Source organism: Syngnathoides biaculeatus, chromosome 15, assembly GCF_019802595.1.
Source record: "Syngnathoides biaculeatus isolate LvHL_M chromosome 15, ASM1980259v1, whole genome shotgun sequence".
Taxonomy (NCBI): Eukaryota; Metazoa; Chordata; class Actinopteri; order Syngnathiformes; family Syngnathidae; genus Syngnathoides; species Syngnathoides biaculeatus.
This window is the reverse complement of record NC_084654.1, coordinates 14,636,570-15,141,679: the sequence shown is the minus strand read 5'-3', so window position 1 is coordinate 15,141,679 and position 505,110 is coordinate 14,636,570. Positions and strand designations below refer to the sequence as shown.

The 505,110-nt window shown below is 42.8% G+C and overlaps 22 protein-coding genes, 2 long non-coding RNA genes and 2 pseudogenes across 55 annotated transcripts in view; 14 read left to right on the top strand and 12 right to left on the bottom strand.

The window, feature by feature from the left end:
* The first annotated feature begins 17,734 nt into the window (after nucleotides 1–17,734).
* Nucleotides 17,735–42,656, top strand: grhl1 (grainyhead-like transcription factor 1). 2 transcript variants are annotated; one of them, XM_061844341.1, is made up of 16 exons: nucleotides 17,735–17,939; nucleotides 22,424–22,613; nucleotides 24,645–24,718; nucleotides 25,556–25,689; nucleotides 25,768–26,000; nucleotides 26,788–26,870; nucleotides 27,537–27,690; nucleotides 27,768–27,879; nucleotides 27,982–28,076; nucleotides 30,666–30,909; nucleotides 31,010–31,137; nucleotides 34,588–34,616; nucleotides 34,829–34,914; nucleotides 38,424–38,509; nucleotides 38,710–38,774; nucleotides 41,645–42,656. In XM_061844341.1, the coding sequence occupies exons 1-16, from the start codon at nucleotides 17,920–17,922 to the stop codon at nucleotides 41,757–41,759; spliced, it is 1,848 nt and encodes a 615-aa protein (XP_061700325.1). In that variant the 5' UTR covers nucleotides 17,735–17,919; the 3' UTR covers nucleotides 41,760–42,656. The 2 variants fall into 2 exon arrangements, with proteins under 2 accessions (XP_061700325.1, XP_061700326.1); XM_061844342.1 differs by having other exon boundaries at nucleotides 30,666–30,876; nucleotides 41,645–42,655.
* Nucleotides 42,657–56,832: 14,176 nt separating this feature from the next.
* On the top strand, nucleotides 56,833–61,621 carry LOC133513611 (Krueppel-like factor 11). Its single transcript, XM_061844554.1, has 4 exons — nucleotides 56,833–57,081; nucleotides 57,714–58,001; nucleotides 59,109–59,967; nucleotides 60,511–61,621. The coding sequence occupies exons 1-4, from the start codon at nucleotides 57,043–57,045 to the stop codon at nucleotides 60,810–60,812; spliced, it is 1,488 nt and encodes a 495-aa protein (XP_061700538.1). The 5' UTR covers nucleotides 56,833–57,042; the 3' UTR covers nucleotides 60,813–61,621.
* Nucleotides 61,622–63,832: 2,211 nt separating this feature from the next.
* On the top strand, nucleotides 63,833–68,541 carry dnaaf2 (dynein axonemal assembly factor 2). The gene is made up of 3 exons (XM_061844767.1): nucleotides 63,833–64,153; nucleotides 64,402–66,538; nucleotides 68,112–68,541. The coding sequence occupies exons 2-3, from the start codon at nucleotides 64,484–64,486 to the stop codon at nucleotides 68,475–68,477; spliced, it is 2,421 nt and encodes an 806-aa protein (XP_061700751.1). The 5' UTR covers nucleotides 63,833–64,153; nucleotides 64,402–64,483; the 3' UTR covers nucleotides 68,478–68,541.
* Nucleotides 68,542–71,011: 2,470 nt separating this feature from the next.
* lrr1 (leucine rich repeat protein 1) lies at nucleotides 71,012–77,049 on the bottom strand. 2 transcript variants are annotated; one of them, XM_061844794.1, is made up of 5 exons: nucleotides 76,490–77,049; nucleotides 74,980–75,036; nucleotides 73,317–73,569; nucleotides 71,841–72,315; nucleotides 71,012–71,599 (listed from the first exon to the last, which is right to left on the bottom strand). In XM_061844794.1, the coding sequence occupies exons 1-5, from the start codon at nucleotides 76,670–76,672 to the stop codon at nucleotides 71,344–71,346; spliced, it is 1,224 nt and encodes a 407-aa protein (XP_061700778.1). In that variant the 5' UTR covers nucleotides 76,673–77,049; the 3' UTR covers nucleotides 71,012–71,343. The 2 variants fall into 2 exon arrangements, with proteins under 2 accessions (XP_061700778.1, XP_061700777.1); XM_061844793.1 differs by having other exon boundaries at nucleotides 74,938–75,036; nucleotides 76,490–77,048.
* A 675-nt stretch (nucleotides 77,050–77,724) lies between these two features.
* Nucleotides 77,725–85,574, bottom strand: si:dkey-13p1.4 (transmembrane protein 151B). 3 transcript variants are annotated; one of them, XM_061843404.1, is made up of 3 exons: nucleotides 85,437–85,574; nucleotides 84,830–85,258; nucleotides 77,725–80,817 (listed from the first exon to the last, which is right to left on the bottom strand). In XM_061843404.1, exons 2-3 carry the CDS (start codon nucleotides 84,938–84,940, stop codon nucleotides 79,222–79,224), a joined length of 1,707 nt encoding a protein of 568 aa, XP_061699388.1. In that variant the 5' UTR covers nucleotides 84,941–85,258; nucleotides 85,437–85,574; the 3' UTR covers nucleotides 77,725–79,221. The 3 variants fall into 3 exon arrangements, with proteins under 3 accessions (XP_061699388.1, XP_061699390.1, XP_061699389.1); XM_061843406.1 differs by having other exon boundaries at nucleotides 77,725–80,814; XM_061843405.1 differs by having other exon boundaries at nucleotides 85,324–85,461.
* On the top strand, nucleotides 85,543–106,786 carry rpap1 (RNA polymerase II associated protein 1). Its single transcript, XM_061843407.1, has 27 exons — nucleotides 85,543–85,682; nucleotides 86,452–86,654; nucleotides 87,189–87,337; nucleotides 87,557–87,649; nucleotides 87,976–88,165; nucleotides 89,478–89,645; nucleotides 89,771–89,989; nucleotides 95,413–95,528; nucleotides 95,615–95,713; nucleotides 96,535–96,636; nucleotides 96,713–96,880; nucleotides 96,960–97,136; nucleotides 97,404–97,538; nucleotides 97,613–97,783; nucleotides 97,856–98,013; nucleotides 98,155–98,325; nucleotides 98,974–99,182; nucleotides 99,562–99,667; nucleotides 99,781–99,976; nucleotides 100,350–100,496; nucleotides 100,645–100,787; nucleotides 101,528–101,960; nucleotides 102,041–102,159; nucleotides 102,442–102,673; nucleotides 102,766–102,942; nucleotides 104,757–104,813; nucleotides 106,003–106,786. Exons 2-27 carry the CDS (start codon nucleotides 86,456–86,458, stop codon nucleotides 106,156–106,158), a joined length of 4,290 nt encoding a protein of 1,429 aa, XP_061699391.1. The 5' UTR covers nucleotides 85,543–85,682; nucleotides 86,452–86,455; the 3' UTR covers nucleotides 106,159–106,786.
* An 8,828-nt stretch (nucleotides 106,787–115,614) lies between these two features.
* Nucleotides 115,615–126,572, bottom strand: LOC133513073 (uncharacterized). Its single transcript, XR_009798386.1, has 4 exons — nucleotides 126,406–126,572; nucleotides 121,972–122,092; nucleotides 121,571–121,722; nucleotides 115,615–116,149 (listed from the first exon to the last, which is right to left on the bottom strand). It is a non-coding gene; the product is annotated as an uncharacterized LOC133513073 (long non-coding RNA).
* Nucleotides 126,573–133,776: 7,204 nt separating this feature from the next.
* On the top strand, nucleotides 133,777–133,895 carry LOC133513866 (5S ribosomal RNA; annotated as a pseudogene).
* Nucleotides 133,896–136,836: 2,941 nt separating this feature from the next.
* Nucleotides 136,837–196,887, top strand: ltk (leukocyte receptor tyrosine kinase). 2 transcript variants are annotated; one of them, XM_061842810.1, is made up of 29 exons: nucleotides 136,837–137,070; nucleotides 153,152–153,247; nucleotides 155,592–155,735; nucleotides 155,941–156,169; nucleotides 158,609–158,745; nucleotides 160,101–160,244; nucleotides 161,488–161,637; nucleotides 165,012–165,112; nucleotides 165,193–165,353; nucleotides 167,798–167,892; nucleotides 168,994–169,065; nucleotides 169,280–169,454; nucleotides 170,589–170,739; nucleotides 170,824–170,946; nucleotides 171,427–171,583; nucleotides 174,030–174,215; nucleotides 174,771–174,869; nucleotides 175,989–176,150; nucleotides 176,850–176,960; nucleotides 180,693–180,879; nucleotides 181,747–181,837; nucleotides 182,032–182,096; nucleotides 184,961–185,090; nucleotides 185,163–185,260; nucleotides 186,720–186,812; nucleotides 187,376–187,477; nucleotides 190,468–190,602; nucleotides 190,674–190,764; nucleotides 191,259–196,887. In XM_061842810.1, the coding sequence occupies exons 1-29, from the start codon at nucleotides 137,013–137,015 to the stop codon at nucleotides 192,285–192,287; spliced, it is 4,572 nt and encodes a 1,523-aa protein (XP_061698794.1). In that variant the 5' UTR covers nucleotides 136,837–137,012; the 3' UTR covers nucleotides 192,288–196,887. The 2 variants fall into 2 exon arrangements, with proteins under 2 accessions (XP_061698794.1, XP_061698793.1); XM_061842809.1 differs by having other exon boundaries at nucleotides 170,589–170,946.
* A 182-nt stretch (nucleotides 196,888–197,069) lies between these two features.
* itpka (inositol-trisphosphate 3-kinase A) lies at nucleotides 197,070–225,981 on the bottom strand. Of its 2 annotated transcripts, none has more exons than XM_061842816.1 (8): nucleotides 225,843–225,981; nucleotides 209,454–209,774; nucleotides 201,668–201,764; nucleotides 201,366–201,579; nucleotides 200,422–200,626; nucleotides 199,395–199,496; nucleotides 198,498–198,569; nucleotides 197,070–197,804 (listed from the first exon to the last, which is right to left on the bottom strand). In XM_061842816.1, exons 2-8 carry the CDS (start codon nucleotides 209,697–209,699, stop codon nucleotides 197,601–197,603), a joined length of 1,140 nt encoding a protein of 379 aa, XP_061698800.1. In that variant the 5' UTR covers nucleotides 209,700–209,774; nucleotides 225,843–225,981; the 3' UTR covers nucleotides 197,070–197,600. The 2 variants fall into 2 exon arrangements, with proteins under 2 accessions (XP_061698800.1, XP_061698801.1); XM_061842817.1 differs by lacking the exon at nucleotides 225,843–225,981 and adding an exon at nucleotides 224,142–224,160.
* Nucleotides 211,046–219,888, top strand: ivd (isovaleryl-CoA dehydrogenase). The gene is made up of 12 exons (XM_061842814.1): nucleotides 211,046–211,357; nucleotides 213,154–213,243; nucleotides 213,354–213,405; nucleotides 213,502–213,671; nucleotides 213,743–213,836; nucleotides 214,980–215,110; nucleotides 215,196–215,292; nucleotides 215,389–215,482; nucleotides 215,573–215,654; nucleotides 215,770–215,874; nucleotides 217,439–217,511; nucleotides 219,381–219,888. Exons 1-12 carry the CDS (start codon nucleotides 211,226–211,228, stop codon nucleotides 219,512–219,514), a joined length of 1,254 nt encoding a protein of 417 aa, XP_061698798.1. The 5' UTR covers nucleotides 211,046–211,225; the 3' UTR covers nucleotides 219,515–219,888.
* A 292-nt stretch (nucleotides 225,982–226,273) lies between the features above and the next one.
* bahd1 (bromo adjacent homology domain containing 1) lies at nucleotides 226,274–282,819 on the top strand. 3 transcript variants are annotated; one of them, XM_061842813.1, is made up of 8 exons: nucleotides 226,274–226,405; nucleotides 246,814–246,906; nucleotides 264,617–266,286; nucleotides 272,089–272,498; nucleotides 274,858–275,017; nucleotides 276,548–276,627; nucleotides 276,765–276,856; nucleotides 278,505–282,819. In XM_061842813.1, the coding sequence occupies exons 3-8, from the start codon at nucleotides 264,747–264,749 to the stop codon at nucleotides 278,695–278,697; spliced, it is 2,475 nt and encodes an 824-aa protein (XP_061698797.1). In that variant the 5' UTR covers nucleotides 226,274–226,405; nucleotides 246,814–246,906; nucleotides 264,617–264,746; the 3' UTR covers nucleotides 278,698–282,819. The 3 variants fall into 3 exon arrangements, with proteins under 3 accessions (XP_061698797.1, XP_061698795.1, XP_061698796.1); XM_061842811.1 differs by lacking the exon at nucleotides 246,814–246,906 and having other exon boundaries at nucleotides 226,282–226,405; XM_061842812.1 differs by lacking the exons at nucleotides 226,274–226,405; nucleotides 246,814–246,906 and adding an exon at nucleotides 255,391–255,762.
* Nucleotides 282,820–283,801: 982 nt separating this feature from the next.
* On the bottom strand, nucleotides 283,802–286,267 carry ccdc32 (coiled-coil domain containing 32). 3 transcript variants are annotated; one of them, XM_061844605.1, is made up of 4 exons: nucleotides 286,158–286,267; nucleotides 285,739–286,018; nucleotides 284,585–284,738; nucleotides 283,802–284,295 (listed from the first exon to the last, which is right to left on the bottom strand). In XM_061844605.1, the coding sequence occupies exons 2-4, from the start codon at nucleotides 285,980–285,982 to the stop codon at nucleotides 284,133–284,135; spliced, it is 561 nt and encodes a 186-aa protein (XP_061700589.1). In that variant the 5' UTR covers nucleotides 285,983–286,018; nucleotides 286,158–286,267; the 3' UTR covers nucleotides 283,802–284,132. The 3 variants fall into 3 exon arrangements, with proteins under 3 accessions (XP_061700589.1, XP_061700590.1, XP_061700588.1); XM_061844606.1 differs by having other exon boundaries at nucleotides 285,739–285,993; nucleotides 286,158–286,238; XM_061844604.1 differs by having other exon boundaries at nucleotides 283,808–284,295; nucleotides 285,739–285,993; nucleotides 286,071–286,258.
* Nucleotides 286,268–286,299: 32 nt separating this feature from the next.
* On the top strand, nucleotides 286,300–291,200 carry pcmtl (l-isoaspartyl protein carboxyl methyltransferase, like). 3 transcript variants are annotated; one of them, XM_061844603.1, is made up of 9 exons: nucleotides 286,300–286,430; nucleotides 286,598–286,718; nucleotides 287,415–287,519; nucleotides 287,617–287,648; nucleotides 287,758–287,862; nucleotides 287,939–288,059; nucleotides 288,873–288,958; nucleotides 289,460–289,629; nucleotides 290,577–291,200. In XM_061844603.1, the coding sequence occupies exons 2-9, from the start codon at nucleotides 286,601–286,603 to the stop codon at nucleotides 290,587–290,589; spliced, it is 750 nt and encodes a 249-aa protein (XP_061700587.1). In that variant the 5' UTR covers nucleotides 286,300–286,430; nucleotides 286,598–286,600; the 3' UTR covers nucleotides 290,590–291,200. The 3 variants fall into 3 exon arrangements, with proteins under 3 accessions (XP_061700587.1, XP_061700585.1, XP_061700584.1); XM_061844601.1 differs by having other exon boundaries at nucleotides 286,583–286,718; XM_061844600.1 differs by having other exon boundaries at nucleotides 286,418–286,718.
* A 4,536-nt stretch (nucleotides 291,201–295,736) lies between these two features.
* Nucleotides 295,737–298,188, top strand: rpusd2 (RNA pseudouridine synthase domain containing 2). 2 transcript variants are annotated; one of them, XM_061844769.1, is made up of 4 exons: nucleotides 295,737–296,475; nucleotides 296,988–297,284; nucleotides 297,367–297,864; nucleotides 297,935–298,188. In XM_061844769.1, exons 1-4 carry the CDS (start codon nucleotides 295,738–295,740, stop codon nucleotides 297,995–297,997), a joined length of 1,596 nt encoding a protein of 531 aa, XP_061700753.1. In that variant the 5' UTR covers nucleotide 295,737; the 3' UTR covers nucleotides 297,998–298,188. The 2 variants fall into 2 exon arrangements, with proteins under 2 accessions (XP_061700753.1, XP_061700752.1); XM_061844768.1 differs by having other exon boundaries at nucleotides 297,367–298,188.
* Nucleotides 298,189–299,032: 844 nt separating this feature from the next.
* On the bottom strand, nucleotides 299,033–317,289 carry disp2 (dispatched RND transporter family member 2). Its single transcript, XM_061844359.1, has 11 exons — nucleotides 317,272–317,289; nucleotides 310,905–311,035; nucleotides 307,808–307,952; nucleotides 306,330–306,586; nucleotides 306,237–306,266; nucleotides 306,032–306,155; nucleotides 305,041–305,156; nucleotides 304,739–304,830; nucleotides 303,730–303,827; nucleotides 303,368–303,526; nucleotides 299,033–303,270 (listed from the first exon to the last, which is right to left on the bottom strand). The coding sequence occupies exons 1-11, from the start codon at nucleotides 317,287–317,289 to the stop codon at nucleotides 300,007–300,009; spliced, it is 4,434 nt and encodes a 1,477-aa protein (XP_061700343.1). The 3' UTR covers nucleotides 299,033–300,006.
* Nucleotides 315,054–335,979, top strand: pkdccb (protein kinase domain containing, cytoplasmic b). Of its 2 annotated transcripts, XM_061844648.1 has the most exons (9): nucleotides 315,054–315,191; nucleotides 317,554–318,132; nucleotides 319,847–319,960; nucleotides 323,022–323,293; nucleotides 325,327–325,406; nucleotides 327,431–327,538; nucleotides 332,340–332,516; nucleotides 333,771–333,858; nucleotides 334,185–335,979. In XM_061844648.1, exons 2-9 carry the CDS (start codon nucleotides 317,596–317,598, stop codon nucleotides 334,195–334,197), a joined length of 1,389 nt encoding a protein of 462 aa, XP_061700632.1. In that variant the 5' UTR covers nucleotides 315,054–315,191; nucleotides 317,554–317,595; the 3' UTR covers nucleotides 334,198–335,979. The 2 variants fall into 2 exon arrangements, with proteins under 2 accessions (XP_061700632.1, XP_061700633.1); XM_061844649.1 differs by lacking the exon at nucleotides 315,054–315,191 and having other exon boundaries at nucleotides 317,509–318,132; nucleotides 333,771–333,899.
* Nucleotides 335,980–355,357: 19,378 nt separating this feature from the next.
* On the top strand, nucleotides 355,358–407,617 carry eml1 (EMAP like 1). 13 transcript variants are annotated; one of them, XM_061842836.1, is made up of 24 exons: nucleotides 357,294–357,434; nucleotides 367,054–367,335; nucleotides 382,627–382,809; nucleotides 386,213–386,351; nucleotides 389,250–389,378; nucleotides 389,506–389,534; nucleotides 391,210–391,236; nucleotides 394,177–394,306; nucleotides 395,886–396,035; nucleotides 396,745–396,814; nucleotides 396,924–397,031; nucleotides 397,130–397,225; nucleotides 397,929–398,063; nucleotides 398,662–398,761; nucleotides 399,078–399,229; nucleotides 400,687–400,812; nucleotides 400,900–401,031; nucleotides 401,208–401,275; nucleotides 401,358–401,446; nucleotides 401,636–401,733; nucleotides 401,820–401,907; nucleotides 402,458–402,553; nucleotides 402,634–402,764; nucleotides 403,550–407,617. In XM_061842836.1, the coding sequence occupies exons 2-24, from the start codon at nucleotides 367,269–367,271 to the stop codon at nucleotides 403,673–403,675; spliced, it is 2,469 nt and encodes an 822-aa protein (XP_061698820.1). In that variant the 5' UTR covers nucleotides 357,294–357,434; nucleotides 367,054–367,268; the 3' UTR covers nucleotides 403,676–407,617. The 13 variants fall into 13 exon arrangements, with proteins under 13 accessions (XP_061698825.1, XP_061698820.1, XP_061698828.1 ...); XM_061842845.1 differs by lacking the exon at nucleotides 367,054–367,335 and adding an exon at nucleotides 369,045–369,303 and having other exon boundaries at nucleotides 357,317–357,434; XM_061842837.1 differs by lacking the exon at nucleotides 357,294–357,434 and adding an exon at nucleotides 366,800–366,942.
* A 2,245-nt stretch (nucleotides 407,618–409,862) lies between these two features.
* Nucleotides 409,863–455,192, top strand: evla (Enah/Vasp-like a). Of its 4 annotated transcripts, none has more exons than XM_061842851.1 (14): nucleotides 409,863–410,922; nucleotides 435,354–435,522; nucleotides 436,747–436,927; nucleotides 443,043–443,100; nucleotides 445,316–445,377; nucleotides 446,074–446,913; nucleotides 449,683–449,939; nucleotides 450,171–450,286; nucleotides 451,201–451,228; nucleotides 451,351–451,390; nucleotides 451,497–451,557; nucleotides 451,637–451,694; nucleotides 452,183–452,240; nucleotides 453,253–455,192. In XM_061842851.1, exons 1-14 carry the CDS (start codon nucleotides 410,918–410,920, stop codon nucleotides 453,288–453,290), a joined length of 1,971 nt encoding a protein of 656 aa, XP_061698835.1. In that variant the 5' UTR covers nucleotides 409,863–410,917; the 3' UTR covers nucleotides 453,291–455,192. The 4 variants fall into 4 exon arrangements, with proteins under 4 accessions (XP_061698835.1, XP_061698834.1, XP_061698833.1 ...); XM_061842850.1 differs by lacking the exon at nucleotides 409,863–410,922 and adding an exon at nucleotides 417,360–417,580; XM_061842849.1 differs by lacking the exon at nucleotides 409,863–410,922 and adding an exon at nucleotides 426,236–426,472.
* Nucleotides 412,437–413,303, bottom strand: LOC133512857 (uncharacterized). The gene is made up of 3 exons (XR_009798312.1): nucleotides 413,217–413,303; nucleotides 412,999–413,111; nucleotides 412,437–412,450 (listed from the first exon to the last, which is right to left on the bottom strand). It is a non-coding gene; the product is annotated as an uncharacterized LOC133512857 (long non-coding RNA).
* On the bottom strand, nucleotides 424,164–424,282 carry LOC133513885 (5S ribosomal RNA; annotated as a pseudogene).
* Nucleotides 455,193–456,050: 858 nt separating the features above from the next.
* degs2 (delta(4)-desaturase, sphingolipid 2) lies at nucleotides 456,051–467,907 on the bottom strand. Its single transcript, XM_061844630.1, has 3 exons — nucleotides 467,643–467,907; nucleotides 461,256–461,998; nucleotides 456,051–458,337 (listed from the first exon to the last, which is right to left on the bottom strand). The coding sequence occupies exons 1-3, from the start codon at nucleotides 467,722–467,724 to the stop codon at nucleotides 458,194–458,196; spliced, it is 969 nt and encodes a 322-aa protein (XP_061700614.1). The 5' UTR covers nucleotides 467,725–467,907; the 3' UTR covers nucleotides 456,051–458,193.
* A 3,442-nt stretch (nucleotides 467,908–471,349) lies between these two features.
* Nucleotides 471,350–476,542, top strand: yy1a (YY1 transcription factor a). 2 transcript variants are annotated; one of them, XM_061843906.1, is made up of 5 exons: nucleotides 471,350–472,569; nucleotides 474,250–474,334; nucleotides 474,415–474,475; nucleotides 475,077–475,235; nucleotides 475,799–476,542. In XM_061843906.1, exons 1-5 carry the CDS (start codon nucleotides 472,071–472,073, stop codon nucleotides 475,979–475,981), a joined length of 987 nt encoding a protein of 328 aa, XP_061699890.1. In that variant the 5' UTR covers nucleotides 471,350–472,070; the 3' UTR covers nucleotides 475,982–476,542. The 2 variants fall into 2 exon arrangements, with proteins under 2 accessions (XP_061699890.1, XP_061699889.1); XM_061843905.1 differs by having other exon boundaries at nucleotides 471,355–472,569; nucleotides 474,184–474,334.
* A 79-nt stretch (nucleotides 476,543–476,621) lies between these two features.
* Nucleotides 476,622–487,122, bottom strand: tpp1 (tripeptidyl peptidase I). The gene is made up of 13 exons (XM_061843904.1): nucleotides 487,039–487,122; nucleotides 486,027–486,101; nucleotides 485,427–485,566; nucleotides 484,155–484,305; nucleotides 483,256–483,377; nucleotides 482,975–483,159; nucleotides 481,565–481,763; nucleotides 481,280–481,468; nucleotides 480,627–480,699; nucleotides 480,427–480,547; nucleotides 479,917–480,078; nucleotides 478,641–478,766; nucleotides 476,622–477,445 (listed from the first exon to the last, which is right to left on the bottom strand). The coding sequence occupies exons 1-13, from the start codon at nucleotides 487,047–487,049 to the stop codon at nucleotides 477,308–477,310; spliced, it is 1,692 nt and encodes a 563-aa protein (XP_061699888.1). The 5' UTR covers nucleotides 487,050–487,122; the 3' UTR covers nucleotides 476,622–477,307.
* A 746-nt stretch (nucleotides 487,123–487,868) lies between these two features.
* On the bottom strand, nucleotides 487,869–503,404 carry LOC133513684 (mis18-binding protein 1-like). 2 transcript variants are annotated; one of them, XM_061844669.1, is made up of 16 exons: nucleotides 502,604–503,404; nucleotides 500,097–500,228; nucleotides 499,715–500,004; nucleotides 498,647–498,720; nucleotides 498,362–498,483; nucleotides 498,194–498,284; nucleotides 496,873–497,012; nucleotides 496,647–496,789; nucleotides 496,364–496,433; nucleotides 493,752–494,541; nucleotides 493,055–493,233; nucleotides 492,341–492,468; nucleotides 490,370–490,512; nucleotides 488,861–488,945; nucleotides 488,730–488,784; nucleotides 487,869–488,264 (listed from the first exon to the last, which is right to left on the bottom strand). In XM_061844669.1, the coding sequence occupies exons 1-16, from the start codon at nucleotides 503,292–503,294 to the stop codon at nucleotides 488,164–488,166; spliced, it is 3,234 nt and encodes a 1,077-aa protein (XP_061700653.1). In that variant the 5' UTR covers nucleotides 503,295–503,404; the 3' UTR covers nucleotides 487,869–488,163. The 2 variants fall into 2 exon arrangements, with proteins under 2 accessions (XP_061700653.1, XP_061700652.1); XM_061844668.1 differs by having other exon boundaries at nucleotides 487,870–488,264; nucleotides 496,647–496,792.
* Nucleotides 503,405–504,561: 1,157 nt separating this feature from the next.
* The window catches only part of olfm4.1 (olfactomedin 4, tandem duplicate 1), a 1,934-nt gene continuing 1,385 nt past the window's right edge, over nucleotides 504,562–505,110 (bottom strand). Inside the window, exon 5 of the mRNA XM_061844358.1 lies at nucleotides 504,562–505,110. This exon is cut by the window's right edge and continues 311 nt beyond it. Within this exon, the coding sequence (XP_061700342.1) occupies nucleotides 504,562–505,110 (549 nt within the window).

The following is a 505,110-nucleotide window of genomic DNA, read 5'->3' as shown; positions in this document are numbered from 1 at the left end:
ACTAGCAAAACATAAATATGGTATGTAAAGTAGTTACACTTCCCAAAACACACAAAAAGCTCATTTGTGTTGTGTTGTTGCCCTTTTTAGCATGCGGGACTGCAGTGCGAAGCTAACGTGGGGCTTGTGCACACTCACACGGTCGTGATTCATCTCAGGCAAAAGCTTTTCTTTCTTCTCGCGGCACGTCACTCTCCCACACCCTGTCTTTGACTGTTGCCATGGAGACCAAGGGCAGTTGGGGGTAAAACGAGAAGTCACTCAGTGGGCGACCTTTGCGCACAGAGGTCAGACGAGGAGGATGCCGGGACAGTGCTGTCACCGGCGAGTGGGCAGACTCATTGCTTTAGGAAGACAAAAGAAGAAGATTAAAAAGGGCGAGTCAGCGTCTCGTCGTATTCGTACACTCATTTCACTTCTCTCGCTCGATCAAATCGAAAGTTCACTCCATTCAGCTTTCTTCATGTCAGCTTGAAGCACAAAAATATTATCATTGCACATTCTTTTTATCTATTCAAAAAGTGCTGAATGTAGAAGTTACAACTATTGCATTTAATTTGATTGACACAAAAACAGGAAGTTGATGAAATAAATCAGTGATCCTCCAACTTTTCAAAACCAAATATCTCCCCCCAAAATACTTGATACTCTGCGCCATAATAATCAATATTGAAATACAGTAGTACAGTGTTTGAAAACATTTAGAAATTAAATGCAAATGTACTGGACTTAAAAATGTAACTTAACTGTACATGATAAATGTATTGTATACAATGAGTACAAACACAGTTAGCACAGTTAATTAAGTGATTCTATTCCATACCACTAGAGGGAGCCAGTGTATCGCTCATGCTAATTTTAACGCACTTCGAGAATCACTGCAATAATTTCTTTTTAACCATCTCCCTGTGCATGTGACACATTTTTCAGTCTTATCCATCCATTCATTTTCTTTGCCGCCTATCCTCACAAAAATGAAATAAAATGAAAGTATGATGCAATTCAGGGCGGCACGGTGGTGCCGCTTATCCTCACGAGGGTCCCGGGGAGTGCTGGAGCCTACCCCAGCTGTCAACGGCCAGGAGGCGGGGTAGACCCTGAACTGGTTGCCAGCTAATTGCAGGGCACATAGAGACAAACAGCCGCACTCACAATCACACCTAGGGGCAATTTAGAGTGTCCAATTTATTGGTTGGGTTTCCTCCCACATTCCAAAATAATGCGTGTAGGTTCATTAAAAACTAATTATGTCTATAAATGATATGCCGTATGATATACTAGCGATCAAAGTCACCCATTGGACCTGTCACAGCAATAAACATAATTTCTGATATCAAATAATGAAGTTGAACATCATGTTGAAAAAGGAGGAACCCCACCCTGGTCACGCCAATGAATGCGGCCACCCACCCTCCTCCCTGCCTCGTCGTGACAGTCACGTCTTCACGGCGCCATCGCTGCGAACGCGTTCCCGGTGCAGTTTCCATGGTAACCGGTGGCACGCTGCCGTTGCCAGTACAGAGGATTGGGAGGTGAATTGCACGGGAGCATCGGTTTGTATGAGGAGGAGGAGGATGCTCGCTTTGCCGCACTTCCTGTCTTTTATGTCCTGCTTCCTATTTCCTCTCCTCCACGCATCCATCCATCCATCCGCGTCATGTTTTCCTTGACCTTGTTTGGACTGCCAGCCCTGCTAGATATTGGTGATCTAAAAAAAAAACAAACAAAAAAAAACAGACTAAAATAAAGACTTTAACATCTTTTTCCATCATTAATATGGTGTTTAACCTGTACAATTGAATTTTTTTTTTTAGAAAGAATCTATGCGAGAGGGAAAGTATAAAATGGCTGAGCTAGCATGGTCGCACATGTGCACACCTCTTTATAACTGCAGATGGGGCTATGTTCATGATGGACCTTTCCGACCTGTCAATCAATTGTACAATAATAGGCAATCAGAAAGCCGCATTGTCTTAACCATGGCTTGACACGACCCTCTCGCCGTATTGTCCCACGAGCAATGCTGGTTGTCAGTAGCGTCCGCTTGGAAAAGTTAATGTTACAAAGAAAATGGTCCTCAGATGCGCTTGGGGAACGTGCAATTCTGATAAAAGCTATTCTGATCGGTTACAAGGGGCCAGTTTGATTCATTTTCCAAAGCCTAAAACACAGGTGACGAAGTGTCTACGATGGATTAAGGCTTGCGGAAGAGCGCACGTACAACTAGATGTGGCCAATAACAAACACAAGGCTGTATATTCGAAGGTAGGTGGGGGAGAAGTATTTTCTCTGAGTTTGATTTCATTTTTATCAGTGCTTTATACATTGCTGGAGAACAACTTTCATTTTGTTAGCGTATCACTGACCTGCTGAATGAAGTGTGCCATGTTTTATGCCGAAGAGTCGGGTCAGTGATAAGGTAAATGCGCCATGTCATGCAAGAGAAATGTCTATTTGCCTATTTGTATCGCATCGGCCTTTTAAGACAGAGCACTGGGTTCGATTACGAGCCAAGTCAAATGAATACACCCACTCATTTCTAAAGACTACAATGATATTACTCGTGATCTTTCCAAGTAAAAAGTACCCACCCTGCTTTACATGCGCAGTACGATTCCACTATTTTATCCTGTTGGATTTCAATATGAAGTTTGTGAGGTGTCAAACGTTTTTGCATCCATTGCCAAGGTTTTGCTGTAACTCTGACATTGTGTCCCGCTCTATCCAAAATCTTAATTCCGTGTACACATCCTTGCGTGAAATATTTGAGCCCTCTCTGTAGAACTCTCTTGGACAAGTCTGACACATTTGGCAAAAAACATACCCCAATATTATCTGAAATACGCGTTAGAGAATCAACTTCAAACCCGTTCTGTTCAATGGCCATTATGAAAGCTTGTGGGCATGGGGGGGGGGGGGGGCGAAGCTTAAGATCGACATTCGGAAAGGTCTGTTCAGGAGTCACACTCAAACTTGTTTTCAGTGGGAGTCACCACATACGTTTAAAGTGCATCTGATTATGCCTCCCCCCAAAACGTTCAGATGTTCTCGTAGGCTTTCCCTAATAAATATATAGATTTTTTTTGCTTTGTAGAAGAAGGCTGCAGGTTTTGTGCTAAGTCTGACGAGCATTTATAATTCCCTCCACCTGGACTAAGGCTTGGCTTGCAACTAAAGAAGAACAGCAAACGCATGATGTTGTCGTCACTACTATGATGTGCTTTTGGTGATTAGGGAGTGTTGTGTTTGCCCCAAACATATTGTGTGCATTTGGAATTGTGGGCAAAAGTTCAGCCTTGCTTTCACTGAATAATAAAACATTTTCCAAATTTTGTTTGGGAGTTTTTATCAATTATAATATTAAGCTTCCAATGTATCTATCTACACAATAATGTTATCTCTAAGAATTATACTAATAGTTTATTCCATGAAGATGGTGGTAGAGTGGTAGGCACATCTGTCTCACAATCAAAGGTTTCTGGGTTCCACTCTGTGCTCCTCCCCTTTCTAAAAGGTCAAGTGCGATAAAAAAAAAAAAAAAAAAGAAGGATGCCTAATTACTGAATAGCAAATAATTTCATATTCAATCTCTGTGTTGGGTTTACGACTGTGTAACTACTTAGCTGTATATTACAGTTCAATCTTGACATGCTTCTGAGCACTTCATTAGTTGCAAAATGGTTACACAAATATTTTTGACACCCCATTAACCAGTTGAAAGGTGCACAATAATAACCATATTATTATGTTTCTGGAAGGCTTAGTCCAAAATTGATCGAATACATTTGTGGAGGTGAAATTAATTATACAGCTTTTGTATTGGACCTGATTAAATGTGCATGGGAGTTATTTTTAGACAGACAACCGAGGTTGTAAGGGTCCATTCATACCCAAATAAAGAGAAGATGAGCCGTGATGATGATGAAGGCAACTGCATCCTTCATCTAAGGGCAGCGAGCCCCGCTTACCGATGTGCAATCATCAATAACACCTCTAAAAAATTGTAAGCAAAAAAAAAAAAAAAAATTAAAAAGAGAATAAGAGGTTGGTGCAGCCCAGGATAGACTCCTCAAAACAGAGGTTACAATATGCTAAAATATTCATGAGCATGAACGTTGTCAGCCCACACGTAAGCTCGCGTGCAAGTGCATGATTGTTCTTGCGTGAATGCATAATCAAATAAAGAGGAGCACTCTATTTACGAAGCCTCCTCGCCAGACTTCATTTTTTTCTTTTATTAAATGTCACATGCTAATTAATGATGCCAAGAAAAATTTCACACTGTCCTACAGGAATACATTTGCATTAAAATAAGAGGGGGTGAAGTATGCCAGAGTGCATGAAAAAAAGAGCATTTGAGCTGTGTGAAATTGCTCGTTCATTTTGAGCAAGCGTAGTGTGTATGTGTCTGTGTTCTCGACGAGACATGTTGGAACAGATAAGTAAAGAGCAACGTTATGCAAGCTGTTTCTTAAATACATAAATAAATAAATAAATGGGATTTCTACCGATCAAATGAGCCTACACTGCACCCTTGTGGCTATTAGCCACCTTGCATAAAATGTCGAAGATTATATATTAAGGTTACCAATAACTAGCTGAGACATTTAGGATTCATGTTAAAAGCAAGATTAAGGAGGATTTTGAGGAGCTCTTTTCCTTTTCTGAGGTTAGAGGAGAGGGTGACGTTGTCGTTGCTGGGGGAGGACGAGCAGCAAATACGTCAGATAATTAAGGAGAATATCGAGGCACTGAAATGTGTCTGTGTAGATATTCTGGACCAAATACATTTGTGAGAATATGTAATGTTTACGAAGTTTGTGTCAGTGTTCAGTAGATAGATTTCTCTGTCAATGTTTTCTACCGTACCACAGCAAAAACAATCACACCTCGCCATATCCAATAGCCACATTTATCATGTACATGAGATTCAGTTTATGCCCATCACAGCCAAAAGATAAGCAGAGCTGCAGTGTCAGCGCAGCACAGTTTAGAGTGTCACCAGTATTAGCGTCGGGTCATCTTTAATGTTGGCTAAATTGTTGATGATGAGGAAGTCATTCCCCACGTTGCTACATTAACTGACGCATCTAAATTGTTACTGGTGTATACATCCATTTTCTCTACCTCTTATCCTCAATCTTGATAAGGGTCATGGGTCAGCTGGGGCCTGTCACAGATAACTGCAAAAGAAGGGGGGCGACATGCGAATCCCACACATAAAGCCAGAGCCTGGATTCATCCATCCATCCATCCATCCATCCATCCATTTTCTCTTGCCGCTTATCCTCACTAGGGTTGCAGGGAGTGCTGGAGCCTATCCCAGCTGTCAATGGGCAGGAGGCGGGGTACGCACTGAACTGGTTGCCAGCCAATCGCAGGTCACATAGGGACAAACAGCCACACTCACAATCACACCTCGGGGCAATTTAGAGTGTCCAATTTATGTAGCATGTTTTTGGGATGTGGGAGAAAACCCACACAGGTACGGGGAGAACATGAAAACTCCACACAGGTGGGGCCGGGATCGAACTCGGGTCCTCAGAACTGTGAGGTCAATGCTTTACCAGTTGATCAAACGTGCTGCCAGACTGGATTCAACCATTTTTAAATGTTTCTGGAAAAATAAAAGACCTTAAAATGATTCAGTTAATATCCTGTGAATACAATCAGCAATAAGAACATTTAGACACATGTATCTGTAGAAATAAGCAAAAAAAAAAAATTATTTAATATTACGTAAGTGCTTTGCTGTCCCCCTTTGGTATCGCTATTGTTTCCAAATTATGCTAATATCTCATCACAGGTTAATGTTTTCGATGTACACCTCTCAATATACATCTTTTTTACATTTTAACCTGTCCACTTTTTTTTTATTAACACTGTCAGAGAGGTGTTAATTTTTAATGTTTAACATTATAGTTTGTGTAGAAATGCATGCGCCATAATAGCAGCTGTTTTTTTAAAATTATGTTTCTTTTTGACAATATCACTGTAAACATCATTCATCTGTGACTAGAAAAGTGCTCAAATGGTCCAAATTACTTCCTAAAGAATACTTTTAAATACAAGTGTTTAATCATGTACCTCATATATAAAGGTCAAATGTTCTTTTCTTTCTTCTGAGTTTTACTGCGACACGAATTAGCATCACAAATGATGATGCTAGATGAGTTTGGGCCTTGTCATGGCAACTTGTTTAAATGAAACTAGATGAAAAAGTATTCACCACATAAATCACAACGCCGTGACAAGTGTTGATACAGTGGGTCTTTTCCCAAACATAAGTTTCAGTACTCCCTCCCGATCACCTCCAAGCGGCTGCAACGGTTGGCCCGAAGACAACAGAAACTGCTGCACGCTTCTACATGTCCTCTGCTGACTGTATCAACACACAAACAAGACAAGTCCATCACTCTGTGTTTGTGTGAGACGAGTGTGTGTGCTGACTATTACGCCGCTGCTGTAATTGCGTAAAGACATTAAAAAAAAAAAAAGGTTGCGCAAAAAACTAAATAAAAATGCAAATCAGATGCAAAATGCAATTATGTGAAAAGCATTGTATCAGATGTTACTGTCAAATGTGTTGTGCAAATAGGAAGTAATGTAGAACCACACAAATAGAGTTACCACATGTACTAAAATCATGGTATTGAGTTGGTGTTTCTAGATACTTTTATGTAAAAGATATGGCGTTATATCACGCACACATATAAAGAAGCATTGTGCAAAAGAAGATGTGAGGGGAAATCGTGGAGTAAACAAGCTGTGATTGTTGCTCCTTGCAAGGGAAGTGCCGATGACTCGTGAGAAGAAACCAAACTTGACGAGTTGGAAAAAAGGGAGGCCTGGCGAGGTGAGAAGAAAAAAAAAAGTGGCAGGGCCCGTTTCGGCAGTCCGTCCCACGCTTTCATCAACGATCGCTTTCACAGTGAGGCCATTTGTGAGTCAATACGTGACGTATGATTGACGCAGGCATCGAGAGTTCTCTGCAAGTAAAAATTGATAATCTAGAAATAAGTCTTGTCTCAAGGGACCAAACTTCTGGTGACATTCTGACAGTATTTTGGTACCTGGGCCAAGTGGTGACATAACCAACTTAATCGGCCACTTAATCACCACCACAGCCCAATTACAGGAACCATCTTTACGGTACAAAAACTCAGTATGACAGTAAAGCAACCTTGGCAAATATATCATCTGGAGCAGTTCAAAATAATGAAGTGATGGGAAAGAGTAGTGGAAGCTAGACTCAGGACAGAAGGAAGTATCTGCGAGCAACAGTATGATTTCATGCCTAGAAAGAGTACCACATTATTTGCCTTGAGGATGCTCCTGGAAAAGTACAGAGAAGATCAGAAGGAGCTACATTGTATCTTTATAGACCTAGACAAAGTCTATGACAGATAGCAAGAGAGGAACTGTGGTACTACATCTGCAAGTCTGGTGTGGCGGAGAAATATGTTAGAGTAGTTCAGGACATGTATGAGGGCAGCAGAACAGCGGTGAGATGTGCCGTAGGTGTGTCAGAAGAATTTAAGGTGGAGGTGGGACTGCATCAGGATTCTGCGCTGAGCCCCTTCCTGTTTTCGGTAGTAATGGATAGGCTGACAGATGAGGTTAAAGTGGAATTCCCTTGGACCATTATGTTCGTAGATGAAATTGTGATCTGCAGTGAAAGCAGGGAACAGGTGCAGGAACAATTAGAAAGATGGAGGCACGCACTGGAAAGGAGAGGAATGAAGATTAGCCGAAGTAAAACAGAATATAGGTGCGTGAATGTGAGGGATGGAGGAGGAAGAGTGAAGCTCCAGGGAGAAGAGATAGCGAGGGTGGATGACTTCAAATACTTGGGGTAAACAACACAGAGCAATGAGGAAACGGGTCCAAGCGGGATGGAACAGTTGGTGGAAGGTGGCTGTTGTTTCATGTGGCAGAAGAGTATCCGCTGGGATGAAGGACAAAGTTTATAAAACAGTGGTGAAGCCGACTTTGATGTACGGATTAGAGACGGTAGCTCTGAAGAAACAACAGGAAGCAGAACTGGAGGTAGCAGAAATGAAGATGCTGAAGTTCTCGCTTGGTGTGACCAGGTTGGATAGGATTGGAAACGAGCTCATTAGAGGGACAGCCAAAGTTGGATGTTTTGGAGACAACGTTAGTGAGACCAGAGTTTGATGGTTTGGACATGTTCAGAGGCGAGAGAGTGAGTACTTTGGCGGAAGGATGCTGAGGATGGAGCTGCCAGGCAAAAGAGCGAGAGGAAGACCAAAGAAAAGGTTGATGGATGTTGTGAGGGAGGACACGAGGACAGTGGGTGTTAGAGAAGAAGATGCACGAGATAGGCTTGGATGTAAAAATATGACACGCTGTGGCGACCCCTAACGGGACAGGCCGAAAGAAAAAGAAGAAGCAGTTCAAAAACACAAGGACAAAAACATAAAACGCCAAGCAGAGATGCGGATTATTAACCATAATTTTAATTTGTACAGATTGCTACAGATGTGTTTTGCTGGTCAACGTTGACTGTTACAAATTAAGGCCTAAACAACCAATCAGAGGACGAAAAAATGCTGAGGGCGAGCTTGCTGGCTCTGAGGGGATGAATTTGAAATTTGATTGGTCAAAACAACAGTCGATCGACAGGGTAGCGCATGCAGGGTTGGGGCCTGTTTGACTTTTCGACACTTCCCTCATTTCCATCCATCCATTTTCTTTTGCCGCTTATCCTCACAAGGGTCGCGAGGCGTGCTGGAGCCTATCCCAGCTGTCAATGGGCAGGAGGGCGGGGTACACCCTGAACTGGTTGCCAGCCAATCGCAGGGCACACATAGAGACAAACAGCCACACTCAATTTAGAGTGTCCAATTAATGTTGCATGTTTTTGGGATGTGGGAGAAAACAGGAGTGCCCGGAGAAAACCCACGCAGGCTCGGGGGAGAACATTCAAACCCCACACAGGCGGGACCGGGATTGTACCCGGGTCCTCAGAACTGTGAGGACAATGCTTTACCAGCTGATCCACCGTGCCGCCCATTTTCCTCAATTATTTTTTAAATTTGAGCCTACGACTTTCTCATGGATCGTGCGTTGAAATAACACCTTGTTGCGTGCACGGTCGCACAAGAATGTTGTGCGTTGTGTTTGTCGGCATTCCTTGGAGGGCCGGTCTGGCCGCTTCCTTAAAAGAAAGTCATATAAAAAGTAAGGTCTTGCGTCTTGTTAAAGTGAATACAGGAGAGAGAAGAAAATGGAACGATAGTACATACAGAAATTTGTGTTTTGAGTGCAATTTGATTGCAAACATGGTGATATTTGCCCATGAAAATGTGTGAGCCTGAAGGGACGTCGCTTCCTAAGATGCGCAACTATTACTATGAAGTCATTAAGATCACACGCAACTTTAATCACACGTCAGTCGCCAGTTACCAAGACAACCCTTATTTAGTCACAACCTTTAAGAGTTTATTACAAATTGTTGTCCTTGCTACAGTTTTGTTTCATTTATTGTTGCATTTTTGCCAGTGACCAGTCCAAGGTTCAACTTGCCTCTGGCCCATAGTCCGCTGGGATAAACTCCAGCTCATCGGTAACTCAAAATACGACAGGTCAGAATAAAAAAAAAAAAAAACATTGGATGGAGGATGTTACGTCACCAACTGGATTGTCTGGAATTGAGTGTGAGTCCGTGAGCTGTGCGATTCTGTTACTGTAGAAGTGGAGAACTGAACCCACAAAAGTGTCACCCATAGCATTAAGTGCACATTATGTTACTATCTATCTATCTATCTATCTATCTATCTATCTATCTATCTATCTATCTATCTATCTATCTATCTATCTATCTATCTATCTATCTATCTATCTATCTATCTATCTATCTATCTATCTATCTATCTATCTATCTATCTATCTATCTATCTATCTATCTATGACAATTGCATTGCTAAAAATAAAACATTTTCTATCCATTTATGGCGGTAAACATTTGCGCCTAATGATTTTGGCACACATTTTAGAGTGGCCTTTTATTGTGGGCAGCCTAAGGCACAGTTTTGCCAAAATCATGCTGACTGTTTCAGATCTTAAGATGCAACACCTTTTAGATCTATGACTTAAGAAGTACACACTAACACATTATTATTTTTTAACAATATTTGAAGCAGGCGTTTTATATATGTAGAAAAATGTGCCGTATTTATATTTTTGATGACACGCTGTGGCAACCCCTAACGGGACAAGCCGAAAGGAAAAGAAGAAGAAGAGTGGATTATTTTTTAACACAAAAGTTTTTGACTATAACTACCGCAATTTCCGGCCTACAAGTCGTGACTTTTTTCACACGCTTTCAACCCTGCGGTTTATGCGGTGATGCGGCACTAGCGTTAGCTCAACTGGTTATAAGCCTCGGTACACAAAAAGAGTTAAATGCTTGTGCCGCGCTAACGCTAGCGTTAAACTCTTTCTGTGTACCGAGGCTTATAACCAGGTGCACTCCGTAGGCCGAGAATTACGGAAGTATTAAAAAATACGTATACAGTATAATTTAGCTCAGACCCACTTTCTCACACAATCGAATGAGGAGGTGTGTCCAAAGCTTTGACTTATAAACTAAGAGCACGACCAACATGACTCAAAAACCCTTTTCCAACGAAGAAAATAGCTTCAACCCTTTACGACTTTACAATCAATTTTGGTTCCTGGCTTGAAGTTATGTTCACAGGTCAAACGCGGTCTGTGTTGTAAAGCAAAACACACACACACACACAAACACTCCATTAAAAATCCCATAATCCCAAAACACAGAGAGCTTCTTAACAGTGTGTTTTGCGTGTGGGTGTGTTAGGTACCAGAATACGGGTCTGCCATGCCTCCTGTGCCTGTGACTGTTTTGAGTGTCATCAATGGGAACGGCGAGATAGCATCAAAGCACCTCAGCAAAACCCTCCAAAACATCACGCGCAGGAGCACTTTTGGACCTCGAGCTTAAATGGAGAACCTGGGCAAGTGATGACATCATAGTATTGGCGAGAAGCAGACATACGAGGCCCCGAGGCGAGAAGACAGAGAAGAAGTACTTTGTGGGGGAGAGCTGACAATCCCACAATGTCAATAAATCGATATTTGCAGATCAGATCTATGCGTCTGCGCGTCCGTGTGTGTCGTTGAAATGTGAATAATAATCACTTGAATGAATGCGCTTTAAAGTCAACATACAATTAGACCGCGAGAGAGAGAGAGAGAGAGAGAGAGAGAGAGAGAGAGAGAGAGAGAGAGAGAGAGAGAGAGACTCAGCTCCAGTCTGATCATCATCTCCACACTAAACTGTTTCTTTAATGTTTAGCCAACAAGCACTTCTCCGGCTGTAAGTGTGTTGTAGAACTAACGGTTCCAACACACATGTACACCACAAACAGGTTGGGACACGCTGGAGAAGTGGATTTGCATCTGATTTACATCCTGGTTAGAGTGCGGCATCAGGAGAGAGGGGTGGGGGTGGGGGTGGTCACTGAAAAGCAACGGTCTTCCAGGATGAGCGAGTAAAGATGGGAAGAGAAACTGGAGTGATATCAACAACCGCATAAGGAGGATGGGAAATGGGAAAATGAAAAATGAATAAGTGCCTGATTGGACAATTCTATTCTTCCAAATTTGTGGGAGCATTTTGGGTAAGGGACATTTTTTGTTGCATAAAAGCATGACCAGAGAAATTTGGTGTCAATGAACTTGACAACCCTGACTTCAACCCCCACCAAGCACTATTTTTCCACTAAATAACAGGAATCTCTGAAATTTTCTCACATTATTTTCCATATTGTTCTTCTGGAAAATATCACCGACACGGAATCAGAGTATCGAGTCATTCTGGCAATTTTCCACGTCAGAAGTCATACCAGAACATTAACAGACTGGAGGGTGCATGCGTCTAAGGGAATACCGGAAAGACGAAATGTGCTATAGGAGTAAACTGTTTTATAAGTGACATGAAATGCTGACATGATTGTGGGATGCCCTGTTCTGTAAATCCTGCCTTTGTTGCTCTTTCTGGAAAAGGCAGAGAGGCAAAGGCCGATAAATGATGGCACAAGTGTTATGCCCCTTATTTGACAATTTTCCCAGATCTCTGTTGTAAATATCTAAAGGACAGTATTATAATTATTCAAAATTAAATACAATTCCAGGAGAAACAGCCCAACAACTTGCAGAATGATGAGTGCACCAACACTACTTCAAACTGTATTGTAATTGTCATTAGGGTACATTTTTCAGGTATTGATACTTTACCTGACAATTTCATTTTTAGATTACTTTTGACTTGAACTCTCTACATTTAAAAATTTACATATGTCCTTTCTACTCCTTGCATTGTTGGAATGGAATTCTTTCTTTTTTCAACCTCCACAGATGATGACACAAAGTAAATAATAATAACAAAGTATATGTAGAGAGATAAAGTCTAAATAGTTATTGAGTTTGATCAGTAGCAGTAACTTTGGTGACAGAATCAATGACAATGCAAGAAATTGGTTGCTGAGTCTGCAATTTCAGAAAATGTTGGATTTTTAAAAAAAAACATTTTCTTTAAATTCCCTAAATTTCAGACTTCATTACTGATCAAACCTGTAGGAACACATTGTTTTAAAAGTGTGTCCAGTGACTGTTTTCCCTTCCTTTCAGTATTAGCATGATGTGGGTTAATAAAAAAGGGAAAGTAGTTTGGATTTGTTGTTTTATTTACCCTCTTGTGCCAAGTTATCAAAATGGGTATTGTATACTGTATAATTTATGTGATCCTGCCCTGACGGACACATCACAGCAGTTGAGGCTGGGGGACGCCACCTCATCCACACGTACCATCAGTACCCGGGCACCCCAAGGTTGTGTCCTCTCCCCGCTGCTCTTTTCACTCTACACAAATGAATACATCTCAACACACCAGTCTGTCAAACTCCTGAAGTTCGTAGATGAAACCACGGTCATCGGGAACATCAAAGACAGTGGCAAAATTGGGTATCAATAGGAAGCGGAGAGGTTGGAACTTTGAACAACCTTGAGCTGAACGGACTAAAGACTTTGAAGATAATTGTGGACTTCAGGAGGTATCCTTCACCACAGCTGCCACTCACATTGTCCAACTGTCTTGTGTCAACCATCGAGACCTTCAAGTTCCTGGGAATTACAGTCTCACGGGACCCGAAGTGGGAGACAGACATCAACTGTATCCTCAAAAATGCCCAGCAAAGAATGCACTTCCTATGCATTCTGAGGAAGCACGGCCTACCATAAGACGGGCTGAGACAGTTCTACACAGTGTTCATCGTACTGTACTGTGTACCTGCATCACAGTCTGGTTTGGGTCTGCCACAAAAAAGGACAAACTCCGACTGCATCGGACAATCAAAACAGGTGAACGGATTGTCAGCACCACCCTACCCACCCTCGAGGACTTTCATGCCACCCGAACTAGGACAGGAGCAGGGAGCTTCTGATCGGACCCTCCACATCCTGGCCACCAGCTCTTCCAGGTCCTTCCATCAGGCAGCCGCTACCGAACAATGCAAAGCAAAACAAGCAGGCATTCTGACAGCTTCTTCCCTCTTGCAATTAACTTCTTGAACACCTAATCTATACCCTACACTCTAAAGCTGTAGAATGTAGGGTATGGATTAATGGTATTTCTGTACATTTGAATGGGCAAAGATGATTTGACATTTTTGGTTGAAAAGTGTAGTCATGGAACAAATTAAACTCATAAGTCAATGCACCTCTGCACTTTGATAGCTTTGATCCCAAAGTTCCACAAATAGTGGTCATCCCTTGAACAGATGCCAGCCGCAAATTTGTCGATATTGTTGCATTAGTATCCACTTATGAGAAAACAAACGATTCCCCTTTCCTTAGAGAAAAAAAAAGAAAACTGGTTTGAAGAGTAATTATCTCAGTTCCATTGTTTGCACACACATTGACGTTAACTGCTGAGGACATTTGAACGCCGTTGCTAACCAAAACAACGGGACTCATAGGTACTGCCTCCTATCTTCTCCTCCCATCAGGTGAGTATCTAAAATATCTATCTCTTTGTGGCTCTCCCAAAATTGGACTGTCGTATGAGGGACTTGGTTTTTTTTAAGAGTAGTTTCATGTCCAGAAAACTCAAAAACTCATACGACAAACCTATATGAGGTATAACCCCACAAAATGGACAATAAAGCATAGCCTTGTATACCTAGTTATACGCCTTGTTCTTGGGTATTTTATATAAAAACAGAAACGACATGAGTCCCCAATTCCCCGGGGTGATCAGATCTGCTTTCCAAATGTATAATTAGGAATCATGCAGAGCGTTTGCAAGGCAAACAAGAAAGAAGCTAGAAAAGTACCTTGGGGCACACCGTAAAGGAGAGTTTCACATGAGAGCAAATGAAGAATTGGAAACACAAAAAGCAGGTAGGAAAAGAAACAGTCCGGGGCTTACCAACGAAAACACACCCATTATTTCTGAGGCGAAAAAGATGCAAAACCAGCAGAAGTGATCCTTTCAGGCAACAATCCCCATCTGACATTTGCATCTGACCAGTTTCCAGTTAACTAACAGACTAGTATGGAAACAAAGAAAAATTACAAAGCGTCATTGTGGTGAATTGAAAGATGTTGCCATTAGTGAGAGACCTGCTCTTGTTTATAATTAACAAGCTGGCCCTGATTTGGAGTAATGGAAGACAATGACAGTGCGTTAAGTTGTTAAGGCTGTTACTTATGTTCAGTTCATGCCGTAATTTTTACGACAGCTGTTATTGGAGAAGATACTGCTTTGCAAAGATAGGCTGGTGAAAACAGAAGTATTGTAATCTTTGGTGTACGGTAGTGGATTGCTATTTAAGTCGATGTCCCGGTTTCATGTTTGGAGCATTTTGGGAAGGTTTCTTTCCCATACGGTGGCCACACTGTAACTGTGTGGAGTCAGCATCCAGGTGGACCCGCCGCCATCAACAGCAAGGCTTCATATTCCCAGTCGCCCCGACCACTCCCCCCTCCTCCCAAATACTCCTTTCTATCCATCCCGACTGTCCCATGTCCTCAATGCAAACACAAACAAGCGCCAAGAGAAGCAGGTGTCTTTCCTCTGGGATAAATAAACAGTAAAGCAGGATCCAGGAGCAGGAGGTTTGAGAGAGTTTGTTGAGGGGGATTACAATTAGTTTCTATCCCGATGTGTGCGTCTGTGGGGGTGGGATGGGGTGGGGTCGGGTGGGGGGGGATCGCAGATAGCATCACCAAAGCCCCCTTTATCTCCAACAAAGCTGTTTGTTTGCAACCAATGCATTGCTTCTTTTTTTTTTAATTATCTCCACCTTTGGGTTGTTCATGTACTGTATTTATTTAGATCACATGGTGAACCCCTCAATCAGCCGTTTTAGTTGCGCGATAATAAACAAATGACTTGGATGGGTATTTTACTGGGCCCCCAATTCACTGTTAGCCCACCCCCTGATTTGGCTGCATGCTAATTCACCGTATAATTTGAAGTCTTTCACGAGTCTTGGCTGATTTACATTCTGCTTTCCCTGCCGGTTGATCCTAATCTATATTGCAAAATCAGGGTGCAGTACGAGACCACATTAGGACATCCTGGTATAAGTTACACATTGAAGTACCCCATTGGCTTTGGACTCCAAGGGACCTTTTAGGGTACCATACCAATGGCAAAGTATTTTCACCTAAAACGACAATGATGTAATTTTTTTGAGTCTGCTCTATGTTGTGGGTGATTGAAATTATTGTAAGATGGTTGCTTAAATTTCAAATTTCATAGTTGGAGAATGCATCATTCGCGATATTATACAGATTCATTTATTTAACTTTGGTACATGTGAACTGAAGACAAAGCCGTTTCAATTGACATAAGTCAAACTGAACATCTGTTGTACATTATTAAAATGTTAAACTAACATACTGACACAGGGTAAGTGTAACGAAGGACCCAAATGCAAAACACTAAACCATCTGAAAGGATTGAAATAGTCACCCGTGACAGGTCAATTAAAACCCAGGATCCACAGTCAAGAGTGTCAGGCTTTGAACATCGGTTACCGTAATTCCCGGCCTACAGAGGGCACCTGGTTCCAAGCCTCAGTGAGTACATTTGTAGAGGAAATACCAGTTGGTACATACAAAGCAGCTGTGTAAAAGCCGCAAGTGCCCACATTGAAACCCACATTGACAGATATTTACAAACAAAGACGGTACACAGAAAGAGTTTAATGCTAGCGCTGCGTTAACGCTAACGTTACCGCTAATGCTAGCACGGCGCTAATGCTAGTGCTAATGCTAACAAGGCCGGTTAAAATAAAACTTTCCGGTAAATATCATTGAGACACAACAGTAACATAGCAGCAACACGCGAGCACAGCGCTAACAGGACCGGTAAAAGTCACTTCTTCACCACATATATTCCACCGGTCTCATTCTTACCTTTTCCACTCGAGTGTCCCCTTGTGGCCGTTAGGAAAAAATGCACAAATTAGCCACATCACCGCATAAACCGCAGGGTTGAAATTGGCTTGCAGGCCGGAAATTACGGTATTCTTTGGCCAAAGTAATGGGATGTGTGACAACAAAACAAAACACTGTTAGCATGTCAGCAAATGCTCAGATTTGACTGTCGTCTCGATCTACGATTCACAGGGAGCAGAAATAGGGGTAACTCACACCTTGTTGACCTTGTAATGAGAAAAACCCCTCACAGCCTAAATGGTTCATCTTCTAACGTCTTTGGTGTAAAGTTGTCCGACACGCTTACCCCCATTGTGTCATCGACACGGCCTTAACGAAGGATGAGTACAGTAGCTGACTCTGGCTGTCGCAATAACGTGATTGGCGAACAGATCGGCTGTCTGCCATGGCAGATGATGAAGGATGAAATGGCAGACTGTGACACATTTACTGTATTGCTTGAAAATGTTTGAAAGGATAAATTATGTCAGATTACCACAATTACATTTTAATCATAGGTACGTAGAAAAGTACTTTTTGTCAGCCTTGCATGGGTTTGGATCTCTATTTGTTGTGTTAATGTGGTTGCTTCTTTCCGTGTGCTAAGAAATTGACAGGCGACCAGTTGAGGGTGTGAACAGGATGAATATGATGAAAAATGGAGAGATGGGAGGATGAAAACATAACGTGGAACAGACAATATGATCACATTATACGCATTATAAATGAGCATTTGCTTGGACTGTACTTTCAGATTGGTGATGTTTTTTTCACAACAAAAGCAATTAACCTTAAATCGGCTCGACGTAAATACTTTCCTTGCAGTTTCTTGAGTGTGACCTTATTTTACATTATTTTTTTAACTTTCAATTTGGTATAGCTAATTATTAAAACTTGCTTTGTTTGTGCCCACTGTTATGCCGTATTTATGAAATTGCCCTTTAAATGCCTATTGCAAACCTTCCTTTCGTCAGTATTTTTTTTTTTTTTAGCATTTACCCCTATAACGATGTTTAATAATACATAATAGTGACTTTAAAGTTGACTGTAACATTTCAAAACAGCATTGTGAAATCTCAGTTGATATTATTCCTATCGCACGGTTTACTGTTGTGACTCAGGAAGGCGTCCGCCGCGGCCAATCGGGGACGGGGAACGGGTAATTGACAGCCCGGCCCCGCCCCCCGATCACCTGTAATCCAATCCGTGGCGCCTTCACAGGTAAAACCGGCCTCGATTTCTCCGTCGTGCCCCCCCATCCAAAAAAAGCGAGTCGAGCCGACAAAACCCGTTCTGCTCCGTCGGGGACACGTTGTTTGTTGCCGCTGCCCTCATCCAAACGTTCGCGGCGCCGTTTTTCTACGCTTAAAAGAAGACGGATCGGATTTTCAGTACCAACTAGAAAGTCCAGTTCGACCGAACGAGATGTCACAGGAGCATGACAAGTAAGTTGTCCTGGCCTCGCCACTCTCTCGCCCTCACAACAGAACCTCCTTGCACTTTATAGCCACTCTTAATTACCACTTTTATGGACTTTTCCCTTTTTTTGTTTTTTTTGAGCCACCAAGTTTTCCTTCGTCCCGCGTTGGAGTTTAAACGTCCATTTTGGTTCCCCTCTGACCAGCTGCTTCTTATTTGACTGTCCCCCCCCCCCCCCACCTTCTTATTTTATAATGCGCCTATGAACGCAACACAGCGGTTCTAAAAATGCCACTTTAGGATTATTGTTCTTCTCTTGTTGTTAATGGTAAGTTTTTTTTTTTGTTTTGTTTTTAATGTTTGGCATCTCCTGTCATGTGTTCCAACTGATTCACCTGTCATGTTGGAGCCTGTACAGGTGGATCAGCACCTGTCGTGAGAACGCAGGCGCCTGTTAGAATAACCAGAAATTTTTTTTTAAAAAGGAAAACTGTCCCGTCAGGGAGACTGCTGATTTTTTTTTAATTATTATTATTATTATTTTCATTTTGAGTTGTTTGAGTTGGCCTCGAGCGCTAAACAGTTGGACCCTATTATGTGTTTAGTCCTAATGATGTTTGTTCAAGAATAAACTGCAGCTAAGCGGGGCGATGTCATGCCAAGTGTCCTCATATCTCATGTGCAAGAAAGTTATCGGCTTCACACTGCTGAATGCAAATAAATATTTTTTCCCCCTCGATGCCAAAAAGATGCAAATTTAATCATTTTAACGTTTTTTGGGGGGCAATGAGGAGGAGACTTTTTCCTGAATGAAATTATACACCTGCTCTAGGCGTTGGCTCAACCACAACAATTCTAGGGGGAATAAGGGGAATTGAGGCTTTATTTTATTTTTTTTTGGCAATTTTTTTTTAGTCTTTTCATTCTTTTAATCAATCATACATGTTATTTGTTTTCCTTTTCAATGACACCCCCTGAGTGTTTTATTGCCCTTAATTAATGCTTCTTATCAGGTTGCGGTTTAATAAAAGGCACAATTACATCTAGGATTACTAATGATCACTTTGCATGAACAATTGAGAGGGGGAAAAAGGTGCATTTGTTGTAGATACTCAGCATAGAAACTGAGCCACATGATCGTTAGATAGTTCACACCCGCCGGGGGCCTTTATCCTGTCAGGGGCCATTTGAGGTTTTTTTTTTCTTTTTTTTTGGACTGGGCAGCACGGTTAGTGGTTTTTACATCTGCCTCGCGGTGGAGAGGGCTTTGGTTTGAATCATCTGCATGTTTTTCGCCGGCTTTGATCTGACACAACAATACAATTCCTGTTGGGTCTCTTGTAAACTCGTTGTTGTCACATGCCACATCTTAGCTACAGTTTCCCTTCGAGGGCTGTTATTACTAAAACCTTCAACATTTATAATAGAAACATCCTGTTATTACATACGCACCACAAATTGATGGACATATAGTTTCGAAGTCACACGTTCAGGATTTATTATTATTATTAGGATTATTTCAAGAAGTGGTTTGTTAACAAAAGTGCTCGCTGTATCTGAATGTTCTTAAAAGGGAAGACAATTGCAAATGTAGAACATGTTTTAGGGGTGAATGTGAGTGTACATGGTTGTCTGTCTATACGTGCCCTGCGACTGACTCATGACAATTCCAGGGTGTCACTCAAATTCAGCTGGGATAGGCTTCAGCTCACTCATAACTCCAGTGATGACTTGGTCCCTTCATTCTGTATCAGTGCCATTTTCCACAACAGCCACATGGAAAATGGTGAAAACTTTGTTTTTTTGGAGGGAGGGATAAGTCTGAAAGGTGCTGCTGTTCATTTGCATGAAAAGATGATGTTTGATGGTTTTGAAGTCAGGGTTTTCAAACACATTCACACCAAATTAAAGTCACATCAGCTTCAACTCACCTACGACCTTAATGAGGATTAGTGGTCTAGAACATGGAGGCTGGTAGATGTTTTAGGAGTTTTCCTCAAATGTGTTTTTTAAATTGGTTGGAGGGCCAGATCACAAGGTATTAGCGGACCTAGTTTCCCCACCCCCTGTTGCAAAGGTTAAAGTTAATGAGAATTCTGTTAATAACAATACTGGGGCCTCGTTATTAAAGTTAACATAAGCAAATATATACTGCGCAAACAGGCCTGAGCCAATAGGGAAAATCCAATATTTTCCTACATGTTGATGGGTGCGTCCCCCCCCCCCCTCCACCTCCGTTCGGAGAACGTGAAGTTCAGAGCTTAGAGGCTCACGGTGATGACACAACAAGCCAAAGGGGGTTCGAACTCGCACGCTATTCAAATATTCAGCAGTTGTGTTTACAAAGCAGCAGAAAGGCGTAGCGGGACAAAGAGACTGTGGCACTTAGAAACGGAGTTGTCACTTTCCAGAACAACATCGTCTTCTACAAACAAAAGTGGGTAAAGCGCAAAAATGTGGACTGATGGGATGCGTCAACTGCGGTTGGTGCGCGGGCCAATGAGGCATCGGCGCCCGAGTTGTCACACTGGACGAGCCTGTAGAGCATCTTTTCTCAAGGCGCATCGGCCGTTCACCGACTGAGATTTGTTGCACAATCACAGAAGAGCCTGAACAACTGGTCTGGCAGATAGAGAACTCTTTCTTTTCCTGGTGTGACTTTTTTTTTTTTTTTTGAAACAACGACATGATTGATAAGATGTTTCATTTACGTGCTTAATCTTCAAGAAGATCGAGGGGAAGAATGGGCTAAAATATTGCGTTAATTATTCCGTTTCAACTAGTTTGCTCTCTAAAGAAGGTCAGGATGTCATTTGGGAGAAGTTAAGAGGTACCGACATGACGGCACGGTGTTATTCTGCTCTATACAACGCTCCCGTCCCATCTATCTATTTTCTATCACACTTGTCCTCATGGGGGGGTCACGTGTAACTAGAGCCTGTCCCAGCTGACTTTGGGCCAGAGGGTTGTACACCCGGGACGGGTCGCCAGCCAATCCTAAAACACAGAAATAAACAGGCATTCGCCTTCACATTCACACCTATGGACGATTAAGAAATCTACTCATCAGTGCGTCTGTAATTGAACACTAAATTCCTGTACATAATTTGCAAATCCAAAATGGGCACGGACCCTTGCAAGGAAACAGAAGAGCAGAACATTAAGATCTGATTCTAAACATTCAAATTCTCCCATCCCAATACTTTACAATTTTAAATAGTAACAATCATTTCAGTGCCTTGTGAAAGTACTGGGCCCCCTTGAACTTTTCTCTAGATCTCTGCAGTTCATCCGGAGTGATCCTGGGCCTCTTGGCTGCATCTCTGATCAGTTTTCTCCTCGTTCGAGGTGAAAGTTTCGAGGGACCATCGGGTCTTGGGAGATTTGCAGTTATCTGATACTCCTTCCATTTCAATATGATTGCTTGCACAGTGCTCCTTGAGGTGTTTAAAGCTTGGGAAATCTTTTTGTATGCAAATCCGGCTTCAAACTTCTCCAGAACAGTATCTCGGACCTGCCTGGTTTTATCCTTGGTCTTCATGATACTCTGAGACTATAACAGAGCAGGTGCATTTATCCGGAGACTTGAAGACACACAGGTGGATTCTATTTATCATCATCAGTCAAGATTGGATCATGCAGAAATCCTCACTGAACCTCTGGAGTGTGTTTGCTGCACTGAAAGTAAAGGGGCCGAATTACATTGCACGCCCCACTTTTCAGTTTTTTATTTGTTAAAAAAAGTATAAAATATCCAATAAATTTCATTCCACATCACAATTGCGTCCCATGTATTGTTGATTCTTGACAAAAAAATTTCATTTTATATCTTTGTTTGAAGCCTGAAATGTGGCGAAAGGTTGAAAAGTTCAAGGGGGCCGAATACTTTCGCAAGACGCTGTAGTAACAATAATTACATTGTTTGTTTCAGTAAACGTACATGCAATTCGATCTAATGAGTGCACTTAGAGTGTATATCAAAAGTCTACAAATAACGTTACAATAATTGGCACAAAAATGTATGTTTGCCGCAAACACAAATGCTGCAAATCACCAAACAAACACCATGCATACCAACATTTAGTCAAAGAAGAGCAGATTATGAATAACTCCAAGTACCGGTTGGTGACACCAAGTAAAAAAACCCTCTTAGAACATCTGAACTTGATTTGTGGCATTAGGTACTTTGAATTGTGGCAACTGTATGCTGAGTCCCATTTGACATAAGTTTTCCACAACTGTAGTCATAAGAGGGTGTGCATACTTGTGCAACTACAGTATCTCTGTTGTTTAGTTTTGTGTTCAGATATTTTACATTTACATCTTGACATTAAATTGTAATGTAAAAAAATTTACCTTATTGCCATCTATCCATCCATTTTCTAAGCCGCTTATCCTCACAAACATTATTGGCATGGTTGAAAAAATGTTGGAAAACACTGCTCGCATTGTTGCTAAATGACGGTGGGATCTTTGTGCTCACAAAAGCAATGCCCTCTCTGCTTGGCAGCAAACGTGCCGTCCTGGTCCTGCAGAACGACTCCAACTATGGCGGTCAGCGTCGCTCCTTCACCACAGAGGACGAAGCCTGGAAGTCGTTCCTGGAGAACCCCCTGACGGCGGCCACCAAGGCCATGATGAGCATCAACGGGGACGAGGACAGCGCCGCCGCTCTGGGCCTTCTTTACGACTACTATAAGGTATGACTTTACCAGACTTGTGCTACACCTCAGCCACTGCAAAGAAAACCTAGAGTACTATTGCGAGGGTAAGCCGAAACCTAACCCTTGATAACTTTTGCCATTGCATAGCCTTATTCCAAAATAAATTCAAATCATTTTTCTGCGTGATAACAACTTCAATCTTTGCCCGAGAAAGAAAGTGAAATCACATGTAGATAAGTACAATAGTACCTTGACTTTTAAGTTTTACTTGTTGCGTGACCAAGCTCGAAACTCAACTTACTTGTACATCAAATCAGTTTTCCCCATAGGAGTGAATTGAAATGCCAATAATCTGTTCCAGGGCACAAAAAAAACATTACTGTTCTTTATTTTTGATGTACTGTATTATAAAATATCAAAACAAAATGTTATCATAAAGCTGAAAGTTAAACATGGTAGTACATTTGTGTGTTGGCGTGCTTTAAGGGGGCCATGACCAAGTGATTGGCATCAAGTCCATGGAGTCAATCAGGATAGCAAGTGCAAGCCTCTCTCCTGTGGTCTTGCGAGTGTTTTCATTTTCTAATTGTGTGTTTAACTGGTTGTCGCGTTCAATAAATGGCTGAAACTGCACCGGCGACTCTCCCTTTTTTTTTCCACTTCGTTTGAGCAGTGTTGTATCGGAAGTTCGTAATTCAAATTTTGGCTCACAGAACAAAAAAATTGAGTAAGTAACCCCCCCCCCTTAGAAAATGTTAAACACAGAAACACCTTTAGCTTCCATCCACTTGCAGTGGGATGTACTTGAAAAAAATTCCAGTCGAGCATTTTTTTAGTTGATTACTAAAAACAACCGAGTCATACGTGATTGCTTATTATTACAGGGAAATTCCAGTGTTTTGGATTAACAATGTATCCAATAGGTCACGTAATATGTCCTCTATCTTGAAAATGTGATGTTAATCCGCTCTCATTTAATGGTGTTTTGAAAAGATTTTTATCGACAATTACGAATTTTTAGGGGCGCTGGCATTTTAACAAGTCACATGACCTACGTGTGCATATATGACGTATTACGTGCCGCACCAAAGGCTCAATTACATGGGACACAGTTATGGCCAGCGGTGATTTCTCGGATTTATCCTCATCTGCTGAAGAAATAGCAGTATCTGTTGATCGGGAAGACGGAGGAATACTTCCAGACAGATATCAACCTGTGACTGTAAATGTAGAATTTTCGGATGGTTCTTCAGATGGGAATGACGCGGAGTCACCAGAGCTCGCTCGTGGCTGGTCGCTCTGTGCCGGAGCTCGCTCACGGCCCCGCCGCTGGAGCTCACTCGTCAGACTCCGCGTTGTTCCCATCCGAAGAACCATCCGAACATTCAACATTATTTACAGCCATACGTTCAAATCTGTATGGCCGTATTCCTCCGTCTTCCAGATCAGATCAACCGATACTGCTATTTCTTCATCAGATGAGGACAAATCCGAGAAATCAGCGCTGGCCATAATTGTGTCCCCTGTAATGGAGCCTTTGGTGCGCCATGTAATACCTCACATCCGAGCACGAAGGTAATGTGACTCTCCAAAATGGCGGCGCCCCTGAAAATTCGTAATTGTCGATAAAATATTCTCAAAACACTAAATGAGACAGGATTAACATCACATTATCTAGATAAAGTACATATTACATGACCTATTGGATACAATGTTAATCCAAACCACCGCAATTACCCTTTAAGGAGTGACTCAAATAGACTGACTTTTATAGTAGACTAGAGAAAGGTGACCTACAGTAAGTTCCGGTTCAGGCCTGCAACTTCCTAATTTTGTGCTGTACCTCAGGAGGCACAATCACAGCAGTGATCATGTGCTCCGACATTTGTGCTGGGACAGAAGACCAAGAGCAGGTCATCAAACCTTTGCGTGGTTATCATAAGTCGTGCAAGGTGCAACATATGCGAGGCAGCGCGCGTATACTATGTCGCTTGTAACTGAAGAGGGCAGCCCGTCGGGATGTGACCTGCTCAGATGCTCAGTGGCTGTCTTTACCCTCCCATACAGGTGCCCCGGGAAAAAAGAACAATAACCCAAGGCAAACCAGATGCTTTGGTCTCTGATGTGGATCCCAACAAAAGGTAAGGCCTGACAGATAACTGCAGTGGGCCACCGCATTCTCTCAGTGTCGTGTGCAGCATCTTTAGTTTTGCTAGAGTGGCTAATATTAAAAACAGCCACTCTAAAAACTTAAAATATATAAGATCCGGTGCAAGCGTTATAATGTTGTTCAGTTCAGAGTGAATTTGTTTTGGTTTATATGTTTATTGTTCACTACAGTCATGGGTGTGCTGGAGCATGTGTTAAACCACAGTGCACATGTAGACACAACCATTCGTACCTGTTAACAATTTTAGTCTTTGGTGAACCAAACAAGCACGTAAAAATAATACTCGACTAACTGAATGTTCAATTTCCATCCCTGTTTTGCATGGGCACCGACACACCAAAGAAAACAGTAGAGCAAAACATTGCTTGGATACAGAACATTCAAATTCTCTCACCGCCAAAACATTTAAAAAAGTAGCATTAAAAATTCTTGTCAAAACAGTATTTTAAAAAAAAACAAAAAAAAAACACAACACTTATTCAGGAAAAGTGAAAAGTGATATTTAGGGTTTGAAGTGCTTTCCTGGCTGGGTTTGGGTTTGTAGTTGGGGGTTTAAATCACGGGTTCAAGCAACTGTTATAGTTTGAAGTAAGGGTGTGGTTTGTGTGTATGTTGTTGACCTGGTGGAGAACCGTAAAGTGGTGCTGAGCCCCTCCCTTGCGAATCCTCCTTCCCATTCCTCCTCATATTCTTTTCTTCCTTGCTTACTGTCTTTGATAAATAAGGTACACGTTTAAAAAAAAAAAAAAAAGTCTATACTGTACCTACTTTTGGCTAACCCCGTATATTATGTATTTTCTTTCTGCAGGCACCACCTTCAGACGCCACATGGCATCCCTACTCTTCCAGAGACCAGTATGGAGAACAGGATCCAGGTCCTCAAGGGGCCCTTCAACATTCTCCAGCTGGCTCAGGACAAAAGGAACCAGTTCCCATCACCAGGTAAACGTTCAAACGCCTTAAAATCGTCTTCTTCTTATGCTATTGTCGTCTCGCTGACGTATGGCGTCTTTCGTCCAGACACGACGGTCACAGTGTCCATCGCCGCCCTGCAGAACTACCCGCACGTCAAGACCGAGGTGCCCATCCACAGTTTGACCGTGCCCAACAGCTGCGCCGAAACCGACGGCCACGTGGGCGTCTTCGACCGCCCGCAGCTGGCCCACAACTCGGTCCAGTTCAGCCCCAGCACGCAGTCCCGCACGCCCCCGGACTCCACCTTCTCGGAGAGTTTCAAGGACAGTTCCCAGGAGGTGAATGGAATCCCATGATTGCGTTCCTTGAAAATCCTTTCCTCCTCTACTCCGGTCTGGCTCATCAGACAAAAGCACTTCAACCCGATCCCACGAAGCCGGCACTGGGCTCGGCCTCCTTCGGTTTTATTTTGAACACGCCAAAATAGCGGCCGGTGTGTTATTATCTCATTGTCTCAGCCGCACAAACTGCTGTGCTGTTCCCCCAACAATAGCCAAGGGTTCTCACTCTATCCTCTTTATAAGCTGGAGGGGGGGTTATCACAGAAAAGAAAAGACTAACCCAACAAAACCCGGTAGAAGGATGTAAAAAAAAAAAAAAAAAAAAAAATTATTTTTAAATTTTAAAACTCCACCTGTAAAGAAATTACAATATTAGCCAACATAACAACAAATAATCAAAGTCAAGCCATCTATATTTTGAAGTGCTTATCCTCACTAGAGTCTGTGAGACATGTGGAGAACTTTGGTATGGATTGACCATTTCACATATGCTTGTAATGAATGGGGATTATGAGTTTCACTTTTTGACTGGAACTGCTGAAATAGTAAAGGGACATATTGGGAAATTCACGAGCATGGAGGAACATGAAAACTCTACAGAGGAGGGCCCGAGATCTGAGATTCAAACGTCTAAACTGTGAGGCAAACGCGCTAAATGCTATACACCATGCTGCATGACAGAGAAGCATGTGAAAAATCATGTGGGCAGGAAGTTTTGGTATATCCTGACTAAAAATAATGGACAAAGTCAACATCTGGGTTGATGGGCGGTGTTTATTTGCAGGTGTTTTCTTTCCCTGGCGAACTCCAGTTACGTATGGGCTCCATGACGCCTGAGGACTACGCTCAGTTCGACACTGTGCCGGGGTAAGTCGTGCCGCTACCTGATCGGCCGCTCGCCGCCTTTCAATTTGGACACCGTCCCGCAGATTGGCTTCTTTCTTTGGGGCTCTCAGGGGGGACACCAGACTCTCCCTCTGTGGGACCACGACATGACTGTTATCCGCGCCCGCACGCCAAAGCCTATAAAAGATCAATTCAACACTTGGATTGAACTTTAAATATAACTGAATTGTACACGGTGGAACGGTGGATCAGCTGGAAAGCGTTGGCCTCACAGTTCTGAGGTCCTGGGTTCAAACCCGGACCCGCCTGTATGGAGTTTGCATGTTCTCCCCGTGTCTGGTTGGGTTTCCTCCCACATCCCCAAAACATGCAACATTAATTGGACACTCAAAATTGCCTCTAGGTGTGATTGTGAGTGCGGCTGTTTGTCTCGTTGTGCCCTGCGAATGGCTGGCAACCAGTTCAGAGTACACCCCGCCTCCTGCCCGTTGAAAGCTGGGATACGCTCCAGCACTCCCCGTGACCCTTGTGAGGATAAGCGGCTAAGAAAATGGATGGATGGATGGATGGATGGATGGCAATGATTCTTTGACATGCCACTAAAGGGAGCCCACGCACCACATACAGCTACAGAAAATGGATGGCGGGATCATATATACAGGATCTCCTTTTACGTCTCTATCGTAGAAATAACTTCGAGTACACCCTTGAAGCGTCCAAATCCCTGCGGCAGAAGACAGGCGACGGGACCATGACGTATCTGAACAAGGGCCAGTTTTACCCAATCACCCTGCGTGAGATTGACAACAAAGGCCTGCAGCAGCCCATCACCAAAGTCAGGGTGAGAACTCGCCGAGCCCAATTTGTAGTACTCGTTTCATCATCTGCTGTACTTGAAAAGTGCTTACGCTACCACAGAGCGTGGTCATGGTCGTGTTCGGAGAAGAGAAGTGTCGAGACGACCAGCTGAAACACTGGAAGTACTGGCACTCAAGACAACACACGGCCAAGCAGAGATGTCTCGACATCGGTACGTTTCTTTTGCAATTGATAATAGCTTCAAATCTACTCATCTCATGAGAACCCACGCAAGAGGAGTCTCAAACATCCCAAAATGTTCCCGCTGTCACAGCTGACTACAAGGAGAGCTTCAACACCATTGGCAACATCGAGGAGATCTCCTACAATGCCATTTCCTTCACCTGGGACACAAACGAAGAGGCCAAAGTAAGACAACAAAATGAAAAACAGACAACAGGAAAAAAATGGCAATAAAAAAAACAAAAAAAAACGGAAGTCAGACGAAAATTGTGTCACAGGTGTGTGGGTGACAAAATAGATGAAGAAAAAATAAATGAAATGATGTAGCTGAGACCAAATGGAGGGGGGGTGTGACAAGTGTAGCTGAGGGGAAAAAATACAAATAAAAACAAAAAGAAAAATCGAAAAATGTCATAGCATATAAATTTAATTACAATTTAACATTCAAATTATGATACGAGTGCTGCATTACACCAAAAAGTGTATCTGACTGTTCCCCTTTGTCAAATTATAACTTCATTAATAAACAGCATGTCTCCCTGTGCCCTGTGATTGGCTGGCTCTATGACACTGGTGTCAAACTCAAGGCCCGTGGGCCAGATCCGGTCCACAGCATGATTTTATGTGGCCCGAGAAGGAAAATTATGCATATCAACTTCCATGATTTGTATTAAAATCTGTACTGAAATTTCAATTCATCAGTCTCACCATTAATGGGGTGGCACGGCGGATCACCTGGTAAAAGTGTTGGCCTCAGAGTTCTGAGGACCCGGTTTCGAACCTGGCCCCACCTGTGTGGAGTTTGCATGTTCTCCCCGTGCCTGCGTGTGTTTTCTCTGGGCACTCAGGTAAACTCCCACATCACAAAAACATGCAACATTAATTGGAGACTCTAAATTGCCCCTAGGTTTGATTGTGAGTGCGTCTGTTTGTCTCTATGCGCCCTACGATTGGCTGGCAACTAGTTCAGGGTGTACCCCGCCTTCTGCCCGTTGACAGCTGGGATAGCAGTCCCCGCGACCCTTGTGAGGGTAAGCGGCGAAGAAAATGGATAATAAACAGCAGTAAAAACAGATTAAAAAATGAAACGCAGTGAGTAGGCAAAAGTGAAAGATCCTTTCTCAATGAAGACGATGAAGGTGAAGACACTTTTTACCCGTTCGCTCACCCACGCGTGGCCCCGAGGTCTCGTTTTGCTGTCGCGTTTGAGAGGGAAGATGAATGATATAATTGGGCGTCTGAAGAGCCTGGCGGCCCACCCGTCAGCGCGCCATCACTCACACGCACACACAAACAAACAAACGCCCGCTCAGACCAGGATGTGGCTCCAACCGTCTCATGACTCCAGACCTGTGCCCATAGGATCTTCATCGTTGTGTGTGCATTTGTGGTTTTTGGCAGCAGATTGTTTGAGGAAGATGATGGTTTGCCCTGAAGCATAATTACATGGGGGCAACCCCTTTTTGTTTATACATTTTTAGCTGGGCAAATGTTTACCTGGCACTGAGCTATGTCCCAAAAAGTTTTTGTTTTTTTTTTGTATTAATTTCACAACTAGTCAACAATCTTCAACAATTAGTCTCCAAATGACCTCTGATGATAGGGAGTAGTGTTCTTTCGAGGTTGAACAATCCTAATTTGGATAAGATTGTACTTGGGGAAAAAAAATGACAAATGAAAATAAAAATAATTTAACAAAAACAAAAAGGGTGATAAGGGGAAAAATGTAAAGAAACAAAAATTTCGAGAACTAAATAAAAATGGACAAACACTAAACACCAAAAAAATGTGGCCCATGCAATAATGATAGGGAGAATTTATAAAAGAAAAATAATATAAGCAATTAAATGTGGAGTAGAAGTAAAACATTTTTTAAACTGACACTTATGATAGTAGACAGATGTAAAAAGGAAATAAAATTGTATTTGTTGTATTATATAGTACAGTGCGTGTTGACTGTTTGATGGATTCTAATAATGTAAAACTTTTGTTTTTCATAAACATTGATGCCCTATTCTGCAAAGTAAATACCCCCCCCCCCCACCCCAAACCACCCAATAGACCAGAGGTTCTTTCTTGGCCCATGTTACACCCAAAACGAGCAATAGTTTTTGCAAAATTCTGAAGAAAAAAAACAGCAATGACTACTCCCCCTAATTGGTGTGGTTATATATTTTCTTGAAAACAAAAAACGCAAAACGATGACAAGGGTTTAACTCAATGGAATTTTAGCATATTTTTTCTTCGTCATAGTTCTTCAATCTGTTGAATTGATTTGACCACTAGAGGGAAGCACAGATCACGGAACTTTTTCGCTGCTTTCATTCAGTCGCGCTATTACTGCTGCTATCATGAGCATTATGTGTCATTATGCAAGGCACGTATCCTCACAAGGGTTTCGGGAAAGCTGGAGCCTACCCCAGCTAGCTTTGGGCAAAAGTCATCACTGAGTGGGAATTGATCCCACGCTGCCCGGACCAAAGTCAGGCGTGCGTGAGCATTATATACAAGCCCAGTATGTAATTATTTCCATTTATTTGGACTGTGGGTATTTTCTGTACTTTTTATTTTTATTATCCATAGGTCCAATTTCTCTTCAGCGTATCTTCATTTGAGTCAGAGCAACATTGGGCGGGGGATAGGTACACCCAGGATTGGTCACCAGCCAATGTTCGGGCACATATAGACATGGGTGCCTTTATATAGATAGGATGGATCGGTTTGGTCCTCAGCATTTTCTCTTTGATCACGATCCCATCCATCTGACTCCCTCAGATCTTCATCTCGGTCAACTGCCTGAGCACGGACTTCTCGTCCCAGAAGGGCGTCAAGGGCCTCCCTCTCAACCTGCAGATCGACACGTACAGCTACAACAACCGCAGCAACAAGCCCATCCACCGGGCCTACTGCCAGATCAAGGTGTTTTGCGACAAGGGGGCCGAGAGGAAGATCCGAGACGAGGAGAGGAAGCAGTCCCGCAGGAAAGGCAAGGTGGCCGACCTCAACCCGGGCCTGTCCTGTGAGTGGCAACGCCTCGGAAACTTTACGGGACCACGGTGTGGCACGTTGGCGCCGCTAACGACTTTAACCCGCTCCCAATTTTATGGCCGTGTTTACAGTTGTGGATGTCAAAGTGCCGATCCTGCAGAAACGCAACGACGTGACCATCTTCAAGATGATGAACGATCTTGAGACCCAGCCCGTGCTTTTCATACCTGACATTCACTTCGCCACCTTTCAGCGTCATGTGAGTTGCCGCACCACACCTACACTCTCTCTCTCTCTCTCTCTCTCTCTCACACACACACACACACACACACTTACATGCCCCATGTAGAGTCACACATCCACCCACTCATGGGTCATGGCGACCTGCTCATTTGCTGGCAAGAACACAGAGTTCTTCTATCTTGTTACCAATGATGGGAAGTCATAAAGTACAACTCCTTGGTTACTTTGATTTTTCATTTCTCCATCTATACTTTCCATATTTATTTCTCTGAGTAGTTTTGGTTTAATGTATATGATGCGGTCATTTCCTTGGATGCTTGTGATAGGTTTAGTGACATTTGAATTAATTAGAGATACACCAGTGGATCTTTTTGAATTAGGCACACCTGAAACACATTGTGTAAAATCATTGCCAATTCAAAAGAATTTAGCCAAAATATCATGACGAGAATTATGGACTTGCACAAGTCTGGTTCATCCTTGGGTGCAATTTCCAGATGTGACCATAATCAGTAATGTGACCCTATTAAAGGGCTTTACAATGCATGCCTGTGCCCGTTTTATTTTTCTCCATGTAGTGTGAGATAGCCACAATAACCAGCTGATACACTTTCACGTTGACCAATAGGTTTCTGTCATTAAATAGTGCATCACACCCCCGCCTCCCCTTGCTTGCTGTTGTCAACATTTATTCATATACACAAACCGATGTTAACCAAAACTTCAGACCATGAATAAGCAGAATGGAGGCGTGTTTATATATAAATTCTCGTGCTAGCTATAGCTAGTTACATAACTTTAGGTTGCTTCCTAGCCACTGTATTAAAAATATATGAACATTACCTCAAGCACCCCTTAAGGAATGGTCAGGTCAAAACATCCTCTTTGGATTCCAAGGGATGACACTACTGATGGTTTTTTTTTCCTGAAGATATGGTGATATTGTAATACTGGATAGTACAATATGTCGTGTACTGGTGCCAGTACCTGACCAAGACAAGCAAAGAATTTATCTGTCTTAGGGTTGTCTGATCCAGGCACAAGTGGGGAAAGATGGCCACCGTGCAATTTAAACGCGTAATAGGGCACTTGAGTTCTGATTTTTTTTTTTTTTTTTTTCTTATCAGTCCTGAGGAGACGTGTTCAATGTGGACTCTGACCAGGTTGACCACGTCATATAATACGTGCACATCAATATTTAATGCAGAAGATAGCAAGCAAACCCTTGTTCTAAAAAAAAAAAAAAGAAGAAAAAAGAATAAGCATTTTAAATGATTCCGTAATGCATATAAAATAGACCTTTCCGATGGCGATCTTGAGCTTTTGGACGGATTTTGGACGGAGCAGGACGCATTGTCAGAGTTACAGCGAAACGTTGGCGATCGATGCAAAAAAGTTTGACGCCTCACAAACTTCATATTGGAATCCAACTGGGTAAAATAGTGGAATCGTACCGCACATGTAAAGCAGGGTGACTACTTTCTACTTGGAAAGATCACGAGTCATGTCATTGTAGTCTTTATAAGTGAGTGGGTGTATTCATTTGACTTGGCTCGTAATGGAACCCAGTTGTCTGTCTTAAAAGTCTGATGTGATACAAATCGGCAAATAGGCATTTCTCTTGCATGACATGGCGCATTTACGTATCACTGACCCGACTTTTCGGCATAAAACATTACACACTTCATTCAGCAGGTCAGTGATACACTAACAAAATGAAAGTTGTTCTCCAGCAATGTATAAAGCACTAATAATTCAAACGCAGCGACAATACTTCTCCCTCACTTACCTTCGAACATACAGCCCTGTGTTTGTTGATATTGTTCACATTTAATTGTACGTGCGCTCTTCCACGAGCCTTAATCCATCGTAGACACTTTGTCAACTGTGTTTTAGCCTTTGGAAAATGAATCAAGTGGGCCCCTTGTAACCGAGCAGGATATCTTTCATCAGAATTGCACGTTCCCCAAGCCCATCTGAGGACCAGTTTCTTCATAACATTAACTTTTCCAAGCGTACGCAACTGACAACCAGTATTTCTTGCGGGACAATACGCGAGAGGGGCGTGTCAAACTAGGGGTTAAGACAATGCGGCTATCTGATTGGCTAATATTGTAGGAGTGATTGACAGGTCGGAAAGGTCCATTATCACAGTACCTCTAAGCTTTTACTACCCGATTGAAATTTATTTGTTTTTCATTTGTGGCACCTCGAGATACAAGTTTAATTCATCCCGTGACCATACTCAAAATGGTATCTCAAATTGTCTTTTCCCATTGAAAGGAATTGAAATCTCATTCATCCATTTAATCTAAAAAAAAAAAAAAAAAAAAAAACCTGCTGAATTTTTTTTAGTTTTTTTACATAAGAAAAATATAACTCAATTGTTTTGACAATTGACAAAAACATATATTTACACTAATGGAATTTTACCGTAATTTATCAGAATGGAAAGACATGGAATAGTTTTTGGCCAGGTTTTTTTTTTTTTACTTCAAGTCAATGAACTTTGCGCTGCTCCTTCTGGTGCGAACATCGTGGTCACCTGGGGGCAGTATAATACAGATACAGTTAGACCTGTGCCAAACTCTTCAACAAGCTGCAGCGTTATTATTTATTCTTGAGAGTCGGTAAAGTAAAGTTCAGTGCAGTTCACTGCCACAAAACAGAGCTCATACCTCAAACTTTTGCCGACTAAGAAAAGCAAAAAAATTGACCGGATGATGGCTCCTATCTTGAAAAACCCGTGTGCAAGGTCACTCGCATCTCAAGGCACCGCTGCATGATGTAAAATCCCTCTTCCCTGTAGAAGCACTTTCAAATCTGTCAGATTGTGAGGTCAATGCTCGTGCACAGCCCCCCTTGTGGCCACCCCATGCATTTTTTAAATTGGATTTCGAGGTCAACTTTTCTAAAATATTCATGTGATTGCAGGGAAAATGGCTCCCAATCCCTTGTAGTGTGAAATGTTTGCGTAAACTTTGAGTCTCTCCTACTAGTTTAACAATTCGCATGTTGATGCCAAAAAAATGCCTCCCTCTCCCTCACTGCAAACGTTTACTTTGGTTATTTTTGGTGCTGCTGCTGACTTTGAACCTGACTATCTCTTTCTGATAAACTCTTGAGCTCTATGGATTTCTCCCAGAATAGTGTTCTAATAACAGCAACGCATGCAATCAATCCAGTGGAGGTAAAGAAACCCCTTTACGTCCATACTGTATTTTTTTTTTAGATGAAACATTTGTTCGACCCCCACCCCGCCCCGACATTTGGACCCGTATCAGCGCTCTAACTGGGTCAACCCTGTGAACTTGACGGCTGGCACGTTGCGTTTTCCTTGCATTCACCGGCCGCTCCGAAACCTCAATGTCAGCATCGGGCCGATATTATAGATGCGGAACACATAAATGCATATTCCTTCTGTCCAGTTTTTTCGTTAATGTCCATTTATCTGTTTGTCTTGCAGTCTTTCGCGGCGGAAGATGGAGAAGACAGGTGAGCCCCGATTTCACACTCTCTTCGTTCACATTTGGTTTTACTACAGCGACCGTGACGACCTTTTGGCAAGAAGGGAATCTTGTTGTTTCTAGGAAAGGCTTGAAAGTGTTGCATACACACATGTTTGTTCTCCAGTGTCTTTTACTGCCTGTTAACTGGCTGTTAAGGCCTCATAAGCGCTGATTTATGTGCCCGTGTGTCCCGCGCAGCTCTGGCATGAAGAGGTTGCCCTTCAGTGACGACGAGTTCGGCTCGCCACCCAATAAGATGCCCAGGGCCGAGGAACCCAAGAAAGGTATGTATGCATCCGTGCATGTGATTTATACTCTATATGTTTTTGTCCGTATGGTGTTGCGCTAGTAAGAGGGACAAGGGAGGGGCCTGGTTGTTGGAAAAAACATGTGAATCCTTGTACACGTGCATGTCAACTTGCTCTGACAGCCTCCTCTCAATTTCAGCCACACACGCACAATGAACACATGCTGAGGCCTTCACTCATTGCCTTGTAACAACATACCAAGGCACACAGACGACACACAAACAAACCTGTGCCCTTTACCCTATATCGGTGCTAGGCAAAGTATGGCCCTCTGGCCTAATATGGCCCACTCCAACCTTTAAACCAGCCAGCTGAGCATTTTCATTATCAAGAGTCCTGTAAAATTTGTTGAATTAATTTAGTTTTTTATGTAAATGGGTTTAAGATGTATTTGAAGGGTTTAAAAACGAAGATGGATAGATTATAGTGTTAATGTCAGAGTGGCCTTGTTTTTGATGCCCGCATATGCCTATTACCGTAATTCCCGGCCTACGGAGCGCACCTGGTTATAAGCCTCACCCGGTACATTTGTAAAGGAAATACCATTTGGTACATACGTAGGCCGCAGCCGTGTAAAAGCCGCAAGTGCCCACATTGAAACTGACATTGAAACACGAGATAGTTACAAAGAAAGACTGTACACAGAGAGTTAATGCTAGCACCGCCGCGCTAACGGTATCGCCGCCGCGGTAACAGGGCTGTTAAAAAAAAAAAAAAAAACATCCTAGCAAAAATCACTGAGACACGGCAGTAACATGCTAGCAATAGGGCTGGACCAGTAAAAGTCACTTCCTCGGCACATATATTTGATCTCACTATTTCCTTTTCCACTCGAGTGCCCCCTTGCGATCGTTAGAGATCACCGCAGGGTTGAAAGCGTGTGGAAAAAGTTGCGGCTTATAGACCAGACATTACGGTACTCTACTGTATTTTTTTATGTTACCCAAATATTTTTTTTTTAGGTTGTACTTAGGAGGTGCGAGAACCTAAAATATTTTTGTGGGGGTGAATCATGTCAAAAGAATTGTCATGGAAACGCTCCAGTACTAACAAAAGTGATTACGTTGTTGATCCCCATCCAACATGAGGCTCCACGGAAAAAAAATGAAGTGGTCACAAGATAGTTTGTTTACCCAACAATATATTTTTTAACGTTTTCCTTATCTTATCAGGCTATATTATACATTTCCACACAAAACCCAATCGATGCAACTAAAGACTACTTTAGTCTTTACAATGTTGTAGTGACATGACCTAAAATGTATTTTTAATCCTTAATGGTTGTGTTTGACGAGCCTTGCAGCGGTTTGACCGGTCCGCCCGCTACAGGCAATGTTGTTGTCGTCAAACAGAGTTCTCAATCATTTGCTCCATTGCCTGTTAAAATGACGCCTAGCACATATTTACATGGCGACTCAAGACTTGTCACGAGCGAAACCGAACAAATGCTCATTACCCTGCCTCCCCTCACCGCCACCAGAAATGACTCACACAAGTGCAGCCTCATTGTGTCTCTAAAAAGAGCCTGCCGACTGAAAAGGTGCCATGAATACATGCCCCCCACCCCCACAAAAAAAAAAAAAAAAAATTCGGATCACACAAATCTAAGACGACAGAGGGTCTGCTCCTATGGGTTTGCAGTCATGTATGATGATTACAGTGTGTGCATGTGCCGCCTGGGCCCTGAGCCACATTTTTTTTTAAACTTTGGAATAATGCAGTCTGGAGTGAGTTAAAAAAAAAAAGTGAAGGTATTTTGCACCAGCTTATACCTTTGAGACGTCTCTGTCATATGTATGTTTTTTTCGTGTGTCATTACATTGCCATAAGTGACATGTTGACATGTTATTACAGATCTGGAAAGACCTCAAGGGTTTTAATATGAGGTATAAGCACAGGTGGTGGAACAATTTAGGTTTTTTACATTATCCATTTTTTATAGATATTTGTATTTCTCAAAAAAACTAAAATTAAAAAAAAAAAGTTTTTGGTTTATTACATCATCCTTGACATCAGAATCCCCTCATTGAAGGCTTCAAAATGAACCCATTGAGTTAGAACTGGTTTTTGTCAAGCATTCAAGTTACTAATTCTGTAGACCACTTTAAATTAATTTTGCTTGTCTCATCATATACGGCAAATTGACACAAATAATTACACCTAGTCAAGTGCTTGGATATGAGGTTGTGCTAATTTAAGAAGTGAAGTTGTTTTTGCCCGATTGTCTTATCATTTACAATATTGGGATGAATAATGGCAGATTTGGAAAGTTCTGGTCAGGTTGGTGCTCAATTATGAGGTGCAAGCCAGTTTGTTTGATCAGAATTTATGCTTTTTTGGTCCAGTATGGCGTCACATAAATGTCATCTGTCATCTCAAAGACATCTGGAAAGCACTCATTAAGCGTTTTGATATGAGGTACGTGTTGAGGTTAGAAACATGCTTTTGATCTTGTTATTAATTTGGACAGTAGTTGTTTAAAATGTGTAGTTGTTTTGTTTAATTGATACAAGTAATTAGCAATATGGAAAGCACTAGCTTTAATTTAAAACTATGCCTCAATCATCAAAAAAAAGAATGTCTGGATTTACTGTACATGTGGCCTTTCTGGGCACTTTTGCCCTAATGTCTGTTACATCATCATATCACGACGTTGATGGACTACTTACAGATCTTGAAAGTCCTCATTCGGGGCTTTCATATTAAGTATGAGTCAATGTGTTGTTGTTTCTTCATTTTTTTTGGCAAACAGATTCTTGACCTTGTTACTAGTGCTGTTTTTTTTTTTGCCTTTACTCTTGATTGCACTTTTTAAAAAACTTTTTTTCCCCCAAAAAATAAAATGAAATTTTGGCCTGACTTATAATCGCAGTATTTCAAATTGATTTTGTTTTTTGCAGCTATTACAGCCTATAAGCCACGACTTTTTTCCACACGCTTTCAACCCCGCGGCTTATGCGGTGATGCGGCTAATTTGTGCATTTTTTTTCTAACTGGCGCAAGGGGGCACTCGAGCGGAAAAAGTAAGAGTGAGACCGGTGGAACATATGTGCCGAGGAAGTGACTTTTACCGGTCCGGCCCTGTTAGCGCTGCGCTACCGTGTTACTGCCGTGTCTGTGATTTTTGCCAGTATGATTTTTTTTTTTTTTTTTTTAACCGGCCCTGTTAGCGCGGCAGCACTAGCGTTAGCATTAGCATTGCGGTACTAGCGATAGCGTTAGCGCAGCGGCACTAGCGTTAAACTCTCTTTGTACAGTCTTTCTTTGTAAATATCTCATTGTGTTTCAATGTATGTTTCAATGTGGGTGCTTGCGGCTTTTACATGGCTGCGGCATGTGTATGTACCAAATGGTATTTCCTTTACAAATGTACTGGGTGAGGCTTATAACCAGGTGCGCTCTGTAGGCCGGGAACTCCGGTATTTCATTCTGCTACTAGAAAGCTCAACACCCATAACTAATGCACCTATGTGTGCCCACCACAGTCCTGCTGTACGTACGCAAGGAGACAGAGGAAGTGTTTGACGCCGTCATGTTGAAGAATCCTACCCTAAAAGGCCTAGTGGACGCTGTAAGTATTTCATATAAAAAAAAAAAAAAGACTCACACCGATGAACTCGGGGACCTCGCTGTTTATCAGCGGCAGATGGAGACGTCTCTGTCTGCAGCTCTGGGACGACATAGCAGCTAAATGAGCTGTGACGGGACGCCCACCTGGTTCATTCGGGTGGGAAGCATTTAAGGAAATATGACAGGCTTTTGTGTCCTCAGATTTCAGAGAAATACGACTTGCCGTTGGACAAGGTTGGAAAAGTCTACAAGAAGTGCAAGAAAGGGTACGTATGAGTCGCTCACAACAAACCTGACTTACAGGTACTTTTTGTTTGTCATGGCTTGTCTCTCATGTCACAAATCGGACATGCACTCCTCCTTTGGGAGGTATCACTTTGTGACTGCAACTGAAGCAGAGAGCCTGTTCAGCTGTCATACAATAAATGTCAGATCGGGCCCCGTTGTGTATCAAAACTTTTACAAAGTTAAAAGGCTTAGTTATGATTGACACTGTCAGAGAGGTTGTCATTTCAATACAGTGATACCTCGGTTCTCGACCACAATCCGTTCCAGAAAACGTTTCGGAAAGTGAATTGTTCGAAATCAAAATCGATGTTTCCCATTACAATGAACGAAAAAAGAAATAATGCGTCCCAAGCTTTAAAAAATTAGGCTTTTTAAAGCACTTTTTAAGCTTTTCCTGATGGATAGACGGCATAGTAGAAATACATGTATAGTTTAAATACTTTATATAAATAAAATAATTTAAGAAATATATTTATTTTTTGCTTAAAATGTATGCTTTAGTAGTAGAGTTGGCTAGGCTGGGAGTGCATTGCCATATCCGTAGTGACCCGGCCCCCAGCCTTGTAAACTTTTTATTTTTTTTTTTTAATCAACAAAAGTGCAGAATAACTTTAAACAAACAATAACGAGGGGGGGGGGAGCGTTTTTTTTTATTTTTACAAAAAGTAACACAAAAATATTTGTAACTTCAGTTAAGAAACAAAACAAAAATGCAGAAATGCTTCAACAACTGTACGTATCAAATGTCTTCGGGGGTGGTGACTCGCCCTCTTTTAACAAAAAACAAATCTAATGTCATTTGTTTCTACCGTCTCTTAAGAACATTTCTGAAGTGGCTCATCACGACATCATTAAAATTTTGGAGTGCTCTGCTACATTCAGATTTATTGGGGTAATGAAGTTCGACGAAATTATGGATTTCGGCCCTCTTGGCACAGATGGCTTTGATGTCAGCACTTGGCACAAACAACAGTCACTAACCGGGACACGTCTATGTACAGAGACTGCATTATACAGAATAACGAAAGTGTGCTGATAATGCCGCGCGCGTTATATTATTTTCAGGTTTTTTCGGGGGGCGTTTGAATAGACAATAACAAACCAGGTTGTGGATGGGTCAACTGCTTGTGCCGTGCGTGATGTTATTTCCGGGTTATTTCAGCGGCATGGGAATTCACAACAAAGCGCGTCGTGGGTCAGCAGGTCTGGCCGCGGGCAATATGTTATTTCCGTTTTTTTTCAGCGGCATTCGAGTACCGATTTTCGTTTGAAAACAGAAGGAAAAAAAATCTCAACATTTTTATTCAAAAACCGACTTGTTCGAAAACCGAGGCTTTACTGTATTTCTAATGCACAGAACACATTATTTTATTAGATTCTATTGTGTGTTTGCAACAACGTTAACTGTAAAAGTGGATTGGACTTTTTAATTTGGACTTTACCACTGCATCAGTGTATGTTAATGACTGAAGACTATGACGCATTCAGACATGCGTACAAATGAGTTATTTTCCCGAGGAGCATGCTACCTGCACACAATATCAACGACTGGCGAATATCTGTTGGATTATGTACATTGTTGTCTTTTATGATTGTCCATTTCTAGTTTGCGATAGTGTAGCATTGGAGAGGTTTTTCTAAGATTTGGATTCACTTATATCAAGGCACTTTTTGTGGTCATGGACACCAGGTTGAAGGACCTTTACACATGAATATGGTTAAAATATTGACTTGATCCCACAATAGCCTAATCAAGAAAAATACTCCTTATGCAATCGATGTAGCTAACCTATAGCTGCATGTTCTGCAATCCTGTTTCAATTCCTGTCTTGTATTGAACAGAATAATGTTGCGCCATGATGTGGATGTATCTGATCTTCACATAGCTGAAGTCAGGTTGTACTTTAGACAGTACAGCCCCCGTTCTCGAAGGAAAATTTCAAGATTTTTCTGCCTCTGTTTTCGAACGAAAATTGGTACTCGAATGCCCCCAACAAAACCCGGAAATAACACAATGCGTGTGGCCAGGTCAGCTGACCCACAACGTGCTTTGTGGTGAATCCCCACCACGCCGAAAAAAAACCTTAAATAACATAATGCGCGCAGCCCGACCAGCTGACCCACCCACAACACGCTTTGTTATTGTGAATTTGAACGAGCCCCCGAAAAAACCCCGGAAATAATATAACGCGCGCGGCAGTTGATTTGGTTTTCAAACTACTTCTCGAACCGCCTTCTAGAATGGATTGTGGTCAAGAACCGAGTCTGTACTGTAGTTGAGAGTGAATCAACAGCACCTCTCAGCCAAGTAGTGCGCCCCAAATTTCAACATTCCATTCCACACTGAATTCTGTGCATATAAAGTATCACACACTGTGATTTGCGCCTGCACGCCATCGCACTCGCAAATCTGCGGAGTCGAGCACGAAAAATCGCGTGCGTAAAATTGGTTACGAGTAGAAATACATAGATATTGAAAGCTGTGGCTTATTTTGTTTAGTCTCGACCAGTGTTCCCTCTAAGCTGCGTCACTGCGCAATTGCGCACTTGTCGCGCACGCACAGCGCATATGAAAACTGATCCAGTGCAGTGAACCACAGGTTGACGTCTTTTTTTTTTTTTTTTTTTTAAAACATGGAAGCATACGATCTCCAACAATGAGCTGCTGCTCAGTCTACTTCTACTTCCTAGTTTACCTGACACCGCCCCCCTCCCCTCTTAAAGGGGTACACTCATAATTACAAACAGATCACACACGCGCAACTTTATATCTGCGGGCATGACTGACCACACATGTACATTTTGTACAAGTTTTAATGATGTGACAAGTAACAGCCCTGTTTTTCAGGATTCTGGTGCACATGGATGACAACATCATTAAGCACTACTCCAATGAAGACACCTTCCAGATCTCCATGGAGGAGATGGGCGGCATGTACAAGCTCACCCTCACTGAAATCTGATTGGGAGGGCGGAGGATAAAGAACGGTTTACACTATGCAGTGATGATGGACTTGTATCACATTACAAGGCAAAAACCAAACGAAGAAGTGCTATTTTAAAAAAGCAATATAGCTCTTAATGTGCCACATCGTTGGTTAATTTCAAGGAATGTCAGGAGCGTTCTTCCTTGTCTCCTTTTTTGTGTTTTGTACAAAGCTTCTGTGGTGCTGCTATACCTCATTCTCCCATTGTGAAAAGCAGCATATTGTGAGGAGGAACAGCTCATTTTAATCAAGCCATAAGCACTGATGATTACAACCGGTTCTGATGAATATTTTGGGTTGCAAAATGAGCCCAAGATTGGAGAATGAATATGCAACGTATTCATGAAATAAAAGTTAAAAAATGGCAGTATTTAGCGTGTAACAATCGCCACTGTAAAATTGGGGTTGACATTTTTACATTTTTTTAAGAAAAAGACACTTGTTGTTTGAGAGTGAAATGGCTTAAATGTCTGACCAATTGAAGTAAGAGCCTCTTAGTATTATTAAATAGAAGGCTAGAATGCATCTTCCATTTAAAATGACAAAAAGCAACAATAATTAATTATTTGGTCAGATAAAGTCCTCATGCCGTTGTGGAAGTGCAATATGACATTTGCGTTCAGAAAAAAAATGTTATAACAACATGAAAATATTGTACATATCCTTTCAAAAAACCTCCTTTTAGCTTCTGATCTTCTTACGATTGCAGTACTTAATTGTGTATATATTTATTAAGAGAAGGGTTGTGGGTTTTTTGGCTTTACATACATATATTCAGATGTCTATCACGGCTAATATAATGTTTTTATATGGATTTATTCTTACATAAAGTGTCAAGGGACAAGAAGTTTTTCATTTTAATGGAGGCTCTGCCTGTTTGTTTTTGTAAAGATTTGATTGCACAAAGTGCTCAATAAAAAAACTTGCTTGTGCTGCTGTCTTCCTCTATTCAAATCATGTGACGGCTGCGTACGAATGTGCAGGAGCAGATGTCGGCATGGGCACAGACTCAACACAGCGGGTGCACAGGAAACATGCACGGGTGCTGACGCCGCCTGGATGCCATTTCCTGTGCTGTCCCTTTAAATGTTCTTTTTTTAAAGCGCTCTCAAACTGTGCAGTACAATGATGGAAGTATAAATGACAATTCCCTCTAAAATGCTAATGGAAAAAAAACTTGTGTAAGGACTAAAATGTCACAAATCTAGTACATCTCTTCCTTGACTCTGATTAAAGCTGTCAGCAATTGACCCCCTCCGTACAGGGCACTTAACCACACCTCCTGAAGTGACGTCACGCCACGTGCGCTGACGTAAGACAAACAATTCGTAAAAATGGCAAATACAATGCAATACAATACATTCTTAACTGAGACAGACGCCATGGTTCTGATTTCATTCAAATCAACGATATATTATAGATTCTAAATACAATACATTCTTAACTGAGAGAGACGCCATGCTTCTGATTTCATTCAATCATTCACACGTAGCAATGTTATGCTAGCGAAGAACGTCTCATTCATTTATACGAGACGTGTATTAAAAATCAAATATAGGGCATATCTTTGTGCAAACACAGTCTGGTTAAGCTTCGGCCGTGAGCCGGCAAGAAAGCGACACGTTTGTGCAGTCCGATCATCGCTAAATATCGCTCAACAAAGAATAAGTGTGTCAATCGTTCACACGTAGCAATGTTATGCTAGCGAAGAACGTCTCATTCATTTATACGACACGTGTATTAAAAATCAAATATAGGGCATACCTTTGTGCAAACATATCTGTTCCGGTTGATATTAGATGGATTTAGTTGATGATGCGGTCTTCCACAAAGTTTGATCCATCGAAGGCATTTTTCGTACTGGGTCTTCGGTTTTGGAAAGGGTACGCATCGAACTCCACCAACTAGCCTTTCAGGATACCTGTCGTCACTATTACAAAGTCCGCCACTACACCTCTTAACCATAGTTTTTGTTAAATAACCCAAATACGTGATAAAACGCTAACTAAACCTATACTGGACCATTCAATGTTGTCAGAGAAAATGGCGGGAGCAAAAAGGGGCGTGGTTTATGCAGATTTCTGGCCTCTGATTGGTCAGTGACGCGGATTGTGCAATTTCTACGGAGGGGTCAATTCGCAAACATGGCCATTCATAACGGCACGCAACTGTCAAAAGTGTGGCATTATCGTCACTGAGACCACCGTTCAGCTTCCAACAAAATAGAACCGCTGGCAATACTATGCCAGCATTAGGCACTGTAAACAAACTGACATTAGCCACAGCATCTATGATGGTAGCAAGAATGGACCTTTCCGACCTGTCAATCATTTGTACAATAATAGGCAATCAGATAGCCGCATTGTCTTAACCCCTGGCTTGACACGCCCCTCTCGCCGTATTGTCCCACAAGCAATGCTGGTTGCCAGTAGCGTGCGCTTGGAAAAGAAAATTGTCCTCAGATGCGCTTGGCGAACATGCAATTCTGATGGAAAAAAATATCCTGCTAAGTTACAAGGGGCCCGCTTGATTCATTTTCCAAAGCCTAAAACACAGGTGACGAAGTGTCTACGATGGATTAAGGCTCGCGGAAGAGCGCACGTACAACTAAATATGAACACTATCAACAAACACAAGGCTGTATGTTCGAAGGTAAATGAGGGAGAAGTATCTTCTCTGAGTTTGATTGAATTATTATAAGTGCTTTATACATTGCAGGAGAACAACTTTCACTTTTGTTAGCGTATCACTGACTTGGTGAATGAAGTGTGTCATGTTTCATGCCGCAGAGTCGGTTAGTGATACGTAAATGCGCCACGTCATGCAAGAAAAATCTCTATTTGCCTATTTGTATCACATCAGACTTTTAAGACAGAGCACTGGGTTCCATTACGAGCCAAGTCAAATGAATACACCCACTCACTTATAAAGACTACAATGATATTACTCGTGATCTTTCCAAGTAAAAAGTACTCACCTTGCTTTACATGTGCGGTACGATTTTATCCAGTTGGATTTCAATATGAAGTTTGTGAGGCGTCAAACTTTTTTGCATCGATCGCCAACGTTTGGCTGTAACTCTGACATTGCGTCCTGCCCCGTCTAAAATCTTAATTCCGTGTACGTATGAAGAGTTTGTTTTATCCAGCTCCGAATGGATAATTTTGGCGCGAGTTTCGTAAATCTGAAAAAAATGCCTATGTCTCGTTTTGAAAACAAACTCTTCATATCCTTGCGTGAAATAGTTGAGACGTCTCTGTAGAACTCTCTTGGACAAGTCTGACGGATATGACAAAAAACATACCCCAATATTATCTGGAATACGCGATAGAGAATCCACTTCAAACATGTTTTATTCAATCCCCGTTTTAGAAGCTTGTAGGACATGGATAAGGGGCGGAGCTTAAGATCGCCATGGAAAGGTCCAGTTTGATTATTTCAATTTTATCCGTTTAAAGTTGTATTTTTAAGGACTGTTCAATCAATTTAAAAAAAAATCAAAAAGAGCGTATAAACATACCTGTTGAGCAGCAATGTAGCTAATTCCCAATTGCTCGTGTATCCTCTCCGTTGTGTAGCCAGTTATTAGCCAATGAGGGATCGTTTTTTTTTTGACGTGTGGATCTCCAAATCGTTTTGAATGAGTGCGCGTCAGGGCACGCCTCCTGTCTCTTACAGCTCATTCTGTTGGGGGGTTAGGAATAAAAACGTGAAACCTCTTCAACACTTGGCTAAGCCTTGCGTGTGTTGCCAACACCAAATGTTATCGAACCACAGAGTTTGGAATTGTGAAGTGAAATGGAACAAAAGCTATTTAGGAAAATTGACCCCTCCGTAGAAATTGCACTGACTAATCAGAGGCCAGAGATCTGCATAAACCACGCCCTTTTTGACCCGCAGTTTTCTCAGACAACGCTGCATGGTCCAGTATAGCTTCTCTTGGCGTTTTATCGCGTATTTGGGTTCTTTAACAATAGATATGGTTAAGAGGTGTAGTCACGGACTTTGTTATAGTGACAACAGGTATCCTGAAAGGCTAGTTGGTGGAGTTTGATTCGTACCCTTTCCAAAACCGAAGACCCAGTACGAAAAATGTCTTTGATGGATCAAACTTTGTGGAAGACCGCATGACCAACTGAATCCATCAACTGGAACAGATATGTTTGCACAAAGGTAAGTCCTATATTTGATTTTCAGTACATGTCTCATATAAATGAATTAGCAGTTCTTCGCTTGCATAATATAGCTACGTGTGAATGATTGACACACTTGATCTGTGTTGAGCGATATTTTGCGATGATCTGACTGCACAAACGTGTCACTGTTCGGCGGTGAGCTAAGCTAAACTGGACGAACAGTCCTAAAAGCCTTCGACGTGCACCGAGACACCAAGACTGAGGGAAGGATGTTTGAGGACACTAAAGTAGTGATTGTCGTACTCGGTCGGCATTTACGTAGGTTCGGTACTAATTCAAGAATAATTATTGAGGGGAGCGCGTGATGTCACACAAAGAAAACGAGAGAAACAACTCGTAAATCAAGCCTCGCCTTCTTCTCTTCCTTCATACGGCGGTTCACAAACGGCTATACAGATACATATACAGATTGTGCACACAAGTGTGATATGTAACACGAAAATAGGAAACTGTCAAAAGACGAATTCGTCTTTGGGTTATAATATATTATATTATGTGGCTTCTCGGTCTTCCTCTGACTCTGGAAAGATCTTGCGCTAATATCAATGGTTTCTCCGTCGATATGCACGTAAATACCATTGAAATACCGCTCGCTGAAATACTTGAAGCCCTGCTGTCTGCTTTTCAACGATATTTCACTGTTAGCTAAGAATGCGAGTGAGAAATCAGCCGGTAAATCGGATAGTTTCGCTCTATTCTTTTCTTGCTGCGCCGATATTTTTGCTAATTGTTTGTCTGACGTCAGCGCACGCGGCGTGACGTCACTTCAGGAGGCCTGGTTAAGTGCCCTGTACGGAGGGGTCAATTGCGTCGAGAAGATTAGACCGACAGTTAACTAGCTTCTTCTACTTCTTCTTCTTCTACTACTATTACAAGTACGGTACTGTACACGCTAATCTTTCTTCTTCTTTGTTTTTTTCCCCCGTCAGTTTAGATGCCATGCCAGAGAATGCTGCCCCACAGAGATCAGTATTGGTACTATGGCAACCGGGTTTTGGGGGTGCAACTCGGTGGAGCTACGGTTATGTTTGTGCTGTTTTTAATATCTGAAGCAGACCATTAGTCAACCGTGCTGTCCTAGCAGCATAATAAAGAGAAGGAACTATTTTTTAACTGTTGTTGTATTGTTACTTTTATCTCAGACACCTTTGCCATTCAATTCGTAATCCTAGAATGCAGGTATTGGATTAAAGATTTTTTCAGTGTGTAAACAATGTGACATTGCCAACTACCGGCCAGGCATGCGCATTAGGCATTTTTTTCCAACTTTTTTGAGCGTCCAAATGAAGAGGCATCATACTGACAATATGAAATCTTTCCATGAACGTTCCCGTGTTAACTTAATGGCTTAACAATGTGAGTGCTGCTGTTATGTACTGACAAGTGTTGATCACAATTGTCATCGGCATGCCAAAATGTCTGTGCACACGCGTGGTAACAGATGACAAGTGTGGTGTGTGTACGTGTCTCGTGTAGATATCATTTAACCGGGCACAGGCGCCCAACATTACCATTCTGATTTTTTTTCCCCTTTCGCATTATTTTCATCCCTTTAGGAGAAACCCATCTGCTCTCGGTCTTTGAGTCTCTCTCACATTCTTTCCCCTCTCTCCCTTTCCCTCCCTCTCTTCAGCTACCGTGCCAACTGTCCTCATTTGTCCTCATTTCACCTCACACTTGGTGTTTTTCTTCTCCAAAGTCAGCCGGCTCGCTGCTTTTGATATATTCCGAGGAAGAAATCGGGGGTAAAGCAGCTGACATTATTGTCTCATAGAAAACATATTCATCTCAATATCTCACTTCAGAGTAGCGCAGTGGCCTCGTGGTAAGCATGCCTGCCTCAGGGTCGAGAGGCTCTGGGATTGAATCTCGGCTCCTTTGTGGGGTTTACCGGTGCTTCTCTAGAGGTTTTCAGGCTTCGCCCCACATTGTAAAAAGCATGCATATTTGGGTACCTGAATACTAAATTGTCCATTGGTGGAAATATGTGCCCTGCGATTGGCTGGCGATTACTGCAGGCTGCTGTCTGCCTCTTGTCCATGACCCTGATGAGGACAAGTGCTGTAGAAAAAGCATGGTTGGTTAACTATAAATACTGTGTTACCCCATGTAACCCCAGTCTGGAAATGTATTGCCTGACAACACATTTTATTACAATCCATCCATCCATTTTCATTGCCGCTTATCCTCACTAGGGTCACGGGGTGTGCTGGAGCCTATCCCAGCTGTCAACGGGCAGGAGGTTAAACTGGTTGCCAGCCAATCGGAGGGCGCATCGAGACAAACAGCCACACTCACAATCATTTCATTACAATTATTTATTTCATTCATTTATTGATTTTTTTTCTTTGATTTTAATTTTATGCAGCATGTTTTTAAACTGTAGGTTTTGCTTTCTTTATACATTTATTTATTTTCAACACAAAACACAGGAGTGCAGTTACAGTATACAGACTGGCCACGTACTGATTAATTGCACCGATTAAAAAAAAATTGTAATTAAGTTATTCTTTTTTACTCTTATTAGTTATTCTTAAAACATTAAATTTGCTTACCTGTAGGTTATTTATGGTTCTTTACCCTATGCTTTGTTTTTTTTTTCACTCTCGTCATATTTCATTTCAGCCATTGAATTTCCTGACTAAATGACTTAATCATACTTTAGATAAAACACACAGTATTTTACATTGCATTTTTAAAAAGATGAATTATTACAAATAATTCAAAAGATTGATGATAATAATATTATTTGATTTCCTATTGCACAAACCGATCTTCCATGTGTGAAGCAATCAAAAAAAAAATGCATGACTATGCTTGCATAATCTTCCATCCAGGCATCAATTTTCTGTACCTCTTGTCCTCACAAGGGTCATGGGCGTGCTGGAGCCTGTCCAAACTTGCGCGACACAGATTACAAGTTTTGTAGTTATCGAGCACTGAAACCCGCTGATACGGTAGATCTCGCTATGTGCAATATTTTATGCAAATTAGTGCTCAATAATCAATTTCAAGGTGCGTCAGACTGTGACTATCTACTCTCCATATATATGTTTTTTTTTTTCTCATGACAGCACACATTGTCTGCACTTTCCCAGAAACGCTCTCAGACGCAGAAGACTGAAAACGTCCTGTCGGGATGCGATGAACTGTCTGTGTACACACTTGTTATGACATAACACAAGTACTCCTTTGTTGCTTGTGTGCACTGAAAATAGCAGCGAGCATCTCCGCCGAGGTGCAGCGCAGTGGAAGCGGACTCAGTGACAGACACTCGAGTCCGCATTGTGATTCGACCCCAAGTGAATGATTTGATGATCATTCCAAAGCAGTAAGTAGTAACATCATTAGGCGGCACACACGAGCAGCGCATCTCTCGGGGAGGCTCCACCGCGGGGAGCCCGGCAACCCTGCCTCCTGTTCCTCAAGTTGCCATGACAACAGACAGCCAGCAAGCGAACGAGCAAGCAAGCAAGCTGGCAATCGCTGTCTCCTAGCAGCAGATTGGCCTCATTGTGGCCCGCCGACCAATCGGGAAGCGGCGGCTTGCGGTGGAATGCGTTGTTGTGGGAGGAGGAAACGGGTCTGGGCCACGTCTGGTGAAGGTCCGCAAAGCGTCCGCCATATTCACAACAATGACATCATCACAAGTCCAGCGCTGGCTTTGCTGCTGGGGCAGTTATCGTCAGTTCTCAGAAGATGCAGTCTTGTTTCTCGGGAAATACAAGATGAACTCTTCTCCTTTGACTTGATGAAAGTACTGAAGGACGATTTGCTTGGTTGACAAACTGACAAGTCAAGTTTGTACATCAATTATCAATAATAAGCTATAATGACAATCAATGTTCCCTCTAACTTTTTGACGTGTCTGAGCAAACACACTAAGGCCGTGAGCGCTCCTTTTGACCACTGTGAGCAACATCAGACGTGTGCATTGTGGTCAATCAGTGTCATCCGTTCAAGTCACATACCTCATTAAAAGGTTCAGATTACATTCCCATCAGGACATTTTTCAGAACAATTTTGTGTTTTTGCAAACTTACACTGAAAATGTCAACAAACAATACAAATACATTACAATACAAATACATACCAAGCCAACTATTGTCACTTTTTTTTTAAACCCACAATGATATCCCCGTCTGTTTTTCTTCATGTAAATCTGAATTATTGCTTGCAGAATATTTTAATTATATTATAATTAATTTAAATTAATTATAATTTTGCAAGGCATGTTGAAAGCTGATTGATGCTCCCAAACAGTTTTAAGGTTATTGTTATATTGCCTACTATATTTAAAATACAGAATTAGGTTTTTGGGCAATGTATCGTCTATGCTTTCATCCTCAGTCAGGCTGTGTCAAGGTGTAATTTTAACATTATACACTATCTCATCCTGTACTTTCTGCTTTGGCTTCAGACCAGACCTCTTTTACTACAAAAAAAAAAGAGAAAATCTCATCCAGTTTCCCCATTTTTTCTTCCATTTTTCACATACCCCGGTGTTTGTAATTATGAGTGTACCCCTTTAAGAGCAGAGGTGGGCGGTGTCAGGTAAACTAAGAAGTGGAGTGTGTGGCCCGGTGTGGCCAGCGGCAGCTCTTTGTGAGAGGCAGTATGGTGCCGTGTTTAAAAAAAAAAAGACGTCAGGCTGTAGTTCACTGCGCTCGATCTGTTTTCCTCTGCGTTGAGAGTGTGCGACAAGAGCGCAAATGCGCAGTTGCGCAGCTTAGAAGGAACATTGGTGACAATCAAAACTGACCCTCATTAGGTGCTTGAGAAAATGGATGTATGATAGCCCTCCAGCTTTCATCTAAACTTAAAAAGAAAGAAAAAAGGAATCAAGGCAATGGACAAGAGAAGTTATGATAAGTAATCTTTACCTGTCATGTTCTTTCACCCACATGACAGCTACTAATGATGGTATCAACACGGGACTACAACATCAGAGTACCGCAAGGCATCGGAACCGTCATCTCTAAATAAAATTTACGGGTTTAGACATGAAGAGACAGGCTTCAGAGATAGTATTAGAGCTGCGGAGAGGTAAAAACGGAAAGGTTGGAGCGGGTTGTGAAGTTTAACACTCAGCTATCACTTCTCCTCCCCTGTTGCGTCGAAAGCAATTGTCTCCACCCAACATGCATTTTATGTTTAATGTTGCAATTTTTTTCTAAGAATATCTGTAAATGGAGCAACGTTTTAACAGACATTGAGGCGTGTTGGGAGTTTTCCTCACTTTTTGGAATCCATACAAATGTGCACCACTGTTAAATAAACCACTATGGCAGGGGCGTGAAAGTAATTTTTGTCGCGGGTCACATTGGACTTCTGGTTTCCCTCAAAGGGCCGTTCTGGCTGTGAAACGATAAAAATCTTGACCTGTTTCATCATATTTACACGGGAAATTTATGTACTAGTTTTGGAATCAGAAATCAAAAGGGTAATGTTTTTTTCTGACTGTTGTTGTTTGGTAACACAAAAATTCTTGTGATATCTCATTGTTATTAGTTATGATATGACAGTTTGAAATTTTGGTACAGATTTGAACAAAAAAAATCATGAAAGTTGAAACACACGATTTGCCTCTGCGGGCCACATACAATCACGGGGCAGGCCGGATCTGGCCCCTGGGACTTGAGTTTGACACCCGTGTACTACTGAGTTGACACATATCACTCACAGTTGTGTTTACATTGAGGGAACACGTGAGACAATTTTCACGTAAAGTCCACAAAATTCAAATCCTGTTTACTGTGGCATTTAAAATTCAAATCCTGGTGGCACATATTTACTTCCATAGTCTGCATTCCAAATATTTTAATATATGGATTTCAGTCAGGCTGGTAAAGCGTTGCCCTCACAGTCCTGAGGTCCTTGGTTCAATCCCGGATCCGGCTGTGTGGACTTTGCATATTCTTCCCGTGACTGTGTGGGTTTTCTCTGGGTACTCCGGTTTCCTCCCAGATCCCAAAAACATTAACAAACAAAATTAATCGGAGTCTTTAAATTGCCCCGAGGTGTGATTGTGAGTGCGGCTGTTTGTCTCTATGTGCCCTGTGATTGGCTGGCAACCAGTCCAGGGTGTACTCTGCCTCCTGCCCAGGGACAGCTGGGATAGGCTCCAGCACTCCCCGTGACCCTCGTGAGGATAAGCGGCAAAGAAAATGGATGGGTGGATGGATTTCAGTCCCAATCTATTTGCTATTTTCGGTTCACCACAGAGTTCTGATTTGTACGCAGTAGTCTATCAATGAGCTATAACTATTCAACCTACAACTTTTGAGGATTTTCTTAGGGGTAAAATTGTAGATTATACACGAGAATTGACGAAGGTTCGTCACGCGCCGGCCGTTCGTAACCTCGAAGCCGTATACGCAAACTGAGGATTGCAGAAGTGAAACCGTTGTGTGTCGAGTTCTGTGCAGAAGCTGTTTGTGAAATATTGCCCCGCGGTGGTATATTTAACCGCGCTCGGGCAACTCCCCCTTTCCTCCTCCCTCCATATCCTCGATGACTCCTGGACTTCCTGGACGGGCTGTCGGAGGGGGGGCGCACAGGAGGAGGTGTGCGTGCGGAGGCCCAGCAAGGGCCTGCGTAACCTTTCCTCTAGATTCTCTAACTAAGTTGAAGTGGACTTCCCCACTTTAGATCGCAAACAGCAGTCGGGAGCGGGCTGCCTGTCACACGTTTTTTGCTCGACCCCCCCCCCCCACCACCACCACCACCCACCACACACCCCCTCCCTCTGCGCTCCATGCACTCCTTAACTCCTCGTGTTCCTCCGCAATGCCACACACTGCCCTCATTGCACCCGGCAGTCATGCTTATACCGTATGGGCCTCACACACCCATACAGACGCAGGTCTGCGGTGCCCCCCCCCCCCCCCATACACACCTACTTCTGCTGCATGCAAACACCGATTCAAGAATGACGTTATGGGTATAGTGCGGTCAGCAAGGTTATTTTTCCACAGATTTAAAACCCTTATGATTATCACATTGGGCGTGCTCCTATCCATCAAACCGGTCATTTTCTATTGCACTTGTTCCGTGGTGGGATGTCACAAAGTTCGATCAGAGATTTTTTTTTTTTTTTTTTTTTTTTTTAGGGATTTGCACTTTATTTGAGCCTTTATTACTTTCCCTCCCAACATTTGAAAACTGATATCAGTACATTCTTCGCTTTAGTTTGTTCAAATAGGTTCATGGCGTTTTTTTCCACCTCCGCGAATGATGACGCTAATAACCAGGAATCGACTGAGGTTGAAATCTTGAAATTAAAATTGGATTTTTAAGGCAGAATGTGAACCAGCAACCATTAACAGCAATGATGGAATATCTTTGGAGACGCCAGATATTCCCCATCCATGATCTTGTTTGAAAAAAAAAAAAAAAAAAAAAAGCCTCTGGGGGACTGGTGTCAAACTCAAGGCCCCGGGGCCAGATTCGGTCCGCTGTGTGATTTTGTGTGGCCCGAGAAGGCAAATCATGTGTATCAACTTCCATGATTAGAATTAAAATCTGTACCGAAATTTCAATTGTCATATCATTAATGGGGCGGCACGGTGACTCAGCTGGTAAAAGCGTTGACCTCACAGTTCTGAGGACCCAGGTTCGATCCCGGCCCCACCTGTGTGGAGTTTGCATGTTCTCCCCGTGCCTGCATGGGTTTCCTGCCACATCCCAAAAACATGCAACATTAATTGGACACTCTAAATTGCCCCTAGGTGTGATTGTGAGTGGGGCTGTTTGTCTCCATGTGTGCCCTGCGATTGGCTGGCAACCAGTTCAGGGTGTACCCCGCCCTCCTGCCCGTTGACAGCTGGGATAGGCTCCAGCACTCCCCGGGACCCTCGTGAGGATAAGCGGCACCACCGTGCCGCCCTGAATTGCATCATACTTTCATTTTAATGAGCGACTTAAGAAGGGAAAACTCAAGGAAAGTCAAATAATATCCATGGATCCATTTTGTTGTCCTTATTTGGGTCACGGGTGAGCTGGAGCCTCATCCCGGCTAACTTTGAGCAACAGGTGAGATACACCCAAGACTGGTCACCCGTTAATTGCAGGGCACACACACACAATTTATGTTTTTGGAATGTGAAAACAGAAAAAGAATGTGACTAAAAGCTTACAAGAGATTCAAATACTGAAACTCGGTGCTCCATTTTTTTTTTGTTCATTAAATAAGATTCAATAGTTGATATTCCTGGCTGGATTTTTTTCAGAGTAGGCTTTTGTGACACATGCTCCTTTCATTTGCGCAGCGTCCGTGATGTGTGTAAGTAGGTCAGCACTAACTTTTGCTTCTTCAGCATGCATTTCGGGAGAGGAAACAAAGTGGCCGCCGTCTACGTTCGTCGGCGTTGAGTTTTAAGAATTTTTTCATGATCGAGATAAGAAAGTTTGGTTATCAGGTGTTCTGCAGACTTGAGTGTGGGTTTAGGGGTTGGGGAGGGGGGGGGGGGGGGGCTTTGATGGCGTCAAGATTGAGCAGCAACTTCAAAACATCACTGATATGGCTTCATGAAATGACGAAACAGGTGAATTTAATGTAACGGTGGGAATCATAAGGTCTCTGGGCCACAAATAACCCCTGAGAGCATTTGATCCAGACCGCCATGCAGTTGTATAAAAGCGCCTAAGAGCTGCAACAAAAACTACAAAGACAACTTCTCACATGAACGATGAGCGTCTTTTTGGTCATTGCATCATATTCACTTTACATGAAGGGCTTTTTAAAACATGAGTGACAATATGATGAGGAATAAATGAATAATACCTTCACTCACATTTCAAAAAACAGTAATACCATCATTGTTTTGTATCAAAGGTAGTTTTCCTAAAATGTATTTTTTTTTATCAGTAGATACACAAACGCGTAAATACACACACGTGCGCAGATATACATAGTATGTATATAAAAAAAAAACATCCGCGCGCTTCATCAGACAATAATGTCGCATTCAAAGACTGTCGAAAAAAGCAGGGCCGACGTTCCTGCACGCTCGCCGGGTTTGAGCCAACAACAGTGTTATGAAACAAGTCGCTTCGCTTAAAATAGACGCCTTTCCACCACCCCCCACCCCCCACTCTCGACAATAATATCTTTGATCATTTGCACCGGATAATAGATTATCAAAGATAGAAAGTCATGGTCTGTTTTTCCATGCCGTGTGCTAAAGTAATTGACCCCTATACGTTTGAACTTCATAAATCGAGTGACGTGATGTAGGCTATACAATGATGCGTTCATATCATTGTTTTGCCTGGACGAGATATATAATTTTTTAAAATAACGTTCTTCAGGCGAAATATCAGTACAATCAATAGACGTTTTTTTCTTTTACTCCCTACAGTTCAAAACAGCAAGTTTGTACTCTATAATTTGTTAACCTAGGTGTGTTAATTATTTCAATTTACAAGAAAAAAAATGTTGAATGTATGTTGTCAGAATGGAAAAAAAAATACATTCAGACGATAACATCACCAGCTTCTGTCATTTAAAAAAATATCTGTTAAAAAAGATGTCAAAACAAATAAGTGTTGAAAAGAAATTGATAAATAATGACTGGTGGCCATATTATTGTTTTGCATGGAGGAGATTATATAATAAAAAAAAATAATAATAACGTTCTTTGGGTGAAATATTTGTACAATCAATAGACATTTTACTTTTAATCCCTACATTTCAAAACAGCAAATTTGTACTCTATAATTTGTTAACCTAGGTGTGTTAATTATTTCAATTTACAAAAAAAATGTTGAAGAGAATTATTGTATGTTGTCAGAATGAAAAAAAAATACATTCAGACAATAACATCACCAGCTTCTGCCGTTTAAAAAAATCTCTGTAAAAAAGATGTAAAAATAAATAAGTGTTGAAAAGAAATTGATAAACAATGACCGGTGGTAAATAATGACCGGTGGCCATATTATTGTTTTGCGTGGAGGAGATCTATAATAAAAAAAATAATAATAACGTTCTTCAGGTGAAATATTAGTACAATCAATAGACATTTTACTTTTAATCCCTACATTTGAAAACAGCAAATTTCTACTCTATAATTTGTTAACATAGGTGTGTTAATTATTTCAATTTACAAAAAAAAAATGTTGAAGAGAATTATTGTATGTTGTCAGAATGAAAAAAAACATATTCAGACAATAACATCACCAGCTTCTGCCATTTAAAAAAAATCTCTGTAAAAATCTGTCAAAATAAACAAGTGTTGAAAAGAAATTGATAAATAATAAAAATTGGAATCTGATTAAAATAAGGGTAAAATAATGGAAAATAAATTAGGGTTGACATATTCGAAATAAAAATAGCCTACATGAACGGCTAAAGTAAAATTAATAGAAAATCGGTCAAATTACAAGGAATATTTTATCGAACTGACAGGAAACGATTGTTATATTCACGAACAGGAGTTGAATCAGTACTTTGACCTTTTCTTTTCATGCGAGTATTCATACACCTGCTTGAGTATTCTTTTGTACGTTTTTGTGCTTCGATTGACCGGACGGCATATTATCGCCATCAGCCCGCGTTTCCAATGTTGACTTCATCCTTTCGAATTCCCACCGGCCGCGAAGGCAGCATAGACTCGATCGACCTTTCGCCTAGTTGAGCGGATGGCAGTTCATCGGGTTTACTGTGACACTGCTGACTCGCGAGGCCACGCCCACCAACGGCCACGCACCCCGTTTCCTCCAACCGCCCGCTGAGCACGCACTGTCCACGCGCACGCCGCCCGCCGATTGGCCGAGGCGCCGCACACACACGATTGCGATTGGGCGAGTGTTGCCACCCGCCGGTGCGCGTTGTGAGTTTTGTTTTTCTTTTTTCTCTCCGCCCCCTGTTTTACTCACACAGCTGAGAGAAAAAGAGGGAGCCAGTCCGAGAGTGGTGGAAAGAAAAAAAAAAAAAAAGAAAAAGAAGCGACCTCAGCCCTGCCTCAGAACAAGCAGCGGCACCGGGAAGCGCCGTTTCTTTGTTCACTTTAACCGGGCTTTGACCAGCGCAAAAAAAAAAAAAAGTGACATTTTGTTCATTCATGCCATCCCGGAAGTATATGGAAATGGACCCTCGTGGGGTAAGACACTTTTATTTTTCTTTCTTTCTTTCTAGTGATTTAAGGCTCGGTGACGTTTTGAATTTTGTCCCGAAACTTGTTAATGAGCGTTAACTATCATGCCCCGGTTTACTGTCAACGTTACGCAACTTGTGGTAATTTTAGACGACCGTCAGCATCCTTTTAGCGCACAAAAGCACCTTACGTCACATTTTGGCTGTTTTTTCCAACAGTCTTTTTTTTTTTTTTTAATTTATATTCATGTCAGTTTTAAATACAACTTATTTTGCCATGAACGCGTTTCTCCGTGTAACGTGCAAATTGAGCTTGTTTACTGTAAGAAAAGGTATGGCCAAGTTTCCCCGAGGCAAACCTGCTTTATGGGGATTTCACATGGCTCATCTGGGAAGCACGTCACTCTTTGGTCTATATTTGGCCATGGGAGGCGTCCTGACTCTAAATGTGGGGCAGTGCATGCTGGGTCAGGGTGTAGTCAGCGGCCCCTCCACCCTCTTGGCTTCATTTGCAAGTTGAAAAGGAGAAAATAATGACCCGGGGCCGTCTTGCCTATTGTCAGTCTCTTTATTTTGCTCGTCAGCGCCATGATTCGACCCGAGTTAGAGTATCGTCGTTTACTCCGCTCTTCCTTTCAGAATGAGTCCGCCGACCAGTGCGGGTCCTACGCGAAGCGGCGGCGGCGTGACGCCGCCGAGCGGCCCGTCCCCGGCGGCAACAGCGGATGCTCCCCAAGCCTGGAGTACACGGACCTGGAGGCCGCCGAGGCGCTGGTGTGCATGAGCTCGTGGGGCCACTTTGTCGGCGGCAACAGGCCCAACCCTTGCAAGCCGCGACCCCTGACCCCGGCCTCTGACTCCTGCGACTCCATTCTGCCCCCTGAGCTCCCGGAGGCCCCGAAAGACTTTGTGTCCCTCTCCTCCTTGGTAAGATCCCACCCACCGACCACACGGGTCCCAAACTCTTCGACCCATAATTGGTTGAAACGGCCATATCGTTTCTGGGCGGCTAGCCTTTTGATTCATATTTGATATAGTACAGTGAACCCTTGCATATTCTATCTGGTGGCCTCTTGGTGTCAAGGCAACTATTTGAAGTGAGTTGAGGAGCTTCATTTAGACAAAAGCAATCATTTGCTGCCACCCTGTGGCATCTACAGGCAATGCTCAAACCTTTTAGTGGGGATCACTTTCTTGCAGGTTTTCACTTCTTTTCAGCATTGCTCGGAATGTATCTATATGTTAACGTTATAACAGCATATGATATATTATGGTTTGGCGACCAGTTCAGTGTATAGGCGACCCAAACTGATGCCCCCTGCTAGGTTTCAGTTCCCTGCAACCCAAAAGAGGACGAGCGACACAGAAAATGGATGGTTGTGAGTAATTTGGGGCTGAAAAGGATTGGGGCAAAGCCTTACTCGTGGTGGGCGGAGCTTGAGAGATCATCAGGTGTGCTGTGGGGAACTCCAATTTCAATTAATTGGATTTTATTCATTTACTTAAAAAAATGAATAGGGACTTACAGTGTCAGGCAGAAAAATCAGTTTCCATCCATCCCAGTGGGCTGTCATGATTGGCGACATCACCAACTGATGGCCACCGAATTTAACATCATAAAGTCTTGCGTTGTTGAACGTCAAGTGACCAAACCCAGAAAGCAGGAAGTGTTGCGATAACAAGCGCCACTCTAAGTTGATTATATGATGGGTTGAAGAAAGCTTTAGCAAGTTTGGGTACAAATTAGGAAATGGAGTCTCATGGAGGGCCAAGTGAACAAAAATATCACAGTAGTTTTGGAGTAGTTCGGTCATTTTCAAACTGCTGAAGTGAAGTTGGGAGAATTTTCTGCAGGACACTTAATGATCTCTCATGGCACACTGGTTGGAAATCGATGGATCTCGCATACAGGGCCATCAAAATCTGAGTGTACATCTTTTGCAATCCATCTGGGAGGTTTTGTACGATTAGAGACGACCACCAAAGACTTGTTTGGACGTTCCGCCTGATCGTTATCTTTCCGTCTGCTCGCAGTGTATGACTCCGCCTCACAGCCCCAGTTTCGCCGAGACCTCGTCGTCCGGCGGCGGCGCGTCCTCGCAATGCGTCGCCTCCTCCGTCGCCAAGAGCCCACCCCCGCTCGCCCCTCCCTGCAGGTCCATGGCGACGAGCGTAATCCGCCACACGGCAGACAGTTCCCCCTGCCAGTACCACATTCCGGCGGCCCCCAATTTAGAGAAGGCGACCTCCTGCCAGCAGCAGCAGCAGAGCATCACGCCTCCATCGCCTTCTCTTCATCTTCCTGTCACAGCCACACCAACTGAGGCCAGCCCTCCCAAGCCTTCTTTGGACAATGTCTCCACGCCCATTCCTGTTAACGGTCAACCACAAAACAGCCCCCCTGCTCAGGCGAACCTGGCCCCGCCTCCAGTCACCAGCCCTCAAATCATCTGCCAGATGTTCCCCTTCAGGGGCCAATCAGGTATAATATCAGCCTTAATCCCCAGCGCAGTCCAGACGTCCTCCACCGGGGCCCGGGCTGCCTCCACCCCTATTCTCCCCCAGCCCGCCGCCGCCGCCGCCGGCTCCGCTGCAGTGCAGCAGTCCCTCATCGTGGGCTCGGCGGTGCCTCAGGGCACGGTGATGCTCGTCCTCCCCCAGTCCTCGGTCCCCCAGGCTCCCCACGGCCCCCAGACTGTCATGACGCTGGGCAACACCAAACTGCTCCCGCTGGCCCCGGCCCCGGTCTACGTGCCCAGCGGGCCCGGGGGCGGCGCCGCGGCCACAAAGATGGACTTTTCCCGCCGGCGAAACTACGTGTGCAACTTCCCCGGCTGCAGGAAGACGTACTTCAAGAGCTCTCACCTCAAGGCGCATCTTCGCACGCACACGGGTGAGCATTTTTTTGGCCCGTTGTTAATAACGCACGAGGATGCCGAATTCAGCGCGGCCGCCGCAGCATCCTGTTTGTTGGAATTCCTGAAAGAGGAGACTGAGCTCATTGTTTTACACCAGGGCTTCCCAACCTTTATTGCGCCAAGGCGCATATTTGACACCACAAAAATCTCACGGCAAACCACCAAAGAAAAGTATCACAGGGGGTATACAGGAAATACCTGCAATTTGTGGAAAATACAGACCCAAAACTACCACCATGATTCTAAAAACACAAACAACTGACACTTTTTAAAATAATTGCCATAGTTTAAATCGTAACCTCAAACAGTTAATCCCACATTACCCTTAAAAAATTACAGCTGAGTGACCATGTATGGGCATATGCGGCAGTGACGCGCCATAACTTTCACTAACGATCCAGGCTAAACTGATCTCCCCAGCATACAAAGAAATAAGTCTTGCATTATTTGCTCTTACATGCTCTTGTTTCAATCTACTCACCAACCGTCTTTCATTTGTATTTATTTATTTTTTATAGGTGAGAAGCCGTTCAGCTGCAGCTGGGACGGCTGCGACAAAAGGTTCGCCCGCTCCGACGAGCTCTCCCGCCACCGGCGGACGCACACCGGCGAGAAGAAGTTCGTGTGCCCCGTGTGCGACCGCCGATTCATGCGCAGCGATCACCTCACCAAACACGCCCGACGCCACATGAGCGCCAAGAAAATCCCCACCTGGCAGGCCGACGTTAGGAACCTGAACAAGATGGCCGCCGGCAAGAACCCTCCCGCCAAAGCCGGCCTCGCCACGATCAGCATGCTGGTACCCGCCGGCTCTCAGTAGGCCAGGAACACTTAACGAATGCAGGGAGCGGCCGGGGACGTACGGCTGTCTTGACTCACGGCCATAAAAGAAAAAAAAAAGACAAAACAAAACATGCACTGGACCTTTACATCTCTACTGCTCATTTGTACATTTACACAAAAAATGATTCTTTTTGTTTCATGGATGCACTCTTTGCCAAAGCCTTTGTACGACTCAGAATTTCGTATTCTTCACCCTTTCCACAACAATTTTTATTTGTTGTGACACGTATATGTGAATGTATTGTTGTGTCCCATATGAGGAACGTGTTGAGATTTCATAAATATATATATATATATACACGCATACACGTGTGTATGTGTATAGAATAATGTAATAATTCATTTGTAATCACATTACTATGATTATACCGTGATGATTACTGCATACCTTTATGTCTAACTTTCATATTATTTAATACATATTTGTAATTAAAAAGATGACTCATTTACTGTTCGTTTAATCTTCTTTGTGGGTCGTCTTCTGCTTGAAATCCTGACTTTTTCCTGTGTCTAATCCAGGAAAAACAAGGTGTGGGTTCTCAGTTGAGTCAGCGATCCTCCATAAAAGACAGCGAGCGGCGTTGCCTTCCCACATCCTGTGTGTGACACCGTTGGCCCTCGCTGGCCTTTTTTGGGCGCGCATCCTCTTGAATGTGCTGACGAGCAAGCGGGGCAGCTTCCCCACCGGCTCGGGGATTGGTTTGTCGGTGCTATAAAAGCTCAGTTTTGTAAGACCACGCAGAGACGTCACGTCTTGTTTATTCTCCAGGCTGCCAGACTGCTCAATGAGTCAGGGCAGACTAAAAATGTTGAGAGAGAGCGCTCCTCTCTTTTTTTTTTTTTTCAGTTTGTTCACTATTAGATCCCAGTCACTTTTATTCACATAGAGCTAATGAGAAAATATTTGCTGATTAAACCTCAACTTGACATATAATGCTGATATCTTCTTCTTCTGTTCCTTTCAGCTTGTCCCGTAAGGGGTCGCCACAGCGTGTCATCTTTTTCCATCTAAGCCCATCTCATGCATCTTCCTCTCTAACACCCACTGTCCTCGTGTCTTCCCTCACAACATCCATCAACTTTTTCTTTGGTCTTCCTTCCAGTCTTTTGCCAGGCAGCTCCATCCTCAGCACCCTTCTACCAACAACGTACTCACTCTCTCGCCTCTGGACATGTCCAAAACATGGAAGCCTGCTTTCTCAAACCTTGTCTCCAAAACATCCAACTTTGGCTGTCCCTCTAAGGAACACTTTCTAATCCTATCCATCCTGGTCACTCCAAGCGTGAACCTCAACATCTTCATTTCTGCTACCTCAAGTTCTGCTTCCTGTTGTTTCTTCAGTGCCACCGTCTCTAATCCGTACATCATGGCCGGCTTCACCACTGTTTTATAAACTTTGCCCTTCATCCCAGCAGAGACTCTTCTGTCACATAACCCACCAGACACCTTCCACTAGCTGTTCTAACCTGCTTGGACCTGTTTCTTCACTTCCTTACCACACTCACCATTGCTCTGTATTGTTGACCCCAAGTATTTGAAGTCCTCCACCCTCGCTATCTCTTCTCCCTGTAGCCTCACTCCTCCCCCTCCACCCCTCTCATTCACGCACATATATTCTGTTTTGTTCCTCTCCTTTCCAGTGCATGCCTCCATCTTTCTAATTATTCCTCCACCTGCTCCCTGCTTTCACTGCATATCACAATATAATCTGCGAACATCATGGTCCAAGGAGAATCCAGTCTAACCTCGTCTGTCAGCCTATCCATTACCAGAGCGAAGAGGAAGGGGCTCAGAGCTAATCCCTGATGCAATCCCACCTCCACCTTAAATTCTTCTGATACACCTACGGCACATCTCACCGCTGTTCTGCTGCCCTCATACAGTACATGTACTGTACTATTCCAACATATTTCTCCACCACACCAGACTTCCGCATGCAGTACTACAGTTACTCTCCTGGTACCCTGTCATAGGCGTTGTCTCGATCCACAAAGACACAATGTAGCTCCTTCTGACCTTCTCTGTACTTTTCAGTGAGCATCCTCAAGGCAAATAATGCATCTGTGGTACTCTTTCTAGACATGAAACCATACTGTTGCTTGCAGATACTGGAACACTGGTTTGCCAACACCAGTAGTGGTTAGCATACAGCATCTGCGTCACAGTTCTGAATCTTGGCTCAAGTGTTCTCTCTATGTTTGTGTGGGTTTTCCCAAGGTACTCTGGCTTCCTCCCACATTCTAAAATCAAGTACGTTATGTCAACTTTAGACTCTGTCCATGCGTGTGAATGGTACTTTGCTACATCTACCGTGTGATTGGCTGGTGACCAATCTGCGGTATATTCTGCCTCTTAACCAAAGTCCTAATAAGACCGAATGAGGACAAGTGCTATTAAAAGAAAAAAAAATCATGAATGGTTCAAAAATGCTCTATATATTTACCATGAACCATCCACTTACTTTCACCGACACACTTCTCCTCACTGTGATTCTATACCTAATTATACCATACATATGATCATATCGTATTATTTTATATAATTAAAATACAACTTATGTAAGGCAACTTGAAGCCACTGTGTGAGTATGGTTTACCTTTGGCGCCTCCTCCTTGCTTCTTCCTGGTAGCGGGCTCACCTAGCAACAGCGCCCTCCTTCCAATCAGGGACAGAGAAAATATGAAGTGTTGGGGGCGCGACCAATTACGTGGCTTCCCTACGCACCCGCCTCTTTGCCTTACTGACCGACTTAACTCGCGGCTTGGTCGGTGCGCGGGAGCGCGGTACACAGCGACATCTTGTGGCAAAATTGAAACACTATTTTTGTTATTTATTGTCGAGTATAAAATGAAAAAGAACACTGTTTTAAATGGGAAATTAAAAAAAAAAATGTGACAAAATACCATCCATAGATCCAAGTCACACCAAATAGTTTTACGTGCGAAATAAGGGAAAACAAAAATGAACGTGTCACGTGATGCACAACCGGAAATTTATACATTTACAATATTATTCGTGCTCCTTTGTGGAGGTAATAAATGAACATACGACGACATATATCGCTATTTTTAGAAATATAAAAACAAAAAATGTATGCCCTACTACTTGTTTAATTTTCATTCAGTGTCTTTCTCGTGTCAACGCCGTTTTGGTTGCTATGGTTACGCTAGCACGCTTGACTATTTAGCCAAGGGAATCGAGTTTTTAAGAAACTGCACCACTTGTGTGTTTGTTTCTTTTTCTGCTTAGTATGTAACGGCAAACATTGAAATCCTACTGAAGACATATTGGGTGCGGTAAAGTGGGAAAAATCTACGGTAAGCCCAAACGATACACGATACTAACGTACATTTTAAGCTAACTTTTAACATTCATCGTCATGAGCGTAACTCTTCATAGATCAATTAGTAGTTACCAAAGCTTATAACATCACCATATTCGTGTCTATAATGGGAAGGAGAGTTTTTTTTAGTTATTAAAATTATTGCTATTATCGTTTTTTAGAGGGAGCGAGGGGGATAATACAACGCAGCAAATGCAAAACATTTCTGTGTTCTCGTTTCAGGTTATTTGAGAGTGAAACCTGTAGTGTTGGGTTCATATCCTCTTTAAATTGACCTCCCTTGGTTCCTTCTGATTGCATCATTATGGACATTGGAGAAAAGCTAAAAGAGCTCAACATGACAGGGGAGGAAATGAAGAGCTTGACTAAGGCGTTTAAAGATGAGAAATTCAGGGCGATGCTCAATGATTACGCCCAGGAGATTGCAGATCCGGAGAATAGGAGGATCTATGAGGAGGAGATTGCTATTCTGGAGCAGCAGAGAGGAAACAACATCGAGTTCATCCACCCTAAGCCTTTCAGGGCCCTGAGGACCAGTGTGAACCGCAAGCACAAGTGCTACATCAATATCTGCGGCAATGACAAAATTGGGAAGCCCGAGTGCAAGTGGGGGGTGTCCGAGGATGGTCGCAGAGGGCAGTGCTGGTCATTGCCTCACAATCTGCATCCAGGGAGGCAAGACAATGATCCAAAAGGGAACAAAATCATGATCTATGATGTTATTTTCCACCCTGACACCCTCCACATAGCAAACAAAAAGGCAGAATTCATGGAAATGGTGATCAGCACGGCCATTCAGGGAATCCAGGATGCCTTTAAGGTGACGCTGGACAAAAACAACGTGAGGGAGATGAACACAAAGTACAAGGGCATGCCTCAGCCTTGTGTCATCCGTAAACCCATCCCTGGATATACAGCCAAGCCTCCTGAAAATCACCCCCTCGCTTTCCCATATCCAGATGAAAAAAAAACAAAAATCAGCACCGATCCCAAACCTAAGAGCTTCAAAATAGAGAATGAGAAAAGCAAAGAGCCCACTGAGCCAAGCTACACCGTGAAATACCGATCATTCATTGACCTGCAGGACTTCAGATGCTCCAGGGACTCCGGAAAGAGCCCCAGGCCCAAAGAGATTGTCGTCACGATAGACGTACCGCTGCTGAAGTCCGTTGCAGACGCCAGCCTTGAAGTGAAGGAGAAAACTCTGCTGCTGGAATCCGAGAAGCCCGCCTACAGGCTGGAGCTGCCCCTGTCCTACCCGGTGGACGAGGACAGAGGAGAGGCCAAGTTCAGCAAGCAGAGGGGCCAATTGACGGTCACACTACCCGTCCTTCCTTCCAATGAGGCGCTGGAGCTTGTGTGCAGTGGAACAGAGGAGCAGGAGAAAAGTCAAGTTCTTGAAGAGGAGGTGATCAAAGCCCAGGATGGCGCCGGAGGTGAGAAACCTGTGATGGCCCATCGGGAAGAAGATATTGGTGAGGGGAAGCAGTTGAATGAGAACGGAACGTGTAAAGAACAAGAGGATCAAGGAGTTGAGGAAAAGAGAAGAGATGACATCAAGGATAATGCTGAACAGAATCTACTTTACATTCAAGAAAGTAAAAGTAAGAATCCAATGAGAAAAGAAGATCCACTACAGAGAATTCATTTCAATCACGAAAACCCAGCAAGTCTTGATCTTCTCCAGATTACGCCTGTTGAAACCTCTAGAATTGTAGAAAAGGCACATGTGGACTCAGATTCAGACTCAAGCGTCCACGTGAAGGACGGCAATATGCGAGGAGCAGAAAAGACAGGAGAGAAGGTGAAGAAACATCAGGACGGTGTTGAGGGTGAACAACCAGAGACGGACGATAAGGAAAAAGTGGAAATTACTGAAGAAGAAGAGTGGCTGACAGAGAAGGTAGCATACGAAGAACCGGAGGAGGAGGAACAAATAGTTGGGGAAAAGAGAAGTGAGGCGGTGGAGAAAGACGGAGAACATGAGGTACTTCTCACTAAAGAAAGTCAGCTCAAATGCAAACCAAACGAAAATAAGGATCCCGTAAGCGAAGAGGAGCAGCTGAGAGGGAAAAGAACATACGAAGAACATGTGGCCGTAGAACAAGGAATTGGAGAAAAGAGAGGGATGGAAATGGAGGAGGAGGACACACACGATGCACTGTGCATTCCAGAAAATAAAAGAAAGGGTCAAGTGAGGGAAGAAGAAGCACCACAGGGAATGGACTCTGATCAAGAAAGACAAGCGTGTCTTGATCTGCTGCAAATTTCCCCCGCACGGGAAGAAGAAGCAAACGTGGACTTGAGTGCCCGACTGGAGAACCTTCCGAGGAAAGAGGCAGAAGAGGAGGATGTTAAGGTGAGTCCGACAGTCATGCGTCATCCGCTCTTTCCATTTTCAATCGACAACTCAAAATAAAAAGGTGGACGGGATTATTTAAATCATCATAAATAATAATCCGGCTTCAAGAAATGAATTTGGTTTTTGGCTACTTAGATCTCCACTCTCTAATGTGGACCTATCGTAAAAGTGTATATTTAAATTTAAAAAACAAACAAACAAACAAACAAACAAACTTGTTTTTGTCATACGTGTCCAGAAAAGAACTCAAATAATTAAACAAATGAATCAAATTCAAGATTCCACAATTTTCCATTTTATTTATTTATTGAAAGCTTTGGCCATCTCAGTCCCCAGCTTTAAACCGGAAATTAAAAAAAAAAAAAAAAATCGCGATTGGCAATTGAAATGTTTTTAAAGTGGAACCAATTCCTGACATCGAAAAGAAAACAACATTGTTCTCCAACAAGTACATTTCCTTTAACAATTAATTACTGGGTGTACTACTTGAATAAATACCAGACCTAGATTAAGATGGGTGTTGACAATAATAGGTGGTGCGACTAAATACTTATAATTACCTTTGTTACGAGATTTGATGACACAACAGCACCACCAAATTGGAACACAATCCATTCAGGGATATTGTTGGACTTCCGAGATGTTCTGATTTAAAAACAAAACTGCAAACGAGCCTGAAAATATATAGAGGCCACTCATTCATTTGCCGGTCAATCTGACACCATCGTATAACCTTTATTAACTGGAGTCGCAATTTAAAGTAGCATTATAAGAAAAAAAGAGAAGTTCACTTTCGTGTTAGGAAACTAAAATACAGTAAAACTAGTCACCCTTTGAAGAGCTCAGACAGATATACCAGAATTTGTCTATAATGCTAACCTTGTGGTATTTTTGGGGCACTTACCTGGAATAAATCCTGTTATAGGTCTGTCAAAAATACTCATAGCTGTGTAGGTAAGGACAGCACGGTGGCGCAGCTGGTAAAGCATTGGCCTCACTGTTCTGAGGTCCCGGGTTCAACCCCGGACCTGCCTCCCTGGAGTTTGCAAGTTCTCCCCGTGCATGGTGGGTTTTTCTCCAGAGACTACAGTTTCCTCCCACATTCCAAAAACATGCAACATTAAATGGACACCAGTTCAGGTTGTACCCCGCCTCCTGTCCGTTGAAAGCTACGATAGGCTCTAGCATTCCCCGTGCCCCTTGTGAGGATAAGCGGGTATGAAAATGGATGGATAGTAATGATCTAAATATTTTTGTCTACCCTCGTTTGGGTCAGGGGTGAGCTGGAGCCTATTTCAGCTGACTTTGAGCAAGACTCTCCAATGAACCTAACGGGCATATATTTTGGAACATGGGAGGTAGCTTGAGCACCCGCGGAAAACCCACAATCCCCACAAAGGAGGTCCTGAATCAATGAGGACCCAGAACCTCCCAGTATGCTTCCCTGTCAATAATTCTACTTTTAAAAAATGGCTTTGTACAAGTAAATCCCCCTCTACCCTTCATTTTATCCTCATGAGAAAATGCAGTAATATGTTTAAATGTTTTTTTTCTTTTTTTTTTTTACTAGATGGAAATAGATACATTACAGGAGGGTGAACCATCTAGGGAAGGCCCCGATACGGAAACCACCTTGAAGAACACCAAAGCAACAAGTGAGAGACAAGAGGAAGCTTCTTACATGGGAGGAGACGACCAATTGGGCCAGATCCCCGAGGAAGGTGCCACCCTCTCTACTAAGGAAGAAGTGAGGGTGGGGGAGCAGGAGGAGGACATGCCAGAAAAGCAGATCACGCAAAAAGCAGAACCAGTCAAGAAGCCGCCGCCTGTTTCACTCCGGGAAATCGACGAAGATGGAAATGAGACGGTGTTCAGCGATCACACCACAGCAGCGGGATTCCTCTTCCAGAACGCCCTCATTTACGAACTTGACTGACACTGGTTGACAAAGTTGTTTCATGAATGCGTGTCTGACTTTCAATTAAACACATGTAAAGTTTTCTGCTGCCGCAATTTTCAATTCAGAGTTCGTTTGTGTTAAAAATAGCTGACTTCACGAGATGAAATAATATGGTTGGATTTTATATTGTTTTATAATATGAAATAATTACAGTGTCCTCCATAATTATTGGCACCCCCGGTTAAGATGTGTTAAAAGCCTTAAAATAAATTCAGTCTTTATTGCAAAAGAATACGGTCACACTGAAAATTTTAGCAACTCAAATGAATTGTAAGAAAATAAAAAAAATCTCTGCCTAAAAAAATAAATAATTTTTCATTAAATCAGCTGTTCCACAATTATTGACACCCTTAACAATTCCCAGGAAATAAATATAATTGAAGCATTTCTGTCATTTCTACAGAAGTTTACGTTTACTAGAGCATGTAGGAACATTTAATTAGTAACTCATCACTTCCTGTTTCCCTGGGGTATAAATAGATATGACATGACACAGAGGCAATTTCTCTTATCCACTCTTAAAACATGGGAAAGACAAAGGAACACAGCATACAAGTGATGCAGATGTGCGTGGACCTTCACGGGTCAGGCAGAGGCTACAAGAAGATTGCCACTCAATCGAGGACCCATGTTTATTTTGCCACCCCGCACAGTGAGGAGGTTGGTAAGAGAAATCTAAAGAAAAACGTTTCCTCACCCACAATCATAAACGCAAAGGTCTGGAGTTCGCCAAACGGTATTGGGGCTTCAACTGGGACCGTGTGCTTTGGTCAGATGAGACCAAGATTGAGCTTTTTGGCAACAAACACTAAGTGGATCTGGCGTGCCACGAAAGATGCGCATGCTGAAAAGCACCTCATACTCACTGTGAAGTAGGGGGTGGGTCATTGTTGCTGTGGGGCTGTTTCGCTTCCAAAGGCCCTGGGAACTTTGCCAGGGTGCATGGCATTATGAATGCTTTGAAATACCACGACATTTTAAATCAAAATCTGTTGCCCTCTGCCCGAAAGCTGAAGATGGGTCGTCGCTGGGTCTTTCAGGAAGACAATGACCCTAAACGTATGGCCAAATCTACACAGGAATGGTTCACCAGACACCAAATCAAGCTCCTCCCATGGCCATCTCAGTCCCCAGACCTCAACCCCATTGAAAACCTGTGGGGTGAGCTGAAGAGGAGAGGACCCAGGTCTCTGGATGATTTAGAGAGATTCTGCAAAGAGGAATGGCTGAAGATCCCTCTTTCTCTTTTCCCATCTTGTGAAACATTATAGGAGATTAGATGCTGTTTGGTTGGCAAAAGAGGGTTGTACAAAGTGTTAACATGAGGGGTACTAAAAATTGTGACACATATTATTTGATGTCAAATAATTATTTCTTTCTGTGGGATTTTTTTCTCCACTGAATAAATGCATTTGTATTGAAGGTTGGATTTTTCTCTTTTTTTCCATTAGGGTCCCATATTAATATATGTATATATATTAGAAGCTCAAAAACACAATAATTACAAAGGGCACTGTATCTTTTGTCTTACCATGACACAAAGTCTACACATCTTTGTTCAAATGCCATTTTTTTTTTTTTTTAATTTAAAAAAAAAAAAAATCAGTACAAGATAATTGCAAAACCGTTCACACCTTCCATAGAAACGGGAATCTGCCAGGGGATAAAAAAATAAAACAATAAGCTCACTGTCACGAACAGACTACACTACCATCAGTATGTATATTAAAAAACATCAAAAATGAAATTCATAAAAAAGGTGCACATTTCAGTATATTTTTACTTAGTGAAAAGATTTTTGGTTTTTCAATTGAGTTGAATTAGTTGTAGGTCGGTGGAACGGTGGATCAACTGGTAAAGCATTGGCCTCACAGTTCTGAGGTCCCAGGTTCAATCCCGGACCCGCCTGTGTGAAGTTTGAATGTTGTCCCCGTGCCTTCGTGGGTTTCCTCCGGGTACTCCGGTTTCCTCCCACATCCCAAAAACATGCAACATTAACTGGACACTCTAAATTGCCCCTAGGTGTGATTGTGAGTGCAGCTGTTTGTCTCTATGTGCCCTGTGATTAGCAACCAGTTCAGGGTGTACCCCGCCTCCTGCCCGTTGACAGCTGGGATAGGCTCCAGAACTCCCCGCGACCCTTGTGAGTATAAGCGGCAAAGAAAATGGATGGATGTATAGATAAATGTCACAATAACGGCAAAAAAGGTTTTAAAATGATCAGGATTTTACCTTGGTGTCCCCCACCGATTTCCCAAGTATTTCGACTTTTTAAATTCACAGTGTCCGTTTAACAGTAAACTTCAACTGGGAGTGACAAATATTTGACACATGCCTACTTTACATGTAAAAAAAAAAACATTTTGTTGTTGATGTATCGCAGATTATACGACCTATTGGATGTGGGTCTGAAACATATCTCCCGCGTTAAACTCACTCTAAAGCCTGAGAGGTCCGATTGTGGAGGTGTACCTAATGGGGCAAATGATTTAGAGGTCCCACAACAAACATCCTAAACCAAATGGATACTTTTATTTACATTTTTAACATCAAAACAGTGGTTCGAAAGCACGTTTAAAAGCTCCCTTTAGTCTGCTCCTAGAGGCAATGAGGTTGTGGCACACTTATTTACGTTATTCCCTCGTCCTGCTCAAATAGGTCAGTAGGGGGATCCAGGAGGAACATTTTGAAATCAGTAGTTCTGCTCGCCTCTTTGTCCCGTTTATTCAACATGGGATACGTGTACCTACAAGTCAAAGGGGTCGAGACTGCTCCTACAACATCTTAAATTTTGTGTTCTGAGAGCATCACAAACTACTCAAGAGTCACATCCAAACCGTCCTCATCTGACTCCCCTCCGAATGGAATTGTCCAAGAACTCCGAGTAGCAGGATAGGGAGCAAAAGTGCTGCTGCACCGGAGCGTCCGTGCCTCCCATGTCGTCCACGAGGACCACCGTGTGAGAAACCTGGTGCAGGTTCATGCTCACGGCCATTTTGATGTAGAAACTGACGCAGGAGCGCCCGCAGTCGCAAGTCTTGGCCAAGTCCAGGTCTCGACACAGGTGCGCGGGGATGAGGTGAGGTCCGTATGGGATTCTAGTGAAAGAAAAGTAAAAGTTCATTTAGAAATGAGGTAAGAAGTGGGAGACATGGATCAATATTTGGAACCAATATTCATTTGCACTGAAAGGTTAAATATTGGCATCAATGTTTTGAATGATTTTTGTGTGTGTGTGTGGGGTGGGGGAATCCAAGATTTTATTTTAAAACCTCATCACCCAAACTTAAAATGACACAATTTAATATTCGGAATCTCGAGGGGGAAAATCATCCAAACCTGAGGTTTGCTACGGCCCTGGAAGCCAGCTCTTGAAGCGACACCGGGAACGTCAGCTGCATGGTGTGGTCCAGAGCGTTGGGCTGGACGAACGGGTTTCCGAACAAGTCCAGGTTCTCTAGTCTCAGCTTGCGGAAGTCGTCGGGCAGCACGGCCAGCTGGTTGTGCGCCGCCGACAGGAACCTCAGCTTGGCGAGCCGTCCCACGTGGAAGGGCAGCGAGACGAGCTTGTTGTCATCCAGCTTGAGGTTCACCAGCTCCCGGAGCTGACAGAACTGAGCGGGGAGCGACCGCAGCCGGTTCTGGCTGAGGTCCAGGAACTGGAGGGTCCGCTGCAGCGTGGACAGACACAGGGCCTCGCTAAAGCTTTCCAGGTGGTTGCTGTGGAGGACCAGCTCGGACAGACAGCCCAGATCGCCGATGGTGGCGGGGAGCTTTTTGATGTGGTTGTTGCTGAGGTCCAGTTTACGAAGGGCTGCACATTAAAATACAAATATTAATAATATTAGGAAACACAAATTAATGAACATCATCCACCAGGAGTAGCGACAGAGCCTTTGTCAAAAACTGCAACTACCAAAACTGGTGAACCCTACAATGTTTAGAACTGCTTATAAAAAAATACTTTAAGATGCATATACTGTATCACAAACTATGAGGTTAAAATTTTTTTAAACTTGAAGCATCTTACATTACCCTTCAAAATGAATGTCTGGAAATGATTTAATTTTGGGAAAAAAAAAAATACTAGAGCACACATACATGCACATGTGGCAAAAACTCTCCCTCACAATTCAGGCTAATAGTAGCTCCTCCCTGACATAAAGCTTGTGTAACATTTTAAAGCCATCATTTCAAAATACTTCCTTGGACCGAATGTACTATTTTTCGATCCAGACAAGACTTTGCAGCCTTCGTGACCATATTCAGACCTTTCCATGACCATGCGTGTATAGAAAAACACTTGTCCTGTATCTCACATCATCTTTCCCCATTGAAATGAATGGAAATGACATTAATCTGTTCCAACCACACACAAAAAATGTGCAAATATACAGTGATAACATAAATAGAATGTAAAGAAATAAACAGTTTGTGCACCGTGATTTCATGGCTCAATGCCCATTGCAGTGCTCATTTTGGTGTGTGCACCTTGGCCATCAGGGGGCAAGATAATAGACATTCATAATCATTTCATAAGATGCAGATGCTTTTCGCAAAGGATATTTACCCCCGACTATTGTTATATTGTTCCTATACATGTTGCTGCACCTTTTAGCTGAAAATATCATTGGTTAAAGGGTTAGAAAATCAGTCTACTGTCACCTTTTTTAAGGAATGAGCGGCAAAATATTGGAACCGCTCTCTTATGGTGCTGTACAGTTCCACAACACAGCAAACGACAACCATAACAAAGTCAACCCTTGACCACACAATACTGTCAATGTGAAGAAGCCATCATTGAACGCCACACACCTTTGAGCGAGAGCATGCGCGTGTCGACGCGCGACAGCTTGCAGTAGGAGACCTGCAGCTGCTCCAGCGAGTAAGGGAAGCTGGACGTGAGGGGGTAGTCCTTCTTGGAGACGATGGTCAGCTTCTTCTTGGGCTGCTCCACGTCCCTGGCGCGAACGGGCGTGAGGGTGGAGAGCGGGAGGGCGCTGGCGTCGCTGCCTCTGTCCGCCAGGCGAGCGGCTGAGAGGAAGTTCTTTAAACTGTTGGCGTCGGCCTGAGCGGGAAGTGACAATCACTTTGTTGGCACAGAGGATCTGCTGACATGGGCAGATGTGCGCTACAGTGACGGTGACCATTCAAAGCGCTGTTTGGTTAAATAAACCGGTGGTCTGGCCAATAACGTCACAAAAACTTGTTGTTCCTAGTTAATACAACTAACCGTGACCTTTAATTCAGACATTTTAATTTGATTTAATTCTCCTTTAAAGTTATTTTTACATTTTTGGTTACCTTCTTTTTTCATCTACCATAACAAACGTTAGGCGCATAAGGAAGGAAACTGATCATCATTAAAGTTAAGAATTGTATTTTCAGTTTTGCTAAGAGTGCTTATTCCCCCCAGCCCCCACACTGATCACAACACTGAGTCACATTTCATATTTATATTATTGTTGACGTCTGTGTTGTCATTGTCTGTGGTGACACTTGTGGGGTCATTCCCATGAAATCCTAGAGTCAGTTGAAATGTACATGGATATAATAACCATTTACGAAATCAGATATTGGCCTTAAATCAGAATTGAGTACCGTCATTTCCGGCCTATAAGCCGCAACTATTTTCCACACGCTTTCAACCCTGCAGCCTGCAGTTTATGCGGTGATGCGGCTAATTTGTGCATTTTTCCCTAACAGCCGCAAGGGGGGCACTCGAACGGAAAAGGTAGTGAGTGTGACCGGTGGAATATATGTGCCGAGGAAGTGACTTTTACCGGTCTGGCCACGTTAGCGCTGCAGTAGCATGTCACTGCCGTGTCTCAGTGATTTTTACCAGTATGTTTTTGTCCCCCCCCCCCCCCCCCCCCCCCCCAGTTCTGTTAGCGCGGTGGTGCTAGCGTTAAACTCGCTGTGTACCGTCTTTGTAAATATCTCGTGTTTCAATATGGGTTTCTATGTGGGCACTTACGGCTTTTACACAGTAGCGGCCTACGTATGTACCAAATGGTATTTCCTTTACAAATGTACTGGGTGAGGCTTATAACCTGGTGCGCTCTGTAGGCTGGGATTTACGGTACTTGGATCTGCAGTATTAAGCCCAAGTCACCGTCAGAGGCGTGTGACGCGGTGTTGATGTTGGTCCATTCGCAAGCCCTAACACCGCACGTTGACCCGTCTAAACCCACTGTCGGACATTTGGAAAGCGAATGTCATTGTCAGTAGCGTTAAAAATGACGGTGAGAGGTCCCTGTTGCCGCACAGCATTCAGGCTCAGCAACCACTGGAAACAATGAGGCTGCCTCCGTGGCCGTCAAAACAAACGCGCGTTTTTTGTCTGGGCGACAAACTGGCAAGCGACAGGCTCGCAACAGCGAATAAAATGATAAATGCCGACCGGTGCCTTTTGACAAATCAACGAAGCCGCTACCTTGCTCAGACAGATGTCGACAGCAGGTTCTTTTAATCTCACCGTGGCCTTGCCCTCCTCCACAAACCACGTGAAGAACTTCTCAATGTTGTCTTTGAGCTGCAAGACAAGACTGACTCAGGTCCAACGAATGGAAAAAGCCATTTCACAACATGACAGGGTATAATCACGCGTCACACTCATGTTTAGACAGGAACGTAGCGCCTTTGTTTTAACCCCTGATTGCGTACATTTTGCAGAGTCACAATATTTAAAGTAAAAAAACAAAACTGGCGGGACCATCTGACATAAGGACAAGGTGTCATGTAAAAATTCCTTACATAATGCATAATTCACATCTCTCTTCTCAAGGACAGACCTGTATAAATTTGTTACACCCATTTCTAACTCTATAGATAGTTTGAGGTCACACATCTCTCTGGACACACCCCGGCTGCCATTTTGGTGGTTGACACGTTATTTTGTTTCAGCTGCGTTTGAATACATATATTTGATGAGCACCGTCCCAAGAATTGTGAATTACCATGCAGTGCTCAGCTGCAAGAGTATGGATGAACTCTCATTTCACTGTTTACTGGCACAAATTTCACACCAAACTGAGAAGACCGAACATTTATCAAGGAAAAGAGAGATTGTGGGTTTCACAAAGCTGCGTTGTGGATCTACCTCTGGCCAGATACCTGGGGCATACATTAGGCCAACATTAGGAAATGAATTACATAGTTGATTGTATTGAGTAACACAGATTTGTAAAGTGTTGATATCAGTTGATTGTTTTTAAATTAACTATACATACACGTAGCAGAAATGTAGGCAACTGTTGGCTCCCATCATGCTTACCACTAGCTAACCTTGAGTCTTATTTTAGGAAAGTTCAATGCTTTTTCAGTTAATGTAACCCAAGCAATCAACGATTCCAGGTCATGGACATAATCAGTCTCGGTTTTATTTCCGCTTGCCTTCGCACACACACGGTAAGCGATATTTGAATTTTGGGATCGTAGTTGTTTATGACGGCCACTTTGCCATCATGCCGTCTTTGCCGCTGCTTCCAAAGTTCCTCTTCACTGTACTGTTCATTATTTAGCACTCATCTTAACACATCTAAGGAAAATGGAAAATATATAACAAGGCTGATGTGAATTGATCAGGGTTATCCAGAACACCAATTACAAATGCAAACTGGTGTTTCATTTGAATTCAGCTTAACAGCAATTTGAATAACGTTGAGTTATCCTCGCAATCTTAACAGTGATCCCGTGATACAAAGATCTGCTGTGGGAAACGATCCAATTCCACTTAGTTCTCGACCCTTGTGAGGATAAGGGGCTTGGAAAGTCGATGGATGGCCTGGATATTATTTCTTTACAACAAATAATGTATACTTTACTTTCCATTACTGCATCTATGCCACCAACGTATAATGAGAAGGAGATCATTTAGAGGGTCTTCCTCTAGTTTGAAGACAAGTACACGATTACCGTGTAGCCATACAAAAACAAAAGTGCATCAACATCATCAGCATGTGAGTAATAAGAGAACCTCATCACACCTTATATTTAGAGCCTGCTCTGTCCTTGGCCGTGCAGATCATCAAATAGACGCTACAGCGTTGACTGGTCTTGTCCAAGTGCTTCCCGATGCACAGCACCGCCCTCGAGCCCTTGCCGCGACTTTTCATGCCGAACGTGGGCAGCATACGGTTCACCACCTCCACATCGCACTGCAGCTTCATCCTGACCCGCGAGACTCGAGGGCCACAAAAGCCCGCGCCGAGGCCGGCCTAGCCAGCTCCGAGCCGGCGAGCTAACGACGGACGGGACGACGCGCACCACCGGTGGGGAAACTTGGCTCAAAAGAGCCCGCCGCAACAACTCGCGTCCCGAGTGTGATGTGGCCCTTCAGCGAAAACACGACAAAAAGTCGCATTTCCGCAACCGTCCAACACACAGCATTCTGCGGACAAATTAGTGCAAGTGCAGAAATCCTTCTTCGTGTGGTTAGTAATAATCGGTTATGAGTAGTTCAGCAGGGTGACAGAACAGCGGCTTGATTAGCTGCCCGCTTAGCGTGAAACCGCGCGTGGGAAGTGACGTCAGTGATGCACTTTCACAATAAACCCGCTTTCAACACGAGCTCTTTCAAAATAATACAACAACATTTACTGCTATTCCCAGCTGAAAGTTATTGTCAAACTAAACATAAAACATGCACTCATGGCTGTGGTGGTGTATAATTTTGAGGATTCTGTAAAACAAACAAACAAACAAACTTTTTAGACCCTCACACATCAACTCAGTTTTAAAGTGCACACAAAGAAAACACAAACATATCACAACTCGCAAATTTCAGGTTGTTTGCAAAATCGGTCCATCCATCTGATTCTTGAGCTGCTTATGCTCACAAGGGTCTCGGAATCTTTGGGACACCCTGAGCTCGTTGCCAGCCAATCGCAGGGCACATGTAAACAAGCAACCATTTCTACTCACATACACACCTACGAGCAGTTTCGTCTTCAATTAACCTAACATGCATGTTTTTGGGATGTGGGAGGAAACCGGAGTGCCCGGAGAAAACCCACACAGGCACGGGGAGTACATGCAAACTCCACACAGGGGGCGGGATTTGAACCCCGGTCCTCAGAACTGTGATGCAAGTGCTCTAACCAGCTAGTGTGTGTGTGTGTGCTTGTCACCGCGCTTTCTTGACATTTTACTTTGTGACAAAAACAGACATTATTCATAAATGACAAGAAAATTGACAGATTTCTATTAAAATAGCAGCTTCCTTTATTGTTTACAACTCATCATTCACTTCATGTTCCCCACCCAGCATGTCTCCAATCTCGCTTTATTAGTATTTCAAAGCGAGACCTTTGGAAACATCATGCAACTCATTTCTTGTTTCACTCAGATGAAGAGTCCAAGTTATTAGTCCTCACGCATACATACATTTAGGTCACACACAGCATGACATCTGCTTCAAAATGCTGTCACATATAAATAAATGAATGAATAAATAAAATAAGGTGCTTAAGTGGTGCAGTTTTTCAGTGTCGGTCAGGTATATTATTGTACAAATGTCTTTGCTTTATTTTGTTTGATGTAAAAAAAAAGGGGGAAATAGCTGGAGAGATCGTCAGAAGATGATTCCACAAAAAAAAAAAAAAAAAAAAAAAAAAAAGCGTGTTGAAGTCAAAATGACTTCAACTGAATGGTCAACTGTTCATGATTGTTCCGCACGCACGAAAATGTACCGGTAGTCTACTTTTGGTACATCTCAATAAATTAGAACATTGTTCTCAAATGTTGTCACCGCTAGTTAAATCATTTTTTTGGATTGTCGCTAAATCGCGGCCCACTCTTACAAAAATTAGGAGCATTAAGGAACGTGTTGAAAAATAGCCTTTGAAAGCATACGTAAATATATTTTTAAACATAGCTACTCATGCTTCTATATTTAAAGAGCACCTTATTAAGAGACAAATGACCATATCGACAAGTACAAACATTTATATTTGGCACTGATTTCTTCTTTAAAACAAAGTGCAATATTTTGTCTTCTTTTGAGGAAATGAAAGGTGCAGACCAAAGTAACTGTAAAACTCTCCATCAGTCTGAATTATTATGCTATAAATGTATTACTACCTGTCCGCAACCCACCCAAAGGGGATTTTGCGACCTTCTTGTGGGTCCTCTTCACCCACTTGTGATCCAAACACTAAATATTCACATCCATATTTGACATGTTTATGTCCAGTGACCAAATGCTGTAGTTTTTGGTAAGAAAATACTTTTATATCTCACAACTACAGTGACATTTGCGTCTTTCAGAATCGGGGGACATTTTCTGTCCTATTCATAAATTTCAAAATAATCCATGTACAAAATCCAGAAACATGAACGGTTTAGTCAATTATAGTTAAGCTGGAACAGAACGCAAATATAGCTGTCGTAAAAGTGATTCCAACCCTTTGCAGACATACGGTAAATCCTCTTTTCTAATTTGACTTTTTTTTTTTCAATATTTTCAGTTGAAATGGATTATTTCACCCAAACCAATGCAACCATTGTACTCATATTATCAGTTATAAGTTTGCTCTCGACCAGTTAGCAGAGCAGCTAACCCAGCTAGTATGTTCTTTTGAGCAAAGATGAACATTAGCAAAAATAAATGGTAAATTAAAAAAAAGGTTGCCTAAAATGTCCTCCAATTTTGGAGCGACCCCTTTATTGAAAGCGCATTTTTCTCAGTTTCTACATTTACATAAATCAAGTGTCGACATTACAGGGCTGTCTCCACACACGACGAGCCCCTTCGTATGTAGCAGTGCTGCTGCCCCCCTCTGCCGTCCTCGCTCCCGCAACCGTCGGGTCCGTGCACTATCAGCACAGGGAAGAACCTGGCGTCGCTGTAATTGGGCGGACTGTCGCTGAGGGCCAGCTGGCTGGAGTTCGAACGCCCTCCCTGCTCGTCCATGCAGCAGGGATCGGTCATGTTGCTGCTGCGGCTCCTCCACAGAGCCACCGTGCGGCGCGACCCGTACATCCGGCACAGGGAGAAGCGGGACGTGGCCGAGGACAGGCGGGATCGAAAGCGCGCCCCCTGGCAGGAGAAGAGAGAAGAGCAGCTGGAGCTGGTGATGGTCCTCCTCCTCATCCTCCTGCGCCCGGATTCCCGCCCCGACTGAGAGTGGAGGGCCCCGTAGCTCTGAGTGGTGGGGCTGCGGTCCAAGAGGTGGCAGTTGGAGGACGTGGTGCATTCGGTGTTGTGTAGGGAGTTGGAGTCGACCGAACTCATGTTGATCAGCATGGCTTCGGAGTAACTGGGAATCACCTGGTGGTTGCACCGGATGTGCCACTCCAGCTCTGTGCTGTCCAGCGTGTCAACTCTGGGAATGGCGCAACTAACGTTCCGATCTTCATCCGGAGGGGAGTCGCTAGTGCAAGTGTAGTCTGCCCCAAACAGCTTCTCAATGCGATAGTGCACATATGCGGTGCGGTACTCTATGAGCACCCTCAGGGGCCAGGAGAGCATGAAGAGAGCAGCTAGCCAGAAGGCCACCTGGGAGGTGTACCAGGGCATTTTATCTGGGTGCACGTAGGCGATCAGGTTATCCCTGAAGTCTACATTTTTCAGCTGCATCCCCTCCCTGGCCTCCATGTAATCATCTAAACCTTCGATTTCCGAGAAGAACCTGGCCCGCTGGTTGAGGTAATCGTTCTCTGGGCCGGCCTCGGTGAAACTGAAACACTTGGTGAACTGCAGGCGGGTGGCCGGATGTTCCTCCAACCCTCTTAGGTCACGCGACACATCCTTCATCCCGCAGCGGCCGTAGTCGAACTCGCCCTCGGCCACGTGCGTGTTGACCCTCTCGTTGTACACCTGCGTGGTGGTGTAGGCGTCCCCGTTGCGGTAGCGGGTGACTTGCCGCGTCCGCCGCACAAAGTGGTAACTGATGGCCTTCCACCATACGCAAGGCTGGGCCTGCCGCATGCGCCCCACGCGTTCGTACACGCTGTCCACGTCCGCTTTGCACTGGAGCTCGCTGCGGGCCCGGCAGTGCCAGCACTCAACCATATACAACACGTAGAGCATGAAGAGGAAGGCGAAGGGGATGTAGATGTAGCCGTCCGAGCAAGGGCTGTCGTGGTAGATCATGGAGTGACCTCCGGAATGCGGCCCCCGTAGCGGCGACGAGGCGAAGGAGGCCGTGAAGGCGGAGGTGAGGGCCGAGTTGAAGCTGATCTTGGTCACGCGGCTCAGTTGGCACCAGCTGACTGCGCCCAGGCAGCTGTACATGAGCACGGAGAGCAGCAGGCAGCGCCAGTGAGATTCGCGGCATATGCAGGCGCCCAAAGACTGCTTGACTGGACGCTGCTGTGGAGAGAAGCGCAGAAGCACGGTGAGGAATGGGCCACTTAGCGCAATGAGCCTCTTCAAACGTGCCAGTGATAGCCTCGATACTAATGAATGAGCCCGCGCTGTAAATTGTGAAGATTTTCAGTAGCTAAGCAGACAGTAAATCAAAGAGAAGAAAGTTAAACCACGTAGCGTCCCTGGGAGGCCTTCAATGCAGCCGAAGCACTAAATAACCTCTTGAGATGTTTTCATCTCTGAACTAACTCATGTAATGGTAGCACCCGAATTGACGAGTGTAATTTATTCCGTTATCAATCTTATCCCGGCCTACGGAGTCCACCTGGTTATAAGGCTCAACCAGTACATTTGTAAAAGAAATACCATTTGGTACATACATACGCCGCAGCTGTGTAAAAGCCGCGAGTGCCCACATTGAAACACGAGATAGACGGTACACAGAGAGTTTAACGCTAACGCTAGCGCCGCGGTAACGCTAGCACCGTGCTAACAGGGCTGGTTAAAAAAAAACATACCGGTAAAAATCACTGAGACGTGGCGGTAACACGGTAGCGCAGCGCAAACAGGGCCGGACCGGTAAAAGTCACTCCCTCGGCACATATATTCCACCGGTCTCACTCTTACCTTTTCCGCTCGAGTGCCCCCTTGCGGCCGTTAGAAAAAATGCGCAAATTAGCCGCATCACCCCATAAACCACAGGGTTGAAAGCGTGTGAAAAAAGTTGTGGCCTATAGGCCGGAAATTACGGTACTTGTCTATCAAACAATATTTACCCAATAATTAATAGGAAATGCATTTAAACTGTCCCAGCCCCCGAAAATTTGCCATTTATTTTGTTTGATATTTTCAATAACACACACAAAAAAAAGCACTGCATTGTATGAAAACAGAAGAGAATATATGGAAAGAAGCTGGTTTCATAAAGTGGATTTACTATAATTCAGGGGTGTCAAACTAATTTTCGTCACGGGCCACGTTGTAGTTGTGGTTTCCCTGTGGGCTGTCATTACTGTGAAACCATAAAAATTTTCAATCACCTCATCATATTTACACATTAAATCTTGTTTTTGAATCAGAAATTGAGGGTAATAGGTTTTTCAACTATTCATGCATCTTAACGTTATCAATTTGAAATTTTGGTATGGATTTTAACAAGAGTCAGGGAAGTTGACACACATGATTGGCCTTCACGGGCCACATAAAATCACATACCGGGCTGAATTTGGCCCCTGGGCCTTCAGTTTCACAACTGTGCTATAATTTATCTGGATAATATTTTGGGAAAAGGCATCCACATGTATATTAGCATCCCTCGAGCTCCCTTCGCTTCTTAGTAGAGGATTTGTAAGTGCACAGATGGGATATACCCCGTGAATGCGATCTTGATGTCAGAACAATACCCAGATTTTGTAACATACGTACCGTAATTTCCGGCCTATAAGTCGCAAGTTTTTTTCCACACACTTTCAACCTAGCGGTTTATGCGGTGATGCGGCTAATTTGTGCATTTTTTCCAACGGCCGCAAGGGGGCACTTGATCGGAAAAGGTGTATGTGCCGAGGAAGTGACTTTTACCTGTATGTTTTTTTTTAACCATCCCTGTGAGTGCTGCGCTAGCGTGTTGCTGCTGTGTTACTGCCGTGTCTCAGTGATTTTTAGCGGTATGTTTTTTTTTAACTGGCCCTGTTAGCGCCGCGCTAGCGTTAGTTGCTGCAGTTGTTACTGTTGCTGCTGTGTTACCCCCGTGTCTCAGTGATGTAATTATGTTTTTTCTTTTTTTGACTGGCCCTGTTAGTGCTGTGCTACGGTGTTGCTACTGCAGATCTTTTTTTTTTTTACCGGTATGTTTTTTTTTTTTTTTTTTAACCAGCCCTGTTCGTGCTACCGTGTTGTTGCTATGTTAAGCTAAGCTAAGCTATTAAAACTTTGAGAACTCTTTCTGTGTATCTCTTGTTTCAATGTGGGCACTTGCGGCTTTTACACGGCTGCGGCCTATGTATGTACCAAATGGTATTTCCTTTACAAATGTTGTCTTATAATCAGGTGCACCCTGGAGGCCGGAAATTAAGATATATTTGTGTCAAAGAGGACACCCTGTACTTTCATTCCTAAATGCTACACGCTGGATGATACGCACTATTTACCTCAAGTCAGAGTAGAAGAAAGAATAACTGCTCACATTTGCAATACCAACTGGAAGTCAAATTGTTGCAATCAGGAAGGATAATTGCCTAAAGCTAAAACCCAAATACATTTACCGCTAATGTATTCCAATCAATTAAATCCAGTATCTACCAGCTGGAATATTTGGATGTCGACAAATTACAAAAGACAATGTTCCCATCTTGATAGTCACTTCTTCTTCTTCTTCAGGAAATCCCGTTTTGTCATCTTGTGTTTAATGGAGTGAAAGGAATTCATGGCTGCCAACAAGCCATCCATTACTGCACAGTCTCGGGCGGAGAGATGTCACTGTGCTGCTTCAACCGTGCTTGATTTATGGGGGGGGGGGGGGGGTGGAGGTTGGGGAGGGTTGGGGGTCATGGATTCACTTGTCATGATGAACCACAAAGAGGACAGACTCGGTGGCAGCCATGACGTCCCCCACCGCAGATGCAAAGTTATACTGTGTGGACATGCACTCGATGATCATTTGAAGTTTTGTTTTGAATAAAGATCCAGATGCAGTCCCTCACGTCACTTCACTTAACCCGTGACTGGTCCTGTCAGACCGCCTATCGACTCCCTAACATCTCCTCTACGGATTCACATCATCGTTGTGGGCAGATTCACAAAGTCCAAGGGATGGGAAGGACGATTACTTCAGCTCCATGCGAGGAAGAATTCAAAACTGCTGAATAACATGTCAGAAAAACATCTGAATGTCTCCACGTTTGTTCTTTTTTTAACTAAACAAAAGCAAAATAAATATTTGTATTGCCTTTGTGTGAATCACTGATTGTGTAGTGGTACACACGCCTGCCGTTGGTGCGGGCAGCGTGCGATCGATTTCCGATCAGTGATGGCGTCGATATCTGCCCTGTGACTGACTGGCGACCAGTTCAGGGTGTAGTCCGCCCGAAGATAGTTGGGATAGGCTCCAGCTTTCCCACAACCCTTGTGAGGATAAGCAGCTTGGATAATGACATGACTTTGTGTGTCATGTTTTGGGCATAATCGTGAGCGCATCCATTCCTTTCAGATCTTATAATGTGTGGTAAGTACTATGTGGAAGTACATGCTTATAATGTACTTCAGTTCAGTATTTTGTAGAATTGTCAAGTATCTGTACTTTCGTACATTATTTATATTTCTGTCAGATTTCACTTTGCCACCACCACATTTCCATGTGTAAAGCACAAAGCTGAAAAATGTTCCTGCCTCCCCTGAGCGAGACACCAAATTGACAATTCTAGCACTGTAGTACTTTTACAGAAATACTGCTTTCAAGGACTTCATACAAGACTAATAAGAGGGCACATACAGAGAAATCTAATCACATACTCGCGTTTACATCATCGCTGGGTGGGAACTCCAGTGCCCCAGAAACACGAGTTCAAACGTTGTTTTTGTTGTTGCGTTTAAATCACTGCGTGTCTTGTCTACATCGTGAATCATGATCGTGAATCATCTTTCAAGACCCATTTGTTCATTTTATCAGAATGCTGCACTTAAAGACGTTGAACAATGAATGTTAAGTATCTTGTCCTGGCTGACTACTTACAGTAATTGGAATATGAATATGATTTACTGTCAGTTTTTGTGCATTGAAGGGGGAATTTGCCATAGTACACGAGATGAAGAAAGAATGAAAGGTGCAATGATTGAACAGAGGCAAGAATAATGGTCAGAGTATAATGCAAATACTAAAACAATTTCTAATGGGCAATAAATAATAACTGTGTGTACCAGTACATACAATGTCCAGATTACTGATTACTTATGATGACATCAGTTGAATTGTGCAAAAATGTTTGCAACTCTGCCGTGAACGCGTGAGTGCGCGGCTTGCCTCATCCACATCACTCGCAGCCGGAGAGTCCGCCTCCTGCTCCTCTTCCTCGGCGTCATTGAGAGCGTTGGCCTCGGTGTCTTCCGAGGAGTCCAGTTCGGAGGGGAGCATCCTGCACTTTTTGCATTTCAGGCGGCAAATGCACGATCACTCCTTCTTGTCGGCTTGTCCTCTCGAGCACGCGCGTGCAGTAAAAGTATTCGCAACTCTGTTGCTGGTGGTGGTGGTGGTCCCGGCGGGCTGCAGCTGCACTGTGCGGCGGGGATCCCGCGGTGGTCCCGACTGAAGGGGGCGGGGTCGAGGGATTTCACCGCAGCAGAGACAGCAAAGGTTGACCATCATGCAGTCAGCGTAAAAGTATATCAACGGTGGTAGTGGGCTTGATCGCGTCCCGTTTTACTCGACACCCTCCATCGTACGATTCCATTGCTGCAAAAAGGGAAGAAGTCAAGACGAAAATATGCCGGGTTACTTGATGTGATGACTAGGCGAACCTGCAAATCTGTTGGTAGCTCAAGAAAGCGTCGTCCCATATGGCCGCAATTATTATTTTTCTCCCTCTTATTTTGTAACCTCCCCGACCCCGCGACGCTTTAGCTTAACGTACCGAGTTTAAAGAGACATAAAAAATCTAAAGAGATCTTGGCTTGACTTTGACTTTTCACGCAGATGCTGTCATGGCCGTAGTAAGAATACTCAAGGGTAAACGAGGAGTCGGACGACCATCTTGTAAAGCCAGTCATGATGAATCTACTTCCGTTTTCTGAAGGTCCTTTTATTCTGAAAGCAGTTTTACTTGAATCACGTCGAAACACTTCCAGGTTTTGGCTAGTCCGCCGTCGCACAGCTAAAGGTTAGCTCGCAGCGTTATGTGACGTTTCAAACATTTCTGTTGTGTTTGCAATGTAACAAGTTGGTTTTGGGAAACATAACGAAACCGTTTCGTTTGAAGTGGTGAAATGAACAGTTGGTATCAGTTTGTGGGATTGTGACGTAAACTTCACCACACGTGATAACACAACAATCATATCTAGCGAATTTGTTGTTCGACTGATGTTTTGATTGCTTTGTAGTCGGGGCCTGTCCAGTGTATAGTATATATAAATACAATATATTACATTTTACATGATGAAACACAGAATACTAGAAGCACCTGTAACACTAGTTATCCTCTTCATAGAGGCATAGCTGTCATATTTAAAAGTCCCATCCTGTATAGATCGTGACTTTGGTGTCGTCTTTGGTGTGTGGCTGCTATGAATTGAATCAAAATGTCAGATTTATGAAGTAAGGTTGCCAGATTGGACAAATCAGCTGTAGTTGTGTAAATTGTGAGTAAGTGTAAATTCGCCATAGGTCTGAACGTCAGTAAGGATGCTCGTCCAGGGTGCACCCGACCTTTTGCCTAAAATCAGATAGGATATCTTCCATCTTATCAAGAAGGACAAGTGTGACCCAAAAAAAAAATAAAAAAATATCAGGTTTTAATATCATACGTCCGTTTCATCTTAGTGTTATTTAACATAGAGTTTTATTACCTGTTTTGTGAATAACTCTTTGTTGGTTTTATAATATGTGAAAAGTGCTATCTAAATAAGGGATCGGCCGATTCCGTCCTCCAGAGAGATGTTGCGACGTCCCAAGCCAGGCGGCTCGGAGGAGGATCTCCTGAGAGAACAGGAGGAGTTCATCAAGTCTGGAGCTCTCTCCGCTGCCAGTGTGCTCCGCCGGCCGGACAAGAGGCGAGGCGAGGTGGGAGGAGGCCCTGAGGAGGAACGTAATGGTTGCGATCCAGAAAGTCACAAGGATGTGGTCACCATCGAAGGTTGCACTCTTAAACTCATAAACTACACAGTCAACAACAACAAAAAATTGCATTCATATAAACGACTGAACTGTCGTTACATCTTTTTCATCATCTTTTCCTTTCAGCTTGTCCCGTCACCGGTCGCCACAGCGTGTCATTTTTTTCCATCTAAGCCCATCTCGTGCATCTTCCTCTCTAACACCCACTGTCCTCATGTCTTCCATCACAACATCCATCAACCTTTTCTTTGGTCTTCCTCTTGCTCATTTGCCTGGCAGCTCCACCCTCAGCACCCTTCTACCACTACACTCACTCTCTCGCCTCTGGACATGTCCAAACCATCGAATGAACTGTCCTTACATATTAGCAACAATATTGTTCTGATTATTTTTCCTGGTCACGTCACACGAATGTACCTAATTGTCAATCTTAATGTCACAAAATTAGGGGCTAGGAATTAATTGTTGGAGATTTTATACATACAGATTCATTGCACAATATATGCTCTGTATTAAATATAAAAGATGCTATGTTTTTTTTTTTTTTGTACAGATCTTCCTGAGCAGCTTCCATCCCTGACACCAGTGCCCCCTAAGAAGTCCCGCTTCAAAAACAACCGCGTCACCTTTGAGGATGAGGATGCGGGGGAGAGGCTAGACAGACATGACACTCACATCAGTGCAGTACTTTCCAAGATTATTGTAAGTGACCTTAAATCATAATGTCCTCTAAAATATTCCTTTATGACTAGAATTATGAATGATTAAATGTTCTTAGTGAGATCCAGTTTTGAGAAAGCCCATATAAAATCGTTTTAAATATTCAAGAAACTAACTGTGTGTGTTGTTTTTCTTTTTGGGTGGTTTCATGAATGACTCTGTGTGACTTTCCATTTTATTTATTTTTTTGTTCCTTTGAAGGAACGAGACACCAGCTCTATTCCATTATCACTACCGGAATTTACAGGCATGGCGTTCCCCAAAGCAGTGCATCGCTCAACAAATGGCTCTACGGTAAAGCTACCTGAAAATAATGTACTAAATTGTAATTAAAATGAAGCCTTATTTACCATTAATAGTGTTCTTTAAATTGGAAGAAATTCTAAATGGTGAGTGGTAAAATCATTTGCACCACTAGCTGGTGACCAGTCTCGGGTGTACGCTGCCTCTTGCCCAAAGTCAGCGATACCATAGAAAATTGATGAATTGATAGAAGAGATAAAAAACTGAACGTGTGAATGTTCACACGATAATAATCACTTGGCCTATCTAGACATATATAATCACCAGTTAAAAAAAAAAAAAGAGCCCTAAATGTGCACATCTCTCACCCTGTTAAGCAGGTGCCTCTGACTGCTGCGGGTGGGAAAAAGAGCATTTTTGCTCAACAGATTGCGGCTCAGAGACTGAAAGAGGGAAAGCCTCAATTACACTATGCATCTCGGGCTACACAGAAACACAAACCCATGGAGCAGAAGCTTCCTCCTCAGAGGCCTATGGAAATAGATATGCCTTATCACACCAGAAACCGTAAGTAGTCGTCCTTACTCGAAAATATTATGTTTTCAAATACTACATTTTGTCTGGAATTACCATAAGTAAAACTAATACCACCATTATTAGTGGGAAACATCTTTACTGCAGCAAATCAACATCTGCACATTAGATGTTGTATCTGTAAAGCGGACGTCCAAAAAAAAAAAAAAAAAGTGCTGTTGCATGCTGGACAATTACTGTGTACCTGGCAAAAGCCACAGACATTTCAACAAAGAACTGGGGATTTGAAAACCAGACGAGCATGGCACAGTGGGTGAGTGGCTAGCCCACATGGCTGACAGTTCTGAGGTTGCGAGTTCAAATCTGGTTTAGCATATTCTGTTCTTCTGAGTTTTATCTGGATAGTCACGTGTCCGCGCAGAGTCCAAAAACTAGTTCTAGTTTAATCAAAGGCTCTAAATTGGCCATACGTATGTGAACGTGTGTTTTTTAAAATATGCATTATGATTGGCTTTGTATCAAGTAGTACTGTATTTTAATCGTCTTTTCAAATGCTTTTTAATTATGTAATATTTAAGATATTAAAAATGTGCCTCCCAGTTCTTCTAATACAGTGATGCCTCGGTTCTCGACCACAATCCATTCCAGAAAACGGTTCGAGAAGTGATATGTTCGAAAACCAAATCGATGTTTCCAATTACAATGACTGGAAAAAGAAATAATGCGTTCCAAGCCTAAAAAAATTGGGCTTTTTAAAGCATTTTTTTTAGCTTTTCCTGATAATAAACTGCATAGTAGAAATACATGTATAGTTTAAATACTTTATATAATAAAATAATTTAAGAAATATATTTGTTTTTTTGCTTAAAATATAAGCTCTAGTAGTAGAGTACGCCAGGCTGCGAATGCATCGGTTCGTCTGTAGCGACTCGGCCCCCAGCCTTGTAAACTTTTTTTTTATTAACAAAAGTGCAAACGTTTTTTCCGGGGGGCGTTTGAATTGACAATAACAAAACATGTCGTTGGTGGGTCGACTGCTTGCGCCACGTTTATTATATTATTTCCTTTTTTTTTTTTCGGCGTCGTGGTAATTCACAACAAAGCGTGTCGTGGGTCAGCTGGTCTGGCCGCGTGCAATATGTTATTTCCGGGTTTTGTGGGGGCGTTTGAGTACCGATTTTTGTTCGAAAACAGAAGAAAAAAAAAAAAAAGCCAAATTTTCGTTCGAAAACCAATTTGTTAAAAAACGGGGACGTTCGAAAACCGAGGCTTTACTGTACTGTACAACAAAATGCAATACACTTTGAAATCCTTCAAGTAGCTCATGCATGATTTTCTTCCTCAGCAGCGACATCTCCACAGTCAAGTTCAAGACTTGTTTCTGGTGAAGGACTCGGGTGTGCAGATAGCTCAGAGGAGACCAGGAGGATCCACGGGGAAAACCAGGAGAGGATCCTGGCAATGTCCCAGTCTGAAATACTGGAGGAACAGGAGAGGCTCTTATCTCAGCTCGGTAGGCATTTGCATCCGTCGCTGGTGTGACATGACATGATCTCTAACGAAGCCAGTGCATACAAGCCTTTTCTTTTTTCCATTATGTTGGTTCCCTTGTTCAAAACAATTATTTCTGCATGCCAGATCCAAGGCTGGTGGAGTTTGTTCGATCCCGCAGAGCTCAGAGCGCCTCGGCTTCTCCCTCCTCACGCGAAGACCCGGAGGGCAAAAGCATCAAGGAAAGTGTTCAACTCAGTTCAGCCTGCAACAATGGCGCTGCGCCTTTTCCAAATCCCAAAGAAGTGGAGATGAAAGAGGAGGAGGAGGAAGAAAAGGAAATGTTGTGCCCATCCACCACGATTGGTATGATTTTAAAAACTAACCTTATCACTGGCTTTTACCTTCTCGGTTGTGTTTAGCTGGTGGAGATCCAATGCACTCAAGTCATATTAATATCGCACTTCACTTTGTAAAAATTGCTGATCTTGAGAAATCTTTTAATCAGTCTTAATTCTTGGAACGCCAGATGAGACACTGGACTCCGTCCCACTCTTTTGAGAAAATACTACATTCAATTAGATGCCGGCCAGCTTTCTCCATCTTTATTCCTGACATTGTCTGACCCATTAATTGTCTCAATGTCGTGGCTGTAGCCACAGTCAAGTTACTAAATCACGATGTTGTGCCACAAAATGAAAGAGCACATCCATCTCAAGATGAAAACGTAGCAAATTGATCAGCTCTAGCAATAGGTAGATATTTAACTTTGTTAGCAATGTTTTAACTCCAAAATATTTTTGTTGATGAATGTAGTAGCCTTGGCTTCGGCCTTCCTGTGTGGAGTTTGTGTGTTCTTCCCATACATATGTGGACTCTTTAGGGTACTGCACTATGACTTTGTACATTCCAAATAATGATTCATAAGAGGACTGATATTGTCAATAGGTATCAATGTAACTGTGAATGGTTGTTTGTCTATCTGTGCCCTTTAACTGGCTGGCGACCAGTTCAGGGTGTACCCTGTTTCTTGCACATTGTCAGTTGGCCTAAGCTCACCTGTGACCTTAGTGAGGACAAGGGCTGCAGAAAATTATGTCTGGATAAAAATATTTACTCTATATAGTTTTATTGGGCAGGTGTTTGTTAATTTGGAATACAAATAATGACATAACATATTTAATTATCTAAAGATTCATTGTAATTGTGATATTCATTGTGGTGTAAAAAGAAAATTCAAGGTCTCAAGATGGCATGAGGTTGAATGAGGCACGCTTTTAAAATTGGTAGAGTCGTCCTCTGCCGGCCATAAGAAGAATTCCACTCCATCCATCCATCCATTCATTTTCCGTATCGCACCTCCTCACTGGGGCCACAGGTGTTCTGGCAGGTATCTGAGTTATCTCTGGGCAAGAGGCGGGGCACCCTGAACTGGTCACCAGTCAGTTCTTCTTCTTCTTCTTTTCCTTTCAACTTGTCCCGTTAGGGGTCGCCACAGCGTGTCATCTTTTGCCATCTCAGCCTATCTCGTGCATCCTCCTCTCTAACACCCACTGTCCTCATGTCCTTCCTCACAACATCCATCAAACTTCTCTTTGGTCTTCCTCTCGCTCTTTTGCCTGGCAGCTCCATCCTCAGCACCCTTCTACCACCAACGTACTCACTCACTCGCCTCTGAACATGTCCAAACCATCGAATTCTTCTCTCTCGAATCTTGTCTCCAAAACATCCAACTTTGGCTGTCCCTCTAATGAGCTCATTTCTAATCCTATCCAACCTGCTCACTCCGAGTGAGAACCTCAACATCTTCATTTTTGCTACCTTGAGTTCTGCTTTGTGTTGTTTCTTCAGTGCCACCGTCTCTAATCCGTACATCATGGCCGGCCTCACCATTGTTTTATAAATTTTGCCCTTCATCCTAGCAGAGACTTTTCTGTCACGTAACACACCAGACACCTTTCGCCAGCTGTTCCAACCTGCTTGGACCCGTTTCTTCACTTCCTTACCACACTCACCATTGCTCTGGATTGTTGACCCTAAATATTTGAAGTCGTCCACCCTCGCTATCTCTTCTCCCTGTAGCCTCACTCTTCCCCCTCCACTTTTCTTATTCACGCACATATATTCTGTTTTACTTCGGCTAATCTTCATTCCTCTCCTTTCCAGTGCATGTCTCCATCTTTCCAATTGTTCCTCTGCATGCTCCCTGCTTTCACTGCATATGACAATATCATCTGCGAACATCATGGTCCAAGGGGATTCCAGTCTAACCTCCTCTGTCAGCCTATCCATTACCACTGCAAACAGGAAGGGGCTCAGAGCTGATCCCTGATGCAGTCCCACCTCCACCTTAAATTCTTCTGTCACACCTAAGGCACACCTCACCATTGTTCTGCTGCCATCATACATGTCCTGTACTATTTTAACATACTTCTCTGCCACACCAGACTTACGCATGCAGTACCAGAGTTCCTCTCTTGGTACTCTGTCATAGGCTTTCTCTAGATCCACAAAGACACAATGTAGCTCCTTCTGACCTTCTCTGTACTTTTCCACGAGCATCCTCAAGGCAAATAATGCATCTGTGGTACTCTTTCTAGGCATAAAACCATACTGTTGCTCGCAGATACTTACTTCTGTCCTGAGTCTAGCCTCCACTACTCTTTCCCATAACTTCATTGTGTGGCTCATCAACTTTATTCCTCTATAGTTCCCAGAGCTCTGAACATCCCCTTTGTTCTTAAAAATGGGAACTAGAACACTTTTCCTCCATTCTTCAGGCATCTTTTTGTCCGCTAGTATTCTGTTGAATAAGTTGGCCAAAAACTCCACAGCCATATCTCCAAATTGCTTCCATACCTCTACCGGTATGTCATCAGGACCAACTGCCTTTGCATTTTTCATCCTTTGTAGTGCCTTTCTGACTTCCCCCTTAGTAATCATTGGCACTTCCTGGTCCTTCACACTTGCCTCATCAACTCTTCCTTCTCTCTCATTTTCTTCATTCATCAACTCCTCAAAGTATTCTTTCCATCTATTTAGCACACTACTGGCACCAGTCAACACATTTCCATCTCTATCCTTAATCACCCTTACCTGCTGCACATCCTTCCCATCTCTATCCCTCTGTCTGGCCAACCTGTAGAGATCCTTTTCTCCTTCTTTCGTGTCCAACCTGGTGTACATGTCTTCATATGCCTCTTGTTTAGCCTTTGCCAACTCTACCTTTGCCCTACGTCGCATCTCGATGTACTCCTTTCGCCTCTCCTCAGTCCTCTCAGTGTCGCACTTCTTCTTCGCTAATCTCTTTCCTTGTATGACTCCCTGTATTTTGGGGTTCCACCACCAAGTCTTCTTCTCCCCTTTCCTACCAAAAGACACACCAAGTACTCTCCTGCCTGTCTCTCTGATTACCTTGGCTGTCGTAGTCCAGTCTTCTGGGAGCTTCTGCTGTCCCTCGAGAGCCTGTCTCACCTCTTTCCGAAAGGCCGCACAACATTCTTCCTTTCTACGCTTCCACCACATGGTTCTCTGCTCTACCTTTGTCTTCTTAATCTTCCTACCCACCACCAGAGTCACCCTACACATCACCATCCTGTGCTGTCGAGCTACACTCTCCCCTACCACTACTTTACAGTCAGTAATCTCCTTCAGATTACATCGTTTGCACAAAATATAATACACCTGCGTGCTTCTTCCTCCGCTCTTGTATGTCACTATATGTTCCTCCCTCTTCTGGAAATAAGTGTTCACTACAGCCATCTCCATCCTTTTTGCAAAGTCCACCGCCATCTGTCCCTCAAAGTTACTTTCCTGGATGCCATACTTTCCCATCACTTCTTCATCGCCCCTGTTTCCTTTACCAATATGTCCATTACAATCTGCACCAATCACAACTCTTTCGCTGTCTGGGATGCTCAGAACTACTTCATCTAGTTCCTTCCAGAATTTCTCTTTCAACTCTAGGTCACATCCTACCTGTGGGGCATAGCCGCTAACCACATTATACATAACACCCTCAATTTCAAATTTTAGTCTCATCACTCAATCTGATACTCTTTTCACCTCCAAGACATTCTTAGCTAGCTCTTCCTTTAAAATAACCCCTACTCCATTTCTCTTCCCATTTACTCCGTGGTAGAATAATTTAAACCCCGCTCCTAAACTTCAAGCCTTACTACCTTTCCACCTGCTCTCTTGGATGCACAGAATATCAACCTTTCTCCTAATCATCATGTCAACCAACTCCTGAGCTTTTCCTGTCATAGTCCCAACATTCAAAGTCCCTACACTCAGTTGTAGGCTCTGTGCATTCCTCTTTTTCTTCTGACGATGGATCCGGTTTCCTCCTTCTTTTTTTACTTCGACCCACAGTAGCTGAATTTCCACCGACGCCCTGCAGGTTAGCAGTGCCAATCAGTTGCAGGGCACATATAAACCTAACAACCATTCACTCCTACAGGCAAAGTTTCAAGTTTACAACTAATCTACTGTGCATGTTTTTGGTATATCACAGGACACTGGAGTGTCCGGAGAAAACCCACGTATACACGGGGAAAACATTCAAACTGCACATCGGGGAGGATGGATTTAAACCTTATCCTCAGAACTGAGAGGCAGATGTGTTAACCAGTTGTCTGTATAGGTTAAATACTTCTTCCAACCACGCATGTTTTCTCATTTCTCAGACACAGTCGTTCTGCAGTATCCATATGCATCCCCATTTTTAGGTCAAATTCATAATTTCTGCAGTGTCATTTTAGAGTGCAACCAAGTTATTCAGCGTGGAAATGTTTAGTAGAGTCGATAAATATAAAAAAATAAATAGAAAATAGTGAAAAATATGACAAGGTAAGGCGGCACGGTGCATCAGCTGGTAAAGCGTTGGCCTCACAGTTCTGAGGTCCCGGGTTCAATCCCGGACCTGCCTCAGTGGAGTTTGCATGTTCTCCCCGTGCCTGCGTGGGTTTCCTCTGGCCACTCCGGTTTCCTCCCACATTCCAAAAGCATGCAACATTAATTGGACACTCTAAATTGCCCCTAGGTGTGATTGTGAGTGCGGCTGTTTGTCTCGATGTGCCCTACGATTGGCTGGCAACCAGTTCAGGGTGTACCCTGCCTCCTGCCCGTTGACAGCTAGAATAGGCTCCAGGACTCCAGCGACCCTCGTGAGGATAAGTGGCAAAGAAAATGGATGGATGGATGACAAGGTATATCAGAACCTGATATGATGACAGGTTTTTTTTCCCCATCTACTCTTGTAGAGGCTTGAGGAAAAAATGACCTGTTTTTTTTTTTTAAACAAAAAAATAGCTGTGGATTACAGATTTATTGTTATAAATTCCTGAAATATTTGCAGGTTTTCCTTAATCTTCCCCTCTCTTGGTTATTTTGCTTTTCAGCTCATTCTCTTTCCAAGCATCCATGCCATGATGGGAAAACTTAAGTGGGCTGATTCTGCTGCATGGCCGAATTCCATGCATAAAGCTAAACACTGGCTTTACTTTGTTCGATTAGCTGGAAAGTCAGTCTCCGCACTCTTTGCATTGTAGTTACACTTAGCACTGATGAAAATGTTGCTCATGGCTAAAATTAAGAGGTTCTTGTACTGGAGTTCAACTGAACAATTCCATTTTACTGAGCCATTAAGTCCATCATTTGTCAGTAGGCTCACATTAATGAGCAGTTGCTACCTGTCTTTAGTTAATAAATAACTTACATTTTTGTGATAAGGCAAAATCGCAAATCAGCTATAATAGATGACATTTGTTGTTCTTTTGTTTGATTAGAGAATAATATTCCAGTGAAGCCTCAGAAGGAATGGGTGCACATGGATAAACTGGAGCCTGAGAAGCTGGAGTGGATGGGGGACATGCCTGCACCCAGAAAAACTCAAACAAAACAGGTTGGTGAGCATCTATCTGTTAGAATAAATTCCAGTTGAACATGATGATATCCTGAGAAAAGACATTCTGTTTTGTTGTTGTTTAGGCGATGCAGGCTCGTTTTGATTTTAACGGAAATTTAATCCCTCCCACGGAGGATTTGCCTGCCCACTTGGGGCTGCATCACCATGGAGAGGAGCCTGAGGTATTTAAGTGATGGATGCTCTTCTGACTCATCTATCAGTTTATACACATCTTTACAGTGTTATTTCATCTTTATACCCACAGCATGCTACCTTATTTATTCCTTTTTTTGCATTCACTTTATCTATTAAATATTACAAACCGTTGTATATACTGTACTAACAACACAGAAAGTTAGGTACACTTGCAAAATACAGTTACGATTCAATTTCACCTGGAGGTGTAGGTGTAATCTCATATGTGAATCTGTTCAAAAACTTTACATTGGCTCAAAATGCCTTTTAGAGATGATAATCAGCTTTGTTTGGTGTCCAAAAATTATTATGTTAACAGTATTGCCGTGGTTTGTATAGTTTTCATGCATCTATTTTCTATGCCAGTAGTTCTCATTAGGGTCTCGGCTGAGCTAGAGACAATCCGGTTTTAACTTTGAGCAACTTAGTTAATGACAGCCCACATATTGGGGAAAAAAAATATTCACGCTTGAATTTTCAACGTTATACAATTTGGTCTTCATATTTTGCATGTGGGAGGAAGCTCAGGGACCTGAACCCCCCCAAAACCCAAGATCTAAGATCTCTCATTGTGACGTACTGCGGTCCACAACTGAGCATTACTATTTCAGTTCTTGCAGTGTATCTCCTTACATTATCTGCTGTCTGACCGAATTTGATGCTGGTCACGCGTTTCCAAGTGAAATTTAATTATCAGTAAAGTAACTCAGTGACTTTTCAAGGTATCTGTGGCAGCACTGGTTATGACCCACCTTTGCTATTCACTCCTGAGGTGACTCATTCTGTATTTTTGTTTTTGTCATACCAGCGTGCAGGTTACTCCCTACAGGAGCTTTTCCTCCTGTCTCGCAGTCAGCTCATCCAACAGAGGAGTTTGTCCCTCAGCACCCTCGGCAATATCCTCGCAAAGGTACACAAACATGCACTCCTCTCAGGCCCGTCAATGGTGTATTTACGCATTACTCATGTATTTGCACATCACACAGGCCCGTGCCGGGGACTATCATTCAACCCTGACAGGTAGTGTACTAGCCACTCTGCTCGATGCCGGTCTTGTCTTCCTGCTTCGTTTTGCGCTGGATGATGGTGTGGAGGGAGTGATGGCCGCCGCCGTGCATGCACTCAGAGCACTTATGGTGTGCACAGAGGATGAAGTAAGACTGTAGTAACCCAAGCAGAACAGCTAATTTGATGGACAAACATTTACACAAAGATTTGCTTCTTGTTTGTCAGGAGTGTTTGGACCTAACCTTCCACTGGTTTCATGGTCATGCCGCATTCCCCCTGATGCCATCTCAGGAGGAAGATGAGGACGATGACGAAGGGCTGGATGAAACTTTAAAAGAGACTGTCAAGGAGAGGGAGGAGAGGAAGACTGATCATGACGTTGCAAGGCAGGATGTCGTTAAGGTGATTTTAGCATTGTATCTAAAAGCATTGCCTCTTACGTTCAAGTGGTCCAAAAATATGACATCCTGGAGAGATGCCATTTCTTTTTCTGGGCACTGTCAAGCTGCCATTGAGAAAACCCCAAACTTCAATGTTGTTTTTTATGATTTGTGCATTTATGTGACATATCAGTCAAAATTAATATAAACTGTCACTGTTTAGGTAAGAATCAAATTAATAACATACTTGTCTGCGTATTTTTTCTGATCTTCATGTTTTTTGTTTCAGGGTCTCTTGAGAATGAAACTTCTCCCCAGATTACGTTACGTCCTTGAGGTTGTCCGGCCCTCTCCTCGGGTTGTTCAGGATATTCTAGAGATCCTGACCCGTATCGCCAGACACTCCTCCTCATCTGCTACTAAGGTAGCCACCCAGTATCATCTTATTAATAGTCTTTATTCCTCTCGTGAGATCTTAATTTGGACATGCTCTCTTAGGTGTTGGACTGTCCTCGCTTGATGGAGACGGTGATGTCGGAGTTCCTTCCCACTTCCTGGACAGTGTCTTCTATTTCCCTCCCTCAGTCTGTTTATGGACTCCCCCTTGCTTGCGCCATGAAGCTCTTAAGGGTTTTGGCTACTTCTGGCAGACACGCATGTGCCAGACTGGTAAGTGTGTTTGCAAACTCGGATTACATATGTTTAATGTGCTTCAGTAAATTTTGTTGTTCTTTTCAACAGCTGAACTCTGTGGGTGTGAGGGAGCGTCTGTCTCGTCTGCTCAGTGCTGAGCCCAGTGAGCTTCTGTTGGAGCCACATGAAACCATCAGAATTACCACAGAAGCCTACAGGATGTGGGCTGTGGCAGCTGGCTATGGCCAGGCCTGCGACTTGTACATGTACGTATGATTTTGAAGATCTTTACTGCCAAAGAGAGCATGTTTGGTTACCAAGTACATAAATACAGTACTTGATTTGGCCTAATCTAATCGCACTGTAATGACTCAGTGTCCTATTCTGTGATTGGTGCTGTTCCACAGAGAGTTGTATCCAGCCTTACTGATGGCATTACAGTCTGTTCGTAGAATGCTGGCTCCCTCTGACCCTCTGCGGCTTTTGCAACTTCAGAGGGTTTTGGCTCTGCTTGCTCTGCTTACTCAGGTCACACATACTGCAGGTTGCCACCAGGAACTGCAGGCTGGCATGGTCAGGTAAAAAAAAAAAAAAAGAAAATACTTGGATAACAGGTCATCAACAGCATATTTCTCAGAGGTTGTATCTGATTCATGATGATGACTGAGCCAAAATAGCAACTACAAAATGAAATGACTAGAATATTGTTCAGTGCGCCACAGAATATCATAATATTCCTGAAATAAAATGCAGACTTGAGTGCTACCGTAACTGTAATATACAATACAATATTATGCAGAAGTAACCACTATTCATGAATGTAAATGATCTTGAATGATGAATGATTAACCCTAATGTAAGATATATATATTTTAAATGTTCTAACCTCACAAATGACAAAAAAAAACATTCCTAAAGTCTTTAACAGTTACATGCACACTTGCAGTCAACGTTATATTCTACATTTTCTTCATTGTATGACTGAAAGTAATACAGTCCATAAGTAAAAAGTGAAGTTGCAATAGCTTTGTGAAAGTGCGTCACATCAGCATCTTTTTATATCATTAAATGAAAGCTATGAATGTGAACAAATTCAGCATTCGCAAATCTTCCGCACAATGTTCATGTTACTCACTTGCAGGCCTTGTAACAAACCACAGCAATTTATTTCGTGCTCGATCTTTTTTTGTTTATTGGATCTTTGGTCTTTGTGTTCTCTTTTCAAGTTCTTTAGGGGATGAATGTCCTCCTCCTCCTCCTGTGTCATGGGGTCACGTCATAGGATTGCCGGCATCACTGTTGGGTCATTTGAAGAGTTTTACGAAGGGTCTTGATAGTCCGCTACTGAGACAGAGCAGTCTGTCACTACTGCCAGCTTACCTGATCTACTTTGAGGCCTTCTACCACCAGATCTCCAAACAGGTTCTCTTCTGCTGTTATTATTGGTCAGCTGTGACTGTGTTTTGTTCAAATCCCGACTACAACTATCCTTATGTCAAAGTGCCCTTGAGCAAGACACGAAACCCTAATTTGCTCCCAGTGTGCATGGCAGCAGTCGCCTATAACTATGTATGTGTGTGTGAGTGGGTAACTGTGAGGTTTTGTAAAGCGCTTTGGGGACTGTGATAGTGTTGATAAAGCGCTGTATAAGTGCAGTCAATTTATCATTCCATCCATTGTCTCTTATGAGTGGCTTTGCTAGCTGATAGCTTTTGAAGATGTTGCGGCATACTTCAGCAATGCACCACGGAAGTTTAGATCAAATATTTTTTTGCTTTATATTATACTATGTATATTTCTCTTTTTCTCAGAAGTGTTTCAGCCAGTGGAAGTTCTTCATGAACTAGAGGAACTGACAACTGAGGTTCTTGTTCCCCTGCTGTCCCATGATGTTGTGCAAGACCTGATAAAGAACCTCAAGTATTTTTTAGTTGGAGTGAAGCCCATAATTGCCATATAATTATTGTTCTCACAGTAAACTTTTTAAAAAAAAAAAAATCCTTCTTCTTTTTTTTTTTTTTTCTATTTACCAGGTCCTTCTCAGTAGTATGTAATGTCCTGTCTAGTCATACGGGTCCAGACATCTCTCCCAGCCTCCCTGGTTTGGCCTGCCCGGGATGGAGGGACCGTCCAGGTTTGATGTCTTCCTCCTCTCCTTTCCCTCTTCTCACAAGCCTGACACTCCTCTTGGAAACTATCACGGGCATCCACAAAGGCCTCACATTCAAGGTTAGTCATTTACAAGATCTGCAATCACTGTAAAGTCATTGCATTTGGTAAATATTTGTATGGGAAAATATCTTATAAATACAAAACATTCAAAAGAAATCCATTACGGACGAATGTAAATGAGCATGCTTTTCTGTGATGCATGACGACATATTTGTACACTACACAAAAATAGTTAATTGTGTGATGTTCATAACGTAGATACACCATAGGTCATAATGGTGGAGTCCTGTATTTTGTTCGCAGAAATTATAGATGATTAAAACTTATATATATTAGAGTAGTCTAGCTATAACTCATTGTTGATTTATTTAGTTTGCTTGTCTATTGTGTTTATATTTGACTTAATCCAGTCGCAACACATCTCCTCTAGTTCACTGGCCTCCTTGCATCAGAACCTGTGATTGGTTACATGCAAAGCATCAGTAAGGCCACTCCCACCCTGTCTCATACCTGGTCCTGGCTCCTCCGTCACGAACACCACCTCATCTACCTGCTGTTGCGCTTGGCATATCGATCGGTAGGTTCATACAGTTAGTTTGAGTGTGAAACTCAAAAAAAATTCTCTATTATGACACATTTGAGCTGGTTAAAGTTCCCATTCTGTGTGCAAATACACCTGATATTTGAAAACTGTATGTCATATCATCAAGCTGTTTTCTGTTTAGGTTTCCATTGAGCCACAAGTGGTAAAGCATGCCTCGCTCTACCACCAGGTGGCACTCGTTCTTCTCCCGTGGTTATTGCCTGGTAGCGAGCACCTTGCTCATGACTTGCTCTCAACCATCATCTTTAGCAAAGACTTCATATCGTGAGTTTTAAAAAGTTTTGCCTTTATTTTCATTTTTGTTTACATTTAACCAAAAGAGCCCTAAATCTTGCTTTTGATATTTCCGGTATTTGTTACACAATGCCCTCTATAAAGACTTTCTTGAGGTACTCCATGCAAAATGGGGCACATAAATATAATGTAATTTTGAAAATTAGATTAAACCCCATGTATTCAAAATTTCATCAAACCAGCAGATGATCAATTTAAAAACAAAAAAGTTGAATCACACTTTTGATTTGAGTGCCGCTTGAGACTGGTGCCATATTAAGTAGACCGCTTTCTGGTTAGTTGATTCACTTATGTGTAACGAGTCTTTGAAAATGTGACACACTGAAATTTGCCAGTTGCTCCTAACTTCTTTTTCCTCTTTTTGAAACTAAGTCAGATATAACAGGTCACACTTGTTTACAGCACTAGCAATTATGTTTAAACCTCTCACATGGTTTTATAATCAAAACTTTGTAATGTTGTGATTTTCAGCAAAGTAATGGCAAGCATCCAAGACAAAACCAAATTAGTGAACCCGATTGATTTTGTAATTCCTCTCCCATGACTCATCTCATGACCTCTGAAATTAATTACACTGTGAAACATGGTAGAAAGTTTACATGACGGAAATGACGCTAAATCAGCATATTATTACCTGTGTAACAATGTCTACAACATGAAACATTCTAATTCCATCTAAACAACAACTTCCAACTAATACTTTTTTTTAGTGAGGGCTACAGCGGCGGTCCAGAGGTCATCGAGCTTGGGGAACTGAAGCTCCAGGAGGAAAGGAGGCATCACACCTCTCCTTCACTACAAACCGTGGGAGCTCTCCTGAGAGAAGCGTCCGCCAACCTGCCCTCCATCCGGGGCTGCTTCCTCACTCACTTCGCCCACCTGGAATCGTCCGTGCTGGTGTCCCAGGACGCCCTCCTCGCCCGAAACCCCTGGATCAAATCCCACCTCCTCCCAGAACTGACCGGACCCACCCTTCCGTCGGACTGGCCTTTCCTTCCACTCGTCAGCCTGTATGAGAAAACCGGGGTGTCTGGTGGCGGAGGGATCTCTGTGGAGGAACTCCCCCAGGGAGCTCTGCTGGCAGTCACACAATGTTTGCAGTGGTTAGTGGTGCTGGAGGTCTGGAGGGAGGAAGCCCTCAAGGTACATAGACCTCTTCTTTCCCTTATTTATTTTTTTCAAGGCCGACATATTCCTTAAAACATGTATTTGATTTTTCTTAGGTAATCCCTCCAGTTGCAAAGCTGGCCCGGCTGTCCTGCGTGTTCCTGTGTTCTAGCGATTTGTTCCTGGAGAGACCAGTTCAGAAACTGACCTGGGCTCTGTTCCGGCTACTATCTAGGTTTCATTTGAACGACTGTATTTAAGTACAATGTATTTCTTTATACAGGGAGTCCATGATTTACGATGTTGCCAAATACAGCATTTCAATATTACGAATAGCACATGATGAATGAGTTTATGTTGCGCCAAAAGAATACACCTTCCCATAGCACAAGATATACAGATTATTACGATTATTACCAATTACTCATTGGTCACTATTTGACAAATTCTGACAAATTTATCCCCTCTAAAGAAAAATGACAAATACCTTGTTCAACCACACTTTTCATGCGTCCAGGCCATCCAAACTGGAATCTCTAGACCTCAACATCCCCCCTCCAGGTCTGGCCTCCTTCCATGATTTGTATTGTGCTCTTCTGGCTCAGTATGAGTCTGTGTCCTTCGGGGACCACCTGTTTGGCTGCTGGATTCTGTTGCCCCTGCAGAGGAAGTACAACGCCACCATGAGGCTGGCCGTGTTTGGGGAACACGTGGGCATTTTGAGGTCATTGGGGGTCACCCCAGATCAGGTGACTAGCCTTATTGTTTGACCTTTGCAATCTATGTTCGTTATTGAATGCTTCTTGAATAACTTTTTCTTGTTGCACTCCGATAATGGAAGCTTGGCATCCCCTTGGAGCGGTTCACTTCTCCTCCAGAAGACTCCCTTCCTCTTGTACGCCTCTACTTCCGCTCTCTCGTTACCGGGAGTGTGAAGCCTTCCTGGTCTCCCATCCTTTATGTGGTTGCTCTGGCTCATGTCAACGCTTTTGTCTTCTCTCAGGATGCTGCGGCGCAGGTATGTTACCATCAAACCAAAATTTAAACGGCTTGGTGACAGCACATATTTGATTTTAGAAAAGACAAAGACAAGTCTTGCAAGTGTTTTGAAATTGGGATAGTGATCGCAGATTTGTAACTCAAAGAGACCGCTGTATGATCAAATCAGGCTGTTTTATGTATCCATCCATCCATTCTCCATAGCCACTAATCTGTTTAGTGTCGGGGGGTACTGGAGCCGTTCGCAGCTGACTTTGGGCGTAAGGCAAACTACACCGTAAACTGGTTGCCAGTCCTTTGCAGGGCAGGCTTGTTGGGGTTGTAAGGCTGTGGCCCGCCTGACACTTTCCACGCACACACACACATAGCTTAGCTTATAGGTGTCACAAAGTGATGACAATCACTATTTATGTCTAAACTCTTCAAATCACTTCAACATGTCACCCGAAGATAGCTGGGATAGGCTCCAGCACGCTCACAACCCCAGTGAAGATAAGCAGTACCGAAATTGCATGGGTAGATATTTTGTATATGTCGCCAGATGACACCAAAGCAAAACGTACTTTTGATGCTTTGGCCTGAGTCAAACCATCAATGGGTGAGTTTTGACAGAATGACAAAGGGTAGGTTTCCCCAAAAATATGTGAATTAGCAAATATCAAACCACAATATATGGATGTTCACATGAAACAATTTGTAACATCTTAACTAAGTTTTAAAAGGACAGAGATGACCTTAAAAAGAAAAAAAAGCCATATATGTTCTTGCTGGGCGCCACGGTGGGTCAGCTGGTAAAGCGTTGGCCTTAGTTCTGAGGACCCGGGTTCGATCCTGGCCCTGCCTGTGTGGAGTTTGCGTGTTCTCCCTGTGCCTGCGTTAGTTTTCTCCGGGAACTCCAGTTTCGTCCCACATCCCAAAAACATGCAGCATTAAATGGACACTCTAAATTGTCCCAAAGTGTGATTGTGAGTGCGGCTGTTTGTCTCGATGTGCCCTGCGATTGGCTGACAACCAGTTCAGGGTGTACCCCGCCTCCTGCCCGTTGACAACTAGGATAGGCTCCAGCACTCCCGCGACCCTCGTGAGGATAAGCGGCAAAGAAAATGGATGGATGGGTGGATGTTCTTGCTGCTCTTATCGTGTTATAGATGACCAACACAACACACCACACCACACACAAGAAAATTTACAGTTCTAGAAACTGAACTCGTTTAGTCTTTTTTGTTAAAATATTCAAATTAGTCTCGATTATCAGTACGTGTGTACTCTAGTTCTTTCTGGATTGCGGACCCACACTTACTGTGTTCAGGCTATGTACTACACATGTGCAAAGATTTAGCGGACAGATGGTTTAGACTGCAGGCTTATCACTGCATTAAATGGGTGGCAGTGCATGTGGCGCCGCTTTGATTTTTTTATCGTAAATTATACACATTTTGTGAAGATTGTGACAGGATATCTTGCTCTATTTTGTATAACCAAGTATGTGCAAAACCCAATCCTACTGTTCCGCTTTGTCATTATGTCAGCTATTTTGTGGTCAGTCCATTTTAGGTTTTGTGTTTTTGTGTTTAGGTAGTTTAATAGGTTGCTTGAACAAATCCCCTAACATCCATTCATCCAATCATCTTTCTTTCATATTGGTTATCCTCACTTGGGTCGCAGGTGAAGTTCTGGGGGTACCACACTTAGTACTACGTTTCCAGATTACATTTTATAGTGCCGAGGCTGCCATCATTGCTGTGTGCAGATGGAGAGATTATGAAAAACACTTGAGGCATGCAGTGCACAAAACAGGAGCCTTTTGATCTTATTTCCCTTCATCCTTCCCAGGAGCTTGAAGCGGCACGACACAACATGATGAGAAAAATCTACTACATGACAGATGAGGTACTTTTTTTTCTGCGTATAATCACACTTTTCATACCCCTCTTCGCTTGCACACACGCTCTGAGGTATTGATCTCGAGCAACTCTCATTGCTTCTTGCATCACATCTCAGGGTTTTTTTTCCCCACTATCCTCTTTATGATACACTCCTTGGAAGAGTGTTTTCATTTCTTTCTATTTCTTATTCTCCCTGCAACAGTCACTGTTTGGAGAAATTTGGGTAATGTGGCGAGGTTGATTCCCTGTCTTTCAGTTATGATAGCAGAGTATGATCTCTAAAATGGAAGTACCAAAAACCTATGAGTTCAAATTGCTGTCTGTGCCTGCCTTCATACAACACCTCAGTGTACCTCGCGGGTTCAGTTCAAACCAGAGATTAGCAAAATATGGCCTGGTGGCCACAGCCTTTAATCTGGCCCACTGGGCATTTTTTGTTTTGGTCTCCCCCCATTCTTCAGTGAAAATACAAAAACAATAAGGAACTCCAGCACAGGTAATATCCACTTCTCACACTCAGAATGAAATCATTTGGGTTTTTTCTCATGCTAATGCCGAATGTGGCTCAGAATACCATGAAGACCGTGGTGGAGCTATCATAGCAATCAACAAAATCTGGAGCTAGTCCTGTAATTTCTCGTGTATAATGCCACGCCCGTGAATAAAGCGCACATCCAAAGTTGGCCCCAGAATTCTGGAAAACTCTTTTATATATGTAGTATGCATTTTTTGCAATACATGATTTTACTTCTACCTTTATGAACAAAACATGATGATCTGAATTTTGTTATTTTTACAGAATATTATTCTGAAGTTGAGCAGTTTATTTGAACACAATATTTACCATAATTTCCAGCCTATAAACTGCGACTTTTTTCACATGCTTTCAACCGTGCGGTTAATGTGGTGATGCAGCTAATTTGTGCATTTTTTCTAACGGCTGCATGGGGGCACTCGAGCGGAAAATGTGGCACTTATGTACCAAACGGTGTTTCCTTTACAAATGAGGCTTATAACCAGGTGCGCTCTGTAGGCCGGGAATTACGGTACTTGCTCTTCTGAAATTCACAGGCCTGCTTTTATTTAGTAAATGAGAAAACACACAGTTGTGCTCTTTTGTTTGCTTAAACTGGTACAATTTGCTTTGCTCTTCACTTCTGCCGCTCTTTTTTTTTCCTTTCTTTAAAACGCAGGTATTAAAGAAGCACTTGCTGCTGTTCCGCCTGCCCAAACAGGACTGTCAATTGGGGTTTGACATGTACAATGAGTTGCCTTCCATAAGAGCAAAGTATCTGGAGACCATCATGGGCCCACAGAAGGGTGGCTGCGGTGAAGTGCAGGAGAGGTGAAGAGGGAAAGGAGAACAGCGACAGAAGTGATTCCTCCCCCCAAAATGACTTCAAATCGAGGATGGGCTTTGGCATCTAATGCCGCTTGCTGTGATTTTGTCCCAGTCATAACATTTACAGAGAAAGTCACGAACTCTTGCACTTCTTACCATCTCAATGAATAATTGAATTTGTTTCCAGTATTGTACATTCTGCCTAACTGCTCCTTTGACAGTTCATGGATGGCTCTTGGTGATGCGATTCAGGAGATGGCAATAGAATTGTACATTTTGATGCACTTTGATGTTTGTGCTTGACTTAGTTGCGTGACATTTTTTTTTTTTTTTTTTACAGAACACAGTGCATGGCACCTGAAAACAGTATGTTGGAGCTATAGTCTTATATCTGTAAAATGTTTGTTTTGTATACCAGTACCGTAATTCCCGGCCTACAGAGCGCACCTGGTTATAAGACTCGGTACACAGAAAGAGTTTAACGCCAGCGCCGCGCAAGCGTTAAACTCTTTCTGTGTACCGAGGCTTATAACCAGTGGTGCTAATGCTAGTGCCGCGCTAACCCTAGCGTGTGAAAAAAGTTGTGGCTTGTAGACTACAAATTACTGTGGTTAAAAATTGCAATGTAAGCTCAATATTCCGCGTCATTCCTCAGTTTAACTGAATTTGCAACCTTTTTGACATGTTTCATGGAAGTGTAATGAGTCCTCTCATGGACTGTAGTCATGTACAACTGTGCATTTCTCTTTGTTGGTCATAGGCCAGAGATGTCCGCTGATAGCAATGCGGATCGGCAAATCAAATCTTTAATGAGATCCTTTCGGTCATTGTAATTGGGTTTAAACCCTCAGAAAACAACCAGACTGTAGACTGTATGTCGTTGGGTATAGACATTACAGGAGTACACGCTCTCCTTATATTGTTGTGGACTAATTCCACTGAGACTGATGCCGTTGAATAACAGACTCAAGCCAAGCATGCGGACCAGACGGCAGCCAGTCAAGTCATCAGATTTGAAAAATGCCCATGAGGCGAGGGTTTGTTTTCCACGTGTACTCACACATCCCTGCTTGGCGCTGTTTTAAAGCTCATGTTGTCATGGAAGGAGTCCGCTGGCACGCAAGTATTTTTTCTGGCTTGCTTAAAAGAGCCCATAATATGGTTCCTTACATGAAGGTTTTTTGGGAGTGCATCTTGCTGGGAATTTAGTTATGAAGATGTTCTTCCCAACGAGATGTGATTTTTTTTTTTTTTGAATATCACGACATTGTGAAGATTTATCTAAAAACCACATAATTTAGAGAGAATGAGAGACAAAATTCTTTCGACTTGGCTGTTGAGAGGTGGGAATGAAACATGAACCTTTTTAAGATCTTTTTGGAGCCACAAGCAGAAATCACTGCATTTTTGTTTGACTGCAGCATCAAACTTCCCTCACTTCTTTTTGGAATATAATTGGTTCACACCTGGGACCAGCCACTGCGCACAAATTGACAAGCATTCATGGACAATTTTTGTCTTTCATAAATCTACCCTACATGGTTTTGGAATGGGGGATCGGGGGGCGTTTAAGACCACACAGGCATGGGGAGAACATTCAAACCCCTCAAGGGAGGCCCAAAACATAGTCAGATATTGAATGTCTTAACTAGATGTCCTCCCCCCATTAATCCCACTAATCCACTGCTTTCTATTCGATCACAAATTGGTATCTAAAAGTGATTTTAAATTGCCACCAATTAAATCAATCCTTTTCTTTGGGAAGGTGCAGAGGCGTTGTTTAACCAGATGCAAACCATCGTGACGGGCTGAAGCGGAGTTCACGCATTCCTGTTTTTAAAGTGTGAGCCAGCCCACACATCAAGTGGGCTGGGGAAAAAAAAAAATAATCAGCAAGCGTGTTTAATACTCTCGTAATGTGCGGTGTTCTCAAGATTGCCTATCGCATGCATAATACCTCCGTAGATTATCGATCACAAATCTCCCTAAGCATATGTCTGTCATCACACCGGGAGCGATCTGTGAAAGGCAGCACGGCGCTACCGGGCCTTCAGCCTGCATGTAATAAAAAGTTAAGAAAAAAAAAAATGCAAATCACACCTTGCCTACATCAACGAATAAATCACCCAGGCTCATCCTTAGAGTCATCCAATTAGCAACATGAATTAAACCTTTGGTTACTTTGACCAGAGGGGGGGAAAAATGCTCAAATACGGCCAGATTAGCAATTTACTTGTATTCAGTAATATTAATTTGCAGTGATTTGGGTTGCATGTGACAACCAGAAGTTGGTCATGACAGGCTTCATTTACGCCGTTACAATCACTTCAGTTATTTTAGGACAAATCGTACTTTTTACTTGAGAATTTTTGTTAAAAAAAACGCCACATTTTCTTCCTCCTAATCGACAATTACTTGCACAGAATCTTCTGATGGCGGCACGGTGGGTCAGCTGGTAAAGCGTTGGCCTCACAGTTCTGAGGTCGCGGGTTCAATCCCGGCCCCGTTTGTGTGGAGTTAACGTGTTCTCCCTGTGCCTGTGTGGGTTTTCTCCGCGCACTCCAGGTTTCCTCCCGCATCCCAAAAACATGCAACATTAATTGGACACTAAATTGGTGTGATTGTGAGTGTGGTTGTTTGTCTCGATGTGCCCTGCGATTGGCTGGCAACTAGTTCAGGGTGTACCCTGCTTCCTGCCTGTTAACAGTTGGGATAGACTCCAGCACCCACGTGACCCTCACGAGGATAAGCGGCTAAGAAGATGAATGGATGGATCTTCTGATGACTGACTCTGTTTAACCAATCCAACAAAGCCACACTGAATAAGTCATGGGGTGATACGGTCTTTCAATTTTATTTTATTTTTTCAATAGTCCTTGGCCCTCTGGAGTGACTACACCCATTAAGCGTGTAATAAAACGACCGTGTAACCACATTTTTAATATATCTATTTCCGAAAGTAGGAATGGGAAATAGCAGTTTCTGCACCGAGGCCTCGCGAGTACACAACTGGCTCTAATTAAAACAATCGCCCTAACGCCATGCAGGTTTCTCCGTTTGGCAGCACAAGCTGGCCAAAGTTCCCGAGTGTGAGCACCACACGATTTGTCAGTGGATGAAAGCTGACTCACTCATAAGATAACAGCCACCCCCAAAACGAGCCAATTCAAGCATTGCAATAAACATGCTGACAGAATATGGCTATTATTACTGATCTTTGGAGATCCTTGTTTTGGCAAAAGCATGTCACAGACAGGCAATTAAGACATCTGGCATCTGTTTTAAATTGCGAATATGATGGCGCCTATCTTTTTACCATGTAAATTCATCACAAGCAAGTGAATCAGAGCAAAGACCAGATGGTTGATCGTCAAATAAACGACACCACTTCGGATTTCATTGTAAAAGCTAAATGCGAGGAATGAATGTTGTTTTTAGAATTGTAGAATTGCTACTTTTACTTTTGTACATCATGATGAGCTGAGGGGACTGTAAATGAAGTGGTCTTGAATCTTCTTTGTAGTCAGTCTTCCTCTTCTAGCTGGTTTAGGGTGAAAGGGAGTGTACTTTGCCATTTGAATTGTGAAAGGATTCTTGAGCTTTTCTAACAAATGGTTTATTTTGATTGCTTCTGAAAAACCTCAAAAGTGACATTTTTGACGACTCGTGGTTAGGTTCATCCCGTTAAGTAAAATTGTAAAATTCAATCCCATAGTTGGAAAGGATAAATATATTGAGCAGACTTAAACGCAATGTTTTTGCTTTTCAAAAAAAATGTTGCACTGAATAATGTATCGTCAAGTTAACTAGGGTTATTTAAACGCTTTTCAAAAGGTAAACTGCATCTTATTTGCTATTTGTATGTGCACCTGTCAATAGTATGAAATCAATCTCTCTCTCATTTATTTCATTTATATATATATGAATCTCAAGCATGCTAAAATGTAAACAAAAAGCACTACATATGCACGTATGGCTGTTGGATGACACGTGGGTTGACTGGTTTTGCCTGCACACTACTCTCCAGACATGACCAGTAGAGTTGCGTGTGAGGTGGGAATTAAAATGTCGCATAATGAAAAGCGTTTTTAAGTGACCACGCCATACATCTTTGAGCAGTTTGATATATAGAATGGATAGCGTTCCAATTACACCATCTTGTGTGTCATAGAGGTCAGAGAATACAGCTGATTGGTGAAGCGTGAAGTTTTTTTTTTCTATCGTTAATTTATCGGATTGGTCTAAGGACTGTGGTGACGTCATTGGAAACCCATCCATATAAATCAACTGGGACTTTTGTTGTTGTCCACTACTGTTGTTTTTCTTGGTCTGCCCATTTGACCTATGTTACGTCATAGTTTATTTCTTCTTCAGGGAATTCCAAATGTTTGTATTTGTCAATGTCAAAAAAGATCAGAAAAGCATGTTTATTGTTATGATACTTTTGGGAGTTGATTCATGTGGCTATGATCTCCTGACCTTTCTCCAGTTGTCACATAGTCAAAAATTTAAAAAGCATCCTGCGCGATGTCAGTTCGTTCTCATCAAAGCAAGCGTGACGATTTTGAGGATCAAACTCTCAATGCAGCGATCCATCTCGACTTTTCCCTCTTGTCCTAAAACTGCCAATGTGCTTCCCATTTGCGTTTCTCAGTTAATAAAACTCTCGCACAATTTATAACCAGTTTTTGCTCACAGTGTCATTTTTAGAGCTCCATCAACATTTAAATTTTGTTGGGAAGTCCAGCACTTGATTGATAACTCAGTGATTGTTGAGGCCACAGCTGGAATAGAGCTGGATTCAACTATTTGGGGGAAAAAAAAAAAAAACATCTTTAAGGCAGCACGATGGATCAGCTGGTAAAGCGTTGGCCTCACAGTTCTGAGTACCCGGGTTCGATCTCGGCCCCGCCTGTGTTGAGTTTGCATGTTCTCCCCGTTCCTGCGTGGGTTTTCTCCGGGCACTCCGCTTTCCTCCCACATCCCAAAAACATGCAACATTAATTGAACACTCTAAATTGCCCCTAGGTGTGATTGTGAGTGTGGCTGTTTGTCTCTATGTGCTTGGTTGGCAACCACTTCAGGGTGTACCCCCGCCTCCTGGCCATTGACAGCTGGGATAGGCTTGAGCACTCCCGCGACCCTCGTGAGGATGAACGGCAAAGAAAATGGATGGATGGATGGAAAATATCTTTAAAGCTCTCCAGGGGGGGGATGCTTGTAATAAAAATATGCGCTTTAAGTAACTGCTGGTTTTCCGCATGGAGCATTTAGGAGACGACTGCAAGTGCAAATGAAGCTTGAAATAGTGGAATTGGAAGTGTTAGTGGAGGATAAACAAATTATGTACTGCTGACAGAAAGTCTATCACTCATAATTTTGGGTAAGACATCAACCACCTAAACCGCGTTTTGTTTGATGGAACTTGTCCCGAATTCCCATCCTACTTCAAGCGGTGTTAAAAAATTTGGGACGGCGCAACAGAAAAAAACTCTCTGGGAGATTCCAACAGCAGTTGTCACAGTGCGTTGAAATCAAATGACCCAACTGCAAGGAAAAGCAAATTTCAGTGGCGTTTTGTCAACTCATGAGTCTTTCTTGTGACTGGCACCGAGTCGTGTCTTGTGTTGCCTGCGTTACCATGGCACCGCTTTGCATGCTGATTCTGAGGTGTTTTTCCGATGTGCTATGTAAAGATGCATCATCGGCCATTGTCATTTACTGTATGTTGCGTTTGGTAAATCACAATTCTCTTGGTAAATGGCAGGCTCGGTCGTAGGTGCACCGTGTTCATAGATGAGTCTCCAAATTCATCTGCATAAGCAATCATTTTTGTACACGAAAACATTTTGTCAGTCAGCCCTTAGTAGTTAACTCCTGAACTCATTTGAACTCCATTCGGGACCTTAAAGTGCAGCATTTACCCGAGTAGACGCTACTCAGACGTTGTCATCAAATTTCCTGTGCGATATTATACACAATATTATGTTGAGACCGCCTCTTTTCCAGCGACTACTGTTCCGGTCGCTTGTGTGCTTTCTCTGCAGTATTTGAGGCATTCACATTTACCATAATTTATTGGCTTTTTTTGGCGACTTTTTTCCCTTGCTTTCAACCCTGTGGCTTATGGGGTGATGTGGACAATTTGTGCATTTTTTTCTAACGGCCGCGAGGGAGCACTCGAGGAGAAAAAGTAATCGTGAAACCGGTGGAATATATGTGCCGAGGAAGTGACTTTTTACCTGCCCTATTCGCTCTGTGCAAGCGTTAGCGCTGTGCTAGCATGTTGCTGCTGTGTTACTGCTGTGTCTCATTGATTTTTACTGGTCATTTTTATTTATTTATTTAAAACCAGCCCTGTTAGCGGCGGGCTAGGGTTAGTGCCGCGCCAGCGCTTGGTGCTGTGTTACTGCCGCGTCTCAGTGATTTAGGTATGTTTTTTTTTTTTTTTTAAACCGGCCCTGTTAATATTATGCTACTGTGTTGCTACTGCGTTTTCTTTTTCTTACCAGCCCTGTTCATGCTACCATGTTGTTGCTGTGTTAAGCTAAGGTATTAAAACTTTGAAAATGCTTTGTGTACCGTCTTTCTTTGCAAATATCTCTTGTTTCAATGTGGGCACATGCGGCTTATATACAGGTGTGGCTTATGTATATACCAAATGGTATTTGCTTTACAAATGTACAGGATGAGGCTTATAATCAGGTGCGCTCTATAGGCCGCAATTTACGGTATGTTTGGACTCCGTGCAAGCAGTTTGCTCTTAGCTAGCCTGCCTTGGTTTTAAGTTCCACAGGAATACAATGGGCGTGTCCTTCCTCTGAAGCGCACTTGAACCCCTAAAGGTCAAACTCAGTCTTCTAGACAGGAACGTCTTTTGATAGCTGTCAGTCAGTCTTTTTTTTTTGGTCGCCTTCAACCATCCAACACGAGAGAGACAGGCTAAATGGACTAAATGAGTATCAGCAGTTCCTAATGACACAAGTCACTGGTACCATTTAGTGAAACTGATTAAATTACAGGGAGGACATGTTGTCTCGCGATGTTCCGCTAACAAAGAGTGCCTTTTGACTTTTGCTTTATCGCAGACTGAAATCCACCAGAGGCTACAAACAGAACTAGACCTTCACAAAAAAACATGTTTATGTGCCTTGTTAAGTCACCTTCTCGTTCATATTACCTCAATTCACATTCTATTCAATTTTTCTGCTCTTTTAAGGGTTAAAGTGTTGAGTAACAGAAAGTGACTCGCTTCTGTGAGAAGAGAAAAAAGATGCATGACCTGGTGCTTGCATGCATGCGTGTAAAAGAAAACACATTACCCTGAGCCATAGTTTAAAAAAACAAACCGGACACAAAATGAACGCAGAAATGCACCATTGGGGGGGGGGGGTGGCGGGGGAATCTTGTCGTCTTAGGCTTTCTTTGCCGAAAAATCCCAAGAAAAACAGGCCCTCTGCCATTGTATGTTTTTGCATTGCTTCTGCTACTCTTTGCCGTCCGCAGCCTCGCTTGCGCTTCCCTTTGTATTTGGGGCAGGATTAAATATTTAACACCGAGCTAATGAGGGCCATGCCCGTCGAGCTAGGCTGAGATGCGCATAATGACATGTGTCCCAGCATGAAAGGCCGAGAGTGTGGGATCCGCCGGATCACTTTTTCAAAAGGCCCTGGTGAGCGAGGCGAAGCTCATTTTCAAAGTTATTTTTGTAGCGCGGAACCACGTGGGAATTCCTTCATTTCTGGGGTGTGTATGTGTGTGTGTGTGTGTGTTAGGGGACGGACTAACGTGGAACGACGTTTAAAAAAACGGTAACAAATCTAGAGGCAGGGAAAAGACAGAATATCCAAAGTTATTGGAAAGTCAGGTGGCCTCGCTAATGACACGGTGCAATCCGCAGTACTTTTAGCAAAGTTCACATGTAAGAGGTTTTATGCGCTGAGATGAATGAAGTCTCTGGTGCCCCTTTCACCGCCAGCAGCGTGTGCAATAATGGAATAGGATCAGAATTTTTTGCCTTTAGAAGTCTTTTTGTGGAAGAAATAACAGCGGTCATAACGAAGCTGTTCAAAAATTATTGCAACACTTCTTTGTCTTCTGTTCCTTCGGCTTGTCCCGTTAGGGGTCGCCACAACATGTCATCTTTTTCCATCTAAGCCCATCTCGTGCATAGTCCTCACTAACACCCACAGTCTTCATGTCGTCCCTCACTCAGCATTGCTCTGTATTGTTGACCCCAAGTATTTGAAGTCATCCACCTTCGCTATCTCTTCTCCCTGGTGCCTCACTCTTCCCCCTCAACCCATCTCATTCACGCACATATATTCTGTTTTACTTCGGCTAATCTTCACTCCTTTCCTTTCCAGTGCATGCCTCCATCTTTCTAATTGTTCCTCTGCCTACTCCCTGCTTTCACTGCATATCACAATATCATCTGCGAATATCATGGTCCAAGGGGATTCCAGTCTAACCTCATTTGTCAGCCTATCCATTACCACTGCAAACAGGAAGGGGCTCAGAGCTGATCCCTGATGCAGTCCCACCTCCAAAAAGTATTGCAACACTGAAGCACACAATATTACAGTGAAAGCTTAAAGTAAATTGTCATAATTCTTGCAGGCAAACATGCAGCCCCATTTCAAGTTTGAATGGCATTAATCATAGATTAAAGTCATCTAGAGGCCCCATTGGTTAGAGCATTGGTTTGGTAAACCAGCGGTTGTGAGTTCGTATTCCAATGGGGCCTCTACTCCCCAATATGGGTTGCGTCAGGAAGGGCATCCGGCGTAAACACTACCAAACAAATATGAGTGTTCATCTGAGATGTTACGCTGTGGCGACCTCTAACGAGGCAAACTGAAAGAAATGTACTATAGATTAAAATCATCTGGAATCCCCGCAAGGTCAGCTATTTATTTATTTATTTATTTATTTTTATTCATCCATCCATTGTCCGATCTTCTTATCCCGCATTGCTCATGCATCCCCGAAATTGTTGTAACATTTAGTCCCATTACTTCAGTATTGATGATTTTAATGGGTATGCGCTCTAATTAATTGGAGTCAATGGATTCAGCCTCGATTGCGCGTAATGCCGCACTCATTGGAGGTTAAAAGCTGTAATGGTGACACCAAAGTGCCAATAGTGCCGTATTTTATTGGCGTGGACGTACGTGTGCTTTTAACACTGTTGTGGGGGCAGGCAGGGAAAAGCAGTCATCACAGTCACAAGTTCGCTTATTGGACACATGGCAGCAATAAGTCTTGCTTCGAAGTCAAGCATTAATTATTTGGCAGGAAGCTTCAAGCTCATCAACGAGACTCCTATCAATGCATGATGTACTCTGTACTCTCCGAAGGTGGGGAAAAGTAGACCACCAGTGGGGTGAATTATCAATAAACAAGGGCTACCTCATTTGTGTCCAAGTGCCATTTATTTTTTTTAAAGGAGGAGGAAAAAAAAAAAAGGGTGGACGAGGAAAAATTTTGACATGTTCATCCATGTGTAAGCGCCAGACCAAATAGGGCATTGTCCTTGTATCAGTGGCAGCCTTGGCCAGTCATGTTTTCCCGCCCGCCATCCCCTCATTTGTCCCGTCCGTGTTCATTTTAACAGATGAGTGCCCACAAGTCATCTGTGCAGTCTGGCTTTTACGTCTCTTGTTACAGCAGCCGTGCCAAAACCCTCGCACCGAACATTTAAACACATTTCAAAATTAAAAGCTTCTTAAAGCTTAAACATTCAAACACCGTCTTCCTTTACATGTCTGAAAGCCAGTAAATCATGTATAATGTTACATTATGCAATATGCAAACTATCCATTATTTTCCAATTGGTTTCTTTTTTTAGTCTTGCAAAAATTCGGTAACTTCTACATGCTTATTCGTGTGGTTACTTAAATCTGTACAAAACATCCATCAATCTACCCATTTTCTTTGCTGCTTATCCTCAAAAAGGTCATGGGGAGTGCTGGAGCCTATTGACCCAAATGCAGGACCTAGAGACAGAGGCATAATGTTCAACATAGTTTATTCCAGAAACTGGGTCCTACACGGTGTAGCAGTCCGACAAGGCAGAGGTACAGAAACGTGATGCTAGGCGGGATCCAAAAGACAGACAGCAAGGTCTCATGACTCTGGGGCAAACTAACAAACTCAATAAGACAGGATCAAACTGAAGGGCACAGAATCGCTGTGGCTAAGGTTACTCTAACCTACGCGTAGAAGCGGAAAATCCCATGGGCAGTGAATTCATCTCACTAACTCAAGGCAATGAACTGGCAAATGCCAGTGACAAAAACTCCAACTTTAAATGCCTGTTTAATTACAGTCCCAATGTGAGACAGCTGTGAGTGGTGACAGGTGTCACCGCCCAGAGCAGTGGCCAAGCCTTGCTCATGACACCTATCCCAACTGTCAATGGGCAGGAGGCGGGGTACACCCTGAACTGGTCGCCAGCCAATCGCAGGGCACATAGAGACAAACAGCCGCACTCTCAATCACACCTCGGGGCAATTTAGTGTCCAATTAATGTTGAATGTTTTTGGGATGTGGGAGGAAAACGGAGTGCCCGGAGGAAACCAACGCAGGCACGGGGAGAACATACAAACTCCACACAGGTGGGTCCGGGATTGAACCCGGAACCTCAGAACTGTGAGGCCAATGCTTTACCAGCTGACCCACCGTGCCGCCCTGTACAAAACAAACCAAAAAAAAAAAAAAAAAAAAAAAAACAGAAGCCTTGTCTTTAAAAATGTTAAACCTCAGTCATATGAGCTTTGGTCTAGTTTATTTTTGACCAAAAAAAAAAAAAATATTGTATCCCCCCCTCCCCATTTAAAAATATGTTTTGTGGCAATCACAAGTCCAACATCTGGTTGAGAGACGTCAGTAATCAGGGAATGAAAATAATCTGTAATCTTGCTTGAAATGAGGGGAAAATGAAATATTTGTGGTTAACCTTCAGACACGGGCTCAATGTGTGTACAGAGAGCACTAAATCTGACTCCGCATCAAAAAATTCGGCTTTGAACATGACTTTGGTCAGCATTCAGTATCAACGTAAAGCGTAAGTCATTTAACACCTGCCACATAGACGGTAATAACACAATATTGACCTTATTTTTCAGGTTGTTCACTTCAAAGAAAAGGGTGGGGGGTGGGGGGGGAAGCGTATAAATCATGCTTTCATATCGACGTGAAACTTTGTTATGATGCTGAATTCCTGCGTAATGTGGTGCCAGAAATGGCGGCTTATACCTTTTAATGACTGCTTATTTTGGCAGTAACAGCCAGAGTGTATGGAAAGGGGGAAAAAATATGGCAAATAAATATCAAATCTAGTATTTCATTTTAACAGGCAAAGCAGGCAAAAAAAAAAAAAAAAAAAAAAAAAACCTCACCTTTGCACTTTCATAGTTGCGAGATAATGCTCAGATGTTGTTTTGAATTTTAGCTGTATTTTTTAATACGCTGTATACAATAAAATGCCTTTCTCACACTTTTTTTCACGATAAATCTGACTTAAAATGATGTAATCATATCCAGATTGTATGTGTATTGTGGAAGATGTGCCAGCTGGCCATGTGCATCCATCATTCTCTGGAAAAATTAAACAATAAACAGGGCTTGTAAATGATGTTCGTACAGATTGTCACACCGCTAGACACCGTCTGAAATAAGTGATTAACGCGCCGGCATTTTTCTCGGCAAATGATTTCCGCAGGTACTATTAACGTGGAAGTTTCACCAGATGCTGGGAACACCCCAAGTCATAAAAACAAGTAAGATCAGAAATTAAGTTATGCGTAACGGTGTGGAGTGACACAAGGAAAAAGTATTGAAGACGCCAACTGGTATTCATGTCATACTTTGTACAGAAGGCTTTGTTAGCAATGACAGTTTCAATATGCCTCCAATGTGAGAAAGTAGTGTCATAGATTGATCTTGTCTGATTTTTTGGGGCCAATCGTCCACGCAAGCACTCTTCAAATCTGGAAGGTTCCGTGGGCTTCTTTTATGGCGCTTGAGTTTCAGTTCTTTCCATGGACTTTAGGTTGGATTCGAGTCAGGCGATTGGCTGGGCCATTCTAGTGGCTTTGTTTTTTATTTTTATTTTACTTTTTTGTCTTGATACTCAGTTGTTGGTTTCCTTGATTTATATATTTTGGATCATCATTCTGCTGATACATCCAGCCACGTTTTATTTCCATCATCTTTGTAGATGACCAGTCCCATTTGATGAAAAGCAGCCCCACACAATCACGTTTTCACCTCTGAACTTCACTGATGGTATGGTGGTGTTCGGGTGATGTGCAATGCCACTTATACTCCAAATGTGGTGTGCATTACATTATCCAACCAGTTTGATTTGGCTTTCATCAGACCAAACTATACAGTATTCTCCCAATTTTTAACTGGCTTGTGTCAATATTGTTCGGCAAGCTTTTCAACGAACTCCCCCCCCCCAATCAATCATCAATGGGGTCTTGCATGATGAGCCTACATACAGATTGTGGCAGCGGAGTACATTACTCAGTTTTACTTGTGCCAGCAGTAGCTGTCCAGTTCTGTTTGATGCGCTCCACAAGTGGTCCTTAGCTCTAGGAGAAATCTTCTGATTCTTCTTTTCTTTCCTCTGTCAGAAGCACCTGATCAAAGCACATCTACAGTGGTATGATCGGCTTTCCACTTGCGTATTATGGGCCCAACCGTACTCACTAGAACATTGAAAAGCATAGCTATGCGCCTGTAACCACTGTCACCGTGATGTTTTACAACAAGCTGAAGTAAAACAGAACATATGTGCGTGAATGAGAGGGGTGGAGTGGGAAGAGTGAGGCTACAGGGAGAAGAGATAGCGAGGGTGGACGACTTCAAATACTTTGGGTCAACAATACAGAGCAGAGAGAGAGAGAGAGCAGAGTTCGATGGTTTGGACATGTTCAGAGGCGAGAGAGTGAGTATATTGGTAGACGGTTGCTGAAGATGGAGCTGCCAGGCAAAAGAGTGAGAGGAAGACCAAAGAAAAGGTTGATGGATGTTGTGAGGGAAGACATGAGGACAGTGGGTGTTAAGAGAGGAGGATGCACGAGATAGGCTTGGATGGAAAAAGATGAGACGCTGTGGTGACCCCTAATGGGACAAGCCGAAAGGAAAAGAAAAAGTTTGCGATGGGCTTGAGACTCCTTTGCTTTTGACTATCATGAGATTTTTCTTGACTCACACCTTGCAATGACATCTTTAAAGGCCAGCCTTTCAGACTGACCCAGCTGATACTTATTTGCACTGACAGGGGGAAAGATTGCTGTTTTTTTTTTTTTTTTTTTTTACATTTTAGTTGCCTTGACTTTCTTTGCCTTCTGCACCTTCCTTTCTTCGTGTTCAATACTCATTTCACATTAGAGCACAACTTAATTTTCGATCTTATTTATCTTACCTTCTCTATATTTATGGATGACTTCCCAAGATCTGACGAAAATAAATAGCACCTTTTGGAAATATATTTAGTGAGGCAAAATTGTGTTCTTAGATACTAATTTCCTCCGTTGTATATAAAAAGCACAACCAGACAGTCCTTTCTTGCATTTCTTTCTGCCCTTTTGTCACAGTTTTTCTTTTGACAAAGTGAGATATTGTCGCCGCCTGATTATCCAGTGAAAGGAAGCTGATTTTACTCAGAAATTATTCCCAGTCTTGTGTTGATCTGTGAAAATTGTGTACATGTGGCGGTCGGAAGAACGATGTTATTAATATCATCTTGAGGAAGAGGTTTTCGGTTTTCTGTTCAAACGCCACGCTGCTTGGTTAATTCCACCAGGGAAAGGAGTGATATATTGTCATGAAGTGTCCGTGCTGGTGGTAATTTATTCTCCCCTGTCGCGATTGATCAGTTGGAACTGCCCCGGAATGCAAATGTCTGAGAATGTTCATTCCCCCTGAACCAGAACATAGCGTGTTAATTAACAAGCAGACAGACAAACATTTTGTCCACTTCCCTTTGCGGTTGTCGTGACAAAACCGCCACGCAATGAAGAGTAGTACTGCATTCTGATCATGTGCAAAACTCCCCTCTAACAACCAGAAAGTGGCCCGTTCACATATGGACGTGCCAACTCGGACAAATTGCTTTTGTTGAAACTTCAACCATGGTGAATGTCTGTTGTCAGCTTGTCCGGTCTGGAGTCCAGATGTGCTTGACCAACACTTCTCCAGAGAATTTTTAACTTTGACCATAGGTGACTCATTACACACATCTCTGTTGAATAATACTTTAGAATAATTTAGTTGGCTACTGGTCTTGATCTTGAGACTGATCTCAATTTTGCTTCTTCTTGATCTCAACTGCTACACCACAGTCTTACATCCTCTAGCATTAAACAGACAGTTTGGGGCAAACTAATGACATTCTCAGTTCATTCATTCTTCAGTGGTGCAAAACTGCCCAGCACAATTTGTCTCGGTGATTCAGCGGGACAAAATATTACCAATGGCTGCATGTACATTGTAACTCGTTTGTCACTGAAAACTGCAGTCAGTCATAGAACTATTTAAACTGAGCACTTTAAAAAAAAAAAAAAACAGAAGCTATGATACAATGTTTTCTGCTGGGTCGCAATAAATTGTGCGTTATATTCACGGGGGTTTATGCCATGGATTTGGTAATAAGTTAGACCCAAAAGCAGAGGGAAGTGAATGGATAGTTAAAAAAAAACGATGTTTATCCGGCAATCATTTGGTCGGAGGCCGATTTAGCTGCTGGCGGGTTTCCTGATCTACATGTTTTTGCTTTAAAAGGCCTGACCCCCAGGCTTTTTAATGCATTAATGATGCACACACTCATAGCTGGGGTGGTGGGATTTGGGTTGGCTATGCAGGAGCAGTGCCCGGCAACCCCTCCACCCCGTTATCCCCATCCTCGCGGACCAATCCAGGGACATCACTGATGAGATGGGACAGAAAAGGCCAGGGCAGGATATGGTAAATGAGTACTGCAGTACTAGTGATAAGTGGTTTGGTGGATGCTTTATGGTGTCTTAACCACCTGTGAGAACCTAATATAACCTGTTGTTAATGGTCCAAACACAAACTATTAAAGCTGAAATCGTGTCGATGAAAGTTATTAGTGAATTTGCAGCTATCCAGCGGGTCCATCCCCCAAGGGACCTACCTTTCCCCATCTAAAATAATGGGCATTTTGGGAGATTTTCAATTATTAAACACTCTCTGAAAATTTTTTTTAGTCATACATTTATGTAATCTCTTTGAAACTGATTCCATTCCTATGGCACCTTAGCAACCTGATTTTGTATGCAAGTCAGAACACACAGACTGTGTACTTTAAAGTCAATTAGTGTAAATATTTGTTTGAAAAACATTTCTGAACCATGAATATAAAAGAAACTGGAAAAATTCCTTACCTCTCCCCCTTGTTTGACTTAGCTTCTTATTTTCTATGCGAAAATTGTTCCAGTGAGTGATGCAGCAAAGTTTTTCTCATTTCCAGTTTTGAAGGATGACCTCCTTGGCTTTTTCAAGACACCGTATAAGGAGCCGATGGAAGAAAAATGGGCTGTGCGTCACCAGAGGAAAGCGATTACTTTGGTAAGCAGCAGCAACGTTTTTAGCACCAAAAGAAATATAGTACACGATATTGCAAAAGTGCAAACCTAAATACAAATAAAGTTTTGATGTAATGTTAAATGTAAATAAAGGTTCAGTTTTCATAGATGCTAATGATGCACAATTTTTGGCCAAAACATAATGACTGAAGACTTTGGGGTGACGAAGTGCCGGAGGTGAGTGGTTCAGAAATCTTTACCTCTTGGATTGGGAGATTCTCCATCTCCATCATTTTTCTGAGATGTCCATAGCGAACAGGAACACTCAGCAACAAGTTGTCAAATTGCACACGTTGAAGCATGGATGGGGATGTTTTCAGACTGGCCGGAAGTTTAAAAAATATACGCGCATGCGCATTAATATACGTGCGTGCGCATTTATCACAAGGACACATTTCATTACACTGGTCTAACAAAGCATTGTTGAAAGTTAATTCCGTTGAGGCGAAATGAAAATGTCTTTTAGCACGACATCCAGAGTTTTGTCTGAAACCATTAAACATTTAGAAGGTGATAATAAACAAAGGTACGTGGAAAAATTAGAGACACTTGACATAGAATATCCATATTTAATGACGAAGTCGATGTTTTTGGCGATAAGAAATTTGACTGTTAATTCCTTCAACTTGTTTTGGACAACTGGATCTACACATTTATCTGGTCAGTAAGTCGTCGAGATTCACACAAGAGTTTGACAGCGGAGAAAAGTCTGGACACATACAAATATTTAGTTGCAGGATCTGTTCTCAATCAGGAATAAATCCCATGTAGTGATGGACCCACTCATATTTTTTTCAATACAAATACCAATATTTACATAAATGACCCCTGGTTTTACACAAACTCGCATTCATTAACTATGACTGGGGGAAAAAAATTAGGACAGGGAGGCGTCTCCTCTGTACACGGAAGGCCACACGCTTACCTCCGTAACACTCTCTGTGATAGACTGTCATGAGCAAGAGGGGAGTGGCCAGGCAACTGCTCTGGGCGGTGACACCTGTCACAGCTGTTTAACATTCGGACCGGACAGGCATTTAAGTTGAAGTTCTACGCATAAGTTAGAGTAACCCTAGTCACAGCGATTCTGTGCCCTTTAGTTTGATCTTGTCCTGTTGAGTGTGTTAGTTTTCCCAAGAGTCATCGGACATTGCTGTATGTCTTTTGGATCCGGCCTAGCTTTGCGTTTCTGTGCCTCTGCCTTGTCTGACTGCTACAAAGTTTCCGGAATAAACCACGTTGAACATTATGCCTTAGCCTCGAAGTCCTGCGTTTGGGTCTGCCCCCGTACCGGAGGTTCGTGACACAGACGTTTTATTTATTTATTCAAATGAGTCAATTTGGCATTATAGATATTAATTGGTTATTTGAGGTTAAGAATAATTCCTGCCTGAAATGAAGCGATTGCTATACAGGCGTGCGTATTTGCTTGGGGACCATCCATCACGTTTAATTGCCGAAATCTATCCATATTTTCTGGTCTTTTCAGCTGGTATTCCATAGAACGAGCTTGAATATCTGTCTTGTCTGTTGTGACAACTAACACCACAACAGGTCTCGGGTATTGTAAATATTTTCCTCTGGTTCAATCTCTCCCACAATGTGGAGCAGCTCTGTTTGACCGGCAATATGGCGCCGTGAAAATGGTGACGTTATGTACACGAGCTCTATACCACCATGAGGAATATCACGTCTCATGTCATTTTTAATGAATGGATATTAGTCTCTCATATTCTGCAGACGAGAACGCTGCATGAATGTCACAGGAGGGAGCGATAGAGTGACTTTTTTTTGACAGATGTAATAAATGAATGGGGTTTGACGGAGAAAGCACCAGCAACCACTAATTGTCATGATGCCGGAAATGTGATATTTAATTAGGTATTACTTAAAAATCCTGCAAATAATATGAGTAACCCAAACCAGATGGCAATAACTAAAAAAAGTATTGTGTAAGCATACATGCACTTTACATTTTAAATAGAGCGCTATCATCATGTTTATTTTTGTAATCCATTTGCACAAATACGTTTTGCTGGACAATTTCCAGGATAAAATACATATATTTTTAAACTTACATGCATATTTTCAGTGTTTATACACAGTCATGTTTTTAACTTTTATACATGACACATTACACAAATAACGGCCTCATTTTTATTTTCAGCTGTCTTATTACTTTAAAAAAATGTGAATGTTTACACAAACAATGTCCTGTGGTCCTTTCGCTGGGCTTCTACTTGCAAGTCTCACGCCCATTTGTGAGCAAAGGAGGGATGGATATTTTTGATTTTTCCAGACGTCTGGAAATAATTTGATGTCTTGTTGTGCTGAGCGCAATTTGGTAAGCATTCCAAATCAGATTATTGATTTGAGTGGTCGTGCTTGCCTTTTTGTAAACGCAGCCGACTTTATGAGTTAAGCGGCGATTACTGTCAAATGTTGTCAGGCAGCTGTTGTTTACCTCCACTGATGGCAAGAAACGATGGAGCTAACTCGTGTCTAGTAGCGTAACCCGTCACTCCCACACCAATAGCCGTTTAATATGATTTATGGAAAGCACATGCTCTTCGTAATTAAAAAAAAAAAATCCAACATTCCTGTCCTCATGACAAACAGTTAAGAGCACACACTGTAAATCTGATTATCTATCTGCACCAGTTCTGCCAAGAGTCAGTTTTAAAACAATAATGGTCATACTGATTCAAAACTCCCCCCCCCCCCCCAATCCCGAGCAATGTCAATATTTTTGGAATATTTACTGAAGCACCAAAGGATGCAAAACGGTCCTTTCGCTGCTGGAAGCTCGGACTGGAGCTTCCCGTGCGACGGGAATCACCCACCGTATTTCATTTCCTGTTTGAGAAACTTCAAATCTTCAAATCAAATTTTACAATTGTGGGATAAGCTTCATGCAAGAACATGTATCGGAAAAGTACATCATCACTAACAAAGCATATTTGTTGTTTTTGATCTTGATACAAGTTATATTGAATAGATGTTTACATTCAAAAAAAGAATTTTTGTCACGGGGCAAGTTGGACTTCCAGACTTTTTTTTTTCCAGACAATACAAAACATAATAGAGAAATGCCACATGCTTGTGATTATTCCTTGAAAATCCGCCCTGCTGTCAACAAGTCTCTTTCATGATTGGACACAGTTGACGAAACGAAACCTTGAGACAGAGCCTTAATTCTGCAGGCCATTCAAAGTAATAGTGTTCTTGTAATCGAGTTAACTGATTCGATTTGAGATGGTCCTGAGAGATGGAGCATTTGTCAAACACGGGTGTAGGGAACATGGCGAGAGAGGGAGAGAAATTCAAGGTGATCCAAGCTGGGGGGAGTGGATGAGGGGGGTGGCTTCCAGCTCCAGTTAAGAACTGCCAGACTTACTGCATTAACCTGCAGAAGACCTTTCAAATTGTCTCGATGTGGGCCAGGGAAATGAGCTCCCCACCACAGCGCGCTACAAATGGATCACTAGTGTAAGATAGAAGCCACAAATTGGTTTGTGTTGCGTGAGGTAATAAAGCACTCAATTAAATACAACATCACAGCGAGGTTCAAAGAAACCTCAGTGGAGATGCTTCAGAAACATTAAACCAACTTGAACTGCTTCAACGCTAACTAGGAACTGCAGGAGTTCACCGGCAAGAAACTGGACTTTTGAATTGAAAGAGTGCCGGTGCTGACAAAATAAATAGCAGCGAGTTGCCGGAGGGATGCTCGTCGACTTCCCGAGTACTGTTGAGGTTCCCTCTCAAGGTACTAAACAACCTCAAGCTCTGAGTCAGTTCAGGTCTCTTGGCTGGTGGCCAGGCGGACTTAGGCAGTGGAAAGGTGGATGGGAATCTGGTATGCAAGACATTTGTATTTTTACCACCATGTATAAAAGGTTAGTCGTGTATATAAATTCCACACACCTTTGTTCAAAAGCCAGGGGTTTGTGCTATATAAAAAAAAAAAAAAGACCAAGATTATCACCATTGGTTATCGTATGGTATTGGACTGGACTCAGGAAGTAGATGACAGTTGTTTACTTGGGGGTACTTCAGGGTTTGTGTATCCGAGACCTGATTCCTGAATCTGGCAGGATTATATGCAGGCAGTGCTGAGTGAGAACAGGTCTGAGGGCGTTTATGTGTGTGTGTGAGCGCCACCAAAGTTCCAAAAAGGAATTGCAAAGCATGGATCGTGACACAGCTTTTTCCAACAATAATATGACCTGTAACATGTGCCACCATTTAAAGTGTTTAGCCCCAACCTAAAGTTCATGAGTGGGCTTTGGCTAACATTTTGTTGTTGTTTGTTGTTCAGGTTTTCTGGTAACACAGACTGCAATATGAAAGTTCACAATTCTTTTCACCTTGTCTAAGGCCCCAGTTCCAGGTGATGGAAAAACAGCCCAATAACATGATATTCCCCCCACCAGCAGCAGTTATAAAGCTTTATGGGTTTATGGCCAAAAAATTTCAACTTTGGATTCATTGGATCAAACCACAATCTCCCAAACATAGATCGGAACATGTGTCATGGTTGAATGAAAGCAAGGTTGAACCCATTGGTCATAATTCCAAAAGGTACATTTGGTGCAAGCGCAACTTTGCCCCTTACAAAAAGAACACCCTACCTTCAGTGAAATATGGAGGTTCCCGCATTGTGCTTTGAGGCTGTTTTACTTCAGTTGGAGCTGGAACCCGAGTCAAAACAGAACCAGTTACATTTCCAAATACCAGCCAGTGTCAGCACAAAACCCTCAGTGTCATGCTCCTGGCTTCCTGCCCAGGTTGGGCGTGGCTAGCCAATTAGTCAGCGCTCACCTGCACCTTGTCCCAGCTGATGCCTCCCAGTATATATAGGACCCGGGGGACGACTTGTCCACCGCCAGATCGTCGTCCTTGATGCCTCGTTCCCGCACTCCTGTTTGCCTGACTTCTGCTCTCCGTGTACTGACCCACGCCTGTCCACTGACCACCCTCGTTTCCTCTGCACTGTCTGCTTGTCTCTTGAGTCGTGCATTTGGGTCCACCCTCGAGCCCCGTTCATGACACTCAGGAGACAAAAAAAAAAAAGTCAGGAAAATCTTACTTGAGAAACCAGAATTTATTTGTGGTTAATCAGAAGCAATTTAAATGGTGGTAGGTGAGTGATGACTCCCATTTTATTCTTGACAGAGCCGTGTCCAATTTATAAGTTCGTATGCACGCTTGTTTAACCGCATTATTTTTACTTTCCCTCTCAAAAATAAAAAGAAAATAGTGCAGAATAGTGCAGGTCCGTTGGTGGACTGGTGTGTTGAAGCCACGGAACGCTTGGACAACACCTAAAATGTGTCAAAGAGCAATCCAGCCCTCTCTTATGTGCAAATGAATACATGGAGTCCTCGGGTTAAGATGGTCTTGACCTAAGACGTTTCGACTTTACAACGCCCGTCCCCCGTCCGCCATTTTGTCTGGCTAATGCTTGTCCGTGTTTGTGCGCCGGGAGGATCTTCACATTTTTTGCCCTCCTTTTTAGACATTATCGCCCCCAAAGAAGAAAGCTGTCTTTTAGCAATGCTTCTGCAACCAAAAGAAAATCCATGACCATGGAAAAGAAGCTCAAGATCCTAAAAGATTGGAGAAAGGAGAGACACCACCAAGGGTTCAGTCGTTCGACCGTGGTGACAATTATAAAAGACAAAGCCCGTATTTTAGCGCATGTGAAGGGTTCCGATCCTCAGTCGGATACAATGATCACAAAACAAGTTTCTTTGATACTTGTCGAGATGGAGAGGATTGAGGACCAGGTTCCTTCGCAGTAGCAAAGCACAGCCTCTCGTTTTTCTCCATCCACCTCTCAGCAGTAATGCTAAGTACACCATCTTTTTTTATTTCAATGTATTTGTTTTTTATACAAAGTATTTTGATGTAAATTCTGACTTTAATGGTGGAATTGGACTTAAGTCGAAATTCGAGTTAAGTCGCTTCTGTAGGAACGGATCTCAGTCGTAGACCGAGGACTCCCCGTATCAGCTTGTTCAGTCCTTATTGATGGCCTACATAAAGGTGTCATTGCCAAAGTCTGAGGCAAGACACTTGTCATGATGGGTAAGCGCAAAGAAATATCTCAAGACCATCACAAATTACGTAATTGTTGCACACCATAACGATGGCTTCTTAATGTTCCCCCTGAGTGCCGTTGGGACCATAATAGTTAAGTGGAAAGCCTGCGGAACCTTCAAGAGGCCTTGTAAAGAGAGTTGATTTTGTTGTCGGTGCAAAAGTTGACTTTCATGGCAGGTAACGACGAGGCAAGACGGCCTGTAGGTCGCGATGGTAATATGAGAACTTTAATACTAAACAGACGAGGCTAAACCTTTCATTCTAACATACCTTCGCAGGCATCTGTAGGGATTTGCGAGTTTGGACCCTACTCGTGTTCACGAGTTGAGGAAGATATGAACAATGATTAGAAAAAGTTAACAGCAAATGGATTTATTACAAAGGAATGTGCAATACAGACGTTTGGTTCTTCTCTAGGTATCTGCCGCACACGAGACGTCTGTCTTCTGGCAGGATAGCTAAAGAAGAAGACAAAAGCTGCCCAGTAACACAAGGTTTTAATATGTATGGGTCCATGGTAGAAGTGACTGCCCCCCCCCCTCCCCCGCAGTCTGGTCCTGGGCTGGGATGATAACTTTCCGTTCCTTATCTGGTGTCGTTCGTCTCCATGGCAACGCCTGGGAGAGGAGGATGCCGCCAGCCGGTTTTCTGCGTACAAAGATCAAGGACAACCACCGGCTCCACAACACATCCTTGTCTGATGAGCAAATGGACAACACTTTATCTGTTGATTCAATGTATAAGGGCATATTTAAGCAAATAATGAATGCAATAAAAGTAAAATAGTCTTCACATTGCATGAAATAAACAAATCCTTTGTGACAACATCTGAAAACAGACCCTGTTTACTTAATTTCATTCAAAATCGCCTCGCAATTACTGAGCTGGACACATCTGTCATGTTTTAGTTTAAAGTGCGACTGTCATGAAATGGATGATTTTTTGGGATTATTATTTGGAAAAACCTACAGCCAATATGGTCCCATGTGTTTTTTCACCACAAAACTTGATTTTGACGGATACAGCTTTTTGTAACTCCCGCCATGAAAATCCTCTTGATGGATTTGTTTTCGAGAAGAAGCAGGAAGTGACATAAAGGACAGCGGCGCCCCCTAGTGGACTGTTTGTTTCCATTGGTTTTACCTCCGAAAAGGTAGCTCCTCGTTCCTTCGTGTTAGCCAAAATGCCGGCTCAGTGCATTGCTGAACATTGCTTGAACACTCGGGAGGATTGAGTTACCCTTCATAAGTTTGAAAGAGACCCGGTTCGTTGTGAAAAATGGATTGCACGGGTGCAGAGGACGAATAAATAATAAATAACAGGTAGGTGTGTATACTGCTACTAAAAAAAAAATAGTTTGGGGCGGACCACGTAATCGGTCTCTCTCATAACGTAGCAAAAGATCCGCGTATGAAATGTGTCGATGTCCGCGTCGCCCAGCCAATGATGTCTCACTCAGCCTCGTCACGATAGTGTTCATCGCGTACTGCGGCGGCTTTGAACATAGCCCTAAAAGCAGCATGGCTCGCTCTACCTTCTCCTTATATGCCACTGGCGCAGAAAATCAGCCACACCAGCTGAGGCGCCGAGTTCGGCGGTCACAGCTTTGCCGGGGGTGGCTCTCAAGAACCCATCCGAGAATGCGTTACTCAGTCGCGTGCCCGCATAAAGCTCGACTGTGACTAAAGCAGCACCGCTCGCCTCTGTCATAAGCCACACCGGCCGGCTGCGATGAGCCGCGATGGCTCAACTCCGCCGCGGAAGTGGATCAGACGGGGATGCGGTTTGGCCGTGATCGTATATCATCTGAATATGGTTCGAAACAATAGTGTAATATTGCCCTGGTAACTTCACTCGGTTGTGTGGTGTTGTCCTTTTCGAAAAGCGCTTCGGTGTCAGGAGGGGGGTCGGAAAAATGCGAATATCTCTGTTGTTCGGCTTCCATAGTAGCAGGCACTGCGCGTTTTCAACGGCGGAAGTGACGATGACGTCAAGGACAGAGGACGCGACTAATATGGCGACCACTTGGATGTCGAGGAACACTCAACTGCGCAACTTTGCGCATGGATGACGCACGATCCGCTCACATTTATTTTTTCGTATGGACATTGAAGTGAATACTGTTATATGTATTTTTCATTACAATATCTATTTTAGAATGTTTATAGGGATGACAGTCCCACTTTAACAAACCGCCAAACCAACTACTTGTTATAAACGTCTGTTAGCCATGAAATGTTATCAAGGATCGGTTATTGACCTATTTTGGCACTTTTACAACCTTCTTTAATCATTGCAGCGTGTCAAATTACTCAGTTGCTGATTTAGGGATTTGACCCAAATAACTCCAGTATACCGTCTCACCCCCCCCCCACACACACACCTGCAGAAGACTTTAAAAGCCACGTTTATTGGGTTTGTCTTCTTTGTCTCCTGCCACATTCTCCAATATTTTGCTCTCAATGTCTCCCAAAGCACAAACGCTTTCTGGTCTGAGTCATTTCATCAAGGATTCATTGGGGTTATTATCCCATTTTTTCCTGTTTTTGGGCACCTTTTTATGACCGTGTGAGGAAAGTGTATGCTCAATTATTGCTCTACGGTGATTCCACCTGGTCTATCTTCCTCTCCACTTCCCTCGATGTTCAGTCCAGCTAAGCCTTTCTCTGTCAAAAAAGTACCCTTGGTACAAATATAACAAGCTGTGATGGATACCGCTCATATTTTTCTCATAAAACCTGCATATTTTGCAAAAAAAAGGGGGGGGGAGAAATAACATTTTGTATTGATCATGGGATTAATTCCACCCTGTCGTCAAGCGGAGTGTGAATTTGATCATCTTTTGCCTGTTCGAAACTGCTCCTCTAAAGAGAGCGTGTGTACTTTTTATTTGCTCTGTCCAGAAGTCCAAAGCGAATGTCACGTGCAAACGCTGGATGCAAAAATATGGCGACCATGTGAATGAGAAGCGTTCCTCCTCCTTTTCTGTCAGCAGATCAAAAGACACGTAAAGTGTTGTCTTTGGCTGAAGTGCACGCATGAAAATATTTCACGTTTACTTGAAAAGCCTGACAATCAGTTGCGCGATCTGAACACTTCCCCCGTTTTGAAATAAATATCCTTCCTGGCCCTTCTGCGACAAAGATGTTGTGTGGTTTTGGACCGCACTTGAGCAAAATTTTATTCGTCAGCCCAGAAGCTGCAGCTGTGATCCCACTTGTTTTTTTTTAAAAAAAAAAAAGTTCAGGTGGTAACAAGCTCAAAGCAGATGCAAGTTATGTGCATTATCTTGGCCTAACGTGCTTCTTAAAATGCATCTGGAGTTGATTTGCGCATGTGTCGGCAAGATGGCCTCCAGTTACATCTTCATGTCTGGTAATCTGCCCTTGACGACGAGGATTTAAGTTTATTGAAACCAGTGTCGCTGCTGTGAATCAAATGTTTTGGACGACATGGTTTGGACTTCAGGTGGAATCAATGCGATCTCTTCTGGGAAGCGGGTGCAGCTCCAATATCCCCCCCCAACCCTGAGTTTTGAATGAATTTTCTTTGCCGTTTATCCTCACAAGTGTCGCGGGAAGTGGTGGAGCTTATCATCGCTGAGCGGGAATCGATCCCACGCTCCCCACACCAAAGGCAGGCATGTGTACCACTACACCACCCCAGAATCATGTTCAATTAATTTGAAACACTACAAAATCGTGATTTGCTTCGCTGCCATTGATTTTAAATGGAATGAAAATGAATAACTAATTGTTGTCGAGTGAACGAAAATTTGCGTTAAATAAATATATTGGAGGCACGGTGGTTCAGCTGGAAAGCACTGGCCTCACAGATCTGAGGACCCGGGTTCGATCCCGGCCCCGCCTGTGTGGAGTTCGCATGTTCTCCCGGTGCCTGTGTGGGTTTTCTCCGGGCACTCTGATTTCCTCCCACACCCCAAATTAATTGGACACTCTAAATTGCCCCAAGGTGTGATTGTGAGTGTGGCTGTTTGTCTCTATGTGTACCCCACCACCTCCTGCCCGCTGACACCTGGGATAGGCTCCAGCACTTCCGCAACCCTTGTAAGGATAAGCGGTTCTTAAAATGGATGGATAAATATATTGGTACACAAACACTGTCTAAGCGCATCCCAATCGGGAATGTAACAATACTCGTATGGTTAAATTCATTACCCTGTGGCGAGTTATCTCAATATTTGAATGACTTTTTCCCTCCTATCTTTGTTACCGCACAGTCGTGTATCTCGTCACGTGTATCGCCGCGCTGCTCGGAGGCCAACACGTGCGGACCAGAAGAAATTCAAAAGGGTATTGCCCCACGTGCGGGGAAATCCTGTTTCCACCGTGCACTGTACTGACGGCAAAAAGAAAAAAAAAACATTATTTTGCACTTTAAAAGTATAATTTGCATTTACTGAGATTACTTTTCCTGATTTTCTAATTTATTTTACTCAAATGTAGAATATGCTTATAAGTTAAGCTGCAATTGTGTAGCAATTTAAATATTCTTCTTCATATTTCAAGTTTTACATTTTTTAAATTCTATTGAAGTATAGTCTTATTTTCAGTTACATTACATACCCCATTACTTAATAATAAATAGGTCAGTTTTTCCTCACGCCTACTGTTCTCATTTTCTGTTTGAGTAATATCACACTCCATCAAGCCTTTTCTAAACATTCCATACCACAAACTACGTCAGGTATGAATAATTATTACTATGAGTGGATTGATCCGATAGCGGTATTAGCCAAAATTAAAGGCTGCAGTATTTGTATCGGAACTGGAAAATTTTGGATTGAGACATCCCTACTTTGTGGCTGATCTACACAATCCCCACACTTTAATCCATTTTTCACAAAACAAGCTTACTCAAATGTATCCAACCAATTTTCACGCTTTGTTTAAAAAAAACAAAAAACAATTCTCTCTTTGGGCGGCAATGCAACTCTGTAGTGTGAGGGGGGGGGGACAATAATTATACAACACTTGCTGTAATGTATAAAACGAAGAGACGGCGTGGGGACGGATTGTTACGTGCAATCTGTCAGCCGACGTATTTCAGTGACGGGCCCTCTTAGTCTGTAACTCTCTTCTAGTGCTTCGACGCCACTCCCAATCTGCAGCTGATAATGATTTGGCCCAACATGGCACCCCTCCTTATTTTAATTTAATTAATCTGTTTAGTCCATTTTCCACAAAAAACAAAAACAAAAAAAAAAGTCTTCACTAGTGTTGAGACGTACTATAAAATGTGATGGCACACACACTTAAAAGGTTCGGGATATTGGGCTTTCGGGTGAAATCTCATATTGAATTGTCAACAGCGGATGTAACAAATCAGCGCTGGAGCTCCGTTTGTTTGCTATAAAGTCTTTTCTTGGTCACATGAAAGGTTTCTTGAGGATGAGAAGATTGCCGATTTTGAAAATTCTCCAAAGAGTCTTAAGTTAAAACAGCTTGAAGCTGGTCTCCTTGTGAACAAAGCCACAACAACTGATATTGGATTCGATGTGGTTTGGCAGGACTTTTAATTCTGTGCTTTTACATGGACCACATTGTTAGTGCAGGCGGGGTTCTGAAGTCGTGCTCCATTATCAGTTTCCGGTCGTCAACGACGTCTCCATTCATTCAGCTGTCATCATCGTTTGACTTTTGAATTTTTGAAAGGTGCGATTGTGCAGGCGACCTTTATCCGGATCAGAACCGAGAGTCCTTTCTTGGAGGACTCTCTTTTGGACCAAGATTTCGTTTAACAGGCACAACTTTTGAGGGCTTCGCAGTAGTCTCTTCTGGTCAATCAATTAGTCAAAGTCTCCACTGAGAAACTGCTGACAACTTTTGGCGTTAATTTGCATGATAAAATTGCACATTTTAGTGGTTTTTTATTGGGCTTCCGGCCATGCTACCCTGAGAACGCCCGACCTCGTCAGATCTCGGAAGCTAAACCGGTTTGGCCCTGGTTAGTACTTGGACGGGAGACCGCCTGGGAATACCGGGTGCTGTAAACTTCTCTCCCCCGGCTAAAATGCAGAGGGGTTGCGTCAGGAAGGGCATCTGGCGTAAAACTGTGCCAAACAAATGTGCGTTCATCTGCGATGACATGCTGTGGCGACCCCTACTGGGACAAGCCGAAAGGAAAAGAAGAAGAAGAGTGGTTTTTTATTGTAAGGCAGCCTAAGGACCAGTATACTCACATTTTTGTGTCTCAAAACCAAAATCTCTTACCTGATTCCCCCTCGTCTTAAACTACTCTTGACAAAAATTGATATACTGATAGCAGACATGCTTCATCCCATCTGCAGTTGAGTAGCTGTGTAAAGGCACACCTTGTTTGCGTTATAATAATCATGAAATAAAAACAAAGTAGCATCAGTGACCAGCGTTGTGACGTTAGTGTGATCATTGACTCAAGTGTTTTGTCAACTTGATTGTTCCCCCCACTGCCGGCATAATGAGGACTTTAATATCGCGCCTGATCCTTTTCTTCATTATGTACTTCCTTTCTTCTTCCTTAATTATCATGCCACGTACGCACGGGCGCTGGCGACGCGCTCCCTCGCATTACGTAGAACCCGCCCGCTGACGGTATTCCAATGTTCCACTGAGGAGTGCTAATGCGAGCGCTGCGAGGATGGAGCCCGTTTACGAAAGCGCTTCGCTCCGCCGAGACCAAACAGTCGCGGAAACGCAAAAGTTTGAATCATCCGGTTACGATCGCAAGGGCGGATGGATAAAATTGTCGATTCAAATCAAATGCCACTGAGCCGTGAAACGATTATCGTTTGGCATTCACCTTGTGGTGTGAAATTCCCTGCTAGATGGAACTGTTTCGTTTCATTCTAATGTGCAGCTTACATTGAATACACGGCGGCCCGGCCCGGCTTGACCCGGCGATCGTGTATACGCATTCATCAAAGTTCAGTGCTGCTCTGCTTACCAGGAAGGTTTAGATTGTGTTACATCCGTGAAGGATGTTTAGGGTCACTGCATGATTGTGTTCTTGCAGGAGAATGTTTCACTCAATCTTTTCCCTGTTGCTTGAAAGTGGCTATGGATCTTCACCCAGCCTAGCTGACCGTCATGGGTGGGCAAAGTCGGGTCAGGGGCGGTGATTTTTATTTTGCTGTTGTGTAGCAAGACGGTGGGAAATCAGACATTCATACACTTTTACACCAATAGGCAGATAACAGATCTACTTTTGTATGCAACCTATTAAAAAGTAAATTTTCAATAAATTTGTGCGTCTCCCTTTTGATACAAAGTAATGCTTTAGATGGTGAAATCAATTAGAAGAGATGATCGCAAATCTTCCTCGCGATCAGGTGACCGGGAAAAATCATCCGATCTAGGTTGGTGCGTTCATAAAAGATAGAGCAATACTTTTTTAAAATTCGCAGTGGGGAAAAGTGATTTTTAAATGTATCATTTTGTTAATTGAAACGCGTTTTACTTTGTGACATTACATTAATTCGCATTCAGTCATCAGCAAGTCTTAAATGAACTGCCATTGCGACACGAAACAGCACAATAGATTCATCTGGCAGAGATGATTAATTACATAAAGTATGTGAAACTTTGACAGGTCGTTTCCTTCACTTTACCAGCGACGCTGACAACTGTCTGTGTGATGAACCCGAAACATTTTTATCTTCAGTGCTGAGCAGATTGCTTTTGAACGAGTGCGAGTTCAACGGGTCTTCTTGGGTCGCTAGCATCTCTGTTTTATCGTCCATCAAACTATTTTCGATACCGCTTATAACATAAGGGGGTCTTGGACAAAGAAGGGATGACTGAGACCTCAGATTGGGTTGAAGGTTGAATGACCCTTAGCACGCAGCTAAAACAATGGAGTTGCTTCAGAACAACTCATTGACTGTTCTTGATGTGCCCAACCAGAGCCCTGACTCAAACCCAATTGAGCATCCCTGAAGAGACCTGAAAATGGCTGCCAACCAACATTCACAATCAGAATAAAGGGCCTGAATACTTATGGCTGTGAGATATTTCAGTTTTGGCATGGTGGATCAGCTGGGAAGCGTTGGCCTCACAGTCCTGAGGTCCTGGGTTCGATCCCGGACCCGCCTGTGTGGAGTTTGCATGTTTTTCCCCGTGGCTGCATGGGCTTTCTCCGGGCACTCGGGTTTCCTCCCACATCCCAAAAACATGCAACATTAATCGAACACTTGCTCCAAGGTGTGATTGTGAGTGTGGCTGTTTATCTTGATGTGCCCTGCGATTGGCTGGCGACCAGTTCGGGGTGTACCCCGCCTCCTGCCTTTCGACAGCTGGGATAGGCTCCAGCACTCCCCAATGACCCTTGTGAGGATAAGCGGCTAAGAAAATGGATGGATGGATGTGCAGAAATTTAAATTTTTCTCTGTCAATTTGGAGTGCTTTGTGGACATTAATGGGGAAAAAATGGTTATATTTTTCCAAATAGCTGCAATAAATTTAAAGGAGTCCAATTACTTTACGTAGCCACTGGATAGAAAAAAAAAAAAAACAAGGAAGGAGTGGAATGAAAGCTCGATGTAAAAAAAAAAAAATTGTAAAAACGGTTCCATTAAAAACAAGTACCAGTTCTCCAAAAAGTTGTTTAAATGAAACTGAGCACAAGTTGCGCATGACTTACTACCTCGAAGGGTAGACGCAATCCAAATGATTTTTATACCAGAGAAAATATCTGGGAGTTTTTTGTTCATTAAAAATGTGCGCATCTAGATAATATTTGTGCAAAAGAAAACACTTTGGAATCAAATTAAGAGTATAAATGTGGAGTGGGTAAGCAAACGTCAGTACAGGTAGTGAGCGCGTCTTTCCTCTGACGAATACGCGGGGTGGGGTGGGGGAGGGGGGCAGTGAGCATCGCGGTGATGACGTCAGTGCAGCAGCATCAGTAACCCTTAAAGAAAAAGAAAAAGAAAAAAAAAAAAAAAACATCCACCAGTGCGCAACTCGGGCCGACGGGCGAGCAACCGACCAACCAAAAGCCGCAGCAGCCCGCCGCGTCTCTTGGGGCCGCTTGCGTGCGTCTCATCTGCGGCTACATGAGGAGCTAAACGCGCAAGAACCAGCGCGGGCTCTTGTTTCGAGGGGGGTGGATTTGCCCACAACACGACGGAGCCATGGACCGCGTGAAGAAACCAAGTCTTCGTCTTCTTCTGCACGTCGCCGTTCTTTTATGTGAGTGACAAATTCAAATCGTCGATTCCCTCGGGAATGTGGAAGTTTTTTCTCTTAACGAGTTGCTGTTTTTTTTTTTAAAACTTTTAAATATTAAAATTCTCATTTGGATTCGCACTTTTACAAATGTTTGCATTTTATATGCAACATTTTAGTCAAATGGGACAGCAATGGAATTAAATATATTCACATTGGCGTGTCGAGACTTAACAGAAACTTCAGAATTGGTCACCGGAAGTTGATTTACTTATTAATTTTTTTAAAAGCTCAATACATTGTACGGTATATAATTGGATTTAGTAAACAGCAAAAAAAAACCCCAACTTTATACAATATAGATATATATATAAAATTGTCTATCGTGCTTCTATAATGTACACAGTATATTTCTTACCACAGTAAATATATAGAATGTGTATATAGTCTCACATCTATATGCTTTTATATGTATGAGAGTACATATTGTATTTTCTCAAAAGAAACTCTTTAATTTACTGAACTCCATAGGTTGAAGGCATTTTTATAGACTTTTTTTCTTTTTTTTTTTTGCACTGCATTTTTAATTTTAACCAGAAAAAAAATCTACACGAAATATTTAATCTATATATCAATTGAGGGTGGGGTTTTGATCTAATTTATTGCTCTAACAACCAATACGTTGAATGCACATTCACATTTTCTGCATTATTACCGAGCACATTGTGTATATATATATATATGTGTGTGTGTGTGTAAGTAATTCACTCGCTGTACATTCCATGAACGCTGATTTATGAGCAAATTGACATTCCCATTGAAAGTCCCCCAGCGTGCCCCCCAGCACACTAACCCTCGGCGCAGGGAGCCCCCAGGATGGAGACGAGCGCAGTGTCCAGAAATTGCTTTCTGCAATCTTTGCCCAGCATTGATTTGCGCCAAAGTTCTCCTCCTCCCTGTCATCTCCCGGTCGTGTGTGACTAAGGATTTTAGAATTCTACAAAGTTGAAATGCACATACATAAAAAAAAACTTGATCAGTATAATTGAACTGTTAATTGTTTGCAACTGTGAATCTTTGCAGCGACTTGCTTTCTCTTTAGGTTTCTGATCAGAATATTCGGAGTGCTTGGCCAAATTTGTTGTACTGAGACAAATTTCAGCATTCAATGTGACACAGCAGGAGAGCGCGGTCAAATATTTTTGGGCTTCATTCATGAAGCAGGCTGTGCTGAACCTAAATTAGAATTAGAATTCCTCCCTCAGCTTCACAATAGAAGAGTAAAATATTGCCATAACACCGGCATACAGTTTAATATGCTGATTGCAAACTAATATATAATATTTAAATGTAGGCACCGCTACGTTCGAATTTTAAAAGTAGCAATACAGTAGTGAGGTTTTTTGTTGTCTTTTGAGAAATGTAAAATGTGATACTTTAAGACGCTCCGAGAAGTTCAAGTGCAACTCCCTGCTATTTTGTGTGTGTACACCGCTGTGTCTGGGCTCCATTAAGAAGAAAACCACATGACGGATGTCTGTTTAGTTCGGCTCGGTTGAAGTTCACATTTGCTATTTATAACTCTTCTGCTTCTTTTTCATCGCGCTTGACAGCAGATGGATTGCTAATTTGTTCCCAATTGGATTAAAAAAACACACAAACTACTACTAAGCGTCCAGTTCGATTGCTTTGTTGTCATAATTGTAGTACTCGCAGCCTGCTGGGGGGCCTTCCGCATAGTATTCTTGGGTAGGCAGAAGAATCCAAGCATATTACTCAGGCTGTTTGGCAAAATTGTGCGCCACTTCGCAGTAACCAGCAGGGGGCAGTGTCAAACGTCAACATTTTTGCCTGCTGAACAAATAAAGAATTTGAGTTTGGATGATGCCAGCGCAGCAGACACTTTGGGAAAAGACAAATTCATCAATTTCCCCCTCTGTTTGCACACCACAGACCGCTTGACGGGTGATGGCGGAGAGCGTGTACTCGTACGACGATCGAGTGCATCCACTTTCGCGAGCACACCCTTCTGCTAATTCCTTGTTTTGAATGACCGACGACACTCGAGCCAAGCATCTCCGCGCTCACATGAGATCTCATTAATGCCAGCAGCGCACACACTCACCATTCACCTCAAGAGAACTGTCGCCCCCCCCCACTACAAACAGACTTTTTATTGTGTTAATCAGATTATTATTATTATTATTCTTAAAATAGTATTTTAATACTTGTTTTTTTACATGTTTTCCTATTTTTCCTATTATTGTGTGACGTTAAGCAGTTTGATTACTGCGCTTCAAAAAGGGACATCACAAAAATTTAAATGCATTGCACATTCAAAACATTCAGTAAATATTGATAAAAGGATACAACGGTTCTAATTTATTCCAAACAGTCTGTTTTTGTCTTTTTTTTTAAAAAAGGGAAATACAACTGAACTGTACTTAGCCTGTGATTCTTTAACCTACAACTAGTGGTCCTCATACCAGTCGACGGCAATTTTGCCTTTTTTTAGGCAGCCGACAAGTTGAGCCGATGGCCTCGAAAAATAATTAATCAACAACAAAATCCACACAAACAAACAATTCCCAAGTCATTTATGAAAACAGATGATGCAGTGAGGGTGGGGAGGGGGCAGAACTTGTGGTTAGCACATCCATCCATCCATTTTCTTAGCCTCTTATCCTCACAAGGGTCGTGGGGAGTGCTGGAGCCTAACCCAGCTGTCACTGGGCAGGAGGCGGGGTACACCCTGAACTGGTTGCCAGCCAATCGCAGGTCACATCGGGACAAACAATCGCACTCACAATCACACCTTGGGGCAATTTAGAGTATCCAATTATTGTTGCATGTTGGAAATCGGAGTGCCCAAAGAAAACCCACGCAGGCACGGGGAGAACAGGCAAACTCCACACAGGCGGGGCCGGGATCGGACCCTGGACCTCAGAACTTTGAGGCCAACACTTTACAGCTGATCCACTGTGCTGCCCTGGTTAGCACATCTGCCACACAATTCTGAGCTTCAGGGTTTAAATGTGATCTCCAGCCTTCTTGTGTGGATTTTGCAGCTCTCTCCCAGTTTTCTCCGGATGCTTCAGACCCCCCCCTCCCATCCAACTCCAACTCACGACTCAAGCCAAGTGCCGATATTGACGTTTGGCTAACTGAACGAGAGAACCGCGGTTCTCGCCACCAACGATCATTTCAACACGCAAAAATCCACACGTACGCCACCAAAGCAAATCTGTAAACTGCGAAGCAGACGTGCTAGTCAAAACATTTCCACAATATGACGAATATATTAGCATCGTTGGAAGATTCTTACTCTGTTAGTCAACGTCGTAAACTCACCGCAAGCTCGTTAAATCGGTGGAGTTTTGCCACTGTCGGCACGCCGCGCATTCATCCAGTAAGTCATAACCCTGTGTTTCATTAGGAAAAAACAGAAACTTCAAAGAAATTCAAACGCGCACCATATTTCTGTTTACTTGCCTGTGTTGTATAATCCTTTTTAATTGGAAATTTGCCTCCCCTTAACCCAATATGCCGCTCATTTGCAATGGGATGATCAGGTTGGTCTGTTCCGTACAACATGCGTCCCTACTTTGCGTGATTCGGAACTTCAGGCTGCAACATGGCTGCATCGCCCTCTCGGCGTCCAGCTGTCCCCGGTCGCTTCTTCGGCGCTCACGTTTGCGCTTTGCAGCAGCAGTAAAAGTGGCTGGATGAGATCCAGGTTTACGTCGTGGATGAAAGCAACGCTTCCGAGGGATCAACTCGGGCGCCATCGTGACGGATACGTTAAGGCGACAGGAAGGTTCCGAGTCCTGCACTTGAAGGACCTTTTTCTTTAGTCTGCTCTTTAAGAACAAAGCAGTTCTGATGGCTGAAGAACACTTGAGGGCACAATTTCAATTTCAGTCAAAATAGTCTGTTTTTTTTTTCTTTTTTTTTTTTACATTAGACTTTGTGATTAGTTTATCACCTTGGTTGTTTTTACCGTAATTTCGGGCCTACAGAGCGCACCTGGTTATAAGCCTCACCCAGTGCATTTGTAAAGGAAATACCATTTGATACATACATAGGCCGCAGCCGTGTAAAAGCTGCAAGTGCCCACATTGAAATATGAGATATCTACAAAGAAAGACGGTACACAGAGTTTTACGCTAACGCGATAATGCTAACACTAGCACCGCCGCGCTAATGGGGCCGCTTAAAAAAAAACATAATGGTAAAAATCACTAAGACACGTCAGTAACACGCTAGCGCAGCGCTCACAGGGCCGGACTGGTAAAAGTTACTTCCTCGGCACATATATTTCACCGGTCTCACTCTTACCTTTTCCGCTTGAGCGCCCCCCTGTGGCCGTTAGAAAAAAAAAAGCACAAATTAGCCGCATCGCCGCATAAGCCGCAGGGTTCAAAGTGCGTGGAAAAAAGTTGCATCTTATAAGCCGGAAATTACGGTATGTTGAAATGTAAATGATTATTTTCCCACGTGAAAATGTCCTTTTAAAAACTATAAAATGTGTCCAGAGTGGAGAAAAAAAAACAAAACACATGTGCATCGATTTCAATCAGTTGAGTCCATCCCAGCTAACTGTTGGAGTGAAGCACGGTGCACCCTGGACTGGTCGCTGGCCAATCTTGGGGCACATTTAGAAAACCATTCACATCTTATCTCATTCACAAGTTTGTCTTCTGTGAGTTTTTGGAATGTAGGACTAATACCTTGATAAAACCCACGCAATCACGGGGAGAACGTGCAGACTCCAAACAGGAAGGCCAGAGACAAGATTCAAACCACTAACCCCTTGTTTTTCAAAATGTTGTCGTTTATTTTCTTTTTTAGGGCCAGGACCAACCCCCAAAAATGCTTATTGGTAATACATCCCCACTTATTCAAGAATTTTTTGGGGTTTCATTGCGATAATAACTGCTGTCAATTAAGTGCAGATGTTCATCATATGCAGCCCAGCTCAGTCGCGAAACCCCCGTGGAAGAAAAAAAAAAAAGAGCGTGTGGGGGGGGGGGGATATGCTGTATTGAATACTTAAATGGTTCTTCTGACTGTGTCTATAAAAGGAATGCAGGTGAAGTTCTTCCAGGACGGGTGCCACAAAATCTACCGTCCACTTTGAAATTACAAATTTTTCCCTTGGAAGTAAATCCCCCGGCAATTGGATTTTTTAAAACTCGGTGGTTAAATCCATAAATCCAGAAGCCTCCAGATTTTGCTGTCTCAGATGGATTATCCTACCAAACCAACTATCCTATGGCGTGGGGTTTAAAAGAGATTTTTCTTGCGGAGGGGTTGGGTTCCCCCTCACTTTTTGTCTTTGGTCTAGTATTATGGAAAAAAAACAGTTAAGTATAGATATGTGTACCCCACTTAAGACTAAATTGTTTATAACAATTTTGGTTGTTTGTCTGTACCGTTAAGGGCACATCCTGCCGTTGGTGCAAATCTTGATCTTTTATATCGTGCCAAGATGAATAGTTGGCATTATTCTCCCGAGAAAAGCAAGCGTTTTACCGCCAACGCAATGCCAACAAACATCAAACAACCACTTGTTGGCTATTGTTTTCCTTTTTCATCAAGCAGCAAATCTCACAATTCAGTCATGTCTTCAGTCAATGAGATAATTGCTTGAGGTCACATGTTGGTTCCAGTGACAATGTGTTGCAGTGTTGATGGCTGATGTGTTCATTGAAGCCTGCTGACAATTGGCAAGGGGTGTGTGGGGGGGGCAGGAACTACTAAGAAAATTTCTGGCGTTCTCTCTGACTTAAGCACATAATACATTACATTGAAGAAGGCATATGGAACAAACAAAATCTGTTTCTGATTTAGTAACTTCCGTGTGTCCAAGAGTCTCGTAGCGACCCGTTTTCATCGCATGTTGACGGGATGCTAACAAAGTGGCTAATGTCGAGTCGAAGGCTCCGCGGCCGCGTGAGGCGTCACAAGACTCGAGTGCGAGTCGGTTCGTGGCCGTGTCGCGTGAAGGCCAAAGTCGCCGAGGTGGAGGCCAGTTGTGGAGGCTCTCGGTTTTCTTATATTGGAAGTGGACACGCGCTTTCATGCATGTTGGATCATAAGCTGTGACTCACTCACACTTGACACATGCTGTGGACACATGACTAGTCAAAGTACTGTTCTGGTCTAACTTTAGAACCAGACGTATGTTGGATTTAATGGCGGTTTTGGATTTCCATTTACGCAGGTGACACACGAAATATGCGTAGATGACCAATTTAAACGTGTATTACTACACGAACGTCAATATCGGCAAGGAATGACACAACAACAATCCAACCTTAATAGCCCGCTGACGTGGCCGTTTTAGAGCCCCTCATTGTTGCCTCGGAGTGGACATCATGGAGAGAAGACAGAAGAACAAGAGCATCTTGTTGTCCTTTCTGTGGTGCATCAAGAAAATGTTTACTTTCACACGGACTGTATACGAGGGTAAGGTCACCTCGAGGATACTGGCTGCCATCTGCCAGTCTATTTTGCTTATTTAATGATCAACATATAACCAATGAAGCATATTGAGACCGTATTTACCGTAATTTCCGGCCTACAAGCTGTGACTTTTTTCACACGCTTTCAAACGTGCGGTTTATGCGGTGATGCGGCTCATTTGCACAATTTTTCTAACGGCCGCAAGGGGGCACTCGAGTGGAAAAGGTAAGAATGAGACCGGTGTAATAAATGTGGTGAGGAAATGATTTTTACTGGACCTGTTAGCGCTGCGCTAGGGTTAGCGCTGTGCTAGCGTGTTGCTGCTGTGTTACTGGGGTGTCTCTTTATTTTAACTGGCCCTATATTAGCCTTAGCGCTATCGATAGTGTTAGTGTTAGCGCTAGCTTTAGCACAGCGTTAGCACTAGCGTTAGCACAGCACTAGCACTAGCGTTAAACTCTTTCTTTGTACCATCTTTCTTTGTAAATATCTCGTGTTTCAATGTGGGTTTCAATGTGGGCACTTGCGGTTTTTACACAGCTGCGGCGTATACATGTACCAAATGGTATTTCCTTTACAAATGAGGCTTGTAACCAGGTGTGCTCTGTAGGGCGGGAATTATGGTAATTGTATACGCTTTCGTCATATTTTAGATTAGCTTTTGTGTTTTTGTTTTGGCAGACAGAGGTGTGTATAATAGGGGTTCTGTGATTATTTGTTTTTTCTTTTTTTTTTTTAGATTTTATGTGATTAAAGTTGAGTCATCGTGGAGTTTCCCTTCACCCTGGTATGGCACACATCGCCCGTCCTGCCACTTGAGAGCAAAAATATCTAAATTGTGTCACGTGAAGCACGCAGTGTAAATTCCAGCCTCAAAGACCTCGCGGTGGAATGCACGACTGTCACGGGCGCTCCCGCTGGTTCTGGAAGGGGATGTCAGCTCATTGTCGGCCGTCGCAATTAATGCCTGGAAAGCTGCCGCAGCTTTCAAATGTAGCAGAAATTGGAAACATTTTGTGTTGCTCAACATAAATACTTAATCATACATAGTTGCACCAACGGAGTGTAAAAAGAAAAAAAAGGGTCTGGATTTGTTTTTCCACATTTGTTTGTTTGCCTGCCTCAATTCTATTGGGTTTTTCTTTTTTGTTGGGGTGGGGGGAGGGGGCAATAGAGAAATATTCTGCCTGACGGCGGGCCAAACGCTGAAAGTTTTCCTCCACTCTTAAAAGTTTTGCCGCATTGTGGAACTTGAAGGATGTTTGACTTGAAAACTTGTTTACTGCTGTAGTATGAAATCATTGACAATCCAGAAATGGTTTGAAGCGGGACTAATGTTCTGGTTCTCCCGTAATCGTTGAGGAGGTAATCTTATACAACATGACGTGGACTTGACAATTTCTAAAAAGTGTACTCTAATTTTAGTGGTGTGGGGCCTACTAAATTTATCACTTCCCAGTTTTTTTTTATGCAAACTGCTACGGGATGTGTTTTTAAGATTTGCATTTTCGATGCACGCCTTTCAGTTGACTTGGGACCTGCCCATTGTGTACCTAAAGTCAGCCAGGAGAGGCTCCACCTCATCCGATACCCTAATGCGGAAAAGCAATATAGAAAATGGATGGATGGTTTTTGCAAAAGTGATTCTGCTATTCTCTTCCACTCTTTTGTTCAGACGCTTCACTTTTGATTGTCAGGCGCTTGACATTCAGTCCTGTGTTATGAACGTAAGCCACGTTGATGAACACGCAGCAGGCCGTCACATTAATGTAAAGAGAGCCCATCACCGTGTCAGTTGCCAGAACTTGTCCTGAGTAACCTTGGATGAAATATTTGCTGTATTAGATCAGTTTATGCTGCCACACGCACACGCACACAAAACAAAGGTTGTAACAAACAACTGCATAAGGTTAGGATTAGGCACATTTTAACTATTAACTAAAGTCAAACTGCAGCCAGTTGGGTCATAAATGGTGTCCATCCATCCATTTTCTTCCACTTATCCCGCTCCGGGTCACGGGGGCAGTAGCTTTAGCAGGGCCGCCCAGCTCCGCTTCCTCCAGCTCTGATTGGGAAACGCCGAGGCCTTCCATTCTAATCAGATGCGCGAGGAAACACATTTCGGCCACTTCTAGGCAGGATCTTGCAGACACTGTGATTTGACTGGGGCCATCGCACTCGCAAATCTGCACAGTCGAGAACGAAAAATCACGCGCATAAAATTTGTTACGGGTAGAAATGCATAGATATTGAAAGACGTCGCTTTTTTTTGTGTAGTCTTGACCAATGTTCTCGCTAAGCTGCGCCACTGCCTAATTGCGCACTTGTCTCGCACTCAGTGCACATGAAAACTGATCCAGCGCCGTGAACCACAGCCTGACGTCTTTTTTTTTTTTTTAAACACGGAAGCACACAGTCTCTCCCATTGATTTAAAAAAAAAAAAAAAAAGACTGGATAGCACATACATATCTATCGGTGTGTCGATTGGTTGAAGCCAGTTGGCCGTGATCTTGGTACTCCCAAAACATGTGGAGGACATGGTTAACAGGTTGGATTATGGTGGGGTTTTTCCTCAAACTTTGGCAGGTAGAATTAAAATTTGTCGCGTGAGCTTGACATTTTTTCAGTTCTGGTAACATGAAGGATTTTTAATTCTACTTGGTAAGCCAAAAAAGTGCAAAGGAAAGACATGGAACACCATGACTACCAAGAAACCTTGCATATGAACTGGGGGCCCGATTTCCGTGACATGTTAACTTTTCCCAAAATATGCTGTGAAGCGCTATCATCATAACGTAGCAAAAGAACTAAGCATTTTTTTTGTCATGAAAACATTCAATTTTAAGTCAATCAAATGTGTTTTTGGAAATAAGGATTCGCCAAGGGAAAATACATGCTAGACGCATTTATCATTTGTAGTCCCTCCGACGTCCTATTTAAGACAGAAATTTGAAACATGTTTCCTAGCATTTGAAAATCAAATTCAATTTCCAGAGTTCTGTATCATGAAATTCATCAAAACTTTCACAGAAAATGTGTTTTCTTGCTTATCCACTGATGAAGTTTTTTTTACGAAAAACCGTCGGCGTATAAAGGTGAAGCAGTGAGTAGACAGTGAACAACAACCGTAAACAAAACTTTGTTCAAGTGAATTAAGCTCATCAGAAAATAAAAAAAACCTTTACAAACAAACTTTATCAGTGACAAAGTAAATCTTTTGAACTTACCCGTGGAATATTTTCTCACAGCCACAAAACTGGTGATTAATGCACAGGTCGGCATGGTTGTTTTGGGAATATCAAGATGGTGGATATCTGCCTTTGGCGACTTAGGTTTTGGCAGCCAATGAGCTATCCAGTGTTTTTTGTTTAGATCAGTGGTCTCTCCTGCTCAGCCTATTCCCACTTCCTAGTTTACCTGACACTGCCCCTCTCCGCTCTTAAAGGGGTACGCTCATAATTACAAACACACGTCTGAAACTTTATATCTGCAGGCATGAGTGACCACACCCGTACATTTTTCAAATGTGAGTGACTGATCTTGTTCTTTCGGTCCTGACCTACAGCTCAGGAGGGGAAGGAATGTTGATCGAACGGTCAATTGACCGTTTTTGGCTCAGCTCCTTCTTCATCGCAACGGACTGATACGAAGTCTGTAGCACTGCAGAGGTTGCGCCGATCACCCCGTCAATCTCCCGTTCCATTCTTTTCTGACTGGTACACAAGACCCCAAGACACTTGAACTCCTCCCAACCCTTACCCGAAATAAATCTGATTTACTGCTTGCAATTTGGACCAAACTGTGACACTGGTCATGGAAGGATTGAAGTGAAAAGAACAAAACACGTAATCCAGTGGTACCTTGACTTCTGAGTGCCCCAACATGCAAGTTTTTGAGCCATTGCTTAGGCCATCTTTTTTGCTTCTGATTGGACAATACTCGAATTTTGGGGGTGGAGGAGGGGGGGGGGGACTGAGCAACAGTTGCCAAGTCACTTTTAGTCTTTTGTTTAAACAGTCAAGCACACAGAGAACACCCAGAAGCGGCTCCAGTAGGCCGCAACCTGTTTCCAGACACACACGGAGATTAAACGTCCGCCGCCCTCATGACATCATTCAAAGACACAGCTCGAGTGCACAGATGTTGTCCCAATGATCAGTAATTACACCTTATGAAACCTTTTTTTGTTTATTTTCCCCTAATTTTCTGAACCGCTTATATCACTCTTTTTACGTAATACACTCTGTGGCGACCCCTAATGCGAAAAGCCGAAAGGAAACGGAGAGAAGATTACGGTTTTTCTTTGCTAAAAATGTAACAAAAAATAGCCACGGTTTTTGAGTGCTGGAATTAATGAATGGGTGTTTTTTTTTTTTTTTAAACATCATGAGATAAAGTCCAAATTTATTTTCAGAATGTGCAAATATTTTTATTCTAACACTGTACTACTTTTCTTTTGAATTAGATACAGTAATGCCATTCATTCAACATTACTACTTAATAATAAATTAATATAATTACGTATTTGTTCGCTCAATATAACACATTCATGTAAGATTCTGATTTTTTTTCCTTTGAAAATGTATACTTAGTAGTTTTTTGTGTGGCCCCAGCAATCCTTCTTATATAAGTACCTCTTAAATCACTGTATAGTAATTCATGTCTATCTATCTATCTATCTATCTATCTATCTATCTATCTATCTATCTATCTATCTATCTATCTATCTATCTATCTATCTATCTATCTATCTATCTATCTATCTATCTATCTATCTATCTATCTATCTATCTATCTATCTATCTATCTATCTATCTATCTATCTATCTATCTATCTATCTATCTGTCTGTCTGTCTGTCTGTCTGTCTGTCTGTCTGTCTGTCTGTCTTGGGCGAAGAAATTAAAATATAAATTTGTTGAAAAAAAAATTTTTTTTTTGGGGGGGGGGGTAAAACAGGGCCCAGTGACACTCTTGGAGCCTGGCATGAGTTGCCCCAGCCTATACTTTTATATCAAAACTTGATATTATTATAAGACTGGGCAAGTCAATCAGCGGACCTTGATTTTATCTACTTGCTGATTTTTTTTCTTCTCTGTAGTGTATCAAATCAATAACATTCATGCTTATTTTACAGGGACTTTAAAACAATTGATTGATCAATAAAGCTTTGGATAAGATTCATTACTTCCCCTTGAATCAGAATGCAAGTCAAATCAAATCCAAAGCATCTTGAAAAAGCCTATAAAGCAAGATCCGTACGAGCATGCTGGGGAGTTTGACATCAACGTACTTCCACAACAACATTAAGGGTTAACCAGAGCACCGATTGTGTGTAAACGTCACTGACTTGAAAGTGCACGGAAAATAATTGTAACGGACACGCTACAACATGTTGGACGGTTTTCCCTGTTGAATAGACAGTGTTTCATGTACAGAAAAAATGGCCGACCATTCGAGAGCAAAAGCGTGCCAATTGACTCTGGCTTTTGTTGCTGTGATGGAACTTTCCATTGGAATGAAGCCACGAAATCTCCCCAAATATAAATAACACTGGCACATTTACGCTTTTGAAGGGAGCGTCCAAATTTGGAATCACTGATGGTCTGATTTCTCCCTCAATCATCCCAAAATAGACTAGCAGGCGGACATTTTTGGCGGCTGAAGTGACGACTTTCGCAAAAATAACGTTATCAGCTGCTGTTATGTTGCGAAAGAGGGCCCTAAAGATAACTGCGCACCCCCCCACCCCCCCCGCGCATGTTCATCAAGTGGCCCCGAGCTATTCTGTACTCTTTAGAAAAAAGTGTCTGTCTGCGCGAATATTAACGTTCATCTTTGCTACGTCACAGACGATATTTAATCTGAGAAGCCGAGCGTGTCATTTTGTATTCTCGTCACATTCTGTGTGCATTATCAAGTCAGACGATGTCCTTTAGCAGCATCGTTTACTGGAGTTAGCGAGGGTCCATCACGGAGTAATCAAAATATATTTGTTTTTCCTTGCAAAGTGATGAGTTTTTACCCATCCTGCATTGCTTTAGTGACTCTCAAAAACTGCACAGTTAATCTGAGCCTTAGTTTAATTTAACATGGATACAAGGAGGACCTGTCAGAATTTTTCTGGCTCTGGCAGCAAAGTTTGGCTTCCGTCTATATAATAAGACTGATGTGATCGTGCCCTTTTAGCTCTGCTTGATTGAGCGTATTATGTGAAGGACTGTACTTGTAATTACCCGCAACTGCCATACTGTGACAGACTGAGGAGAAATTAATTGAAATGCGGGTCCTCAAGGTGATGATGTCATGATAATGGATTCCATTTGGTCATCGTTTACACGTTTGGACCCCAGTTGAACGCTTTTCTGTGACACTGAACTATTTTTCATGTTGCTGTCAATGATAAATGTCAAAGCATTCTTGGGGTCAAACTTTGGCCATGATGAGAAAAGCGTAAATGTAAACAAACCATTATTAATAATAATGGTGATGACTTGTTTGATTGTCCATCCATCTATTTTCTCAGCTGCTTATCCTCACAAGGGTCACGGGGAGTGCTGGAGCCTACCCCAGCTGTCAACGGGCAGGAAGCGGGGTAGACCCTGAACTGGTTGCCAGCTAATTGCAGGGCACATGGAGACAAACAGCCGCACTCACAATCACACCTAGGGGCAATTTAGAGTGTCCAATTTATGTTGCATGTTTTTGGGAAGTGGGAGGAAACCGAAGTGCCCGGAGAAAACTCACGCAGGCACAGGGAGAACATGCAAACTTCACACAGGGAGGGCTGGGTTTGAACCCAGGTCCTCAGAACTGTGAGGCCAGCACTTTCCAGCTGATCCACTGTGCCGCCCTTGTTTGTTTGTTAGAGAAAAAAATGTGCCGATCCTAAATACAAAGAGAAAATGGAAAAACACCACGTACGACAAGTTCAGTCTCTTTCGAGAAGTTTATAACACAGCACAATGCAGCTTTCTTTCTTTTTCTTTCTTTCTTTCTTTCTTTGACGGCTGCCAATTACCCTCACAAGTTTTCTTCAAAATCTCCAAATAAATCTCACATGTTCTCACGGGTAAAATAAAAACCCTCTGAACAATATCCTCTGCGGTGAAGATGAGCAATTTAGCAGCGGTCTGGACCGGCACAATTTTTTTTTTTTTTTGACCTCGGAGCCAAACCCTTGAACGAAATCGAATGAGGACCACGCAAGCATGTTCGCTGGGCACTTTGGGGCTAACCACCTTTCCCGCAGCCTTCATCCCAAAGCGGCGCATCATTCCGCGTCGCAGCAGGATTGAAGGCTCGAAATGTGCTCGGGCTGGTGTGAGAGCGCGAACGAGGCCCAATTGTTTCCTTCACTTTTTTACATTTCACATTTTCTGAAGGCAAAGCTGAAGATGAGCGGGTGCTCGTGGAAGCCAGTTTGGGATTTTAGGGGGATTCCAAAGGCTATTCAGTGTTAATAATAACCCATTAGTGTTTTATGATATGCCATATTTATATTGAATGAATGCCCTTCTCTTAAAAAAAAAAAAAACAATGACATTGTGCTTTTTAGATTCAGGAGGCTCCACAGCTCATTTGATTCTACAAGCATAACTACAATTTAATAGCTTAACCCCCTTGTTAGCTCTCCGACTGCTTTTATTAAATCATTTCATTAGACACGCTTGCCCCCTTTTGCCCTCGCCCCTGGGGTGTCTTCTCACAGTAACGCGACTGTTCAGAGGCAGTCGCAGGGCCTTATGTCGCAGTCAAAGACGGCGACGCCATCGTGGGTCGCCCGTTGTCTGCCGGTCACGCTCCTTAAATGTGCAGCGTGTCACATGCGGCGTCCAGTCTTCCCGTCACCTCGTCGTAGACCTTCCAAGCAATGCGAAAAAGCCTCACTGGGTCGTTTTTTACGCTGATGTCAGCTCTTTATGAGAGTTTCTAGGGATTTTTGTAACGCCGATGAATGGCCTGAAAAATTGGTGACAAGAGACATATTTATGCCATAAATTACCACAATTTCTCAAAAATAATGCACAAATGCTCTATGCACAAATGTTTTATGCACAAATATTTAATGCAGTGTTTAATAAACAACGTTAAAGAGTTAATGCAGTGTTTAATAAACAATGTTAAAGAGTTTATATTTTTAAGACTGAAATATCCGTTAACAGTATTAATAAAATTTTGTGCCATCATCGTACATTTTAGTTACTTTTAGTTGGTTGAGGGATTGTGTTCTGACAATTACAGGGGCCATGACATTATTATATTACCGCTACATCAGCACATGCAAAATGATTATTAATAATGATTGTTGTAAGGACAGTTTTCTGAGCATATGGGTGGCAGAAAATTGGTGGTGCGCATTCTACATTGGTAGAAAGGTTTTCCCGAGTATTTAGGTCAACTTTGGGGGTGCGCATTATACTTCAGGACGCATTATACTCGAGAAATTATGGTATTATCCACCTGACAAAAAAAAAAAAAACATTTTCCCAGAGAAGAAAATATGGGAAGAGGTGAGCTTCAAAGAAAAGCTGAGGATAGGTTTAATGGAAGAAAAAAAAAAAGAATTCGTAAATAGAAAACTACAAACCGGATAGAGTCACTGGAAATTGCTGTTTTTGAAAATAGAAATGGAGAATCTCTCTCCCCCTCTCTCTCTCTCTCTCTCTCTCTCTCCTCTCTCTCTCTCTCCCTCTCCCTTGTAACGACCCATGCGAGGATAAGCAGCTCAGAAAATCGATGGATGTTCTTTCAGCTAGTTGTGACTGAAACAGCAGGCACTACGTTTTGACTCATTTGATTCAAGACACCATTAATTATCAATCAATTCCACACAACCGATTTCTTAATTGATCAAATTATATGGCTGCGCAGCGCTATCAACTAAACATAAAATAAATACAAAGTGAAATCTCTCCGTACGGTTAGAAGAAAAATTGCCTCCATGTTGCCTCATGCTTCCAATCAACCCGTAGCAGCATCCAAAACGTGTCGTCGGGGACATAAAAGGGAATTTAAATTGTCTTGAATGTCCCGCATTACACAAGGAAACTGGCGCTTTGAAAGAAGCTGCATGATGGTTTGAAAAACCCACAACTATTTTCGTACATAACCCAAGTGGGATTTCACAATGAAGCAGTAGAACCTCGCACGTTTGACACCGACTTGAGTGTGAATTCAGAACATGTGAGGCCAAACCCATCCCGTCGTTTATAAGCATGCTGATTTTATTTATGGAGCACTTCTCACAGTGAGGATTCGTGGATTGCACGTGGCAAAGAATATTCGGGGAATATTTGAAATTAAAAAAATATATATTTATCAAAACCATGAAGTCTTAGCCTACTGTAACAAACTGTCAATTTGACCAGCTGAGAAGCAACTTGAAAGTGATGATGCGAAGACTTTTAATTGGCTCCTGGGGCGATCCGCTGTCTTGACTTGTTTACGGTGATCACTAATTCATTATCACCTCTGACAGTAGGCCAGCGAACTGTTGGATTAAGTTTAAAAACATGCATGTATGGAATCGCTGCAACTAAACTTCATTCAATTCACGTCCCCATGTAAGATTTCTTTCACTAACAAGTGTAGTCAAAATGACATCTTTTTTCTCTCCCCGTCTCTCTTTCCTCAGTCTGCAGCCACTGCCACAATCTTCCGGGTAGTTTTCCGGAGGATCGCCCAGATCAGCAGCGTCCTCGTCACTCCGACTCACAAGAAGACAGTCGATGTAAGAATTATACACCTGAGGACGTGCAGAGCCGTGCTGCGATTCAATTAGTATCAGTTGTTTTTTTGGGGGGGGTCATATTAAAAGATGCTAGCATATAGATTTGGTCCTCTTTGGTCTCCTTCACTTCAGTGCCAATGCCACTTTTCTCCCCTGTCATGGGAGATGGTTTGACCACCGCCGTGGGTGGCGCTTCTTGTGTGGGGCGTCGCCAGGCCACTGCTCTGGGCGGTGCCACCTCGGACAGCGGTCACAGCTGTGTCACATTTGGGACACTAATGCACTAAGTACTTAAGTGGTAAATCTCATCAGTATTTGCAAGTTCGTTGCGTATGCTTCACTGCATTCTGGCAAACTCTGCTACTGTGCGTAAGTGTAGAGCAATCTCTTGTCACAGCAAATCTGTGCCCTTTTATTTTGGCCATGGCTTGTCACTTTTCTTAGTTTGCCTGATTGTCATTGGACCACGTTTATGTTTCTGGACCTTGCCACTAGCCTCGCGTTTTTGTCCTTCTACTTGTGTTGGACGGGATTTTTGGTATTGACCTGCTTTTGGAATTAAACCACTCCGAACATTATGCCTTTGCCTGGAAGTCCCGCATTTGGTTCCGCCGCTGTGCCGCTGGATTATGACATCCCCCTTATGTTGCCGCTCGTCATCAGTCCATGTTATGATTAAGTTAAGCGGAGTATGCACAAAAAGGTTTTTAACAGTTAAACTTTTATTTAAACCATACATGCCAAGGGGGGAAAAACAGACGCCCGTTACTGTTCTCAAAGTGTGAGGTAGATATTCAAGATATTTATTCATTACATTTAAAAGCATATCCCCACGGACGATGCGAGTCCCCTCCCTTCCTGAAACCAGATTTTGAACTCTGTTTTCTAGCCAGGCCAACTGTTTGTCGGTAACTAAACCGCAGTTGCAAATGACTACTTGTCATTTTAAGTGCGGTGAATAACATGTTGTACAAATGCTGCCCACAAATTTGTGTAGTCAATATGGTTTCATCAATAGTCAATCAACTGGGGGCAGTGGTGCTGGTGTAGAGGGGAAATTTTCAGGGGAGGGGGGGGGGGCAAATCCAGTGCTTGGGTAAATATACAATCTAATACAGACTTTGCTAAAATGTTACTGATTCAAGATTTGTTGTTTTGCACTTCCAGGGCACCGTAAATAATGAATAGATGTAGTTAATGAGGCGGCACGGTGGGATCAGCTGGTAAAGCATTGGCCTCACAGTTCTTAGGACCCGGGTTTGATCCCAGCCCCACCTCTGTGGAGTTTGCATGTTCTCCCCGTGCCTGCGTGGGTTTTCTCCGGGCACTATGGTTTCCTCTCATGTCCCAAAAACATGACACTCTAAATTGCCCCTAGGTGTGATGGTGAGTACGGCTGTTTGTCTCCATGTGCCCTGCGATTGGCTGGCGACCAGTTCAGGGCGTACCCCGCCTCCTGCCCGTTGACAGCTGGGATAGTGTTCCAGCACTCCCCGTGACCGTTGTGAGGTTAAACGGCAAAGAAAATGGATGGATGGATGTAGCTAATGAAAACTTTTAAATACAGTATTCCATTCTAAGTAAGAAAAAAAAAATGGCTGCACACTTTTACGTCAGAAGGCAAAACACGAGCACACATGAAGAAACCTTTTCAGTTCTTTTGTGAGCAAAACCTTGGATCTAATTAAATCATGAAGGAAATGAAATCCATTTTTCAAAGAAAAAAAAAAAAAGATAACACTTTAATAATGGACCTTGCGCTCGGATTATCCCCGCAGGGAATCGGCTTGCCAAATTAACTGAAGTGCCAGTTTCCTCCCCGGCCGTCACATGACGTGCTAACACGGGGGCGCTCACGTACACACACAATCACTCAATTTGAACACAGTGCCTGCCTGTCTGTTATGTTTTCTGATTTTATCAAAAGGAATTTAAGAGCGTGACCCCAGGAAAGAGCTCAGTGCTTTGTTGGTAATTATTTAACATTTAGTATATTTACATCTTATAGAACGTTTCGTGTTATGCAGTCTTAACCTCAAGGTGATTCTTGAACACCCCCCCCCAGCACACACACACTTTTATGACAAATAACACTTGTAGGCAGCTATTGTGTTTGAGTATTTCCACATACAGTCCATGCTTTTAGGCTGTAGAAGCTTGTTAAATTGATGCAGTATTTGTTAATGAGTATAATGAAAGACTAGAGGCATTTTGTGGGTTTTGGCTTAAAGATGAACACTTACTTTAATCACTATAATTTCTTCATAAATTCCATTCTGGTTTTGAGTTCCATTCCCGCATTTTTGAAAGCGACGGCAAATTAAGTGTGCTTCTCCTCTGGCAGTTTCCTCCTGTGATTTCGAGTCGCCGTGCCTCTGGACTTTATCAAATGACAGCCAGCAAACGGAATGGCTGGTGGCATCCGCGCGCCAAACGCGGCGAGCGGGTCGGATGCCTGAGGCGGACCACTCGGAGGGGAGCGCTGATGGTGAGAGTCTCACTGCTCCGTGCTTCACAACATCAAATATTCATAAGGGAAGATCTTGCAGTTTTTAATCAGGGCCCTTTTGTCTTTGATATACAATCTGCTGTTTTTCTCAAGCGTGTACCAACCCCTTTCGGCGACAGGGTTACGAAACAGGTTTATAACAGCCGTTTAATGTGAAACCATTTTTTTTTTTTCTTTCTTGAAGGTCACTTTCTTCTCTTAAGCCCCCCCACTGGCACCGAGGCTTCTAGGAGATGCGAGTATCTGTTAACGAGCCCGATCGTGCCCAGAAGCGAGCATGGGTGTGTTTTGCGTCTGGCCCTGTACGAGACGCTGCCGTCGGCAGGGAACCTCACAGTCCGCATCGAGCCGCTTCACTCCGGTTCCTTTGTTGATGCCGTCGTGCTCAAGCCTGAGAGAAGAGATCAGGAAAGGTCGGCAAAAAAACACTAAACAGTGAAGTGTTTTTTTTTTGTTGTTTTTTTTTAATATATCCATGAAATGTAATGAGCAAATCAGATTTCCATATTGTCCCCAGAGTTGTTCTCTGAGGGTTTCCCACTTTGTTCCCATTAAACCCCCCCCCCCCAAAAAAAAAAAACCTCTAAATTGTCCAGAGGTGTGGATTTGGATGTATATGGTTATTGGCAAATTGGGACCGATCAGAAACTGTGGACAAGCCAGACGTGGGCCACAAGCCGTAAATTGAGTACCGACCAAAATTGTTACGCGCACCCCTGGTTATTATCACACATCTCATGCAGCTTTTGTATTGGGAGTCATTAGATTGTGCAAATGGTTATAACGGTGTGGCTGCTCGCTGTTGATAATTCTCCCCAACTTTCCCATTTAATTAGTGCCTAATTTGTGTCTAACGTGCACCCTGTTAAAAGAATACAATTTTGTATTGAATGCAGTGATGGGCTGTGGCTTCGCCCTTTTGTGGTTCTCAAATCTTTGAGAAATAATGTTCCTCCCGCCTTTGTGGAGCAGAATACATTTTTTTTTTTGGGGGGGGGGGCGTGGGTAGTATTGTTTGTACAGATAAGACCAGGTACTTGCTATTGATTTAATACAGTAGTGCGGCCATCTCTAGCAGAGCTAAAAGCATTCCTTTCTCCCGATGCCGACTCTGGAAATTAATTTATATAATCACCGTGGACAGAAGAAGGATGGATGGGCATATGCGGTAAGTCTGCCATGTCAACCTGTTTGTCTATTTTTAGCAATGTGTCACACTATTGCTTGTACACGAACTATATGCTCCGATTTGCACACGTATGACATGAAAACTGCTTAATTGTGATTGTGGTATGTGGTATGTTACTGCGTTCATTGGAAGTAGGGATGCAAAGGGACTGAAAACTGAAATATTTGACACATCCGCCAGTGGTTATTTCCTATATTTTCCGTCCATAGGAAGTTTCCAAGTGCTAACAATTTCACAATACTGATAATGATGTTTGCTCCTCAACTCTATAAACGTCACGACCTGTGACGGCAACTCCAACTGGTTTTACTCCAAAGGGCCCTCAAGCAAATCTCTCCTGATTGTCCAATTCTGAATCACGCGCAGTTGCGATTATCCCTCCGTAATATCGCAAATGGCCCCTCAACCGAATGAATCCAGATTGTGGGGCTAACTCGGGAAATATTACACGCCCAAAGCTGTCAACCAAATAAGACTAATTAAACAATACTTTATTGAACTAAGGAATCACTAGCAAGTGAGCAAGAGCCACAATTATTATTTTTGGTTCTGATTCAGTTACTGGTTTGGGCTGTAAAATGTTGTTGATCATTGTTTTCCAAAGTAAAAACAGATGTTTGCTACTCTATTATTTTCATTGTTTTTTACTGGAAAAAAAATGTGTTGTCAATTCACTTTATGAACGATGAGTCGACGATTAATTGATTCAATGTGACACCCCTAAAACAGACCAAAATAGGAGTCGGACGATATCACAAGATGAGAAAGATGTCGCTTGACTCAAAATCTCAGAATCCTAACGACGTAATTCAAGGACTATCGCTATCAGAATAAAAACAGTGAACAGGATCGTGACAAATGTAATCATTCCGTGACCATTCAGAATTTTCCTTCCTAGGATAAGCAGCAAACTTTTATGACTCTTCCATCTCGTTTTTCTCCAAACTGCTCTGCGCCAAATCTCTTCCGATTTTCTTATCGGCAGCAAGTAGCAGCACACCATGCACTCCTGTGACGATCTCTGCATGATCCTGTTCTGGAAATGACCCTCAACCGGATCTGTCCAGATTTATCCATTCCTGTCAGAGTTGGCGTGATCATCCCAACATGCAAAACATTCCTCCGATGAAATCTAATCTAGCCATCAAATGATATAGTTTTTCCTCACGCACTGTTTGGACTGTTCCAGATGTACTCAAACGGCTTTTCATCTTCCGGAGTTTGTTTTTGTTTCCTTTGTTAGGCGCCTTTCAGCGTGTGACGCCAGATTAGTGTCACTATTTGCGTGCAGATTGTTAGGTCAGAATAAAAAAAAAAAAAGCCCTGCTGTGTGGCCACACTTGGAGTGAAACGGATTGTTTGAGTAATACATGACATGCGCTGCCAGACTGGCAGCTCCAATAAATTGCGGTAAAACAATTTGGTAGTAGTCCTCTTGATAGAAGAGTTATTTACTTTTTCATGATATCACATCAGAATTATTCCAGTTTAATCTTATTATTTAACTGGTACTTTCAATTCTCTCAGTATCGACCGAGCCACACATTAAATCGAGGATCTTTTAATTGTTTTTCTACTTGCTTTCCCCCCACTACTTCCTTGTTTTATTGTCTTGTATTATGATTTTGCGCACTGAGTTATTTTTTTATTTATTTTTTTGCAGGACGGAGTGGGAAGCTGTGGAGACTGGAATAGGCCCAGTGGACGGGCCATTCCAGGTAACTTTGCGCTACATCGGATGCGTGCAGGACGGATCCACCGTGGCTCTCGACTCGCTGCACTTCGTAAATTGCGAAGCCGGTGAGTTCAAAGACTCCTTTAGACTTTCTATGCCGCTTATCCTGCTCGGGTTGCCCGTAAACTGGGCAGAATACCCGAGTGGAGAATGTGCAAAGTTGCAAAGTCTACACGGGAAACCGAACTGCAGAACCGTCAGGCAGACATGCTCACCACTGTCATAGACATTTATATGTTAATATAGAGCTCGTGCACGTGATGTCACCATTTTCACGGTGCCATATTGCCGGTCAAACAGAGCTGCTCGACATTGTGGGAGTCACTGAACCGGAGGAGAATATTTTCAATACCCGAGACGTGTTGTGCTGTTTGTTGTCACAACAAACGAGACTGATATTTAAGGAGATCATTCTATGGAATACCAGCTGAAAAGACCAGAAAACATTGATGGATTTTGACAATTAAACATGATGGATGGTGCCCAACTGTGTAGCGATCGCTTCATTTTAGGTAAGAATTATTCTTCTCAGTCTCAAATTACCAAAAAGTATTTATAATGGCAAGTTTGCTCATTTGACAACAACGCGTGTTCCAAAAAAACTGTCAATCTGAGAGGTTTACGAAGGTTAAGTGTAGCCCCAATCGCGTCCGTGCACGTTCCGTGGAGACGACTCTGTCCTGTTTTTTTTTTTTTCCCGAACGTAGTTAACGAATGCGAGTTTGTGTAAAACAAGGGTTGATTTATTTAAATATTGGTATTTGTATTGAAAACGAGCAGAAAGGATCGATGGATTCCGGCAAAGGTTAACGTGTCGCCGAATGCACTTCCACGTTCACAAGCCGTCAACCGGGCACTATGTGGGATTTATTCCTGATTGAGAAATGATCCGGCAACGAAGTATTTGTATGTGTCCAGACTTTTCTACGCTGTCAAATTCGTGTGAATTTCGACGACTTACTCACCAGATACGTGTGTAGATCCAGTTGTCCAAGACAAGTGGAAGCAGGGTAACACTCCACTTTCTGATCGGCTAAAACATCGACTTCGGCATTAACTGCGGGTCCTCTATACCAAGTGTCTGTCATTTTTCTACGTACCTTAGTTTATTTTCACCTTCTAAATGTCTAACGGTATCGGACAAGACTCTGGGCGTCGTGCTATAAGACATTTTCGTGTCGTCTCAAACCGACTTAGCATTGAACAATGCTTTGCCAGACCGGCAATATAGCGACGTAAACAAGTCACGTGATTTTATAATGTAGGTGCACGAGCTCTATCAATAAAATGGAAGTTCTCACTGTTTGACCGTAGACAAACGAGGAAAGTAATAAATGAGACAAATTTCTGATAGTTATCTTCTCACTATTCCAGTTGATTTTCTGTTTTGTTTGTTTTTTTCCCCTCCCGGCTGGCTAAGACAAAGAGGACGAAGTCATCCCGCCAAAAGTGGACTGTGGCGATAATTTCTACTGCGAACACTCTGAATATTGCATCGAGAGGGAACACTTGTGCGATTTCCACACAGACTGCCCTTTAGGAGAGGACGAGGGCTTCATTTGTGGTGAGGATTTATTTGGCAATAAGGCCTTTTCACGACCTGCTGATGATCCTGGTTAAATTGTGGAGGCTCTGATTGCAACACGCAGATGATTCAGACAGGCCAGGGACTCTCTGCCCCACAGCACATTTTATTTAACTTAACGATTTCAAGATGAAAATCACTCTGCGGATTCAGTATTTGAGTCACCTCCTTCCTGATGTCAGCAGCGACTAACATGGGAATGCTGAAAGCAGGCTGAAGCATGAATTTATCCGTCAACACCCCCCCCCCCAACCCATTTTAATCCACCATTGTCAGCCTTGGTCAAGGAACAAAAAAAAAATGTTTAAAATAAAACTGAAGGGGGACAAAATCGGAATGTATAACATGCATTACAAAGCAATACCAAACAAACTTGCAAGACTTGGGTAAAATAGTTTAATAATAGGTCTCTGTTTCTAGTGAAAAGTGTCTGGGTTTGTGATCCTGACCAAGGCCAATCTAAACTTATTCCAGGTGGAATATGTTGGAATAATCTTGGGAGCTCAAGGTCAAATGTTTCCATCTGCTTTTGGAACGAAATTGGTCATTTTTGACTCTCAAGCATTGAGTTATTGTTCGCACAGCTCCAGTCCTTCATGCGATTGCCGAAACCCAAGGCCTCGTATTCCCAATTTCAAAAGAAAAAACTTTGGAATTAATTAGAACGCTATTGGTTACCCTTCACAAAAAGACTGTGATGAATGAGTAAAGATGGTGTCGAGCTTTGTGTACTTCTAGTGAAAATTTTGAATGTTATTTTTCTTTTGATTTTGCCCTTATCTCCAACCTCAAGGAATTTGAAAAAGGGCGTGGTAAAGTCGCCTTGCGGCGTTCATTTAAGAGGTTTTGCAGAATTGGGCGAAAGACGTGTTTATCCAGAGCAGTTAGATTGAATATCACCGCGATTTGTAATCCTAGGAAGTATTCAACGGGCGCCTGAGGTCGAGAGCCCGCAGGGATCTCGTCAGTTCATCCGCAAAGTCAATGCGCGCAGTCACATAATGATTTTTTTTTCCATAACGCTGCTGTATAAACACGATGGGGAAAACTGATGATGATAAATACAATAGACGTATCAATAACACTGCATCCCCAAAGCATTGCATGTGTCCTACTTCAAACTTCATGACACATCGTCTCGTGGGAAATTAGAATTCCAAGGGTGGAAGTTGATCTCTCTTCTTTTCAATAAGTTCTGACGCCAAATTGCTGTCTTGCCCAGGTTCGATGCCGCTTGGTTCACACTGCTCATTCGAGCAGGATGCTTGCGGTTGGTCCCTTTCGAACCAGCAATCGTCTTGGAAGAGGGTGGCCGGCGATGACCTGCTGCAGAGAGAAGACATGCAGGGCCTCACGCTGAGCAGTACGCACGGTGAGCAATACATGCAAAGGGGGCACGTCGGTATCCAACATATTTCGAAGTTATGGTCGGCTTGGCAAATTCCAGTAATGACTTCTTTTAGCAACCCATGTCACATTTGTTACTGCGAACAGGTCGCAGGTGCTTCAACAGCAGGTTCTGATGAAGGGATATTTTTTATCACGTTGTCAGTATTGCTGTGGCCGGAGGAAAAGCATGACTTGAGTACCGAAGGCAGGCTGAGAGCAAAATTTCAAACAGGGTGGGATAAGTCGTTAGACTGCACAGTAGAATACTCAACGTGGCTTTATGTAACGAGCTCGAAGTGTTGTCGTGCTGGGGATGTACTGGGATCCAAGTCCGGCTCAGAACAACCGGCAGCCGCTAATTTGTTGGATGAGGTGCAGCTACTGGCTTGCTCAGACATGATTGTGTCCAAAGCTGAAAATACTGTGTACACACGTTTGCACAAAGGGGAAGGGTGGAGGACTCGGGGGGGTGGGGGGGCTCGGGATCTCCACACTGCAGGCTTCAGCCTGAGGCTACAGCAGTACAAAAAGTCATATTGTAGTATAACTCATATAATGGGAGCGGGTAATTTTGGGGGAGGTTTCTGCCACACGATGCCTTGAGATGAATATTAAAAATGTTTGACTTTTTTTTGCCACACAAGGTGAAAAATTGAGCGCACTACTAGGGAAAAAATTTAGGTGGCCCGTCGATTCACATGATTACACCTACGTACTTTTGAACGTCAGCAATTGTGATGATTCGTCACTAAAATGAGGGCTAACATTGCATCGGCGTATTCGGTTTCATTCATGAAATCTGAAATCCTGAACGGAGAATTAGATTTTGTTTAGCGGTCTGAATTTCTAGCCACACCACATAGGTCAAGTAGTGCACATGCGCTAATTTTTTTTTCCTCCCCCTTTCGCAAGGCAAAAAATATCAACCATGTTTCAAACATATTCGTGTCAAGGCCTCGGCAAGCAGAAAACGCACGGAAAGTTATGCATACACAACGAGCCGCAGTATCTGCTGAGAAAAACAGTCTCAAATGCCTTAATGCTTAGCAGATAACGCCGGCATGCTGTAGGCGTGAGCAAAGATTGTGCCATAGCTGATTCAATTCTGGTGGGGGGGGGGGATATTTATATATTTAATTCAATAAGCTGTTAATCATTTTGGAAAAGAATGGAAAATCAGATCAATAAAATAAGCCTATTCAGAAATGTTATTAAATCATTAGTTATGGCCCAGCCTGCGTATTCATTGTAATTAAAGACCGTATGACAGTGTTGGCGTCGGTTAATGAAAATACTGGAGTGCAGTACAATTTAAAGGGGAAATCCAGTGGTTTGCATGAACAATGTATCCAATAGCTCATGTAACATGTACCCTATTTTGACAATGTGATGTTGAATCCTCTCTCATTTAATAGTGTTTTGAGAAGATTTTTATCGACAATTACGAATTTTCAGGGGTGCTGCCATTTTCACGAGTTACATGACTTACGTGCGCGGATTTGACGTGTAAGGTGCCGCAACAAAGGCTCGATTACATGGGACACCATTAATGCCCACCGCTGATTTCTCGGATTTATCCTCATCTGATGAAGAAATAGCAGTATCGGTTGATCGGGAAGACGGAGGAATACTTCCATACAGATTTGAACCTGTGGCTGTAAATAATGTTGAATATTCGGATGAATCTTCAGGCGGAGTGACGCGGAGTCTGACTAGCAAGCTCTGGCGGTGGGCCACGAGCCTATATCGGACGCCGAAGCTCGGCTCGCGGCCTCCGCCGGACGCCGGATCTCGCTCGTCAGACTCAGCGTCATTCCCATCCAGAGAACCATCCGTGGCTGCCGGGGGCCTTTGATTACGCACTGACGTCCCTCGCGTAGGCCTCCGAGTAGTCAGACTCTGGCGTCATTCTGCCTGAAGAACCATCCGAATATTCAACATTATTTACAGCCACACGGTCAAAACTGTATGGAAGTATTCCTCTGTCTTCCCGATCAACCGATACTGCTATTTCTTCATCAGATGAGGATAAATCCGAGAAATCGGCGCTGGGCACAATGTAATTGAGCCTTTGGTGTGGCACCTTACACATCACATCTGCGCACGTAAGTCATGTGACTCGTGAAAATGGCAGCGCCCCTGAAAATTCGTAATTGTCGATAAAAAAACTTCTCAAAACACTATTAAATGATAGCGGATTTAACATCACATTGGCAAAATAGAGTACAAATTACATGACCTATTGGATACACTGTTCACGCAAACCACTGGATTTCCCCTTTAAGTATTTATTCCAGTGACGCCACCACTGTAGAAACAGACCCCTGTTCTAAACCTAGTACTCCATGTACACAATAAAAGCACCAAAGTCAAGTTACAGAAGTTGAAATCTATGCAGCCAAAGATTATTCATAGTGGCACTTTTGGGGATTTGGGGTCTCACGCCTCTTCCGACTACTTCTACTGCATATGCCCCCATAAGCAGATCTAGCACGCATTGTCCAACATATGTTCCATTTCAGATGAGCAATATTTGTTTGGCCCACGGAACGTGCAGCCACTGTAGTCCTTCATATCGCTGACCTGACTTGATTCCCAGTCATTGCCCCATTCACAATCTTCACGTGATTTACTGCCCGTCAGTCCGGGGTGAATTCTGCAGAAGTCGACTACGCTTGGCTCCAATTTCCCAGAAAGCCCCAACGGGATAAGTGCTATAGGAAATGGATTGATGGATACATTAGTGTAGATGGTATCTCCAAATCACTGTGCTGCCGTGGCATATTAGTGTACCTCTAAAGATTATCAAGCGTGACCGGGCGGGGTCTTATCCAATTTCTCCTACTTAGTCTGAAGATGATTATTTATTCAGTCCAAACGTTTCTTTTTGAATCTACAGTACCTATGCCAGTGATGTATGGTGACGAGTTGCACCATTACTTGTCATAATAATTCACCCTTTTATCCACCTGCTGCGATTCATACAACAGGAAAAATACCGTAATTTCCAGCCTACAAGCTGCGACTTTTTTCACACGATTTCCACCCTGCGGTTTATGCGGTGATGCGGCGCTAGCGTTAGCGCACATGAGAGTTTAACGCTAGCTCTACGCTCGGGTTAAACTCTTTCTGTGTTCCGAGGCTTATAACCGGGTGTGCTCCGTAGGCCGGGAATTACGATAACTTTGCGTTCTTCTAGCGAGGCAAAGGGTTCACACTGAGTTAGTAAATTGAGATGAGATTACCATAATTAAAACATGTGCCTCGGCTCAATCAAGCTGGAGACGTACAGTCTTCGGGCACAGAAGTGGAGGTCCGTTTTGAACAGTGCATGACACTTTTTATGTCTACCATCAGGATATTTCTTGTTTCTGGAGATCAGAGAGACGCATACCCTCCAAGAGGCATTTGTTCAGAGCCCATTTTTCCATCCTCCTGTCGCCAATAATACATGCCAGGTACGCCATTCAGACTTTTATTGCCCTACCATACACTTGAAATGATAACGATTTGTTTAAAATGTCATTTGTTTGTGCAGATGCGTTTTTCTTTTTACCTGTTTGGCTCCTTCAATGGCTCCTTGTCAGTGGTAATAGAAGAGAACGGGACCTCTGCGGCATCGCAGATCTGGGAGGGGCACGGTCGGTGGAAGGATGACTGGGAGCATGTAGTCCTGCAGCTGACTGACCTTCATCATGGGTACTTACAGTATATTCACACAGCAGATACTTTTGTGATGCATTACTCAGACTGCGTTGAATACTTCGATGCAGCTTTAAGTCTTTATAGCATAGATGCAAAAAAAAAAAAAATGCTGCAAATATTGGCGTTTGGGTCATGTTGACCTGCTCAACTCAAAATGTTCAGTGGTAGGTCGTACTTGGCCATTTAGGGACAGACATCAGCGACATTGACTCTTTTTTTTTTTTTTCTAACCAAGTCCTTGAGCAATAAAAGTGCCTCCAGATGAAATTTAAACTATATTAGAAATGCGACGTTTTCCTTTTTTGCAATCTGTTATATTACGTTTTTGCATAGCTTTGATGGTTCCAACGTGATAGTGGTGGTATTTAGAAGTTTATTAAGTCAGAGATCCCCACGACTTTTTATTGATACGGTTAGTTGGTACTTGGAGGTTCTCTGGTACTCCACATTCATCTAAGTGTAATACTGGTAGGTCAGAAATGTTTGGGTTTTGTCCTGCAATAGTGCATTTGAAGGCCACTGAAGTCAGAATTCCTTCTTCTAAAATTGGATAAAAGCAGATGCAGTAGTCTGATGACACAAAACAATAGCAGGAATCAAGTCTCATCACACCAGACAAGAATTTTGTTTTATTCTCCACTTTTGCTGAACAAAAATAGAGCCTCGATTTCCTCTTGTGGATTCCACCGCTGTCGTCTGATGCTGCTCTAACCCATCTTTAAAGACTTGACAGCCTTCACATTCGGATATCCTCTTCTAAATGCACAGGGATTGGATCACACGCTGAGACCTTCCATTTTTACAGATTTAGAATTGATATCCTTGAAAGAAAGAATGAAAATGTAGTGTAGCTATTCCAACGGTCAAACTTTCACCATCATACATTTTTAAAATATAGTAGAAAGTTGCCAAAATTTCCAAACGTATGCTTTTGAATATTTTAATTTTCTGTCTGATACCCTGAAGACATGGATTTGGGGATAGGGATGCTCCTTATTCATTAGTTGTCTTTAAAAAAAAAAAAAACACAAGTGGGGTTACTTAAATACTCTTAATTTGGTGCAGTGAATATCTGCCTCCATATACAGAAATCATCATACATTAGATTAAATCTTTTCCCGTCTGCATGTTTCTTATCTTTGACAATATGATTTTTGATCATATACGGCTGCATTGTTTGCAGTTATTTTTTTCGTGTGCTGCTGTGAAATTGCCTGTCTGCCTGTTTTTAACCGTCTCACTGCTGCTCAATTCTATACGGCTCTTCTACCAGCCGTGTTTCCCCCTTCTCGCTTAATTTCCGTTAAACAAACCAGCTCAGATCTTGGTTCCAATAATCTTGCAGAACCATCCTAGACTCAGTGGCTCCAGGAAAAACTGCCCAGCTCAAGATAAATCCTCAGCCCTCGTTCAACAAGAGAACTCGCACAGCGAGACAGGCGTGCCGCAAAGCCGAACTCAGTCAATCCCCTGAGTTAAATTGTCACGACCCGTATGTATGATTGAAAACAGACTTCTGAACCGTCCTTAGCCTGTTTGCCGAGTCATCCCCTGAAATGTGCAATAGCTTCCTCTACCTTTTCATTGATAACTGATTGCTGATTGCTGCTGCTAGGGGTAACATGCTGGATAGCACAATCAGCTTTAGTAAAAAAAAAAATGTTATTTCTCTTGGCAAATGACTGACGACAATGTGTGTTTTGTCCTGGTGGACTTAACTGCAGTATCTGATGCTGTGGTGGTTCAGTTATGGCACCTTGTAGGCATTATTGAGAGCAATATGGATGGGTTTAAAATCATTCCTGGCAGACAGAACTCCGTGTGTAAAGCTTCATTGTCCATCTCTGTTCTGCTCTTTTATGGAGTTCCACAGGGTTCACTTTCAGGGCCCCTGCTTTTATCTTTGTATTTTATTTTATTTTTTGTCCCTAGATTCCATCTTGAGAAAGCGTGATATTTCCTTCCATTGCTGTGCCACTAAAGACAGATGCTTTCTCCTAACAACTGCCTTTATATTGACTTCAAGATATTAAAACCTGGATGGCCTCAAACCGTGAAGAAAACAGAAATGATGGTATTCAGTTCAAAGTGCCCCTTGGAAAGCCCCAACAGGGCTAATACCACGACTATGCAAAGTAAACATTCTTGAAGTTGACATTTAAGTCGGACATTGACTTAAAAGTGGATAACGCCAACAGCTAATGGATCCTGCTCATTTTTATTCCTTGTCCTTCAACTCAACATGAGATGTTGCCGATGTTTTGCCGTTTTATTTCTGTGTTCAACTTTGTTTTTGTTTTCTGTGCAGAACTTAGTTTCAACTGTGGTTGTTTTTTCAAAGTCTGCTTTAAATATAGCCGAGTTGATCTAAGTGCGTATGTATGGTGCATTGATTATATAACGCAAAGCCTACACACATGGAATGTGTTTTTCTTCAGGTTCCGCATTAAGGTGACAGCTGTTTGGCTCCAGGGCTCCGACGCCGATGTAGCCCTGGATAACATCGCAATGGCTGCAACCTGCTTCGACACAGGTGAAAAGTCATCCGAGACCTCACATTTTTATCGTCAACAAAACAAAGCAAATATATTTATAGAACACATCTCATACACAATGTGTTTCAATCTGATTAAAGCACTTTAGGATAGGAGCCCTTTTAATTATTTGACCAAAGAAACTTAAACCAGAGGTTCTCAATCATTTGGATCCTGGGACCCCAGAGATGCCATACACTAAATTAAATTAAATTACTTTGAAATTTTATCCACGGTCGCTCACTGACATCCACTGCTTCAACCAACAACATGGCTGCGAACAGCATGGAACTAGTTTACGAAAGCGTGCTCAGTGATGCTATTTGATTGCCTTTTGAAGTTTCTTCTGATCACTTTCATGAGTAGTTTTCAAAAGTGCCTACCAAGATGAACCCCCTGCAAGAATCAGATATGAGCGGAATAATTTTCACACTGTTTTGAGTATGACGTGAAAGGCAATTACGGTGTCAGTGGCGCTGAACATTTCCAAAGACATGGCCCCCATTTATATGTTGCCAAAGCAGTGATTTTTATCATATTGTTGGAACCTTTTTCCTCTGAGGTAAGTGCTTAGAAGCGGGAAATAATTTTTGGACGTTGCCTTGCCTCACCTGTATGCCTCTATACAGGAAAAGAGCGTGAGAGAGAGAGAGAAATTCAGCAGACCAGTTTTACGGTATATATAATGTCACAGTCCTGTCAGTGATTTCAAATGTCCTAAAGGAAAGGTAGAGAGGAATAATTGGTTGTGTGTGTTTTTTTTTTTTTATTATTATTTGATGCTCTGATACCAATATGGACTCTATAATTTATTGCAAATGATTTTACTGAGCACAGTTTGAGAACCATCGCCTTGTTGGATTGCAATTTTGCTTTCGAAGACTCACATCCGACCACCAGCTCTTCAGTCAGTCTCCATTCAGTTTTTTGTCGAGCTGCACTGGGTTTTACAGAGAGCTTTTTCTAATATTATGACCCATTGCGGCTTCAAGGGCTGAGTCATTCAATTTAATGTTCCCATTTTCTTTTTTTTTGGAGAGGGGGGGGTTGAATTTGTCATTCTTCACTTAACAACACCTTTCCTTTCTGTCTCATGTCAGATCTCAGCTCACTCGTGCCGATGGCTGACCTGAGGGATTTCTTTAGCCCCGTCGCTGAGCCTTCACTTTCAGGTGATTTCCCAAAGTGTGTCATTTCTAATCCATCATGAATGATGAATCTTATTAGCGAGTAATGGATTGTTTATCTTGTGTGTCTGTTGAGGCATGAAGCTTCCAAAGGAACAGTTAATCCATTCTACAATAGCACTCATATTCCAGGTGCCTCTTGGAATGTTTAAAACCACAGAGCAGAACTTTCTTGTCTGTCCTCCCCAACGTCTTCTAGAAGCGTCTCTGATGATGTGGTTCTTCAACCCGTGCGGCGCCAGCGGTCCTCACGGGCCGACCCAGGCCCAGTGCGACAGCACGTACAGGAACAAAAATGTCAACGTGACAGTGGGAAAGGAAGGACCTTTGAAGGGGGTCCAAATGTGGAGGGTCCCCGCCACCAACAGATACCTGTAAGTCACATTGAGCCATTCCCAACCAGGGCGCCATGTCACATGACCGGTGAGAAATCATTGTTGGTACCGCTGATGGCAGAAGGTACAACAAAAGTGTAGAAGCCACCTGTTATTTGTGTTCTAAGTCAAACTGTGAGTAAATAGAGACGAGGTCGTCATTATTTCAGCATTTTCACATTTTGTGACTTTTTGTTTGTTGTTCCGCAACCCTAGCGTGGATTAGCGGAATGGAAAATTAATGAATAAATGTTTGGTGTTGGGCCATGAGATTTTTTTTTTTTTTTCCTCATGTAAAATGGCTCCCTTGGCTCAATCGAGTTTGGATTCAAATAACAGGATTTGTCTTGCAACATGGACACGCATGCATGAGAAAATAAGATCCTGTCATGCACATGCAATTCTGAGAGCTCTGATGAGCTTATCATGTCGCTCCATGTGCGTCTCAGATGTCAGGTCACCGCAAGTAATGGTCCTAATGAAGGCGCCAGAGTACATCTTGTGCCTGTAAACTATAATACACAACTTCACACAAGATGCGAGTTGATCTTATACTTTACAAATGGAGGACAAAGTATCGGGCGAATGTGTTGTGATTATTCTTTTCGGAATAAAACGTTTGATGCGTTCAACACTTCAGACATAAAGCTTACAAGAATACTCACAGGCACGTATTCTTTATCCTCTGGGAACCAGGATAAATTTGAGTGGGGTCACTCATGAGCTGAGTCTGTTGCCTTGCATAGTTATCTTACACTGTTCTCAGGTGGCCTCGGTACACACAATAGAAGGAGTCAGAAGAGAAGAGACAATATGCATTTAACAAATGCAAAAAATGTCACAAACAATGTTTCATTTCATAACATTCTAAGGCATTGTCTTTATTGTATATTTTTTGTGAAGTTAGAAAGTATGGAACATTAACAATAAAAACAATATAAACATGTTTGTTGTATTTTACGTGGTGGCTTAAAGCCGATTGATAGCATTTCCATTCATTTCAGTGGTGAAAGTTGATTTGAGCTACAAATTTTTGGAGTAATGAGCAGGGTCGCAGAACAAATTAAACTTTTTATATCTACTTCATTACATTCCACCACAGACATTAAGAATGTGGATTGTTCCTTCGTTCAGGATTTCAGCTTATGGAGCCGCAGGAGGGAAAGGGGCCAAAAACCACATCAAGCGCAACCACGGCATCTTCATATCGGCTGTGTTTCCTCTGGAGAAAGGAGAATTGCTTTACATCTTGGTCGGCCATCAAGGAGAGGACGCATGCCCGGGGGTGAGCGTGGCGACCAAGACAGGGGGACCTGGATTCAAATCGTGGATTCACAGTTTTGATTGTGCTCCTCATCTTTTTATGCAGAGAAATTTGCAAACCCAGAAGATCTGCCTGGGGGAGTCGTTTGTGATCGACGAGAGACGCGAGGCTGGCACGGAGTGGTCCGGAGGGGGAGGCGGAGGGGGAGGAGCTACCTTCGTCTTTAAGGTACGTCATGGGCAGTCTCATTTGCTGCTGATTTGCATGAATATTTACATATGCTTACTGAAGAACGTGCAAGAGGGACTGTCATGATCGTCTTTAATGTCTCAATTGCTGCGAGTGAAGTTATCGTCCCTTCCCTTTTGGTGTTTTGCTTGTTTCCTTTCACATTTCTTGACCAACACAAACCACTCCAACATCTTTTTATGTTGGATATGTCCCAGTTTCCCAAGACAAGTGAATGAGATTCAGCAATAACTATCAGATCATCAACGTTCCCAATGTGATGCAAATATTTTATATCGTTAACCTCCTCCTTCAACATTTCTAAACCAGTTCAAATAATTCCAAATGAAAAGTGTTCAGCTCATTCATGACACAAATGAAGCTTTTTCTAACCTTCCCAAAATTCAAACATTTTCACAATAAGATCCCAAATAAAGATATATTTGACAAATCAATTTATGGGTGATGATCTCTCATCAGATGGACGGCGACAAGATGGTTCCCTTGCTGATTGCGGCCGGCGGAGGAGGAAACGCTTACATGGAAGACCTTGAGTCCAGTTTGGATCAGGTACCGCTGGAGCAGTTTGAGAACAGCACCACAGCACCCGGCACCAACGGCCAGACTGGTGCTGCAGGTATGGATGTGATGTCAAAAAAAAAAAAAAAAAAAAGATTTTCTTCTTAGACTGCATCTATTTGGAAGTGTCAGCTTGAATCACTTTCACCATCATGCGTTTTTTTTCCTCCTTAGCAGCACAATCGATGGAAATCGAATCTGGTTTTCACTGAGGCTGATTTTTATGCACAGCTGGCCTTACATTTGTGGTTTTATTGACGTTTTACATAATAAGTACAGTGAGACGTACACATGCTTAAGTATAAACTTTTTGTTTACCTCTGATGTCTTTTGACACTTAGGATCGGGTGCCAGCTGATGTTTTTGGCCTTTTCAGGCAATCTAATCGCTGTGATTCATTTCCGATGTACCTGAAGTTACCGTGACGACAAAATCAGTACAGTGTATGTTTCCTTGCTTTATCACCATTCACCTATTGCAGGATCAGTGCATTGCAGATTTTTTTTTTTATACATGCCATGCAAAATTCACCATATTGTGAGATTTTTACTGGATATTTTATTCTTGTGGCAGCACGGTGGCTCAGCTGGTAAAGCGTTGGCCTCTGAGGCCCCGGGTTTGATCCCGGCCCCCACCTGTGTGGAGTTAGCATGTTCTCCCCGTCCCTGCATTGGTTTTCTCCGGGCACTCCGGTTTCCTCCCAGATCCCCAAAACATGCAACATTAATTGGGCACTCCAAATTGCCCCTAGGTGTGATTGTGAGTGCACCTGTTTGTCTCCATGTGCCCTGCGATTGGCTGGCAACCAGTTCAGGGTGTACCCCGCCTCCTGCCCGTTGAAAGCTGGGATAAGCTCCAGCACTTCCCGCGACCCTTGTGAGGATAAGTGGCAAAGAAAATGGATGGATAGATGGATGGATGGATTTTATTCTTGTGGCAAAAAAAAGGCTTGTATTCGAACAAATACAGTCAGTAGATGACAGTACAAAAAGAAAGACGCTAAGTAGAGTGCAGTCTGTATCTGTTCCCATCTTGAACATTTTGCTTAAACTTGCTGGATAATAAGCGTTCAGAGATAATGTGTACTTCTTGAGGACTTAAGATTAAATTTTAACTTCAAGCCATTGCAAAAAAAACCCCCCACAAAAACAGTTCCACTAACAACTATACTCCAGTATATCAATTTTCCCTTGCCAGTCTGTGTTAGCATTGAGCTAACGAACCTGAAAGCATAGTTGCGTGATTGTTTTGAAATGTCAACGCAGTTGTTTGATGTTTACTTTAACAGTAAACATCGTATGCGAGTGGGAATAAACAGTTTGAATCGTTCCCCCCAGAATTATACACTCTCTGCCAAACTGCAGCTTGTTGTGAAGAGGGTTAAGTTGAGTTCACTTGCCGCCACCCAGCTGAACGACAGCTCTCGAAAGACTAATGTATGCAGATCTTGTTGTGCCATGGTCAGGGCTGTTTTTTCAAAGCAAGGACGCCCTGGCAAAAAGAAAAGACTTCATGTGTATGGCTTGCATATATCGTGTTTGTATAGTGCACACATTCCTACATTAGTTACATTTTAATCTGTGGAGTATCCCATTATCTACTGCTGCCATGTGATGAAAATAAGTTTTCTCTGCAAATGTAACCGAGTTGCAAGAAACAATTTTGTCACACACGGCTCTCATTTTCCTGTCTGAATATTCCAGACAAGCAGTGCTGACTCCAAATATTCAGCAAAAACTGGGCCATTCTTCCTGTAAATTTAAACTGTTCAAGTTAGCTGGCATTTTCTTGTCAAATTTAAAATATAGAGTGAAGAAATCTGTTTCTCTGGAGCAAATGCATAGATAGATCTGGGGAAATTATTGCAAAATGAGAAGCAGAGGTTGAAGTTTTTCTTGCCTCATTCAATACAAAGTAAGTCCCCACAGTTCAACATGGACACTGTGTACTTAGAATAAAGTGACAAGTATCGCTACTAAGACTTGGAATCACTTGATTTTTAGGGTGCGTTTCTGTGTCAATCAAATGCGGAATGCCGCTTTTGTTACCAGAACTTTCCAGGGCAGGGTTTGGCCATTTCATCAGTGGCTGGTCAGTGTTGCCAAATTTGTGTCTTTGATTGGGGGAAAAAAACAAATCATAATCAATAAAAGCACTGAGCGACTTACATTTAATGGTGGTAATGGAGACCTCTGGTGACTCTGAAACTGGAGTGTTCACCAACTCTTGTATAGTACAAACCTCTCAGGTTGAACACAATCCTTTCCAGACGAACAATTGGAATTTTCCCAGAACCAAATATAGGGGGAACGCACTTTACTTTCACTTTAAAACATTTTAATTTTAACTGTCATATAAGTATAAAAAGCAGTAAACCACTTGTAAAAAGACCAAACTATTACAATCATCATGCCGGTCGGTCACTTGGGGTTTTGCCGTCAGCCTGGAATTAACATTACTAGCATAGCTAACGGCTAATAACAAACACGTTGGTGTCCTCACAGGTGGAGGCGGAGGCTGGAAAGATGCTCCTACGGCTAACCTGGTGGCCGGCAGGTCCCTGGCGGAGGGTGCCGACGGAGGTGCGGCGTGCCTTTTGTCCCAGTCCAAACTGGGTTGGTCCACCAACGGGGGGTTCGGAGGTGGAGGTGGCGCCTGCACGGCTGGAGGAGGCGGAGGTGGCTACAGAGGTGAAATATATTCACTTGGTACTTACTTACATTATTCCTGTATGCATGAAAATATGGGGACACCTCACATTATACCTAAAGCAAATGATGGAAAAGCTTTGTTCAACAATCCATGCCATTGACGTGCAATGACGTCAAACTGATGTTCTGTTCCAGTTCTTCCAAGATCCAATCAACCTTTTTATTTACCCGCTCCAACACGTTCGCTTTATGTTCAACTAAATGTGCCAATATTCCACACTGAGGAAGAAAATTGTGCAAGTAGATTCAGATGTGCTCATTATTTCAGTGTATATACGGTACTTTATTGGGTGGCACAAGATTTTTCTTCAGTGAAACACAGTAGGTGCCTTTGCAAAGTTAAAGTTCGCAAATGCTGCCCTGCTCTTTAGAAAAATCCTTTTCCTACAAATTTGAAAGCATAGAGTGGTCCAAAATGGCTCAATTGAGATTCAGGGGTAACAGATGAACACACTGATAAGGGTTTGTGTCCCTCTACATCTTTACCCACTAGAATGGGTTTCAAACCTTCCTTGTGCGTCAATTGTGTGACAGGCGGTGACGCTGTGCTTACCGATGACATGAAAGCCGACGGTCGTGATGGGATCTCCTTCATTAATCCAAATGGGGAGATGTACCTCCAGCCTCTGGCAGGTGAGTTTGAAAGCATTATAGTGGTGTGATGGATATAGTTAGATAGATATAGTGATAAATAGATCAGTGATTGAAGCTGCTTTGCCACCAGTCGGGCGAATCGATGGTAAGCATGCAAAACCGTCACACCTGCCAACAACAGCAGCAACTCAATTGTGACAACCCTCAGGTTACACACACATACATCACAGACCTGAATAGGGAGACTCCATTTCCATTTTCCGGGCCACTTATCCTCACTAGGGTTGCGGGTGTGCTAGAGCCTATCCCAGCTATCTTCAGGCGAGAGTTGTGGTACACCCTACAAATATAAAACCATTCACACTCAGATTCACACGTATGGAATTTTAGAGTCTACAATAAACCTAGCGTGCATGTTTTGGGGATGTGGAAGAAACCCACGCAGGCACAGCGAGAACATGTAAGCTGTACACAGGCGGGGCCGGGATTTGAACCCCAGCCCTGAGAATAATGAGGGTGATGTGTAAAACAGCAAACAGGGAAACCCTACACCTCCAATTCAGAGGTGAATAAGTCAAACGGCTTTAACAAACAAGAAGATTCCAGTTGCCTCGATTCCACTTTTATTGATTACCGGGAGAGTGTATACTGGCACCGGGCCTTCAAGCCAAAATATGAAATCCTGATCGCCATCTGAGCATTCCTGGTAAGACATCCATTGCGTCATCCGTTTGTGTTGAAATGTCTGACAACCCTCATATTTGCTTATGTACCACAGCTTTGTTTTTGTCTTCACGAGACGACTCGCCATCTGACTGTGATTATCTAGTGGGTGGCACATGACTAATTCACCACCTCATGCCGCCACTTGCCCTTGCTGCAGTGCTTAATCTACAAGTTGGAGTCCACGGCAAATGAAAGGCATTAGGAGTACGACTCAGGGGCGAAAAAAACAAAACAATTATTCCCAATGTCATCTGCTTCAAACATATTCAATAGCGAAAGGTTATTGTGTTACTGTAGGTTTAAAAAAAAAAAAGAAAAAGTGGAATAATTCCATGTAGATGAAAATGGGAGTTTGCTGTAGTACTTTAGAAACTGTCTGAGCTCCCTGAACGCACCCAACTAACATGACGTTGTTTTTCGTGTTTCTTGAAGTCATGGAGAGTCATGGAGAGTGTGAAATCGAAGTGGTCCAGAACTGCAGCCACTGTCAGTCCCAGAGCTGCAAGCAGGATGAAGTCACACACCTCATCCTCTGCCTGTGCCACAACGACAAGGTTCTGGCCAGCGACAACGTCACCTGCGTTGATACAGTAGGTGAGGAAATACTGTATTACAGTATTGATCAGCGTGTACTGTATTACTGCCTCTGATTTGGAATACTTCACTTTCATGACCTTGCCTTACAGACGGAAAAACAAGACTATATCATACATGACAATAGACCTTTCCGGAATGTTTGTAAACAACGGGTACCAGAGTATTTTTTATGTGGCAGCATATGGTTTAAAAACTTGGGCTTGCACTGACAGCTAAAGTTTTACATTTCCTAAATCTAAATTAATCCAGAGCTGGTGGGTGAGGAGGATAAATCAAAATGGTAGTGATAAATACTTATACTAAATAGATTTCAGAGCTACTTCTAGATGGACAGACTGGTGACTAAATGTCAGTCATCGAGACGTGGAAGGGATTTAGGTGGTAGGAATGAAGGTTTAACTCATAATTCATGCTATTTATTCAATTTTCTCAATCACTCTTGGTTAAATGAAATTGGATTCAGTTGCTGAAAGATGTTACGTTACTTTCTGGCTTCCTGAAACGATTTACCTCAGCCTTGTTCCAGATGTACAGTAGTTTAATCTATTCAAGATGTCAGCTGTGGGTGGCAATTGCATATTCTCCGCATGCCTGCGTGGGTTTACTGCAGGTCCTCTGGCATCCTCACACCTTTCAAAAGCCACCCGACACTGTTAGAACGGCACCTTGACTTTTCCTACCGTCTTTTTGTCGCAGCTCCTGCGGTCCCACCTCCTCCGGACCAGATGTCGACCACGCTGGTCCTGGCCGTGGTCACCTCCACCGTCGTCAGCGGCGTGGCGTTGATCTGCGTCGGCATCATCCTCAGTAAGAGACTCCTGCAGTTTTGCGCCGACACGGTGCCCGCCACCTTTCATCGGCTGTGAGGCGTCTGCTCACGTCCGTGGGAACAAGCGCACCCTTGAGCAAATGGTTGGTCAAGGTTGATCTCCTCCACAAATCATGAGAGGAAAAGGTGGCATTAGAAAAAAAAAAAAGGCATTGCGTTCCAATGCGGAAATGCTATTGCTCTTTGTTCACGGACTCTTACACTATGTACAATGAAGAAAATAAGTATTTGAACACCCTGCTATATTGCAAGTTCTCCCACTTAGAAATCATGACATATTTGCTGCTGCATCGCACAAATAAATTGTTAAAAAATCATACATTGTGATTTCTGGATTTTTCTTTTTGGATAATCTCTCTCACAGTGGACATGTACCTACGATGAAAATTTCAGACCCCTCCATGATTTCTAAGTGGGAGAACTTGCATTATAGCAGAGTGTTCAAATACTTATTTTTTTCACTGTACATGTTAAAAACTGAGCAAAACCCGTGTGAGATGTGGAGTCCTTTTAAGTTAACGACCATGTTTTCATTCCATTTTGAAAGCAGCACCCAATGAGCACTCATATATATATATATATAATATATATATATATATATATATATATAATATATATATATATATATATCAGAGAGAGAGAGAGAGAGAGAGAGAGATTCACAAAAGAGGAGGGAAAAACAATTGAATTTTCCATCTTTTTCTGCAACGTGTCAGTTTCTGGATTATATAAAGCCACAAGCCGCACCGATGTTTTGTAATAAGTGTTGCAAAAAGTCACTTGTGCTGCCTTACAATCCCACATCCTCAGATAATGCTCACCAAATGCTCTTGCTAAGACTTCGAATGAGCTATTACTATTATTACTATCATTATTATTATTGTTGTTATGAGACTACGCTGATATTTTGTTAATTTATATACTCACTGTCAGGATATATTCACCACTATCTCCAGTTAATATCCCACACCGACCTCAGTGTAACCTTACACGCATACTGCATGAAACTGCATAAGACCGTGAGGGTTTCCACTGCTCTCATTTTGTACACCTTTTCAACGACCTCCTGAGAAACTGCAAGAAAATTCCACTCTTCGTATCTAATCTCCACGGCTCTCCATAACCTGTTTGTTCGGAGTGCAGCTGGGAGTAATAAGTGAGGTTTTCTTTGTCTGACGGGCATCTGGAAGAGTCGTGCACTGAAAAAGCAGGCATGGCAACAGATGACTGCTTTGACACCCTCTATTAAATCATCATCCATGGAGAATTTGGCAGAAACCCACCCAGGAAAAAAAAAAAAACACACACGACACATTCACACGCACACATGACACATTCCACCTCTGTTTGTTGTTTTGGAGTTTGAAGAACAATTATTCTGTAATCTAATATATGCGCAGTTGATGCCACACATGCTTACAGTCTCCGGGGGTGAAAACTGCAAATAAACAAACAAGAAAAGCAACCATCATGTGATGAGAAACACAGTGGAACTTTCCAAGTTGAACGAAAATCTGTTCCGCGATCAGGTCGAAATGAAAGAAAAGATGTTTTCCATCCATCCGTTTTCTTCCACTTATGCAAGGTCGGGTCGGGGGGGGGGGGGTCTTAAGCAGGCAAACCAGACTTCCTTTCCTTAATCATTTCGTCCAGCTCTTTTGAGGGCATTGCTGAGCCACAGACACAATCCCTCCAATGTGTTTTTGATCGTCCCCTCGCAATGGGAAATGTCCAGATCACCTCACCAGGGAGGCTTTCATGGGGGGGGATCCTGACCAGTTGCCTGAGCCACCTCTTCTGGCTCCTCTCGATGCAGAGGAGGAATGGCTCAACTCTGAGCCCATGCCAGAAGACTGAGCTCCTCCCCCTCTCTCGAAGGGAGAGTCCAGGCACCCTATGGCGGAAACTCATTTTGCCTTCTTGTATCCGCAAACGAGTTTTTTCTGTCACGTCCCACAACTTGTGACCAGAGGCGAGGGCAGGAACGTAGATTGACGTAGATTCTCCCATCGCTTGTGAAAAACATTCTAATCTACTGAAACTCGTCCACTTTGGGCAGGACCTCATCCCTCATCGCACACTTGTGGGGTTATTGGAGCTCACTGAGCTGAACTTTCGCAAGATTGCACACATGAGGATGAATTGCACTCCAAGCTTTTTGGAAGAAGAAGAAAAAAATCATTCCAAATTTGACCACTTTTGAGGCTTCCGACTTTGGGGGTTCCACTGTACAATCGCCTGCATTCACTTTTATTCCGATAGCTATTAATTTTTCGACAGACTATGCTAGGTGTCCGATGATTTGTCCTCGTAATGTGGAAAAATGAAGCAACCAAAATACTAGAAACACTTTTTTTGTGCAATGTAGTGCTTTTCTGTTGTTGTATATCTTTGTAAATGCTTTATTACAACTTTGCAATGGATCAGGTGCATCTATTGTTGTGGCCAGTGAATGTTTTGTATTTTGGGTGCCACTGCTAATACTTCATGTATAAAGAAGTCACATGATGGTATTCCTGTAACATGAAAACTAAAATAAGATGGTGGCAACACTACACATTCATGAGGAGTCAAAGGCCAGGCTGTGTAATACTTCTCAAGTGCAGGTATATGTATTACTATAAATCAAATATAAGTACAAGAGTATACATACGATGGTAGCTTGGCCCACTGCTAACAGCATAGCTTGTATTTGTGTGACGGTGAATAAATGTACACCAAGAAGGATGACATTCATGGTCTACTTGTGTAATTTAAAAGGAAAGCAAAGCTCCACAGGTCAATGGTGTTTCTTCACCTGAGCTTTCCCCTATGCAGGGAGGTAGTCTGACCCCTGCCCCCCCCCCTCCTTCCCCATGTCCTCCACTTCATCCCCAACCTCCTCCTCAACATCTTGCTCCTCCTCTACCCCCTTCCCTTGCTCCATCTCTCCCCTGCCCTCCTCATCCCGCTCCCTCGAGACCCTCGCATCTGCACCGGGCGGTGGCTCGACGACACCTCTTACCTGCACGCAACGCCCCCCTCCCTGGCAGACTACCAACCTGCATCAGGGCAGCGGCGGGTGAGTCCCAGCTCACGAGTGTAGTCGAGGATTATTATTATTTTTTTTTACCAAAGGAGTAACGGCCGCATATGCATCCCTTATATATAATGTGAAATGTGTCGCAATACAGTGTTTCCCCCCAGCTATATTGCAGGTTTTTTTTATTTTTTTGCAGAGCATATGAGTCTGTTGTCCACTATATTGTGGGAATCTGTAGTTAATAGAGGTTTTTTGTTTTTGTTTTTTTTTTTTTTTTTTTTTACACATTTTTTCAGTAAACAGTGGTGGGACGAACAGTCAAACGCACAAATACAAAACGTGAGCACTCGCAAGGAGCGGAGTAGGCTAAAACTCATGTCGAGACACTCACACACCTTTTAATAAGTTCAAATGTGTTTTGTGCATGTGGAAGGCGTAAATATACATCTGTATTTCTTTAAAAAAAATCTGTGTCTGGGATTTTCACCTATAGTGAGTGGGTCTAGAACGTATCCCACGCGATAAATGGGGGTTCACTGCATTTGCATCGGAATGTTTTTCGGCGGTTGCTTGCGTTATCGCTTCCGAATCCAAAATCAATACGAGGGAACTGGTGGCTTTCGTGGCTGTAACACACATTTCAAATACTGTCTCTACCCACCCCCACCCCCTTTGTTGTTTTTCCCAGTGTGGCATCGCTGGAAAAACGATCTACAAGCGGTGAGGGGCCGCCTGCACATCCCCGAGTATAAACTGAGTAAGATCCGCTCCTCCACCATCATGACGGACTACAACCCCAACTACTGCTTCGCCGGGAAGGCCTCGGCGCTCAGTGAGCTGAAGGAAGTACCGCGCAAAAACATCACACTGTTCAGGTACAGCAAACGGACGTCTTTTAAGACTTTTAGCGAGGCCTTAACACCCCTAATTTAATCATGGAAACAGAAAAAGCAGCCAAGAATGGCTTGTGAAAGCCTAACAAAAGTGGGAAAAAGAAAAGACGGCACACTTTATTGCTTGTCCATTTATTAGTTTGCAAGGCTACTTTCTGCTCTGTGAAGGATGACCAACAGGTGTTACGAATTGCAATTTCAAAGGATAAAACAACAATCCCAAGTTTAGTCACTCAACGGTAAAAGGACAACAGGCGTCTTGTAGCTGCAATGGAAAAACATCTGTCAGTGGGATTTCGAGCCAAAGGTTTACTTGTACGATTATTAATATTAATGACAGATTTAAGATCGTATTGCTGATTGCTGGCAAAGAACCTTGATGCATTTCTAATTAATAATTTTCAGACATAATGAGCGATAGACGATAATTACGTGCGAGCTGATGACCTTTTAACTCCGGTTGGGAATCGCTGCTCTAATCTATACAGTAGACACCACATATTTTTCATAGATTTGCACGTATTTGATCCATGAATTGACCAATTTGTTTTCAAGGATGTCCACTTCGATGACCTTTGTATGACGGCTTTTTTAGAAAATTCTTGGGGGTGTTTTAAGGTCACACCTGCGCCCCTTACCAAATGTTCATTGTCCCCAGGCTGCACACGCCTGCAAAATTTGGTGAGTTTGAGAGTGTAACAAAGCCCTCAATAGTTGTCATCCACCTGCACTTTTATCCGATCCTGCACCAAACTGTAATGGCCTCTTTTTACAAACCACATTGTCCGGACCCACCAAGCATCTGCGAAGGTCCCGCTCGTGCTCATTTTTCACCCTTTGTGCTTACAGAGCTCTGGGCCACGGCGCATTCGGCGAGGTGTACGAGGGTCAGGTCCTCGGGATGAACGCCGATAATGGCCCCATGCAAGTGGCCATAAAGGTCAGCTACCATTTCACAATGTGCACCTAAACGTTTGGTGACAACTCATCAGCGGGAGCGCTATTCATTACACATAATCCGCTCAGCGGGGGTGTTCCTGTTCATGGAAAGGTCACACGTGCAGAGGAGACACATTCATGCGATGCATTTTCTTCCATGACACACACCCGAAGATGCTTTTTCCTCTTCCACAGACTCTTCCGGAAATCTGCTCAGAGCAGGATGAAATGGATTTCCTCATGGAGGCGCTGATTATGAGGTATGATTATGAGGCGTCTGCTTAATGATGTAAAGTGCCCTCAGGATACAATACAGACATTCTTGGTTTCTGACAAGCTCTGTTCGTATGTTTGCGGCGTAACATATTTGTACCCAAGTTGGAACAAAGCGCCTCACAATTCCTCACTGACTTACCCAAACAAATTACAATAGTTTAACTCTAATTACAGTTAATATTTTTAGGGTGACTTTCACAATGTGACCTCATCTCGTCTCTTATTCGCGGGGGTTACGGACCGAGCCTTGCTGTGAATATTGAACATCTGCAAGCAGTTGATGCCCAAAAAAAAAAAAAAAAAGAACCTTATAATAAATACTGTAATTGCCTGTAACAAGATTGCAACACAGGATTACTTTTGTATAACATGAAGCTCTTCAAAACACCGCAGAACCAAGAATATCAGAGACATCAAATTCTGGCTCAGTGTATCAAATTCCGGCTATTTATTTCCGTTCATCTGTCACACAATTCTCTCTTACTCGGACTCATTATTTGCTTGTTTTCGTCTCCATACACGCCCGTCATGTTCTCACTATTTACTTTTAGGGCTGCTTCGTGGCCACAGACGTCTTTATAGGCTTCCTGTGCACAGCGGGCGCTTTGCTAATGTGATCTTGACTGATTAGCTTCTGCACTATACGCTATCTGCTGGATAATGACTTGCACGTGCTCCGTTTTTCTCCCAACCACCAAACAACATAAAGGTTACCTCCTAATACTCCCGTCGGTGCTTCACTGGCCTCGTGGGAGTGTTAATAATATGCGTGCACATATTGTACGTTCACTCCGGGCTTGCACGCAGGATATTCTGAAGACGTTAGCTCATTTTCATTCATCAATGCCGTTTCCCTTTTATAGAACCACTTTGAGAAATGTCTGTGAAGTGAAGTGGGTTAAAAATTCAATTTGTGTTTATGCAGTATGTCTGATAACTGGTGATAACTGGTTTATGGCGGTGTTTTTCATAATCGTGGAAGAAAAAAAGCAGTCCACAGAAATGCTGTTTGAATGTAATTTCATGCAGTTGTGTACACGCTGCCACATAGAAAAGCCACAAGGGGGAATATTAAAAAAAGGACATCTTTGTTGTGAGCAGACATGGCAAAATGTACTCAAGTAAGAAAAGAAAAGACGGGTAAAATTAGTCCTTTACTTATGGAAAAAGTAAAACAGTACAGACTCTGAAATGAGATGAAGTTCAAATGTTCCCTGGTTTCTGTTCCTCCACGTCGTTGCTCTCTCCTTTTTTCCACCTTGTAAGACCCCAAAATCTTAATCAATTAATGAAGATTTCAGCTGTGGGGTTTTTTTTTTTTGGACATTTTTGTCATTTGTATAGATTTAAAAAAAAATAAAAAGCAATGGACTCATTTTGACAAAATAAGGAATAGACCGTATATCGCTATAAACACTCAAAGTACAGTTACAGGGAATCCTTGGTCTACGACTGATATCCGTTCCCACAGTAGCGACTTAACTCCAATTTCCACTTACGTCGGATTCCGCCGTTGAAGTCAGAATTTACATCAAAGTACTTTCTATAAAAAAACAAATACCTTGGAATAAACAAGATGACGTACTTAGCATCACTGCTGAGAGGTGGATGGAGAAGAAGAAGGGGAGGCTGAGGCTGTGCTTAGCTATTGCGAAGGAACCTGGTCCTCAATCCTCTCCATCTCGACAAGTATCAAAAAAAAAACCTCGTTTTGCAATCATTGTATCCGACGTAGGAACGGAACCCTTCACATGTGCTAAAATAGGGGCTTTGTCTTTAATCATTGTCACCACGGTCGACCAACTGAAGCCTGATTGGTGTTGGTGTCTCTCATTTCTCAGATCCTTTTATGATCTTCAGCTTCGTTTCCATGGTAATGGATTTTCTTTTGGCTGCTGAAGCATTGCTAAAAGACACAGCTTTCTTCTTTGGGGCCGATAATGTCTAAAATGGAGAGCGAAAAATGCAAAGATACTCCCGGCGCACAAACACAGACAAGCATTAGCCAGACAAAATGGCAGACAGGGGACGGGCGTTGTAAAGTCGAAACCTTTTCGGGACTCCCTGTACCTGAAATGATAGCTACTCAAGTACAGTAACAAAGTACAGTAGTTATACTGCATTACTTCCCCGCACTGTAAGGCTCGATACAACAGCAGCACCATTAAGGTTTTGATGATCCTTTTGATCAATACAATACATCAATCTAAATCAGAATTGCACTGAAAATAAACGGAATATTCACCTCTCCATCATACAGACAATGTCGTCTGAAAAATCTTTTACACTTTGCTCATCGTAACGCTTAGCGGTCTTATGAATGTCTTGTAATCATGTCAACAGTATCAAAATGACCTCCTCTTGTATGTTGAAAAAATGTAATTATTTCATCCCTGAACGATTCCAAATGTGTTCCTTGTCTTACGCCTCTGCAGAAAACCTGACTAGCTTATAAATGATTCTGAACTACTCTTATTTCATCTTGTAGAGGGTTGTGTGGTTATGCTCAAACTGCGGATGAACTTTTTATTTATTCTTATTTTACTGAGGTGTCTTTTATTTATTTTTTTTCTGTTAGGCGAGAGATAGAAACAGAGACTGGCTACAGTTATCGCATTTTAATGCCAGTCGTTACGGTGGGATTTTGGAGCGCTATACACAGTATATTTTTTTGAGGTGTTACTCTTCTTAAACAGTCGTAGAATGCACATTTTGCAATGTGGGAGGACTCCGGAGTACCCAAAAGAAAATCCACACAAGCACAAGGGGAAACTTTACGGGACCTCTTGACACGATTTACGGATTTACAGTATGTGTGCCGGTTCTAAATGACAGATGTGCCTTGCAGCAAGTTCAACCACGAGAACATCGTACGCTGCATCGGCGTCAGTCTCAACATCCTACCACGCTTCATCCTGCTGGAACTCATGACCGGCGGCGACATGAAGAGCTTCCTGCGGCAGAACAGGCCTCGACGCGTACGTCACCTCACCCACACTTGACCCGATGCAAGTTTGCAGTGTTTTGAGAGCAAGCCGTGCTGCTTTCAGGGCCAGCCTCCTTCTCTCAGCATGCACGAGTTGCTGCAGATGGCCAGAGATATCGCCCATGGTTGCCGCTACTTGGAGGAGAATCACTTCATACACAGGTACTGGTACACATTGGACAAACATCTTGGAACCATGCAACAAATATTAACTTTTACCTGCTGTTAATTTGGAAATTTGACAGGCAGAAAAACACAAAATTTCATTCTTTCAACCTGAACATTTTTCTAAATGACCCAGAATAATTTTAAAATGTCATTTATCTTGGACATGTGCTATACATCTTGTGCTCTGAGGTCAAATTTGCCCCTTGTCCACAAAAATGGATTTTAGATCCACCCGTGTGTTTTACAGTGAAGAAAAGAAGTATTTGAACACCCTGCTATATTGCAAGTTCCTCCACTTAGAAATCATGGAGGGGTCTGAAATTTTCACCCTAGTTGCATGTCCACTGTGAGAGAGATCATCTAAAAAGAAAAATCCAGAAATCACAATGTATGATTTTTTTTTTTCACGATTTATTTGTGTGATACAGATGGAAATAAGTATTTGAACACCTGAGAAAACCAATGTTAATATTTGGTACAGTAGCCTTTGTTTGCAATTACTGAGGTCAAACATTTCTTGTATTTGTTCACCAGGTTTGCACACACTGCAGGAGGGATTTTGGCCCACTCCTCCACACAAATCTTCTCTATATCAGACAGGTTTCTCGGCTGTCGCTGAGAAACACGGCGTTTCAGCTCCCGCTAAAGATTTTCTATTGGGTTTAGGTCTGGAGACTAGTTAGGCCACGCCAGAACCTTGATATGCTTCTTACGGAGCCACTCCTTGGTTTTCCTGGCTGTGTGCTTCGGGTCATTGTCATGTTGAAAGGCCCGGCCGCAACCCGTCTTCAATGCTGTGACTGAGGGAAAGAAGGTGTTCCCCAAAATCCCACAAAGCATGGCCCCGGTCATCCTCTCCTTAATACAGTGCAGTCGTTCTGTCCCATGTGCAGAAAAACACCCCCAAAGCATGATGCTGCCACCCCCATGCTTCACAGTAGGCGGAGTAACAGGTCTTTGAGGGTCAGAATTCTAGCTTATAGATAGGTGTTCAAATATTTATTTGCAGCCGCATCGCACAAATTAAAAAATAATACATTGTGATTTCTGGATTTTTCTTTTTAGATGATCTCTCTCTCACAGTGGACATGCACCTACGATGAAAATTTCAGACCCCTCCAAGATTTCTAAGTGGGAGAACTTGCAATATAGCATGGTGTTCAAATACTTATTTTCTTCACTGTAAATCGAGGGAAATGGGTTTAACGGTGGGACTCTTGGAAGAGAGGAGCCGCTTCGATTGGACTGCATCGAAGTCGGCTACGTTTACGCCCACAACGGTGCAGAAGTCAGTGTGGCAGATGTGGCGCACTGGGCCACAGAACCCGCGCTGTCCAGAGTTATGCTAGCCACACGCCCTGCTTGGATTTACATTAGTCAGGAAAAGAGAGCCCTGCTGTGTGTTTACATTTTCCTGAAATGCATAATTTGTTTAATTCATCTGTTCATCTAGAGATATTGCTGCTCGAAATTGCCTTCTTACGTGTCCTGGACTGGAACGGGTAGCCAAGATCGGAGACTTTGGTATGGCCAGAGATATTTACAGGTGTGTACGTTGATCTGCCAATGCTGAACCCCCACCCATCTTACTGTCCTTTAAACAAAAGTGTTGTTCATGTGAATATAGTTAGTTGTGATGGAAATATATTTGGAAAACATCAGATGGGTTAGCATAACATGAATTGTAAAGTATTTTAAATTTTATTAAAGTCACAAAAAGAGAGAGGATAAACAATTCCAATAACGATGTGCTTATGGACTCCTTTTTGCATTGTCTCCCACATTTTCGGCGAGGCAAAAACTTATCTGACATCTGGATCCGAGTACTTCGATTCTATGTTGAACAACGGAGTGCAATATTGTCTAAATATTCGGGGCACTTAGGAAACGTAAATATAGTAAATGTACCCGGTAGTAGGAGGAAAGTCAACAAAACATGGAAAATGAATGTGAGACGTTAACCACCCGAGCTGCTTGATTTGTACTTCAATTGGAGAGTCACGCTGACATATAGTATCTGCTTTTCCTTCTGTTGTCGATTTTCCAGTTTCATTTTGTTGTTGTGGCTTTCTTTTTATGTATTGATTATTTATTATTTTGGGCATCCAGAGCCAGCTACTACAGGAAAGGTGGTCGTGCCATGCTGCCGGTCAAGTGGATGCCACCTGAGGCTTTCATGGAGGGAATCTTCACCTGCAAGACGGATACATGGTCAACACACACACACACCCACACACACCATTGTATATTGTACTATTTTCACCAGACACAACATTAGGTACACCTGCATAGACAAATCACTGTCCAATCCTTTGTGGTTGCATTTGTCGTTTAACAATATTTTTACTATTGAGATGTGGTAGTTTGCATTGCAAAAGTACCGTAATTTTTTGAAAATAATGCGCACATTTTTCCAAAAATATTTTCAAAAAGTTAATGGAGCGCATTATATTTAGGTATGGATGAAAAATAAAAAAATACAATCACATTGGAGAATTGTATAGAGGTACATAGAATGGTAAAAATAATTTTTAAAAAAAGTTATTCGATTTCTTTTGTTACACATTTATATTTATTAAGGGAATGTGCGCCCCCACTCTGAACCCTTATGACCTCCTCGGGTAGCTAGCATGTTTGTTGCACTAAAAATCAGAAACTACTGCCCGTGAGTTTGTTTCAACTTAAACTAAGACAAAAAAGAATGTCGACTACAATGCTTAGTTGTGCAGCTGCTTTTAAAACAAATATCATCAATCGTGCCAATGACGCCGCCAACCCGGAAGTAGCGCCGCAGTCCGAAACAACGATAGCTCGCCTCAGTGGCTTCAGGTGGGTATCAAAACGTGAGCTAAAGATATGTAATACGAGCATCATGGTCACATGGGAAAGGGCACACAAATTAAATGCCCGTTTTTTTTTGTTTGTTTTTTTTTTCAATGTGCCCATTATCCTTGTTTCTACGTAGTTTGAGCTCACGTTGTCTGTTTTGATAGCTACCTGGCGCCATAGGAAAGCTTTTAGGACAACTTTGGGGGTGCACATTGTACTTCAGGACGCATTATACTAGAGAAATTACGGTAAGTCACTCTAAACGTACGTAAGGGTTTAACGTTTATTTAAGAACATACAATATCCTAATTTTGGATGGCTCCATGAACGGATGGCTAAATGCTTGTAATCTGATGGAAACTGGAGTCGTGAATATAAACTAGATGTTACTTCAAAAAGTCAAATCTTAATCACTGTGAAAATATTTCATCTTCCGTGAAATTACATACGTGAGGTTTAGCCCCTTTTGGAAGAGGGCAAGTGTTGCTTGAAGGGAAAAATCGAGAACTCCAACCATATGGACAAAACTGTCACGATGTGAATGTACAAAACAACGCAGACATAAAGCAGAGGCTACAAAAATGCCGAAAAGAATAGGGGCGGGGAGAATTTGGAAAATATAAATAATGTGATTCATTCCTTTGGGCATAACAGCTTTGTAATGATATGGTGCTGACTAGAACAAAAGAAAAAGCAACACATCACGTCCAATTTTCAGAACATTAAACTGTGTTCTCGTACTTTTTCTACTGGTGGTCCTCTTTCAAAACATATTCATCCCACCCATGACCTTCAACAACACACACACACACACACTCACAGAACCTTCTCGAAAGAACAATAACATCTGCAGTAAATATAGATGACCTCGGCGGTCACAGCATTTGGCACATCTGCAAAATGTAATGATATCCGGCACAAGCGCTGTATCAGTATCACACGTTTTGCCGTTACGGATTTAATAATGCGCTGGTCTAATTTAGACAAATGGTGAGGATTTTAACATATGTATTATGACAGGTGGACGTTTGAGCGGCAAAGAACAACAGAATTCGGGAATGCTTCTCGAGAATAAAACATTTAATTAATACGTTCCTTGCCATCTGACTGTTATGTTTATTGGTATCATGACAATAAGGCATTTTATTAAACGGCTTTTGTATTGGATCCCATTAGTGTGCTTTTAGATGTTGGGGTCTGTGTATGGTATTCGCGTCCATTTCACGCTTTAATGAACAAAGGAGCAAACGAAGCGCTGCACAGGCTGTTCTTTGACGATGTGACTCGGCCTTCGCTCACATGACTGCCACAACAAATGAGCGGAGTATGAGGCCGTGGTCTCACATTCCGTCCACGTTGAGCTCGGATGCGCAAAAGCCACATACTTAAATTTTGCAAGTCTTTCTTACCAGGGAAACATTCCTTAAGGATCCATTGTGATTATTTATTTTTTTGACTAGCAACAATTTCAGAGTGTACCGCGGTTTGACAGGATTAGAAATGAGGTCATTAGAGGGACAGCCAAAGTTGGATGTTTTGGAGACAAGGTTAAAGAGAGCAGACTTTGATGGTTTGGACATGTTTCTCATGAGTTCTGTGCCACCTCAGTTTAGTCCTGTCTTTATGTTCCATACTCAAGTCCTCGTTCATAGTTTGTCTCCTAGGCATCAGACCTCACTTCATGTTTTTGGATCCTGCCTTTGCTTACCGTTTCTGTACCTCTGCCTTCTTGGACTGCTTACACCGCATAAGACCTCATCTTTGAATAAAAATTACGCCCAACATCATTTCCTCGTCTCGGATTCCTGCATTTGGGTCCAGCCCCGCACCGGAGGTTCGTGACAATGTTCAGAGGTGAGAAAGTGAGTATATTGGTAGAAGGGTGATGAGGATGGAGCTGCCAGGCAAAAGAGCGAGAGGAAGACCAGAGAAAAGATTGATGGATGTTGTGAGGGGGGACATGAAGACTCTGGGTGTTAGAGAAGAAGATGTACGAGATAGGCTTAGATGGAAAAAGATGACACACTAACGGGACAAGCCGAAAGGAAAAGAAGAAGATGTAGACGAAGTGTCCAATAGTGTTCCTGGATCATATTGTATAGTCCGGCCGCAGCTTGAAAATGGCTCAGGATATGCCCCCTGCCTTGCTGATCATGTCAGGGTCTCAGTGCGGGGTGGTTATTATGCAAATCAGGTTGGAGTGTTTGCTTAGAGGCAGGTAAAAATTTTAGTGGGTTCTTTAATTTCGTGCTCGATGGGTATACAATATTTTTTAAAAAAATCCCTAACAAGTATCTATTAAATAAAACCTGGAAGACGATGCTGTAAAGAAAGAAATGGACTCAATAGCAGACATGTGTCCCCCCCAACAGGTCGTTTGGAATACTGCTATGGGAGATCCTCTCTTTGGGCTACATGCCATACCCATGCAAGACCAACCAGGAGGTGCTGGAGTTCGTCACCAGTGGAGGGAGGATGGACCCCCCAGAGGGTTGCCCCGGCCCAGTGTGAGTGGCCGCCAAGCAAAACTATCTTTTGAAACCACCTTCAAGCTCAAGAATTCCTCACTTGTGTTCAGCTATCGGATCATGACGCAGTGTTGGCAGCATTGTCCTGAGTACCGACCCAACTTCTCCACGATACTTGAGAGGATCAACTACTGCACTCAGGTACACTTAATATTATGTCATTGGGTACAGATGGCTAATACAAGAGTAGCATTCATAAGGTTCATGTTTATTAATGTTTATGTACACCACTGCAAAATACAATCACACAGAACAAATGGTCCATTTTAGAATTGTGAGTTCCGTATTTTATATGCTGACATAAATTTGCTTTTTTTAGGGTATTCACATTAATTGAGATGCACTCATTTATTTTTTTTATATTCCGGTACCAGTAGAAGATTTGTTTTGGTGGCTTAACTGCAATATTTCCATAAAAGGACAGTAAAGTACCAACTACCGTAGACAAATTCCTTGTCATTGATTCTGATTCTGCAGGTCAATTTCACTTTATTGGGTTTCGAAAATGATGTGGTGGAGTATGTTGCTGTCGGCAGTTTAACGTTTTATATTTTGCTGTGCACCCAACGAGATGTCAGGTGCGACGATACAGTCAATTTAACCTTTCCGCCGTTCTGTCTCACTCGTCGCATCAGGACCCGGACGTCATCAACACACCCCTACCTGTCGAGTATCGGCCCACAGCGGACGACGATAGCGCCGGAGCGATCAGCTCGTCTGACCACAGGCCCACCAGTTTCGCCCCTCTCCCCGTCTCCTTGGACTCGTCCTCCCCCTTGAGCCCGGCGCCCCCGGCGTTTCTCCCACAGCCCGCGAAGCCTCATCTTCTCCTTGAAAAAGGCCCGCCTGTCAAGCACGAGGCGACGTCTTGCCGCGAGTCGGTACCGGAGTCCTCCCGGGCCGAGGCGGTCCCGGCGGGCCCCCTGTGCGCGAAGGGCTTCTGGGTGCATCCCGAGCCTCCTTTGCACCAACCTTGCTCCAGAAAGGGCTCATGCTCGGGAAGCCAACAGCTGAAGAACAAAACCAAGAATTTATGGAATCCGACGTATGGCTCCTGGATCTTGGAAAGCTTCAAGGGCAAGAAGACCCTGACTCACACTCGGTCCGTGCCCCTCTCGGGTTCTCCTTCCCCTTCGTGCAAGGCGGCCGCCTCAGAGTGCAACCGGGCGGGTTGTGAAAACTCCAACTGCTCCCACCTGAAACCACCCAGCCTCACCACGTCCGCGTCGCCATCTTACCAGGGTCAAGCCGCACTGAGCGTGTCCCACACGAAGGGCCAAAGCGGCGGCCCCCCCTCGAAGGCGGGCATTGACCTGGCGAAGCTGCAGAGTTTTCCCTGTGGAAACGTCAACTACGCCTACGATGAGCAAAACTACGAGGGAGAGAGCTTGCCCTTGGTGGTCCAGGCCAAAGCCCCCGAAGCCATCAAAAACACCAGCTCCGCTCCCAGCATGTCCTCGGGGACTGGACTGGGGCTGGCACTGGGCCTGCACACGTCCTCTTCCTCCTCTTCATCCTCGTCTTTCATACCCAAGCTGCTGCTCAAGCGCCACGCTAGCTACGGGCACGAGGACGTGAGGAGGCACGCCAAAGCTGAGAAGCCCACGCGAGACCGAGACTCCGGCTTCTCTTTGTCCGAGGACTTGAGCGTCACCCCGACCTGAGGACTAAACCTCTCAGCTTTTAGAGAGAGTCAACAGAGCAAGTTTTTCTGATGTGGAAAAAAAAATTAGACCATGATAAATGATTACAAAATATCCATCCATTTTCATTGCCGCTTATCCTCACGAGAGTCGCAGGGAGTGCCGGAGCCTATCCCAGCTGTCAATGGCCAGGAGGCGGGGGAACACACTGAACTGATTGCCAGCCAATCGCAGGGAACACACAAACAGACAACCACACGCACTCACAATCACACCTAGGGGCAATTTAGAGTGTCCAATTAATGTTGCATGTTTTTGGGATCTGGGAGAAAACCCAGGCACGGGGAAAACATGCAAACTCCACACAGGCGGGGCCGGGATCGAACCCGGGTCCTCAGAACTGTGAGGCAAACCCTTTACCAGCTGAGCCAGCGTGCCGCCGATTACAAAACATTTTTTTTCCAAATAACTTGACCCATTACTTGTATCACATCAGTTGTGTACATTGAACCCCTGCATACTTGCTGTTCAGTATTTGTGAATTCACCTACTTGCAGATATTTTCATTTCGTTATTTGCTCAAAAAGTTACATATTACAGATACTGTTTTTCTCGATAATTGCTCTGGCCTGAGCACAAAAACTGAGAAAAGAGGAGCCATCAGCCGGCAAGTAAGTATTAGAAGTGAGTTGAGGAGTTCTATTTATAACTAAGTAGTACTTTGTCGCCATCTTGCGGCATATATAGGCAAGTGCAACAATTTTAAGGGCAGGGACTCATTTTGGCAGGGCTGTGCAGCTGAAAATGAGATGATAATTGAGATTTGGCCATCATAATTTAAAAAAACAACAACTTTGTGCCAGAACAGTGCCCTTGTGGTGAGGATGTCTGCCTCACAGTTCTGAGGCGCAACCCTGAACAGTATAAGCCTGCGGTCACAGGTCATTTAGTCCCAGGCCGCACAGCATTTTTTTTTTTTTTTTTGCACCGGAGGGGGCAGCACGGTGGATCGGCTGGTAAAGTGTTGGTCTCACAGTCCTGAGGTCCTGGGTTCAATCCGGCCCCGTCTGTGTGGTGTTTGCATGTTCTCCCCATGCCTGCGTGGGTTTTCTCCGGGCACTCCAGTTTCCTCCCACATCCCAAAAAACACGCAACATTAATTGGACACTCTAAATTGCCCCTAGGTCTGATAGTGAGTGTGGCTGTTTGTCTCTATGTCTCTAAGGCTCCAGCATCCCCCGCGGCTCTTGTGAGGATAAGCGGCTAAGAAAATGGATGGATGGATGCACAGTAGGGTCTGTGGCAAAAAACGTTTGGGCACCACTTGGCCAATTAGCATAGAAAATGGATGGATGCGTTGCGTAGTTAATAATTGAAAATATTTAGAAATTATTTACAGTCGTAACTTTTTTTTTCCTTTTCTTTTTACATCATAGAAAGCTGCTTTGTTGACAGGTATGCGCCGACTCCACTGAGCCGGCGAGGTTTGAACTCATGTAGTGGTTCTGATGATTACAATGCTGGAAGGATGCTGTCATACAGTCCTTGCACTGTGATTCAGAGAGCTGGACTCTTTCCTGCTGGAACCTTTTTATTTGTTTTTTTTGTTTTTTTTTGTTCTTTTTAACATCTTCTATTTGGCTGCTTCGTTATGCAGTAGTGCAAATCTGCATGCCATTTTTTTTTTTTTAAATAGAATAGTTCTGATGTGCAACCGGGCAATTTGATATGCTTCTGTTGTTTGTTTTAAGATGGCTGTTTGTTGAAAATGCAGTTGGACAGAATAACTCATGAGAGGGGACCTACAGAAAAAAAAAATGGTGAAAAAGCAACAAAAAAAAAAATCCAGTAATAGTATGACAACAATAAGGAAGCTGAAATCGCTCCGTTGGAAGAGAGTTGGACTGAAGACAAAAAGAAGGATACATTGGAGTTGACCTCATGTGCTTCTCATTCCAATCACAATGTCTACAAAATGCTGAAATATTTTCCACTTTTTTTTTTTTTGTCTTCTGGAAACTTTGGCACTTCCATCCGTGACCAATCGTTTGGATGTCATAGCGCTCAACGTCCAGTCGAAGGATCTCCAACCATTTTGTTTTTTAATCCACGAAAAGTGATTCAAGATTCGAGGCTCACTTTTTGAGTCTCTTTCTGTGGAAATAATGTGAAAAACTGCCAACTTCAGAACTACTGAAACGTATTTTTTCTATATATACTAAGCTGAATTTGAACGAAAGAAGCACAAACAGTCGCATTTCCTGCATTGTTGTCATGGCAATGACTATATTACAATGACGTAGCAGTTTGTAGAGCACGTATAGCTCTTTCCTTGCTGGATTTTTAGAGTGTAAATCAAGTTTATTGCGGGTGTATGTGAGGTACGCTCACACCACGAATTTTGACTCATTATGGAGAACTTGCTAACTCAAACTTGAAAGTTGGTATATTTGTAGGTTAAAGTACTACTGCTTTTGTTGTGTAAATTTCTTTAAAACTGATAGTTAAAATTGTTCTCCATTTTTTCCCTCAATTAATTTACATTTACAAAAATTATCAATTAAATTTAAAAATGTGAAAATATATATTTTGCTGCAAAAAGCTATTTTATATCTTACATGCACATCACAATGACCAGGCCCATCTGGATGTTTTGAAAGTCAAATGTGGCCCTTTAGCACAAGTTTGCCTACCTGTCTGTGGTTTTACTTCATCTTTCTCACGTTTTTATGGCTTTCAAATTAAATTTTAGGGTTAGGGTTAGGCTAACCCTTTTAACTTTTTTTTTTTGCGAGCTTTAGAAGGGACATGTTCGCATCAACCTGACTTACTGGACAAAGCCAGATGAGCTTCTTTTTAAGTTCTTGAGCTTAGCTAAGCTAAGTTAGCTAACCTAAGATAATAGTTGCAAAGGACTAAACCCAATATTTTGAAATATGCCTTTCTAGCGAGAAATAAATGTTTGACAAAATTCTGACTTGAAGGAAAGATGTTTTGTGCTTTAAAATTTTTTTTAAACATTTCATAGAGCATGTAGCTAATGACCTGTTTTAACTTTAGCATTATTGACTTAAAACAGTATGGATGATAACAGCTGTGAAATATTCGCTATTTTTATACTCTCCTCTATACACTGGACTAACATTTGTAGTTTTAGGGTTTGTTTTTTTTTTTTTGTCTTAAATGTATAATATCGCCTTGTATTTGTAGTCAATCACTGCCATTGGATATTATGACACGAGTTGTTGTAATATCCACGTTTACTCAGCAGGGGGAGGTATTCAGTTGTGGCATACCAAACGAGCTGCTCCATTCGTGTGTGTGCGCTTTATTACACGAACATATACTGTTTATGTATATGTTGAGTAGTTATAATTATTCTTGCGGATTATTCCTCGTGAATCGATAATCATCTGCATCTATAAGTGTTTGTATCTTTACAATATGGGTTATATAAGGGTTGTACTTTTGTTGTGCAGTTGTATATTAAATTGATCAACCTTAAGCGGGGTACACGCATACCGATTATTATTATTATTGTTATTATAAGACCCCACACGACTAAGATAGAAAATCGGCATATTAGTGATCTTTTAATTTTTGGTGCACCAACTCAAGATACAGTAACTGAGAGCTCATCACACACACAACCACGTCCGGTATCCACTGAATTTTGAAAAATAAATCTTTATGCCTCCAATAAATGCAAGCTGCGACTATTAACTATGAAAATATACATAAATTGTGGCTTTTCTCAGATTTTTGATGATCCAAATACCAGTCGAATCTGTTAATATTTCAAGAAAGGTAAAAAAATAATGATCATATATACTATTACGTCGATCCGCTCAAGCCCAAAAACTATTTCATCGACCTCTGAACCTTCTGGAATAATTTTGAAGGAGGTGAAGCTCATGAAAATGAGCGTGGCTATTTTGGAAATTGCACTTGGCCCACTTGTTTCACTTGATCAGACATTAAAAGTGCGGAGTATAATTATGGCCTGCACAAAACAGAACTAACCCTTGGTGTATATTTGTATTCATCTTAAAAATGGAGGATATACTAGCTAGCTTGGGCTAAATGGAGTTCGCTAACTTTAGTCTCAGTGACTTATTTAGTCGGTGAAACTGAAAGAAGCTCAGTTATTTAGCACACAGGAATTTAGAATCATAAATATTAAACAGATTTAACAGTTGACTGTCAGCCTAACCAATTTCCAAGCAGATTCACCCGGAAAATTCATTTTCACACACCCAATGTATTCTGACAATTAAAAAAAAAAAAAGTGCCTTTTACTGAATTGGATTAAAAGGGGAGGAAAAATGCTCAAATTTGGCCCGATTGTCGGTAAGTGTGTACCCCAAAATGATCCCCTTAACATTGCCTAACAGTGTGTATAAATTTTATTTGAACTCTATGCAATGTACCTGTCTTTTACACATAACCAAAATGTGCCCAAAATCAATAAACTTGTAACAACCCCACTAGTATGAATTCGTTGTGTGTAGTAACTTTTTTTTTTTTTTTTTTACACCTGGAAGCTGAAAATAAATGCGACCAAAGCTGTCAGGATGCCACAATAGTGTTTACTGCTAAAAGGTAAAAATCAACAGCATTCCCCTCGTTACTATAGTAACGCAAACATTTGTCTGAGCCATTTTAACGTAGGTCAAAGTTGTTTGCCCCCTCTTAACAACACTTGCCTGGGAAAATTGATAGGAGGTTGGCGCCCTTTCACACCCTATTTAGATGACACCCCCCCGCCCTCCGCCGAAGTGTCTGCCCGGGCCACCTCACCATCCCCCCCACCCCCCTTCGCACGCCACTGCAGCTCCGTAGAAACAAACGGTCACGGTCATAACTCATGTTGCCCATAATATTAAATTACCGTTACAGTAAAGGAATTAAAAAAAAAAGTTGATTCCCTTCACATATTCAAATGAACAGCAAACGTTTGTATTTTTTGTGTTATGAAAGGCTGAAGTGAAAGTGTCGCAATGTTTGCTGAGTGACCTTTGTGGCAATTTGCATAAACGAGTCACTTAGATCAATGTAGAAAGCCCAAGCTAAGATGTTGGTAAACTATACTTGCAAAATTATTGCCACAGACTTTTAATAATCAACGACGCAATCTCCTTAGTTGCCTTAACAGCCGTTGAGGAAAATACTTCCAACTTTGTGTTTTGTCAGTGGATGCGCAATGACCAGGTGTCCCAATATTTCTGTCCACACTCCTGCTTTCCTTCCCAAAAAAAACCTCTTGTTCCACTTTCATTGCTCATCAAATGCCCGGCGACCTTTGACCCCCCCCCCCCCATGTCCGAGGCAGCCTCATTCACTGCTCACGGCCTCCAGGGTGCGGATGAGGTTTTGCAGGCCCAAAAGGTACCCGTCCTCGCGGTTGCCCTCTCGCCAGGGGACGTCGTGCTTCAACGCGTGGCCCTCGGGCAGCGCCGTGGTCTTTCCGAAGTCGATAATCCACACCTGAGCGTTGCCGGTGTGGTCGTGGATGAAAAGCAGAGAAGTGCCGATGATCTGGGGGAGGGCAAAACGTCAGCTCTCAGTAAGACTCCACAGCTCTAAAGGCGCCAGAACTGGAAAGATGCTGCCAACCAGTTGAAAATACCAATGGAAGGTACGGTACGTTCATATTTATGGCCTACAAAATGTTTTGGCAGCACAGTGAATGAGCTGGTAAAGTGTTGGCAGCAGTTCTGAGGTCCCAGTTTCAATCACGGCCCCGCCTGTGTGGAATTTGCATTTTCTCCCCGTGCCTGCGTGGGTTTTCTCCTCCCACATCCCAAAAACACCCAACATTAATTGGAAGCTCTAAATTGCCCCTAGGTGTGATTGTGAGTGCAACTGTTGGTCTCTTTGTGCCCTGTGATTGGCTGGCAACCAGTTCAGGGTGTACCCTGCCTCCTGCCCGTTGACAGCTGGGATAGGCTCCAGCACTCCCCGTGACCCTCGTGAGGATAAGCAGCAAAAAAGAAAATGGATGGATGGATTTACTGTAACGATTACTACTGCGTTAGCGTGACGTTTATTTAGACGACAACGTGTTCCCGCTATGGTGCAAATTCGGGTCGCACTGCTGCCGCGGCAACACAGCTTTGTTGTAAACCGCTCTTGTATTGCAACTTCATTAGATTGTGTCAGTCGTGTAAAGCAGGAGTGGGATAACGTTTGTGGTATCCAAAAAGAATATATAATCGTCAACATCATCACCTCATGCCTCTTGAAGAACTCTGACTTTTTCAGCGCCTGTTGGATCTCCAGCAATCTGCTCAGGTACGACTTCTGTGTTGAAAAGAAATGCAGATAATGAGTACACTACATTTATTTGAATTTAATGAACAAAACTGTGTTTTAGCAATATTACCAAAAAGCTGCTAGATGGATGAGTATATTAACTTTATTTTTACTTCATGAAACAGTGGTCTTTATACTTGACATTTTGAGCCGGAAACAAATGAGCTGCCTTTAGATTTGTCCCTATGGGAAAATTACTTTGAAATGAGAACAAGCTTGAACTGTAATTAGATATAATTCATCACTGTATCTGATAAAGCAGAAGCAGATGTGGACAGCATCTATATTTGAGATGCGTGTGAATATCTGCTTTTGTGCTTGGAATGCTTCTGCTGTTTTGCTCACGCAGCTCAAACAGCGTGACTTGGCTTCATTTGTTTTACTTTCTTCAGAATCAGAATCAGCTTTATTTGGACAAGTGTGTAAAAAAAACACCCCAGGAATGAGCTCCAATAGAATGAGTTTTTTAAAACTAATTATGAGGTCCACCTGTCACTACATTTAGATTTCATGTAGAAATGTGCTAGGATCGCTGACTTCGCCGTAATGGAGTGGAATTGGGCAAATAATTCAATTGTACTTCCACAAATATGAAAAGTTAAAAATCTTCAAATTGTCTGATTCTCTGTTTTATGCTCACCGCTGTTACATTTGACTACTGTTAATTCCTGTACATTCCCATTGTGCTTCCATTTTCTTTTGCATTCGTCACGTGTCCGACTCGAGCAGGATTTTTGCCTCGTATGTATTCGTCCTTGCGTGCAAAATTCTGATGCTCTCGTCTTTGTTTGCAGTTGCGGCGCTGCCACGTACTATAATGTTGACGTCGCCTCCGACAAAATCCTTGAACAACTCCATGACATCCTGCTCCGACCTGGTTTTCTTGAAGTCGGTCCGACATGTGCCGTCGCATTTCTGAACACAAGAACGGGACACAATAAGGTCAGGATGAACGCGTCAACCGAACTTTAAATTCTGCTTGACTTAACCTGGGAGAGAGATTTTTTTGTACTAACAATATGATGTTTTTTTTGACAAATTGATTACAGATATGGTAGGTAGGTCGATGATCGCGAGGCGGTTTTGGTCGATTGCGTGACGGCGTGCCAAAGGAAAAACAAAAAAAACCACAGCCTAGCATCCATCTTGTCGCTTGATTCAGGTGTGGCAGATACTTCGATCGCACACACACAATCGCACGTTCTAGCAAGCTGGCCTCCTAGATACGCTCTCTGTTTTGGTTTCTCCACGGCAGTCGCGGCAATGCATGCGTGCCCCCCTCTATCGTTAGCAGTTTTCATTTTCTTTGTAAACATACTGGGGGTTAAAATAAAAGAGAAAAATGAAGAAACGTCCAATGTGTCAGGCACTGGACACAAAATATGTATGCTATGTGAGGAAAAACAGCCTTCCGCAGCCATGTCAAGATTGTTTGTAAACCGAAAATAGCATGTGAGCTAAGGTCATTTTCTTTGAAAAATGTAGTTTGTAAACTTAATTGCTGGTGAACTGTGTAGTTTACAAATCAAGGTTCCACTGTGGTCAATTCACAAACATTAGCAAAGCTTTGAGTGTGCTTTGTTTTGCTAGCATAAAAATTGAGCCAACATTAGCTAGCGCATAAAAGCAACAGGTGACATGTAACATCATTTTTTTTTTTTTGATTCACCTGCCTTCACAGTATACATCAGTCTGTGTTTTATTTTTCAATACAGGAGTTAGACCAGTACCTCTACTACTTACCTTTTTAAACAAGTACTTCAACCTAAATGCAGGCTGAATATTTTTAGTATGTCAATGTGTTTTAATCGGAACTATGTCATGGGCCCTCAGTGTGTACCTTAATGCCGTCTATCCTGAAGCCCATGGTTTTGCTGGAGCTGAGGCTTTCCCTCCACTGCATGTAGCGAGGCTTGGTGACGCCACACTGGAAGTGCTCTTGGGGGGTCGGGCCTTCGCTGTCCACTGCCACCATCTTCTTGTACAGGTCCTCCCTCGGCTTGGGCCGCTCCCGCGCTCGAACCAGTTCTTCCTCCAAGTAGGTTCTCCAGACAGGAGGAGGATGTTTACACGCCGTAGGCATTTTATTAAAAAAAAAAAAAAAAAAAGGGGGGGGGGGGGCAACAGTCCAAAATGGCAGAAGCTGTTTACATTCAGGGTGTGCCTTACTTTCATGCCCCGTGTTATTGACAAGACGAGTGACGCTTTGTTACATTGGCACACTGACAGTGTTTTCACACTCGATAGCTTTAAACAAGCACATGTGACAGTTCAGTTTCATTTTTCAAGCTGCACTTCCTCTTCTTCGCAGAGGAAACTCCAGCGAGCCGCATTCAACTGCGAGCCTTTTGTGCAAGCGAGCGGTTTTGAAAGTATGCGGTTAACAAACAAAGGGGAGTCTCCAGGGACACCCCGAGTGTTCAAATATAATGCAAGCGTGCCATCATACAGCGAGTGTGCGCGCAGGAACCTTGGTCATGAAGTGCTTTTTGTAAGAAAAGGGAAGTTGTCTGTCTGTGTGGATTTAGTGTGTGCGTACATGATGTCGTACACTTAAAACCGGTCCACTCCACTTTAAGCAATAGAATTACATGATTGCTTCCCATTATGGTAGCAAAATACACGAAATGTAACAAAACACCAGGGTTCACGGTTGGACCAAAGTCCTGAAGCAATCTGCGGCCCACCTGTCATGACGCCGTGCCCCCCGAGTTTGGAAACCACTGCTTCAGACAAAGCTTGCTAGGAAAATAAGCGATACATTTCAAAGCAATGGGTGCTTACCTCACTCCCATCTTGCAGTCCATGACATTTGGAAGCTCAAAGGCCACCAGCAGGTCAGCCATGTGGATGAAAGACTCCCCGTCCCTCTCCACCACGCCGTGGTAAATGGGCACGAACGGCAGCAGGGCGTCACCCTTCAGCCTCTCGAAGCACTGCACCTCGTTTTCGGAGAACTTCTTCAGAATGCTGCCCTCGTCTGCCGCTTTAAAGTTGCCTGAGATGACATGTTACACCTTCACTCAGCCCGGTTTTGCGATTATGAAGTCGATTGATGGGTGAAAATACGGGTGGGCCAACTTTACCTTTATGACCAGCGAGCTGCACCCAGTTTAGCTTTCTTCTCTGGACGGCGCTGAAGGGCCAGTGCACGATGGTCTTCAACTTCCACCATGGCTTGTTCTGACGAACACATGGAAGATTACAAAAAAGAAGAAGAAGATTTTGCACATTTGTGCACAAAGACGTCTTTACACTTCTATCTTCACATGTGCCTAAAATTCCCATTAGAGCAGTTTCCGAAGAAGGATGTATGGCCCCTATGTGTAAGCACCTGGTCATAAAAAGTAATATAAATTATGCACAGGACACTGAGTGTTATGAAATTGCAGAAGTTGTAGTAAAGTAATAATATGTATTTGACCCTTTTCATCATAGGTGCATGTCCACTGTGATAATCTAAAAAGAAAAATCCAGAAATCACAATGCATGATGCACGATTTATTTGTGATACAGCTGCAAATAAGTATTTGAACACCTGTCTATCAGCTAGAATTCTGGCCCTCAAAGGCTCATGGTTTCAAATCATGCATGGCACGGAAGGTTCACCTGCTTAAACCAGCACATGTCAAGGCCCGTCTTAAGTTTGCCAAAGATCATTTCGATGATACTGAGGAGTCGTGGGAGAAGGTTTTGTGGTCAGATGAGACCAAAATGGAACCGTTTGGTCATAATTCCACTCACTGTGTTTGGAGGAAAACGAATAATTAGTTCCATCCCAAGAACAGCATCCCAACTGTGAAGCATTGGGGTGGTAGGATCATGCTTTGGGGGTGTTTTTCTGCACAAGGGACAGGACGACTGCACTGTATTGAGGAGAGGATGACCCCGGCCATGTATTGTCAGATTTTTGGGAACACCCTCTTTCCCTCAGTCAGAGCATTCAAGATGGGTCGTGGTTGGGTCTTTCAAAATGACAATGACCCGAAGCACACAGCCAGGAAAACCAAGAGTGGCTCCGTAAGAAGCATATCGAGGTTCTGGCATAGCCTAACCAGTCTCCAGACCTAAACCCAATAGAAAATCTTTGGAGGAGGCTGAAACTCCGTGTTTCTCAGTGACAGCCCAGAAACCTGTCTGATCTAGAGAAGATTTGTGTGTAGGAGTGGGCCAAAATCCCTCCTGCAGTGCGTGCAAACCTGGTGAACAACTACAGGATACGTTTGACCTCTGTAATTGGACACAGGCTACTGTAAAAAATATTAACATTGGTTTTTGCTGTTGTTCAAATACTTATTTGCAGCTGAATCACACAAATAAATTATTAAAAAATCATACGTTGTGATTTCTGGATTTTTCTTATTGGATGATCTCTCTCACGGTGGACATGCACCTACTATGAAAATTTCAGACCCCTCCATGATTTTTAAGTGGGAGAACTTGCAACATAGCAGGGTGTTCAAATACTTATTTTCTTCACTGTATGTTCTTGTCTCGTAGCACTGTTTGCAGGATAGTAATGTTAAAAAAAAAAAAAAGGCAACAAGATAGCGCTGCATTACTCCTTGTCAGAAATGTTTATTTTCCATGCTTGTTTGGAGGGCTTCTCTCCTTCACTGCTGCTTTCCCATCCTTCTCTTTCTTGTAATACTCACACGGATATGCAAACACACACACACAAGAAAAACAAAGTGACAGCTTGCATATTTTAGAGAGACACGGCGCTGCTTCACACTGTTCAGGGAGCTGTCTGTTATACTTCCCTGCCATAAAAGCGGTGAGGCCTGAAATGTGGTATAAATACATTAAAGCAGTGACATTATCACACTTCTATAAAACATGGCAAACACAGTGTGGGAGAAAAGGTCATTCCCAGGCGTCGATACACACTTTTGGGATGTTGTCTTTAGTGACCAATTAATGCATATTTTTGAGATGTGAGAGGAAACCGGAGTGCCCGGAGAAAACCAACGCGAGCACGGGGTGAACATGCAAGCTCCACACTGGGATTTGAACCCCCGGTCCTCAGAACTGTGAGGCCAACACTCTGACCAGTTTCCCCACCGTGCTGCACTTCTCTGATAATTCACATGCAAAGTGTTTCAATAATATAAGGAATTAGGGGCTACTTCTGTTTTTTTGGCGGGGCTTCCTCACACATTCCAAAAAAACATTGCATGTGAGGTTTTCTGCCCACGGGTGTGAAAGTGAATGTGATTGGCTGTTTGGTTGTTTCTCTGTATGGGATGTTTTATTGTTTTGTTGAGTTTTTTTTTTTAGTCAGCAACTGCAGTCCGCTTTGTGTTCGGCCAGAGATTCCTGGCATGTGGGACAGCAAGGTTGACAAAGCAAAGCTGATCCAAGCGGTTGCCCATGGCAATACTGCCAGCACAGCCTGCACGGGCTCTCACTTCCAAGGAGAGAAGTCAATAGGCTGGCGCCAGACGGACACACTATATGACGAATGCTTGGCGTATCAAAAGTGTGCTGGCACATTTGAGGAGGTGATACAAACTCATTAGCGTGTTAGCCGTAGCAATGATGAGCCTCTTCTCGTCGCTGACCTTGTGAAATACTGCGTCTTAATAGTGATGTGTAAGTGATATTCACTTCCTGTAGTGGTGCCTTGTTAAATGTCAAAGCTCATTTGCTTTATGGGGGGGGGAGCATTATTACACAATGTTATGTCAGCGTTCTCTCGTGTGAATTTGTGTGGGTGGAAAAGGTCACGGTCAATCAACATTATTTCCTTTGGGGAAATTTCTATTTCATTTTTAGGAATCTGGGATGCGTTGTAATGTGTGAATGTGGACTCTTAACGGATCATTTATATTGACTGTGTTTAGGAGAAAATGACAGGGGAAGCGAGGAAAATGGGTGCAAGTGTAAATCTAGTGGTGACAGTGTTGACATAGAGAAGATGAAACACTGCAGTGTCTACGAGAAGGCACTACCTCGCAATTCTCTGAGTCTGAACTGCTCTTGTGAGACAAATCCAAACTCTTCACAGCAAATATTGTCCAAGATGTGTCTACACCTGCAGCATGTGTGCCTAAGGAGGGCAGGAATTGAAGAACATTGAAACTTCAAAAGGCCGATTATATTCTATTACCATGGAACATCTTATGTGGAACTTCCAATACAGTTGCTTTTTTCCACCCGTAGAAAATAATGGAAAGTGAAAGTGTTATGGAATTAAAGGTTTGCCAACATCGTGTTTTATCAAAAATTTAAGTCATGGAAGTGTGCAAAGAAATTAACTGGAGTTCTGAAATAACTGCATAACTGATGAAAAGTGACAGGCGTGTAATGGGACATGGAAAAGGAATATGAGGGAGGGAGAATTTAAGATTGGAACGTTGCCTGCTGCTATTCAAGTGTTAAACGACATTACCAGTGTGAACTGTGAACAAAAAAATATTATTATTTCAACGTCCCATATTTTGGCTATTTAGACCTTCATAGAGTGACTGTCTAACATGGACTTTGTATAAAAGTATCAATTTAAAGCACACCTTGGTTTGTGTCCACAAAAAGCCCATCTGTTAGCTAGCGTAATTGCCGGCCTACACAGGGCAGCTGGTTATACGCCTCACCCAGTCCATTTGTAAAGGAAATACCATTTGGTACATACATACGTCGCAGCTGTGTAAAAGCCGCAAGTGCCCACATTGAAACCCGCGTTGAAAAACGAGATATTTACAAAGAAAGACTGCACACAAAGAGTTTAAAGCTAGCGCCACGCTAATGCTAACACTAGGGCCGCGCTAATGCTAATGCCATGCTAACAGGGACGCTTAAAGAAAAAACATACTGGTAAAAATCACTGAGACATGGCAGTAACACGCTAGCACAGCGCTAACAGGGCAAGACCGGTAAAAGTCACTTCCTCGGCACACATATTCCACCCGTCTCACTCTTACCTTTTCCACTCGAGTGCCCCCTTGCGGCCGTTTGGAAAAAAAATGCACAAATAAACTGCATTACCGCATAAACTGCAGGCTTGAACGCGTGTGAAAAAAGTTGCGTCTTATAGGCCGGAAATTACGGTACTTCTGTTTGACCCAATTTTCCTCTTTGTGCTAATTTAGCTAAGATTGCCCCCTTAAAACCATTGATGGAGGGAGGCCAGTGGCGGGCTGGGGAGGGCACTCAGCCACGTGTTCCAGCACTCCGGCCTGCTCTCTGGCCCGCTTTAGCTTTTCTGCCGTTGAGTTTTTTTTATGCAGCACATCCATTCACACATCCTTTGGGGAGCTGGTTGGCCTGGGTTAGAACTGCCTCATGTCAGTCTCTCCTCACCCCCACCAGTCTTCGCAGATTTAATGGATGACAACCCATCACACACAATCAAGATAATGGTTGCCAGGTGGGGGCCTGGTTACCATAGTAATCGGAGACAGGTGTGTATTCACAATCATTCTTCGCTGGATTCTTGGGGCCCGCACCCCAACCCACCCCTACCGCTTGGGTCCCTGCCTTCCTCTCCCCTCTCTTGGAGCTCTCCCGTCATTGCTCGTGCGAGGCGTGTGACGCGGGTTTATTGTTGGTGGGCTGAGTCCCTTTCAGGTGGTCGCTGACCCCTTCGTCGGGCCCTGTTGGTATTTGGGGGGCCCCATGCCCTCTGGGAGTTACGGGGATAGTGGCAGTCATGGGGACCATTAGTGGTTTTCTTTTTAAAAGATCCCCTGAGGTGAACAAAACTTGTTTCAGTTCATGCGCGCTGCTCGGCGCGTCAAGGTTATGAAAGCCTTCGATAAGCCATTAAACATAAACAGAAATAACCTAATTTCATTGGCCCTAATGACATTGCTAGATGATTATCTTTTATAATGGGAAACAGTAGCTCCGCCTTTCTCCAATATGTCTACATTACGACTTTAAATAGGACAGAACGTACGTAAGCACAGGTCAGACCGACGTCTAAAACCTCAAAATTGTCAAAATCGTTTATTTCCCGCATGAGATCTCTGCTGAAGTGCTCACGTTGACATTTTATGGCACTTGAAAATCAAGCAGGCAAACAGACTTTTATCACGGCGTAATTGGACCCCTTTTTTATTGTCTGAAAGGGATCCTTCGGGAGGAGGTTGTTTGCAGACTGCTATTTATGGCGTTAGCCTCGCAAATTGAGGCCTGCGTAATTGTAGCGATGACGGCACAGCGGGTCAAGTATCTCAATCAATTCATTAGCACCGTTTGCTTTCACGTGACTGATGCGTGAAATGAAAAGGAGACGTATTCATCTGCATGTGTAAAATGATTCTCGAACAGGAAAATCACAACGATTGGCCATGTCAAAGATGGGCAGTCTCGCACCTTTGGAACTCTCTCCCTACTTCTATGTTGCCGCTAACTTGGACATTTTCTACAAAAAAAAAAAAAAAAAATCCTCACATACCCTCTGTTCACCAAAGCGTACATTCAGTAACATGAATGAAGACACACCAATACACACACACTTCTACGCAAACCTCACTTATGTAGATGTGCTTTATTTGCCCATTTGTGTAATTACTGTAATTTCCGGCCTACAGAGCACACCTGATTATAAGCCTCACCCATTACATTTGTAAAGGAAATACCATTTGGCACATACATAAACCGCACCTGTGTAAAAGTCGCAAGTGCCCACATTGAAACCCACATTGAAACACGAGGTATTTACACAGAAGGATGGTAAACAGAAAGCACTTTCAAAGTTTTAATACCTTAGCTTAGCTTAACGTAGCAACAACACGGTAGCATGAACGCAGCGGTAACAGGGCCGGTTAAAAAAAAAACATACCTAAATCACTGAGACGCAACAGTAACACAGCAGCAACATGCAAGCGCGGCACTAACGCTAGCGGGGCGCTAGCAGGGCTGATTAAAAAAAAAAAAAAAAAACATACTGGTAAAAATCACTTCCTCGGCACATATATTCCACCGATCTCACTTTTTCCGCTCGAGTGCACCCTTGTGGCCGTTAGAAAAAATGGACAAATTAGCCGCATCACCGCATAAGCCGCAGGGTTGAAAGAGTGTGAAAAAAAAGTCACGGTTTATAGGCCGGAAGTTACGGCAAGTGTTTTACGCTGTGATAAAAAAAAAAAAAAAAAATCAAACTATTATTATTGAGCTTTTGTTACCATTAAAGGCACAAGCTTCAAACTCAAAGCACGTGGGATAGAAGCGGCCCGCAAAGTCATTTTATGCGGCCTGCGAAAGCTTGCCTCAATTTTATTTTATTTTTTGTTGACTTCGATTCAAAATGAGACAAACCTTTTCTATTCAAAAGGTTAGCGATCAAGGCCCACATAGCAACAAAAAAAATTGGGAATATAATGAACATTTTTGTCATTGGCAATATTAATGGTTTAAACACTTCAGTAAATATACCTTAACCCTACATTAAAAAATACTTTAACTCAGGCCTTGTTCGATTTTTACTCCCCTTTCAACTTGTTCATGGCCATTCTTGGCATAGTGTTATTATAATTAAGCTTTTCTTTTAATTGCTTCTTTTTTGCTAAGTTTATATCCATTCGTTTGTATTTTTTAACATTTTAAATTCCAGCTTGTTTAATCTAATTAGTGCTGCACGATGATGATGATGATGATAATCAGCGTTGAAGTACAGTGTAAAACAATATTAACACTATGTTGACCCCCCGCCCTGCACACACACACACACCCCATCCAAATTTTAGATCTGCGTTCGTTGTCCCCATTAGATGGATTCTACAAGATGATAAATATACATACAGTGGACTTTTTTTTTCACTATGTACTTAATATAATATTTTTCTCTAGCACCTTTGTTGCGGCAATACACAAAATCACAAATGGGAGCGTTTTTCAACAAATAATCGATAATAATAATAATAATATAATAATTATAATACTAATCTATATTCATGTATTATAAGAGGTAAAGTGGGAAACTACTAAAGCATGAGAAAATCCCCACCCGTAGTAATTTTCGTTTTATTTGCATTGACACGGTTAAAATGTTTTGTTTTATTTTGGAAGGAAGTGAAGTGGACAAAGAAGCCAGCACAGAGCGCAAAGTGTAAATAACACTTCAAGCCAAATGCAGGGACTATTATGTAATATGATTAATCGTTGCTATGGAGAATATATTTGGCTAGGAATAAGAGACATAACTGGACATAGCGACATAACATCACGCACAGTAGTGTATGTGAACAAATACAGTGCAGCTCAGCTTCTGGCGAGCAGATATCATGGCCGACCATATTGCCCATCCATCCATTTTCTTTGCCGCGTATCCTCACGAGGGGTCGCGGAGAGTACTGGAGCCGATCCCAGCTGTCAACTGGCAGGAGGCGGGGTACACCCTGAACTGGTTGCCAGCCAATTGCAGGGCACATGGAAACAAACAGCCGCACTCATGATCACACCTAGGGCTAAATTAGAGTGTCCAATTAATGTTGCTTTTTTTTTTTTTGGAACGTGGGAGTGCCTGGAGAAAACCCACACAGGCACAGGGAGAACATGCATACTGCACACAGGCGGGTCCGGGATTGAACCTGGGACCTCAGAACTGTGAGGCCAGCACGTTGCCAGCTGCTCCGCCGTGGCGCCCCAACCATATATTTTAAATTCAAATCTATTGGTGTACAAAATGCGATTTTCTGAGTGTTTAAATGGACAGATAAATCTTGGGTCATAAAAAATGTTATTGTTAGTAGTAGTAGTTGTATAGAGTAATAATTCACATTGCCCAAAGTTTTTTTCGCAAAAAGAAGACAAACTCTTGGACTTTAGAGAGAAGAGATTGCATCAATCATCTATTACATACGTTGACGCGGTTTCACCGTTGACGACCCGTGATCGAGTTCCACTTCTGGTTTGTGGTGGACTCACCTCTCCGGTGTCCACGAGGGGCTCCAGAGTGATGATGCCTTTACTTTTGCTCTCGTTGTCGCTCAGCAGGTCATCCTCCGATTCCACCGCGGAGGAGCCGGTGGAGGAGACGGAGGAGGTGGAGAGCTTTCTGCGCAGGCTGCTGTCCACCTTCTCGCCTTCCACCCAGTCCTCCTGCCGCATCTCCCGAGAGAAGCCGCCCCCGTCCGGGGTGATGGTCACCTGCGGTACCCGGGGTGCGTCCATCACAGTTCGGTTTGCGCCCGCTGGTTCGATTCGCGGGGTCCACTGTGGGAGTTCATCGCAACTCTGTGGGAATCTCTTGTAAAAAAATAAATAAAATAAAAATGTCAGCCTGGAGTCACGGGAGTTCCTCCGCTCTTTTGGGTGATATTGAACGCGTCGTGACGCAGCACCGCAGTCGCCCGCTCGGGGCTCGTGTTGCCTTCAGGAGTTTCGGGCTTGTCCGACTTGCAATTTTCGAACGGCCCACGCGACTTCCTCGTTGCTTCTGAGCAAGCATCGCCGCCACTGAGCCGTTTGCTCGCTGTGCTGGTGCACGACGCGCGTTCTTGTGCTTGACGCCTGCGCACTCAGTCCACTAACTGCTTACGAGTACAGCAGAACTTCGGTGCTCAAAGGCCGCATTGAATTTTGAAAACAGCGAGATGGGTTAGAAATTACAAATAAAAAAATATATATAATAATGTAACGTTAAATGGGTTTGCAATCTTTTTTTTTTATCATAAAATAATCATCAGTTGTATTTTTGTTATAATTAAGTCATGATCAATTTGACAATTATTTCATAGAAACACATTTAAAATTGTTAAAAATACGGTAGTTGTATTTTTAGTTTACAGTAATGTTATACATTTTTTTATTAGAACTTATTTTTTCAAGACAACTGAAAGTAAATACAAATAATTGTTTAAAATGTAAAAATCAAAACTAATATATTCAGGTAATGAGCGTTCTGTAGTTTAATTAATTAGCTATTACAGTAATATAAAATTAAAAAAAAAAACGTTTTATTAGTAATATGATTTATTACCGTTTTCACGTTAATTTGATTATAATTAATGCAACAATTGTTTCATAAAATTATTACAAAATGTTGAATACATATGTAATGTTGTTTTAAATTAATTTTTCAAATTAAATAAATCAATACATTTATTTTAACAGAAAAAAATTGGGGTCTGGCTAAATTATTACAACAAATTCCACATGACTCAGGCCACATTGAAGTTGCAGTTTTCATCAGAGGGCCGGTGTGGCTGTGAAAACATACAATTTTTGATCACCTCATCATAAATTTATATATATATACACATACATATACTGTACCGTACAAAACAAATTGATGTATGAATAGTTTTGAAATCAGAAGAAGTAGAAGTAGTTCAACTATTGGGTTTGGTGAAAAAAAACTATTTTGTACTGCTACTACAAAATGCAATCATATCATTATTAATAGTATTAGTTAGAATGCAAAAATATGAATACGTAGTACGTACTCTATTAGAAAGCCTTCCAAAAAATAAATCATTACCCCTGCCATTCCATAGATGGCGGTAGTCAACTATTATCTATCTGTTCCATCCAAATGTTGACATTATGTACCATAGAAGAAAAGCCGCGTCAACAGGGTTTGGACAAAAAAAGTGAGACCTTCCAGTGTTCCCGCATTAGGATTCTTGCCTTAACTTTTCTGCGGGGACGCTCGCGTTTATTTCACTCGATCCCTTTACACGTCAAAGGGAGACGCCATGCTCGCAGTCAGAAGCGCTCTCCGCCTCGGTCCGAAGCTATTCATTCCCGCGTTGGCCAGGCGAGGATGCGCCGGGGCTGCTATCCCGGTGGACGATGTGGTCAACGGGCTGACAGACGAGCAGATCCAGGTTAGCATCACGGAGCAAGCTAGCACTACAAATATTGCAATTTTGCTGCAAGGTATGAGCCATTTTTAACCTTTGGCTTCTTATGAGCAGCTTTGTTGGCAATAGAAGACGAATTATGGACGCGTGACAAGATGACATAACAGCTAAACATGGTAACATTCAAGACAATGGGGAGTAGCCGTCCTGGCACAACGCTGTTGCTAATTTTCCAAATTGTGGGGAAAAGTGCTAAATTATTGCCAACTAGCTTATGTTTCGTAAAAACTTTTACAGCAAGGTGACACGGAGTGGGTGGGCTTCATAACTAGCATTTGATTGGTTGACAGTCTGCCCTGTGCCTTGCAAGGCATTTAAAATTAGAATACAATGCTGTTACGTTATGTGCGAAGTATCCAAGAGAATCTGCTTCTTAATCATAATTGTTTGTTGGTAGAATGCACGTTTTATCTATCTTTGTACCACCTAAGAGACGGTTTCCCTCTAAATGTTAAATAATCTTTTACAAGGTTCATAAAAATTGAGCATTATTATCTTGCGTTTTATACAGTTGTACAGTTTTTCTTATGTTACATCCTAGATGCATGTGTTCATTAAACTAATGTTGGGGTAGCAGACTATTTGCTCAACTACAAGTTCATCTTAATACTCCTGATTTGGAGAGATTCATCCTTTGTAGCGCTTGTCCAAACAACCGTTCAAACTCCGATTCACACCTACGGACAATTTAGAACATTCATTGAACCTAAATAACAATTATTAAAATGGGTAGAAAGCTACAGTAAAGCCTCGCAAGCATGGAAAGAACATGCAAATGCAGTACAGGAAGACTGGAGGTGACATTTGAACCCAAAACGTCAGAACTGAGGCAGTGTTGCCACAACATTTCTTGCTTTAAGATAAGTGCTGGCAGATGGGTTAGCACAGGAGTGTCAAACTCTTTTTTTTTTTTTTTTTTTTTATCGAGGGCCACATTGTATTTGTTAAGACAGTGAAAACATGCCTCATTATTAGTCTTTTACGTACACAACAAAGTGAGGAATAATGAGATTTAAAATCATCAGGATTGCTCAACTATTGATCAAGTTACCGCAAAAAGGGATTAGTAGCAGAAAAATGCCATATCCCAACATTATAGTTCATAACGTAAAAAACAATTTCAAATTTTTGTTCAGATTTGAAGAAGAATCATGGAAGTTGAGACATGATTTCCTTTCGTGGCCCACATAAAAATGTGGCGGGGCACATCTGGTGCCCCGGGCCTTGAGTTTGAATCCACCTAATTTTTCTGAGGTCAGGGGTTCAAATCTATGCTCCAGCTGGAATTAGTTCCAAGTCCTTCGTCACCCTAAGGGCAAGCAGTAAAATGATAGATGGATATTTATTCTGATTGTAATTACTGTTTCGTGTTTTATTGCTGTGTATATTTAATCAATCAAGTATCATTTTTTTTGTAGAAAAAATATTAAATTTATATAGAAACATTTACTATTCAATGCAAAACATGGTTTCCCAAAAAAATCTAGATTTTTTTTTGTTTGTTTTAATTTTGTTTTTGAGAATTTAATTAATTTATTCATTTTGTTCAGGATGAAGATGAAAATAACTTAAAATCTAGAAACACACGCTTTTAATTTGACAGTGTACATTTATACAAACAAACCCCTGTCCCGTGATAAATGCCTTGGCTGATCCTATGTCATTCTGTAAATAGAGACACTTAATCAGAAATTATGATATCCTAATCATTTTTGCTGGACATATCATGATTTAGGGCGCTTTCCTTTTGTCTTGCACAGCTCAGGCAAAGCGTTCGTAAATTCTGTGCAGAAAAACTTGGGCCCCACGCTGACGAGATAGACAAGAAGAATGAGTTTACAGGGATGCGGGTGAGTTCAAATGGTTTTGTAGCGAAAGAACGTTTGCGTGATGGTGATGATCATGAGCATACTGCGAGTTGTTGGTACAATGTGATGCGTTGATTGCGTTATGTTGTCAGGAATTCTGGAAAGATGCGGGCGAGATGGGGCTTCTTGGCATTACTGCACCAGGTACATCCTTTCTTAATCATGACGGAACTTGATTGTGTTTTTTTTTTTTTTAACTGACGTTACGAAGTGAGTTTTTCCACTCTGCGTGTCTTCCAGTGGAATACGGAGGCACTGGATTGGGCTACCTCGAACACGTCATCGTTATGGAGGAATTCTCTCGTGTGTCGGCAGCCGTCGCTCTCAGCTACGGCGCCCACTCCAACCTGTGCGTCAATCAGATGGTGCGCCATGCCAGTGAGAAGCAGAAAGAGAAGTACATGCCGAAGGTCCGTACACCAGTTAAAGAACGAAGTCAGAAAAGAAAGTTGTTTATCTGAGATTTGTGGTTTATTTACAGTTAATGACAGGGGAGCACATGGGCGCCTTGGCCATGAGTGAGCCGAACGCTGGCTCTGATGTGGTGTCCATGAAACTCAAGGCGAAGAAGCAAGGTAGGATTCCTCAGTCTAGTTTTTGACATTGTACTGGAACCTCTTTATTCTTTTCACAAATGCTGTTTTTATCATAGGCGGCACCGTGGCTCAGCTGGTAAAGCGTTGGCCTCACAGTTCTGAGGTCCCGGGTTCAATCCCGGACCCGCCTGTGTGGAGTTTGCATGTTCTCCCCATGCCTTCGTGGGTTTTCTCCGGGCACTCCGCTTTCCTCCCACATCCCCAAAAACATGCAACATTAATTGGACACTCTAAATTGCCCCTAAGTGGGATTGTGAGTGCGGCTGTTTCTTTCGATGTGCCCTGCGATTGGCTGGCAACCAGTTCAGGGTGTACCCTGCCTCCTGCTCTTTGGCAGCTGGGGTAGGCTCCAGCACTCCCACGACCCTTGTGAGGATAAGCGGCTAAAAAAATGGATGGATGGCACCTACCGGTGTGGTCACCTCTGTATGGCGCTCCCTAGTATTGTCTGTTTTTATCTTTTTCGGTCGTCTCAAGTACGCAAGACTTCAGGGAGTCTTCACCAAACTTTTTTTTTTTTTTTTTTTTTTACAAGTCATGCAAATTCAGAGAATTGGTTTTGCACACTATGCTGACATCTTCTGTAACGCGTAACAGTGGTTCAAACGGAAATTCTGGAATTCTCAAATGTTTTGAAGTTGTGCGACATTAAGGGTATTTGACATCAGAGTTTCTATTGCAGTAACTCCCAAACAATCAGTATTCCACCTCGAAACAGGAAATGCAAGTTAACCGCACTGTGCATGTTTGGAAGTGGTGCCAAAAGCGCATGTTCGGAGCTGCTTCACGTACTGCGAGCGCATTTACGTCGAAAGTCATCAACATAATGACAACTCAGTAAATTATTTTAAGATTTTTGAGATTCCATCCCTAATCACACCTCCATCTTTATATCTGCTGGCATGTCTGATGGACCACACCCGTAATTTTATATCTGCGGGCATGACTGACCACACCCATGCATTTTTCAAATGTGAGTGACTGCTACACTACGGTGTTCCTTCTAGATCTCAACTTGCTACAGGATTGTATTGCGCGTTACAAACGGCAGTTCACTCCGTCTTTTGTCTCCCCCCCTTGTGACACACACTGCTGTTTATTTCTATACGTATTGTTCCCCAGGTGACTATTACGTTTTGAACGGTAACAAGTTCTGGATCACAAACGGACCAGACGCTGACGTCCTCATCGTGTACGCCAAAACGGACGTCGAAGCCTATCAGAGAGGCATCACCGCGTTCATTGTTGAGAAGGTGGGTCAAATGCTGTTTCAGTGCAGCAATTATTATTGATGGAGTCATCACACAGCTCACACGTCCATTTGTTCCTGTCCTGTAGGGGATGCCGGGTTTCTCCACCGCACAGAAGCTGGACAAATTGGGAATGAGGGGGTCCAACACCTGTGAGCTGATCTTTGAGGACTGCAAAGTCCCAGGTGTGTGTCCAAGAAGCACATGTGATGGACAAGAATGGGGGAAAAAAAAGCTTGTGGTTCTTAATCGCGCATCTTTGTGGTTGTTGTTGTTTTCAGAGGAGAACATCCTGGGTCCATTAAACAAAGGGGTCTACGTGATGATGAGCGGTTTAGATCTAGAAAGGCTGGTACTCGCAGCTGGACCTGTTGGGTCAGTACTTCAATGGGTTAACGCTGACTCGCTTTCACAGTGTGTATTGAAAGATAAATGGTAGCCTTTGACGGATTTGCTTCTGTTCAGCATCATGCAGGCTGTTTTGGACTCTGCAATTCCCTATCTACATGTTAGAGAAGCTTTCGGAGAGAAGATTGGACACTTCCAGGTTTTTTTTTTATTTTTTTTTTTGTCTTTTTATACAAAGACAAAAAAAATCTTCCATTGAGCTCCTAAGAATTTGTTGAAATCTGGAATGAACCTCATGCTTGTCTTCCACACAGCTGATGCAAGGGAAAATGGCCGACATGTACACCAGGTTGAGCTCCTGTCGGCAATATTTGTACAACGTGGCCCGGGCCTGTGACAAAGGACACTTCAGCGCCATGGTCTGTCTCTCATCTACTTCTTTTCAAGCATTTGTAAAGTTATCATCCACAATATTAGGTAACCTTGCTCATTATAATAAAATCCAGAGTTCTTAACCACCGCAAACAACAAACTATTGAAAGGCTGAGTTTGTAATCCAGCCCTTGTATCAGCTCTCATTTGGCTTTGCATGTGTATGTAAATTTGTGGAAAAACAAGTTATGAATTACAGTGGAATCACCAAAGTCAAACAAATGATAAATTTGGTGGAGACACAATTCAAAGTGAATGAATTCCACTCTCAAATGGTCATTATCGTAAAACCTTTATTAACTGTATGGATTATGTTTTGAGTAACATTTTTAACTGACATACACGTATTTGAGGTTAGCTCTTTATAGTCAAACTAAAATGTATTAGAACTACTCCCCGTTTGAAAACACCTCACAGGCACGTAATCCTGTCACCAGGTTGCATTGTAACAGTACGGCTGGAATTAATCAGCTGTGCACTGTACTACAAATTATTAGACTTGAGATGTATCCATTTTTTGAGCCGCTTATCCTCACAAGGGAATGCTGGAGCTAGCTGTCATCGGCCAGGAGGCGGGGAATACCCTGAACTGGTTGCCAGCCAATCGCAGGGCACATATAGACAGACAACAGTCACACTCACAATCACACCTTGGGGCAATTTAGAGTGTCCAGTTAATGTTGCATGTTTTTGGGATGTGGGAGGAAACCAGAGTGCTCGGAGTGAACCCACACATGCACGGGAAGAACATGCAAACTCCACACAGGCAGGCTAGGATTTGAACCCCAGTCAAATATTTTAAACCAGGGGTCTCAAACTCAATTTAACTTGGGGTCGCTGGAGGCAGAGTCTGGCTGAGGCTGGGCAGTACATGGACTTAGGTGGAATTAAAATTACAAATTAAAAACAACATCTTCCAAAAACATTTTTTTTTTTTTAAACACAAAATAAGATGAAGGATGCTGGTGTTTACAACTTGAGTGTAAAACGTCTATAAAAAAAAAAAACTCTCCTTGGAAACGCTGCTGTAAATTTCTCATTGAAAATTGTTTCTCTGCTTGCATCAAGCCCACGCCCGATAGCCATCTACCCCACCGTGATTGGTCTGCTCCGCCCACAACACTGTAAAAGTTCCATCCATATAAAACTCAAGGGCCGCACCACTGTTATACTTTCAAATTAAGGTCGGGCCGCAAATGGCCCATGGGCCGCAGGTTTGAGACCTCTGTTTTAAGCCTTTAATGTTCTTAAATGCACTCTTAAAAAATGCATTTTGTGCAACTGGTTACTGTTACCGGTTTTATACCATCACAATCTTACAAAAAATGTTGTTGTTTTTTCTGTCACCATACTGTGGTATACCTTATATATATATATATATATATATATTATATATATATATATATATATATATATTAATCAATTTGAAACATTAAGTCAGTTTTTATTCATATCGCGACATTCATTTTTGCATCGAGATAGCTAATATCTCCATCTACCAACAACACTTGCCAACTGACAGTAATTTTTCACTTTGTGTTGCCACCACAGGACTGTGCCGGAGTCATTCTGTATTGCGCTGAGAACGCCACACAGGTCGCACTAGATGGCATTCAGTGTCTGGGTGAGTCATAAGACCTCTGCTTTATTATTACAAAGGAATAAAGTACCACACAATATTACAACAATAGGAACGTAGGAATGTATGACTATTTATGCAACGAATAGATTAGAGCTGTTGAAAGAGGGAACATGACATTTCACCTGACATTTTGTTGTTTAAAAAAAAAGATAAGACGGAGGCTTCACAAGGACTTATGAACAATGATTGTACATGTATTGCAATCTACAAGCAAACCATGGGCCTGATCTTTTAATCAATTCATGGTGAATTTAATTGATTTAACCTTCATATCGTGAGGTTGTATGTTATTTGTCATGCTGCAAAAGAGGAGTAATAATTTTAATGGTTGACACAACCAGCAGAGGGTGCAATAAATTCAAACCTAACTAGTTTGCTGCCTTAATGGGCTGCCGTACAAAACCAAAGCGAAAGCACACAGGGCAGGAAAAGGCGGTGTGGGCTGATTTTCAGCTAAGATATTGAAATGTCAAAACTATATCATAAGAAGATTGTGGTCAATATTGCAGTAATTTCTCCCATTATTGATAAGGACATTCTAGTGAGGATTTGAAAACCACTTATTTGTTCATAACATTTTACATCACCATCGAGAAACAGGGAATGACGCTTTTCTACTACATGGTACCAACTAGGCTCCTCATGGCATCTACCGGTACTCTCCTATCAAAGTTTTTCCATTGGCCAAAGGTAGATTTATACGACCTTGTCTGTTGGGTTTTCAACAAGTCAGTATGAGTGACAAGCCACTTGCACGGTGCCTGTTGGTCGAGGAGCGCTCAGACCGTCACACCGGCCTACAGCGCGCACCTGGTTACAACCCTCACCGAGTACATTTCTGAAGAAAATACCATTTGGCACATAGATACGCCGCAGCTGCGGAAAAGCTGCAAGTGCCCACATTCAAATACGAGATATTTACAAAGACTGTACACAGAAAAAGTTTAACGCATGGGTCACCAACGCGGTGCCCGCGGGTGAATGGCGGCCCGCGAGGTATGTTCTAAAAATACCATAAGCCACAAATTGTTACTATTATTTGTGCTTTAAATTCTGAGTCTGACTTGCTTATGTGAATTAAAATTTAAAAAAACCTGTAATGTCCTTTACTACAATAAATTAAACCGAAAATATTTGAGTGAGTCTGAAATTTGCCACAAACAGGTCACGTAGCCCTTCATACGATTGGTGCTCACAAAGTAGCCCTCAGCCTCAAAAAGGTTGCTGAGCCCTGGTTTAACACGGCTGTCACTATTGCTAACGCTAGTGCCGCGCTAGGGCTAACACTAACGCTAACAGGGCAGGTGAAAATAAAACTTACTGGCAAATATCCTTGAGACTCCAATAACACAGCAGCAGCATCCTAGCATAGTGCTAACGGTATCACAGCGCTAACAGGGGCGGTTAAAGTCACTTCCTCGGCACATATATTCCACCGGTCTCATTCTTACCTTTTCCGCTCGACTGCCCCCTTGCGGCCGTTAGAAGAAATGCACAAATTAGCCGCATCACCGCATAAACTGCTGGGTTGAAAGTGTGTGGAAAAAGTTGCGGCTTATAGACCGGAAATTACGGTAGTTAGGTTTTGGAGTCAGGTAGGGCAGCAGTCCATAAAAGAACCGATGCCAAAACTGACCCAGGATAGGAAAGGATGTTGCATTTTGAATTGGCAAACAACTGAATCATGCTCGTACTGTGTTGTCAAAATGTGCCGTAACCAACCGACATAAGCCACTCCAGTGCAATGCAATGATTAAATTAAATATGTCAAGCTCTTTTATGACACGCATCTCCTCGACCATGGAGGAAGGCCACGTTTTTCAACTGTCAGTGTCACTCTTCTGTCACCAGGGGGTAACGGCTACATCAACGACTACCCCGTGGGACGCTACCTGCGAGACGCAAAGCTATATGAAATCGGCGCCGGCACGAGTGAAATCCGCCGCCTTATTATCGGACGATCCTTCAACGCCATGTTCAAGTGAGAGGAGAGAAAGAGAAGCGCTCTTCTCAGTGAGTGAGAGCGCCATTTTGTCCACGAGAAAAACTTCTCCACACCTTCGCGGCCTTAACTTGCGTGACTAATCAGCGGCGTTGACCTACATCGTGTTTGTGAATCTCTATTCACATTTTATTATGAAATGATGTCACTGTATTCTGAGCGCATCGACGCGATGTGGCCTTCATGTTCTGTTTTTTTTTTTTCATATCAAGCAATTACTTTGATTACTGAAATGCCAGAAACGCATTTGTAAAATGTTCCCGTTATACGTGAGTCATTTGTCACTTCATTAAATTCTCTTAGCATTTGGAAATCTTTTTACTTGTTCTAAATGGTTAGCTTTTTGATTATTTTTTTCATTTTTTTTTTTTTTTTTAAATTACCCAGAGCCTCCGGGCTAAAGATATAGATTTTTGTTAACACTCCTTTTCCCACTTCTTTCAATACCTCTGCTCGGTAGATAGCAATAATGTGTCGAGTTCATCAAATCTTCCTTTTCCCATTCTTCCTGTTACAATACTGAGAGTGAAGTAGCATACAGATGGTTTTGTGTATGCAGAGGGATTTGGTTCAGCTTTAGTGTCGCTCCAGGACATTTGGTCCCGAGTCCTGCTGGTGGAATCAAACCAGAACGATCAATATTGACTTTTTCCAGCCTTCCAGGTGTCCAGTGTGATCATAACCACACATGATTGTACATTGTTGCTCAAATAACCTGATGCACGCTGAAATTGAACAATTGTTGGGCTTCTTTTCGTAGTAAACAAAAAGGACTGTTTTGGGTGGAGTAAAGGGGTAAAATTTCTGTAATCATGTATACTCTCAATCAGACTGTTGGGTCTTCTCTCCAATACTGTCGCATTTGAAAACGTGTAGCTGTACATGATGTATGAACAATGTTTTTGTGCAGTAAAATGACATTTTTAGAGTGTGTAAGTTATGTGCTGCTGAAGCTTGAGCAATTTTTGTGTGGTGTAACTGTTCTCTGATTCCGATCAAACATACAGAGGTGTAAAAAGTAAGAGCCGAAGTAATTACAAAATAAAAGCATAATTTTAAAAGAATATAAGAAAATACATAAGGATGCTTAAAGTGAAAAGATACAACAAAACAATGCTTCAAAGTTCTTCAAAGTAAATTCACGTATGGTATCACGGGAGATGTCGACTCAAGTTTTTTTTCCCCTCCCTTTGACTCTGTTTTTTGTGTTATATCAACTACATTAGTTCATGTTACCAAGCGGTCGCTATGAGCCATCCATTTTTTGAGATGCTTATCCTCACAAGGGTCGTGCTGGAGCATATCCCCGATATACAGCTACACTCTCTACCGGTTTCCAGCCATTCGCAGGCCACATACCACTACCCTAACCCGAACTGTGAGGCGGATGCGGTTGCCAACTAAAGTCCACCAATTATAAGCAACGCTTAACCCAATTGACCTTTCCAACTGGTGATCTTAAGCTCCGCCCCCCTTAGCTACATTTGCCATGTCCCACAAGCTTCCAAAATGGCGACTGAACAGAACACGTTTGAAGTCGATTCTCTACCACACATTTCAGATAATATTGGGGTATGTTTTTTGCCAAATGCGTCAGACTTGTCCAACAGAGTTCTACAGAGAGGTCTCAACTATTTCACACAAGGATATGTTCACGGAATTAAGATTTTGGACGCAGTGGGACACAATGTCAGAGTTACAGCAAAACGTTGGCGATGGATGCAGAAGAGTTTGACGCCTCACAAACTTCATATTGAAATCCAACAGGAGAAATAGTGGAATCGTACTGCGCGTGTAAAGCAGGGTGAGTACTTTTTACTTGGAATGATCATCAAGTAATATCATTGTAGTCTTTAAAAATGAGTTAGGTTCGATTTTCTACATTTAAACAATGGTGATTAACTCAGGCAGTACCGTAGTCAGCTGATGAAAAGGTTTGGCTTGGCTCGTAATGGAACCCAGTGCTCTGTCTTAAAAGTCACATGTGATGCAAATATGCAAATAGACATTTCTCTTGCCTGACATCGCGCATTTACGTATCACTAACCCAACCCTTCGGCATAAAACATTACACACTTCATTCAGCAGGTCAGTGATACACTAACAAAAGTGAAAGTTGTTCTCCTGCAATGTATAAAGCACTGATAATTCAAACGCAGCGACAATACTTCTCCCTCACTTACCTTCGAACATACAGCCTTGTGTTTGTTGATATTGTCTACATTTTGTTGTACATGGGCTCTTCCGCGAGCCTTAATTCATCGTAGACACTTCGTCAAGTGTGTTTTAGGCTTAAGAAAATGAATCAAACGGGATATGATATCTTTCATCAGAATTGCACGTCCCCCAAGCGCATCTGAGGACCATTTTCTTCGTAAAATTAACTTTTCCAAGCACACGCTACTGGCAACCAGCATTGCTTGTGGGACAATACGGCGAGAGGGGCATGTTAAGACAATGCGGCTATCTGATTGGCTATTACTGTACGAGTGATCGACAGGTCGGAAAGCTCCATTATTGCCGCTTGCTTACAATGTCGATATACAAACACTTTCCTGTTCCCTCTGCATTAGTTTGACTTCATTTTAGGTGTATTATAGTATTGAACTTCTCTTATACTTGTATGACAGTTATGTTCCAGAGCCCTGGACAGACATTAGGGTAAAGTGTTTTAATTCTGGCTACCATGTGGGTATATACAAAAAAAAAAAAAAATCCCAATTTTTAGCAAAAATATAGTTTGTGGCCATTAAAAAAAGGATGTCGTGTGCACAAAATACTTTGTGCACTCATATCTTTTACTCATCAGTCCAAGGATGACATTAATATTCTTCATTTGTTTTTTGAGCAAGCGTATTTCATGGATCATGAATTAGTATTTTTTTGGCTATTAGCATTTTGTGCAAACGTTATATCGTGTCCTATTTTCTCCCCCAAGGGCCTCTGGGGCACCAGAGTAAAGAACCTTTTCCCTTTCGCAATTTTGCCCAGTCACGTTAGTGAGGGCTCCATTCCATTAAGTGCTGCTGAAAGCCATGAAGCTAAGGTTGCTTGCACCCTAAATGGAATGTGGCCATGAATAATGCAGCTTCACTTGTGCAGTTTCCCTGCTTTGACTGACAGGCTGCAAATATGAAAGGAGGGAAAACTGACGACCCCCCCCCCCCCATGACCATCACCGGTTAGGGTGAGGACGCTTTCTCCAATTACCACAATAATAAGTGAATGCTGAAAACAGAAAGCGACTTGGTGTGTTGACTTTGTGAACTTAATGCACTGATAAAAAAAAAAGATTTGACTATGATCTAGGAGCCTCTATTTTAAAATAATTTTCATTGGGGAAAACGTTTTAATTAATTCCTCGAAATGAAATGGGATATTTAGTGGTAAAAGTGAAGTTGCTCTGAAACATTTACCTAGTAAATAGATATAGACTGACCTTTGTTTTACTCATCAGATCAAATAAGGGAAGCTAAAGATTTTGAAGGATTGACGTGTTTGATAAATAGTTTAGCTACCATGTAAGCGCTTTGGTTTTGACAAACAACTCCCCCCGCTGTCTTGTGGACTGAGCTGAACTAAAGAACAGGTTTATCTGCTGAAGCCATTACTAAAATGACAATGATGAGAATTCATGGATCAACGTTAAAAAGAAAAAAAAATGTTCATTTTGATTTTCCTCCATTAAAGAATTCCTGGCATATTCCTGAACAACAGAGCAAGTCCAGCTAATAAGGAAAGTCTTCTCTTTTCTTTGAAAATACCTGTAGCGTTGAGTTTATTATTACTCAAATATTTGTGCCTGTTATTGTGGTGAGATAAGTCAGATAACCACCCAAATGATTTAAATTTCGACGCAGCTCAAATCAGATATGACCAAGTAGTGCGACATACCTGCAGTACAATAAATACCTCGACCTAATGTGACATTTCAAACAACCATGTGGAAGTATTGTTATGTTATGTTTTTAACTGTATACCACAGGTGTCAAACTCAAGGCACGGGGGCCTTATCCGGCCCGTCACATGATTTTGTTTGGCTCGCAAAGGCCAATCTAGTTTGTGAATTTCCGTTGTTCTTGTGAAAATCTGGACCAAAATTTTAAATTGTCATATTCCATAATTGATAATGGTGTGATATTACAAGCAGTTTTGAATTACCAAACATGAAAAATAGTTGAAAAAGTCACTACCCTTGATTTCTGATTCCAAAATTAGTTCATAAATTGATGTGAATATGATTAAATATTTTTAGGGTTTCACAGTCATAACTGCCCTATGAGGGAAAACCATAACTACAATGTGGCCCTCGACAAAACATTTTTGCCACCCCTGCTAAATTCGAAGGCTCCTTTAATAGCCATCATTGTTTGGTCATTTTATGCATACCAATTGCAAAAAAAAAAAAAATACTCCAATCTAAGGAGAGCCGTTATACTGATTGCAGCTACCAATTAAAGAGGATTTTGATTCCCCAAACCCCCACCCCACCAATTTGGAAGAACTACCAGATGTCTGAAAAACATGTCTGTGGAATCCTTTTGTAAAAGTACACCATGGAATAAGAGTTATTGAACGATTCACAGCCGCTTGTGGCTTGTTGAGATTACCCTGTTTTTAGGGGCCGGCCCTGTCTCTTCCAGGTAAGCCTGCTGGGCCAATTACGTTGCATCCGGCTGATGTGCACCTCTAAAGCCAAGAAAAACGTTTTTTTTTTTTTCCAGGAATTTACGATGTACTGTATGTGTGGTGCATGTACACATTACCAAACACAAATCCACCCCAGATTGCCTCCATGTTTTGTTAAGTAAATGAGCGTATTGTGGTGTCACTACTCCGTTGAAATTCAAAATAGCTTGCTCACAGAGCTATTTTTATACAGGGGAAGAAAATAAGTATTTGAACACCCTGCTATATTGCAAGTTCTCCCACTTAGAAATCATGGAGGGGGTCTGAAATTTTCATCGTAGGTGCATGTCCACTGTGAGACAGATCATCTAAAAAGAAAAATCCAGAAATCACAATGAACGATTTTTTTCACGATTTATTTGTGTGATACAGCTGCAAATAAGTATTTGAACACCTATGTATCAGCTAGAATTCTGCCCCTCAAAAACCTGTTAGTCCGCCTTTAATAGTCTATTTCCACTCCATGTATTATCCTGAACCAGATGAACATGTGTGAGGTCTTTAGGTGCTTAAAGACACATGTCCACCCCATACAATCAGTAAGACTCAAAAGGGAGGAGGAGTCATGGGAGAAAGTTTTGTGGTCAGATGAGACCAAAATGAAACTTTTTGGTCATAATTCTACTAACCGTGTTTGGAGGAAGACGAATGATGAGTTCCATCTCAAGAACACCAACCCTAATGTGAAGCGTTGGGGTGGTAGCATCATAGTTTGGGGGTGTTTTTCTGCACACAGGTTAGGACGACTGCACTGTAATAAGGAGAGGATGACCGGGGCCATGCTTTGTGAGATTTTGGGAAACAACCTCTTTCCCTCAGTCAGAGCATTGAAGATGGGTCGTGGCTGGGTCTTTCAACATGACAATGACCCGAAGCACACAGCCAGGAAAAACAAAAAGTGGCTCCGTAAGAAGAATGTTAAGGTCTGGCGTGACCTAGCCAATCTCCAGACCTAAACCCAATAGAAAATCATTGGAGGGAGCTGAAACGCCGTGTTTCTCAGCGACAGCCCAGAAATCTGTTTGATCTGGAGAAGATCTGTGTGGAGGAGTGGGCCAAAATCCCTCCTGCAGTGTGCGCAAACCTGGTGAACAACTACAGGAAACGTTTGACCTCTGTAATTGGAAACACCGGCTACTGTACCAAATATTAACATTGGTTTTCTCAGGAGTTCAAATACTTATTTGCAGCTGTATCACACAAATAAATCGTTAAAAAAAATCATACATTGTGATTTCTGGATTTTTCTTTTTAGATGATCTCTCTCTCACAGTGGACATGCACCTATGCTGAAAATTTCATACCATTCCATGATTTCTAAGTGGGAGAAATTGCAATATAGCAGGGTGTTCAAATACTTATTTTCTTCACTGTAAATCTAGAGAAAGAGGAAAAAAAGTGAGCTACATGACTCGGCACTAAGTGGTCATGTCATATTTGAAATTTTTTTACAAGATAGAATAATGATACAAAACAAGAATTTAATTTGACCTGCTAATCACCACGATAAGGATAATTATGAATTCAAATCGATGAAGAGAAAACAACTTCTAGCAAGTTTCTGTTGATATTGTGACAGAAATAAATGACTCAGGCAATAATACAAAATGTTGTTGCGTAACCTGTTCACCAGTTGAGGAGTGACCCAAACAGCAAAAGTGTACACGACACTATATTGACATGTGGGCACATGTCAATATCGTGTCCACGGTGGGCCGAGCAAGGTGTCACAGTGTCGTCCGTCCGTGTGGCCCTTTAAGAAACTCTCCATGTTTTCTCTTCGTGATGCGTCAACATAAAAAGCGGATGATGCTGTTATGTAAAAACACGCGCAAGTGAGCCGTACTTTTTTCTCTCTTTTTTTCCCCCTCTCCAAACCGGAGACGACCCACAGGCGACCGCTCGCCTCGGAGCCCCACGCCACCGCCGCCGCCGTGTGCGTACGTGTGCGTGTTTGTGTGCGCCGTCCACTCGCGTTAGTACTCGGAAGTGGAACGACTGGAGCTTTGGCAGTTTTGAGTCTCCCCCCTCCTCCCTCCCTCCTATTTTTTAAAGGAGCTTCAAGTGAACATGAGCGGCCGTGCACGGAAAGCGTACACCTGACACGTCTCTTTCTTTTCCTCCACTGGAAGTGATTTCCCCCCCCCCCCTTTTTCCCTGCTAAAGGAGAGCTTTTATTTCAGAGGTAAGACACCGAGCCGTCAACGCCAAAGCGTCCCGAGAACGATGCGAGCAGTCCGGGGTTGTGCGCCAAGCTAGACGCCGATGTAGCGAGCCGCGTAGCTAGCGCCGACTTTAAAAATGTCTTTTTTTGGAAACAATTTGTTGACTACGCTTGCATCACTTGCGCTTTCTTGCGTCTTTATTTCGTCCGAGAGCTTCGGCTGAGTGTTCCGCGGAGGGGGAAATGGTACGCCGGAGTGTATGTTTGACAGCCTTGCGTCAAGTTTTGAGTCTCGACTCTGGTCCAGAGTTGATCACTGAGCTGTTTCTAGATGGAGCCTCGACTGCTCTTTTACTTTCTGTTTATGTGAAAACGCTTGAAGAATCTCATAAATAGCTGGCAAATCGTATAATTAGAGTATATTATCAGGTACATTTATTTATTCTATTGCAATTTAACCCTTGTATATTGTTTGGATCACATCTGAAGAAAAGTGCCCGAACATCCATGGTTTCTGTTTGAAATTTGATGATTTCCAAGAGTGACCCAAAATACAGAGAAAAGTAAAAACTTAATAATGTCATTCTTACAAAAGAGAAAATAAGTATTTGAACAGCCTTCTATATTGCAAATTCTCTCACTTACAAATCATGGAGGAGTCTGAAATTTTCATCGGAGGTGTGTATCCACTGTGAGGGAGATAATCTAAAAAGAAAAATCCAGAAATCCCAATGTATGATTTTTTTTTCACGATTTATTTGTGTGATACAGCTGCAAATAAGTATTTGAACACCTATGTATCAGCTAGAATTCTCCCCCTCAAAAACCTGTTAGTCCGCCTTTAATCGTCTTATTTCCACTCCATGTATTATCCTGAATCAGATGAACCTGTGTGAGGTCTTTAGGTGCTTAAAGACACATGTCCACCCCATACAATCAGTAAGACTCAAACTTGTAACTTGGGCAAGACCAAAGACACCAGAGACAAAATTGTACAAGTCCACATGGCTGGAAAGGACTACGGAGAAATTGCCAAGCAGCTTGGTGAAAAAAGGTCCACTGTTGGAGCAATCGTTAGAAAATGGAAGACGCTAAACATGACGGTCAATCTCAATCGGAGTGGAGCCCCATGCAAGATATCACCTTGTGGGGTCTTAGTGATGCTTAGAAAGATCAGCCCTGGACTACACGGCAGGATTTGGTCAATGACGTGAAAAGAGCTGGGAGAATACCGTTTCAAAGGTGACTGTTGGGAATGGTAATGGTAAGTTGGTAAATGGTTAAAACATCATGGTTTGAAACTGGCACATGTCAAGGCCCGTCTTTAAGTTTGCCAATGACCATTTGGATGATACTGAGGAGTCATGGGAGAAGGTTTTGTGGCCAAATTTGACCAAAATTGAACTTTTTGGTTATAATTCCACTCACTGTGTTTGGAGGAAGACTAATGATGAGTTCCATCCCAAGAACACCATCCCTACTGTGAAGCATGGGGGTTAGCGTTAGCATGTCACATCATGCTTTGGGCGTGTTTTTCTGCACATGGGACAGGACGACTGCACTGTATTAAGGAGAGGATGACCGCGTTTGACCTCTGTAATTGCAAACAAAGGCTATCTGTGTGGAGGAGTGGTCCAAAATCCCTCCAGCAGTGTTTGCAAACCTGGTGAACAACTACAGGAAACATTTGACCTCTGTAATAGCAAACAAAGGCTACTTTACCAAATATTAACATTGTTTTTCTCAGGTGTTGAAATACTTATTTGCAGCTATATCACACAAACAAATTGCTAAAAAAAATCATACATTGTGATGTCTGGATTTTTATTTTTAGATTATCTCTTTCACAGTGGACACGCACCTACGATGAATATTTCAGACCCCTCCATGATTTTAAGTGTGAGAACTTGCAATATAGCAGGGTGTTATTACTATTATTACTTATTATTATTACTTATTTTCTTCACTGTATGTCCATGTGCAACACAGTTTATTAATACTGAGGGTGGTCTTGGTCAAATTAGACTCGTGTGTATTCAAATGGATTTCAGATTTCCCAGCATTTGGGGAAAAATTAAGGGAAATGGTGGTAATAGTACATGCCATAAATGTGTGCATTTTTTTTTTTTGTATTAGACAGTACTACCATTGTTTGAGACAGAGTCTGAAAGATGTCCTGAGAACTGTCTGTGCTTCCACAAGTTCCCATTGAAACCTGCACCTCCTGGTCTTAGAATGCTCACAGGGAATGTGGGTTTTCTCCAGGTACTCCGGTTTCCTCCCACATTTCCAATACATCCATAGAAGGTTAATTGAAAGCTCAAAATTACTCATAGGGGAAAATGTGAGCAGGTCAGTTTGGGGTTGTACAATGCCTACGCCCAGAGTCAACTGGGGCAGGCTCCAGCATCCCCGTGACTCTAGTGAGAATAAGCTGTATGGACAATGGATGGATGGATTCTGGGCCAGAGTTGAAACTGACCCATATGTCTGCATGGAAAATGAACAATATGTCAGGGTTCAAGAAATATCATTTGAGTCCATGTCTGATCTGGTCCACTATATATATCAGCAATTTTGTCTTTTCAAGGAAAATGCTGTTCATATTTTGACAGGGAGGGAGATATTAATTTAACAATGTGTTTTATTGTGGTTGTCTGTTGTTTTGTTTAGCCTCAGTTCAGCGCGTATCAGAAACAAAGTTAAGAGTTGTAGTCTATTTTTGCCACAATCAACCCCAATGTATCATAAAATGGGAAGTTTTGGCTTTCGCTATCAGTGTTTGTGTTTTCTCCAGAAACAAAAATGTTGCTATAAGTGATATTTAAAAGGTCACACACACTGTCAGGTTCCCAAATGTTGATTTTCTTTATCCTAACATTTTCTTTAGTGCTTGTCCTCATTAAATGAGTTATGTTGTTTACGGTGCATATATCACAAAAATCTCGACGCTCATGTATTTTATGCTCAAGAAAATTAAACTGGCAGTCACTACCAATCATATATCATTCTTTTTCATTTTGGAGCAAAATTCATTGCCTTTGAAATGCCCCTTTGTCTTCACCAAAATCAGCACACACCCCCACACTCCATGTCTTGGTGCGATGTCAGTAGAGATCAAATTCAAACAGTAGCCGGTGTGGGAAAATGAATTTACTATTTCAATAAGTGGCTGCATTTAGTGATGATGCAATTTTGTCACTGTTTGGTGGAATCCTCCTTTCTTGAAAATGATGAATTTTAGGGGAAAAAAATGACTGGAGAGATTGCCTTATTGGTGTGGACAAAGAGCTGTACTACACAGTGGCATTATTAACTCCTATTTTATATATCGTAGCAGTCCTTTAAGGGGTAAAAAAAAAAAAAAAGACAAAAAAAAAATATTGCTTGAGTTTCTTCACACAAGTTAGTCTCAAGTACAGGCTGCTCAAGACTATATTGTCCCAAAAAAGAATCAAATTTATTAGGGTGCAACAGATTAAAATGGCAAACATACCGACCGCTGCGGGGACATTGGAAAATTTAATATATGCGTTAAAAAATATATACATATTGTAAGAAAACTGTCATCAATCATGTCTAAAAAGTCTACATATGCCTCCTTTTATCTGTGAAAATATGGCCCTGCCTTTTTCTGGATGAGCATCTATGGAGTGGAAAACACTGAAACGTCCATACAAGCAAGAATATTAGGATGATCTAGTATTTTCAGAGATATAAGTTGACATAGATGTCATGATGTCCACATAAATTGTGGTTATGATTAAATTTTCTGACATTAAGCGATGTTGATCTTACGGCCAGGAGATCCTCGTCAGGTGTCCGTTGTCATGACAGCCACCCTTTGCCCATCAACCCCCGCTGTCAGCTGAGCCCAATGACCGTACAAAAAGCCTGTTTAACGTCATCATCCGAAAATTATTCTCTCAAACTTTCAAGCCAAGGAAAGTAATCTGGACATGGCGCAATGATGGCAGGTGTTCGCCGTGAAAGCCAGCAGTGCACGTCAAAGTCTGCTTGTGTCACAAAACGCCATCCATGCATTGAGATATGACCAAGCGAGGCAGCCAAATGAGGCTCCCTGTGTCATCCATCGCGACTATTTTCAAACATATCAGCGGCATTTGTGATGCAGTCAATACAAAATTGACCTGATGCAACCCGTTTATATATGGAAAACGATCTGCAGGTGGCTACCTCATGTGGGATGACATGCCTTTTTTTTTTCTTCTGGGAGGAATTTCAATTATTGAATTTAACAAAAAGCCGATTAAAATCTTTCACTACAACCATTTTAACTCCTTATTGTCTAACAGAAAAAGAAAAAGCAATCAGGCTTTCAATATCAGCAAAAATAACACAGCAGAATACTGAGGAGTTCAATGAGGAAATGCACTTTGCACTTGACATGTCAGCCTCTCTATGTGATAGCCTCACAAATCCAAAATCTGGCTGAAAATCAAATATTTGAGAACAAAACAAGTCTAAAATTACTACTCAGTGTATTTTTGGGGGGATTGTTTTCTGCAGACAGCATTTGTAAGTCCAGAACTATGGAAAAGTGACAATGTTCACAGGATTAGATAAGTCCTTTAAAGCCCCACTGTCATGCCTATAAACATTCTCAAATAGATATTGTAATGAAAAATTCATATAACATTATTCACCTCAATGTCTATACAAAAAAAATAAATATGAGTGGAGAGCGCATCATCCATGCGCAAAGTTGAGGAAGTCTCATTTGACATCCAAGTGGTAGCCATATTGCCTGCAACGTCATCAGCAGATGTTACACCGGGACATTCGCCATTGAAAACACGTAGTGGCACTTGCTATGGGAGAGAAACAACAGAGCTTTTGGGATTTTTCCATCGCCCCTTTTATCGAGACGGAAGCTATATTTGAAGAAGAGAACATCTCACAATCGAGTGAAGTGTCCGGGGCAATATTACCCTATCATTTCGAGCCATATTTAGATGATATGCGGCTCACTTCTAACTAACAGATTCCCAGACAGTATGAATGAGCCAGCCTGGCTGAAGCCGTCTGTGGCGCTGCCGAACACATTTAGCACTCCTAACTTACGTACATGGATCTTTTGTTACGTTCTGCGAGGATTACACCCCTATCCTCACCCTAAGGCTATCTCGTGCATCTTCCTCTCTAACACCCGCTGTCCTCATGTCCTCCCTCAAAACATCCATCAACCTTTTCTTTGGTCTTCCTCTCGCTCTTTTGCCTGGCAGCTCCATCCTCGCTGCCTTCTACCAATATATTCACTTTCTCGCATCTGGACAAACCATTGAAGTTTGCTCGAACTGTGTTTCCAAAGAACTTCTCGTCCTTTGCACCTGTGCTGGGTCTTTTTTTAAAAGTTTGAAAAATAAATCCATCCTCCCGAGTGTTCGAACAATATCCAGGAATACAATGAGCCGGCATTTTGGCTAACACGAAGGAACAAAGAGCTACCTTCCAGCAGGTAAAACTAGTATAAACACCAGAGACTGCTTGAGTGCGCTGCTGCTGTTAACGTCACTTCCTGCTTCTTTTCCAGAACAAATCCCTTGTGAGGATTTTCTTGGCGGGAGTTACAAAATGCCTTATATGTCAAAATCATGTTTTGTGGTGGAAAAAACGGATGGGTCCATGCCAGCTCCCTTTTTTCATTAAAAACATACTAAAAATCATGCATTTCATGACAGTGGTGCTTTAAGGTCACAGGTGAGTGGAGGCCTATCCCCGTTGCCTTTGGGCCATAGGCAGGGTACACCCTGGACTGGTCGCCACTCACCTGCAGGACACGTAGTCAACAACCATGTCATGTTTGCAGCGGTGGACAATTTTAGAGTCTTCTATAAACCTAACATGCATGGGGGCTTTTAAAATTCTCAGTCTTAAAGGTCATTACTATCTTTTAAACAAAACTATGATTCATCAAAGGCAGCACGTTGAACTAGTGGTGAGCAGGTCTGCCTCACAATTCTGTAGTCCGGGCTATGTATCTCAGCTCTGGCCTTCTTGTGTGGAATTTCCATTTTCCTCGGGTACTACGGCTTCTTCCCCACATTCCAAAAACATTCTAAACTATCTGTCAATGATCCACAGCTCAGCCAGAGCACTAACGACAAGTGTGATAGAAAACGGATCGATGATGCACGGATCAAACAAATGCTTATTACTCCGCATTATGAACATTTGTGGGTTGAATGTTTTGGGGCTTTTAATAACAGGTCCTCTGAGGCTTTCTTTGTTTGCAGAATTGGATCAAGTGCTTTCGGCGGGTTTTTCCCCCCGATGAGCGTTTGACGGAATGAAAGCAGCCAAGAGCTACTTGTATTGTGTTGTATTTACAAGAGTGGTAACATGCTACTTGTACTTTAGCTATCCACTCAAATAGAATGTGTCATTTTTGCTGGCTGTGGAATGCCTCACAATTGACTAGTTACAAAAACACTTGATTGACTTTGACCTTTTGTAATCTACCCAAAACCAGGTCATTAGTTGCAGGTACCTCACTCGCTATATGTTTCAGAGCACTACTTAACTTAAATGAAGAACTCAGAATGCAATTTTGTCTTATTTTTCAACATTACCTTTCACTCTAGTTTAAATGTGTAAGAGAGTGTATCACTGTCACAAAATGCATGATTTTTAGTATGTTATTAATGAAAAAAACAGCAGCCAGTGTGAGCCCAGCCGTTTTTTCACCACAGCCGGTCGCCGGCCTTGTCGATATGGCTTCGGCTGGGGTGGCTCATCTCCGCCGCGGAAGTGCACTGGACGGGGAGGCAGTTTGGCCGCGCCGTCGTCACTCGCGGTCAGGTGCCGTTGTTTTTATCACCACCGCAGGGAGGTGGATCAGGCGGGGAGGTGGTTTGGCCGTGATCCGCATATCATCTAAATATGGCTCGAAATGATAGGGTAATATTGCCCCTGTCACTTCACTCGGTTGTGAGATACTCTCTTCTTCGAAAAGAGCTTCCCTGTCAAAGGGGCATGTTCGTATCCCACAGTAGGGGCCACAGTTTTCGAAGGTGAATGTCTGGGGTGATGTCACGGGCAGTAGATGCAGCCAATATGGCGACCACTTGGATGTCGAATGAGAGTCCCGCAACTTTGCGCTTGGATGACGCGCTCTCCGCTCATATTTATTTTTTCGTATAGACATTGAAGTGAATAATGTTATATGTATTTTTCCTTATTATATCTATTTTAGAATGTTTATAGGGATGACACTTGGGCTTTAAATAGCGAGTCGCAGTTAAACAGTCGGTGGTTAAGTTACTGCTGAAGAACAGTAAATCATGAATGGCCCAAGTTTTGTGCTTTTAAAACTGTATTTTATGCAAAAAAATTGGATCAGGTTTCAAACTGTATTCCCCATTGGAAGTTAAAATTTTTAGGTACCACGATATACGGCACATATTATGAGTATGTGGTTCATGGTATTTTTTATGTTTATGTAAAACTATATAAAACTAGTAACTCCAGTCATTTCCTTGATTCCTGCAAAAGTTTTCTGTCCCTTTTATCTAACCTTGGAGTGCATGCAAAACTACAGCCGCTAGATAATTACATGTTAAAGCTAAAACTGCACTGAAATGCTGTGGAAATAATTGCACTGTTGAAATTTTCAAACATTTTGTGTGAAATGTGGAAGAATGCAGCAGTTAGGTGGTGAAAAAAAACCTCAATTTGTCAATTTTGTTTTGAAAATTTGGGGGTTGGTCATAGTTTCCAAGATGTTCTGACTGAGCTGTGTATTTTCAAGTTGGAATGGTTTGAATCAGTCAAAACATGTGGACGTAGGATGTAAATATTTAATGTCTCAATTTGGGGATTTTATTTTGAGCATTTGGGAGTTTTCAGGAAGAGGAATAAACTGAACAGTTTTAAATTGGAAAGGTTTTGAGCAGCGAAGAAATATAGAACAGGGAGGTCAATATGTAAAAAAAAAAAAAAAAAAAAAAAAATACAAAATCTCTCATCAGTAACTGGGAGTTTTATTTGGTAATCGTTCCCAAAATGACTTCAATCAAATGAACGTGGTGAAATTGTAATGGTTTGAGTTAGTTAAGAAATGTAGAAAGAGACGCATAAATATGTAATTTTCGTAATGGAGATGAAACTAAACTGTTGGATGTTGGAATTGTTTCTTTGGGTCAAGAAATGTAGATGTAGGGAGTCAATGTGTAAAAAAAATCTCTTCATTTTTTTAAATTTGATTTTGAAAATTTGGGGCGTGGGGATTGTTTTAAAGAAGTCCTGACTGAGTTGGACATTTTGAAGTTGGAATGGTTTAAACCAGTGAGGAAATGCTTTTACCTACTAAAAGTGTGGAATTTTTGGAAACATGGGAATTCTTGGAATGTGGAAAATGGTTCCCAAGATGTTCTGAACGAGCAGACCAGTTGGAAGCTGGAATGACACTGATGGAAAATGTTTGTTTAATGTTTCAATCAATTGAATGGGGATTTTTTTTCGTGTGTGTGTTGGAATATGTGAACTTTGTGGGGAAACTGAGAAAGTTAGGAATGTGGAAAGTAATACCCCGGATATCTCAATTTTTCTAAATCTTGGGAATTCAAAAACACTGAATTGGTTGAGAAATACTGTACCTATTATCTATCCATAAAAAAGTTGGAATAATGAAGAATTTTGGTGTAGTAGGTGTGAATGGGCGGCACGGAGGCTCAGCTATAAAATAAAGGTCCCACAGTTCTGAGGTCCAGGGTTCGATCCCGCACCCCCCTGTGTGGAGTTTGCATGTTTTCCCAGTGCCTGCGTGGGTTTCCTCCGGGCACTCCGGTTTCCTCCCACATCCCAAAAACATGCAACATTAATTGGACACGCGAGGTGTGATTGTGAGTACGGCTGTTTTTCTCCATGTGCCCTGCAATTGGCTGGCAACCAGTTCAGGGTGTACCCCGCCTCCTGCTCGTTGACAGCTGGGGATTGGCTCCAGAACTCCCGCGACCCTCGTGAGGATAAGCGGCTAAGCTAATAAATGGATATCTGTGAATGCTATTCTACATTCACAAAATAATGAAACTTTTTAAAACCTCACTCAAAACATAATGGCCCAAACTCTTGTACTGCAGGTGTATCTAACTTTCCGGCTTCTGGATATAATATTTATCACATTTTTTAAACTTCATTTGTTTTGCCCATTTTGGTGGCTGCAAGAAGAGCATGTTGCTGTTAAATTTTAATGGCTATTTAAGATATTTAACACACGGGGCAATGTTTTGCAAGTCGTGCTCCCCTGATTAAAAAGTGGCAGAGATAAAAGAGACAGGCTGAATCCAAAATGCAAATTGAAGTGTTTGTGGTGAGATGATCAGCTGTACACAAGTCTGGTTTCATACATGATGTATTACGTTCACAAGCTGCCTTGGCAGGTCCTCGTTTAATAAATGCTGCGTGTAAAGTTTATTGTGCTCAAAAAGGCTGACAATGGCACTCGAGCTTTGCGGTCCGTCCTCGATAGGCCTGTCATGGCGTGTCGGTCCGACTCGCAGCGGACGTGTGAGCTCGAGAGCTGGAGATCAATCCTGCTCGTAATCCCATTATTTCCCAAGAAGCGTCTTGTTGTGGTCACTAGAAAGCGGAGGGACGGGCGGGCAGGCTGTTTTACGTGCCTCCTGTCACCCGGACACGCCGTTCCATTGGAAGAGCACACACACGAACGCACAAACACACTTCCTGCTCGTGCACAGGCCACATGTGATGGAAGACAGTAGAATAATAGAGAATGAAACCCAGATGATGCATGCACACAAGAGAGCAGTATAAACATCAGTGGGCCATTGTTGTCTCGCCTGAATGGCAAACAAACAGTTGGCGTTCAGAAAGTGAAAACAACATGCCACCCTGGATGAATGACCGATTGTTCATCGAGCTGCATAAAAAGAACTCCGGCACATACCCCCCACCCCTTTTTTTTTGTCGGTAAAATCTCAATGTCACTGATGCACCCCAATGTTTAAGTTTTTGCAGGTGACATCAATAACCATTTTCCAGTTGAGTGAAGAATAATAGAAATGTGGTTGGAAAAAATTGTATCCATCCGTTTTCTGAAACGCTTATCCTCACTAGGGTTGCAGGGGTGCTCGCGCCTATTCCAGCTGACTCTGGGCAAAAGGCGGGAAACACTCGTCAGTTAATCTCAAGGCACATGCTGTACAGATAAACCACCATTTGCAATCACATTTTGGTGGAGGGGGGGTGTATTGTGCATTTTCTTCTGAACTTCTGAACCTTCCTTCTTTTTATCTATTAATCTGTCAAATCTACAGTGAGCCAAAAAAGTATTTAGTCATCCACCAATTGTGCAAGTTCTCCAACTTAAAAAGATGTGAGAGGCCTGTAATTTTCCCCATCGGTATACTTCATTTATGAGAGACAAAATGAGATTGTACAAAGTATTTATTAGCTATTTATGGTGTAAAATAAGTATTTGGTCACCGACAAACAAGCAAGACTTCTGGCTCTCACAGACCTGTAACTTATTCTTTAAGAGGCTTCTCTGTCCTCCTCTTATCTTTTGATTACTCGTGTTTGAACTCATCAGTAGTGAGTGTGAATTATTATTTATTTTATTTTTTGTCTCGGGACTGATTGGTGATCAGTCTGGGGCGCATCCCTCCGCATGCCGGAAATTGGTTGAGATGGAATCCAGGTCAACTGAGATATGCTTCACATTGGAGTTAACCAACTAATGGCCCACATGAACTGCTCTTTCAGCTCAGAAGAATTTGGTCTACATTCCACATACCTGTACTTCCTGTGCGTTTCTTGATTTTTGCCTCACAACATTTTTTGTCACATCACAAGTTCTCTGTGGATTGGGCAGGCCACTCCGTTACATTAGTCTTGTTTTTCTGAAACCAAGAAGCTGCTCGCTTACTTGTCTGTTTAGGATTATAGTTGTTTTGTAGTTAGGATGAGTTTGTTGTACATCATCATTTGTTTCTATAGGACGATGGGGTGGGGTGGTGGGGGTGTCGATGTAAGCCACACCCACTAGGCTGTTTGAATGAGATAGAAAGAGACGGGAAGTCAGACTAAGGAAACCAGAAATGCAAGGTTGTAGACAACCACAATGTATCCCACTGCTTCCTCCTTTTGTTTGATGTCCCATAAACGTCAGCTTCTAATAATGTGATCGACTCAAATGAAACTGTTTTTAGTCTTTGGGGTTATGTTGAATCTATGAAAAACAAATGCCGTAATGTAAAATAAAGTTGTGGAAAGACATTCCCGGTTTCGGCTGGGTTTAATACCTCAGCTACTTTTACTATGCAAATAAAAGTGTGACCTGTGTACTGCGCCTGAAGAAAAACTTGCAATGGACAGACATCTCCAATTCTATTGGAAAAGGGGTGTATATTTAATTAAAAAAACAGCAAAACCTGACCATTTTCTTCATCATCTGTAGCAAATTGATTTTCCCTTGAAAATGCCGAACAGACTATAGTCCTATAAATTATAAGTTAAAAAGATACATGTTTGTAGCAACTATCCAAAAGACAAGATGCTGAAAAATTTGTTTTTTTTTCAAGGGGGGAGAGGGATGCTGTTTTGAAAATATAATTCATCGATTTCTACTAGAACTGCTAACCTTCTACAGTAAAAGTTGAGTCCGGTGAGTTTAATTGGAAACCTAAAGGAATGATATTATTAGGGTTTGTAGGACAGTCTAACCAGTGCCCTCTTTAATTTTATGATCCATGAAGGTTGATTGCACAAGAAGATATCTTTTATAAGCCATTTGCCCATTAATAGATGCCAGTCTCTGTGATGTGTGATCTCAACATGTACTTAAATGAGCGCAGCCCTCATCATAACGTGAGCTGACACGACAGTCTTAAGCCTTTAAGGTTCCAACAAGCACAGATACCGTATGAGCTAGGTAGTAATACAGCGGGATTATCCTCTGTGGCTGTACAAATGCCAAGGCCTTGTTCTTGTTTTAATGCCAGTTCGTTTATCTCTGTTTCCACCAATTGGTAGATTTCAATTCAGTATGGTATGCCTTTGGTGATTTGAAACCTTTTACTAAACAATCTTTACAGACACTTTGGTGCGCATGTGACAAACTTGAGGCCTCGGGCCCAAATCCAGACTGTTGCATCATTTTATATGGTCTGTTTAAGAAAATCATGTGGATTTACTTCGTTCTGTGCTTTAAATCTTCACATTTAACAACACTGAGATGTTTTTTGTTACCAAAACCACTTTTAAAATAAATTGTCCAATAGTTATTTTCCTTGACTCTCGAGTTTCAAATCTTATCAAATAACTTCTGTCTATATAATAATAATAATAATAATAATAATAATATAATCTGTGGTTTCACAAACATAATGGCCATCTTTGCGGAGATCATAACTATCATGTAGCCTTTGACAAAAGATGAGTGACATCTCTGCTTTGTTGTTTTACAATTTTTTTTCCCCATTGACAATAGTAAAAAATCCGCGATATAATAGTCTGGCTCATTTCCGCCTGCACGAATCCTAACATACTTTTCTACTACTCCAGATTTCCTCATGTAGGTTGACAGACATAAGCTTACTCAAGTTGTTCAGAGCCAATGCAGTACCTTTTGATCTTCTATGTATGTATTCACTCCTCCATCAACCCTTGCAAGGCAGATAATGCATCTGTGGTACTCTTCCTGTGGATGAAACTATGGAGTTGCCCACAAGTACTCACTTCTGTCATGAGTCTCCACTCTTCTTCCCATAACTTTACAGTGCAGCTCATCACCTTTTATTCCTCTAGCACGATGGCTCAGCTGGTAAAGCGTTGGGCTCACAGTTCTGAGGCCCTGGGTTCAATCCCAGACCTGTCTGCGTGGAGTTTGCATGTTCTACCCGTACCTGCGTGGGTTTTCTCTGGCCGGTACAGTTTCCTCCCATATCCCAAAAACATGCAACATTAATTGGATGCTCTAAATTGTGATTGTGAGTGCAGCTGTTTGTCTCCATGTGCCCTGCGATTGGCTGGCAATCAGTTTAGGGTGTACCCCGCCTCCTACCTGTTGACAGCTGGGATAGGCGCCGGTACTCCCGCGACCCTCGTGAGGATAAGCGGCTAAGAAAATGGATGGATGGATGGTTGGATGGGTAGTACCCACAAATTTGCACATCAGGCTTCTTCTTGAAAATGGGCTCTGGCACACTTTTCCTCCATTCGTCCAGCATCTTCTCATCCTCTCAACATAATAAAAGATAATCATTTACTAAGCAGCTAATTCAGTGTGAGCATGCAGGTGTGTGTTTTGTTTTTTTGGACACTCATAAGTCGAGACAGCACTGTACTTGGAATTCAGATGGGAACACTTTTTGATCAAGTATGTGATGTTGGTGCATTTTACTGTGAGCGATAATAATGCAGTCTGAATCCCAACTGGAAATACAAGTCAGATGAGGGTTTATTGATGTTGAAACTGATTTAGTTTGGTTTGTTGAAAGGTGGCTTGACCACCAGATCATCACTCACTTGGTCAGGCTCTGGATATTCATGAGTCGCGAACCTTGAGTGGCTCAGGATGTGCAAAGCTGTTCCCGAGCCTCTAACAGCCATTAGCCATTACCCCTCCCGCTCTCCTCAGCCTTTCTTTGCTGGACTTGCCCTGGCGTGGCGCCTAAGACACAGCTGTGAAAATTACAGGTCTGCTTCATGGAAAGCCAGAAGAAGAGGCAGGCAGGCCCAGCAGGAAAAGAAACGACAGCCACGGCTTGCTCGGCCTCAGCTGTCGGCCTCCCCACAGCTGCAGTGGATGTGGGGGGGCTTACGGAGCCGGGGTGTCTCTCACTTATCACACACAACTGGGATTGTTTGTATGTGTGTGTGTGTGTGGTGTGTGTGTGTGTGTGTGTGTTGCGAGCTGGGGCATTAAACCTTGTTTGGCTGGGGGAATGGAACAGAAGCCCTCACTGTGACTGACAAACGTCACAGTGAGAAGCATGCGGCACCAGTGCGTCCTTCAGTTTGGCAGAAGCTAAGAGCATGACTGAGGCCCTGGCAGGTGGGGTGGCAAGCAGGCGGCAGCCCCCGAGTCGCTTCTCACTCAGCTGGATTGGAAACACAGCGACGGCCCGCCTCTATCAAGGATTTATTGTTCTCCGTGATGATGACAATCTCTCGCCATCTCTACTCATAGCACTCTCTCAATCCATCACTATCTTGTACTTTGCTCCTGCGGCTCTCGCACACTCCTTATTTTTCTCGCAGCCTTGTTATCGCCTGCCACGCTCCCCATGTCTGCGTGTATCTCTGAGGGCCTGTCAAGCAAAGAGAAGCGGCAGGCTGAATGTGAAAAATGGCCCCTGTGATTCACAATGAGCCTTGCGCATGGCTTTTTTCTCATCTAGAACGAGACGTGAGCTTCTCGTCTACGCTCCTCCCTGGCGCTTTGCTGTCTGAATGCAGTCTTCATCTATTTCCGACTCTTGCATGGTCTCTCTTCTTCCTCCTTTTCCTTCAGTGAGGCTCTCTGGCATGTTGCGGGAGGCCTCTATGAAGCTGAGCACTAGAAATCATTGCTACATGGTGAATTTCAGAAGGGTCCGCAATGTATGAATTAGAGCTTTTTTGTCACGGCTTCTTTGTTCAATGTCACTAAAATGGGGAAAAGACATTTGGGTGATTTTTCAGATCTGAAATCGGTCCGATTTCAGCAAAATTTAATCAGACTGGATCTAAAAGCTTATATTTTTCTACAGTACCCTTATTGAAGCAGTCCATTCCATGTATTTTACTACAGTGCCCTTATTGAAGCAGTCCATTCCATGCTCCGCCTCAGCACTTCTATCCAGCAGTACCAGACTGCAGACAGACAGCCTGCTTAATCACAACAGCGGATTGCTAAGGTGCTATAAGAAGGATTAAAAGTGACTCTTGCTTGCTTAAAACTGTTTATGGACACTCCGGTTTACGTCCATCCATCCATCCATCCATCCATCCATTTTCTACCGCTTCTCCGGGTCAGATCGCGGGGGCAGTAACTTCAGCAGGGACACCCAGACTTCCCTTTCCCCAGCCACTTCTTCCAGCTCTTCCAGAGGGATTCCAAGGCGTTCCTAGGCCAGCCGAGAGACATAGTCTCTCCAGTGTGTACTGGGTCGTCCCTAGGGTCTCTTTCCAGTGGGATATGCCCGGAACACCTCACCAGAGAGGAGTCCGGGAGGCATCCAGATCAGATGCCCTAACCACCTCATCTGGCTCCTCTCAATGCGGAGGAGCAGTGGCTCGACACTGAGCCCCTCGGATGACCGAGCTTCTCACCCTATCTCTAAGGGAGAGCCCGGACACCCTGCAGAGGAAACTAATTTCGGCCGGTTGTATCCGGGCTCTTGTTCTTTTGGTCACGACCCACAGCATGTCCCCATAGGTGTGGGTAGGAATGTAGATCAACTCGTAAATTGACACCTTCGCCTTTCGACTTAGCTCCCTCCTCACCACAACGGACCGATATTAAGTCTGCATCACTGCAGACGCTGCACCGATCCATCTGTCGATCTCCCGCTCTATTCTTCCCTCACTCATGAACAAGACCCCAAGATACTTGAACTCCTCCACTTGGGGCAGGATCTCATCCCCGACCCGGAGAACGCACGCGACCCTTTTCCGACTGAGGACCACGGTCTCTGATTTGGAGGTGCTGATTTTCACCCCAGCCGCTTCACACACGACTGCGAACCGCTCTGGTTTACGTTCACTGTAAAATTAAACTAGGATAACAAAATAATTACACCTATCGAATGATGCCATACATCATAGACTTTTACTTTCTTCGCTTTTGTTTGTAAAAATTAGTAGCTCAAATTTAATCCACAATAAATTTGAAAAAACACCATTGATGAGCTAACAAATATTAGCTTTGAACGCTCTGCTTTTATCTCTAAAAATAATGATTATTGGTACACAAACGGTGTATAACCACATACAAACAAACAATACAAGAATACTCTGTGGCATACATTCTTCAAACAGTGTAAAACAAGAGTTACAATAATAATCAATCATGATTTCTACATTCTGTTATTGCAAGTGTGTATCTCATTACTTTCAGCACACTGCTACCGACCCCCCACCCAAGATATCAAGACATATAAACAAAGCAGGGACACTGATCCCTACAATGCACACTCAGACAGCTAAGGAACTATTTTTTTTTCCAAAAGGATTTTCTAATAACTTGTATTTATTCAGTATATTCTTATTTTTAAGTGTTACTTTATGTAACCCATTGGTTACTAATGAATGGGTCCGTTTTTCCTCATACCTACTGTTGTTGGTTATTGTTCTCTGAGTAATATCACTTGATCAAGCCTTTTTCAAATATTCAATTCTGCAAAATAAGGAGGATATAGTTGATCATTTTTAATATCAGATTGGTCCAATATTTGTATAAGCCAAGGCTGCAGTATTGGATCGGAAGTCAAAAAGTTGGATTGTGAGATCCTTAGTACACATGGATTTTTTTTAATTCATAAACTTTTTTTTTTTTTAAACTGAGAGATGTCGCAAAAAAAATAAAGAAAAAAACTTGGCAAATGTGTGGTTGTTGCTCTTCTCATGTATGTTGTACTCAAAATGACCAACACAACACAGTGATATTACCACAAATAATTGCGAGTGTCCTCTCCTACCCAAGATATCAGAATCGTCTATATTTGCCAAGTATGTGAAAAACCTTGAAGGAATTTGTATCTGGCAGTCGGAGCCACTCTAGTTCCATTGCAGCCAGCCGTTTTGACAAAAAAATACTTTTGAGACATAAACATAAAGATCAACCAGGGAGAGTCACTGAGCAATGGAAGGTTACCTGTAATGTGATACAATTGTGCAAATGATCCAGTCGTCTAGCAATTTAGAGCAGTTTGAAATAAATAATATAGTGATAACCTGGTCCACTGACTATTGTACGACTTGTGCTGATACTTTTCAAGCATGGGAGTGCCCAGTACTTGTCAACAACAATGATGCAAATAGTGCAGTGTGACTCGGCCAAAACAGTGAGTTTACACCACAAATAATGTAGAAGTGCCCCGAAAAAGATGTGACATCTATTTCAAGACAAAATTGACAGCATGTCACAATGGAATTTTAAGTTCATTTTAAGAAGTTATTGGGAAGAGGGAAGAAGCTCTTTGCAATGTCTGCTTATTTTCCTTAGCATTGATCGATAGCGGGGCGGCACGGTGAATCAGCTGATAGAGCGTTGGCCTCGCAGTTCTGAGGACTGGCAACCAGTTCAGGGTGTACCCCGCCTCCTGCCCGTTGACAGCTGGGATTAGCCTCCAGGACTCCCCACGACCCTTGTGAGGATAAGCGAGTAAGGAAATGGATGGATGATTGATAGCGCCTACCTGTGGGAATGAGCTGGAAGAGGTGGTCAAGTCTGGCAGCATGTAAACCCTAAAGGGGGATAACGTTATATAATTATTTATTTATTTTTTTGTCGGCGTCCCAAGCACACAGGGTGGAACAGTTGGCGGTGGTGTCTGGTGTTCTATGTTACTGAAGAGTCTCCGCTAGGATGAAGGGAAAAGTGTATTAAACAGTAGTGAGGCCGATCATGATGTACAGATTAGAGATGGTGGCACTGATGAGACAACAGGAAGCAGAACTGGAGATGGCAGAAATGAAGATGTTGAGGTTCTCGCTTGGAGTAAGCAGGTTGGATAGGATTAGAAATGAGCTCATTAGAGGGACAGCTAAAGTTGGATGTTTTGGAGACAAGGTTCTGTTCGAAAGTGCAGACTTCGATGGTTTGGACATGTCCAGAGGCGAGAGAGTGAGTATATTGGTAGAAGGTTGCTGAGGATGGAGCTGCCAGGCAAAAGAGCGAGAGGAAGGCCAAAGAAAAGGTTGATGGATGCGGTGAGGGAGGACATGAGGACTGTGGGTATTCTTGAGGAAGATGGTCGAGATAGGCTTGGATGGGGAAAAAAAATGACACGCTGTGGCGACCCCTCACGGGACAAGCCGAAAGGAAACGAAGAAGAAGGAGTGCCAAGCACTGCTTGCCCAAGACTTTATTGGCCCCTAAACGCGATTTCATTTGAGGACCCTTCCCACCATGCTTAAATTTGATGTGTTGAAAAAAACATGTACACTTGTGCGTCGGGCTGACTCTCGTACCAAGACTGACCCATAAAAGGCACCACGGAGGAATTGGGGATACAGACTGCTTATGGTCTTTCTACATCACAGGTTTTCACCTAGTGGGTCTGTAACTTATTTCCCCATGATAGTCTTTTACATGTGACATTACATTCATAGCTGAGTTTCTGTCATATCTGCAACTTTGTTCATTGTCTGAATTGTAGTTTTCATGAGAAACTCGGTCCTGTCCCGAAGAGAGCTTCCAGTGTTGGGGAGAGGAGTTTCGTTTTTATTGATTTGGAGTGCAAGGTTCTTCTTGTACAGCTCCACCCCTTCATTTCCTGAATGTCAAGTGGGACAGAAGGCCTCCTGTTCCTCTCCACCTCAGTGCTTGATGCAGATTGTCTGTGAGCTGGACTAAGTGCATTTGTTTCAGTCCTCTGCTTGTCTCTTTGGTTGTTTCCACATTAGAACCATCTGGTTTGTCTTAATCTAGTTCATGTTCCTGTGTGATTTTGTTCTCTTGGACAAATGTGAACACAGTATGCTAAATTTGGTGCGGACCAAATCAATAACTCCTGCAGGAAGTGGGTTTGATTTAAATTAAATATTAGCTAACGACACATCTTTACAACCTGCAAGCAAGGATAATATGCTTAAGTCATACTTTATGTATGCAGATGACTTTTTGCCTGTCTGCTGCTTGTCCAAATAATTATCAGATAAGTTTTCAACAAATGCTGGTTGTCGTCCGTTTTAATTTTTTTAGTGCTGCTCCATTCGCTTTTTACTTGCTACATCCTACAGCCATCCTTCCATCCTGTTTACATTCTTGTGACCATTAAGAGACGAGAATGACGTCACATTGTTTGTTGTGACGCATTTTGAATTCAACATTTGGAATTTTTCCTGTGTGAACAACACAAAGCAAATCAATCGGGACTCAGATATTGTTCACAAACCCATAAATTGATTCGAACCAGAGAAAGCGAAGTACAGTCGTCAAAGCTCCCTGAAGCAGTTTATCCACATACTTGTAATTGGGCTAAATTTAAGCAACTCCCACTACGCTTCCAATTAAAGGCAGCAAAAGCCGGATTATTGAATGTCTCCAAAAGATTATCCTAACCAATTATTCTGTGGTACGGAGTATGTGAGTGAAACGGTCTGGTCTATACTTTAGAATTTGGAGGGCAGAGTAGTAGAGAGACTGGATTTCTAAACATTTTCATGAAGATGATGATTATGATTATTATTATTATTGTTGTTGTTGTTGTTTTGGATATCTTAATATCTACCCAAATGAGTTATATAGTTAAATAGTTGTAAAAAAAAAAAAAAATGTTGGTTTGATTGGTCATCACTGCTCGATCATGGATGTGTTGCTGGTCTCACGTTTTAGCTCAGTTTCATTTATTTAATCAATTCATGGTTGTACGTATAGTTATCTATGGAAGTAAATATGTGCCACCAGGATTTGAATTTGAAATGCCACAGAAAACAGAATTTGAATTTGAAATGTAAAATGATCACATTTTCCATAGTTGTATTTCCGTGTAGGCGGCACAGCGGGTGAGATGGTAAAGTGTTGGCCTCACAGTGGTGAGGTCCCGGGTTCAATCCCGGCCCCGCCTGTGTGGAGTTTGCATGTTCTCCCCGGGCACACCGGTTTACTCCCACATTCCAAAAACATGCATCATTAATTGGACCCTCAAAATTGCCCCTAAATGTGATTATGAGTGCAGTTGTTTGTCTCGATGTGCCCTGGGATTGGCTGGCAACCAGTTCAGGGTGTACCCTGCCTCCCGCCCATTGACAGCTGGGATGGGTTCCAGCACTCTCTGCTACCTTCGTGAGGTTAAGCGGCAAAGAAAATAGATGGATGGATGAATTTCAGTGTAACTTTTCAATGTTAACAATTCAACTGGCTACAATTCGCTGTCTAAAATTCACTTGAATTCAATTGAAAGTCTGTCCCACCAGGCAGGGTTACTTCAGGTCAGAACCGAACACCCAGCCAATCGCAGTTAGGCTTTCTTAGTCACGTGACGTCACATACTAAGCCTGGTGGCACAAATGATGAATTTTAGACCGCGAATTGTAGCCAGTTGAATTGTCAACATTGAAAAGTTACACTGAAATACAATACATTTCAAATTCAAATCCTGTTTCCTGTGGCATTTTAAATCCAAATCCTGGTGGCACATATTTAGTTCCATAGTTGTCTTCCTAACCGTAATAGTACACTGAAAGAAGCAACCAGTTTTTGCTAATTTTTTTTTTTTTTTTTTTTTTTTTTTTTGCAGTTGCCCTCCCCAAACTATTGGGCATTCATTTCACTGGCAGTGACGTGAGATGATTACTCGGAACAGGCCATGTTTACCTTCAGTCGTCTTCAGGTCAGCTCAATTAACCCTTGGTGAAGTCAACGTTTCAGGATGTTGAGATGCATTCTGCTAGCAGAGATATAATTTCATGGCAAAGAGGGAGTTGTCCGGCAAAGTGACCCGGCAGGGTAATATCACTTGTATTATTTATATCGTATTACTACCCTGGGTGTTTGTTCCTCCAGGGTGAGTACACGGAGGGTTTAGTGCTGCAGTGCCAATTTTGAAATTTTGAACAGTCAGGACGTATTAGCTTGATTTTTACTAAAAGTGTTCTGGATAAGAATTGCTGACTCCAGCTCAGTTCATCCCGATTGATTCCATTCATTTCGCAGGCACAAGCTGATGTTGCACAAACACGGCAGATCACATAGTGAGCAGCACTTACAGTTGTACAAGTGGCAATTAGGCGGGTTGCTCAAATGTTAAAAAGAGATAAACGGCGGTGAATGACTCAACTACCTGCATTATAAGGGAATCATCGCGCTTGTATTTCGTGACGTGCTGCACACGTTGCGTCCTCTCTCACAGTTTGCTGGTACTGACATTAAACAGCCACTCTTGCCTTCATTAGCGCTGCCAGTCCATTTTCAGCAGTGATGATGATGATGATGGTGATGATGATGCCCAGCTGTTCTGTAGTTAGTGCTTTATGCTCCGATAGATCTCACTGACAGGTGTCGGAGCGCCACTCACTCTTGGTGGGAAGCTGTTCGAGTGCATTTCAGAGAAACGAGGTGAAAAAAAAACAACGTTTAAGTTAAACGCAATCAATTCTATGATGCTGTTCGACCTGATTTGTATGAGTTGATCATTTTTTGGACCAAATAAATATCCGAAATAGAAAAAGTTAGTTCCTGCAGGTTAAGTTCAGCTAACATGGTACCTTTTATTCTTGGTAACGGCAATGGTTTTAAGGCCATGATATGCAATATCAATGCTGTACAGAGAGTGAAGACAGTGGTCTTGATTCATTTAAGTTGGCAGGAAAAGTGGCTCATGTGATGCTTGGACTTGCACAGTCATTGACCCCCCCACACAACTATCACTTTTCATTTCATTTCTAACGAGTGGGAATTAGTGTCAAATTCTCTGCAGACTTGAGCCCGGCATGTAAACCACACACGCAGCAACGTAGCAAACTTGTTGACTGAGGCAATAAATGAACGGGGCTTGATTTAAGAAAGTACTGGCAATTTTCACAATCCCAAACTCAGCTACTATTTAAAAATACGACGAAAATAATGTGAATAAAAACCCCAACTGTAATCATAATAATAACTAACGAAATATTGTTCAAGTGTATGTGCACCTTTTCAATACAGAGCTGATATTGTTTACTTTTTTACTCCATGTGCAATTGTGCACATTTTCATTTTATTACAATTTCCAGAAGAAAACTGATATCTGTTGACATGCACTTTACCTTGTCAGTGTTTTTACACAACTCTGTTTTTACCTCATACGCCATCGCACTCGCAAATCTGCACAGTCGAGCATGTGTTCAAGTGTATGTGCACCTTTTCAATACAGAGCTGATATTGTTTACTTTTTTACTCCATGTGCAATTGTGCACATTTTCATTTTATTACAATTTCCAGAAGAAAACTGATATCTGTTGACATGCACTTTACCTTGTCAGTGTTTTTACACAACTCTGTTTTTACCTCATACGCCATCGCACTCGCAAATCTGCACAGTCGAGCATGAAAAATCACACGCGTAAAATTTGTTACGAGTAGATATACTATATATCTAGATATAATACATAGATATTGAAAGACATTGCTTATTTTGTATAGTCTTGACCAATGTTCCCTGTAAGCTTGCACACATGCACTTATCGCACACTGAAAACCGATCCAGCGCAGTAAACTCAGCCTGATGTTTTTTTTTTAAACACGGAAGCACTCTGAGACCACCCGCTCTTAAAGGGGTACACTCATAATTACAAACAGAACACGCACCCACAACTTTATATCTGCAGGTATGACTGGTGGACCACACCTGTAACTTTATATCTGCAGGCATGACTGACCACATCCGTACATTTTTCAAATGTGACTCTATATTACGAATTATAATTTCTGTATTTCTACTTCTTACTGAAATGATTATTTAAATCAATGTTGAATCGTGAGTACACACATGGGCTTGGCGATTGAAGTAACATCTGTATATAAATCTGTTTATCTGTAACACACATAGGTTCGAATGATTTCTTAAGTTTGATATCTTTTGAAGTTTCTCAATTGAATGCAAAAGACGACAAAACACAAAAAGCTTGCATCATGACCATATGAGATTTCTTTAGGTTTGTGACGTTAAGGTTGCCTAGCTCATTATTCAAATGACTGCCCACTTAGTGGTTGGCGCCCACCCACTCAACTCAGCTGAACAGCAACATGGCATTTCAGGCTTTCAAGTCAGCGCGTCTCAGCCATATAAATGCGGTCCATACACAAGTATACATATCTAGCGTTTTACCACAATACTTGAGCGTATTTCTGGTTTTGAATGTAACTGTAGCAACGCTTGCATTCGTTGTTGGTAAAAATGACCGTCACGGCAGGTTCAGTTCACGTGAATGGGAATGGATGAACAGCATGAATCACAACTCAAAATGCCCCTAAAGTCTCTCACTCTCTCACGCCTCACTGATTGGTCACAGGTGACCTGGAGCCCAGACCAGCTGACTTTGGGTGACACGGAAAGGGAGCATATTTAACTTTTTTTTTTTTTAGTCATTTTGTCATGGACATGGTGAAGAATCAGATTGGGAAAAATGTCACTCCCCAGTCACCAAATTAATGAATAACTAAACAACTACAAAACAGTGTTCAGCCTTGGTGAAGGTCTCTGCTATGCTGGGTTTCATGATTGTTTCTCAATATTCTCATTCGCAGTGTGGCACTATTTGGGAAAAACACCAGCAATAACTTTAAAATCCCACACTGCTGAAATAAATTCCCAAGAGCAGAAGTGAGCTGGTTAACCACATAAGAAAATAGCTCAAAGGAACAAGACGATCCAAACATGAGTCACATTAAAAAAATATCAGTGGCTTCTCTGCGCGTGATGCACGCTTTGGATTAAAAGGGAAAATAATCCTCAGTTTTATTAGATGTAAATACACAAAACAAATACTTGTTTCCGAGTGGAACATCAAGTTGAACGCACGTGTGTTTGTCTTCCTCTCTTATTTCGCTCTCGTACGCTGATATACGCTGACGCACGGTAATTCATCTCTGTCCGGGCAGCTCTGTACAATCTGGCTAATGGAATAATAAGTCAATAATAATAAAAAGTCGGAATGTGGAATTGAACACGAACTGCGTTTGTTTATGTCAAATTGAATCCTTACTCCCTTCCAAGTGTCATCAAAGTTATAGGAGACAAAAGGTTTATGATGGTGGCAGTTGGACTCCAGTACCAATTTCTATTTCTTGTTTTCATCACGGATGATTATGATTTCCCTCAGGGGCCCATTAAAAATGTGAAACCGCATACAGTAAATGTATTATTGCTAGGGGTATAACGGTACGCCCAAAAAAATCTGGTATGTTCGACGATTTTGAGGTGATGGTTTAAGATGTGCTAAGACTTAACTTAAATCTGTTCTTTTAAGGAAGTTAACGCAACAGTTTGGCTTCTATTCAACAAATGAAGAATGCAGACAAGTGCAACAGTAACAATGAATTGTTGTGCTATAAAAAGAAACTAAAAACGGATGTTGTGTTGTTACTGCACTGTTTGTTCCCCCTCTGCTCTGCACTGACGTTTAGCTTCAAATGATGCCTTTTAAAACGAGACGAGTTCAAAATTCTGCGACGAGCACATGGCTAGGCATGGCATCTGCTTGCCAGAAGCTGAGCCTTACTGTGTTTGTTTACAGACACAGAGTGTTAGGCGGGCGGTTCGACTTCTGTGATAAATATTTGCCACTGCATTTGATTAGCATTATTTAGATGATGGGGAAAGATTTTGCCCCGTTTTTTACCGGCCACTTAAAATGACGTGTTTGGCCGGATCTGGACCTGCTGGCCTGGCGTTTTCTACCTGAGGTTGCATTGCGTAGCGTTAACAACTCAAGAGCTTCTAGTTACGCGCTCCATAATTGTCCTGGTCGGTGTGTTATTACAGTGCAGGTCAGCACTCAGCAGTCAGTCGCCCACGCCTCATTAACCCTGCACACACTCAGCTGGTTTACAGCCGCTAACTGCGCACTGTAAAGCTCGTATTGATGAGCGCGGCCAGTTTGGATCACAATTAACTTGGATTTTTAATTACATGCTGGTCTGACCACGTTGTGGCTTTTTTTTTGGGGGGGGGGGGTTATTTTGAATGTGCGATCGTCAAAATATGTGACTTATTATTAGATATGGTGTGTCATTAAGAGGATGTAAAGTCAATGAGCCCAATAAAGCAGGGCTGATTGTGTTTATTACGGGCTGTGACCGACAATTGCTGTACGGTCGTTAATTAGAAAGATGGCAGCATTCATATTTTCTGATGCTATCAGCGGGATTCAGTTTATGATGCTGTTACATAATCCTAATTTACAGTGTTTACTCATGGCCTGCAGGTAATTATTGACATTATTGATGATACTTTAAGTATTCATCTGATATCTTTACATGCCCAACTGCACACATGTAGGAAAAAACGCCGCTGTGAGTTCATAAAATGTTATTTTATCTTGTTTATTATTTGGCATCAGAGCAGAGTATGGGAATTATGCATGGGATGTGAAATAAATTAGAGAATCCTCACAATGACTTCTTCCATCACTTCATCTTCCATTTCATGTCACTATGGGCCATTGTGGGTTGGTTACGCATCAGCTACCCTTTAAAGTGCGATTCTTTAAGGGGGGAAAACCCCAACGTTTCCATGAATGACGATGCTTGTTTTGGGTGTCACGTCGCCCTGTTTGCATCAGCTCTTCCATAATGTGCTACATGGAGGTGGAATCAATTGTGAAATATGATTCTATACTATAAATGTGACTCAGCTGGTAGGCCGTTGGCCTCGCAGTTCTGAGGACCCAGGTTCGATCCCAGCCCCGCCTGTGTGGAGTTTGCATGTTCTACCCGTGCCTGCGTGGGTTTTCTCCGGGCACTCCAGTTTCATCCCACATCCCATAAACATGCAGCATTAATTGGAAGCTCTAAATTGCCCATAGGTGTGATTGTGAGTGCGGCTGTTTGTCTCCATGTGCCTTGTGATTGGCTGGCACCCAGTTCAGGGTGTACCACGCCTCCTTCCCCGTTGACAGCTGGGATAGGCTCCAGCATTCCCTGCGACCCTCGTGAGGATAAGCGGTAAAGAAAATGGCTGGATGGATACTATAAATGTTTGTCCACATTGTACATTTCTTTTGATTTTACTTTCCTTGTTCAGTGTGGTCAATTTCTTGTTCAAAATCAAAACGGCATCATTTTATCCAAGTGCGCAAGACATTAGATGGCTCATTTGGCATGAGAATGAAATTGCTCCATTGTCCAAAAATTCATTAAATATAATTTGAAAGAAAACATTGGGGGAGAAAAAAAGGTTGAGTCAAGATTGAAAACCCAAATTGTAGGATTCAGTCGAGTAAATGATTGTTTCAATTGGCTAAATGGTACAATAAACGGTATACTGATATATTCAAAGATCTGAATTTGGGAAATTACAAAATCAGTTTCGTTACATTTGCATAAATGATGGATGAAATGTCCGCTTAGTGTAAATGTTATGATCTCCCGGTAAATCCACGGCACCGCTTTTCTGTTCGCCCAACGACGTGATCGCGGAAAAATTGTGATTTCTGATCGCCACACGTTTTGTTCTGGACTTTTTAATGTTTTTGCAACGCTCCGGATTATGAGTGGAATCATAATATGAAGGAAGAAGAATGTAAATGCTGTATTGGTGACTCTGCCTCTCTTAGCATACGCGTAATGGGTTTGAAGGATAGCATCAGTATTTTGAATGCGCTTGACTCCAGATTAGCATATCTTGGTCGCATATCTGAACTTTGAATGTTTGACTCAGCATTCTTGCCCTGTACCATTAGCTTGACTCTTAGTATGGATGCAGTATGGGGAGGGGGGGGACGGGGCATTGAAGGGGTTTAATAACTACTCTCAGCATTTGTATCAATGGTGCATTGTCTGACTCGTGTAAGTTATCGATCACCATTCACGTATTTTAAAACTGTATCCTTTGTGTGAATGTTCGATTCTCTCTTGTGGTGCAAAAAAAAAAAAAAAGACTCAGCATTCAAATGATTTTTGATTGCCAATTTTATTTATTTGCCTCAGGACTCAGTATTCACATTATAGTCATTGATGGACAAAAGCATCAGCCTGAATACTTGTGATTAATCATCTTTGATGCGTAATTTACTATTTGACGCTTAGTACTCGATGCACAAAACTAGTTTGCTATTTGCTTGAGTGTTTTTAGCCATCATTGACACAGAGTAATTAGTTTGAACCCAATGCGTTCCCATATTCTGATCTACAGTGTCTGTCAATCACATTTGAAAAATGTACGGGTGTAGTCAGTCATGCTCGTGGATAAATTTGCAGGTGGGATTAGGGATGGAATCTCAAGACCTTAAAATAATTTACTGAATTAATATAAACTGTAACTGTAAATTAAAAATAAAAATAAAACAGAAAACAAAAATGTAAAACTCAGAAATGTTAATTTGCAATTTCAACTGGTATTAGTAGAGTATGATATAAAACGGTATTCAACATTTTTTTCATCAATAAAAATTCTTGATCTGACAAACCTTATCTGCAGAAAAGTTAAATGCAGTGGCCTGTCAAGGAATAAACATGAACGGTCTATACTCGCAATGTTTTGAAAATGCTGAAAGTTTAGTTCAACATAATCGACGTTAGTGGCAACAAGCTTACGATACAATGGAACAAACATTCCTGTCGGCAGTCATGATGTATTGTTATAATCTAGCGTAATTTACAGCGGTATCTCTTGTCAATCCATTGATGAAAGCTAGCAGTAGATGATCTATATCTTCCTAAAGCATGTAGAGGGGAAAGTATTTCAACTTCAAGATAACGTGTACCACGGGGGAAAGTGACCGTTCACATTTAGGTATACGAACAGACTAGTCTAACAGAACTTAGATCAAGTCAAAGTAAATCACAATCTCATATGTATTATAGTTAACGGGGCGGCTGAGGGGGGGGGCACTCGCGCTACGCCGCGACTGCCGTAAATAGGAGGCCGACTCGCTAGAACGCACCTTTTATGTGCATGCGCTCGACGTATTGGCCACAGCTGACTCAAGCGACGAGGTGGATGATTGTCTAACGTCTTTTTTTTTTTTTTTTTTTTCGCATTGAGCACTCCTGGTGTAACTGGATTTCCTCTGACATGGCTCATGATGTTGATGACTTTCAACGTAAATGCGCTCGCAGTACGTGAAGCAGCTCGGAACATGTGCTATTGGCATTACTTCGGTCCATGCTCAGTACAGTTAACTTCCATTTCCTGTTTCTGGGTGAATACTGATGGTTTAGGATCAGGCTTGCTACCAATGTTTATGAAATAAACGCGTAAATTAACGTCAAGACGACACAAAATAAGCGACGTCTTTCAATATCTATTTTTTTCTACTTGTAACAAATTTTACACGCGTGCTTGACTGTGCAGATTTGCGAGCGCTCGTCAAATGTGAGTGACTGGTGTCTTTTGTATGTTTCTCAGCTTTCATTACAGTAACGGGGGTACAAATGCTTTTTTTTTATTGCTTTGAATTCTTTACTCAGCTTTCACATGAAATTCATTGCGATGAACCATATTGCTCAATGCTCAACTCTTAGTTGTTAGCCATTATCTTTGTTGCACAAGTTCCTACTTGACTTTATCTTCATTCACACAGCGGTGCAAACGCTTGAAGCCCAGCACTCACATATTTTTGATGTCCAGTTTTATTACTTTGAATACTCGAGTTCCAACATATTCTTCAATGCACAAAAGCATAACTCTGAACGCTCGACTCTAAGTTATCGCCCACAACTTAATACTCTTAACAGTTTGCAAATGGATGTGTGAAGCAAATGCTGAGTTGACACAAGAGTGTCCACATTTTTCTCATGCCACGCGGGGCCATCAGTTGGAATGCTTGACTTTCCGCATTCAACCATATTTCCTTTTCCAAAGCACATCGGTGCGACCTCTTGACTCTAGAGCATCGGCATCATGTTTTTATTCTCCCCCCAAGAGTAAATGGTGTGTAAGCACGGCACCCTCTCAAACTGCCGTTGCATGGGCAAGAGTGTGGGAGTGATTAGGCGTTGCAAAGACGGGAGAGAGAGATGTCCCGGCGCATGCACGCAGCCGCCGAGCGCATGAATATCATCTCCAGTGTGCCACTTCCGAAGTAGGTCACCCACCGCTCACCGATCTTTTTTTTTTTTTTTTTTTTTTTTTCTCCGTCTCCGGCTTCTCGCTCCGCCGATCGACACGTGAAGCCCGAGCCCGAGGGAAGCGAAACTGAACCAGCAGCGACGTTGAGGGGTTATTATTTGCGTGCGTGCGTGTGTGTGTGCGCGTGTGGAGGGGGGTGGGGGTGGGAGGGTTGTCTAGTTGGAAAACGCGACGGGACACGGAAGCTAGACGATGAACCTCGGCGGTGATTCCAGGCGGAGATGATCGCTTCGAAGCTTCTCCGCCAACATTGGTAGCAGCGTGCGCGGACTCCTCGGTGCCCCCGCTATGGATTGATCGACGATCGGCCTCTTTTGCGCTCGTTTTTCTTCTTCTCCCCCCCACCTTCCACCCCCAACCCCCTTTCCTCATCTCAGCACTCCTGCCCCGGCATGCTGTCACACTGACCGCGGCCAAGTAAGTAGGCGAGTCTCTTTTTCATGCATCCATTGCGTTACACGTTTCTCTCCTTTTTTTGGGTGTTATAGTAATATAACGTATTTAGAAAAAAGATGTTGTTTGCTTTTTTTTTTTTTTTTTTTTGCATCGACCTACAAGGAGGTGAGGGTGTGCGATGATGATGATGATGATGGGGTGGTGGTAGTGGTGATGATGATGATGATGGTGTCGTGGTAGTGTCGAGCCATGTTTCCCAACATTTATAAAGCCAAGGAAGATATTTTAGATGAGAAAAATCATCACATGGGCCATGGCACACCGCCACCAAACAAATATGTCATAAAAAGCAGATACAGTGGTTAATTAGTGTCTATACCGTCTGCCACCTCGTTCGGAGAGCCTTTAATTGTTCGGCCTATCACTATAAGTCGCTGACACTGATAGAAAATTTAAATAAAATAGCTCCTGATCAATTAAGTGAAATTTGATTGTAGACACACCTGATAAGCACACAGAGTGTTTCACATCCTTTATTGAGCTAAGGCAGATATTGTACATTAGGAAAATTGCAAGGCACACCGGCCAAGAAAAATGTCACAAAAAGTACATCTTCTGAAATAATGAGGCTCTTGGCTCGATTTATTTTCAAATGGACTTGTACGGCGTGAAATCTGGGCCTTTATTGTTGTACGCAAAGGGGATTTACTTTCAGGAACTGGAAGAAACACACCGACACAAATCTTAATGATACTGCTCAGGCAAACAAAGTGAAATTGGATAATTTCCCGCAGCACACCAGATGATTTCTTTTGCAGTGGTTGAGAGTCACTGGTGGAGAGCCAGTGCAAAGGATGACTCCAGGAAATCTCTATGTATGCAAATAATATTGTGTATATTTTTTTAATTTGATAACTAACATTATATTGGCATCCATGTGAACATCAACGTAAGACTTGAATTGTTCAGGGGAAACATTTTCTGTAACTGTTCATTTGACCATAAACAGTTTGAACCCTAAAAAGTGCAGCAGCTGCACAGCTCTGTAGGGATTTTGCACCCCCCCCCCCACTCCCACTATAGCAACCCCCCACCCCCCCAGGTTGCCTGCTTGGTGACAGTCACCCATGCGGTGTGCTCCCACTTAACTAGTAAAGAGACGCGTTTGGCAGCTTGACTTCTAATAAGGGTTTCGTGTCAGTCTCGGCCTCCTTTAGCCGTGGATTTTTATTTTCAGCATTTTTAAATAATCCCAGAGCCCTCGCAGGGATTCTTCTGACAGGTGTTACAATTTAAAGGGCCGATTAACCCCTCCCAACCCCCCACACTTTCCCCAAACGTCCCAAATATAGCTGGCGTCAACTTCGCCTACAACTTACCGCACCTCGTCTACTTTCATTTATTTCTCAACATGTACTGGAGTCGTTTTAAGATGCACATCTCAATAAAATGCAATTTTAATAAAGGGAATGAAAAAGTTACTATAATTGCGTTATATAGACAGACTGGTAATAATATTATCTAAAATAATGATTAAAAAAAAGACCAAAAGAAAGGAAGAAAACTCTTCCCTGTGCTTGCATGGGTTTCAATTTGTCTGTCTCCCATTCCAAAACCATACATGAGGTTAACTGAAGACCCGAAATTGCCCAAGGTGTGAATCTGAGCTAGAAATGGAAAAAAAAAAAAAACTTGGCAATTCAGTATATACCCAGTGATTAGCTGGTGACCCGTCCATGATGTACTTCACCTCTCACCCTGAGTGAGCCACGATATGCTGCAGTTTACCCTAATGAGGAGAAGAAAATAGAAAATTGTGAGCCAACTAAGAACAAATTTGATTCTTAAATTGAAATGTGCATTTAACAAAACAAAACAAAAAAAAAGTAATCTGAGTTTGCGCAGTCATTTACACCAATGTAGTAGTTAAGTCATAATTACACTCAATATTTGTAAAAAATAAAAAATAAAAATCTAGACCACATAAATAAAACAGTCCAATGAAAAACAGTAAGTACGGCCATATCTGAGCCTTCCTTCCTGTGCCGCACGATGACATATTGTTACACTGGTGCGCAAACTAGTTCATTGCACGTCATAAACCGGGAACCCCTTGCACTCACTCTTTGAAGACAGAATGAAAAAAAAAAAAAAACAATTTTTTTTTTTTTTTTTTAGTCTGGTGTACATTCTGTTCCTTTTTGTTATTATGGAATACGTATTGTGGCTTTAGTCATGCTGTAGCGAGAGCGGCCAGAAGAGTTTGTGTACCATTTCATGTTCTGTTGTCATCCTCACATTTGACCTTTCTGTGGTGCTATCACGCAGAGGAAAAAGGAAAAACTCACTTGTGGAGTTAAGTTTAAATGAGGTCTATGTTGAAGACTTGATCCCAAGCATGACCGTTCTGAAATTTTGTTTGACTTCAGAGGTGCAGTTATCTAGAGAATTTGTCAACCTCAGTCGGCTTTCAACATTCCACTCTTCGTAGCTGCAAAAATAGAAAAGCGTGATGTTTTAAGGAAGATAAAAATCCCAGACGGTTTAAGTTGATTTTTTTTATCTCCTTTACAGTAAACCTAAAAAGTCAAACACTGCTTTTAAAACGGCAGGTTGTTGTGATGTATGACAGTGATGTGTGATGTCTGATGAACAAGATAAATCATGTCAGAAGTTTTTGCATGTAGGTGGAACGTTGTCTGTAGGCAACATACGGCACACAAAACATGCACAGAGCGCATCAAATTACAGTGTTTTCCGCACTATAAGGCGCACCTAAGAGCCTTTAATTTTTCCAAAAGCCAACAGTGGGCCTTATAATCCAGTGCGCCTTATACTATTATATGGATCAATCTTGAGCCGCAACAGGTCTCGCAACTACGGTAAGCATCCGCCAACTCCATTTTCCCCTGTAGAAGAAGTAGCGCGCGGTGCATGCTGGGATATATGACTGCTCGAAGCGTGCAGTTTCATTTCCATATGTGTGTTTGTGTAAAGACCCCAAAATGGCTCCTATACTATGTCACTGGCTTCACCCCGGTGAAAGTAATAAAACAGCTGTTTTTTAATTTCGGGAGTAAACGGAGTGGTCAGAATGCTGGTTAGTAATCGATGAATAACGTTTGACTCTCCTATCTGACTGTTTTGTTGACATTTCCTTTAGCGCAGCGCCATTTAATGTATGCTTAAGGTAACCCCAGCCTCTACTGTAACGTCCATTCTATGTGCCTTATAATGAGGTGCGCCTTATATTTGAAAAAAAAAAAGTTTTCAAATAGGTCATTCATTTAAGGTGCGCCTTATACTGCGGTTCACCTTATAGTGCAGAAAATACGGTAGTCAGATTTGCACAACCCAAACAATGTGACGTCTCCCTTGCCTGCACGCGTGTGGAATCTCTGCTCCCGCGTACTGGGTTTACTGTACGAATCCATCAAATTTGAGGAATAACATTTAGTCTAAGTGACTCTGATTAACCCCCAAATAAGGTGCAGCAGATTCTGTCATTGTCCTGACATTTACTCACCCACAGCTCTCAAACACACACACACAACACACACACACACACCACACACACACACACACACACACACACACACGTTAAAAGCACGAAAGCCGTTTAATAGCTCGAATTGGGAGTGTCATCCACAAGTGGGTAAAATGTGTCACGGCAGTAATTCAACATCCCTTCAAAATATATAAAAGGTCGAGAGGAAAACAGGTCAGGGAGGATGCCAAGAAGAGGCCTCTAGCGACATTAAAAGAAGTGTCGGAATTTCTTGGCAAGTACTGATTTGTGTACGACGGCCATTTCTTGTCTGCACCCTGTTTTGGGTATGATGGTCATCATGGCGTAAGCATCCCGGCCTTTTTCAATTTTAAACAAACACAACATTGCTTGAAAATTTGATGAGACCACCTGTCAATAAAAAAAATGAGATTAGGCCATCCAGCAACATGGAGTGCTTTGATGTGGACCGTTTCAATAGCAGCGAAGACTTTTTATCATTTTGAACAGGTGGAATTTCAAAGGCGATTCATTATTCATGCCCCTATTTGAGCTGCCTCGCTGCGCTTCTCTGAGAAGTCAGAACAAAATCTGGTATGACACATTTCAGTGCACAAATACAAGTAAATAACGATCATTTGACATCTCGTGAAATAATTATGGACAAGTTTCTCTTTTTTGCCACAAGATGCTTTCAAAGCTCTGTCTAGTAGGAAAGAGACAAGCTTTGTCTGTCTGGGAGGAGCTAAATTTAGACTGGGTTGTTATAGTGAGTCTATGCAGCATGTGCCTGTAAACCAGAACATTGTGAATTTCCTCTAAATCAAAATAACTCAGCTTTTTATTTTTTATATTAATGCGTAAGGTGTTTGAAGTGATTTTAAAGTCTTATTGGATAATAGCCAATTATGAACATTGTTTTATCATAATTTGGCTTGTTTCCTAATCAGAAGGGATGTTATTTTTTTCTATATTGTATTTTACCATTAAAAGTATGTAGTGTGAAGAGCCTTAACTTACTAGTGTATTATTACAGAATCAAACGGTATGGTCTTAATTCCCAAAAGGTCCCGTTTGTGTGGTGCAAAAAATAATAATAATACAAAAATCTCCATTAAAATGACTAAAAGTACACCACACATCATTATGGTTGGTGATGGCACCATAAGTGTACGGGTTGTCAATTTTGGCTTCAAATCTTCAAGGAGCTCCTAGAAAGCTGACAGGGATGAGGTGTGTTATTCATCCATGCATCCATTTTCTGACTCGCTTATCCTCACGAGGGTCGCGAGCGCGCAGGAGCCTATCCCAGCTGTCGACGAGCAGGAGGCGGGGTAGACCCTGAACTGGTTGCCAGCCAATCGCAGGGCACATGGAGACAAACAGCTGCAGTCACAATTACACCTAGGGGCAATTTAGAATGTCAAATTAATATTGCATGTTTTGGGGATGTGGGAAGAAACTGGAGTGCCCGGAGAAAACCCACGCAGGCACGGGGAGAGCAGGCAAACTCCACACAGGCGGGGCCGGAATCGAACCCGGGACCTCAGAACTGTGAGGCCAACACTTTACAGGTGAACCACCGTGAGGTGTTTTAGCGTTTAAAAAAAAAAAAAAAAAAAAGAAAAGAATGGCTTCACCAATAAATGATTGGAGTTACCTAACAAAGTATTAGAGCCAGAGTTTAGGGAAGAAAGCTGGAAAGTTCCAAGAATCAACTTTGTTTTCCTATGACTATGATATAAATTTATTACAATTAATGTGCTAAGGATCCACGTGTTTCCAGGGTTGTTCCATGTGATGTAAACATTGTCATCCAGCCCCACGCAAAAGGTTCCGCGCAAACCCCTCGAGTGCAATCCATTTTTTTTAATGACTGCTCAGATACACAGACTGAACTCGCATACGTGCACCAACCTTGCAAACGACAACTATCTAGGAGATTCTGATAATTCACATTTTAAAGAATATAAGGATGGGCAGATGGCTCAAAACTCCTGGCGCGAACCTATCCCAAGCATTACTGGAACCGCTTGCGGATCTGCACTCCACGTCAAGTCCGAAGCAGTCCGCAGTCACGCAATGCGGAAACCATGAAAGAGCCTGAACGCGACAGCTGCTGTCACACTTAGCCTGAATACTGAGCCGCCTTGTGATCATAACCATACAATTGTTTACACTTTCTTAGAGTGGAACATTTAGGATTCTAAATGTTCTACTATAGATAAAGAGACGCGTTACAAAGACCTGATTATTGGACCATGTGTCACAGTTTTGTTTTTCTTGTAAGGTTACAAGAACAGGTGGCACGGTGGATCAGCTGGTAAAGCGTTGGCCTCACAGTTCTGAGGTCCAGGGTTCAATCCCGGACCCGCGCGTGTGGAGTTTGCTTGTTCTCCCCGTGCCTGCGTGGGTTTCCTCCAGGCATTCCGGTTTCCTCCCACATCCCAAAAACATGCAACATTAATTGGACACGCTAAGTCACAGGTGTCAAACTCAAGGCCCGGGGGCTGGATCTTGCCTGCCGCATGATTTTATGTGGGCCACGGAGGCACCTCTTTTGCGGCAACTTCCGTGATTTTTGTGAAAATCTGTACAAAAAATTTAAATTGTCATGTATTATAAATAATAAAATTGAGATTTTATAAGCATTTTTGTGTTCCCAAATATGAATGTTTCAAAACCGCATCACATTTGATCTCTGATTAAAAACTAGTTCATGTGTAAATATGATAAGGCGATTAAAGATTTGTGGTTTTTGCATTAACGGCCCTCTGAGGGAAACCGTAACGACAATGTGGCCCACGACAAAAATAAGTTTGACCCCCCCCTGCTCTAAATTGCCCCTAGGTGTGATTGTGAGTGTGGCTCTTTTGTCTCTTTGTGCCCCGGGGTTGGCTGGCAACCATTTTAGGGTGTACCCCGCCTCCTCCCCGTTGACAGCTGAGCTCGGCTCCAGCACTCCCCGCGACCCTTGTGAGGATAAGTGGCTAAGAAAATGAACGGATGGTTACAAGAACAAAGTCTTATCAGGGGTGGCACTGTTGGGTATTGGGCTCTGGAGCTAGATGAGCGGAGTTCGAATCCTGTTGCAGGGAAAAGAAATTGCAACTAGTTGTTGGACTGATGGAATGCCGCTCTCACACACACATCCAGCACAGAGCCACACTCGGCGTTTGCGCACCACCTCACTCTTACATATTTCCTGCATGCCTGCATGTGTGTGTCCTCGGCTTGTCTGTGTGCGGCAAAAACACACATTGTAGTGTAAATTGAATTTCCCATTGAGGTATGTCAAAATTGTCTCACCAACGTAAGCACTTGGATGAAATCCACGTAACACAGGTGCTATACAGGTACATACAAAATGACAACCTTTTTCTTGTGATATTCAAACTTTAATGGAGTAAATTTCAATTAAAAATGTGCACATGTGACCTTGAAGGCCCTGTGCTTGGCCCTCGAGTTGTGACACATTTGGAATGCTTTTGCACGCAGGAGTGGGAGAATGCTGACAGGCTCCTCCCTGAAAAGACTGAATGCTGTAATTACAGTAAATCAATAGATACTCTCACTCTTTTTTAGCTTTCTGAATGTACTAGTAGTTTTACGGTTTTTCTGGCACAACCGTGACTTAGTGTTAGCATGGCCGTCCCACAGTCAGGATATCGGGGTTTGAATCTGTCGGAACATCACTGTGTGGAGTGCACGCGTTCTCATAGCCCCCCAAAACATGCTTCTAGGACTCAGTGAAGACTGTTAAATTGTAAGCATGAATGCTTGTTTGTCTCTCTCTATGTCCCCTGCGATTGACTGGCAACCGGTCCAAGGTGTACCCTGCCTCTTGAACAAAGTCAGCCCTAGCTCCCAAGACCCATATATAGCACAAGCGTGATGGAAAATTAATGGATGGTGTTTTCCCACATTAGTAACGGAAATGTGGAGCGCGCGAGCGAGTTGTGTCAACATTTTACGTCTGTTTTCTCTGTGACCGCACAGTGTTCGGTGGCACCTTGTTGAGAAATGATGCTGGTCAATGAGCTCCTGTCCTTCCTGCCTGCGCTATTCAAATGGAGCGCCTTGAATTGATAGCTGCACACAGGAACTCAATGTGCGTCGCCCCGTGTCCTCTTGTTATCTTCAAATTACATTTCTCTCTGATGAATTGCATTTCACGCTTCATCGGGTCTCGCGACAATAAGACCAATCTCAGCTATTACATGCTTTGAAAACAGTTGGAGGCTGCTCGGGATTTGGCAGTTATTTCTGCGCTTTTATCAACTTTGAGAATTTAAGCACTCATTCATAAAGATGTAAAAGGGCTGCTGCTGTCGATTAGAACAAAAATTGGACACTGTTTTGTCAAATTATTACAGTCAAACTATCTGAAGGATGTGTCGACTGTCGAGTGAATAAAATCAATAGAATAAATCAATACATTGTTTGATTGTTAAGGGTTCCATGGACTGCCATCTCGTTAAAAACAATATTTAAAAGCACAATTAATTGACTATTTTATTATCGTCCCCACTTTTGCCCTCACACTTTTCACATTAATAAAGTCGTAATAGAATGGTTATTCATGTGACTTATTAGCATTCCTTATTCGTTTTTACTGAGCATTATGATGAAAGTGAAGTAGTCCTCTGCCTTTATTTTTGGTCGGAATTTCTGTTTAGTTCATAAATCCTTTGAATGACGCACAGGCAGAATCCTTCATCTCATATGAAAGCATCCCCTAACTGAGTTGACCATGCAGAATGTTGAAATATGACCCAACTCCTTGACCTCGTCAGTATTATGAAGGCATTTTTTTTTTGAAACATGCATCCGACGAGCCACTCTTAGGGAAGCCACTTAAGACATTCCGCTGCAGGATGTGTACACATGACGTCAATTAAATCAGCTTGGCATTGAAGCACAGATCCAAACGCATCTCTAAAAGCATCCGTCACATTGAACGAATGAATATGTCATTGACGTGTGTTGTCGTGCTGCACTGGGTGAGTCAAAGGTGTTCCTAGTGGGCTATTTGAGTCATCAATCCGAGCAGGAAATGGTGATTAAAAAGACCATGACTTTTGGCAGCAGTCATCATATCATGTGGGCAAATTGGCACATTAACTAGCGCAACGGTGCCGTATGAATAAAAGGAGAGCATGCGGCCCGAGGCGGTAATCTATACTCTAATGGAATAATGTTATCGCGCGCGCAGTACATTTACATTTAAAGCCGAGGGACCGTATCCTCTTGGGGGGTATCTTGAAATTGGTCTCAAATGAAGTCAAATCTGTTGCTAAACCATGTATGTCTGTTACGTTCACGTCATGGAATAATCTGTAAGCGACTCCTTCCTTCTCTCCGCAGAGAGCGTGCGTGTGGCCTCAGTTGACGATCCATGATGATTCGTGTTGACGGGCCACTCTGAGCTCCAGCCGCCGTCGTAGAATCCCGTTGATGAAGCCTGGGGAGAGAGTTTCCGCTCCGGGACGAGACCATGGTGAAAGCTCAGCGACACCAGCCAGCGAAAGGTGGCAAGCGAGGCAAAGAGAAGGGAGGCGGGCTGAGACAAAGCAAGGATAGGACAAAGGAAGTGAGGAGAAAGAAGCAGAAGAAGAAAGAGTTGCTCTCATTGGCAGGTAAAGTTGGCGATACGCTGGATTGTTGTGTCCTACTGACACGCTTGGAAGAGAAAGGAGCTGTGAGTAAGCAGAAGAATGTGCAGAGAGCCTGCAAGCAATCAACCGTTAAAGACAATAAGAAACCACTATCTTCTCAAAGCAGGACCAAAACTCACAAATCTCATAAAAAGTTAAAGAAATCTGCTTGTCAACAAGCACTGGAACTAAAAAGTAGCCAATCGGACACCTCACTCATGTGGCCCTCGCTTGTTCCTGAGCCTCGCAGGAGAAGAATGGCCTCTCTCAACGCAGAGGCTGTCAACAGCCTGCTGCTCTACAGGGCCAATCCCTTGGGGTCCAATCTCGTTAAGAAGGAGCAATCTTCCGCCGAAGCGCTGTCTAAAGGTGAAAGTAGACCTAATAAAACCAAAAAGTTTCTTCCGGAAGGCAAAACGTACCCGAAGGAATGTCGTAAAAAACAGAAGAGGTCCACAGCCAAGGCGCCGCCAGTCGACTGGTTGGCTTTATTTGCGCCGACCCCACGGCGTCAAGCGGGCCTCACCGCTGCTACGCTGCTCAAACTCACCGGTTCCCTCTACGGAAGCAAGCGGCAAAAAAAGCAGGAGTCCAACCCTGCCGGCGAAAGCAAAGCTAAGGCTTTAACTCAGGTTGAGATTAGCGGTAAGCCTTTAAGTGGAGCAACACTGCAGACCAAAAGAAGAACAAATCCAAAACACAATGAGCAGCTAAAGCACATTAAACAGGGTAAGGAGGATCCAGGCTCCCCGGCCCAAGGATTCTGTAGTCTTTGCAAAACGGAGGCTTTGGATCCCGAATGGAAGTCTGGGACGCAGGATTGTTTAAAAAATCCACTCCACTGTGGCTCCATGCTGGGATTCTCCTTAAAAACAATCAAAGAGGAGGAGGAGGAGACGGACGTGTCGTCCTGCTACTGCTGTAGCCAGGAGAGATGCGTGGAGTACTGTCACAGACTGGCCCTCTTCCTCAAGGACAAGGCCATCAAGGAGCCCGACAACGAAGGCTCACTCTCCGAGGTGTTCCACCACCATCACCACCACCTCCACCATCACCACGTCCACCACCCAGCAGCCATAACCATTACGCCCCACGCGTACGCTTGCTTCCCCAGCTATTGCGTCCACTTCAGCCACCCGGACACACCGCCGTCCTCCATGACGCCCCTCCCTCTGTGCCCAAAGAGCGGCAAGAGACCCAAACTGCTGCCCAGCTCTGGCCCGCAGCGCTCAGGGATTTCCCATCCAGTCTACTGCTGCACTTCTGTGGAAGCGTGCTATGGAGAGCCCTGCAGGATCAATGGCTATACCACCTACAGCAGTGTGATTCCGGCTATTGCCAGAGGAGGGTGCACCAAATGCACCCGTGACATCAACAGAGGTGAGTTTACGCATCCCTTGAAATAACTTTTTTTTAGGTTGGCCCTATCTGCGCTGTTACAGTTTTGTAGTCTTGGGGCAAAATAAACCTCAAGCTTGAGGAGTTGTGTAGATAAGCAAGAGTTATGCATAAGTGCAAAGTTCCTCCGGAGGCATTTGCTGCTCTTCCATGCATGGGTCCTATCATCCAGAGGGCCCCAACTGGGGCTATGAAATATGTATTTCAAATGGTGTGGATAAACATTGATTAGCATTTTGTATAAATGAAAATATTCTGATCAATTTGGAATGAATTTGCCCTGTTAATCTGGAAATGAGACTGAAACAGAAACATTGGTTGTTCTGCGACTAGTTTTTCCCAGTAGGAAATAATTATAAACTTGTCACTTGTACTTTACAGTCACTGTGATTTGACAGGCGCATATGCGCCTGCGCGGCGTCGCACTCACAAATCTCCAGTCGAGCACGAAATATCACCCACGTGAAATTTGGTACGAGTAGAAATACATAGATATTGAAAGACGTCGCTTATTTTGTGTAGTCTTGACCAATGTTCCCTCTAAGCTGCGCCACTGCGCAATTGCGCACTTGTCGCACACACTCAACACACATGAAAACCGATCCAGAGCAGTGAACAGCAGTTTGTTTGTTTTTTAACACCGAAGCACAGGAAGGTCTGCAACAACGAGGTGCTGCTGAGCCTACTTCTACTTCCTAGTTTACCTGACACCGCCCCCCTCCGCTCTTAAACGGGTACACTCATAATTACAAACAGAACACACACCCGCAAATTTATATTTGCGGGCATGACTGGTGGACCACACCTGTAACTTTATATCTGTGGGCATGACTGACCACACCCGTATGTTTTTCAAATGTGAGTGACTGACTTTACCTTGCTTTCATTTACCATAACATTTTAGGATCAGCTGGTAAAGCGTCGGCCTCACAGTTCTGAGGTCCCAGGTTCAATCCCGGACTTGCCTGTTTGGAGTTTGCATGTTCTCCCCTTGCCTGCCTGGGTTTCCTCCCACATTCCAAAATACAAAATTATCTATCATGTAAAATTGCCCCTCGGAGTGATTGTGAGTGCGGCTGTTTGTCTCTATGTGCCCTGCGATTGGTTGGCAACCAGTTCAAGGTGTACCCCGCCTCCTGCCCGTTGACAGCTGGGATAGGCTCCAGCACTCGCTTTGACCCTCGTGAGGATAAGCGGCGACTAAAGTGGATGGATTTTAAGATTACCCTTAAAAATAAATGCCTTAGACATAATTTGATTTGACAAATGTGCACATTGCGAAGACCCTTTGTAACTTTCAGGCTCAACATAGCTTAAATCTTAATCTATCAGTCATGATGTATCCCTTCAATAGTACTTCTTTGAAAACAATTACTGCTTTCGTATTAGTCAGGGCTTTGGCGCCAACCTGTGGCATCTTGGTACATGACAGAAAGGACAATCCCTAAATGGGTAATTTTTATTTTTGCTGCAAATAGCTGAAGTCACTTGGGCAAGACCCACACCCTTAACCACACCCTTAAATAGCAAATGACTGAATGTAGTTGGATTGCAGCCACGCTTCCATCAGAAGCGCCCCAGGGCAGGTGTGGCTGCGCACGTAGCTACCACTTGTAGGTGTGACTGTGTAGCGAATGAATAATGCGTGCATTTGTAAAGTGGAATGCTTTGTTATTATTTATCGGGATAGATTCCAGAGAAGAAAAGGGAAACAAAGTAAAATTGTGGATCACGTGAAGTGGCCGGGAAGATTCCTGCGTGCTCTTTGGTCGTGCGTCTTTTCAATGGGTATTCAATTGAGCAGCCGAGGACAGAGGTCATTTAAACACTGCATTCCCAGTAAATTGGTCCATCACAGAAATAACAGCGGCGCTCGGATTTATACGCAAGGATTAAGCGCGCGTTCACACACCAGTTGCAGCTCGTCCCATTAAGATAATTAGAGGCGAGGCGACAGTTGCTTCCAACACAAAGGGGGCGTGGATAGCCAGTCTCAGCTGTTAAACTTACACTCTGATCGCAGCTGCCGGCATTCTGCTTGGGTTACAACTCTGATACAATGTCAAAAGCTGGCAAAATAGAGACGTGTTCCGTCCTTCCTTTCTATTACACTTCCTGGCTCCGTAGCATCCACTTTTCCAAATCGTACAAGAAGATTCTCTGGGGAGGGGAAAAAAAACAACACCGCCATATTTGCAAGAAATGTATCATCTGAGTCATACTACCAACTTGGAGATGTCAGTAATATGACCAAGTATTGAATTGGAGGATTATTCCCAGACTGTGGCAATACAATTAAAACAGGGCCACAAGGTCCAATCAATTCCAATTAGCTCACAGGTTGGCTTGATAGTTTTGGAGTATAAAGTCATTTCAGGATATTTAGAAAGAAAAATACAGCCTAAAAATATAAAATAAAGCAATACAATCTGATGATATTCCCTTATAGTGGTGCATGCGTAACAGCAGTATTGGCTTTGTTGTATATGCTTATCCCTATTAGTTTCTCCGCATGCTCTCTTTATCGGGAGTTTGCCTTGAAAACTCTTGCAAAACGAAAAATTTATAACGTGAAGGCTGTCAATCACACGGAAGAATATATATATACTGGTCAGGTTCTTTCTTGATATAGCTACATAGTGGAACGGGGGAGCTGTCTATAAGTTACCAATTTTTTATTTCTATGCATTTTTTTTAATTAATTAATCAGAGTGACCGTTTATGTGCTTTAGTGCTTCTGTTTTGGTTAACAACTGTTAGCTCAAAGCCCAGTCTAACAGAAAAGTAGTGTTTGGGCATTATTTATGGCATCTATTGGCAAAATTCGAGGGACAGCCAAAGTTGGATGTTTTGGAGACAAGGTTAGAGAGAGCAGACTTGGATGGTTTGGACATGTTCAGAGACGAGAGAGTGAGTATATTGGTAGGAGGGTCCTGAGGATGGAGCGAGAGGAAGACCAAAGAAAAGGTTGATGGATGTTGTGGGTGATAGAGAAGAAGATGCTCGAGATGGGCTTAGATGGAAAAAGATGACACGCTGTGGTGACCCCTAACGGGGCAAGCCGAAAGGAAAAGAAGAAGAATTGGCAGCATTGTCTGGGGATTCTTTTATTTACCTTTTTTTCTTGAAGGGGAAACTGGAGGAATCTATTCATCTTCAATGGATGATGTATAACGTCATCCTTCACCATACCTCAGTTCAATTATTGCAGTTGTCACAGTATGACAGATTTTTTTTTTCAATTTTAATTTTGCATTTTTTATTTTTTTGCAATATTGCACAATTTTGCCAGCTAACAGCCAATTGCTATCCTTATTCAGCAGCAACCAACAAACTGCAGTGTAGACTCTCATTCGATGACTCCCACTTCAAATGCTTGGTGCACTATACCGTGTGGATGTAGCACATGGACACATAGCCAAACACAAAATACCGCCCACCACCTCGACAACTTCACCAAGGAAACAAATACTGTATGTGTCACTTATAATACTCAAACGGTGTTGGCTCATGTGATTGTGCGGAACCAACAAAATTCGGTGCAGCTTTGCCTACCTTTTAGCTTCGACATGCTAGCGGGGGCTTCACACCCTTGGGGGACGTGGCTGTTTCTGCATGATAGTGCAGTGTTTTAAACTGCCTCGTCCTACTCTGGAGCTTTTCCCAGCGTTGGTGGGCATGTCCCGGGCAGAGAAACTCTGTGTGGGGGCGGTTACGATTGAACCAAGAGGAAGTTTAGAATGGCTTTAGACAAGAAAAGTTTGACTTGACTGTTTAAGTTCACACTTGATGGACTGGCAAGGCACTCAATAGCCCCAAACATTTGTATGCCAGCAATTAAAAAGACAATTTTTCATAATATCCCCCACCCCCTTTAATAAATACTGTAAATAACCTTTTGAAAATTGCACAACAACTATGCACATTGTAGATTAGTGTTGATTACAACAGTGGGATTACCAAAAGTTTAGTTAAGCACATGTTCGCACGTGCGGCGCAGTTATTACGCGGCTTCGGTCTAATCCGAATGCCAAGGCGGGGCAACATCACTTAAATTCAGGGCCAGAAACAACAAGTCTGCATTTCAATCCAAGCCATTTTTGTCACTATTTAAACCAGTACAATAATGTCAAGAGGTCGCTGTTCTGATATGTTGAAGTACATCATCTGAATTACAGCATGAATACACAAATACCCACACACTTAATACGAATAGTTTTTTTTTTTTTTTTCCCCCCCGGTGTGCATCAGCGCAACAAAAGCACCCATAAAAACAGCCCCTCACATGCACACGCTGCGGTTTGCAAACGCACGCTGGAAGGAATGTGACACCGACACCCTCATTATTTACAGCACTCTATCAATGCTTTATCACTGGAGGAAACCACTTGTTAACCTCAGCGTGGTCTAAATAGCAAACATTTCACCGGCGAATTCTCAGAAGCTCACGTTGCTGCCAGATTTAACTGATCGATGAAGAAGAAAAGACAGCGCACCGTTGACTAACTGATTGGCGGCACAGTGTGCAAAGATGCTGATTACTAATCAATGACTGGAGCCGTCAATAGTGCAATTTGTGGTGTTTTTCTTTTTTGCTTCACTTTTATGGGAATGTATAATTGTTTGGTTTACAATCATTATTATGCATGCCACAATGTTAGGTAAACCTTCAGAATCTGCTGAGCTTGGACATACGCATTTTACAAAATAATAATGCAAAATTTTTGTTTAACACTCCCACAGAGTATTAATTCAGCATTAACATTTTGTATTTTTATTTTTTACATTTGGGAATTTAAATTCATTCATACTCTATGCCAGGGATGTCAAACTCCACATTGTTGTTCCGTTTTCCCACAGAGGGCCGTTATGACTGTGAAAGAAAAATATTTAGCCATCTCACCATATTTACATAATCGATTATTGAACGAGTTTTGGAATCAGAAATGAAGGCTAATGTGTTTTTCAAATATTCACGTTTGGTAACACAAAAATACTTGAAATATCGCAACTTTATTATTTATGATATATGAGAATTTGAAATTTTGGTACAGATTTTTACAAGAATCATGGAAATTGACACTCTAGATTTGGCTTTGCGGGACACATAAAATCATGTGGTGGGGCAGATTTGGCCCCCGGACCTTGAGTTTGACACCTGTGCTCTGTACTGATCCATGTATACAATGAATATTACAATGTATTTATATTTAATTTGCATTTCTACCATCTAGAGCATTTTAGTAAGATAATAACTAACGAGCAATAGCTCTAAGATTGTCTACACGCGTGCCAGATGTTTCGGATAATGTACTCTATGCTGTGGGTGTATAAAAATTAATCATTATATCACTTCCAGTAATAATATATTGGGAATTCATTACAAATGCAGCATAATTGGACTATATTTATTACTTACTGTATACTAACACGCAACATCTTAATCAGAATATCTTTTGTCGATTTTTCTTTAATACCTCCTCAATGCTCCTCTTTGCTTTTATTCGACCTTTGTGGCTTGTTACTTATTTATTATTCATGTGACTGTTTTTGTGTGAATATTGGAGCTGTAATCAAAGTGTAGTATTTCGAAAGTCTTCGGGTTTTTTTTTACTTCATGTTTTTTATTAGGAAATGTCAGTATGATGCCGCACGGTAATTGAAATGTAATAACATTTTGAGGTATTAAAGTAGCATATTTTCACATTTAGATTTTTGTGTACTTGAGAAAGTCTCCATTGTCGTTTTCACTATCTCGCTGCTTTCTTTCTCTTCCTCCCTCAGACGACTACTCATCAACCCTCAAGGACCACCACAGCCCGTCCTCCATCCCCGTCTGTCCCAGTCCGAGAATCCTCACTGGCTGCCCCATTCCCGCAGTGCCTCCAGCCGGCCAATTAGTGCCCCCTGTTCAGACTCCTCTGTCCGACCCCAGCCAACCGCAGCCCTCGCTGCAGGTGGCCAAGGAGTGTCCGCAGAGCGCCAAGCCTCCCAGCGGGTCCCGGTCTGGCGCCCGCAGCACGGGCAGTGTCAGTTCAATTGGGTTCCCGCTCAAAAAGGAAAAAAAGCAGAAGCTGGGCTCTGCCGGCGCCAGGAGCCAAGCGCTTGCCAAGCAGCCCAAGAACGGACGCCAAAAAAGCACCAATGGCTGGCGGCCCGTCGGCCTCCCCTTTGAAAAAGAAGTTTTCTCTCTGGTACGTAGACAAAAGTCAATCTGCTGTGTGCTGCTATGTCGCTGCCACTGCAGAATTTATGCAGCATGTTGCCATGTTGATTTTGTATTGTCTCCTTAAAGGTCCGCTGTCATGAAATGCATCATTTTTAGTCTATATTTTTCATGGAAAAAAACGGGAGCCGGTATGGACCCATCCGTTTTTTCACCACAAAACATGATTTTGACGTATATGGCTTTTTGTAACTCCCACCATGAAAATCCTCTCCAGGGATTTGTTTTCGAGAAGAAGCAGGAAGTGACGTAAAGTGCCAGTAGCGGACTCAAGCGGGCTCGTATGTTTCTATTAGTTTTACCTGTGCGAAGGTAGCTCTTTTTTCCTTCGTGTTAGCCAAAATGCCAGCTCGTTGTATTGCTGGATATTGCTCGACCACTCGGGAGGATGGATTTACCCTTCATAAATTTCCGAGAGACCCGGTTTGTCGTGAAAAATGGATTGCACGAGTGCAAAGGACTAGAGCTTTGTGGGTTTCAAATGACAGGTAGGTGTATATACAGCTTCATAAAAAAAACAATAGTTGGGGAGGGTGTAAGCCGTAAGTCAGAGGTGCTAAATGTGTCGATATGCCACTCTGGCTGAAACCGTGATCGGCGGCGCCGCCAGGTTGGCTCGTCGGGGTGACGGACCATGGTTCCTCATCTCCGCCGCGGAGGTCGAACGGACAGGGAGGCGGTTTGGCAGCGGCAGCGTCTTCGTCTCTTGCGAGCGGCGTTTATCACCGCCCCGAAGGTGGATCGGACAGGGAGACGGTTTGGCTGCGGTGTCGTCATCGCTCGCGGCTGGCAGTGTTTATCACCGCCACGGAGGTGGATCAGACGGGAAGGCGGTTTGGCCGCACCGTCGTTGTCACTCGCGGGCGTCATTGCTCATGGGCGCCGTTGTTCATCGCTGCCGCAGAGTTAGTTTGGCCGCATGCGGATTGGCCGTGATCTACATATGATCTAAATATGGCTCGAAACGATAATGTAATATTGCCCTGGTCACTTCACTCGGTTGGGAGATGTTCTCTTCTTCGAAAGGAGCTTCCCTGTCAGAATGGCCGTCGGAAAAATCAAAAACTCTGTTGTTCGTCTCCCATAGTCGGTGGCACAACATCTTCTCAATGGCGAATGTCCGGGGTGACATCACGGACAGAAGATGCAGCCAATATGGCGACCACTTGAATGTTGAATGACACTTCGGCAACTTTAAGCATGGATGATGCACTCTCCGCTCATATTTATTTTTTTTATATAGACATTGAAGTGAATAATGTCATATGTATTTTTCCTTACAATATCTATTTTAGAATGTTTATAGGCATGACACTTGACTTTTAAGAAACAACGACAATACCATTGATTTTTATTTTTTATTTATTTTTATTTGATTTTGGATTTATCTGCTTTATAAAACATTTAAATATATGAGAAATCTTTTAAGTCACATTTTAGCATCGATAATTGAAGAAGCCTTACCGTTTTTAAGTTATTTTGCTTCTTCTTCTTCCTGTTCTAATTTGTCCTGATAGTCAGTACATGTAATTCTACGTGCCCACCAGATGCGAAAGATCGCTCCGCCACCCGTCCCTCGTTTTGAGTTTGATCCCGTGACACGTTTGGACGCATCGAATGTGCATGCGCTTCGTCAGCGCTGTAAACTCGCATGTCCAAAAACGCTTCTGGTGGTAACTTTTGTCTCATCTGTCAGTTTTATTCCATTGAGGGTCTTATCTGATAGTTAAGGCATATTTACACCAACAATACCAGGGTCAGGATTGTATCTTGATGTCTGCGGAATTTACACACATGGAGAAAATTGTCGGTGTCCTTCCTTTTAAAGAGAGAAAAATCCACAATGGTCACTGAAATAACTGAGTTAGATTTTGACCAAATGTATCTTGACAAGCCACAGGGCCTCTGGGAACATAGCTTTGTACTGAGACAAGACGGGAGCCTTTTGGCAAGTTATATCAACTCTAATTTTCAAGAACATTATCTTCTGTGAAAAGGAGGCACTTTAATGGTCTGAGGTTGCTTTTCTACATCCGACAAAGGACGCCTTGGAACAATGAAATCTCACGACTGGAGCAAAATGCGCTGCCCAGTGTCAGAAAGCTTGGCCAAGGCTGTCGGTCACGTTAATGACCCAAAACACAGCTGAAAATGCCCAAGAAGGGCAGAGAATAAAACATCACACTCATTTTAAAAGTGTGGATCAAAACTGAATTTAACTATAATTTGTGAGAGAAGCTGAAGCAAAGCAGTGTGGGTAATGCGCCAGACCCACAGCCCCTCACATCTTATCAATCTCTGATCGCCTTCTACATGTGTTATCCCAGGGAGAGGAAGTCATGGTGCCGAGGAAGTGTTTCCAGGGAGTCCAGAGGGACGGAGAGCTGATCCGGGTCAGGGACACGGTTCTGCTGAAGTCTGGGCCCAGGAAAAAGTCTTTACCTTACGTCGCAAAGATCTCGGCGCTTTGGGAGGAGCCTGAGACAGGTACCAGACGGACTGTAAATTTGTACGTGGCATCATGTCAGATGCGATGTAAATACACAATTTAGGTAAATTCAGTTTTTAAGTGAAATTCCGGATAAACCTACCGTAATTCCGGGCCAACAGAGCGCACCTGGTTACAAGCCTCACCGAGTATTTGTAAAGGCAATACCCTTTGGTACATACATACGCCGCAGTTGTGTAAAATCTGCAAGTTCTCACATTGAAACCCACATTGAAACACGTGATATTTACAAAGACGGTACACAGAAAGAGTTTAATGTTAGCGCAGTGCTAATGCTAGCAATAACACTAGCGCTGAGACACACCAGTAACACGCTAGCACAGCACTAATGCTAGCACTAACACTACCGCTGCACTAACACTAGCGCCACGCTAACGCTTACAGGGCCGGTTAAAATAAAACTGACCGATAATTATCACTGAGAAACGCCAGTAACACAACAGCAACACGCTAGCACAGCCTAACGCTAGCGTAGCGCGAACAGGGCCAGTAAAAGTAACTTCCTCGGCACATATATTCCACCGGTCTCACTCTTACCTTTTTCCCTCAAGTGCTCCCTTGCGGCCGTTAAAAAAAATGCACAAATTAGCCACATCGCCGCAGAAAACGCAGGGTTGAAAGCGTGTGAAAAAAGTTGCGGCTTGTAGGCCGTAAATTATGGTAAATTGCACTCTAACCTTTAAGAATGACAAAATTCAGAACGTGTTCTGTGGCTCTTTCCGTATCTCTGTTGCAAGTTGCTGATGACAATTTGTGACACTCTAAGCCACAGGTGTCAAACTGGAGGCCGGGGGTCCAGATCCGGCCCGCCACATGAATTCATGTGGCTCACGAAGGCAAATTGGTGTCAAAATCCGTGATTCTTGTCAAAATATGTCTCCACATTTCAAATTGTCATATATCATAAATGATAATGTTGAGATATTATAAGCGTTTTTGTGTTACCAAACGCGAACAATGGTTGAAACACCCATCACGCTTGATTTCGGATTCCAAAACTAGCTCATAAATTTCACGTGTAAATATGATGAGGCGATTAAGGATTTCTATGGTTTCACCATCACGGCCCTCTGTGGGAAATCATAAGTACAATGTGGCCTTTGACAAAAAAAGAGTTTGACACCCCTGCTCTAAGCTTTGTGACCACTTCCCTCTGTGAGCATCCTGTTTGAAGCCTCGCAATGGCGAGGTACTTTAGATCAGTTGTCGGGTGTCATCTTGATGTCAAAATGTGACCGATCAGGAATGTTGAAATAGCAATTCTTATTCAACCAGTTAACTTAGTAGTCGAGTCAAGGTTCAAACACCTGTTGTGAATGTCATTCAGCTCCGTGTTCCAAAAAGCACAGAAACATGGCATTCAGGTGTTTTTAAAGGTCAAATGAGGTTTATTTTGAAAGATCATAGTGCATTTAGGGTTCATCAGCAATTTCCCTTCAAAGCAGAATATCCCCAACCTTTTTATGAGAAATGTATTGAATGCATTTTGTTGTTTGTTTCTTTCCCAGGAGAGTTGATGATGAGTTTGTTTTGGTACTACCGTCCGGAACACACACAAGGAGGCCGCAACCTTAATGTGCATTGTCAGGTAACAAGCACATTCTGCTCGTTTCGCAATAAATGATAAACGACTGTCCACGCACAGTCCGTGTACTGCAGCTCAGCGGTGGCCCTTCAAACATTCCAATTACAACGTTGCTTATATTCACTTTCATTTATTTGCAGAATGAGATCTTTGCGTCTCGTCACCAGGATGTAAACAGCGTGGCCTGTATTGAAGACAAATGCTATGTCCTGACACTGGCACAGTATTGTCGGTAAGAAATTGATCAATTTCACTTTCTCCTGTTTTCTGGTTAAGTCCTGAAGTGGGGACATATCTGATTATCTGATTATCTGAATGTGCGAAGCCCTTGACAGCTGTGAGAAAACGCAGTTGAGACACGGCGGCGTCTGTCAAAACGATTTTCCAGGTTTGGGGATTGATGTATCATATATATATATATATATATATATATATATATATATTTTGTAAACTTAGATATGTGTATACTTTTGTTTTAAGGTTAGGTTAGGATCACGCTTATGATATAAACGTATGTTAGCTCGCGCTATGTAGAAGAAGGGGAACTATGAGAGCGGGGGATTTCCCATTTACCGTCTACTACGTACCCAGAGTTCCCCAGTTAGTAACGCATGCAAATTAATCACGAGGGGACTTTTCAGCACAGGGGAGCGCTCAGACCGTCGCACCGGCCAAGTGACAATGCTCCCGCCACGCACAGATGGACGTCTCCGTGCAAGCGACACAGTCATTGCGCCTCACTTAATGGGAATGGACATAAGTAACTTAATAAAGTCTGTTATGTTCACGCCCACCGGCGCAGACACCCCCTTTTCCCAAATATGCCGGCTGCATACACACAACGCTGTCCCCGTGCAGAATAAACACATTTGTGCTCGTCAGGAAAATAGTGATCGTGATGTTATCATGTCTGTTCATTCCCAAACATATTTTAACATTATCTGCTTATTGACAAACACGTTTGTGTTGAATCATGCCTTCCAAGATTCATATAGACACAATCAAAAGTCACAAACGCATGTAATGCAAACATCTGTCTGTTCAGTCACAAACCATGTAAACATATTTGTACATTCACTAAGCACATAATATGTCTGTCCTTTCACATACCGTAATTCCCGGCCTACAGAGCGCAGCTGGTTATAAGCCTCACCCAGTACATTTGTAACGGAAATACCATTTGGTACATACATATGTCGCAGCCATGTAAAAGCCGCTAGTGCCCACATTGAAACCCACATAGAAGCACAAGATATTTACAAAGAAAGATGGTACACAGAGAGATTAATGCTAGCGCTGCCGCGCTAACACGGCAGGTTAAAAATGAAAAAACATACCGGTAAAAATCACTGAGATGCGGCAGTAACAAATGAGCGCAGCGTTAACAGGGCCCAACCGGTAAAAGTTACTTCCTCAGCACATATATTCCACCGGTCTCACTCTTACCTTTTCTGCTCGGGTGCCTTCTTGCGGCCGTTAGAAAAAAATGCACAATTTAGCTGCATCACCGCATAAACCGCAGGGTTGGAAGCGTGTGAAAAAAGTTACGGCTTATAGGCCGGAAATTACGGTATACTGTATTTTTGTTAGGGAACGTATGCAAATGACAGTCAGAAAATATCCCTTGCACCACAGTGAAGCTCTGTGAGCAAATATCCATCCATAATCCATCTCACACGTTCCAGAAATGACCAGAAAACAAGACACAAATTGTACAGTACACTGAACACGGCGGAATTACATACAGTAAGAAGTTAAAGTAAGAGTCCAAATTCAAACCTTCCTTTTCGTGAAAACACATTTTATGTAAATATAGGCCTGTCCATTCATAAAGATAATGGAAACCTGTTACAAAAAAAGGCTTGCTTCCCCTTTTCCAGATTTTGTGCCTTGGTAAAACGCCGAGGGGAGGGCGTACCCGACAGCGCCGCCTCCCTCCTGGTGCCCCCCGTGGTCGGCCACGCCGCCCCCAGCCACCGCTGCGTGCCGGACGACGTGGACCCAGAGCTGGTGTTTTTCTGTCGCCACGTCTACGACTTCCGCTACGGGCGGCTCCTCAAGAACCTGCAGTAGCGCCGGGCGGGCGACAGAACCACTCAGAGACGTGAGATAAGGCGGTTTCATCCGCCTCTACTTAAATGAGCTCCGAGCCCCGCTGCCTGCGAAAGGGGGGAGGGGGGCTGTGGAGGTTTGGGGATGAAGGAACGTGAGATTAGTTTCTCTTTTGAAATTTCACACCGACGCGGCACACCGTTGTGAAGTAAGCGTCGCAATCGAAGCGATAATAGCCGTCGAAATGGCTTTTAATCGTACACCGCTTCCTGTGTTGCGTGCGCTATATGTGGAACATTCTCCTGCAGGTCTTAGAAATGTGCCATTTGTGGGACGGATGGAAGGGACCATCTGCCTATCGCTCGCGCGCAGATGCAACATCAGAGGCCTTTTACTTCCGTCATAGCTCTGTAGAGGAGATTCCTTACTGTGAATGCAGGACTTTAACTGTCCTGCAATCATATCACGATCACACTGAAAAACATGGAAAGAGAGAGAGAGATACTTTTTATTTTTTAAACAGAAGGGAAAAAAAACTAATCTTACCAACTCTGGAAATTATTTCCTTGAAACACAACAGTTTTTTTTCATTGACAATGGCGAACATCGCTGGTGGCAATGGAAAAACTTTGAAAAAAAAAAATATATAAACAGAAATGACCTAAATAAACCTGCAGCTCAAATAACAGACGCAACAAGCAGTATTAATAAGTCGCTTTGTTAAAAATTCCAAATGTCCAAAAGTGGACAGTCAGGGTTGTCATAGCGCAGAAATGAAATGCTAACTTAGCTTAGCATGAAAAAAATGAAGAGCAAGAAAGAGTGTTTTCACAGAGAAAATGCTAACTTAGCTTAGCATCTGAGACTAATTTTAGCAAAATTACTTCAACGCAAACTGGTGAAAACAAATGTTACTCCGTGTTTGTCAGACACATTTGGTGACCAGCGGAGATAGTCGTCAAAAGTATGACTATTAATGGTTTATTGAAAATTCCATATCAACCAAAGGTCGAGTCACAGGGTTGCCGTAGCAAAGCAACAAAATGCTAAATTAGCTTAGCATACGGGAGGAAAGGAACAAGGAGAAAAGTCGACTTGCAGGGTTTTTTTTTTTTTTTTTTTTTTTTAATATAGACAACATCCTAACTTATTTTAGCATCTGAAACCAAATCTTAACAAAAAAAGTGATCTAGTCGACTGTAAAAATGACGATTGTTGGGGTGGGGAAGTGGGGAGGGGGCGTTAAGAAACAGAATGAAGTACCAGAAATGTGAATCTATTTGTAGTCATTGCTGTATGTTGTACACGAATGTGCGCTTTCATGTTTTGGTACGATGAAGCAAATATCGCATTTCACGGACGGCCAGTGGGGATTAACAACCAACACAAATTCATGATGTCACAAATCCCATTAATGATAAGTTGTTGACTATGTATTGTCAAATGTTGTTAAAAAAAATCCTCATCCAATTCGAAAGTGGACTAAATTGTCGTTGCTAGTCTCAGCTAATGGAAAAAAAAACACATTTAAATTAACTGCAATTCATTATTAAACAATAATGCATTAAATCATTGGGCTACAGTTTATCACATTTTAATAAGACAAAATCATTTCGGGTCGTAATGATCACAGTGACAATATGCTAACTTTAGCTTAGCATCTAAATTGGTAAATGCGGCAATCTTCTGAATTCATAACAGAATAACAAAAAATAAAATAATAATAATTGACAAGTCAAAATTATCCGTGAGTTGATTTACAGGGTTATAATAATACAGTGATGATATTTTTAACTTAGCTACCCATCCAAAACTGCAACTGGGTTTAAAATTGGGGGGGGGGGGGGGGGAAATAGTCTGCTCGTTTAAAAATGTATTTTATCACCAGAAACAGTTTTTATGAATTTCTTAAAAATTAAAATCTTGAAAAACAATAAGCTTTTGGACGAATTTGCTCTCATGATAATAAATATGTATGAAATGAAATAAATAAACGTCTTAGCAGGAGTCAGTGAGCTTTGACAGGATCTGAAGAATATGGAGAATTACATTACAATATCTGCAAAAATATAATAACATGGCATCTAAAATTGAAACCAGACTCAACAAAGTCCTTTCTAAGAAGCCATTGATGATAATACCAATGGAAGTATTTTCATGTACAGGTTAAAAAAAACAAACCAAAATGTTCCATGTCACATTTTTAAGTGACCTCAGAAGAGATTTTCCACTGTGTGACGCAAACGTGCACTCAAGAGAAAAGAAAAAAAAAATGGAGTATGGAAGTATGGGGGGAAAAAAAGCATACGTTGTAGCTTGTGAAAAGGCTGACTGTGTATTTGCATCTTATCTACGTGGATGGCGTCACTTAGTACACGATATTCTTCTTCTCCACGCGCTGAGTCGACATATATTCGCTAGGTAGCATTTAGCTGACGTGAGCGCTGATTCGTTCCTCCACGTGCGTTCCAGAGAATATAATCTATTTTATTTATTAGAGAGAGAGAGAGGGAATAAAAATCTAATTTATTTTCCAGAGCTCATTTTCAAAGAAGGCCTTTTAGATGAAAGGAAATCTCAAAGTTGCCTCGCTTTTTAGCTGCACTGGCCAAGAAATATTTGGACAACTCGGAAAAATATTTTTGGGATAGTCTGCTTTTTAGCGCATTTTAGGCTCATTGTGAAATGTCACCCAGAAGCCGAATATCCCAAACTTTTCGTGAGTGGTTTGTACGTAATTTTAGTCTACCTGACTTTGAGGATTTTGCGTAAAATATCTCACCAGAAATAATGTCATTAATTCAAATCCCAATGGAGAAATAATGGGCTGTTTCTTCCCTGGATGCACTTTTCTTTTTTTTATTCAAACTCTTATTTTTTTCAGCCCATGTCAATAAAGTTTAGTCATCTTCCCCAAAACAAAAGAGAGAATATGTTTTGGCTTTTTAAATCTTGTTACATACCGGTGAGCACAAACACCAAGCACACATTCCCAGATTTGTGGGGGGGTGGAGGGGGTTCGAGTTTTTTTTTTTTTTTTTTTATTATTCAGATAAATCACAAATTGTGGAGATGCATGCGTTTTACTGGACAAATATGAAGCAAATTTTAATGTGTTGTATTTAATTTAGCCTGTTCTCACAAGAATTTAGTTGGGAAGTGCGAAAACTACTTTTTGTTTTGATATATGTGAAAAGGGGATTACTACTATGCTATACTTTCATTCTAGTAGTAATGCATTAAAATGCATTATTAGACACCTGCCTAGTAACCTGTTTCAGAAAATAATTTGTCTGAGCTAGTTGGAAATTCTGATCATTTTTTTAATTCCTTATTAATAAATTTAATTTATGATGCAAATTTTAATCCCTATAAATAATTTCTTTTTTTTTTTTTCTTTGGTGCAATAGTTTGCTTGTGTAATTCTTGTCTTGCACAAAGCCCGTTTGGCCGTTCCTTTTTTTTTTGGTCTGATTTCCTGCTAAATTCTGGTGAGGACACGCGATTTGGTGTGAATTGATACGAATGGATGACGTAAGACTGCTTTGCTAAAGCGCCGACCGATTGATGAAAATCCCGCCGGGTGTTCTGAAAATGAAAATCATAAATGACAGTAGAGCGCAGTATCCGTGCAGTATGGCCTTAGAAGTCGCTCAGCTCTCCTGATGAATCAACGTGTGATACTAGATGTCTTAATATAGGTCCTCTGTGCCTGTTCCTGTAAACCCGTATTTAATAATTAAAAAAAAAATCTATATATAAATACAAATATATATTCAGAGTGTTTTTCCAAGAAGAGAAATGTGAGCAGTTACTGTTTATTTTTGATGTAACTTCCAAATGCCTTTTTCTGTCATATAAGTCGAGAAAACTGGTCTGATGTTGAATTGCACCAACAATAAAAAAAGACATGAGAGGGGAGTATAGAAATATGAATTTATGAATATCATTCCTGTAGATGTTAGAAGAATGTTGAAAGTCAGATTTTCCCCTGGTGTGAACTGTTTTATGTTCCTATTCTCCTTGCATGGCATTTTGGAAGTATCATGGAAATATTAATCACAGCACAGTTTATTTGTATTGACTGAAATGGACCTCTGTAATATAAGAAAAATATTTAATTGTAATAAATAATGAGTTTAAAGTCAGTGTGTGTGTGCATGTGTGTGGATAATTTATGTATGTATGAGCAGCCGAGTGGATTATAATGTATATTACTAATGAGACGGCGGAACGGTGGGTCAGCTGGTAAAGCGTTGGCCTCGCATTTCCGAGGTCCTGGGTTCGATCCCGGACTCGCCTGTGTGGAGTTTGCATGTTCTCCCCGTGCCTGCGTGGGTTTTCTCCAGGCACTCCGGTTTCCTCCCACATCCCAAAAACATGCTTCATTAATTGGACACTCCAAATTGCCCCTAGGTGTGATTGTATGTGCGGCTGTTGTCTGTCTCTATGTGCCCTGGGCTGGGAACCAGTTCAGGGTGTATCCCGCCTCCTGCCCGTTGACAGCTGGGATAGGCTCCAGCACTCCCCGTGACCCTTGTGAGGATAAGCGGCTAAGAAAATGGATGGATGGGTGTAAATTATAGAATTCCGGCAGTAACTGAGCGTCCCTTTTTGTGTCACAAACCAAGGACCTTGAAGGTTAACTGTTGCAGTAACAAGCGTTATCCACAGGAGGGCGCTCTAGCCAAAAGATCTAAATCCAATTTGAAACAATGTCATCCATTCATCCGTTTTTAATAGTTCTCATTAGCGTGGTAAATGAGCTCAACCCTTCCCCGTTTTACTTTGAGGAAAAAGCAGACTTCACCCTGGCCTGATTGCTGGCCAATCACAGGGCACATAGGAACCATTCGCCCCTATGGGCAATTTAGAGTCACGGAGTACCCGGAAAAAACCCACACAGGCGAGCGCGACTTTATAGTTCAATACTAGTAATGTGACTTTTTACTCCATTTATGACCATGTTATCACTTTAATTTGTAACATAGCTTTTTTTAAAAAAAAAAATATTACAACTCTTTCAAAAAATGATTTACATAATAAAAAATTTTCAGTTGAATTTTGTCTTCAAATACATTTCCAGTTGTGTGTGTGCGTCCATTTACACTATATGTAAAAAAATTTCCAAAACCGCCACCTGTGAGCCCTTTAAATGTTTGTTTACTACACACACAACAAAATGTCTGCAGTTATATATGAAATGACAATTTACGAAGCCTAAAATCATTTATTGAAAACACAGCTCAGACATTTTTTACATGAATTTAAGCGTCAACATTTTTATACTGCATGAGGTCCTTTATTAGAATTTCTCTATGACTGTGAAAGTTGAAGCATTGTGAATAAAACTGTGGGTAAAAAAAAATACATATATACACAAAGGGCACAAACAAAAGAGATAACTAACGGAGAGGAAAAAGCTTGATGGATGAACTGTGTTTCAGTGTCATTTCTCAGGACTCCCGAGCCTCTTCTTCCTCGGCGTCCCCCCGCGCCGCCTCCCGCTCCACTCGGGCGGGCTCCTCGGTCTGCGACGGCCTCAGCAGATATTCCAGCTCCTCCGCGCTGATGGCCACCTTCTCCGGGACCAGCCACCTCTTCAAGTGTTCCACGGCACTGCCAAGAGTCAACCGTTACAATACGTTATTGAAACGCTTGCAACACAAATACTACGTCAAATTTTACCCTGGCCAAAAATAATATCATTATGTTCAAATTATGCACTCCAGACCTTTTCTATATGTATTCACAGCCTTGTTTCGCAGAAAATCTGTCCCCGCAATAAATTATTACAAATCTTGCCCTTCTGCATGCAAGCAAGTCAGAGAAAAAGTTTCTTGACAATCATATTGGTCATATCGTTGTCCTAGCAACATGTGGCCGTGTGCGCACATGTTCTTAATACCTCTCATCCATGTCGCCGCTTTGGAAGAGCTCGGAGGCGTGAGCGTCGTGCAGGAATCTATCCCAGCACTCTTTCTTGGCTTGAGACAAGGAACGCAGCATATCCTTGGAGGTCACGTCGCTGGGCTGACCCTTCAGCCTCTTCAGTCGATTCTCTGAGACAAAAACAAATTGTTTTCAAACATTACTCAGGTATGTATTAACTTTATTAAATCATTAAGTTGTTTTTTTTTTTTAAATCACATCGAATTTAAGTGCAAATTGAATAATGGAGTACTTGGAAAGCTGCTTTTTTAGGTGTAAAGTGTTTGAGAATCTGAAATGACCACAACACAAAGTGCTGCAAACATTCTGAAAACTATATTTCTTTGTTTTTTAACTGAGTGATTCCCAACCGGCGGCACGGTGGGTCAGCTGGTAAAGCGTTGGCCTCACAGTTCTGAGGACCCAGGTTTGATCCCGGACCCGCCTGCGTGGAGTTTTTGTGTTCTCCCCGTGCCTGCGTGGGTTTCCTCCAGGCACTCCAGTTTCCTCCCACATCCCAAAAACACGCAACATTAGTTGGACACTCTAAATTGCCCCTCGGTGTGATTGTGAGTGTGGCTGTTTGTCTCAATGTGCCCTGCGATTGACTGACAACCAGTTTAGGGTGTACCCCGTCTTGTGCCCGTTGACAGCTGGGATAGGCTCCAGCACTCCTCGAGAGGATAAGCGGAAAAACAAAATGGATAGATGGATGATTCTGAACCTCTGTACCACAGTACATTAGTGAGAGATCACGTGATGTACTGTGGGGAATTATTGAATTCAACTTAACTGGTTGGAAATGTATTAGTTATTATTGTAAATAAATTATGCTGTTCTAATCTAATTTAAAGGCGTTTTGGGCCAGATTTTCTACAGACTACAGACACACACAAAAATCCAATTTTCTCCAGAACCCATCATCTGATTTGAAAAGTTATCAGGTTGATGCATTTCTCGGTGGAAGCAGCCATTCCAACTCGACGACATCCTTTTTTTTTTTTTTTTTTTTATAGGGTCGGGGTTCTTGAAAAGAAAATGACTGTAAAGCAGCTCTGGAAAAAGTAATGTATTTTGTTTTACATCTCCATGGCAGTTCACGTGGATGTTATAGCGCAGGGAGAATCGAACCTAAACTGGCAATGTAGGTCTCGGAATCCTCCATGGGTTCCCACTGAGCATTGGGGAATCCGGTGGTGTTTGTCCCGTTAGGCAGGCCATTGCCCGGCCCTCCCGCAGGCTGAAAAGAGTCCTGGAAGTCGGAACTGTTGTCCGGAGGGGTCTCTGCTTGGATCTCCGGCAGGCTAGGACCACAAATTTGGGACCAGAGCTCCCCGCTGCTCCGAACCTCCTGTTTCTCGAAATCGTCAATCATCCTCTTGCAAGCTGTAACGTGAATAGACGTCGAAATCTGCTACATTGAATAACTTTAATCAGAAACGCATGCAAATGCAAAAACATACCTAAGAGAAGTAGTCTTCGGAATTTCACAAAATATCACTGCGATTAAAAACACACGTCTAACCGTAATGAAATATTTAATACGTCACCTATTTCCTCTGCTTATTATTTTTTTTTCTCAACAAAAAGAGATTTAGAAGCTTAGTCCCTCCATCATAGACTCGCTTCAATGGCTATACAGTACGAGTGAAACATCAACGCACTTCCGTATTTTGTGACGAATGATTGGATGTAAATACCATCAATCGATTATATTTGTATTCGATTGGTCCACTCAAGTTTCCGGTTGAAAACTATGCAGACGATTGGGTAGCTGTCGCTCAACCCGGAAGTTAGCCGGTGTCCTCTTTCCGACCGCCGAGGTATACAAACGAAATAAAACGCTTCTTTGTGGTTTACGTGTCGCATTTTTTTTTTTTTAGCTTCAAACCAGCTTTACTTAATTGTTTTTTTTTTTTTAAATTGATTGATAAAATAGAGCATGCCAGTATTCGTGTCCATCATATCGATGCAGGGAAATCTTGTGTAGGAGATGCGAGCTGCGTTGCGTCTGGCAATCGTGGCGATCCCGATGGGGGTGCTGCTGTCCCGGACCATGGCGTGGATGTCCAGTGGCAAAACGCACCAGGAGCTCATAACAAGGCTGAGAGGTGAATGCATTTTCTACAATGGCTGCTTTCAGAGGTTAAAAAGTCGTGAGAAAAATAATTAGTCATGTAAATTAAATACACTATGTCTGTGGCGCATGGACAGATCACTAAATGCACCCTTGACAACTTCGCTGAGCAATGTACCGTTCATCAAAAGCTAATGCGGCTAATGCTAATCAGTGCAAGAAAACCCGATGCAGCTCTGCTTACCTTTAGGCTCAGAGCTGTCGACCCTGTGAGGAATGTGGGTGTTCGTGCATGGTAGTGCTCCAACGCAAAGCTTTTTTTGGACTGGGGTTCCGACCTCAGACTCCCGCAGTCTTGAAAGTGCTTCTGGATCTTCTGCCAGTCCAGCTTGATCAGGTCTTGGGCACCAAAACCTGTTGTGGGGGTTGCTCATTAGGTCAATGAGCTCACTGGCATTTATACAAATGGAAAGATAACAAAGGATTTTTTTGAGTTGTTTAACCATAGAATGTATGGGCACTCCCGAGAGCTAACGATTTTTTAAAACTAAACGTCCTTATTTTATTCTATATTCGCTTGTTTTCCGAAGTTCCGTAAATTGGATTGTCCCCATCATGTGACTGTTTTGGCTAAGCGAAGCCAGTTTGGCTGTTCCTCCAGAGGAAACTATTTAAAATTTGCTCATAAATCACAAGTCGATATAATTGAATTCAAATGTCTATTTTTCAGATCACGGCGTGATCCAGAGCGACAGAGTGTTTGACGCCATGCTGGCCACCGACAGAGGGATCTACTCCAGGGATTATCCATACGCAGACTCTCCTCAGTCCATAGGTCTCCATTACGGGCTTTTATTTGCAAAGGCACTGACTCGCATCACTTTGCCGTAAAAGTGTGTTCGGCGAAAGTGACCGTGTGTTTCCTGTCACAGGCTTCCGAGCCACCATCAGTGCACCACACATGGTACGCATATGAATCTTGTCTTATAATTTGAGTACATAATATCATATACAAGTAAAACAAACAAAAATTCCCGACTGTGTTTTGCTTTGACTTTTCCTGGTTCTGACAGCACGCCCACGCTTTGGAGCTGCTGAGCGACAAACTCACGGAAGGGGCGTCGGCCCTGGACGTCGGTTCGGGAAGCGGCTATCTCACGGCCTGCTTCGCAAGAATGGTAAATGTCGCTTGGTTGTCACGTAGTGTGGAGGCTTCACTATTTTGGTTCCTGCGTACCTCTCGACTGGGTGCAGACAGGAAACAGCGGGAGAGTCGTGGGGATTGACCACATCGACGAACTGGTTCAAAGTTCAATCAAAAACGTCCAGGCGGATGACCCGGAACTTATCGCCTCTGGACGCATCAAGCTTGTGGGTGAGTGAAGCAAGGTGAACACAAACCGATTTTTAAGCGAGTTGCACGGATACTGACTGTCATTTAAAGGTCCACTGTCACTAAAAATCATGAATTTGATTTTTAGTATGTTATTGATGAAAAAAACAGCAGCCGGTATGGACCTATCAGTTTTTTCACCACAAAACATGATTTTGATGTAAATGGATTTTTGTAACTCCCGCCATGAAAATCCTCTTGAAGGATTTGTTTTCGAGAAGAAGCAGGAAGTGATGTACAAGGCAGTGGCGTACTCAGGCGGGCTCGTATGTTTCTATTAGTTTTACCTGCGGGATGGAAGCTCTTTGTTCCTTCGTGTTAGCCAAAATGCCGGCTCGTTATATTGCTCGAACACTCGGGAGGATGGATTGCACGGGTGCAAAGGACGAGAGCTTCGTCGGTTCCAAATGACAGGTAGGTGTGTGTATACAGCTACTAGAAAAAAATAATAGTTTGGAGGGGTCGGGGGGGGACGTAATACTCTCAGAATGTCACAAAGGATCTGCGCACCAAAGTCAGGGGTGCTAAATGTGTCGATGTACCCGTCGGCGCCGAGCACGTTTTTGGACGGGCCGCCACCGAAGCCGTGCCTCGTCCACCGCGATCACGACTTCGGCCGGGGGGGGGGGGGGTCTCATTCCGGCGCCGAGCTGGGGTGGATCATCATGGCGGGGTGACTCGTCGCGGTGCCGGGCCGCGGTGGATCATATTCACCACGGAGGTGAATAGGATGGGGAGGCAGTTTGGTTGCTGCGTCATAATCGCTCGTGGGTCCACGTATGTGTGTGTCCACAGTGGGAGACGGAAGACTCGGGTACCTAGAGGGAGCCCCCTATGACGCCATCCATGTTGGTGCAGCTGCCGCTACTGTTCCCAAGGCTGTATGTATGCATTTTAGCAACATGTCAATGAAATGCACTGGAATCTCTAAAGTCAAATGAATTTGGAGTTGTACACGAAAAAATCTGCCTCTAATGTTAGTGGTCATTGGAGAAAGTGAATAATTAAATCTGCAAGTATTTTGGTTTTCGGTCAGCATTTTGTGGCTGTTTTGCAAAACCCACCCACCCCCCGGGCGGAAAAAAAATCTTGTTATGGAAGATGTCAGACAAGATTTCTGCATATTACAGAAGATCTCATTTCATTGGGTTTATAAGCATCAGTTTGTCAACAGAAAGAAAGGAGAGGGATCATAAAAAGCACAATGTTGTTTGTGCCCCGTGAGCTGTTGACAATAGTTTGAACCTGCAACTAATTCTTTTTATAGTCATTAAAAATATTGTTACATGTTGTTTGACTTCAGAGGTTCCACTGTAGAAAAAAATGAGTAGGGGTGAAAAAATAAACAACCTGTGATATAATTCCGTGTCCACTTGTTGCAGCTCCTGGAGCAGCTGAAGCCGAGCGGCCGCTTGGTGCTGCCAGTCGGCCCCGACGGCGGCAGTCAGGTGCTGGAACAGTACGACCGTCAGAGTGACGGCACCTTCCTCAAAAGGGCTTTGATGGGAGTGGTTTACGTGCCCCTGACCGACAAGAGGCGACAGTGGCCGGGGTACATGGCGATACTGCGCTCGCCCCTCGCTCCATTTTTTTCACTTGACACTCCTGTTCAAATGCCACATCAAAAATTACATTATGATAAATTATTTCAATTTGTTTTTTTTTTTTTACAGTTAATGTGGAAATGGGTTAAAACTGCCAAAAACAAACAAAAAAAAGAATTCCTTTTGTGAGGGCAAATAAAGAGAAATTGAAATAATGAGGTTGCAGAAGTCTGCACACCCTTATAAAAGAACATGGCTGTCACAATCTACCTCATGTTTAATGAGAGTGACCCACACCTGTATCCATTTAATCTCCCCCTTCTAAATAAATACATTTTAGATGTTCGAGTAGGCTTTTACATACATTTTTGCGGTCACATCTGACAGCAGGAGCAATGCTTTTCTTAAAATATATAAATACACTATATATATATATATATAATATATATATATATATATATATATATATATATATATATATATATATCTCCATCGGCGGCACGGTGGATCAACTGGTAAAGCGTTGGCCTCACAGTACTGAGGACCCGGTTTCAATCCCGGACCCGCCTATGTGGAGTTTGCATGTTCTCGCCGTGTCTGCGTGGGTTTCCTCCCACATCCCAAAAACACACAACATTAATTGGACACCCTAAATTGCCCATAGGTGTGATTGTGAGTGCGGCTGTTTGTCTCCATGTGCCCTGCGATTGACTGGCGACCAGTTCAGGGTGTACCCCACTTCCTCCCCGTTGACAGCTGGGATAGGCTCCAGAACTCCTGCGACTCTTGTGAGGATAAGCAGCTAAGAAAATGGATGGATGGATATATATCGTATATGTTATATTGGTCCCATTTTCCCCTTCTACAGTATCACACAAACATGGCATTTGAACATGAGTGTGTGCACTTTGTGTCTAATATCACAAGATAATTTTTGCTTTATTTGTCTTCTCAGAGGTGAGCTCTGACTGCGGTGTGGTTGCCCTCACCCCCCAGCAGGAGGTGGGGTTGTCCTGCACATCTTCCACCCCTTCAGTTCCTTTGCTGGATTTCTCATAGTCTTATATTCACTTTTCCCTCCGTAACTTTTAGACATTCAAAAGGAGCACCTGGCTCGATCGTCTCCCTGGATTATAATAAGAGGAAGTAACTGAAAGTTTGCACATTTACATAAAAATGGTCAAATTAGTACAGTCGTGATGATGGAAATAATGTATATTTACCTTTGTGAATTTCCAACTTTTGGAACGCAAGAGTGCTTTTTCGATGAATCCTCATGGAAAATTGTCAACAGTGTTTGGTTTGAATCATGTAATCTTCTTTGACAACTTTGGGTTTTAAATGTAGTCAAACAGAAGGGAACACTCACACAAGCCAGCTTTTGTCATGACAACAAACAGCAACTTCAAGTTTGTATCCACTAGTGCTATTCTTTCACTTTGTAAAACGTGCCGCAATTGTGCCAAAACGTGGTTAATTTTGTTTCCAAAGGAGTTTTAAATATTGACACTTATATCACGATGATATGATGTAAAACCTTTTGTGTCTTGTGTTTTAAGCTACAAATGGAAAAATTAAATACAGTGTAGCGCCGGAGAAAAGGAGTCGGAGGCGGAGTGTCGGACACAGAAACAGAACTGTTTTTTATTTTCGACATCACCAAACTACACGCATAACGGCGGGAACTCTGTTAACCTTCTTGCTCCGGAAGCGCAACAACAAAAACAGTCCGTGCGGAACCCCGCACCCCAACTCGAGGTCCCGCGGGTGAATTATGTAAACACCACACAAGCCCCCCCAGAATTCACCCATAGTCAAAATCCTTGTGCCGTGGAGGGATGATGACCCGACCCCGGCGAGTGTGCACTGTAGGGGCCGATGGGGGCGGGGCCGCACTGTCCATTGAGTCACGGGACAAGGGCTCAGGCGGGGTCAAGGGTACCCCGGCGGGCGCAGGGGCACAGGGCAAAGGGGGACGACCCCGGCGCGGGGGGAGGGCCAACCCCAAAGGCTGGGCAATGTCCAGGTGCGCGGGTTTGATCCTGTCCACGGAAACAGTCTCGGGTCTGCCGCCAATGTCCACGAGCAGGCTCTTATCCCCATGCTCCAGGACCCTGAACGGCCCGTCGTATGGGGGGCGGAGAGGTCCACGGTGGGCGTCATGACGAACAAACACAAATCCGCAGAGCGCAGGTGACGGGGCAGCCGGGCAGCTGGGGTGCCATGTTGCGACGTGGGAACCGGCGCAAACCCTTTTGCGGCCTCCAGCAGGGGACCGTTGCCTGGCTGCGGACCAGGGCGCTGTGGCATCCGGGATGAATTCGCCGGGGACCCGCAGTGGCTGGCCGTAGACGAGTTCGGCGGATGAGGACAACAGGTCCTCCTTGGGGGCGCACCTGAGGCCGAGCATGACCCACGGGAGCTTATCCAACCAGTTGCCGTCCGTCAAGCCGGCACGCAGGGCTGCTTTCATGGAGCGGTGGAACCGCTCGCAAAGACCGTTCGCCTGGGGGTGATAGGCGGTAGTGCGGTGCAGCTTGACCCCCAAACTCTCAGCGACTGCGTTCCAGAGTTCAGAGGTAAACTGAGGGCCACGATCTGAAGAAAGGTCGCACGGTGTCCCGAAGCGTGCAACCCACGTGCCGATGAACGCCCGGGCCACGTCTGACGACGTTGTCGAGGAGAGGGGAACGGCTTCGGGCCAGCGGGTCGTCCTGTCCACCATGGTGAGCAAGTAGGTGAATCCGTGCGAGGGAGGAAGTGGACCTACCAAGTCAACGTTGACGTGGTCAAACCTCCTCTCGGGGACAGCAAGGGCTCCAAGGGGGCTTTTGTGTGGCGATGCACCTTAGCCCGCTGACAGGCCACGCACGAGTCGACCCAGGCCTGCACATCTTTCTTGAGACCGCGCCACACGAACTTCTGGGCCACCAGCCTCACGGACGGTTTCCTCCCGGGGTGGGAGAGGTTGTGGACCGCCTCGAAAACAGCTCTTCGCCAGTTTGCAGGGACCAGCGGCCGAGGCTGGTCAGCCGAGAGGTCGCACAGCAACCTGACGCCCGAGTCACCAACCGCGACTTCCTCCAGGCGCAAACCCGTGTCAGAAGTCTTGAGGGCCTGCACCCCGTGGTCCGAGGCCTGGTCTGCGCTCATGCGGGAGTAGTCGAGACCCAGATGCACAGTGCCGACGATCGCCCTGGAGAGGCAGTCCGCGACCACATTGGATTTGCCGGCGATGGTTTGGATGTCCGTAGTGTACTCAGAGATGAACGACAGTTGGCGTTGCTGGCGGGCGGACCACGGCTCGGCCACCTTGGACATGGCGAAAGTGAGGGGTTTATGGTCCACATATGCCGTGAACTCACGGCCTTCCAATAGGGAGCGGAAGTGGCGGATCGCCAGCCAGAGGCCGAGGAGCTCTCTATCGAACGTGCTGTATTTGCGCTCCCTGGGGACCAGCTGACGGCTGAAAAAGGCAAGCGGTTGCCAGGCGCCGCCGACCCACTGTTCGAATACGGCTCCAACAGCGTAGTCCGATGCATCGGTAGTGAGAGCGACAGGGGCCCCGTGGTCGGGTGAGCCAGCATAGCGGCACGACTCAGTGCGGCCTTCGTAGCCTCGAAGGCTTCCATCCTCTCGGCCGTCCATTCAACGTCCCGGTTGGGGGCCTTGTCTTTAAGAGCCTCATAGAGCGGGCGCATGATGTGGGCCGCCCGGCGGATGAACCGGTGGTAGAAAGTCACCATCCCCAGGAACTCCCGGAGGCCCCGAGCCGAGCGAGGTCAGGGAAAAGCGGAGACGGCCTCCACCTTTGCCGGAAGGGGGGCGGCGCCGTTCTTGTCTATGAGGTGCCCGAGGAACTGGATAGATGGCACCCCGAAAACACACTTTGCCGGGTTGATGATCAGGCCATGCTGCTCAAGTCTTGCGAAGAGGTCGCGGAGGTGCATCAGATGTTCATCCTCCGAGGAGCTGGCGACGAGGATGTCATCCAAATAGACGAACACAAATGGCAAGTCCCTGAGCACAGAATCCATTAAACGCTGGAAAGATTGTGCCGCGTTTTTAAGACCAAACGGCATCCTCAGAAACTCGAACAGTCCAAACGGAGTGATTACAGCTGTCTTGGGAACGTCTGAGGGGTGCACGGGAACCTGGTGATACCCGCGCACCAGGTCGACCTTGGAGAACAAGATTTTGCCTGCCAGGTGGGCTGAGAAGTCCTGAATGTGTGGAACAGGGTAGCGGTCGGGCGTAGTGGCGGCGTCGTAAGGCGGCGGTAGTCACCACACGGTCGCCACCCCACTCGGTTTAGGGACGATGTGTAGTGGCGAGGCCCACGGGCTATCCGAGCGGCGGACGATGCCCAGACGCTCCATGTTGGCAAACTCGGACTTAGCGACTGCTAGCTTCTCGGGATCAAGCCGTCGGGCCCTCGCGTGGATCGGGGGGCCCTTGGTCTCAATGTGGTGCTCGACCCCATGTTTAGTCGTGGCAGAGGAGAAAGTGGGCCGTGTCAAGGCAGGGAACTCACCAAGGAGGAGTTGGTACTTGGTGCCGTCCGATAGCGAACTGGAGAGACCACCATAAGTCGCCTCATTGCGGACGCAGGCGACCGTGGAAAAAGTCAGTGCATCCACCAGACGGCCCCTCTTAACATCCACCAGCAGCCCGTGGGCACAAAAAAAATCAGCGCCGAGGAGAGGGAATGAGACATCCGCAGTGACAAAGTCCCATGTGAACCGCTGACTCCCGAAACACAAGTCCACAGTCCTCATGCCATAAGAGCGGATAGGGGAGCCATTAGCGGACAGTAGGGGTGGCCCATGAGTCCCGCCAGCGGCGTCCTCCGCAGTGGCCGTCAGGACGCTCCTCTGGGCGCCGGTGTCACAAAGGAATTTGCGCCCGGAAAGGTTGTCCTTGACGAACAGCAGCCGGCTCTTCGCGCCCACGCTCACGGCCGCTGCGAAGCGTGGGCTTTGGCGTTTCCCGACGCGTCGTAGTTGCAAGGGGCGCGTCGCGGCCAGCGTCTCAGGGGAGAAGCGCTGGGTTGCCAGGAAGAAACGGTCGGCCTCCTCGGCCAGGCCCGGGGCTCAGTGATAGTACTGTTCGCGAGCGCCGTCTGAACATGCGGTGGCATTTGCCTGAGAAACAGTTCCATGAAAATGAAATTGGGCTCTTCCGTGCCCAGCAGGTTTAGCATCATTTCCATGAGTTCGGAAGGTTTGCTGTCCCCCAGTCCATTAATAGCCAACAGACGTCGGGCACGTTCCGGCCGTGAAAGTTCAAAACCTTGAGAAGGTGAGCCTTGATCCCAGCATACTTATCTCGGGCCGGGGGAGAGGTGATGAAGTTCACTGCTCTGGCCGCCGTTGAGCTCCCGAGTGCTGAGACAACGTGGTAGTAACGCGTGGAATCATCTGAGATCCCGCGGAGGGCGAACTGAGCCTCCGTCTGTGCGAACCACGCTGCCGCGGACGTCTCCCAAAACTCCGGCAATTTGAGGATGGCGGTTGCCATGTTCGTTTCAGTCTCGAAAACGCCGGGACTGACGTCGGGGTCACCAGTGTAGCGCCGGAGAAAAGGAGTCGGAGGCGGAGTGTCGGACACAGAAACAGAACTTGTTTTATTGTTCGACATCACCAAACTACACGCATAACGGCGGGAACTCTGTTAACCTTCTTGCTCCGGAAGCGCAACAACAAAAACAGTCCGTGCGGAACCCCGCACCCCAACTCGAGGTCCCGCGGGTGAATTATGTAAACACCACAACAGTACTGCTCGTGAAAAGAAGGGAACATTGGTACCTTTTTGTTACTACTCAATATAATTTAGCCCAAACTGGGCCCGAATATTTTAGATCTCTCACATAGAAATGAGATGTATAAAACGTGATCATTAAATATTTCTACACGATGGCTTTGAGTGTGAATTCTGTGCAATGCAACACTTTTTATTTCTAGTTATTTTAAGATGTGCTGATGAATTCATTTGGCTTGAATGTACTGTGAATATCAGTATTAGGGCAATCAAACATTGTCCTTTGTGATATTTATACATTGTTCAATTACATACAATGTGGCAGCAGTACCAGTAGTATTTTGGAAGAATTAATCATGACGTCACATTTCTGCGACCGCAGTATAAGAAGGACCTCAGCGATGCACGCGGGTCGGACGGTCATAGCTTTTGGAAAATTCACTTCACATTTGTCATTTTTACTTGGCCTTGAAGCGACGAGACATTCCGTAAATAAATCTATATACGTTCTGCACAGTATTGTGCTATGGAATTTCCGTAAAAGTTGTCAACGAGGTCGTAATAAACATTCAGTTGAAAAATTATTACCTGGTCATCGGTCACGGAAGAAACAGCAACTTAACGCCACAGTTCGTAGTCTGTCCTCTATGGAGCTGGCAGCAGCCACGCAGGTGAAAAAAGGCAGTCCCGTGTCTGCAGAGGGAATCGCGCTGGGAGACTCCAAGGTAACCGGCAAACGTAAAAATGACGAGCCGAGCGGCTCGGCCAAGAGATCGAGAGGAGCCCGAGGAAAGAAGCTCCGTCCCGGGGAGAGATACGTGCCTCCACCGCAGAAGCGGAACCCGGGTGTCAGTTTCAGCCAAGAACATTTCGACGAGACCTCGTACTACTTCGAGGACGGCCTGCGCAAAGTGCGCCCCTATTACTTTGACTTCAAGACCTACTGCAAAGGTCGCTGGGTAGGGAAGAGCCTTCTGGAAGTTTTTGAGAGTGAGTTCCGAGCAGAGTCCATTGAGTATTACCAGAGCGCAGTCAAAGAGGGTCGCATCCGCTTGAATGAGACCCCCGTGGAGGATCTGTCTGTGGTACTAAAGGTTAGTATTGTACCATGATGAGCCCATATCATCATGCATGCCACTTTGTCTCCAGAACAGTAAAAAGTCCAAGTAAAATTGTAATATACTACTGTCATGGTCATGTCATGGTGACAATTTTAACCTATGACTTAAGTGTTTTTTTGTTTTTTTTTTTACAACTGCAAACTCCAGTTTTGAATCAGAATTACAGTAAATATTTAAAAACATCTTTGGATTGTCAAATAAAACTGAGCGTGTCCTTTTGCCACATGCACATAAAGCAGCTGTGCAAACTAATTCACTATTTTTTAAAAAATCTTACATGTCAAGAAATTGCGAATACCTTGCACAGGTTCCTGTGCAATTTTAGATGTCTCTTTTACCCCAAAATGTGGAATTATGAACTGTGTGACAACGGGTAGTGCTTGACGTCTGTCATTCCACTTTAATATTTAAGTGAAACAGAGCAATGAGTAATTTTTTTACTTTCAAGTGTGTACAGTGAGGCTTCCATTTTGTCCCTGATGCAGAACAATGACCACATTAAGAACACCGTCCACCGTCACGAGCCCCCTGTAGTCGCCAAGCCTCTAGAGGTCCTGCTGGATGACGGGGAAGTCCTTGTGGTCGACAAGCCCGCCTCCATACCGGTCCACCCGTGCGGCCGTTTCCGACATAACACAGTGATATTCATCCTCGGCAAAGAGCGGGGCCTTTCGGAGCTGCACACGGTCCATAGATTGGACCGACTCACCTCGGGAGTGTTGCTCTTTGCCAGGACTCTTGAGGTCTCGAAGAAACTAGATCAGCTGGTGAGAGACAGGAAGGTAGGTTCTTTGTTTCTGGCTTTTTTTCACGCCCCTCAGGCACGAGCGAGAGCATTTAAGAGTTTTATATTTGTTCTAACAGCTTGAAAAGGAGTACGTGTGCCGAGTGGAAGGTGAGTTTCCAGAGGGTGAGTTGGTCTGCGAGGAGCCCATCCTGGTCGTGTCCTTTAAAATCGGTCTCTGCCGCGTCGACCCGAAGGGGAAGGAGTGTCGGACTGTGTTCCAAAGACTTAGCTTTAATGGCAAGAGCAGTGTGGTGCGCTGTTTGCCCCTAACTGGCCGTACCCATCAGATCAGGGTGCACCTTCAGTACCTGGGCTTCCCCATCCTCCGCGATCCCATCTACGGCGCCTCTGCCTGGGGTCCTCACAGGGGCAAGGGGGCTTTAGTGGGAAAGAGTGACGAGGAGCTCCTCAAAGCTCTGGTGGAAGAACATCAGGCTCAGGAGAGCCTCCACCTGCTGGATGGATCTGACAACGGGACCATCTTGTCACAAGAGGGACAGAAGGATAATAAACTACAAGATGGATCTTGTAAAGCTGAGACGCGTGATGAAAGTATACTACAGGGCACTGTAAAGGTGGCGGAATGTTCTTCAGAAGTTAGCAGTGACAAGACCATAACCAAAGACTCTCGTGTTGCTTTTCCAGATAAATCACAGGGAGACCGAATGCAGACGTCAACAGACCCCCTGTGTAGTGAGTGCAAACTAGTACGAGCTGACCCCACTGAAAAAGAGCTCATCATGTACCTACACGCCTTACGGTATAAAGGACCAGACTTTGAATATTCTACACAGTTACCTGACTGGGCTAAAGAGGATTGGTTGGAAGTAGACTGATGGCAAGAACACCACTGAAGTTGTCTTTAAAATTGCTTTCCACATTAAACCGATGAGACTTTTCATGAAAATGGTACGTCTGCAAATGTGTGCCCACTTATGATGAGACATTACAGTTGCATTATTTTGCTACATTCTGAGGCCACCAAAGGCACTTTATGGTGATATTGTCACAGCTTTAGCAAAAAGAAATATTCCGGGCGACTTGTGTGGCGAATCATAATGGATCCTCAAAGTAATTGGACAGTGAGGCGTTAATGACCCATCATCTGTTAATACAAAAGTATTAACTTTATATTTGTTCTAACCGCTTGAAAAGGAGTACGTGTGCTGAGTGGAAGGTGAGTTTCCAGAGGGTGAGTTGGTCTGCGAGGAGCCCATCCTGGTCGTGTCCTTTAAAATCGGTCTCTGCCGCGTCGACCCGAAGGAGAAGGAGTGTCGGATTTAAGAATAAAAAATAAATAAATAATTTAAGAATGATGAATCTTAAATTAGCCGTGAACAAGATAAAAGCAATTAAAAGGCAGTCTGCAGGAAAGTTTAATTTCAGGTGACTAGAAAATGTAACAGTTTCGAGGCCTGTAAACAAGATGAGTTGTTTTTTTTTCCTTCACTTCAAAAGACTCCAATAAATGTTTCTATGACACGTTTGGTTAAGTCGTGAAGGCTCATTGAGGAATTGTCACGGTGCAGTTGCAACGTCGCTTCAGAGAGAATTTTCTGAACCGCAGACATTTTCAGTTTCATCTTCAGTATGACTATAAACATTTCCATTTACCTTATGCACATAAAAACACATACACAGATACTTTGGCAGATAAAAGTTGACATTTGGCACATATTGTTCATTGCCTTTTTGTAGTAAAAAAAAAAAAAAAATATATATATATATATATATGGTTGGAGTTTGGGTAGAGATGAAGTTTTTTTGTTTCAAAGATAATTCCCACTTTTTTAAGTGTTGGAACATTTGGCAAACTAACTTGTTTCGTTATCAAAACTCAAAAAAACTTCATGGATGCATGATTATTACACATTGAAATCCGCATACGTAAACTTGCAGTTAACGGCACAATTATTAACTGTATTGATTTTTCACTGTGAAACACTATACGCTTACAAATTTGGACACTACAAATAAACATTTAACCGATGGCTTCCCTAATGGCCACGAGGTCCGAACATTGTGGTCTCATAGAACCAACTCAAACTAATGCGATAGGACCGGCACAGTTGCGCACCAACTTGAATCAGTCTGAAAGTTTTGACAGTTATTGTCTCAATTTTGACACAGTACGTGATTCTTTCACTTTCAAGTATCAGAAGTCTCAGAATATCTAGATGTCAATACTTTTGTTGTTTTTGTTGTACGTGGGCACTCTCTGTTGACCAGTGTTGTAACTGCAAGTGGAAAATTATTCAAATTCTTTACTTCAACCATCCTTACATTTGGTTATCTTAAGTGTTCTGTGTCTATGATGGTTTGGTTTTTGTGTTCCCCTCTGATCTATTCTCTACTGGTTTGTCGGTTGGTGATTGAAATTCTGAAAACTTGACCCAAATTCGTGCATGATTTATGTGCAATAATTTTGGAAGGAATTCACTATTGTTCCACTTAAATGTAAATCGAGTTGTGAGAGTTGTAGGTTTAAACAGCCAGTGGCACAGTGTGCAGCTGCAGACCAATTGTTTTGTATCACTTGATCACAGATAAGTTGATCAGTTGTCCTATTGAATAGTATTGAATCTTCTTTTTTATATCCTGCAAATACTAAGTTGCGTTTATCATTAGACAAGCAACTTTTTCTAGGTCTAATGAGGTATTGTCCATGTACTTTCATAAAGCCATTGATGGAAGTCTATTCCCACACAGTGTTCTCCTTAAAGCGTGTTATCTCTTTGTCCATCTCTCTTGATCCAAACATCCGGAAGGTCTGGCTTACTGTTGGGTAAAACGACAATTTCCTCAGTCTGACTGCTACGACCTTTACTACATATCTCATAAACTGTCTCTCTAAGTGAGAGACGCAGAGTGTCTCTCTTCCCGTTCAGGTGTCCCGGTTGTAACTGAGCTTCTCCATCGCTTGGTTGCGTATTTGACGGCCCCGGTTCAATGTCACTCAAGCATGTTTCGTTAGAGTCATCCAGAAAGTCGCAGGAGCTTGCAGACTGCGATGAGGGCTGGTGAAGTCTTTCCTCGGTGGTTTGCTCCTCTGTGCACAGATACGGTTGATCAGTGGTTTCAAGTGTGTGGCTAGTTATAGTTTCGTCCATGCTCGAGGACGATGAAAATGTTTTATTGGTCCACTGCTCCACCGTATCAGAACGATCTTGGCAGGTTTTACACAACCTCTTGCCATTGGTCATGTCGTCTTTTGCCAGGTCTACAGCTAGTGTTGGGTTCTCTTTATATGGTGATGAAGTCTGTAGAGCTGGAGGCGCTTGCTGACTACATATCTCCCCGCATTCGCCATCCAAGGACGCGTCCCTTCCACAGTACTCAATCTCATCAGAGAGCACAGATGGCCTATTAGACAACTTACTGGTGCAGGTGCTGTTCTCAAAACTGTCACTCAGTCGATGGGCCAAAGGCTGCAGCTCGTATTGCTCTGGCCCCCTGACTCTACTTCCTGTTCCCATCTGTTTCAGCCTCTGTTCATTTGGGTAGAGGTAGCCACCTGTGTCTTTGTCACAATTCTTCTTCGCTCTAGCTCTTCCCAAGGCCCCATTAGTGGACGAGGGGCTCGGTTCTGCTCTTGAGCAAGATGAAAGGACCCTGTTGGACGGGTCTGACAAACACGGGAGAGCAATCAACCCACAATTTTTCTGAGGACCAAAAAAGCAGCACAGTGACTGGAAAAAGAAGGTTGCAAATCCACATGCTACACATTTCACCAAAAACAAAAAAATTCCCAATTTCCTGAAGAGCAAGACCGTCGAAGGCAGCATGATGATCCCAGTGCAGAAAAAGGCGGCAGAAACTATTGCTACAGGACAACCCATTCTCTTAGTGGCATGTGCTACTCTACCTATTTTGTCTGAATGAGGTGCAAAACAATAGGAAATGCAATAGTTGGCAACAAAGTCAACAGACAAGCCAGCTGCAGATGAGATGAAAAGAGCCTCGATGCTACTCAGCTGCCACTCCAGGAGAACCAGTAGCCCGACAGTGACAAACACGCTTCCACCTACAGCCGCGGTTCCATACACACTTAACGGAATATTCCAGGTGGTTAAGAGCAGCAGAAGAAATGTTAGCGACAGCGAAGCGCCAACTACGACCAACATCTCCGAGCTCAAGGCTCGTTGTAGGTCAAAAAGAGACAGCTGGCTGATGAACCAGCCTTTTTCCAACCCCGGCGGTGCTCCCGATATTTCTTTATTAAACCACTCCAGGGTTTCTCCGTAGAAAACGTTTGTTTGGCTGAAGTTGAAGCTGTAGCGGTATGTGGTTTTGAATGTCAGCACGAGGGCGGCAATCCGGCCATCTGGCTGGAAGTAGAGGCCGCCGCCACGTGTCAAACGGCCCTCGGCCGATCTCTCTGCCAGCATCATTCTCAGGCACTCCTCAAAAACATGAGGAGGGAAGGGAAAAGGGATATTGTTACAGCAAATATGGAGTGTGTCATCCCTTTCTGAGCACTTTTTAAAAGAGACCCAGTGTAATAGCTGCTCCACAAAGCAGATATTATCTATCATTGTGTGTCTGTCCTCGGGGGAAGGTGCAGCATAAAAGCTTTGGTTTTGCACATGTCCACACAGATTCCTCAACCAAACCTGAGCACCAGGTTCGCTCATTCTAAAGTCAGGATCAAGAACCAGAGAGCCATTGCTTTTTGGGTTAAGGTGATTCCCGTTATCAGTTGGTTTGATGCCCCAAACAAGCGTCATTGTCTGAGGCCTATCCTCTCCACTCATCTGTCTCTCAAACATAAACATGTGACGATATTCGGCGTCATATCTCTCAAACGGGTGATTGGAGCGGAAAAGCTGCGCGATTGTGGTGTCTAGAGTAGGCAGTTTCATTCCAGGATCAAAGCACGACATGTACGTGCCACCCGCAGCCAGCACCGCAAAGGAGCACACCCAAATGTATCGGAACTTCACTACTCCGCATGGCAGGATTTTGAGGAACACTAAATTCGACGTGTCAGTGAGGCCTCGCTTTACTTCTCTCAGCTTCTGCCCAAATGTGAAAAGGCACCTCTTGCGTGAGCTTGCATCCCAGAATCCACCTGGGTTTTTAGCACAACATGGCTTCCACGCCTGTGGCGATGCGGAGGATGCTTCCGTGTAACGTTCACGCAAGATGAAAGAGCACGGCAGCCACACCAGCGCCAAGAGGGAACTGATGAACGAGGCGGTTCCAAGATAAACGGCAAAGCATCTAATGGCCGTGATGCTGCTAAGATAACCCGAGCAAAATGCTGCGCTCGAGGTCAACCCTGAAGCTAAAATCAAATGGCCCACTTCCTGCAAAACCCTGTGAACTCTCTTCTCTAGGGACGCCGAGGGCTTCTGGGACAACTGCATATTCCAGAGGTCTGCAAAGATAAGAACTTGATTGGAGCAACTTCCCAGGAGTATAAGCGCTGCAGAGAGGTTGACCAGCGGGAAGAAAGTCAGGCGAAATGCTACTTTGTAGAGGAAATATGAAGTAAGGAGGGACACACTGATTGCTACCACAGATAATGCCACCATGAAGATCGAGTGAAGATAGAGAGCCATTGTAATAAGAAGGCAAATGATTGCGAGGATGGGGAACACGGAGTCTCTTGCTAGATAATACTTAAACAGTGTCTGCTTGATTCCGAGGTCCATGCCGGTGATAGTCGTATTCTTATACGTCAGATCTCTTCCCCTTAGACTGCTCATGTAGATCTCCATCATGCGTTCTCCCTTATCCACCGGTAGAAACAGAAGACTGTACTTGAGGGTCGGGATCTGATACTCTGCCGTCTGCGGGCCTAGGAAATCTTTATCAACCAGGAAGTGCAGGATTTGGAACACTATGCGGGACTGTTTGCAGCGTGACGGCACAGAAGAGCAGCTGCTATGTTTTTGATTCTGAAAACAAGTCTCCACTAGGTGTCCGTCATAGTAGTATGGTGCACACTTCCGAAGAAGGTTAAGGGCCTCAGAGATCTGAAATGACATTGAACAGCTTTCCAATTTGGCAGCAAAAAAAAAAAAATCATTCATGAGATAAAGGGAGTTTTGACGATCCCAATGTGTTTGGTACCTGGTGTGAGGTTAAGACTTGGCAGCAGGAGGCATTAGTAAGGGCCGCTAAATAATTTCCCAGGGACCAGCTGGGACAGCAGCCGCTTCTGGACGCCGCCCCAGCCTCGCCCCTCACATGTTGCTGGCACACATCCTGGAACTGAGCCTGCGAGCGTATCTGAGACAAACGAGGAAGATATTTTTGAAAACGTCCCGCAACTAATTAACCAATTAAGTTTCATAGGAGCCAGTGTTCCCAAAGATTTCAACAATCAACAAAAGCTCGTCAAAAGTATGATCACGCTTTTGGGAGCGAGGAAAGTAAGCAGATGGGTGAAGACTGAAGGCGAACTGGAGACATGAGTATGGATCAGATCATACCCGGGATTGTTCCATCTCACACATGGCATGGATGGCCTTTGGGCTCCAGAGACTGGCTGAGCTTTCGGAGCGGAACACCAGCTGCGCCAAATGCTGGCCTGCAAGGATGAGACAGATGGACTCAACAGAAACCATGGCAAGCTGTAAATCAACATTTTATTCTTGCATTTAAAACATTTCTGTATTTCAGGGATTCAATTAAAAAAAATGCACTAAGCTGAAAATGAAATAAAAAGATTGCGAAACTGGTTTCAAACTCAAGGCTTGGTGGCCAGATCTGGCCCGCCACCTCATTTTATGTGCCCCGCAAAAGCAAATCATGTACACAAACTTCCATTAGTTTTGCTAAAATCTGTTACAATTTTTTTTTTGTTACCAAAACTCTTACTTACTTACATAAACAGTAGTTGAATAACCTATCCTTAGTACCATAATCCCCGGCCTGAATGGCGCACGTGGTTACAAGCCTCACAGAGTAAATTTGTAAAGGAAATACCATTTGGTACATACATACGCCACAGCTGTGTAAAAGCCGCAAGTGGGCACATTGAAGCCTGCATTGAAACACCAGATATTTACAGAGAAAGACTGTACACAGGAAGAGTTTAACACTAGTGTGGTGCTAACACCAGCGCCACGTTAATGCTAGTGCTAATGCTAGCGCCGTGCTAAAGGTAGAGCTAGCGCAACGCTAACTGGGCTTGTAAAAGTCACTTCCTCGGCACATATATTCCACCGGTCTTACTCTTACCTTTTTCACTCAAGTGCCCCCTTCCGGCCGTTGGGGAAAAAAATGCACAGATGAGCCGCATCACCGCATAAACCGCAGGGTTGAAAGCGTGTGAAAAAAGTCGTGGCTTGTAGGCCAGAAATTATAGCAATATGATAATGAAAAAAAATGATGTGGTTTGACAGTCATTGTGGTCCTCTCAGGGAATTTTCCCCATAGTTGGATGAGGAAATATTGTCAAATGTCCAAATGGAAACGGTGCGATTGAGACTGACTCACCAGGGGCGTTGCAGAGGAATGATTCTGAAGTCGAGTCGGTGGCTAACATCCTCTTTAATCGAAGTCCAGTGGTGTTATTGATGCCATCAGCACTGTTGAAAATAACAAAGAATCAGTCCTATTGTTTAGCGCTTTATCGGGGTGGGGTGATTGTTGTGAAGAAACTCATTTCAAATAATAAGACCAGTGGCACGAGGCGTTCACAGTACTGAGGAGAATTGTTATTATCATGTTAAAAATTTTTGTGTGGCGCAGAGCTTGTTGTCGCGAGAGCATGCATTTCATCTCAATTCTCCACTGACCTTTCACTGAGCTGCTGTGGCAAAAGAGACAATGGTTTCCCCGGGCCAGTGCTCCCCTGCAGCTTGGACAAGCTGGACTGCCGAACTCCGATGTTTGTCCCTCGTGGCGCGAAGCCCTGAAGAAACAACATGCACAAAAACAAAAATTCAAACCTAAAGAGTCTGTGGATGCTCGTGGCCAAATAAAGAGCTCGGATTCTATGTAGGAGTCATCTAGCTGTTGTCAATTCAGCTTAAATTTTTTTATGGCTCGTCCTTAACTGACACAAACAGCGGGATATTTTATTTCCCAGTAATTAATTTAGCTCCTGTAGGAATGCCTTCCTTCTTTAATTAAATTCATCAAGATTACAGAGCATGTACTTTAATGTAATTTAGTGCAGCATTGTGAACATTGATGGAGATGAGACTGAAGTCGTTACGGGGGAAAAGTAATTAAAAATCAACCTGAGGGGGGTCAGGAAGCGTCGTATTTCCATTACAAACAGATGGCCCCAAAGGAGAGTTTGATTTTACAGAATAAGCTTTGTTGTAAACTCATATTGTTCCCTGGTTGCGCCTTAAGAAACCTTAAGAAACTTGTGCTAATGTGACTTTTGTGTAATGCACTAACTTCAGATAAAAAGACATTTTCTGGTTCTTAGAAATCTGTTTAATCCAAAGGTACGTATGCACTTGAATTCTGTTTCAAATGTTCATGATGAGCAATATTTTTCTTTTTTACACTTGTCTAACAGTGGTGAATGTTAAAATCATTGCCTAAAAGTTTCATGATGACAGTTTGACTCTGTAACGCGTTAATTCAATCATTTCAGATGGAAAAATGTGATTTAATATTGCACAAACGGCAGCTCTCTATACTTGAAATTGTACCACCCAAACCTGAACCCAAAAGTCTTCAACTGATCTCATTTGAACATTATGAGTGCACTGCTTGTCTTTTTGCATGACATACAAAAATTCTTGAGCTCAAAATCTCCTCCAGACCCACCAGCAGAGGCTCCGAGAAGTCCGGCAGCGGCCCAATGAAGAGGCCAGCCAGAGAACATCCGAGGACTAGCAAGGCACATCCCAGCAGAACCTCGAGCGGGTAGTCCACTAGCATCTGGGAATAACTGTCAAGTGGAAGTACAATAGGAGAAGCTGTCAATGACAGAGTATTTCTTTTTATATTTTATTCGGATAAGGGTTCTTACATTCTCACAAAGCAGTAGAATCCTCCATCCCTGTCAATAACAGATATTATAATAGTCACTCCTCACAAATATAGTTAAAGTCAGAAAACCCACCCGACTGTGACCACGTGGCGCTGCGTCGAATTTTGCGCGCTGCCTTCACTGGATCCGTGCAGCCAGCGACACCTCACCGCACGGTGCTGGTGAGACGTCTGATGGGTAGAACTACACCTGCGGCCCACTCGGACCATCGCACCGTCCTCGGCATGAGCTCCGCCGGTGCTGTTCTGGCTGCAGCACGTGTTTGCCTTGAGACCATCGTAGGGGCCGCAGTGGGGGCATTGACGGAGCTGAGCTTGACTCTGGGTAACCTACAGTGAAGAAAATAAGTATTTGAACACCGTGCAAGTTCTCCCACTTAGAAATCGTGGAGGGGTCGGAAATTTTCATGGTAGGTGCATGTCCACTGTGAGAGAGATAATCTAAAAAGAAAAATCCAGAAATCACAATGTATGATTTTTTTTTTTTTTTTAACGATTTATTTGGGTGATACAGCTGCAAATAAGTATTTGAACACCTGTCTCTCAGCTAGAATACTGACCCTCAAAGAGCTGTTAGTTCTCCTTTAAAAGTCCACCTCCACTCCATGTATTATCCTGAATCAGATGCACCTATGTGAGGTTGTTAGCTATTTAAAGATACCTGTCCACCCCATACCATCAGTAAGACTCAAACTTGTAACATGACCAAGACCAAAGAGCTGTCCAAAGACACCAGAGACAAAATTGTACAACTCCACACAACTGGGAAGGGCTACGGAGAAATAGCCAAGCATCTTGGTGAAAAAGGTCCACTGTTGGAGCAATCGTTAGAAAATGGAAAAAGCTAAACATGACGGTCGATCTCAATCGGAGTGGAGCCCCATGCAAGATATCACCTCGTGGGGTCTCAGTGATCCTTAGAAAGGTGAGGAATCAGCCCACGACAGTACTTGGTCAATGACCTGAAAAGAGCTGGGACCACTGTTTCCAAGGTGACTGTTGGTAATACACTAAGAGGTCATCGTTTGAAATCATGCATGGCACGGAAGGTTCCCCTGCTTAAACCAGCACATGCCAAGGCACGTCTTAAGTTTGCCAATGACCATTTGGACGATGCAGAGGAGTCATGGGACGAGGTTTTGTGGTCAGATGAGACCAAAATGGAACTTTTTGGTTATGATTTCAGTAACTGTGTTTGGAGGATGACGAATGATGAGTTCCATCCCAAGAACACCATCCCTACTGTGAAGCATGGGGGCGGCAGCATCATTCTTTCTTGAAATGCGGGATTTGGATGTATAGGACTTGTGTAATCGGTATCACCTGATACGCACTATAATGCTGATAACTTCCCACACAAATTAAACTATGTCCCAAAACACTACCAAGTGTCAAGCTAGGAAGTGTATGACAGGCCACTGTCGACATGAAAATAATAAATTTCAGTGGGTGGCCAAGCTTTTTCACACATGAGCCAGTCTTGAAATTTCTCATACAAGTATGTTAGTATTGTACATGCAAAAACACTGTGCATGCATATTTTGTTCATACTTGGTGATAAAGCTGACAGGATGAAGAGGGTCCGTCGAGGCTGCTGCAGCTGTCACACAGCTCCCCCTCAGCTCGGATGGCATTCAGATCGGCCTGATCCGGATACACGGTGTCGGGAGGGCACAGCGACAGCGCCGGGATCCCACTGCGGAGGACGAGGGGAATCGAAAACATTTCCATATCTTAACCGCTGATTTCCTGGCTCGCTTTGACCCCGTACGTTCCGCCGATAGTTGTGGGCAGAAGTAATGAGGCAAAGCTCGGAGGGCCACAATGTGACAACTGGAAGCAATCAATTAAAAAAGAAAGTCGAATACTGGGAGGGAAAAGCTCGTGTAGATGTTTCTCATGCGGGGTCAAATGTGGTGGTATATTTTATATACGGTACTTCACATCCTTGTGTATCCATGGAGCTGCAGCTTTTATTAATGGCAACAATAATTATTACTTGGGTTGTCTTGCTTCCGTAGATCCTTGTGAACTAAATACTGAACAGAAACAGCGGGGTGTGATACTGCTCTACAAAAAAATTACCCAAATTATATATTTTCTTAATGATCTGATTGCACAAAATAAGACTTCTAACTTATTCACATTTTGTATGCCTTTTCTTAAATACCCTCCAATACCACAAGATGGTGCCGATGGTCTGGTTAATAGCAAAGCAACAATTGGTGTCAGGGAAGTACGTTGAAGTGATGCATCACATATTGGAGCTCTTTGTATGTTGGGGCGGGGCTAAATTTAGCCCGAGTTGTTGGTGGGGGTTATGGCGAATCTTTGCTTGACAGTTCATCACTGCCATTGACAGTCTTGGAAGTTAAATATCCACATTAACTGGGAAGGCTGAGATTGGATGAGTAAATTAGTCACTTCAAAAAAAAAAATTTTTTTTTTAAAGTATCTTGAAGCTAATTACAGTATTTGTAGGCATAATAATGTTAAACTCTTTGGGGATTTTACTGATACATTTAGGGTTTTAACTAGGGTTGAAATAGTCCAGTAAACTTCCACCCAGGACTCTTTCCTGTTAAATGTTTAACAAACGAAGCGTCGTCGCAGTTGTCAGTCAGTTAATGAGAGCTGGGTGTATTTTGCTGCCTGTGTAACAAATGCTTGTTTTTCCACAGTGGACTAGATGCGACCGCACTTCCTGTCTTGTCACTATGGCGACGCAGTAAATCAACACAGGCAAGTGACCTCACACTGTTTGTGCGTCCCCCGAACAAGGAGCAGCGACTGAGGAGAGTGCAGTAGCTGTGGTTTTACTCATTTTGTATTACGTCAACCTGGAACATGGTCCAAAATAAATAAAATATCACTAAATCATTGTTAGATGCTTGCTCACAGGAATCTTATTTTTGCTGTTATGCAAAGATGTGGCAGGAATGAGGACACGCGCGTACGAGACGAGCAATTTGCGAAACTCATCAATATTTCAGGCCGGGAGTACAAAAATAATGGCGGGGCCAGCCAATTTTCACGCTGTTACGAATGTAAAATCTCATCGCGCCCCGACACCAGGCGAGCCCAATTACACATCAAAACGAGCTCGAATCCATAATGAAAGAAAATAGAGATTTATTAGGTAGCAGATGTAGATTTGTGTGTTTGACCAGAAAGGATGCCAGTTTTGCGAAGATTTTAAGATGATACATCAGATGTTGACAGGAAATATAAATGGGGCATTTGTTTGCATTTATGTTGGTGTTAAAGAAAAGCAGAAAAAAAATTATTTTGTGCACGTCTTTCTTCCATCTGTTCTTATTTTTATTTATTTTTTTTTTTTTTTTTTTGAGAATACCACTTGTCCTGTTCACGGTAGTTGGGAGCTGGAACCAATCCCAACTGACTTCAGGCCAAAGGCAGATGACAATCATAAGGCACCGTGAGTCTCCATTATTCTTTAATGCAGTCATTCCCAACCGCAGTGCCTTAAAAGATCATTAAATGTGCCACAGGGAATTATTTAATTTCACTTCACTGTTCACTGTCTTTATTCATCTGCCTATTCCAGTGACAGATAGCGAAAGACTCAACAGTTAAATGCTCTTCTACCAAATAGTAGAAATAATCATTCCACACGAACAAATAAATTTGGTAATCAAAAAATTATTTCATTGAATTTGAGGGTTAGGTCCCTGCAATAGGTGAAATCGGTGAAGTAGTGACCAGATATTTTGGGGAACATTTATTTTTATTGGTTTATTTATACTTTGGGTAATATTTATACATACTTCAAAGATGTATGAACCTCCAATTATCCTTCCCACACACCGATTAACCTCTATAAACATATTCTTGTAAAGATCATCTTCAATACATTTTAAACTCTTTAATGCACAGGTGTACTGTACAATGTTTCCATTTTGTTCCTTGTATTATGTTTTGATTAATTTCTTTTGCTGTACAGTTTTGTTTGAAGATATGAAGCTGCACTGCACAAAAGATTATACCCTAAAAGTCCCTGTGATATGACAAATTAAGATCAATATGACAAGAGAAAAATCTGCAAGGCACTGAATCCTCAAAAGGTGAACCTCGATGTGGCCAGTGTAACATTGAATGTGTATAATATGTATATATAGTCACTGATTTGATGTAGTGGTTCACTCGCCTGACAGTTCCCACTTAGTGACATAAATAGTTGTCTGTCTCTATACAGGCACTGGGATTGACGGGTGACCAGTCCAGGGTGTACCCCATCTTTCATTCAAAGTCCGCTGGTATCGGCTGCAGCTTTGCTGATCACGATAAATGATATAGAAAATGGATGCGTGACTGACATTGTCACATGCATCATTTGTGATCTGTTTTGTTGGACCCAGTTGGATGAACAACACATGAGAAGTGTTCCTAATAATTTGGTTGAAATGGGTGGAATTTTGTGGAGAATGTACACCAGTGCAAAAACAAAAAAAAAAACAAAAACGTGTGGATAAATACCTTTTGGAAATGTGCCTGAACAGTAATATTTTTTTTTTAACTCTTCTGTAGGTGTACCTAACGGGGTGTCCATCGCGGCAAAACAATACAGGCAGCCACTTGAATTGTTCACGGCAAGCTGATTGATTAAAATAATGCAACAATGACCCACCTATGATATGCAGCCAGGGCGTCTCTTTCTTCTTCTGAAGAATCATCCATCACTATTGCATCCGTGCTGTTCCCCGCGGTCGAGCCGGCGTCCACCCCCCTCCCTCGCTCGTTCGGATTTGCCGATTGCAACTAAAATATTTGGCTCGACGCCATCAAGGTTGAACACAAACAACAAAGTGTCCCCATCTGCTCCGGAGGCGAGGCTTGTTTCTGGGGATACCGCCGAGCGCCGCCGGGACTCTGCGGGTTAATCTGCCCCAAATCAAGCTCCGATTGGCGGATCCGCGGTGATGCTGGCGACGACGCCTGGTTGCGCCCGACCCGCCCGTGCTGGACCGCCTATGACGGATTCAAACGGATACGGTCGTGCGCGGCTACGCTCCGTGCCTGCTTAATTAGGACCCGCAAGCGGCGGTGCGACAGTATATTAATCTAATATTGCGTGACGTCACGTAGACGATCGTTTCGGTGTAGCCATAACATTAGGTACACCTGCGCAATACCTTTGCCTCATTGTTAAATGTGCTTCAACGGATTCATGTAACAGCTGCTATGATTTATATGTATTAAACAAATTGAACTTAAAATCAGAAATCCTGAGAAATATTGACAACCAAATGTGAACGTTATTATTTCAAGTTATGATTAGAGATTTGGTGGTGCACTCAAAAAAAGAGTCCATTCACTGTGGTGGGGGGGTAAAAATGAATACTTGTAATATGTCAAGTGAGAAAGTGAAGAATATTGTACAATTTTTGGGACTATGGTTTTCTTCCAAAATGAAAAGAACAAATCCATTTAGCAAGAAACATAACTTTTTATTTGCTTTAGTGAGCGACAAAAAACAATGATGTGTCGGGTTGAATCTGGCCCCCGGGCCTTAAATTTGTCCTGATTTACAACTTTTAGTACAATTACAATGCACTACTTCAACATTATAAACTACAACTCTCAAAATAAAGACAAAAGCATATATCAATCCATATTTTATACCGTTTGTCCTCATTAAGTGGCAGGTGAATCCGGCGCCTGTGCTGGGTGACTTTGCGAGAGGCGTGGAAACACCCTAGACTGGTCGCTAACCAATAGCAAGGCACATATTGCATGTAGACACTCTTTCACACTCCTATCCACACCTTTGGACTATTAAAGCGGACTCTCCAATCAACTTAATGCAGGATTTTGCAACAACACGCCAACACCGCAATAATCCGAGAGATGACAACGAGGAGCCAATCGGTAGCCTATGCAGCAAGTTATATCAATTAAATATCACTGCAAACTGAAACCGCAATCTTAAAGAGCTTTATTGTCATATGCACAGTAAACACACAATGGCAGTGCTGAAATATATTTCCCCAGTATTGTTCACAGATTGTGATGGGGGTTGGCATTCGATGGGTGGAACTTGTCTTGTTGCTCTGCAGCAGAGTCTGGCAGATGAAAGGCTTTCGAAAAGCGTGTCTGGTGGATGTGCGCTGTCTCTGATACTGTTCTGCTTCCACTTTGCGGCACAGCTGTCAGAAACGCGGCGCGGCAGCATGAAGGCAACTCCACAAATATGTTATGCACTTTTATTGAGACGCTAGAGAGCCTTCGTGTCGTGAACGGTGCAGTTTTTATGCCGTAGTGTGATGGAGTTGGTCGGAGGCTTTAATTGAGTTAATGAGCAATTTGTGGGTGAGGGGCATTTCAAATTTCCTAATTTTTCTCGGGAAGTACAGTCTCTGTCGAGCCTCCCTGTGTGTTTTGGCTCCATGTGAGATCATCGCTTATGCGGGTACTAAAGATTTTAAACATTTTCAGCTTTTCCACCTTAAAGTGCCACTGTCATGAAATGCATGATTTTTAGTATGTTATCAATGGGAAAAAAAACGGCGGTATGGACCCATCCGTTATTTCACCGCAAAACATGATTTTGACGTCTATGGCTTTTTGTAACTCCTGCCATGAAAATCCTCTGGAGGGATTTGTGTTCGACAAGAAGCAGGAAGTGACGTTAGAGGCAGTAGTGCGCTCAAGCGGACTTGTTTCTTTCTAGTAGTTTTACCTGCGGGAAGAGAGCTCTTTGTTTCTTCGTGTTAGCCAAAATGCCGGCTCGATTTACCCTTCATAAGTTTCCAAGAGACCCGGTTCGTTGGGAAAAATGGATTGCACGGGTGCAAAGGACGAGAGGTTCATGGGTTCCAAATGACAGGTAGGTGTATATACAGCTAGTATAAAAACGAAACAAAACAAAACAATAGTTGTGGGGGAGGACGTAATCCTTTCAGAACGTAACAAAAGATCTGCGTCCGTAAGTCAGAGGTGCTCAATGTGTCGATGTGCCCGTCGGCGCTGTGTCCGCCAATCACGGCTTCGGCCGAGCGTCTGTGTCCCATTGTAGGTGGGCGGACGAGCCGCCGCCCCAGCCGTGCCTCGCGGACGAGCACGGCTTCGGCCGCCAGGCTCATACATACTGTCTGGGAGTCTGTTGTTAGTGAGAAGTGATCCGCATATCATCTAAATATGGCTCGAAACGATAGGGTAATATTACCCCGGTCACTTCACTCGGTTGTGAGATGATCTCTTCCTCGAAAAGGGCTTCCGTGTCTGAAGGGGCGTGTCCCATAGTAGGGGCCACAGCGTGTTTTCGAAGGGGAATGTCCGGAGTGACGTCACGGGCAGTAGATGCAGCTAATATGGCGACCACTTGGATGTCGAGTGACATTTCCGCAACTTTGCGCATGGATGACGCGCTCTCCGCTCATATTTATTTTTTCGTATGGACATTGAAGTGAATGATGTTGTATGTATTTTTCATTACAATATCTTTTTTACAATGTTGATAGGGATGACACTTGGGCTTTGAGTACTTCTAATGGGAAGCCGCGCAAGCTGCTCTTGTGTGGATGATAGCGGCTTTTAAGCATTGTTTTAAAACTATTGTTTAAACGGTAAGATTGTAAAATGTGTTTTCAGGCTTCACAGGCTTAAAAGAAAAGAGCCGGCGCGACACACACAAGCAGCCACTAACTCAGCGGCTGGCAGGACCGGTGCTGGTCTGGCTCTGATTCCTAATAGGAATCATGGCACCCAACTCTGGCAGTCTCGCTGGGGCCACTTGAAAAGACAAGGCCAGATCAAAGTCACTTTAGAGGTTTTAAATGAAAACCATAGCATATGGCGGAGGGCTTTTTTTTTTCATCTCTGTCGTATGACCTAATTTGTATCTATTAGTGCATCAATGAATCACGATGAGGAATCGACTCGTGATTGAGACGTGATGTGTGAATGCGTCACTTTGTCCAATCTTTTGAGGCACATGATATACAGCTTTCATTTTATACGGTCTTTATGTAATATTATTATACGTTCTGTACAATAATAGCTTTAAATATACATTACACACAAGAGTTAGTTAGAGCTATTATTTTCATGATATAGAATCCTGATTTCTCCCAGCCCATCAGTAAAGATGTCATAATTATATGATGTTCTCATTAATGCAGTTGAACGCTATATGTATTCTCTTATGGGTTATTCAAAATAAATACTTGTACTATCATTGTCTGCCTTTCACTACACGCCTTGAAACATGTGTACATTGAACAATATCATCCATCCATCCATCCATCAATTTTCTTAGCCGCTTATCCTCACAAGGGTCGCGGGGAGTGCTGGAGCCTATCCCAGCTGTCAACGAGCAGGAGGCAGGGTATTGGTTGCCAGCCAATCGCAGGGCACACACACAGGCACTCACCATCACACCTACGGGCAATTTAGAGTGTAGCATGTTTTTGGAATGCGGGAGGAAACCGGAGTGCCCGGACAAAAACCCATGCAGGCACATGGAGAACATGAAAACTCCACACAGGCGGGGCCAGGATCGAACTCGGGTCTTCAGAACTGTGAGGCCAACGCTTTACCAGCTGCCTCAACCGTGCCGCCTGAACAATATTAGCAGATGATATAAAACCAAGTTTAAAATGTCCAAATTCTTCAAAAAGACTAATTACATCCACTGAAAGATGCCGACAAATACTAATTTCTAATTTCCTCGTTTTTTAATCTGTGCATATTGTCGTCATTCGGGTGCTGGACGAGCTGGAGCCCATCTCAACTGAGTGGACACCTACCCAGGACCTGGTTTTGATTCACTTCTTGCATTGGATCTCTTTAGAAAGTGTACCTGTGCCTCTAAAAGACATGTTCAAATTGTGTTTTATGAGGTGATGGGGATTTGTCGCCTCCTGTTGGTCGGATTGGGAAATTGAGCACTAACGTTCATCAACTCAAACTAGAGGTGAGCAAAGTACAGTACCTTCCAAAATTCTGAGTCTAATGTGAAAAATCATCCAGATGTTAACATCACTGATACAGATAGTAGTAGTAACAGGCCTGCGAACAACAAGAATAGTTCTCACAATCAGTTGCAACAAAAACAGTGGTAACCTGATTTAGGAGTCCACTAATTTGAAACTTTTCAGTGGTACCTAAATTTACATTTTTTTTTTTTTTGGGGGGGGGGTCTATTTGCAGGCAAAAAAAAACAAAACGGAGTTATAGCTCTAAAATGGTATAAAACACAGGTGTCAAACTCAAGGCCCCGGGGCCAGATGGGGCCCGCCATATGATTTTATGTGGCCTGTGAAGGTAAATCATGTGTATCAGCTTCCATGATTATTGTTCAAATTTGTACCAAAATTTGTCAAAATTGTCATATCATAAATGATGACGGTGAGATATTGAAAATGTTTTTGTATTACCAAACATCAACAAGAGTTGAAAAACAAGTAAGTCCCTTGATTTCTAATTCCAAAACTCGTCGATAACTGTAATGTGTAAATATGATGATGGGTCAATTGAAGATTTTCATGGTTTCTGTCATAATGGCCCTCTGACAGAAACCGGAACTACAATGTGGCCCCTGATAAAAATGAGTTTGACACCCCTGGTTTACCAACTCGCAGCAAGATGGCAGATAATGAACAACTCTTTGAGAAAGACGCCGTGCGCTTTCCTCAAGCTGTTCACTGCCACTCCCATTTGAAGTTTACTGTAAAACTAAACCAAATACAGAGAGATTTAGACAGTATACCACATATCTTTCCCTAAGGTCAGCTTGCTTAATGGTAACACATGATGGCAAATGCCATGGATGGGCTAACAAAAGTAGCATATATATTATGAAAAACTAATACTTATACGTCAATACGCCACAGTAGCTCAGTTCATTGCAATTCAATGGCATTTCAATTGCTGTACAAGAAAGGAGCTTCAAAGGAGAAATAAAAATTGTGATAAGAAATTCGAATGCAAGTGTAGAGCAGGGGTGTCAAACTCATTTTTGTCACGGGCCACATTGTAGTTACACTTTCCCTCAGAGGGCGGTTATGGCTGAATCCATAAAACTCTTTCACCTCATGATATTCACATATGAAATTTCTGAAGCAGTTTTGAATCATAAATCAAGGCTAATGGGTTTTTCAGCTATTGTTCGTGTCCGGGAACACAAAAATGCTTGCAATATCTCAACTTTATCATTTATGATATGACAATTTGAAATTTTGTTCCAGATGATCACAAAAATCACGGAAGTTGATATATATCAGCAGTCGGCAACCCGCGGCTCCGGAGCCTCATGCGGCTCTTTCATCCTTATAATGCGGCTCTGATTGGCTTGGCAAAATAAATTACAATTTTTTTTTTTTTTTTGTATTTAATTGAAGTGTATTTTATTTGTGTTAGTTTTTATATTATTTTAGTTCTAAATTTGAAGATTATTGTGATCTTGAAATATTAAAATATTAATTAAATTATTTGATATTATTTTTTCGTCGCTCAAAATAGACGTCACACTGCGGAAGCGGGTATACCCGCTGAAACGCCGTCTATTTTGAGGGACTTTCAAGCCCGGCAAAGCCAATGGAGAAATGTAAGAAAAGAAAAATATCTCAAGAAAAAAGAACATTCAATGATGCCTGGGCAGATTCATTTGCATTTACCTCGGGCGAGAGTGGCCTACCAGTATGCCTAATTGTCATGGCATTTTTCTGGTTTCGTTTGCTACATGGACAATTTAAATTCAGCTTTTTAATTTATTTGAAAGAGACATTCATTGTTATTATTTTTCAAGAATTCAAAATGTTCAAAATGTGTTCATTAAATGAATAAAATGTAATTTTCTCTGTAGCACGTGGATTTCATAAGAAACATGCTGCGGTAAAGTAGTAGAAGTTTTTTTTTTTTTTTCATTTTAGATGTGCGGCTCCCAGTGTTTTCTTTTCCGTGGAAACCGGGTTCAAATGGCTCTTTCGGTGTCAAAGGTTGCCGACCGCTGATATATATGATATGGCTCTGCGGGCCGGCTCTGGCCCCCGGACCTTGAGTTTGACACCCATGGTGTAGAAAGTAGTTTGCAACTGCTGTCCCTTGGAATGCGTACTTCCTTTTTTCCTGGAGTGGTGATTGGGCGCGTTTGCATTAAAATGATGATGATGATGATGATGATGATGATGATGATGGGGGTGCTTCTGGAACTCCTGCCGGCCCGCGGGGTGTAAAGTTACGCGGGGGCAGGACACACCTCCAGTGGGAGTTTCCACGCGGAGAGGAGGTGGAAGTGGAAGGCAGCGGATCCATCACTTCTTCTGCTCTCCACCCAGGGGCCACCCCGCCACTCTTCCTGCGTGTGCCGTCCGTGGAACATGCCCGCCGCCGCCGTGGGCAAGTCGCTACGCGCGGCCGCCGTGCTGTCCGTGGCGGTCCTGTCCGTCCTGGTGTGCCTGCTCCTCGGCAGCGTGCAGCAGCTCGGCGGGGGCCGCCAAGATCTTCTGGATGAAGAGCTGGCGTCCCTCCGCGCGGCGCTGAGCGACCAACTCGCGCAAAGACGCCGAGAAATCCTCCCTTTGCTTTCCCCCGGACGCGTCGAGGAGCCTTTCTCCACCTGGGATTCGAATCTGTGGGGCGAGCTGACGGGCGGCGGGGCTCCGCTGGGCTGCGGAGCTCTGCGGGACATGCGGCCGCTGGAGGTGCTCGGCTCCGGGTACACCAAGCTGGTGGTGAAGGTGACGCTGGCCGGAGGAGAGCCGGCGGCCCTCAAGGTGGTCAACGAGCACGGCATCGACATGGCCAAGTGCGTGGAGGGATTCAAGGACCCCCTCGGATGCCGTCAGCTGGTTTCCTCCAAACTCAGCAAGGAAGTTGTCCTCCTGCACAGGCTGCGACATCCCAACGTCATCGAGGTGCACTTTTTACATACTATTCTTTGCTGTTATCTCCATTTTTAGACCTCGTGCACTTGAAATCACGATACAGTCCTATTTGCTAAGAAATTGTCCTCCCTGGGCCATACTACGTTTATATATATAAAATATATATATATATATATAATACAAGAGTGTTTATTAACTCTTGCGAGCATTTGTCAGGTTAGATTTGCATTGCTAGTTGGATTAGATACCTCTCACAGGCTTCATATGATTAAAAAAAAAAAAAGTGAGATTTTACAAATGAATTTGGCCATACAATCCAGCCCTTTAAGAGATTTGTAATCAAGTAGATGGATCACTTTCTAGCAACAAAGTACTTGAAATGAAACACAGAATCCACAGAACTGAATTATTGTTTGAAGCTACAACCTTGAAGTCATGCAAGGACAAACTTTTAAATTGGCAAAACAAAAATCCAGCAAAAAAAAAACCGCTTGTTTTTGCAGTGTAAGAAACACGTAAAACAAATACAAGAAATGTGTAAGACAGTACTTTTTTGCAAAAAACAAGGCTTTTGAATCCACACCTAAACGTAGAATGGCCCAAGGTTATGCATAAACAAATACAAATCTTTATTAGGCTACTCTTTCAAATGTATCCATCTGTCAATTTTCAGGTATTTTTATTTTTGCGCAGAGCTTAAAGGAAAATGTATCCAATGCCAAAAAGAAAGACACGGCAAACATGAGTGTTTTGATTCTAATGTGAATGATGAGAGAATTGTAAGCTTTAAAGCAGAATGTTTTGTAGAAAAATGTTTATATATACGATAGACGAGTACATTGTGTAGTACTGCTCAAATAGACAAAGATTAGACAGTGTTGAAAATATTGTAAATAACTTTGAAAAAATTGTGTAAAACAGTGTGAGGAAAAAGGGTCAGCATTAATGAATGAAAAGCAGCACATTAAGTTATGATGACCTAAAAAAATATGAAAGTCTGCAGTGGTTGTTGCAGGAACCTTTTTACGCAAGTGTTATGACAGCAGATTTCCTCTTCAACTGTGACTAAATGCTTTTAATTTGATTAAAAATGTTATGTGATTTAAAGGGAGCAACACATGTATAAAATTGTGTAGGCGGGACAAACCCCCCCCCAAAAAAAAAATGCAATTGGAAAGTAAAATACATTAGCAGGGAGAAGCCAGAAGATCTTGATATTCTTATATGATCTGTTTTTAACACAAACTCATCAAATGTGGTTATTTTGCAGAAATAAGGGGGAGAAGATAATTTTATTGCTCTAAATTGTGTGGAACAGTTTGGGGAACCACCGCCCCCCTCACCCCCCGCATGCACAACAAAGCAAAGTCCATGCTTGGATGATTTGGGGAAGAAAAGAGGCCAATGGCAAATTTACACCAAACTGACCAAAAAAAAAAAAAAGATAATCCAGTAGGCACACGCCGTCATTTTATCCGGCCACCGCTTCTTTTTGTCTCTCATTCGGCGAGGGGGGTTAACATTCCTTTTGGCCTGTCCAGGAATTTTTTTTCTAATTAAATTAAAACCGTTGACCCCTTCCTGCCCTCTAGAGTGAAGTTGTTGCCGGAGTAGACAATGCGCTTCTGTGCTTTCTCGCCATCGCCGCCACGCTTCAACCTGCTTTTTAGCCCCCCCCTCCCCAAAATATGTGACGAACCGGAATGCCGCGTCATGGCCTTACATTTAAATGTGACTTCCACAGCTGCGCGGTCACTGCGCCGGAGACTCGGAAGGCCGAGTCACCGCCATCCTGGAGCAGGGCAACCCTCTCCAGATGCTGCAGCTGCTCCAGAGCCCCTGGGAGGACCGCTTCAGGGTAAGCCCTTGATGATCTTCCCTTACTTTGTTGCTTAACCGCAGTCCGGTTGGCCGAGTGCCTCTCGCCGCCTCGTGTTTGCAAGACCGTCCGGATGACGGGTGAAACTTTAGGAGCGCTGACACACGTCCCCTCGGTGTATTTGATCATGCCGGGCTTGGAATGGAGATGGGACCGGGAGTTAATCCACTGCAGGCTAGGCGTGTCATCTCAGAGTACACAAAACGTGCGCCGTTTTGGTCGAAACCCTGTTGCAGGTATGTTCACGGTGGGGAGTGGAGAGGGGCTGTATTTGGACTGCGGGGGTTCGAGAGGTTGGGAGCGTTTGCTGCTGGGTTGGAAAGAATCGGAGGGAAAGAGGGGGGAGGAACACTCAGAGGGAGCACTCGTATTGATTTTGGATTGTGAAAACGCACTGAAACGTATCTTAAGGCTGATTTAGCATGCCCCCCCCCCTCCCCCCAAACCCCCTGCTGAAAAATGGAGACTTCTTCATCTAGCATCTGTTTTATGGCTGCACATTTGAGCCTCGCAAAGATCTATTTGGCACAAAGCCTCTGGTGGCTGGAAAATATCTCACGGTGCATGATAAAAATGTTGGGGGGAGGGGGGCTCAATTATGCATTATCTTTGGTCATCCTCACATTTCTGTGGCAACATGGTCATCTGTAGACTTTGTTAAACCTTCATTTTGTTTTTTTTTTACCAGGCAGTTTTCATGTAAACGTACCTTGCGGTGATCAAACTATTTCATTTTATTCCTCCTTCATATAAGTAAAGTTAGCTTGTTTTACTCAGCGGGGAAAGCCTCCCGACCCGACCCGCTTCTAGGCCGTTGTCGCCACTTCCAAATATGGGATGCCTGCACCCCCGTTGCCGTCGTTGTCGTCAGCCTTTCACGCTGACCAAGTGTGGTGTGGAAAGGCCTTTAGTGTTGCAGAGCGGCATCAGGAGCTTTCAAAGGGGGTACTGAAAGGCATGCAAGTGGACCCATCCATCTTCTTTAGAACTTTTCTTTGATCAAATCCCCTTTGGAAATTTTGTATTTAGAAAATAGAAATTTGCACAAAAAGAAGAGATACAGTGAGCACTTGGACGTGGGCTTTCGGAATTTTTATGGGAAATTTAAAGATATCAAAGTTATTGTGGATTATTGATTAATCCAGAATTTTCCCCAAAAGATGAATACATAAGACTGAAGATTTAGTGTATGAATGTATGTGGAGGGTAGACATGCAAGAATTTCACATGACAATCAAAACAACTTACCACAGCGCTACCGGGAGACGTATTGTTTACATACGTCAAATTTCAAACCCACATATTGTTGCTCCAAGTTCGGGACGTTCCCCAAGCCCAAGCCATGTTTTGTTTTGTTTTCTTTTTAAAATGAAAAAGAACTCCAAAATGTGTGTTGCACATTGCTTCTCTACAAAGTGACAACTTCTGCCGTGGTGTGCATATTTCAGTGTTTACCACCATTTTTTTTGCAGATCCGCATCAAGACGGATCGATTTACAAAATAACATTTGACAGACTCAAAGTTAAAAAAGAAAACAACAACAATCACTCATTTTCAATGTTGTTGTTGTTGTTGTCGAACCCACCCTATGTTTTTGCTCAGTTCAAGAGTCGTTCGGAAAGCCTCCCTGTTGTTGCGCAGCCTGCTCAATGTCTGTCACATGTGTGAGGGCTACTTTAATCCGGGGGTGTCTGGTTTCACCCAACGCCGTTTTTACTGTGCCAACTCGGCGCTTTACAGTACCCGACGCTAGTTGCAGTACGCGCACACACACACTCATTTCATGGTCTGTCAGTGTGTAGCTGGTGCCTTGATTTTGCCATTTGTAGCCTTCCTGTTTTTGTTTTTGAGCCTTAAGGAAATATACTGAAGATAATTCAACTATTAGAAGCTTGAGCGTTCAAAACCCATGTCGCTTGGCTAACAGAGAGGAGCAAATGATGGCAGGTTTTGCATTCTGAATTTTCAAGCTTTTGTGTTGTTCCTACAATATTTTTTGACTCAAATAGCAAGACTGCGAATCTTTGGGAAGTAACAAAAATCACTGAAAGGCTTCGCCGTCAATGCTGGTTTTGCATCCCGTGCAAAGTCTTTCAAATATTCTACGACCTTCCACTGGAGAAATGAAATTAAAAAAATTAAAAATGTGACCAATCCTGTCCTGGGTCATCTTTTAGCCAATAGAACATATAGATGAATTGTGAATATAGTTTTTATATTTTAGGAAAGAATCTAAAGTAATTTGGAAAATTTGATCTTGCTAATTATTTATTGTTCTGATTGAATACTTTAAATTATTGATTTCTGTATTAAAGTAATCAAAATAGAGAATCTAATTTGATTTTAAAGTTAAAACAATTTCCAATTTTATTTGTTCCTTTTTTCACCCAAAAAGCTTTTTTTTAAATAGGCACATATAAACTGAGTGAAACTCCTCATATTCACATTAGGGAATTGCAAATTTGCCAATTTTATTATTATTGTATATTATTTTATTTATTTATTTTTTTTTCTGAAGAACCAATCCTCAGTGATTTGCTGGAAAACTGACCTATTTGCTGTTTCTTGATCAGGCCTTTGCAATAAGTTTTTTTCTTTGCCGCCATCTGGTGGCACCTTGGTGCAACAAGGTATGTTGAAGTGACTTGAGGAGTTTCATTTAGACAGGTTTGCTGCCCTCTTCTGGCATCAAAAGCCAATTCCAAAGCTTCTCAGCAGGTCTCAGTTACTATTCGTGGATTCTCACGATTTCAGGTTTAGGTTCAGGTTTCACGATATGACATAAAAAGTAGAATAGAAACTCAGTGAATAATTTGCCAAAGTAACTAGTCAAATAAATCCCAAATCAAAAATAAAAACGACACGATGGTTAGAAATTAGATCAAGTAAATTGCCCTTTAATGTGAATAAACAACTGCCGGATTCATCCTGTTATTACAATCCCATTTGACTATCTTAAAAGGATTACCGCTCTGTAGCTAAAGAAAAGAGCGGAACCAGATAATGTAATGAGGAGGTTTCTGCCTGGCGCCCCTCCAGGTGTGTCTGGACCTGGTGCGCCTCCTCCACTTCCTGTCGCGCTCCCCACTGGGATCGGTGGCTCTGCTGGACTTCCAGCCTCGCCAGTTCGTGATGGTGTCGGGCGAGCTCAAGCTCACCGACCTGGACGACGCCAGCACGGCTGCGACCCCCTGCCGCCGTGACGCCGACTGCTCGCTGCAGTTCCCGCACCGAAATTTCACGCTGGCCTGCTCGCCCCGCGGACTGTGCGAGGGTCTCAATGAGAAGATGAACATTTACAACGCATACAGGTAGGATTATCTGAAAAGAAAAACATTAGTTTGTTTTACCACAACACGCTTCAATTAGATTGAAACTTAAAACACAATTAATATTCAAAAGACTTTAAAAGACTTCTCAAGGTCGCACAATTCCCCAAATACGAAATATTTTGGTTTCAACCTGTTTGTCACTCACAGTTGAGCTTTACAGAAAACACTCGCACATGAAACAAGATACTGCGTGTTTAATTACGTGATGTTCAGGCAAACTATATAATTTTCATCCGGCGAAAGTCTGCTAGGCTAACGGGAATTAACAGACATTATGGTAATTATAAACCTTCAAACCTGTTACCGTAATTCCCGGCCTACAGAGCGCACCTGGTTATAAACCTCACCCAATACATTTGTACAGGAAATACAATTTGGTACATACATAAGCCGCACCTGTGTAAAAGCCGCAAGTGCCCATATTGAAACATGAGATATTTACAAACAAAGACTGTACACAGAAAGAGTTTTCAAAGTTTTAATACCTTAGCTTACCTTATCTTAACATAGCAACAACACGGTAGCACGAACGGGGCTGCTTAAAAAAAAAACAAATAAAACAAACCGCTGTGGCAGCTACACGGTAGCAACATAGTAGCACAGCACTAACAGGGCCGGTCAAAAAAAAAAAAAAAAACATACCTAAATGACTGAGACGAGGCAGTAACACAGCAACAAGACCATAGCGCAGCACTAACAGCGCCGGTTTAAAAAAAAAAAAAACATACTGGTAAAAATCACTGAGGCACAGCAGTAACACAGCAGCTAGACGCGAGCGCGGCGCTAACACTAGCGTTGCGCTAACAGGGTCGGTTAAAAAAAAACATACCGGTAAAAGTCACTTCCTCGCCACATTGATTCCACCGTGTCACTCTTACCTTTTTCGCTTGAGTGTCCCCTTGCGGTCGTTAGAAAAAAAAATGCAAAAATTAGCCGCATCACTGCATAAAACGCAGGGTTGAAAGCGTGTGAAAAAATTAGCAGTTTATAGGCCGAAAATTACAGTACTTTTAAAACATCGAGCAGCAACACACTGAGCACACAACAATACTCACTGGCAGATAAATGTATTTTTTTTTCTTCCCCTGCTCTTAATGAAGTCGACCTCGGTGCTGCTTGGCAGTTTCTGCACAACGTGGTACATTGAAGTGTCAGAACTTTGGTCTTTCCAATATCACGTCAGACTCTCAAGTCCAGCTGTGGCATGCAATGCAAACTGATATAAGATGCTTTTCTTGAATATTTAATAGAGGAAAAGACTTTTCATCGCAGGAAATACTTTCCCCCTTTTATTATTATTATTATAATTTTTGCTTGTACTGGGAGAAAAAAAGCTGGGTTGTGGCTTTTCTGCCCTCAAAACATCTCATATTTTTGCTAATGTGAGCTAAAATGCTAAATTGGTAACAACTGAAAAATACCATACGTTTCAGAGAAGACACAATTTTTTTTTATCTACAGCAGAAGAGAAAATTTTGTTTTGTCAATGCTTCCGCCACAGATCGTTATTGGAGCCAAACGGCATCAATCAATTGTGGCTCAGTGTCGTTAAAATGCCCTGCCTGTTCACGTTACTCCATCTCGCCACTATCCCTCTTTTTTTTATAACTCTCCAACATCTCAATCCCTTAATCAATAAATCTATCAGTATCTCAAGCGTGATTGATTTTTACTTCTCTCTGGGGGGAAAAAAAAAAGCCCATTTTGACAAAGAGTAGAATGTGTCAAACTCTGTTTCATCAGCGTAGGGCGTAAAAGAAAAAAGCTGTCAGTAAAATAAATAATGATGCGGCGAGCAGGTGAGTGCTTGAATAGCGTCAATGTTGCCAGTCAAAGCGTACGGAAGCTGCAGATTTGTGGTTCGCGGGCGGGATTCATAAAACGTCATAAAGCGAGTCCTGTCGCGTTTGATCAGCCCTTCAGATCCTTGACAGCTTTATGGTTTCAAGTGATGTTCCATGATAGATGTGTTGGTTTTTTTTTTTCTTCTTTTTTTATTCACATGTCTCCAGGTACTTTTTCACCTACCTGCTGCCTCACCAGGCCCCGCCCGGCCTCACACACCTGGTGGAGCACATCATGAACGCCACAGGTGAGCAAGAGATTACGATAACGCCGACTCGAAATCTGTGCGCTCTTGTCGTGACACGCCCCTGCTTTAAATGCTTTATTTAATTCACTTGTGTGGGATACGTACACGGTATGCAAAAAGTCATTTACTCACATCCCGCAGAGACATTAGATTCATAATTCTCTTTTTGTGTGTACTTAACACACATTTTATGCGGCTCAAATTGTCATTTTGTTTGGAACGGTAGCACGTGCCAAATCTTTTCATGTGTGGCGTTTGGATTTTTGCATTCTTTTTCTGCTCGCGTGGGTTTTCCTCACACATTCCCAAAATAATAGTCATTTCTAGGCGACCGACTGGTGAAATATTTCTTTTAATTACACCCCGGCCTTGCTGTGTAAACTCCCGAATCGTGATTAGCATTGACATTATCTCGAAAGACTAGCGTGTTACTCCTTGTATATTGCAAAAGAAAGACATCTCATCATCCGACAAATCAAACATCCAGTTTGATTTTAATTTTGATTGCGTTGCCATGTGTTTTGATCCTGTTGCAATGATTAAACATAGCGTACTTTCCGGCCTACAGAGCGCACCTGGTTATAAGCCTCACCCAGTACGTTTGTAAAGGAAACACCATTTGGTACATACATAAGTCACACCTGTGTAAAAGCCGCAAGTGCCCAGATTGCAACCCACATTGAAACACGAGATACAGTACACAAAGTTTTAATACCTTACCTTAGCTTAACACAGCAAGAACACGGTAGCACAAACAGCGGTTACAGCAACGGTTAAAAAATATACATACCTAAATCACTGAGACGCGGCAGTAACACAGCAGCAACACGCTACCACGACACTAATGCAAGCGCAGTGCCAACACTAGCGCAGTGCTAACAGGGCTGGTTAAAAAAAAAACATACCGATAAAAATCACTGTGACACGGCAATAACACAGCAGCAGCACACTAGCACAGCACTAACTGGGCTGGTTAAAAAAACATACCGGTAAAAGTCACTTACTCGGCACAACCCACATTGAAACACGAGATATTTACAAAGACAGTACACAGAAAAAGTTTAACGCTAGCGCGGCGCTGACGCTGACAGGACCAGTTAAAATAAAACTTACCGGTAAATATCACTGAGACATGCCAGTAACAGCAGCAACACGCTAGCACAGCGCTAGTTAACAGGGGCGGTAAAAGTCACTTCCTCGGCACATATATTCCACCGGTCTCACTCTTACCTATTCCGCTCGAGTGCCCCCTTGCGGCCGTTAGAAAAAAATGCACAAATTAGCCCCATCACCGCATAAGCCGCAGGGTTGAAAGCGTGTGGGGGAAAAAAAGTCGCGGCTTATAGGCTGGAAATTACGGTAATGGCATTATTGGCGAGAAACGGGTTTTGTGTGACGTAGGAGGGAGAGGGCGTGCGCCAAAATCTTTCCAGAAGCTGAAAGAGGGCAGCGTGGCTTGGTCTGGATTTACACAGCAAATTCTCAATCTCACTTTTATTCCTATATCCACTTTTTATACTGTAGTTTTTGCCTTTGTACATGTGCATTCCAAGTGAAATATGCTAGCAACGCTAACGGCCGCTCTCGTCCACAAACGTTTTCTTTTCGTCCCCTCGGACCTCTTTAGATGTCGCGCGTCGCAAGTCCTCTGTAATACGTGGCGTGACGTCAAGCTTAAAATGTTGACGCAGAGTAGTAAAGTTGACTGATTGCTTAATCGGTTTAAACTCTTCTGTAAACTTCATTCTTCATCTTACCAAGATGTTTTTGACACTGGCAGCTTAGAAATGTCAAGCACCCCCCCCCCCCCCCCCCCCCCTCGTGAGTGAACTTTCACCTCTCAAATATTCTTCTGGATGAATAGACAAACATTCCCGCAGGCCCGCTGAATCACGCAGCCTTCCCAAGTTGGAGGAAGTCTAAATTTTTTCCCCCCCGTGTGTTCAAATACTTTTGTATAGCAAACATAGCAGGACAGATAACATTGCACCCGCACGTGCCGAACTCTGTTATCCATTTTGCAGGTGAGCTGAAAGCCGACATCAACCAGACGCTGGACGCTTTCGAGCACATCCTGCGCCTCTACCAGTCCGGCCTGCACCTGGACAAGCTGCCGACATCTGTACTCCGAGGTAAGCCTGCTTCATATACGCCACACTGACCCCCCCACACACACACTTTGGCGGACACAATGCTGGGCCTTATTTAGAAAGGCAGCACAGTCTGCACCTCTGTTTTCATTTTGTTTCGGAGGCCGGCTGGAAGAGGTGTGTGTGTGTGTGTGTGTGTGTGTGTGTGTGTGTGTGTGTGTGTGTGTGGAAAGGGACGGGGGGGGAGCGTTGGGGGGTCCTGCGGTCGCTCCCTGGCTTGGGCTGTTTTGACAGGTTATTAGGCGGCTGGAATGAGAGGACAAAACCAACAGAGTGGGATTAATCCTGCGTGTCTCCGGCTCAGAAAGTCTGTCGGGATTGGGATACACGGAAAGTTTGGCCACTTTTATTAAATATATAAGAACCACTCAAGTCTGCAGCCTGACTTATTTTGCCATTTAAAGTCTGTCTTTTTTTTTTTTTTTTTGGTCGTATACTCTCATTGTAAACATTTGTAAACTCTACAGCGAGCCCTCCCTGTAGTCTTTGAAATATTAATAACAGAAAGACTGGCTGCGTTCCTGTGGTGAGCCCCCCAGCCCACCCCCTCGTCCCCTCCAGATGCCGGACAGTTTATTTAGCAGCTCTTTGTGAATTTAATCGCAGATTGAGGAGGGAAAAAGGCCACGGGCGCCGAAGCTCACACCATCAGGGAATGTTTTAGCTTCGCAGGGAGGTGCCACAAGTCAAGCCTCTGCACGGCTGATTGGGAGCGTGATAAGACGTCCTCAAAAATGTGTATATTATTTCACATTTTTGTGTGGGGCGGTTTTGCAGCGGGGGTGTCTGGAGCGGCTTAATATGCGGGCTCAGTTGGGTTTTTTTAAAAAAATAGGGCAAGCTGTGGGAAAGCGGACGGAGCAGGTTGTTTCCATGAGTAAGGTGAGAAGGTCACGAGCGATCACGTGACATCGAGTTGGCCACTTTCACTTAACACGAGTGCTGGCTTGTGTGAAGCTGCTTTATTTTCTTCATATTCTTCTTAAATGTACATTAAAAAAAATCTAAATGTAGCATTTCATTGTGATTTTAATTCAAGACGTCTTTTTTTTTGCAATACTTATGTAGTATAAAAGGGGAAAGCACCCTCTATGAAAGGTCTTTAAATCTCCCTCACAGTTTTTAGGTTCCATGTTTGACTTACTCCCTCATTTTAAGAAATTGCATTTTAGGTCAATTGAAAACAAAGTTGTCCATTGTACATATAACTATTTGGAAGAAAATATCATATATATATATATATATATATATATATATATATATATATATATATATATATATATATATATATGATATTTTCTTCCAAATAGTTATATGTACAATACACACACATTATTGAAAATATATTTTTTCTTCATTGTTACCACCGATCACATGGGAAATGTCATTTTTACTGTATATATAAAGTTTATCTTGTCTTATAGTAATCCTGAATTTTGTGTATATATATGTAGATTCTGTTTTTTCTTTTTTTCTCATAATAATTTCTAAAAGGATACTGAATGTATTTTTGAAACTTCTAAACCCCTGTTTCCATTCCTTTACCTGACAAGTATGTGTAAAAAAAACACCTTCGTTAGTTGGAGGCGCTTGAGCATGACAGTCGAGCGCCATTTTGAAATTGAAATACTTCTGAGAAAAAAATGAAAACATTACAGAGGTCCACATTCCATAACTGAGGTCATGACCTTTTCTCTAACCGGTTAAACGCATACTGAAAGTGGACAGAGTAGCCAGAAATTGTATTCAAATAGTTACTTTAGAGTAAAATGACTCGAGTAAAAACTCGTCCTCTGAATAATTACTTTTTAAGTGAAAAATGACTTAAGCACAGTACTGAGTATCTTGTAGACAACATCTGATTGTTTTTTTTTTTTTTTAAATCTGTGCCCGAACTACAAATAGATGAAAATATGAAATAGGAACGTAACATTAATGAAACAAAAATATGTGAAATCTTTAGAAGAAAAAAAAAACTCAAAAGCACCCACAAAAATTGACTTTTTATTGCTTGAAACAGGACAATTTCAAAGTGGAGTTCTTGTATGCAGAAATGTGCACATTTTTCTGGCTGCCAGATGATTGCACGAGGTAGCCGTTCTTTTTCCCAGTCTGTCAATTAAAATAGAAATTGAAGGAAAGTGTCTGGCAACACCGCCAGCTTCAGGTAGCCTCTGAATCGGCGATGGATCTCGTTTCGAGATTTTTGAGGCTGGGCAGCAGATTGGGGAGGTTTTAGACACACTAGTTGAGCCTGAATCAACGGCACATCTGTTAGTTGTCGCGCAGAATTTTGCTTCAGATGTTGTCGATTAATATTCCCACTTTTCCTGGCAAAAATGAGAGAAAAGAGAGAGAGAGAGAGAGAGAGAGGCCTGGATGATGTCAGTGCAATAACGAATGTGTGCGGGAGAGACAAAGTGAGTGTCAACAGGTAATAAGTCTTATTTTGAAATGGCTCGCAGATGTAAAGTACATTCTCCGGAGATGAGATCCGCAGCTGAGGCTAATAGGACGTCTCAAATTGAAGCGTTGTAAGGGTAAGAGGGCTTCTCTATACGTTGGAGGCTTTCCCGGCCTCCGTGTGAAGCACAAAGGGACCTTTCATCTGTACGTCCCTGCTGCCCCGACAGCTGAGGTCGGCCACCTTTCCCCCTCCTCGGCAGGCCGATTTTTTTTTTTTCGCCTGAAGAAAGATCTTCTGAACGCTCCTTGTTCTTCTCCTCCTCTCTTCATCCCCAGAGGCTGATCGTGTCTTTTTTTTTTTTTACCCCTCTCCTCAACAATCGACACACACAGCAACTCCTACCATTTAGGAGGTTAACAGTTTGCAACAGAGCGTCTCCTCTCTGTGAACCCCCAGACTCGGCATGTGTGTGTGTGTGTGTGTGTGTTTTTTTTTTTTTTTCTCATGGCTAATGTGGAGCAGATGATTTAAGACATGCCGCCTGACTGGAAGAATTAGAATGATTAATGTAAGGCAAATGTTTGGGTCGAAGAGGGGCGATGCATTCAATGTGGCGAGACTGGGAGAGGAGAGTTCAAGACGTTCCGGAGTGGTCGCGGCGCAATTACAAAAAGTTGCGGCAGGCTAACGACATGTTGAGTAAAGGAGTTGAGGAAGGGCTGCTAAAAAGGACAGAACGCAAGCATTTATTTTTGATTGCCGTTTGCTTTTGCGCGCGGTGCAGAAGTGAACCACAGACGAGCACAATCTGGTTCTCATCTGTGACTACTTCCATCGAAATGAATGTATTTTTAATCAGTCCACTCGAAAGTCAAACTGCCGCTTAATCCTACAAAGGCAATGCTTTAAATATAGTACAATTGTGAAGATAAGTACTTTTAACAAGACGTAGCAATAAAATGAGAACTAACCTCTGATGTGAGGAGAGGAGGATGGTTCTACTTTGCAAAACCACCACCAAAACAAATACTACCAAATGATTCTTGGCTGGAATGTCCGTTTTAACGCGCGCCCTATGAACTCATCCCAACTCGATTCACAATCAGACGAATTTGCCAAATAGTGAATAATTCTCCCAAAAAAGGTGTTGACTGACACTCCCAGTTGAAGTTTATAATCACACACATTAATACAGAGCTTACGCTTTGGTCTGCTAGCTTAATGTTAACACTAAATGGGCAATGCATATAAACGGTGCAGCAACACATATAGACATTGAAAAAAGTAATTTAATCTTTATCCAGTGTGAGAAGTTGACACAAGATGAGACATGAATACTTTTATAGAGCCGTCTCTTCGTGTTAGACTCCCGCAGACGGCGGAGGTGAGCCGTATCAGGATAGGCCGTTCAGTTGATGTGAACTGTGACAAAAAATGTTGAATCAGGTACAAGGCACTCATCTGCAACATTTGCACAATGGACTTAAATTGCATACATTCTTGAAGTCTCGGCGGCCTTTGCGCAATGTTTTTTTTTGCAATTGCTCCAAATTATTGTTCAATTAATCATTTGAAACTGCTCTAAATGCTAAATGACTCGGCATCTTTTTGCACAGTTGCAAAAAAAAACAAAAAAATTCTTGCAACGTTTTATTCCTCAGTGCCTGTTTTTTTCTCCAATGTCCAATATCGCAAAAGTATTCGCTTTCATCTGAATGTCTCTCGTGGTAGAGCGGCTCCAACTACCGAAGCCAAATTCCTCGTGTGTTTTTGATCTAGATGGCAAATAAAGATGACCCCTATTCTGATTATAGAGTCATATTTTTCAAATTATAAAAACGCATTACAAAATGTTTTGCTGTTTTTGGGAATCTGTCAGTTCCCACGAAGATTAGTTGCATTTATGTTCATTTCCGTGATGAAAGTGATTTGAGTTACGAGCATAGTCACAGAACAAATCGTCATATCTTAAAGCATCACTGTAGCGACAGAAACACGAATTACAGAAGGCAGAACAAGCTAGCCTAATCTGTTCATTGTTCTTTGTATTTTATTGGGTTCACTGAGAGTTTTACTCTTACAGTAAATCTATTCGGCATCGCGGTGGCTTTGTCGTTAACACTTGGGGTTCCAATCTCCGCTCTGGCTGTTCTGTGTAGTTTGCATGTTCTCCCTCTGCTTGCGTGGGTTTTGTCCGGGTAACTGGCTTCCTCCTACATGCACGTTAGCTTCAGTATAAGCTCCGCCCATAACTGTGAATATTCATTTGAGATACAATCCAGCTACACCACTTTATCCTCAATTTTCGGCGTGATGAATCCAATTTATCTCTTATCTCGTCACGTACATGACACGGTGCCGTGTTGTTGTGTTTAGATTACAACGTGATGCGAGGCATGACCACGTCGGGCGACGCGGAGTACCGCTGCTGGCCGTCCTACAGCCAGCAAGGCTGCGTTCTGTCGGTCCACGGCGCCAAAGAGGCTGCACACATCTGCAACTCGCACTCGCAATGCACCAGCTTTACTCTGACTGGACAGAAAACATGGACAGGTCAGTATTGCCACTCACTTGAATTGTCAGGACATTGGACCTCTCTCTTGTTCAAATTGCCAAATAGAAACCTTTCAGTATGATGCAACATGAGCAGCAAAAATTCTGCGTGCCCCACTCATCAACAAAACCATTCTATATCATTTGGACAAGATGGATTGATTGAAAAAAAAAAAATGGCTCAAATGGTGTTTTTGGGCTTCTTATTTATTGCCGTAGTTGTGAGAATTTGTGAAGTATCAGAAAGATGTTACGTGAGGTAAATTGCTTCCAAGAAAGATGGAACGCTAACTGTAATTTAGGAAAGTTTTTTTCTACAATAAACATGGTGGACATTCATCCATGTTGAACATGATCATTGAGGAACTGGCAAATTAACTGACTTTTCACTTGTTTGTATGAATGACACAGACGTGCTTTTCTGATGCCGAAATTGATGTGGTGTCCTGTAGAGCTAATGTTAGCTAGCAGGCTAGGTATCATCTTTTGCTAAATTATGCAAACACAACCCAACCAAAAATTTCTGACAGAAGATTGAAAAAATGTCTTCCACCAACCCGATGGAGGGTTGGTGGGTTGGAGGGTTGTGTACCATCAAGTCCTGTGATTCTTTTTGCACAACGAATGACATCCGTACAATTTAGAGGTTCAGGAGAATAATTTGTTACATACCGTAATTTCCTGCACATAAACCCCAACTTTTTTCACTCGTTTTCAACCCTGCAGTTTACGTGTTGATGCGGCTAATTTGTGCACTTTTTCTAACGGCCGCAAGAGGGCACTCGAGCGGAAAAGGTAAGAGTGAGACCGGTGGAATACATGTGCCTGACTTTTACCGGTCCGGCCCTGTTACCGCTGCGCTAGCGTGTTACTGCCGTGTCTCAGTGATTTTTACCGGCATGTTTTTTTTTAACAGGCCCTGTTAGCACGGTGCTAGCATCAACATTAGCGCAGCGCCAGCATTAGCATTAGTGCGCCGCTAGCGTTAAACCCTGTGTACCATCTTTCTTTGTAAATATCTCGTGTTTCAATGTGGGCACTTGCGGCTTTTACACGACTGCGGCCTATCTATGTACCAAATGGTATTTCCTTTACAAATGTACTGGGTGAGGCTTATAACCAGGAGCGCTCTGTAGGCCGGGAATTACGGTATATAAATGTCGTTTTTAGATATGGCCTGACGAAAAGACCATGAGTAAGAACTTTGCATCATGTACACTCCTGACTTTTAAAAAAAATATTTATTGTCTGCAGGGCGCCCACTTGCCACGTTCAGGAGCAACTTCAGTCTTCTGGTGCCTGACGAAACCTCCGAGGTGTACGTGAAGAAAAGCACAGCCGTGTAAATACGACGCACGGACGGGACTTGCAATATTAGAGAAAGTATGCAGCGAGGTCATGTACTCCCGATGATGTGAATCAAAAAGCAACATGTTGCGCTTAAATTAGACGAGTCCCGCGGCGTCCAACGGCTCCCCCAGCTTAGCTGGAGTGAAGTTGCGGCCGAGGCGGGTAAATGTGATGTATTCCTAGGCCTTCCGCTCACTGCGCTCATTTCATGCAACTGCCAACTCACCGCCTCTGCCAACTGCTACTTCAAGGGATTTCCCTGCAGATACAATTAAGGAACGAGAGCCTCGTTCTTTTTTCCTTTTATTTTTTCCCCAGTTTGCTGCGTTGACTTTATTTGCTGCCTGTTGCGAAGCCAGCTCCCCCGTGGCGGGCTTGGAGGTAAGAAGTCGAGCCGTGGCAGCTCAGCGCAAAAAGCCAGAGGACGAGGAAAGAAAACAAGCTCTTATTCAAGTACACGCTGGGGCTGATGCGCTGAGGTGCCAACTGTTTTCTCATGGCTCTGAGGCTTAGCCGCGCTGTGATCTGAACGGGACCTTTACAACGCCGCTTTTAACTTGGGAGGCGTGTCTGTTTGTTCAGCTAGTTAGCTTAATGTTGCTTTTGAAGCTCCAGCCAGGTGGTTCTCGTCGCTCCGTCCATGGAAAAGAATGACGGGGAACATCTCGTTGGCGTGTAAAGTTACAGGCGGGAGCTAATTCGTGTTGCAAATTAAGCTAAGGCGTAACCGAGCATTATGATGTCGCAGCTAAGTGAGACCAAGGTAGTTTATGATGCTAAAGTCAGGTGCTAATTATAGCTTGGGCTTATGAGCAAAACCCACAGCAACAGCTAGTTTAGCTTGGGGTAGTGTATGAACCTGCAGCGAGGAACTCATTGTAGCTCATCCACTACTAGCTAGATAGTGCAAGCTAACATCTGAAGCTACAGACAGGATTAGTGTAGCATATGGAGCTATAGGCAACAGCTAATTCATCAAGATACCGAAAAAAAACCCTGCCTTTTTACAGAAACACTAATTATTACTCAAAGCACATTTAAAGCTTAATTATATAGCAATGGTTTACCACATTGTGAATATCACACCATTGCTAAACGTGTTTATCTGACTACTTAATTGTTACCAGACGCACGAATTAAAGACGGTCGGACTAGCTAAACAAACAGACATTCAAGACATTGACGTTTTGGGGCCTGAAACTACAAACACTTGAAAGCCTTTTTCAAAGCAATGTTTGTTTTTTTTTTTTTTCTTTCTCGTCTCATCTTGAAAATGTTAGTCTGTAAAAGGGGAAATGTGCAGACATGTTTTGTGTAGATGTGGTATTTCATCCCAAACAACCACAATAGTGGCCTTCTCCACCAATGTGTACATCTACAGTGCTAATTCATCAGATTAAGAGGCATAACTTACAAATATCAAATCAGTGTACATCTACGTAGTTTTTCTCAACAATGTGACATTGCCAAGTGTTGGCCTGGCATCCATATCGCAACACTTTTTGGCATGTTTCCAGGTCCACGTGAACAGGATCCCTTTTTGCTCCCGGGACCGTTTAAACGACGTCAACCCAGGAAAAATATTTCTAACTGAAATAATATCCACGTCAGGCAAGTGGTTGGTGATGTCACTTCATAAAGAAACACCTAGCAAATGTGAATCAGTCATGCAGCAATGCTGGATGTACTCTTTTGGGAGGAGTGCTAAAAAACTATGACAGTCTGCCCAGGCTTAATTCAGTTTTGTACTATTTCTATTTTTAAACGTGAGCATTTTTTTTCTTCAAATGTTCTACTTTGAGATCTTTTCTCGTTGTTCAAAACATTCTGCTGTAAAGTGCCACTTGAAACGCTCTGAGCATTTACAGCGAAAATCATTTTCAACCATTCCAGTTTTTTTGCATCCTTTATGTAAATGAATTCATTCCTCCACGGTGTCATGATTGAATCGAATTGTTCTAACACGATTGTGGTTTTAGAGTTTTAAGTGCACCTTGTGGGTGAAACCATTATTTTCAATGGAAAATGAGTGACCTCTTTTGTTTTTTTGTAATACTGCACCGAATGCAACTGCAGTCTTATTTTATAAATTTGTACTTAAATTGCTTCTGTATTCATTTGCATCTTTATTGCATGAGATTGAACAATACGTTATAGCCTGTTTTAATCTCATTAGCGCCCGCGCAAGTGTGCGGCGGGGGATGTGCCGGCTCGCATGCGAATACCGACTTGGTTTAGTGCGTTTACACCCCCCGCCGCCTTCGGTGCACAGCGGGCTCGGCCCGCAAAGCTCCAGAGCGCCGCAGAGTTTGCACAATGCTTGAGGAATGCGTTGAAATGCCGCGTCATGCTGAGGTCATTATGGGCCTTAATTAATGTTGATGTAAATGAGCACACCTACAGGCTCTTTCACATGCTGAGAGGGAGTTACTGTAAGGCGAAGGCCGTCATACGGGACAGTTGTCTTTGCACAAGAATGGGCCTGAGGGTGAGATAAGGCCAAGGCTCCCTGGATTTGGAAAGTCTTGGCTCACACAAATGGCTACCAAATGATTTAAACACACTATTTCATGAAAAAAAAATCAAATGATAAAAATCATGATAATATAAAATGTTTATTCAGCCACTGGGGTAAAAAAAAAAAAAAAAAGGCCCGTCCAGTCCACAAATTACACTTTCACGGTGGCGTCAGCAGGAAAGCCTGAGGGTTCGCTTAGCCTCATGTTGGCCCCTTGCTGTCTGGACAAAGCCAGTTCATTAGTCAGATTACCATTAAGATAAAGAGTCTTAGATTAGATTTTAAAAAGAAAAAAAAAAACTTGAAACGACACATCTTGCCTGACTGAAGGGACTGGTTAAGTGGTAGCAGAAAATTGAAAAGATTGGTGTTGGGGGACTGTTCCCTAGTTGCACCAAAAATGTATGGAAGTCAGCAGAAAAGGTGTTGGTTTTTTTTTTTTTTTCCAAGTCGCGAAAACCACTAGCTAATTAGTTTATCATAGCATAACAAACAAACAAGCACTAAACAGGATACAAAGTGACACTCACCTTACATACATATTACATATTATAATGAAAATGTGCAGTTTTCAATCAAGGACTCCGTATCTGTCCTTCTTTGGTAGGAAAAGATTGGCAAGATAAACTGGGCTGGAATTGGAAAGGCGAATAGACCCACGTGTTTGTTTTCATTTTTTCTGTATAACCCTAACCACACCCATTTATATCAGCGTATACATTGGGCGAAGGCGAGGGCTATAAAGTTGACAAAATATCGAGAAAGTTTGGATTCCGTGGCCAAGGCATGACACAACGATAAAGTGGCTGACACGAACAACTGCAACCTCAGTTTAATTTGTTTAGACATCTCTCACCCCTGAGCTGTGTGCAAAATAAAGCAGACATAAAACTTCATGACCTGAATTAGTTGCCAACTTGGCTTACTTCAGCTAAAACAGCCGCGGCTTTAGCCTAGCATAAACCTCAAGGCCCGCTATTGTTTGCTAACTAACTTTGCTTTCACTTTAGCTGGTACTCGTCTTTCTCAAATCACTTTTACACCCGTTCCATCCTGCATGTACTCTTTTCTTCACCTCTCTTCTACAATCCCCTTTCCTATGAACAGTTGATCCCAAGTCCTCCCCACCTCTACTCCTTGTAACATGACCATTTCATAGCATCTCTTTCATTCACATGCATGTTCTCTGTTTTGCCCTGTCTGATCATTATTCCTTCTCTCCCATGTATACCTCGGCCTCAGGGCCTTGGCGAAGCCCACTTAAAAACTTTTCAAGTCACCCCAAATTATTTGGAAGCCTGTGTTTACAGGGAACGTTTATTGTATTAACCACCCTCATACCCGAGAATTCAAGCCCCCTAAAATAAATTTTGGTTTCCTAAAAATGCTTGTCTGAACCTGGGCTCCAATACCCTTTCCCAAGTTTTATTTGTCAATTCACTTCCTGTGTAGTTGCTCTCCACATCACGTTTGGTCTTCAAAATTGGGACCAACACACTTATTTGTCCATTCCCCTTGCATCCTCTCAATTTTCAAGATGCAAATCCTGTCAAAAATTCCCCATTTCCATAGATCCACCCGTATCTACTTAGCCAGGACCAACATCCATTCCACTCTTCATCTTTTCTAATCTCCCCCTCCTCATATTTCAGTGTTTCTACCTTACCTGTCCTCCTTTTGTATTTTTATTTTCCTCATTCATTATCTCCTCAGGGCACTCCTTCCATCCACTCGGCAACCTTTCCTTCCTCACTTATCAGTACTTTTCCGTCTCTCTTTAATCACCCTAACCTTCTGCCAGGCGCTTCTGTACATTTTCTCCTACCTTTGTCTCCAACCTGACATACAACCCATCATCGACTTTCTGTTTGGCCTTTGTCACCTCCCTCTTCACCTCCCATGTCCTCTCCTTGTTATCCTGTCTTGTCTCTTCTGTTCTGTCACGATCCCATCTCATCTACCAAGCTTTTTTTCCATTCACCTTCCTCAGTCTCTTCTTTTGTTTGCTCAAGGATACACTTAGAACTATCTCCCTAATCACCGTTGCTTCATCAACCCAATCGTCTCTCCGTTTCTCAAACAACCCAGAGCTTTTCTCAAATTCTTCTTACAGTCCGAACAGCATTCTTCTTTTCTTAACTTCCACCATTTGGTTCTCCATATTCACCAGCTACATATGTACATATCGGATTGCGGCTAATTGCCTAGAGATGAAGCTGCAGCCAGCGTGGTATGCCATTAAATAAATTGGAACTGACAGCTGGTTATCTCAATGTTGCAAAATATCAGGCATAATGCCGACAACTAATTATCTCAATATTTCGTGAATCGACAGCCACTAGCTAATCTTAATGTAGCACATCAAGATATACAGGTAGTAAAAATATAGCTGAAAGTAGCTAAATAGCCTAGTGTGATGGATTCAGTCATAGTCAACAGTCAGTTAGCTTAGCGCGAACCTAAATAGCCCAGTGTGATGGGTTGAGTTATAGTCAACAGTCAGTTAGCTTAGCGCGATATGAAACTACAGTGAGCTTAGTTTAGCAAACCAAGTCAAAGGCACTCAGTGTCACGTATGAATCTTCAGCTAGTCGTGAAATAGCTTTGTGTTTGTAAATTCATTTGAAGTCAAGAGGTAGTTGTCTTAATTTATCATAATATGAAGCTACGGCCACTAGCGAAGCTTTGTGTAGTGAATTCAAGCTAAGTCAGCGGCTAATTATGCAGCATGCTGTCGCTAAAAGTTGGCTTAAAATGAAAACGAAAACTTGCCTGATTTTTTTTCTTCATACTGCGCATTTAAAGTTTCATTATATATCTATAGAGCTCGTGCATGTGACGTCACAATTTTCATGGCGCCATATTGACGGTCAAAAAGAGCTGGTCGATAGTGTGGGTGGCATGGAACTGGAGCAGAATATTCAGAATGCCCGAGACTTGTTGGGCTGTTGGTTGTTACAACAGACGAGAGATATTCAAAGAGATCATTCTATGGAATACCATCTGAAAAGACCAGAAAAGATTGAGGGATTTCGGCAATTAAACGTGATGGATGGCGCCCAACCAAATTCACACGATTGTGTCGCAATCACTTCATTTCAGGTAGGAATTATTCTTCTCAATCTCAAATTCCCAAGAAGTATTTATGATGGCAAGTTAGCTCATTTGAGAACAATGTGTTTAAAAAAAAAAGGCAGGAGTTGTCTCCAACGTACACGAAAGCGTGTTGCGGCCACATGTTAAACTTTGGTAAACCTCTCCCCGACAGACTTGTTTTTTTTTTTTTTTTAAATCTGCATTGTTCTCAAATGAGTCCAATGTGTATTTAAAAAAAGAAAATAAACCGTCGCTCACACAGAGGTTTACGTAGGTTAACATGTGCCCGCAATGTGCTTCAGTGTACGGGGGCTGAAGCCTATCCCGGCAGTTAATTTTCTTTCTTTTTAAATATGCATTGGACTCATTTGAGAACTATGCATATTTAAAAAAAAAAAGTCTGTCACGGAGAGGTTTTCTGAAGTTCGTGTGGCCGCAACGCGCTTCCGTGTACGAGGAGCCGGCCTGCTGTCTTTTTTTCCCCCCAATCATAGGTAATGAATGCGAGTTTGTGTAAAACCAGGGGGTCATTTATTTAAATATTGGTAATTGTATTGAAAATATCTGAGTGGCTCCATCACTATGTGGGATTTATTCTTGATTGAGAACAGATCCAGAAACGAAGTATTTGTATGCGTCCAGACTTTTCTACGCTTTCAAACTCCCGTGTAAATTTCGACGACTCACTCACGAGATCCACGTGTAGATCCAGTTGTCCAAGACAAGCGGAAGCGGGTTAACAGTCCACTTTCTTTTCGGTGAAAACATCGACTTCGCCAATAAATATGGGTCCTCTATGCCAAGTGTCTCTCATTTTTCCACGCACCTTCGTTAATTATCACCTTCTAAATGTTTAACGGTATCAGACAAAACTCTGGGCGTCGTGCTATTAGACATATTTTCGTGCCGTCTCCAACCGACATTGAAGAATGCTCTGTTAGACCGTCAATATGGCCAGTCACGTGACTTTGGTGACGTAGGTGCATAAGATCTATACCTTGGAGTGTTAATTTTCTGTAGCCACATCGTAGCTGAATCTGTTTATTAGCATACCTGCAATAATTGCTTATTGTTGCATGAAGTTTAGACAAGAGTCTAGCTAATGTTATTCTGTCTTTATTGGTACTTCTGAAGTTTTTCGCCTTGTGTTCTTACAGACGTGAACTATTTCACGGAGGGTGGAAAAAAAGCATGCTGATATTTCTTCCAGTAATAAGATGTGATTTATGGAAGTGTACAGCTGCGGTCCGTCCTCCTCCGCATCAGCGCTGAGAAGAAGATTTCTGGCGTCTGATTTGTTTTTGCTCTCCTTTTGGGAACGACTTAATGGATGTGCCGTCTTTGTGCGCATGCTGCAATATTCTTCTCATTTGGGGGAAACCTCATCACCGTTGCAGCTTTGCACAATGCACTTAAATGCCAACGATACATTTACCTGGTAACTTGTTTTGTTGATTTTACTACATTTACACTCATTCACGTTTCACAGGTACATTTATTAAACACGCTTTGATCTGCGGTGAACTCTTTCAAGCGATTGGCAGCTCAAACAAGGGTTAGGGTTTCAAAATGGGGTTTTAAGTAAGGTCGTGCGAGCAAGCTTCCTTCCTTCCTTCCTTCCTTCCTTCCTTCCTCCTTCCTTCCTTCCTCCTTCCTTCCTTCCTTCCTTCACTAAACTACTTTTGACCCACCCCTGTACTGTATATTTATGTACTAGTCTGCGCTCCTTTGGAGTCTTAATTTTTCCTTCCCAATTGAATTTGAAAGTGTTCCTTTTTCTCGTGGCAGTGTTTATTGAAACGGAAATGCGCGTGGAGCTTGTACACTTTGGCTGCTTCAAGCGTTTCTCAGTTTTGATATGAACGTGGCTTTTGTACTGAGGGAAATTTTCATTTTTCCAAGGCAGTCAAACGTATCGTCGGGGCATGGCCGCGGTAATGTTTGTGTGTGGCACAGTGTTCCTCTGTGTTTTTTTTAACCGTGTAATTGACAACAAGCTCTTTTTTAAGGTTCAGGGAAAAGGGAGCAGAGAAGAGGAGAGTCTTTTTTTTTTTTAAACTCAGTGCCGAAGACCCCCGTTTGTTTTTTTTAGGTTTCCAGTTTCAACCAACTTGTTTCCGTTGGGTTTTATTCATGACCCCCATCTGGAAATAATATATGTTCATGAAAACAAGCCATCAGCAATTTTAGGAAAGAATTGCATGTGTGTGCGTGCGTGTGTGAGTGCAATGTTTGTGTACATGTGTGGAGAGGGAACATTAGGGCCTCTAATGCAGGTTTGACATTGTAACATGCCCCCATTCACGTTGCATGTAAACCCCCCACCCCACTAGTCACTGTTTTGTATAAATGGCACTAACATGGAATGCAGAGCTGAAGGGGCCCTGGTAATATTCGGACTTTGGAGGTCGTATCAGAAGCCCGTTTTACAAGGATCCTGCCGTCACTGAAGGCTTGGAATCCATCCACCTTTGCCTTTCACACGGAACAGAACGAAATGTGTTTCATACGGAGTCGAAGCATTCCACAGCATCTGGTGTGACAATTGCTTTGTTTTGGGAGAAATCAGTGTCTCATGTTAATGTTATTTCTCTGTTGTGGGATTAGAGCTTTCCCCTGACACACACTTGGTGTGGCTCTACTGATTTGGCTCTAGCTTGTTTTTTGCCACCTCTATTGACCAACATTTTTCCGCCATATTTCCAAACAGTCACGGAAACTGGAACGTTTCCATTTTGGAGGTGTCAGAAGTTTCTCGCTCAAATATCGTGCAAAATTGCTGCATGAGAGCCGCAGAATGCACAAAATCCCGAATTAACTTTCCCAGATTGACACAACAGCCCATAACGGACCTTTGCGACCTGTCGATCACTCGTACAATAATAGCCAATCAGATAGCCGCATTGTCTTAACATGCCCCTCTCGCCGTATTGTCCCACAAGCAATCCTGGCTGTCAGTAGCATGCGCTTGGAAAAGTTAATGTTACGAAAAAAAATGGTCCTCAGATCCGCTTGGGGAACGTGCAATTCTGATGAAAGATATCCTGCTGAGTTACAAGGGGCCCGCTTGATTCAATTTCCAAAGCCTAAAACACAGATGACGAAGTGTCTACGATGGATTAATCCTTGCGGAAGACCGCACGTAGAACTAAGAGTGGACAATATCAACAAACACAAGGCTGTATATTCGAAGGTAGGTGGGGGAGAAGTATTTTCTCTGAGTTTGATTTCATTTTTATCAGTGCTTTATACATTGCAGGAGGACAACTTTCACTTTTGTTTGTGTATCACTGACCTGCTGAATGAAGTGTGTCATGTTTTATGTCGACGAGTCGGGTTTGTAATACGTAAATGCGCGATGTTATGGAAGCCAAGTGTCTATTTGCCTATTTGTATCACATGTGACTTTTAAGACAGAGCACTGGGTTCCATTAGGAGCCAAGTCAAATGAATACGCCCACTCACTTCTGAAGACTACAATGATATTACTTGATGATCATTCCAAGTAAAAAGTACTCACTCTGCTTTATATGCCCAGTACGATTCTACTATTTTATCCTGTTGGATTTCAATATGAAGTTTGTGAGGTGTCAAACGTTTTTGCATCGATCGCCAACATTTCGCTGTCACTCTGACATTGCGTCCTGCTCCGCCCAAAATCTTAATTCCGTGTACACATCCATGCGTGAAATAGTTGAGACTTCTCTGTAGAACTCCCTTGAACAAGTCTGACGCATTTGGCAAAAAAACATACCCCAATATTATCTGGAATACATGATAGAGAATTGACTTCAAACATGTTCTGTTCAATCGCCATTTTGGAAGCTTGTGGGACATGGCTAAGGGGGCGGAGCTTGAAGTCACTATTGGAAAGGTTCATTAGTAATTGACCTCTCCATGGATATTGCGCAATCCGCGTCACTGACCAATCAGTGGCCAGAGATCTGCATAAACCAAAGCCCGTTTTTGCTCCCGCCATTTTCTCAGACAACATTGCATGGTCCAGTATAGGTTTAGTTAGCGTTTTATCGCGTATTTGGGTTATTTAACAAAAAATATGGTTAAGAGGTGTAGTCACGGACTTTGTAATAGTGACGACAGGTATCCTGAAAGGCTAGTTGGTGGAGTTCGATTCGTAGCCTTTCCAAAACCAAAGACCCAGTACGAAAAATGCCTTCGATGGATCAAACTTTCTGGAAGACCGCATCATCAACTAAATCCATCTAATATCAACCGGAACAGATATGTTTGCACAAAGGTATGCCTTATATTTGATTTTCAATACACGTCTCGTATAAATGAATGAAACGTTCTTCGCTAGCATAACATTGCTACGTGTGAACGATTGACACACTTATTCTTTGTTGAGCGATATTTAGCGATGATCGGACTGCACAAACGTGTCGCTTTCTTGCCGGCTCGCAGCCGAAGCTTAACCAGACTGTGTTTGCACGAAGACATGCCCTATATTTGATTTTTAATACACATCTCGTATAAATGAATGAGATGTTCTTCGCTAGCATAACATTGCTACGTGTGAATGATTGAATGAAATCAGAAGCATGGCGTCTCTCTCAGTTAAGAATGTATTGTATTTAGAATCTATAATATATCGTTGATTTGAATGAAATGAGAAGCATGGAGTCTGTCTCAGTTAAGAATGTATTGTATTGTATTTGCCATTTTTACTTGTCTTACGTCAGCGCACGTGGCGTGGCGTCACTTCAGGGGGCGTGGTTAAGTGCCCTGTACGGAGGGGTCAATTGGATGACAGTGCCAGCATGTGGTGTGCCGAATGAAATGCTTGATGCACAGTGACAAGTGGGCAGAAGAGGTGAGGTACTATCAGAACTCATTTTGACACAGATGTCCTGCAAAATCACAACCACAACAGAAGACCTGGAATTCTTCTCTTTGCCGCCAACACAATTTCCTGTTTCTGGCATTTCCCCTCTCATACTCGCGACACAGCAATCAGATAACTTGGATGCATAAAAACAGCGCTGTCAGCATCTGTCGCGACAGTTGCTTTCGTCACGAATGGGCAGCCGAACCAGAATCAGAATCAGCTTTATTGGCCAAGTGTGGAAGAATTGAGCGTCGCTTGTATAACTTTAGATCTAGTCCCCTTTATCCCTGGCAGTGTTTTTTTTTTTTTTTTTTTTGCCCCACTTTATTGTGAAGACAGACACAAAATTGGAGGAAAATGGATGGGTGGATAGATATCATAACCTCATTCTGTGTCAAAAAAAACCCCATAATGACAGAAAAATGACATCTTTTCTAGTTGTCCGAAAGGGGTTAACGTAAACCCCATTCTTCGACATTCTTTGATTCCAGTCCAAAGTTGGTCGTGAAAAATGTTTCTGGCGCAGCTGCAGGGAGAAATGATGCGTAAGGCAGGTCTTTGGCAAATGCTTTGACCCTGGCTCAGGTTAAAAATATGCGGCGAAAACCGGCACAGTCCTGCGAGCAAAGAAGATCTGGCTCGCGTCGGTGGGGCTGGCGGCCATGTGAGTGGCGAGATAGAGCAGATATTCATTCAAGTCTGGTCTTACGGAACAATTCTGCGCCTGTTTGGAGGCTCGCCGGTCACACCTGAGAGCCTCTGAAGAGCGGCTAAACATTTAGCTGCCGTGCTGGCCGACCATCCGAGCGCAGGCGCCTCTTAGCGCACATGCAGGCCGTATTGTTCCGGATATCTGACTATTTGTCAGTCTGCCTGGAGCCGATGCAATCTCTTTTGGAGCTATAATGGCTTTAGCAGGTCCTGAAGGAGGCAGCAAGCGGTTTGTGACAAGAGGTTTGTCTGTGTTGAAGGGTGGGGAGGGGGTGAGGGGGAGGAGGGGGGCAGTGGCGGTTGGATCATGTTTAAAAGCCCCCAAGTTAACCCCGCTCCGAAGGCTTACGTCTACCGCAAAAGCCGCGGAGCCCTCCGAAAGGTGTAACTGCACATCGTAGTATCCAGTGACAACGCCAAGGAGCCACTGCATAGTTAACGAGAACAAATACAGCAGACGTAGACCACAAGCCATTACAGATCATTATTTGGGTCGGAAATAATACTTTTAGAAAAGGAGAAACTAGCTTCTGCTTTATTAACAGCGCAGACAATTTGAACTAGCATTATAACGTGTAACTCTAAACCCAAAGTTAACTTTGTTTTAAAACGGGAAAGTAATTATTTTTCCATAGGGAAGTACCGTATTCCCCGCACTATAAGGCGCACTTTAAATAAATGGCCTATTTTAAAACTTTTTTTTTCATACATAAGGCGCACTGCTTTATAAGGCGCATAGAATGGACGTTACAGTAGAGGCTGGGGTTACGTTATGCATACATTAGATGGCGCTGCGCTAACGGAAATGTCAACAAAACAGTCAGATAGGTCAGTCAAACGTTATTAATCGATTATTAACCAGGGTTCTGACAACTCCGTTCACTCCCAAAATGAATAAACAGCTGTTTTATTATTTTCACCGAGGTAAAGCCAGTGATGTTGTATTGTAGTAGTTTCTGAGCCATTTTTGGGGTCTTTACACAAACACACATATGGAAATGAAACTGCACGCTTCGAGCAGTCATATATCCCAGCATGCACCGCGCGCTACTTCTTCTACAGGGGAAAATGGAGTTGGCGGATTCTTACCCTAGTTGCAAGACCTGTTGCGGCTCAAGATTGATCCATATATAAGGCGCACTGAATTATAAGGCGCACTGTTGGCTTTTGGGAAAATTAAAGGCTCCTAGGTGCTCCTTATAGTGCGGAAAATACTGTACACTCGCATATTTTCTCATTAAAATGAGTGGAAATGTATGTTTTAGCCGCCCCCTAAAAGAGGTTTGTTTTTTTCAATAAGGAAAAATAGTACCAAATATGCGTTCATCTAAGATGACACACTGTGGCGACCTCAAATAGGACAAGCCGAAAGGAAAACAAGTAGTTCGTACTGTACCACTACTACTGTAAGCATCTTGATAAGAAGTTATACTATTAGCCATTTTCTGTAGAGATAAAGAATATATCCCATTGGGTATTTTTATCACCTGTCTGCGTGTGTTGCGCCACCATTTGTTTTCAAATATCCATCTGTCTGTATGTTTGTTAGCATGAAGCAAAGCTATGTGCTTGTTCTAAAGACAAATGTCATATTCTACCTGTTTAATGTTTAACTTGACACTGAACTTAAGTTTTGAGTGCCATGAAAGAGTGTGAAGGCACTTTTTTTTGGACGAATTCTTCAATATTTGCCAAAGTGCTGCTTATTGTGAAATAAGTTGAACTGAGCTCACTGTCGCCATAAAGTGCTTGTTTCCGCACTTAAGACTCAAAGAAAAAAAAAACTCATCTTGAAAAAAATTATAAATTGTGTAAGTCGTATCTCAGGGCACTAGTATATTCCGAACATAGATGTATTTTTCCAGAAAATTAATGTCAAATTCCAGATGCTGTGAATCATAAGCCATTCAACTTTTGCTGTTGCCCCACTGTCATTTCTGCATTTATCCAGTTGTAGTAGCTTTTCAGCACGTTTGATTTAAAAAAAAAATAAATAAGAGCCTAAAAATAGTCCAGTTCTGTGTTTAGTCTCCACCAAGTGTCTGTGTTTGGTTAAATTGGTCTTGCAGCCGCACTGTGGTGTTAGCGCAAAACGGCCCCGTCGCGGGCTTCCCATATGCGGTGCCACCTCTGCATTCCCTATCACGGCTCAATTTCTAAACCCCTCCTTTGAATCCACTCGGCGGCCCGTCCGTCATACCCGACGGAGCTCGCGATTGTCTGTTTGTCTGTCTGTGCGCCGTTCTTTCCTGGCCGCCGTCCTCCCCGCCATGCAGGCCAAAACCCTCAATAGCCTTCCTATTAATTTAAGACTTCACCGCTGCTGCTAAACGTTTCCATTTGGTTTACAATTCCAGCCTTCCACCAGTGTCGTCGTCCACCCCCCCCGCCCCCTTCCAGCGGCTCTTCCCAAACTTTTTTCTCCCTCTTTCTTTCTCGCAACAGCTCACAACTTCTGTGTAGCATCTGGATTCCCCCCCTTTCAACTGGGTACCTGAGGGCAGGGCCTGTTGAGGATCAAGATTGTATACACGCGTTTGTATGTGCAGGCCTACCACTGCTGTTCAAATCAAAGAGTGCCTTTTGTTGCGTGCTGTGGAATCCCCTCCGTCACACCTCGGCCCTTTCTCAGTTGGGGGCGGGGGAGAGGGACTCTTGCTCCCCAGCCAGAGGGGGACTTCCTCCTCCTCCTCCTCCACACTTAATCTACGAGAAATACATCCTGTGAACCCCCTCCGAGTTACAGAATTACATACAAAATGCATCACGTGGATTCCGGATTCATCGGCATCTCCAAAATCCACACAGTTGAGTCATATTCTCCTCAAACAACCATATTTGGTAATTGGAATGGGTGTTCAAAATGGGCCCAGAAATGTAATTATTTGCCCTTTCCATTGCGAGCTGTACTTGCTCTTAATGCTTTTCTGCTGACATAACCAATTACCTGTTCTATTTCTATCATCAAGATTTGTATGCTACAGCCACATGGCTAGAAATGACAAAATGCTAGGTTTCTAACTTTTCTTTCATTTGCCTTTACTACGATTTATTTTTAAATGTGAAAATATTTGCTACGACCTTTAATGCTTTACTTATAAAACGTAAAAGTAGTTTCCCCAGTAGGCAACAACAGAAATGGACCAGCAGCACAGTAACTAAAAGGTACCCTTCTTCTCCTCCATGACTGTTGTTTGTTAGGATTTCTTGTTGCGAGTGATGCCTTCAATGTCGCATGTCTTTTTTTACACAGTACATTTGTAAAGGAAATACCTTTTGGTACATACATACACCGCAGCCGTGTAAAAGCCGCAAGTGCCCACATTGAAACCCACGTTGAAACACGAGATATTTACAAAGACAGTGCAAAGACTTTAATGCTACCGCGGCACTAGCACTAAGGCTAACAGGGCCAGTTAAAATGAAACTTACCGTTACATATCACTGTGACATGCCAGTAACACAGCAGCAACACGCTAGCACAGTGCTAACGCTAGCGCAGCACTAGCTAACAGGGCCGGTAAAAGTAAAAAAAAAATGTAACTGTCTTTGACTTTGCTTTACTACAATTTATTTTAAAATGTGAAAATACTTGCTACGACCTTTAATAATTTACTTATAAAACGCAAAAGTAATTTCCCCCGAAGGAAACAAAAGAAATTGACCAGCAGCACAGTAAGTAAAAGGTACCCTTGTTCTCCTCCATTCGTGTCGTTTGTTAGCATTTCTTGTTGCGAGCGATGCCTTCAATGTAGCATGTCTTTTTTTCCCCTTCCATGCAGAACATTTTGAAGAGGGAAAACAAGGTGACTACAACTAGAATTGAGCAAAACTGGTACTGATTAGTGGAGAAGTGACAGACAAGACGGTAGGGAAAAATAATTTAAAAACATTAATGGTGGCACACATGTTGGGTTTAAATGTGTTTGCGACTAGTTGTTAGTCTTCATGTGGCCTTTCGAGTGGCTGGTGACCAATTCTGGAAAGGGCCCAGAGCCAGCTAGGATAGGGTCCAGATCACCAGCTCCCCTAGTAGGGATAGGCGGTATATAAAATGGATGGCTGGATAATGGTAGTAAAAAGCCTCCTCCAAAAAAATAAATGCCTTTACACTTGGATAATTGTCTTCATCCATCCATCAATTTTCTTAGCTGCATATCCTCATCAGGGTCGCGGGGAGTGCTGGAGCCTATCCCAGCTGTCAAGGGGCAGGAGGCGGGGTACACCCTAAAATGGTTGTCTGCCAGAAAACAAACAGCCGCACTCACAATCATACCTAGGGGCAATTTAGAGCATCCAATTAATGTTGCATGTTTTTGGGATGTGGGAGTACACCGGAGTCCCTGGAGAAAACCCACGCAGGCACGGGGAAAATATGCAAACTCCAAACAGGCGGGGCCAGGACTGAATCCAGGACCTCAGAAATGTGAGGCCAACGCTTTCCAGCTGCGCCACCGTGCCACCCTAATTGTCTTCATGTTAAAGTAAAAAGTACTTTAACGAGGTTCATTGCATCCTATACGCTTGAAAAAAAAAAGAGAGAGAACCCCTCTGTTTATTTAACGCAGTAAAGCAGTACTTGCTTGCTGTTTACTTGCAGGGATGAAACTTAACATTGTCTTCTTATCTGCTCTGGTCTGAATGTCTGGAATGGCAAAGTGTTAGAAATTAACTTAATGGCTCGCCACAATTGTAAAAGCGCCAATTGTTTGTGTACTCTGTCTGCGTTTGGAAACAATGAAGTGCAGCATCAACAACCCCCCGTTCCCCCAACCCCCCACCCCCCTTATTGCAGGTTGTTAAACTCATGCAACGCTGTGACTGAGCTCCCCGCCACAAGTCCCCAATTAGGGTTCTGCCCACAATGTCATAAAACACTTAGTGGATTCATTCAGCGGCTGTTAGATTTAACACTATTAAGAGTTCATTAGCTGCTGCATTCACGAGTGCTGCTGCCGTGGAAAGTTCATTAGCAAAGCGCTTTTAAACGGGCTCCCTTTCACTCGGATGAGTTACGTACCCTTTGGCGATCAGCTGTAAAAGCGCAACGGTAATTTTCTTTTCTTTTATTCGCAGCCATTTCTGCTCTTAACATTTGATGTCCAATTAACACGGACGGGTAGTTTTAACTTTAAGATCGAATCTTACTGTGATTGGCGGGCGACCGGGTCAGAGCCCACCCCGCCTCTTGCCCGGAGATGGCTGGGGCAGGCTCCGGCATGGATAAGCGCTACAGAAAATGAAAAGCACAGTTTTTTTTTACTGCATGAAGGCCTCTGTTTTGCTTGTTACCTTGACACTTCAACAACAAATCTTCTTCAAGGAGACGTACACTGCAACGGATTTCTTTTACTACAATTTAACAGTCCCCAGGTGTATAAATAACACAGTTAAGCATAAGGCGAGAGATTATTATTTAATTATACGTTGTTGTGCCAGGGTGGAGTTCTCTCCTCAGGCGAAACAGTGAACTCTCAAGTATTCGCTGTTCAGTTAACAAATTCACGTCTGCGTATTTTTCTGCGGAATTATCCCCAGCTATTTGCAGAAAAACTCACGTATTGGTCGTTTTCGTGCTCCTTCTGTACCCCTAATCACCACGTAGTAGGAATGCAGTACTTGGTGTGGAGAAGGGTAATTGAAGCGATACATCTCGAGGGGATAAGTTTAGCCTGGCTCGATAGTGGAATTTATAGTCTTCGCCACATGTGCGTATTTATTTTTAAGGACAGTATTTTGAGATGAGTGTTAAATAAAATTGAAGTGCTTTGGGATCTGAGTTTGTGGTATATTTGCAGATTAAACCACTAACATGGGCAATTTTTAGGAGTCATCAAAGACGTGCATTACAGGGAGTCCTCGGTCTACAACTGAGATCCGATCCTCCAGTAGAGACTTAACTCAAATTTTGACTTAAGTCGGATTCCGCCATTAAAGTCAGAATTTACATCAAAATACCAACAAATAATAAACAAGATGACGTACTTAGCATTACTGCTGAGAGGTGGATGAAGAAGAAGAAGGGGAGGCTGTGCTTAGCTACTGAGAAGGAACCTGTTCCTCAATCCTCTCCATCTCGATAAGTACCAAAGAACCTTGTTTTGTGTTCATTGTATCCAACATAGAAACGGAAGCCTTCACACGTGCTAAAATACGGGCTTTGTCTTTAGTAATTGTTACCACGGTCAACTGACTTAAGCTTTGGTGGTGTTGGTGTCTCTCCTTTCTCCAATCTTTTTAGGATCTTGAGCTTCTTTTCCATGGTAATGGATTTTCTTTTGGTTGCAGAAGCATTGCTAAAAGACACAGCTTTCTTCTTTGTGGCGATAATGTCTCAAAAGGAGGGCAAAAAATGTGAAGATACTCCCAGCGCGCAAACACGGACAAGCACTAGCCAGACAAAATGGCGGACGGGGGACAGGTGTTGTAAAGTTGAAACGTCTTCGGTTGAGACCCCGAGGACTGTCTGTATTTGTTTTGGTGGCAGGGCTCAGTCTTTATCCTATTTGAAGTGAGAAGTGTGTATTAAAGGAGACATATTGTGTCAATTTCCACGTGGTAAAAGTTTCCAGGTGTTTTAGGGCTCGCTCTACTTTTTTACTCTTCCTTAAGACAACAATACAGTGTAAAAAAAAAAAAAAAAACATGACACAGGCGTTAGATTAGATCCCTTCATGTTGTATTCTTTTTGTCCCCCCCCCCCAAAAAAAAAAAAATTGCAGTTGTATGTAACCTGGAATTCTCTCTTTCCTGACTGTGCCACCTTTGTTCACCGCTTATCGGCTTACTGGAGCAACCAGAGGAGACTGGTTTCAGCCACTTAGTCACGATCTCATTTTTACGCTTAATTTACACTCAATTACGCGCTCCTTGCCTCCAGGCGACACATTTTCTCACGAACGTGAAGATCCTTATACCGTGTGATGTAACAACACCAGCGGCGTCACATCGAAGGCCGAAAACGATCGGTTCCGGGCCCCCTTTAATATAGTTTAAAATAGTGGTAAGGGAATTATTGTGTTCCAGGTTCAAGCTGTACTGTATAAACCATTTTTTATGGCGCATATTGCATAAACAAACAACCATTCGCACACACATTCACACCTATGGACATTTTACCCAGTTTCCCCTTTATCCCTCCAATGAACAAACATTAACTGTCATATCGTGAATATTACCTGATCTAAACTAATGTGTCATATAGACACACAGCTGTTTGCCTTTGCAAGAGGGGTCGAGGGGTCCCGAAAGGGTGAAGGTTGGGGTTATGTTTGGAAAGACCCTCCAACTCCTCCGCAAACAAGAGCAGGAGATCAAACAGCGCTGGGGTGATGTGTTGCAACCAGGCTCGGGGTTGGGGGACGTGGGGGCAGGGCTGGTGTGCACAGATAATAGTCCCCCACCCACTCCCCAACCACCCTATCCCCCCTCCTCCTCCACACTTCTTTTTCTCTGGTGTTTTAGCTCCAGATTAGCATTGTTTGCCAGCACTTAAGAGCCAACCCCTGCGCCACTGCGTTATTCTTCGGACACGTTTACCATCTGACCCCTCTCCGGTCACATGCCGGATCTTTCTCTTGCTCCATAATCCTCTCAGTCGTGTGACGATGTGTCAGCTGAGTCCCTTAAGAGCTGGTGAATGGAGTACCAGAGTATTTTTACATAGTTTTCATTCTGAGAAGAAGGAAAAATTGTCTTTAATGTCGCATGCTGTTAGGAGCTAGTGAGCATTGAATCGACTTTTATGCTCTCAAAACATCTTCCCAAAGCACTGCTAACTATACATCAATACATTTACAATTATATCAAATATATTTTTAAAAAATGTACCTTGGGTGTGTGTGATTTTTCATATTAGGCAGACGCCAGAAGATGGTGTTTTTTAGATTTTGATGATCCGCTGAGAATCGCTCTTGTGCTCCATTCTTCACATTCCTCCACGTCCATTCCTCCCCCATTTTTTCCAGCATTAAAACAATAATAATATAATGGCAATTAAATCATCAACCTCAGTTGACTTTACCTCCTTTAAATTTTTTCTTACTTTGATTTTGAGTCATAATCCTCTGCGGTTGAAGAAAAATAACAGTCTTAAGTAAGTTGTTTTGTGGTGCATTGGACTTTGTTGGTAATCTGCAGAGAATTATGGCGCGTCGGTGGTTTTCTGTCTCGAAGCAGGGTGGAAAACCGACAGTAACGTCAACATCATCGCGTCCGATGCAGCCTGCCTTGCCTTTTTAAAAACAAATCAAACTGTAATCATAAACATTTGTTTGAGCCTGGTTATATTTTTCATAAAACTGTCCGTCAAAGGCCCCCCTGATTTTAAACAATGACAGAATTTTGACACTCCACTTAACTCCAAGCCATAATACTTTTCTTCTCATTTTCTAGGTGTTTATGATGAGCCTGGTAAATAAATGACATTCATGTAGTCTGGTTTGTCCGTCATAAACAAATGAATACCATTTAGATATTATGACAAGTACGACAAATTACGCCAATGGAGACTTGACTCTAAGGTTGTATGCATCACGCACGAATGGGCAAGAGGTGCACCTACAAAGCTTCGACAATTCGTGTCCTTCGTTCCCAAAGCTGTATAGACTGTTTTCGACCCCGTGACTACATCCGGGGCATCTGGCCACGTTGGATGGGTTCACTCTACTGACGCGCCGTTCACTCTTTGGCTTTTGCATACAGACCTGAGTTACACAAATGTTCTGAAGAAGCGCTTATACCAGGGAACAACGAAAGAATTACAAAGGTCTGGAGGCCTACAACCAATTGATCAATGGCTGGCTTCGTCATGCGGCGGTATCCATTGTAAGCAACCTGTGTCTCCACACTGCTAAGGTTAGCGTACCGCACAATGCAATTTAAATATGTACTGCGTGATTACAGTCAGAGTTGTGTTAAATTACGTCGATTATGCCAACGAAAGAGGTGTAGATGATTATTTTCGTTTTTGTTACCGAGAAGGAGAGAGAGAGGTTCAACCGGGACGAGTCCCAAGTGGAGCCCGCACCTTTTTCTCCACTTCCACGGCTACATTTTTAACTCAACTCAACTCAGTACGGTAACTCATTTTTGCAAACTTATTATAATGAAACCGAAAATACAGATTTCGAAGACATGCCTTGCATTCACACACGAGTATCGTGCTTGGAGGCTAGATCGGGTCTGGTAATACGAGGCAGCCACAGTTGTCACCGTTTGATTGCTAACTGCTCCGTTTTCTCGCACTGGTTCTTGATCACAGCTGCCAGCCGAAAGAAAGACGTTTTACCATGGCCTCTTTCGTTTGAGGAACCGATAACATAGCAGTGCGGCCCCATTTGTATGCCTTTCAGAAATGATTTTTGCTTAGTTACGGTGTCTTTACGCGAATTCACCAAACCAAGATGGCGCCCGTGTTCTTAATCGGAAGGTGTGTGACGTCAGTCGAAAACTGAAAAGAAAAGGTGATATAACACAGTGGTAAACATGACCGTGTGAAAGCCTTTTTTCACAAGGACAGACTGTATATGAACTCTGATGTGTTTAATACAAACAATACACACCATTAAGATCTTGTTCAAATGGAAGACTCGAGTCGTTCACGTTCTACCAAAAGCCGAATTGATTTTCATAGTCTTCTTCTTTTCTCACCCTGCATTACCCGATATACACATGGCTCTTATACTTCAGGGGGTCGGGGGGGGGGGGGGGTTGTGATACCCTTAAGGCTATTAGTTCAAATGTCATTTGGCCTGGGTATTTTTTTGTTGGTATGTAGGCCACTCGAGAGGACCGTAAACAACTGTGCTATCTGGAGCTGCTTGTTAATTAGTTCATAGCGCCTCTTACAGGGAATTACAGTTTACTACAGCTTGGACTTTTGTGGAGTACAATAACAGCAGATTTTGGCTAAACTGAGTACAAATACAGTATAGGAAAAAAATAAGTCTCTTTAACTGTGGACTCGGTGAGGACATTTGCATCGTGCATTTTATTTGAATGCTGCAAGCGAAATCATGACAGGCCTGTCATATCTCAGGGAAACTGTATCCCAAGGGAGGGGGGGTGTTGGTTACGCATTTACTGCCCAATAGCTAGATTGGAATATTTGATTGACATGCTCTTAGGCCATTGCTGACACTTTGCAGAGAGAGAGAGTGAGAGAGAGTGAGTGAGTGAGTGAGTGAGAGAGAGAGAGAGAGAGAGAGAGAGAGAGAGAGAGAGAGAGAGAGAGAGAGAGAGGAGAGAGAGAGAGAGAGAGAGAGAGGAGAGAGAGAGAGAGAGAAGAGAGAGAGAGAGAGAGAGAGAGTGGACACAGTGGAATACAGTAGTTGATATTCCAAGTTAAAGGGGACGACAGTGACTAGTGGTGGTGTGTGCAGCCATGTCTGACTGCGAGGGCCTTCCATTGGGTAAGTCAGCACACAGTCTTCGTGCAATAGTGTGACTCGGCGTGCTCACTCATCTTTTTGGACTTCTGCAAGTGTGTTTTCAGTTATTGTGAATGTGTGTTTGAAGAGGGGGAAAGGGAGGGAGGAGCTCCACTCTTGGGCCCATTCTGTTCTGGGACAGAAAGGATTCGGCGGGTTTGGTTTGGGGCCTTATATGGACACTTGGGAGGCGTTTCCGCAATGGAGATGAACTTTCCGTTTATCTACAGATGTTCATTACACGGTGTCAGTCTCACTACACCGTGAGGGAGATTTACTCGTATGACTTGGCTGCTCCGAGGCGAGCCGCTCGTGAGAGAAGTGAGAAAAGATGACTTGCACTCGCAGGTGACTGCTTGTGGGTCTCAGCTGACCACGACTGAAGGTTAAATCCCAGCAAAGAGCAGCCAAATTGAAATGGAGCGCTAAATCTCCTTCTGCCCTGGCTGACAGATTAACAGCAGCAATCATTAGGGAATATAAACTTTCCCTTTTGGCTTATTGTTTCTCTCAGCCAAGTCCATTTATGGTCCGTTTTCTACCCCACTTCATACTCTTAGCATCCCTTTTTGGAATCTATCTATCTATCTATCTATCTATCTATCTATCTATCTATCTATCTATCTATCTATCTATCTATCTATCTATCTATCTATCTATATCTATCTATCTATCTATCTATCTATCTATCTATCTATCTATCTATCTATCTATCTATCTATCTATCTATCTATCTATCCATCTATCGATAAAAAATCATTTCATTATAAACATTATACTGTATATGATCCAAATCATCATCATCATCATCATCATCAGCCAGTATTTGAAAGGGCTCAGTTTGTTCCATCGTATGATTGTAAATGTTGTTCGCAAGATCTTGTAATTCAGGAGGTACGGTTTCAGGATGAAGACCATTTTCCTTCTTTTGGTTTTCCATTATAAGCGCCACGAATATAAAACATACAAAAGAAAATGCTATACCGTGCGAATAAAATGTCAAATATAGAAAAGGTTCACATGCATACTGTATACAGTAAGTTGATTGTCATTATTATTATTATTATTATTGCTTTACCATACAGATACTAAGCTTTCATGCAGAGGTGATTCAATACATTGATTCCTTCAGACATTGTCGGGGAAGGTATTTCTGAAAAATGAAACAGAAAAATAAATGGAGAAAAAATTAAAGATAAAAAAGTGCAAGTCATCTCACATAACACCATCCCATCACGTGAAAAGAGACGGGTCGAATCGATGAAATAAATAAATAAATCAATCAAAGAAATTACATTTAAAAAATGTGCGATTCACCTGACTGACCACCAGATAGAAGCCTTGTATCATGAAAAGACAGTAGGGTCAGAAACCAGTTTCAATTTTTTTAAAAACTGAATAAAATAAAAAGCATGATCTCGCATTGATTACGCCGGATGTTACGTCATTTAGAGTTTCCCTGGCACGTGCCCTGGAGCGGCCACGTGATTGCGTCATGGGCAAGCTGTACTTTTGACTAGAAATCTATATTCTATCTCTCTCTTGTTGTATTAATCTTTATCACAACAGTAAGATGATGGTAAAGCTGTCAAATTGAGCTTGAAATTGCTTGGAAAGTAAAACTAAATAAAGTGGAATATAAAAGATTTTGTAAAATCACAACAATGACAACAACAATATTAATTATATCTACAGTACAGTTATACAGACGATGCCATAGACAGTGCAGGCTGCCTATTTTGTAATTGGAGTTTCAGCAGCAGTTCACCAGTTTTCCTGCAGGTGGCAGTGTGAGCCCGGTTTATTTGTGATCGTGCTGTGAGAGGAAGGTTTCTTCAAGCGCGGGACTTTCACGAAAAGGGAATTGGACTCTGGAGTGGGAGTGCGTGGATGTTTAAAAGCTGTCACAAATACTTGAAAATGACAAGAAAGAGTGGCTGCACGTGACTGGAATACAAAAAAAGGTAAGGAAATATAGTTCGATGGGGAAAAAAGTCGGTTTTGCCCGAGGTTGTTACACGTGAAGCGTTTTGACGAGCGGGCGGATTGAACATTTCATGTTCCTCTTAGGTGGTTTATGTCTTCTGAATTTGAAATACCACAGAGAAGAGTGTTTTTCACAACCTCGCCAAATTTGAGCGAAAGTTATTGAAATTGAAATGGCTATTGCTATCAAAGCTATCAAAAATAGCTTGGATGCTCTTTGCATGATTTACTGTACAGTTTTGCACCCTTCCAGCTTCTTCCTTTTCCCCTTCTCCCCGCAAAATGGTTTATTGTGTGGCTGTAGGCTGCTCCACTCATCTCAGATAAATTGTGCGGAATATGTTTGCAACCTTTACCCAAAAGCCAGAGAGACTGGACCTGTGGGAGGTAAACCCTACATCGTACAGTAAATTTGTTTGTATTTTTTCCGCACTCTGTGTACACCCACAGCCTATGGATAGGTTTCCAATTACGCCATCTTGTGTGTCATAGAGGTCAGAGAACACAGGTGATGGGTGAAGCGTGAACGTTTTTTTTTTCTAGCGTTAATTTATCTGATTGGGCAAAGGATGGTGACGTCATTGGAAACCTCTCCATAGCAAGGCGTTCTAAAGCCGCCACGGCAACACATACCCCCAGTTTCACCGCTTGATGTCGTCCCTTTTCCCCCTTCCCTGAGTGTGCACGCGCTCACAAACAACATCCAGGCACTCTAATGTGGCCGAAGGGAAGATACAATACGTCACCGAGTTGTAGACGTAGCAACCTCACTGCACTTCCCAATTTCGCCACATAACCGCTGATGAAACAAAGATGCTCAAAGTCTTACATATTGGGGGAGGGGGGACAAACAAAGTCTGGAAAACTGAAAGAGTGAATAATTGAATGCTATAAATCCACAATTAAGTACTACATAGTTTTGTCTTTGCACATGGTTTTAGCGATCTTCAAATGTGTTATGCAATTTGTAACAAAACTCTTCACTTTACAGGGTCTTTCAAAGCAAAGTTATGATCCAAAATTAACATTGTATTTATATTGTCTTTCTGGCTAATGTTTTTTAAAAAATGTAGAATACTTACTTTCATTTTAGATATACATAAAATAAATGACTAGTCGAATCAATGTCGATATCTTTGCAGCGTCATTTCACCCATCAATTTTGCCCCTATGGTTGTGTATGGGTTTATTCAGTAAAAATATCAACAATTCGGTTGCAGGTATCTGCTTGTGAATTACAGATATCTGTACCTCAAGTTTGACATATCTAATACAGCCTTTTGATGAGTCACAATTCCAGTCATGCATATCTGCAATGTGATTTCGCCAAACTAAAACTTCATTCAAGATGTTTTGAAAGGCACATGCAGATAACTTGAATTGGAGGGAATTAAATATATCTTGAACGGGAGTAAATTTAAATGGTACAGAGTATGTAAATTATAAGGCTGCACAGTGGAAAACCTGGAAAGCATTGGCCTCAGAGTTCTGAGGTTCCTGGTTTAATCCCGGACCTGCCTGTGTGAAGTTTGCATGTTCTCCCTGTGCCTGCATGGGTTTTCTTCAGGCACTCTGGTTTCCTCCCACATCCCAAAAACAGGCAATATTAATTGGACACTCTAAGTTGCCCCTAGGTGTGAGTGTGAGTGCGGCTGTTTGTGTACCCCGCCTCCTGGCCGTTGACAGCTGAGATAGGCTCCAGCACTCCCCGTGACCCTTGTGAGGATAAGCGGTAAAGAAAATGAATGGATGGATGAAAATTGTAGAAGTCCAGCAGTAACTGAGCGTGCCTTCTTGTGTCACAAGCCAAGGACCTTCGGTGACGCCACAAGTGTTCCTCCTGCCAAGTAAATGAAATGTGTGTACACTGCAGTGAAGGAGATGAATGGTTTCCACGGTAGTTTATTTTGGGCTTTATTGATTTAAGGCTTGACTTGCGCTGACTTTGAAAGGATCAAGAGGAGGAGAAACAGAGGAGGTTGCATGAAATCAAACAAAGGCTGACTATATATACGCCACAAAATGAATGGAAAGCAATAGTGCTGTATGAGGACAAGTCTGTTTCGGCTTTTGCAGAGGGGAGGGGGGGGGGCGAAGGTTGTTCAGGAAATAAGGGGGGAGGGTGAACATGGACGATTCAACAGCCAAGTCAGATGTGATTAATGTCACTGCTTGAGAGAACAGTCTTGTACATTCCATGATGCAATATACTGTGTGTATAGTCTAGAATTTTTTGCATAGACGTGATGGAGAATTTAAGATTTTGGTGTTTTTAGAGATAGAATTTATTGTGAGGAAAAAATGGACGCTTGCAGTATGTATCACAAAAAAGGTTGGGACTGTTATCAGGATGTAACTAAATGAGTGTTTTTTGACTATCATATTCCGGCACATGGTTTCATGTTCTCTTGCTTTCTTTCTGGCTGGATGGTATGGTCTGAAAAATAAAATCAGACTTTTTTTTTTCAAATTAAAAATCAGATTTTTGCTTTTAATTGAGTCTCCTACCCCTTTGCCTCTTACAAACGAGGTCCGCTGTGTACGTGCCGTTAGTGGAAGGAGTGATCGTCAGCTGGGATGTGCTTTGAACTATAGATGCAGCTTGAAAAAAATCACCCTGCCCTAAACCAAACGTTAGCATATGATCAAACAATTTTCTCTTTGTTCAATTTTTATGGATCACATTGGTTGGAGTCATTAATGGTGTAAACCTGCCCAATAACGAGGACAACACACAGATGGTGGACGGATCATCCAGAGGATTGACCTTGTTCCCTCCTTCGTTCTGGATTTGGTCGTGTTTAATCCCAGACTATTGGTAGACTGACTGATCATCGTTGGAATTTAAACAATGTTAACGTTTTTTTTTTTCTTTAGAAAGAAAATAAATGCACAATCTGCCGAGTTTGATTGTGGCCCTCAATACCTTCCTGGCTGAAACCACAATAAGTAATTGATTCTCATTCCTATCCACACGCATTTTATTTGTTTGCGTCACCCATTAGATCCAAAATTCAGGTTCTAACCTCATAACTTGGCTCACATCTTGTAAAAACCCGTAAATTGGGACAACCATACCTGTCCACAACAGTCTGTGACTTGCACAGTGAGATTTGCTTTCAAAATGAGTCTTTGGTGTGAAACTTGGGCATTTTAGAAACCTCTTGTGTACACCGAACTACAGAAGCTGGCAAATTTGCAGTGTGACTTCATCATCCAACTCCATATTGGTACCTTTTTATACACGACAGTGAACCAGAAATAAGACAGCGTTGAGGGTCAGTGTGAAAAGTCCAATTGCTTTAAACAGTAAAGTAAGTTTCTTTCGGATTGTCCCTTATGGGGTCACCACAGCATATCATCTGAACCCAGCGTATCATCTCAGATAAACGCACATATATGTTTGGCACAACTTTTACACCGGATGGCCTGACGCAACCCTTCTCAGGGAGTGGAGGCCCCAGTGGGATACAAACCCACAACCCCTGGTTTACCAAACCAGTGCTCTAACCACTGAGCTACAGGGCCTCACCTTAAACAGTAACAGTATTTCTATTAATTGATTAATGACACCTCCCATCGCACCTCAGCTCAAGCTACAGGACAGGACAAGCGTCAAGCATCTCACCTCTGTCCTGGGATACCCTCACATACCAACCTCTGATACAGCTCTTCTACTACCTCTGAAAGTGGATTATTAGGATGTGAACCTCCGTATTCCATGTTATTGGCATTTAGGGCCGCTACAATTAATTGAATGACTATGATATTCAATTACAAAAAAAGGTTTCAGCTAATTCTCTGCCTTGACGTTTCCAAGGATAGACACATTGTACCTACGGTTTCTCTCAAAAGGGCCTTTATGGCTGTGAGATGCTAAAAATCTTTAACTGCCACATCATATTTACACATGAAATTTATGAACTAGGTTTCGAATCAGAAATCAAGAGTAATGGGCTTTTCCAGCTATTGTTGTTTGACAACACAAAAATGCTTGTAATATCTCAACGTTATCATTTATGATATGACAATTTGAGATTTTGGTACGGATTTGAACAGAAAATCATGGCGGTTGATACACATGATTTGCCTCTGTGGGCCACATAAAATCATGCGGCGGGCCGGATCTGGCCCCCGGGCCTTGAGTTTGACACCTGCGACTTAAATGAATTAATGGTCAGAAAACAAAAACGTAATCTCCACATTCAATCACGATGTCCTGTTGGCTGTAGTTCCAGCGGAATCACAACATGCAGACTAACAGATTAGATAGTTACCAGCCAGACAGCTCTGCACTCTCATTCGCTGACAGCCATCACTTAAAGGTGCGAGGCCCCGCCTTTCGGAACCAGACACTCTCAAGTTGCAGATACGACGGTGGAATGTGAGGATGGTGACCCCAAGTGGACAAATGAATACCTGCACCACACATACATGAAATGACAATGCAAAACAAATTGAAATCCAAGTATTCCATTAATCAATGGGTAACTGGTTGAATACTCGTATGTAAAAATTTCAATATGGCTTCAGATGTGGGGGTTTTCAGTCTGAACACTAGACTCGTCTACAATAGTCCTATAAATCATCCTCATGCTCCTTGGTTTTAGTCAGTGGAATGTCTGACTGCCAAAAGTCCACAAGTGAATTTAATTTAGTTACAATTTGATCTCAATCAAGTTTATTTGGATTATACACCAGCATTTAGCGAGATGAGATTCCTCAGCTTTTACTCACTATTTTCTTCTGTAGACACGATTCAAGGTTGAGGAGGGCAGGAATGGTTGCGATGAGTCAGGTGAAAGCAGAGAGATGTTTGATAACAAAAGAGAGTGCGCCGTTATAGCAAAGGTCTCAAATGCATCTTGTGTTCAATATAATTAAAAATGAATAGCTCCTGTTCTTATGTGTTCATTACACGTGGGTGAATCACTTGCATTATTTGTTATTAGAAGTGGTTATAATGCACGCTGTTCAATTTCAAAGTGTGTGTACCTGTGTGAGAGCGAGAGAGATGGCCAGAGGGGAAACAGTTGGGAGGGTAGACCTTTCGAGAGGTGGTCCCAGAACAGCCGCGGTCCCACCACCTGCCACCCACTGTGTTGTTAGTTTGAGTAGGGGGCCAAGCAGGGGTGGTACTGGTGGTGGTTGTGGGGGCGGGTGGAGTAGATCAGATGTTTATCCTGATCCCAATTGTGCGCCCGAAAGAGATTTACACTAATCTTAGCCCCTTTAGACAAAACACCTACATGGCTTGCACAACAAAACCCAACTGCATATTTTTACAGTTTTATTTTGATCTGTCAAGAAGAGCAATTGCATTTAATTCATGAACATCAAGGCAAATACTTCATCTTATTGACGTTTCGAGACTAACAAGCACATTTTTTTCACAGAAATAACCTATTCCTTGATTTTTGTAGAGGCTACGTTGGTCTGTTGTGCACGAATGTTGAAACGGTCAAGGTTTAATCCTGTTGTGCTTCACGCAGCGTCTCAAATGTAACACTCAACCTGAATTCTCAAAACCAAATGCAACTGCTCACAAAGGATACCTTGTTTCCCCCTCTTAATCCCCTCTGCCGCACATCTGAATAGGTCTGCTGCTGCACGTCTGGATGACATTGTGTAATAACCTACCGATTAAACAGCTTTAGGACCACTTGTATAATGTAATGGTATGAAATACAAAGGTCTTACTTATTCTTGATTAAAAAATTAATGAAAACCTTTGGCGGGGTGTTCATTTCACAATGTTTATTGTTGCAGGTACAGTTTAATTACCGTTATACTGACTCCTTTGGCAAATGTTAAAATTCTTGTACTCCCGTATGAGGCAACAAAATATTGCCATACTGCAGTTAGTCACCGCTGCAAACTACAAGTACATGGTCCAGTCGGGATATGTGTGTGAGTTCAAATGAGATGTGGGTCCACGAAAACATAGATTCTCTAAGAGCTCTTTGATTGCGTCAACTAATTCTGGCCATCTGTGTGTTGGGCATTGATAATTGATTACGTACACCTATGATTGTTTGAAGATAATGGGTCATGAGCAGGACTTGACCACTGCCAAGAGGGGCGTGGCCATGCTACTGCTCTGGCCGGTGACACCTGTCACCGCTCACAGCTGTTTCACACTGAGACTGTAATTAGACAGGCATTTAAGTTGGAGTTTTTGTCACTGGCATTTGCCAGTTCATTGCCTTGCGTTTGTGAGTTGCATTCACTTCCTGTGAAACTCTCCCCTTCTACGCGGAAGCTAGTCTCAGCGATTCTGTGCCCTTTTGTCTGATCCTGTCCTGTTGAGTTGTAAGTTTGCCCCATATTCATCAGACCTTGCTGCATTTCTTTTGGATCCCGCCTAGCCTTACGTTTCTGGACCTCTGCCTTGTCGGACTGCTACACTGTGTATGACCCAGGTTCCGTAATAAACCACAGTGAACATTATAACTCTGCCTCGAAGTCCTGCGTTTGGGTCCGCCCCCGTACCGGAGGTTCGTGACAAATGTGGGATTTTTCTTCTTTTTTTGCTGATTATAATCCACCAATAGCATATTCAACCAAGAATTGTCTTCAAATTCTGAATTGAATGGAGTTCACAAACTGTGGATTTTGTTTACTTTCAACATCTATGAGAAGTTGAGTTACTTCTATGAAGATGTCTTCTATGGCGACAGGAATTCAGAACGTTGAGAGAGAGGGAGAGAGAGAGTCTCCCATCCCATTTAATAAATCTATTTATTTGGACATTTATTTGAATAAGTATTTTCTACATAGTTGACCTAAACCAAATATGAAGTCTGGTGTGGAATACTTTCAAACCTGGAACCTTAGGTTAGCTGATTGAGGTGAAGGAATTCTGAAATTTCCATCCTAATCTGGTTGTATTTTAAGCATTTTTATGATAAGACCAGTCAGACGTTCTCTCAACCTGCAGCCTTTCTCTGATAGTAAATGTGGACAATCATTTATTTTTTGTGCAATCTTACATAGCTGAAAGTGTCACATGTGGCTTTATTAATGCTGCTTTGTGATTGATTAGACCGTGATGTTTGTCGTTGAGGGACTGATTTCTGTTTGATTAAATCAGACGATCTTCCCAGGTTAAGGGTAAATAAAGCTTGGATTAGTTCAGTAATTATAACTCATACACTTCTTTCATGTGATGTATCAGCAGCGTCCCGCAGTATATCATAGAGAAGAATATAGGCCACAGACAGATTTTTGTATATTCCAAGCCAGCCTGAATTATAAATAATGTAGGGTTCCGCTTTTATGTGCTCATACAAATGATAAGAAGCACTCAGTTCAAACCCTTTCCCCCCCTCAGAAAACTCCCTCCCTGCTCACTTTTTAATTTGCTCCTTCTCCCAACACCCTGCACCCCCCCAGTCCTCGTTCTGTATTCCTTTTCCGCGATCCCCTCCCCCTCTATCCCACTTTCTTCTTTCCCTCACTCTCGCTTTCACTCATCCTTGCCACCTCTTGTCCTTGTTTTAGGGATTCCTCAGTGTTAGTGGCGTCTGCCACAGCTGATAAGACACACAGACAGACAACAGAATGGTAATCTCGTCAAGGCCGAGCGGCGACCCCGGAAATGTAGAGCTTGAACGTTTGTTTGGCTGCTGGTGCAATGTGACGTAGCGGCTTGCTGTGCGGTCCTAGTGTGACTCTCAATCCCTTCAGCGTGGATGATGCTACGCTTATGTCGCTCATACATGCATGGGTCTATCTTATCTTTATATTTTCCCGAGCTCTGGGGTGAAAAGATCTACATCTGCTCCACATACTCGCTGTCCACATAGAAACACAATTCGTTGGCTCGCCAGCACGGTTTAGCCAATCAGAAGCCTTCCTCAGCACAGTTTGACCAATTAGAAGCCTAACTCCTCAGACGTTCTGATTTCTCCAGTCCTACAGTAGATTTACATTGTCTTTAAAGTCACCCCTCATCTGTACAGAGCCTGTGAGACAACATTAATGAATGTTTTTGATATTAAGTTATTAGTAGTCGTTTGTGTGTTAATTAAATTAAATCATCTTACCATTGTATACCACAGTTTAGAGTATATTGGCAGCTTTGTGGCTAGTGGTTAGCATGTCTGCCTCATCGTGTGCTCCTGGGTTCACACAATCTAGTTTTCTTTTCTCTGAAGTCGCTCATGGAGAAAAATGCAAAACAAGACAAAATATTTATTTTTGGAATCAGGCCTATTCCAAATGGATAGAAATCTGATACATAATGGATCTCTGCCAATGAGATCAGTGCATTGGAAAAGTGAAGATCGGCTGTAGCCAGTTAATGAGAGCTTGATATTAAAATGTGTTGGTAAAAATGTCAAAGACTGGCATCACAAAAGATATATTTCATCTCCAAAGTTAAAGTTTTCTGGAGTCTGACACACTCACAGATTTCTACAGCATGGTGTCCTGCCCTGCTGCAAGGTTTCTTCAGGAGTCCTCCGAAGCTCTGTCATTAAGGCCATCTTGACGTCATCAATTAAATAAGTACAGTAGATTACAATATAGGCATGAAAGGTCCCATATTTGGTCTATTTAGACCTCTACAGACCTCCATGGAATTTAATTTAAAAACAAAACATGTTGGTATTCTCATACAAGTGTCCAGAAAAGGCCCCTGTTACAGCTACTTCTGTTTGACCCAGTTTGGTATTCGCTTTGGCCATACCTGGTTAAGACCGCCCCCTTTTCCCCGATTTGGTTCCCTCCGTATAGACCACTCACTTGTGAGCGCACACATTTATGTTGACAGGGCTGGCTCGGGAGCTGAGAGGTGGGAGGAAGGCTTGGCTAATGACATAGATGAGCTCGAGAATGTCGAATGACCTGATTTCAGGCCTTTCGGTAGAAGAAAGTCTGGTAAAATATGGCTTGTTTCAATTGCCATTGGTTATTTGGAACTGCGGAGCAAATCAAGGCTTCATCGGCAGCTGTGACCTATATAACCTGCGCAATATTTTCTGGACGGAGATAGTTGCTTTCAGTACAATACATTTTGCTTCTTTTATGGCTTTGTTACGACCTTCTGAAGGTGAAGAGTCCCTTGTCAGTGCCTTTTTCGAACAACAGTAACGTAAAAAAGGTTCCAAAAGGCCATCTTTTCCAGGGTGTCACTCGTCCTCCCTCTAAAATCCTTACATGTAGCTTCCATTAACCTCTTCTAATCAAATTTTGCCCTCTTTCCCTTCCTCTCATTTGCGCTAACTTGGTTTGAACCGCCAAGCAGAGGAGGACGAGCCATCCCGTAAGCCCCGCCCCCTGAGCTCTGACGAGGCTGTGCTGTGTGACAGAGGGAAAGGCTGGGCTCTCCCTAGCATTATCTAAACACACGCATAAGCACGCAGCTACGCAGCAAACGCCTCTACCCACTCAAACGCTCCTAAAGCTGTTTTTCTGCTGGAGATCAGCGAGAGCCAACAGCTGTTGAGGACAGACGAAAGGAACAGAGTGGAAGAGGAGGAGGTGGAGGAAGAACAACATCTTTAAGTTCTGCCAGTCTAGTTCAGGCAGTTTTCAGGGTGAGAGCCTTCTTTGGAATATTTTTTTATTTTTATTATTATTCTTTGACATAAGGTGGAGAAACAAGAAGAAGAAGAAGAAGAAGGGGGAACTGGAGTTCACACAAGTGAATGGGTTGCCATGGTTACTCACCCAGGGAGCCTGACCCGTGCAGAGTGAATGGAGGGAGCGCCAAGTGAAACGATAAACTAAGCAAAGGGAGTCACAGGAGAAAAAGAGGTTGAGACAAGAGGCGGTGGATCGTGGAGGAAGTGGAGCAGAGTCTGAGAATGGAGGACGGCTTTTCCAGCTACAGCAGCTTGTATGACACCTCGTCGCTGCTGCAGTTCTGCAATGGTAAACATTCTTCCACTTTCCACAGTGTTCCTCTGGGTTTAACATGTCATAGCAGGGATGAGCTTCATTTACCGTCCTGAGAGGATTAAAAAAAAAAAACATTCTAAAGGAAATTTTATGTAGGGCCGCGTTCATGTCAAATCCGAGCTAAGCAGTAATCAAAAAAGTGCGTGTTGGGTAGTAATGATGTGTCCACTGGGTGGAGGTTGCTTGGTGGTAGCCGGTGACTCAGGGAAGAGGGTTAGCAGCATGACGCATCAATATGACATCATTTTGAAAAAGATTTTTTTTTTTTCCGAGAAACCTGCAACTTGTGAAAAGTTGAGTTCCAACTATGGGTGACTGCCTGAGAATATTAAAGATGACAGAAGCAGTCATGGATGTACTGGAGTGTGGTTGCCGCACTTGGACAATGGGGATTATCCCCAACAAATGGGTACTGTTGTAGCAGATGGATTTAAATCTGCTGTTGTTTTGATGACTCATTCGTCACTTACATCTTCATTCTTTTCATGTGGAATCTTCAGTTGTCTCCTTTATTGTGGCTAATTTTATGTTAGCTAATTAGTCACCCCTCCTACGACATCAAAATGCAAGTTATGGATGGTGTTACAGATGCACAACATTGGTGTGAGTAGGATGAGTTCTGGTTTATTGGCAAACCCAGTTGATATTGCTAGATGATGAAACTAAAGTGTTTACTACACAGTATTAAGCACCACCAGTGAGGGGATGAGGGTTTAATCCTGTCAATGTGCGCAAGTCATGAACGAGCAATCTTCATCTTAAATCCAACTTTTACTCGTAGTAACTAGCAGAGGTGGACAGTCAGAGCCAGCTGGCCCAACTTTTTGTAAAGGCATAGAAAGAGATGGGAAGATACCCTGGCTGCCCATCACGTTCGAACACTGTCCTCAACAATTAATGAGACCCAGGTCCTCATTCAAGACCAAAACACAAGAACACTTCTTTTGAAAGACATTTTGATAGTCATAGTGCCTCATTGTAGCATGTGGGTCTGTACTTGGACATGGACGTGACTGACCGTGGTTGGATGCTATAGTCCAAGCATCTCAGACATTTGATAAAGTTTGTCCTCTCCTCATTTAGTTACGTCATGAGCAATGTAAGAACATTTTCAAGTACCAAATTTTAAATGTGTTGATTTGAGCAGAAAACCTGATATACGTTCATGGTAATGCAGAATAGTTTTGCTGTTGAGATTCAAGTAAATGACTGCGTAAACTTTACTGGAGTAGGCAGGAATTACTTCTATTTTGTAGCAATATAATTGGCTTAGAGGCTCAGTGGTTTGGTGACAGGTGAAAAGGTTACGGTGCCAAGGTTAGTACAGTAAGTTGTCTAAGGGGTTTTGGACATTTTTATGCAAGTGCCTGCTTCGTAATGTTTGTTGATGGTGACTTTTTTTTTTCGTTCCATGATGAAGAATACCATCTTACCATCCTTGAGATGAGCTACGATATTTCGATATCCTTTTCTGTAATATGGTGTTTTATAATGACACGCTTAATCTACTAGATGCATGAATATAGGCTGTTCAGGTACTGCTGTAAAGTAACTGCTTTAATTGTCCAACTTTCATTCTCATTTATACAATGCAAGAAGAAAAAGACACTCTCCTTTTCCAACTTTACTACAAAAGGGGAGTTCCTCCTTATTTGTTATTCTGGCTTCTTAATGTATTGCAGGTCTGTTTGAGTAAGCCTGTGTGTCAGTGTTGGCCTCCAGGCCAGAGTGACATCAGAGCGCCAGTTGGACCCGACCAAAATGCAATGATGTCATCCAATCCCTTCTCTGCAGCTCCATGTGTTGTGGAGCATCCAACCACGCTAATGTTGAGAGACTAGGTCAGCTAAACTGCAGGAACACATGCACGCTGCACGTTTTGTCCTCAGGAGGTCGGAGCTCGCTTCTGCCAAGGGAAAATTAGCCTCATTACACACTCAGGCACATAACACTGATTTCATCTCAAGGGCTATGTTAGTCATTTAGCAATTTTTCTTTCTGGGTTTTATGTTCGGCCTGAGAAGAGTTCTTCTTGCACTCTCTTTTGTATGTTAATAAGATTGTGATTTCAGTGGCTGTTGTATGAAATTGACAAATGTTCGCCGATACTGTGTTTTAGTTTCTGAATAGTATCGTTCACTAGTTTCCAAATAAAGTACAATCCTCCTTTAAAGATTAATTATAAAGGTGGCATGCATTAAAAAAAGATTCCCATAATCATTGTACTTGGATCAGGTTTGCAAAATAATTTGGGTTGAAAATACCCAGAAGGCCTTTTTTCGAGCTTTTTTTCGTTGATCTTTTACGCCTGGCAGTTGAGAAAGTCGGATTGCTCATGTATATTTGATATGTAAATAAGCTTATTGGATTGCTATTATTCTAAATATAAATATGGAAAGCAGCTTTGCTCTTACTGGTCCTTGGTGATATCCTGGGAGCGCAGCGCCCATTTGTGGTGTAACACAGCCAAGCTTCCACTTTACATAAAAGAACATTGTTTTAAAGCAGCATATAGTGGTGCCTTGAGATATCGCTCATTAACAATTTTTGGGAGATATGAGCCGTTGATCCAACTATTTATTTAGTTTTCCTTTGCTTTGACTTCTGTGCACAATCATGAGATACACACATTTTTGGGGGTTTAGGTACCTCAACTCTCCTCACAAGTGACAGTTTTGGAAGATATGGTTAATAAATATTCTTCAAAAAAGACACATCAAGCTGTTGGCACACTCAACTGAAGGTTACTCTCAAGCTAAACAAACGAGAGAGAATTAGTGTATTGAAAGCAACCACAAAGCCTCAGCTACCTGATTGCTAACATTCAATGGGAAACACCATAACCAGTTGGGCTAACAATTAGCGTCGATGTGCCAGCATTGTCACTTTTTAACCAACGGTTGGATGAACACAAACAGTGCTGCAACACATGTAGACAGACCATATAGCAATACTCAGAGGCATATATCTGCGAAGAACGAGAGAGGAACTGAGCGCCCAGTACATTACAGCTGTATGTCTGTCTTATGCTACCAACTGTGTGGCCATTGTGTGCACATCAGAATGAGTAGATCGACTATTTTTTTGAATAAGTTTAAGCAGTGTTTTTTGTCTCATTTAAAGACATGTTACATTTTTTTCTGGGGGGATCAAAATGTGTTTCCATTCATCTAACTGTGGAAAGATAATTTGAGATTGAAGTGTTTTGCATTGCAAGTGTGATAAAGGAATAAATTAAATCGATATCATCGGGCGCCGCTGCATTTGGTGCGTTCTCATCCTAGCAGTACAATTTCCCATTGAAGTGAACTTTAAGCAGCATAATGTAGCTCAAATGGTACAGATACACATCAAAGCCATTGTGGAAACTGCTGAAACTGCTCCAGTACAAAATGTAATGAGTTCCTTGTTGACCTGAGTGCAGCCTTCCTTTTCATTCAATTGTAAATCCCTTGGTGTGCATTTGATCTTATTTGGAGGGAAAGTGTTGCTAACAAGACAATGCGGCATTGCACAAATCCACTCCCCCTCCTTCATCTAGCTCAGTTTTTCAGTAAATAATGTGTTCCTAAATATGGACTAGACATCCCTTTATCTCTCTGCTCCATGCAGTTAATTCACCCACAGGCACAGCCCCCCACTCTTGCAACATGGGGATATCTTGACACACTTCATCTTGCAACCCTTGATGGGCTTCAGTCTAAAAAGCATGTATGATAATGGCACGTGTACATGGATGAGGATTAAACCCCCACCCACCTACCCACCTTCACGCTACCAAAGGCGGTAGCCAATTGGGCCCAGCAGGGAGGAGGCGGACTGGATGTAATGCCAGCAAAAGACCCAGAGGAGTTCGACAGCCATGTTTAGCATCCATTGTCGTATAATTTCTGCTTTTTGGAGCCAATATCTCTCTTTGGCCCTCATGGCTGTTCCTTTTATTTCTGGCAAGATTAATTTTATCAAAGTGAAACCATGAAAGAGAGCCAATGAGTTAAAGTTCCTCATCACCACACCTCATTATTCTTTTCGAGTTGGAGGTTTAATCAAACACAAGCTGTTCTGGGATACAGGTTATGGTTTATGTACTTCTTATTGAGGCTGGTTCTTCTGATTGACTAAATGCGGTACTTTGTGCAATTATACCAGTATATCTTTGTGCAGTACCAAATTGTACGACCTCTGGGTGAATGTTTCACATATCAAGTAACATTGTGGCATAAACTCTACTCAGAAGCTGACCCACTCTGCTGATGTCTTCAGGCGTCCACTCAAATAAGATTGCAAAATAAATGTGTGGGATATCATCCGAGAGTTCTACTAGATTGTGTTTCTCAAACATTAATCTGTAGCAGTGTCTGATACATATCAACTTGATCCGGCATATCTCCTCCACTACCGCTGATTCATTCAACGTCTGACATCGATTTTATGGAGTCCGGCATCTGTGAGTGTGAACGCCACTCCATTTATTTTTAGCGGCCTCCAGCCACTGTCCCACCAGCAAATTTTGCCAGGATTCTTTCACATTTTCATACTTTATCTTATCAGCCCTTCATTTGCTTGAGTTCCCAGGCATCTTCTTCTCATTTTCCCTTTGCTCTCATCTCACTCTCTCACGCTCTGTTTGATCTCGGGGAACTGCTCTAACTTAAAAGTCCTGTGTGATTTTTAATGCCTTCAAAAAGGCGGTCATAGATCCCATCAATTTGGCCCCGTTTACGGTTGATACCCTGAAGGTAGCATTCGCTACCCACAATCTGCTCCATGAGGCTGGATGAACTCCAGTTGGGATTTACCATTGAATGGAATAAATATGGAATGAATCACTTCCGGATGCAAAACTACTGCCATGATGAAACATTTACTTATGGCAGTATTTTAAGTAAAATGTGACATCTTCGCTCAGTGCTGACATTTCCAGTAGCACAAATGTACACAAATTAAACCAGTCACAGAAGTTCTAAATCTTTTGTTCACAAAATGCTGGGCTGTACTGGCTTGAATTTGAACAAAAATAATGGTGACGGCTACCACATTAAAACCATTATGGTGTCACTTTAAACAAGTAGGGTCCTAAGTATTGCTTAATTCGACCTACCATATTTTCCAGACGATAAATCACATTTTTTTTCATAGTTTGGCCAGGGGTGCGACTTATTCTCCAGAGCGACTTGTATGTGTAATTATGAACACATTATTTCTTTCATCCATCTATTTTTTGAGTAGCTTATCTGTTATTTTCACACAGACAAGCATAAGAGGGCACTCGAGGCCTGCATATCTGATGACTCATGGAGAGCACAGCTTCCGGGTGAATCCACCATGCAACTTTCCGGGAAATCATTGTATGGCTCGACAAACTATAGGCTTCCGTGACACCAAACCCATCCAGTCGGGATTCAGAAAGGCTGGAATAGGCTAGTTGTCACTGCCACTGACGATGAGTCTGACGTAAGCAGCGTAGAAGAGGAAGCGGCACGTCGTCTACCTCTGGAGTTGGCGGACTTGTTTAGAAGTGACACTGAGGATGAAGATTTCATTGGGTTTTAGTTACCGGACATTTGGAGTGCCACGGATGGTTTTGGTAATTCGTATGTTATTTATGCTATAGTTATGGTAATAACTCTTAATGTTATGTTAACATACCAGGGAAGTTCTCAGTTGTCATGTAACGTAAGCATACCGTTCAGCCTGTTGTTGCCTCTATTTTTATTTTAAATTGTTCGTCATTTAAATTTTAAACGACGTCTGGTTTTAATTTATGCTTCCTTGGTAGTGACCGCTGTTTTGTGTCTTACCACTTTCGTTCTTTCAAGAAAGTGTTGCAAGAATCAAAACTGCTTTGATGCTGACTGAAATGAGGACTAGTGAGTTTAGGTGACAGCTAACATCAAGCATAGTTTCATGTCCAAAATGTACGCATTTAATGCATATGTTTGCTGTAAATATTGGTGCAAAATTTTACCAGTTTTACAATGATCAACTTTGGAGGATCCACTGTCGCCACGATCCTACCCGTGGGACTCCACCCCAATCTCTTATCTCCCTCTACTCTGTTTTGGCTCTTGATAACAGTTCACCTTGCACTCTCTCTTTCGTGGCTTTAACACTTACACAGGGTGACAATGTGTGCTCATTAAAGGTGCACACGATGCAGCTTGTGGTTTAAAAATAAAATAAAGAAAAAAAGGGGGGAAAAATTGCTGTTTTGTGCTGCAGGGCATGTCCGAGGTCAAGTGGAGCAAGCTAGCCTGTGTTATGATTTTGGGACAAAATTTTTAAGGCTGGAAACTGAATAGTCATTGAAAAGTGCTTCTTGGTGAGCAAGGTGCTTTGCAGAGGAAGCCATTTGTTGTTTCTCCTTCTCTCCTCTCACCGTCCTGTCTCTCTTACTCTCGCCTTTTCCTTCACTGACACACATTCGTGCAGCCTCATCCTCTGACCCACTAAAACAATCATGCATGCAAAGTAGGAATGTAGAAGCTCCTGCGTTCAAATATAGCAAATGGCACAACTATCGTGTGAGTGTGTGTGTGTGTGTGTGTGTGTGTGTGTGTGTGTGTGTGCGTGCGTGCGTGTGTGTGAGACCAAAGCTTTAAGTTTGACGTGGGTGTCTCCATGTGAAGGGCAACAAGCTCATGAGTCCTTGAGTTAGGTTGTCATGCATGCATAAAAATATCATGAAAGAGCCAGAAAAAGAAAGCATTTCTGCATGGAAACATTCGAGGTGCTCAGCAGTGTCGTCTTGTACCTGTGCTGGAGGGAGGCTATGAGTCATAAAATCACATCAGTCGACAGAATTCCAAAGAGATGCCATTATTTTTAGTCACTGTTCAGGGACTGTTTAGTCCCTTTTTATACTGGGTGTAAAAGTCAGCATCTTTCCTGGTTTTTATACCGAACAATTTAATGTTGGGCAATTTTCCATCTTTGGAGTTGGAACTAAGGCATGATGACAACTGTTTGGAAGGGAATTCCACAATGCCAGCTTACGGGTCTGAAGATCACCACCCTGTTTTGTTAAAGGGGACATATTTTATCAACCCCCCCCTCCCTTTTTTTTGTTTTTTAAGTATTTTGGATGGAATATCGTCTCTGTCAGTAACCGTCTCAAATACGAATCAAAATCATCCACACATGAGTTCTAGACGTTTTTCTTCCAAGAGGCCGGAAATCAGGTCATACGAATTTCTCAAACTTGTTTACATCACTACCGAAGAGCTCCGCTTTCCCTTTCTGCTCCCAACACGTGAGTCTTTTACACGGAGGCAGCCAGTCAGAGGAAAGGCAGTCTCAGGTCTTAGCCAAATATGGATAAAGCAGATACAAAAACAGGTCAAACAGAAGTAGCTTTCAGAGGACCTTACTCTGGACACTTGTATGACAAAATCAAATGTTTTGTTAGTGGAAATTTACATTTTTATACTTAGTCTATGTTAGAGAGTCACTCTGTGGAGGTCTAAATAGCCAAAATATGTGACCTTGAAAAAAAAATTCTCTATACAGGTTTCTTTTTTTTTTTTTTTTAACATCACAATAGATGCTAACAGTGAAAATGTCACATATAGTTGTCTGATTCGTGAAAGCGCACACACCGGCAGATTTTATATATATATATATATATATATATATATATATATATATTGTTTGGTGGATAAATGTCAGTTATGTCTATGTTTAGATACTGCACTTTAGCAGCTGCCTTTTCAAAAAGGGTACAGTTCTGATTCTCTGTACTGTACATGAATTTCAAGCAAATAACTTTCCAGTTGCAATAGCCCAGCATCTTTTGTGGAAAGCCTCAGAAATTGAAAACCAGATACAGTAATACTGGCCATACTCTGGACTACAGCCCAACATAATAGTTGCTGTCAAAGTCTGTTTGACATATTTGTCCTGGATTTCCACCTTTCCACCTGATCATCTTCGGATTTCGTGCTACAACAGTACAATCTGTGTAAAAATGTTCCAATTAGAAATCTGCAACAAGAGAGTGTTGTAAAATCTAAATATTAGTTTCAGATTTTAAGTTAAATTATTATACTCTGTCAGGACATGTTTTTGTTATTGTTTGAAAATTCTCTCTTAGAGGGTGATTTTAAGTGAAAATTAGAGGGCTTTTAATCTGCATGATAAAACCGCTTTGGAGCAAATATTTGAAAATAGGTCAGTTTTTGGAAACGCCAGAATATAGTATTTAAAAAATGTTTTGGATCATACGAAAGTTAGTTTCTTTGAAGTGTTATTACTCAGGACAAGCCTGGTGTTTTTGTGTGTATGTGTTAATGGAGATAGTTTGGAGAACTAAACTTAACGTATTTTCCGCACTATAAGGCACACCGCATTATAAGGAGAACATTTAATATATGGCCTATTTTAAAACTTTTTCATGTATATGTTGTACCGCATTATAAGGGGCATAGAATTGACGCTACAGTAGAAACTGCGGTTACATTATGCATCCATTTAGATGGAGCTGCCCTGAAGGCTCAATATTGATCCACATATAAGGCAAACTGGATTATAAGGCGCACTGTCGGCTTTTGAGAAAATTAAAGGCTTTTAGGTGCGCCTTATAGTGCAGAAAATACGGTACTGTAGTAATATTTTCCTTCACTGAAGTTAAGGCCACAGCCTATGTATTTGCTTCCTGCACATACCTCTTCGGGTTCTTCCCAGCAGATGAGTCGTAATGCAAACAGATGCAATTAATTAATTTGTGTGTGCCCACAGTGCAGCTCCCAAAAGCTGCTCCAGCACCCTAATTGGTCTCGAACATCAGGAATGAGAGAACCTCCGGAGCCAAGTTCATGTCTGGTTGTATGTGTTGAACCCGTATCTAACATATGGAGTGGGGGGAAGGAAATGGTTCCACTTAGAAAGTTCATTAAAAATAGATTAATCAAGAACACAGGTGCAGAGATGTGAGCAAGAAACACACGCCTAATTGGGTCGTCAGGTATAACGAAATTATGAATGAACAATTTCAATGTTGCTCTCTTCAATGAGGCAGGCTTTTATTTCAGACTGAATGGACATTGGTGCAGCTATATTGGTGTAAATTATGTAAATGAGTCTTTTTCATTTTATTATGATGTGTAAATTAGGCTGGTTGAAAATGATCCCAGAGCAATCTCTCCCTCATCACTGAATGATTATTGCAATATGGCTCCAGCATCTGTGACTTTTTATACTTATGGTTTACCAAAATAAACTTTTTTTTGGCATTGGAAAACCCTTATTTCTTATGGTCTCAGCCTGCTCTGATAATCACATCCAGCTGAAAATAAGTGAATCGTAAGTATTTGGGATGAACACATAACAGAATAATGCTATCCATCCATCCATCCATCCATTTTCTGTACCGCTTGTTAAAGTCGTTCAAACAAATGTATTTTGTACTCTTGGACACTGTCCTGCCTACTAAATTCCTCCACTTTGAATCAGCCATTTAGCTGCCAGATGACAAGACTAGCACACTCTCTTCAAAGGAAATCTCTTGACATTGGACTAAGATGGCAGTTTTGTATTTTATTGTGTAAGGGGAGGTGTCTCCACCCAGCAGCACCACTGTTAGTCTCAACCTTCCAGATGGTGCAAGTACTGCTGGCTGATGATCAATGTGCGACAGTGTCTGGCACTGAAAGCGTTTCCCATAACAACGGTGTAAATGGACGGCACAAATGCCAGTTCACACAAACGCTGGATGGAACAAATGTCTCGGCTCTTGTTTTTGGTTGTTTGTTACTTGGGGGACAAAGGCTTGTTTCAAGTAGGAAAAAGGTTGAGTTTGACAGAGACATTTGTGTTGGTGCCAGGAACAATGGTGCCAAGCTTGACCTATGCCTCTGTGGTAAGCGTGGTGTCTCCTGTTTTGTTCCCACCTTGCCATGTTTTGTAATTTAAGTTGCTGTTGTATACCATTTAAACTGAAGTTTATTTGCCATTAAATCCTTAGTTCCATAGGCGTCTTCTAAAAAAATCTTAGTTTTCCTTCACCCAGTAAGAAAGCAAGAGGTTCAGACAGTTGTGATGTTTGTTTGGTGGCTGGATTACTAAAATCTACATAAGCCTATTTTCATGAAACATTCTCTTGGTGGCACATGCAGCAAGGACCACTCAAGCACACGTTTGTGTGAAGCCATACAAAATGGCAGGTAGAGGAAATTTATCTTTTTACTGTTTCTCAGCATATAATTATTTTTTCCCCCTGCCCCAGAATTCAAATGGTAGAGGCCTGTTTTATGTGATTCACTCCGAAGCAGAACATGGCCTGCTACATAACACACGGACACCTAAACATAACTATGGCACGACCAAATTTTTACACTTTGTGCATAATCTTTCCTGTGCAAGTCATGATGGAACCATTCTCCCCTCACCCAGAATGGAAGTAGTTCCTCCTTAAGGTTTGGATCATTATCCATCATACAAAATGTATCTTGCTAGCTAATAAATGGAGAAGCAAAGACAGATGTCTTGCGCCTACTACCGGTAACTCTAACACCACTGTCCTTATTTCAACTCTTGGGATTTTTGTCGATTCATATCTAAGCTTAAAGCCTTAATCGACTTACTCTTGCTACTTACAAAAGACAAAGTGGATACACGCCAAATGTTCTGTTACATTTCTCATGAGCCCATTTTGCAAGATCTTTGTTTTTGTGTGCTTTTGTTTGTCAGTGGCAAGGTGGGGCAGTTTGGTGTCAGTTTGCCCTTAGTCTGACCCCAGGAAGGATGTAGCCTGTGGAAGGAAGGGAGGTTTTAACAAGGCTTAGAAGGTCAGTATAGGATGCCACATGGGAGTCATTTGGCCTCCTTTCATCCTCTATTCTTTATGATCTCTCTATCCACTTGTCTCCATCCCCACAAGTCTGGTTCTGACATGAAAGCAAGATTCAGACATCACCATTTCCATTGCCGTGTTATTCAATGCCTACCAATTGCCTTGTGGTGGGGAATAGTGCAACAAAAAGCACAATGCTGAGGTCATTTAATGCCGCCTGAAATGAGGTCTAGTGAAATGTGTTGGCCGCGCGCACGTGATAAGATGATGTCATGCATCATACCAGCTTGATATTCAAAATGTGAATGCTTCAGGCATATTCTCCCTCTAAATTTTGGTTCAAAATTCTCTGTAGTCTTGGATTCTTGTGAAAATAATACCTCCAGACTTCAATCAGTGTACTGGGCCATGTAATTAGGAATTACTGATCTCTAATTGTTATACAGTGTCATAAAGCAGGGGGAACTCTACCTAGTCAGATTTAAAATCTCCAATCAGATAGATCAGAGAGGATTTCAGTGGCTTCCTGTAACTGCAAAACAGAATAGCTGTTCATGTTTTTCCAGGCTATTTCCCATGGCCTCACTCTCTATTTTTCTTCCAAATATTGTGGAAAGTCTTCCCAGAAGAATGCAAGCTATTATAGCTGAGGGTGGAAAGGGTGTACTATCTCTACTGTATATTCTGTAATAGCAAGGTGCCCCACGGTACCACGGGTATCGACCAAAATGTGAACGTGCCTCCTGGGCGTGACCACAGCATTTGGCTACGAAGACATTGTTGTTCTACGAGTTACTGATCGTGTAGTGGTACACACGCCTGATTTTGCTCCGGGCAGTGTGGGATTGATTCCCGCTGAGTGATAGTGTCTATCTGCCCTGCGGCTGACCCTGCGACCAGTTCAGGGTGTAGGCACCGACTGCTGGAGAAAAATTCCTTGTGTGTTTTCACAAACTTGACCATTAAATCTGATTCTTATTCCAAGTTTGCCTTTCGCCGGAAGCTAGCTGGGATAGGCTCCAGCTCTTCTGTGAGCCCTGTGAGGATAAACGGCTTGATGGATGGGTGGATTGATTGACATTGTAGTTCTTTGTTTTTGATACTGAGAGTGCTATAAGGGGAAATGGATCAGAATCCATGTGCATAGTCCACAATTGAATTATTGATGAGGGTATGGTCAATGCATGACTCAGGAAAGTGCTTCTTCGTTTGTTCAGTGATGGGGAAGATGGATGAGCCAAATGCTTAGTCACTTTTTCCTCCATCACTTTGTCCAGAGAGAGAATGTAAAGTACTGGGATGTGTGCCATATCAAATAATGATACAAATGGTATTGTTTTGGATATGTGCCCTGGCTTCATTTTTACCTGAAAATGAGGCAAGGAAAGATACTGTAAATAAGAGAGAAACAATGTAATTGACGGAGCACCAAAGTGAGCCTGGTTGGGTGTGGTGCAATAATGTGGGTTCATTGGATTGAAAGAGAGACACTGGTCTCCCAGGGTGTGCATGCTGATGGCGACTCACTTCACAGATATTTATATATCTGCCTTGAAACTTTGGAACATGTATCCAATTCTTTACATTTGATTCTGTCTCAAGACTGTCTGTAATATTTGAAGGTTTCGTGTAAGGATGGGTAGGTGTCAGGCGTTGATCCTCGCAGGATGGCTTGTGTGACAATCAATCTTTGTACTCTGCCACCAGTGATCCCGTTGTCTGTCTTTGCTGGGAGCAGATGGGGAAAGATGCTCATCAGATAGTAGGAGCTTTATGTTGGGATAGTCGTAGTCACAAATTACCATGAAGAAGCGGCGCTTCAAAGAACGCCCCTCAGGTGAGCACATTTTGTTTTTAGCAACGAAAGCTGACTGGAAGAGAGAATTTCTGTCATTCAAGTGAAAATTGATATAAGAATCTGTGTTTATAGATTGACAGTGGTTTGTAATCGTATATGATCAAGTTTGGGCCTCTTGGAGCATTTCAACAGTCATTCAGAAATGTACCTGATTATTAAAGTATTTACAGGTTACTCTTTAGTTTCTGTATTTTTGATATTTGCCATTATTGAGGTTGCAATTTGTCGATTTGGATACCAGCCAAATCACTTTAGAGCAGCTTTATTAATGTAGCAACTTTGTGGTCTTGCAGGGCAGATATGTTGTGAAGAGCAAAATAATACTATGCTATTTAACAACACTATTTATATGTCATCAATTTTCAGGGGACCTTATAGGTCTAGTGGTTAGCGTTACTGCCTCACAGTTCTGAAGTCCTGGGTTTGAATCTTGGCTCTAGCTTTTCTGTGTGGAGTTGGGACATTCTTGTTTGGGTTCTCGCCTGCTTTTCCAGCTTCCTTCCACTTTTGGAAAGATAGGCTGCAGGGTACCCATGGGACTATTGAGTGAAAGCTGCAGTATTATTGAGAGAGGACCTGCTTGGAATAACATCAGATCTGCAAAGTATCGGGTTTTATTTTCTTTAGCGCAACAATATTTTATTTAAGTGTTTGACAACATTATTTACCCAAAGTCAAGAGGCCCCCATACTTCCATTATCTGTGCAGCCGGTCTGGTGGAAAGGCAAATCCACAGAGGGCGCACACGCCGCAGATGTCCGATGCATTATTCATCTGATTGTTATTGCAAGTCTGCTGGGAAAACACAGCACTCACTGATTTACATGTATATTTGATCAAAGTCATCGTGTGTGTGTGTGTGTGTGTGTGTGTGTGTGTGTGTGTGTGTGTGTGTGTGTGTGTGTGTGTGTGTGTGTGTGTGTGTGTGTGTGTGTTAGTGCACATGTGAGTGCATGTGTGTGCTTTGATTAAGTGGACTCTCATCAGTGAGTCAGAGGTGGCAATTGTGGAAAATATCTGTTTAAATGTAAAAAAAAAATCTTATTTTACCTCCATGGCTCTTTGGCTTTTCATTTTCATGAACTGAATACAATATATTAATATTGCTGTTCCCCGAAATATTGCAGTTCACCTATTGCGACCCCTGCTACAATGTATTACATTGTTTGTTTTGTTGTGTACCCACTTCTGTATCACCGAAATTCTCACTACATTGCAGGTGGTTCATAGCAATCTTTTTTTATAGTTTTTAAATGCTCACACTTACTGTAAAGCATTGGCATGTGGGAAAGGAGAACCACAGCCTTGGTGCTATTTTCAGGATTTTATTTAATCCCGGGAAGACAGTAAAACACTAACCCGTTGAGCACATACATGCATGAGCTGCTGTCAGCCACAGCTCACGGCCAGTATTTCACATGCAGACCCGCCAACATCACTTACCATCCCATCCTGTTTCTTAAAGTGTATGAAATGTCTCATTTCCTACACAAATTATCTTATCCAGACGAAAATATATGTTCAACTGTACCATAAAATGCATAACCTTTTTGATGTTTAGACCAAAAAAATATGTGTTTATGAATTAAAGTCCAGAAACTTTGACCTAGTTTACGGTGTCTGAAAAACGGCTCCTTTTGTGTGGCTGACCTCTGATGTCACTAAAGGTAAACACATCGTACTGCAGATAGTTTCTCATATAAGTACAGGCAGATCCATCGCTCTGTACAGTGGGGTGGTCGCGTACTTATTTACTAATACATGGTGTTTGCATAATTTTAAAACAAGACTGGATGGATTTCGGATTTGAATTCTGCATAAAAACTATGTAATATTAGCAAAAAGGTGCATTGAGGACCTTCCATACACTTTAAAGGCACGTATCTAACAAAAAATACAGTGCATCCAGTATTTTTTTTATTCATTTTATCCCTGCATTTTTTCTGTTCAAATATATTGAAAAAATGTTTAATCAATTTCGTTTCAATCACTGGGAATCGGCAAAAAATGTTAAATAATTATAAAAGTAATGCATAATATCTATTCTTTAATTTACCAAACCGCTTATCCTCACTTGGATCGGTGTCGTTTTGGAGTCGATCGCAACTGAGTTGGGGTGAGAGGCAGGGCGCACCCTGAACAGGTCACCAGCCAATCGCAGGGCTCATATAAACAAACAACCATTCACACTCGCGTTCACACCTACGGGCAATTTAGAGTCCTCAATTATCGGACCATGCATGTTTTCGGGATGTGGGAGGAAACCAGAGTACAGTACCAAGAGAAAACCCACACAAACATCCAAACTCCTCAAGCCGGATTTTAACCCGGGCTCCTCGTAACTGTCAGGCAGATTTGCTAACCAGTCACCCAGTGTGCCGCTTATGACAATTATATTAAATGTATAGTATTAATTATAACGATATAATTATAATATACAAGTAATATTGTAGTTTTTCAAAAGTTTTGTTTCTTTGATGGTTTTCATTATACTGTGGGGTCACTGAAACTATCTCCCACAATAGACGGGGAAAAATTGTGCTGCTGACTTTGAATACTTTGTATGATGTTATCAACTCCTATTGCCCCTGACAGCAGCTCACCGTGTTTTTCTCAGATGACAGCGCATCAGCATCCAGCAGCATGGAGGTCACCGACCGCATTGCCTCCCTGGAGCAGAGGGTCCAGATGCAAGAGGACGAGATCCAGCTGCTCAAGTCCGCTCTGGCCGACGTGGTCCGCCGGCTGAACGTATCCGAGGAGCAGCACGCCATGAGCGCACGTCGAGGGCCCACCAAAGGTGAACGACTACGCAGCACTAGGCTGAAGGAGCTGCTCTCTGTTAGGGTTGGGCGAGTAATTTGAGTTGGCTTGTCGGGAATGTTTTTTTTTTCTTTATCTTAGGTGATGTTTCCATATTTATAAGACCTTCCAATTAGTGACTTCTCCAAATATTAAATATTCCTGCTAAGAAACAGACAACATGAGCAGTCTTTTTCCCTGTGACGAGAAAGGAACAATGCAAAAGGCAGTCGGGGGGTTCAATTGCTCTGCACGTTACCAAGACAGTTTCCCCATTAATACCTTGCAAAAGCAGAATTTTGTTCAGATGTTGAAATTTTTGAGCTGAGCTACTGGATGTACATCAAAGAAGCAAATATTTTGCAGAACTCAAACACCTAAATCAATTACCACAAGTGAAATTTTTTATTTTTGTATGTTCCCAAAAGTCTATTAAAATCAGAACAGTCAGAACAGCAAAAAAAATGTGCCATTTTAATTTTAAGGACTTATCGTCCAGTCCTATATTCGGCTTGTCACTCTACTTCCACCAGACTGAGTTGTGTTGTCGTATGTATTGTGCATAGAGCCTGCTTTGATGAGAAAGTCTCCCTCGGCAGACAGCCATGTTGGGAAGTCAGGTAGGCCAATTGTTTGTGCCGATTAGGCCTAGTGGAATTTGTATGGACGAGCACTTTTCTGTCACTGCCCGCTTGAATCGTGTCAAATTGCGTTGACTTTGATAAACACACTTTTTGTCTTGTACTGTCTGATGCACTGTGACTTGAATTGTGTCATTTTGTCATTCCTGAGTGTCGGATACCTGTGAAAGGTTACGGTTAGCCCTCTGTAATTATCTCAGTTGGTAGATACAATATGACATCACAAATACACATTAACGTTCACATTTCACAAATATCAATGACTGAAACATGACTATGCTTAATTTACCACCTGTTAGGGTTAGTCACACATCACAGATAAGAAAAAGAAAAAGGTGCATGGTGATAACTTGCTCCATTTGGATTTCTGACATATTTTGTTCTAGAACAGGGGTGCTCAATGCGTCGACTGGTCGATTGAGAACCAGCCTTGGTCGATCGCAGGACGACGTGCCAAAAAAAAAAAAAAAAAAAAAAACGTCAGCCAATGTTCCCTCTAAACTGCGCGCGCGTGTGCCACTGATGCAGTCGCTTCACAGATATTCTGCGTTGCGCACAAAAAAAATTCCAATGCAAATTGAAAGTATAACATACAGCTATTCAGTTTGTGGCATTGTGCAATGTGAGTCAATGAGTCAGGGATGACTGGTTGTTACACCCATTGGCACAATTCAGTTACGTACTGTAAAAAATGAAAAGAAGAGGCCACTGGTTTCTTTTAGGCAGCACACGGAACTTTCTCTAACAACGACCACTGCTTACGTTCTTTTTCCCAGTTTACCTTACACCTGCCCCCCAACCCCCCTCAAAGACGTACACTCATCATTACAAATGTTACAGTACTCCCACAGCCCATCAATGAGTTTTATTAATGACAGCGTCCACCACCGCTGCTTTAGTTCGCAACACAGCCTGGGCAACGTAGAGCAAAGATGAGCTAGACATGCTGCTTATGTTTACTTTCGATATTAATGGAGAAAGTTAAAGAAGAAATGCTGTTGTTTTAAGATGCAATGACTGTTGGAGTATGTGAATAATCGAAGAAAAAGTGGTTAAACTGGACGAGATTTTCTCTTTTCGAGTGGGATATGTCTGGTCTGAAGCCAAAGTAGAAAGCGCAGGATGAGATGGTGAGGAATTTTAAAATTCCACCTGAGCTCAGACATTACAGTGCACAAAAAGCTAATTCTGTATTTTAAATACACATATATATTTATATATATATTATAATACATATCATTGGGAGCATCAACCCCCCCCAATCCCCAGTAGAGTAGGGTAAAAAAGTCTAGAAGATGACGGGCAGAATATCCATTTTAGATTTTTTATGGAAGATGACTCAGAGCTTTTTTCTTTTTTTAGCTGCAGCAGATGGACGCAACACAGGGATCTACCTGAAACACAAAAACACACTTGCTTTCTTTAACGTGATACAAGCTTACAACTCCCTCTTTACCACCACTGAACAATTTCTGCAGGGAAGAAGATAACTATAGGAGTGCTAAGTGTCTGCCCCATGAAACTATTAAATATTTATCACTGCAGAAAAAGCTGTTCTTTAAATTCTGGTCTGGACTTTTGTGCGTTTGTGTATGCATGCACATTTTGTTTTTGTTGCCACCTACAAATTGAAGGACACACTTTATGTTTAATGTTCATCAGCCACCTTGTTGCACTTGCTTGGCAAAGAACCATGGTCTGAAATGTGGTCTTTGGTCTTTGTTTTTTTTTTTTTTGTGTGTTGGTCTTTTTTTTTTCCCAGTAATGATCTCATTAGGTCAGCTTTTTAAAAATGACCTTGACCTGCCTTTCAACATTGTGATTGTCTAATAGTGCTTTTGCTTGGGAGCTGTGATAAAACCGCGTGCAGCCATTGGGAGAAAGTGAATATTTTGCAGTGCACTCGTAAAAGTCCGGACTTGAATACAATGTAAATAATGTGGCAAAGCTGTTCATGCTTGAAAACACTGCAGTGTTCCTGAGTACAAACAATCCTTCAAGGAAGAGTAGGCCAAAACATCCCCACAAAGATGTATAAGATTCTTTGCCAGTTATTAGAAACGCTTGATTTCAGTTTTTCCTGCAGAAAATTGCCCCAACAGTTGTCACTGTATGTTTTCCGGTGGCAGTTAGTTTTTCCCTCTGGCCAGGTACCTTTGAGATCCCCCTCAACCCCCGACTAAGTAAAATAAATCAATAAAATCATTTAAAAATTGCATTTTATATTCAATTGGGTTATCTTTGGCTGAAATTTACATTTGTTGGACAATCTTAAATGATAAAGTGGACAAACGATGCAAAAACAAAAACATATCTGTGTATCCTCACTTATTCAAGATTGTTTGGGGTTAGAACGTTTCTACATTGATATACTTTATTTTTTTCAATGCAATTCTAATGGTATTTGTGTATTTTTGCTCTCCGTACAGCTTTCGTAGTTTTCACATAAATGTCACTCTTCCCACTAAACTGACTATTCTCCTTTATTTAAGCATGTTTCTTCCTATAAATGTACTAATTGTCTCTGGTTGGTTTATTTATATCTTACCTGGCCATAAAGTGGTACCTTTATACATTATACTCAAAGGTCTTACTCTTACTTTTTCCATCTCTGTTGTTGAGACTCATTGCATTAGAAGACAAAGAAAGGGAGCATTTAGCCCACTTCTTTGTCATAAACACAATCTCAGTTAATAATTAATCTTATGATTAAAAAAAAAAAATGTGTGTAATGTTCTTTTAATGTTATTTGTTTGCCAGCGCGGCCTATGATAGCCACCTTGCCATTAAGACCCTCAGTCAACAACGGGACTATACTACCAAAGAAAGGCAGTGGCACGCTCCCCTCTCCGTCTGGATCTGGATCCAGGAAGGACACCAGCGCAGCGTCCAGCAGGAGGTGAGCAAATGAAAAAGGATATCAATCAAACGTACTCAGTAATGGTTATGGTGAATTGGACTGGCTGCGTAGGGGCCCCTTTACCAGGTCAAAGGGTCGTGTTTTACTTGTCTCCTCATGTCTTGATAATTCCTACCATCAATCCTCACCTCTCGCTTTGTCAGTCGAAGCCACTGACATTTTACAGGGCTCATAAACCTAAAGAATGTGTTTCTGTGCAAAGACAGTGTGTGCGTGCGTGTGTGTGTGTGTGTGTGCATGTTCATTCATGCATAATTGTGGCGCAAATGTTATCAGGGCAACAATAATTGTCTCCCATCCCTGGATGTCATTTCCATAATAAAATGAACTTTAGCACAGAGCTGTGACCAGTCCAAATAGATCAAAACCTTTTGCTATTTTTCCCCGTTTGTACTTTTATCTCATGAACTAAGTCAACTAGAAAGCCTTTCAATGCAGCTGTTTTTGTCCCTCAAAATGGTCACAAATTTGTGGGTATTTCACTTTTTTTTTTTTTTTTTGTTAATTTTACTTCTTTGACACAGAATTTGCTCATAATTGCGTTTCCTTAAAGATAAGGTTAAATATGTGGTACACCGAGTATGCATGTAAAGGAAATAGATACACGCTTAATTTTTACACACTAAAACTTAAAATTTGGAGTTCTACTGAAGATTTCTGGACAAAAATGGCTCAATACAGATTTTAAGCATGGAATCATCATCGTGTGGCATCAATACTAAACTTTGTTTCAGAAGCAGATGCATGTTTTTATTTTTCTTTATTTTCTTTTGTTGGTATATATTTTTTTTCAGTCTTCAAGGCGTGCAATCTTGTTTCCTTTATAATAAGATGTGCAGTTTGTCTCCTCTGTCTTTGTCAGCCAGAATTCTTTCTCCACGGCTCAGGTGAGCATGCCACCGTGTTATTGCTCACACCCTAAGCTAACCACTATCCTAACATCGATTTCCATTCATGGCAATTTTAAGACTTCATTTTTCATTCACAAGTTCCACGCACTGGGAATATTCTCATGTAATCCGTGTCATAAATGTTCAGTAATTGAAATGAATAAACAACACAATATCAACGGTATCCTATATCTTGTGATCCGATTGGTGTGGCACCTCCCTTGCTAATGTAGCGGACAACAGGTTCCCTCCATCTTTTTAGTTCTGTTCAATAGAAAATAAATCAGGACTAAAAGGATTGACCATTTTTGAATATGAATAGGGTGGATTAGGTGATGACAGGGCCAATTGGCCAGTGGACTGCTGATGGAGCCTTTTTATTGTACTGAACAAGCCGGCTGTCGAGCGGCTCAATTGATCAGGTTTAGCTGGTGCAAGACCATCCACTGGGGGGTCAAAAAGCCAACTTTTCAACCTCTGCTATTATGCCTTTCATACCATTTATCTTGTACTATGAAAGAGAATATACATGAGAATACTCTGTCAATCTATTAAATGTATATGTTTGAGGGTAGGAAAGCAACCTGCAATACAATGGTGTGGCCCGTAAACTTCATACTTGATCGCAAATTGATTTTGACACATCTAACTACAAGTCATGAAAACCAAGATAATAAAAAATGTAACTTTGTGATTCCATATAATGAATAAAAAGTATATCATGCATTTCATTGGATACCTTCCAATGAAATATACCACTTTCTAGAACACAGGTGTCCAACATGAGCCACGAGGGCCAGATCTGGCCCACCACATCATTTTATGAGGCCCGCGAAAGGTAATCATTTGCGTTGATGATCCATCCATTTTCTTGGGCCCTTATCCTCACAAAGGTCATAGGGAGTGCTGGAGGCTATCCTAGCTGTCAACGGCCAGGAGGCGGGGTACACCCTGAACTGGTTGCCAGGCAATCACAGGGCACTTCGAGACAGACACTAGTTGTTCTCACAATCACACCTCGGAGCAATTTAGAGTGTCCAATTAATGTTGCATGTTTTGGCGATGTGGGAAGAAACCGCAGTGGTCCGAGGAAACCGACGCAGGCACGGGGAGAATACAAAAACTCCACACAGGCGGGTCTGGGGTTGAACCTGGGACCTCAGAACTGTGAGGCCAACGCTTTCCAGCTGCGGCACCATGCCGCCCTGCATTGATAATTTAAAAGCACACATTTTTTCTTCAATGTCGCTTGTAACACAAGACATTTTGGTTCTAAAATACAACTGACAGGTCACATGACGTAATTCTTCATCACACCATCACTTAATTCTTTACTTTGAACTGCAATAAAAAAGTAAGAATTATTATTTTTTTTTTTAAGTGTTTTATTAGCTTGAGAATTCCCACTATTGGAACTATTGGCGTCAAGATCAAACTACTTTAATAAGTGTTTCACAGTTTCAATGTCCAGGTCTGTGTGTACTTACACCTGGCTGGGTTCATCTTTGAGACAAGCCTATGTTACAGGCAGGATCAACAAGGTAGCCTCCAGGGGCCGGTGTTGTAGTATCTGAGCGTTTTTATGAGTACGACTATTCTGTATCTGTGTAGCCCTAGCGCTTATCCTTATTAGGCTCACAAATGAGCTGGAGCCAATCCAATATGACTTTGGGTAAGAGGCGGGGTACACCCAAGACTGGTCGCCAGCCAACCGCAGGGGTGAGCAATAAGTATGATAAAATAGCTTAATAAGACCTCTCATTGAAACTGATATTGTTCTGGAATTTGATGGAAAATATGACTAAATATTTTTGATGGCTCTCCTTTAATTTAATGTAAATAATATTAACATAAACTTGCTCAAGCCATAATACCATCTCAAAGCTAGAAAACTGAGCTTGAAAGTGCTTGAATTTGATTCAGTGTATAATTACAGGATACAAATCTAACACCCCTCCTCACTGTCCATCTGTCATCGTCCCCCCAGCACGGTGAGGAGAGCCAACTCCAATGAGCACGTGGGGTCTCTCACGCGGAAAGACTCGGGCGACTCCAAAGGCAACCGAACTCGCGCTGGGTCCACAGGTAGCAATTCCAGTGGCAAAAGAAGTGACAGGTAAGAAACGTCTTTGGCAAATGAGCGAGCGCTCTTTACTGTGACCTTCATCCAAATCAACAAGATGTCTATGCTGAAGGTGTGCAGGGACCGACGCTGATTGACAGTTTGCTCGTTTACTTTGCAGCAAGCAGAGGGACCCAGTGTTCAATGCAGGTAAGAGCTGTAATTTTGTGCCTTTTTTTTTTTTTAACAGTACTATGGCATCATTTGATAATGCTATTATACACATTCTGTCCTGTAGATTTCTTCTCGCAATCATTCATGGTTCCATTCTCATCATTCATGTTGTCCTTTTGGTGCACCTTTTCTACATTGTTTAGTTACACATTGTTATAGAAACATTTGCCGAGGTTTTACATTGGAAAATACTCGCTGTAGTTTTGCATTGCTATTCTGAAATGGAGGGGGGGGGCACAGGGTGAGCATTTTGTTTATTGTTTTTGCCTTTAAACAACAGAACAAACCACAGACGAAAGTCCACAAATGGAACTGAATATGAATTAAGAAGCGTATTGATCAACATCTTTCAACTCCAGTGTAGTATTGATCTTTGTGTAAATTGAACTGCAGCACCGAACAAAGCACGTAAAGTTGGGCAAATCTTCGTCTCCAAGGGCCTCGTTTGACATTTAAAGGGGACATTCGAGCCAGTCATCTGTAGATGGTGAACTTAAATGTTTAAATATGTAGGTAAAATAGTTGGCTTTTAATTTAAAAAAGTATCATAGTTCTCTAAATTATTTACATTAAATCATCATCATTGTAGTAATTTGTTCAGTTTAAATATTTAAAGTAGATAAACATTATTTATGCTGCAAAATCTTACCCAATGAATTTATTTCTCATGAAAAGATGCAACTGTACCTAAGAGTTTTTACTTTTTTTCAAAATCTAAATTTTTCACTGATTTTTGACCACAATTTCATGCTTTAAATGAAAACAGTCTGTCAATGGAAATAGTATGAAGCGACTTTTATATTATATCTTAAAACTGTCCATCGAGAAGGAAAAACTGCCTTAAACTAAATACAGTAAAATGTTTTCACAAGAAATACGATAAATTCACGAGGTAGAAGTTTGCATTTTTGTATTTTAATGAATGAATTAATCTTCTGTATACTGTAAATAAATCCATATATTTTAATTAACCATTTTTAGGGGGAAAAACAGATAAATGAATGCAACAAATATTATAGGACGCTCGTAAATTTGGCAATGTTGGGGAGACATTTTATAATGAAACTAAAATGTTGTATAACCCTGAACTTTTGCCCCTCATGTCGTTGTTAGACAACGCCACGTTTTACAAAAGGCATAATAGCACTAAAAAATTTGGGATCAAATTAAGCTAACCTGTAAAGGTTTAACAAAATTTAGCGTGATCCTGAAATATTGCCCATTATAATAATAAAATAATATTTTAATGTTACGTGTTCATTTGTAAGAATTTGTCTTAAAAATAAAAGCAATCAATATTTGAGTGAAGCTCATTTCGGGACACTTTATGAAGCATTCCAGTGTAATACACGGCTATAGCCAAAACTGAGATGCTGCACTAAAAAGTATATCACTACTACATTTATAATTACAGTATAAGCAAAACATTTAACTGACTTGGGTACATTCAGGGGCCACAGTTTATTCAAATTGTGCTAATTAGTCCAAGTGTGGATTAACTGACTGAGTGGGAGCCACCGCACAGCATACAAGTTGTGTTGGTAGACACGAGAGTCAGAACATGCGTTCACACCTTGTGACAGACCAGGAAGTGAGGAAGCCATGACACCCCTCACCTGGTACTTGTGTCTCTCTCTGTGACCTTTACAAGGGATGCGACGTGTGACACACTGCAAAGGTATGCTCCTCCCCCCCTAACGGGCCCCCAGACACCCCTCACCTTCCCCCTCACGTTCCCTTGGGACTTCACAGCTCTCTGGACTCTGCTGATTACTTCATTCAGGCAAAATGCCGTACTAAGAGTCTAAAGATTCTCTGTGATCAGAGAGCTGTCGAGACGGGAGCAGGAGTGGTTTACTAAACCGTGACTGTGTTAGCTTTATTGTTTTTAGAGCATATTAACAAATGCACAAGCAGAGACCCTATCTAACCTGCGCTCACAGTCTCCCCCCATGACCACAATCACTTGAAGGCCTCGCTTCTGTTCCACTCGAGACGATGCTGGAGTGTTTGTCTGCCTTGTGTTCACTCTGTCGCCATAGTAACCACACAGCTTTCTCACACACACACACACTCACACACACTTGGGCACTTTTGTGTGGATTTGAGATCTGTGATCACGGCTCGGCTCAAAGCTTGTAGATGGGCCACTGCTCCAGTTACTGCACAATAAATATTTGCATTACAAACGAGCTGCTCTTGCTTGCTTGTGCTTTTTCTATTTTATTTTTTTGTCCAAAGTCCCCGTCAATTAAGGATTTACTTACCAAATATGTCAAATACATTTAAAAGATATCTGTATTAATTACTACATGTTACGGCATTATTTGTGGAACATGTAGTAATTTTGTTTCAAGCTTTTAACAACTCTCAGAATGATGAAATGTGTCTGTGGTTATAAAATTATTTTTTTCCCACCTAACCCAAGGGTTTCCAACCTGGGCTCGAAGGTTTCCAAAACAGGGCCACCAAAGCAAAGCATACCAAATTTATTTATGTCACGAATTTCATCCACAAGGTAATGAAATGTGATTTGTATGATCAAAAGCATTTTAAAAATAAAGAGCCGTTTAAAAAACATATGTACATGAGAACAAATTAAACTAAAAACAATGCACAGTGCAGGAAAGATCATTTGAAGGTGGAAGTGTTCTGAAAAGGATGAGGAAAAATGAAATGGCAGTCGGGAGCGTCTGGGTTTGAATCTTGGCTCAGGCGTTGCTTTGTGGAGTTTTCATGGTTTTAGGGTATTTTGGCTTCCTACCACATTCCAAAGACATGCATATTAGCTTCACTGAAGATTCTAATTTGTCCGTAGGTGTGAATTTGAGTGTGACTGTTTGTTTGTCTAATGTGGCTTGTGATTGGCTGGCGCCGTGTCCAACGTGGGGCCCGCCTCTCCCCAAAATGAAATGGGATTGGCTCCGGCTCTTCATTGACCCGAATGAGGATAATTGCAAAGGATGTGGAGATACCAAGTACTCGTACTGTAAAAAATGCTCCGATACTACGACACCAATATCACTTTACCACGCCCTGGAGGCATGGTCAGCTGGTATTTTCTCTCGCTCACCTGTCATTCTAATAATAAATGTATGTATGTGTGTGTGTGTGTGTAATTTAATAATTCTGAAACAAATGTTTCTACGGTGTTCAAATTCATTCTGATTTATTTGAGTGGATACTTTTTGGTTCACCACACAAACTAGTGAACAACTCTCAAAAGATTTGTTTCTATGACTGCAAAATGTATGGACACCATGATGGGGGGGGGTCGACATAAAATAGCAAAACCTGTCCCATTAGTGATCCGTTGGCCAACACAGTTACCCCTCTGAGACTTACAGCGAGGCCTCAAACCTCAGGTTGGAAACCATAACGCTTCCCCAGTGAAAATTTGACTGATTTATTAAAAACGTTACGTTGGTACAAGACCTCCCGTTGTCGAATGACAGTAATCAAGATGGTTTATAATCACAGTCCACCCCCTCGACTTGTTTTTTTGTGTTATCATGTTGCTTTGATTAGCCCCATGATGGCAGGAGCTGTCTAACGTATTTCACTGACCTCCTCCAAACCCTTCCCTGACACCCTCTTGATCCCTGTTCCACACCCCCCTCACCATGACCCCCACGGCCCATCCACACTAGTCACAGTCCAGATTTACCTCAGCCGCTCGGCGGCACCGACGGGGACCAGTACCGGCGCGACAGCTTCGGCCGTAACGACGCGTTCGGCTACGAGCCCCTGCCAATTCCCAAACAGCATCAAGGCCAGCGTGGCCAGAAAGAGAGCTGCTGCCAGGGTGCCACCAGTCACAAAGACTCCAAGTGTTAGTTTCCAGTTGAGGAGGACTGGAAGTCAGTCGACACACTATGGCCTCGACACGCCAAGTTACCGCAGCCCTGTGAAATCCCCCAGCCAGTACTTCCAGATTTGTTATTAACCACACGCCCCTGGAGTAATCGGAGTACGGCCCCAATTTCGGTGACATTATTCTACTCAACTGTAGCAGTATAATATTGATTTATACCAATTACACTACCAACAACTGCAGACTGACATCAACGGTCCTCTTAAATCAAGGAAAGTTGACTTCTTTTCAAACAAACTAAAATATTCTCATCATTAATGTTTCAATTGGTCTGTTTTGACTGCATGGATAACTTTTTCAGTTTTAGCAGTTTTTCCATAACATTTCATTCTGCTTTTGTCTGCATTTTTATGTTGGGTAACCTCTGCTGTGAGCCAAATACAGTATGTCTGCATAATAACATTTTTTTCTTTTAATTTTTTTTTCCCTGTTGTTGCAAGAATGTTTGATGAAGTTGGTTTAAACGCTAATAAAGTTGATTTAAAAGCTAATAAAGTTGATTTAAAAGCTCATTTGTTTGTGTTTTGCAGCTTATATCATTTGTGTTTTGCAACATTTAGAATTGTAATAGTAGACTGTACACAAATAAATCACAATGTATTCCACACCATCAACCCTGTTCATACATCACTGCAACAAAACCATCCAGTCGGATAAAAACCATCCATCGTTAACAAAAATGATCTAATCTCACCAGTCGGTTATCGCATTCATCAAACTGATCCTCTTTGTTTCTTTTTCCAGAGGAAGGGTATGTGAAAATGTATTTGAAGGGCCGTCCAATCACCATGTTCATGCCCAAAGACCAAGTGGACGGCTACTGTCTGGAGGCCAGAGCCGACCTTCCGGCCAACAAGCTCAAACTGGACTGGGTGTATCCTTTTTTTTTTTTTTTTCCCCCCTTTTTTCCCCTCCTGACTTTTGTCCACGATGAGGTTTTACCAAAAATTATGTAGACTCACAAAGCTGGGCAAATACAGCATAATTTTCTTCTTGTGCTGTTTTTTTGGAGGATCATTTTTAATTGGATAAAAGTGCTGTGGAATTTATCCCTAAGGGAAAAACAGATAATGAGCTGTGAATGCAATTTCTTCAATGTGTTGCAGAAAAAAAATAATATATACTGTACTGTATTCTACCACATTTTCTCAAATGATGCATTCCGCTTTGATAGCTGGTCTTGCATTAATTAATCATCCACTTAGAACAATTAAATAAATAGCCCCCTCTGAAGAAAGCAAGGGCTGGTGCCACTAAGCAGATGTTATTACTTTACTGAAACATTTGAGACCACTGTGTACAGTATCTTGCTAGACGTCATTACCAAAATTATTTGCTACCTCCAGGCTGGACAGGATCTGTAAAGCTCCAGTTATGGTAGACATTAAAGGGAAACTGCCCCTAAAAAGGTAAAAAAAAAAAAAAAAAAAAAAAAAAAAAAAGTAAAAGCTGACACATTTCAACTTTGACCTGAAAATAATGATGGATTGAGGGGGAGGGGGGGGGATTGTCCGCTGACAACAAAATACATATTTTTATTGTATTTTAATACTTTAGGGAAAACATTAAATCATCTTCTTTTCCTTTTGGCTTGTCCCTTTAGGGGTTGCCACAGCGTGTCATCTTTTTCCATCCAAGCCTGTCTCGTGCATCTTCTTCTCTAACACCCACTGTCCTCATGTCCTCCCTCACAACATCCATCAACCTTTTCTTTGGCCTTCCTCTCGCTCTTTTGCCTGGCAGCTCCATCCTCAGCAACCTTCTACCAATATACTCACTCTCTCGCCTCTGAACATGTCCAAACCAACGAAGTCTGCTCTCTCTAACCTTGTCTCCAAAACATCCAACTTTGGTTGTCCCGCTAATGAGCTCATTTCTAATCCTATCCAACCTGCTCACTCCGAGCGAGAACCTCAACATCTTCATTTCTGCCACCTCCAGTTCTGCTTCCTGTTGTCTCCAGTTCCACCGTATCTAATCCGTACATCATGGTCAGCCTCACCACTGTCCCCCACCTGTTCCAACCTACTTGGACCCGTTTCTTCACTTCCTTATTGAATAATATAAGAATAAGCGTGATATATTTCCACTATTTCGATAAACTGTATCTAGTATAACAGGACTTAATTTGAGGAGTTTCCAGTGCAAGTTTGCAAGTTTGTCTCACAGTCAGGAAATCAGGGTTCAAATGTTCACAAAGGCATCTGTGAGTGGAATTTGTTTGTTCTTTCTGCGCTTTTGTAATTTTTTTTTTTCTGGGTGTCTGTTTTTTTTTCTGTGGTTTGCAGCTACATCCCAGAATCACCCTTTATACCCTAATCAAACCCACTATATTCTCTTTAGTTTAAAATATGAGTGTCTGCTGTTTGCCTCTTTGTGTTTTAGGATTGACAAGTTTTACCTGTGGAATATCATTTCTCCCGTTTTATTTTCGTGACCTTAATCCTGACCAGCTACGGCTACCGCGGTCGAGACTGCCGTTCAAATCTTTACCTGTTGCCCACCGGGGAAACAGTGTACTTCATCGCCTCCGTGGTTGTCCTGTTCAACGTGGATGAGCAGCTGCAGCGACACTACACTGGACACACGGATGACATTAAATGGTACACGTGATATGGTGTAGCTCTGATTCAACTACTGCTGGAATGGCAAATGTTCTAATTTCACGTATTTGGTTAGAAAATTGTATATTTACTGCAAAAAATTATGTATCACCTGTTTTTGCCGATGATGTGTAGTGAAAGGCTGGACATACAGTATTTGTTTTTCCACTGGATGGCAAAGGGTAAAGCTCCTACTTTACCTTCAGAAAAAAGTTTCTAGGATATGTATAGATAAGAGATGCTACTCTTCGATATCCCTAAATTAACCTTCTGTCCCCCCCCCTTTTTTTTTTGTGACTAGTTCTTAGTGAGAAAAATGTTCCCGAAAGTCTTCTAAATCAACGTTACACCCACCGAAAGCAGCTTGATAATTATCTTTCCATTATCGCTGTTCACTGCTGCAGAATAACCGAATCAAACTGTGTTTGGCCTAATTCGGGTCGATTGTGTTGTGTAATGAATGGCATCATGCTTTTGATATTACATTTCAGGGTTAATCAGAGTTCAGATAAATCCTCCACAGTTTGGATGCATTTGAAGTTGCTCCAACCCACCAGCAGTACCCAAAAGTGATTAGCATCAGTTTCATTTCACGCAACCACATATGGAAATCAAATCTCTCCGTCTCTTTCATCCTCTCGTATATTTATTCAAATGATGAATTGATGCTGAAAAGCGTTTTCACGTCTGTTTTAACATATTCTTGCAGCTTGGCAGTCCACCCTGATAAAATCACCATAGCAACAGGACAGGTAGCCGGCACCTCTTTAGAGGGTAAAGTAAGTGAACGGCGATGTTAATTTTTCACTGTTTGCAGTCATATTTTGTCTCGTGTTTTTATCACAAGATGAAAGTGTTTCTACCATTCTTTGTGTTTTTGTCTCACAGTTGGCTCCGCATATTCGCGTGTGGGACTCCGTCAGCCTCAACACCCTCCATGTTCTGGGAGCAGCTTACTTTGAGCGAGCACTCGTCTGCTTGGCTTTTTCCAAGTCGGTGAGCGAACCTTACGAGGACATTCGACACCTCAAAGATAACGTTTGACATTTTTATTGAAAATGTCATGAGTTACAGGTTTTTTTTTTGTATGTCAGAATGGAGGAAACACACTATGCGTTGTTGACGACTCTAATGACCACGTGTTGTCTGTTTGGGACTGGCAGCGAGAAGACAGACTGGCTGAGGTTAAGGTGGGTGGCACATGTATGCGCGCGAGTGTGCGCGTGCATCTTCCTTTCTCCAAGTATGTTGAACTGCACTGTTATATGATGTCATTATCTGGGTTTTCAGAAGATATTGTACATGGTAGCTGTAACGAATAAAGACCATGAGTGATTTACATGTATTGCGTCTTTTAGTTGGCCTAACATTTTCTTCTGATGGATCTGTCTGTCAACTCATATTCACGTGACTCCTCTCTTTACAGATCTAAATGGAATAGAATAGATTTTGTGCATGGAAATCCCTCGTTTCACATTCCTCTAGCATTTTATATGTGATGACAGATTTTAAGATGCATTGGTGGATTTCTGAGTCCAAACTACAATCACATCACCCTCCTCAGAATATTTCAATGCCCCCAGAGCATGGAGCATTGGTTTGGTAAACCAGGGGTCATGAGTTTGTATCTCACTGGCGCCTCTACTCACCAAGGGGGGTTGCGTCAGGAAGGGCATCCAGTGTAAAAACTGTGTGAGAAAAATATGAGCGTTCATCTGAGATGTCACGCTGTGGTGACCCCTTACGGGACAAGCCGAAAGAAACTTACTTTTACTCCTCAAAATATCTCAATGAACTGGGTATTTGTTAGGTCCAGGGTTCGTACAGGTCTTGCTGTGACTCTCGCGTTAGGTGTCCCACTTAGCCACGCAATCTCATGTCTTTGGTTTTCAGACTTCCAACGACACAGTTTTTGCTGCTGACTTTCACCCGACGGACAGCAACATCATGGTGACCTGTGGCAAGTCGCATCTCCATTTTTGGAGCCTGGAAAAAGGCATGCTGGTCAAGAAGCAAGGACTTTTTGAGGTAAAACCTCACACTACCTCTTCCATTTTCTGTTCTTTGATTATTCTGTTCCTCCAGTTTTCATTGAGCCGAACATGAACATACAAACTCCACACAGGAAGGCCAGAGCTGAGATTGGAACCACCACCTTTGAACTGCGTTAAAGACATGCTAACCTCTACATTCACCATGATATTTGGAAGTAGCCTCTACTCGAATAATAATTTGAATGGTGAACATATAACAATGATCCCAAAACAGTTTATCAGTCAAATAAATTTTATACTGCCCCAACATGCAACACATGTGGCAAAGACTCTTTAAATTCTTCCTCCAACAACCAAATCCAAACCTAGCCCCAGCATTCAAAGCCTGTTACTCATTTGAGACGTATCACTTCAGCAAAGTGCAGCAACAATGTGCTGCTTTCCGATCAAACGAGGCTTCGGGGCCATCTTGTTGGATCTTACGGCATTTCAGAGTAAAAACACGAAAAATGGGAATAAGGGACTTTTTCGGCTCATAGCTGAGGATAGAAAAAATGAATAGCGGACCAACATAACTATGCCAGAGTTTAGTATACTTTAAATCACTCCGTGCTGATCTCTTTCTTTTACAGAAACAGGAGAAGCCCAAGTTCGTTTTATGTGTGACCTTTGCAGAAAATGGAGATACCATTACTGGAGACTCAAGTGGGAACATCTTGGTGTGGGGAAAAGGTATCAAACAGTTTTACATTGATGTGTTTGTGTAAACGATTTCCAGGAAATCCACTCAGGCAATATATGTGTCATTCTAAAGCTGTGAGCTGAAAAGCTGCCCATTTGTTAAAAAAAAAACAAAACAACAGGTTCGTCCCAGGGACGTTATGAAGGAGAGAAGCACCCCTCGCTCTCCTTCCCACATAATTTCTCACTGATCCACTCTATCGAGCCACCTGTCTGACTGTTGGCCGTTTACTAACCCGCATCCAGCGGGCCGACTTTCTCTGGGCCAAAAGCCTCCCGTCTGTCTTACCCTGTCTGTGTCACGCAGGCACTAATCGCATTAGCCACGTCATCCACGGAGCTCACGAGGGCAGCATCTTTGCCCTGTGCATGCTGAGGAACGGCACTCTGTTGTCCGGAGGCAAAGACTGCCGCCTCATCTCTTGGGACAGCGGCTACCAGCAAATCCAAGCAGTGGAGGTGAGAAGTGGACCTCCGCGAAACAGTCATGCTTGTGTCCTCTGAATGTAAACACAGTCATATCAGAAATGTCTCTATAAATCTACATATCCAAAAAAATGCAGAGCAATAAATTGCCCATGTCCATTTTCCAAGCCGTTTATCCTCACAAGGGTCGCAGGAGTCCAGCTAGCTCCAAGCAAAAGGCAGACTACACCCTGAACTGGTCGCCAGATTCCCCCTAATTTACCTTTATCAATAATATAATAATTTGAGACATAAATCAGTCACTCACAAGGGTGTGGTGAGTCATGCCTGGAGATATAAAGTTACGGGTGTGGTCCACCAGTCATGCCCGCAGGTATAAAGTTGCGGGTGTGTGCGGGGTGTAATTGAGTGTACCCCTTTAAGAGCGGAGGGGGGGGGTGTCAGGTAAACTAGGAAGTAGAAGTAGTCTGAGCAGCAGCTCGTTGTTCGAGACTGTGCTTCCGTGTTAAAAAAAAAAAAAAAAGACGTCAGGCTGTGGTTCACGCCGCTGGATCGGTTTTCATGTGTGCTGAGTGCACGCGACAACTGCACAATTGCGGAGTGGCGCAGCTTAGAGGGAACATTGGTTAAGACTACACAAAATAAGCGACGTCTTTCAATAGCTATGTATTTCTACTCAAAACAAATTTTTCGCGCTTGATTTTTCATGCTCGACTGTGCAGATTTGTGAGTGTAATGGTGCATTCGCGGCCATCAAATCACGGTGACTGCATAAATACATCACAAACTATAATTCCAATGGAATTTGATAGTTTCCAATTCATCTGAGATTACCCTTAAAAATACATGGCATATAAATGTTTTAATATTTAGAAAAAAAAGCACCGTATGCGCAGATGTCATGTACACAAACATACGGCGAAGACTTTCAATAATTTCCACTAACAACCCAGGTTAAATGTAGTTATTCTGAGGCTTATAAAGTTTGTCTCTCACTTGCAATGCAGCATTTCAGCATTTGTTGAACCAATGGCTTCACTACTTCCTTAAATAGGAAAGTAGGGACTGATGCCGTTTTGTGGCATCCGTGTGCATTACAACAAAAACACAAAGTTGTTCCTCAGTGATTATCTTGGGATCGGTTCCACATAAAAATTCATAGCTGCAGTCATGAATAGTGAACCGCAAATATGCAGGGGATTACTGAACATGTTTATTCCGCTTCTATACATAAGTATGCATGAGAGTTTTGCTGTTGACTATCTCTTCTTTGGATTAGTAGAGCAATCTGAATGCTGTGATTTTGCTGCTTACGTTGCAAGAAGCAGTCTTCTTGCCTGCAGCAGGTTTAACACTTCATAAATAAATCAGATGATCTCTTCTCTTGCAACTGAGCAAGATAGAACTTTGCAGGGGGAAAAAAATGAATGTGACTGATGATAATCTGAATAAACGGAGCGTGAGGTTGGTTTCAATGCCTTGTGTCGCAGGTGCCTGATTTGTACGGTCCCATCCGGACTGTAGCTGAGGGCAGAGGGGAGACCGTTCTCATCGGAACCACCAAAAACTTTGTTTTGCAAGGCAGCTTGGATGGAGAGTTCGCTCCCATTACTCAGGTTGGTGCCTTTTCCACATATCAGCCTAAGAGAAGGCAGCACAAAATGCCAAATAAATCTCATTTATTTCATTGGTCCTGGTTCTAGGGTCATACTGATGAGTTGTGGGGTCTGGCCACGCATCCCTGTAAGCCCCACTTTCTCACCTGTGGGTATGACAGGCAAGTCTGTCTGTGGGATTCCAATTCACATCAGCTCATCTGGAGTAAAATTATGGAAGTAAGTCGAGTCACCGCTGCCCTCTAGAGTCCATATGTAAAACTATATTTTATAGATCTCAATTTCACGTCCGGTCTGTGCTGGTTTCACAGTTTTGATTTTGCAAGACAATTCTCCACTTTAATTGATTGTTTTAATTTTTTTTACTGATGTTAAAGTTGAAACAATCCTTACAGGACACCGCCCAGTCAGCAGCCTTCCACCCGTCTGGAGCTGTTGTCGCGATCGGAAGCCAGACTGGCAGGTTGGTACGGAAAACCCTTCTTGAAAGAAATATTTGATGGTACACAAAAATCTTTTTCTCTTTTGTGGACTGGGCCCTGCAGGTGGCTGGTATTGGACACCGACTCAAAGGATTTAGTCACAGTGCACACAGATGGGAATGAACAGCTTTCTGTTGTGAGCTTTGGCCCAGGTTTGCACTTTTTCCATGCAGTCGATATTATGCCAACATATTTGCCATTTGTTGTAGTGTGTGTTGTCAATAGGAATCTGTTCTCATGAGTGTTTTTTCCAATTTATATACCATTTTTGCTTTTTTTAATGCAATTCACACCATGTGAGTTACATTTTCACCTTGTTTCCTTTTTGAAAACTGTTTTAGATGGCAACTTCTTGGCCATTGGCTCTCATGACAGCTACATCTACGTCTATGCTGTGGCAGAAAATGGCAGGAAGTACAATAGAGTGGGCAAGTGCTCAGTGAGTGCCTGTTTTGTCATCCCTCTGTTATTACACTGTACTGTAGTGTGAGGATTTTTTTTTTTTTCATTTCAACCTTTTTCCAGGGTCACTCCAGTTTCATCACCCACCTAGACTGGTCAGTAGACTCCCAGTATCTGGTGTCTAACTCAGGAGATTATGAGATACTATACTGTAAGTGCATCCTCACGGAAGTCTCTCCATGTTGACCAAAAGCAAGCAATTTTACTCATGGTCAAATTTTTGGGTGTCGAGGGACCCATTAGAGCGGTGAAAGTTTTCCAATTTAATTCCTTAATATTGACAACCTGTTAAAAAGAAAGGAACTAAACCAAATAAAACTTTAATCACCTCAATATTTATCCTTTATCACGAGCTAGAAATCTTGCACGCATATTTATGGGATGAGAGGTCCCAGTAATATCAGAGCTAATGTCGCGAGGGGCTTTTGATTCGGTATGTCTTCTTTTATTGGTATTGCCATATGTAGGTGTGCACTTTTTTTTTTTTTTAATGATACAATAAAATCATTTACTGCAAATTGTTTTGTGGACCCCAATAGTCTAGAGATTTGCTGGCACTGTTCTAAGAGACCATGCACATGCATTTTAAGAAGATAGAAGAAGATGAAGACACAAAGTGTTCCAAGTATTTCTTCACGTGGTGAAACAAGCACCTGCAGAGAAACAACTGCGTGTGTGTGCGTGTATGTGTGTGTTTGCAGGGATCCCCTCTGTGTGCAAACAGGTGGTCAGCATGGAGACCATTCGAGATATCGAATGGGCCACACACTCGTGCACTCTCGGCTTTCAGGTTTTCGGTGGGTTTCTTCTTCTCTCATTCTCTTCTTCTCTTATCGTCTGAAAGTGCGTTAGTGTTGCTCTATTTCCTTTCTGTCAGGCATGTGGTCTGATGGCTCAGACGGCACCGACATCAATGCTGGCAGCAGGTCCAACGATAAGAGCCTGCTTGCTACCGGCGACGACTTTGGGAAGGTCCACCTCTTCTCCTTCCCCTGTTCTCAGTTCAGGGTAATATTCTGCACTCTATGTTAATGGGTCAGTGGTGGGAAGTAACGAGGCACTACTACTTTGTTACAGCACTGGAAGACCCTGCAAAATGAATTTGGAGATGTGTTTCTAAATACAGTATATGTTTGAAGATAATTGCTGAAAATGTGTGCAAAGATGGAGAGCTACTGCATTGTGGCGATATTGCGTAAAACTTTTTTTTTTCATCTTTTCAGTTTCAGTGATGCACCTGAAAAAGGAAAAATGTTCAACAAAGCAGCATCCATTTTTACAAATAATTGTAGTGTTATTTGATCGTTTTTAGTAGTTTCAGCACATTCGGCGGACAAATCCACAACATCTGAGAGGACAGAGAATGGCCTAATATTTTTTTACACCATTTTGAAGCTCCATTTTATGTACTTCATTTTACAGGGAATATATTTCAAGTTTCTATACGTAACCTCTACGCATTACTTACTCGCTACACAGAAAAAGTTTCAAGATAGTGTTGCGCTAGCGTTAGCACAGCACTACCGTTAAACTCTCTATGTACTGAGGCTTATAACGAGGTGCGCTAACACTAGCGTTGCGCTAATGCTAGTGCCATGTTAACACTAGCACCGCATCACAGCATGAACCACAGGGTTGAAAGCATGTGAAAAGTCTCGGCTTGTAGGCCAGAAATTACAGTATTTTCTTTTCTTGTGTAAATGGTGACTAATCTGAGATCCTGATCGAAAGGTTAACGAGTCATTGGAGAAGTAGCTAATGTTGCAACATCTTGTCTCCGTTCCTAATTTCAGGCTCCCAGCCATGTTTACGGTGGCCACAGCAGCCACGTGACCAACGTGACCTTCCTGTACAACGACAGCTGCCTGGTGTCGACCGGAGGGAAGGACATGAGCGTGATGCAATGGAGGATAGTCTGAATGGCAAGACTCGAAAATGAACTTCGCTCTGCGGCTTGTCACTCCGAGCATGAGCAAAACCCGAGTGCACTACGACGGAACCAAGTGAAATGCCTAAAAATGTGGATCTGAACTGAGGTGAATTAACAAAGGGTTTTCTTTGCGAATCTGCTTTCAGGTCCATGATCGGATGGACTGGTGAGGTGTGACGTGTTGCTTAGTCTTGTTCCCTTTTTTTTTCTCCTTCTTTCAATCACACTACATGTAAAATCGCTCCAATTTACTATCTAGCCCAGTGCATCCCAACCTTAACTGAGCCACGGCACATATTGTACATTTAAAAAAAAAAAATATTACAGCACACCACCAAACAAAAATGTCATGGGTGGCATGGATAGAGGAGCAAAAATACATTATTTGTAGTAAATAATTGTACCAATGAAGTGAAATTTTGATCAGCTCACACTGGCTGGAAATCACTGCTGTAGTCCACTCACATGCGATGAAGAATCCAAATTAAAAAAAAAAAAGAACCAAAGGCTCAAATTTATGAAACAATTTCTGAAATTGTGCAATTTCCTGACAAAGCTTAAAGACTGAAGTGTTTTGGTTTTTTTGACTGATATTAGATGAATCAAGCAAACAATGTATTGGAAGGAAAACTGTGCATGGACATTTTTTTTTATTATTAGTTTATTTTCTATTGTATGAAACCACTCAGGACCCCCCCCCAGGCCAATTACAACCCTTCTCATGACAACAGCACATGAATTACACACGTCCCCTACACAGCTAAATTCCTTTTAAGTATCACGAGGCGCTTTTAATCGTCAGCGGGCCATCGATCAAACAAATGTTATATTACGAGCTTTTGTGGGTAAAATGTCTGTTTGGTTTTTATACCAATTCTTCTGAGGATGTATTTATTTTGAAGATTGCACGGCGGCCTCGATCAAGCGCTGTTCGGGGGGTGGGGGGGGGGTCTTTTGGGTTCCCCTAACTTAAACACATCTCGCTAAATTGCACTTGATTTATATGAATTTCCATACTTTAGATATTGAACTATCTAACGACTACAAACATTAACTGGTGTTGTTTGTGCTTCCAAATGTCCAAAAAGACCCCTTATATCTTGATTTAATATTTTTATTGCCAACTGAACTACTTTTTTCCCCCACTACAAACGGACAAAAGAGGCTTGTCTAATTTGAAATGAAAATGCCGTATTTTCCGGACTATACGTCGGAGTTCAAATCGCACCAGCCATAAAATGGCATAAAGCATATAGCATAAATAACATTCTAGGAAGTTTACCAAAACTATCCGTGTCGCGCCAAATGTCCGATAACTAAAATCCAATGAAATCGTCATCCTCGGTGTCACTTCTAAACAAGTCCGCCAACTCCAGAGGTCAATGACGTGCCCCTTCCTCTTCTACATCGCTTACGTCAGACTCATCGTCGGTTGCGGTTACAACTAGCCTATAGAGCTCGTGCACCTACCTCATAAAATCACATGACTTTTGTTTACGTCCCCATATTGCCGGTCTAGCAAAGCATCCTTCAATGCTAAGTCGGTTGGAGACGACATGAAAATATGTCTTATAGCACAATGGCCAGAGTCTTGTCTGATACCGTTAGGCATTAAGAAGGTGAAAATAAACTCAGGTACGGGGAAAAATTAGATAAACTCGGCATAGAGGATTTTATGCCGAAGTCTATGTTTTCGCCGATAAGAAATTGGACTGTTAATTCGCGTCCGTTTGTCTTGGACAACTGGATATACACATGGATCTGGTGAGTAAGTCGTCGAGATTTAAGTTTGAAAAGCATATAAAAGTCTGGATGCATACGAGTACTTTGTTGCTGGATCTGTTCTCATCAGGAGTAAATCTCGCATAGTGACAGTTTTGATGGCTCGTGAACGGGGAAGCATTCGGCCACATGTTAAGCTTTGCCGGAATCCATCGATCTTTTCAGCTAGTATTCAATGCAAATACCAATATTTAAATAAATGACCCCTGGTTTTACACAAACTCGCATTCATTAACTATGATTTGGGGGGAAAAAAAAGAGGACGGAGTCGTCTCCATGGAACGTACACAGAAGTGATTGCAGCCACACTTAACCTCCGTTAAACCTCTGACATTTTTTTAACACGCATTGTTCTCAAATGAGCCAATTTGGCATTATAAATACTTCTTGGTAATTTGAGATTGAGAAGAATAATTCCTACCTGAAATGAAGTGATCGCTACACAGGCGTGTGTATATTTTGGTTGGGCACCATCCAACATGTTTAATTGCCGAAATCCAACGATCTTTTCTGGTCTTTTCAGCTGGTATTCCATAGAATGATGTCTTTGAATATCTGTCTCATCTGTTGTGACAACCAACAGCACAACAGGTCTCTATTGTGTTTATTCTGCTCCAGTTCCATGCCCCCCATACTGTCGAGCAGCTCTTTTTGACCGGCAATACGGCGCCGTGGAAATTGTGACGTCACGTGCACGAGCTCTATTCCAGCCTTTCTGAATCCCGACAGGATGGTTTGGGTTGTCACGGAAGCCCATATTTGTCGAGCCATCCGGTGACTTCCCGGAAAGTTGCGTGGCGGATTCACCCGGAAGCTGTGCTCGCGCAATGATGCACACACAGTTTGTCCTTGGGAGGTTGCCGTAGTCCACGGGCTTTGAGTCGAACAGCGATCGTGTCGGAACAACTACGTAATTATTGGAATGCATTTGACAAAGGAAAAAATATGAGGAGAACCGAAGTTTTCAACAAGAGTGGACTGCCTTTGTGCGTCTAAATTCACGGATGGGGAGTACACTAAAGCATTCGTCCTCGATGTTGCCAATAAACATTTTGCCAACTTCCCATAAAAAGAAGATAATCAAACGAATAAAAGACATGCCTTTGTTGGCAAGAACCGTTCACAGTCGCACCACGATGACGGCAAATCAGATTGAATTACGTTCACGATAAACGGATAAAAGTCTCAATGCCTGCATGAAGCTTCGTCTAACAACGTATGACAAGTCGCATTCATGGTGAGAAGTACTTTTGTCATCATTGGTTAGCAACATCCTAACAATGTTATTTAAAATAATCTGCAGAATATGATTTTCTCTTCAATGGCATTTTTGTGCAGTCCGTCTCAGTTGTTATATGTCGCAGATACACGGGCCTAGAGCGCCCTCTTACGGTTGTCAGTGTGAAAATAATCGACGATGGATGGATGTAATAATGTGTTCATAATTTCACATATAAATCGCTCTGGAGAATAAGCCGCACAAATGGCCAAACTATGAAAAAAAAACTGCAATTTATAGTCCGAAAAATACGGTAGGTAAAAAAAAAAAGTTTTTTTTTTTTAATAAATCCCTCCTGCAGGGAGAATCCATAACCTGCTTTTTGTTGGGTTCTTCTCTTCTTCAATGAACGGTATCTTTCTATGGTTGATGAGACCGCATCACTGTAACTGGCTGACATGCTCCTCTCGGTCAAGGCAACATATTTCATTAAATTTAGATGTGTTTTTTTTTTATGTAATTCTATAATAGATGAAAAGCTGTATTCAGTCTACTTAGAGAGGGGCTTGACTGAACCTCCCAGGAAGCAGTAATATTTTCTTTCCATCCTGTGATCTGTCAATCATGTGCTGTACTATACAGGTACATTTCGCACTCAAAACATTACTTTGATCTGGATTCAAAAGGATATCTGTTTAAGATGCATGCTGTAAACTGGAATTTATCCTCCCACGATCCACCCGGTCCCACATTTACCGCTAAACAGTTAACATTTGTCTGCCAGATAAAACCAAATAAAACTCGTAGGATTCTGTGTCCAAACTGTACGCCTGTGACTTGTGTTTGTTTAAGACATCACTTAATGTCTCTAATTGTATATAAAATTAATTTTTGCTACTGGCACAGGATTGGGACTGAGCGCCAGGGCAATGGGGGGGGGGGGTCGATACTTAATTGTAATTGCCTGTAAATGCCACAAGTGAGCATTAAAGGACTAGTTTTGTCTCAATCCATCAAGGTGCTGCCTAATGGTTCTAAAGCGATACTATTGTTACTTTGTAATCTTGAATCATGCTTCTGTTTGCTGCTCTTACGCCAGTAAAAATGATGCCTAAGAAGGTGCAGGGATTGGACCTTTCCGACCTGTCAATCCCTCGTACAATAATAGCCAATCAGATAGCCGCATTGTCTTAACCCCTGGCTTGACACGCCCCTCTCGCCGCTTTGTCCCACAAGAAATACTGGTTGTCAGTAGCGTGCGCTTGGAAAAGTTCATGTTACGAAGAAAATGGTTGTCAGATGCGCTTGGGGAATGTGCAATTCTGATGAAAGATATCCTGCTAAGTTACAAGGGGCCAGTTTGATTCATTTTCCAAAGCCTAAAACACAGGTGACGAAGTGTCTACGATGGATTAAGGCTCGCGGAAGAGCGCACGTACAACTAAATGTGGACAATATCAACAAACAAGTCTGTATGTTCGAAGGTAAGTGAGGGAGAAGTATCTTCTCTGAGTTTGAATTATTATCAGTGCTTTATACATTGCAGGAGAACAACTTTCACTTTTGTTAGTGTATCACTGACCTGCTGAATGAAGTGTGTCATGTTTTATGCCACAGAGTTGGTTAGTGATACGTAAATGCGCCATGTCATGCAAGAAAAATGTCTATTTGCCTATTTGTATAACATCGGACTTTCAAAACAGAGCACTGTGTTCCATTACGAGCCAAGTCAAATGAATACGTCCACTCACTTCTGAAGACTACAATGATATTACTCGTGATCTTTCCAAGTAGAAAGTAGTCACACTGCTTTACATGCACAGTACAATTCCACTATTTTATCCTGTTGGATTTCAATTTGAAGTTTGTGATTGACCCATCACAAACTTCATATTGAAACATTTCGCTGTAACTCTGACATTGTGTCTTGCTCCGTCCAAAATCTCAATTCCATGTACACATCCTTGCGTGAAATAGTTGAGACCTCTCTGTAGAACTCCCTTGGACAAGTCTGACGCATTTGGCAAAATCATACCCCAATATTATCTGGAATACGTGATAGAGAATAGACTTCGAACATGTTCTGTTCAATTGCCATTTTTTAAACTTGTGGGACAAGGTCTAAGGGGGCGGAGCTTAAGATCGCCATCGGAAAGGTCCAATTTGGGTGGATGTTTCAGAAAGCTTTCACACTCGCGGCTAATAGAATTTTCATGCATGCTTTCGGACTAACTGGAGAGAAAAAAATATGCAGGTGCAGAGAAAACATTCAAACACCACACAATAAAGACCAGACCTGGATTCGAACCCACTTCATCAGAACTGTGCAAAACACTCGTCCTTCTGCCGCCGATCATTGTGCCTCAAGATGAAATTCAACGCAGACTGCTGCATAAACCTGGAAACCGCTAAAAGATGCAAGGAGAGATGTCAGAATTTAATAAGTGTGCAAAAAATCCTGCACCTCTTGATGTGGGAGAGGATGCCTTGCTCAAGGGTTTTTCAGCATCCCTCAAGCGAAAACGCATCTCACTCACAGCTAGCTGCAATTTTGGCTGCAGTGGGACTTAACCTATGACATTCTTGACCTTACATGAAGTCACCCGTTGGGCTGCCTCGAACGGCGGCCATTCCTGATACATAGGCAAGGTGGACGACATAATGTTTCTAAACGCATTTATTGAAGACGTGACCGACAGCACATCAAGCCCAGAAAGACTATTGGGCTACCGGGCATACACACGTCATGGGACTCAGGACTACGTTACAAAGGCGCAGTATTGTGCCCTTGATCTTTTACTCTTATGTGACAGAAATCACAAAGGAGGAACACTTACCTGTATGCTAACACGGAAAACGAAAGGCGGTGGAATATTTTTTTTTAATATCGAGGTAAACTCCGTTTGTTCCAATTTTTTTCAAAAAGTAAATCCTGAATATTAGTTAATCACAAGTAAAGCGAAATGTTTATTATTTGTTTACAATTTGATGACAATGGCAGAAAAACAAAAGAATAAACAAATCCAGTATTTCACAAAATTCTTGAATCTTTCAAGTGACAAAACTCAAAAGAAAAAACGATCTTAACTGTAATGTTGGCCTTCTGAAAAGAGTATCGATTAAGCTTGTTAGCTTAGCTCAGAGACAGATCAGCAGACCAGGTAGAGACCAGGCAGCGGAATGGATAGCAGCGTCGGGCAATCGTCCACAAAGCCAGGTCTCCGTGAAGCGCAGAGCCGCAGAATGTCCAAAGTCTTTCGTCGGAAGCGTTAGACGATGTTCCCCCTTACGCAGCTGGATCGCAAGGCTTTATAGAGCGTGCCGACCAGTAACTCTGGGAAAAAGCTTCAGCGAATTGTCGAGAGTTGTCAAAAAAAAAGTCAGGAGAAGACTCTCTGATGGTTAGCAAGTCCTCTCAGGTGTACTTTAGTCCCGAGACGCCCGTGAAACACAAAAACACAAACAGTAACCGAGAGTATTCCGTAGACTTCCATGCTGGGTACGGGTTAGGTAGAGAGGTTAAATGGCGGCGTGCAGTGGTGTGTTGATGATTCAGCAAAAAAAAAAAAAAAAGTGACGTCATTACATTTGAGAGTATTTTTATCATGGACATGTTGAATCTGTAATTCTGCTGTAGGTATACTTATTTGTAGAGTACTTTGGCTGCATGTTAGTTTGATAGAAGCATTCTGCGACGGCGAATCGCGAATATGCGGGGGTTCGCCTTAATAGCGGCTTTCCATGGGGCGGGGTGAGTGGCTCCATGTAGTTGCGCGTCTTGGCCACCAGCGGGCAGCACGGAGCCGACTCCTCCGCACGCCGCATTGTAACCTTGTCAAATCTCTCCGCCTTCGCTCCTCCGACCAACCAACGACACTCCGAATGGGAAGAAAATATGGCGTGAAGGAGGAGGCTGCCGCCGACGACCACCGTTACCCGCCCGGTAGCGCCCTTCCAGTTGAGTAGAGGAGAAGAGGAGACAAAAGAAATCATGGATGTAGCGACACGCCGCGGCGCGCGTGTGCAGCCGAGACGCCGGAGCACAAAGCCGATGGGAGAGACAGCCTGAGCCGCAGCACGCCTCATCACGCAGCCCCCCTCGAAAACACGCCAAATACGGCTCCGCGAGGCTTCTAAGACTCCTTACAGTGTTGTTCGAAATCAAATAGGCGGAAAAGCACGTCCGTTGGCTTCCTCGTCGTCGTCGTCGTGTGAAGAAAGGACGGCGACATGAGGTAAGCTAATCCCACGCGCCCTATTTGCCGCGTCATGATAGATGTGCGCCGACTTTACGTCTACACTGTCACGCCGAACATCAAATATTGGGCCTGTGGGAGTGGATTACTGTCGCGCCATGAACGAACTACAGCATCTCGTGGCGTGGGGAGCCGGGAGAAGCAGGGGGTGGTGGTGGCGGCGGGGATTTGCCGCCCCTCTGCCCCTCGATTTCGGCTGTTTCCTCTCATTTCGTAGCCTTCCATTGTCACGGTGGGACCCCGCCCCGGATTGTTCCAGGTACGGCTTTAAAAAGCCGGGTTGTCATGGCAACCACAGCATCACTTGACGGTGCACCGGGTGCTAACGGTGGTTGCTGCGGGGCAGTGAGAGGCACGCATGCAGCCAAGAAGACCGAGAAGAAGAAGAAGAACGACGAGGAGGAGGCGGTGTTTATTCTGGTGGTTGCCAGGCAGGTTAGGCAGCCCCCTCCTCCCCCGCACTCTCGCCCCCTCGCCAAGCCTCCCTTTTTTTTCCCCCCCTTTCCCGATGACACACACGCTTACCCAAGATCATCCTCTCGTCTGCCTCCATCAATCCATATTCTATATTTGAGCAAACGCGCAGTACTCGACAGCCGCTTGCTCGCTTATGTTGGTATGCAGACTGGAGCAGGGCCCCCAAGACCCCCGGCCCAAGTCCCTGGGTCTGCTATTTGCAGTATATGAGCCGACCCCCCTGAAGTTTGACCCGTGCTGTTGCCCTCTGTACATCAGAGGTGGCTGAAGTATTCATACTCAGTACTCAGTAGAAGTACAGAGGCTCGGGTCAAATGTAGAAAAATAAATACTTGCTCAATTTTGTGTGAAAGTGGAAGAATATAATACAGGCTTTATGTGTGCCCCGTTAAAAACTGGCGACCAGTTCAGGGTGGGACTCGCCCAAAGATAGCTGGGAAGGGCTCTGGCACTCCCGCAACCCTTGTGAGGATAAGTGGTACCCAAGATGAATGAACGATTTATGTCCAAGTAAAAAGTAGCCCTCCAAGTAGTCCGTGAGAATACTACTCAAATGCTCACTGGTGACTTTTGATCTGTTAACATGCAAATGTCAAATACAGTGACGCCTCGGTTCTCGACCACAATCCGTTCCAGAAAAAGGTTCAAGAAGTGACTTGTTCGAAAACCGAATCGATGTTTCCCGTTACACTGAATGGAAAAAGAAATAATGCGTTCCAAGCCTAAAAAAAATTGGCTTTTTGAAGCATTTTTTTGAGCTTTTCCTGATAATAAACTGCATAGTAAAAATACATGTATAGTTTATACATATATAATATATATATATATAATTTATATAATAAAATAATTTAAGAAATATATTTCTTTTTTGCTTTCGTAGTAGAGTACGCTAGGCTGGGAGTGGATTGCCGTATCTGCAGCGAATCGGCTCCCAGCCTCGTAAACTTTTTTTATTAACAAAAGTGCAGAATAACTTTAAGCAAGCAACTTGCCTTCTTTGGAGCCATGATTGGGGGTTAATACGGTAGTCCTGGAGAAGAAGAAAAACAACAGTCACTACCGGGACACGTCTGTGTACAGAGGCTGCGTTATACAGAATAACAAAAGTGCGCTGGTTCAGCCACGCGCGTTATGTCATTTCTGGGGTTTTCTTTTTTCGGGGGGAGTTTGAATTGACAATTGACAAAACGCGATGTGGGTGGATCAGCTGCTTGCACCACGCCCATTGTTATTTCCGGGTTTTTTCAGTGGCGTGGGAATTCACAACAAAGCGCGTCGTGGATCAGCTGGTCTGGCCGCGCACAATATGTTATTTTGTCTGGGGCGTTCGAATAGCGATTTTCATTCGAAAATAGAAGCCAAAAAATCTCGAAATTTTCGTGCGAAAGCCGATTTGTTTGAAAATGGGGATCTTCAAGAATTGAGGATTTACAGATGATTTGGACAATTTTAAACGCAAACAAGGTCTCAATGATTATTTGATGTTGTTGATTACCTTGATAATAGAAATGAATGTGGAAAATGTTTGAAAAGTTTTTAAGTTGGCCTCAATGTTCCCCTAAAAATGTCTAGTAGTACCGTGAAAGTTTTGGTAGGGATGATATCCAGTCCTGGTGTACCGCTGGTGGGAGACGCTTGTTGTGCCAGTTCTGGAGAGTGAAGAGTCGCTTCCGCTTCCCTTTCCCGACTTCCTTTAAGATGGTAGAGAAGGCCTTGACATAAAACTCAACTTTACCGAAATCATATTTGAGAAAATTGCACACGACGGCGACGACATAAACTGTAAATATCGGTACCAGTGTAGATCGATGGATTTTGTCTGCTGAATTTTAAGAGGACTCCATTTTCTGTCTGCTAAATCTGAAGTCTGGAAGGTCTTCTTCTGTGGACTGCAAACTAGTATCGACTGAATCAACAGTTCCTCTGCTGGTTGAGCCCGAGTAGCGCACCTCATTTTGCCTCCACTGTTAGAATTGTTCAGTGGTGACGGCGACGCGCCCGATGTCGGCGCGTCTCACACACACCCTAACAATTTGAGTCGGCGAGATCATTTGTTCGACATGGCTGCTTCCTTTGTAGCATCGACGCGAGTGTCCGTGCGCGAGAGTTATTTTTAGGCCGAGTGCTTTTGACTGCGCCGTGGCGCTTCTCCGCTCTCGTCGGGACTGGCCGCTTTCATTGGCTCGGCTACGTGCGTCTAAACGTGCGCAAATGCGGTTGCCGAACGGCCGCGAGAGGCCAAAATGCGAGGCGAGGCGTCCGTCCTGTTGTGTAAATGCAGGCTGACCGCTGAGGTGACTCACAGTAGGAAAAAGGTACAAGTGCCAGCGGGATGTAAAACGCTGACTCGTGAGTGCCTCGTCTGGATGCTGCGCCGACCTGCCCCGGTCCCTCCGCCTTTTCATTGAAAAAAGGTTCCATATTTGGTCAAGATGCCCTTCAAAGAGGTAGAAATGTCTTTGAATTAAGCACTAACCGCTTTTGTAAACTAAACACAAGAAAACCATTAAGTACTTACGTACTTTCCGGAATCCTTTTGTGTTCTGAATGACATAAACATATCGCATCAGGATTCATGATACAATTTTACATCTGGTGTAACTTCCACCCGCGACCCTTGTGAGGATAAGCGGCTAGGAAAATGGATGAGTGCATGGATCTAACTTGCAGTACTTCAACTGGAGCAAAGGAGTTCGCAAACTGGCTGCACGGTGGATCAGCTGGTAAAGCGTTGGCCTCACAGTTTTGAGGTCCCTGGTTCAATCCCGGACCTGCCTGTGTAGAGTTTGCATGTTCTCCCCGTGGCTGCGTGGGTTTTCTCTGGGTACTCCGCTCCCCTCCTACATCCCAAAAACACGCAACATTAACTGGACACTCTAAATTGCCCCTCGGTGTTCTTGTGAGTGCTGTTGTTTGTCTCGAATTGCCCTGTGATTGGCTGGCAACCAGTTCAGGGTATACCCCGCTTCCTGCCCATTGACAGATGGGATAGGCTCCAGCATGCCCCACGACCCTTGTGAGAATAAGCGGCAAGGAAAATGGATGGGTGGATGGAGTTCTCAAACTTGTTGGATTCAAAGATCCCTCAAAGGGGAGTTTTTTCCCAAAGACCCGCCTCATAATTGTAGTACCAATTAAACGTTCTTTTTTTTGAAAAACGTTTTAACCAAAATATTCATGACCTGTTTTGCAGAAAGGAACATTCTAGATTTATACGTCCCTTGCTGCCATGCACTGCTTACACCAACAACACGACTGTGAACATCGAGAAGCTCGTTTACAAAAGCAGACTCAGTGTTGCCAATGTCGTGATTTGTTTGCTGTAATTAGTCGCGTTCCTGAAACCTCTTGGGGATAGTTTTCTTTCAAAAAAAACAAAAAACTTGCAGGACTGTCACTTTTATGTGATGCATTATTTTTATGTTAGAGATTTTAATATGCCCAACGTTAAGCTCTGAAGAACTGTGTGAACTGAGTGTGGATTCGTACCTTTGTTTTCTTGACACACCAGCCCCCACATGCACTAAACTTTACACCGATTTGATCGGCCTGATCGGATCTGACGATAATTAAATTTTTTTTGCTGATTGGCCGATTGGTTTTGATGTCGACCATATTAGTGATGTCATTTATCGGCTCCGAAAAAGACATTTACTCCGTGTCGCCGTCCTGCAGAATATACTGTATCTGAATCCAAACGTACAGAGGTGTATACAGCTCATTTAAATATACTCATTGCTCCATCTTGTGATCGCATCGGTGATCGGTTATTGTTTTTTTAAAACTAGTTGATCGGTGACCTGTGATCGGTCCCCAAAATGCTGATCATGTCACGCACAGGTGTCAAACTCAAGGCCCGGGGGCCAGATCTGGCCCGCCACATGATGTTATGTGGCCCGCATAGGCAAATGGTCGGTGTCAAAATCCGTGATTCATGTGAAAATATGTCCCAACATTTCAAATTGTCATATATCACAAATAATAATGTTGGGATATTATCAACACATTTGTGTTACCAAAAATGAGCAATGGTTGAAAAACTCATTACGCTTGATTTCTGATTCCAAAACTAGGTCATAAATTTCATTTGTCAACATGATGAGGCGATTCTGGTTTTCTGTGGTTTCACCATAACGGACCTCCGAGGGAAATCGTAACAACAATGAGGCCGGCGACAAAAACGAGTTTGACGCCCCTGATAAAGCCGAACATGAACTTTGTTTTCAAAATGACACATTAAGACATTACTGGTCACAACTACAAATTGTTTTGTGGACCCCCGGGCTACGGTTCAGAGACCCCGGGGTATCCCAGCAGATACAAAAATGTTCATTAACAGAACGGATCGATGTGTTTAATCGACTTGTCGCTTGTTTCTAGGCAGAATTCATGGAGCAGAATGATCGATCGAACAAAGGTCTGGTAGACAGACGCACACGAGGGAAATTACTCTAAAAACAGCACTACACGTTTATTGTATATAACGTTACAATGTTCTAAATACAAAAAAGAGACACAATAACTAATGTATTATAGCGTGGCCACTTTTGTAATGATTTCTAAAATATGTATGCGGGTGGTATGGTGCGAAACTGTTTAGAGCATCTGCCTCACAGTTCTGAGGACCGGGGTTCAAATCCAGGTACTCCAGTTTCCTCCTCCATCCCCAAAACTTGCATTAATTGAAGACTCCAAATTGCCCCGAGGTGTGATTGTGAGTGCGACTGGTTGTTTATTTCTATGTGCCCTGCGATTGACTGGCAACCAGTTCAGGGTGTACCCCGCCTCCTGGCCGACTATAGCGGGGTTAGGCTCGTGAGGATAGAAAATGAATGGATGTTTAGTGACATCCCCTAATCTAATCCCCCCCCCCCAATGGTTTAACCATTAAACAACACCGGTATTACCGTAATTTCTCAAATAATGCGCACATTTTTCCCAAAATATTTTCAAAAAGTTAATAGAGTGCATTATATTTCGGTATGGATGAAAAATTCAAAAATACAATCAATCACATTGTATAGTCGTATACAGGTACATAGCGTGGTAACAAATGTATACATATACATTTTGAAATGATATTCAATGTCTTTGTTACACATTTATATATATTACTGTACTATGCGCCCCCAACCTGAGCTCTCAGAGCTCCTCCGGGAGCTTGCATTTTTCGTTTATGTTTGTTGTTACCGCACCAAAGTTCAGAAGTTGTTTTAATTTTAAACTAAGACAAAAATAATATGTCAACTACAACTACAACGGCTAGTTGTGCAGCTGCTTTTAAAAGAAAAGTGTCATCGCCCGTGCCGATGATGCCGCCAACCCGGAAGTAGCGCCGCAGTCCGAAACAACGATAGCTCGCGTCGATGGCAAAACAACATGAGCTCAAACTATGTAATACGAGCGTCTCGGGGACATTCAAACAAAACGGGAGCGCACGCAATTGAAATGGTTGCTTTTTAAAAAATGTGCCCATTACGCTCGTTTCTACGTAGTTTGAGCTCACGTTGTTTTGGTCGTGAAAGTTTTGAAAAACAGTACAAGTGCAAACCTAACAAAATGTAAATACAGATCCTTCCTAATAGTCTGAGCATATGGGTAGCGGCAACTTGGTGGTGCGCATTGTACATTGGTAGAAAGGTTTTCCCAATTTTTGAGGGTTAACTTTGGGGGTGCGCATTATACTTCAGGACCCATTATACTCGAGAAATTACGGTAAATATTGCTTCCTTAAACAAGCTATCGAAAAGCACTCGTGCGTGAGCTAATGTATATAAGCTTTGTCGCTATTACGTGCAGCTAGCGTGTCTGATTCCCTGGTGGCTCAAAGAGAGCGTTCTTCTCAAACCAACGGAAGGAGGTTTTTGCAGGTCACATGTTCCCTCCCACTCTCTTCTCCCTCCCTCCCTCTCTCTCTCTCTCTCTCTCTCTCTCTCGGGCTTGCGTTCCTTTACTCTTGTTGCAATCATCCTTTAGGAGCATCTCAGGCTCAGTCTATTCTCTGGAAGATGTGAAGAAGGGGAAGGTTTGACGCCCGCAGCATGCGTGTCGCTCTCTCCTCTCAGATTAACACCTCAGCCTTCCCCCTGTAATCCACTCCCGCCGTTATTCGCCTTAAGGACCGGACGGTCGGCAACATGTACTCCTTGGATGATTTCGGGTAGGACGACCTCATCTTCGCTTGAGTGTTTTGTGGGAGTGAGTGTGATAGGAGATGGCTTTGGAATGTTTCTGTTGGCTCCTCTTCCTTTCAACTGTGTGACCACAAAATGTTCCCTCGCTCTCCAGCCTTGGATTGGAAGAGGGGGAAAAAAAAAAAGACCCTGCTTGTTTTCCTGCCTTTTTCTGTTTCTTTTCTTCAGCCGAGCTCCATTTTGTTTTATTGGCTCAGTCTTTTTTCCCCCGACTAGAGGGGATGACTTACCTCCGTCAGCTGTTCAGAGACCCTCGCGGGATTTCGCCCCGTTTGACTCGCATGCGAGTGTGAGAAAGTCGGGACGGGAAGAGCGGGATAGAGAGCGCTTAACCGCTCGGCAGCTGAGCGATTGGGCCTATCGGGAACCAGATGACGGCGTGATAACGGGGCTTTGGCAGATTACGACGTTGATTGGTTGGGATGTGCGGGATCCCGTGACATTATTCCTTCTTCATGCTTGACTGCGTGCACTCTAGCAATCTGCTGTCAAGTCTGGCAAACATGGCAGCTATCTCTCTCTCTCTCTTTTTTTTTTTTAATGAAAAGAAATAGAACAGAGTCACTGATTGTGTGGTGGTACATACGCCTGCCTTTGGCACGGGCAGCGTGGGATCGATTCCCGCTCAGTGATGGTGTCGATATCTGCCCTGCGACTGACTGGCGACCAGTTCAGGGCGCAGTCCGCTTTTCCCCCGAAGCTAACTGGGATAGGCTCCAGCTTTCCTGCAACCCTTGTGAGGATTAGCCGGTTGGATAATGACGTGCCGAAAAAATAGAACATTGAGGCTCTGTTGCTACCTAAGACTTTAGGTTCATTGAATACTAAATCATCAATAAGTAGGAATGTGAGACTGTTGTGATTGGCTGGTGACCAGTTCAGGGTTTTCCCCTTCTCTCACCCGAACTTAGCTTGGATAGGTTCCAGCTTACCTGCAACCCTATTGAGGATAAGCACTATTGAAAATGGCTGGATGGACAGGTTACCTTGGATGTATTTTCTTCCCAGAAAGGAAGCAGCCTACGTCTTTAAGGATCAGGATTAGTGTGCTGAGGAAGCTGGAGTGAAGAGTGAAGCTGGGGGGGAGGGTTTCTAGTGTGCATGTGTCTATGACAATCATCCAACGTGATATGAAAGATTGATTGTCAGTATCGGGGTCAACATTCTGGGATGAGTCGTTGCGTTTCCTTGTGTTTACGCCATTAAAGCAACCATTTGGAAACATTTGTAACACCTACTGTTAGCTCATATAGTGGTCAGGGGTGTTTATATCCTGAGCTGCAGAGAGTACCACACGTTTATTGGGGTGGGGGACGGGGGGTTGTTACGTTAGCCGAAGGCCACCCAAAAGCTTCTCTTTCTATATCACGGGTGTCAAACTCAAGGCCGGAGGGCCAGATCTGGCCCGCAAAGGCAAATCGTCGATGTCAAAATCTGTGATACTTGTGGAAATGTGTCCCATCATTTCAAATTGTCATGTATCATAACTGATAACGGTGAGCATTTTTGTGTTACCAGATGTAAGCAATGGTTGAAGAAGCCATCATGCTTGATTTCTGATTCCAAAACTAGTTCATAAATATAATGTGTAAATATGATGAGGCGATTCAGGATTTCTATGGTTTCACCATAACGGCCCTCTGAGGGAAATCGTCACTACAAATGTGGCCCGTGACAAAAATGAGTTTGACGCCCCTGTTCTATATGGTCTGAAACAGAAAATGGACATTTCCGGCCAAACTGGCCGAAATGCTCTCTCAATCAGTTCAGCTGTAATAATTTTCTAAAATTTAGCAGATGGCCCGTGTTCATTTTTTTTTTAAGGCACAACCATATCGTAAAAAGATGGCGCATGGTAGCATTTACCCGGTCTGTCACACAAATGTTCCCGCTGGCCAGCTGGAGCCCATTTGGGCCACGGATGAGCCGCTGGCAGCTCGGCGCTGAAAACAACATATTAAATTGTTTTGTCCGTGTCGGACATCAAAGCGCGGCAGGTCCGGCAGCGAAAAGATTCCATCTGCCAATCATTACGGTGCAAATGGAAGACCTTAATCGAGTCGGAGAGGTAATCAATTAGCACCGCACGTGCACCAACGGTTGGCGCGCTCCAACTGGCATCTGAGGTCCGGCCCATGCCAGTCAATAAGAGCTCATTTGGAATAGGCTTAATTGAAGGTTGCTGTGGCAATGTGGGTTGTTGATTGCGTGTAATTGCTCGTTAATCAATGTCTTCAAACAGTTGAAGCCAAATACATTACGCATTATTCGCGGCCAGCCGACGTGCGGTTGAGTCGCCCTTCACTGATCTGCCGTGTAAAGACGGCGTGACGTCAGAAGAAGTTCTGCAGCGGCCACTTGGACCTTCACTTTGGCAGAACTCCCTTTGGAAGCATCCTTCCGGATCTCATTATGACACCGGCATGGATGCAGGAGTGCAAATATTTTCCCATTTGAGCTGGTACGCAAAAATGCATTGCATTGTTATTTGGCTAAGCAGTTAGGGTTAGCGTTAGCTAGATGAATATCCGCAATATGAAGAGATATATAAAAAAAAAGATTAATAAATTACCATAATTTCCGGCCTAAAAACCGCAACTTTTTTCACACGCTTTCAACCCTGCGGTTTATGCGGTGACGTGGCTAATTTGTGCGTTTTTTCTAATGGCCGCAAGGGGGCACTCTAGCGGGAAAGGTAAGCGTGAGACTGGTGGAATATATGTGCCGAGGAAGTGACTTTTACCGGTCCGCCCTGTTAGCGCTGCGCTAGCGTGTTACTGCTTTGTCTCAGTGATTTTTAACGGTATGTTTTTTTTTTTTTTAACTGGCCCTGTTAGCGTGGCGCTAGTGTTTCACCAGGGGTCACCAACGCAGTCCCCGCGGGCGAATGGTAGCCCGCGAGGACCATATAAGGTCCCCGCGAGGTATGTTCTAAAAATACCATAGGCCACAAATTTGTTATTATTATTTGTGCTTTAAATTCTGAATCTGACTTTATCCCGTAGTTAATGTGTCAGAGAAATAAAGCAAAATATTGGGATAGTATCATATCACGAGTTACTCTGAGATTCCTGCCATCCATCTGCCAATGTCCATCCCTGGTGTGGATGCGGTGGGGGGGACATTGGGAGCCGTTTGAGATGGATATGAGGTAATCTCTCTTGTGTTAGCACTATGACAATAATGCCGAGGTTCAATGACACACACACACACACACACACTTTGTCATCTGTGACTTCATCCACTCCGCTTGTCCTCTTTGTTGCCGGCTGGACATTCATCACTCTTCACTTGTACAGTTCCAGTGTTCTCGTCCTTTTTCATTTACATTGTTGTCTTTCGAGCAAAGGATTATAGCATGCTTTTAATGAGATTTTTTTTTTTTTTTGGGGTGGAGCAAAAAAACAAAAAACAAAACAACCGGCAAGGTCGTGCCACATAATAGCTGCCGAGCAAAATGGACATCCAGCGGGTGCGGGGGCTGCGTTACGGCCTCCCTCAGAGCGTCAGTGACTCCGGGCTCTTTTACAACCACATCTCCGGCAGGTGGGTGCCAGCGTTTTTGTTTTTAGGTGTACGCTTGCTGCGATTGATGTCCACGACGGCGACGTGGACGTGGGCTTTGTTTCCATTCGGATTCTGCGCAGGTTTTGAGGCAAAAAAAAAAAGTGTTCTGTGCGAAGAGAAGGATTGTGATCAGCCAACTGCACAGAAGGCAAATCTTTCCTTGTTGAATTTAATCAGATCTGAAATACTAATCTATAATCTCAATCTGGCAAAACTGTTGTTTAGCCAAAGAATTGAGATTATTTTGCATTCGCGTTTGTGTCTGTCGATCGATTTTCTTCCAAAAGCTGCATTTTTGGGGGTGGGGGGTGGGGTGCGGGGGGTCCTGTTGTGTTAGTTTACACGTTGTACCTTTAGGTTTCCACTTGGTGTCTCCCAGCATCCCTTTCGCATCCTTTCTCCAAGATGGAGCCACTCCACCAAGCGTCTTCTTTATCCCAAACGTCTTAATGGCCGGGCTCTTCCTCCATGTTTAATTCACGCACGTATTGAACTCAGCATTGCCGGCGAGTGTCCTTCTGCTTTATCTGGTGCTTTTTCTTCAAGCAGCCGTCGTAGTGATCACAACGCACAGAATGGGTGAGGTGGGGGGTGTGCGTGTAATATGCAAATCACCAAGACGGGGAAAAATATTATTTAGGTCACACGTTTGTCTCGAACTGTGCAGTGTGTGATTTTTTTGTTTTTTTTAAGCATTGCCACTACCAGGATGGTGCCTGAGTTTTTTCCACACACAACAACACGACGGGATGTTTAGCTAAGAAGATGAGCACATTAATGTTGGCATGAATGCCATTAAGGCCTCGCTGCTCTGCTTCCACACACACACACACACACACATGAAAGGACTTAGTCGCAGGCTATTCTGCAGGGTTACGCTGCACTTTATGGATCAGCACTTAGATAAAAACACCGCTGTGGAGCTCGGAGGTCACAATCCGGTCATCGCCAGGGACCGGAAAAGCTTTGGTGACGGTTTGTAGATTATCGCACGCTAAAGGCCGATGTGGTTTTTAGGTGAAGTATTAGTACAGGATATGTTGTGCCAGTGGGTGGAAATCCTCAAAGTGATCGAGTATTTAAAGGGGAATTCCACTGGTTTGCATTAACAATGCATCCAATAGATCATGTAATATGTACCCGTACTCTTATTTTGACAATGGGATGTTAAATCCCCTCTCATTTAATAGTGTTTTGAGAAGACGGAGGAATACTTCCATCCACAGCCGTGAGCGCCACAGCAGGAATATGGAGGAATACTTCCCGATCAACCGAGCGGCCGAGGCCCAGAGCTCGCTCGCACGGCTCGGGGACCGAGCTCACGGCTCCCCCGAGCTCCAGGACTGTTCCGCTCACGTATTCCTCCGTCTTCCCGATGCTATTTCTTCATCAGACGAGGATAAATCCGAGAAATCAGCGCTGGACATAATGGTGTCCCATGGAATCGAGCGTTTGGAACGTCACACCCGCGCACGTAGGTCATGTGACTCGCGAAAATGGCAGCGCCCCTGAAAATTCCCAATTGTCGATTAAAAAAAATCTTCTCAAAACACAATTAAATGAGAGAGGATTTAACATCACATTGTCAAAATAGAGTACATATTACATGACCTATGGATACATTGTTCATGCAAACCAGTGGAATTAGTATCTTCAAAAGCTGTTGATTAGCGCTTTTCTACAGTGCTTGAAAAAAGTATTGGCGCCCTTCTCAAATTCTCAGATTTTACCATCAATCAGTTTCCCCACTTTGAGATCATCAAACAAATGTAAATATCAGATAAATATAACCCAAGTGAACTAAAAATGCAATTTTTAAATAGTGGTTTCATTTCTTAAGGAAAAAAAAAAACAATTCAATTACCATGGAGAATTGTTTGAGCATTGGTAATACATTTTTTTTGACGGCACTGTACCTAATTTCTTTCCACCTAATTATTTCCGCATTGCAAACTGAGAAACGCAGCGGCGGATGTTGTGCACGTGTGCGCGACATGCAAGGGAAAGTTCCCGCTAAGAAACAATCAACGGAATCATTTTCACGTACGTCGGACAAGAAATGAGAAAATCGCTGAGATGATCACGCTGAACATTATTAAAGACATGAGGCTCGTTTATATAATGTGTTCAAACACACGCTGATACTGATCAGCTTGGACGTCTCCTATTGGACTGCACCCAAATGAATTACAGTACACGTTTCACTGGGGTTTTATTTACTAGTCCAGTACGTGCGTTTTCTTCAATATACAAGTCAGAGTGTGCCACTTTTTACCCGACTGCTTCTGTTGGTCTGACTTCGCAATGAGCAGCATGAAATAAACTTCCCATGGCTGAATAAAAAGCGCTAGAAATCCCTTTGTAGCCATAAATGCCCCACCAGAGAGGAATTTCGCGTAGGAGTGACATTGCAACATGTAACGGGGAAAACCTCGTTAAATGGGCTTCATTTTCTTGCCGAAAAATATGTATTAAAACTGGACAACCTGCATGGCAAGCACCTGGAGTGCAGGATTGTGTTTACATTTTTTTTTTAGGTAGAAAGCTTAATTTTATCTGGATCCAGCACCTTTATTCATGTTTTGTCTAGTGGCAATTTTGTTGTTAAATTTGAGTTACTGATGTTAAATTGTAATTAAAAAAAAAATGGTTGTTCTTACAAGGCCACTTCCTTCCACTTTTAAATGATGTCATTGTCATTTGAGTTTTCTGTCTATTGAAGGGAGGAGAAATTGATTTAAAAATTGATTGGAAGTCGGATTTCTGTGTAGTCACCGTATCTTATTGATTGCTTTAGCCATCTTCTATCAATACCTGGATAAAGAAGGCAGCACTTCTGTTGATGCACGATCACCATCTTCTTCTTTTCCCTTCGGCTTGTCCCGTTAGGGGTCGCCACAGTGCGTCATCTCAGATGAACGCACAGTTTTACGCCTGATGCCCTTCCTGACGCGAACCTTCTGCATTTTAGCCAGGGAGAGAAGCTTCCAGCACCTGGTATTCCCAGGTGGTCTCCCACCCAAGTACTAACCAGGGCCAAACCCGCTGAGCTTCCGAGATCTGACGAGATCGGGCGTTCTCAGGGTAGCATGGCCGGAAGCATGCACGACCACCATATCAGGTTCATCTTTGTTTTTGTTTGTCTTGAATGTTTCCTCTTTGCCGTCACTCTTAAAAGTCCAATTTCCTGTTCTTTGAATGCCGTTTGGGGGATTTGTCATTCTCTGTTCCCTTATGTTGCGGCATTACAAAACAACAACCCGAAAAAGCCGAGGAAAATTGAAATTTTGTGACCTCAGGTTAGCTTACATCAGTGTGCAACATCATCGACGTCAACAGCCTCAAATTTGCCATCTGTGCTGCATGTCGCTGTTTGTTCGGTTGCAAAGGTGCAGGCTTCACACTGATTCCTCAGAAATAATGTTGGCTTGTTCTGTTTTTAGCTCCTCGCGGGCATCCTGAAGCACTACTTTCCCCCTTGAGCAGATTAAAGGTCTTGTATGAGAGTTAAATCCTGGTTAATTTACATTTAAGACTGCAGTGAGGTAATGACCGGCCTGCCACGCGCCATCTTTAATCCTGCCTGTCAGACGGACCCCCCCGCCCCTACCACGCACACAAGCACGGGCATCCGAACTGTAACTAAAATGCCGCCCCACCCACGCCACAAAAGGCCCAGCTCACTTCAGAGGGTGTCAGCCTGGTGGTAGCGATTAAATCAATCCATGCACGGTGACCGCTAAATGCATGTGATTTTTTTGAAATCATGCACATTTTGTACAGCCGTCATAATATTGCCTCGTGTAAAATTTTGTTTCTTAAAGTGCAACCACCGCGCTATATTGGTTGAGTTGGGTGACGTTATTAATGAATAAAGTGCAGTTCTGACAAATGGCCACTGCACGGAATAAGAGCGCTTGGTGTTTACGTAGTGGGACGTACGCCCCAGCCCTGTGATGTCACAAGGCTCATTTTTAGCCCTGCTCACATCACAAATCTGTCAAATTGTGAAGTTGTGAAAGTGTTCGGCCAAATCTCAACAATTTGGTCTTTACATGTTTTCAGCACTTCTCTTCAAACATACTGATGTTTACTTACTCACTACATACTTACCAAGTGTTGCAAAGCGTCACATTGCCACAACTTCAGTCCACTCCGACTGTGGACAGAGCAAATTTATCTCCGTGAAGTCCAGTGAGATGCTTGAATGGCAAGAATGTCCTTGTTTACCTCACTCGACAACAGATTGTACATCTCTGTTCGCTTCAGCAGCAAGTCGGATGTCTTAAAGTGCCTAATTACCTCCCGTGCTGGTCAGGAAGTCCCCCAGGATGCTGCCGTTGCCCCCCAGCCGGCTGACTATTGTACCGGAGGTTATGATTTAGCCAAGATAATTAATGAGTATTAATAATGGAGCAGTCTGCTCGAATAATGAAATGTTAGGTCCCTGTTCGCCACTCACTTCGGGGCTCTGTCCTCGCTCCGATACGCATCCCGCTCAGACTTTTATACGCTTTCGAACTCTTCGGTGTAAATCTCGACGACTTATCCTCAATGCCAAGTGTCTCTCATTTTTCCACGTAGCTTCGTCTATTATCACTTTCTAAATGTTTAACGGTATCGGACAAAACTCTGAGCGTCGTGCTGTAAGACATATTTTTGTTCCGTCTCAACGGAATTAATTTGCAACAATGCTTTGTTTGACCGGCAATAAACAAAAATCACATGATTTTATGACGTGGGTGCACAAGCTCTATCGCCCCGTCAAGGATTCTTCCACCAATCCAACTTTCAATTAATGAATGTTAAAGAGTATAGTGTGACTTGAATGGAGTTGAGTGGGTCGAGCACACACGAGACATCCACGTTGTGCAAAATACATTGTCATATGGCAAAAGAATCCATGCTCAGTAGGGCTGTGGAACGTGTCGTCATGCCGCGTCGCATCATGGGCGTAATCGCCATTTCCGTGGCTACGGTCGTTTGTTTACAATTTGACGTCATGCTCCGTCGCAGTGTGACCTAACTGTTCATTCGTATTATGTCATTCGAATTGGTGAGATGTTTCTGCGTTCCATGGCGCAGCCACTCGTCACGTGATCGCAAAGCGGAAAAAAAAATCATATTTACAGCTTTCCTGCTTGGCGGAAAGAAAGAGGGAGGCCTCGTAGTTTCAGAGCTCATAAAGAGACGTCCGATGGCCTTGATGTCAGCTGTAAGATGAAAAAAAAATCAAACCTTCGACAATATCACGACAACAACGAGAGTGTGCTCCTTACATTTTCATTGCGGTAAGTAAAACACGGAAATCTGCATCCTGTTTTTTTTTAATTATTATAATTATTTTTACATGCAGCTTGTGTCGTTATGTGACACCTGGAATTCTTGACAACGCTGTCTCGGTCATTCTAGGAGACAGCTGCCACCCCCTCCCGTCGCTCATGAATCCATCAATAATAAATGCCTCAACATTTGAGTATGTGTTCAGGATTTATGCAATCTCCGACATATTCATCACTAGTGTTATGGGGGTTGCCAGACAAGGATGTGACGCGGGGGGGGACTGTGTGTGTGTGTGTGTGTGTGTGTGTGCTTGTGTGTGTGTGCTTGTGTGTATTTTTGGCAAAGGTGTAGAATTAGGTTTTTGTGCACTGCATTGTCTGTGCTTTGATCCTGGATGAAGCTGTGCCAAGGTGGAATTTTAAAATTCCTCACCATCTCATCCTGCGCTTTCTACTTTGGCTTCAGACCAGACATATCCCACTCGAAAAGAGAAAATCTCGTCCAGTTTAACCACTTTTTCTTCGATTATTCACATACTCCAACAGTCATTGCATCTTAAAACAACAGCAATTATTTTTTTTAACTTTCTCCATTAATATAAAAAGTAAACATAAGCAACACGTCTAGCTCGTCTTTGCTCTACATTGCCCAGACTGTGTTGCTAACTAAAGCAGCGGTGGTGGACGCTGTTATTATAAAGCACATTGATGGGCTGCGTAAGTACTGTCACATTTGTAATTATGAGTATACGTCTTTAAGAGCAGGTGTAAGGTAAACTAGGAAAAAGAGTATGGCGGAGAGAAAGTTTCGTGTGCTGCCTAAAAGAAACCAGTGGCTTCTTCTTTTCATTTTTTACAGTACGTATGTAATTGTGCCATTGGACGTAACAACCAGTCATCCCTCACTTATTGAATCACATTGCAAAATGCCACAAACTGAATACCTGCGTGTTATACTTTCAATTTGCATTGGATTATTATTTTTTTTTGAGCGCAATGAAGAATATCTGCAAAGAGACTGCATCAGTTTAGAGGGAAGATTGGCTGATGTCTTTTTTTTTTTTTTTTTTTTTGGGCACACCGTCCCACGATCAACGCATTGAGCACCTCTGGTGTTGAGACAACAATCGGGACAGTTTTGGGAGTAAAACAAGGTTGACCGAAACTAACATGCAGTACAGCCAACAAAACCCTTCCCCGCTGCACATCTGTACCTCTTGACTTTTCTGCCTGCCTCTCACTGACTTTCCCTTTGAAAATAACATTTTGACAGGCATCCGTCCGAGGTGTCAAGTACAACGATTGAAGTAATTTTAGTTGTGCAGTTTTGTTTTTATTCTTCTCTTTTGCGTGTGTACTTCGAGACTTTGCGCCTTATTTGTGAACAGCCCCGCTGTCGTGAGGCGGCCGTGTGGACCCTGATGACTCATGCGAAGTTGCGAGCCAGCAGTGTCGAACAATTATCCGTCGCGGTTAATTGGCACTGAAGTACTGTACCCATGTGGGAGCCAGCCAAGGCCTCTTGCACTCCACCCCAACGCCCCTTAGAGAATCTTTTCCCAGGGCACCTTTTGGTCGCTGATACTAAAATTGTGTTTCTTTGGGTCTGGTCTTAATGTTGATCCAGGAGGGGGACGCATATGTCAAGCCATGTGTGCAAGCTTTGCTTTATTCAGAAGGTTTGCCTGGCATCGTGGCCTCCTTTTCCCGACCCGAGGCCTGTTTGACACAAGGAAGCACTCAGTGTGGCAGAAGGCTTTGTGTCTGTCGTTTTTCTTGCCCTCCTCCCTGGCATTTTCTCTTTCACTTTTCATCTTTTCGCCTCGCTCATGGAGGCTGTTGACTTCCATGCATTTTTGTGCTTGTCACATGCGGTGCAGGAAACGAATAGTCGTTTTTTTTTTTTTTTTTTTTTTTTTTTTTTTTACTCTGCAGGCATTGTACAGTTGCAAGCGACCTTGTAAACACCAACAGGGATATTTTCGTCTTGGCTCGTTTCTGAGATGGACTGAATTAGTGGATTTGCTTTTAACTCTTGCACCACTCTAGTCAATATAAGCGTGGCCCGTGCACATATTTCCTCAGATAGTGTCAGTCTCAATAATAAATGCTGACCCAAAGGTTGGGCCAGCACATCATCCACTAAACCCTTCACCTGCTTAAAACGGGGGCCCATATTTTTCTACTATACTGTAATGAGCTCGGTTCAACGGCGATATTGTTAACAGACTGACTTTTCAAAATTTACAGTGGAATTCCACATTTATCTTTAGATTGCGAAATCAGTTGTGGTCTAAAACGACAGCACAGAGTCAGTTAAAGCATGTGTAGTTTTCTTTTGTTTTACATCCCGTTGGGCGACCTGGAGACTTTGGGCGAGAGGCTGTGTCTGCCCTGGACTGCCTGCCATCCAATCGAAGGCGTAAAACGAGAAACGACCATTCATATTCACAACCACGGGGAATTTAGAATCTTCGAGTATCCAGGAAAAACCCACACAAACACAGGTAGGACTTGCAAAATACACGGAGCAAGTCCAGAACCGGAATTCAGATCCATGACCTCAGAGCAGTGAGGCAGAAGTGCTATCGACTTTCTGCCCTTCTGTCTTGAATAATTAACTTTCATTAATATTTTCTTCTGCCATCTGAAATCAATTACAGATTGCATGTTAAATGTTGTCAACATGTTTCGCAGTAAAAAGTCAACTTCCATTGTCAGGACCTGAAATTTGTTCTGTCTGACATTGGGTGTCTCTTTTAAGTGCTCTGTTCCCTTTTTGCAAATAATTGATCCATGGTATCTATTAAAGTGGGTTCCGCTATATGTGGGAATGTACTTTTGGATAGTGGTTGAAAATGCACTCCCGGGCCGTTTCATTAGGTACATTTGCAAGTTGTGTGACTCCCAGTTTTGAGACAACTCATGGCTGCGATGGCTCGTGTGGGCCAGTAGCTTGCAATGTTATTACACCAAGTACCACCGATTCGTAGCTCTCCAAGTATCAACATCTTGACTAACGTGAAAATATAGTATTGAGGGAAGTGAACATTTCATTTTGTGATTCTTTCCTGTTCCAATTAGGAGCCCTCAGACAACACTTTGAAATCCACTGATGTAGGCCAGTCGCTAAAATTAATCGCAAAGTCTTTACGCAAATGTTACTTTGTCTGTATTTGCCCTGCTATTGACTGCCGACCAGTCAAGGGTGCACCGCGGGATAGGCTTGAACTGACCCTCAGCTCTAATGAGGAAAAGCGCTATAAAAAAAAAAATGGATGGGTGGGCGGACAGCGGAGATGTTCACAATGCTGCAGTCGGTCAGTGAGCGTAGTTGATGGTCACAAACTCTTGATTCATCACATTAATTGAATGTCACTGACCGATTTGAGCAACGTACGACCTTTTAGCGATGATACATCTCCGCCATCATCCAACATGCGCGTACACGCGCCGAACCTCATGGCCCAAATGTGACCAGCATGTAAACTTGTGAGCGAAAACGTCCCGCTGACTCTTCTGTCTTCATTAACGCCTCTGAAGCGTCAGCACGTCTTGTCAGCCGCTGGAAAAAGTCCACCGGTGAAATTAGACAAGACGGTAACGTCGATTTCTTTGTGACTCGCTTAAAGAGGCCCCCTAAAATTCCAAAAGGAGAAATGAAAGCAGCAGTCCATAAATAGTTTCTGCTTTTGTAAGAAGAGCCATCACAACAGTAGTACCGTCTCACCCCCCCAAAAACTGCTGGACTGTGTGCTGTCGAAACCGCAGTGTGAAGGGATTAGTGTGTGTGTTAAACACACTGTAACATATCGGCTGTATGTTTTGGACTTTAACTTACCCTCGTTTAACAATTACATATCCATTATATTGTCTCTCACTCGCGTTTTCCTCTTGTATAGTGACAAATGCGTCGCCAGCCGTCAGCATCTGCGATCGCTTCTGCTCGGCCTCCCGTGAGCAGATGAATCATAGCGTCCGCAAAAGTCTGCCTTGCTAGCATCAATTGACAGCTGTACGGTTCTCTCCCCCCGCAGCAGATCGTTTTCATCTTAGTGACTGTTTGAAACGGTCCTTTGTGTTGCCTGCCGGCCGAGCCCTTTATTCCGAGTGGGCGTCGGCTCATAGGGCAAGGATCCCAGCGCGTTCTGGTCGCTGTTGGTGTTGAGCAAAACGCGACCACAACCACATTCTGCGGTAGCTGTTTTTTTTTGTTTTTTTTTTTTTACAAAAATATTTCTGCTGGGAATGTCGTTCTCCTTGTGACCACTCACTGAGAATGTCAGTTCACCATTTGTTGAAGCTTGTTCTGTTCTTTATTATTATTATTGTCATTTATTGTAACTGGCGGTACACATTTGTGCAAGTCAGAGTGGATTCAGTTCCCACTCAGTGATAGTGTGAACGTGAATGAATGATCATGTGATCAACTTTATGTCCCCTGTGATTGACGGGTGACCGGAAGTTGGGTGGGATAGGATTCAGTTCTCCCAAGTCCTCTGCCGCTGATGGCGGCAGGTGCTTGCCGCCTCGGGGACTGGTGAGGCCAGGACAGGGACCGGCAGGGCCACGACACCCACAAAATAACTGCAATACGCATAATAATTCTTGATGTAGTGGTGCACAGGCGGCACGGTGACTCAGCTGGTAAAGCGTGGGCTTCACAATTCTTAAGCCCCGGGTTTGATCCCGGCCCTCCCTTTGTGGAATTTGCGGGTTTTCCCTGTGCCTGTGTGGATTTTCTCCAGGCACTCCGGTTTCCTCCCACATCCCAAAAATCTGCAACATTCATTGGAGACCCTAACTTGCCGCTAGGTGTGATTGTGAGTGCGACCGTTTGTCTTGATGTTCCCTGTGATTGGCTGGCAACCATTTCAGTTTGTACCCCGCCTCCTGCCCGTTGACAACTAGGATAGGCTCCAGCACTACCCGCGACCCTCGTGAGGATTAGCAGAAAAGAAAATTGATGGATAGTGGTGCACATGATAAAGTACAATGGTACAATTTTGATACTGTGATACAAATGATGATGATAGATGGTGAGAATTGCATTGCAGACAAGCTTCACTCAAAAGATGCCAGATATACGCTTCCCCTTGCACATTCTCAATTAAAAGTGTGCCTTTATGCTAATTTAGCTGTCATCAGTCGTACCCAACGAAGTGTGTGAACGCAGCCATTTAACAGAAGCAAGAGATGGGGCGTCTTTCACTATTCTTAGTTTCACTTTCACGCCCACTGAGCGCTCCTCTGATATCAGCGCATGTAAAGCTGCTCCCGTTAACGGGCTGAAGGTGTGAAGAAAAGGAGAGAGGTGAAAGGCTCAAGTGTGTCTTGCCAAGCGCTTGATGCCTGTTTCTATTTATCTCTTCCATCATAAAATTCATTCGACTGCGGCCAGGACGAGGCTTCTATTAGCTTTTAGGATAGCAATATAAAGTAACACCTTTCCTTACAAGTGCCCCAATTTTGTCGTTGCTTGTTTTTGTTTGTTTTCATTTATTTATTTGTCTTTATATAGTGAGTCAGAATTTTAGCTTCACATATGCTGCCGGGCCCCCGGTCGTATGAAGTGGAAACAAATGTGCTTGGACGTTGTTGAAGTTCCGGCGATAAAGTGATGTGTGATGGTGCCAGCAATCTGCCAAGAGGCCTCCGCCTTCAGCCGCTAGCTGCCGAGCAATTCTACAAAATCGTAGAGCAGCGGCGCTAGAAGGAATGAAGGCGTGAGATAAAAGCAGCTGCCGATTTGCCAGGAATATAGAAAAAGACATCTTACATAACACTGTTGTTGCTGTGACATTTGGCTTGTCCCAACATACACAAATTAAACTGTATAAAATTTGATTTTCTTTCTTTTCGCCTTTATCAGGTTTTGTTCTTTTTATCCAACTAAAAAGACTAAAAATAAGTCTGTCAGGGCTGCAACAAATGAATGGCATCTCACATCATTCAAATGGGAAAAATGGGATTTGAGTACAAGTACCGTAATTCCCGGCCTACAGAGCACACCTGGTTACAAGCCTCACCGAGTGCATTTGTAAAGGAAATACCATTCGCTACTTGCATACGCCTCAGCTGTGTAAAAGCCGCAAGTGCCCACATTGAAACCCATATTTTAACACGAGATATTTACAAAGACAGCACACAGAAACAGTTTAACGCCAGCGTGGTGCTAAGGCTAGTGCTAACACTAGCACCGCTCTAGCTAACGCTAACAGCGCCAGTTAATTATTTTAACTTACCGGTAAATATAACTGAGACACGCCAGTAACACAGCAGCAACACGCGAGCACAGCGCTAACGCTAGCGCAGCGCTAACAGGGTCGGGAAAAGTCACTTCCTCGACACATATACTCCAAAGGTCTCATTCTTACCTCTCATAGTCTAAATGAAGGTAATTACAGTTATTTGTAGTTCTTTGGGCGAAAGGGAAGACTTGTAATGGAGAGGTGTTGCTTATTTGTTTCAAGTGGACAATGCGGCCGGCACTTAATCGACACAAGGCGTCCGTTGGAGTCGAGCCATCTATGTGAAGAAATATGGCATCTATTTCTGAGGATGCGCCAGTCATTTATTTTTCTCAGCGCCTTTCGGCCCCGAAGACAAGAGTAACATTTAAATGCCAACAAGTGACAAACACCCACCTTTACCTTCGAGGCATGGTTTTCCATTTCAGAGGCATGTGACTCCCTTCACGATTCTATTAATATTTGGACACAAAATACAGTCATTCTTTTTACATGCTTGTTCTTTCCTTCACAGCTTCATGTGAGGCTTCTTTTAGTTCAAGTCTGCAAATGGCAATGTGCTCTCAGTGCTTTGGAAAAAAAAAAAACGTATTATTACGAGAAACACACACCGCCCTCCTCCGCTGACTGATGTGAACATGTGGATGTGCTGTAACACACCCCACCGTAGACCAAAAGGGTCATTTTCGGTTTTTACTTTGAGGTTTTGCGCTTTTTAAAGCAGCCTCCCACCCTCTTCTTTCTTTATTTAACGTCAGACGTCACCTCTGTGTTTATTGCTGATGGAAAGGAAACTTAACCACATATGGTTGGTAGCTACTCTTGAGCTCGTGTTTCATGGGATTTCTTCAACTTCAAATGTGGAATAACTACCGTATGTAGTGCTATTTGCGCTTTATAGCACTACTAAAGTATATGTTGGTTCTGGCGACATTCACCCAGCATTTCCACTCCATTTAAAAAAAAAAAAAACCTTTACCCCACTGATAATTAATCACACTAGACTATCTTAAGGGGAATTGGGCCTTTACTTATTTTATCAGAAGTGTTTTTGCTACTTCCTGTACTCTTTAAGACAGGTGCCCAGAGTTTTTTACCCCAAGATCTACTTTTCAAGCAGCCAGCCGCTCGCGAGCTATTGACGACAGTGTGTGTGGGGGGGGCTTTCTTCAGCAGGAGGCGGAGTACACCCTGAACTAGTCACCAGCCAATGCCTTCTAAATTCTACATGCCACAGAGTATTGTTAACAAGCCCGCCAAATTTGAACGGATACAAAAATCGGCAAGTATTTAAGACGTTCCAAAATATCCAGCCGTCAGACGCTGTAGGCATGTTCGCTGCATGCACTGAAGACACGGCCCGCTCGCCATTCATCTGTCACGACAACATGTTTGCATGCGTACAGTATGTGCTCATACGTCTTTAGTGGAAGTCACAAGCTGAATAAGGTCTGCCGCTGGTCCCTTCGAGTGTCCCTGTTGTCCGGACCCACAAACAACAAACCAGATGATCCCACCACCGGTCCCACGGGCTTGCGGTCTAGCGAGCAGTCATCTTGCTTCAACCGGTGTGCTTGGGTAGACGCAACAGAAACGATATAGCCCAAATAATACAATTTTTCTTGTTGTAGGCATTGGTTGCTAGCTAAGGTTGTAGTGATACTAATGGACCAAGGTATCATTACTGTGCTAAGTAACAAACAATTGCACCAGAAGAGCAGCTGTTGGATTGAAGCTAACAGTCCTGAAACCTCAAGTGCGTACTTGGACTTGATTTTAGCCACACCCAAAAAATCTGGAGAACTGAATTGCTGAAAAAGAGTTTTAGAACTAAACCACAGAAATCACTTGATGGGGTTTTTAAGATGTACCCATCCATTTTCTTAGTCACTTATCCTCACATTGGTCGCAGGGAAGTGCTGGAGCCTATCTCAGCTATCAACGGGCAGGAGGTGGGGTACTCCCTGAACTGGTTGCCAGCCGATCGCAGGGCACATAGAGACAAACAGCCACAGTCACAATCACACCAAGGGGCAATTTAGAGTGTCCAATGAATGCTGCATGTTTTTGGGATGTGGGGGGAAACCGGAGTGCCCGGAGAAAACCCACGCAGGCATGGGGAGAACATGCAAACTCCAGACAGGCGGGTCTGGGATTGAACCCGGGACCACAAACTCTGAGTCCAACAGTTTTCTAGCTGAGACACGCTGCCACAGTTTTCAAGATATTGAAGAAGGGATTTTTTTCCCCCCACATAGCCAATGAAGAAAATGTATTGAAGTACTCGCCTAATGCATTTCTGAACATATCTAGATGTGAAATGAATGAGGGTTTTTTTTTTTGTGGTGGTGGGGGAGGGGGGGGTTCATCTTTGAGCATGGATGTCTTGTTTTATCATCTCATTGCTCAACTTCAAATTTCAAATGGTTCATGTCTCACTCTCTTGGGCACATATATGATACTTTTGAACGATTGTGTAACAATGACTGGCTAGAAACACAATAGTATTAGTGAAACCAAATCCATTAAAATGGTAACTTCTCCCCTTCATTTGCCCATTCTCTCTTTCTCGCTCTCTCGCTCTCTCTCTCCCATTCCTTCACTGATGAATCCCTGCCACTCTTATCTTCTCATTCCAGCGAGCAGAGCATCTGCCAGGCCCGGGCCTCGGTGATGGTCTACGATGACGGCAGTAAGAAGTGGGTGCCCATCAAGCCGGGGCAGCAGGGCTTCAGCCGCATCAACATCTACCACAACACTGCCAACAACACCTTTCGGGTGGTGGGCGTCAAGCTGCAGGACCAGCAGGTGGGCGTGCGTCGCTGCCGCGTTCACGATCATCCACCACTTTTTGCGTTTCACGGTCTGGACATGAATTTGTTGCCGTTTCAAAGCAATTTTCCCCATTGAAAATAACTGACATCACATGAATCCGTTACGTGCCACCCCTGCACTAATCTTATTAGCCATGAATACTTAAGTTACTTGAATACTTCTTGACTTGAAATTAATTTGAGGATACTCCTCGCAGCAGGATGATAATGGAGAAAACATCCATCCATCCATTTTTCCGTACCGCTAGGATCACGGGATTTGATGGAGCTGATCTCAGCTGACTCTGGGCAAGAGGCAGGATGCACCCTGGACTGGTCGGCAGCCAATCGCAGGGCACAGATAAACAAACAACCATTCCCACTCACAATCGCACGAATGGACAGTTTAGAGTCTTCAATCAACCTACCACATACGAAACCAGAGAACCCAGAGAAAACCCACGCAGATGTGGGAAGAACTTGCAAACTCCACACAGAAGTTGTGGTGACCATTTTCATATGATGTAATTGAAATGAGTTTTGTGCTACAAATAAGTACAGCACTGATGTTTAATCAGAATAGTAGCAGATGTTCTCCAAAAGATACATCTTTTTAAATATTTTTAGTACCGGCATGTCTGAGACCAATATACCATCATTTCCAGCCTATAAGACGCAACTTTTTTCACACGCTTTCAACTCTACGGTTTATGTGGTGATGCGGCTAATTTCTGGAATTTTTCTAACGGCCGCAGGGGGCATTTGGGCGGAAAAGGTAAGAGTGAGAACCGGTGGAATATATGTGCAGAGGAAGTGACTTTTACCGGTCTGGCCCCGTTAGCGCTACGCTAGCGTGTTACTGCCATGTCTCAGTGAATTTTACCGTCATGTTTTTTTTTTTTAACCGGCCCTATTAGTGCGGCGGCGCTAGCGTTAGCATTAGCATGACGGCGCTAGCGTTAAACTCTCTGTGTACCGTCTTTCTTTGTAAATATCTCATGTTTTTAATGTGAGCACTTGTGGCTTTTACACAGCTGCAGCGTATGTATGTACCAAATGGTATTTCCTTCACAAGTGTACTGGGTGAGGCTTGTGCGCTCTGTTGGCCGGGAAGTACGGGAATTAAATCGGCTTTATATTTTTATCAAAATTCTGACAGTGTATTACAAGTGCTACATATTTACAGTCGGTCATTTTCACGGCTATTCTGTGCTCACAGGTGGTGATCAACTACTCCATCGTGAAGGGCCTGAAGTACAATCAGGCCACGCCCACTTTCCACCAATGGCGTGACGCTCGGCAGGTCTACGGGCTCAACTTTGCCAGCAAGGAGGAGGCCACCACCTTCTCCAACGCCATGCTGTTCGCCCTCAACGTACTCAGCTCGCCTGACAGCGGAGGTAACATGATTCACTCTCAATTCTCATCACATGGTCTTTATTTTATTTTATTTTTCTTTTTTTTTTTTTTACACCTCATGCACTGAACAGTTCACTAACTTGACATTCTCACTCGGGCTAGATATGCACCGCAGGGGTCAAGTGACACCATTCTCATATTTTTGCACTTGACTATCTTCAGATCATAATCAGGCCTCTTAGAAATATGGATTAAAAAAAATATATATTGTCTGTAGACCAACATATGGGTGAGGCATCCCAGGTTTCATATCTTTATCATTGTTCAGTCCTATGTTGTGGCTGACACAGACTGTTATTCACCATAAATGTAAACATACTTGAAATGTGCACGCAATTAAACACAATGAAAATATTGTGCATCAGCATTAAATTGGAATTGAGACTTTAATAAATCCAGCCCAAGAGATCCAGATTTTCTTTGGCCTCCTGGCTGCGTGACAGCTATTTAAGATATTTGCTGAATGTTTTACTGGTCTTCGATAGCTTCTGTCTGGGGAGAAATGGAAGATTTATGACTTTTGCGTCCTTTGTTTTTCGTGGAAGTTGAACTGGAATTTGGGCTCATGTTGTTTTTACCATCTCACATGAATGTCAGTTAACCAGCATTAAGTTGTTCTGAACGCCTCTCTTAGTTTGATTTTCAGATGATGTTACATGAGTTTATTGAAGTGCTGTTCGTAATTTTGTTATTCAGATAGTTTTTGTGCGCTAGTCCGTAATGTGATAGACGGAACTTCATCAAAGTTTCTACAAAGTGCACAAAGGTAATGGACATAGATACCAATACAGTATATACGACAGATGAGCGCCAAAATCAATGCATGTCATTTTTAATCTGATGCCTTGAGGATGCTCGTGGAGAAGGTCAGAAGGAGCTACATTGTGTCTTTGTCGACACAATGACGAGAGAAAGCCTATGACAGAGTACCAAGAGAGGAACTGTGGTACTGGAAGCACAAGTCCAGTGTGGCTGAGAAATATGTTAGAATAGTACAGGACATAGGTAGGTGTGTCAGAAGAATTTAAGGTGGATGTGGGACTGCATCAGGGATCCGCCTTGAGCCCCTTCCTGTTTGCGGTAGTAATGGATAGGCTGAGAGATTAGGTTGGACTGGATTCCCCTTGGACCATGATGTTCGCTGATGAGATTGTGATCTGCAGTGAAAGCCGGAAAGCAGGTGGAGGAACAATTAGAAAGATGGAGGCACGCACTGGAAGGGAGAAGAGATAGCGAGGGTGGATGACTTCAAATACTTTGGGTCAACAATACAGAGCAATGGAGAGTATGGTAAGGAAGTGAACAAACAAGGTCCAAGCAGGTTGGAACAGCTAGCGGAAGGTGTTTGGTATTCTATGTGACAGAAGAGTCTCCGCCAGGATGAAGGGCAAAGTTTACAAACACTCCAATTATTACACCTAACTAACAAAAATGAATACAAATTGGCAAATGTGCGAAAATTTGTTGTGACTGAGCAAGCTTCTACCCATCCATCCATTCATTAATTTTCTACCGCTTCTCTGGGTCGGGTCGCGGGGGAAGTAGCTTCAGCAGGAATACCCAGACTTCTCTTTCCCAGGCCACTTCTTCAAGCTCTTCCGGAGGGATCCTGAGGCGTTCCCAGGCCAGCCGTGAGCCATAGTCTCTCCAGCATGTTCTGGGTCGTCCCTAGGGTCTCTTTCCAGTGGGATATGCCCGGAACACCTCACCAGAGAGGAGTCCGGGAGGCATCCAGATCAGATGCCCTAACCACCTCATCTGGCTCCTCTCAATGCGGAGGAGCAGTGGCTCGACACTGAGCCCCTCGGATGACCGAGCTTCTCACCCTATCTCTAAGGGAGAGCCCGGACACCCTGCAGAGGAAACTAATTTCGGCCGGTTGTATCCGGGCTCTTGTTCTTTTGGTCACGACCCACAGCATGTCCCCATAGGTGTGGGTAGGAATGTAGATCAACTGGTAAATTGACACCTTCGCCTTTCGACTTAGCTCCCTCCTCACCACAACGGACCGATATTAAGTCTGCATCACTGCAGACGCTGCACCGATCCGTCTGTCGATCTCCCGCTCTATTCTTCCCTCACTCATGAACAAGACCCCAAGATACTTGAACTCCTCCACTTGGGGCAGGATCTCATCCCCGACCCAGAGAGGACACATCACCCTTTTTCGACCGGCTTGCTTGACCCAAATAATGGCTGAAGTCAATTTTCTTGAAATTTAGCGGGGACTCGCCTTGAATTTTTTTCGTCACGTTAACTTGAGACTTGCTTGAAATTTGAAAGTGGGTGAACTTGCACATGTGACTTAGTCCCACCTCTGGTAAAATCTTTGGGAACATGAGAACAGAAAGAGTATTTTGAAACAATGTTGCAAGGGCAAGGAGCACAAAATGTCCGCGGAACAACCCGTGTTGAATGTGAACGTGTTGAAATACGTTCTGATCGTCTTTCACAGAACATGAGCCAAGGCCAAGGAGTCTTGAGTCTTTTTCTTTTTCTTTTCATAAGAATGAAAACAACATCCAAGGGTTGAACAACACAGTGAGCCTGTTTGTGTGTCAATACTCACTCCCATGCACAGATGTTAGTCTCAATCTTACGTGAGCTGTACTCCCCTCTAGTGGCGAATAATTTTAAGAACTAATAGTTTCATAGGACGGAGACCGGAAAGTATTTTTACAGCTAAAGCTCACCGTGAAAGACTTTATACTGTTATGTGGTTTTATATAGTGATTATATTTAGTTGGGTGTGTTTTGGGAGTCGCCCACTGTGCATTTAACAGCCCCCCCCCCCAGCCTCTCTGGTTTCGAGTTATTTAAAAGGGCTGGCGTGGAAGAGAATGCGTTTAACTGTGACATCATGCCAGACCTGCTGCCCTTGTGACTCGAATGGTGGTTAAAGTGTCACGTATGGAGACATAATGTCGGCACAACCCCCCCCCCCCCCCACACACACACCCACACACTCCATTATTCAGAGCACTGAGATGTGAAGTGTATCTGCTCGTTTATTATCTGTCAATGAGTCATCAGTGGTTTCTGCTTGTAGTAATAAGCGATGAGCATTTGCGTAATTATTTTCCTCAACTCTTGGTGAAATTAACCGTTTTTATTGATCAGTTATTTATAAGAATTGCTTGGTACGCTGTTTTCATATGTAAAAAAATAAAATAAAATAAAGTGTGCTTTCCACAATTTCTCCTGCATCATAAAAACATTAGATTTTAAGTCAATCAGTTAGATATATTTTTGGAAATAAGGACTCTTAATGGGGAAATACATGCGAAACACATTTATCATTTCTAGTGTCTGCGACGTCCTATTTCAGACAGAAATTTGAAACTTGTTTCCTCGCATTTGAAAATCAAATTCAATTTGCAGAGTTCTGTATCATGTTCAATTCATCAAAAATTTCACAGAAAATGTGTTTTCTTGCTTATCCACTGATGAAGTTTGGGAAAATATTTACATCGCTTTTTTGTCAAAAAACCGTCGGCCTATAAAGGTGAAGCAGAGAGTGAACAGTGAACAACAACCGTAAACAAAACTTTGTTCAAGTGAATTAATCAGAAAATAAAAAAACCCTTCACAAACAAACTTTAACAGCGTCAAAGTAAATCTTTCTAACTTACCTGTGGAATGTTTATCTCACAGCCACGAAACTGGCGATTAACACAGTTAATCACAGCACAGGTCGGCATGATTGTTTTGGGAGTATGAAGATGGCGAATAGCGACTTCAGTTTTGGTGGCCAATGGAGCCAGCCAATCTTTTTTTTTTTTTTTAGATCAGTAGTTGGCCACAGGTGAGCTAGAGCCTAGAGCTAAACCTAAAGCTAGCTAGAGACTTGTTGACAGGTGTTCGCCAGCCTATGGCGATACAATAGCTGCATGGATAAATAATCACGCTTTCACACATTTTACTCATATGTCCAATTTATAATCTTCAGTGAACCAAAAATGCATTTCTAGATTGTGCCAAGAAGCCAGATAAAACCCACGGACTGAGAACTCCTGAGCTAAGATTCAAACCTCAAACCTCAGAGGAAATGCACTAACCACTCCGCTACAGTGCTGGTAGTATTTTTTTAGAACTATTTTTCAACAATTGCTAAATTTCAAGTCCCTAATACTTGTAGTCTTGGCCCCAATACGGGGAAACAGTATGGAAGATGAAGACTGAAGAATTAAATCATCCGTTCATCGATGCATCCATTATTATGCCCATTATGACTCAATTTACATAAATTTGAATCAATTTCATTTATGAGATCTACGGACCATCATATCTAGTCCAAAGCGCAGCGTGAATAGGAGTCTGTTTTTATTCCTAGTGAAAGGTCATTTTTATTTTAGCTGCTCATCGTCTGCGTGAGTCGCTCGAGTTTATCAAAAACAAGCCCGCTCAGGCCCAGCTCGGCTCCCTTTGGGCCCTTCTGCTCATCCTTGACCTTCGCCATGGCAACAGCCCGGCACCTCTTCATGTCGGCTTTACAAACACGCACACGTGGATGCGCTTGCAGCACGGGGTGATAATTGTCTTCATTAACATGTGCGGGCGGAGCGCGCCTGGCGGTTTTTGATGCGTCTGCGTTCGGCTCCGTGCTTTGAATGACTTTGCCTTTCTGCTGCTGGTGTAAACAAAGTGTCACTCTGATGCCTAAACAGGAGACGGACGGGTGTTTACGCCAGTATTGCTGTGGGTAACCATGACGCAGAGGCGCGAGGTGAGAGGAGACAGGGTGAACGGATCTTTCTTGAAATGTCAGGAAAAACTCCAATGAGCGCGATGTAGCGCCTGTTCAGCAACGCGATGTTTGAGCTTCCGGATGATGTAAGAGCGGATTTCTTTGTCAGTCACGGGGAAGAGTCACGCCATGTCACCTGTGACAAAACTCCTTTTCGCGCTCTGCGTTTCCGTGCATCTGGGTCATTTCGCCGCAGGTTCCCAAAGCAGTTTTTCGGGTTTTCAATGCAATGTTATGCAGGTTGGGCCGATACTATTACATCCGCAAGTCGGATAGGATCCTGAGCAGGCCAGAAGTCAAATAGCACAAATCTGCAAATAATGTGGTTTTACACAAATGCCTGCAGTTTGTCACTACAAAGATTCAGCGTAAACAATTACACTTGGGTGATTTTGCAAAGCGCAGGAGAAACTGTAGTTGTAAATGTTCTGGTTAATGGACCTTTCCAATGGCGACCTTAAGCTCCGCCCCCTTAGCCATGTCCCACAAGATTTCAAAATGGCGATTGAACATAACATGTTTGAAGTCGATTCTCTATCGCATATTCCAGATAATATTGGGGTTTTTTTTTTTTTCTTTGCCAAATGCGTCAGACTTGTCCACGAGAGTTCTTCAGAGACGTCTCAACTATTTCACGCAAGGATATGAACACGGAATTAAGATTTTGGACGGAGCGGGACGCAATGTCAGAGTGACAGCGAAATGTTGGCGATCGATGCAAAAAAGTTTGACGCCTCACAAACTTCATATTGAAATCCAACTGGATAAAATAGTGGAAAGGTACTGTGCGTGTAAAGCAGGGTGACGACTTTTTACTTGGAAAGATCACGAGAAATATCATTGTAGTCTTTATAAGTGAGTGGGTGTATTCATTTGACTTGGCTCGTAATCGAACCCAGTGCTCAATCTTAAAAGTCTTATGTGATACAAATAGCCAAATAGAGATTTTTCTTGCATGACATGGCGCATTTACGTATCACTAACCGACTCTGCGGCATGAAACATGACACACTTCATTCACCAGGTCAGTGATACGCTAACAAAAGTGAAAGTTGTTCTCCTGCAACGTATAAAGCACTGATAATAATTCAATCAAACTCAGAGAAGATACTTCTCCCTCACTTACCTTCAAACAGTAAAAGTAAAAGTCGGATGTGATACAAATAGGCAAATAGACATTTCTCTTGCTCTCTGATTGGCTATTATTGTACGAATGATTGACAGGTTGGAAAGGTCCATTATTGCCGCTGAACAAATATGAGTGTGGGGGTTGTGTAATGATTGAACACAATGTCCAAGATTTTTATTTCTTCGTTTAGTCATCGCTCAACCTCACTTCTGTCTTTCAGGTCCAGTCGTCCAGCGTCAAAATGGACCCTCTTCCGAGGAGAGCGAGGCCCAGAGGAGGTACAGTCGGTCACTAGCTAAGCTCAGCGCTCACTCGTCACTTCAGTGCACACACCTTGTACAATCTCATGAGATCCGATACAAAAGACAAATGAGATGGTGACTTGGGGCAGGAGTTTGGGATGCCCCTTCGGCTGGTTGCGACGTTTTCCATAATATTCATTTGGATTTTGTTGGAAGCTTCACATATACTGGCAACATCGTTCGATATCCCTCCAGGCATTTTCTGTACTGCTTATCGTCACTTGGGCTGCGGGTGTGCGGTATTTTTTTGTTTTTCAAATGTGTTTGTGCAGGCAGCACGGTAAAGCATTGGCCTCACATTTCTGAGGTCCCGGGTTCAATTCCGGACCCGCCTGTGTTGAGTTTGCATGTTCTGCCCGTTCCTGCGTGGGTTTTCTCCGGGCACTCCGGTTTCCTCCCACATCCCAAAAACACGCAACATTAAATTAGACACTCTAAATTGCCCCGAGGTATGATTGTGAGTGCGACTGTTTGTCTCCGTGTGGCCTGCGATTGGCTGGCAACCAGTTCAGGGTGTACCCTGCCTCCCGCCCGTCGACAGCTGGGATAGGCTCCAGCACTCTCGCGACCCTCATGAGGATATGCGGCTAAGGAAATGGATGGATGTTTGTACAAATAAAACTGTGCCTAATAGACACTTGCTGCCATCTGCAGTTGAGTAAATACCCAATTGGTAGAACTTTGTTCATGTATAATACGTTTGTTTGTATTCTGTTACAAAAGGCAGCGTTTCACAAATCTTATTTAGGTGAGCCACAAATAATCAATATTATCATCTCATACATATTCTGTGGTATTTATTTTGAGTCCTGTATATTAAACTATTGTTGACTTTCACAATGATGAAGTGGAAGGTCCAATAAAGCATTTCCTAAATGTATTTTGAATACGGTGTTGGTGTTGCTGCATTCTTTTTTTTTTTTCATTTTCCAGTGATGCCTCGGTTCTCGACCACAATCCATTCCAGAAAACGATTTAAGAAGTGATTTGTTCGAAAACCAAATCAATATTTCCCATTACAATGAATGGGAAAAAAATAATGCGTTCCAAGCCCCCCCAAAAATTAAGGCTTTTTCAAGCATTTTTTTTTAGCTTTTCCTGATAAGAAAATGCATAGTAGAAATACATGTATATTTAGATACTTTATATAATAAGACAATTTAAGAAATATATTTATTTTTTGCTTAAAATGTTTCCTTCAGTAGTAGAGTACGCTAGGCTGGGAGTGCATTGCCGTATCTGGAGCGACTCACCCCCCAGCCTTGTCAACTTTTTTTATGAACAAAAGTGCAGAATAACTTTAAACAAGCAACTTGCCTTCTTTGGAGCCATGATTGGGGGTTAATGCGGTCGTCCTCGATAAGAAGAAAAACAACAGTCACTACCGGGACACGTCTGTGTACAAAGGCTGCGTTATCCAGAATAACAAAAGTGCGCTGGATGCGCCGCGCGCGTTATGTCATTTCCGGGTTATTTTTCTGGGGGGCATTCGAATTGACAATAAGAAAATACGTCGTGGGTGGGTCAGCTCCTTGCGCTGCACGCATTATGTTATTTCCGGGTTTTTTCGCCAGCTTCGGAATTCACAACAAAGCGCGTCGTGGGTCAGCTGGTCTGGCTTCGCGCAATATGTTATTTCCTGGTTTTGTCGGGGGCGTTTGAGTACTGAGTTTCGTTTGAAAACAGAAGCGAAAAAAAACCCGCAAAATTTTCATTCAAAAACCGATTTGTTCGAAAACGGGGACGTTCAAGAACCGAGGCTTTACTGTAATAGATTACTAAATCTCAAACTTTATTGAACCAAGGCAAATCTACTTGCTCATTAAAAATTATTCCATTTAATCAAGCACAAAGCTGATTCAAGAAAATAAACTGTGATCATTTTCAGACCACTACAATTCAATCGGCTTATTTCCTGCAGCCTATTTGGTGACTTCTCACGTAACACAAAGACATCACTTGACAGAAGGTAATAGAAATATGAAAAACGGCCACCAGTGCGATTCCATGCAGTTGTAAACCACCGCAAACAGAGTATTTCATTACTATCATTGTTATATGCAGCTTTTGTGTTGGATCTCATAAGATTGCACTCATGTTGCGCAACAAAAGCCGATCCGGGTGCTCGTGACAGTCACAATTGCGCGTGAGTGTTGAAGTGTTATTGACGCGCCGTGGTTGCTCTCGAAAGGATGATGGAGCAGCATCAGATGCAGGCGCACAAGGAGAGGGAGCGGCGGACGTCGGGATCAGGTGAGGCTTCGGCAAACGCCGCGCACGCCAGCCCGACCGCGGCGCCCCCCCCGTCGCCGTCCTCTTAGCGTTTAACACTCACGCCGCAACTTGAGAGGAGCCGGCGTGTATTTGCTCTGCTTTGTCTTTTTTTTCGCTATCAGTGTGTTGTCAGGTAGAGTAAACATTGGAAGTGATGACATCATGAATAGAGAGCACTGTTTACTTCCTGATCCCTTCTACTCACCCACATTCCCGCGATGCCCTTTTCTCCATGTGCACACACGTTACACGTGCTCGTCTTTCTACAGAAACACTTAAACATGTCCTTCGTCCCACTCGACGATATCAGTGACCCTCCCCGAAACCCTCTAACCCTTAACCCTGACCCCCCACTTCCTCCTCCCCCACCAAGCCCCTGCAACATGCTCTGCTGCCATCTCTTTCTTCCAGCTGCTGTTGGGGGGGAAATGTCATATGCTTTTTTGGTCATGTTGCATTCTGCTGCTTGATATTTTGATTCTTTCTTATTTGCGATTATCCGTTTTTTGAATTATGCTCCTGATTTTTTTTTTTTTAATCTTTTCATCTTGGCTTGGTTGCTTTTCATTCTTCTCACGTTTTTTCTCTTTTCTGTTTTCCTTTGTTTGTCGCCCTCCTTGGTCCGCATCTCCTTCTGTCTCTCCTCTCCTCCCCCCACCCCGTTGCCCCTCACAGTCGTTTCCACTCTCCAATACAAAGTGTGCGCACCCCCCGCCCACCCCGACACTCCGCCCGAGTACAGACAGTTCAGAGCTAGCACGCTGCCCCCGTCCTACGTCCGTGTGGCCTCCTCCTCCTCCTCCCCGCCCTCCGCCTCCTCCTCTCCCTCCCAAGAGAAAGAGGCGGGGACGGCGAGGGACAAGGCCCAGCTTTCCTCCCAGCTCTCCACCTCGCTGGCCTCCGCCTTCTCGCCAGTCCAGGCGGGAGTGACCACGATGGGCCGCCAGGTCCGTCAGATCCCCCTGTCTCCTCCCACCGCCGCGCGCCACGCCCACCAGCACCACCAAGACATCACGCTGCCCCCCAAACACGGCACCTGGTCCGCCTCTCATTTGCACCAAATGTACGCCCAGTGCCCGCCCTCCGCCTCCCCTCCAGTCACGATGGCCGTGCCCGCCAGGCAGGGGTTGGCGCCGCCGCAGCCCGCCCTCCCCGTGGCGCACTCTCTCCCGGGCGTGAGGACGAAGCCCCCACCGCTCGACCCGAGCACCCACCACCAGCCCAACCCTCACGCCAACGGCCAAGCAGACGACTCGTACTCCCCCCACTCCCACCGGCTGCCGCTTACCCCTCAGTACTGCGAGGCAGTGCCTCTGCCGCCTCTCGTAGGCCAGCCGCCCGCAGGTCCCGCCCCCAATCACCAGTACCCGTCCACCTTCCACCCTCAGCAACAGGTGCACCACCAGCAGGGCCAATCCCTCAGCAACACCTCCTCGCCCCCCTATTACAATGATGGGGGCTCGCCCAAGGAGACCCCCTCCCCCGTCCCCCAGCAGGTTCCCATGACCAACAGCAGTAAGTATGAAGAGGAAAACTGAGGAAGTTGTGTGTGTGTTTGTTTAGCATTCAAAAAGAACAATATGGTAGATGCAAATTTTGCTCCCACACGCAGGTGTTTCGGGGTGGGAACCAACTTTGAGACCGGTTCCAGCCGCAGATGGCTCATGCTCGTCATGTCAACAGTTGATCTAAACAAATAGCTCTCCGGTGTCACACCCGTGGCAGCCCCAACATTTGCTACCTCGGCCTGCGGTGGAGACTCAACACACTAAACCCACCTCGAAATACCGTCAGAATCAACATTTAACATGACATAAACAATTGATATAAAATGTGGCGGCACGGTGGATCAGCTGCAAAGCGTTGGCCTCACAGTTCTGAGGTCCCGGGGTCAATCCCGGCCCCGCCTGTGCGGAGGTTGCATGTTCTCCCCGTTCCTGCGTGGGTTTCCTCCGGGTACTCCAGTTTCCTCCCATATCCCAAAATCATCCAACATTAATTGGAAGCTCTAAATTGCCCATAGGTGTGATTGTGAGTGTGGCCGTTTGTCTCCATGTGCTCTGCGATTGGCTGGCAACCCGTCCAGGGTGTACCCCCCTCCTGCCCGTCGACAGCTGGGATCGGCTCCAGCACTCCCGCGACCCTCGTGAGACTAAGCGGCGAAGAAAATGGATGGATGGACATCCTAAATGCTGATTATTAAACGTCTGCAGGTTGCTACAGAAACTCTTTTGCTCTGACCAACCAATCAGAAGCCAGAAAAATGTCGACATGATTGTGGGCCAGTTAGCCAGCTAACTTTGAGGTGAATTTGAAATGCGATGGGCTAAACAAACACCACCGTTACTAATATAGTTTAAGCACTATTGATTCTGAAGGCCCTTAGCAGATTAGATTGACGTGACAACACTTGGTGGCTGGAACCTCATTGGACGGAATACCCCATTAAACATCCACATTTATTTCCTGGAAGCAGCCAAGAGAAATGCTACAAAAGTAAGAAAATTGACTATTGGGAGTAAGATCATAAAATTGAAACACATATTAGATTTTGGGTCGTAAATAACGGTGAGAGCAGAGAAGGCCTTGTTGGCCCTTACGGATCATCACCGAGTGGGAAAAACAATAAACAGCACAAAAAAATAAGGAAATTTGTGTTTGGCATGTTACCGTAATTTCCGACCTACAGAGCGCACCTGATAAGACTCACCCAGTAAATTTGTAAAGAAAATACCAACTGGTACTGGTAAAGAAAGATGGTACACAGAGTTTTCAAAGTTTTAATACCATAGCTTAGCTTAACATAGCAACAACACGGTAGCACAAAAACAAACAAAAAAAAAAAAAACATGCCAGTTAAAAAAAAAAAAATTGACAGCTCCGGGCACTACTCAGTAGCAACACAATAGCACAGCGCTAACAGGGCCGGTTAAGAAAAAACATACCAATAAAAATCACGGAGACACGGCAGTAACATAGCAGCAGCACGCTAGCACAGCCTTAAATCAAGCGCAGCGCTAACAGGGACGGTAAAAAAAAAAAAAAAAAAAACATACTGGTAAAAGTCACTTCCTCGGCACATATATTCCACCAATCTCACTCTTACCTTTCCCGCTCGAGTGTCCTCTGTTAGGAAAAAATGCAAAAAGTCGCAGTTTAAAGGCCGGAAATTACGGTATTGTTTTTTTTTGTAACGTAGTTTCATGGCAGGAAAGGAAAGCCTAACATTCCATCCTCTAAGCCAGTGATTTCCAACCTTTATTGAGCCAAGGCACATATCTGACATTTGAAAAATCTCACTGGACACCACCAAACAAAATTTTCCCAGAAAGTGGACACACGAGTCAATTATATACACTTTCTGCCATCAAATAGGAGAGCCTGTCTGTCTTTATATGCCGCCGCCATAGATAAAGATACATTATTTGTTGTGAATAAACAATATTTTGACCAATTAAGTCAAATCTAATCATTTCCTGCGACACAGCAGACGAGCTCTTTCTGCTCTCATCGTTCTGGCATTCGCCACGTCTTTTTTTACAATACCATCCACCTGATGTCATCAGGATCTGGCCTCAACACTGAGCATGATTTACCTCCGCACGCAACGTCAGTTTACAGCGCGCACGTTGCCGAGAGCAACAGCAAAGTAAGCTTCATTGGCAGAGAATATTTTCTCACGACTACTGCAAATCCCACAAATGTTCAATTTCAAATAAATGCTTTTCAAAGGTATAGGAATTATTGCCAAGAAGCATTGTTACAACAAAGAAATAATTTACCAAACACACATTTCCATGTTTAAATCATCATGAACACCAACAGTTAAGTGCTTATTTGGTCAATTCAACTTTTGTTTTTTTTTTTTGTTTTTTTTTAACAGCAAACTTCATATAGCAATGATATGTGCTTCAACATAAACAACAACAAAAAAACAAGAAAAATCATCTAGTAACAAAAGAACACTTTAGGTTGGTTACTGTCACATAAAACACCAAAATAAATCAAATACAAAAAAAAAACCTGTCTAAAAATAAAACAAAAAAGCTACAACTGACCCTAAAATGCATATAAATATATACATTGATTATGTTTTCATACCGAGCTTCAATAGACTGCAGGTAGTTGGAACTCCATTGGACACAAAAAGAGCCCCGCCCATTCGGAAAAGTGGCAAAGTCAAACAACGCGTGAGCTTCTCGCCTCCTAGCTTAGCGCCCAGGACCCTGGAGGCAACCCAGCGGGTCGCTGCCGTTAACGGAGCTCTAACTTTGCCCCTCGCAGGCGCCCCTGTTTCCGCAGGTCACCCCGCGATGCTGTCCGTGGCCCCGCCTCCGACCGCGGTCCCGGTGCCCACGGCCGGCCCCCCGGCCCCTCCGCCGCCGCCGGGTCCGCCGCCCCCGATGGCGGTGCCCCCGCCCATGCCCCCCCCTCTGCCCGCTAGCGGGGGGCCTTCCGGGGGTCCCCATGGGATGCAGCAGCAGCAGCCCTCGGGGTTGGCGGCCGCGCTGGCCGGGGCCAAGCTTCGGAAGGTTCAAAGGGTGAGCGTCCACCTCGCTTCCTTGTTTTCCAACCGCTTTAGCTGTGTTAATGCTGGGCTCATGAAACTTTTATTGGGTGGGGGTTTTTGTCTGACTTTGAAATTTCCAACTTCAGTCAAAACAAAAAAAAAATCCAAATCCAACAATGCCTGAGGGGTAAAGCCTCTGTGATTGTGATTTATGGGTGGAAAAAAAAGGAAAGTCAGCAAAAGTTGCGCTTGTGTGCTTCAGGACGAGAGCAGTCCGCCAGGATCGAGCGGCAAAAGCGACTCCAACCGATCGAGTGGTGGGAGCGGAGGAGGCGGAGAGGGTCTGATGCAGGAGATGAATGCCTTATTAGCTCGCAGGTAAAACAGGACATTTGGGGTGACGTCGGCGAGTCTGTGTGAGTGTCTGGCTGTGAGCTGTGGCTGACAGCAGCTTCTGCGTGAGTGTGCTCATTGCGCTTACGTTCAATAAAAGTCCTTTGGCTCTCCTTTCATAAATTAAGTCTACGCTTAAAAGCTATTTTTAAAAATGACAGCAGCTTTCCACGAGAGTTGTAGATGTATACTGTATATCAATCGCTTAATTTGTCATTTTTGAAAGCAAGCAATGATTAACGTAATTTACGGCCTACAGAGCGCACCTGATTATAAGCCTTACCCACCACATTTGTAAAGGAAATACCATTTAGTACATACATAAGCAGCACCCGCGTAAAAGCCGCAAGTGCCCACGTTGAAACCCACATTGAAACACGAGATATTTACAAAGAAAGACGGTACACACAAAGTGTTTTCAAAGTTTTAGTACCTTAGCTTAGCTTAACATAGCAACAACGCAGGAGCACGAACAGGGCTGGTTTAAAAAAAAAAAAAACAGCCACGGCAGCTACACGCTAACAAACATGGTAGCACAGCACTAACAGAGCCGGTTAAAAAATATATATATACTGGTAAAAATCACTGCGACACGGCAGTAACACAGCAGCAACACACTAGCACAGCGCGAATGCTAGCGCAGCACTAACAGGGTCGGTTAAAATAAGTCAAATAAATACCAGAAAAAGTCAGTTATATTCCACCGGTCTCACTCTTACCTTTTCCGCTCGAGTGCCCCCTTGGGGCTGTTAGAAAAAAATGCACAAATTAGCTGCATCGCCGCATAAGCCACAGGGTTGTGAGCGTGTGAAAAAAGTCGCAGAAATTACGGTAGTCAAGAGTGACACCTTTTTTGGGACATCCTGTGTTTTACAAAAACTGTTTTTCTTCTCTCTTAGACGGAAAGCTTCTGAAAAACCTGATGAGGTAAAGTATTCATCGTCCTTGTTGTGCCACAGCTTGATTATGTTCACTGTTCAAGCTTTAAGGTAATAGTTCGAGGTCACCTGTTTAAATCCCGAAATCAACATTTACTCTTTCACTCACAGGACGACTCTGGTAGTCGCGGGCCTGGTCAGAACTCAACAGGTATTTCGTGCTTGTAAATGTGTTTGGTTCAGTTTGGGTTTTGGCTGTTAATGGAAAATCAGCAACAGGGCAACAAAATTGTAAGTCCCGCTTCGCTCCTTGTTAGATGCTTTGAAGAAGCCATGGGAGAGATCCAACTCTGCAGAGAAGTCCTCACTGGTGTCAAGGTGGGAACAGAAAAATGCTTCTACTCTAGTGAACATGCAAGAGCTGATTTAGTTTGGATTTTGTCCTCTTGCGCTGCAGAGTGAGACCCATCGGCAGCACGAGTGAATCAGACACCGAATTTGACAGGATGAAACAGGTTAGGTTTAAGTTTCTGTCACTTTTGCTATTATCTACATCAGGGATTCTCAAAATGGGATGCTAAAGACAGTACACAGAAAGAGCTTAACACTAATGCTAGCGCCGCGCTATCACTAGCGCCACGCTGACTCTAACAGGGCCAGTTAAAATAGAACTTACCTGTAAATATCACTAAGACACGCCAGTAACACAGCGCTAAAGCTAGTGCAGTGCTAACAGGGCCGATAAAAGTCACTTTCTCGGCACATATATTCCACCGGTCTCATTCTTACCTTATCTATTAGAGGCGTTTGTTCTTTAAATTGAATGCACATTGCATTTTAAGTGAATCGTTATGTTAAGTGGGTAATATTTTCCCATCGTTAATTAAATGCAATGATAATGTAACTAACTGAATGGCTTTTTTTTTTTTGCACCGTTGAGGTTTAGAATTTAATACAACCATCGTTTTTATTTTAATTAACTCGGAATTTTATTGTCTTGCAGGAGATTTTGGATGAAGTTGTACGCGAGTTGCATAAAGTGAAAGATGAAATAATTCATGGTAAGTTGGTTTATATTGCCGTGTCACAAAGTAAACAGTAATCCCTTGTTTATCACAGGAGTGACATTCCAGATTCCCACTCATGCAGACATGCTTTAGAAGGGCAATTTTTTGGCTAATGCACCAGAAACTATGCGTTAGTGACAGTCCCAGCGGCGTAGGCACTGCAAGGCATCATGAATTGGGACGGCAGATCTGCCTGCTTCCCAGAATTCTATGAGGACTCTTTTCAACTTGAGTTTTGAGGAAATAAAGCTAATCGTTGCTCTTTACTTGCATTTATTCATCTCCATAATGTTACAGGTGATTGGTTTAGCTGGACGTCAGGCAAGGTTGGCATTTGTGGATTTAGTTCATGAAACTCTCGCTGTGTCTTGTGTCAAACAGTGCCATTCTGGTCATGTTGATCACGTTCACTCTGTTACAAATTGACTTAAATGTATGAATTGAAATTGCTCAGTAAGATTCATTTTTTTGCAACGCAAGTCATTGCTGTCACATTAGTCAAATAGCCAATAATGCTGAGGAGTTCCTTAAAGACTCAAAGTTGACTAGTAAACAAAATGAAATTGATGTAGAACAAATCGCATCAAATACATCCATCCTCACAAGGGTCGCGGGAGTACTGGAGCCTATCCCACGTGTTAGCGGGCAGACGGCGGGATACACCCTGAACCGGTTGCCAGCCAATCAATCGCAGGGCACATGGAGACAAACAGCCGCACTCACAATCACACCTAGGGGCAATTTAGATTGTGTTTGGGATGTGGGAGGAAACCCGAGTGCCCGGAGAAAACCTAAACTCCACAGAGGCAGGTCCGGGATTGAACCCCGGACCTCAGAACCGTGAGGCCGACGTTTTAGCAGCTGAAGCACCGCGCTGCGCATCAAATGAGTATTCGTAGCTTGTTTTGTACCAGTGGATTTTTCAACTTACTGTTAGTGATGACAAAAGGTCTCGTACGCTGTGTGAGATAACGTTTCCATTTTTTTATTTTTTTTTTAACGTCAGCTATCAGACAAGAAATAGGTCGGATCAGCACATCCTAATCTCAACGGAGTGACATTTGGGAGGAGAGCAGGAGAAAGAAAAAGGACAAGGAGGACGTGGGACGGACACAGACGGACCCGCTTGGAGCCACCCCCGGAATGTTCTCCCAATGTTTCTGTGAGGAAACATCACAGAGATGTTGTGCCAACATTTGAAACTGCCGGACAGCAAAAAGGACGGAAAAGAGCGAGAGGAACGAGAGAAGGAAGAGCGTTTGAACTGTCGTGCCGACTTAACTTGTTGTGGTTGTATGTGCACCTCTCGACTCAGACAAGACAGCCCCGGTGTTGCAGTTTTCTTCTGTTCCGTCTTAAAAGGATAATATTTTTGTTTTTCTAAGTTTGTACTGTTGTATTATTTAAATCCTGTGCTGATGTTGATGAGTATTTCAGAAGGACAAACGGAAACTTGCACACCATCTGTGTCAGCCTTTTATACTTCTTTCCCTGTTCATTTTATCCCGGACAATTTGTTGAAAACAAGCACAAAATTGGCAAAAAAAAAAAAAATTGGTGCCGAGCTATTTTCTACCGCCGTAGTGGTGTCGTGCGTCCGACCTTTTCTTCCCGCAGGAAAGAAGCCACTGAACATAAATGTTCTCCTGCAGCACCAAGGCCACACCAATGAGCAAGCCACCGGCTTACTGAAAAGCCCTCAGGGGTGAGGAACCCGCAACTCATTGGCCATATGTAGCCCGCAAGATCATTTTATACGGGGACATAAAAAGACATTAACAGGCCTGAAAGAATTTAATGGGGTGTCATTACATGTCACTCAGCTCGCGTAGCTCAGTGGTTAGAGGGTTGGTTTTGGTAAATCAGGGGTCGTGAGTTCGTATCTCTCTGGGGGCCTCACTCCCCAAAAGGGGTTGCGTCAGGAAGGGCATCCGGCGTAAAAACTCAGCCAAATGCCAAACCAATATGAGCGTTCATCTGAGATGTCACGCTGTGGCGACCCCTAACGGGACAACCCGAAAGAAGCTTACATTACATGTCGCTCCCCTTGGAGGGGGGAGAAAAATACAGAATTAAATGTTTGGTATGTGTGGCTTAAATGTGGTCGCAATGAGACCACTTTTGTGGAGAAGTTGGTCTGAGGGTGGAAAGATCTCAAAAGCGACCCTGAAATGGCCAAAATCCCAGACATCCTGTGTCTTTCCTGGAATGACTGCTTAAGACCACCACCCAAAAAAAAAAATGCTTCCGATGCCAAATTGTTGATTGTTCTGAACAAAAGGTGGGTGGCATCCAAGCCAAATTGTTGCTGAAATGGCCCCAGAAAGGTTCCCCACCCCTGGTAAATATTTAGTGGTGTTTGAGGGGGAAAAAAAAAAAAAAAAAAGTCAGTCAATCTAATCATGTTGTAGTTTTTCTTCCGCCTGTTTTTTGTGGCCCTTCCAGTTATGCATGAAACCCGAATCAATTTATTTGGTTAAATGGAGAAAAAAAAAATGGTGCATTTATAATTGTGGTTTGTTTCCATGATGAATCCCCTTCTGTGTAGGAGATGATGCTGATAATGGTAGCAAAGTGGGGGTGGATAATCAAAAAAAAAAAAAAAAAAAAATTGGAAAAAGACTTAAGGGTGTTTCTCTGCCAATATGCAAAGTTAGCTCAAAAGAATGTGCACAAACGGAACGGTCGGTAAATGTGCTGGTAGCGCAAAGTGTCTTTGCAGGAGTTCAGATTGTTGCACTCGCATTGTCTGCTCTCGGCGACAGTCTCATTAAATCAATAAAAAAAAAAAAGCTGGACGCAAAAATTTATTCAAACTTGTGTTACAGGTTTCCGCAACACCTTGTTTTTGAAAGGGTTATTGGGGTGACATGTTTTAGATTGAGATTTTGTCATTGCTGCTCCTTGTAGAACAAGTTGGGTAGCATAATAAACATTTCAAATACATTTAATTGACCAATTCAAACATTCACTGTGCAAACATTTCTTGGAATTAAATGCGCAGGTCTGTAAATGAATGACAAAAAAAACAATTGCAAAGCAATATATGTATTTTAATGGGGTCGGAGAAGCTTTCTGAATGATCCTAACTCCTGTTTCCGTGACAGTCTTGCATTGAATAGTAATGCTGCCCAAAACATTGATCATCACCTGACGTCATGGCTACTTCAAGTTTGGACGTACCATTTGATAAACATGGGCAATTACCTCAAGGGTTGCCGAGATTCCAGGTGTCCACAAACAATTTCACAAAAAACTGTTTTCTTCAATTTGCAGTTTCAGTCTTAATTCACACAATTTAAAAGCAGAATGCTAAATAAATATCATTCTGACTGCTTCGTCTATCCCTTCTCGTGCCATGGACGATTCCATATGTGTCAAACTCGAGGCCGGGGGGCCAGGTCTGATTTTATGTGGCCCGCGGAGCCAAATCTAGAGTGTCAATTTCCATGATTCTTGTAAAAATCTGAACCAAAATTTAAAATGGTCATATATGGTAAAGATAAAGTTGAGATTTTACAAGCATTTTTGTGTTACCAAACATGAATAGTTAAACACATTGCCCTTGATTTCTGATTCCAAAACTAGTTCATAAATTGTTGATGTAAATATGATGAGACGATGAAATATTTTTGTTCCACAGTCATAACGGCCCTCTGAGGGAAACGGGAACAGCAATGTGGCCTGCAAGAAAAACGAGTTTGACACCCCTGGACTATTCCATCATAATGTAAATGTGCAAACCAAACATGTTGGTAGGGCTGTGAGGAAACTAAGGCAGAGTTCACCAAGGGGAGCAGAAAATAGCAGACGGTGACAGGAATACAACATTTTTATTAAAACTAGCAACAGCTTCAACATTTTTTTTTTTTTTTAACTGCAACTCTGAAAGCGTAACCAGTAGCGACCACCACAGATATGAATAGCTAGATACACCATGACCCTTTTGAGCTGCATGCCTAAGGCGACGCTAAGTTAGGACCGTAAAAGTCGGCAGCACATTCTGTGCGTGTGTGGCCGGCAAGAAAAGCAAAAGACTGTGGATGCCGGTACATTGTGCTGCATACGGCTGTGCACAACGCAGTAAAACTATGACAACGGAACTGGGAATAACGTTTCATAAGCTTGGTAAAATACAGTCATGAGAAATGATAGGAGAATAGACATGTTTTGATCAATATCTTTTTATAAAGATGTCCGTTTATTTGTTTTACATTTAAATACACAACAAAATCACACTAAGTAGGTAAACTTGGAAAAAAAAAAAAAATTCACAAAAGGAGACTATCAGGGTACAGCAGCCCCGCAGAAGCATCCGCGCAAGCCAAAGTGTTTTCGTCGCTAGCCCACTCCAATTTGCGCAAACGCGTTTGCCATCATGTGAAACGTTTAGGGACTCTGAACTCGGCCTCTCACTCTTTTCGGTCGCTTTCACTAGCGACCGCGCCAGTCTCTGAACCTCGAAATGAGGTTAGCAAAGTTCAAAGTTTTTCATGGAAACAGTAATTTTGATAAGCCCCGCCTCCTGGCCAAAAACTAAAAAAAATAAAGCCCAAATGATGTGTGATTAGGAATCCCATTCAGTTTCTGGTACGACACCCTGCTCCAATATTACTGGCTCCAGGACATGTGCTGCTGCACTATGATTGGCTGATAAATCCCAGTCGAACACGCCCTACAAAGATGTGATTCATGTGTGTTCTATTAATAATAGCACCTGACCCACCCTTATCCTAATCCAAATCTATCTGAGACTACCTCAACCCTAGCCGTGAACTTGTTTTCATTTTTGTATAAAATGCGATCCATACTTCGGGATGCTTTTGGTCGCACCTGTGTCGCCTTCCCTTCAAGCGATCCGGGAGCCAATCCTGTTGCAGCAGGGCGTGTCGTGCCACGAATTTGCGTGCGATTCCTAATGACGACTAAATGACACTCTTCCTCTGTTCTGTCAATGTGCTTAAATATCGGTGCTCGTATTTCTACACAATGTCCTTGAACGCGTCATTGAAGACCTTTTCGCCATGTCGTCACGCGTACTTCCGGGTGGCAATAGCTCAGATGACACTACTTTGTAAACTCATCATATTTGACTGTACCAGAATGACTGGATATTGATTTTGGCCTTCTTCTCGACTGGCAGTAGTTTGAACATGTGAAGTGTCAGTCGAAAAGAAGAAATCTGCATTTCAAAGTCAGAAATACCGAGTAGTTAATATGATCAGTTGGGCCATTTTTAATTAGCAGATCTTTCAAATATTTAGCTAATGGCGCAGACGTACTCTTGAGGGTGGTGAGCGCGCCAGAGACCTGATGTTAACTAGGAGGCTAGCCATGATGTTTTGCTAAATTACTTCAAGACAAGCCAGCAAAATGGAGGATTCATTCTCACTCCATTCACCTTCCCGACACACAAATTCCACTGGATTATTTTAGATGATTTTAAAAGTACACATTTTCGAGTATAACTGGTGGCGCTACCCCAATCCTGTTTTTTTGTTTTGTTTTGTTTTGTTGTTTTCGGTTCGAGTCAATGTTAGCCACGGCCTTTGTCCCACCCAGAAGTACCCTGGCTCCCGTTGCTCACAGACATGATGAAAAGATCTACAAAGATGACATCACGCCGAGGGGCACCAAAAAGGACCGCATAACAATAATGAAACACAAACAACACGAAAAGGTAGACTTTACAAAAAATTATTTTCACGGTTGAATACTATTAATTGTAGTCTGAAATGGCATGGCAAGCCATCTGTATTGTATGACGGAAACAAGTGGAAATTCTGTGCGCTGTGAAAGAAGGAAATACACTATTTGCGTTCTTTTCTAACGTGTTCGACTGCAACATAAGTGACTCAAGGAGAGCGGATCCGGCTTTGACAGTGACCCTGAACCGCGGTGCGTTCACCAGTGAAATCGCTCCCAACGGATGAGTGGCGCATCCGCTCTACTCCAGTTTATTCAGCTTGTACTCACGCTTGATCCTGGCATACGGGCCGATGCTGTCGTCGAACACGAAGTCCCACAGCACTTGCATCCATGACGTGTGCTGAGGCAGGGAGTCGTAGTACTCGGACGCGATCTGCTTCACCTGGAGACACCGAGGGAACGTCAAGGGCCAGAAAAGGTCACCATCTGATCACGTGATGGTAAACCCGGGATGCAATTGCAGATGTTTCAGATCACACTCGGTATTGGTACGTACTCAAAATCAAGTGACTTGACTCGGACTTGGGTGCACAGAAAAAAAAATTGTGATCGAGGCAAGTGAGCAAATTTGCCATTTCAAAAGTTTATAACAAAATGGTGACCCTTAATATTAATCAGTGCTCAAGAAGTACCTCTTCGGTTTCAGAAGGGTTGGTGACAGCCTTTACAGAAATTTGATCGGCCTGATCGGAATGAGTGATAATTGGCATTTTTTGATGTCATATTTCAACTTCCCATCAGTAACGTCATTGATGGGCTCCAAGAAAGACATTTACTCTGCGTCGCCGTCGTGCACAGTATATCTTTATTTTTATGTGGTACGGTAATTTCCGGCATATAAACCGCGACTTTTTTCACATGCTTTCAACCCTGTGGCTTATGCGGCGGTGCGGCTTATTTGTGCAATTTTTTTCTAGCGGCAGCAAGGGGGTACGCGAGCAGAAAAGGTAAGAGTGAGACGGTGGAATCACTGAGGGGAGGAAATGACTTGTACCCGTTTGTATTTTTTTTTTCCACCCGGCCCTGTTAGCGCTGCACTAGCTTTAGCGCTGTGCTAGCATGTTGCTGTGTCTCAGGGATTTTTTTTTTTAATTTGACAGTCTTAGCGCCGCGCTAGCATGTTGCTGCTGTGTTACTGCCATGTCTCAGTGATTTAAGTATGTTTTTTCTTTTAACTGACACTTTTAGTGCTGTGCTACCGTGTTGCTAATGTGTAGCTGCCACTGCTGTTTTTTTTGTTAAATCGGTATGTTTTTTTTTTTTTTTTTTTTAACAGCCCTGTTTGTGCTACCGTGTTGTTGCTATGTTAAGCTAAGGTATTAAAACTGAAAACTCTGTGTACCATCTTTCTTTGTAAATATCTCGCGTTTCAATGTGGGCACTTGTGGCTTTTACACAGTTGCGGCTTATGTATGCATCAAATGGTATTTTCTTTACAAAATGTACTGGGTGAGGCTTATAGGCAGGTGGGATCTGTAGCCCGGAAATTACTGTAGTATTTATATAGGTTTTTTTGCCTGTGTATTTTGACGTAGAACTAAATATCTGACGGCCAATAAAGGTAAAGAAAAAAAAAAACATTTCATGGGAGAGTAATGACACGATTAATGACATGTGACTACTGCAATAACATTTTGTACTCCAATACCACAGCATTTTTAACAATGGGGCTTTATCTTGTCAAGTCAAATAAGACTGAATACACGTTACTGTGGAGATGACAACATGAGTGGATTGCGCCGACTGTATTGCAAGAAGAAAACGGGGAAAATCGTCTAAATTGCCCGTCAGTGTAAACGGGAGTGTGAGTGCCGATTTGGCTTTATGCATGTGCATTGTTAACAATGCAATTGGCTGGCGACCAGTCGAGAGTCTACCCTACCTCTTGTCAAAAATCAGATGGGACAGCCTCCAAATCACTCGTGACCCAACTGGCTGACGACAAGTGCGATTGAAAGTGGAAGTATGCAAATTTCAGTCAGCACTGCAGTCATTGGAAACAATGACCATGATGACATGCAAGCAGCAGACAAGTTCTTTGTTCTCATGGAGGATGTGGCGTGTGTATTTTGAATACATTTAAAAAGAGGACAACTGATGTAGTCACTACATGGTTTAGATCAAAGCCATGCTCTTCCATCGTTTCATATTTGGATTTCGCGGTTTTTTTAAAAAAGCAGAAAGTGCCTGTGGACAAACAGGTTTTATGGCAAACAATTAGTTTCATCGTGGAGGGAAGCTGTTGGCGTGCAGCCCACAGCACTTTTGTGTTGTCCAGGCCCTCAGGCGGCTTTGGTTAATCAGTTACCTGGTGTGACGTTTCATCTGATAACTTTTTTAGTTTAGTTTAGTTTAGTTCAAGACGGCCCACACCTAAGGCCCAGTACCTGTTACACAGCCGAACCCACAAAGTCCAGTTGGACAGTTTTTGAGGATGGACGCGCATTTCACATGACATCGGCATAGCCTGAGAGTTCAGCTCAGTGAGGTCCATGTCGCCATGTGGGAGGGTAGTTTAATGAAATGTTCCTAATTATGTACTATACGTACAAGTTGTATCAGAAACTGACCCTAAACTAACACTAAACCCTTCAGTCTAGTAGGTGCCTGCAGGAAAAAAAATGTCATGGGAAAAAAAAGTCAAACCCATCACAAAGGAAATAGATGCCAAACATGAGGGTGGTACTTATGTACTCTCCAGACTGCGCAGTATTCAGTAATTTGGTATGGATATTAAGTTTTTCTTGATCTTTGGCTTTCTACCAACCTCAGAAGAGGACCAGTTCTTTGCTTGATTTTTTTTCCCCCGCCTATTACAAAACTGACCAAACGTATTACCGTAAATCCCGGCCTACAGAGCACACCTGGTTTTAAGCCTCACCAGTACATTTGTAAAGGAAATACCATTTGGTACATACATACGCTGCAGCTGTGTAAAAGCTGCAAGTGCCCACATTGACACTCACATTCAAACATGACATATTTTCAAAGAAAGAGTTTAATGCTAGCGCTAATGCTAATGCTAATGCTGAGACAGGCCAGTTCCACAGCAGCAACACCCTAACAGGGCCGGAAAAAGTCACTCCCTCGGCACATATAATCCACCGGTCTCATTCTTACCTTTTCCACTCGAGTGCCCCCTTGCGCCCGTTAGAAAAAAAATCCACAAATTGGCCGCATCACCGCATAAACCGCAGGGTTGAAAGCGCGTGAAAAAAGTCGCGGCTTGTAAGCCGGAAATTGCGGTAATTGAATCTTATGAGAGATGCGTTTGCATAGCAAAGGTAATGATAGTCTTACCTGAGGGAGCTTACTGCCAGGTATGCTTGGGAAGTCATGGTGCTCCATGTGGTAGCCAACATTGAAGGTGATCAAGTTGAGCGAACCATAGTAAGAGTACGTCTCGTGCCCCTTCATGAACATGTAGTGCTCGGCTATGAAATGTCCAGAGATGGGGTGGAGTCCCATGGACAAGATAGATCCCGCGATGAGGTAAACGACCGGCTTGAGCCCCCACAGATAATAGATGAGGGCGTCCGCCACCAACTGTATGACAAAGTTCTGGATCTCCAGATTACAAATGGGTTTTGGGTTGACCAGCAGCGGGCGCAAGGTGTAAAAAAATGGCTGCAGGAAGAGCCACGCCATCTTCCTGGTCGGGGTACAAAAGAACCAGCCTTCAAAGTCGGTGGGAATGTCCACGTCCAGTTTGTCTCCCCCCAGGTAGCGGTGGTGGTCGATGTGGTACTTCTTGAACGAGGCAGAGTAGGGCACCCCAATGGGCAGGTTGGCCCACATGGCGAACCAGCGGTTCCACTTGGCCAGCTTGTTGCCGAAAGCCACGTTGTGCGAAATGTCATGGATGGCCAGCGTCAATGAGTGGTTGATGCAGCCGCCGAACGCGTATGCCCAGAACAAGATCCACTTCCATGGCAGATCGCGTACCAGGTAGCAGGCCAGGAGCTGCAACAGCACCATGCCAGACACCACCCACTTCAGATGGGGATCTGGACCCATCAGAGATTTGATCTCTGGGTATTTGGCTGCAAGCAACACAAGAGGGACTTCACTTGAGTCATTGCTTGGGCAAACAAACTCGATTGAGGTTAGGGGAAGTCACACAGTATAAAGTGGAACTAATATATAGAACGTGGAAATATTAAAAATTCAGAATAAAACTTTATGGAGCAGTAACTTTTGACGCTTTCAAGGTTGCTGAACAACAACAACAAAAATTGGACTAGAAATTTTTTTTATACACAGATTGTTTTTACACCCAGATCTGAGCTTCTCCATAAAAAAAAAAAACACTTTACTGTATAATTTGATACCTTAATCACAAAAATGTTTTACTATTTGTAATTTTAAAAAATGCATGGATAAAAATATTAAAAAATACTTTGGTAAAGGAGGTTGTACTTACCATTTGTAAACCTTACATTGGTTCTAGTCTAATACATTTGTTCACTTGTTCACTCTGCTAGTCAAAATTACATTTTCAATACAGTCCAACATTTTTGCCCATTTGTCTATAAACAGATATATACTCACCAACAGATGAATATGTATGATCATGTATTGATATTTTTTGTATGGTATACTGTGTTTCAACTTTTTACCTAGCAGTAAGTGCTCATTTCACTTATGTGCGGTACACATTTTGACAATTTCTCCGTCTACCCATCCATTTTTGACACCCCTCATCCTGGTTAGGGTCATGGGGCACTGGACCCTATTCCAGCTGACTCCAGGCAAAAGGCAGACTACACCCGGAATCGATCGCCAGTCAGTGCCAGGACAGGTGTAGACACGGACAACCATTTGCACTCGCATTCCCACTGAGTGGGAACTAACCCCACGCTGCCTGTACCAAAGTCAGGCAACCAAATCCACTACACCGTCTGTGACCGATTGTGTTTCCATTTTAATTCAAAAAAATGAGAGATGGTAATATTTTACCGTCTTCGTAGCTAACAACGCCATCCCCGTCTAAAGCGGAATTGTAGCGCTTGACAACGTAAACAGACCAAAAGACAAGTTAGAGCAAGGTCTGTGGTGACAAGGCTCCTTCTCGTGGGAGGACGCCGCTCACAAATATTTTCTTAATTGGGAAAGGTGTTGCTTTGCTGAGGAACCATAAACACAACGATGACAGAAGAAAGCTTGGGTTGAAGCAAGTCCACCTAGATCGCGGAGTCATTAATGGAAAGGGTTAACTTGTTTGGACATTTTCGGAAATGCCAAAATGTATCGCAAGTAGTTAACAAGTCAGTTAGTCGCTTTTCTGCCTTTCAGCTTAACTGTATTAAGCCCAAAGAGGTCAGAATACAATTTTTTTTAAATTCAGCTGTTCAATCGATAACTAGAACTCAATATTTTGTCTGCGTTTTGAATCTAGCACCTTACAGTTTTCTGCTATTTTTACCTGTGACAAAACAGGAGCTACTCCGTTCATTCAGTGTTTGGAGACATCATGTTTGCCAACAGCAGGGATGTGATTTGACTGAATGAAAAAAGACAGAAAAATAGCCCGGGGTCAGGGGACCGCAAGAATGATCACCAATTTTAATGTTTTATAAATTTTATTTTATTGTATTATGAATGCAATATACCTAGTACATCTATAAATACTTGCTATTATGTTTTCAAAATGTGCCCAATATGATCATTCATTATTTAGGTGCATACCTTTACCCCTAAAAATTACAAATTCATATACAAATTCAACTAACCACTAGAAGTGAAACTAAATTGAATTCAAATTTGCATTATGGCATGCAAGCAGGGTTTCATAAGGTGTATATTCTATCCCTTCAAAAAACGTTTTAATTTCTTGTTTTTGTAAATGATTGAAACGCATGAATTTGACAATTATTAACATCATGTTTCATTATCAGTAAAAAATGGACATTTTTACAAGTAATTTCTTCTGAACTGTTACCTCATTATTGACAACTCCGTCTGCAACTGGGGTTGGTTGTTTCGGTGGATCTTGCCTCTCAATACCGGGAATAGTGGACATAAAGATGAGATGAAGTCCGTAAGGTTTGTTGACCTTGGCTTGACATCCGAATGTACCAGCTATGGAAAAGTTAGTTTTCCTTGCCTCTAGTTGTTGACGTGTTTTTGTCATTTCGCGTGAACTTCCAATGCCCTGAAACCTCTTGATCCATAGTCAATAGTATCCTGACACCACGTGCACAATACTTTACCAGTTCGATCGATTTTGCGAATGAAGTCGGTTGACAGAGTGGTAACTTCGTTCTTTCCAATGGTATGAACAATTTCTCGTTCCATCCAATCCCATTGAAACTTATTTTTGACGCTTCTATCAATTTCTTTCACTCGCAAAGCATCTTTCCTCTCGAGCACCACCATATTGTTCACTTGCAAATGGGCCCATTACCTGCCTGTTCCACATTCGACCAATCAACGGACGCGTATCACATTTTCCGCCTCGCTTGCAAAAGTCGAATCGGAAAATGAACGAGTGGATTCTGACACGGGTTGCGGTCGTAAATTGCAGAAAAAAGACGGAATCCTGCCTTTGAACAGAAAAATCACGTCTGAGTTACATTAGTTCATGTGAAAAAGTGATCCATGCAAAGCTTTGAGACAACAATTTTGGGGTAACATTTTTTTTTCGTAATCAAATTATTTGGTCAATTTTTTCAAACCTAGAATCAATATAAATGTGAAAAAACATTTATATATATTGAGATTTTTCATGAATTGTCTTTTGGGTATGTCAATATGAATATAGAAAAAAATATATAAATAAAATGAAAATATAAAAAAAGCATAATTACAAAAATTTAAATTATGTAATAAAAATTAATAATTACATTTAGAAAATACAACAAAGCATAATCAATATGAATACGTATGAAGAAAAACCTGAATCGCACAAAATGCACTTAAGGCAACGTCGCCTTCAATACGCGTGAAAGCTTCAACGATGTGGGATGTGATTTCAAGGCATCTCGGCAGCATGTCGCCTTGATCTGCCTTTGATTTGACCAATCCTTCTCTACGGTGTAAATATTTAACTCAATTGCCCTCTTTTCAACTATAGTTCATTTTAAGGACTGATGACTAAACCGATACTAAACACACAACTCCAATCTAAGCATTAACTCACTTGAAGCCAGTCTATGATGCGATCTCACCACTAATGGGGTTGTTTGTCCTATAACACAGCAATGTGGCCAAATATTACGTCTTTATTTGCTTTGTGTGTGTTATCCCACACATTTAGCACATAAAGTTAAATGAATAACCAGGCATCATAAAAACGTGGCGTCCACTCCTGTGGTCGGGGAGGGGATTGCTTCTCATATGCTGTTATCTTGGTATCTACATTTTTTTCCCCCAATTGTTGCAAAAACACAACCCACTTTTAGATGGTTTAAAATGAATAAAGATAATGCATTCACCAAAAATGGTCAAAATTTACATTACACATTTTTAAACATAATGCTATTCTTACGACATGTTCAAAGTGAATTTCAGACCACATTGTTAAGAAACTGAGGATAGACATGACAACTGCATGTTTAAAAGTGAATATAGGTGAAAATAAATCATCAAAAGTGAGAAAGAAAATTGGCCTCAAAATTTCAGATCTTAAAACTGATCTCTTCATTTGAGGAAAGTCAGTCAGAACATGTAGTTTTATCAGTCTACACTACTGCGGTAATCTGGGACCGAGTTTTGGGACCTGACCCAACAGTTGAGAATCAATGGTAAGGTGTAGCTTCCGATTTCATCTAATAATCAATAACAGCTGATGATTTACTGCACCCAAGCATCGTTGAACACCCCCCCCCCCCAAAAAAAAAAAAAAAAACACAATCATAAAACACTCAGCGCTGATCAAAATAACCATATTCATTTCCATCCATTATCCAAAGTGCTTATCCTCAGTCGGGAGCCAATCCCAATTGATTCTGGGCGAGAAGCAGGGCACATAAGACAAACAATTACACACTTACATTCACACCCACGGGTTATTTAGAGTTGCAATAACCACATGATAATGGGAAATAGAAGCGACCTAGCTTCCAAAATATCTTCTTTCATTTTCCACTGCATTGGCCAGAGAATAATTCCAAATTCAGCCCTTTAATGTTTAATGGCTCAGAGGTGTCAAGCAACCTATTGTCTCGTTTCACACCTGTGGAAACGTGAAAACAAGAATATAAAAACACTGTCGAAAGGATCGTGGGTCCATTTTTAATCAGGTCACGGATTGTCAGAGTTATACGGATCCTCTTGGTCACGCAGTTTCATTGGCTTTTTAAATCACCACCATCTGTTGTATTCTTCATAATCAGTTCCCAGCTTTTATTGAGCCAAGGCACGCACCTCAACATGACTTATTTTGTCTCATGAATGGCAACAGGTGGAAGAACAATTGACTTTCCTGCTTGCCACTATAGTATCACTGGCGTAGATAGATGGTAAACGATGTACAGCATTTGCAATTAATAAAGAATATTATATTCATTTCTCACCAACTTAAGTTAAAGTGGGGAAAACTCCCCACAGTACCCCGATGGTCTCACGACACAGTGTGCCGCAATAGCTTGGTTTAGTGTACTTTACTGTATATGTTATGGAAAAACAGGATACATTTTGGTAAAGAAAGAATGATCCAATGTAGTTTTGGCTTTTAAAAAAAAAGTACATTTTTAAAAAGTGGCATCATTGGTGAAATGTGACACGCTAATAGCCTGTTATCAATTATCAATCTCAGAATAACAGCGATGGTTCACACACACCACATTTGACACTGGGGAAAGCTCCCTTATGGGCTGGGGTCATTTGACTACTATATAAACTACTACTACAGTGTGTGTGTGTGTGTGTGTGCGCGTGTGTGAGTCTATGAGTGTGTTTATATGTCCATGCGCATGCCTTTTACCAAATCAGCCCAAAGGCATTATCAAAGATCCAGCCAGAAAACACAATTGTGCAACTCAGGTGAACATACAGGTCAAGCGCCTGGGAATTTTTGATAAAAGGAAAAAAATGTCAATGCCAAGTGCGGTTTTAAACTAACAATCAAAATTTATTTTTTTTTTAAAAAGTGCCTACTAAATTGTTTTGTTTGTTTGACTTATTGTCTACATAGAGATTCAGTCATCCAGGTGACGGTAATCTGGTCATGTTGAATCAAGCTTCATGTTTGTTGACTTTTATTTCATTTTTTTTTTTTTCACTGAATACATTCATAAATGATTCAAGTAAATTATGACATTTACACACAATTAGCCATGTTGAGATTTCACCACAATCTATTTGTCGTCAAAAGACACCAACCTCAATTCTGCTATCAGATGGGTATATCCTAATTTATGAGTTATTTTGTCTCAAATATACCTTGTTTTTTTTTTTCCTCCACAGTAAAAACCACGGCCGTGAGATTTTTTTTTTTTGAAAGTCAAATTTGTGCTCTGGCTCAGTACAAGTTGGGAACGAATGGCCGAGTTCAGGTAACCCTGATGGCGTGCAGTTGCTCTGCGTGTATTGCATAGTGATGACTGGTTGAGTAAGAGCCAGTAGACTGGTTCAACCGGATCCTAGCACTTGTTACAAACTTGGCAAAACAAACAAACAAACAAACAAATAAAAGCCCTCTTTTAGAGAGTCTTGCTTGTGCGGGATGTGTTAAGACTCACTCACCCAGTATCTCTTTCCTCCTCGCCGTGTGCGGCTGGTCGTTGTAGACCCATTCGAAGTCGCCTCTTCCACCTGCCTTGTCCATGTCGTCCTATCGCTGGCGAAGGCTGAATGGAACCGAGTGGTTGAAGTCGAGTCGTGGGGCGGAGCAACGAGAGCCGAGTGGCGGGCGGGCGCCGCTCCAAGTCGGACTGGAAGTCAAGGAGAACTCGCCCCAGTCTCTTCTCGCCCCTCGGGGCCGCGCCCACTCGAGCAGGTAACAACATGGCGTCGTTCGACAGGTGTGTCACTCCGCCCTCCTCTCCTCACCCCCAAGGCGGCCGCTGCACCTGCTCCACAGTGCCTGGAACGGACTTGGTTAATGTTACTATTTCAGTGCCTTTCTCAAAGTAGTAGAGCAAATTACTTTTGATGACGTTTTGATTACTTGTCTTAATTTAGAATGGATCCATCCACAGAACCATTGGGTGTTTCATCCATTATCTATCTATCTATCTATCTATCTATCTATCTATCTATCTATCTATCTATCTATCTATCTATCTATCTATCTATCTATCTATCTATCTATCTATCTCTATCTATCTATCTATCTATCTATCTATCTATCTATGTTCCCCCGTGCCTGCATGGGTACTCCGGTTTCCTCCCTAATCCCAAAAACATCCAAGACTAATTGGACACTCTAAATTGCCCCGAGGTGGCTGTTTGACTCTATGTGCCCTGCAATTGGCTGGCAACCAGTTCAGGGGTGTAGCCTGCCACCTGTCCGTCGGCAGCTAGGATAGGCTCCAGCACTCCCCCGTGACCCTCATGAGGATAGGTGGCGAAAGAAAATGGATGGCAACACTAATTGGAGACTCTAAATTGCCCCTCGGTGAGATTGTGAGTGCGACTGTTTGTCTCTATGTGCCCTGCGATTGGCTGGCAACCAGTTCAGGGGTGTACCCTGCCACCTGCCCGTCGGCAGCTAGGATAGGCTCCAGCACTCCCCCGTGACCCTCATGAGGATAGGCGGCAAAAGAAAATGGATGGCAACACTAATTGGAGACTCTAAATTGCCCCTCGGTGAGATTGTGAGTGCGACTGTTTGTCTCTATGTGCCCTGCGATTGGCTGGCAACCAGTTCAGGGGTGTACCCTGCCACCTGCCCGTCGGCAGCTAGGATAGGCTCCAGCACTCCCCCGTGACCCTCATGAGGATAGGCGGCAAAAGAAAATGGATGGCAACACTAATTGGAGACTCTAAATTGCCCCTCGGTGAGATTGTGAGTGCGACTGTTTGTCTCTATGTGCCCTGCGATTGGCTGGCAACCAGTTCAGGGGTGTACCCTGCCACCTGCCCGTCGGCAGCTAGGATAGGCTCCAGCACTCCCCCGTGACCCTCATGAGGATAGGCGGCAAATGAAAATGGATGGCAACACTAATTGGAGACTCTAAATTGCCCCTCGGTGAGATTGTGAGTGCGACTGTTTGTCTCTATGTGCCCTGCGATTGGCTGGCAACCAGTTCAGGGGTGTACCCTGCCACCTGCCCGTCGGCAGCTAGGATAGGCTCCAGCACTCCCCCGTGACCCTCATGAGGATAGGCGGCAAAAGAAAATGGATGGCAACACTAATTGGAGACTCTAAATTGCCCCTCGGTGAGATTGTGAGTGCGACTGTTTGTCTCTATGTGCCCTGCGATTGGCTGGCAACCAGTTCAGGGGGTACCCTGCCACTGCCCGTCGGCAGCTAGGATAGGCTCCAGCACTCCCCCGTGACCCTCATGAGGATAGGCGGCAAATGAAAATGGATGGCAACACTAATTGGAGACTCTAAATTGCCCCTCGGTGAGATTGTGAGTGCGACTGTTTGTCTCTATGTGCCCTGCGATTGGCTGGCAACCAGTTCAGGGGTGTACCCTGCCACCTGCCCATCGGCAGCTAGGATAGGCTCCAGCACTCCCCCGTGACCCTCATGAGGATAGGCGGCAAAAGAAAATGGATGGCAACACTAATTGGAGACTCTAAATTGCCCCTCGGTGAGATTGTGAGTGCGACTGTTTGTCTCTATGTGCCCTGCGATTGGCTGGCAACCAGTTCAGGGGTGTACCCTGCCACCTGCCCGTCGGCAGCTAGGATAGGCTCCAGCACTCCCCCGTGACCCTCATGAGGATAGGCGGCAAATGAAAATGGATGGCAACACTAATTGGAGACTCTAAATTGCCCCTCGGTGAGATTGTGAGTGCGACTGTTTGTCTTATGTGCCCTGCGATTGGCTGGCAACCAGTTCAGGGGTGTACCCTGCCACCTGCCCGTCGGCAGCTAGGATAGGCTCCAGCACTCCCCCGTGACCCTCATGAGGATAGGCGGCAAATGAATGAAAATGGATGGCAACACTAATTGGAGACTCTAAATTGCCCCTCGGTGAGATTGTGAGTGCGACTGTTTGTCTCTATGTGCCCTGCGATTGGCTGGCAACCAGTTCAGGGGTGTACCCTGCCACCTGCCCATCGGCAGCTAGGATAGGCTCCAGCACTCCCCCGTGACCCTCATGAGGATAGGCGGCAAAAGAAAATGGATGGCAACACTAATTGGAGACTCTAAATTGCCCCTCGGTGAGATTGTGAGTGCGACTGTTTGTCTCTATGTGCCCTGCGATTGGCTGGCAACCAGTTCAGGGGTGTACCCTGCCACCTGCCCGTCGGCAGCTAGGATAGGCTCCAGCACTCCCCCGTGACCCTCATGAGATAGGCGGCAAAGGCGGCAAATGAAAATGGATGGCAACACTAATTGGAGACTCTAAATTGCCCCTCGGTGAGATTGTGAGTGCGACTGTTTGTCTCTATGTGCCCTGCGATTGGCTGGCAACCAGTTCAGGGGTGTACCCTGCCACCTGCCCGTCGGCAGCTAGGATAGGCTCCAGCACTCCCCCGTGACCCTCATGAGGATAGGCGGCAAAAGAAAATTGATGGCAACACTAATTGGAGACTCTAAATTGCCCCTTGATGAGATTGAACACATTTTGCAAAAAAAAAAAAAACCATAATCTAGCTACATATTTTACTCCCTACGCTGGGTATAAACAAGTGCTTCAGAAAAACTTTTTTACAAACAAATTTTAGATACTCTATGATAAATATCCATCCATCCATCCATTTTCTTAGCCACTTATCCTCACCAGTGTCAGGGGGAGTGCGGGAGCCTATCCCAGCTGTCAACGGGCAGGAGGCGGGGCACACCCTGAACTGGTTGCCAGGGCACATAGAGACAGACAACAGTCACACTCACAAAAACACTTAGGGGCAATTTGAGCGTCCAATTAGGGTCGCATGTTTTCGGGATGTGGGAGGAAATCGGAGTGCCCTGAAAAAAAACACACAGGTACGGGGAGAACATGCAAGGTCCACACAGGCGGGTCCGGGATTGAACCCGGGTCCTCAGAACTGTGAGGCCAACACTTTTAACAGCTGATCCACCGTGCCGCCCTATGACAAATATTTTAAAGTATACGAACCAAGTCTAGCAAGAACCAAACACTTGCCATGTTGCCTTGAATTATGAGTTTAATTTGTTCTGTGACCACATTCATGCCACAAAATACACATCTCAAATTAGCTTTTCCATTTAAATTAATTGGAGATGGAGTGTGGGGGCATATTAAAGTTTTTCTCCCCGGAAAAAAAAAAAGGACTCAAATATATGCCCATCAAACAGGTGCTTGAGCACCGCCTAAAGGCTATGTCCATCTGTGTCTGTGTGCCAGACATAATAAAAGAATGGAAATGAGGGAAAGACAAATAAGACATTTTTGACACGAAAATCAAACAGTAAAATGTAGACGTACAACAAATAAAAACAGATACATACATAAATCTTACAAACTGAAGTAAACAATAAGTAGGAGCGCGGTAGATGAGACGAAGGGTTCACGGTGTTTCTGGATTAAGTCGGAACAAATATTTACACACATACAGTATAAATATATCTACGTATTATACATTTGCTCTGTATTAAAAATACATACTTAGAAAAACACATTCTATGTGGTTCATGTTTTGAGTAAAAATACAAAAGAATTGACTCGGGAAAATAATAGAAATAAACCATCGTACACCACCCCAAACAAATAATGAAATACAAATGTGTATTGTAGTTTTCGGAGACGTACTCGTTCCACTTTATCTCATCTGGTAGAATTTGAGCAAAATTATATGAGAAGGGGAAAAAATTAACGTTCGTTATGTCTTCGTCGTCTACCGTTGCTTCGAGAAAGCCTTGAGCCAAATCACGCGAGAGTTGATAACCGGAGCGGAGTGTCGACGAGAGTACACGTTGTCGCTGAGTTGTCGGAGAGGGAGGAGGAAGAAGAGTACACAGAGGAGAGGCCAACCGTGGACTAAATAAAACATTGGAAGGTGGAGGGGGGATAAAAGAAGGGAATAACAAGTCATGGCTTCGGGGGACACCCTGTACATCGAGGCGGACGGCTCGGAAATGCCCGCCGAAATCGTGGAACTGCACGAAATCGAAGTGGAGACCATCGAAACAACAGTTGTCGGGGAAGACGACGAGCACCAGCCTATGATCGCCTTACAACCGCTTGACACGGACGACCCGCACTCGATTCTCCCGCACCAAGAAGTAATTCTGGTGCAGACCCGGGAGGAGGTGGTGGGCGAGGACGACTCTGAACTGCAGGCGGATGACGGTTTCCAGGACCAGATCCTCATTCCGGTGCCCGCCGTGGAGGAGGACTACATCGAACAGACTCTGGTCACCGTCGCTGGGAGAAGCTCGACGACGGGCCGAATGAAGAGAGTTGGAAGTGGCAAGAAATCGGGCAAAAAGAGCTACCTGAGCGGAGCCGACATGGGGAGAAAATGGGAACAGAAGCAAGTGCAGATCAAGACGTTGGAAGGGGAGTTCTCCGTGACGATGTGGGCTTCGGGTAAGTTTGGAGTGAATTCCTGCAATGGCTTTGTTCTCGGTGCGTGTGTGTGGTCGTTACTAGGCCTCCGTCGAGGCCTTGTCCTCCGACAAAAGTTGACGCCGGTTTGACGACTCGAAAAGGCCGCTCGGACGTGAATTGCGCTGTTTTTGTTTTTATGGGAAGCCATGTTTTCTGTGCCGATGGGCGCCGCCATATTTCCCCGCTCGAGAAAGTATGGCGGCCCGAAAAAATGGCGTTTATTTGGCCCACGAAGATGGCGGCGAGCGCAGCTAAATGCGCTCCGAGATCCGCTAGTAGGCCTCGATGGCGCACTTCACAACGCTGCGCGCGGTGCCTTCAAGTACCCTCGTTTTTTTTTTAAATCCTGACTCGTTATGGTATTGTCATTCAAAAAAAAAAAAAAAAAGAACTACAAGACACTTTTTTTATGACACGAATACATACGTTGAAACCAACAGTGTTTTTTGGTGTAAACTTAGAACACGTTTTCGGATAAATTAACACCGCGTTGCGCGCCATAATCTTCGGCAGTATGCTTTTTTTTAGAAGGGATCACAGTATTTAAATGTATGTAAATAGCAGTTTCGATCGTTTTCTCAAACGTAATCCCATCGTGATAAACGTTGAGCGGTTACGTATCTTGTTTGCGAAGGATCTAAAGGTTGTGTGTGTGTGTGTGTGTGTGTGTGTGTGTGTGTGTGTGTGTGTGTGTGTGTGTGTGTGTGTGTCAAATTTGAGGATGACCCTAAAATGGATTTTTACTTTTACAGGTGAACGGAATCTTTTTTTTTTCCTTTTGTTTTTGTTAAATCCCAAGTATACAGCGAATGTTTTGAGTAGTCTTTGCACAACTGTTGTCCAACAACCATCTGATGATGCGTTATTCACGAACAGGCCTTTGAGCCGTACATTAATCAAAAGGTTTGTTTAATCCCACGTGTGATTAGAGAGCAAAAAAAAAAAAAAAACTGGGTAAGGGAGCTATTTAGTCATTCATTCAAAAATTCGGTCAACTTTATGAGGTGCTGCTAATCCTGATAACTCATTGCATTTTTTTTTTATGAAGAGAAAGACGAATAAAGTAACATTTTATTTATATTTAAGTTTGGGGTAATTATTTTGCTGTCAAACCTCGGGGAGCTATTCATTTAGATTCTTGGAACTTGTTTAAATAGATGTAAATCTGAAAAGATGTTTCGTTACACGCTGAAAGGCAACAAAGTGGCACTGGTCCCAATACACTATTACTAACCTTGACACTTTTATATAAGTCCACGTTAGAGACTTACTCCGAAGGTCTAAATAGCCAAAATACAGGACCTTTTTAAACCTTTTGAGAAGATCAAATTAAGTTAACCTGTAAAGGTAATAGTGTATACTACCTTCATCCAGACAATTCCACCCAGAAACCCAATATCCACTAGGAAGTGGAAAATAAAAGGCTTACATATTATATAATATAGCTCCCACATATATAATCAATACCTATACAAAGTGATTTTTGTGCAGGTGTTCCCCCCCCCCCCTCCCATCTGAAGTACACAGCTGTTTTGTTATGTTATCGGGTCCATTTGTTTTTATCGGCATTTGAATTCCAACTGTGTGATTTAGATGACAAGAAGGACATTGACCATGAAGAGCAAATCACGGGTGAAAACTCTCCTCCTGACTATTCAGAGTACATGACGGGGAAGAAGCTGCCTCCAGGGGGCATCCCGGGCATCGACCTCTCAGACCCCAAACAGCTAGCGGAGTTCGCAAGGTCCGTATGTGCTCATTTAGAACACAGAGGGAATTACGCATGAGCTGTTCAAATATTCCGTTATTAATTTCCGTTTCCAGAATGAAGCCAAAGAAAGTGAAAGAAGACGACGCACCCAGGACGATAGCCTGTCCGCACAAAGTGAGTGATCTGCTGTTCATTTGTCGAGTCATTTTTCTCAAAACTATATAGAAAAGGTACACACTCGTACATCTGCAACAATAATAAATAACACTCCAGTGAAACTGAATGAAAACATTTTGGTTCCTCCAAAAAAAATCTCACTTTTAAACATGATCATTTGCCCAGCCTATCTGAAAAGCAGTACGTCTTTTGTGTAACTACAATCTTAAATTCGATTTCCACTGCTGGTCCAAGTGCCCATTTCAGATTTAATTCCTACATTCAATGTCTGTGGAAATTTGAAGTGACACATATCGGATAAGATTTCATTGAATGTAGAAACTGTCCACATGTAGAGATATCCAAATTGCAAGGAAGTAGTAACTCCACAAGTGTAAACACGGAAGTTAACAACAATAATACATGAATACTTGCATGAGTAAACTTTACGTCAGTCCACTGGCTGCAGTTGACATGCCTACAGTAATCTTATCATATTTAAAACAGAGCAACATGGTGACATAAGAACAAAGTATATCACAAACTGTTTGAATCTATCAGGTTACAAAAACCTGCACGGGTATCCCAACGCGTGTTGTCAAAATTGTTTGCTCTTCAGGGATGCTCCAAGATGTTCAGGGACAACTCTGCGATGAGGAAGCACCTGCACACCCACGGCCCACGCGTGCACGTCTGCGCCGAGTGCGGCAAAGCCTTCGTGGAGAGCTCCAAACTGAAAAGACATCAGCTCGTACACACAGGAGAGAAACCGTTCCAGGTGGGTCTCGTCGTTTGGAGAGTTTTTCCCCTCTGGCACTGATCTTAAACTGGGGGTGGGTCTGCGAGTCGAATTTATCAGAGTTTAAAATCACATCGCATATGAAAAGTGGTGCACCGATAAAGCAAACATCATGACTTCAGCTTACCTAGGAGGGTTGCTAAAAGCTCTGATTACAACATATCATCACATAAATCTGACTTCTCTTTTATGAATAATGGCCTATTATCACACGGGTAAATTATTTTTGTTTCAAGGGAGTACAGTAGTCCATTTTAGAAAGCAAAGAAATATTTTCCAGAATAAAAGGTGTAGTAGTTGCATTCAAAAAAACATTCTACTTTATTTACTATATTCTAGTAACAGTACACCTTTGTAAAAAAAAAAAAAAATCACTTTACAGTTTATTTAAAAAAAATACTGTGGCATTTGACGGTACTTGTGGTAGTTGTTTGACTTTTGTGATTATGAGAGGATCCTTTGTTAAATTGGTCTCAAAATATTTGAGAAGTCAGGCTTTTGTTAACTCTAATCCAAACATCTTTGGTCTTTCCCGTCTCCAGTGCACATTTGAGGGTTGCGGCAAGAGGTTCTCCTTGGACTTTAACTTGCGCACACACGTGCGCATCCACACAGGGGACCGCCCGTACGTGTGCCCCTTTGACGGCTGCAACAAAAAATTTGCCCAGTCCACCAACCTTAAATCTCACATCCTCACACACGCCAAAGCAAAGAACAATCAGTGAACGGACCCGCAGCGACACGAGCTTACACTGGACTGGAGGACACACGCCGCATCTCCTTGACAGACAATTGATGTTCCGTGTGGCCTGCTTGCTTGAGATAACAGATTGTTGCCCCTTTGTATAATTTTTCAACACAGACCTTTCTAACAAGACTTTTTTTGTACGCATGTGGGGATGGGAACACTGACGCCCGAGGCCTTCCAACTCTGGCGCGATTCGAATTGAACTCTACTTGGTTCTCTGCACCTGCAAACTTATTTATATCGGAACACAGTCGGCTGCAATATTTTACAATGAAAGTCAAACAATTGCAATGCTCCTCAGCTCGCAGTGACCCTTTTTTTTTCTACTCCTCCCGAGTGTGCATATTGTACACTGATTGACAGCACTGTGCTGATTTGAGAGGATCCCTGTTGTTTTTTTTTTCTCCCAGTTTTACTTTCATTTGTGTTTGAAAGATTGATTTATTTTCATTTTGTACAATGCAATATCAGTAATATTGTAGATAGCCATGTGACTATCCATAGAGATCACGGATTAAAATGTTTTTTTTTCCCAAAATGTTTTTTGCCCTTACATTGTCTTTCTTCGTTCCACCGTCATTTCATTGGCTTTCCAGCACAATTGAATCCAATTGCCAGCAAATACTGTTTATTAGTTACAGCAATTAACAAAAAATGACTGCACAGCAGCTCAGTTTCATTTGCATTTCCTTCAGCACAGCAAGCATTTGGCACAAACTAATTTGGAACATTCACAAAATCTTACTTACGACATCACAAAGAGCACTTGATTTTCAGTTTGGGATTGGCACTTAAAAAAAAACACATCTTTAAACATTATTTCAGTGCATTATCTTAACAGCCCACTTAAAATCCAGTCTTTACCGGATCAGACGACAGATTTTTAGTGTGCAAAAATGAAAAAGATTTTTGCATCCGTTATATGGTAAAAACAAGAGTGTGTCGGCTAGTTTGTATGTGTGCATAGTAACCTCTTAAGTGTTCACACACTGGGTCAGCTGCAAGGATGTGAAGATGGAACACAAAATCTGTGTGTGTATCATTCATTTTCCATTTTGATCAGAGGCCTAAAATTGAAGCTGAAAATGTTTTTGTGTTAGATTAAAAAAACAAACAAAAAAATAATTTCCAATTGGACATGGGAGGAACAAAGGATTTGCAGATTAGGTAAACTAACATACCCTTTCAAACCTCCCTGCAGACCTGAGTAAGTTAATGATACAACCTTAAAATAATTACTGAATAAAATCCCAGTTAAATATTTGGTACCTGTCCTAAAGAGCAGAGACTGACTTGATTTCCACTAGGCTAGGAGGGCAGTCAGTAGTGCGGGGTAGTTCGGAGTTCCCCACCCTGTCACCGGGTCCCACGATGGTGCAGCACAGAATCCCTGACCCTGGACCTGCTCATCAAAGCAGCCCAGGTGACACCCTTCAGTCACCTGGAAACACAACAGCACACAAGCCATTTTATATTTCATACAAGAAATTTATAATCTTATTCTACAAGCTAAACAGCTGAATTGTTGACATTCGCCATCAAATACTCCTCTGATCATAACATTTAAAAAAAAAAAAAAAAAAACAACCATTCACGCCCACAATCACACCGAGCGGCGATTTAGTCTTCAATTAATCCATGCTTCTGGGTTCTGGGAGGAAACCCACAAAGGCACAGGGAGAACATGCAATCTCCACAAAGGCAGGGCTGAGATTTGGACTCCCGGTCCTAAAATCTGTGAGGCAGATGTGGCTCCCAGCCTCTAATCCATAAATGAAGAATTTTAACCCGTTACCTCAAATGTATTACTTTGTGGACACCTTTGGAGCAAAAATCTAAATGCACAAACTGATACAATATTGTATACATATTTGCTACAATAGAGTATATGTGGGAAAAAAAGGGTTGTTTTGGGTTAATCCATCAAATAGACCTAAAACTGTGATTACATTTTTTATTATAATTTTCTGAATTTTAACCCTTTAAACACTATGTTATTTGAATGATTAAAAGGCATTTTCAGAAACTAAAGTTGAATTGGCAAATATTACAATAATTTTCTATAAAATCTTGTCTTGAATGTGTCAAAGATTAGCAATGAAATTGAGGCGATTGATTTATATCCATGATGAGCAAAAAAAAAAAAACTTTTGGTCTACTATGGGAAAATGCTTGAATCTGGTGGAAAACTAAAGATTTCAAATAGTAGCTTTTTGGGGAAACGAAATTATGACATTGTGAAATGCATGGTGTTATTCTGTAACAGACTAAAAAAGTGTCAGTCAGAGAATTTTGAGACACAAAGGTGTCCTAAAGGAGTGTTTGGAACTAAGCACATAAAGAAAATGCAATCCATCCGTCCATCCATTTTCTGAATTACTTTTACAGTGAAATCTATTTATTTGATAATCTTTGACATATGGTCTGGAATACTAATCACCAAACCATTAATCTTGCCTTACAATGTATTCGATGGGGAAAAAAATGGTGGCAGGGGAAGGTAAACCAAAATGAAATATAACAATTTCACCTTCACACCACTGCAGAAAATGTACATGAACAAACATGTTAACTTTCATGGATTAAAAAGATTTAAAAAGTGGAATAGAGCTGTGAGAATTGGAATAGTGACTGACATCAAAGAGGCCCTGTCCTTTGAGCTTGTAGAGGCGAGGGTTGAGGAAGCCGAGGACAGGAAGGCCCTTCGTTAGACGTTTATCATTGATTAGAGAAAGGATCCCTCCAACAACCGGGGTTGACGCCTGGAATGACAAAAAAATATTGAATACACTTGCGGGCAACAACTTTAACCTCACAATCTGTCAACTTGAAAAACAGTCGGAATGTTATTGATGTAGGACCCGGAAAAGGGCTGAGCTCACGAGGGTCCTGAAGGTGTTTGATAGGGTTGAGGTCTGGGGCTTTCAAATTCAAAGCTATGTGAACTACAACCATGCTAATGACTTTAAGATACATATTTTGCAGAAGTATTTGTTTGAGATTTGCCCAAGCTACTCTCTGGTTACTCGACACTATGAGGTCCAAATGAAGTCACATAATTAAAACAACTGTATACATACAAATGGGGACCAGTGTGCCAATAAAACATGCGGAATACATAAATGACTCCTCTCTACCTCAACTTTGGCCCCATATGATTGTGACGTATTTTCACAATCTGAAATCCCCTGCATGAATCAAGATTTTTTGTTCAGAACAAAAGGTATGTTACACAAATAAAGTTCATTCATTAGTTTCTTGTACCACTTATCCTCACGAGGGTCATGGTCGTGCTGGAGCCTAACCCAGCTGTCAACGGGCAGGAGGCGGGGTACGCCCTGAACTGGTCCGGAGCCAATCACAGGGCAAATACTGTATGAACAACCATTGGCACTCACATTCACACCTTGGGGCAATTTAGAGTGTCCAATTAATGTTGCATGTTTTTGGGATGTGGGAGGAAATCGAAGTTCCAGGAGAAAACGCACGCAGGCAAGGGGAGAACATGCAGACGCCGCACGGGCGAGGCCGAGCTTGAACCTGGGTCCTCACAAATGTGAAGCGGATGTGCTACCAGTGGTCTGCCGTCCAAGAATAAAGTTCTGCTTTTTAAATTCCTGCAGTCAAAATGACTTTCTTTTCTCATTAAAGTTTGGCTTTAATATAACATAACTTTATTTAGAGTTTAATTTTTTTTTTTTCCAAAAATATGCAAGATTTTAATCCCTATAACATTTAAAGGTATACGTGGTAGTGGTGGTTAATGGGCATTAGGATTATGTGCGTGTGTGTGTAGGAGGAGGAGGAGTCCTTAGAATTAGTTCTTTGGACCCCAAAATTTTGAGAATTTCTGCCGTACAGTAGTCATGATATAAAGAAAAAAAACAAAAACCGCAAGATGAACAACTTTACCGATGTTCCAGAAACCCAAGGCATGGGCACTCTATTGACGACCACCCAGTAATTATCCGACAGCGCCGCCATGTCCGGATATGCTCTCCCGCTGACGTTGAAGTACGACTTGGGAGGGAGGGTAGCCGCAACAGTCTTCAGGTATCCGGCCACGGCACTGGCCTGCGGGAACGAATGCACTACATTTATTTGGCCAGTTTGACTTGATGCTTGTTGTTGCGGTTGACTTTATATCTACTGCATTTTTCACACTATATGGCGCACTTAAAAGCTTTCAATTTTCTCAAAAGCCAACAGTGCGCCTTAAAACCCGGTGCGCCTTATATAGGGATCAATATTGAGCCTTTCGTGAAGCTCCATCTAATGGATGCATAACGTAACACCAGCCTCTACTGTAGCGTCTCTTCTATGCGCCTTATATAAGGAAAAAGTTTTAAAATATGACATTCATTGGAGGTGCGCCTTATAGAGCGGAAAATACGGTAAGATAAGTTTACAAAGTATTCTTACCTGGTAGTCAGGCATCTTAAAGACATTACTGAACCCCCCTCCACTGATGTAATCTGTTACTTCATAAGTCAATTTGAAAGGGTTCTTGAACGATGTTCCACCGACCGTGGTCACGTAAGGGCTGCAAACATGGTGTTTTTTGTTTTTAAATACATTTCATGAATGTTATTGAGTTTGGCTGCATGGTTCAGAGTTGTTACCTTGAGGCGGGAAAACTGGGCCTGAAGGAGTTTTGCTGTTTGCCCATGTGCCAACAGCCAGCACCACTGTCACCTGAATACAACACATCGGATTGAGTTCAAACCACTACTTGTCACCAAAAAAAAAAAAACTACTGTTCATGAATGTTAATACTGTACCAGATTTAAAAAAAAAACAAAAAAAAAAAAAACATTGCAGATCAGGGGAGTCCAAACGACAGCCAGAGTGGCATTTATGGGCCGCCATTCATTTTTAGCCAGCCCTTAACAAATTGTAGAAATAACATTTGACCTGGCCCGCAATATTATTGAAAAGAACAACAAAAGTGCTTGCGAACAGCGGCACAGAGAATGACTGATTAGGATGTCTGCTTCACAGTTCTAAGTACCAGGGTTAAAATCCTGCCCCGACTTTGTGGAGTTTGCATGTCGCATGTAGGTTTAATTGAAGTCTCTAAATCGTCCGTAGGTGTGAACGTGAGTGCAAGTGGTTTGTTGATATGTGCCCTGCAATTGGCCGGCAACCAGTTCAGGGTGTACCCTTCCTCCCGCCCGAAAATAGCTGGGATAGGCTCCAGCACTCCTGCAACCCCTGTGAGGATAAGCTGCTCAAGAAAAGGATAAATGGATGGATCGCATTTCTTGTTACTGACCAGAAGCAAAGAGTAGCGAGAGCCCCCTGACGCCGGCCTTCATAAACTCGGTGTTAATGCGCTGCATGTAGGCGGTGGACAGACTGTCCTCATCGTCGCCGTAGCTGATCGTGTGGACCCGAGGCAGGTCAGACATGTTGCTGACAAGGACCACCCACTGGAGGAACGGCTCCTGGGACTCGTGACGACCTGGAACACGACAGATGAGTGGATTGGTTGATGTATCGAAATGGTAAAATGAAACTGACAACTAAACGCGACTGTGCAAAGACTTAAATTACAGACCTGGATTAGTGAAGACCCACGTGGGGATGTTGGCCCCCGTGCTCATGATGTACTCCACGTCCAGACTTGCCTCTATACCGGCCTTTCCAGTGCCCTGCGTCCCTACAACTCGGTCCACCTTGGATAGGTGCTGGAAGCCGCCGCCAAAAAGGCTCATGAACTCCGCCAGGTCCGCAGGGCTGTAGTACTGCTCCAAGAACTACAACAGAAACAACTAGCTAACGGCCAAGAGTGCAATACCGTATAAACTCACCGAACACGTGAATATGTACCCCCAATTAATACAAGTATATTCAATAAAAAAGCTGCATCAAATATTCTTCCTTTGAAATGCTAACAATGCTCAGTTTTGATTGTCAGAGTGAACAGTGGTTGTTTTTTACATTTATATTTCATGATTATATTTCAAAAATAGAAATCACTTTCTATAGTTTTTATTTTTAACACGGCTCTAGTATTAAATCACTAATCGTAAAGCAGTACCAAATATTTCGGCAGGTGACTACATACACAAGGTGGGCCAAAAGTAGATGTCTTTTATTATTTTTTTTTTTTTTTTACAGGTACTGGGAAGAATGTCAAATACTTTGAGCGAAGAACAAAGTAACTGGATTCTAAAGCAGTATTAGTACTGTATTAGTATTAGGATAGCAGCACGGGTGCCAAAGAAAGAAAAGTATTTTTAAAACAAAGGAAGGATGCTACATAAAAAAAGCAGGTTTGGATGGCTGGATGGATGGATGGAAGGAATGAAGGAAGGAAAGAAGGGAGGGAGGAGGGAGGGAGGAAGAAAGAAACAAGGAGAGAAGGAAGGATCAAAGGAATAAAGGAAGGGAGGAGAGGAGAGGAGGGATGAAGGAAGGAAGGAGAGGAGGGATGGAGGAAGGAACAAAAAGGAAAGAAGGGAGAAAGGAAAGAAAGGAAGGAAGGAAGGAGAGGAGGGATGGAGGAAGGAACAAAAGGAAAGAAGGGAGAAAGTAAAGAAAGCAAGAAAAAAGAAGGAAGGAAGGAAGGAAAAGCAGGTCTGAGGTGGAGCAAAAGAGGTAACGATAGAACACAGAAACACCAGTTTAAGCGACAGAAGGAAGAAGGGATAATGGCAGTATGGGAACTAAGGAAGGAAAGACAGGAAGGACAGAAAAAGACATCAAGAAATAAAGGTCTGGTGGGAAGGTAGGCAGGAAAAAGGTCAGAAAGCAGGGAAAGCAGAAATAAAAGCAGGCAAAAAAGTGTTTTGACAATGATGCAAAAATGAAAATAAATTGAGGGGAGAAAAGGAAAGCAGTTACAAAGGATAAGATGCTAGGAAAAAACCTGTAAATGTAATAAAATGAAAAATGTCCCAAATGTATGTATGTCTCCTTTTGACCCACTATGCGTAGTGTTAGATTTTGATAGTGGGGGTCGCACCTGTGCTACAGCCTGGCTGTTGTTCTGAGCTGATCCCACATCAGTTGCAGTCATATTATAACGGGCTCTTAAAACGGCAGGAGTCACTCCCAAGTGAAACGATTCGCTACGCTGCAGCTCTTTTGAGTTGGATGAGGCTATACTGGGCTTTTGTCCTTTAGGAGGGAAGCGGTGAAGCCCTCCCACTGTTAAAAAAAAAAAAAAAAAAAGGATCAAAATCCAACTTCAACGACAAGATAGCACAGGTAGGTGGCCTTTTTAGACAAACAAATGAGCCTCACCAAAATCAAGGTGCTGTGCAACATCACTGGGAACAGAGTAAGGAGCAGAGGACCTCACGATGGACTGACCGTCTCGGACGTAACGATGGAACCTGCTGCCTGGGAGCAGAGTCTCTGCAACCCTTCACGCACAAGCCAAGAACACGTACATGTGTACCATTATGTAATTGGGCTAAAATTAAACTTGGAACCACAGACGTTGAACATTTAGGACGCTGGTCAACCTTTGTTTTTTTTTTTTTTTTTTTTTTTTTCAGAATTCAAAAGTTTTCCCATTCGAAATTTTGAACGGCCATTGGCCCCCATCCTAACACCTTTTGAAACTGTACAGACAGTGGCTTTAAAACAGGTGTCAAACTTGAGGCCCAGGGGGCAAATCTGGCCCGCCGCATGATTTTATGTGGCACACTGAGGCAAATAACATGTATCAACTTCCATGATTTTTGTTAAAATTTGTCACAAAATTTCAAATTGTCATGTTATAAATGATAACGTTGAACAACAATAGTTGGAAAACCCATTACCCTTGATTTCTGATTCCAAAACTAGTTCATAAATTTCATGTGTAAATATTATGAGTCAGTTCAAGATTTTTCATGGTTTCACAATCATAATGGCCCTCTGTGAGGGAAACCCTAAATAAAATGTGGCCCGTAACAAAAATGAGTTTGACACCCCTGCTTTAAAGTAATGTTTTTTTTTTTCTATTCCTCAACATCTTTTATGTGTAAAAAAATAAGTTAATCACGGGCCTGATTTCAACAACAGAAAGAGGAACTGAGCCAAAACTTTTTTTGTGTGTGTGTGTGTGTGTGTCTTGGGTGAACAGCACAGTTGACCGGGGTGCTGACCAAGAGGAACTGAGAAAGAATTGCTTAAAAGGATAAACTGGTACTTACTCTGCAGTCAAAGTGCACTGCAAGAAGTCCTGGGTGTGAACTGTCAAGCAGTTTGTGACACCATAACTCTGCAGCCAGCTGCGCACCACTTTTTGGGACGCGTCGGAGGGGTGCACAAGGGAAGCCACCTCCTCGAGTTGGAGGTATTTACCTGTGGAGAAATGAGTGCGTCAACATAGTGTGGCTAGTGGTTAAAACCCATCTGCCTCACATAAAGGAGGTCTCGGGTTGGAATCTCAACTTTGGCCTTCTTGTGTGGCGTTTGCATATCCTCCCTGTGCTTGTCTGGGTTTCCTCCAGGTACTCCCACTTTCCAAAAATATACATTGGATTTATTGAAGAGTCTAAATTGTCCGTATAGTGCATTCAGAAAGTAGTGCGAGCGCTTCGCTTTTTCCACATTTTGTTATGGTACGGCGTTATCCCAAAATTATTCATTTCAAATTTTTCGTCTTCAAAATTCTACTCACAGGACCCAATAATGGCAACATTATTTTTTGGGCATATGTATTCCAATTTTGAAAAATGAGAAATCACATGTACATGAGTGGTGGCACGGTGGAAAAACTGGTTGGAGCATTGGCCTCACAGTTCTGAGCACTGGGGTTTAAATCCCAGCCCCCACCAGTGTGGAGTTTGCATGTTCTCCTCGTGCCTGCGTGGGTATTCTTGGCTGGATGTACCCTGCTGGCAACTACCGTAATTTCCGGCCTGTAAGCCGTGACTTTTTTCACACGCTTTCAACCCCGCGGCTTATGCGGTGATGCGGCTAATTTGTGCATTTCTTCTAATGGACGCGGGGGGCCACTCGAGCGGAAAAGGTAAGTCCATATGTGCCGAGGAAGTGACTTTTACCGTATGTTTTCTTTAACCGTCCCTATTAATGGTGCACTAGCGTTAGCGCTGTGGTAGCATGTTGCTGCTGTGAGGTTTATAATCTGCTGCGCTCTGTAGGCCGGAAATTCTGGTACTCCAGAATGTACCCCGCCACTCACCCAAAGTCAGCTGGGATAGTACCCACTTAACCCGAAAACCCTAATGAGGATAAGGCCTCTTGAAAAAATGATACAAGAACTAACACGGAAGTACTCAATGAAAGAGGAGAATTGAAAGACCCAAGTGAGAGTCTTCTTATCTTAAAAACCGAAATCTGATTTTGAACTCTGCAATGAGGAAGTGAGCCGCAGTGTAAATACAGTTGGTCGCGGAACATAATACCGTTGGGATTTTATCAACGCAAGTATGCGAAAAATCTGAGCTTTGTTTTCCTACCATACTGTGGCGAGTCTGGGTCAGAAACCACTTTGAGTGTCTCCTCCAACACGTCAACGTTCTGCTGCACGAGCGCAAAGGTCAGCTCAAGCTTCTCGGTTGGTCGAAGTCGCCCAACACGAGTCCAGTCCTCGGGAACCCTGAATGGAACAAAAATGGAAAACAATCACCTCCTTTATTTGTGGAAAAAGTAGTTTGTTTTGTCCATAATTTAACAGCCCCTTCAACTTGACAGTGAACAGGAGCGTGATGAAAGATTCTACCAGAAGTCAAACAGGCAGGCGAAACTCCTGTGGGGTTGACAGCATTTTAAGCAGGGTGGTAAATGTCTCAAGATTTTATAGGGAAAGTTCCAGTGGTGGAAATTCACAGCTGATCAGCTGGTAAGGGCGGGCTGCTTAACATAAACCGAAGTATGATAAAGGTCATTTGTGACACTGCATATGTGTGTGTGTGTGTGTGTGTGTACATATATATATTTAATCAGAATATCCATAAGGAGTCAAAAACATGATAAAATGGCGAAGAGGAGTCCTAATGTCAAAATATGTTGGTTTGGACACAAAATGATGATTATGATGGAAAAAGGGAGTTACTTACAAGACATTTTGGTCAAATTCCAGGTATCCACTCCACACCAAAGGGCTGAATAACAAGGGGATGACCACAGCCAATCTGATGGGAGAGATGGAAAATATACTATAGTGTACATGGGTGCTTGTTATAGTCACATTTGCAGTGTACATGGGTGCTTGTTATAGTCACATTTGCAGCTTTATGGATTTAAACGATGCACAACGAACTAGTTTACAGAGTGAAGTAACTATGTTATTGCTTAATCACTGTCGTATTACCTTTTTTCATTTGATTACTTTAGATTTATGCCCTAGAAATGTTTTTTATCCAAATATTCAATGCAATTACGACTTTTCTACTACGTTACAGTAGTTTGATGACAGCTTATGTCAGACTATCTCAGTCATGCCTAATATACTTATTTTTTTTTTTTTTTTGCTTCACTTTAATGTCATGCACATTTCAACCTTCTTCCCAATTCACAACATAGTTTTTTTCAAGGCACTTTGTTTTTCATGCATATATTTGCTTCCAATAGTGTACGTTAGTGACAGCACATTTCGATTTACGTACAAAATGGTATTTCGTTGTTATACAAACGCCGAACTTCGCCGTAAACAGAGGTCATCGCTAAATTACAGCTGTACTGACTAACATTTTTTTTCAATTCGACTAATATCTTTTTTCATACAAATATTAATTGTAATTGCAACTTTATTCCAGTGTTAGGCATTGATTACTGACCAGAGACTGCGCCAAGGGAACCAAAACTACGTCGTAAACTGATTTATCGTGTAGTTAATGCAATAACATGGCATGTTCTCTCATAATCCTAACTCTACGTCAATCTTATTACGACAGTTAACTTGCTGAATTAGCTAGCCGCTAACAGCCAAACGAGGATGTAGGTCATGTTAAACGGTGCCAAAAAACACTTCAAAACAACGTGTAATATTATTATGACGTACGTCTCAGTCAACTCGAATATTTCCAATGAAAAGTGTGTGAACGAACTCGTAATAAAGCGTACACTTACGGCATGCACATTGTGTCCTCCACGGTGTGTCACTAAGACGACTGGGTTTTGGCTAGAGGACAAGCCGCTCAAGGGGTGCAATGATCACGTGAGGGACCTCACGTGACTAGCGACACACGATGACGACATAAAAAAAGTCCCACTGGTTCAATGTGTTCACCTACACGTTTGGGAAGATGGGGTGGGTCAAGTTTTTATGTTTTTCAGATAATTGGACACATCCAGTTTAACCATCAAACGGTACACCATGCATTTTTTTAGCCGCTTATCCTCACAAGGGTCACAAGAGTGCTCGGTTGGAAGCAGGGTACACCCTGAACGGGTTGCCAGCCAATCACAGGGCACAGAGAGACAAGCAGCCGGACTCACAATCACACCTCGGGACAATTTAGAGTATCCAATTAACATTGCAGGTTTTTAGCATGCGGGAGGAAACTGGAGTGCCCGGAGAAAACCCACGCAGGCACGGGGGAAACGTGCAAACTCCACACACGGAGCGCTGGGATTGAACCCGGGTCATCAGAACTGTGAGGCCGACGCTTTCCAGCTGATCCACCGTGCCGCCCAAACGGTACACTTTCTTTGGCGGACCCCTCTTACAGATAATCAAACAAATGAATAACATTTCTCAGGGATGTGGAAAAACAATCCACATTAATAATAAAGTGACATTTTAAAATAATACAAATTTAATATCACTCAATCAAAAGTTTTGGCTCAAAGACATGATGTGTCAGATGCTATGCTAACTAAACTAGCTAAACTTGTGAGCTCTTGCCCACAAGCCGTTATGAGAAAAAGTGACAAGTGATTTGTACAGTTGGAACACAACCTTTATTTTTGTAAGAAAGCAACAAGCCCAACTCAAACATACTAAAATAAAAGCCAAATATGCATCTAACACTATCTACATATGAACTCAGCCATCCATCCATTTTGTATCCCGCCTTTCCTCACTCACTCGTGGGTGAGTTGATGCCCATCCCGGTAATTCGGGTGAGAGGGAGAGTACACCCAGGGTTAATGGACAGGAAAATCACAGAGGATATATTGATACGCGTTGACTCTCACATTAAAACCTGAGAAAGAGTGGAAGTCTTCAGTTATCATTAGAAGAAGGACTTGTCAGTCACTGTCAGAAAAGTAAAAATCCTCTTCTTCCCCACTGTCAGAAAAAGCAGCAGCTTTCTCCGGAAACTTCTCAAAAACGACAAAGGAATCGTTTCCTATTGGACAAAACAAAAAACAAAAGTATGATACTTTTCTCCTTCTTTATGTCTGAAAGAACCTATTGAAGCATTTTACATGTAACTCGTGCGTAAAAAAAAGTTCCTTCAATGACATAAAGCAGGTTAAAGTTGATGAAAATTACAGATTTTAAAAGATAACCTGATCTAAATTATTATACCTCATACCATTCAATTAGTTTTTAGAATGCTGTAAAGAAACATTGAAAGAAATAAAAAGAAAACTAATTTTGTACACTTTTATAAAAAAAAGTTTCAATTTTATTTGCCACCCAAGTATAAATACAATTTAGTAAAAACATTGTAACACACACACACACACATTTTTCAAGATGTTTTTTTCTTCCATATTTTTGTTTTCATTGTTATTGTTTGCTTTGTTAATAAAGTTGAACTGGATTGCAAGCAATCCACTCCTATGGGAACTCTGTAAATAAACCATACCTGGGATTTGAAACTTTCGTGTTGTCCCTTTGACTGATGGTGTGGGCGACAAGCTCTGAGAAGGATATTTTAAAAAGTATTAATTTTCTTAAAATTTGACCGACAAGGAATTACTATGGTATAAGTAGTACCTTCGCTGGAACTCGTTTGCGGAGGTTGACCTGATTTTGTTTCATTTTCTGGAGTTGAAAGACATATAGGTCCTCATTCTTTGAACTAGGGAAGAGGAAAAATATAATATAGATTTAATATAGAAAAATTGTCATGGCAGGTTGGAAAGCCAAACTCAGCAGCACTGTTCAGAACTTTATTAGTTCCATGCCCTAGCCCTGCCCCAGTCATCGTGGTAACACATGCAGTTCTCGGTATTTGCGTGTTGATCCGAACTGGGTTGTGGCAAGTGGTTATTAAGTGTGCTGTAATATAATATGTGCATTTCGACAGAAAAATTGTAAAAATACTACCATAATTTCTGGCCTATAAAACATTTTTCCACACGCTTTCAACCCTCCGGCTTATGCGGTGATGGGGCTAATTTGTGCATTTTTTTCTAACGGCTGCAAGGGAGCACTCGAGTGGAAAAGGTAAGCATGAGACTAGTGGAATATATGTGCTGAGGAAGTGACTTTTACCAGTGAGTTTTTTTTTTTTTTTTTTTACCAGCCCTGTTAGCACTGCGGTAGTGTTAGGGTTGTGCTAGCGTGTTGCTGCTGTGTCTCAGTGATTTTTACCGGTATGTTTTTTTTTTGTAATCGGCCTTGTAAGCGCTGTGCTAGCGTGTTGCTGCCGCGTCTCATTGATTTTTACCGGTATGCTTTTTTAAAATTAACCCTGTTAGCGCCACGCTAGCATGTTTCTGCTGTGTTACTGCCACATCTCAGTGACTTGGGTATGTTTTTTTTTAACCGGCTCTGTTAGTGTTGTGCTACTGTGTAGCTGCCGCGGCTGTTTGTTTGTTTTTTTACCGGTATGTTGTTTTTTTTTTTTAAACCAGCCCTGTTCGTGCTACCATGTTGTTGCTATGTTAAGCTAAGCTAAGGTATTAAAACTTTGAAAACTCTTTCTGTGTACCGTCTTTCATTGTAAGTATCTCGTGTTTCAATGCGGGTTTCAATGTGGGTTTCAATGTGGGCACTTGCGACTTTTACACAGGTGTTGCTTATGTATGTACCAAATCATATTTCCTTTACAAATGTACTGGGTCTTATAATCCGGTCTGTGGGCCAGAAATTACAGTAATTGGGTTTTTAATTTATCTTTCATTGCGGGAATGCATTACAGACCCATCCGCAATATGTAATCATTTGCAATAGACCATGTAATGGGGAAAAAAAAAAAAGTTTTAGCCCTTGCACATCATGTTTTAAACAGACTTGTTGAAAACACATTTTAAACACCCTGTAAATATTCAAGTAAATAAAACAAATGCAAGCAAAATGTGTAGAAAACATTGTCAGTATTTTAGTGATGCTGTGTTCGATATTTGACGTCAGTGACCTGGAGGGAGGTTGGCCAGTTGGCGTAAGCCTCAAACTGCTCCCTTTAAATCCTCTATTTAGTACCAATAGGTGGAAGCATTTTATAGCAACACAACACTTTTCAGAACTGCATGGACACAACTGAGAAAAAAAAATAGTCACCTGTTTGGAGAAGAAACCACTCCAGGAGTGGCAAGCAGACACCGAGGAGTCTTGACTTGAGGGAAATGGAGTGACTCAGGTGTCAGGGGCTCCAGGTTCCCCATTGTCAAGTTCTCTTCTTCATCCGACCAGATGGACGGCATCTACTCGTCGTGAATGGAACAAAGGTGGTAAAAGGTGTGTGGCAGGTACTGGGTCAGCATTATCTTATCTGTAACTTTGATTGTGTTAAGGGCCTTTCACATTGCACTCAGTTTGAAACGACAACGACGACGGCAGTGCGACCTTCCAGTATTTGGAAATGGTGCTGCAACAGCCAAGAAGGAAGTCGGGAGGCTTTCCTCACTGGGTGGATGGACTGTAACAGAACAATATCTACATTATTTGTCCTCTTGACACAGATTTGACAGAAGTAACTGAGTTTAAGCTTCTTCTTGAGATTTCTCGTTCCAGAAAGAGCCCTTCGACGTCTATTTCAGGCGGAGTATGGAGCTTTGAAAGGGAGTTTGAAAGCCTCTCACAGAGACCGCTTGGCATATTTCTATTGGCCCAAAGATCAGAATAGTGGGACACAGCAATTATTATGCCTTCCTTCATTTGCCCCTTGCCGTTTACAGTACAAGTCATTTCACCATTGGAGGAGCTTTTAGACATCACCGGCTCACTGCTCCAGAATGTCACATTTGCTTCTCGATGATGCGACGCTGAGCATCATACTCTACCTGCATTGACACGGCATTTGGCGTCAGGTCAAAATGGGCTGAAGACCTCTCACCACACACACATTGAATAGGAAAGTCGCGGGCGTCAGAGATCTTGGCAAGGGCAATGTGAAAGAGCCTTGAGAGGAGTGAATTCCAACCACTGCACCATTACACACAGGGTGTCATTAGATCATCAGGTGTAACAAAATGATTGGATCTTTGTTCATCTCTCCATGCCGGGAGGGAGTGCGGGAGCCAATCACAGAACAATTAAATGCTCCTTCAGTAGATAGCCAACTTTGCTCTTCATACAACAGAATTATCATCATCAATTAGTATTACTTCAGTATAAAGTAGGATATACTTTGCGATTTTTGTTTTTGGGAGGGGGTTGATTTTTCCAATGTAAAATAAATACATACCGTAATTTCTGGCCAATAGGCCGCAGCTTTTTTCACACGCTTTCAACCCTGCGGTTTACGCGGTGATGCGGCTAATTTGTGCATTTTTTCTAACGGCCACAAGGTGGCACTTGAGCGGAAAAGGTAAGAGTGAGAATGAATATGTGCCGAGGAAGTGACTGTTAGCGCGGCGCTATCGTGTTACTGCCGTGTCTCAGTGATTTTACCAGTATGTTTTTTTTCTCCTTGTGATTAATGCTCATGCGTGTATATTTTGTAAACCTCCGGCCAGTCTGAAACGTCTTCACCCATGCTTTAACATGTGCCATTCGACAACTTGTCACCGAGCATTCACGTTCGCTATGGACGTCTCAGAAAGATGAACACAGCGAATGTACATATATATGTATATATCTTTTTTTCAACTTTTGTTTTAAGGCTAGGGTTAGGGTTAGGTTATAATGTATGTTAGCTCCCTCTATGTAGAAGAAGGGGAACTATGAGACCGGGGGAGCGCTCAGACCGTCACACTGGCCCTGTTAGCGTGGCGCCGCTAGCATCAGTGCGTGCGGCGGTGCTAGCGTTGGCGTTAGCGCGGCGGCACTCGCGTTAAACTCTATGTGTACCTTCTTCTACCGTCCTTCTTTGTAAATATCTCGTGTTTCAATGTGGGCACTTGCGGGTTTTACACGGCTGCGGCCCATGTATATACCAAATGGTATTTCCTTTACAAATGTACTGGGTGGGGCTTATAACCAGGTGCGCTCTGTCGGCCGGGAATTACGAAATATATGTGCCTGGGCTCAATTACTGTGGGGAGACACTGTTAGAGAACAGACTCAATGCAGAAACAGAAGGAGGCAAACCTCAAAGCGCTTGTTGTGTGCCACACTGAAGACGTCGTCAACGTTCTCTTTGGGCATTGTTTCCAGGAAGCGACGCACCTGCTGTTTTCTCTTGAAAGTACCAATGGCTGCAGATATGACTGGGGGGTCTGGGACATAAATTGTTAAAAAAAAAAAAAGAGAGAAAAAAAAAAAAAGCAGAGCATGTAGAAAAGTCTTGCACAACAACAACAACAAAATATTAAATCAAGGGTAACATTTTTGTTCAGGGCATTTTCATTATGTTAAAGATAATTCTGTTGGGGCACAAAAACAAAACGTCCCATTTTCATAAATTTGTATCGATGACCTTTGTAAGTTTCATGTTACTTGAATGATTATTGTGGGGTCATGTACCAACAATTTTGTCCACATAAAAAAAGGCTTAAAGCCTTCAATCATCAAATTTTTGGAATGTGGGCTGACCTGGGAGACAGACATGCTAATCACTAAACTGGCTATAATTCTGACTTTATTCTCATTCTTCGTACTCTGGTGATTTTTTTTTTAAATAAATTAAAAAAAGGTCTTTAATGTAGGTGTAAGTTTACGGTCAGAATATTCAGACTTTATTTTGGTAAAATTGCTCCCCCCTCAATAAGGCTCCAATACTACTTTGTACACTATGTGACATCCCACAAGCAGAATGAAAAACATTTTTTTTCTACATCCCCCTCCAAGGTCCCATTTTATTACTTTCGGCTTTTGGTGCGTCCTTCTTCTTCTTTTGTTTTGCCCGGGTACTCTTCACGGGAGTGTGGAGATCTTGCAAGGCCAAATCCTTGTTGTGGCACTCCTCCGCAGAGCGTGTGCCAACCATCATGGCCACCTTCGTCCAGTAGGATGGCATGTTCAAAGGATAACTGGACACAGCCCTGCCGATGGACACAGATGTGAGAACGTTTCTTACGTAGAACTGCAATTGTGATTCCCAAGCATATTAGCGTGCCATTAGAAATCATCAGGTGTGCTGCGGGACATTATCCAGTCTCACTTGTTTGGTCCCAAAATAGTTTGCTTAGAACAAATAATCCATCTTTGTTCAATCATTTAGCTCCTGCAACGACACATACTCTTCAGACATATTTGCCTTCTGTATATATTCAGGATGAAAATTAAATGTACTACTACTAGAGCTGCAAAGAGTTGAGATTATGGAGTGTTTCTGTAAAACGTTTTGCACATCTCTATGGGAATTTAAGATGTAGAATGGTGAATGTTTTTCAGAATTGGGGACATTGTATAGAAATTAACTGCCAATTTAAGGATAATTTAATGGAAAGGTATCATATTCAAGCATAAGTATAAACACTATATTTAGTCACAAGGACATACATGCAAAATGGATTACATTTATAACTTCATTGCTGATGTGAGATACTGTAAGACTTACTTCTGTAGTTTTTCCAGCTCATCCTTCGTCCACTCGCCTTCATCCTGGCCTTGAGGGGACAAGGCGCGTCCTTTACTGGATTTCTTTTTGGATTGCTTCAACTTCGTCGAAGTCTTTACAGGCGACAGTGGTTTGTGGCTCTTTATTAGTTGCTTCTTGCGTTGCTTTGTGGGCCTCTTATTGCCCTGTTTCCCTTTGCCCTTTGTCGAAAGCACCACCTTCTTCTCTTGCTCATCTTTACATAAGTTAGACTCTGATAAATTCTCATGAACAGGAGAAATTTGAGGACAAGTGCGTTTTCTCCCAATGGTCTTTAATGGAGGAGCGTTTAGCACCTTCTTTTTGGACTCCTTTACAGGGAGCTTTTTGGGATTACTTTGAGATGGCCTCTTACTCTTATTGGACACTTGTTCATCAGAGCTGGTAACATGATTGGTTTGCGTTTCCTCCTCCCACTGCTGCTTTTCCTCTGGCGCCTTTTCAGACTCAGATAATTTTTCATCTAGAGTGGGAAACCGAGGAGTGCATTTTCTTCCTGATCTCCTAGACAGAGGAGAGTTGCACAATTTTGTTTTGGACCCATCTAGGGTCGGCAGCGTGTTTTGATTGCTTGACTTTTCATCAGAGCCGGTGGCGTGATGGCTGTGCCTCTTCACTGCTGATGTGGTTGAAAGAGAAGGATTCGCCTCAGGTTGAAATTCAACTTGATTATGTTTGCAGTGTGGCGTCTTGACTTCCTTCAATCGAACTGGCTGAACATTCTTTCTTTTGGACTCATGCCGTTTATGACCTGGAACAACAAAAGAGTTGTTTGGAAATAAATGCAGAATATTCATTACTATTTTTTGTGTTATTTTATAGTCTTTTTAAAGGGGCTGGACAATCCCTCTTTGTATGATTTGAACACTTATTTTCATGTCAGACGGATGCCATGGTGAAGGTCAACGTGCTGTACATGATAACCCAGGGATATCAACAGGACTGCACAATTAATCACATTTTAATGATGATCACAATTTTTAAAGCCATGAATACATTGACTATCATCAGCTATAATTACATTTAAAAATGCGAACTCTGCCATATATTAATGAAGTAAATTCTCAACCAGCACTAAGTCAACCATTGGGGGTAAACGCATGGTTAAGGCTTCGTCAAGGTACCTTAAAATATCACACACGGGTGATAAATTCCAGGCCCAGGGACCAGATCTGACCCACCACATACTGTAATTTTACATGGTCCACAAAAATAAATCACATACATCAACTTAATATTTTTGCTAAGATGCCAAAAATAGCAAATTGTCTTCTCTTCTAATAACGCTGCGATATTTCAAGCATTTTTGTTACCAATTCCCCTTTTGGCAGGCTTGTTAAGAACACTTTTGTCTGTGGTGTATCAAATTTACGACACCTTTTTTCAGTTTCACTGGACAAGGACTATTACCAGCTTGCTGAAAGACAATAACTGTAATATGCAGCCAATGTTCCCTCTAACTTTTTGACGTGTCTGAGCAAACACACTAAGGCCGTGAGCGCTCCTTTTGACCACTGTGAGCAACATCAGACGTGTGCATTGTGGTCAATCAGTGTCATCCGTTCAAGTCACATACCTCATTAAAAGGTTCAGATTACATTCCCATCAGGACATTTTTAAGAACATTTTTGTGTTTTTGCAAACTTATACTGAAAATGTCAACAAACAAAAAAATACATTACAATACAAATACATACCAAGCCAACTATTAACTATAAATTTGAAATGTCACTTTCAACTTTGTTTCTTTTTTTTTTTTTTTTTTTTTTAAACCCACAATGATATCCCCGTCTGTTTTTCTTGGTGTAAATCTGAATTATTGCTTGCAGAATATCTTTCGCAATGCATGTTGAAAGCTGATTGATGCTCCCAAACTGTTTTAAAGTTAATGTTATGTTGCCTCTTATATTTAAAATACAGAATTAGCTTTTTGGGCAATGTATCATCTGTGCTTTCATCCTCAATTAGGCTGTGGCAAGGTGGAATTTTAACATTATACACCATCTCATCCTGTACTTTCTACTTTGGCTTCAGACCAGACCTTTCTCACTCACTCAAAAAAAAAAAAGAAAATGTCCTCCAGTTTCCCCATTTTTTCTTCTATTTTTCACATACCTCGGTGTTTGTAATTCTGAGTTTACCCCTTTAAAATGGAGGGGGGCGGTGTCAGGTAAACTAGGAAGTAGAGTGTGTGTACTGGTGTGGGGGAGCAGCAGCTCTTTGAGAGGCAGTGTGCTGCCGTGCTTAAAAAAAAAAAAAAGATGTTAGACTGTAGTTCACTTCGCTGGATCTGTTTTCCTCTGCATTGAGACTGTGCGACAAGTGTGCAAATGCGCAGTTGCGCAGCTTAGAGGGAACATTGCCAGCAGGTAGCAGTCGCCAAATGGTGTTTTTTTTTTGTAATTGACCCACAAACCACATGGCATGAGTGTCAAGGAAGAAGCGGATTGCCCTAGCCACTATAGCTATATTATAATACAAAGAAATGTAATGTACAATAAGAAATCGAAAGAGAAAGTGTGGCTCACCCAATCCACCGACTGAACTTGGGCATTTCCATGACTTTTATTTACCTTTGTCGTTGAGCAGAAATGTCTGGCCAGTTTCCTGAGACTTCTCCATAGACACTAATGCAGCAACTTTCTAAAGAAAGTAAGAAAAATATAATAATAACAATAATAATAATAAATAATAATAATTAGTGCTAAAATAAATTACATATTGAATTATTTTTGTCACATTTTTGTCTGGTGACGGGACCTGAGGTTTTTTTTTTCTCCTAGTTTGAAACATGTATCTTGGTTCAATCAAGTTTTGTATACAGTGTTCAAGTGAAATGGGTAGCTATGCACTCACTGGGTAGGTGGCATAAGGTTGGTAACATTCAAAGATAGTAACATTCAGGTCTGCATCCACAAAGACCCTGCCTCCTCTCCAGTAATCCAGGGGCGGCTTGACTAGCCGTCCACTCCGAGTCACGTTTGAGGAATAACTATTGTCTGCTGCGTAAAAAGAGCAAATGTACGAATGTAGAGAATAAAGACAGTCTTGAATGTTGCCAAGCCATTAAATTATAATGTACCTTTGGGAGGGTTTCTTGTATTGTATTTATTGGTGCTGACACCATTTTGGTTCTCTCTTTTCTTTCTAGGTTTGACAGCAGACGTCTCTGTTGCCCTGGTAATTTTACTTCTCTTTTCAGTGTTCACTTTTCTCCTTGAGCTAAAAGGAATAAATCCAGCTTTTGATGACAAATATTTGCTCGTACGGGGTTCATTGCTTTATGACGGTCCTGACAACATTTTGAGGTTCTGAATGGTACGGAACGCAAGGATTCGGTGTCGGACGGCGCAAGAAGCGTTTCTTGCTTATGGTGCGCAATTAACCATATCATTGTCTATTTACTGTTTTTCATTCAGGGCCAAGGAGTATTTCTGGAAGAAATATTTACTGTAACTCGAATGTTAAATTTCCAGAAAAAATGTTTGGAGATGATACAGGGATAACACTTGACTGAGATGTTATTTAATTAAGTAAACTAGAAAAAATGTTGAATGCGAGACTGAAAAAAAAAAAAAAATCTTAATTTGAATTATAGATTTGGTAATGGAAAAGGGAATACCGTAATTTCCGGCCTATAAACCGCGACTTTTTTCACACGCTTTCAACCCTGCGGTTCATGCGGAGATGTGGCTAATTTGTGCATTTTTCTAACGGTCGCAAGGTGGCACTCGAGTGGAAAAGGTAAGAGAGCAGTGGAATATATGTGCCGAGGAAGTGACTTTTATCGGTCCGGCCCTGTTAGCGCTGCACTGGCGTGTTACTGCCATGTCTCGGTGATTTTTACCGGTATGTTTTTTTTTTTTTTGCGCGAGGCTAGCATTAAACTCTCTGTGTACCGTCTTTCCTTGGAAATATTTCGTGTTTCAATGTGGGTTTTAATGTGGGCACTTTCGGCTTTTACACAGCTGTGGCGTATGTATGTAGCAAATGGTGTTTACAAATGTACTGGGTGTACTTCAGTTGAGTGGAATTACTCTCGTAGGTTAAATGTAAAAGGCAAATTAGAATGAACGTTACTCCCGGGTCATTTAATGCTGTTTACAATAATCAAGAGTAAAAACTTAAGTGTATTAAATACAAACATAGAACACCAAAACAAATTCTGTTGAATGGCTCCTTTTTTTCCTTTTGGAAAATTAGAAATGTTGTGATGGATGGGAATTTTGGGAACATGAAAGTGTAGCTCAAAGATTGATTTGTTGGAATTTTCTTATGACTATTAGTTATGTTGCCACCCTAGGAAGGGAACGCCATCGTAAAGCAAAGACCCCCTGTAACATTTTTCAATTAAACATCATCAGAAGAATGTCTAGGTCTTCAATATTGAAGAAAATTCTCACTTTTTGGATTCTGACAAAGATTTCTCAAAATGGTGTTTCCAATTTGCCGGGAATCCATTTGCAAATGTCCTCAAAAGCCAGCGGGGCAAGTCTAAAACGGCAAAATGCGACATCCGAGTCAGTAAAAAGGTCATAGATCACAACAATAGGATCGTCAGGACAATTTACCAGAGTCGGCGTTAAACATCATCTTGCCCACCAAGATGTAAACATTGCCAGATATTGTCTTCACCACAGTCCTGGAAACTCTCTCAGTAATAATGTTACTGTTCCACGGTGTCCCGTATTCCCTGTGCCAGATGAAACACAGCAACAAAGACGCAATCAGATCCTACATACGTGGAAACTGTCAGACAAAACAGTATTTTTTTTTAAATTTTTTTACACAGTCAGTGTTAAGATCAAGTACTTACGGAAAACTTGGCTAAAAAAACAAAACAAAAAACGACTTACACGTGGATTCCTTGTAAGAACAGGCCATTATTATTCTTCCTCAGAAACCACTTTTTAAGATGAATAGTATTCTCCTGCCAGGGGAAAAATACAGCAAATGACAAAAACTGTAATGTCATTTGATTTTTAATTACAATAATTTCCTAATAATATAAGAATTAAGGTGTTGTCTTTGTACGGTAGAACATGCAAACTCCAAACAGGCAGGTCCAGGATTGAACCTGGGACCTTAGAACTGTGAGCCCAACGCTTTACCATCCCAAGTTGACTCATTTGAGAAAAATGCATATTTAAAAAAAAATAATAAACCGTCTGTAATAGAGAGGTTTACGGAGGATAACATGCGGCAGCAATATGCTTCCATTCACGGAGGAGAAGACTCCCTGTCCTAAATTTTTTTCCCAACCATAGTTAATGAAGGCGAGTTTGTGTAAAACCAGGGGTCATTTATTTCAATATAGGTATTTGTATTGAAAAAAATCTGAGTGGCGCCATCATTATGTGGGATTTATTCTTGATTGAGAACAGATCCAGCAACTAAGTATTTGTATGCGTCCTGCCTTTTCTACGCTTTCAAACTCTTCCATGTAAATCTTGACGATTTACTCACCACTCACTCACTCACTCACTCCAGTTGTCCAAGACAAGTGGAAGCAAATTAACAGTCCAATTTCTTATTGGCGAAAACATCGACTTCGGTATTAAATATGGATCTTCTATGCCAAGTGTCTCCATTTTTTTCCACGTACCTTCGTTTATTATCACCTTCTAAATGTTTATTGGTATCCGACAAACTCTGGGTGTCGGACTAAAAGACATATTTTCGTTTCGTCAAAACGGAATTAACTTGCAAGAATGCTTTGTCAAACTTGCTGTATATGAGAATTTCAGCAAGATAGGAAAAATGGTGTGTAAAGTGTTCTACAATTCTTTATCCTAGAGTAATTTCACACAGATAGTCACAGACATGCTATAAAACATACAGCTATCGGAGGTGAATTAAAAGTTGGAAAGAAATAATATAATATCATTTATTTTAAGGGAAATCAGTTGTTATTCACCACTGACCGAGGGTGCTGCTGTGAAGTTTGGCCACTGCTTGTTCTTGAACGTGAACTTCTGTTTGTTGGGAATGCAGATGGAGGGCGGTTTGCAGAAGATGGGATCTTCAAGCAAATTTTCTTCAGAGACAACAGCAGAAGAAGTGGTCCCATCGGAATAACGTGTGTCTGACTGGCCGCCGCCAGACTCCAGTCCGGCTTGGGTGACTGGACTCTCAATATCCGGCACCCCTCTTAAAACATTGTGTTTTTTCATCATGCCCACATTGGAATGACTTTCCGAGCTCGTGTGGACCACTAAAACACAGCAACAAAGATTTTTTTTTTTTAAACACAGCACTTGTACATTTTGTTTATGAACACTCATAAACATTTGCATTTGTGCTTACCTCTATCCGGGGGTTCACTTAGTTTCTGGTAGTCATCACAGTCTTCATCTTGCTCTCTTCTGGTCACCCTCTCTTTCATATAAACAAACATTTTAGCAGGAGACAGGAGTTTTTCCAGAGAGACAGTGGCCCCTGTTCGAAGCAATACAAACATTAAAATGGCCCGCTAAATAAATTGTGTATAAATAGATGAAACTATGGGAGAAAATATGCTGTGAGTAGAGTATTGTTATATTTTGTCTACTTTTTTAAAAAAAATATATGGTGCTTCAAGCATCAACAGCACAACAGGTACTATTTGTTAGACCATCGATGTGATTTTGTGTTATGTGTGGTTGTTTTAAATATATGATTTACATATACACACACTGGTGGTATATATATCATCATATATAGATCAGACAAATAATTTTGATGCCTTTATGAACAAAACATTAAAAATGAATGAATGAAAAATGAAGTGCAAAAAAAAATGCACAAAATAATTGATTATGAATCAGGTACTGGTTTGGTCTGTAACATCAGATGAAAGGGACCAATATTAGTCATCGTTTTCCAAAGTGAGAATAGATGTTTCTAAACATCTTATTTTGATGAAACACAAAGAGAGCTAGTCTGCTTTATTATTACAATAAATACAATTATTAATTTTTACTGTTGAGAGACTGAAACCCAAAGGATTAGGAGAAATTCAAGATAAGCATGGCCTCAAAACAATTAATCAGTTCTCAAAAATATTTTTCAGTTAATCTGTTGCAGCTGTAGTTGTTTGCTACTACCATCAGCAATTGTACCTCATTTTTTTATGGAAGCAATTTGGAAAGGTGGCTGTGGAGTTTTTGACCAACTCATTCAATAGAATACTAGCGGGAGAGAAGATGCCAGAAGAATGGAGGAAAAGTGTGGTAGTCCCCATTTTTAAGAACAAATGGGATGTTCAGAGCTGTGGAAACTAAAGAGGAATAAAAATGATGAGCCACACAATGAAGTTATGGGAAAGAGTAGTGGAGGCTAGACTCAGGACAGAAATAAGTATCTGCGAGCTACAGTATGGTTTCATGCCTCGAAAGAGTACCACAGATGCATTATTTGCCTTGAGGATGCTCACTGAAAAGTACAGAGAAGGTCAGAAGGAGCTACAATGTGTCCTTGTAGACCTAGAGAAAGCCAATGACAGAGTACCAAGAGAGGAACTCTGGTACTGCATGTGCAAGTCTGGTGTGGCGGAGAAATATGTTAGAATAGTACAGGACATGTATGTCATACATGTCCCCTCATAATGAGGGGAGCAGAACAGTGGTGAGATGTGCCGTAGGTGTTTGAGAAGAATTTAAGGAGGAGGTGGGACTGCATCAGGGGTCCATGTTGAGCCCCTTCCTGTTTGCGGTAGGAATGCATTGGCTGACAGATGAGGTTAGACTGGATTCTCCTTGGACCATGATGTTCGCAGATTATATTGTGATATGCAGTGAAAGATGGAGGCACGGACTGGAAAGGAGAGGAATGAAGATTAGCCGAAGTAAAACAGAATATATGTGCATGAATGTGAGGGGCAGAGGAGGAAAAGTGAAGCTCCAGGGAGAAGAAATTGCGAGGGTGGAGACGACTTTACATACTTGGGGTCAACAATACAGAGCAATGGAAAGTGTGGGAAGGAAGTGAAGAAACAGGTCCAAGAGGAACAGTTGGCAGAAGGTGTCTGGTGTTCTATGTGACAGAAGAGTCTCTGCTGAGATGAAGGGCAATGTTTATAAAATAGTGGTGAGGCCAGCCATGATGTATGGATTAGAGATGGCGGCACTGAAGAAACAACAGGAAGCAGAAATGAAGATGCTGAGGTTCTCGCTTGGAGTGAACAGGTTGGATAGGATTAGAAATGAGTTCATAGAGGGAGAGCCAAAGTTGGATGTTTTGGAGACAAGGTTAGAGAGAGCGGACTGAGATGGTTTGGACATGTCCAGAGGTGAGAGAGTGATTATGTTGGTAGAAGGGTGCTGAGGATCAAGCTGCCAAGCAAAAGAGCGAGAGGAAGACCAAAGAAAAAGTTGATGGATGTTATGAGGGAGGACATGAGGACAGTGGGTGTTAGAGAGGAAGATGCACGAGATAGGCTTAGATGGAAAAAGATGACACGCTGTGGCGAGCCCTAACGGGACAAGCCGAAAGGAAAAGAAGAAATTAAGGCAAAAAAAAAAACTAAAGTCGAATGACTGTGTGCAAAAAAAAAACCCAAAATCGTGTCACTCGGAATTAAAAGTACTACTGTGTTCAATAAAACTGCCTCACTGTATATTATTGTTTTTTTGTCACTATGCCCAGTAGGGGTCTCACCTTTCCTTGGTGTTATGGGTTGGGTCCCTTATCTGTGTCATTTATGTTCTTCTATTATTGTCTACAGTAGCCGCTCACTGTGTTCCATGTCCTCGGAGTTCAATAAACACACATTGCTACAGAAACCTGTGTGATCTCTTATGCACGCACAAGAAGCCAGTAGCATTTACACTTACTTTTTAAGGTTACGCATTCGGGGTGGATATGCACCGGTGTGCGTGGGTTTTTCTTTGGACTGAAGAGACGCTCTCCTGCAGTGTCCAACTCGTCATCCTGGCTCCGGGATGAGAGATCCGTACCGCAGCAGACTTTGTTCGTCTCCAGTTCCTCCACTTTTCTTTTCCTCAGTGTCCTCTTCACGGGGCACGGTACAGAGACAGAGACGTCAAATGGAGGCAAATCTTCATCAAACCCGGCAATGCTTTCATCACGAATTTCTTTGTGGAGCGGAATCCTGCTCGGCGCACCAGAACCTCTGGTCGAACGTGGGTTTGTTCGGAAGCAAGGTGGAAACACCTCCGTGGACTCCATAAGAGGTTTCTCCGGTGATGTGAATCCATGTCTCGTGTTGGTTGCGTGGGGCACGTCCACGAACGGTCTAATATACTCCAAGTATGACTTGTCAAGGATTTGCTTGGGGCTATTTATGGGCGAAATAAGCGACGCTTCCGCCTCACCAAACGTGGAATAAAGTTCATTTGATTCACGAATACTCTTCGGTCTCCTCAGCGCTGACTTAATTCGCGTTGCGTGTTCTTCTCTCGTCTGTTCTCCTCCCTGTACGTTCGATTTCAGCTTGGCAAACACCTTAACAGGAGATTGGAACCGAGTGTCTCCATGTTTTAAAACATGTTGATACGACGCCATGAACTTTTTTTTTACTAAAAAAAAAAAAAGAGAAAAGAAAAGTGTGCGTGCTCGGCTCACTCGTCCTATACTTCGGTTTAAAACAAATCAAAACAGCCGCTACGGGCGCATTTCCTTGACGTAGTTTGAAAATAATTACGTCACATCCGTTTTCGTTTAAGTTTTTTTTCTTTTCTTTATTGAGAAAAAAAACTAGCGTACAGGAACAAAGTGGAAGAAAACAGTACACACTTTTCTACTACAGTGAAAACTTTTGAAGTGCCGTTATGACCAACATTACAATAGAGTAGAGTAGTAGGCCCTGGCATTTATTCCTAAAAAAGTATATTTATTATTCAGCCACTGACTCTAAGTCGAAATACGCAGACTTTAAAATCCCCAGAGGTAGGACCGTGAGTACAAATGATTGTTTTATAGTGCCTGGGCTCCTACATCCCTGCGGCACTAGTGAGGATAAGCAGTGTAGAAAGTCAGTGGATAATTAAATGATTGGTCAATAAATTATAATGACATTAATTATAAATACAGTCGCGTGTTTAAAAATGGACACGAGTTATTGTTTTTCTTAAACTGCTCTTTTTTGGTCAATAAATTAAAATGTCATTGATTATAAATACAGTAGCGTGTTTAAAAATGGGCACGAGTTATTATTTTTCTTAAACTGGTCTTTTGTGTTCGTTGCATTTAATGTCTCCAATTTTTCAAAAGATGTGGCTAGCATTAAATATATTTATTGTGTAATTTATCTCATTTCATGTGTTAACATATTTATTGCAAACAAAATAAAAAATGGCAAGACAGTTTTAGCTATATAGACATATTTTTATAATGTCAAACAATTGGTTACTTAAACGATTTATGGTATCATGTAAAAATGAACATAAATTAGTTTACCATTTAAATAATTATCAAATATTTGACAAAAACACGTTTCCTTTTTTTTTAACCTTTTCCATGAAAGGCCTGGCATGGATGCACCCTTGTTTCTCACCAAAATTAGCTGATAGAGTCACCTACAACTTAATGAGGACAAGCTCTACAGAAAATGTATGGATGGAGGTTCTGGAAAATATAAAAGCACCCTCATACAGTGTATATGTATACAGCTGGATATTATTATTCACTATTTTCACATCAGCCCAATGTATTTCAATAATGGAACAACACAAGAAGACACACACGACTGTTGCGTGAGTGAATTTATTAGCAGCCAAACATAAAGGGATACTTGATTAAATGAGACAAAAAGTGAGGAAAAACAGCGTGATCATTCTGATAGGTCATTTACATGTGAGATTTTGGTTAAAGCCAAAGGGGGTTCCACTGTTGCCTTAGCTGTGTGGTTGAACCACAGATGGTAGTTAACATAGTAGCCATTACTGTACATGTAAAGCTTCTGATCCGTTGGATTGTAGTCCAGGTTAGAATACTTATCCTGGAAACGCTCGAAAGTTATACTAATATACTTCTCTTGTTTGGTTTTAGTGTCAAACGTGAAAAATATCTCCTCATTTTGAATGTCAACTGTCCTGACAGCATAAAGAACACCACACACCATGAAAATGTTGTTAATGCCTGGTTTGTAGACACTGGTCTGCCACATTTCCTCAATCCCAAAAGACTCTTCGTTTATTTTCGCAAGGACCATCTTGCCGTCTGACTCATCCGTGGCATACGTCACCCAAAGGCCGTTCTCGTCGGAAGCAAAATCAAAGATCTGATAAGCGTAGTTGGCGTAAGAAAAGGTCGAGCTTGCCGCAGGAATCACCCTGGATTCATAACTCATGCTTGTAAAATTATATTTAGCCAGCCCAAA

Bases quoted from the DNA above. Each gene is read 5' to 3' on its own strand.
- ivd (XM_061842814.1), top strand. From the start codon at position 211,226: ATGCTCGCAGTCAGAAGCGCTCTCCGCCTCGGTCCGAAGCTATTCATT. The intron at 213,244-213,353 runs GTGAGTTCAAAT...TTATGTTGTCAG, and splicing joins ATGAGTTTACAGGGATGCGG to GAATTCTGGAAAGATGCGGG. The intron at 213,672-213,742 runs GTCCGTACACCA...GTTTATTTACAG, and splicing joins AAGAGAAGTACATGCCGAAG to TTAATGACAGGGGAGCACAT.
- bahd1 (XM_061842813.1), top strand. From the start codon at position 264,747: ATGGTGAAAGCTCAGCGACACCAGCCAGCGAAAGGTGGCAAGCGAGGC. The intron at 272,499-274,857 runs GTACGTAGACAA...GTGTTATCCCAG, and splicing joins AAAAAGAAGTTTTCTCTCTG to GGAGAGGAAGTCATGGTGCC. The intron at 275,018-276,547 runs GTACCAGACGGA...TTTCTTTCCCAG, and splicing joins TTGGGAGGAGCCTGAGACAG to GAGAGTTGATGATGAGTTTG.
- si:dkey-13p1.4 (XM_061843404.1), bottom strand. From the start codon at position 84,940: ATGCTCCCCTCCGAACTGGACTCCTCGGAAGACACCGAGGCCAACGCT. The intron at 80,818-84,829 runs GCAAGCCGCGCA...TTCTCTCCACAG, and splicing joins CTGCGAGTGATGTGGATGAG to CAGCGTCCAGTCAAGCAGTC.
- evla (XM_061842849.1), top strand. From the start codon at position 426,402: ATGAAAAAAAAATCAAACCTTCGACAATATCACGACAACAACGAGAGT. The intron at 445,378-446,073 runs GTGAGGCTTCGG...TGCCCCTCACAG, and splicing joins GCGGCGGACGTCGGGATCAG to TCGTTTCCACTCTCCAATAC. The intron at 450,287-451,200 runs GTAAAACAGGAC...CTTCTCTCTTAG, and splicing joins AATGCCTTATTAGCTCGCAG to ACGGAAAGCTTCTGAAAAAC.
- tpp1 (XM_061843904.1), bottom strand. The intron at 485,567-486,026 runs GTAAGTAACTCC...TGTTCCATTCAG, and splicing joins GAATTTGACCAAAATGTCTT to GGTTCCCGAGGACTGGACTC. The intron at 478,767-479,916 runs GTAAAGTTGTTC...TTGTCATTCCAG, and splicing joins CTTGGGTTTCTGGAACATCG to GCGTCAACCCCGGTTGTTGG.
- disp2 (XM_061844359.1), bottom strand. The intron at 306,587-307,807 runs GTATGAACAAAA...TCTTCACTGTAG, and splicing joins CCTGTCAGCTTTATCACCAA to GTTACCCAGAGTCAAGCTCA. The intron at 306,156-306,236 runs GTAAGAACCCTT...TCCACTTGACAG, and splicing joins TTCTACTGCTTTGTGAGAAT to TTATTCCCAGATGCTAGTGG.
- lrr1 (XM_061844793.1), bottom strand. From the start codon at position 76,672: ATGAAGCTGCAGTGCGATGTGGAGGTGGTGAACCGTATGCTGCCCACG. The intron at 73,570-74,937 runs GTAGCGGCTTCG...CTTCCCGCTCAG, and splicing joins TCGACATCTGTCTGAGCAAG to GCCGACGCCAACAGTTTAAA. The intron at 71,600-71,840 runs GTTTGGATGATT...TTCTTTCACTAG, and splicing joins AGGGCCGTAGCAAACCTCAG to AATCCCATACGGACCTCACC.
- ccdc32 (XM_061844605.1), bottom strand. From the start codon at position 285,982: ATGATTGACGATTTCGAGAAACAGGAGGTTCGGAGCAGCGGGGAGCTC. The intron at 284,739-285,738 runs GTTCGATTCTCC...TTTTTGTCTCAG, and splicing joins GACCTACATTGCCAGTTTAG to AGAATCGACTGAAGAGGCTG. The intron at 284,296-284,584 runs GTATTAAGAACA...GACTCTTGGCAG, and splicing joins AGCGGCGACATGGATGAGAG to TGCCGTGGAACACTTGAAGA.
- LOC133513611 (XM_061844554.1), top strand. From the start codon at position 57,043: ATGCCATCCCGGAAGTATATGGAAATGGACCCTCGTGGG. The intron at 58,002-59,108 runs GTAAGATCCCAC...GTCTGCTCGCAG, and splicing joins TTGTGTCCCTCTCCTCCTTG to TGTATGACTCCGCCTCACAG. The intron at 59,968-60,510 runs GTGAGCATTTTT...TATTTTTTATAG, and splicing joins GCATCTTCGCACGCACACGG to GTGAGAAGCCGTTCAGCTGC.
- yy1a (XM_061843905.1), top strand. From the start codon at position 472,071: ATGGCTTCGGGGGACACCCTGTACATCGAGGCGGACGGCTCGGAAATG. The intron at 472,570-474,183 runs GTAAGTTTGGAG...TGTGTGATTTAG, and splicing joins CGTGACGATGTGGGCTTCGG to ATGACAAGAAGGACATTGAC. The intron at 474,335-474,414 runs GTCCGTATGTGC...TTCCGTTTCCAG, and splicing joins CAGCTAGCGGAGTTCGCAAG to AATGAAGCCAAAGAAAGTGA.
- grhl1 (XM_061844341.1), top strand. From the start codon at position 17,920: ATGTCACAGGAGCATGACAA. The intron at 22,614-24,644 runs GTATGACTTTAC...CCTCCCATACAG, and splicing joins TTCTTTACGACTACTATAAG to GTGCCCCGGGAAAAAAGAAC. The intron at 27,691-27,767 runs GTGAGAACTCGC...ACGCTACCACAG, and splicing joins AGCCCATCACCAAAGTCAGG to AGCGTGGTCATGGTCGTGTT.
- LOC133513684 (XM_061844668.1), bottom strand. From the start codon at position 503,294: ATGGCGTCGTATCAACATGTTTTAAAACATGGAGACACTCGGTTCCAA. The intron at 498,484-498,646 runs GTAAGTCGTTTT...CATCTGGCACAG, and splicing joins TTCTTACAAGGAATCCACGT to GGAATACGGGACACCGTGGA. The intron at 488,946-490,369 runs GTGACTATTTTT...CCTCTTCCCTAG, and splicing joins GTGGTTTCTTCTCCAAACAG to TTCAAAGAATGAGGACCTAT.
- dnaaf2 (XM_061844767.1), top strand. From the start codon at position 64,484: ATGGACATTGGAGAAAAGCTAAAAGAGCTCAACATGACAGGGGAGGAA. The intron at 66,539-68,111 runs GTGAGTCCGACA...TTTTTTTACTAG, and splicing joins CAGAAGAGGAGGATGTTAAG to ATGGAAATAGATACATTACA.
- rpap1 (XM_061843407.1), top strand. From the start codon at position 86,456: ATGTTGCGACGTCCCAAGCCAGGCGGCTCGGAGGAGGATCTCCTGAGA. The intron at 98,014-98,154 runs GTACGTATGATT...GCTGTTCCACAG, and splicing joins CAGGCCTGCGACTTGTACAT to AGAGTTGTATCCAGCCTTAC. The intron at 100,497-100,644 runs GTAGGTTCATAC...TTTTCTGTTTAG, and splicing joins TGCGCTTGGCATATCGATCG to GTTTCCATTGAGCCACAAGT.
- pkdccb (XM_061844648.1), top strand. From the start codon at position 317,596: ATGCCCGCCGCCGCCGTGGGCAAGTCGCTACGCGCGGCCGCCGTGCTG. The intron at 327,539-332,339 runs GTAAGCCTGCTT...TGTTGTGTTTAG, and splicing joins GCCGACATCTGTACTCCGAG to ATTACAACGTGATGCGAGGC. The intron at 332,517-333,770 runs GTCAGTATTGCC...TATTGTCTGCAG, and splicing joins TGGACAGAAAACATGGACAG to GGCGCCCACTTGCCACGTTC.
- ltk (XM_061842809.1), top strand. From the start codon at position 137,013: ATGGACCGCGTGAAGAAACCAAGTCTTCGTCTTCTTCTGCACGTCGCC. The intron at 165,113-165,192 runs GTACGCCATTCA...TTGTTTGTGCAG, and splicing joins TCGCCAATAATACATGCCAG to ATGCGTTTTTCTTTTTACCT. The intron at 176,961-180,692 runs GTAAGAGACTCC...TGTTTTTCCCAG, and splicing joins CTGCGTCGGCATCATCCTCA to TGTGGCATCGCTGGAAAAAC.
- degs2 (XM_061844630.1), bottom strand. From the start codon at position 467,724: ATGGACAAGGCAGGTGGAAGAGGCGACTTCGAATGGGTCTACAACGAC. The intron at 461,999-467,642 runs GTGAGTGAGTCT...TGTTGCTTGCAG, and splicing joins GAGGAGGAAAGAGATACTGG to CCAAATACCCAGAGATCAAA. The intron at 458,338-461,255 runs GTAAGACTATCA...CGGTGTCTCCAG, and splicing joins CTGGCAGTAAGCTCCCTCAG to GTGAAGCAGATCGCGTCCGA.
- rpusd2 (XM_061844768.1), top strand. From the start codon at position 295,738: ATGACGTCACATTTCTGCGACCGCAGTATAAGAAGGACCTCAGCGATG. The intron at 296,476-296,987 runs GTTAGTATTGTA...TCCCTGATGCAG, and splicing joins ATCTGTCTGTGGTACTAAAG to AACAATGACCACATTAAGAA. The intron at 297,285-297,366 runs GTAGGTTCTTTG...TTGTTCTAACAG, and splicing joins AGCTGGTGAGAGACAGGAAG to CTTGAAAAGGAGTACGTGTG.
- eml1 (XM_061842848.1), top strand. From the start codon at position 367,269: ATGGAGGACGGCTTTTCCAGCTACAGCAGCTTGTATGACACCTCGTCG. The intron at 401,032-401,207 runs GTAAGTCGAGTC...CAATCCTTACAG, and splicing joins TCTGGAGTAAAATTATGGAA to GACACCGCCCAGTCAGCAGC. The intron at 402,554-402,633 runs GTGGGTTTCTTC...CCTTTCTGTCAG, and splicing joins TCTCGGCTTTCAGGTTTTCG to GCATGTGGTCTGATGGCTCA.
- itpka (XM_061842816.1), bottom strand. From the start codon at position 209,699: ATGGACGCACCCCGGGTACCGCAGGTGACCATCACCCCGGACGGGGGC. The intron at 201,580-201,667 runs GTAAAGTTGGCC...ATGTCATCTCAG, and splicing joins GCAGCTCGCTGGTCATAAAG to GCAACTTTAAAGCGGCAGAC. The intron at 198,570-199,394 runs GTACGTGGCAGC...TTTTCAACACAG, and splicing joins GAGGCGACGTCAACATTATA to AAGTCGTACCTGAGCAGATT.
- pcmtl (XM_061844603.1), top strand. From the start codon at position 286,601: ATGCGAGCTGCGTTGCGTCTGGCAATCGTGGCGATCCCGATGGGGGTG. The intron at 287,520-287,616 runs GTCTCCATTACG...TTCCTGTCACAG, and splicing joins AGACTCTCCTCAGTCCATAG to GCTTCCGAGCCACCATCAGT. The intron at 287,863-287,938 runs GTAAATGTCGCT...GACTGGGTGCAG, and splicing joins CGGCCTGCTTCGCAAGAATG to ACAGGAAACAGCGGGAGAGT.